This window comes from Heterodontus francisci, chromosome 22, assembly GCF_036365525.1.
Source record: "Heterodontus francisci isolate sHetFra1 chromosome 22, sHetFra1.hap1, whole genome shotgun sequence".
Lineage (NCBI taxonomy): Eukaryota > Metazoa > Chordata > Chondrichthyes > Heterodontiformes > Heterodontidae > Heterodontus > Heterodontus francisci.
Genome location: NC_090392.1, coordinates 35,530,224 through 36,072,988, shown reverse-complemented (window position 1 = coordinate 36,072,988; position 542,765 = coordinate 35,530,224). Strand labels below are relative to the sequence as shown.

The 542,765-nt window shown below is 44.7% G+C and overlaps 3 protein-coding genes and 95 non-coding genes across 109 annotated transcripts; 96 read left to right on the top strand and 2 right to left on the bottom strand.

Moving 5' to 3' along the window:
• The first annotated feature begins 8,938 nt into the window (after positions 1–8,938).
• LOC137381308 (zinc finger protein 436-like) lies at positions 8,939–17,657 on the top strand. Of its 9 annotated transcripts, none has more exons than XM_068053675.1 (3): positions 8,974–8,992; positions 10,619–10,695; positions 13,970–17,657. In XM_068053675.1, the coding sequence occupies exon 3, from the start codon at positions 14,311–14,313 to the stop codon at positions 15,319–15,321; it is 1,011 nt and encodes a 336-aa protein (XP_067909776.1). In that variant the 5' UTR covers positions 8,974–8,992; positions 10,619–10,695; positions 13,970–14,310; the 3' UTR covers positions 15,322–17,657. The 9 variants fall into 9 exon arrangements, with proteins under 9 accessions (XP_067909780.1, XP_067909776.1, XP_067909774.1 ...); XM_068053673.1 differs by lacking the exon at positions 8,974–8,992 and adding an exon at positions 9,021–9,446; XM_068053674.1 differs by lacking the exon at positions 8,974–8,992 and adding an exon at positions 9,467–9,599.
• Positions 17,658–53,685: 36,028 nt separating this feature from the next.
• Positions 53,686–130,209, bottom strand: LOC137381523 (zinc finger protein 271-like). Its single transcript, XM_068054223.1, has 4 exons — positions 129,904–130,209; positions 128,658–128,870; positions 127,819–128,113; positions 53,686–56,300 (listed from the first exon to the last, which is right to left on the bottom strand). The coding sequence occupies exons 1-4, from the start codon at positions 130,207–130,209 to the stop codon at positions 55,183–55,185; spliced, it is 1,932 nt and encodes a 643-aa protein (XP_067910324.1). The 3' UTR covers positions 53,686–55,182.
• On the bottom strand, positions 128,022–148,394 carry LOC137381307 (zinc finger protein 271-like). Of its 4 annotated transcripts, none has more exons than XR_010977142.1 (5): positions 148,317–148,394; positions 147,712–147,797; positions 144,225–146,525; positions 137,854–138,001; positions 128,022–128,432 (listed from the first exon to the last, which is right to left on the bottom strand). XR_010977142.1 is itself a non-coding variant. In XM_068053671.1 (4 exons), exon 3 carries the CDS (start codon positions 146,183–146,185, stop codon positions 144,845–144,847), a length of 1,341 nt encoding a protein of 446 aa, XP_067909772.1. In that variant the 5' UTR covers positions 146,186–146,525; positions 147,712–147,797; positions 148,317–148,394; the 3' UTR covers positions 128,022–128,432; positions 144,815–144,844. The 4 variants fall into 4 exon arrangements, 2 of the variants coding, with proteins under 2 accessions (XP_067909772.1, XP_067909770.1); XR_010977141.1 differs by having other exon boundaries at positions 137,863–138,001; XM_068053671.1 differs by lacking the exon at positions 137,854–138,001 and having other exon boundaries at positions 144,815–146,525.
• Positions 148,395–193,930: 45,536 nt separating this feature from the next.
• trnav-cac (transfer RNA valine (anticodon CAC)) lies at positions 193,931–194,003 on the top strand. Its single transcript has one exon. It is a non-coding gene; the product is annotated as a tRNA-Val (tRNA).
• Positions 194,004–201,380: 7,377 nt separating this feature from the next.
• On the top strand, positions 201,381–201,453 carry trnav-cac (transfer RNA valine (anticodon CAC)). The gene has a single exon. It is a non-coding gene; the product is annotated as a tRNA-Val (tRNA).
• A 3,396-nt stretch (positions 201,454–204,849) lies between these two features.
• On the top strand, positions 204,850–204,922 carry trnav-cac (transfer RNA valine (anticodon CAC)). The gene has a single exon. It is a non-coding gene; the product is annotated as a tRNA-Val (tRNA).
• A 3,407-nt stretch (positions 204,923–208,329) lies between these two features.
• Positions 208,330–208,402, top strand: trnav-cac (transfer RNA valine (anticodon CAC)). Its single transcript has one exon. It is a non-coding gene; the product is annotated as a tRNA-Val (tRNA).
• Positions 208,403–211,805: 3,403 nt separating this feature from the next.
• On the top strand, positions 211,806–211,878 carry trnav-cac (transfer RNA valine (anticodon CAC)). The gene has a single exon. It is a non-coding gene; the product is annotated as a tRNA-Val (tRNA).
• A 3,417-nt stretch (positions 211,879–215,295) lies between these two features.
• Positions 215,296–215,368, top strand: trnav-cac (transfer RNA valine (anticodon CAC)). Its single transcript has one exon. It is a non-coding gene; the product is annotated as a tRNA-Val (tRNA).
• Positions 215,369–218,764: 3,396 nt separating this feature from the next.
• On the top strand, positions 218,765–218,837 carry trnav-cac (transfer RNA valine (anticodon CAC)). Its single transcript has one exon. It is a non-coding gene; the product is annotated as a tRNA-Val (tRNA).
• A 3,398-nt stretch (positions 218,838–222,235) lies between these two features.
• On the top strand, positions 222,236–222,308 carry trnav-uac (transfer RNA valine (anticodon UAC)). The gene has a single exon. It is a non-coding gene; the product is annotated as a tRNA-Val (tRNA).
• Positions 222,309–225,706: 3,398 nt separating this feature from the next.
• On the top strand, positions 225,707–225,779 carry trnav-uac (transfer RNA valine (anticodon UAC)). Its single transcript has one exon. It is a non-coding gene; the product is annotated as a tRNA-Val (tRNA).
• A 3,397-nt stretch (positions 225,780–229,176) lies between these two features.
• Positions 229,177–229,249, top strand: trnav-cac (transfer RNA valine (anticodon CAC)). Its single transcript has one exon. It is a non-coding gene; the product is annotated as a tRNA-Val (tRNA).
• A 3,396-nt stretch (positions 229,250–232,645) lies between these two features.
• trnav-cac (transfer RNA valine (anticodon CAC)) lies at positions 232,646–232,718 on the top strand. The gene has a single exon. It is a non-coding gene; the product is annotated as a tRNA-Val (tRNA).
• Positions 232,719–236,113: 3,395 nt separating this feature from the next.
• Positions 236,114–236,186, top strand: trnav-cac (transfer RNA valine (anticodon CAC)). The gene has a single exon. It is a non-coding gene; the product is annotated as a tRNA-Val (tRNA).
• Positions 236,187–239,583: 3,397 nt separating this feature from the next.
• On the top strand, positions 239,584–239,656 carry trnav-cac (transfer RNA valine (anticodon CAC)). Its single transcript has one exon. It is a non-coding gene; the product is annotated as a tRNA-Val (tRNA).
• A 3,396-nt stretch (positions 239,657–243,052) lies between these two features.
• trnav-cac (transfer RNA valine (anticodon CAC)) lies at positions 243,053–243,125 on the top strand. The gene has a single exon. It is a non-coding gene; the product is annotated as a tRNA-Val (tRNA).
• A 3,398-nt stretch (positions 243,126–246,523) lies between these two features.
• Positions 246,524–246,596, top strand: trnav-cac (transfer RNA valine (anticodon CAC)). Its single transcript has one exon. It is a non-coding gene; the product is annotated as a tRNA-Val (tRNA).
• Positions 246,597–250,004: 3,408 nt separating this feature from the next.
• On the top strand, positions 250,005–250,077 carry trnav-cac (transfer RNA valine (anticodon CAC)). Its single transcript has one exon. It is a non-coding gene; the product is annotated as a tRNA-Val (tRNA).
• A 3,395-nt stretch (positions 250,078–253,472) lies between these two features.
• On the top strand, positions 253,473–253,545 carry trnav-cac (transfer RNA valine (anticodon CAC)). The gene has a single exon. It is a non-coding gene; the product is annotated as a tRNA-Val (tRNA).
• A 3,407-nt stretch (positions 253,546–256,952) lies between these two features.
• trnav-cac (transfer RNA valine (anticodon CAC)) lies at positions 256,953–257,025 on the top strand. Its single transcript has one exon. It is a non-coding gene; the product is annotated as a tRNA-Val (tRNA).
• A 3,395-nt stretch (positions 257,026–260,420) lies between these two features.
• Positions 260,421–260,493, top strand: trnav-cac (transfer RNA valine (anticodon CAC)). Its single transcript has one exon. It is a non-coding gene; the product is annotated as a tRNA-Val (tRNA).
• Positions 260,494–263,901: 3,408 nt separating this feature from the next.
• trnav-cac (transfer RNA valine (anticodon CAC)) lies at positions 263,902–263,974 on the top strand. The gene has a single exon. It is a non-coding gene; the product is annotated as a tRNA-Val (tRNA).
• A 3,408-nt stretch (positions 263,975–267,382) lies between these two features.
• trnav-cac (transfer RNA valine (anticodon CAC)) lies at positions 267,383–267,455 on the top strand. The gene has a single exon. It is a non-coding gene; the product is annotated as a tRNA-Val (tRNA).
• Positions 267,456–270,851: 3,396 nt separating this feature from the next.
• Positions 270,852–270,924, top strand: trnav-cac (transfer RNA valine (anticodon CAC)). Its single transcript has one exon. It is a non-coding gene; the product is annotated as a tRNA-Val (tRNA).
• Positions 270,925–274,331: 3,407 nt separating this feature from the next.
• Positions 274,332–274,404, top strand: trnav-cac (transfer RNA valine (anticodon CAC)). The gene has a single exon. It is a non-coding gene; the product is annotated as a tRNA-Val (tRNA).
• Positions 274,405–277,793: 3,389 nt separating this feature from the next.
• On the top strand, positions 277,794–277,866 carry trnav-cac (transfer RNA valine (anticodon CAC)). The gene has a single exon. It is a non-coding gene; the product is annotated as a tRNA-Val (tRNA).
• Positions 277,867–281,273: 3,407 nt separating this feature from the next.
• trnav-cac (transfer RNA valine (anticodon CAC)) lies at positions 281,274–281,346 on the top strand. Its single transcript has one exon. It is a non-coding gene; the product is annotated as a tRNA-Val (tRNA).
• A 3,388-nt stretch (positions 281,347–284,734) lies between these two features.
• On the top strand, positions 284,735–284,807 carry trnav-cac (transfer RNA valine (anticodon CAC)). The gene has a single exon. It is a non-coding gene; the product is annotated as a tRNA-Val (tRNA).
• Positions 284,808–288,214: 3,407 nt separating this feature from the next.
• On the top strand, positions 288,215–288,287 carry trnav-cac (transfer RNA valine (anticodon CAC)). The gene has a single exon. It is a non-coding gene; the product is annotated as a tRNA-Val (tRNA).
• Positions 288,288–291,685: 3,398 nt separating this feature from the next.
• trnav-cac (transfer RNA valine (anticodon CAC)) lies at positions 291,686–291,758 on the top strand. The gene has a single exon. It is a non-coding gene; the product is annotated as a tRNA-Val (tRNA).
• A 3,405-nt stretch (positions 291,759–295,163) lies between these two features.
• On the top strand, positions 295,164–295,236 carry trnav-cac (transfer RNA valine (anticodon CAC)). Its single transcript has one exon. It is a non-coding gene; the product is annotated as a tRNA-Val (tRNA).
• A 3,407-nt stretch (positions 295,237–298,643) lies between these two features.
• On the top strand, positions 298,644–298,716 carry trnav-cac (transfer RNA valine (anticodon CAC)). Its single transcript has one exon. It is a non-coding gene; the product is annotated as a tRNA-Val (tRNA).
• A 3,405-nt stretch (positions 298,717–302,121) lies between these two features.
• On the top strand, positions 302,122–302,194 carry trnav-cac (transfer RNA valine (anticodon CAC)). The gene has a single exon. It is a non-coding gene; the product is annotated as a tRNA-Val (tRNA).
• Positions 302,195–305,591: 3,397 nt separating this feature from the next.
• On the top strand, positions 305,592–305,664 carry trnav-cac (transfer RNA valine (anticodon CAC)). The gene has a single exon. It is a non-coding gene; the product is annotated as a tRNA-Val (tRNA).
• Positions 305,665–309,069: 3,405 nt separating this feature from the next.
• Positions 309,070–309,142, top strand: trnav-cac (transfer RNA valine (anticodon CAC)). Its single transcript has one exon. It is a non-coding gene; the product is annotated as a tRNA-Val (tRNA).
• A 3,397-nt stretch (positions 309,143–312,539) lies between these two features.
• On the top strand, positions 312,540–312,612 carry trnav-cac (transfer RNA valine (anticodon CAC)). Its single transcript has one exon. It is a non-coding gene; the product is annotated as a tRNA-Val (tRNA).
• A 3,406-nt stretch (positions 312,613–316,018) lies between these two features.
• trnav-cac (transfer RNA valine (anticodon CAC)) lies at positions 316,019–316,091 on the top strand. The gene has a single exon. It is a non-coding gene; the product is annotated as a tRNA-Val (tRNA).
• Positions 316,092–319,488: 3,397 nt separating this feature from the next.
• On the top strand, positions 319,489–319,561 carry trnav-cac (transfer RNA valine (anticodon CAC)). Its single transcript has one exon. It is a non-coding gene; the product is annotated as a tRNA-Val (tRNA).
• Positions 319,562–322,966: 3,405 nt separating this feature from the next.
• On the top strand, positions 322,967–323,039 carry trnav-cac (transfer RNA valine (anticodon CAC)). Its single transcript has one exon. It is a non-coding gene; the product is annotated as a tRNA-Val (tRNA).
• Positions 323,040–326,444: 3,405 nt separating this feature from the next.
• trnav-cac (transfer RNA valine (anticodon CAC)) lies at positions 326,445–326,517 on the top strand. The gene has a single exon. It is a non-coding gene; the product is annotated as a tRNA-Val (tRNA).
• Positions 326,518–329,913: 3,396 nt separating this feature from the next.
• On the top strand, positions 329,914–329,986 carry trnav-cac (transfer RNA valine (anticodon CAC)). The gene has a single exon. It is a non-coding gene; the product is annotated as a tRNA-Val (tRNA).
• A 3,396-nt stretch (positions 329,987–333,382) lies between these two features.
• Positions 333,383–333,455, top strand: trnav-cac (transfer RNA valine (anticodon CAC)). The gene has a single exon. It is a non-coding gene; the product is annotated as a tRNA-Val (tRNA).
• A 3,396-nt stretch (positions 333,456–336,851) lies between these two features.
• Positions 336,852–336,924, top strand: trnam-cau (transfer RNA methionine (anticodon CAU)). The gene has a single exon. It is a non-coding gene; the product is annotated as a tRNA-Met (tRNA).
• A 3,397-nt stretch (positions 336,925–340,321) lies between these two features.
• trnav-cac (transfer RNA valine (anticodon CAC)) lies at positions 340,322–340,394 on the top strand. The gene has a single exon. It is a non-coding gene; the product is annotated as a tRNA-Val (tRNA).
• Positions 340,395–343,791: 3,397 nt separating this feature from the next.
• Positions 343,792–343,864, top strand: trnav-cac (transfer RNA valine (anticodon CAC)). Its single transcript has one exon. It is a non-coding gene; the product is annotated as a tRNA-Val (tRNA).
• A 3,407-nt stretch (positions 343,865–347,271) lies between these two features.
• On the top strand, positions 347,272–347,344 carry trnav-cac (transfer RNA valine (anticodon CAC)). The gene has a single exon. It is a non-coding gene; the product is annotated as a tRNA-Val (tRNA).
• Positions 347,345–350,748: 3,404 nt separating this feature from the next.
• Positions 350,749–350,821, top strand: trnav-cac (transfer RNA valine (anticodon CAC)). The gene has a single exon. It is a non-coding gene; the product is annotated as a tRNA-Val (tRNA).
• Positions 350,822–354,218: 3,397 nt separating this feature from the next.
• On the top strand, positions 354,219–354,291 carry trnav-cac (transfer RNA valine (anticodon CAC)). The gene has a single exon. It is a non-coding gene; the product is annotated as a tRNA-Val (tRNA).
• Positions 354,292–357,691: 3,400 nt separating this feature from the next.
• trnav-cac (transfer RNA valine (anticodon CAC)) lies at positions 357,692–357,764 on the top strand. Its single transcript has one exon. It is a non-coding gene; the product is annotated as a tRNA-Val (tRNA).
• A 3,396-nt stretch (positions 357,765–361,160) lies between these two features.
• On the top strand, positions 361,161–361,233 carry trnav-cac (transfer RNA valine (anticodon CAC)). Its single transcript has one exon. It is a non-coding gene; the product is annotated as a tRNA-Val (tRNA).
• Positions 361,234–364,629: 3,396 nt separating this feature from the next.
• On the top strand, positions 364,630–364,702 carry trnav-cac (transfer RNA valine (anticodon CAC)). The gene has a single exon. It is a non-coding gene; the product is annotated as a tRNA-Val (tRNA).
• A 3,396-nt stretch (positions 364,703–368,098) lies between these two features.
• Positions 368,099–368,171, top strand: trnav-cac (transfer RNA valine (anticodon CAC)). Its single transcript has one exon. It is a non-coding gene; the product is annotated as a tRNA-Val (tRNA).
• A 3,407-nt stretch (positions 368,172–371,578) lies between these two features.
• Positions 371,579–371,651, top strand: trnav-cac (transfer RNA valine (anticodon CAC)). Its single transcript has one exon. It is a non-coding gene; the product is annotated as a tRNA-Val (tRNA).
• A 6,888-nt stretch (positions 371,652–378,539) lies between these two features.
• trnav-cac (transfer RNA valine (anticodon CAC)) lies at positions 378,540–378,612 on the top strand. The gene has a single exon. It is a non-coding gene; the product is annotated as a tRNA-Val (tRNA).
• A 3,409-nt stretch (positions 378,613–382,021) lies between these two features.
• trnav-cac (transfer RNA valine (anticodon CAC)) lies at positions 382,022–382,094 on the top strand. The gene has a single exon. It is a non-coding gene; the product is annotated as a tRNA-Val (tRNA).
• Positions 382,095–385,492: 3,398 nt separating this feature from the next.
• On the top strand, positions 385,493–385,565 carry trnav-cac (transfer RNA valine (anticodon CAC)). Its single transcript has one exon. It is a non-coding gene; the product is annotated as a tRNA-Val (tRNA).
• Positions 385,566–388,969: 3,404 nt separating this feature from the next.
• trnav-cac (transfer RNA valine (anticodon CAC)) lies at positions 388,970–389,044 on the top strand. Its single transcript has one exon. It is a non-coding gene; the product is annotated as a tRNA-Val (tRNA).
• Positions 389,045–392,449: 3,405 nt separating this feature from the next.
• trnav-cac (transfer RNA valine (anticodon CAC)) lies at positions 392,450–392,524 on the top strand. The gene has a single exon. It is a non-coding gene; the product is annotated as a tRNA-Val (tRNA).
• Positions 392,525–395,932: 3,408 nt separating this feature from the next.
• Positions 395,933–396,005, top strand: trnav-cac (transfer RNA valine (anticodon CAC)). The gene has a single exon. It is a non-coding gene; the product is annotated as a tRNA-Val (tRNA).
• A 3,397-nt stretch (positions 396,006–399,402) lies between these two features.
• Positions 399,403–399,475, top strand: trnav-cac (transfer RNA valine (anticodon CAC)). The gene has a single exon. It is a non-coding gene; the product is annotated as a tRNA-Val (tRNA).
• A 3,397-nt stretch (positions 399,476–402,872) lies between these two features.
• On the top strand, positions 402,873–402,945 carry trnav-cac (transfer RNA valine (anticodon CAC)). The gene has a single exon. It is a non-coding gene; the product is annotated as a tRNA-Val (tRNA).
• A 3,397-nt stretch (positions 402,946–406,342) lies between these two features.
• On the top strand, positions 406,343–406,415 carry trnav-uac (transfer RNA valine (anticodon UAC)). Its single transcript has one exon. It is a non-coding gene; the product is annotated as a tRNA-Val (tRNA).
• Positions 406,416–409,812: 3,397 nt separating this feature from the next.
• trnav-cac (transfer RNA valine (anticodon CAC)) lies at positions 409,813–409,885 on the top strand. The gene has a single exon. It is a non-coding gene; the product is annotated as a tRNA-Val (tRNA).
• A 3,398-nt stretch (positions 409,886–413,283) lies between these two features.
• On the top strand, positions 413,284–413,356 carry trnav-cac (transfer RNA valine (anticodon CAC)). The gene has a single exon. It is a non-coding gene; the product is annotated as a tRNA-Val (tRNA).
• A 3,397-nt stretch (positions 413,357–416,753) lies between these two features.
• trnav-cac (transfer RNA valine (anticodon CAC)) lies at positions 416,754–416,826 on the top strand. The gene has a single exon. It is a non-coding gene; the product is annotated as a tRNA-Val (tRNA).
• A 3,405-nt stretch (positions 416,827–420,231) lies between these two features.
• trnav-cac (transfer RNA valine (anticodon CAC)) lies at positions 420,232–420,306 on the top strand. Its single transcript has one exon. It is a non-coding gene; the product is annotated as a tRNA-Val (tRNA).
• A 3,408-nt stretch (positions 420,307–423,714) lies between these two features.
• Positions 423,715–423,787, top strand: trnav-cac (transfer RNA valine (anticodon CAC)). Its single transcript has one exon. It is a non-coding gene; the product is annotated as a tRNA-Val (tRNA).
• Positions 423,788–427,196: 3,409 nt separating this feature from the next.
• On the top strand, positions 427,197–427,269 carry trnav-cac (transfer RNA valine (anticodon CAC)). The gene has a single exon. It is a non-coding gene; the product is annotated as a tRNA-Val (tRNA).
• Positions 427,270–430,666: 3,397 nt separating this feature from the next.
• On the top strand, positions 430,667–430,739 carry trnav-cac (transfer RNA valine (anticodon CAC)). The gene has a single exon. It is a non-coding gene; the product is annotated as a tRNA-Val (tRNA).
• A 3,397-nt stretch (positions 430,740–434,136) lies between these two features.
• trnav-cac (transfer RNA valine (anticodon CAC)) lies at positions 434,137–434,209 on the top strand. The gene has a single exon. It is a non-coding gene; the product is annotated as a tRNA-Val (tRNA).
• Positions 434,210–437,595: 3,386 nt separating this feature from the next.
• On the top strand, positions 437,596–437,668 carry trnav-cac (transfer RNA valine (anticodon CAC)). Its single transcript has one exon. It is a non-coding gene; the product is annotated as a tRNA-Val (tRNA).
• Positions 437,669–441,066: 3,398 nt separating this feature from the next.
• Positions 441,067–441,139, top strand: trnav-cac (transfer RNA valine (anticodon CAC)). The gene has a single exon. It is a non-coding gene; the product is annotated as a tRNA-Val (tRNA).
• A 3,389-nt stretch (positions 441,140–444,528) lies between these two features.
• On the top strand, positions 444,529–444,601 carry trnav-cac (transfer RNA valine (anticodon CAC)). The gene has a single exon. It is a non-coding gene; the product is annotated as a tRNA-Val (tRNA).
• Positions 444,602–447,989: 3,388 nt separating this feature from the next.
• On the top strand, positions 447,990–448,062 carry trnav-cac (transfer RNA valine (anticodon CAC)). Its single transcript has one exon. It is a non-coding gene; the product is annotated as a tRNA-Val (tRNA).
• Positions 448,063–453,695: 5,633 nt separating this feature from the next.
• trnav-cac (transfer RNA valine (anticodon CAC)) lies at positions 453,696–453,768 on the top strand. Its single transcript has one exon. It is a non-coding gene; the product is annotated as a tRNA-Val (tRNA).
• A 3,398-nt stretch (positions 453,769–457,166) lies between these two features.
• On the top strand, positions 457,167–457,239 carry trnav-cac (transfer RNA valine (anticodon CAC)). The gene has a single exon. It is a non-coding gene; the product is annotated as a tRNA-Val (tRNA).
• Positions 457,240–460,637: 3,398 nt separating this feature from the next.
• trnav-cac (transfer RNA valine (anticodon CAC)) lies at positions 460,638–460,710 on the top strand. The gene has a single exon. It is a non-coding gene; the product is annotated as a tRNA-Val (tRNA).
• A 3,406-nt stretch (positions 460,711–464,116) lies between these two features.
• Positions 464,117–464,189, top strand: trnav-cac (transfer RNA valine (anticodon CAC)). Its single transcript has one exon. It is a non-coding gene; the product is annotated as a tRNA-Val (tRNA).
• Positions 464,190–467,596: 3,407 nt separating this feature from the next.
• trnav-cac (transfer RNA valine (anticodon CAC)) lies at positions 467,597–467,669 on the top strand. Its single transcript has one exon. It is a non-coding gene; the product is annotated as a tRNA-Val (tRNA).
• Positions 467,670–471,068: 3,399 nt separating this feature from the next.
• trnav-cac (transfer RNA valine (anticodon CAC)) lies at positions 471,069–471,141 on the top strand. The gene has a single exon. It is a non-coding gene; the product is annotated as a tRNA-Val (tRNA).
• A 6,844-nt stretch (positions 471,142–477,985) lies between these two features.
• trnav-cac (transfer RNA valine (anticodon CAC)) lies at positions 477,986–478,058 on the top strand. Its single transcript has one exon. It is a non-coding gene; the product is annotated as a tRNA-Val (tRNA).
• Positions 478,059–489,376: 11,318 nt separating this feature from the next.
• Positions 489,377–489,449, top strand: trnag-ucc (transfer RNA glycine (anticodon UCC)). The gene has a single exon. It is a non-coding gene; the product is annotated as a tRNA-Gly (tRNA).
• Positions 489,450–492,847: 3,398 nt separating this feature from the next.
• trnag-ucc (transfer RNA glycine (anticodon UCC)) lies at positions 492,848–492,920 on the top strand. Its single transcript has one exon. It is a non-coding gene; the product is annotated as a tRNA-Gly (tRNA).
• Positions 492,921–496,317: 3,397 nt separating this feature from the next.
• On the top strand, positions 496,318–496,390 carry trnav-aac (transfer RNA valine (anticodon AAC)). The gene has a single exon. It is a non-coding gene; the product is annotated as a tRNA-Val (tRNA).
• Positions 496,391–499,796: 3,406 nt separating this feature from the next.
• trnav-cac (transfer RNA valine (anticodon CAC)) lies at positions 499,797–499,869 on the top strand. The gene has a single exon. It is a non-coding gene; the product is annotated as a tRNA-Val (tRNA).
• A 3,407-nt stretch (positions 499,870–503,276) lies between these two features.
• Positions 503,277–503,349, top strand: trnav-cac (transfer RNA valine (anticodon CAC)). Its single transcript has one exon. It is a non-coding gene; the product is annotated as a tRNA-Val (tRNA).
• Positions 503,350–506,757: 3,408 nt separating this feature from the next.
• trnav-cac (transfer RNA valine (anticodon CAC)) lies at positions 506,758–506,830 on the top strand. Its single transcript has one exon. It is a non-coding gene; the product is annotated as a tRNA-Val (tRNA).
• A 3,406-nt stretch (positions 506,831–510,236) lies between these two features.
• On the top strand, positions 510,237–510,309 carry trnav-cac (transfer RNA valine (anticodon CAC)). Its single transcript has one exon. It is a non-coding gene; the product is annotated as a tRNA-Val (tRNA).
• Positions 510,310–513,716: 3,407 nt separating this feature from the next.
• Positions 513,717–513,789, top strand: trnav-cac (transfer RNA valine (anticodon CAC)). The gene has a single exon. It is a non-coding gene; the product is annotated as a tRNA-Val (tRNA).
• A 3,406-nt stretch (positions 513,790–517,195) lies between these two features.
• On the top strand, positions 517,196–517,268 carry trnav-cac (transfer RNA valine (anticodon CAC)). Its single transcript has one exon. It is a non-coding gene; the product is annotated as a tRNA-Val (tRNA).
• A 3,406-nt stretch (positions 517,269–520,674) lies between these two features.
• On the top strand, positions 520,675–520,747 carry trnav-cac (transfer RNA valine (anticodon CAC)). Its single transcript has one exon. It is a non-coding gene; the product is annotated as a tRNA-Val (tRNA).
• Positions 520,748–524,154: 3,407 nt separating this feature from the next.
• trnav-cac (transfer RNA valine (anticodon CAC)) lies at positions 524,155–524,227 on the top strand. Its single transcript has one exon. It is a non-coding gene; the product is annotated as a tRNA-Val (tRNA).
• A 3,389-nt stretch (positions 524,228–527,616) lies between these two features.
• On the top strand, positions 527,617–527,688 carry trnai-uau (transfer RNA isoleucine (anticodon UAU)). The gene has a single exon. It is a non-coding gene; the product is annotated as a tRNA-Ile (tRNA).
• Positions 527,689–531,094: 3,406 nt separating this feature from the next.
• On the top strand, positions 531,095–531,167 carry trnav-cac (transfer RNA valine (anticodon CAC)). Its single transcript has one exon. It is a non-coding gene; the product is annotated as a tRNA-Val (tRNA).
• A 3,406-nt stretch (positions 531,168–534,573) lies between these two features.
• Positions 534,574–534,646, top strand: trnav-cac (transfer RNA valine (anticodon CAC)). The gene has a single exon. It is a non-coding gene; the product is annotated as a tRNA-Val (tRNA).
• Positions 534,647–538,052: 3,406 nt separating this feature from the next.
• trnav-cac (transfer RNA valine (anticodon CAC)) lies at positions 538,053–538,125 on the top strand. The gene has a single exon. It is a non-coding gene; the product is annotated as a tRNA-Val (tRNA).
• A 3,389-nt stretch (positions 538,126–541,514) lies between these two features.
• trnav-cac (transfer RNA valine (anticodon CAC)) lies at positions 541,515–541,587 on the top strand. The gene has a single exon. It is a non-coding gene; the product is annotated as a tRNA-Val (tRNA).
• Positions 541,588–542,765: the final 1,178 nt, after the last annotated feature.

The following is a 542,765-nucleotide window of genomic DNA, read 5'->3' as shown; positions in this document are numbered from 1 at the left end:
ATTGTATCTTGTTCTTCATCAAAACAGCAACAAATGTATGTTTTTGTGAAAAGCTTTAAATGAGAAGGCTAATTTATTGACTTACTTTCTGGTCGCTGTATTGGACACTGATTTAGTGAGATGCCTGGTATTGAGTTTTGCACACGTAGTCAATGTTTGCTTGTACACTTGTGATGGCAATGTGGAGTATTCTGGATAGATGTCATTTTGTCAGGAGTGATCTTGATCACACTCTCAGTTGTCCCTCACCGCCCCCCCCCCCCCACCTCTCTCGTTGTCCCTCACCGCCGCCCCCCCCACCTCTCTCGCCCCCCCCCCACCTCTCTCGCCCCCCCCCCCCACCTCTCTCGCCCCCCCCCCCCCCCCCACCCCTCTCGCCCTGTCTGTTGCAGAGAGCGGGAACACTCAACAAATAGTTAATCAGTTCTTTAAAAGGCCACCAGAATACCCCAAATCTGTCCAAAGTTCAGAAACTGCTGTTCCTGATATCAGGATCTGTCAGCAGTGCAACTGACTTGCAAACTTTTTAAAAAGCCTGTCTGAACAATGCGGAATTTCTCATCTCCAGTCACGGACCGCCGGGGGAGGATGATGAACGGCCTGGTACAGTTTTTTTTTATTTGTTCATGGGATGTGGGCGTCACTGGCTCGGACAGCATTTATTGCCCATCTCTAATTGCCCTTGAGAAGGTGCTGGTGGGTCGCCTTCTTGAACCGCTGCAGGCCATGTGGGGCAGGTACACCAACAGTGCTGTTAGGAAGGGAGTTCCGGAATTTTGATCCACCAACTGAAGGAACGGTGATATAGTTCCAAGACAAGATAGTGTGTGGCTTGTATGGAAATTTGCAGGTGGTTCCCATGCATCTGCTGCCCTTGTCCTTCTAGGTGGTAGAGGTCATGGGTTTGGAAGGTGCTGTCTAAGGAGCCTTGGTGTGTTGCTGCAGTGCATATTGTAGATGGTACACACTGCTGCCACTGTGTCGGTGGTGGAGGGAGTGAATGTTTGTGGATGGGGTGCCAATCAAGCGGGCTGCTTAGTCCTGGATGGTGTCGAGCTTTTTAATGTTGTTGGAGCTGCACCCATACAGGCAAGTGGCAAGTATTCTATCACACTCCTGACTTGTGCCTTGTAGATGGTGGACAGACTTTGGGGAGTTAGCAGCCTCTGACCTGCTTTTGTAGCCACGGTATTTGTCTGGCTATTCCAGTTCTGTTTCTGGTCAATGGTAACCCCCAGGATGTTGATATTGCGGGATTCAGCGATCGTAATGCCATTGAATGACAAGTTGAGATGGTTAGATTCTTTCGTTGGAGATGGTCATTGCCTGGCACTTGTGTGTTGCGAATGTTACTTGCCACTTATCAGCCTAAGCCTCGATTATTGTCCAGATCTTGCTGCATTTCTACACATACTACTTCAGTATCTGAGGAGCCATGAATGGTGCTAAACATTGTGCAATCATCAGCGAACATCCCCACTTCTGACCTTATGATGGAGGGAAGGTCATTGATGAGCAGCTGAAGATGGTTGGGCCTAGGGCACTACCCTGAGGAGCTCCTGCAGTGATTTCCGTGAGCTGAGATGACTGACCTCCAACAACCACAACCATCTTCCTTTGTGCTAGGTATGACTGCAACCAGCGGAGAGCTTTCCCCTGATTCCCACTGACTCCAGTTTTGCTAGGGCTCTGTGATGCCAAACTCTGTCAAATGCTGCCTTGATGTCAAGGGCTGCCACTCTCACCTCACCTTTTGAGTTCAGCTCTCTTGTCCATGTTTGAACCAAGGCTGTAATGAGGTCAGGAGCTGACTGACCCTGATGGAACCCAAACTGAGTGTCACTCGGCAGGTTATTTCTAAGCAAGTGCTGTTGACTACACCTTCCATCACCTTACAGATGATTGGGAGTACACTGATGAGGTGGTAATTGGCCGGGTTGGACATACCTGGGCAATTTTCCACATTGCCAGATAGATGCCAGTGTTGTAGCTGTACTGGAACAGCTTGGCTAGGGGCGCAGCAAGTTCTGGAGCACAGGTCTTCAGTACTATTGCTGGAATGTTGTCTTTGCAGTATTCAGTGCCTTCAGCTGATTCTTGATATCATGTGGAATGAATCGAATTGTCTGAAGACTGGCATCTGTGATGCTGGGGACCTCAGGAAGATTGTTGCAAATGCTTCAGCCTTATCTTTTGCACTGATATGCTGGGCTCCCCAATCATTGAGGAGGGGATATTTGTGGAGCCACTTCCTCCAGTTAATTGTTTAATTGTCCGCCACCATTAACGACAGACTGCAGAGCTTAGATCTGATCAGTTGGTTATGGGATTGCTTAGCTCTGTCTTTTACATGCTGCTTACACTGTTTGGTATGCAAGTAGTCCTGGGTTGTAACTTCACCAGTTTGACACCTCATTTTGAGGTATGCCTGATGCTGTTCCTGGCATGTCCTCCTGCACTCTTCATTCAACTAGATTTGATCCCCCGGTTTGATGGTAATGGTAGAGTGGGGGATATGCCAGGTCATGAGGTTACAGATTGTGGTTGAGTACAATTCTGCTGCTGTTGGCCCTCAGCGTGTCATGAATGCTCAGTTTTGCATTGCTAGATCTGTTCAAAATCTGTCCTTTAGCAGGCTGGATCCTGGTCCACGGGCCCTATGTTGGCATTAAACCAATACCCTGTTTTCCCCCTCAAGTGGATGTAAAAGATCCCGTGGCACTATCTCAAAGATGAGCAGGGGAGTTATCCCCGGTGTCCTGGCCAATATTTATCTCTTCATCAACATCAGTAAAACAGATGATCTGCTCATTGACATTGCTGTTTGTGGGATCTTGCTGTGTGCAAATTGGCTGCCGTGTTTCCTAGATTACAACAGTGACAACACTTCAAAAGTACTTTATTGGCTGTAAAATGATTTAGAACATCCTGAGGTCATGAAAGGCACTATATAAATGCAAGTCCTTCTTTTAATGTCGGAAATACAGCAGGAGAATTGTGCACAGCAAAGTGCTACAACAGAAAGCTGGCTCCGACCACATAATCCTTTTCAGTGATGTTGGTCGAGAGAAATATTGGCAGCACTGGGAAGAACACCCCTGCTCTTCAAAATAACTTTATGGGATCATTTGCATTTGCATCCATCTGAGAGGACAGATGGAGTCTTGATTGAAGGTGTCATCTGAAAGACAGGACCTCTGACAGTACAGCATCCCCTCAGTACTGCATTGGAATATCAGCTTAGATTTTGTGCTCAAATCTCTGCATGTGGATTTGAACACACAACCTACTGACACAGAATGTAAGCACTGAGCCACAAGTAACATCATTACTCTAGATTATTTCAGTTCTCAGACCCTTTTGGATATTCTTGTGGACAAGTCCCAGCTCCCCATGTATTCCAGAGTGCCTCTTCTAGTCTTGGTATCCAGGGAAGGTATCGGTAATACACCTATGTATCTGTCCTGGGAGTGTTTAATGGGACAGTGTAGAGGGAGCTTTACTCTGTTCCTAAACCATGTTGAACCGGCCCTAGGAATGTTTGATGTGACAGTGAGGAGGGAGCAGACTCGATATTCCAGCCAGAGTCAGCACCTTCAGGAGAGGAACATAAATAGGAGCAGCGGTAGGTTACATACCCCTTAGACTCTGCACCGTCACTCAATAAGATCATGGCAGATCTTCTACCTCAACACCACCCCCCTCCCGCACTATCCCCATATTCCTTGACACCCTTAGTATCCAAGAATCTATCAATCTCTGTCTTGACTATACTCAATAACTGAACATTCACAGCCCTTTTGGTGGCGAATTTTAATCCTTTCATTGAAAAGAATTTTGATCATATCAGATCAGAACAACTTCCTCAAGGACATAAAATAAGAGCAAAATACTGTGGATGCTGCAACTCTGAAATGAGAGCAGAAAGTGCTGGAAATACTCAGCAGGTCTGGCAGCATCTGTGTAGAGAGCAACAGAGTTAATGTTTCAGGTCTGTGACCCTTCATCAGAATTGGCAAAAGTTAGAAATTTAGCAATCTTTGGGCTCAATAGATCACCTTAATGTTTCAATAGATCACCTCAAATTCACCAAACTCGAAGGAATACAGGCCTCTTCTATTTAATCTGTCCTTATAGGACATACGAGCATACGAATTAGGAGCAGGAGTAGGCCACTCAACCCTTCGAGCCTGCTCTGTCATTCAGTAAGTTCATGGCTGAACTGATTACTCCACATTTCCACCTACCCCCGATAACCTCGCACCCCCTTGCTTATCAAGAATCTATCTACCTCTGCCTTAAAAATATTCAAAGACTCTGCTTTCACCGCCTTTTGAGAAACAGAATTCCAAAGACTCATGACCCTCTGTCTTAAATGGGCAACTAAAGCCTGGCTCGGGTATAAAATTAAAACCCGACCCAACAGCCAACCCGAACCCAACATGGGCCTAAGTCTTTTAAATATTTTAAATGCCCGACCCAACATGAACCCGGCACATGTAGTCAGGTTTGGCCGGGCAGCCAGGATTTAGTGCAAAGTGCGGGAGTCAAGACTGCACGTTTCCCACCTTGACGTCCTGAATGTTCATTTGAAGAATACTTCCTGGAGCAAGGCAGCGCTGTGCGCGTCCAGCCCGACCCGACCTGAGCCCGAATGCTGGACCCGGAAGAGGGACCCGACCCGAACCCGACACGTCGTCAGGAAACAGTGACCCCTAGTTCTAGATTCTCCCACAAGGGGAAGCTTCCTTTCCACATCCATCCTGTCAAGACCCTTTAGGATCTTCTATGTTTCAATCAAGTCTCCTCTTACTGTTCTAAATTCCAGCATAAATAAGCCGAGCCTGTCCAATCTTTCCTCGTAAGACAGCCTGCCCATTCCCAGGTATTAGTCCAGTTTACCTTCTCTGTACTGCCCCCAATGCATTTATATCCTTCCTCAAAAAAAGAGACCAGTACTGTACACAGTATTCCAGATGTGGTCTCACCAGTGCCCTGTATAGCTGAAGCATAACCTCCCTACTTTTGTATTCAATTTCCCTTGCGGTAAATGATAACATTCTATTAGCTTTCCTAATTGCATGCTGTAACTGCATACTAACCTTTTGCGATTCATGCACTAGGACACCCAGATCCATCGGCATCTCAGAGCTCTGCAATCTATCACCATTTAGATAATATGCTTTTTTTATTCTTCCTGCCAAAGTGGACAATTTCCCACTTTCCCACATTATACTCCATTTTCCAGGTCTTTGCCCACTCACGTAACCTATCTATATCCATTTGTAGCCCCCTTACATCCTCCTCACAAGTTACTTTCCTACCTATCTTTGTGTCATCAGCACATTTAGCAACCATATCTTCGGTCCCTTCATCCAAGTCATTTATATAAATTGTAAAAAGTTGAGGCCCCAGCACTGATCCCTGTGGCACATTACTTGTTACATCTTGCCAACCAGAAAATGACCCATTTATGCTTACTCTCTGTTTCCTGTTAGTTAGTCAATCTTCTATCCATGCCAATATGTTACCCCCTACACCATGTGCTTTTATTTTCTGCAATAACCTTTGATGTGACACCTTATCAAATGCCTTCTGGAAATGTAAATACAAAACATCCACAGGTTCCCCTTTATCCACAGCACATGTGACTGCCTCAAAGAACTCCAATAAATTGGTTCAACATGATTTCTCTTTCACAAAACCAGGTTGACTCTGCCTGATTACCTTGATTTTTTTTCTAAATGCCCTGCTGTAATGTCTTTAATAACGGCTTCTAACATTTTCCCTATGAGAGATGTTAAGCTAACTGGCCTGTAGTTTCCTGCTTTCTGTCTCCCTCCTTTCTTGAATAAAGGAGTTACATTCTCTATTTTCCAATATAACGGAACCTTCCCTGAATCTAGGGAATTTTGGAAAATTAAAACTAATGCATCAACTATCTCACTAGCTACTTCTTTTAACACCCTAGGATGAAGTCCATCAGGACCCAGGGACTTGGAGCTGCGGGCTGACAACAATTTGTTCAGTACCACTTCCCTGGTGATTGTTATTTTCTTGAGTTCCTCCCTGCCTTCCATTTCCTAACATACAGCTAATACTGGAATGTTACTTGTATCCTCAATAGTGAAGACCGATGCAAAATATCTGTTCAGTTCATTTGCCATCTCCTTATTATCCATTATTAATTCCCCAGACACATTTTATAGCAGACCAATGCTCACTTTGTTAACTCATTTTTAAATATCTATAGAAACTCTTACTATCTGTCTTTATATTTCTACTTAGCTTTCTCTCGTGCTCTACTTTTACCCTCCTTATCAATCTTTTAGTCATTCTTTGCTGTTTTTTATATTCTGTCCAATCTTCTGACCTGCCTCCCCTCTTTGCACAATTATAGGCTTTTTCTTTAAGTTTGATACTATCTTTAACTGTTTTAATTAGCCACGGATGGCGGATCCCACCCTTGTATTTTTTCTTTCTCGTTAAAATGTATCTATCCTGTGTATTCTGAAATATCCCGTTAAATGTCTGCCACTGCATCTCTATTGACCTATCCCTTAACCTGATTTCCCAGTTGACTTTAGCTAGCTCTGCTTTCATGCCCTCATAATTGCCTCTACTTAAGTTTAAAATACAAGTCTTGGACCCACTCTTCTCCCTCAAACTGAATTTAAAATTCAATTATATTATGATTGCTGCTACCTAGGGGTGCCTTAACCATGAGATCATTAATTAATCCTATCTTGTGACACAATATCAGGTCCAGTATAGCCTGCTCTCTGGCTCCAGAATGTATTGTTCCAAGAAATTATCCTGAAAACATTCTATGTACTTCTCATCTAGGCTACCTCTGCCCATCTGATTTTTCCAGTCTATATGTAGGTTAAAATCCCCCATAATTATCACTGTACCTTTCTGACAAGCAGCCATTATTTCTTTCTTTATACCCTGCCCTACAGTGTGGGTAATGTTAGGTGCCCTGTACCCCAATCGCACAAGTGACTTCGTATCTTTATGATTTGTCATCTCTACCCAAACTGCTTCTACATCCTGGTCTCCAGAACTTAGGTCATTCCTCTCTATTGCGCTAATACCATCATTAAATAACAGAGCTACTGCTCCACCTTTTCCTAGCTTCCTGTCCTTTCTCAAGGCCATGTACCCGTCAAGCTGCTTCATCAATGACCTTCCTTAAATCATAAGGTCAGAAGTGGGGATGTTCGCTGATGATTGCACAATGTTCAGCACCATGTGCGACTCCTCCGATACTGAAGCAGTCCGTGGAGAAATGCAGCAAGACCTGGACAATATCCAGGCTTGGGCTGAAAAGGGACAAGTAACATTTGTGCCACACAAGTACCAGGCAATGACCCTCTCCAACAAGAGAGAATCTAACCATCTTCCCTTGACATTCAATGGCATTACCATCGCTGAATACCCCACTATCAACATCCTAGGGGCTACCATTGACCAGAAACCGAACTGGAGTAGCCATATAAATACCGTGGCTACAAGAGCAGGTCAGAGGCTAGGAATCCTGTGACGAGTAACTCACCTCCTGACTCCCCAAAGCCTGTCATCCATCTACAAGGCACAAGTCAAGAGTGTGATGGAATACTCTCCACTTGCCTGGATGGGTGCAGCTCCAACAACACTCAAGAAGCTCGACACCATCCAGGACAAAGCAGCCCACTTGATTGGCACCCCATCTACAAACATTCACTCCCTCCACCACCGACGTGTAGTGGCAGCAGTGTGTACCATCTACAAGATGCACTGCAGCAATGCACCAAGGCTTCTTAGACAGAACCTTCCAAACCCGTGACTCTACCAACTAGAAGGACATGAGCAGCAGGTTCCCCTCCAGGTCACACACTATCCTGACTTGCAACTATATCGCCATTCCTTCACTGTCACTGGGTCAAAATCCTGGAACTCCTGTCGTGTGTGTGTACCTACCTCACATGGACTGCAGCAGGTCATGAATGCAGCTCACCACCACCTTCTCAAGGGCATTTAGGGATGGGCAATAAATGCTGCCCTAGCCAGTGACACCCACATCCCATGAAAGAATTTTTAAAAAATATTCAGGTCCCAATCTATGTTGTCCTTCATAAATTCGCTGGAGTTCAGAAGAGCGAGGGGGGATCTCATAGAAACCTATAAAATTCTAACAGGACTTGACAGGGTAGATGCAGGAAGGATGTTCCCAATGGTGGGGGTCTCCAGAACCAGGGGTCATCGTCTAAGGATACAGTGTAAACCTTTCAGGACTGAGATGAGGAGAAATTTCTTCAGCCAGAGTGGTGAACCTGTGGAATTTGCTACCACAGAAAGCAGTTGAGGCCAAAACATTGTATGTTTTCAAGAAGGTGTTGGATATAGCTCTTGGGTATAAAGGGATCAAAAGGTATGGGACGAAAGTGGGAACAGGCTACTGAGTTGAATGTTCAGCCATGATCATAATGAATGGCGGAGCAGGCTCGAAGGGTCGAATGGCTTACTCCTGCTCCTATTTTCTATGTTTCTATGCAGTCATGTCTCTGTAATGGCTATCAGATCGTACTTATTTATTTCCATTTGCACTTTTAGTTCATCTGTTTTGTTTGAGTTGCTACATGCATTCAGATACAGAGCCTTTAGGACAATCGTTGAATCAGTCTAGAGAGTCTTCATTGCAATCCCTCTCAGGCAAATATATCCAAAGTGATACTAATCAAATCCAGATATCCAACTTCGCATTTGGGTTTCTGTATGAATTATTTAATAATTTGCCACAATCCGTTTACAGTATATCACTTTTCGTTACTAATTAGGGATGCCAATGGCGGGTGTATTACCCAGCACCACCCCGCCCCCGCAGCAGTGAATGTGCCCTATTCACGCTACAGGAGTCCAGCGCGCAGGTGCAATGCTGGCCTATATCTGGAGCATGCGCAGTGTCACTGTGATTAGAGATGTGCGAGTGCTGGAGACGCTTTTGCAGCGGGTGAGAGTCGCGGGGAGCAGGGGAGGAATGGAGTTGGTGGATGGGCAGGGAGGCTTCAGAAACACTGGGTGTAGGCCGCAAGTTCCGAATAAAAATCTCCAGGTCCCGCGTTTGCATCGAGCGGGGCGGCAGCTGCGGGGCTTTTCCCGTTAACAGGCCATGTTTGAAATTAATAATAAATTAAAAGGATGGACTCAGTTCCCCGATTGAAGGGAGACCAGGAATATCCGGGAACAAAAACCCAAAACATTGACGGACTGAGGCGGCTCGGGAGGTGGGAGGAGATTGTGGGTGCAGGGGAGCAATTGGAGCTGTGAGTGGCTGGGAAGCTTCATAAACACCTGGGGTCGGCCTGAGGCCCCGTGTTTACCCCGCGGTGACAGGCCCGGTGAAGCGGCAACACTGGCCGCCATCTTGGACACGGCGCTTTGAGGGCATATGCGCGGCCATCTTGGTGAGGGCACAGAGTGGGCGAGGCTTCAGGGTCTGTTCCTAACCGGGTCGTAGTGTTCTGTACGGGAGCTTTCTGGACGACAGGGTTTGAAGCAGGTTCACCAACTCCCAGGCTGCATGTGATGTTCGCAGCTTACAGGAGTCCATGGGCTATGTAAATATTCAGTGTGAGAGATTGTAGACCCTGTGTAGTTACCTGAAGGGGATGCTGCTCAACATTTAGTTACACTTTAGTCCCATGCTCCTAATCTTTGGTTGCTCTGTGGTTGGTTGGTTGGTTGGGGGGGGGGGTGTAATTATGTTAGAGGCTGTGAATCTGCTTTTGGGCCTGGTTAAAACAGCAATGTGCCAGGATGTGCGGGGACCATGTCATTCTGGCTGCAGGCCCCATATCTTTGGGTTTCTCTGTGCAGGAAGCAAAAAGAGCATCAAAAGAGACCGGCAGCTAGCATTAAAGGAAATCCCAAAGATTTCTATAAGCTTATAAATAGTAAAAGGATGGTAAAAGGATGAGTGGGGCCGATTAGGAACCAGAAAGGGGATTTACATGTGGAGGCAGAGGGTGTAGTTGAGGTATTAAATGAATACTTTGCATCTGTCTTTACCAAGGAAGAAGATGCAACCCAGGCAATGTTGAAAGAGGAGGTAAATCAGACACTCGAGGTTTATAATTGATAAAGAGGAAATACTAGATAGGCTGGCTGTATTTAAAGTAGATAAAGCAACAGGACCAGATGAGGTGTATAGGAACATAGGAGCAGGAGTAGGCCATTCAGCCCATCGAGCGTGTTCTGCCATTCGATACAATCATGGCTGATCATCCACTTCAATGCCTTTTTCACCAGAGTATCCCATGCCCCTTTATGTCATTGGTATTTAGAAATCTGTCAATCTCTACTTTAAACATACTCAGTCATAGCCCTCTGGGATAGAGAATTCCAAAGATTCACAACCCTCTGAGTAAAGAAATTTCTCCTCATGTCTGTCCTAAGTGGCCTCCCCATTATTTTGAAATTGTGTTCCCTGGTTCTAGACTCCCCAACCAGTGGAAACCTCTTACCTGCATCTACCCTTTCTGTCCCTTTAAGTATTTTGTATGTTTCAATGAGATCACCTCTCATTCTTCAAAACTCTAGAGAATACAGGCCCAGTTTCCAAAATATCTCTTCATAGGACAGACTCACCATCCCAGGAACAAGTCTGGTGAACTTTCGTTGCACTCCCTCTATGGCAATAATATCCTTCCTAAGGTAAGGGGACAAAAACTGCGCACATTACTCCAGGAGCAGTCTAACCATTTTATATACAATTGAAGTAAGACTTCACTACTCCTGTACTCAAATCCTCTTGCGATAAAGGCTAACATACCATTAGCTTTCTTAATTGCTTACTGCACCTGCATGTTAGCTTTCAGTGACTCATTGGTCCCTTTGTACAGCTACACTTTCTAATCTCTTACCGTTTAACAAATACTCTGCACATCTGTTCTTCCTACCAAAATAGATAACCTCACATTTTTCCACATTATATTCCATCTGCCATGTTCTTGCCTACTCACTAAGTCTGTCCAAATCCTCTTGAAGCCACTTTGCATCTTCCTCACAATGCACATTTCCACCTAGTTTTGTGTCATCTGCAAACTTGGAAATATTACATTTGGTACCCACATGCAAATCATTGATATATATTGTGAACAGCTGGGGCCCAAGTACTGATCCTTGCAGTATCACACTAGTCACAGCCTGCCAACGTGAAAATGACCTATTGATTCTTCCTCTCTGTTTTCTGCCTGTTAACCAATTCTTAATCCATGCCAGTATATTACCTCCTATCCTGTATGCTTTAATTTTGCTAACCAACCTCCTGTGGGGGACTTTATCAAAAGCCTTCTGAAAATCCAAGTATACTATGTCCACTGACTCCCCTTTATCAATTCTGTTAGTAACATCCTCAAAAAACTCCAACATGTTGGTCAAACATGATTTCCCATTCATAAATCCATGTTGATTATGCCCAATCAGATCATTATTACCCAAGAGTCCATTTATCACATCCTTTAGAATAGATTCTAACATTTTCCCTACTACTAATGTAAGGCTAACCGGTCTGTAGTTCCCTGTTTTCTCTCTCCCTCCCTTCTTAAATAGTGGGGTGACATTTGCTACCTTCCAATCTGCAGGAAACGTTCGAGAACCTATAGAATTTTGGAAGATGATCGCCAATGCATCCACTATCTCCAGAGCATCCAAGGATACTGAGGGAAATCAGGGTGTAAATCGCAGAGGCACTGGCCATAATTTTTCGGTCTTAGACTCAGGGGTGGTGCCAGAGGACTGGAGAATTAAAAACGTTACACCCTTTTTAAGCCCAGAGACTACAGGCCAGTCAGTTTAACTTTGGTGGTGGGAAAACCTCTAGTAAAAATAAGTCGGGACAAAATCAATAGTCACATGGACAAAAGTGAGTTAATTAAGGAAAGTCAGCATGGATTTCTTAAGGGTAAATCATGTTTAACTATCTTGCTGGAGTTTTTTGAGGAGGTAACAGAGAGGATTGATGAGGGCAATGCTGTTGATGTTGTGTACATGGACTTTCAAAAGGCGTTTGATGCAGTGCCACACAAAGACTTGTGAGCAAACTTGTAGCTCGTGGAATAAAAGGGACGGTAGCAACATGGATACGAAATTGGCTAAGTGACAGGAAACAAAGAGTAGTGGTTAATGGATGTTTTTCGGGCTGGAGGAAGGTTTGTAGTGGAGTTCCCCAAGGATCAGTGTTGGGACCCTTGCTTTTCCTGGTATGTATTAATTACCTAGACCTTGGTGTACAGGGCACCATTTCAAAGTTTGCAGATGATATGAAGCATTGTAAACTGTAAGGAGGATAGTGTAGAACTTCAAAAGGGCAATGACAAGTTGGTGGAATGGGTAGACAGGTGGCAGATGAAGTTCAATGCAGAGAAATGGGAAATGATTCATTTTAGTAGGAAGAACATGGAGAGACAATATAAAGTAAAGGGTACAATTCTAAAGGGTGTACAGGAGCAGAGGGACCTGGGTGGATATGTGCATAAGTGATTGAAGGTGGCAGGACAGATTGAGAGAGCGATTAATAAAGCATACAGTATCCTGGGCTTTATTAATAGGGGCATAGTGTAGAAGAGCAAGGAAGTTATGTTGAACTTGTATAAGACAATAATTTGGCCTCAGCTGGAGTATTATGTCCAGTTCTGGGCACCGCACCTTAGGAAAGACATGAGGGCATTGGAGAGAGTACAGAAAAGATTCACAGAAAAGAGAATGGTTCCAGGGACGAGGAATTTCAGTTATGAAGATAGATTGGAGAAGTTAGGACTGTTTTCCTTGGAGAAGTGAAGGCTGAGAGGTGATTTGATGGAGGTATTCAAAATCATGAGGGGTCTGAACAGAGTAGAAAGAGAGAAACTGTTCCCACTCGTGAAAGAATCGCGAACGAGAGGGCACGGATTTAACGTATTTGGCAAGAGAAGCAAAAGTGACATGAGGAAAAACTTGTTCACGCAGCGAGTGGTTAAGATCTGGAATGGACTACCTGAGAACATGGTGGAGGCAGGTTCAATTGAAGCATTCAAAAGGGAATTAGACAGTTACATGAAAAGGAAGAATATACAGGGTTATAGGGAGAAGGCAGTAGAATGGAACTGAGAGAATTGCTCTTTCAGAGAGAGCTAGTGCGGACATGATGAGCCAAATGGCCTCCTTCACTAACGATTCTGAGATTCTGGGTGGCCCTGGTGAGGAAGCACACTTGATATCTTCTGCATCTGGTGGGCACCTCAGGATACATAGTGTCTCACAGACGCTGGTAACATTCTGGTTTAGTTGGGAAGGTTCCCTTTGCTTTCGGCACTTTTTACAGCCTTCTGCACTCAACCTTGTGTTCAATACTTTTGGCCATGGACTCCATTTTTATTGTCTTTTTTGCCTTGTGCTGGTCTTCAACTTGTTTTGCATGTTTTTGCTTTTGGACACAGCTGTTAATTATTCTGTCATTATATCACTCCCTCTGGACAAGTGCTTTGACTGTTACGACAACTATTGGCACTCCCTTTTCTTTTTATTCCGTGATATCTTTGTCATTTAATCTCACCTGCCCTATCACAGACGTTCCCTTTAGCTCTTCTTCTACCCCCCGCACCCATCTTTCTCTTGCTCAAAACATATTATATATCTACCCTTTGCCAGTTCTGATGAAAGGTCACTGACCTGAAACATTAACTGTGCTTCTCTCTCCACAGATGCTGCCAGACTTGCTGAGTATTTCCAGCACTTTCTGTTTTTATTTCAGATTTCCAGCATCTGCAGTATTTTGCTTTTATTCCCTTTGCTTTTGTTGGGACTTTGTTGCTTATTTTGGCTTCTTTTAGTTTGAATGGATCACATGTCTGGGGGAAACAAGGGAGGAAAGAATGTTCTACTACTAGAATTGTCTGTTCTGAATTTCTATCCTGGACTCAGTGATGATTTTTGTCAACTCCTTTTACAGGTTATTAAAGGGGAGGATTTGCAGACAGGAAACTCAAACCAAACATCACGTTGAGATCTGCCAGAGTCACTCGATTCATCAGGACCTGAATATCATCAGCCTTTGAATGTGGAAGGAGAAATGTTTGTCTGCTCTGACTGTGGGAAAAGATTTCTAACATCAGTGTGACATCCCAAGTGAGAATGTTCCAGTGCACTGACTGTGAAAGAGGTATAATCAGTTACACAGCCTGAAAAAAACATCACACCATTCACAGTGGGGAGAAATCGTGCACATGTTTTGTTTGTGGGCGAGTCTTCAACTTATCATCCAACCTAGCGGGACACAAGGACACCCGCACCATGGAGAAACCGTGGAAATGCAGAGACTGTGGGAAGGGATTCAATTACCCATCTAACCTGGATGTTCATCAGCACACTCAGACTGTGGAGAGACCATTCACTTGCTCCATGTGTGGGAAGGGATTCACTTATTCATCACACCTGCTCACGCACAAGAACATTCATAGTGATAGGAGACCTTTTATATGTTCTGAATGTGAGAAGACATTTAAAAGCAAACATGAAATAGAGGCACACCAATGCACTCTCACTCAGAAGAGGTCGTTCACCTGCACTGAGTGTGGGAAAGGATTCACCCGTTCATCTGACCTGCTGAAACACCAGCAAGTTCACACTGACGAGAGACCGTTCAGGTGCTCTCACTGTGGGACTGGGTTCAAGCGATCATCTCACCTCACTGTACACCAGCGTACTCACACTGGGGAGAGGCCGTTCACCTGCACTGAGTGTGGAAACAGATTCACCCGTTCATCCCACCTGCTGGCACACCAACAAGTTCACACTGGGGAGAGGCCATTCACCTGCATGGAGTGTGGGAAGAGATTCACCTGTTCATCCCACTTGTTGGCACACCAACAAGTTCACACTGGGGAGAGGCCATTCACCTGCACAGAGTGTGGGAAGCAGTTCACCCGTTCATCCAACCTGCTGGCACACCAGCGAGTTCACACTGATGAGAGACCATTCAGGTGCTCTCACTGCGCGACTGGGTTCAGGCGATTAGACCACCTCACTGAACACCAACGAGTTCACACTGGGAAAAGGCCATTTACCTGCTCCGAGTGCGGGAAGGGATTTGCTCAGTCATCCACCCTGCTGGGACACCAGCGAGTTCACACTGGGGAGAGGCCATTCGTCTGCTCCGACTGTGGGAAGCGATTCACTCAGTCATCCATCCTGCTGAGACACCAGCGAGTTCACACCGGGGAGAGGCCATTCACCTGCTCCGAGTGTGGGAAGGGATTCACTCAGTCATCTGACCTTCTGAAACATCACCGAGTTCACAAGTGACTGCAGGGGTTGGATTCTGCTGTTATTGCTGCTGTTAATCACACCCAGGACTGAAGCATGCTCATTCTGACAGTTGAAGAAAGATCTGCAAGTATACGCCTTTCGCTAGCTCAGGACATCCCAAAGTGCTTTACGGCCAATGAAATATGATTGAAGTGTAGTTACTGTTGTAATGTAGGAAACACGGCAGCCAATTACACACAGCAAACTGTCTCGAGTGGGACCTGAGCCCACAGCTTTCTGACTGAGGCAACAATGGAACCAACAGAGCCACTGTCGTGCTTCGTTTCTGTCGATGTAATTAGTGTAATGAACACTGCACCTTGTAACACGATTATGTCTTATAGATTGGGATTATTTTTTAAAAGTTCAAGATGGAATCTGGGAGGTCAGCTGACCTCACCTCCACTCTGTAAAAGGTTACCAGGGCAACAGAGGGAACAGATCAAAGACTGTTTTCTGAAGAACAGAGACTACAGCACTAACACCTGAAGAACAATGGGTTTCACCCTCCCAGACGTTTAGGTTGTAAAACAAGGAATCAGTCATTGAGAACATGTAAACAAACCGGCAGGTGGTAACACCTGGGGGCAATGGAAAAGCCAAGTAGCTTTGTGACACTAGACATCTGGCCTTTGCATTTGGAGAAGAAAATAAACTATTGAATTCTAGGACCAGATAAATTTAAAAGACTTTCTGGAGAATAACAGGCTGTAAGGAGTGAACCAACATGTTGTGGCCTCAAGCAGGCTGTAAGAAGAGAACCCATCAGGGTGAGGCCTAAAGGGAAGCTTTAAGAGAAGGCACCCAGCAGAGGCAGCTGGAGAGAGAGAGAGTGAACGCCTGCTCGCTGAAGATAGACAGCGAAAGGCTGCGGAAACATGAACCGTTTTTTTTGAGAGTTGCAGTTTGTGGAGGGCCCATTATCCATGGATGTCCAGCTTAGAAGTGCTTGAAGACGTGAGAGAAGGAAAATATTGTTTTTCTGAAAAGTCAGGAAGATTCCAGCCCATCGAACTGGGGGGAATTGGGACTTTTAACTGCAAAGGATTTCATCATCAGAAAGGACTGTGTAACACAGGGTTGTCCAATTTTTTTGCATGGGTGGCCACGTTGTGAATTTGTCTTGCATAGGGGGTTGGTGAGACAATTTCAGAAAGATAACAGCATTAAAATTTATCTTGCTATTCATCAAAACGGCAACAAATGTACATTTTTGTGAAGAAGTTTTAAATGAGAAGACTAATGAATTGACCTGCTTTCACTTTACTGTATTGGACACTGATTTAGTGAGAAACTTGGCATTTTTTTGCTTGCATAAGTAGTCACTGTTTGCCCACGCACTTTTAACGATGCGGAGTATTCTGTCAGGAGTGATCTTGATCACTGTCTGCCTCCTCTCTCTCCCTCTCTCTCTGCCCTCCTTTCTCTCTCCCTCTCTCTCTGCCCCCCTTTCTCTCTATCGCCACCCCCCCCCCGTCCACCTTTCTATCTCTGTCCTTCCCCTTTATCTTTCTCTGTCTGTCCCCCTCTCTCTCTGACAGAACGCTCAGCAGATAGTTGATCAGTTTTTTTCAAATCTCAAGTCAGTTTCGCAGCTGACAGTTGCTAACATCGGGGACAGCCGTTTCCCAACTTTGGACAGATTCAGGGTTTTCCGGCGGCCTTTTAAAATACCCAGAATCTGTCCAAAGTTGGGAATTGGTTGTTACCAATGTCAGTAGCTATCAGTTGTGGAACAGACTTGAGATGTTTTTAAAAGCTGGTCTGACAAAGGGAAATTTCTCATCTCCAGTCACGAATCCCTGAGGAGGATGAGGAATGGCCCGGGTACTGTTTACACCCTCGGGCCGGACGGAAACCTTTGGTGGCTGAAAACTGGTCCATGGCCGTATGTTGGACAACCCTGGTGTAACGTATAAATGTGGTGTGAGATATTCAAGTGTTGAATAAGTAAATACCATTGATTGTAATTTGGGGTATCAGCTTTTTACAAAGTTCTATTTAGTTAATTGGGGATTTCTTTTACTTTGGTTATTTAAAAAAGCCTTAAAATGTGAAATCTTGTCTAATTTGTTAAATTGTTCTGGGGGTTCATATCTCGTATTTTTCACGTTAACGATCTCTCTCAGGCCTTAACAAATGGAAGGTGGGATTAAGCTGGATACTTCTTTTTCAGCTGGCACAGACATAAAGGGCTGAATGGCCTCCTTCTGTGCCGTAAATGTTCCTTGTTTCTATTCTGACAGTTGGGGCTTGTTTCTGCCAATAGTAATAACCACGTAACTTGGCTGGAGTTTAATATTCTGGATAAATGTCAAATAAATCAGCTTTGTTTAAACCACATTGTTGTCACTTTTTGTCTTTCCCATCTGAGTATTTCTCATCACCTGGCTGGAGCTTAGAAAGGACAATCTGAGGGAGGATTGTACGGCAGGAACAGAACTTCAGCCCAGACACAGTCCTTCAGAGTCACACTGAGAGGGACAAATGGCACTTTGGTCTTCACTGAGAGCAAAGTCCCCATGTGGATTAATCCTGAGGCCTGTAAGATGTGTTCCAGTCGCTCACTTTCATGGTTTAGAGCTACTGAGCACGGAACAGAAGGCTCCTTCACATCCCTCATCCGAAGCATTAAGAAAAAACTTTTTCTCTTCCTTTCAGGTATTATGGAATGCAAGCTCCAGCAGCTCATGGGGCCCAACGCCCCTCCAGATCCACTTCCCTCTGACCCCATCCCTTCTACTAATCTTATCCTTTGCTGTGTATTCACAATACCATCTGACCTTCCCCTATCTGACACTGGAACGATCTGTACTCAGTTTTATCTCCTTATGCTTCCACCTCAATGAATTTTGCACTCAGCACAATGTTGAGCTCTTCTTTCGTCACCCTCGCCTCCGGGCACACTTCTTTGGCTAGGAGTCCTGCCCCCAACCAGCGGACCTAATCACTCGCCTCCAATATTCTCCCTCCACCTGGACCCCTCCCTCTGGCCTCTTACCTGCTCATGATCTTTTCATTGAAAACTGTCTGCGTGATGTCGGCCGTCTCAATTTCTCCGCTCTCCTCACTCACTCTAACTTGTCTCCCTCAGAACATGCTGTACTCCATTCTCTCAGGTCTAACCTTAACATTGCGATCAAACCTGCTGACGGGTGGTGCTGTTGTTGTCTGGCGTACCAACCTCTACCTTGCAGAGGCTCAGCGCCAACTCTCAGACACTTCCTACCTCCCCTGGACCATGACCCCACCACTGAACATCAGGCCACTGTCTCCAGGACTGTCACAGACCGCATCTCCACTGGAGAGCTTCCCACTACAGCTACCCACCTCATAGACCCACAACCCCAGACAGTTCTTTTACCTCCCCAAAATCCACAAACAGGTCAGTCCAGGTAGGCCCATTGTTTTAGCCTGTTCCTGCCTAAGGAACTGATTTCTTATCTTGACTTTTTTCTTCCCTGGTCCAGTCTGTTCCCACCTACATCCATGACTCTTCTGATGCCCTACGTCATTTCAACAATTTCCAGTTTCCTGGCTCCAACCACCTCTTTGCCATGTACGTCCAATATCTCTATACTTCCTTCTCCCACCAGGACGGTTTGAGAGCTCTCTGCCTCTTCCTTGAACAGAGACCCAACCAATCCCCATCCACCACCACCCTCCTCTGCCTGGCTGAACTTGTTCTTACATTGAACAACTTCTCTTTCATCTCCACTCACTTCCTCCAAATAAAAGGTGTTGCTATGGGTACCTGCACGGGTCCCAGTTATGCCTGTCTTTTTGTGGGATATGTCAAACTTTTCTTGTTCCATTCCTACTCAGGCCCCCACCCTAACTTTTTTTCCAGCACATTGATGACTGTTATCAGTGCTGCCCTGAACTGGAAAACTTCATCAGCTTTGCTTCCAATTTCCACCCTTCTCTCATGGTCCATCTCTGACACTTCGCTTCCCTTCCTCGACTTCTCTGTCTCCATTTCTGAGGATAGGCTGTCCACTAATATTCATTATAAGCTCACCGACTCCCACAGCTACTTCGACTACACTTCCTCACACCCTGCCCCATGTAAGAACTCCATTCCATTCTCCCAGTTTCTCCATCTCCGATGCATCTCTTTTGAAGATGCAGCCTTCCACAACAATGCTTCTGATATACCTTCCTTTTTCTTCACCGATGTTCCTCTCCCCAACCCACTGTGATTGATTGGGCCTTCAACCATGTCCGAACGATTTCCTGCACTTCTGCTTTCCCCTGTCAGCATTCCAAAGGGATTGTTCCCTCCACGACACCCTGGCCAACTCCTCCATCACCCTCGACACCTCATGCCCTCACCACGCCACCTTCCCATGCAATCGCAGGAGCTGTAATACATACCCTATTACCTTCTCTCTTCTCACCATCCTAGGCCCCAAACACTCCTTCCAGGTGAAGCTGCAATTTACTTGTACTTCTTTCAATTTAGTATACTGTATTCACTGCTCACAATGCGGTCGCCTTTACAGTGGGGAGACCAATGCAAGCATGACCCCAAGCTTCCGGTTGCTTGCCATTTTAATTCACCACCCTGCTCCCATTCCAACATTTCTGTCCTTGGCCTGTTGCAGTGTTCCAAAGAACCTCAATGCAAGTTCGAGGAACAGCACCTCATCTTCCAATTAGGTACTCTACAGGCTTCTGGATTCAACATTGAGTTCAACAATTTCAGAGCACGACTGCCTTTTTTATTTTATTTAATTTTTAACCATTGGCCTGTCTTAAACTTGTTTTTCAGGCTTTTGCTTTCGGACAGAGCTGTTCATTATTCTGCCATTAACATTCTCTCTGGACACATGCTTTGTCTTTTAATACAACTCCCTTTTTACTGTTATTTCATGACATCTCTGTCATTTAATCGCTTCTACGCTCTGCCCTATCACACACCTTCCCTTTTGTTCTTCCCCCTCCCCTTTTACAATTGCTCAAAGCAGCGAGACATTTCTAACCTTTTCCACTTCTGATGAAAGGTCACAGAACTGCAACGTTAACTCTGTTTCTAACTCAACAGATAATGACAGATATGCTGAGTATTTCCAGCACTTCCTGTTTTTATGCCTCCTGAACCACCTTATTTACCTGTCCAGCCACGTTCAGGAATTTGTGGACATTCACTCCAAGGTCCCTCTGTTCCTCTGCACTTCTCAGTATCCTACCGTTTATTGCGTATTCCCTTACCTGTTTTTCCCTCGCCAAATGCATCACCTCACACTTCTCCAGATTGGATTTTCTGCCTGTCTGACCAGTCCATTGATACCTTCCTGCAGTCTACAGCTTTCTTCCTGTCAACCACATGGCCACTTGTTGTTTTATCTGTAAACTTCTTACTCTCGTCCCGACATTTAAGTTTAAAGTATTGATATATACAGTTAAAGCTTTGTTATCTGGCACTTTACCAACCGGAAAGCTCTATTATCCAGAATTTCCAAAAACTTCTAAGGCTTGTCTCCCAATGCTGAGTTTTCCTGAGTGCAGCCAATTATTCTGGGATTACTGTGCTGGGAGGGGGGTCGGTTAGCTCAGTTGGTTAGACGGCTACCTTGGGTTCAATCCTCATACCGGCTGTGACAGTTCATGGAGGCCTGCCTCCTCACCTTTCCCCATGCTTGAGGAGTGGTGATCCCCTCAAGCTGAACATCACCAACTATCTCTCTCTAATGGAGAGAGATGTCTATGGTCCTCTGGGACTATGACTGCAATAACAACAACAGCAACTGTACTGTAGTTAGTGATGCTGTCGATAGTCATCTTATGGCGCTGCTAACAGTCCATTTCATTGTGTCACTGCTTATGCAATATCGCAATCCATCCATTATGACATCCAATAAATCATTGACAGGAAAAGGGAAAAAGTGGAAAAGGGTTGTATTGATGCTACACCAGAAAACAGACATTTGCAGGTATCTTGAAAAAGATGAAAATCATAATGTGTTGAATGAATATAATGTTGGCTCGTCAGCCATATACAAAATCAAAGGTCAAAAGGACCAGTCGTTGAAATTCTTTGCTGGTTCCAAGACTAATAAAGCAGTTGAACAACACCGTACTCTACATAAACCTAAACTAGAGCAGCTAGACAGTGTATTGTATGAATGGTTTTCGTTGAAACGCTCCGAGGGTGCCCCAGTCTCAGGCCCAATTCTCATTCCAAAGGCAAAAGACTTTCATGAACAAATCGAATTGACTGAACCGTGTGCATTTTCCAGTGGATGGCTTTCTTGCTTTAAATGGCAGCGTGGTATAAGAAGGCTCTTATGAGAGGCTGAGTAAACTGGGTCCATGTTCACTGGAGTTTAGAAGAGTGAGAGCTGGTCTAAGTGAAACATACAAAATTCTGAAGTGGTTTGGCAGGGTAGAAACTGAACAGTTGTTCCCCCTGGCTGGGGAATCTATAACATGGGGCACAGTCTCAGGCCAATCATTTAGGATGGAAATGAGGAGAAATTTCTTCAATCAAAGGGCTGTGAATCTTTGCATTGTTGTACCCCATCATTGAATATATTTAAGGCTGAGATGGACAGATTTTTTGGTCTATCAGGGAATCAAGGGATATGGGGAATAGGCGGGAAAGTGGATATGAGGCCGAGGATCAGCCATAATCATATTGAATGGCGGAACAGGGTCGATGGGCCTTGTAGTCTACTTACACTTCTTTTTCTTATATTTTTGACCCCCACTATATACCTTCCTCCAGTCCAAAACACAACCGTTCGACAGCACCACTAAATAGATTGTGGAGGGCACCAGTAAATGAGGAGATTGGGGAGCACCAGTAAATGAGGGAGGGCACCAGGGAATGGGAGGAATTGGGGGAGAGCACCACTTAACAGCTAGATGGGGAGGGCACCAGCAAATGGGACATTGAGAAAGGGAACCAACAATATCAGGGATTGGGGGAGGGCAATAAATGGGGAACTGCAGAAGGGGCATCAGTAAATAGGGCGATTGGGGGAGGACAGCAGGAAATGGGGGGGGGAGGCACGAGGAAATGAGGAGGGTGCCAGTAAATGGGAGATTGGGGGAGTGCAGCAGAAAATGGGCGATTGAGAGAGGGCATCGTCAAAGGGGGTTGGACGAGGGTACCAGTAAATGGGGTGGATTAGGGGAGGGCAACAGTAAAAGGGGAATTGGGGGAGGAACCAGTAAATGGGGGAATGAGTGGAGAGGAACAGTATAAGTGCAGATGACACCAAATTGGGTGGTAGAACCAATAATGTGGAAGAATGCACAGAAATCCAGGGAGACATAAAGAGGCTAGCAAACTGAACAGATAAATGGGAAATAAAATTCAACATAGTGAAATGTGAGCTGGTTCATTTTGGGATGAGGATAAGGAGGCCAATTATTGTTTAGGAACATGGGAGCCATTCAGCCCATCGAGCCGGCCCCGCCATTCAATACGATCATGGCTGATTATCCACTTCAATGCCTTTTTCCCACACTATCCCCATATCCCTTTATGTCATTTGTATTTAGAAATCTGTCAAACTTTGCTTTATACATACTCAATGACAGATTTCACAGCTCTCTGGGGTAGAGAATTCCAAAGATTCACAACCCTCTGAGTAAAGTAATTTCTCCTCATCTCTGTCCTAAGTGTCTTCCCCCATATTTTGAAATTGTGTCCCCTGGTTATAAACTCCCCAACCAGGGGAAACATCTTACCTGCATCTACCCTGTCTATCCCTTTAAGTATTTTGTAGGTTTCAATGAGATCACCTCTCATTCTTCAAAACTCTAGAGAATACAGGCCCAGTTTCAACAATCTCTCTTCATAGGACAGTCCTGCCATCCCGGGAACAAGTCTGGTGAATCTTCAGTTCTGTTGAAGGGTCACTGACCTGACACATTAACTCTGCTTCTCTCTCCATAGATGATGCCAGACCTGCTGAGTATTTCCAGCATTTCTTGTTTTTATTTATGGTGAACCTTCGTTGCACTCCCTCTATGGCAATATATCCTTCCCAAGGTAAGGGGACGAAAACTGCACGCAGTACTCCAGGTGCGGTCGAACCAAGGTTCTATACAACTGAAGCAAGTCTTCACTACTCCTGTACTCAAATCCTCGTGCGATAAAAGCTAACATACCAATAGCATTCCTAATTGCTTGCTGCGCCTGCATGTTAGCTTTCAGTGACTTATTGACAAGAACACCCAGGTCCCTTTGTAGATTTACACTTTCTAATCTCTTACCATTTAAGAAATACTCTGCACATCTGTTCCTCCTACCAAAGTGGATAACCTCACTTTTCCACATTATATTCCACCTGCCATGCTCTTGCTCGTTCACTAAGTCTGTCCAAATCCCTTTGAAGCCGCTTTGCATCTTCCTCACAACACACATTCCCACCTAGTTTTGTGTCATCTGCAAATTTGGAAATATTACATTTAGTTCCCACATCCAAATCGTTGATGTATATTGTGAACAGCTGGAGCCCAAGAACTGATCCCTGCAGTACCCCACGAGTCACAGCCTGCCAACGGGAGAATGACCCGTTTATTCCTACTCTCTGTTTTCTGCCTTTTAATCAATCCTTAATTCATGCCAGTATATTACCTCCTATCCCATGTGCTTTAATTTTGCTAACCAATCTTCTGGGGGGGACTTTATCAAAAGCCTTTTGAAAATCCAAATATACTACATTCACTGACTCCCCTTTATCAATTCTGTTTGCAACATCCTCAAAAATTTCCAACAGGTTTGTCAAACATGATTTCCGATTCATAAATCCACGTTGACTATGCCCAATCAGAACATTATTATCTGAGTGTCCATTTATCACATCCTTTAGAATAGATTCTAACATTTTCCCTACTACTGATGTAAGGTTAACAGGTCTGTAATTCCCTGTTTTCTCTCTCCCTCCCTTCTTAAATAGTGGGGTGACATTTGCGACCTTCCAATCTGCAGGAACCATTTCAGAATCCATAAATTTTGGATGATGATCACCAACGCATCCACTATCTCCATAGCTACCTCTTTCAACACTCTGGGATGTAGAATATCAGGTCCTGGGGACTTCTCAACTTTCAGCCCCATTAATTTCTCCCAATACAACCTTCTTACTAATACTAATTTCCTTCAATTCCTCATTCCATCTAGTCTCTTGGATCTCTAATTCTGGGAGATTTCTTGTATCTTCCTCAGTGAAGACAGACACAAAGTAATCATTTGGCTTCTCTGCCATTCCTCTATTCACCATTATAAATTCTCCTGACCCTGCCTGTAATGGACCCACATTTGTCTTAGCCAAACATTTCCTTTTTATGTACATATAGAAGTTTATACAGTCCGTTTTTATGTTTTTTGTTAGTTTACATTCATAATCTATTCTCCTGTTCATTATCAGTTGCTCCTTTGCTGTATTCTAAAATCTTTCCAATCCTCAGGTTTACCCCTATTTCTAACAACTTTATAGGCCTTTTCTTTTAATCCCTTAACTTCCTATATAGTAAGTAGTGTTTTTTTAGGGAATTCTGTAGTTACGAGGACCAGGGAAGAAGGGCCCCAGAGTAATTGATATTATTTGATATTAAGCATCTTCCAAAAGGTTTAATTTAAAGGGTTAAGTCATGGCAGGAGAACTCAAAGCTGTGGTGTGCTCCTCCTGCTCAACGTGGGAAGCCTGGAACAATTCCAGTGCCTGGGACCAGTGTGTGTGCAGGAAGTGTCTCCAGCTGCAGCTCCTGGAAGCCCAGGTTTCGGAGCTGGAGCGGCAGCTGGGGACACTGTGGAGCATCCATGAGGTGGAGAGTATCGTGGATAGCACGTATAGAGAGGTGGACACACCGCAGGCTCAGACCCCACAGGCAGGAAGGAAATGGGTGACCACCAGGCAGAGCAAGAGGACTAGGCAGGCAGTTCAGGAATCTCCTGTGGCTAATCCCCTGTAAAACAGATATACTGCTTTGGATACTGTTGGGGGGAATGGCCTCTCAGGGGAAAGCAGCAACAGCCCAATTCGTTGCACCACGGTTGGCTCTGCTGCACAGGGGAGGAGTAAAAAGTGTGGCAATGCAATAGTTATAGGGGATTCAATTGTAAGGGGAATAGATAGGTGTTTCTGTGGCCGCAAAAGAGACTCCAGGGTGGTATGTTGCCTCCCTGGTGCTAGGGTCAAGGATGTCTCAGAGCGGTTACAGGACATTCTGAAGGGAGAGGGTGGTACACATTGGTACAAACGACTTAGGTGAAAAAAAAGGGATGAGATCCTAAAAGCAGAATATAGGGAGTTAGGAAGTAAGTTGAAAAATAGGACCTCAAAGTTAGTGATCTCAGGATTACTAACAGTGCCACGTGCTAGTCAGAGTAGAAATAGCAGGATATATCGGATGAATATGTGGCTGAAGATATGGCATGAGGGGGAGGGTTTTAGATTCCTGGGACATTGGGACCGGTTCTGGGGAGGTGGGACCAGTACAAACTGGACAGGCCACACCTGGGCAGGACACTGACATCCTGGGGGAGGGTTTAAAATAAAATGGCAGGGGAATGGAAACCTTTGCAAGGAGTCAGAGGAGGGGGGATCAAGGACAAGAACAAAAGACAGTAAGGGGAATAAGAAAAGTGATAGGCAGAGAAATCAAGGGCCAGAATCAAACAGGGCCACAGTAAAAAATAGTGGGAAGGGGACAAGTAATGTTAAAAAGGCAAGCCTTAAGGCTTTGTGCCTTAACGCACGGAGCCATTTTATTTTAAACCCTCTTCAATAAAGTGGATGAATTAATCGCGCAAATAGATGTAAACGGATATGATATAGTCGGGATTACAGAGACATGGCTGCAAGGTGACCAGGGATGGGAAATGAACATCCAGGGATATTCAATATTTAGGAAGGACTGACAAAAAGCAAAAGGCGATGGAGTTGCATTGCTGGTTAAAGAAGAAATTAGTGAGGAAGGATATTAGCTCTGACGATGTGGAATCTGTATGGGTAGAGCTGCGAAACACTAAGGGGCAACAAACGTTAGTGGGGGTTGTATATAGACCCCCAAACTGTAGTGGTGATGTTGGGCATTAAACAGGAAATTAGAGACACATGCGACAAAGGAACATTTGTAATAATGGGTGACTTTCATCTGCATATAGATTGGGCAAATCAAATTAGTCACAATACCATTGAGGAGGAATTCATGGAGTGTATACGGGATGGTTTTCTGGACCAATACATTGAGAAACCAACTAGAGAACAGGCCATCCTAGACTGGGTATTGTATAATGAGAGAGGAATAATTGACAATCTAGTTGTCAGAGAGTCATACAGCATAGAAACAGGCCCTTCGGCCCACCGCGTCCATGCCGACCATAATGCCGATCTATACTAATCCCACCTGCCTGCATTAAGTCCATATCCCTCTATGCCTTGATATTTCAAGTAACTGTCCAGATGCCTCTTAAATGTCGCTACTGTTCCTGCATCTGGCAGTTCATTCCAGATACCCACTATTCTTTGTGTGAAAAATTTACCCCTTTGATCCCCTTTAAACCTCCTCCCTCTCACCTTAAATCTATGCCCTCTAGTTTTAGTCACCCCTACCATGGGAAACAGGCTCTGGCTATTTACCCTATCTATGCCTCTCATAATTTTATATACCTCTATCATGTCCCCTCTCAGCCTCCTTCGCTCCAGGGAAAACAGACCCAGCCTATCCAATCTCTCTTTATAACTCAAGCCCTCCAAACCAGGCAACATCCTTGTGAATCTTTTCTGCACTCTCTCTAGCTTAATCACATCTTTCCTGTAGTGCGGCAACCAGAACTGCACACAGTACTCCAAATGTAGCCTAACCAACGTTATGTACAACTGTAACATGACATCCCAACTCTTGTACTCAATGCCTCGGCCGATGAAGGCAAGCATGCCATATGCCTTCTTCAACACCCTGTCTACCTGTGTTGCCACTTTCAGGGAACTATGTACTTGCACCCAAGGTCTCTCTGCTCAAGAACACTACCCAGGGCCCTGCCATTCACTGTATCGGCCCTGCCCTGATTTATCTTCCCAAAATGCATCATTTCGCACTTGTCTGAGTTAAATTCCATTTGCCAATATCTTGCCCACTTTCCCAGTTGATCTATATCCTGTTGTAATCTTAGACAACCTTCTTCACTGTCCACTATACCACCAATTATGGTGTCATCTGCAAACTTACTAATCATGCCCCTCACATTCACATCCAAGTCATTAATATATATGACAAACAGGGGGCCCAGCACCGATCCCTGCGGCACAGTGGCGCAATGGTTAGCACCGCAGCCTCACAGCTTCAGTGACCCGGGTTCAATTCTGGGTACTGCCTGTGTGGAGTTTGCAAGTTCTCCCTGTGTCTGCGTGGGTTTCCTCTGGATGCTCCGGTTTCCTCCCACATGCCAAAAAGACTTGCAGGTTGATAGGTAAATTGGCCATTGTAAATTGCCCCTAGTATAGGTAGGTGGTAGGGAAATATAGGGACAGGTGGGGATGTAGTAGGAATATGGAATTAATGTAGGATTAGTATAAATGGGTGGTTGATGGTCGGCACAGACTCGGTGGGCTGAAGGGCCTGTTTCAGTGCTGTATCTCTAACTAACTAACCACTGGTCACCGGCCTCCAATCTGAAAAACAACCCTCCACTACCACCCTCTGCCTCCTATCACCAAGCCAATTTTGTATCCAATCGGCTAGCTCACCCTGGATCCCATGTGTTCAAACCTTCTGGACCAGCCTACCATGCGGGACCTTGTTAAAGTCCATGTAGACAACATCCATCGCCCTGCCCTCGTCAATCCTCTTGGTCACCTCCTCGAAAAACTCAATCAAATTCGAGAGACATGATTTCCCACGCACAAAGCCATGCTGACTATCCCTAATCAGACCATGCCTTTCCAGATGCATATAAATCCTGTCTCTCAGAATCCCTTCCAATAACTTTCTCACCACTGATGTAAGGCTCACCGGCCTGTAGTTCCCTGCTGCCCTTCTTAAATAAAGGCACAACATTAGCTATCCCTTGTGCGAGAACCCTTGGGGATGAGTGACCATAATATGATAGAATTCTTCATCAAGATGGAGAATGACATTGTTGATTCTGAGGCTAGGGTCCTGAATCTTAATAAAGGAAACTATGAAGATATGAGGCGCGAGTTGGCTATGATGGATTGGGAAACGTTACTTAAAGGGATGACGGTGAATAGGCAATGGCAAACATTCAAAGAGCGCACGGATGAACTGCAACAATTGTTTATTCCTGTCTGGCGCAAAAGTAAAATGGGAAAGGTAGCCAAACCATGGCTTACAAGTGAAATTAGAGATAGCATTAGATCCAAGGAAGAGGCATACAAATTCGCCAGAAAAAACAACAGACCTGAGGATTGGGAGCAGTTTAGAATTCAGCAAAGGATGACCAAGGAATTAATTAAGAAGGGGAAATAGAGTACGAGAGCAAGCTTGTGGGGAACATAAAAACTGACTGTAAAAGTTTCTATAGGTATGTGAAGAGAAAAAGATTGGTGAAAACAAATGTAGGTCCCTTAGAGTCAGAAACAGGGGAATTTATTATGGGGAACAAAGAAATGGCTGACCAACTAAATGCATACTTTGGTTCTGTGTTCACAAAGGAGGACACAAATATCATACCAGAAATTTTGGGGAACACAGGGTTTAGTGAGAGGGAGAAACTGAAGGAAATCAGTATTAGTAGAGAAATAATGTTGGGGAAATTGATGGGATTGAAGGTCAATAAATCCCAGGGCCTGATAATCTACACCCCAGAGTACTTAAGGAAATGGCCCTAGAAATAGTGGATGCATTGGTGGTCATCTTCCAAGATTCTATAGACTCTGGAACAGTTCCTACAGATTGGAGGTTAGCTAATGTAACCCCACTCTTTAAAAAGGGAGCTAGAGAGAAAACAGGGAATTATAGACCAGTCAGCCTGACGTCGGTAGTGGGGAAAATTCTAGTGTCCTTTATCAAAGATTTTATAGCAGAGCACTTAGAGATCGGTGGTAGAATCGGGCAGAGTCAGCATGGATTTACGAAGGGAAATCATGCTTTACAAATCTACTAGAATTCTTCGAGGATGTAACTAGTAGAGTTGATGAGGGGGAGCCAGTGGATGTGGTTTATTTGGACTTTCAGAAGGTTTTCGACAAAGTCCCTCATAAGAGATTAGCGTGTAAAATTAAAGTGCATGGGATTGGGGGTAGTGTATTGCGATGGATAGAAAATTGGTTGGCAGACAGGAAACAAAGAATAGGAATAAACGTGTCTTTTTCCGAATGGCAGGCATTGACTAGTGGAGTATCGCAGGGATCGGTGCTAGGACCCCAGCTATTCACAATATATATTAATGATTTCGATCAGGGAACTAAATGTAATTTCTCCAAATTTGCAGACAACACAAAACTGGGTGGGCGGATGAGTTGTGAGGAGGATGCAGAGAGGCTTCTGGGTGATTTGGACAAGTTAAGTGAGTGGGCATTGCAGATGCAGTATAATGTGGATAAATGTGAGGTTATCCACTTTGATAGCAAAAGCAGGAAGGCAAATTATTATCTGAACGGCTATAAACTGAGAGAGGGGAATATGCAACAAGACCTGGGTGTTCTCGTACACCAGTCGCTGAAGGTAAGCATGCAGGTGCAACAGGCAGTAAAAAGGGCAAATGGTATGTTGGCCTTCATAGTGAGAGGATTCAAGTGCAGGAGCAGGGATATCTTGCTGCAATTATACAGGGCCTTGGTGAGGCCACACCTGGAATATTGTGTGCAGATTTGGTCTCCTTATCTGAGGAAGGATGTTCTTGCTATAGAGGGAGTGCAGCGAAGGTTTACCAGACTGACTCCTGGGATGGCAGGACTGACGTATGAGGAGAGATTGAGTCAGTTAGGATTATACTTGCTGGAGTTCAGAAGAGTGAGGGGGGATCTCATACAAACCTATAAAATTCTAACAGGACTTGACAGGGTAGATGCAGGAAGGACGTTCCCGATGGTGGGGGAGTCCCAAACCAGAGATCATAGTCTAAGGAAACGGGGTAAACATTTCAGGACTGAGATGAGGAGAACTTTCTTCACCCAGAGAGTGGTGAGCCTGTGGAATTCGCTACCACAGAAAGCAGTTGAAGCCAAAACACGGTATGTTTTCAAGAAGGAGTTAGATATAGCTATTGGGGCGAAAGGGATCAAAGGATATGGGGGGAAAGCAGGAACAGGTTTCTGAGTTGGATGATCAGCCATGATCAAAATGAATGGCAGAGCAGACTCGAAGGGCTGAATGGCCTACTCATGCTTCTATTTACTACGTTTCTATGTTTCTTTGGTAGCCATGGTTGACTGCCTTTATTTTTGGGTTTTTTGTGCCTTGAAGGAATGTATAGTTGCTGTAAACTATATTATAATTCTTTGAAGACTATCCATTGCCTATGTACTGTCATACCTTTCAATGTATTTTCCCAATCTACTTCAGCCAATTTGCCCCTCATACCTTCACAATTACCTTTGTTCAAATTTAACACCCTGGCTTCAGATTGAACTACCTCACTTTCAAACATAATGTAAAATTCTACCATATTATGGTCACTCATCCCTAAAGGTTCTTTTGCAACAAATGTATTAATTAGCTCTTTCTCATTACATAATACATAATAGATCTAAAATATTCTCTAGTCAGTTCCTTAACATACTGCTGTAGAAAACTATCCCTAACACACTCCAGAAACTCATCCTCCACAGAATTCATGCTCATTAGGTTTACCCAGTCTATACGCAGATTGAAGTCATTCATGATTGCTGCATTCCCCATGCTATATGCTTCTCAAATCTGCTGATTAGTACCATGCCCCACACTACCACTACTGTTTGGTGGCCTATAAACAACTCCTACTAATGTTTGCTGCCCCTTGCTATTTCTGAGCTCGACCCAAACAGATTCCACATTTTGTTCTTCTGATCTGAGATCCTACCTTACTAATGTACTGATCCCATCCTTATTATCAACGCAACACCACCTCCGTTTCCTTTTTGCCTGTCCTTCCTAAATGTCGAATATCCTTGAATATTCACCTTGAATATTTTGGTCACCCTGTAGCTATGTTTCCATAATGGCAATTAGATCATACCCATTTACCTCTTCTTGTGCCTCTAAATCATCTACCTTGTTGCAAATGCTCCCTGCATTCAGGTAGAGTGCCCTTAACCTTGTCTTCTTGACATTATTCTGCATTCTAAGCCTAGTTGATGCTCTTTTTTGTTTCGCCTGCCTTCTAATTTCGCTTGCTACTTTTCTACTTCCTGTTACCAGCTTCATTTCCTTCCAATTTGAACTACCCCTCAGGTTCCCATCCCTCTGACAAGCTCGTTTAAACCCTCCCCAATAGCACTAGCAAATCTCCCTGCGAGGATATTAATTCTGGTCCTGTTAAGGTGCAACGCGTCCATCTTGTACAGGTCCCACCTGCCCTGAGGAACCATTTCCCTCACCAGCATCCAAAATGGAAAACCGATTAGCAAGCAAGATAGACTCAGGGGACTCCTGCACTGCCTGCCTGGTTCTCTTAGACTGCCTGACGGTCACCATTCCCTATCTGTCTGCATGCTCCTAACCTGCGGTGTGACCACCTTCCTAAACATGCTATCCACGTAGTCCTCTGCCTCACAGATGCACAACAGTGACTCCAGCTGCTGCTTGAGTTCCAAAAGCCAGAGCTCAAACCCCTGCAGCCGGTGGTACTTCCTGGAGATGTTTTCATCTGGGTGCATCCATGAATTCCCATACATGCCCTTGGCCGAGCAGACCTGCAATGCCGTAACTTTAAAAATGATTTATTACAATTAGAATAAGTAGAATAACTTACCAGTTACTCACCATCAGCTTCTTCCCCTGTACTGAAGTAAGAGCCAGGTTAGAAAGTACAAAATTAAACTGAGTCGAGGAACAAAGAGATCTGGGAACGGAGCCACATAAACAACTAAAAGGAGCAACACAAATCAATATGAGAGCAGAGAAAGAGCTAATGTTCTCTTCTAAAGCAAAACAATGCAATAGCAGGGATGGAATGTTAAATTTATAGAGACTCACTTAGAAGGACTGTGAGCAGTTCTGGTCTCCATATTAAAAAAGGATATTGAAGCACTGAAGAAAGTGCAGAATAGATTTACAAAGATGTCACCAGAGAGGATGCTACAATCCAGCAAGATTGAGCAGGCTGGGGCTCCTTTCTCTGGAAAAGAGAAGACTAGGAAGAGATCTGATAGAGGGCTTTAAAATTATCAGAGTCAGAACAAGGGGGCAGCAATATAGACAGACATTAACAGGTCAAATAGAGAACGAAGGAGAAATTTCTCTACTCAAAGAGTGGTGAGAATGTGGAATTCGCCATGTGGAGTGGTTGAAGCAGAGAGCAATGATGTGTTTAAGGAAAGGCTCAATACAATTATGAGGGAGAAGGGAATAGATGGATAAGGGGGCAGGGTGGGATGATTGGGAAGAAGCTCATGTAGATCATCTACACCAGCACACACTAGTGGGGCTGAACGGCCTGTTTCGGGGCTGGAATTCTGTGTAGGTACAGCAAGGTTGGATTAATGTTTAGTTCTACAGGCCCAGCGGTGGATTAATTTTCAGGCTTACAGGGCCTGGGGTGGGTTAATTTTCTGTTTTACAGGCCCAAGCGTGGATTAATGCTCAGGTTTACATGGCCCAGGGGTGGATTAATGTTCGGATTTACAGGGCCCGCGGTGGATTAATGAAAGGTCTGGCTCTAACTTTTAGACTATGTCCACTAGCACTAGGTTCCCCGACAGTTAGATATAGGGTAGATAGAAAGAATCTATCAGTTTCAATTAATATCTTGAAAACTTTGATCAAATCACCCTTATTCTTCTAAATTCCAAGGAAAACATAGTGCGATGATGCATTCTGGCTGAAGGGATAAATAGAGGCAATATTTACTTAATGGCACAGTTATAAAGAGTGTGCAGGGAGAGGGGGACCTGGGGGATTCATGTGCATAGATCATTGAAGGTGGCAGGACATATTGAGAGAACAGTTAGTAAAGCATTTTGTATCTTGGGTTTCATAAATAGAGGCATTGTGTACAAAAGCAGGAAGTTATGCTGAATCTTTATAAAGCTCTAGTTAGGCCACAACTAGAGTATTGCGTCTGGTTCTGGTCACCACACTTTAGGAAGGATGTGAAGGTCCCTGAGAGGGTGCAGGTTGGAGAAGCTGGGGTTGTTCTCCTTGTAGTAAAGGAGATTGAGGGGAGATCTGATCGAGGTGTTCAAAATTATGTCAGGTTTCGATAAGATAGACAAAGGAAAGCTGTTCCCATTTGCTGATGGTGCAAAGATGAGGGGACACAGATTAAGGTTTTGGGCAAGAGATACAGGGGGAATTTGAGGAAAAAATGCAGCAAGTGATAATGACCTGGAAATCGCTGCCTATGACAGTGGTGGAAGTGGAGACGATCAATAATTTCAGAAGGAAACTGGATGGGCACTTGAGGGAAATAAACCTGCAGGACTGCGGGAATAGAGCAGGGGAATGGGACTGAGTGGATTGCTCTACAGAGAGCTGGCATGGAATCAAAAAACTGAATGGCCTCCTTCTGTGCTGTAATGGCTCTTGACTCATTTGTGTAATCTCGCCTTGTAATTTAACCCTTGGAGTCCAAGTATCATTCAGGTAAATCTATGCTGCACTCCCTCCAAGACCAATATATCCTTCCTGAGTTGTGGTGCCCAGGACTGAACACAGTACTCCAGGTGTGGTCTAACCAAGGCTTTGTGTATTTTAGTGCTTTTCCAGTCACACTGATACCTGAAGTCTCTTCCCATAGACAGAACACCAGGGTTTCTCCCGCTGATGGGCCCAAGTTAACAGCAGCCAGCTTTCCAGCTCATTCGAAAGAACTAAGGATTAATAAACCGTAACATCAATGGGCAAAACTTGAAGGGAAAATTATCTCAGTTATAAAGGGGTCTGGGGGAGGGGAGGGAGGAACCATTTGGGACACAGCACAGGGCAGGAGGTCCCCCCTCCCCCACTCCCTGCTTCCACAAAGACTCCCCTTGGACTGGGCCACACCTGGGCAGGGCTGGCTCAAGGTGCAGGAAGATGCTAGGCTGAGCTGTGGACTGGGAGGAGTGGGGGGTTTGACTGACAGGCCTGGGGAGGGGGATATCAAGGCAGGTACACACACTGTTCCCCCTTTTCCTCCTGGGATGTTTTACTGGAATCGTGTTGGTGAGTGTTTCTAAACTCTGTCTCCCTATCCCGATAATGTAGGTGGATTGTAGGTTGCTGTGAGTGTTGGATTGTATATTGCCTGTCCTCAGAGCAATGTGCAGCAGGGTGCATGCACGGCCATCCTGGGTCAGGAAGCAGGAGGAGAGAATATTGTGAATTTCTGTCCTGGACTGACAGTGATGGCTTTTGTAAACTCCTTTTACAGGATATTAGAAGGGAAGGATTTACAGATGTGAAGTTGAAACCAAACCGTGCATCCAGATCTGTCAGAGTGACTCGATTCATCAGGACCTGAACATCATCCGGCTTTGAATGTGGAAGGAGAAATATTTGTCAATTCTGTCTGTGGGAAAAGATTTCAAACATCAGTGTGACTGGAAAAGCACCGAGACACACACACCCGAGTGAGAGTGTTCCAGTGCACTGTGGAAAGAGCTTTAACCAGTTACACAGCCTGAAAAAACATCACACCATTCACAACAGGGAGAAACCGTACACGTGATCCGTGTGTGGATGAAGCTTCAACTAATCATCCAACCTGGAGAGACACAAGGGCACCTGCACCACAGAGAAACCATGGAAATGTGGTGACTGTGGAAAGGGATTCAGTTACCCATCCCAGCTGGAAATTCATCGACGCACTCACACTGGAGAGAGGCTATTCACCTTCTCCGTGTGTGGGAAGGGAATTACATGTTCACCCAACCTGTATATATACCAGCAAGTTCACACTGGGAAGAGGATTCATTCTGTCATCCAACCTGCTGAAACACCAACTTGTTCGTACTGTTGAGAGACTGTTTACACGTTCTGACTGTGAGAAGCTGTTCACCTGCTCTGTGTGTGAGAAGTGATTCACTCATTTATCCAGCCTTCTGACACACCAGCGAGTTCACAGCGGGGGAGAGTCCGTTTCCATGTTCTAACTGTGAGAAGAGATTTAAAAGCACAAAGGATCTACTGACCTACCAGTGAACTGACTCTGGGGAGAAGCTGTTTACCTGCTCCGAGAGTGAGAAGAGATTCGCTCACTCATCCACCCTGCAGAGACACCTGCGAGTTCACACTGGGAAGACACCGTTCACCTTCTTCGTATGTTGGAAGTAATTCACTCAATCATCCCACTTCAATGAACACCAACTTGTTCACGTTGATAACAGACCTGCTCACTGTTCTGACTGTGAAAAGAGATTTAAAAGTAAAAAGGATTTACTGACACACCAGCGAGTTCACACTGGGGAGAGGCCATTCACCTGCTCTGTGTGTGGGAAGGGATTCACTCAGTTATCCCACCTGCTAAGACACCACCAACTTCACATATAACTGCAGGGGTTGGATTCTGCTGTTCTTCTTCTTTGGCCTCCTTGTCTCAAGAGACAATGGGTAAGCGCCTGGAGGTGGTCAGTGGTTTGTGGAGCAGCGCCTGGAGTGGCTATAAAGGCCAATTCTAGAGTGACAGACTCTTCTATAGGCGCCGCAGATAAAATTGGTTGTCGGGACTGTTACACAGTTGGCTCTCCCGTTGCGCTTCTGTCTTTTTTGCTGCCAACTGCTAAGTCTCTTCAACTCGCCGCTCTTTAGCCCTGTCTTTATGGCTGCCCGCCAGCTCTGGCGATCACTGGCAACTGACTCCCACGACTTGTGGTCAATGTCACAGGATTTCATGTCACGTTTGCAGACGTCTTTAAAGCGGAGACATGGATGGCCGGTGGGTCTGATACCAGTGACGAGCTCGCTGTACAATGTGTCCTTGGGGATCCTGCCAGCTTTCATGCGCTCACATGGCCAAGCCATCTCAAGTGCTGCTGTCTCAGTAGGGTGTATATGCTGGGGATGTTGGCCGCCTCGAGGACTTCTGTGTTGGAGATACGGTCCTGCCATCTGATGTCAAGGATTCTCCGGAGGCAGCGAAGATGGAATGAATTGAGACGTCGCTCTTGGCTGACATACGTTGTCCAGGCCTCGCTGCCGTAGAGCAAGGTACTGAGGACACAGGCTTGATACACTCGGACTTTTGTGTTCCGTGTCAGTGTGCCATTTTCCCACACTCTCTTGGCCAGTTGGACATAGCAGTGGAAGCCTTCCCCATGCGCTTGTTGATTTCTGCATCGAGAGACAGGTTACTGGTGATAGTTGAGCCTAGGTAGGTGAACTCTTGAACCACTTCCAGTGCGTGATCGCCGATATTGATGGATGGAGCATTTCTGATGTCCTGTCCTTTGATGTTCGTTTTCTTGAGGCTGATGGTTCGGCCAAATTCGTTGCAGGCAGCCACAATCCTGTCAATGAGTCTCTGCAGACACTCATTCTGCTGTTATTGCTGCTGTTAATCACATCCAGAACCGAACCGTGACTTGAAGCCTGTTTCCAGTGGGGTTCTCACAGGGCTCAGTACCAGGTCCTTTGCTTTTTGTGGGACAGTATAAGATTTGTTATCCGGCATGTGCCGGACCTGAGAGGTGCCGGGTAATCAAATTCCAGTTAATCAAGGATCGTGCTACCTAGGCAATACAAGCAAGAGTTTTAATTTTAAGAGAAACGATTACATGCAAAGAACAAGATGTACAATATAGAAATCTTGAGGCAGTAATGGTGCATAGAATTCTTGAGGAACAGTAAACTAAATGTGTAAATTACACTGAAGCACTAGATGTCGAAGGTGATGGGACAGAATCTGTACTGAGCTGGGAGTTTCCTTGAAAAGTCCTGGGAGCTTCCTTGAAAAGATTTCGGATGTCAGTGTTCCAACTTGCTTCATGATTTTTTTGTATGAAAGTAGAGTGCAAAATATGTAGTTGCATAAACTCTTGTGCAGAGTAACAAGTCTGCCTTTCAGCACATTGATTAATGTATAAAATACTGAAGCAGCATTAGCCCAAGTTATTTTCTATTCCTCACTAAAATCATCTGCAGTGTCTGCTTCAGTTTCCTTAGACTTCTCAGGATTCCGGACACTATTATTTCCACATCACTAACAACATGTGTCACTTCAACATCCTTGTCAGCTTCAACCCAATCTTCACATCATTTTCACTGAGCTGTTTGATTGTGTTTGTAGAAGGAACATCACTCAGCATGTCAAGAAATTGTGATTTTATTATTTTTATGATGAACATTAAAGGCTTCAAATTCCTCTTCATCAGTAGACAATTCTGCAAAGATAACACTGGGTCACAGTTTTCTCCAAGACCTCATTAATGTTTTAACCTTTAACAGAATTCCATGCACAAACCATATTGAAAATTGCAACTTTAATGTTATAATTTAATTGAAAGTTTTGGATTCTACCTTCATGATTGATTCACTTTCTTAGGAAATTTCCCCTGAAGGTGCTGCCTCTGTCTGTGTGTACTTGTTCTCTCCCCCTCCTCCGACACGCTGGCCCTCCCAGTCCATTGTAACATCTCCCAGTTCTGGTGATGGGCTCTCGCTGACCACTCTCCCTTTCACCTTCTTCTACAGATGCTCACTGATCGTTGACATTTCATATAATCATACGCTCAGAAGGAGGGTATTTGGTCCATCGTATCTGTGCTGGCTCTCTGAAAGAACTACCCAATTAGTCCCAGTCTTCTACACTTTCCCCATAGCATTGGAAAATTTCCCCTCAGAAGTTTTTATCCAACTCTCTTTTGAAAGTTATTATTGAGTTTGCTTCCTCCACCCTTTCAGGCAGTGCATTCCAGATCAGAACAACTCACTGCCGAAAAACATTTCTCCTCAGCTCCTCCTTCTGGCTTTATTAGCCAATTATTTTAAATCTGTGTCCTCTGGTTACTGACCCTCCTGCCAGTGGAAACAGTGTCTCCCTCTCTAATCAGTGAAAATCCCTCATCATTTTGAACATGTCTATTAAATCTCTCCTTAACCCTCTCTGCTCTCAGAACAATCCCAGCTTCTCCAGGGAACTGAAACCCCTCATCCCTGCTATCATTCTAGTAAATCTCCTCTGCACCCTCTCCAAGGCCTTGATTCTTTTCTAAAGTCTGGTGCCCAGATTTGGACACTAGCTGAGATGTAACTAGTGATTTATAAAGGTTTAGCAGACCTCTTTGCCTCTGCTCCCTGCCCAGTCTCAATTTCTCTTCCTTTCACAGACACTTCCTGCCCAGTATCCATGTCTCCTCCATTTACAGATGCTCCCTGCCCAGTCCCCATTTCTCCTCCATTTACAGACGCTCCCTGCCCAGTCTCCATTTCTCCTCCATTTACAGACGCTCCCTGCCCAGTCTCCATTTCTCCTCCATTTACAGATGCTCCCTGCCCAGTCTCCATTTCTCCTCCATTTACAGACGCTCCCTTCCCAGTCTCCGTTTCTCCTCCATTTACAGACGCTCCCTGAGAGTTTCCAGCTCCTGCTGTTTGCACTGCGCTTTCTGGCTGGGGTGAACCCAGGAGCCGCTCCCACACCTCTGACTTGGCACCTCACAATGCCGGGCTGATTGACAACAGCTCCGAACCAATGGGAAAATCGGAAGGGCATGGAGGATCGAGCATGCAGTTGGCCCTACAACCAATTGAAGTGAATGAGGGGCGGGGCCTGCAGCACTGAGTGGGCGGGGCTGAGCCCAGATCTCCCTCATTGGCTGAAAGTCTATCATTTTGAAAGCTGATTTGTTTCAACCTCCAGCAGCAAACTGGCCGCTTGTGTTGTGGCTTTAAACAGATGAAACCCTGTGGGTGTGGAGCAAACATTTCAACATTTTTTTAAAAAAACGGGTAACTTTTTTTAAATGTATGTGTGTGCATGAAGTTTAGGATAAATAAGAAGTTATAAAGCCTTTAGACATAGGTTTATCTCAATAGTGTTTGAGATTTAGTTTATTCATAAATAGTTAATTTGTTGTTGTTTAAAGGTCCCTGGTTTGGTCTGTTTTATTCTGGGGATTAATAAAGTGCTCAATTTGGCTAATTCCAGTAGGTGGGAAAACTTTAAGAATATGCTATGACCTGTGGAGTAATGGGACTGAAGTGACAGTGCATTGTTCCCACCTTGGTCATAAGATATTAACCAGGGGCTCGAGTGTCTGGGATCAAATCCAAATCCAATTCCAATTACTTCAATTATAAGGGGAGTAATAATTTGAAAGAGAGTAATAAAAGGAATAGGTTTCTTGTATACAAGGGTAAAAGCTGCATTAGCAGTTGCAACAGAGCTTCTGGGAAAGGAGAATGTGTCCCTCAGTGACTTGACAACTTTAACTGAGAATAAACTAAAAGATCTGGCAGCAAAATTGGGATGAGAGGTGAAAACAGGTGCCAAAAAAGCATTGATAATTGACATAATAACTCGACATCTAGAATTGGAAGATGATAGTAAATGAGAGTGATGCACTGGAATTGGCTGGAATTCAGTTAGAAATGAAAAAAAACTTGAGGCTGAAAAAGAATTAAGAAAACTCGAACTTCAGAGAGAAAATGAAAGAGAATAGAGGGAATTTAGGTTAAAAGAGGTGGACCTAAGACAAAGGGGTAGTCTTGAATCCAGGGAAATTTCTGGTCAGGAAGAATTTGAATTCAGCCCAGGACCCAGCGTAAAGCTATTTAAATTTATACAAGCTCTTCCTAAGTTTGAGGAAAGGAACAAAGAACAGTACAGCACAGGAACGGGCCATTCGGCCCTCCAAGCCTGTGCCGATCTTGATGCCTGTCCAAACTAAAACCTTCTGCACTTCTGGGGACCGTATCCCTCTATTCCTATCCTATTCATGTATTTGTCAAGTTGCCTCTTAAACGTCGCTATCGTACCTGCTTCCACCACCTCCACCCGCAGCAAGTTCCAGGCACTCACCACCCTCTGTATAAAGAACTTGCCTCGCACATCCCCTGTAAACGTAGAGGCATTTTTCATATCTTTTGAAAAAATAGCTAAACCAATGAAATAGCCAAAGGAAAGCTAGACACTGCTTATGCAAAACAGGTTGATGGGTAGAGTTCATGAAGTTTATGCCATGCTTCCTGAAGAGGCTTCTGCAGATTAGAAGATGCCAAAAAAGGCTATTTTCGCTGCATATGAGTTAGTCCCTGAAGCTTACCATCAGACGTTTTAGAACTTACCAAGATTGGCCAGGCAGACATATGTAGCGTTTGAGAGGGTGAAGCAAATTAATTTTGATTGTTGGATACAGGCATTAAAGATGGAAACCACATAAGAGAACCTTAGAAAACTGATTCTCTTGGAAGAGTTTAAAAATTCAATTCCTTTAATAGTGAGAACTCATGTAGATAACCTGAAAGTTTTGAAAGCTAGGCAAGCAGTGGAAATTACTGATGATTTTGGGCTTGTGAATAAACCAAAACCTTTTGTTTGTCACCCCCATAAACCGAGAAGGATAGAAAGTGGGAGAGTGAAAGGAAGGCAAGTAGCCAGGGACAAGAAGGAACAGCTGGGAATGCCCCAGGATCACCTCCTCAGGCCAGAAAGGAAGGTGCTGAGGGTAGAAGTGAGGGTCACAAGCCGAAATGTTAACCTTGCCACAAAACGGGTCATCTTCGTTCAGAATGCTGGAAGTTGCGAGGTAAACCCATAGGGCTTGTTGGGGTACACAAAGCGAATGCAGAGAAAGTAGCTCTGACAGTACATCAGACCAGGCTGTAGCTTTAATGGTAAACCCAGATACAAAAACCAAATTGAGTGTAGAGATTATAAATAAGATTCCCGAATGTTATATTGAATTCTTGTCAAAGGGAAAAGTAACTCCATATCCTTTAAGTGAGGCAGGGAAACCTATCATTATACTCAGGGATATAGGAGCAACCCAAACACTCTTGCTGGGGAAAGGTATAACGTTTCCACCAGAGAGAGCCATGAACGCTAAATTTTAGTTAATGGAATTGACTGGGAATATATACCCTTGCCTCCATATAAAGTGCACTTCCAGTGTGACCCAATATCCGGGGTGGTAACTGTAGGAGTTGTCCACAGTTTACCAGTCGAGGGAATTGATCTCCACCTAGGAAATGATTTGGCCGGATCAAAAGTATCCGGACAAATGTGAGGTAATGCATTTTGGAAGGTCTAATGCAGGTGGGAGGTATTCAGTAAATGGCAGAACCCTTAGGCAGTATTGACAGGCAGAGAGATCTGGGCATACAGGTCCACAGGTCACTGAAAGTGGCAACGCAGGTGGATAAGGTAGTCAAGAAGGCATACGGCATGCTTGCCTTCATCAGTCGGGGCATAGAGTATAAAAATTGGCAAGTCATGTTGCAGCTGTACAGAACCTTAGTTAGGCCAGACTTAGAATGTTGCGTGCAATTCTGGTCGCTACACTACCAGAAGGACGTGGAGGCTTTGGAGAGGGTACAGAGGAGGTTTACCAGGATGTTGCCTGGTCTGGAGGGCATTAGCTATGAGGAGAGGTTGGAAAATCTCGGATTGTTTTCACTGGAACGACGGAGGTGGAGGGGCGACATGATAGAGGTTTACAAAGTTATGAGCGGCAGGGACAGAGTGGATAGTCAGAATCTTTTTCCCAGGGTGGAAGTGTCAGTTACTAGGGGACATAGGTTTAAGGTGCGAGGGGCAAAGTTTAGAGGGGATGTGCGAGGCAAGTTTTTTTTACACAGAGGGTGGTGAGTGCCTGGAACTTGCTGCCAGGGGAGGTGGTGGAAGCAGATACAATAGCGACGTTTAAGAGACATCTTGACAAATATATGAATAGGAAGGGAATAGAGGGTATGGGCCCCGGAAGTGCAGAAGGTGTTAGTTTCGGCAGGCATCAAGATTGGCACAGGCTTGGAGGGCCAAATGGCCTGTTCCTGTGCTGTACTGTTCTTTGTTTTCCTATAATTACAGAGAAACCAAGTGAGGTTAAAGAGACAGAACAATTACAGGAACAAGTTCCGGGAATATTTCCTGCACGTGTAGTCACCCATGCAATGAGGTTAAACAGATTCAATTGTTGGAGGTAAAAGTGGCACCACAAACAGATAGCCGAGTATCTGAAACCTTATTTTGGAATTTAGATAATCCAAATGAGATGTTTAGCATATCTTCTATAATTGCAGCACAGCAAGCTGATCCAGTTATACAAAATGGCACAAATGGCTCTGACAGAAGCTGAGGCGAAAGGAGTTCCAGACGTTCCTTATGGGAAACAGGGTTTTGAGGAAGAAATGGAGACTGCCTCATAAACCTGCAGACAAAGACTGAACAGTCGTTGAACAGATAGTGGTACCACCTAAATATCGCCAGGGATTATTAAGGTTAGCACATGGCACTCCTTTTGCAGGACATTGGGGGATTCAGAAGGCTAAATCAGGTATAAATCAACATTATTACTGGCCAGGCTTTACAAAGGATATGAAGCAGTTTTGTAGGGCTCAGGAACACCTTAAAGCACCTCAAGCCAAAATGAAAAAATGGGCAGACAAGAATGCAAAGACCCACAATTTTCAACCAGGGGATGAAGAATTGGTGTTGTTACCGTTACAGGGAGAATCATTAAAAGCACGGTTCAGTGGCCCATATAAAGTGATCAAAAGAGCGGATAAGGTAGATTACTTGATTGACACCCCTGATTGCCGGAAGAAGAATTGGTTATGTCACATCAATACATTAAACCAATATTATCGCAGGGAGGAATATAATCCAGTTCAGGTATGTCAGGTAATGGGAACTATGAGAAGGAAAAGGATGTTGAGGATGAGGCAGAAGGACGCCTAGACAATTCTCAAATTGAGCCTCTATCAGATTAGTGAATACAGAATGGCTAGGAAAATTGGACAATGTTTTTGCACTTGGATGCAAAACAACGTGAAGACCTAGCCAGGCTTTTCACAACATTTAAAAGAGTCTGTAAGGATAAGCCAGGATGTACAACCTTAACCACACATGATATGGATGTAGGGGAATCCGTTTCTATAAAACAGCATCCTTGCTGCTTAAGTCCAGACAAACAGGCCCAGGTAAAAGCTAAAATCCAATATATGCTGGAAAACAAATTAATCGAACATAGTCAAAGCAGCTGGAGTTCACCAACAGTATTAGTGCTTAAACCTAGGGGTCAACCCGATTTTGTATCAATTATAGAAAAGTCAATGTGGTAATGAAGGCAGACTCCTACCCAATTCCTCGCTTAGTATTGACAGAGTGGGCAGTGCTAGGTTTCTTACCAAGAGCGACTTGTTTAATGGATACTGGCAAGTTCCTTTGACTCCTTGAGCCAGAGATATCAGCTTTTGTAACAGCTGACTGTCTTTATTAGTGCTGGGTGATGGCATTTGGGCTAAAAAATGCCCCAGTCACTTTTCAAAGATGAATGAATCAGGTGGTAGCCGGTGTTCCCAACTGTGTAGTGTATCTGGATGATGTACTAATACACAGTTACACTTGGCAAGAACACTTAATCCAGCTAAAAACTCTGTTTAAAAAACTTCAAGCAGTGGACTTAGTACTAAATCTGGCAAAATGTGAATTTGGAAAAGCAAGATTAACTTACCTCGGAGACATAGTGGGGCAAGGACAAGTATTGGCAAAAAACGGCAAAAGTACAAGCCTTAGTGGTGTTCCCTATCCCTAAATATAAACGTGAAATAATGAGGTTTTTAGGGATGTGCGGTTTTTACAGGAAGTTTGTATGGAATTTTAGTGCTGTAGCTGCTCCATTAACCGATTTTCTGCAAAAAAAGAAAAACGAAGTAGTCTGGTTAGATGACTGCTAGGCAGCTTTTGAAAAGCTAAATGCAATCTTAACTAATGAACCAGTGTTGACTGCTCCAGATTTTGCTAAACCCTTCAAAATAGCAATTGATGCTATCGACCTGGGGGTTGGTGCAGTCCTATTGCAGGATGACGAAGCAGGCATTGAAATACCAGTAGGGTACTTTTCAAGAAACTAAATTGCCACCAAACAAAGTATTCCACTATGAAAATGAAACATTAGGACTTTTGCTGGCTCTCAAACATTGCGAAGTATATGTCCACCAAGAATATAAAGAAGCACTAATATACACTAACCATAATCCATTAACGTTTGTGGAAACATTTAAAAACCGAAATGCTAGAATATTTAGATGGAGTTTATTGTTACAGCCTGATCATTTGAAGATTGTACATATTTCAGGGAAAAACAATGTTATCGCCGACACTTTGTTACAAATTTAACCTTGTTAAGTTACATGAATGGCAATGGTACAAAGAAAAGTCCTGTTAATTATCAGTAGAGTGAATAGGGGCATGAATGTGAAAATATATTTCGAGTTTTTTTTCCAGTTTCTGTTTTACATTGTAATGAAACACATTTTAAGAATGGCATTTCATTTTGCCAAGGGGGATGGTGTCATGGAAGTGTAGTTTTCCCCCCCTCTATTTTTAAAAACTAAGTGGGGGGGGGGGGCGGGCAGTGTTTTTTTTTAAGGCAGAGAGAAAATCTTTTAGATTCTCTGGGCACAGTGTGCCAGCAGCAAGCCTGTTTCCAAGGCAACAGCAGGGGAGAGAAGCCACCTGCTGTATTGTATCAATTTAACTTTTGTAAAGACTGGCCAGAACCAGTTTGATCTGGAGACCAGCAAAGCGTGCTCACTAAAGGAAGGATCTCTCTCTTAGCAGAAAAATTTACATTGATCTTCAGTTGTATATTGCCTAAGGAGAGAAAAAACCTTGGAAAAGAACATTTACATTTGCACTGTTGGATGTAGTAAATTCCTTTTTACTTCCAAACTCTAAGAAATCTTTGCCTCAGGAATGTCTTTCCGTTGCCTTTTTCTGTTTCTGGGAGTTCTGGAATTCTCAGTCAAGTTTCTACTGAAAGACTACTAATTTTAAAGTCCAAATAGACGTGTTGCCATACTCCTTGTTGAAAGTACTGCATGACGCCTGCTGCAACTGAAGTGCCTATCCGTTGTAGACTGTTCGTCAAATACGCCTGGAGACTTCGTGAGGCATCTGACTATTCTACGCTGGGACACCTCACCAATCGGGACCGTACATTACCAGGCTGACAACCCAGCCACTTATTTGTTCCTAAGAAACATCATTGTTTTAAAATCGGTTAACTGTTGTTTTTTTTTAAAGTGTGTGTGTGTGTGCATGAAGGTTAGGATAAATAAGAAGTTATAATGTCTTTAGACATAAGTCTATCTCAAAGGTGGTTAAGATTTAGTTTATTATAAAAGTTAATTTGTTGCTATTTAAAGACACCTGTTTTGGTCTGTTTTATTCTGGGGGTTAATAAAGTATTTAATTTGGCTAATTTTAGTAGGTGGGAAAACTTTAATAATATGCTATGATCTGTGGAGTAATGGGACTGAATTGACTGTGCATTGCTCCCACCTTGATCAGAACAACAATTCTTTTGGGCCTCCTTATCTCGAGAGACAATGGATACGCGCCTGGAGGTGGTCAGTGGTTTGTGAAGCAGCGCCTGGAGTGGCTATAAAGGCCAATTCTGGAGTAACAGGCTCTTCCACAGGTGCTGCAGAGAAATTTGTTTGTTGGGGCTGTTGCACAGTTGGCTCTCCCCTTGCGCCTCTGTCTTTTTTCCTGCCAACTACTAAGTCTCTTCGACTCGCCACAATTTAGCCCTGTCTTTATGGCTGCCCGCCAGCTCTGGCGAATGCTGGCAACTGACTCCCACGACTTGTGATCAATGTCACACGATTTCATGTCGCGTTTGCAGACGTCTTTATAACGGAGACATGGACGGCCGGTGGGTCTGATACCAGTGGCGAGCTCGCTGTACAATGTGTCTTTGGGGATCCTGCCATCTTCCATGCGGCTCACATGGCCAAGCCATCTCAAGCGCCGCTGACTCAGTAGTGTGTATAAGCTGGGGATGTTGGCCGCTTCAAGGACTTCTGTGTTGGAGATATAGTCCTGCCACCTGATGCCAAGTATTCTCCGAAGGCAGCGAAGATGGAATGAATTGAGACGTCGCTCTTGGCTGGCATACGTTGTCCAGGCCTCGCTGCCGTAGAGCAAGGTACTGAGGACACAGGCCTGATACACTCGGACTTTTGTGTTCCGTGTCAGTGCGCCATTTTCCCACACTCTCTTGGCCAGTCTGAACATAGCAGTGGAAGCCTTACCCATGCGCTTGTTGATTTCTGCATCTAGAGACAGGTTACTGGTGATAGTTGAGCCTAGGTAGGTGAACTCTTGAACCACTTCCAGAGCGTGGTCGCCAATATTGATGGATGGAGCATTTCTGACATCCTGCCCCATGATGTTCGTTTTCTTGAGGCTGATGGTTAGGCCAAATTCATTGCAGGCAGACGCAAACCTGTCGATGAGACTCTGCAGGCATTCTTCAGTGTGAGATGTTAAAGCAGCATCGTCAGCAAAGAGGAGTTCTCTGATGAGGACTTTCCGTACTTTGGACTTCGCTCTTAGACGGGCAAGGTTGAACAACCTGCCCCCTGATCTTGTGTGGAGGAAAATTCCTTCTTCAGAGGATTTGAACGCATGTGAAAGCAGCAGGGAGAAGAAAATCCCAAAAAGTGTGGGTGCGAGAACACAGCCCTGTTTCACACCACTCAGGATAGGAAAGGGCTCTGATGAGGAGCCACCATGTTGAATGGTGCCTTTCATATTGTCATGGAATGAGGTGATGATACTTAGTAGCTTTGGTGGACATCCGATCTTTTCTAGTAGTCTGAAGAGACCACGTCTGCTGACGAGGTCAAAGGCTTTGGTGAGATCAATGAAAGCAATGTAGAGGGGCATCTGCTGTTCACGGCATTTCTCCTGTATCTGACGAAGGGAGAACAGCATGTCAATAGTCGATCTCTCTGCACGAAAGCCACACTGTGCCTCAGGGTAGACGCGCTCGGCCAGCTTCTGGAGCCTGTTCAGAGCGACTCGAGCAAAGACTTTCCCCACTATGCTGAGCAGGGAGATTCCACGGTAGTTGTTGCAGTCACCGCGGTCACCTTTGTTTTTATAGAGGGTGATGATGTTGGCATTGCGCATGTCCTGGGGTACTGCTCCCTCGTCCCAGCACAGGCATAGCAGTTCATGTAGTGCTGAGAGTATAGCAGGCTTGGCACTCTTGATTATTTCAGGGGTAATGCTGTCCTTCCCAGGGGCTTTTCCGCTGGCTAGGGAATCAATGGCATCACTGAGTTCCGATTTGGTTGGCTGTATGTCCAGCTCATCCATGACTGGTAGAGGCTGGGCTGCATTGAGGGCAGTCTCAGTGACAACATTCTCCCTGGAGTACAGTTCTAGGTAGTGCTCAACCCAGCGGTCCATCTGTTTGCGTTGGTCAGTGATTATGTCCCCCGATTTAGATTTGAGGGGGGTGATCTTCTTGATGGTTGGCCCAAGAGCTCTCTTCATGCCATCATACATTCCTCTGATGTTTCCGGTGTCTGAGGCCAGCTGAATATGACTGCATAGGTGTTGCCAGTAGTCGTTTGCGCAACGCCTAGCTGTTCTTTGTGCAGTACTTCTGGCTGCTTTAAGTGCTGCGGATGTTAAATCGCTGGGGGCTTTCTTGTAGTTCAAAAGTGCAATGCGCTTAGCGGCTTTGACAGGTTCCAGCTCTTCATTATGAGATTGAAACCAGTCTGCATTTCTCTTCGCACTTTTGCCGTAGGTGGTCAAAGCTGACTCATAGATGGCGTCTCTGATGTGGGCCCACTTGGTCTCAGCATCCCCTGTGGGAGTGTTTTGAAGGGCTGTTACAAGTGAATTTAGAAATTTTTGTAACAGCTGTGGGTGAGAAATTCTGCTCGTGTTGATGCGCGGATGGCCCTTCTGCTTGGAATGATGCAACTTCTTTGGTCTGAGTCTAACCTTGCTGCACACCAGGGAGTGGTCGGTGTCGCAGTCCGCACTGTGGAAGCTGCGTGTGATTTGAACACTGTTTAAGGCGGCTCGCCTTGTGACAATGAGGTCTAGCTGGTGCCAACGACGTGATCTTGGGTGCCTCCATGAAACCTGGTGACAGGGTTTAGTGTGAAAGAACGAGTTGGTGATGCAGAGGTTATGATAGGTACACAACTCAAGCAGTCTCTGCCCGTTCTCATTCATCCTTCCAACGCCATAGCGCCCAAGGCAGGAGGGCCATGAGTCATGGTCGGCCCCAACCCTGGCATTAAAGTCCCCCAGCAGGAATAGGTGTTCGGTGTTGGGGATGCTGCTAATGATGTTATGGAGTTGTTCATAGAACTGGTCTTTAGCTTCAGGTGCGGAACAGAGTGTTGGAGCATAGATGCTGAGTAGGTGTACTGGACCAGAGGTGGTGAGCAGTCGGATGGACAGTATGCGTTCCGAGCCATTTGAGGGAGGCTCTATCATGCTGAGCAAGGAGTTTCTGATGGCGAAGCCCACTCCATGCTGTCTTGGTTCTTCAGGATCCCTGCCCTGCCAGAAGAAGGTGTAGTCTTGCTCTGCTAGAGAGCCACTCGCGGGGAGGCGAGTCTCCTGAAGTGCTGCAATGTCCACATTGAGTCTACTGAGCTCGTTGTTAATGATGGCGGTCTTCCGAGAATCGTTGATTTGTGTAAGGTCTTCCGACAGGCCAGGACACATAGTTCTGACGTTCCAGCTTGCAAAGCGAAGGGCTGGTACCTTCTTTCCTTTTTTCATGTTGTTTGGTGCGGTGTATCAGTCCACCTTTCGGGCAATGACCCTGAGCTCCAAGCACCCATTGAAGCAGGCAGACTGTGGCGGGACAGAACCTTATTGACCGGGGGCTGCCCGGTTTGAGGCGGGCGGTAGCTGTCCAGTGAGGTGCAATGACCTCTCCCACCGACAAAGGCAACCCGTGGCGCCCAGTTTCTACGCCAATTTATCTGGACTTATAACCCGTAACTGCTGCCTTCCGTGTTGTTTCAGTCGCTGTGAGGCAACTATGGAGTGACCTCTCCATGGCGCATGCCTGGGCAAATTTATGGAGGTTGAGAGTTGCCCAGTCGTCAAAACCCCCCTCTCGGCCTTTCTGGTGGGGTCCAAAGGAGTGCAGGACACGACGTTTGGCACCAGTATGGCTGCAGGAACTGCCGGAAACATGCCAAAGGTGACACATGACCGCCTACGGGGTTCCGCTCCGGATTTTCTGTTAGGGTTTACTCCCTTAGCCTTGGTCTCTCCCGAGACGCCCACAAGGCAGTGGGGTTGTTGGGGCCCCTACACAGGTGTAGGATGGTGCCGGTGGGAGGAGGGGATGCAAGGGGGAGGGGTAGAGGGAGGAGGGGGGGGTGCAGGGGAAGGGGGTGCGGGGTGAAGATGGTGCGAGGGGGGGGCGGGCTGGGACGGGGTTGTGAGGGGGTGAGCTGAGAGGGTGGAGCAGGGAAGGGGAGGGGGGTGGAAGGGGGGTAAAGTGGGGGGGAGGGGGGGTGGAATCTGGTGCAGGTAATAAGCCATTTCCTCAGTGCCCACCATCGACGTCCGGAAAGCTCATCCACGTCCTTCGGGAGGTGAAGCATCATTTGGCAGACTTAGAGGTGATTACATTTGCTAACAACAATATATATCAATGATTTGGATGTGGGGACCAAATGCAATATTTCCAAGTTCGTGGATGACACAAAGCTAGGTGGGAATGTATACTGTGAGGAAGATGTAAAGTGGTTTCAAGGGGATTTGAACAGATAGGGCAAGAACGTGGCAGATGGAAACATGTGAGGTTATCCACGTTGGTAGGAGGAACAGGTGTGCAGAGTACTTCTTAAATGGTAAGAGATTAGAAAGTGTAGATGTACAAAGGGACCTGGGTCTCCTTGTCAATAGCCATTGGAAGCTAATATGCAGGTGCAGCAAGCAATTAGGAAGGCTAATGGTAAGTTTGCCTTTAGCGCAAAAGGATTTGAGTACAGGAGTAGTGAAGTCTTGCTTCAATTGTATAGAACCTTGGTTAGACCCTCTGGAGTAGTGTGTGCAGTTTTGGCCCCCTTAAGAAGGATATTATTGCCATAGAGAGAGTGCAACAAAGGTTCATAAAATGTGTTCCCTGGATGTCCTATGAAGAGAGATTGGGGAAACTGGGCCTGTATTCTCTAGAGTTTCGAAGAATGAGAGGTGATCTCATTGAAACGTACAAAATACTTAAAGGGATAGACAGGGTGGATGCAAGCAAGATAGTTTCCCTGTTTGGGGAGTCTAGAACCAGGGGACACAATTTCAAAATAAAGGAGAAGCCACTTAGGAAAGAGATGAGGAGAAATTTCTTTACTCAGAGGGTTTTGAATCTTTGGAATTCTCTACCCCAGGGGGCTGTGGAACCTCAGTCACTGAGTATGTTTATAGCAGAGATTGACAGATTTCTAAATACCAATGACATAAGAGGATATGGGGTTACTGTGGGGAAAAAGGCATTGAAGTGGATGATCAGCCATGATCGTATTGAATGGCGGGGCAGGCTTGATGGGCTGAATAGCCTAATCCTGCTCCTTTGTTCCATCTATTTTGCTGCCTGGTCCTTCACACCATACAGCCTGATCTTGGTCACCTTGTAGATTGTACATTCTGTTATGGATAGCAAGCTGGCTACAAAACAGAAAACAGAGAGGAGGGGTTAAGAGTAACGACTCAAGACGGGCAAGAAGGTGCAAAGTGATGTTCCATAGAGATTGGTGCTGGGATGACTGTTATTCACCATTTACATAAATAACTTGTATTTTGGTAAGAAGAATAAGGAGGCCATATATTATTTGGAAAATAAGATTCTAAATGGGGTGGAGGAGGAAAGAGATAGAGGGTACAGATACACAGAGCAATAAAAGTAGCAACACAGGTTAATAAGGCCATAAAAGCAAGTGAAACACTGAGGTTCATTTCTAGAGGGAGAGAATTGAAAAGAAGTGAAGCTATGTTAAACTTGTATTGAACCTTGGTTAGACCACACTTGGAGAACTGTGAACAGTTCTAGTCTCCATATTATCAAAAGGATATGGAGGTACCGGAAAAGGTGCAAAAAGATTTGCAAGGGTGGTCCTAGGATTGAAAGGATATACTTATCAGGAAAGGTTGAACAGGTTGGGGCTCGTTTCTCGAGATAAAGGAGATGATTGATGGGTCACCTGATAGAGGTCTGTAACATTATTAAAAGGTTATACAGGGTAGACATAGAGAAAATGTTTCCACTTGTGGGCAATTCCAAAACAAGTGGTCAAAAATATCAGATAGTCACCAATAAATCCAATAGGGAATTCAGGAGAAACTTCTTTACCCAAAGAGAGGGAAGAACGTGGAATGTGCTACCACAGGGAGTAGTTGAGGAAAATAGCAGAGATACATTTAAGGGGAAACTAGATAAGTACATGAGGGAGAAAGGAATGGAAGGATGTGCTGATTGGGTTAGATAAATTGTGCATCATCTTTTCCAAAGATCTCTTAGCTTCTCTATTGGCTGCTTTTGTCTCGTGGGTGATATTTGTCCCTATTCTCCTGGAAACTGAATCCATCTTGTTCCAAACTGTGTTCAATGTAAGACAGTTCAGCAAGTCAGGAATCATTCACCCCTAGATCTACACTGAGAAGGAAAACTCCAGACATTCCTTGATAATGACTCCTCTGGTTCCTCTCCATATATTTGTCAGAATACTGAAGCCTCGCTTTCTTAAAGCTTACTCCTGGAGGCTCCACCCCTAAGTAACATTCACACCACACAAGTGCCAGGCCATAACCATCTCCAACAAGAGAGAATCTAACCATCTTCCCTTGACATTCAACAGCATTACCATCACTGAATCCTCACGATCAACCTGCTGGGGGTTGCCACTGACCAGAAAATTAACTGGACCAGCCATATAAATACAGTGGCTACAAGAGCAGGACAGAAGCTGGGAATTCTGTGGTAATTAATTCACCTCCTGACTCCCCAAAAGCCTGTCCACCATCGACAAGACACAAGTCAGAAATGTGTTGGAATACTCTTCACTTGCCTGGATGAATGCAGCTCCAACAACATTCAACAAGCTCGACACCATCCAAAACAAAGTGGCCAGCTATTTCGGCACACCATCCACCAACTTAAACATTCACTGCCTCCACCACTGACACACAATGGCAGAAGTGTGTACAAGATGCACTGCAGCAACTCACCAAATATCTTCCAACAGCACCTTCCGAAACTGTGACCTCTACCACCTGGAAGGACAAGAGCAACAGACACGTTGAAACACCATCACATGCAAGTTCCCCTCCAAACCACACACCATCCTGACTTGAAACTATATCACCATTCCTTCACTGTGGCTGGGTCAAAAAGCTGGAACTCCCTTCCTAATCGTACTGTGGGTGTATCTACACCATGTGGACTGCAGCGGTTCAAGAAGGCAGCTCACCACCACCTTCGCAAAGGCAATTAGGGATGGGTAATAACTGCTGGCATTATTAGCAACGCTCCCACCCCATGAAAAAAATTCCCAAGTCTGTAACCTTCAGCAGGGTCGGTGGTGGAGTTTCACAGCGGGAGTGATCCCAGAGTAACTGTTGGGATCGCACACCTGTGGATGTTCCAGGTCAAGTATCCTGCCGTCTAACAGCAACACATCAATAGGGAATTCCTAAAAACATACTGCAGATACTTCTTTATTTGGAGATGAAGTGACTGTTCTATAATTGTACCAGCAGGTACCATGCAGAATTTAACCAATTTATTTTCAAGCGGACTATAAAATGAGTTAATGCTGCCTCAAAATGATTGACTGAGGACTATCATGCAAACTTTTGTAAAATAATTACCATAGTAATTTTGAGACTGGAAACTTAAACCAGCCATTTCGCTTTCAGTCAGGAATAGATCATAGTTTTACATCAATCTCTGATTTGACAGCACGTTTCCAGCAGTCACTGTTGTTCTTCTTGACTGTAAACACAGTTTAGGCCTTCTGTTCCATGTCCAGGAGCTCTGAACTATGCAAGACAACGACTGGGACTTACAGGCCTCAGGATTAACCCTCTCGTGGACTTTGCTGTCAGTGAAGAGAGAGGAGAAAGACCAAAATACCATTTGCCCCTCTCAGTGTGACTCTGAAGGACTGTGTCCAGTCTGAAGTTCTGTTCCTGCCGTATGATCCTCCCCCAGATTGTCCTTTCTGAGCTCCAGCCAAGTGATGCTAAACACTCAGATGGGAAAGACAAAAATCGACAACAATGTGTTTAAAACAAAGCTGATTTATTTGATGTTTAATTAAACTCCAGCTAAGTTACAGGGTTATTAATATCATCAGAAACAAACCCCAATGCTCAGAATATAAACACAGAAAACTTACAGCACAGATGTAGGCCATTCAGCCCATTGAGTGCGCGCCAGCTGGAAAAGTATCCAGCTTAATCCCACTTTCCAGTTATGACCTCAGAGAGATTGTTAACGTGAAAAACATGATATGACCCCCCAGAACAGTTTAATAAATTACACGTGATTTCACATTTTAAGTCTTTTGTTATAAAAAACCAAACTAAAAGAAACCCCCAAATTAACTAAATAGCACTTTGTAAATAGCTAATACCTCAAATTACAATCTAAAGGTATTTTCTTTGCTTATTCAACATTTGAACATCTCACATCACATTTATACATTACACAGTCCTTGAAGAAATCCTTTGCAGTTAAAAGTCCCAAATTCCTCCCAGTTACAATGGGCTGGATCTCCCAGATTTTTCAAAACAACAATATTTTCTTTTGATCCCTTCTCCAAGCACTTTTGATCTGGACATCCATGGATAATGTGATTTCCGGTGATCCTGTGTGCCCTTTACTCCTCCACAAACTTTAACTCTCAAAAGAAAAGGCTCATGTTTCCACAGCCTTCCACTGTATATCTTCAGACAGTACATTTTCACGCTCACTCTCTCTCTCTCTCTCTCTCCAGCGGTGCTGCTGGGTGCCTCTCTTACAGCTTCTCTTGAGGCCTCACCTCGATGGGTTCTTTTCTTACAGCCTGCTTGAGGCCACAATGTGATGCTTCATTCCTTACAGCCTGTTTTTCTCCAGAAAGTCTGTTAAATTTATCTGGTCCTAGAATTCAATAGCTTACTGTTCTTCTCCAAAATGCAAAGACCAGAAGTCTAGTTTCACAAAGCCACTCGGCCTTTCCATTGCCCCCAGGTATTACCACCTGCCAGTTTGTTTGTATGTTCTCAATGGCTGATTCCTTGTTTTACAACCCATTGATTCTATCTTGAACTTAAAAAAAAAAAGTCACAATCTATAAGACATAATCCTGTTACAAGGTCCAGTGTTCCTAACACCAGTTCACATCAACAGAAACGAACCGTGACTGTGGCTCTGCTGGTTCCACTTTCGCCTCTGATTCAGAAGGCTGTGGGTTGAGATCCCACTCCAGAGAGTTTGCTGTGTGTAATCGGCTGCTGTGTTTCTTACAACAGTGACTACACTTCAATCATACTTCATTAGCTGTAAAGCACTTTGCCACGTCCTGAGGTAGTGGACGGTGCTGTAAATGTGCAGATCTTTCTTTAACCCTCAGAATGAACATGGTTCAGTCCTGGATGTAATTAACAACATCAAGAACAGCAGAATCCAACCCATGCAATCACTTGTCAATATGCTGGTGTGCTAGCAGGTTGGATGACTGAGCGAATCCCTTCCCACACTCGGAGCAGGTGAATTGCCTCTCCCCAGTGAGCGTACACTGGTGTACAGTGAGGTCAAATGATCGCCTGAACCCACCCTCTCAATAAGAGCATTTGAAAGATCTCTCGTCAGTGTGAACTCGCTGGTGTTTAAGCAGGTTGGATGAACAGGTGAATCCCTTCCCACACTCACTGCAGGTGAACGGTCTCTCCCCAGTGTGAATTCGCTGGTGTTTCTGCAGATCGGATGACTGAATAAATCCCTTCCCACACTCGGAGCAGGTGAACGGCCTCTCCCCAGTGTGAGTACGCTGGTGTACAGCGAGGTCAAATGATCGCCTGAACCCAGCTCCGCAGTAAGAGCATTTGAAAGGTCTATCGGCAGTGTGAACTCGCTGGTGTTTAAGCAGGTTGGATGAACAGGTGAATCGCTTCCCACACTCAGTGCAGGTGAACGGTCTCTCCCCAGTGTGAATTCGCTGGTGTTTCTGCAGATCGGATGACTGAGTGAATCCCTTCTCACATACTGAGCAGATGAATGGCCTCTCTCCAGTGTGACTACGCTGATGTACGGTGAGGTCAAATGATCGCCTGAACCCAGTCCCGCAGTAAGAGCACTTGAAAGGTCTATCGTCAGTGTGAACTCGCTGGTGTTTAAGCAGGTTGGATGAACAGGTGAATCCCTTCCCACATTCAGTGCAGGTGAACGGTCTCTCCCCAGTGTGAATTCGCTGGTGTTTCTGCAGGTCGGATGACTGAATGAATCCTTTCCCACATATGGAGCAGGTGAACGGCCTCTTCCCAGTGTGAGTGCGATGGTGTCTCACCATCTCACGTCTGCTTTTAAAGGTCTTCTCACATTCAGAACATTTAGAAGGTCTCTTATCAGTGTGAATGTTCTTGTGTTCCTGCAGGTTGGATGAACAAGTGAATCCCTTCCTGCACTCGGAGCAGTTGAACGGCCTCTCCCCAGTGCAAATACTCTGGTGTACAGTGACTTTAGATGATGGCCTGAACCCAGTCTGGCAGTAAGAGCACTTGAAAGGTCTCTCATCAGTGTGAACTCGCTGGTGTGCTACCAGATTGGATGACTGAGTGAATCCTTTCCCACACACGGAGCAGGTGAACGGCCTCTCCCCAGTGTGACTGCGCTGATGAATTTCGAGCTCAGACGGGTAATTGAATCCCTTCCCACAGTCCCCACATTTCCACGGTTTCGCTGTGGCGTGGGTGTCCTTGTGTCTCTCCAGATTGGATGATCTGTTGAAGCCTCGTCCACACACAGAACACGTCTATGGTTTCTCCCCACTGCGAATGGTGTGATGTTTTATCAGTCTGTGTAACTGGGTAAAGCTCTTTCCACAATCAGTGCACTGGAACACTCTCACTCGGGTGTGTGTGTCTCAGTGCTTTTCCAGTCACACTGTTAGAAATCTTTTCCCACAGACAGAACTGACAAAGATTTCTCCTTCCACATTCAAAGGCTGATGATATTCAGGTCCTGATGAATCAAGTGACTCTGTCAGATCTTGATGTGATGTTTGGTTTGAGTTTCCTGTCTGTAAATCCTTCACTTCTAATACCCTGTAAAAGGAGTTTACAAAAGGCACCACTGTCAGTCCAGGATAGAAATTGAGAACAGACAATTCTAGTTTCTACAGAACATTCATTCCTTTCTTGTTCCCACAAACATGTGGTCCAATCAATTAAAAGAAGCCAAAATAAGCAACAGAGTCCCTACAAATGCAAAGAGAATCTTCCAAACCAGGATGCTGTTACCAAGGTCTATGAGACACTCTGTACCATGAGCTGCCCACCAGTCATGTGCTCTCTCTTCAGGGCCGCCTGGGCACGGGAGAGAGGCCGGCAACAAGAGCAACACCTCCACCCCCAACATGGTCCTCGCACACTCTGGACCTAAACACTGCTGTTTTAACAAGGCGAAGGGCCTGTACTGTGCTATGTTCTATGAGCAGGTTCAGGAGCAGATCCACCAACTTACCCATCCCCCCTCCCCATGGAGTGACCAAAGATAAGAAGCTTAGAGCTAAACTGTAACAGAACATTGAGGAGCAGCCCCTTCAGGTAAGTATACAGGAACTGTAAACTCTCACACTGAATATTTGAATGGCCCATGGATTCCTTTAAGCTGAAAACATCACATACAGCTTGGAAGTGGGAGAAGCTGCTTAAAACCCCGTTGTCCAGGATGCTCCATCTCCCGACTGGCAACAGAGTCCATAAAGCCCCGCCCACTCTGTGCCCTCACCAAGATGGCCGCGCATTCACCATGACCCCGCCCTCTCTAAGATGGCGGCCAGGGACCCCGTTCCCCTGAGCTTGTCACCGCGGGCGAAACCCAGGGCCTCAGGCTGACCCCAAGTGTTTATGAAGCTTTCCCACCCACCCGCCGGCTCCTTTTCCTCCCCTCTACCCATAATCTCCTCCCGAGCCGCCTCAGTCCGTCAGTGTTTTCGGTTTCTGTTCCCGGATATTCCTGGTCTCCCTTCAATCGGGGAACTGAGTCCCTCCTTTTAATTTATTATTAGTTTTAAACTGGGCCTGTCGTCGGAAGAAACCCCGCAGCTGCCGCCCGCTCGCTACTGACACGGATGTTGGAGCTTCTTATTCGGGACTTGCGGCCTGCACCCGGTGTTTCTGAGGCTTCCCCGCCGGCTCCATTCATCCCCTCCGCCCCGCGACTCTCACCCGCTGCAAAAGCGTCTCCAGCACTCGCACAGCTCCGATCACAGTGACACTGCGCCTGCGCGCTTTCGAGTGATGCTCTGTGGTTGGATTGTGATGAAATTATTGAACAACTAATATAGAAACCCATATGCATGGAGCCTCTGTGAAAGTTCAGACCTGGATTTGATTAATATCACTTTGGATGTACTTGCCTGAGAGGGAGTGCTCTCTCGACTGATGCTATGATTGTCCTTTCTTTTTCTTTCTTTCTTTTTTTTCTTTTGGGCCTCCTTATCTCGAGAGACAATGGATACGCGCCTGGAGGTGGTCAGTGGTTTGTGAAGCAGCGCCTGGAGTGGCTATAAAGGCCAATTCTGGAGTGACAGGCTCTTCCACAGGTGCTGCAGAGAAATTTGTTTGTTGGGGCTGTTGCACAGTTGGCTCTCCCCTTGCGCCTCTGTCTTTTTTCCTGCCAACTACTAAGTCTCTTCGACTCGCCACAATTTAGCCCTGTCTTTATGGCTGCCCGCCAGCTCTGGCGAATGCTGGCAACTGACTCCCACGACTTGTGATCAATGTCACACGATTTCATGTCGCGTTTGCAGACGTCTTTATAACGGAGACATGGACGGCCGGTGGGTCTGATACCAGTGGCGAGCTCGCTGTACAATGTGTCTTTGGGGATCCTGCCATCTTCCATGCGGCTCACATGGCCAAGCCATCTCAAGCGCCGCTGACTCAGTAGTGTGTATAAGCTGGGGATGTTGGCCGCTTCAAGGACTTCTGTGTTGGAGATATAGTCCTGCCACCTGATGCCAAGTATTCTCCGAAGGCAGCGAAGATGGAATGAATTGAGACGTCGCTCTTGGCTGGCATACGTTGTCCAGGCCTCGCTGCCGTAGAGCAAGGTACTGAGGACACAGGCCTGATACACTCGGACTTTTGTGTTGCGTGTCAGTGCGCCATTTTCCCACACTCTCTTGGCCAGTCTGGACATAGCAGTGGAAGCCTTACCCATGCGCTTGTTGATTTCTGCATCTAGAGACAGGTTACTGGTGATAGTTGAGCCTAGGTAGGTGAACTCTTGAACCACTTCCAGAGCGTGGTCGCCAATATTGATGGATGGAGCATTTCTGACATCCTGCCCCATGATGTTCGTTTTCTTGAGGCTGATGGTTAGGCCAAATTCATTGCAGGCAGACGCAAACCTGTCGATGAGACTCTGCAGGCATTCTTCAGTGTGAGATGTTAAAGCAGCATCGTCAGCAAAGAGGAGTTCTCTGATGAGGACTTTCCGTACTTTGGACTTCGCTCTTAGACGGGCAAGGTTGAACAACCTGCCCCCTGATCTTGTGTGGAGGAAAATTCCTTCTTCAGAGGATTTGAACGCATGTGAAAGCAGCAGGGAGAAGAAAATCCCAAAAAGTGATTGTCCTAAGAGGACAATATTCCTTACAGTTTGATGAATTTGAGGTGATCGATTGAAACATATAAAACCCTCGAGGGACTTAACAGAGTAGATGCCGGAAAGACAAAGCTAAAGGCTCTGTATCTGAATACACATAGCATTCATAACATAGGAGCAGGAGTAGGCCATTCAGCCCATCGAGCCTGCCCCACCCTTCAATACGATCATGGCTGATCATCCACGTCAATGCCTTTTTCCCACACTATCCCCATATCCCCTTATGTCATTGGTATTTATAAATCTGTCAATCTCAGTTTATGACTGAGCATCCACAGCCCTCCGGGGTAGAGAATTTCAAAGATTCACAACCCTCTGAGTAAAGAAATTTCTCCTCATCTCTGTGCTAAGTGGCTACCCCCTTATTTTGAAATTGTGCCCCCTGGTTTGAGCCTCCCCAAGCAGGGGAAAACATCTTAGCTGCATCTACCCTGTCTATCCCTTTAAGTATTTTGTAGATTTCACTGAGATCACCTCTCATTCTTCAAAACTCTCGAGAATACAGGCCCAGTTTCCCCAATCTCTCTTCATAGGACAGCTCCCCCCATCCCGGGAACAAGGCTGGTGAATCTTCATTGCACTCCCTCTTTGGCAATAATATCCTTCTGAAGGTTAGGGGACCAAAACTGCACACAGTACTCCAGGTGCGCTCTAACCAAGGTTCTATACAATTGAAGCAGGACTTCACTACTCCCGTACTTAAATCCTCTTGCGATAAAGGCTAACATACCATCAGCCTTCTTAATTGCTTGCTGCACCTGCATGTTAGCTTTCATTGACTTATTGATGAGGACACCCATGTCCCTTTGTACATCTACACTTTCTGATCTCTTAACCTTTATGAAATACTCTGCACATCTATTCCTCCTAGCAAAGTGGATAACCTCACATTTTTCCACATGAGATTCCATCTGCTACATTCTTGCCCACTAAGTATGTCCAAATCTGCTTGAAGCTGCTTTGCATCTTCCTCACAACACACATTCCCACCTAACTTTGCGTCATCCGCGAACTTGGAAATACTACATTTGGTCCTCACATCCAAATCATTGACATATATTTTGAAAAGCTGGAGCCCAAGCACTGATCACTGTGGTACCCCACTAGTCACAGCCTGCCAGCGTGAGAATGACCCATTGATTCCTACTCTCTGCTTTCTGCCTGTTAACCAATCCTTAATCCATGTCAGTATATTACCTCCTATCCCATGTACTTTAATTTTGCTAAGCAACCTCCTGTGGGCAACTTTATCAAAAACCTTCTGAAAATCCAAGTATACCACATCCACCCACTCCGCTTTATCAATTCTGTGAGTAACATCCTCAAAAAACTCCAACAAGTTCATCAAACATGATTTCCCATTCATAAATCCATTTTGACTCTGCCCAATCAGATCATTAATATCCGTGTATGCATTTATCATATCCTTTAGAATAGATTCTAGCATTTTCCCAACGACTGATGTAAGGCTAACAGGTCTGTAATTTCCTGTTTTCTCTCTCCCTCCCTTCTTAAATAGTGGGGTGACATTTGCTACCTTCCAATCTGCAAGAACCACTCCAGAATCTATAGAATATTGGAAGATGATCACCAGTGCATCCACTATCTCCATAGTTACCTCTTTTAACACTCTGGGATGTAGAATATCAGGTCCTGGGGACTTATCAACCTTCAGCCCCATTAATTTCTCCAATACAACCTTCTTCTGATGCTAATTTCCTTCAATTCCTCATTCTCCATAATCCCTTAGATCTCTCATTCTGGAAGATTTCTTTTATCTTCCTCAGTGAAGACAGACACAAAATAATCATTTCTGTTAAGACCAGGTGAGAAAGGTGTCTAAGGGTCTTTTACTGTCTTCACCTGGTCTGATGGTATCAGGGTTTAATTTTAAACACACTGTGTTTTGAGCTCCCACTTGGTGAATCCTTGTTCATCAATTTCCAATTATAGGGAAAAGAAATGGTTCAAAGAGGAAAAGTGAAATTTATTAAAACTTATTTAAACTCTAGTACAGTTAACGCCTACAGATATATGACGCGCCCATGCTAGCATGCACATGTGATACACACATGCAAATAGGGACAGAAAAGAGCAGAAGAAAAATACAGGAGACGTTTGAGGCAATCTCTGAAGGGGGTTTCTTGTTACTGTTTCTGTGTTTCCAGCTCGCCGTAGAGTCTTTGATTGCAGACAGCTCTTACTTTTCATTGGGGCTCAGTATTCTTCTTAAACCTTGTTCACGTGGGAGACTTTTCTCTCTTTGAGTTCACATGCCTTTAATGGGTCTTCCGTTCTGTGAGAAAGAGATGAGAGCAGACAGGAGAGAGGTCTTTTCTGTCCAGGAGCAAACAGTTTTTTGAGTCTCTTTCTCTGAGCAAGTTCAAATTCAAACAGCCAGTTAGTCATGTGACTAAACTGGCCTGACCAGGTCTTCTGTGTATTGTAGAAGCAGGGGCTGGGTCCTTTCTTCGAACACTGTCTGCCAGCATGCAAATGTCTTGCCAGTCAGGGGCTTGGCAATTCCTTGTGATAGTCCCTCTTTTCTTCCAGCCGCAATTTTAAGTTTTAATGTTCATATGGTGAAATAATGTGTGCCTCAGTCTTGGCAGATGGAGGCCTGCATGACATCTCCACACCTAGGGGAATGAAATGCGATTTGAAAAAATAACGGCACATTTCATTAGAAGGTTTGAAAGAAATACAAGATACAGAAAGAAAAACCGGGCATTTCTCTCATTCATTTCCATTCATTCACCAATCTTAAAGCTTATTAAAATGATTTTTTTCTGGGTGCCAGTGCTGCTTTAATTTCTCCTGTTTTTCTCTCAGGAGAGTTAGTAGTGGGTGGGTCTACCCTGAACTCTGAGTCATGCCAAGACTTTTGACTTTAGGGGATGGGTCCTTTTTCTCTGACTGTAGGGGAGGATTCTTTGTTAATCTCCCCTTTGTTCTTGGATAACACTCATCTCTGCAGGCATTTCTGCAGATTTGGCTACACTCTCCTGGGGCACTTTGACTAAGTAGGGCATCACCCTCACGGTTTTTCTGCCCCCTAGAGGTCTTTCTTTGTCTCTGCAGGTTTATGTAAATGCTGTTAGCAACACTGGTGAGGTGCTTCTAGAGTATATTTATGCAGGAGGATGTGGGGCCTAACATTTCACATTTTTCAGGGTTGGCTGACCAGACAGTAGGGGTTTTCATCTGGGATTCCTCCCGGACATCCTTTAACCTGCCCTCTTGGTCACATTTTTCCCTTCTCTTTCTAAACTTTTGCCTGTCGTGTGCCTGCCTGTCCCCTTTTGTTCTCGGCGGGGGTCCATTACAGTTTACCAGCCCTCTGCTGGAGCGTCCTCCTAACACTGGTACAGGACAGGTTTCACTGTAGGTTGGGGTTTCCCATCAACCTGACACACATGGCAACTCCTGCAGTACTCCACCACATCTTTGTGGAGTTTTGGCCAGTCAAACTGCTGTCTTTTGCAGGCTTTAGTCTTTCGTATACCGGCATGTATAGCCATGCTTGTATTGTGGGCCCTTCTTAATTTCCTCTCCGGTACCTCTGTGGCACCACTAACTGATGAACTACTGTCCACTCCTTCCCCTCAGGTCTGTGAGGAGAACTCCATTTCCTCATCAGTACCTCATTCTTTAAATAGTAGCAATCAGGGACTCCCTCTGCTTCACTTTCAGACTGGGCAGCCTGGGCTAACTCTTGCTTGCTGAGCCACACCTAGGGAAAATACATTTAATTCATTATAATAAAAGCAAAATACTGCGGATGCTGGAAATCTGAAACAAAAACAAGAAATGCTGGAATCACTCAGCAGGTCTGGCAGCATCTGTGGAAAGAGAAGCAGAGTTAACGTTTCGGGTCAGTGACCCTTCTTTGGAACATTTAATTCATTCCCTGGGTGTCCTAAATTTCCAAAGAAATTCTCAGAAAGACAGACCTCATGATTATTTACCGGCAGTGCCAATGCAGTCTCCTCTGAGGGAGCTGGTTTGATCCTGGCCTGATCCACGACACATTCAGGGACACTGCAGGGTATCTTCTCCTGCCACGTCCCTGTCTCTCTGACCTCCTGCGGTCTTTCTTTCACTACTGGAGGGGGCTACCACCTTCACCCCGACCAGATCATTACCTCAGAGCAGGTCAACCCTGTCCACAGGCAAACTAGAGACAATCCCTACGGTCACCGGTCCACCTGGCATCGTCCTAGGCACCAGAAACAACAACGGCAAACCCAGCCATGTCAACCCTGCAAAGTCCTCCTTACTAACATCTGGGGGCTTGTGCCAAAGTTGGGCAAGCTGTCCCACAGACTAGTCAAGCAACAGCCTGACATAGTCATACTCACGGAATCATATCTTACAGACTATGTCCCAGACACTGCAATTACTATCCCTGGGTACGTCCTGTCCCACCGGCAGGACAGACCCAGCAGAGGTGGTGGCACAGTGGTATACAGTGGGGAGGGAATTGCCCTGGGAGTCCTCAACATCGACTCCGGACCCCATGAAGTCTCATGGCATCAGGTCAAACATGGGCAAGGTAACCTCCCACTGATTACCACCTACCGCCCTCCCTCAGCTGATGAGTCAGTACTCCACCATGTTGAACACCACTTGGAGGAAGCACTGAGAGTGGCAAGGGCACAAAATGTACTCTGAGTGGGGGACTTCAATGTCCATCACCAAGAGTGGCTCGGTAGCACCACTACTGACCGAGCTGGCCAAGTCCTAAAGGACATAGCTGCTAGACTGGGTCTGCGGCAGGTGGTGGGGGAACCAAAATGAGGGAAAAACATACTTGACCTCGTCCTCACCAATCTGCCTGCTGCAGATGCTTCTGTCCATGACACTATTGGTAGGAGTGACCACCGCACAGTCCTTGTGGAGACGAAGTCCCGCCTTCACATTGAGGATACCGTCCATCGTGTTGTGTGGCACTATCACTGTGCTAAATGGGATAGATTTCGAACAGATCTAGCAATGCAAAACTGGGCATCCATGAGGCGCTGTGGGCCATCAGCAGCAGCAGAATTGTACTCAACCACAATCTGTAACCTCGTGGTCCAGTAAATCCCCGACTCTACCATTACCATCAAGCCAGGAGACCAACCCTGGTTCAATGAAGAGTGCAGGAGGGCATGCCAGGAGCAGCACCAGGCATACCTCAAAATGAGGTGTCAACCTGGTGAAGCTACAACCCAGGACTATCTGCGTGGCAAACTGCGTAAGCAGAATGCGATAGACAGAGCTAAGCGATCCCATAACCAACGGATCTGATCTAAGCTCTGCAGTCCTGCCACATCCAGCCATGAATGGTGGTGGACAATTAAACAACTAACTGGAGGAGGTGGCTCCACACATATTCCCATCCTCAATGATGGAGGAGCCCAGCACATCAATGCGAAAGATAAGGCTGAAGCATTTGCAACAATCTTCAGCCAGAAGTGCCGAGTTGATGATCCATCTCGGCCTCCTCCTGAAGTCCCCAGCGTCACAGATGCCAGACTTCAGCCAATTCGATTCACTCCGCGTGATATCAAGAAACGACTGAAGGCCCTGGATACTGCAAAAGCTATGGGCCCTGACAATATTCCGGCAATAGTACTGAAGACCTGTGCTCCAGAACTTGCCGCACCCCTAGCCAAGTTGTTCCTGTACAGCTACAACACTGGCATCTACCCTGCAATGTGGAAAATTGCCCGGGTATGTCCTGTACACAAAAAGTAGGACAAGTCCAACCCAGCCAACTACCGCCCCATCAGCCTACTCTCAATCATCAGTAAAGTGATGGAAGGTGTCATCAACAGTGCCATCAAGCGGCACTTGCTTAGCAATAACCTGCTCAGTATGGGTAGCACCAGGGCCACTCAGCTCCTGATCGCATTACAGCCTTGGTTCAAACATGGACAAAAGAGCTGAACTCAAGAGGTGACGTGAGAGTTTCTGCCCTTGACATCAAGGCAGCATTTGACCGAGTATAGCACCAAGGAGCCCTAGCAAAACTGAGGTCAACGGGAATCAGGGGGAAAACCCTTTGCTGGTTGGAGTCATATCTTGCGCAAAGGAAGATGGTTGTGGTTGTTGGAGGTCAATCATCTGAGCTCCAGGACATCACTGCAGGAGTTCCTCAGGGTAGTGTCCGAGGCCCAACCATCTTCAGCTGCTTTATCAATGACCTTCCTTCAATCATAAGGTCAGAAGTGGGGATGTTTGCTGATGATTGCACAATGTTCAGCACCATTCGTGACTCCTCAGATACTGAAGCAGTCCGTGCAGAAATGCAGCAAGACCTGGACAATTTCCAGGCTTGGGCTGATAAGTGGCAAGTAACATTCACGCCACACAAGTGCCAGGCAATGACCATCTCCAACAAGAGAGAATTTAACCATCTTCCCTTGACATTCAACAGCATTACCCTCGCTGAATCCCCCACTATCAACATCCTAGGGGCTACCATTGACCAGAAACTGAACTGGAGTAGCCATATAAATACCATGGCTACAAGAGCAGGTCAGAGGCTAGGAATCCTGAGGCGAGTAACTCACCTCCTGACACCCCAAAACCTGTCCACCATCTACAAGGCACAAGTCAGGAGTGTGATGGAATACTCTCTACTTGCTTGGATGGGTGCAGCTCCAACAACACTCAAGAAGCTCGACACCATCCAGGACAAAGCAGCCCGCTTGATTGACACTCCATCTACAAACATTCACTCCCTCCACCACCGATACACAGTGACAGCAGTGTGTACCATCTACAAGATGCACTGCAGCAATGCACCAAGGCTCCTTAGACAGCAGCTTCCAAACCCGCGACCTCTACCAACTAGAAGGACAAGGGCAGCAAATACCTGGGAACACCACCACCTGCAAGTTCCCCTCCAAGTCAGACACCATCCTGACTTGGAACTATATCGCTGTTCCTTCATTGTCGCTGGGTCAAAATCCTGGAACTCCCTTCCTAACAGCATTGTGGGTATACCTACTCCAAATGGACTGCAGCGGTTCAAGAAGGCGGCTCAGCACCACCTTCTCAAGGGCAATTAGGGATGGGCAATAAATGCTGGCCTGGCCAGCGTCAGCCACATCCCTCCTCTTTGAAGGTCAAGTTTTCTTAATTCTTTTTGCCGCTGAACCTCTAGTTTTTTCATTTCTAACTGAATCCTCACCAATTCCAGTGCATCACTCTACTTTCTTGTCTCTCATATTCCTTTTCTTGTTCCTCATATTGCCCTTCATCTGTATCATCATCATCTTCTACTAATTCCAGATGTTCAGCTATTATGTCAATTATCTCTGCTTTTTTGGCAGCTGCTTTCAATTCCAACCCCAAATTCGCTGCCAATTCTTTAAATTTGTTCTTAGTTAAAGTTATCAAGTAATTCAGGGAAACTTTCTGCTTTCCCAAAAACTCTGCTACAACCACTAATACCATCGCAGTGGTATAGATCGTACCTTATTATACAAGAGACCTGGTTCATTTAATATCTTTGTAATTGGTGTCAGATTTAGATGCCAACAATTGAGTTTCCAATTGCTATAATCCCAGACTCGAGAGAAATTAAATATGATGCGAAACGCAGGACTCCAATTTAAATATGTTATCCCAGAGACGAGTAGTTACTATGATTTCAAACGCGAGCACTCCAAATTATTCTGATTCTGATTCCAAAAATGAGCCACCGAATTAAATATGATTCAACTACGAGCAAGCCCCCAATTAAGATATGATTCAAATCCAGAAACCCAATTAATATATGATTCAAATCTAGAGCGAGCCCCCAGTTAATATGTTATTCAAATCCTGGATGAGAAACCCAATAATTATGTTACGACCGACCGCTCCAGTCAAATCCCCCAATCAAAATATATGGTGGGAGAAACGCACTGTTAATTCAATCCCATCGCTCCACAGATCGCCAAACATATCATTCAAAACTTTCCAAGTTAAAGAAAGACCCAGCCAAATTGTACCATCTATTAACCCCTGAATGAGGCTAACCAAACCAGGTGTCTTTAAATCAACAAATTAACTGTTTAATTAGAAGAACGAAATTATTAAACACTATGAAGATATAAATAACATTTAAAATAGAAAAAATTACAGTCCTTGCAAACATACAGTACAATGTTGTTCGAAGTCCTCACAGCCGTCCGATGGGGAAAAAAGGTTCTTCCACAGTAGAACAATCCGTAGTCTAATTCCAGCAGTAAGTGATGCTTCCTTCTTCAGCGACTGATTTCAACAATTAACAACTTGCAAACATTTTCAATAGAATCAATCTGACTTTAGAGTTTTTTTTGAGGGATAAAAGAGTGTCACAGTCTAACTTCCCTTCCTTCAGTTTAAAGTACCAGAGGTCTCTGTTTTGGCTTGACTTTTTTTAGAATTTTGAGAGATAATAATAATTAAACAGACTAAAATTCTCTTCCTTCAGTTTAAATGTTTGAGAGCTCTTTTTCCAGGTGCTAACACTAGCTGTCTGACTGTGTTCTCTGTTAGAACGGATTGTCTTCAACTAAAAAGCCAGTTCAAAATTGAATTGTAACAAATGTATCGCGCGTTGCTCAATCCAAGAGGCTGTATCCATGGTAATGAGAATGCACCCTTTGAATCGCAGTCTCCGAATGGCTGTATCCAAGGCAATGAAAATTCACCTTCTTATAACTCCTGAGGCTTTTTGTTCTTAAAGCAATACTGATCCTTTGCAAGCCTTAAAGGCAAACCACATATTCCCTGGAGAAAAAAAACTACAGGACCATGACAATACCCTGTAGTGATCCAGCACTGACACCTGACTCTTTATTTTCTCTGCTGGGTTTGGCAGGAAGTGAGGAAAAGACAGCTGGAACTTCTCTAATCTGTGATTTACAAGGACACGTTCCCTGGTTCCCAGCAGTTACTTTTCTTCAGTAATTTTCTCATTATGCCTAAACTATCCTGCCTATTGTTAATTCTGTTATTTCTTATTGTTTCACAATTATAGGTACAAACATCACACATAATTTAATCTATTCTATTACTCACTCTAGTTTCACTTTATATTGTGGTTAATAACAGACAAACCCTGTCCTTTTCTCTTGATCTGATTAGAGTTTCCAATGAGTCAATTCTGTGGAATGGAATGTCTTATCATGGTGACCCGTCTGCAGTGAAGCATCTGTTTGAGTTTCTAACTCAGACTATCCCATAATACACATTATATCAGACATTTGATGTCAATGTACTTTAGCCATGTTATGTAAATATCTCTAAAACCTACAAGGAGAGCAGAGACACAAACCTTTAGAAGTAGGAGGACAAATTGGAGTCATAGAAAGATACAGCACTGAAACAGGCCCTTCAGCCCACCAAGTCTGTGCCGACCGTCAACCACCCATTTATGCTAATCCTACATTAATCCCAGATTCCCTACCACATCCCCACCTCTTAATTCTCCTACTACCTATCTGCACTAGGGGCAATTTTACAATGGCCAATTTACCTATCAACCTGCAAGTCTTTGGCTGTGGGAGGAAACCGGAGCAGCCGACGGAAACCCACAGGTCACAGGGAGAACTTGCAAACTCCGCACAGACAGTACCCAGAACCAAACCTGGGTTGCTGGAGCTCTGAGGCTGCAGTGCTAACCACTGCGCCGCTGTGCTGCAAATTGATAAAGTGGTTAAAAAGCACCTTGGATCCTAGGTTTTATAATTCGGGGAGCAGAGTACAAAAGAACAAAGGTAATGTAAACCTGTATAGATCATTGGTTAGGTTACAACTAGAATATTGGGTCAAGTTTTGTCATTTTACACCAGGAAGGATGTCAAGGCCATGGAGAGGGATCAGAAGAGATTCACTAAGATGATACCAGGGAAGAGAGGCTTTAGTTATCAGAGAGATTAGAGAAACTGGGGCTCTTTTCATTCGAACAAAGGGTCATTGGTGATCTGAGGGAGGAGTTCAAATTTTCATCAGGTAAATGAGGAAAAACTATTTCCATTAGTCAGTGAGTCAGTAATGAGAGCACTTCAAATTCAAATCATCACCAAAAGACTCAGACCCAGGGATGAAATATCAAGCACACTGTCCCTCTGGATCTGTGTCCAGGGAGAAATTGATGGGTTTTTCTTTTCTCTGGGTTAAATCTTGTTCTCATCTATGTAATGGATGTCAGTGCTGAGGAATGGGGCATTCTGAGAATGGAATGTTTTCTTGAAGCATTCTCTCATCAGATACAGACTAGATACAGAGTAAAGCTTCCTCTACACTAGGGATGTCCAACCTTTTCACTTGGGGTGGCGGGGGGGGGGGGGGGGGGGGTGGGGGGGCACATTATAATTTTTGTCTTACATAGGGGGCTGGTGAGACTATTGCATAAAGATAAAGGCATTAAAATGATCTTACTGTTGACCAAATCAACAAATGTGAATTTTTGTGAAGAAGTTTTAAATAAGATTAATTTATTGACTTACTTTCTCATCACTGTTGGGCACTAATTTAGTGAGATACCTGGCATTTTTTGCTTGCACTGTCTCTTTCTCTCTCCCTGTCCCTCACCAACCCCCCCCCCACCCCCGTGTTGCTCCCCCATCTGTGTCACCCCTGCTCTGTGTCCCCCACCCCTGTTTCTCTTGCGCTCTTTCTTCCCCCTTCCTCTACCTGTTCACTCTTCCTCTCTCTGTCCCCCCTCTCTTTCTCTGCCCCCTCCCTCTCTGCTCCCTCTCTTTCACTGCCCCCTCCCTCTCTGCTCCCTCTCTCTCTGTCTCCCTTTCTCTTTCTCTGTCCCCCCTCTCTCCCTGTTTGTTGCGTCTCTCTCTCTGTCCCCTCTCTCCGTCCCCCCTCTCTCTCTGTCCCCCTTTCTCTCCCTCTGTCCCCCTTTTTCTCTCTCTGCTCCCTCCCTCTCTGCTCCCTCTCTCTGTGTCTCCCTTTCTATCTCTCTGTCCCCCTCTCTGTCCTTCTCTCTCTCTGACAGTTGCAGGGAGCGGGAGTGCTCAGTGCAGCAACTTTGGGGTTGGTCAGTTTCACAGCTGACAGGTGCTGACATCGGGAACAGTGGTTTCGGAACTTCAAACAGATTCGGGACTTTCTGGCGGCCTTTTAAAAAAAAGTCGAAACCCGCCAGAAAACCCCGAATCCGTTTGAAGTTCCGAAACCACTGTTCCCGATGTCAGCACCTGTCAGCTGTGAAACTGACAGTGAGATGTTTTTAAAAAGCCAGTCTGGAAGCAGAAGATGATGGGAAATTTCTCATCTCGGAAATACATCCGCGGGCCGGGTGGAAACCTTTGGTGGCCGGATCCTGGCCCGCGGGCTGTATGTTGGACAACCCTTCCTTGCACTGTCCCAACAAACATTTCGAAGGCAGGTCCAGCACGGGTTAGATACAGAGTAAAAGCTCCCTCTGCATCGTCCCATCAATGTAGCTGAGTTTCCAGCTATTCTGTGCCTTCTAAGTGAGTTTGCCATTGGGGATAAACAAAGCAACGCTTTGTGCTGTTGACCCATGTTCTCACAGTGCTGTAATGACTGAAACAGAAGGGAAAAAAACGAGTTAGATACAGAGTAAACCTCCCTCTACACTGTCCCCATTAAACACTCCCAGGGCAGGTACAGCAAGGGGTTAGATATATTAGAGTCATACAGCACAGACATAGGTCCTTCGGCCCATCGTGTCTGTGCAGGCCATCAAGCACCTGCCTATTCTGATCCCATTTTCCAGCACTTGCCCGTGGCCTTGTATGCTATGGCATTTCAAGTGCTCATCTAAATACTTCTTAAATGTTGTGAGGGTTCCAGCTGGATTTCCAGAGTCTGGAACTACCGCCTCCTCCGGGCTGCTCACCAGCCCGGGGACGGAGGAGGAGGGTGGTCCTGGGCCACTGGCGCCCATTGGCTCAGGTTCTTTAGAAGAACCCAGCGAGGACTCCTCCACCATCAATCCTGGAGTTGAGATCATGACTGAGGCGGGACCAGCTGGCAGGGCCAGGATGTCCACCCCACAGTGTGTGCTGGGTGTGTCGGCCACTGGCGATGACAACCCGGAGGAGGATAGGGACTCGGTGTGGAGCACAGAGGACAGCTTTGAATCCATCGCCAGTGAGGCAGTGGAATCCCTTGTGGCTCCTACTGAGTCTACTCTCATCTACACGGCGGAACTCCAGGGCTTCCTTGCGGCCTGCTGGGGTTACCTCAATAAAGTACAGCTAGCTCTCGATTGGTGATTGAATTTGGTGCTGATCATCTGGACCTTCTGTGCCGCCCTCAAGAAGTTGGGGGGCAAGGGAGCGGAGGTGAAACTGGTTGTGAGGTGTCGGTTCAATGCGTTCGTCTCTGGGTTACTGCGGGAGTGGAAGGCCAGGTGCACTTCCGTTCCCTCCTCACAGTGAGTGACGGGATCAAAGTACTCTTGACATGAAGATGACCATAGCCAGCCTCAACATTAATGGCAGCAGGGGGTCTCTCCACAGATTTCACAATCTCTTAGTCGTTAGGGAAGGGAGATACGCGGTGAGCTTTCTGTAGGAAACCCACACCGTTCCGGGAGACGAAGCCACTTGGCCCCTGGAGTGGTAGGGTGGGGTCTACATGAGTCACCTCACCCCTATTTCTAGTGGGGTGGCTATCTTGTTGGTCCTGACTTTTCAGCTGGAGATCTTGGGAGTCAAGTAGCTTATGCTGGGCCGCTTGCTCCACCTCGCCTGGGTGGTGTGCCACTCCACTTTGTGAACGTGTACGTGCCCAGGCCCGGCACTTGGAAGCTTGCTTATTTAAAGAAGTGTTCGCTTTCTTGAGCTCTGTTGATAGTGGGGACTGCATCATCCTCGGGAGGGACTTTAACTGTACCCTCGAGGTGAGGGATCACACTGGTACCCAGCGCGGTGGAAATGTTGAGGGAACTGATCAGCTCCCTTGACTTGGTGGACGTCTGGCGAAATCTCCATCCCGACTCCAGCACCTTCACCTGGAGGTCTCTCCAGAGCACCTGTACATCTCGCAGGACTATGTCTCCTGCGTCTCAGTGGCCTACATGTGGCTGGTGCCATGCTAGGACCATGACCTGGTGTGAGTGGAACTCACTCCACTCTGGATATGGGCGGGGTCCACGTACTGGCAGTTTAACAACCAGCTACTGCAGGACAAGCGATTCCAGGACTCGTTCCATCGATTCTGGGCTGACTGGAAAAGGAAGCGGGAGGTTTCCCCTCCTTGAGGCTATGCTAGGATGTGGGCAAGACTTACATCCATGTCTTCTGTCAGGAGTATGCGAAGGGGTTGACCAAGTGGTGGGGGGTGCTTGACTTGGAGTGCCATCTTGGTCAGGCCGTCAAGGACCCAGCCCTGTGCATGTGTACAAAGAAAAGAAGGGTGCGCTGAGGGACCTACAGATCATAGGGTCCCAAGACGGGTAGGTGAGGTCGCGGATCCAGGTCCTGGAAGATTTGGATCACACCCCACTCTTCTTCTACTTGCTGGAAAAATGGTGGGGGATGTGTCAGCAGCTTGTTGAGCTGCTGGCCAATGATGGATCCTCCATCATGGATCATGAGGGAATAGGTCTCTTGGTCTGCACATATTACGGCACGTTGTTCTGTCTGGATCCATCCAGTGAGGATCCACGAAGAGTTTTGTAGGAGGACCTGCTGTAGGTCAGCATTGAGGGACTGGAGGCTCCGCTTATGTTGGTGGAGCTGACCAGCGCCCTCTACTAGTTCTCGAGGGGCAAATCCCTGGGGTTGGACAGGCTGACTGTGGAGTTCCTCAGGGTGTTCTGCGATGTTCTGGGGGGCGATCACATCTGGGTCCTGGGGGAAAGCCTGGTGGCCGGTGAGATGCCCCTCTCGTGGCGTAGGGCAGTCATTGTCCTGCTGCTGAAGAAGGGCGATCTCCGCTTCCTTAAGAACTGGCGTCCAGTCTACCTCCTCAGCACAGCTTATAAGATCTTTGTCCGGGCTATGTCTACCCGTATGGGCTCCGTGCTGGCCCACATGATCCACCCCGACCAGTCCTACACAGTCCCAGGCCAGTCCATCCAGGACAACATCCACCTGGTCTGGGACCTGATACATCATTCCCAGAGGACTGGTCTGTCGGTTGCCTTTCTCACCTTTGATCAGGAGAAGGCATTCGACAGGGTGGATCACGAATATCTTTTCCGGATTCTGCGCGCGTTCGGACTCAGGCCGCATTTTGTGGCTCAGGTCCAACTTCTATACCCCGCCGCAGAGTGTCTGGTCAAAGTTAATGGGTCCTTGATGGTGCCCCTTCGATTTGGGAGAGGAGTGCATCAGGGATGCCCCATTTCTGGCTAATTAGATGCCATCTGCATGGAGCCATTCCTGTGCCTGCTTCACAGGAGGTTAGTGGGTTTGGCTCTGCGCAGGCCGGGCATTCAGGTCGTCCTCTCGGCTTATACCAACGACCTGCTCCTCACAGTCACAGATCCCGTTGACGTCCGGAGGATGCATGAGTGCCAGCAAATCTTTTCTGCCGTGTCCTCCACAAGGATCAATTGGGAGAAATGTTCCAGACTCCTGGTGGGTCAGTGGTGGGTGGGCTCCCTGCTGGAGGAGATAACACCTTATGCTTGGAGCACCACTCACCTCCTCTATTTGGGAGTCCACCTGAGCCCCGTTGAGGAAGCCTGGCCGGCAAACTGGCAGGAATTGGAGGCAAAAGTCACCACTCAACTAGGGCGCTGGGCAGGACTGCTCTGAGTGCTTTCCTACAAGGGCGAGTGCTGGTCATAAACCAACTGGTGGCCTCGATGCTGTGGTACCTGTCGGTGACTCGGGCCCCACCGCCTGTATTTGCCACCAAGATCCAGAAGAAGCTCGTTGATTGGGTCTCTGTTATGGTCCTGAGTCTCCCGGTTGAGGAGGGTGGTCAGTCACTGGTGTGTGACCGTACCCAGGCTGTGACTCTCAATCTTTGGACCCTGCAGAGATACCTGTACGGTGAGCTTCCTCGCAAATGGTGTGCACTGGCGACGTATTATTTTCCGCCGGGGGACTGCCTTCAAGACAACACGCAGCTCCCGGTGGTAAACGTTAGCCGCGCCTCTCTGAGAGAGTTGCTGACTTTTACCGGGTTCTATTCAGAGTTGGGAGAATGGTCGCCTCCAGTCAGGGTGCTCCCTCACCAGTGGAGGAGAGACCCCTGGCCATCTAGCTCTAGGGATTGTCCAACAGGTGGAGGAGTAGTCAAAGCCCCCAGGACGCCCCTCACTGCAGGTGATGAGGTGGCTCGGGAGTGTGGAGCGCTTCCGGCTGAGCTGACCCCACCTGGCTGGAACTGCTCAGCGGACCCAGGCCCGGCAAACCTCCTCAGGAGCCCGTCCCGAACAACCTGAGCCGCCTCTCGGAAATGCCCTCTGTGCCATTCCGCACCGCACGGAGAGGTTTCCTGTATGGGCTCTTCCTGCACACTCTCCACTTCCTCACCCTTGTCTGCTGCCCGGACATGCCGTGGCGGTCTGTGTTGCCATCTGGCGGCAAGGGGAATTCCCATTGGACGTCTCTCGACGCGGGAATTCTCCCCATTTACATCAGGGACCTGGGGTGGAGACTGCTGCACAAGGCAGTCCTGTTCAATAGACTTTTAAGTAGGTACACGGACTCCCAGGCCACCTGTAATTTCTGCAGCCTGGACGAGTCGATGTTCTATGTTTATATACAGTGTGTGAGGTTGCAGCCCCTCTTTGCGTATTTAAGGGGGCTGCTCCTCAAGTTTAAGCTGCACTCCAGCCCCACGCTCCCGATCTTTGGGCACCCAGTGGAGATCGGGCTGGGCCGGGAGGAGGAACTCCTCATCAGTCTGCTCCTTGGCCTGGCTAAGATGACAATTCACAGGCCAGGCAGTGTGCTGTTGCGGGGTCCATCCACCCAGATTGTCTGCCCGTTTTCCGAGGTTACGTTCGAGCCCGGGTGACCCTGGAGAAGGAGCATGTGGTGTCTGCCAGTTTGCTTGAGGCCTTCCCCGACCGGTGGCACTGCAGGGGCTGGAGTGCATCATAGATGCAAAAAATTGAATTTTAATTTGAGTTGTGCTTTATTTATCTGGAAAAAGAAGGGTTAGATACAGAGTAAAGCTCCCTCTACACTGTCCTGTCAAACACTCCCAGGACAAATAGACGGGTGCGTTACCGATACCTTCCCTGGATACCAAAACTAGGAGAGGCACTCTGGAATGTTTAGGGAGCTGGAACTTGTCCATGAGAATATCCGAAGGTCTGAGAACTGAAATAATCTAGAATAATGATGAGGGTTAGTTATGGCTCAGTGCTTACATTCTCATCTCTGAGTCAATAGGTTTGGATTTAAATCCACATCCAGAAACTTGAGCATAAATCGAGGCTGATATTCCAATGCAGTAATGAGGGGGTGAACGGTTTCTCCCCACTGTGAATGCGCTGGTGTCTCAGCAGATCATTTCTGCTTTTAAAGCTCTTCTCACAGTCAGAACATTTAAAAGGTCGATTATCAGTTGAACAAGTCAGTGTTAAGTGAGGTGGGATGACTGAGTGAATCCCTTCCCACACACATAGCAGGTGAACGGCCTCTCCCCAGTGTGAGTGGGTCGATGAGTTTCCTGCTGGGATGGGTAATTGAATCCCTTCCCACAGTCCCCACATTTCCACAGTTTCTCCATGGTGCGGGTGTCCTTGTATCTCTCCAGATTGGATGATCTGTGGAAGCCTCGTCCACACACAGAACACGTCTATGGTTTCTCCCTGTTGTGAATGGAGTGATGTTTTTCAGTCTGTGTAACTGGTTAAAGCTCTTTCCACAGTCAGTGGACTGGAACACTCTCACTCGGGTGTGTGTGCCTCAGTGCTTTTCCAGTCACACTGATGTTTGAAATCTTTTCCCACAGGCAGAACTGACAAACATTTCTCCTTCCACATTCAAAGCCTGGTGACATTCAGGTCCTGATGAATCGGGTGATTCCTTCAGAACCTGGTGTTTGGTTTGAGTTTCCCGTCTGCAAATTCCTCCCTTCAAATCTCCTGTAAAAGGAGTTTAAAAAAGTCATCACTGTCAGGACAGGATAGAAATTCAGAACCGATTTATAGGCTGCCCAAATTTATAAAGAACCTGTGAGCAGTTCTGGTCTCCATATTAAAAAAGGATATTGAAGCACTGAAGAAAGTGCAGAATAGATTCACAAAGATGTCACCAGAGAGGATGCTACTATCCAGCAAGATTGAGCAGGCTGGGGCTCCTTTCTCTGGAAAAGAGAAGACTAGGAGGAGATCTGATAGAGGTCTAAAATTATCCAAAATTATCAGAGTCAGAACAAGGGGGCAGCAATATAGACAGACATTAACAGGTCAAATAGAGAACGAAGGAGGAATTCCTCTACTTACAGAGTGGTGAGAACGTGGAACTCCCTGCCACATGAAGTGGATCTAGGTGTGGATTAATGCTCAGGGTTACAGAGGCCAGGGATGGATTAATGTTTGTGTTTACAGAGGCCAGGGATGTATTAATGTTTGGGTTTACAGAGGCCAGGGATGTATTAATGTTTGGGTTTACAGAGGCCAGGGATGTATTAATGCTTGGGTTTATAGAGGCCAGGGATGTTTTAATGTTTGGGTTTACAGAGGCCAGGGATGTATTAATGTTTGGGTTTACAGAGGCCAGGGATGTATTAATGTTTGTGTTGAAGGAGGCCAGGGATGTATTAATGTTTGGGTTTACAGAGGCCAGGGATGTATTAATGATTGGGTTTACAGAGGCCAGGGATGTATTAATGCTTGGGTTTACACAGGCCAGGGATGTATTAATGTTTGGGTTTACAGAGGCCAGGGATGTATTAATGCTTGGGTTTACAGAGGCCAGGGAGGCCAAAGAAAACCCTAAGGCTTTCTATAGGTATATCAGGAATAAAAGAATGATAAGAGTTAGAACAGGGCCAATCAAGGATAGTAGTGGGAAGTTGTGTGCGGAATCAGAGGAGATAGGGGAAGCGTTAAATGAATATTTTTCGTCAGTATTTACAGTAGAGAAAGAAAATGTCGCCGAGGAGATTACTGAGATACAGCCTACTAGGCTAGATGGGATTGAGATTCACAAGGAGGAGGTGTTAGCAATTTTGGAAAGAGTGAAAATAGATAAGTGCCCTGGGCCAGATGGGATTTATCCTAGGATTCTCTGGGAAGCCAGGGAGGAGATTGCAGAGCCGTTGTTGTTGATCTTTATGTTGTCATTGTCGACAGGAGTAGTGCCGGAGGACTGGAGGATAGCAAATGTTGTCCCCTTGTTCAAGAAGGGGAGTAGAGACAGCCCTGGTAATTATAGACCTGTGAGCCTTACTTCGGTTGTGGGTAAAATGTTGGAAAAGGTTATAAGAGATAGGATTTATAATCATCTTGAAAAGAATAAGTTCATTTGCGATAGTCAGCACGGTTTTGTGAAAGGTAGGTCGTGCCTCACAAACCTTATTGAGTTTTTTGAGAAGGTGACCAAACAGGTGGATGAGGGTAAAGCCGTGGATGTGGTGTATATGGATTTCAGTAAGGCGTTTGATAAGGTTCCCCACGGTAGGCTATTGCAGAAAATACGGAAGTATGGGGTTGAAGGTGATTTAGAGCTTTGGATCAGAAATTGGCTAGCTGAAAGAAGACAGAGGGTGGTGGTTGATGGCAAATGTTCATCCTGGAGTTTAGTTACTAGTGGTGTACCACAAGGTTCTGTTTTGGGGCCACTGCTGTTTGTCATTTTTATAAATGACCTGGATGAGGGTGTAGAAGGGTGGGTTAGTAAATTTGCGGATGACACGAAGGTCGGTGGAGTTGTGGATAGTGTCGAAGGGTGTTGTAGGGTACAGAGGGACATAGATAGGCTGCAGAGCTGGGCTGAGAGATGGCAAATGGAGTTTAATGCGGAGAAGTGTGAGGTGATTCACTTTGGAAGGAGTAACAGCAATGCAGAGTACTGGGCTAATGGGAAGATTCTTGGTAGTGTAGATGAGCAGAGAGATCTTGGTGTCCAGGTACATAAATCCCTGAAAGTTGCTACCCAGGTTAATAGGGCTGTTAAGAAGGCATATGGTGTGTTAGCTTTTATTAGTAGGGGGATCGAGTTTCGGAGCCACGAGGTCATGATGCAGCTGTACAAAACTCTGGTGAGGCCGCACCTTGAGTATTGCGTGCTGTTCTGGTCACCGCATCATAGGAAGGATGTGGAAGCTTTGGAAAGGGTGCAGAGGAGATTTACTAGGATGTTGCCTGGTATGGAAGGAAGGTCTTACGAGGAAAGGCTGAGGGACTTGGGGTTGTTTTCGTTAGAGAGAAGGAGGAGGAGAGGTGACTTAATAGAGACATACAAGATAATCAGAGGGTTAGATAGGGTGGATAGTGAGAGTCTTTTTCCTCGGATGATGATGGCAAACACGAGGGGACATAGCTTTAAGTTGAGGGGTGAAAGATATAGGACAGATGTCAGAGGTAGTTTCTTTACGCAGAGAGTAGTAGGGGCGTGGAACGCCCTGCCTGCAACAGTAGTAGACTCGCCAACTTTAAGGGCATTTAAGTGGTCATTGGATAGACATATGGATGAAAATGGAATAGTGTAGGTCAGATGGTTTCACAGGTCGGCGCAACATCGAGGGCCGAAGGGCCATAACTGCGCTGTAATGTTCTAATGTTCTAATGTATTAATGCTTGGGTTTATAGAGGCCAGGGATGTATTAATGTTTGGGTTTACAGAGGCCAGGGATGTATTAATGTTTGGGTTTACAGAGGCCAGGGATGTATTAATGCTTGGGTTTACAGAGGCCAGGGATGTGTGAATGCTTCGGTTTACAGAGGCCAGGGATGTATTAATGCTCAGGTTTACAGAGGCCAGGGATGTATCAATGCTCGGGTTTACAGAGGCCAGGGAGGTATTAAGGCTCGGGTTTACAGGGGCCAGGGATGTATTAATGTTTGGGTTTACAGAGGCCAGGGATGTATTAATGCTCGGGTTTACAGAGGCCAGGGATGTATTAATGCTCAGGTTTACAGAGGCGAGGGAAGTATTAATGCTCAGGTTTACAGAAGCCAGGGATGTATTAATGCTTGGGTTTACAAGGCCAGGGATGTATTAATGCTTAGGTTTACAGAGGCCAGGGATGTATTAATGTTTGGGTTTCCAAGGCCAGGGATGTATTCATGCTCAGGTTTACAGAGGCCAGGGAAGTATTAATGCTCAGGTTTACAGAGGCCAGGGATGTATTAATGTTTGGGTTTACAAGGCCAGGGATGTATTAATGCTTAGGTTTACAGAGGCCAGGCATATATTAATGTTTGGGTTTGCAGAGGCCAGGGATGTATGAATGATCAGGTTTACAGAGGCCAGGGTTGTATTAATGTTTGGGTTTACAGAGGCCAGGGATGTATTAATGTTTGGGTTTACAGAGGCCAGGTATGTATTAATGTTTGGGTTTACAGAGGCCAGGGATGTATTAATGTTTGGGTTTACAGAGGCCAGGGATGTATTAATGCTTCGGTGTACAGAGGCCAGGGATGTATTAATGCTCGGGTTTACAGAAACCAGGAATGTATGAATGTTTGGGTTTACAGAGGCCAGGGATGTATAAATGCTTGGGTTTACAGAGGCCAGGGATGTATTAATGTTTGGCTTTACAGAGGCCAGGGATGTATTAATGTTTGGGTTTACAGAGGCCAGGGATGTATTAATGCTCGGGTTTACAGAGGCCAGGGATGTATTAATGCTTGGGTTTACAGAGGCCAGGGATGTATTAATGCTCAGGTTTACAGAGGGCAGGGATGTATTAATGCTCGGGTTTACAGAGGCCAGGGATGTATTTATACTTGGCTTTACAGAGGCCAGGGATGTATTAATGTTTGTGTTTACAGAGGCCAGGGATGTATGAATGCTCGGGTTTACAGAGGCCAGGGATGTATTAATGTTTGGGTTTACAGAGTCAAGGGATGTATTAATGTTTGTGTTTACAGAGGCCAGGGATGTATTTATGCTTGGGTTTACAGAGGCCAGGAATGTATGAATGTTTGGGTTTACAGAGGCCAGGAATGTGTGAATGTTTGGGTTTACAGAGGCCAGGGATGTATAAATGTTTGGCTTTACAGAGGCCAGGGATGTATTAATGCTTGGGTTTACAGAGGCCAAGGATGTTTTAATGCTCGGGTTTACAGAGGCCAGGGATGTATTAATGCTCAGGTTTACAGAGGCCAGGGATGTATTAATGCTCAGGTTTACAGAAGCCAGGGATGTATTAATGTTTGGGTTTACAGAGGCCAGGGATGCATAAAAGTTTGGGTTTACAGAGGCCAGGGATGTATTAATGCTCGGGTTTACAGAGGCCAGGGATGTATTAATGTTTGGGTTTGCAGAGTCAAGGGATGTATTAATGTTTGTGTTTACAGAGGCCAGGGATGTATTTATGCTTGGGTTTACAGAGGCCAGGAATGTATGAATGTTTGGGTTTACAGAGGCCAGGAATGTGTGAATGTTTGGGTTTACAGAGGCCAGGGATGTATAAATGTTTGGCTTTACAGAGGCCAGGGATGTATTAATGCTTGGGTTGACAGAGGCCAAGGATGTTTTGATGCTCGGGTTTACAGAGGCCAGGGATGTATTAATGCTCAGGTTTACAGAGGCCAGGGATGTATTAATGCTCGGGCTTACAGAGGCCAGGGAGGTATTAAAGCTCGGGTTTACAGAGGCCAGGGATGTATTAATGTTTGGGTTTACAGAGGCCAGGGATGTATTAATGCTTGGGTTTACAGAGGCCAGAGATGTATTAATGCTTGGGTTTACAGAGGCCAGGTATGTATTAATGCTCAGGTTTACAGAGGCCAGGGATGTATTAATGCTTGGGTTTACAGAGGCCAGGGATGTATTAATGTTTGGGTTTACAGAAGCCGGTGATGTATTAATGTTTGGGTTGACAGAGGCCAGGGATGTATTAATGTTTGGGTTTACAGAGGCCAGGGATATATTAATGCCCAGGCTTACAGAGGCCAGGGATGTATTAATGCTCAGGTTTACAGAGGCCAGAGATGTATTAATGCTCAGGTTTACAGAGGCCAGGGATGTATTAATGTTTGGGTTTACAGAGGTCAGGGATGTATTAATGCTCGGTTTTACAGAGGCCAGGGATGTATTTATACTTGGCTTTACAGAGGCCAGGGATGTATTAATGTTTGGGTTTACAGAGGCCAGGGATGTATTAATGCTCAGGTTTACAGAAGCCAGGGATGTATTAATGTTTGGGTTTACAGAGGCCAGGGATGTATGAATGCTCGGGTTTACAGAGGCCAGGGATGTATTAATGCTTGGGTTTACAGAGGCCAGGGATGTATTAATGTTTGGGTTTACAGAGTCAAGGGATGTATTAATGTTTGTATTTACCGAGGCCAGGGATGTATTTATGCTTGGGTTTACAGAGGCCAGGAATGTATGAATGTTTGGGTTTACAGAGGCCAGGAATGTGTGAATGTTTGGGTTTACAGAGGCCAGGGATGTATAAATGTTTGGCTTTACAGAGGCCAGGGATGTATTAATGCTTGGGTTTACAGAGGCCAAGGATGTTTTGATGCTCGGGTTTACAGAGGCCAGGGATGTATTAATGCTCAGGTTTACAGAGGCCAGGGAGGTATTAAGGCTCGTGTTTACAGGGGCCAGGGATGTATTAATGTTTGGGTTTACAGAGGCCAGGGATGTATTAATGCTCAGGTTTACAGAGGCGAGGGAAGTATTAATGCTCAGGTTTACAGAAGCCAGGGATGTATTAATGCTTGGGTTTACAAGGCCAGGGATGTATTAATGCTTAGGTTTACAGAGGCCAGGGATGTATTAATGTTTGGGTTTCCAAGGTCAGGGATGTATTCATGCTCAGGTTTACAGAGGCCAGGGAAGTATTAATGCTCAGGTTTACAGAGGCCAGGGATGTATTAATGTTTGGGTTTACAAGGCCCGGGATGTATTAATGCTTAGGTTTACAGAGGCCAGGCATATATTAATGTTTGGGTTTGCAGAGGCCAGGGATGTATGAATGATCAGGTTTACAGAGGCCAGGGTTGTATTAATGTTTGGGTTTACAGAGGCCAGGGATGTATTAATGTTTGGGTTTACAGAGGCCAGGGATGTATTAATGTTTGGGTTTACAGAGGCCAGGGATGTATTAATGTTTGGGTTTACAGAGGCCAGGGATGTATTAATGCTTCGGTGTACAGAGGCCAGGGATGTATTAATGCTCGGGTTTACAGAAACCAGGAATGTATGAATGTTTGGGTTTACAGAGGCCAGGGATGTATAAATGCTTGGGTTTACAGAGGCCAGGGATGTATTAATGTTTGGCTTTACAGAGGCCATGGATGTATTAATGTTTGGGTTTACAGAGGCCAGGGATGTATTAATGCTCGGGTTTACAGAGGCCAGGGATGTATTAATGCTTGGGTTTACAGAGGCCAGGGATGTGTGAATGCTTCGGTTAACAGAGGCCAGGGATGTATTAATGCTCGGGTTTACAGAGGCCAGGGATGTATTAATGCTCGGGCTTACAGAGGCCAGGGAGGTATTAAGGCTCGGGTTTACAGAGGCCAGGGATGTATTAATGTTTGGGTTTACAGAGGCCAGGGATGTATTAATGCTTGGGTTTACAGAGGCCAGAGATGTATTAATGCTTGGGTTTACAGAGGCCAGGGATGTATTAATGCTCAGGTTTACAGAGGCCAGGGATGTATTAATGCTTGGGTTAACAGAGGCCAGGAATGTATTAATGCTTGGGTTTACAGAGGCCAGGGATGTATTAATGTTTGGGTTTACAGAGGCCGGTGATGTATTAATGTTTGGGTTGACAGAGGCCAGGGATGTATTAATGTTTGGGTTTACAGAGGCCAGGGATATATTAATGCCCAGGCTTACAGAGGCCAGGGATGTATTAATGCTCAGGTTTACAGAGGCCAGGGATGTATTAATGCTCAGGTTTACAGAGGCCAGGGATGTATTAATGTTTGGGTTTACAGAGGTCAGGGATGTATTAATGCTCGGTTTTACAGAGGCCAGGGATGTATTTATACTTGGCTTTACAGAGGCCAGGGATGTATTAATGTTTGGGTTTAAAGAGGCCAGGGATGTATTAATGCTCAGGTTTACAGAAGCCAGGGATGTATTAATGTTTGGGTTTACAGAGGCCAGGGATGTATGAATGCTCGGGTTTACAGAGGCCAGGGATGTATTAATGCTTGGGTTTACAGAGGCCAGGGATGTATTAATGTTTGGGTTTACAGAGTCAAGGGATGTATTAATGTTTGTATTTACAGAGGCCAGGGATGTATTTATGCTTGGGTTTACAGAGGCCAGGAATGTATGAATGTTTGGGTTTACAGAGGCCAGGAATGTGTGAATGTTTGGGTTTACAGAGGCCAGGGATGTATAAATGTTTGGCTTTACAGAGGCCAGGGATGTATTAATGCTTGGGTTTACAGAGGCCAAGGATGTTTTGATGCTCGGGTTTACAGAGGCCAGGGATGTATTAATGCTCAGGTTTACAGAGGCCAGGGATGTCTTAATGCTCAGGTTTACAGAAGCCAGGGATGTATTAATGTTTGGGTTTACAGAGGCCAGGGATGCATAAAGGTTTGGGTTTACAGAGGCCAGGGATGTATTAATGCTCGGGTTTACAGAGGCCAGGGATGTATTAATGCTTGGGTTTACAGAGGCCAGGGATGTGTGAATGCTTCGGTTAACAGAGGCCAGGGATGTATTAATGCTCGGGTTTACAGAGGCCAGGGATGTATTAATGCTCGGGCTTACAGAGGCCAGGGAGGTATTAAGGCTCGGGTTTACAGAGGCCAGGGATGTATTAATGTTTGGGTTTACAGAGGCCAAGGATGTATTAATGCTCAGGTTTACAGAGGCCAGGGATGTATTAATGCTTGGGTTTACAGAGGCCAGGGATGTATTAATGTTTGGGTTTACAGAGGCCAGGGATGTATCAATGCTTGGGTTTACAGAGGCCAGAGATGTATTAATGCTTGGGTTTACAGAGGCCAGGAATTTATTCATGTTTGGGTTTACAGAGGCCAGGAATGTATTAATGCTTGGGTTTACAGAGGCCAGGGATGTATTAATGCTCAGGTTTACAGAGGCCAGGGATGTATTAATGCTTGGGTTAACAGAGGCCAGGAATGTATTAATGCTTGGGTTTACAGAGGCCAGGGATGTATTAATGTTTGGGTTTACAGAGGCCAGGGATGTATTAATGTTTGGGTTTACAGAGGCCAGGGATGTATTAATGCTTGGGTTTACAGAGGCCAGGGATGTATTAATGCTTGGGTTAACAGAGGCCAGGAATGTATTAATGCTTGGGTTTACAGAGGCCAGGAATGTATTAATGCTTGGGTTTACAGAGGCCAGGGATGTATTAATGTTTGGGTTTACAGAGGCCAGGGATGCATTAATGTTTGGGTTGACAGAGGCCAGGGATGTATTAATGTTTGGGTTTACAGAGGCCAGGGATATATTAATGCCCAGGCTTACAGAGGCCAGGGATGTATTAATGCTCAGGTTTACAGAGGCCAGGGATGTATTAATGCTCAGGTTTACAGAGGCCAGGGATGTATTAATGTTTGGGTTTACAGAGGTCAGGGATGTATTAATGCTCGGTTTTACAGAGGCCAGGGATGTATTTATACTTGGCTTTACAGAGGCCAGGGATGTATTAATGTTTGGGTTTAAAGAGGCCAGGGATGTATTAATGCTCAGGTTTACAGAAGCCAGGGATGTATTAATGTTTGGGTTTACAGAGGCCAGGGATGTATGAATGCTCGGGTTTACAGAGGCCAGGGATGTATTAATGCTTGGGTTTACAGAGGCCAGGGATGTATTAATGTTTGGGTTTACAGAGTCAAGGGATGTATTAATGTTTGTATTTACAGAGGCCAGGGATGTATTTATGCTTGGGTTTACAGAGGCCAGGAATGTATGAATGTTTGGGTTTACAGAGGCCAGGAATGTGTGAATGTTTGGGTTTACAGAGGCCAGGGATGTATAAATGTTTGGCTTTACAGAGGCCAGGGATGTATTAATGCTTGGGTTTACAGAGGCCAAGGATGTTTTGATGCTCGGGTTTACAGAGGCCAGGGATGTATTAATGCTCAGGTTTACAGAGGCCAGGGATGTATTAATGCTCAGGTTTACAGAAGCCAGGGATGTATTAATGTTTGGGTTTACAGAGGCCATGGATGCATAAAAGTTTGGGTTTACAGAGGCCAGGGATGTATTAATGCTCGGGTTTACAGAGGACAGGGATGTATTAATGCTTGGGTTTACAGAGGCCAGGGATGTGTGAATGCTTCAGTTAACAGAGGCCAGGGATGTATTAATGCTCGGGTTTACAGAGGCCAGGGATGTATTAATGCTCGGGCTTACAGAGGCCAGGGAGGTATTAAGGCTCGGGTTTACAGAGGCCAGGGATGTATTAATGTTTGGGTTTACAGAGGCCAAGGATGTATTAATGCTCAGGTTTACAGAGGCCAGGGATGTATTAATGCTTGGGTTTACAGAGGCCAGGGATGTATTAATGTTTGGGTTTACAGAGGCCAGGGATGTATCAATGCTTGGGTTTACAGAGGCCAGAGATGTATTAATGCTTGGGTTTACAGAGGCCAGGAATTTATTCATGTTTGGGTTTACGGAGGCCAGGAATGTATTAATGCTTGGGTTTACAGAGGCCAGGGATGTATTAATGCTCAGGTTTACAGAGGCCAGGGATGTATTAATGCTTGGGTTAACAGAGGCCAGGAATGTATTAATGCTTGGGTTTACAGAGGCCAGGGATGTATTAATGTTTGGGTTTACAGAGGCCAGGGATGTATTAATGTTTGGGTTTACAGAGGCCAGGGATGTATTAATGCTTGGGTTTACAGAGGCCAGGGATGTATTAATGCTTGGGTTAACAGAGGCCAGGAATGTATTAATGCTTGGGTTTACAGAGGCCAGGAATGTATTAATGCTTGGGTTTACAGAGGCCAGGGATGTATTAATGCTTGGGTTTACAGAGGCCAGGGATGTATTAATGTTTGGGTTTACAGAGGCCGGTGATGTATTAATGTTTGGGTTGACAGAGGCCAGGGATGTATTAATGTTTGGGTTTACAGAGGCCAGGGATATATTAATGCCCAGGTTTACAGAGGCCAGGGATGTATTAATGCTCAGGTTTACAGAGGCCAGGGATGTATTAATGCTTGGGTTTACAGAGGCCAGGGATGTATTAATGTTTGGGTTTACAGAGGTCAGGGATGTATTAATGCTCGGGTTTACAGAGGCCAGGGATGTATTTATACTTGGCTTTACAGAGGCCAGGGATGTATTAATGTTTGGGTTTACAGAGGCCAGGGATGTATGAATGCTCGGGTTTACAGAGGCCAGGGATGTATTAATGCTTGGGTTTACAGAGGCCAGGGATGTATTAATGTTTGGGTTTACAGAGTCAAGGGATGTATTAATGTTTGGGTTTACAGAGGCCAGGGATGTATTAATGCTCAGGTTTACAGAGGGCAGGGATGTATTAATGCTCGGGTTTACAGAGGCCAGGGATGTATTTATACTTGGCTTTACAGAGGCCAGGGATGTATTAATGTTTGTGTTTACAGAGGCCAGGGATGTATGAATGCTCGGGTTTACAGAGGCCAGGGATGTATTAATGTTTGGGTTTACAGAGTCAAGGGATGTATTAATGTTTGTGTTTACAGAGGCCAGGGATGTATTTATGCTTGGGTTTACAGAGGCCAGGAATGTATGAATGTTTGGGTTTACAGAGGCCAGGAATGTGTGAATGTTTGGGTTTACAGAGGCCAGGGATGTATAAATGTTTGGCTTTACAGAGGCCAGGGATGTATTAATGCTTGGGTTTACAGAGGCCAAGGATGTTTTAATGCTCGGGTTTACAGAGGCCAGGGATGTATTAATGCTCAGGTTTACAGAGGCCAGGGATGTATTAATGCTCAGGTTTACAGAAGCCAGGGATGTATTAATGTTTGGGTTTACAGAGGCCAGGGATGCATAAAAGTTTGGGTTTACAGAGGCCAGGGATGTATTAATGCTCGGGTTTACAGAGGCCAGGGATGTATTAATGTTTGGGTTTGCAGAGTCAAGGGATGTATTAATGTTTGTGTTTACAGAGGCCAGGGATGTATTTATGCTTGGGTTTACAGAGGCCAGGAATGTATGAATGTTTGGGTTTACAGAGGCCAGGAATGTGTGAATGTTTGGGTTTACAGAGGCCAGGGATGTATAAATGTTTGGCTTTACAGAGGCCAGGGATGTATTAATGCTTGGGTTGACAGAGGCCAAGGATGTTTTGATGCTCGGGTTTACAGAGGCCAGGGATGTATTAATGCTCAGGTTTACAGAGGCCAGGGATGTATTAATGCTCGGGCTTACAGAGGCCAGGGAGGTATTAAGGCTCGGGTTTACAGAGGCCAGGGATGTATTAATGTTTGGGTTTACAGAGGCCAGGGATGTATTAATGCTTGGGTTTACAGAGGCCAGAGATGTATTAATGCTTGGGTTTACAGAGGCCAGGTATGTATTAATGCTCAGGTTTACAGAGGCCAGGGATGTATTAATGCTTGGGTTTACAGAGGCCAGGAATGTATTAATGTTTGGGTTTACAGAAGCCGGTGATGTATTAATGTTTGGGTTGACAGAGGCCAGGGATGTATTAATGTTTGGGTTTACAGAGGCCAGGGATATATTAATGCCCAGGCTTACAGAGGCCAGGGATGTATTAATGCTCAGGTTTACAGAGGCCAGAGATGTATTAATGCTCAGGTTTACAGAGGCCAGAGATGTATTAATGTTTGGGTTTACAGAGGTCAGGGATGTATTAATGCTCGGTTTTACAGAGGCCAGGGATGTATTTATACTTGGCTTTACAGAGGCCAGGGATGTATTAATGTTTGGGTTTACAGAGGCCAGGGATGTATTAATGCTCAGGTTTACAGAAGCCAGGGATGTATTAATGTTTGGGTTTACATAGGCCAGGGATGTATGAATGCTCGGGTTTACAGAGGCCAGGGATGTATTAATGCTTGGGTTTACAGAGGCCAGGGATGTATTAATGTTTGGGTTTACAGAGTCAAGGGATGTATTAATGTTTGGGTTTACAGAGGCCAGGAATGTGTGAATGTTTGGGTTTACAGAGGCCAGGGATGTATAAATGTTTGGCTTTACAGAGGCCAGTGATGTATTAATGCTAGGGTTTACAGAGGCCAAGGATGTTTTGATGCTCGGGTTTACAGAGGCCAGGGATGTATTAATGCTCAGGTTTACAGAGGCCAGGGATGTATTAATGCTCAGGTTTACAGAAGCCAGGGATGTATTAATGTTTGGGTTTACAGAGGCCAGGGATGCATAAAAGTTTGGGTTTACAGAGGCCAGGGATGTATTAATGCTCGGGTTTACAGAGGCCAGGGATGTATTAATGCTTGGGTTTACAGAGGCCAGGGATGTGTGAATGCTTCGGTTAACAGAGGCCAGGGATGTATTAATGCTCGGGTTTACAGAGGCCAGGGATGTATTAATGCTCGGGCTTACAGAGGCCAGGGAGGTATTAAGGCTCGGGTTTACAGAGGCCAGGGATGTATTAATGTTTGGGTTTGCAGAGGCCAAGGATGTATTAATGCTCAGGTTTACAGAGGCCAGGGATGTATTAATGCTTGGGTTTACAGAGGCCAGGGATGTATTAATGTTTGGGTTTACAGAGGCCAGGGATGTATCAATGCTTGGGTTTACAGAGGCCAGAGATGTATTAATGCTTGGGTTTACAGAGGCCAGGAATTTATTCATGTTTGGGTTTACGGAGGCCAGGAATGTATTAATGCTTGGGTTTACAGAGGCCAGGGATGTATTAATGCTCAGGTTTACAGAGGCCAGGGATGTATTAATGCTTGGGTTAACAGAGGCCAGGAATGTATTAATGCTTGGGTTTACAGAGGCCAGGGATGTATTAATGTTTGGGTTTACAGAGGCCAGGGATGTATTAATGTTTGGGTTTACAGTGGCCAGGGATGTATTAATGCTTGGGTTTACAGAGGCCAGGGATGTATTAATGCTTGGGTTAACAGAGGCCAGGAATGTATTAATGCTTGGGTTTACAGAGGCCAGGAATGTATTAATGCTTGGGTTTACAGAGGCCAGGGATGTATTAATGCTTGGGTTTACAGAGGCCAGGGATGTATTAATGTTTGGGTTTACAGAGGCCGGTGATGTATTAATGTTTGGGTTGACAGAGGCCAGGGATGTATTAATGTTTGGGTTTACAGAGGCCAGGGATATATTAATGCCCAGGTTTACAGAGGCCAGGGATGTATTAATGCTCAGGTTTACAGAGGCCAGGGATGTATTAATGCTTGGGTTTACAGAGGCCAGGGATGTATTAATGTTTGGGTTTACAGAGGTCAGGGATGTATTAATGCTCGGGTTTACAGAGGCCAGGGATGTATTTATACTTGGCTTTACAGAGGCCAGGGATGTATTAATGTTTGGGTTTACAGAGGCCAGGGATGTATGAATGCTCGGGTTTACAGAGGCCAGGGATGTATTAATGCTTGGGTTTACAGAGGCCAGGGATGTATTAATGTTTGGGTTTACAGAGTCAAGGGATGTATTAATGTTTGGGTTTACAGAGGCCAGGGATGTATTAATGCTCAGATTTACAGAGGTCAGGGATGCATTAATGCTCGGGTTTACAGAGGCCAGGGATGTATTTATACTTGGCTTTACAGAGGCCAGGGATGTATTAATGTTTGGGTTTACAGAGGCCAGGGATGTATGAATGCTCGGGTTTACAGAGGCCAGGGATGTATTAATGTTTGGGTTTACAGAGTCAAGGGATGTATTAATGTTTGTGTTTACAAAGGCCAGGGATGTATTTATGCTTGGGTTTACAGAGGCCAGGAATGTATGAATGTTTGGGTTTACAGAGGCCAGGAATGTGTGAATGTTTGGGTTTACAGAGGCCAGGGATGTATAAATGTTTGGCTTTACAGAGGCCAGGGATGTATTAATGCTTGGGTTTACAGAGGCCAAGGATGTTTTAATGCTCGGGTTTACAGAGGCCAGGGATGTATTAATGCTCAGGTTTACAGAGGCCAGGGATGTATTAATGCTCAGGTTTACAGAAGCCAGGGATGTATTAATGTTTGGGTTTACAGAGGCCAGGGATGCATAAAAGTTTGGGTTTACAGAGGCCAGGGATGTATTAATGCTCGGGTTTACAGAGGCCAGGGATGTATTAATGTTTGGGTTTACAGAGTCAAGGGATGTATTAATGTTTGTGTTTACAGAGGCCAGGGATGTATTTATGCTTGGGTTTACAGAGGCCAGGAATGTATGAATGTTTGGGTTTACAGAGGCCAGGAATGTGTGAATGTTTGGGTTTACAGAGGCCAGGGATGTATAAATCTTTGGCTTTACAGAGGCCAGGGATGTATTAATGCTTGGGTTGACAGAGGCCAAGGATGTTTTGATGCTCGGGTTTACAGAGGCCAGGGATGTATTAATGCTCAGGTTTACAGAGGCCAGGGATGTATTAATGCTCAGGTTTACAGAAGCCAGGGATGTATTAATGTTTGGGTTTACAGAGGCCAGGGATGCATAAAAGTTTGGGTTTACAGAGGCCAGGGATGTATTAATGCTCGGGTTTACAGAGGCCAGGGATGTATTAATGCTTGGGTTTACAGAGGCCAGGGATGTGTGAATGCTTCGGTTTACAGAGGCCAGGGATGTATTAATGCTCAGGTTTACAGAGGCCAGGGATGTATCAATGCTCGGGTTTACAGAGGCCAGGGAGGTATTAAGGCTCGGGTTTACAGGGGCCAGGGATGTATTAATGTTTGGGTTTACAGAGGCCAGGGATGTATTAATGCTCAGGTTTACAGAGGCGAGGGAAGTATTAATGCTCAGGTTTACAGAAGCCAGGGATGTATTAATGCTTGGGTTTACAAGGCCAGGGATGTATTAATGCTTAGGTTTACAGAGGCCAGGGATGTATTAATGTTTGGGTTTCCAAGGCCAGGGATGTATTCATGCTCAGGTTTACAGAGGCCAGGGAAGTATTAATGCTCAGGTTTACAGAGGCCAGGGATGTATTAATGTTTGGGTTTACAAGGCCAGGGATGTATTAATGCTTAGGTTTACAGAGGCCAGGCATATATAATTGTTTGGGTTTGCAGAGGCCAGGGATGTATGAATGATCAGGTTTACAGAGGCCAGGGTTGTATTAATGTTTGGGTTTACAGAGGCCAGGGATGTATTAATGTTTGGGTTTACAGAGGCCAGGGATGTATTAATGTTTGGGTTTACAGAGGCCTGGGATGTATTAATGCTTGGGTTTACAGAGGCCAGGGATGTATTAATGTTTGGGTTTACAGAGGCCAGGGATGTATTAATGTTTGGGTTTACAGAGGCCAGGGATGTATTAATGCTTCGGTGTACAGAGGCCAGGGATGTATTAATGCTCGGGTTTACAGAAACCAGGAATGTATGAATGTTTGGGTTTACAGAGGCCAGGGATGTATAAATGCTTGGGTTTACAGAGGCCAGGGATGTATTAATGTTTGGCTTTACAGAGGCCAGGGATGTATTAATGTTTGGGTTTACAGAGGCCAGGGATGTATTAATGCTCGGGTTTACAGAGGCCAGGGATGTATTAATGCTTGGGTTTACAGAGGCCAGGGATGTGTGTATGCTTCGGTTAACAGAGGCCAGGGATGTATTAATGCTCGGGTTTACAGAGGCCAGGGATGTATTAATGCTCGGGCTTACAGAGGCCAGGGAGGTATTAAGGCTTGGGTTTACAGAGGCCAGGGATGTATTAATGTTTGGGTTTACAGAGGCCAGGGATGTATTAATGCTTGGGTTTACAGAGGCCAGAGATGTATTAATGCTCAGGTTTACAGAGGCCAGGGATGTATTAATGCTCAGGTTTACAGAGGCCAGGGATGTATTAATGCTTGGGTTAACAGAGGCCAGGAATGTATTAATGCTTGGGTTTACAGAGGCCAGGGATGTATTAATGTTTGGGTTTACAGAGGCCGGTGATGTATTAATGTTTGGGTTGACAGAGGCCAGGGATGTATTAATGTTTGGGTTTACAGAGGCCAGGGATATATTAATGCCCAGGCTTACAGAGGCCAGGGATGTATTAATGCTCAGGTTTACAGAGGCCAGGGATGTATTAATGCTCAGGTTTACAGAGGCCAGGGATGTATTAATGTTTGGGTTTACAGAGGTCAGGGATGTATTAATGCTCGGTTTTACAGAGGCCAGGGATGTATTTATACTTGGCTTTACAGAGGCCAGGGATGTATTAATGTTTGGGTTTAAAGAGGCCAGGGATGTATTAATGCTCAGGTTTACAGAAGCCAGGGATGTATTAATGTTTGGGTTTACAGAGGCCAGGGATGTATGAATGCTCGGGTTTACAGAGGCCAGGGATGTATTAATGCTTGGGTTTACAGAGGCCAGGGATGTATTAATGTTTGGGTTTACAGAGTCAAGGGATGTATTAATGTTTGTATTTACAGAGGCCAGGGATGTATTTATGCTTGGGTTTACAGAGGCCAGGAATGTATGAATGTTTGGGTTTACAGAGGCCAGGAATGTGTGAATGTTTGGGTTTACAGAGGCCAGGGATGTATAAATGTTTGGCTTTACAGAGGCCAGGGATGTATTAATGCTTGGGTTTACAGAGGCCAAGGATGTTTTGATGCTCGGGTTTACAGAGGCCAGGGATGTATTAATGCTCAGGTTTACAGAGGCCAGGGATGTATTAATGCTCAGGTTTACAGAAGCCAGGGATGTATTAATGTTTGGGTTTACAGAGGCCAGGGATGCATAAAAGTTTGGGTTTACAGAGGCCAGGGATGTATTAATGCTCGGGTTTACAGAGGCCAGGGATGTATTAATGCTTGGGTTTACAGAGGCCAGGGATGTGTGAATGCTTCGGTTAACAGAGGCCAGGGATGTATTAATGCTCGGGTTTACAGAGGCCAGGGATGTATTAATGCTCGGGCTTACAGAGGCCAGGGAGGTATTAAGGCTCGGGTTTACAGAGGCCAGGGATGTATTAATGTTTGGGTTTACAGAGGCCAAGGATGTATTAATGCTCAGGTTTACAGAGGCCAGGGATGTATTAATGCTTGGGTTTACAGAGGCCAGGGATGTATTAATGTTTGGGTTTACAGAGGCCAGGGATGTATCAATGCTTGGGTTTACAGAGGCCAGAGATGTATTAATGCTTGGGTTTACAGAGGCCAGGAATTTATTCATGTTTGGGTTTACGGAGGCCAGGAATGTATTAATGCTTGGGTTTACAGAGGCCAGGGATGTATTAATGCTCAGGTTTACAGAGGCCAGGGATGTATTAATGCTTGGGTTTACAGAGGCCAGGAATGTGTGAATGTTTGGGTTTACAGAGGCCAGGGATGTATAAATGTTTGGCTTTACAGAGGCCAGGGATGTATTAATGCTTGGGTTTACAGAGGCCAAGGATGTTTTAATGCTCGGGTTTACAGAGGCCAGGGATGTATAAATGCTCAGGTTTACAGAGGCCAGGGATGTATTAATGCTCAGGTTTACAGAAGCCAGGGATGTATTAATGTTTGGGTTTACAGAGGCCAGGGATGCATAAAAGTTTGGGTTTCCAGAGGCCAGGGATGTATTAATGCTCGGGTTTACAGAGGCCAGGGATGTATTAATGTTTGGGTTTACAGAGTCAAGGGATGTATTAATGTTTGTGTTTACAGAGGCCAGGGATGTATTTATGCTTGGGTTTACAGAGGCCAGGAATGTATGAATGTTTGGGTTTACAGAGGCCAGGAATGTGTGAATGTTTGGGTTTACAGAGGCCAGGGATGTATAAATGTTTGGCTTTACAGAGGCCAGGGATGTATTAATGCTTGGGTTGACAGAGGCCAAGGATGTTTTGATGCTAGGGTTTACAGAGGCCAGGGATGTATTAATGCTCAGGTTTAGAGGCCAGGGATGTATTAATGCTCAGGTTTACAGAAGCCAGGGATGTATTAATGTTTGGGTTTACAGAGGGCAGGGATGCATAAAAGTTTGGGTTTACAGAGGCCAGGGATGTATTAATGCTTGGGTTTACAGAGGCCAGGGATGTGTGAATGCTTCGGTTTACAGAGGCCAGGGATGTATTAATGCTCAGGTTTACAGAGGCCAGGGATGTATCAATGCTCGGGTTTACAGAGGCCAGGGAGGTATTAAGGCTCGGGTTTACAGGGGCCAGGGATGTATTAATGTTTGGGTTTACAGAGGCCAGGGATGTATTAATGCTCAGGTTTACAGAGGCGAGGGAAGTATTAATGCTCAGGTTTACAGAAGCCAGGGATGTATTAATGCTTGGGTTTACAAGGCCAGGGATGTATTAATGCTTAGGTTTACAGAGGCCAGGGATGTATTAATGTTTGTGTTTCCAAGGCCAGGGATGTATTCATGCTCAGGTTTACAGAGGCCAGGGAAGTATTAATGCTCAGGTTTACAGAGGCCAGGGACGTATTAATGTTTGGGTTTACAAGGCCAGGGATGTATTAATGCTTAGGTTTACAGAGGCCTGGCATATATTAATGTTTGGGTTTGCAGAGGCCAGGGATGTATGAATGATCAGGTTTACAGAGGCCAGGGTTGTATTAATGTTTGGGTTTACAGAGGCCAGGGATGTATTAATGTTTGGGTTTACAGAGGCCAGGGATGTATTAATGTTTGGGTTTACAGAGGCCTGGGATGTATTAATGCTTGGGTTTACAGAGGCCAGGGATGTATTAATGTTTGGGTTTACAGAGGCCAGGGATGTATTAATGTTTGGGTTTACAGAGGCCAGGGATGTATTAATGCTTCGGTGTACAGAGGCCAGGGATGTATTAATGCTCGGGTTTACAGAAACCAGGAATGTATGAATGTTTGGGTTTACAGAGGCCAGGGATGTATAAATGCTTGGGTTTACAGAGGCCAGGGATGTATTAATGTTTGGCTTTACAGAGGCCAGGGATGTATTAATGTTTGGGTTTACAGAGGCCAGGGATGTATTAATGCTCGGGTTTACAGAGGCCAGGGATGTATTAATGCTTGGGTTTACAGAGGCCAGGGATGTGTGAATGCTTCGGTTAACAGAGGCCAGGGATGTATTAATGCTCGGGTTTACAGAGGCCAGGGATGTATTAATGCTCGGGCTTACAGAGGCCAGGGAGGTATTAAGGCTTGGGTTTACAGAGGCCAGGGATGTATTAATGTTTGGGTTTACAGAGGCCAGGGATGTATTAATGCTTGGGTTTACAGAGGCCAGAGATGTATTAATGCTCAGGTTTACAGAGGCCAGGGATGTATTAATGCTCAGGTTTACAGAGGCCAGGGATGTATTAATGCTTGGGTTAACAGAGGCCAGGAATGTATTAATGCTTGGGTTTACAGAGGCCAGGGATGTATTAATGTTTGGGTTTACAGAGGCCGGTGATGTATTAATGTTTGGGTTGACAGAGGCCAGGGATGTATTAATGTTTGGGTTTACAGAGGCCAGGGATATATTAATGCCCAGGCTTACAGAGGCCAGGGATGTATTAATGCTCAGGTTTACAGAGGCCAGGGATGTATTAATGCTCAGGTTTACAGAGGCCAGGGATGTATTAATGTTTGGGTTTACAGAGGTCAGGGATGTATTAATGCTCGGTTTTACAGAGGCCAGGGATGTATTTATACTTGGCTTTACAGAGGCCAGGGATGTATTAATGTTTGGGTTTAAAGAGGCCAGGGATGTATTAATGCTCAGGTTTACAGAAGCCAGGGATGTATTAATGTTTGGGTTTACAGAGGCCAGGGATGTATGAATGCTCGGGTTTACAGAGGCCAGGGATGTATTAATGCTTGGGTTTACAGAGGCCAGGGATGTATTAATGTTTGGGTTTACAGAGTCAAGGGATGTATTAATGTTTGTATTTACAGAGGCCAGGGATGTATTTATGCTTGGGTTTACAGAGCCCAGGAATGTATGAATGTTTGGGTTTACAGAGGCCAGGAATGTGTGAATGTTTGGGTTTACAGAGGCCAGGGATGTATAAATGTTTGGCTTTACAGAGGCCAGGGATGTATTAATGCTTGGGTTTACAGAGGCCAAGGATGTTTTGATGCTCGGGTTTACAGAGGCCAGGGATGTATTAATGCTCAGGTTTACAGAGGCCAGGGATGTATTAATGCTCAGGTTTACAGAAGCCAGGGATGTATTAATGTTTGGGTTTACAGAGGCCAGGGATGCATAAAAGTTTGGGTTTACAGAGGCCAGGGATGTATTAATGCTCGGGTTTACAGAGGCCAGGGATGTATTAATGCTTGGGTTTACAGAGGCCAGGGATGTGTGAATGCTTCGGTTAACAGAGGCCAGGGATGTATTAATGCTCGGGTTTACAGAGGCCAGGGATGTATTAATGCTCGGGCTTACAGAGGCCAGGGAGGTATTAAGGCTCGGGTTTACAGAGGCCAGGGATGTATTAATGTTTGGGTTTACAGAGGCCAAGGATGTATTAATGCTCAGGTTTACAGAGGCCAGGGATGTATTAATGCTTGGGTTTACAGAGGCCAGGGATGTATTAATGTTTGGGTTTACAGAGGCCAGGGATGTATCAATGCTTGGGTTTACAGAGGCCAGAGATGTATTAATGCTTGGGTTTACAGAGGCCAGGAATTTATTCATGTTTGGGTTTACGGAGGCCAGGAATGTATTAATGCTTGGGTTTACAGAGGCCAGGGATGTATTAATGCACAGGTTTACAGAGGCCAGGGATGTATTAATGCTTGGGTTTACAGAGGCCAGGAATGTGTGAATGTTTGGGTTTACAGAGGCCAGGGATGTATAAATGTTTGGCTTTACAGAGGCCAGGGATGTATTAATGCTTGGGTTTACAGAGGCCAAGGATGTTTTAATGCTCGGGTTTACAGAGGCCAGGGATGTATAAATGCTCAGGTTTACAGAGGCCAGGGATGTATTAATGCTCAGGTTTACAGAAGCCAGGGATGTATTAATGTTTGGGTTTACAGAGGCCAGGGATGCATAAAAGTTTGGGTTTCCAGAGGCCAGGGATGTATTAATGCTCGGGTTTACAGAGGCCAGGGATGTATTAATGTTTGGGTTTACAGAGTCAAGGGATGTATTAATGTTTGTGTTTACAGAGGCCAGGGATGTATTTATGCTTGGGTTTACAGAGGCCAGGAATGTATGAATGTTTGGGTTTACAGAGGCCAGGAATGTGTGAATGTTTGGGTTTACAGAGGCCAGGGATGTATAAATGTTTGGCTTTACAGAGGCCAGGGATGTATTAATGCTTGGGTTGACAGAGGCCAAGGATGTTTTGATGCTCGGGTTTACAGAGGCCAGGGATGTATTAATGCTCAGGTTTACAGAGGCCAGGGATGTATTAATGCTCAGGTTTACAGAAGCCAGGGATGTATTAATGTTTGGGTTTACAGAGGCCAGGGATGCATAAAAGTTTGGGTTTACAGAGGCCAGGGATGTATTAATGCTTGGGTTTACAGAGGCCAGGGATGTGTGAATGCTTCGGTTTACAGAGGCCAGGGATGTATTAATGCTCAGGTTTACAGAGGCCAGGGATGTATCAATGCTCGGGTTTACAGAGGCCAGGGAGGTATTAAGGCTCGGGTTTACAGGGGCCAGGGATGTATTAATGTTTGGGTTTACAGAGGCCAGGGATGTATTAATGCTCAGGTTTACAGAGGCGAGGGAAGTATTAATGCTCAGGTTTACAGAAGCCAGGGATGTATTAATGCTTGGGTTTACAAGGCCAGGGATGTATTAATGCTTAGGTTTACAGAGGCCAGGGATGTATTAATGTTTGGGTTTCCAAGGCCAGGGATGTATTCATGCTCAGGTTTACAGAGGCCAGGGAAGTATTAATGCTCAGGTTTACAGAGGCCAGGGATGTATTAATGTTTGGGTTTACAAGGCCAGGGATGTATTAATGCTTAGGTTTACAGAGGCCAGGCATATATTAATGTTTGGGTTTGCAGAGGCCAGGGATGTATGAATGATCAGGTTTACAGAGGCCAGGGTTGTATTAATGTTTGGGTTTACAGAGGCCAGGGATGTATTAATGTTTGGGTTTACAGAGGCCAGGGATGTATTAATGTTTGGGTTTACAGAGGCCTGGGATGTATTAATGCTTGGGTTTACAGAGGCCAGGGATGTATTAATGTTTGGGTTTACAGAGGCCAGGGATGTATTAATGTTTGGGTTTACAGAGGCCAGGGATGTATTAATGCTTCGGTGTACAGAGGCCAGGGATGTATTAATGCTCGGGTTTACAGAAACCAGGAATGTATGAATGTTTGGGTTTACAGAGGCCAGGGATGTATAAATGCTTGGGTTTACAGAGGCCAGGGATGTATAAATGCTTGGGTTTACAGAGGCCAGGGATGTATTAATGTTTGGCTTTACAGAGGCCAGGGATGTATTAATGTTTGGGTTTACAGAGGCCAGGGATGTATTAATGCTCGGGTTTACAGAGGCCAGGGATGTATTAATGCTTGGGTTTACAGAGGCCAGGGATGTGTGAATGCTTCGGTTAACAGAGGCCAGGGATGTATTAATGCTCGGGTTTACAGAGGCCAGGGATGTATTAATGCTCGGGCTTACAGAGGCCAGGGAGGTATTAAGGCTTGGGTTTACAGAGGCCAGGGATGTATTAATGTTTGGGTTTACAGAGGCCAGGGATGTATTAATGCTTGGGTTTACAGAGGCCAGAGATGTATTAATGCTCAGGTTTACAGAGGCCAGGGATGTATTAATGCTCAGGTTTACAGAGGCCAGGGATGTATTAATGCTTGGGTTAACAGAAGCCAGGAATGTATTAATGCTTGGGTTTACAGAGGCCAGGGATGTATTAATGTTTGGGTTTACAGAGGCCGGTGATGTATTAATGTTTGGGTTGACAGAGGCCAGGGATGTATTAATGCTCGGGTTTACAGAAACCAGGAATGTATGAATGTTTGGGTTTACAGAGGCCAGGGATGTATAAATGCTTGGGTTTACAGAGGCCAGGGATGTATAAATGCTTGGGTTTACAGAGGCCAGGGATGTATTAATGCTCGGGTTTACAGAGGCCAGGGATGTATTAATGCTTGGGTTTACAGAGGCCAGGGATGTGTGAATGCTTCGGTTAACAGAGGCCAGGGATGTATTAATGCTCGGGTTTACAGAGGCCAGGGATGTATTAATGCTCGGGCTTACAGAGGCCAGGGAGGTATTAAGGCTTGGGTTTACAGAGGCCAGGGATGTATTAATGTTTGGGTTTACAGAGGCCAGGGATGTATTAATGCTTGGGTTTACAGAGGCCAGAGATGTATTAATGCTCAGGTTTACAGAGGCCAGGGATGTATTAATGCTCAGGTTTACAGAGGCCAGGGATGTATTAATGCTTGGGTTAACAGAAGCCAGGAATGTATTAATGCTTGGGTTTACAGAGGCCAGGGATGTATTAATGTTTGGGTTTACAGAGGCCGGTGATGTATTAATGTTTGGGTTGACAGAGGCCAGGGATGTATTAATGTTTGGGTTTACAGAGGCCAGGGATATATTAATGCCCAGGCTTACAGAGGCCAGGGATGTATTAATGCTCAGGTTTACAGAGGCCAGGGATGTATTAATGCTCAGGTTTACAGAGGCCAGGGATGTATTAATGTTTGGGTTTACAGAGGTCAGGGATGTATTAATGCTCGGTTTTACAGAGACCAGGGATGTATTTATACTTGGCTTTACATAGGCCAGGGATGTATTAATGTTTGGGTTTAAAGAGGCCAGGGATGTATTAATGCTCAGGTTTACAGAAGCCAGGGATGTATTAATGTTTGGGTTTACAGAGGCCAGGGATGTATGAATGCTCGGGTTTACAGAGGCCAGGGATGTATTAATGCTTGGGTTTACAGAGGCCAGGGATGTATTAATGTTTGGGTTGACAGAGTCAAGGGATGTATTAATGTTTGTATTTACAGAGGCCAGGGATGTATTTATGCTTGGGTTTACAGAGGCCAGGAATGTATGAATGTTTGGGTTTACAGAGGCCAGGGATGTATAAATGTTTGGCTTTACAGAGGCCAGGGATGTATTAATGCTTGGGTTTACAGAGGCCAAGGATGTTTTGATGCTCGGGTTTACAGAGGCCAGGGATGTATTAATGCTCAGGTTTACAGAGGCCAGGGATGTATTAATGCTCAGGTTTACAGAAGCCAGGGATGTATTAATGTTTGGGTTTACAGAGGCCAGGGATGCATAAAAGTTTGGGTTTACAGAGGCCAGGGATGTATTAATGCTCGGGTTTACAGAGGCCAGGGATGTATTAATGCTTGGGTTTACAGAGGCCAGGGATGTGTGAATGCTTCGGTTAACAGAGGCCAGGGATGTATTAATGCTCGGGTTTACAGAGGCCAGGGATGTATTAATGCTCGGGCTTACAGAGGCCAGGGAGGTATTAAGGCTCGGGTTTACAGAGGCCAGGGATGTATTAATGTTTGGGTTTACAGAGGCCAAGGATGTATTAATGCTCAGGTTTACAGAGGCCAGGGATGTATTAATGCTTGGGTTTACAGAGGCCAGGGATGTATTAATGTTTGGGTTTACAGAGGCCAGGGATGTATCAATGCTTGGGTTTACAGAGGCCAGAGATGTATTAATGCTTGGGTTTACAGAGGCCAGGAATTTATTCATGTTTGGGTTTACGGAGGCCAGGAATGTATTAATGCTTGGGTTTACAGAGGCCAGGGATGTATTTATGCTCAGGTTTACAGAGGCCAGGGATGTATTAATGCTTGGGTTAACAGAGGCCAGGGATGTATTAATGCTTGGGTTAACAGAGGCCAGGAATGTATTAATGCTTGGGTTTACAGAGGCCAGGGATGTATTAATGTTTGGGTTTACAGAGGCCAGGGATGTATTAATGTTTGGGTTAACAGAGGCCAGGGATGTATTAATGCTTGGGTTTACAGAGGCCAGGGATGTATTAATGCTTGGGTTAACAGAGGCCAGGAATGTATTAATGCTTGGGTTTACAGAGGCCAGGAATGTATTAATGCTTGGGTTTACAGAGGCCAGGGATGTATTAATGCTTGGGTTTACAGAGGCCAGGGATGTATTAATGTTTGGGTTTACAGAGGCCGGTGATGTATTAATGTTTGGGTTGACAGAGGCCAGGGATGTATTAATGTTTGGGTTTACAGAGGTCAGGGATGTATTAATGCTCGGTTTTACAGAGGCCAGGGATGTATTTATACTTGGCTTTACATAGGCCAGGGATGTATTAATGTTTGGGTTTAAAGAGGCCAGGGATGTATTAATGCTCAGGTTTACAGAAGCCAGGGATGTATTAATGTTTGGGTTTACAGAGGCCAGGGATGTATGAATGCTCAGGTTTACAGAGGCCAGGGATGTATTAATGCTTGGGTTTACAGAGGCCAGGGATGTATTAATGTTTGGGTTTACAGAGTCAAGGGATGTATTAATGTTTGTATTTACAGAGGCCAGGGATGTATTTATGCTTGGGTTTACAGAGGCCAGGAATGTATGAATGTTTGGGTTTACAGAGGCCAGGAATGTGTGAATGTTTGGGTTTACAGAGGCCAGGGATGTATTAATGTTTGGGTTTACAGAGGCCAGGGATGTATTAATGCTTGGGTTTACAGAGGCCAGGAATGTATGAATGTTTGGGTTTACAGAGGCCAGGAATGTGTGAATGTTTGGGTTTACAGAGGCCAGGGATGTATAAATGTTTGGCTTTACAGAGGCCAGGGATGTATTAATGCTTGGGTTTACAGAGGCCAAGGATGTTTTGATGCTCGGGTTTACAGAGGCCAGGGATGTATTAATGCTCAGGTTTACAGAGGCCAGGGATGTATTAATGCTCAGGTTTACAGAAGCCAGGGATGTATTAATGTTTGGGTTTACAGAGGCCAGGGATGCATAAAAGTTTGGGTTTACAGAGGCCAGGGATGTATTAATGCTCGGGTTTACAGAGGCCAGGGATGTATTAATGCTTGGGTTTACAGAGGCCAGGGATGTGTGAATGCTTCGGTTAACAGAGGCCAGGGATGTATTAATGCTCGGGTTTACAGAGGCCAGGGATGTATTAATGCTCGGGCTTACAGAGGCCAGGGAGGTATTAAGGCTCGGGTTTACAGAGGCCAGGGATGTATTAATGTTTGGGTTTACAGAGGCCAAGGATGTATTAATGCTCAGGTTTACAGAGGCCAGGGATGTATTAATGTTTGGGTTTACAGAGACCAGGGATGTATTAATGTTTGGGTTTACAGAGGCCAGGGATGTATCAATGCTTGGGTTTACAGAGGCCAGAGATGTATTAATGCTTGGGTTTACAGAGGCCAGGAATTTATTCATGTTTGGGTTTACGGAGGCCAGGAATGTATTAATGCTTGGGTTTACAGAGGCCAGGGATGTATTAATGCTCAGGTTTACAGAGGCCAGGGATGTATTAATGCTTGGGTTAACAGAGGCCAGGAATGTATTAATGCTTGGGTTTACAGAGGCCAGGGATCTATCAATGTTTGGGTTTACAGAGGCCAGGGATGTACTAATGTTTGGGTTTACAGAGGCCAGGGATGTATTAATGCTTGGGTTTACAGAGGCCAGGGATGTATTAATGCTTGGGTTAACAGAGGCCAGGAATGTATTAATGCTTGGGTTTACAGAGGCCAGGAATGTATTAATGCTTGGGTTTACAGAGGCCAGGGATGTATTAATGCTTGGGTTTACAGAGGCCAGGGATGTATTAATGTTTGGGTTTACAGAGGCCGGTGATGTATTAATGTTTGGGTTGACAGAGGCCAGGGATGTATTAATGTTTGGGTTTACAGAGGCCAGGGATATATTAATGCCCAGGTTTACAGAGGCCAGGGATGTATTAATGCTCAGGTTTACAGAGGCCAGGGATGTATTAATGCTTGGGTTTACAGAGGCCAGGGATGTATTAATGTTTGGGTTTACATAGGTCAGGGATGTATTAATGCTCGGGTTTACAGAGGCCAGGGATGTATTTATACTTGGCTTTACAGAGGCCAGGGATGTATTAATGTTTGGGTTTACAGAGGCCAGGGATGTATGAATGCTCGGGTTTACAGAGGCCAGGGATGTATTAATGCTTGGGTTTACAGAGGCCAGGGATGTATTAATGTTTGGGTTTACAGAGTCAAGGGATGTATTAATGTTTGGGTTTACAGAGGCCAGGGATGTATTAATGCTCAGGTTTACAGAGGTCAGGGATGTATTAATGCTCGGGTTTACAGAGGCCAGGGATGTATTTATACTTGGCTTTACAGAGGCCAGGGATGTATTAATGTTTGGGTTTACAGAGGCCAGGGATGTATGAATGCTCGGGTTTACAGAGGCCAGGGATGTATTAATGTTTGGGTTTACAGAGTCAAGGGATGTATTAATGTTTGTGTTTACAAAGGCCAGGGATGTATTTATGCTTGGGTTTACAGAGGCCAGGAATGTATGAATGTTTGGGTTTACAGAGGCCAGGAATGTGTGAATGTTTGGGTTTACAGAGGCCAGGGATGTATAAATGTTTGGCTTTACAGAGGCCAGGGATGTATTAATGCTTGGGTTTACAGAGGCCAAGGATGTTTTAATGCTCGGGTTTACAGAGGCCAGGGATGTATTAATGCTCAGGTTTACAGAGGCCAGGGATGTATTAATGCTCAGGTTTACAGAAGCCAGGGATGTATTAATGTTTGGGTTTACAGAGGCCAGGGATGCATAAAAGTTTGGGTTTACAGAGGCCAGGGATGTATTACTGCTCGGGTTTACAGAGGCCAGGGATGTATTAATGTTTGGGTTTACAGAGTCAAGGGATGTATTAATGTTTGTGTTTACAGAGGCCAGGGATGTATTTATGCTTGGGTTTACAGAGGCCAGGAATGTATGAATGTTTGGGTTTACAGAGGCCAGGAATGTGTGAATGTTTGGGTTTACAGAGGCCAGGGATGTATAAATGTTTGGCTTTACAGAGGCCAGGGATGTATTAATGCTTGGGTTGACAGAGGCCAAGGATGTTTTGATGCTCGGGTTTACAGAGGCCAGGGATGTATTAATGCTCAGGTTTACAGAGGCCAGGGATGTATTAATGCTCAGGTTTACAGAAGCTAGGGATGTATTAATGTTTGGGTTTACAGAGGCCAGGGATGCATAAAAGTTTGGGTTTACAGAGGCCAGGGATGTATTAATGCTCGGGTTTACAGAGGCCAGGGATGTATTAATGCTTGGGTTTACAGAGGCCAGGGATGTGTGAATGCTTCGGTTAACAGAGGCCAGGGATGTATTAATGCTCGGGTTTACAGAGGCCAGGGATGTATTAATGCTCGGGCTTACAGAGGCCAGGGAGGTATTAAGGCTCGGGTTTACAGAGGCCAGGGATGTATTAATGTTTGGGTTTACAGAGGCCAAGGATGTATTAATGCTCAGGTTTACAGAGGCCAGGGATGTATTAATGCTTGGGTTTACAGAGGCCAGGGATGTATTAATGTTTGGGTTTACAGAGGCCAGGGATGTATTAATGTTTGGGTTTACAGAGGCCAGGGATGTATCAATGCTTGGGTTTACAGAGGCCAGAGATGTATTAATGCTTGGGTTTACAGAGGCCAGGAATTTATTCATGTTTGGGTTTACGGAGGCCAGGAATGCATTAATGCTTGGGTTTACAGAGGCCAGGGATGTATTAATGCTCAGGTTTACAGAGGCCAGGGATGTATTAATGCTTGGGTTAACAGAGGCCAGGAATGTATTAATGCTTGGGTTTACAGAGGCCAGGGATGTATTAATGTTTGGGTTTACAGAGGCCAGGGATGTATTAATGCTTGGGTTAACAGAGGCCAGGAATGTATTAATGCTTGGGTTTACAGAGGCCAGGAATGTATTAATGCCTGGGTTTACAGAGGCCAGGGATGTATTAATGTTTGGGTTTACAGAGGCCGGTGATGTATTAATGTTTGGGTTGACAGAGGCCAGGGATGTATTAATGTTTGGGTTTACAGAGGCCAGGGATATATTAATGCCCAGGTTTACAGAGGCCAGGGATGTATTTATGCTCAGGTTTACAGAGGCCAGGGATGTATTAATGCTTGGGTTTACAGAGGCCAGGGATGTATTAATGTTTGGGTTTACAGAGGTCAGGGATGTATTAATGCTCGGGTTTACAGAGGCCAGGGATGTATTTATACTTGGCTTTACAGAGGCCAGGGATGTATTAATGTTTGGGTTTACAGAGGCCAGGGATGTATGAATGCTCGGGTTTACAGAGGCCAGGGATGTATTAATGCTTGGGTTTACAGAGGCCAGGGATGTATTAATGTTTGGGTTTACAGAGTCAAGGGATGTATTAATGTTTGGGTTTACAGAGGCCAGGGATGTATTAATGCTCAGGTTTACAGAGGTCAGGGATGTATTAATGCTCGGGTTTACAGAGGCCAGGGATGTATTTATACTTGGCTTTACAGAGGCCAGGGATGTATTAATGTTTGGGTTTACAGAGGCCAGGGATGTATGAATGCTCGGGTTTACAGAGGCCAGGGATGTATTAATGTTTGGGTTTACAGAGGCCAGGGATGTATTTATGCTTGGGTTTACAGAGGCCAGGAATGTATGAATGTTTGGGTTTACAGAGGCCAGGAATGTGTGAATGTTTGGGTTTACAGAGGCCAGGGATGTATAAATGTTTGGCTTTACAGAGGCCAGGGATGTATTAATGCTTGGGTTTACAGAGGCCAAGGATGTTTTAATGCTCGGGTTTACAGAGGCCAGGGATGTATTAATGCTCAGGTTTACAGAGGCCAGGGATGTATTAATGCTCAGGTTTACAGAAGCCAGGGATGTATTAATGTTTGGGTTTACAGAGGCCAGGGATGCATAAAAGTTTGGGTTTACAGAGGCCAGGGATGTATTAATGCTCGGGTTTACAGAGGCCAGGGATGTATTAATGCTCGGGCTTACAGAGGCCAGGGAGGTATTAAGGCTCGGGTTTACAGAGGCCAGGGATGTATTAATGTTTGGGTTTACAGAGGCCAAGGATGTATTAATGCTTGGGTTTACAGAGGCCAGGGATGTATTAATGTTTGGGTTTACAGAGGCCAGGGATGCATAAAAGTTTGGGTTTACAGAGGCCAGGGATGTATTAATGCTCGGGTTTACAGAGGCCAGGGATGTATTAATGCTTGGGTTTACAGAGGCCAGGGATGTGTGAATGCTTCGGTTAACAGAGGCCAGGGATGTATTAATGCTCGGGTTTACAGAGGCCAGGGATGTATTAATGCTCGGGCTTACAGAGGCCAGGGAGGTATTAAGGCTCGGGTTTACAGAGGCCAGGGATGTATTAATGTTTGGGTTTACAGAGGCCAAGGATGTATTAATGCTCAGGTTTACAGAGGCCAGGGATGTATTAATGCTTGGGTTTACAGAGGCCAGGGATGTATTAATGTTTGGGTTTACAGAGGCCAGGGATGTATTAATGTTTGGGTTTACAGAGGCCAGGGATGTATCAATGCTTGGGTTTACAGAGGCCAGAGATGTATTAATGCTTGGGTTTACAGAGGCCAGGAATTTATTCATGTTTGGGTTTACGGAGGCCAGGAATGCATTAATGCTTGGGTTTACAGAGGCCAGGGATGTATTAATGCTCAGGTTTACAGAGGCCAGGGATGTATTAATGCTTGGGTTAACAGAGGCCAGGAATGTATTAATGCTTGGGTTTACAGAGGCCAGGGATGTATTAATGTTTGGGTTTACAGAGGCCAGGGATGTATTAATGCTTGGGTTAACAGAGGCCAGGAATGTATTAATGCTTGGGTTTACAGAGGCCAGGAATGTATTAATGCCTGGGTTTACAGAGGCCAGGGATGTATTAATGTTTGGGTTTACAGAGGCCGGTGATGTATTAATGTTTGGGTTGACAGAGGCCAGGGATGTATTAATGTTTGGGTTTACAGAGGCCAGGGATATATTAATGCCCAGGTTTACAGAGGCCAGGGATGTATTTATGCTCAGGTTTACAGAGGCCAGGGATGTATTAATGCTTGGGTTTACAGAGGCCAGGGATGTATTAATGTTTGGGTTTACAGAGGTCAGGGATGTATTAATGCTCGGGTTTACAGAGGCCAGGGATGTATTTATACTTGGCTTTACAGAGGCCAGGGATGTATTAATGTTTGGGTTTACAGAGGCCAGGGATGTATGAATGCTCGGGTTTACAGAGGCCAGGGATGTATTAATGCTTGGGTTTACAGAGGCCAGGGATGTATTAATGTTTGGGTTTACAGAGTCAAGGGATGTATTAATGTTTGGGTTTACAGAGGCCAGGGATGTATTAATGCTCAGGTTTACAGAGGTCAGGGATGTATTAATGCTCGGGTTTACAGAGGCCAGGGATGTATTTATACTTGGCTTTACAGAGGCCAGGGATGTATTAATGTTTGGGTTTACAGAGGCCAGGGATGTATGAATGCTCGGGTTTACAGAGGCCAGGGATGTATTAATGTTTGGGTTTACAGAGGCCAGGGATGTATTTATGCTTGGGTTTACAGAGGCCAGGAATGTATGAATGTTTGGGTTTACAGAGGCCAGGAATGTGTGAATGTTTGGGTTTACAGAGGCCAGGGATGTATAAATGTTTGGCTTTACAGAGGCCAGGGATGTATTAATGCTTGGGTTTACAGAGGCCAAGGATGTTTTAATGCTCGGGTTTACAGAGGCCAGGGATGTATTAATGCTCAGGTTTACAGAGGCCAGGGATGTATTAATGCTCAGGTTTACAGAAGCCAGGGATGTATTAATGTTTGGGTTTACAGAGGCCAGGGATGCATAAAAGTTTGGGTTTACAGAGGCCAGGGATGTATTAATGCTCGGGTTTACAGAGGCCAGGGATGTATTAATGCTCGGGCTTACAGAGGCCAGGGAGGTATTAAGGCTCGGGTTTACAGAGGCCAGGGATGTATTAATGTTTGGGTTTACAGAGGCCAAGGATGTATTAATGCTTGGGTTTACAGAGGCCAGGGATGTATTAATGTTTGGGTTGACAGAGGCCGGTGATGTATTAATGTTTGGGTTGACAGAGGCCAGGGATGTATTAATGTTTGGGTTTACAGAGGCCAGGGATGTATTAATGCTTGTGTTTACAGAGGCCAGGGATGTATTAATGTTTGGGCTTACAGAGGCCGGTGATGTATTAATGTTTGGGTTGACAGAGGCCAGGGATGTATTAATGTTTGGGTTTACAGAGGCCAGGGATATATTAATGCCCAGGTTTACAGAGGCCAGGGATGTATTAATGCTTGGGTTTACAGAGGCCAGGGATGTATTAATGTTTGGGTTTACAGAGGTCAGGGATGTATTAATGCTCGGGTTTACAGAGGCCAGGGATGTATTTATACTTGGCTTTACAGACGCCAGGGATGTATTAATGTTTGGGTTTACAGAGGCCAGGGATGTATGAATGCTCGGGTTTACAAAGGCCAGGGATGCATAAAAGTTTGGGTTTACAGAGGCCAGGGATGTATTAATGCTCGGGTTTACAGAGGCCAGGGATGTATTAATGCTTCGGTGTACAGAGGCCAGGGATGTATTAATGTTTGGGTTTACAGAGGCCAGGGATGTATTTATGCTTCGGTGTACAGAGGCCAGGGATGTATTAATGTTTGGGTTTACAGAAACCAGGAATGTATGAATGTTTGGGTTTACAGAGGCCAGGGATGTATTAATGTTTGGCTTTACAGAGGCCAGGGATGTATTAATGTTTGGGTTTACAGAGGCCAGGGACGTATTAATGCTCGGGTTTACAGAGGCCAGGGATGTATTAATGCTTGGGTTTACAGAGGCCAGGGATGTGTGAATGCTTCGGTTAACAGAGGCCAGGGATGTATTAATGCTCGGGTTTACAGAGGCCAGGGATGTATTAATGCTCGGGCTTACAGAGGCCAGGGAGGTATTAAGGCTCGGGTTTACAGAGGCCAGGGATGTATTAATGTTTGGGTTTACAGAGGCCAGGGATGTATTAATGCTTGGGTTTACAGAGGCCAGAGATGTATTAATGCTTGGGTTTACAGAGGCCAGGGATGTATTAATGCTCAGGTTTACAGAGGCCAGGGATGTATTAATGCTTGTGTTAACAGAGGCCAGGAATGTATTAATGCTTGGGTTTACAGAGGCCAGGGATGTATTAATGTTTGGGTTTACAGAGGCCAGGGATGCATTAATGTTTGGGTTGACAGAGGCCAGGGATGTATTAATGTTTGGGTTTACAGAGGCCTGGGATATATTAATGCCCAGGTTTACAGAGGCCAGGGATGTATTAATGCTCAGGTTTACAGAGGCCAGGGATGTATTAATGCTCAGGTTTACAGAGGCCAGGGATGTATTAATGTTTGGGTTTACAGAGGTCAGGGATGTATTAATGCTCGGTTTTACAGAGGCCAGGGATGTATTTATACTTGGCTTTACAGAGGCCAGGGATGTATTAATGTTTGGGTTTACAGAGGCCAGGGATGTATTAATGCTCAGGTTTACAGAAGCCAGGGATGTATGAATGTTTGGGTTTACAGAGGCCAGGAATGTGTGAATGTTTGGGTTTACAGAGGCCAGGGATGTATAAATGTTTGGCTTTACAGAGGCCAGGGATGTATTAATGCTTGGGTTTACAGAGGCCAAGGATGTTTTAATGCTCGGGTTTACAGAGGCCAGGGATGTATTAATGCTCAGGTTTACAGAGGCCAGGGATGTATTAATGCTCAGGTTTACAGAAGCCAGGGATGTATTAATGTTTGGGTTTACAGAGGCCAGGGATGCATAAAAGTTTGGGTTTACAGAGGCCAGGGATGTATTAATGCTCGGGTTTACAGAGGCCAGGGATGTATTAATGCTTGGGTTTACAGAGGCCAGGGATGTGTGAATGCTTCGGTTAACAGAGGCCAGGGATGTATTAATGCTCGGGTTTACAGAGGCCAGGGATGTATTAATGCTCGGGCTTACAGAGGCCAGGGAGGTATTAAGGCTCGGGTTTACAGAGGCCAGGGATGTATTAATGTTTGGGTTTACAGAGGCCAAGGATGTATTAATGCTCAGGTTTACAGAGGCCAGGGATGTATTAATGCTTGGGTTTACAGAGGCCAGGGATGTATTAATGTTTGGGTTTACAGAGGCCAGGGATGTATCAATGCTTGGGTTTACAGAGGCCAGAGATGTATTAATGCTTGGGTTTACAGAGGCCAGGAATTTATTCATGTTTGGGTTTACGGAGGCCAGGAATGTATTAATGCTTGGATTTACAGAGGCCAGGGATGTATTAATGCTCAGGTTTACAGAGGCCAGGGATGTATTAATGCTTGGGTTAACAGAGGCCAGGAATGTATTAATGCTTGGGTTTACAGAGGCCAGGGATGTATTAATGTTTGGGTTTACAGAGGCCAGGGATGTATTAATGCTTGGGTTTACAGAGGCCAGGAATGTATTAATGCTTGGGTTTACAGAGGCCAGGGATGTATTAATGCTTGGGTTTACAGAGGCCAGGGATGTATTAATGCTTGGGTTTACAGAGGCCAGGGATGTATTAATGTTTGGGTTTACAGAGGCCAGGAATGTATTAATGCTTGGGTTTACAGAGGCCAGGGATGTATTAATGCTTGGGTTAACAGAGGCCAGGAATGTATTAATGCTTGGGTTTACAGAGGCCAGGAATGTATTAATGCTTGGGTTTACAGAGGCCAGGGATGTATTAATGCTTGGGTTTACAGAGGCCAGGGATGTATTAATGTTTGGGTTTACAGAGGCCGGTGATGTATTAATGTTTGGGTTGACAGAGGCCAGGGATGTATTAATGTTTGGGTTTACAGAGGCCAGGGATATATTAATGCCCAGGTTTACAGAGGCCAGGGATGTATTAATGCTCAGGTTTACAGAGGCCAGGGATGTATTAATGCTTGGGTTTACAGAGGCCAGGGATGTATTAATGTTTGGGTTTTCAGAGGTCAGGGATGTATTAATGCTCGGGTTTACAGAGGCCAGGGATGTATTTCTCCTTGGCTTTCCAGAGGCCAGGGATGTATTAATGTTTGGGTTTACAGAGGCCAGGGATGTATGAATGCTCGGGTTTACAGAGGCCAGGGATGTATTAATGCTTGGGTTTACAGAGGCCAGGGATGTATTAATGTTTGGGTTTACAGAGTCAAGGGATGTATTAATGTTTGGGTTTACAGAGGCCAGGGATGTATTAATGCTCAGGTTTACAGAGGTCAGGGATGTATTAATGCTCGGGTTTACAGAGGCCAGGGATGTATTTATACTTGGCTTTACAGAGGCCAGGGATGTATTAATGTTTGGGTTTACAGAGGCCAGGGATGTATGAATGCTCGGGTTTACAGAGGCCAGGGATGTATTAATGTTTGGGTTTACAGAGTCAAGGGATGTATTAATGTTTGTGTTTACAGAGGCCAGGGATGTATTTATGCTTGGGTTTACAGAGGCCAGGAATGTATGAATGTTTGGGTTTACAGAGGCCAGGAATGTGTGAATGTTTGGGTTTACAGAGGCCAGGGATGTATAAATGTTTGGCTTTACAGAGGCCAGGGATGTATTAATGCTTGGGTTTACAGAGGCCAAGGATGTTTTAATGCTCGGGTTTACAGAGGCCAGGGATGTATTAATGCTCAGGTTTACAGAGGCCAGGGATGTATTAATGCTCAGGTTTACAGAAGCCAGGGATGTATTAATGTTTGGGTTTACAGAGGCCAGGGATGCATAAAAGTTTGGGTTTACAGAGGCCAGGGATGTATTAATGCTCGGGTTTACAGAGGCCAGGGATGTATTAATGCTTGGGTTTACAGAGGCCAGGGATGTGTGAATGCTTCGGTTAACAGAGGCCAGGGATGTATTAATGCTCGGGTTTACAGAGGCCAGGGATGTATTAATGCTCGGGCTTACAGAGGCCAGGGAGGTATTAAGGCTCGGGTTTACAGAGGCCAGGGATGTATTAATGTTTGGGTTTACAGAGGCCAAGGCTGTATTAATGCTCAGGTTTACAGAGGCCAGGGATGTATTAATGCTTGGGTTTACAGAGGCCAGGGATGTATTAATGTTTGGGTTTACAGAGGCCAGGGATGTATCAATGCTTGGGTTTACAGAGGCCAGAGATGTATTAATGCTTGGGTTTACAGAGGCCAGGAATTTATTCATGTTTGGGTTTACGGAGGCCAGGAATGTATTAATGCTTGGATTTACAGAGGCCAGGGATGTATTAATGCTCAGGTTTACAGAGGCCAGGGATGTATTAATGCTTGGGTTAACAGAGGCCAGGAATGTATTAATGCTTGGGTTTACAGAGGCCAGGGATGTATTAATGTTTGGGTTTACAGAGGCCAGGGATGTATTAATGCTTGGGTTTACAGAGGCCAGGAATGTATTAATGCTTGGGTTTACAGAGGCCAGGGATGTATTAATGCTTGGGTTTACAGAGGCCAGGGATGTATTAATGCTTGGGTTTACAGAGGCCAGGGATGTATTAATGTTTGGGTTTACAGAGGCCAGGAATGTATTAATGCTTGGGTTTACAGAGGCCAGGGATGTATTAATGCTTGGGTTAACAGAGGCCAGGAATGTATTAATGCTTGGGTTTACAGAGGCCAGGAATGTATTAATGCTTGGGTTTACAGAGGCCAGGGATGTATTAATGCTTGGGTTTACAGAGGCCAGGGATGTATTAATGTTTGGGTTTACAGAGGCCGGTGATGTATTAATGTTTGGGTTGACAGAGGCCAGGGATGTATTAATGTTTGGGTTTACAGAGGCCAGGGATATATTAATGCCCAGGTTTACAGAGGCCAGGGATGTATTAATGCTCAGGTTTACAGAGGCCAGGGATGTATTAATGCTTGGGTTTACAGAGGCCAGGGATGTATTAATGTTTGGGTTTTCAGAGGTCAGGGATGTATTAATGCTCGGGTTTACAGAGGCCAGGGATGTATTTCTCCTTGGCTTTCCAGAGGCCAGGGATGTATTAATGTTTGGGTTTACAGAGGCCAGGGATGTATGAATGCTCGGGTTTACAGAGGCCAGGGATGTATTAATGCTTGGGTTTACAGAGGCCAGGGATGTATTAATGTTTGGGTTTACAGAGTCAAGGGATGTATTAATGTTTGGGTTTACAGAGGCCAGGGATGTATTAATGCTCAGGTTTACAGAGGTCAGGGATGTATTAATGCTCGGGTTTACAGAGGCCAGGGATGTATTTATACTTGGCTTTACAGAGGCCAGGGATGTATTAATGTTTGGGTTTACAGAGGCCAGGGATGTATGAATGCTCGGGTTTACAGAGGCCAGGGATGTATTAATGTTTGGGTTTACAGAGTCAAGGGATGTATTAATGTTTGTGTTTACAGAGGCCAGGGATGTATTTATGCTTGGGTTTACAGAGGCCAGGAATGTATGAATGTTTGGGTTTACAGAGGCCAGGAATGTGTGAATGTTTGGGTTTACAGAGGCCAGGGATGTATAAATGTTTGGCTTTACAGAGGCCAGGGATGTATTAATGCTTGGGTTTACAGAGGCCAAGGATGTTTTAATGCTCGGGTTTACAGAGGCCAGGGATGTATTAATGCTCAGGTTTACAGAGGCCAGGGATGTATTAATGCTCAGGTTTACAGAAGCCAGGGATGTATTAATGTTTGGGTTTACAGAGGCCAGGGATGCATAAAAGTTTGGGTTTACAGAGGCCAGGGATGTATTAATGCTCGGGTTTACAGAGGCCAGGGATGTATTAATGCTTGGGTTTACAGAGGCCAGGGATGTGTGAATGCTTCGGTTAACAGAGGCCAGGGATGTATTAATGCTCGGGTTTACAGAGGCCAGGGATGTATTAATGCTCGGGCTTACAGAGGCCAGGGAGGTATTAAGGCTCGGGTTTACAGAGGCCAGGGATGTATTAATGTTTGGGTTTACAGAGGCCAAGGCTGTATTAATGCTCAGGTTTACAGAGGCCAGGGATGTATTAATGCTTGGGTTTACAGAGGCCAGGGATGTATTAATGTTTGGGTTTACAGAGGCCAGGGATGTATCAATGCTTGGGTTTACAGAGGCCAGAGATGTATTAATGCTTGGGTTTACAGAGGCCAGGAATTTATTCATGTTTGGGTTTACGGAGGCCAGGAATGTATTAATGCTTGGGTTTACAGAGGCCAGGGATGTATTAATGCTCAGGTTTACAGAGGCCAGGGATGTATTAATGCTTGGGTTAACAGAGGCCAGGAATGTATTAATGCTTGGGTTTACAGAGGCCAGGGATGTATTAATGCTTGGGTTTACAGAGGCCAGGGATGTATTAATGTTTGGGTTTACAGAGGCCGGTGATGTATTAATGTTTGGGTTGACAGAGGCCAGGGATGTATTAATGTTTGGGTTTACAGAGGCCAGGGATGTATTAATGCTTGGGTTTACAGAGGCCAGGGATGTATTAATGTTTGGGTTTACAGAGGCCGGTGATGTATTAATGTTTGGGTTGACAGAGGCCAGGGATGTATTAATGTTTGGGTTTACAGAGGCCAGGGATATATTAATGCCCAGGTTTACAGAGGCCAGGGATGTATTAATGCTTGGGTTTACAGAGGCCAGGGATGTATTAATGTTTGGGTTTACAGAGGTCAGGGATGTATTAATGCTCGGGTTTACAGAGGCCAGGGATGTATTTATACTTGGCTTTACAGAGGCCAGGGATGTATTAATGTTTGGGTTTACAGAGGCCAGGGATGTATGAATGCTCGGGTTTACAGAGGCCAGGGATGTATTAATGCTTGGGTTTACAGAGGCCAGGGATGTATTAATGTTTGGGTTTACAGAGTCAAGGGATGTATTAATGTTCAGGTTTACAGAGGCCAGGGATGTATTTATGCTCAGGTTTACAGAGGCCAGGAATGTATTAATGTTTGGGTTTACAGAGGCCAGGAATGTATGAATGTTTGGGTTTACAGAGGCCAGGGATGTATAAATGTTTGGCTTTACAGAGGCCAGGGATGTATTAATGCTTGGGTTTACAGAGGCCAAGGATGTTTTAATGCTCGGGTTTACAGAGGCCAGGGATGTATTAATGCTCAGGTTTACAGAGGCCAGGGATGTATTAATGCTCAGGTTTACAGAAGCCAGGGATGTATTAATGTTTGGGTTTACAGAGGCCAGGGATGCATAAAAGTTTGGGTTTACAGAGGCCAGGGATGTATTAATGCTCGGGTTTACAGAGGCCAGGGATGTATTAATGCTTGGGTTTACAGAGGCCAGGGATGCATAAAAGTTTGGGTTTACAGAGGCCAGGGATGTATTAATGCTCGGGTTTACAGAGGCCAGGGATGTGTGAATGCTTCGGTTAACAGAGGCCAGGGATGTATTAATGCTCGGGTTTACAGAGGCCAGGGATGTATTAATGCTCGGGCTTACAGAGGCCAGGGAGGTATTAAGGCTTGGGTTTACAGAGGCCAGGGATGTATTAATGTTTGGGTTTACAGAGGCCAAGGATGTATTAATACTCAGGTTTACAGAGGCCAGGAATTTATTCATGTTTGGGTTTACGGAGGCCAGGAATGTATTAATGCTTGGGTTTACAGAGGCCAGGGATGTATTAATGCTCAGGTTTACAGAGGCCAGGGATGTATTAATGCTTGGGTTAACAGAGGCCAGGAATGTATTAATGCTTGGGTTTACAGAGGCCAGGGATGTATTAATGTTTGGGTTGACAGAGGCCGGTGATGTATTAATGTTTGGGTTGACAGACGCCAGGGATGTATTAATGTTTGGGTTTACAGAGGCCAGGGATGTATTAATGTTTGGGTTTACAGAGGCCGGTGATGTATTAATGTTTGGGTTGACAGAGGCCAGGGATGTATTAATGTTTGGGTTTACAGAGGCCAGGGATATATTAATGCCCAGGTTTACAGAGGCCAGGGATGTATTAATGCTCAGGTTTACAGAGGCCAGGGATGTATTAATGCTTGGGTTTACAGAGGCCAGGGATGTATTAATGTTTGGGTTTACAGAGGTCAGGGATGTATTAATGCTCGGGTTTACAGAGGCCAGGGATGTATTTATACTTGGCTTTACAGAGGCCAGGGATGTATTAATGTTTGGGTTTACAGAGGCCAGGGATGCATAAAAGTTTGGGTTTACAGAGGCCAGGGATGTATGAATGCTCGGGTTTACAGAGTCCAGGGATGTATTAATGCTTGGGTTTACAGAGGCCAGGGATGTATTAATGTTTGGGTTTACAGAGGCAAGGGATGTATTAATGTTTGGGTTTACAGAGGCCAGGGATGTATTTATGCTTGGGTTTACAGAGGCCAGGAATGTATGAATGTTTGGGTTTACAGAGGCCAGGAATGTATGAATGTTTGGGTTTACAGAGGCCAGGGATGTATAAATGCTTGGGTTTACAGAGACCAGGGATGTATTAATGTTTGGCTTTACAGAGGCCAGGGATGTATTAATGCTTGGGTTTACAGAGGCCAAGGATGTATTAATGCTCGGGTTTACAGAGTTCAGGGATGTATTTATGCTTGGCTTTACAGAGGCCAGGGATGTATTAATGTTTGGGTTTACAGAGGCCAGGAATGTATTAATGCTTTGGTTTACAGAGGCCAGGGATGTATTAATGTTTGGGTTTACAGAGGCCATGAATGTATTCATGTTTGGGTTTACAGAGGCCAGGAATGTATTAATGTTTGGGTTTACAGAGGCCAGGGATGTATTAATGCTCAGGTTTACAGAGGTCAGATTCTGCTGGAAGACCGTCTGCCACTCGCTGTATTGAACCGGGGCGTACATGTTGATCAACCGGAGCGGAGCATTATTGTACATTACATCTGCTATGAGGAGGTGACTGCCCACCACCTCCTTAACTCCAGAGATGGTGAAGTTGCCTCCCCGCAGCAGAATACCCAGGCCGGAGGAACAGGAAGCATTTCCCCCTGACCAGATCAATGGCCCATGGGTGCACCATCGAGACCATTGCCTGTCGGTGCTGAGGTGTGGTATTCCACACTCCTGCAGAAACAGCAGTTCGGATTTGACCTTGGCAAGGTAACCCAAGGTCGTAACACATCGCGCAGTCGATTTCACGCTATGCACATTAATGAAGGCAATCTTTAAACCCACTAAAACTGTATGTTGCTTACCACTCCAGGCGGCATTACTGTTCCCAGGCCTTGGGTATGTTCCACCATAGTGTTTGCAAATTGTTGCACAGTGTTGGGCTCAAAAACTGTCCTGTTCACCCACAAGGGGTTTGTTCCACTGGGGTGACATTAGGGGAGTCCTGTAGGCAGTAAGGTTTGGACTGTCCTCTACTGGTGGTGCCTTTCCCCTCTGTTCCTCCTCGAGGACGCTTCCTGGAACTGGGGTACGTTGGATGTCTCATTACTCCCGGTTTCCCGGAGCTGGGATGCGCTGGAAGTCTCAGCACTCCTGGTTTCCCAGAGCTGGGATGCGCTGGAAGTCTCAGCACTCCTGGTTTCCCAGAGCTGGGATGCGCTGGAAGTCTCAGCACTCCTGGTTTCCCAGAGCTGGGATGCGCTGGAAGTCTCGCTGTGCTCAGTGCTTTGTGGTTGGGATGCGCCAGGCCCTTCGCTGCTTCCAGTGTTTCGGAGCTGGGGGGGGGTGCTTTCTCTTCCAGCTTTTTTGTGTTCTGCCGCTTCTTTTGCTGGTGCTGTCTTTCCTGCCTTTCCTCATCCAATGAGGAGTAGCCGCTGTTGTTCATCTCACACATTAGCCTCCTGTTCTCTTTTTTGGGGCTTTTTCGTTGTGGTTTTCCTTTTGCCCACTTGCTACTCACTCGGTTGTCCCTCTGCTGGCTTCTCCTCCATTGATTCTGTGTGCTGAGGAGGAGGCTCTAGGCACAGGGTTGGTGTTTGGCAATTTGCTGCAGCTCCCTTTCCTTTATTCTCCTCGTCTTCATGAGACAGATTTTCCTTGCTGGGGGGCTCGGTGGGGGGAGGGTTGCTGGTCTCCTTCGCAGCACCAGCCACGTTCTCTGTTCCTTCCTCCTGCCTCTCCTTGGTTCTTGCCACCTATGTGTAACTGAGGCAGCGCTTGGGGCAGGTCTTGTCGAGGTGGCCTGCCCCAACACACAGGTTACAGCACTTACTCTGCTTACAGTCCTTTGTCTGATGGCCTTCCTGCTTGCAGTTCTTGGAGATGACTGTGCTGCAGTTGGCTGCCACATGATCAGATTTGCCACAGGTGTGACAAACTCTGGGCTGCCTCGTGTAGATCAAATAGCCCTGACTTCCCCCAATAGCGAATCTGGAGGGAGGGTGGAGGATGGCTCCATTGGCGTCCACCTTCAAGGTTACCCTGACCTGCTGTTTGCTGATCTATATCCCAAATGGTTCCTTGACCTTGGTGCTAGTCCTGGCCAGCTCAACGTACCTGGCGAGGAAAGTGAGCACATCAATGACAGGAACATGGGGGTTGTAGAGGCCGATGATCACCACCGGGTTCGGCTGTGACCGCAGTGTAAAGAGTGGCTCTGCCGTGAGGATTAACCGTGGGGTCTGGTTTCCTCTCTCCTTGAAGACCTTCAGGAACTTCATGCATCCCACCATGTTCTTGAACGTCACATCAAAGTAGCCACTGCTGGGTAAGTCCTGCAGGCAGGAGATGTCCACAGCTTCGCATCCACAGCATTCAAAAAGGACTCACATAATGAAGAAGGTCTGGTCCATGGGGGCACCTCCTTTGCTATCTTTCACCACCACCCTAACGGTGTTACACACCCCTGGCCTGGAGCTCTGGTGTTGGTTGTAGCCATTTTTTGCTTGAAGTCTTCCCAGGATAGGCACCAAGATCCAAACCAGCAGAAAAACAACAACCACAGGAGAATTCCAACTCCGAAGGGGTGAAAAGCCGAAAATGGCTGAAACACTCCCCACCCCAAAAAACAAACCAAAACCCAAAGAAACCCTGGGATAGCCTCCTGCAGGATCAAGGTCTCTCTGCTGCCAGTTTACTTTTTTTCCAAAAATATACTTTATTCATAAAATTTCCAAACTAATTTAAACAAGATATTTCATTCATATCAATACAGAATATGAGGTAGCCTGAGCGGTGCTGGAGGCAGAAACCCGCAACTCATTTAAAAGGTACCTGGACATGCACCTGAAGTGCTGTAACCTGCAAGGCTACAGACCAGGTGCTGGAGGTGGGATTAGGATGGGCGGCTAGATTTTTCAGCCAGTGCAGACACGATGGGCTGAATGGCCTCTTTCTGTGCCATTACTTTTCTATGGTTCTATGGTTAAAGGTGCCTCACTACCCTTGCCATTCCAGGTTATATTTATAATGTACATTTGCATTACATACCAAAAACATTCTCTGGTCCATACAGCCTGAGGGTTTCCCATGGTTTCCAGCCCCTCAGTTCATCATGGCGGGAGGATCTTACACAGTGGCCTTTCCCCATTGAGCCTTTGTGGCAGCTGCCCCAAGCTTTAGTGTGTCCCTCAGAACGTAGTCCTGGAGCTTGGAATGTGCCAACCTGTAACATTCGGCCGTGGACAACGCTGCACTGGAAGACCAGCAAGTGTCGGGCAGACCAAAGAGCGTCCTTCACCGAGTTGATGGTCCTCCGAAAACAGTTGATGTTTATCAAGGTGTGCGTCCCTGGGAACAGCCCATAGAGGACAGACTCCTGTGTTATGGAGCTGCTCAGGATGACAATGAGGCATTCTACCAAATGAGTTTGACAGTCTGCTCGGGGAACCATCTGACAGGATTCACCATCTCCTTTTCCTGCAGGGCCTTGCAGATGTTACGTGCGGACCATTGCCTGATGGACTTGTGGTCAAAGGTGTTTTTCTGCAAAAACCTTTCCACAAAGGCTCTCTGACGTCAGGAATGGTGGTGGGGGGAAATGAAGATAGGAACTAGGCAGGCCCGCCACCGACCCCAACAGGCCCCGTACCGATCTTGGCGGCGAGGCCTGGTGGTGGCCGCCCCGCCACTTGGCAATGGGACCCGCATTAATATATGTAAATGGCTACTTACCATTCATTATATGCAGGCAGCAGCGATTCAGGCAGCAGGTTTCAATCTTCATTCGGATGTGCGGCACTCACGTGCCTTCACGTTCACGTCTGTAAAAAGCCAGTGGCAACGAAGCGTCAGTCCTCGGAGCAGGTGAAGGTGGGTGGGTGGGGGGCTCCGATGACTGGGACATAACTCTGCATGAAATCAGGGAGGGATTCCGTGCCCTTCTACCGTAAAGGGGGTCACTCTGCACGCACGAACATTTGGCGTGGCGAGGGGATGGGGGTGAAGGGGGCTGACGCTGCAATCGGCCAATGTTGTTTGGGGGAGGGGAAAGCAATAGCACTCCATGACCCCTTTGTGTGGGCTAGGGGCCAAAACTGAAATGGGGTTGAATGTCATGTGGCCGATGGTTGGAACATGATCGTGTTCATGCTGCCCCACTTTCATGCAAAGCTAGCATGGGCAATGTCAGACCATACCATATAGATGATGACGGAATGCAGCTGAAGCACCAATGTACATCACTCTCTGCCCTGATAGGTGCCATGGATCCATTGAAGGCACCAAGTTCACCTGCAGCGTTCATATGGGACTGGTCCATCCTGTCTTTCTTGATCCAAGTGCCATGAGGGAGCATAACCGCCGGAGGCTGAACCAACAGGCAGGCACAGCCCACGTGGAATCTCATGGAAGGGAGCAGCAGCTGCCACCAAGACACATTCACCGCCTGAGAAGGCAGCAGCTCTACAGGCCCCGCTTGACATACCTGCAGATGTCAGAGCGCCAGTGTCAGAGGTGACTGCGGCTGTCCAGAGAGTCAGTGACACATCTCTGTGCCCTGCTGAAGCATGAGCTGCAGCCGATGGGGTTTGCTGGGCACCCTATACCTGCGGCCCCCAAAGTCACCACTGCTCGTACCTTCTGCGCCTCCGCATCATTCCAGGGACCCACCGGCGACCTGTGTGGTGTTTCACAGTCACCAGAGCACAGCTGTATCAGGGAGGTCACTGATGCCTTGTGCAGGAGGGCCGCTGGATATGTGTGCTTTAGCCCACACCCTGAGGGTCAACCCAAAGGGCTGTCAGATTTGGGGCCATCGTGGGATTCCCACAGGGGAAAGGGGTCATCGACTGCACGCATGTAGCCACTATGGCTCCAGTCAGACAAACAGCTACATTCCTGAATAAAAGGGCCTCTACTCACTGCCACGGCTCAGATCCAGGGGTGGATTCATGAGGACAAGGGCTACCCCTTGCAGACATGGCTCCAGACGCTGGTGAGAGACCACACCAGCGATACAGAGGAGAGATACAACGCCTGCCAGGGCTCGACACGAGCTACCATCGAGCAGGCCATCAGCATGCTGAAGATGCACTTCCGCTGGCTGGATAGATTGGGTGGGGCCCTACAGTGTGAACCAGAAAGGGTAGTGCACATCATCGCTGTGTGATGTGCTCTGCACAACTTTGTGATACAGAGTGGGGAGGTCTTGCAGAAAAAGTAGAGGCAGGATCAGGAGATATTCTCACATGATGAGGGGAATATGCAGCGAGACCTGGGTGTTCTCGTACACCAGTCGCTGAAGGTAAACATGCAGGTCCAACAGGCGGTAAAAAAAGCAAATTGTATGTTGGCCTTCATAGCGAGAGGATTCGAGTACAGAAGCAGGGATGTCTTGCTGCAATTATACAGGGCCTTGGTGAGGCCACACCTGGAATATTGTGTGCAGTTTTGGTCTCCTTATCTGAGGACGTTCTTGCTATGGAGGGAGTGCAGCGAAGGTTTACCAGACTGATTCCTGGGATGGCGGGACTGACGTATGAGGAGAGATTGAGTCAGTGAGGATTATACTCGCTGGAGTTCAGAAGAGTGAGGGGGGATCTCATACAAACCTATAAAATTCTAACAGGACTTGACAGGGTAGATGCAGGAAGGATGTTCCCGATGGTGGGGGAGTCCAGAACCAGGGGTCATAGTCTAAGGATACGGGGTAAACCTTTCAGGACTGAGATGAGGAAAAATTTCTTCACCCAGAGAGTGGTGAGCCTGTGGATTTTGCTACCACAGGAAGTAGTTGAGGCCAAAACATTGTATATTTTCAAAAAGGAGTTAGATATAGCTCTTGGGTCTGAAGGGATCAAAGGGTATGGGGCGAAAGCCAGAACAGGCTACTGAGTTGGATGATCAGCCATGATCATAATGAATGGCGGAGCAGACTCGAAGGGCCGAATGGCCTACTCCTGCTCCTATTTTCTATGTTTCTATGACACAGAGGAGGTGCAGCAGCACATGCACATGGGAGGAAAGAGATCATCAAGGCATCGCAGACAGGGAGAGCAAAGAGCAAGGGATGTTCGGTAATGCTTTATTGCTGAGCGCTTCCTATCCCTGAGGAGTAGAATATGCTCCCCATCTCACACATCACCGTGTTGCATCTGGTAGGCAGTTTCCTGCATCTGTAACATCTGTGTCTCCACCATTACTGGCAGCAGATAACTGAGATGTTGCCCATCTGCAGTGCCACATCATGAATACAGGCATAGCGATGATGTTTGTCTATATATTGGCAGTGCTCTAGGGTAATGTTGTCATGGGAGGAGACATAGTTGGGTCATGCTGGCATACGTCATTAACACAGTAAAAAGGAGACACCTGTTAGACAAACATATTTAATGAGAAGTAATCAATACATATACATTTCACCCGTGATAACCTGTATGTGTCATGGTGTCTTTTTTAGCCACTTGAGGGTGTTCTTTCCTTGTGCAACCTCTGTGCTAGCAGCTTGACTGGAGGCAGGCTGCTGATCAGGATGTCCTTTGGCTGTGGATGACTATCCAAGATGGCCACCAGTGCCCTACTCCCCCGGGCCTGTCACCTCGGGGTAAACACGGGGCCTGTGGCCTCTTATTCGGGGCCTCAGGCTGACCGCAGGTGTTTAGGAAGCTTCCCAGCCCACCCAAAGCTCCAGTTCCTCCTCTGCGTCCACAATCTCCTCCCGCCTCCTTCGCTGCCTGTTCTGCCTCAGTCCGTCAGTATTTTTGGTTTTGCTGCATGTGCTGACAATGCAACCACTTGGTGACTCAGTACTCGCACATGTGTAAATGCAGCCTCATCGACTGAAACATCACTGTCTGTGACATCACAGGCAGCTGCCAGTAATAATGATGGCGCTGCTCAATTTGACACAAAATGAATTGAACCAAACCCCCTCATCCCTCGATGACTGCTATCCGTGCCTCCACTCCACCCCTAACAGTACCCCGCTCTATCCCGCATTGTCAGGACATACTCATGTTGGCGGAGCTGACCGGGGCCTCCACCAGCTCTCGAGGGGCAAGTCCCCAGGGCTGGAGGATGCTGACTGTGGAGTTCCTCTGGGCGTTCTGGAACATTCTGGGGGGCAATTACGCACAGGTCTTGTAGTGCAGCGCAGTCATCATCCGGCTGCCGAAGAGGGTTGATCTCTGCTTGCCTAAGAACTGGTGCCTGGTCTCCCTCCTCAGCACGGATTATAAGATCTTTGCCCGGGCAATGTCTACCCGCCTGGGCTCCGTGCTGGCCCACATGATACACCCTGACCAGTCCTACATGGGCCCAGGCCATTCCATACAGGACAATATCTACCTGGGCCAGGACCTGATCCACCTTTGGCAAAGGACTGGTCTGTCAATCTCCTTTCTCTCCCTCAATCAGGAGAAGGCGTTCGACAGAGTGAATGACGCATATCTTTTTGGAACTGTGTGCGCATTCAGACTCGAGCCACATTTGGTGACACGAGTCCAAATTTTATGTGCCACCGCAGAGTGTCTGGTCAAAGTTAAGGGAACCCCTCACTTTGGGAAAGGAGTACATCAGAGAATCCCATGTCCGGCCAATTATATAACACTGTGAAACCGTTCCTGTGCCTGCTTCGCAGGAGGTTGGCTGGTTTGGCTCTGCGTGGGCTTACGCCGATAAAATGCTCCCCACGGTCACAGATCCCATTGACTTGTGGAGGAGGCACGAGTGCCAGCAGATCTTTTCTGCCATATCCTCCATGAAGATCAATTGGGAGAAATGCTCCAAACTCCTGGTGGCAGTTGGAATCCCTGCTGGAGGAGTTAACGCATTTTGCGTGGAGCACTACACAGCTTCTCTATCTGGGAGTCCGCCTGAGCCCCGTTGAGGAAACCTGGCCGGCAAACTGGCAGGAGTTGGAGGCGAAAGTCACCACTTGGCTGGGGCACTGGATAGGACTGCTCCGAGCGCTTTCCTACAACGGCCGAGCGCTGGTCATAAACCAACTGGTGGCCTTGATGCTGTGGGTACCGGTTGGTTACTTTGGTCCTGGCCCTACGTTTGCCACCAAGATCCAGAAGCTTGTCGATTTTTTCTGGGGCAAGAGGAAACAGAGTCTCTGCCACGGTCCTCAGTCTCCCGATTGAGGAGGGTGACCAGTCGCTGGTGTGCGTCCGTACCCAGGCTGCGACTCTCCATCGTCAGACCCTGCAGAGATACCTGTACGTCGAGTGTCTTCCCAGATGGTGTTCGCTGGCGACATATTTTTTCCGCTGAGGCACTGCCTTCAGGACGACATGCAGCTGCTGGTGGCAAATGTAGCTGTGCCTCTCTGAGGGAGTTGCCTGTCTTTTACCGGGATCTATTCAGAGTCTGGAACATGGTCGCCTCCAGTCAGGAGGCTCCCCTGCTGGCGGAGCAGAGGGCCTTGGCCAACTCTGGGGACGGACCGGTGGGTGGAGGAGTAGCCGAAGCCCCCGGGATGCCCCTCACTGTGGGTGGCGAGGGGACTCGGGAGAGCGGAGCGCTCCCGGCCAAGCTGACCTCCGTTCGGCTGGAACTGCTCATCGGACCCAGGCCCCGAAACCCTCCTCGGGAGCCAGTCCCGCACAACCCGAACCGCCTCTCAGAAATGCCCTCCGTGCAATACCAATCGGCGCGGAGGGGTTTCCTGTACGGGCTGCTCCTGCACACTGTCCACTTCCTCGCCCTCATCAGCTGGCTGGACACGCCCTGGCGGTCTGCGTTGCCATCTGGCGGCGAGGGGAAACCCCGATGGAGGTGTGTCTACGCAGGCGTCCTCCTCCTTTACATCGGGGACCGAGGGTGGAGGGTGTTGCACAGGGCAGTCCCATGCAATAGACTTTTAAGTAGGCTCACGGACTCCCAGGCCGCCTGTAATTTCTGTGGCCTGGTCGACTCTGTGCTGATCCTCAAGTTTTGGCTGCACTTCAGTCCCACACTCTTGATCTTTGGGCACCCGGTGCGGAGGGGCGTGGGCCGGGAGGAGGATCTCCTCGTTGGTCTGCTCCTGGGCCTGGCAAGAGTGGCAATTCACAGGTCCAGGCAGCAGGTCGGCGAGGGGTCCACCGGCCCAGTTTGCCTGTTCCGCTTCCGAGGTTATGTTCAGGCCCGGGTGTCCCTGGGGAAGGAGCATGCAGTGTCCGCCAGTTTGCTTAAAACCTTCTACCACAGGTGGGCACCACAGGGGCTGGAGTGCATCATAGCTGCTGAAAATTGCATTTTCTTTTGAGTTTTTAAAAAAAATTTACCTGTTTTTAATAAAATTATTTATTTAAAATACATATAAAGGGGGCCTGGGGAATAAAGGCCCCCTTGACAAAAATAAAAGGGGCCTGGTTCATAAAGGCTACCAAAAAAAGGGTTCAATGCACAGACTAGCTCTCTCAATACTATTCCTTTAAACACTCCCACATCCGGTAGAGCACAGATTTGACACAGAGTAAAGCTGTTGCGATGTTGTCCCATTCAAACACAGGACCAGGGTAGATATAGTGTAAAGCTCCCTCTACACTGTTGCATCAAATGCTCATCAGGGAGCTGATGGTATAGTGGTAATGTCACTGAACTAATAATTCAGGGGTACAAGCTAATGCCGTGTGGTCACAGGTTCAAATCCTACTATGGTAGTTGGTGGAATTTAAATTCAATCAATAAAAACATCTGGAATCATAAACTAGTCTCAGTAATGGTGCCAGGAAACTGTCAATTGTAAAAATTCATCCAATGCACTTTTGGGAAGGAAATCTGCCGTCTGGCTACACGTGACTCCAGATATTTAGCAACGTGGTTGACAAGCCACACAGTGTCAAGGGATGAACAAGAAATGCTGGTCTTGCCTGCGACACCTGCATTTCATGAAAGAAAAAAAAAATGGCAGATAAATGGGTATATTACTGATATCAAGATTAGGAGAGGCTCTCTGGAAGTGACGGGGAGCTGGGAGAATATCGGAAGGTTTGAGAACTGAAATAATCCAGAGTAATGATGAGGTGTTAGTTGTGGTTCACTGCTTACATTCGCATCTCTGAATCACAGACTTGAGCACAAAATCTAGGCTGATACTCCAATGCAGTGCGGAGGGGGTGCTGCACTGTCAGAGGTCCTGTCTTTAATATGACACCTCAACCAAGACCCCATCTGTCCTTGCAGATGGACACAAACAATCCCATAAAGAGCAGGGGTGTTCTCCCCGGTGCTGCCAATATTTATCCATCAGCCAACTTCTCTAAAAAAAATTATGTGGTCGCAGCCACTCGTTTGTAGGACTTTGTTGTGCATAATTTTCCTGCTGTATTTCCAACATCAAAAGAAGGACTTGCATTTATATAGCACCTTTCATTGCCTCAGGATGTTCCAAAGCATTTTAGAGCCAGTGATGTACTTTTGAAGTGTACTGTTGTAATGTAGGAAACATAGCAGCCAATTCTCACACAGCAAGATCCCACAAACAGCAATGTCATAATGACCAAATCATCTGTTTTACTGATGCTGATGAAGGGTAAATATTGGCCAGGACACTGGGCTAACACCCCTGCTCTTCTTTGAAATAGTGCCAGAGGATCTTTTACATCCACTCAAGGGGAAAAACAGGGTGTCGGTTTAATGTTTCATCTGAAAGACAGCACTTCTGGCCATGCAGCACTCCCTCAGTACTGCTGCTTGATTTCTGTCAACCTTGCTTTTTGCATTCAGATCCTAGAGAAAACTTAAACCTTCTGACTCAGAGGTGAAATGCTACCCACTGAGTCACAGCTGCCAACAGCACTGAGAACACATCAAAAGAACATTATTAGCTGTAAAACACTGTGGGGCCCCCTGAAGTCATGAAAGGCGCTATACAAATACAAGTTTTCCATTTACCAAGGAGAAGAGACCCAAAAATGGAACAGTCAGCAACAGGATATCAGTCTCCTCTTATCTTAGAGAAATCAAGAACTCGATCACTGTGTGTTTGATACAAAGCTGATTTATTTATCATATATCCAGGATATGAAACTCCAGCCCAGTTACATGGATTAACATCAACTGAAATAAACCCCAACGGTCAGAATAAACAAGGTTCAGTTCTGGATGTGATTAACAGCAGCAATAACAGCAGAATCCAAACCCTGCAGTCACTTGTGAACTTGCTGATGTTTCAGCAGGTTAGTTGAATCAGTGAATCCCTTCCCACACACACAGCAGGTGAATGGCCTCTCCCCAGTGTGAACTCGCTGGTGTCTCAGCAGGTTGGATGAATAAGTAAATCCCTTCCCACACATGGAGCAGATGAACGGCCTCTCCCCAGTGTGAACTCGCTGGTGTGTCAGCAGGTTGGATGACTGAGCGAATTCCTTCCCACACACTGAACAGGTGAACGGTCTGTCCCCAGTGTGACTGCGTCGATGAATTTCCAGCTTGGATGGATAATTGAACCCCTTCCCACAGTCCCCACATTTCCACGGTTTTTCCGTGGTGCGGGTGTCTTTGTGTCTCTCCAGGTTGGATGATCAATTGAAGCCTCATCCACATACAGAACACACGAATGATGCGATGTTTTATCAGGCTGTGTAACTGGTTAAAGCTCTTTCCACAGTCAGTGCACTGGAACACTCTCACTCGGGTGTGTGTGTCTCAGTGCTTTTCCAGTCACACTGATGTTTGAAATCTTTTCCCAGAAACAGAACAAACATTTCTCCTTCCACATTCCAAGGCCGATGATGTTCAAGTCCTGATCAATCGAGTGACTCCGTCAGAACCTGACATGATGTTTGGTTTGAGTTTCCAGTCTGTAAATCCTCCCCTTCTCATACTCTGTAAAAGGATTTTATAAAAGTCATCATGGTCAGTCCAGGATAGAAATTCAGAAGAGACAATTTTGGTTTCTATGGAACATTCTTTCCTCTCTTGTTCCCCCAAACATATGATCCAATCAAACTAAAAGAAGCCAAAATAAGCAACACAGTTGCAACAAACGCAAAGGGAACCTTCCCAACTAAACCAGAATGTCGTTATCAGTGACTATGAGACACTCTGTACCCGGAGGTGCCACTGGATGCAGAAGGCATCAAATGTGCTCCCTCTCCAGGGCCACCCGAGCACTGACAAGACCACGGAATAGAGGCCAACATGGTCCCCACACATCCTGGATCGACACACTGCTGTTTTAACCGGGCCCAAGAGCCGGTCCAGCAGAAGATCCGCCAATTTACCTTCCTCCACACTGAGCAACCAATGATTAAGAGCTTGGGGCTAATGTTTAACCAAACATTGAGCAGCAGTAACTACACAGGACTGTAACCTCTCACACTGAATATATACATGGCCCATGGACTCCTCTAGGGTGCAAACATCACATGCAACCTGGCAGTGGGTGAACATACGAATTAGGAGCAGAAGTAGGCCATTCGGCCCCTCTAGCCTGCTCCGCCATTCAACAGATTGATGGCTAATCTGTGTGTCTCGAATTCCACACTCCCATCAATCCTTGATAACCTTTGATTCCCTTGCCTAACAAGAATCGCTCTACCTTTGCCTTAAAACTATTCAATAACCCTGCCTCCGCCATCTTCTGAGGCCGAGTTTCAAAATTGCACAACCCTCTCCTCATCTCTGTCCTAAAAGGGCGACCCCTAATTTTAAAACAGTGCCTCCTAGTTCTGGAATCACCCACAAAAGTATCAGTTTCTCCCATAGTCACAGAGCAACGAATCAGAAAATGATCCATTTATGCATACTCTCTGTTTTCTGTCAGCCAGCAGAACTCTTCTATCCATACTAATATGTAACCCACTACACCAAGAGCTCCTACTTTGCGCAATAACCTTTTCTGTGGCACCTCGTCAAATGCCTTCTGGAAATCTAAGTACACTATGTCAATGGGGTCCCCTTTATCCACAGCGCATGTCACTCCTTCAAAAAACTCCAATAAATTGGTTAACCATGATCTTTTTCAAAGCCATGCTGACTATTCCCAATTACCTTGAGTTTTTCTAACTGCCCAGCTATAGCATCCTTAATGATTGATTCTAACACCTTCCTCGCGACAGTCGTCAAGCTAACTGGCCTATGGTTACCTGCTTTCTGCCTCCCCCTCCTTCTAGAATACAGGGGTTATATTTGCTACTTTCCAGTCTGATGGTACCTTTCCAGAATCTAGCAAATTTTGAAAAATTAACACCAATGCATCTACTATCTCATTAGCCACCTCTTTTAACACCCCAGGACGAAGCTCATCAGGACCCGGGGACTTGTCAGCCCGCAGCTCCATCAGTTTGGTCAGTACCACTTCCCTGGTGATTGTAATTTTACAAAGTTCCTCTCTTCCTTCCACTTTCTGATTTACAACTATTACTGGGATGTTTTCTGTATCCTCTACAGTGAAAACAGGAGCAAAATATTTCTTCATTTCATCTGCCATTTCCTTATTACCTATTAACTCCCCGTTCTCACTGTCTAGAGGACCAACACTCACTTTCCTTGCTCTTTTCCTTTTCAAATACCTGTAGAAACTCTTGCTATCCTTTTTTACATTTCGAGCTAGCTTCCTGTCATACTCTAATTTCTTTCTCCTGATTAACCTTTTAATCATTCTCTACTGTTCTTCATATTCTGACTAATCATCTGACCTGCCACTCACCTTTGCACAATCATATGCCTTTTCCTGAAGTTTAATGCTTTCCTTAACTTCTGTAGTTAACCACGGATGGCGGATCCTTCCTTTAGAATTTTTCTTTATAGTAGGAACATACTTATCCTGAACATTCTGAAATATCCCCTTGAATGTCTGCCACTGCTTCTCCTTTGATCTATTTCCTAGCCTAGTAACCAAGTTCACTTCAGCTAGCTCAGCTTTCATGCCCACATAGTTGCCCTTATTTAAGTTTAAAATACTAGTCTTAGACTCACTCTTCTCTCTTTCAAACTGGATGTAAAATTCAATCATATTGTATTCGCTGCGACCTAGAGGTACCTTTACTCTGAGCTCAATAATTAATCCTGCCACATTACACAATGCCAAGTCTAATATAACCTGCTCTCTGGTTGGTTCCAGAATGTACTGCTCTAAGAAACTATCTCAAAAGCTTTCTATGAACTCCTCATCCAGGCTCCTATTGCCAATTTGATTTTTCCAGTTTAGACGTAGATTAAAATCACCCACAATTACTGCCGTCCCTTTATCACAAGCACACAATATTTTTTCTTGTATACTTCGTCCTACAGTATGGTTGCTGTTAGGGGGCCTGTTGACTACAAGTGACTTCTTTCTCCTACTATTCCTCATCTCCACCCAAACTGATTCTACATCCTGATCTCCTGAATCAAGATCATCTCTAATTATTGCATCATCCTTGATTAAGAGTGCTACCCCTCCGCCTTTACCTAGCTTCCTATTCTTCTTGAATGTCATATACCCTTCAATATTCAGAACCCAATCCTCGTCCTCCTGCAGCCACATCTCCGTAATGGCTTTCAGATCATATTTATGTACTTCAATGTGTGCTATCAGTTCGTCTACTTTGTTATGAATGCTACTTGCAATCAGATACAGAGCCTTTAGTTTTGTTTTTGCTTTCTTTGTAACTTCTAGTCTCGACTGTTGATGTGTTCTTAGGTTTTTTCTCTCTGTCGCTTCTGGTCATTCTCTGGCTCTGCTCTCCTTGACTCTACTCCTTGATTTGCTACATCTACCCAGGCTTGATTCCTCATCCCCTTTCTTTAGTTTAAAGCCCACTATACTTCCCTAGTTACATGGTTTGCTAGTACACAGCATGGTTCAGCTGCAGACCATCCCAACGGTACAGCCCCCACTTTCCCCAGTACTGGTGCCAGTGTCCCATGGATCAAAACCCACTTCTCCTACACCAGGCTTTGTGCCATGTATTCAATTCACTCATCTTATGTGCCATCTGTCAATTGGCACATGGCTCAGGTAATAATCCAGAGATTATTACTCTTGAGGCTCTTCTCTTCAATTTGGTGTCTAGCTTCCTTTACTGTCTAAGCAGCTTAAAAACCTGTTGTCCAGGATGCCCTGGCTGGTGGGAGGATTCAGGAAAGGGTAAATTCCAAAGCAGCAAGGGAAATGTCAAGGCTGTAGAGCAGAGCAGCGTGTTGTGAAAATATAAGCAGAGTGGGTCAGGAAAGGACAGTGAGAGTAACAAATGTAATAGGGTGACACAAGGAAAAATTAGAAAAAAGTCAAAACTAAAGGCACTATATCTGAATGCACAAAGGATTCACAACAAATTAAATGAATTAACAGCACAGATAGAAATTAATAGGTTTAGGCTAATAGCCTTTACAGGGACATGGTTGCATGGGAACTAAAGATTCCAGGGCACTTAACCTTTAAATGGGATAGAACAAAATGGACCAGGAGGAAGGGTCGCCCTGATAATAAAGGATGGGATAAAGACAGTAGAGAGAAAGCATCTTAGGTCAGAAAGTCAAGTAGTAGAATCAGTTTGAGTGGAGATAACAAATTGCATGGGTCAGAAAACATTGGTGAGGCTTGATTACAGGCCCCCTAACAGTAGCTGCAGTACAAGGCAGAGTATAGATCAGGAAATTAGAGGTGCATGGGGAAGGCGGCAGTGTAGTAGTAATGTCACTGGACTATCAATCCAGAGGTCCAGGCTAATGCTCAAGGGATATGGGTTCAAATCCCACCAAGGCAGCTGGTGGAATTTAAACACAATTTATAAATCTATAATTTAAAAAAAATTGTGACCATGAAACCATTGTCGTAAAAACCCATCTGGTTCACTGATGTCCTTTAGGGAAGGCAACCTGCCGTCCTTACATGTGACTCCAGACCCACTGCAATGTGGTTGACTCTTAAATGCACTGAAATGGCCTAGCAAGCCACTCAGTTGTATCAAACCGCTACTAAGTGTAAGAAAATGAACAAAACCGGATAGACCACCTGGCGTCGACCTAGGCACTGGAAACGACTACGGCAAACCCAACCCTGCCGACCCTGCAAAGTCCTCTTTACTAACCCATCTGGGGCTTGTACCAAAATTGAGAGAGCTGTCCCACAGACTAGTTTAGCAACTGCCTGTAAGGTAGGATTCTGTGAGCATGACTATGTCCCAAACACCACCATCACCATACCGGAAGTGGGGGAGGGGCATAGTGGTATACAGTCGGGAGGGAGCAGCCCTGGGAGTTCTCAACATTGACTCCGGACCCCATGCTGCCACCTCCCCCCTCCAAACCTTCAGCTGATGAATCAGTGCTTCTCCATGTTGGACACCACTTGGAAGAAGCACTGAGGGTGGAAAGGGCACAAAATCTACTCTAGGTTGCGGACTTCAATGTAGCACCACCACTCACTGAGCTAACTGAGTCCGAAAGGACATAGCTGCTCGACTGGGTCTGTGGCAGGTGGTGAAGAAGCCAAATAGAGGAAAAAACCTACTTGACTTCATCTTCACCAATCACTGGTCGAAGTGACCACCGCACAGTCCTTGCGGAGGCAAAGTCCCATCTTCACATTGAGGGTACCCACCATCGTGTTGTGTGGCACTACTGCCTTACTAACTAGCAGCACCAGGCATACCTAAAAACGAGGTGTCAACCTGGTGAAGTGACAACACAGGACGAAATGCATACCAAACAGCAGAAGCGACATGCGATGAACAGGGTTAAGTGATCCCACAACCAACGGATCAGATTTAAGCTCTGCAGTCCTGCCATATCCAGTCTTGAATGGTGGTGGATAATTAAACAACTAACCAGAAGAGAAGGCTCCACAAATATCTTCATCCTCAATGATGGGGGAGCTCAGCACATCAGTGAAAAAAACAAGGCTGAAGCATTTTCACCAATCTTCAGCCAGAAGTGCTGAGTGGATGATCCATCTCAGCTTCCTCCTGAAGGCCCAGCATCATAGATGCCAGTCTTCAACGAATTTGATTCACTCCACGCGATACCAAGAAACGGCTGAAGGCACTGGATACTGCAAAGACTATGGGCTCTGACAACACTCCAGCAACAGTATTGAAGACCTGTGCTCCAGAACTATCCGTGCCCCTAGCCGAGCTGGAGTACAGCTATGACACTGGCATCTACCCAACAATGTAGAAAATTGCCCAAGAATGCCCCAGACCAAAAAGCAGAATTCAACAAAATCCAGCACAGCCATTTGAAGCCCCATCAGTCTACTCTCAATCATCAGCAAAGTGATGGAAGGGGCTGGCGACAGTGCTATCAAGCGGCACTTGCTTAGCAACAAGTTGCTCACTGACACGCAGTTTGAGTTCTGCCAGGGCCATTCAGCTCCTGACCTCATTACAGCCTTCATCCAAAGATGAACAAAAGAGCTGAAATCAAGAGGTGAGGTGAGAGTGACTGCCCTTGACATCAAGGCAGCATGCGACCAAGTGTGGCATTAAGGAGCCCTAGCAAAACTAGAGTCAATGGGAAGCAGGGGGAAAATTCTCCGCTGGTTGGAATCATACCTAGCACAAAGGAAGATGTTTGTGGTTGTTGGAAGTCACTCATCTCAGCTCCAGGAATATCACTGCAGGAGTTCCTCCGGATAGTGTCCTCGGCCCAACCATCTTTAGCTGCTTCAATGACTTTCCATTCATTATAAGGTCAAAAGTGGGATGTTCACTGATGACTGCACAGTCTTCAGCACCATTCGCAACTCCTCAGATACTGATGCAGCCCATGTCCAGCAAGATCTGGACAGCATCCAGGCTTGGGCTGAAAAGTGGCAAGTAACATTCACATCACGCAAGTGCCAGGCAATGACCATCTCAAACAAGAGAGAATCTAACCATCTCCCCTTGACGTTCAAAAACATTACCATTGCTGAATCCCCCACCATCAACATCCTGGGGGTCACCATTGACCAGAAACTGAACTGGACCAGCCACATAAATGCTGTGGCTACAAGAGCAGGTCAGAGGCTGGGAATACTGCGGAGAGTAGCTCACCACCACCACCTTTTCAAGGGCAATTTGGGATGGCCAATAAATGCTGGCCTAGCCAGTGACAACCACATCCTGTGAAAGAATTGAAAACAAAAGGCTAATACAGCAATCATAGGGTACTTTAATCTTTATACAGACTGGACAAACCAAATTCACAGTAATAGTGTGGAGGATGAGCTCATGGTGTATATACAAGATAGTTTTCTAGATCAATTCCAGTGCCCGGGACCAGCATGTGTGCAGGAAGTGTCTCCAGCTGCAGCTCCTGGAAGCCCGGGTTTCGGAGCTGGAGCGGCAGCTGGGGACTCTGTGGAGCATCCACGAGGCGGAGAGTATCGTGGATAGCACGTATAGAGAGGTGGTCACACTGCAGACTCAGACCCCACAGGCAGGAGGGGAACGGGTGACCACCAGGCAGAGCAAGAGGACTAGGCATGCAGTGCAGGAACCTCCTGTGGCTCTTCTCCTGCAAAACAGATATACTGCTTTGGATACTGTTGGGGGGAATGGTCTCTCAGGGGAAAGCAGCAACAGCCCAATTCGTTGCACCACGGTTGGCTCTGCTGCACAGGGGAGTAGTAAAAAGTGTAGGAATGCAATAGTTATAGGGGATTCAATTGTAAGGGGAATAGATAGGCGTTTCTGTGGCCGCAAAAGAGACTCCAGGATGGTATGTTGCCTCCCTGGTGCTAGGGTCAAGGATGTCTCAGAGCGGTTACAGGACATTCTGAAGAGGGAGCGTGAACAGACAGTGATCGTAGTACACATTGGTACAAACAACATAGGTAAAAAAAAAGGATGAGGTCCTAAAAGCAGAATATAGGGAGCTAGGAAGTAAGTTGAAAAGTAGGACCTCAAAAGGTAGTGATCTCAGGATTACTACCAGTGTCACGTGCTAGTCAGATTAGAAATAGCAGGATAGAGGGAGGATAGAGATAGAGGGAGATGGTGCACAGTGGTAATGTCACTGAACTAGTAATCTAAAAGCCCAGGCTAATAACCTGGGGGCACGAGTTCAAATCCCACCATAGCAGCTGGTGGAATTTAAATTTTTTTAAAAATCTGGAATTGGAAGCCAATCTCAGTAATGAAACGATCGATTATCGTAAAACCCCATCTGTTTCACGAATGTCCTTTAGGGAAGGAAATCCGACGTCCTTACCTGCTCTGGCCTACATGTGACTAGACCCACAGCAATGTGGTTGACTCTTAGCTGTCCTCTGAAATTGCCTCTCAAGCCTTTCGGTTGTCAGGGGCAATTTGGCAAGGCCAGCATTTGTGGCCCATCCTGTGATGTCCACAATACATGAAAGAATTAAAAAAAAAAAATCAGTGTCAAGGAGCCAACTAATGAACAGGGTATTTTGGATCTAGTATTGTGCAATGCAAAAGGGTTGATTAATAATCTTGTCGTAAAGAAGCCTCTGAGGAGGAGTGACCATAACATGAAAGACCTTCATACTGAGTTTGAAACTGACTTTGTGAAGTCCAAAACTAGGGTCTAAACAGAGCAAAGTACGTAGGAATGAGGGGCGAGTTCACTAAGGTACATAGGGAAAATACATTAAAAGATATGACAGTAGACAAGCCATAGCTAACATTTAAAGAATAAGTAATTTGCAACAAATATACATTCCTTTAAGGCACAAAAGCCACACAGAAAAACTGGTCAAACTGTGACTAACAAGAGGAATTAAAGATAGTAATAGATCAAAGGAAGAGGCTTATAATGTTGCCAAGAAGAGTAGTAAGCCTGAGGCGTAGGAGGATTTTAGAATTCGGCAATGGAGGACCAAGAAATTGATAAGGCAAGAGAATAGAGAATGAGAGTAGACGAGCAAGAGACATTAGAGAAAGATGACATACAACTCAGAAGTATTGCAGATGACACAAAACTTGGAAGTATTGTGAACTGTGAGGAGGATAGTGATAGACTTCAAGAAGACATAGGCTAGTGGAATGGGTGGACATGTGACAGATTGAATTTCATGCAGAAATGGGTGAAGTGATACATTTTGGTAGAAAGAACGGGGAGAGGCAATATAAACTAAAGGGGACAATTGTAAAGTGGGTAGAGGAGCAGAAGGACCCAGATGGTATATCTGCACAAAATCACTGAAGGTGACTGGGCAAATTGAGAAAGCAGTTAAAAAGGCATATGGGATTCTGGGCTTTATAAATAGAAGCATAGAGTGCAAAAGCAAGAAAGTTTTGGTAAACCTGCATAAAACACTGTTCCAGCCTCAACTGGCGTATTGTGTCCAATTCTGGGCGCCACATATTAGTCAGGATATGAAGGCATTAGAGAGGATGCAGAAAAGATTTACCAGATTGGTTCCACGGATGAGCAGCTTCAGTTATGTGGATTGATCGGAGAATCTGGGGCTGTTCCACTTAAAGCAGAGAAAGGTCAGAGGAGATTTGTTAGAGGTGTTCAAAAGCATGAGGGGTCTGTACAGAGTAGATGGGGAGAAAAGTCGAGAAGCAGAGGACACTAATTTAAGATAAATGATAAAAGAATGAAAGGCGACGTGAGGAAAATCTTTTTTATGCAGTGAGTGGTTCGGATCTGGAATGCACTGCCTGAGTGCATGGTGAAGACCAGCCAACGGACTACCACAGGGTTCAGTGCTAGCCCTAACACTGTTCAACATATATACAAATGACCTGCCAACAACCACATCTCACAAGTTCATCTATGCTGATGACATCCATTGTGCCACGCAAGCTCCATCCTCTGCACCCTGGACCAGATCCTTAATGAAGACGTCACGAGGTTGACGGACGACTGCAGCACATGGCGTCTCACATTGAATCCCTCTAAAATCATATCCAGTGTATTCCAGCTCCACAATGCCAGTGCCAGAAAAGAATTGGGTATCTACATGGATGGTCAGAGACTAAAGCATGATCCCAACCCAACATAGTTGGGAGCGACTCTGGATAGGACTTTGTCCTTCCAGCAGCATCTGAAGAAAACAGCAGCAAAGGTCAAAACCAGAAACAACCCATTAACCAAACTTGCTGGATCTATGTGGGTCTGCTGCCACAACACTCCGGATCTCAGCCCGATCATCGGCTGCAGCAGAGTACTGTGCACCTGTTTGGAATTGGTCATCACACACACATCTTGTTGATACTCAATTGAATGTAACAATGCACATCATAACTGGAACCATCCACTCAACACCCTTCCCCTGGCATCCTGTCCTGGCAAATATCACTCCCCCCACACATCTGTCAACCAACGAAAACCCACAAACTGATTGAGACCATCCATGCTGCACCTCACTTACTACTCTGTAATGACATGTTCCATCGAATGGCAGGCTTTGAACTACCACGACGAGAGTCATCCTTGTTAAACAGGTTTAGGATCAGCCAGGGCCTCTGTTCAGCCAATCTTCATTGCTGGGGCCTCAGTACAAACCCCTTCTGCATTTGTGGGAAAGACACAAACAATGCTGCACATTACTGAGGAATATCCACTCTACAGACCAAGTGGCAGACTAATCGCCTTAAATTCAGCAAATGCAGAAGCTATCGCTTGGCTCCAGGGATTTGCATTTGCTAAATAAATAAAACAAACTGCCTGATAGTGTGGAGGAGTCAGGTTTACTTGTGGCTTTTAAAAGAGAATTGGATAATTACCTGAAGAAAAAAAAATCTGCAGGGCGACGGGGAATAGGCAGTGGAGTAGGACCAGCTGAGTTGCTCTTGCAGAGAGCATCACCGACACAAAGGGCTGAATGGCCTCCTTGTGTGCTGTAACCATATTATTCTATTCTGTTCTATGATTCTATGAAATCAAAGGTGGGCCCATTCCAGGCAGAGACAGGTGAAATTATAATGCGGAGTAAGGAACTGGCAGAGACATTAAACAAATACTTTTTCTTCACAGTAGAAGATGCAAAAAACATTCTGGAAATCATGGGGAAACAAGGATCTAGTGAGAATGATGAACTTAAAGAAATCAGTAAAACAGTACTGGAGAAATTAATGGGACAAAGTGGCAACAAATCCCTTGGACCTGGTGATCTGGATCCCAGGATTTTAAAAGAGGTAGCTGCAGCGATAGTGAATGCATTGGTTTTGATGTTCCAGAATTCCATAGATTCTAGAACAGTTCCCAATGATTGGAAGATGTCATGCCAACTTGCTTTGATGAATGATAAGTTTCATGAATACACTGAATGAAGATCTGAAGTTATACTTTAAAAAAAACATTTAATAAGAACAGCTAAAAGGATGACTTTGTTGGCAGCTTAGGATGGTCACCTGATTTGCAACACTATCCTACATTACAAGGCTTGTGAGGAGGAAGACAAAATGTCTGTTCAGTCCACAGCAAGAACCAAGACCCAGGAAGTTTAAGGGAGATACCTGTTCTTTTTAGCAATAGATAAATACTGCTAACTGCTATGGTTGAATCACTGAGTGACTGTCATGTGACAAGACCCATGCCATCTGTGATTTTAAGCTCGAGTTTCTTTGCAACAGGAGGAAACAGCATCTGGACTCTGACACGTGCAGACCCAAGTGGGGGTCGGTCTCTCTCTCTCCATTCCAGCTTGCAATCTTCAATCCTACCCATTGTCTGACCACCTCTGTATACTCCAGCTACAAATCAGAAACCCCGTTGGAGGAAATCATCCGCATCACTGTCGCCAAGAGACCCACTGAACCAGTCATCTAACAAACTCCAAAGACTGTATACTTTTTTTAAATGGACCTTAACTCAACCAAAATACCCTTCCCCACTCTGTAACCCATGTGTGTGTGCATGTAAACCCATAGTGTGTGTGAATGAAAGTTGGCAAGTAGTTTAAAACTTTAAGTGTTAAGAGACTTCCATTTTTTTGTTAAAACTTGGGAATCTATAGATTTTTAAAACCTAAAAGAGGATTTCATGGTGTCATGAAGACACGACCTGTCAAGAATGAGGCATATTAATGTTGTCATATGAACATTAATTTTAAACTGTTGCTGGAAGGAAGAGATAATTGGTTTAAAGAGATCAGCAGTGACTGCAAAACATTTGCAAATTAAGAGACAGTGCCTGGAGACAATAGAACAGCCCTCTGATCCAATTAACCCAAATGGATTTTGATCACCAGACATTGAATGTCTGAAAGAAAGCCAGCATTCTTGGGTGTCTGCTAAGACGGTGAATCCACAAACGCAGGAGTTTGTGAAAACAGCTAGTCACATAACTAACCTGCTGGCCCAGGTTTTGTTTGAACTGCTCACAGGACAGTTTGGGTCAGATTGCAACTGAACTTGGAAGAAGAGAGCCTCTCTCCTGGCTCGCTTTCTCTATCGCTCGCAAAACTCTGGATCCACTGAAGTCACTTAAACCTCAACAGAGAAAAGACATCTACATTGAAACAAGTTTTAAAGCATGCACTGGGCCCCAACAAAATGGCAAGACTTACCGGCAATCAAAGGCTCTACACTGTACTCAAAGGACTGTAAATAAATCCCAGTTATTGCCTCAAACTTTTCCCCTTTATTCTTTCTATTTTTCTATCTCTATCTGCGTGTGTGTTCATCATGTATGCGTGGTCGCGTCGCGTATTCCGATTGGTTAACTGAATGAGAGTTTAAGGTGAATAAACTTTCACCTTTCCTGTTTAAATCTAAGAAAACCTGCCTGGTTTATTTCTTTGCCTTATAATTGGAGAGCAGTGAACAAGGATTTACTGAGGGGGAGCTAAAAACATGATATTTTAAAATTAAACCCTGTTATAGTCAAACCAGGCAAAGGCTGAGAGGGAACCCCTAGACCCCTTTTTCACCTGGTCATAACAATGGGCATTTAAAGATCTGGAGATAGCTGAACTTTATGAATGCTTTTAAAAAAAAAAGGAAGGTCAACAAGAGGTTCCTGGTTTTGGCGAGTAAAGAAGTACTGGAAACCAGGTGATTTCAACCACAGGGGAGACTTAACAGCTATTCATTGTTTATGACTGTCACAGAATTGCTACTGAACAGTAAGTTTCATTTTGGACTGTTAAAAAAGGCCAGTTGTTTTGGATAAAGGCAGAAGAGGTTTGTTTTTTGACCTGCCAGGATTCAGGCGATTCAGTCAGCCCGTCTTTCTCTTGAAAAGCAAATCCTGTATCAAAGGTGGTTCCTGTTGCCTCCTGTATTTGAAGAAACCTGTTACTGCCATACTGCTGCTGTAAGACCCAAGATGATCGTTGTTGCTGATATCTGATGGAAGACCTGTGAAGTTTCTGCAGTTGAATTTCTTTGAACGCCTATCCAAAACAGACCGTTTACCAACCTCACCTGGAAAGACTCCAAGTGGCATTGAGATATTTGACTTTGGGACACACTGCCATAAACCAGGACATCCAGGTCTTCTCTTCAGTCAAAGTTTTTTTTCCTTCTATTTCTCTAACAGCTGTAAACAAAAATCTAATTGGCTATTTTGGTAAGTGGTAAAATTTATTGATGTGTTGTGACCTGTGGAGAAGTGGGACTGAATTGACAGTGCACTTCTCCCGCCTCGGTCGTAACATAAGTAGTTTGGTTTAAGTACAATAAAGTTAACCTCTTTCTTTGTTAAACTCAAGAAAAACTGTCCAATTACTTGCTATGATGATAATTTCACAAGAGTTTTTTGACTTATTGTTACAGTTCAGTTTCACTTTTGCTTTGTGAAAGACCAGTGCTGGACAGGCAGGAGGCAGAACAAACTGGCTGAGACCTGTGTTTTTGCAGACCAGGGAAAACGACCTCTGCTTGAAAAAGGCAGCTTGCCTCTCTTGTAAAAATAAATTCTACATTTGAGGTGGTGGCTGTGGTCTGCCTGGAGAGAGAAAAAAGACCCTGGACAGAGGAAAAGACCCAGGAAAAGAGGAATTGCTGCTCTAGGTGGAGGAAGGTTTCTTTGCCGAGAGGAAGCCCTGCATTTTTGAAGGTGGCAGATTCCTACTGCCTTAAGTCTCTGAACAATCCCTGCCTCAGGAGTGATTCCTGTTGCATCTTATATTTTGGGAGATCCTGAAAGCTCAAGAAAGCTTTTATTGCAAGACTATTTCAAAACTCAAGCAGACCTGTTGCTACATCCTTTGCTGAAAGACCTGTGTGATGCCTGCTGCAAACGAAGTACCATGAATGCCTACCCATCACAGACTGTTCATCAACCCCGCCTGGATAGACTTAGAGTGGCATCTGACTATTCAACTCTGGGATACTCACCAACCCAGAAATATCCTAACAGAATGTGACAACCTAATTATTTTATTATTCCAAGAAGCAGTTATAAACAAAAACATCCTTTTAACACCAGTTAACCATTTTTTAAAAATATATATGTGTGTGTGCATGAGAGTTAGGAAGAATAGGAAGTTTGAAAAGAATCCTTTCACATGGGTGGCGCAGTGGTTAGCACCGCAGCCTCACAGCTCCAGCGACCCGGGTTCAATTCTGGGTACTGCCTGTGTGGAGTTTGCAAGTTCTCCGTGTCTGCGTGGGTTTTCTCCGGGTGCTCCGGTTTCCTCCCACAGCCAAAAGACTTGCAGGTTGGTAAGTAAATTGGCCATTATAAATTGCCCCTAGTATAGGTAGCTGGTAGGGAAATATAGGGACAGGTGGGGATGTGGTAGGAATATGGGATTAGTATAAATGGGTGGTTGATGGTCGGCACAGACTTCGTGGGCCGAAGGGCCTGTTTCAGTGCTGTATCTCTAAACTAAACTAAAACTAAACGCAGGCTTAAAAAAGCAGCTGAAAAAGGCTATTGCAACCATTACAGCTATTTGGGATGTCGTAGTGCCATTTGTGCCAAAAGACTGCTTCGTGGCCAGGGCCTGAAAATGCACAGGAATGGGAGTAACAGTGCCACAGAGCCATAGAGTTCAGAAACAGGCAGTGACAAGTAAAAGGACTGCAGGCAGCAGATCTACAGCAAATTGAAACCTTCCTGTGCAGTAAAGCAGGAAAGCTTCTTCCTACCTAGGAAATCGCAGAAAATCCCAGGAATGTCAGCAAGATGTCCATTAAATTCCCATGTATGAAATGGAAAGCAATGGATCTTCTTTCCAAATTCAATAATTTCAACCAAAGAGTAGAGCTGTGATTTCTTGATTTGGCTATATCAGAACCAGATAAACAAGCAATCAAAATGAAAATAGCTATCGGAAACAAAGGACGTCGTAGGCGGAATGCCTCAGGCTAATCAGATGATGATCAGGAAGACTCTGAGAAAATATGGACCACACTGGACGACCAACTCTGTGTGAAAGTCAATTTCAGGATAGATCGATTGGAATTTATGTCATATCGGCAGCAACCAAAAGAGTCAATCGACCAATTTGTCAGTCGCTGTAGGGACAAAGGCAGGGACTGTGACTTGACTGAAGCTGAGTTATCTGAAAGAATTGCAGAGCTGGTAATAGCATCAACACCCATTGAAGCTTTTCAAAATGAACTGCTAGAAAAGCCAAAGGTCCTGACATTGAAGCTTTATTAGAAGACAAGCATAAATACGAAGCTATCCTTGCAGGCCGACAGAGTTTGCAAGCACTGGTGCATCTCCAAATATTGTCACAGCAGCAAAGATGGCGAAACCAAACAAGCCGTGTGGAAGATGTGGACGACTTCATCCACCAAGAAGCTGTCCAGCATACCAGCATCACTGTAAGGCATGTGGTATCAAAGGGCATTGGGCACGCCAACGTAAGAAACTCAGTTCAGAAGCTGTGGCAAGAAGCCACAACTAAGGAGAAAACATGCAACACACTGGCAACAACACATCGGAAATAGGAGCAGGAGGAGACCAGCGGCAGCAGGAGTGATGGAACCAATGGGTAGGCAGGGAGGCTTCAGAAACACCCTGTGTAGGCCTCAACACCCCCGATAAGAGGCTCCCGGTCCCGCCTTTGCACCGAGTGAGGCGGCAGCTACGGGGCTTCTCCCAGTGACAGGCCTGGGTTCGTGGCTGCCTGCTTTTCAGCTCTTTTGGAGGAACATCCAAGGCCATAACTTTAAAGGAAATTTAGCTCAGTTATAAAAAGGGGCCTGGGGGAGGGGATGGAGGAACTATTTGGGACACAGCACAGGGCAGGAGATCCCCCCTCCTCCACTCCCTGGTTCTACAAAGACTCCACTTGGACTGGGCCACCCCTGGGCAGGGCTGGCTCAAGGTGCAGGAAGCTGCTAGGCTGAGCTGTGGACTGGGAGGAGTGGGAGGTTTGACTGACAGGCCTGGGGAGGGGGATATCAGGGCAGGCACACACACTGCTCCCCCTTTTCCTGCTGGGATGTTTTATTGGAGTCGTGTGGGTGAATGTTTCTAAACTCTGTCTCCCTATCCTGGTAATGTAGGTGGATTGCAGGTTGCTGTGAGTGTTGGACTATATTGCCTCTCCTCATTCTTCCTCCTTCTCCCGTTCCGAGTTCCAGGATGCAGGCTCCGGTGGCTCAATGCGCCTGAAACATTAACTCTGTTTCTCTCCACAGATGCTGCCTGACCAGCTGAGTATTTCCAGCATTTCCTCCTTCTTTTTCAGATTTCCAGCATCTGCAGCATTTCGCTTCGGTTTTATTGCAGGCATTACCCACAGAACTGAGTTGAGGAACACAGACGGACCAATTAAGAAATGGTTTGTATCGCAGTGGGTGTTGGATGCAGAAGTCAGTCCCTCACCTCTTGTGAGGGTCTTTTTTGTTGTATCAGTTTGAGCTGGAGTGGATATGGAGGAGAAGCTGCTGGGTTTATCCCAAAGTAGTCCCAGGTGCCAGTGATGTAGTTATACTGGAACAGCTTAGCTCGGTGTGCGGCTAGTTCTGGAGCACAGGTCCTCAGTACTACAGCCAGGATGTAGTCAGGTACGTAGCACTTGCTGCATCCAGTGAGTTCAGTCAGCTCTTGATATTATGGAGAGTGTATCTCCTCCCGTCTGGTATAAACCAACCCCACAGTCACTGACACCCCAAATTCCCATGGTCTCACAAACTAACCCACAGACACAAACACCAAATCTCCTCCTGTCTCATTTAAATCAATCACAGATATAGGATTGAAGTAAAAGTTTACGACCTTATTGGAAACTAATTCCTGATACAAGTCCCTGAATTAAGTTAAGAACTGCTGTCTGTGATCTTAAAGGGACACTGCAGTCCCTAAAGTACAATCAGCTCCATTCCAGCATATTAAACTCCAGCCCACTTATAGGGTTTATTAACATCAGCAGAAACAAACCCCGACTGTTAGATTGAACATGTTCAGTTCTGGACCTGATTAACAGCAGCATCCAACTGCTGCAGTCACTCGTGAACGCGCTTGTGTGTCAGCAGGGCTGATGATTTAGTGAATCCTTTCCCACAGTCAGAGCAGGTGAATGGCCTCTCCCTAGTATGAACTCGTTGGTGCATCAGCAGGTTAGACGATTTAGTGAATTCCTTCCCACAGTCAGAGCAAGGGAACAGCCTCTTCCTAGTGTGAACTCTCTGGTGTTTCAGCAGCTCATTTCTGCTTTTAAAGCTCTTCTCACAGTCAGAACAGTTAAAAGGCCTCTCATCAGTGTGAATTCGCTGGTGTGTCAGCAGAGCAGATGACTCAATGAATCCCTTCCCACACACACAGCAGGTGAACGGCCTCTCCCCAGTGTGAACTCTCTGGTGTGTCAGCAGATCATTTCTACTTTTAAAGCTCTTCTCACAGTCAGAACAGTTATAAGGCCTCTGATCAGTGTGAACAAGTTGGTGCCTCCGCAGGCTGGATAACTGAGTAAATCCCTTCCTGCACATGGAGCAGGTGAATGGCCTCTCTCCAGTGTGAACTCGCTGGTGTGTCAGCAGGTTAGATGGATCAGTGAATCCTTTCCCACAGTCAGAGCAGGTGAACGGCCTCTCCCCAGTGTGAACTCGCTGGTGTGTCAACAGGTTGGATGATTTAGTGAATCCCTTCCCACAGTCAGAGCAGGTGAACGGCCTCTCTCCAGTGTGAACCTGCTGGTGTTTCAGCAGCTCATTTCTGCTTTTAAAGCTCTTCTCACAGTTAGAGCAGTTAAAAGGTCTTTCATCAGTGTGAACTCGCTGGTGTGTCAGCAAAGCAGACGACTGAGAGAATCCCTTCCCACACACTGAGCAGGTGAACGGCCTCTCCCCGGTGTGAACTCGCTGGTGTGTTAGCAGAGTAGATGACTGAGTGAATCCTTTCCCACACATGGAGCAGGTGAATGGCCTCTCCCCAGTTTGAACTTGCTGGTGTCTCAGCAGGTTGGATGGAGAAGTGAATCCCTTCCCACAGTCACAGCAGATAAACGGCCTCTCCCCAGTGTGAATGCGTTTGTGTGTCAGGAGGTTTGATGACCGCGAGAATCCTTTCCCACACAAAGAACAGGTGAATGGCCTCTCCCCTGTGTGAGTACGTTGGTGCAGCAGCAACTCGTTTTTATTTTTAAATCTCTCCTCACAACATTTCAAAGGTCTCTTATCAGTGTGAATGCGCTGGTGTGCCAGCAGATTGGCTGACTGAGTGAACCCCTTCCCACACACGGAACAGGTGAATGGCCTGTCCCCAGTGTGACTGCGTCGATGAATTTGCAGCTGGGAGGGGTAATTGAATCCCTTCCCACAGTCCCCACATTTCAATGATTTCTCCATGGTGCGGGTGTCCTTGTGTCTCTCCAAGTTGGTTGATCAGTTGAAGCCACGTCCACACACAGAACACATGTGCAGCTTCTCCCTGTTGTGAATGGTGTGATGTTTTATCAGGCTGCGTAACTGGTTAAAGCTCTTTCCACAGTCAGTGCACTGGAACACTCTCACTCGGGTGTGTGTGTCTCAGTGTTTTTCCAGTCACACTGATGTTTGAAATCTTTTCCCACAGACAGAATTGACAAACATTTGATATTCAAGTCCTGATGAATCTGGTGAATCTGTCAGATCTTGATGTGTTGCTTGGTTTGTGTTTCTCGTATTTAAATCCTCCCCTTCTAATCATCTGTAAAAGGAGTTTACAAAAGCCATCACTGTCAGTCCAGGATAGAAATTCTCAACATTCTCTCCTCCTGCTTCCTGGCCCAGGATGGCTGCACACGTGCCCTGCTGCACATTGCCCCATATAAAAATAGTAGCCGTTAACCCAGGCCTGTCACGGGAGAAGCCCCGCAGCTGTGCCCGCCTTGACTGCAAATGCAGGACCCGTAGCTTCTTATTCTGGGTTTGAGGCCTACACCAGGCATTTGTAAATCGGATAATGTTCCCTGTTTTATATTGAAGCCTGGGGCTGCACTCAGTCTGTTTGAAGCTTGTGTTGAACTAGAGTTTATTAACCCACTCCCTCCAGCCTACTCCTCCTGTTCTATTCCATTTCTTGCACTTTTGATCTCATCCTTTCCCATTCTCCCAGAAGTTCAGTAGGGCTCATCATGTCTTCACCTTCCACTCCACCAGCCCCCACAATCAACACACCACCCTCCATCATTTCCCCACCTCCAGTCTGATGCCAAACACATCAACCTGTGTCCCTTTCAGTAACAAATGTTTAAACTCCCTATCAAAGAGCTTTCAATACTAATGTTCTAGAATTCAAGAAATGCTTACAAATAAAACCTGAAGCAAAGAGCCACTATTGAACATTTACAATTAGAATTTTCTCTAGCAATTGGTTTAATATCGGCAACTCAATCAAAATAACATTCTTGTGGCACAGTTCCCTCAACACCCTGGTGCAAACATCTATCATATCCAACACCCAGTCTCCTTCCCATGCTAGCGCAGGAGATGTAACACTTGCCCTTTTAACTCCTCCCTACTCACCATCCAAAGCTCCAAACACTCTGTGATTTACTTGTACTTCTTTCAGCTCAGTATATTGTATTCACTGCCCACAATGCAGTCTCCTACATATTGGGGAGACCAAACACAGATTAGGTGACTGCTTTGTGCAACACCTGTGTTCAGTTCACAAATGTGACCCTGAGACTCTGGCTGCTTGTCATCTTAATTCACTGTTCCACTTCCACTCTGCCCCCTATACTGTTCCAATGAAGCTCAACAGAAGCTCGAGGAACAGCAGATCATCTTTCAATTTGGCACTTCAATTTTCTGGATTCAACTAAGTGGAACAAATTCAGATAATTTCAGTTACAATTCAGTGGGATGTAAACAGTAACCCCAGCACTTACCAGCAACTTCAGGAGAGATGGTGGGAAGGCGCCTGTGTGCAGTGTCGGAATGAAATCAATACCTGCAAATCCTCCCTTCTAAACTCCTGTAAAAGTTTACAAAAGTCATCACTGTAAGTACACGATAAAAATTCAGACCAGACAATTCTAATTTTTTGGAACATTTTCTCCTCTCTTGTTCCCCCAAGGCTATAAATCCCTATCCCACACACTCTCCCTCCTCCCTGTGCTGAAATCCAAACGCATGGCACCATCTGCTCCATTTCTTTCCTCCATTGTCAGTTTTCTCTCTCCCTCTGCCCTAGCTGGGGTCAGTTCTCCAGTCCCTGTTTGCAGAATAAGATCAACGAGTCAATGATTTTCTCTCCTGGTCACTGGAAGCCCGAAGCCCCGCCCACTCTGACATCAAGCATGCGCTCTGCTCCACGCTCAACCAAAATGGCAGTCTTTTAACCTGGGCCTGTTCCCGGAAAAGACGCGGCGCCACAAACGCGAAAACGGAATCTTCTTATTCGGGGCTTGCGGCATATACGAAGCGTTTCTGAAGCTTCTCCGCCCGCCCACCCACCGGCTCCGTTCCTCCCGTGCGCTCCGCCGACTCTCACCCGCTGCAAAAGCGTCTCCAGCAATCGCACAGCTCTGAGCAAAGTTACACAGCGCACTCGACGGATACAGGCCAGCACTGCGCCTGCGCGCTGACTCTTGCAGCGTGAATGCGGCGGCTCATTAGCATAGAGGGGCGGAGCGACCGCCCGATGATGGAAATGGGGTGTCCGGCGCCACCGCGCAGGCACCGACGCCATTTTTAAAGGGCTTCACGTGCTGATTCAATTTAAAAAAAAAAGTACCTTTTATTTAAATAAAAACAGTTAATTAAATATCAAAGTCCCTCTTCCACCCCCAATAATCAAATAATATATTTATTTCCGTCTCCTCCCCCCTCAAACACCATTTTAGTCAGTCACCACCTTTCACCACCAAACTTTACAATTTCTGCCCTTCAACCCCTTCCCACCATCCCCTCAGCCAATGGAAGATGCAGATCCGAAGTCGTGGAAATTCCTGCTGGAGGCCGGAATATCGGAATGGTATGACCGTCGGGACAAACTGAGGCCTCACTGTTGCCAGTAAAATGCGGCGGGGCCTTCCCGGCGTCTGGGATCGTGACCGGCCTCTTCTGTAAAACTTTTCCGGGCCCCCGGCCCATGACCCCCGACATTGGAGGGCTGGGGAAATTCAGTCCCATTGAAGCATAGAAAAGTTACGGCACAAAAAGAGGCTATTCGGCCCATCATGTCTGCGACGGGGTGAAGAAACTAGCCGCCCATTCTAATCCCACCTTCCAGCACTTGGTCTGTAGCCTTGCAGGTTACAACACCTCAGGTGCCTTTTAAATGAGTTGAGCGTTTCTGTCTCCACCACCGATCCGGGCAGTGAATTCCAGTTACCCACCACCTTCTGGGTGAAAAGTTTTTACTCATCTCCCCTCTAATCCTTCTACCAATCATTCATGGTGATTGGAAAATAATTCTCTGTGATCCTATTGAGATGTAATTAATGAAAAATTCACACACAAATCCAAGTTCAAGGGCCCTCTGCTGTGCTCCATTCCCAGATGTGTTTAATAACAGCCAAATTCAATCTCTGCAGTTTATAGGTGAACTCACTGGTGTCTCAGCAATTGGGGTTAATTTCTTCCCACACACAGGATATTTAAATCATAGAGTTATACAGCACAGAAACAGGCCCTTCGGCCTATTGTGTTTGTGCCAGCCATCACGCACCTATCTATTCTAATCCCATTTTCCAGCACTTGCCCCATAGCCTTGTATGCTATGGCGTTTCAAGTGGTCATCTAAATACTTCTTAAATGTTGTGAAGGTTGCTGCCTCTACCACCCCTTCAGGTGGTGTGTTCCAGATTCCAACCAGCCTCTGGATGAAAACGTTTTTCCTCAAATCCCCTCTAAACCTCCTGCCCCTTCCCTTAAATCTATGCCCCCTGGTTATTGACCCCACCGCTAAGGGAAAAAGTTTCTTCCTATCGATCCGATCAATACCCCTCATAATTTTGTATACCTCAATCAGGTCCCCTTCAGCCTTCTCTGCTCCAAGGAAAACAACCCTAGCCTATCCAGTTTCTCTTCATAGCAACATCCTGGTGAATCTCCTCTGCACCCTCTCCAGTGCAACCACATCCTTCCTATAGTGTGGTGACCAGAACTGTACACAGTACTCCAGTTGTAGCCTAACCAGCGTTTTATACAGCTCCATCATGACCTCTCTGCTCTTATATTCTATGCCTCGGCGAATGTGGGAGTGAGCAGAAAGGCATGGCACTATGCTTAATGGGAAATTTAGCCAAGTTAGGAATAGTAGCTTTGCTGAGCTTTGATAGTATGATTTAAGGTTGCAGAAACCGCAATGAAATAGTTAAAAGTAAAGGCTGAAGGTGTGAAATTGTATAGACTAGCTAACGCCGGTAATTATAAGGACATCTGTTCCTTTATGGCATGATTGTGTAGCTCCCTGTGGTTTGGAGCAATGGACTCTTGTAAAACACATGCTGTCCATCCCTGTGTGATTAATGATAAGAAATGTAGGGCCCCTCTTATCAGTGTATACGACCGCTGCTTTGGGTAACTGCAGACTGCATGACGCACTTAGGAATGCAAACTTGATAAAGATAACAGGATCAACTGTCACAAGGTAGAGACGGAACTCATGATAAATGTGGGGAGTGAGACCAGAATGTTTGCTGCTGACTTCTCTCCTTTTGATAATTTATCTTGCTTGTCTGCTTTCTTTTATCTTGCTGGTGCGAAACAATATTATGTTAGTAACAAGTATGTATTAAGAAAGGAGTGTATTGTTAACCTCAATAACAGATGTACTGCACGTTATCACGTGGTTGAAGCTGAATTGTATCGCACTGATTGGTTAAACAAGGAGGTGCAGCATGAATCTTAATGTATAAACAGTAGTATCTGTATCACAAACTGACACTTACTCTGGTGGACCCGACAGACTCCGGTGGAGTCAGTGCCGCTGTATCAGAGTAAGTCCGCCGGCGACTGCACAAATAAAGCAATTGATTTTACCTACATATCCGACTCGGTATATTTACTGAACCAGACTGAGGGCAAAAAGAACTCAGATTGTCACTAATAAAGGCAAGTATCCCATATTCCTTCCTAACCACCTTATCTACCTGTGCTGCTGCCTTCAGTGATCTATGGACAAGTACACCAAGGTCCCTCTGAGCCTCTGTACTTCCTAGGGTCCTACCATCTAGTGTATATTCCCTTGTCTTGTTATGCCTCCCAAAATGCATCACCTCACACTTCTCAGGATTAAATTTAATTTGCCACGGTTCCACCCATTTTACCAGCCCATCTATATCGTCCTGTAATCTAAGGCTTTCCTCTTCACTATTTATGACACAATTTTTGTGTCATCTGCGAACTAACTGATCATACCTCCTATATTCACATCTAAATCATTCATGTACACTACAAACAGCAAGGGACCCAGCACCGATCCCTGCAGTACACTACTGGTCACAGGCTTCCACTCGCAAAAACAACCCTCAACCATCACTCTCTGCCTCCTGCCACTAAGCCAATTTTGGATCCAATTTGCCAAATTGCCCTGGATCCCATGGGCTCTTACCTTCTTAACCAATCTCCCATGCGCGACCTTATCAAAAGCCTTACTGAAGTCCATGTAGACGACATCAACTGCCTTACCCTCATCTACACGTCTAGTCACCTCCTTGAAAAATTCAATCAAGTTTGTTAGACACGATCTCCCCCTGACAAAGCCATGCTGACTATCCCTGATTAATCCCTGCCTCTCCAAGTGGAGATTAATCCTGTCCCTCAGAATTTTTTCCAATAGTTTCCCTATTACTGATGTTAGACTCACCAGCCTGTAATTACCTGGTTTATCCTTGCTACCCTTCTTGAATAATGGCACCACATTCGCTGTCCTCCAGTCCTCTGGTACCTCTCCTGTGGCAAGAGAGGATTTGAAAATTTGTGTCAGAGCCCCTGCTATCTCCTCCCTTGCCTCACATAACAGCCTGGGATACATCTCATCTGGGTCTGGGGATTTATCCACTTTTAAGCCAGCTAAAACAGCTAATACATCCTCCCTTTCAATGCTAATTTGTTCAAGTATATCACAATCCCCCTCCCTAATCTCTACACCTACATTGTCCTTCTCCATAGTGAACACAGATGAAAAGTAATCATTTAAAACCTCACCTATGTCCTCCGGCTCCACACACAGATTGCCACTTTGGTCCCTAATGGACCCTACTCATTCCCTGGTTATCCTCTTGCCCTTAATATACTTATAAAACGCCTTGGGATTTTCCTTTATCTTGTCCACCAGAGTTTTTTCATGTCCCCGCTTCGCTGTCTTAATTACTTTTTTAAGTCCCCCCCCTACACTTTCTATACTCCTCTAGGGCCTCCGCTGTTTTCAGCTCTCTGAATCTGCCATAAGCCTCCTTTTTTTTCTTTATCCAATCCTCTATATCCCTTGACATCCAGGGTTTCCTTGATTTGTTGGTCCTACCCTTCACCTTTACAAGAATATGTTGGCCCTGAACTCTCACTATTAAACAGTCTCTCTCCACTGGGAAAATGCATTGATCGTGCATCAGCTGCTTTGAATTTTTGAAGATTTTCCCACAGTCCGCGTATTCTAAATAAATCTTCTAATGTGGAAAACACTCCCAGGGCAGGTATAGCATGGGTTAGATGCAGGGTAAAGTTCCCTCTACATTGTTCCCATCAAACACTCCCAACCCATAATGAGCAGAGTACAAGGAGGTTAGTCACTTTGCACCACAGTGATGTCATAAAGCAGCACCATTGAGCCCAACTGGTCCTCCCTTAATTCTTTTAAAGGTGGAGAGCTGGGGCATCCAGTGTCAAAACATAACCCACCTGTTCATACTGAGTATCTCCGGGTGGAGAGCTGGGACATCCTGTCTCAAAACACATCCCACCTGTTCATATTGAGAATCCAGGGTGGAGAGTTGGGGCATCCTGTCTCAAAACACGTCCCACCCTGTTCTTACTGAGAATTGCAGGGCAAGGGCCAAAGCCCAGACTGCAGAACATGACCAACATGGCCAGGGTGGGGGCTGTGGGATAAAGAGGAGGAGAGATGGTGCAGTGTGAGAGATGAGTGACGAGGCTGCATATTTCCAGGGCCAGATCAGACAAAGTGCTTTGATTGTGAGTCCAGCAGTGAACCTGAAACCAAACCAAAGGGAGCAATGAATGACCAAATCCAAGGGAGCACACACTGGAACAATGACAGGAAACCACAATCTACCCCAAATTACTCATTGAGTGAGTATCGACCATTTTTTGGGGGGAGAATTCCATTTATCAAGAAGTGTTTCCTAACATTTCTAAGCTCCCTCTACACTGTCCCAGCAAACACTCCCAGGTAGGTACAGCAGGTTGAGGCAAGGCCAGAGGAGCAGGGGTGGTAGTGAGGGGATGGTACGGAATAAAAATCTTTCGACACTGTACCTCCCCACCCCTAAAGGTGTTGATTCGGGCTGGGTTCAGTTCTACACTCAATGGATCCCCTTCCTCTCCTCCCCTGAAGGTGCTGACTCTGGCAGGGTTCAGTTCTACACTCACTGGTTCCTCTCTCTCTCTCTCTCTCAATAATATTCACTGTTTTATAGTATAAATGGAAGCCCACCTTGCCTATGCTGGCTCTTTGGAAGATCAATCCAAATTAGTTTCACAACCCTGCTGGCAGTGTCAGAATGATGTCTATCTGCTGTAGTAATGCGAATGGTACATGGAAAAGGTATTCTAGTAGGATCGTTCTTGCGCATACTCACCCCAGTGGAATGGTCGATTGACCAGAGTATTCAGCAGATATTAGGGTTTCACTGGTTAGTTAAGCACATAGAGTACTTGATAGAGTTTGCAGTGACTGCAGGGCTGGGATTCTGCTGTTATTGATGTTGTTAATCACATCCAGGACTGAACTATATTCATTCTGACAGTTGGGATTTGTTGAAAGGGGGAAGTGGGAAGAAGGACATGAGGGAAGGTGTGTGATAGGGCAGAAGGCAGGAGAGATTAAATGACAAAGATGATATAGAACAAAGGCAAAGTGGGTGTTACTAGTTGTAGTAAAAGACAAAATATTAGCCCAGAGAGAGTGTTAATGGCAGAATAATTAACAGCTCTGTGCAAAAGAAAAAACATGAAAAAAGTTCCAAGACAGACAGATGGTTAAAAAATAAAATAAAATTAAAAAAAGGCAGTCATGCTCTGAAATTGCTCTGCAGCGCTAGTTCCTTTTTTTATTCGTTCATGGGATGTAGGCATCGCTGGCTCGGCCAGAATTTATTGCCCATCCTTAATTGCCCTTGAGAAGGTGGCAGTGAGCGGACTTCTTGAACTGCTGCAGTCCTTGGGGTACACCAACCATGCTGTTAGAAAGAGAGTTCCAGAATTTTGATCCAGCGACAGTGAAGAAACGGCGATCAGGATGATGTGTGGCTTGGAGGGGAACTTGCAGGTGGTGGTGTTCCCATGCATCTGCTGCCCTTGTTCTTCTAGGTGGTAGAGATCATGGGTTTTGAAGTTGCTTTTGAAGGAATCTTGGTGTGTTGCTGCAGTGCATCTTGTAGATGGTACACACTGCTGCCATTGTGCGTCAGTGGTGAAGGGAGTGAATGTTAAAGGTGATGGATAGGGTGCCAATCAAGCGGGCTGCTTTGTCTTGGATGGTGTCGATCTTCTTGAGTGTTGGAGCTGCACCAATCCAGGCTAGTGGAGAGTATTCCATCACACTCCTGGCTTGTAGATGGTGGACAGACATTGGGGAGACAGGTGGTGAGTTACTCACTGCAGAATTCCCGAATTCTGACCTGCTCTTGTAGCCACAATATTTATGTGGCTGGTCCAGTTCCATTTCTGGTCAATGGTAACCCTCAGGATGTTGATAACGTGTATACCTGTCCCGCAGTGCTAGTTCCTGTGTATACCTGCCCCGCAGTGCTAGTTCCTGTGTATACCTGCCCCGCAGTGCTAGATCCTGTGTATACCTGTCCTGCAGTGCTAGATCCTGTGTATACCTGTCCCGCAGTGCTAGTTCCTGTGTATACCTGCCCCGCAGAGCTAGATCCTGTGTATACCTGCCCCGCAGTGCTAGTTGCTGCGTATACCTGCCCCGCAGTGCTAGATCCTGTGTATACCTGTCCCGCAGTGCTAGTTCCTGTGTATACCTGCCCCGCAGAGCTAGATCCTGTGTATACCTGCCCCGCAGTGCTAGTTGCTGCGTATACCTGCCCCGCAGTGCTAGTTCCTGTGTATACCTGCCCCGCAGAGCTAGATCCTGTGTATACCTGCCCCGCAGTGCTAGTTGCTGTGTATACCTGCCCTGCAGTGCTAGTTGCTGCATATACCTGCCCTGCAGTGCTAGTTGCTGCGTATACCTGCCCCGCAGTGCTAGTTGCTGCGTATACCTGCCCCGCTGTGATAGTTGCTGCGTATACCTGCCCCGCAGTGCTAGTTGCTGCGTATACCTGCCCCGCAGTGCTAGTTCCTGTGTATACCTGCCCCGCAGAGCTAGATCCTGTGTATACCTGCCCCGCAGTGCTAGTTGCTGCGTATACCTGCCCTGCAGTGCTAGTTGCTGCGTATACCTGCCCCGCTGTGCTAGTTCCTGGGTTTTCATGCCCTGCAGTGCTGGTCACCGATTCTATTCCCTTCCCCAGTCAATGTCTCAGGCTGAAAGAGACTGTTTACAACCTCACAGTTCTATTCAAACTTAACTTCTGACCCCACACACTGTTGTTATGATCAGTTGTGAGGGTTCGAAAGGCTCGCCTCTTGTCCCTCTGCATGTTTGTCTGCAACGGGATTTATTCCTTTGAAACAGTGGATGTGCTTACCAATTCAGTGATCATAAAAGAACCAATCAGACATGTTTTCTAGAGTTTAAACAAGAAAAAGGTTAGTTTATTGTACTTAAAACCAAAACCTAATCTAAGTAAAATAATAAACTACGCTCCAATTTTCACACACAAACACATGGGAATCACACACACACACAAATAGGTTGTGGAGCAAAGAAGAATAGTTTAATTGGAGTCCGGAACAATAAAAAAAAATATACAATCTGTGGAGTTTGGTAATTCAGTTGTCTTCTGGATGAACTCATGGTCCTGAAGTTTTTGGCTGGTAGACATGGCCAACTGGTTCAGGGTTCTCTTGGAGACAATGATGCAGATGGTTTTCTTCCTGGGGTCTCTATCTGCAGCAATGGTAGACCTGGATGTTTTGTAGCCAACAGGGGGGTTCGAATCTGCAGGGTGGCCTGGAGAGAAGATAGAGAGAGAGAAGAGAGAAAGAGGAGAGCGTGAGAAGACAGATATATAGTCCCCACTTGGGTCCTGCACTGTTCAAACTCAAGTGCTTGTCTCCTGTAAAGAGAAGAAACTGCAAATTTTCACCCTGATGGAGGGTCTGTCATGTGATGGTCCAGTGTATTCTTTCTTTTGCACTTTAATTAGGTCAAGTCTAAGAATTCCAATCTTTCTTGGGTCCCATTGTTTCAATGTTTACCCTTCGAGGGCTTCATCTCCACCAGTGTTAATGTTCCAAGATATCTTTGAATGTCTTATTAATGAAAGCCAGGCGGTAGCTCATTCAAAATGCTCAAGCCATTGTTCTGGTTGGAGATTTTTCCAGATTTGCATCTCCACCTCAATACATTGCTATGCAAGGTATTTAGATGCAAATTGCAGTGGACATTTTAGCTGCTAGCAGTGCCTTTTATCAGTTTTTTGTCTCCTGCTTTCTTTTTAAAGTTTAATTCAGGTTTCCAACCAATGGATTAAAAAAAAATCATCATTCAGCATAGCACGTGTTCATCCATTATAAAAACGCCTACTCCCACCTCTGAAACTTGGCCGGCCTTTGCCTTTGCTTCAGCCCATCCATATGCTGCTAAAACACTCAGCCATGCTTTGGTCAGTAGACATTGCCTATTTAGACTTTCAAAAATGTTTTGATAATGTACTGCACAAGAGGCTTCTCTGCAAGATGAAAGCCATCAGCGTTAGTGGTAATATATTGAGCTGGATTGAGAACTGGCTGGAAATACATAGGCTGAAAGTAGCTCTTGATGGATTTGGATCTGTTTGGAGACTAGACTTCAGTGGTATCGTGCAGATATCAGTTGATACTTTGTTCTTCGTGATGTTTATCAAAGATCTAAATGTCAGTATTGGGGATACAATTTGCAAATGAAACCGGACGGACCACCCGGCATCGACCTAGGCACCGGAACTGACAACGGTAAACCCAGCCCCGTCGACCCTGCAAAGTCCTCCTTACTAACATCTGGGGGCTTGTGCCAAAGTTGGGAAAGCTGTCCCACAGACGGGTCAAGCACCAGCCTGACATAGTCATACTCACGGAATCATACCTTACAGACAATGTCCTAGACACTGCAATCATGATCCCTGGGTATGTCCTGTCCCACCGGCAGGACAGACCCAGCAGAGGTGGTGGCACAGTGGTATACAGTAGGGAGGGAGTTGCCTTGGGAGTCCTCAACATCGACTCTGGACCCCATGAAGTCTCATGGCATCAGGTCAATCATGGGCATGGTAACCTCCCACTGATTACCACCTACCGCCCTCCCTCAGCTGATGACTCAGTACTCCTCCATGTTGAACACCACTTGGAGGAAGCACTGAGAGTGGCAAGGGCACAAAATGTACTCTAAGTGGGGGACTTCAATGTCCATCACCAAGAGTGACTCGGTAGCACCACTACTGACCGAGCTGGCCGAGTCCTAAAGGACATAGCTGCTAGACTGGGTCTGCGGCAGGTGGTGGGGGAACCAACAAGAGGGAACAACATACTTGACCTCGTCCTCACCAATCTGCCTGCTGCAGATGCTTCTGTCCATGACAGTATTGGTAGGAGTGACCACCGCACAGTCCTTGTGGAGATGAAGTTCCGCCTTCACATTGAGGATACTATCCATCGTGTTGTGTGGCACTATCACCGTGCTAAATGGGATAGATTTTGAACAGATCGAGCAATGCAAATCTGGGCAACCATGAGGCGCTGTGGGCCATCAGCAGCAGCAGAGTTGTACTCAACCACAATCTGTAACCTCATGGTCCGGCATATCCCCCACTCTACCATTACCATCAAGCCAGGAGACCAACCCTGGTTCAATGAAGAGTGCAGGAGGGCATGCCAGGAGCAGCACCAGGCATACCTCAAAATGAGGTGTCAACCTGGTGAAGCTACAACACAAGACTATCTGCGTGCCAAACTGCGTAAGCAGCATGCGATAGACAAAGCTAAGCGATCCCGTAATCAACGGATCAGATTTAAGCTCTGCAGTCCTGCCACATCCAGCCGTGAATGGTGGTGGACAATTAAACAACTAACTGGAGGAGGTGGCTCCACAAATATCCCCATCCTCAATGATGGAGGAGCCCAGCACATCAGTGCAAAAGATAAGGCTGAAGCATTTATAACAATCTTCAGCCAGAAGTGCCGAGTTGATGATCCATCTCGGCCTCTTCCTGAAGTCCCCAGCCTCACAGATGCCAGACTTCAGCCAATTCGATTCACTCCGCGTGATATCAAGAAACGACTGAAGGCACTGGATAAGGCAAAAGCTATGGGCCCTGACAATATTCCGGCAATAGTACTGAAGATCTGTGCTCCAGGACTTGCCGCACCCCTAGCCAAGCTGTTCCAGTGCAGCTACAACACTGGCATCTACCCTGCAATGTGGAAAATTGCCCGGGTATGTCCTGTACACAAAAAGCAGGACAAGTCCAACCCAGCCAATTACCGCCCCATCAGCCTACTCTCAATCATCAATAAAGTGATGGAAGGTGTCATCAACAGTGCCATCAAGCGGCACTTGCTTAGCAATAACCTGCTCTGTGATGCTCAGTTTGGCTTCTGCCAGGGCCACTCAGCTCCTGACCTCATTACAGCCTTGGTTCAAACATGGACAAAAGAGCTTAACTCAAGAGGTGAGGTGAGAGTGGCAGCCCTTGACATCAAGGCAGCATTTGACCAAGTATGGCATCAAGGAGCCTGAGCAAAACTGAGGTCAATCGGAATCAGGGGGAAAACCCTCCGCTGGCTGGAGTCATATCTAGCGCAAAGGAAGATGGTTGTGGTTGTTGGAGGTCAATCATCTGAGCTCCAGGACATCACTGCAGGAGTTCCTCAGGGTAGTGTCCTAGGCCCAACCATCTTCTGCTGCTTCGTCAATGACCTTCCTTCAATCATAAGGTCAGAAGTGGGGATGTTCGCGGATGCTTGCACAATGTTCAGCACCATTCGTGGCTCCTCAGATACTGAAGCAGTCCATGTAGAAATGCAGCAAGACCTGGACAATATCCAGGCTTGGGCTGATAAGCAGCAAGGAACGTTCGCGCCACACAGGTGCCAGGCAATGACCATCTCCAACAAGAGAGAATCTAACCATCTCCCCTTGACATTCAACGGTGTTACCATCGCTGAATCCCCCACTATCAACATCCTAGGGGCTACCATTGACCAGAAATTGAACTGGAGTAACCATATAAATACCGTGGCTGCAAGAGCAGGTCAGAGGCTCGGAATCCTGGGGCAAGTAACTCACCTCCTGACACCCCAAAACCTGTCCACCATCTACAAGGCACAAGTCAGGAGTGTGATGGAATACTCTCCACTTGCCTGGATGGGTGCAGCTCCAACAACACTCAAGAAGCTCGACACCATCCAGGACAAAGCAGCCCGCTTGATTGGCACACCATCTACAAACATTCACTCCCTCCACCACCGACGCACAATGGCAGCAGTGTGTACCATCTATAAGATGCACTGCAGCAATGCACCAAGGCTTCTTAGACAGCACCTTCCAAACCCGTGACCTCTACCAACTGGAAGGACAAGGGCAGCAAATGCATGGGAACACCACCACCTGCAAGTTCCCCTTCAAGACACACACCATCCTGACTTGGAACTATATCGCCGTTCCTTAGCTGTCACTGGGTCAAAATCCTGGAACTCCCTTCCTAACAGCACTGTGGGTATACCTGCCCCAAATGGACTGCAGCAGTTCAAGAAGGCAGCTCACCACCACCTTCTCAAGGGCAATTAGGGATGGGCAATAAATGCTGGCCTAGCCAGTGATGCCATGAATGAAAAAAAAAGATAAAATCTGAGTGAGTGTTAGGATTGTAGACACTGCTCAATTGCTTCAAGCAAATCTTCATATGTTAGGGAATTGGGCTCATGTCTGACAAATGTTTAATTTGGAACAATGCAGTGTTATGCATGTGAGCAGGGTAAATGTTGATACAGCCTTCAGGAAAAAACATTTGTGAAGATGCAGAAAGTAAGAGATCTGGGTATTCTGGTGCATACATCTCTAAAATTTACATGGGCAATGGTGTGAAGTGATAGCTTGAGTGAATAGGGTGTATTCATCGAACAATTGATTAGAAGACAAGACACATTATTGTGACCTTGGCCTGGCCTCATTTGGAATGCTGTGTCCAGTTTTGGTATCCTCACTTGGTGGATGATATTGAGGCTTTGGAAAGGGTGCAAAGGAGGACCACTAAACTAATTCTCCCTGTAAAGCATCTAAAAATGTTGGAATTCTACACTTTGGACTAGGGGTGATCGGATAGAAGTTTATAAGATGAAGGGAATAGATTGTGCTCCAGTTGAAAATTGTTCCAAGGAAATAGATTAGGGAAGACCGGGAGTCATAATATTAAGTTGTGTAAGGCCAGCTCTAGGTTAGGTGTCAGGTGTTGGTTCTTTTTCCAGAGAATAGTGGACCTCTGGAACTGGCTGCCATCTCATCAGTTCTGGTGAAAGGTCACTGAACAGAAACGTTAACTCTACTCCTTTCTCCACAGATACTGCTAGAACTGCTGAGTATGTCCAGCATTTCTTGTTTGTGTTTCTGCCATCTCATGCGTTGGATACCAATGTGCTGAATTCCTTCAAGCAAGAGCTGGACCTGTTTCTGGCTGGGATATACATCTCTGCTTACAAATTGTAGGTACTTTAGGGAATCCAGGCCTGAGTGATCTTCTGGACCAGTTTTGATTGCCTAGATGGGCAGGAGAGAAACTGCAGATTTCCTTCCCTAATGGGCTATGATTTTTAATCTGGTTGTTGGCTTCTCCCAGAAGGTCACATGGTTTTGGGAGTGGTTCCGTGTGTATATAGGAGAGTATATATATTGTGATCGACAAGGGGCTGAATTTTCTTCTGCCCTTGGAGATGCGCATGGAGGTTGTGGGGTGGAGGGGGGGAGGCGATGGGGTGAGAGGGAGGCGAACAAAATGGCAGGGGGCGCCGTTTCCAACATTGTTCGGGCTGGGGAAGGCAAAGGATGTCTTTTTTGCCCCAGGTCAATTAAGGCCCTTTAGTGGCCAGTTAATGGCCCTGTAAGGGCCTCTTCCTGCCTCTACCTCAATTTTATTGAAGGCGGAGGGGCCTCCGCCACAGGGAGATGGTACCAAGTAAAGCCTGGCAGCCTCCTAGTGGGTTCGGGGGTTCCTTCCTTTGGGGGCAATCCAGCACCCCCAGCAGCAATTCCCCCACCCTGGGAATAAACCTCCACCCTCACTCTGTCGCCGGGGCCTGCCTCAATGGCCCCAGCGGCCCTAACCCCATTCACCTCTCCCGGGATCGTCTCCTCTCTTCGGTCCCAGTGGTGCTGCCAGCCTTCCAATTGGCTGGTAGCTCTGGATGTTGAATTTCTAAATTTGGATTGCAATGTGCATTTTCTGGTGGGTTTTTTGTGTTGTTAGAAAGAGGATGATGTGATGGTCAGTGATAGAGGAAAGGTAAGGAATGTGGGACTGTTGGTGAATGGGGAACTGGTATTGCTCATTAATTATTTGATCAGGTAGAGCTTGGGAAGAAGGGGGCTGCCTACCTTGTCTCCTCCCTTCCTCTTCCTGTTCCTCCACTTTCTTCTCACCCTCATGATCTTGCTCCTCATCCTCTCATCTGATAGGTAATGGCAAGGGATGTTATGTCATATTGGCCAGGTTGTGCAGCATGCAGTATACTACCATAAATCTTGAGACCCACTCAGCTGAAATGCTGTGATGCATCAAATACAGTGACACAGAGGACTGGCCCAGAATGAAAGAATCGTGACTGTTGCCAGGTTAACAGGCACGCATGATGCATTGACTGTCGTCACGCATCAGTTGCACATTGAGGGAATGAACTCTCTCTCAGTTCATGAAAATGGCAGAGTTTAGATGAAGCACATGTGCGTGAGGCATCATGCTCATCATTAATGGCAGCCTGCACCATGGATCAGACTCCTTGATGTCACACTTACTCAAATTTTGCCTCGATGTTCATGGCAGTCACTCTCACCTCATCTCTTGAATTCAGCTCTTTTGTCGATGTTTGGACCATGGCTGTAAAGAGGTCTGGAGTCGAGTGACCTAGGCAGCATCTAAACTGATCATTAACAAGCAGATTATTGCTGAGTAGGTGCCGCTTGATAGCACTGTCAACAACAGCTTCCTTCACTTGGCTGATGTTGAGAGTAGACTGATGAGGTGATAATTCACCAGATTGGATTTATCCTGCTTTTAGTGGACATGACATATCCAGACAATTTTTCACATTGTTGGATAGATGCCAGTGTTGTAACTGTACTGAACAGTTTGGCTGGGGCTTCAGCTAGTTCTGGAGCACAAGTCTTCAGTACTACATCAAGGATGTTGTCAGGGCCCATAGCCTTTGCTGTATCCAGTGCCTTCAGCTGTTTCTTGATATTACGTGCAGTGAATCAAATTGGCTGAAGACTGGTATCTGTGTTGCTGGAGATCTCAGGGAGGAGGCCGAGATGGATCATCCACTCAGTACTTCTGGTTGAAGATGGTTGCAAATGCTTCAGCCTGGTCTTTTGCACTGACCTGCTTGGTTCCCCCATCTTTGAGGATGGGGATGTTTGTGTAGTCTCCTCCTCTGGTTAGTTGTTTAATTGTCCACCAGCATTCCCAACTGGATGTGGCAGGACTGCAGAGCATTGATGTTATCCGTTGGTTGTGGGATCCTTAGCTTTGTCTATTGCATGCTGCTTCTGCAGTTTGGCATGCATGTAGTCCTGTGTCATAGCTTCACTGGGTTGTTATCTCATTTTTAGGCATTCCTGGTGCTGCTCCTGGCATGCTCTCCGATGCTCCTCATTGAACCAGGTTGGTCCTCGCTTGACAGTAATGGTAGAGTGAGGAATATGCCAGGCTATGCAGTTATACATCGTGGCTAAATCAATTCTGCTGCTGGGTAAACACTGAAAATTCATCCCCTTCATGTATTTGATTGCTGAGTCTTTCAAAGGGACACTGTTATAGCAGCTTTGGGAGGAGCAAGGTAACTCAGACAGCAACTTCCAGATTTCTATATTTATATTACTTCTTCTCCTCCTTCTTGGATTTCTTCACAGATGAAGGTGTTGGGAAGGTTGTAGTCATCGGTTGCAGGCCCGCTGGTGGCTGGTCAGCCTATCTGTGACCAGCAGATTATCCCACAGTGGTTACAAGTGAAGGTGTAGTCACTGCTGGGGGAAATTGGATCTATCCTTCTCCTCCTTTTCTCTTTCAGTCTCAAAGGTGTCTGTAGCCCTCCTGATGTAGCATCTCCAGGCATCACGATCTATGGCCTGTGCTTCCCACTGGCAATGGGTGATGTGGCACACAGAGAGGGACTTCTTCAGGGAGTCCTTGAAACGTTTGCATGGGGCCCCTCTGTTTTTTTTACTCGTGGTCATCTTTCCATGCAATACGATCTTGGGCAGGCGACTGTCGTCCATCTGGGCAACATGACCCACCCAACGCAGTTGGCTTTGCAGGAGAATGGCCTCGATACTGGTGATGTTGGACTTCAATGTTTGAGATGCGGTCCTGTCAGCGGATCGAGGATGCGGCGAAAGCAGCGCTGATGGAAGCGCTCTAGAAGGCGTACATGACGGTGGTATTGGACCCGTGACTCTACACCATACAGAAGGGTGGTGAGGACTATGGCTTTGTACACTTTGAGTTTGGTCTGTGCTCTGAGGCTGTGGTTGCTCCACAAACATTTGTACAGTCTTCCGAATGTTCTGTTTGCTTTTGAAAGCCTATTGTCCACTTCCTTGTCTATGGTGACATCAAATGAGATGATGCTCCCCAAATAAGTAAATTGCTTGACAGCATTCAGGTTGGTTCCCTCAGTGACAATGCTTGGTGGTCTATATTCTCCTTGGTGCGCAGGCTGATGGAGAACTTCAATTTTCTTTAAACTGATTTTTAGTCCGAAGAGTTGTGTTGTTATACGTTGCAGGTCTGATTGACTGTGGGCCAGGAGAGCACAGTCATCGGCGAAAAGAAGTTCACAGATGAGTTTTTTCTTGTGTCTTTGTGTGAGCCTGAAGACGCCTGCAGTTGAAAAGGCCTCCATCAGTCCGGAAGCATACGTAAACTCCCTCTTTAATGTGTTCTATTGCCTGCTGCAACATCATGCTGAAAAAGACTGGAACATCCTGATCTCACTGCTGATTCCACTGCAGAAGTACTTTGAGAACACATCAAAGCTGCAATACAGGAATAAAAACAAGAAATGCTGGAAATACTCAGCAGGTCTGGCAGCATCTATGGAGAGAGAAGCAGAGTTAATATTTCAGGTCAGTGACTCTTCATCAAAACTGGATACTTCCAACGAAGTCATCGGACCCAGCACCAAGAAAAATAGGGACTGGTTTGATGAAAATGACAAGGAAATTTAAGATCTGCTAAAAATAAAGGGTCAGCTTATCAGACTCACCTAACTCAACAGGCCAGCCAAGAGAAAAAGACAGCCGACTGTCAAGCATGCAGCACCCTTCAATGTAAACTAAGGAAACCTCCAAAATGACTGGCGGATCGCACTTGCAGAAAAAACTCAATTGTACGCTATTACTGGTGCTACATAAGTTTTTTTGAAGCACTAAAATCTGTCTATGGACCAACACATCAAACCCAAAACCCCCTGAGGAGCACCGATGGCAAGACCCTACACACCAACAAGGAGTCAGTCCTGGATCGCTGGTCGGAGCACTTTGAAACTCTCTTCAGCACCAAGTGCACAGTGCATGATACTAACATCAATCACATCCAACAATAGCCCATCAGAGAAGAACTGGATGAGAGCCCAACTCTGGAGGAAACCGTGACCGCCATCAACCAGATGAAGAACAACAAAGCCCCTGGAGCCGATGGAATTCCACCTAAAGCCTTGAAGCATGGTGGCCTGCCCTATACACCAAGCTCCATGAGTCTTTCACAGCCTGCTGGGAACAGGGCAGGATTCCACGGGATCTTCGTGAAGCCATTATCATCACCTTGTACAAAAACAAACAAAGGAGAAAAATCAGACTGTTCCAGCTACCATGGGATCACCCTCCTTTCTATTGCTGGGAAGATCCTGGCTTGTGCCTATCGTTGCAGAAGAAAACCTCCCAGAGAGCCAGTGTGGTTTCAGAGCAAACAGAGGCACCACAGACATGGTATTTGCACTCAGACAATTACAAGAAAAGTGTTGTGAGCAAAACAAAGGCCTTTACGTCACTTTCATAGACCTCACCAAGGCATTCAACACTGTGAGCAGAGATAGGCTTTGGAAAATCCTTGTAAAACATGGATGCCCACCCAGGTTCCTGGCCATAGTGAAGCAGTTTCATGAAAATCCGTACAAACAAATTAAGCAAAACAGCGACCTCTCGAGTCCCTTCCGTATCTCCAGTGGCATGAAACAGGGATCTGTGCTAGTTTATATTACAGTTCCAACCTACACCATACCTCCCTCTCCCTCCCACCCCCTCAAACAGGAACCCCCAACCTCTGTAGCACTGGACCTAGAGAAGAGAACAGTTTGCAAGTGATTAGCATTTTCTTTCCATTTATCCCTTTTATAAGGGGGCTGATATCAAGTAGTGGCTGACATTTTATTTGGCGGTTCAGCACAGGCCTGAGGCCTGGGCCTCCAGGTGGGCCTTACATACATCTCTTAACTTGCCTATGAGGCTGCTTCATCCTGGCATTTAGAGCTACTCAATGTGGCCTAGGAAATTCCACTTGGGAATTCCCTCCCACCCCTCCGCACAGTCCGCTTCCCAACATCAGAGGACATGTTTGGGCCAGACGCAGCTTCTGTCATGCCCCTGCATGAATTGTTAGTCTTGTCCAGTTCCCAGCATATCTGGCTCCCAGCCAATTTCCCACCCCTTACAACAAGAGTATACCATTGAGCGTGTGCAAATTCCAAGTCCTGGTTACTCATCCATTTATTATTATGGGCTGCCCTCATTTTCTCAACAACATTGCTACTCAGGTCAATACTGCTAGGGGGTAGCACTGTAATGTAAAAGAAGGTATTTGTAGAACCTTGGTCAGCAACCCTCCGGAAATGTTGCCAGGAATTAAAGATTAATTTTCTAAACCCTGCTACAACCAGGGAGACAAATCGTAGGGGTAGTAAAATTTTTTAAATCTTCTATAAGCACTTTTATTAGTTTAAAAATGTTGGAGATGGGATCAGCTGGGACTGATGGAGGAGGGAGATCCTGTGGTGAAATCTCCAGGAATACGTACAACCAGAGCTTGCAATCCTCTCTGTCAGAGGCAAATTCCATTGCCCCATTGTTACTTTTCAGTGCAATAATACAATAACAGGAATTTTACCTGGTATGATGATTTCCCTCAGAGATTCAAGGGGAAATACTTTGCCATCAAATCATTCAGCGGCACAGTAGTGCAATGGTTAGCACTGCAGCCTCATAGCTCCAGCGACCCAGGTTTGGTTCTGGGTACCGTCTGTGCGGAGTTTGCATGTTCTCCCTGTGACTGCGTGGGTTTTTGCCGGGTGCTCCGGTTTCCTCCCATCGCCAAAGACTTGCAGGTTGATAGGTAAATTGGCCATTGTAAATTGCCCCTAGTGTAGGTAGGAGAATGGTGGGGATGTGATAGGGAATATGGGATTAATGTAGGATTAGTATAAATGGGTGGTTGTTGGTCAGCACAGACTCAGTGGGCCGAAAGGCCTGTTTCAGTGCTGTATCTCTCTATGACTTTCAGAGGCTCATGTTCAGACAGCCAATGATAAACACTTAAGCTTACGAGAGCAAAAGAAGTAAAGGAAACCAATGGGCGATGGGGAAAAAGACACTGTCTTGTGTGCAAATTAGATAATAATGCTTGAAATATAATTTGAAGGACCATTGTTCAGTGTACTGTTCCATGGTCCAGCAGTGAAGCCAGATGCAGCATGTGTATAAAAATATGTACCTGGGCTGGCAATCCGAGTCTGCACTGCAGCAACTGTCTTACTGCCCAGTCGACCCATCTGGCTGATGCTGCAGATCCATTCACTGATCCACTTCTTGCTGTTCAGCAATGTTTTGTTCAGGAACCCAGAAGCTGCCTGGCAAGTGTGAATTCCCATCCGCTGCACAGATCAAGTAATATCAGGGAACAAGAGCATAGTCTGTGCCTCAGTGGCAGGTATCCTTTATACTAATTAATGCATTGATCAGGCACAAACACCCTGCTGAATTTACAGGGTCACAGTGAGTCTTTATTAGACAACAGACATTTGTCTGTCACCATAGAAAGAGCAGCCAGAAAGAGTTGGAGGCCCTCTGCTAACTGCTGGAGAGAAGAATGGGGCAGGAGGCACTTCCTAAAACTTACCTCTTTGACTAAGCTTTAGTCACCTGTGTCAATGTCTCCTCATTTGGATTTGTGTCAATTCTTTTTGTTCAGTATTGCTCCTGTAATGTGCCTTGGGATGATTCACTATGTTAAAGGCGCTATATAAATGTGAGTTATTTCTGTTGATGGATGGGGAGTCGTTGGTGTAGTGGTAATGTCACTAGACCAGTAATTCAGATGCTGAGGCTAATGATCTGGAAACATGGGTTTGAATCCCACCATGGCAGATGATGACATTTGAATTCAATTCATAAATCTGGAACTAAAAGCTAGTCTGATGGTGACCATGAAACCATTGTTGATTGTTGTAAAAACCCATCTGGTTCACTACTGTCATTACTTGGTCTGGCCTACACGTGACTCCAGACCCATAGCAATGTGGTTGACTCTTAAATGCCTTCAGTGGGTAATTAGGCATGGGCAATAAATGCCAGCCTAGCCAGTGACACCCACGAATGAATAAAATTTTAAAAAATGAATACCTCAGTAAACTGGCAGTAGAGAATTTGATGGAAAAAGTCTCTAAGGACTAGAAATTGAAGTTGGAGAGGGAGTGTTTCTGTGAACTGGGGTGGGCAGGGAGGAGAGAAGGGGAAGAAGGTCTCCATGAAGGGGAGAGTAACAGTTGAGAAAGGTTTCAGGGAACTGAGTTCAAATCCCACCTGGGCATTGACTTCACAGCATATCAGATAATTTATGAGCTAGCATCAGAATAAATCTGTGAAAGTTTGTCTTAAAAACTCAATGGGTTCAACAATGGCCTTCAGGGAAGGGAGCTCACTTCCCAAGGCAAACTGATCTATACGGTACTCCAGTCCCACATTACATAGGTTGATTCTTAATACCCTCTAATACAGCCTAGCAATAAACAACCAAAATTCAAATATAATGGATGGAACTGATGAACCAATCCACAATGACCCTGGCATTATATCAAGACAGGGCAAGTCACACACCATCTTGACTTGAACATACATTGCTGACACTTTCTCTTTTAGAGAGTTTCGCTCTGGAGTCAGGCCAGGACCTGACTGCAGCAACATTACAGAAATTTAGGCTGGGATTTCAGCAGTCCCAAGGTGTTCCTGACAGTGGAATTGGAAGTTGGCATAACTTCCGCATCCACCAGGTTTCCTGTTTCCCACACGATTTAATATGTAAATGTACCATGCGGCGACGGGCACATGGGATTCGGCGGCAGGGACGGCCTTTCGTTGGTGGAACCTGCCGTGACTAGGCCAAACACCATGATTGCCACAGCTATAAAACATTCTGTACTTGCAGCCTCAAGGATCAGGAGCCTTCCTGTCATGCAAGTCTCTGAATAGGAACTTGAAATCAAGCTTGGAATCAATCCAAAATGCTTTTGCCTCCCTCCAATTTAGTAATCCAGCACCAACTTCTCATCATGTGCTTTATTTCTGCAGCATATACACACATATACACATAGAAGAATATGTCAGACAGCAGGCAGCATCACACCCACGGTTCAGTGATGCCTTCCTGCAGGTTCTCTTCCAGGACATCAAGGAAAGGCAGGAGGTCCTCTTCCTTGCAGATGGAGTGTGAAGACACTCCTGCCTGACCAAGGCGGCCTGGTTGGAGATTGCAGAGGAGGTCTCGAACCGTGGGGTCCCTCGTAGAACCTGGGTTCAGTGTTGCAGAAGCATCAATGATTTGCTCAGATTAGCGAGGGTAAGTGGTCTTGGCAAAGCTGTTGCAGTGTTTGTCACCCTGGCTCTATCTCTTTAAGACACAGGCGAAAAAGGCATGCATTGGATAGCGTAAGCAGCCTTGGTACCATACACTAAATGATTACACAAAGTTGACGACTGGCATTGTTGATCTGCTTGGATGTGTCATGCAAAATCCAGTCCAGAATAAGAGATGCACGAGCGAGCCATAACCAGCATGAGCGAGCCAAGACAGTAGGTGGTGTCGTTGACATTAGAGTCTTGACACCGTCTGAAGAGGAGGCTGCACAAATTGCGAGAGGAGGGAGGCAGGGCAATATCAGATGGTGAGCCAGGATTCTCAAGGCATAAGGATGAAGTGTCACCTTCAGTTTTGCAGTCATGCCTACAGATGCAATGAAAGTGTGCAAACTCATGTGCAGCTGATGCTTAATGTGCCTTTGTTTTTGGCTCCACTACAGGTGCCTGCACTCGAGTCTCTGAATGCCACGAGGCTCAAGACTCCTCCTCTGGGGAGGAAGATGAAGCCAATGCACCAGAGGGTGCACTATCAACTGCTTCTCCTTCAGCCTCCGCCAGCGCAGATACATCCACACGGTCTGTGGAAGGGTTTAAGAATAGAATCTGGTTCACAATCTGACAATGTCAGAACACAACACGTCCCAGCAGCCGAGGGAGCATGTGCCAGCCAGGTCTCCTGACAATTGGAGGATTGCTGGGGACCAGGCCCCTGCTCAGCCCCACGCTCATGATGATCCTCTGGTTATTGGTACGTGAAGTCTGCTGGATTTGCAGCAAAACCAGGTGGAAAATATGTCAGAGATGCCCGAGGTCATCCGTGGCTTAGGGCATGCCATGGAGGAGTCTACACAGGCCATGACGTCTGCCATGTCCCAGGCATTTGATCATATGGCTTCCTCCGTCGAGAGTCTCCTGAGCTCTGTGGTGAGTCTGGTTGAGCACTTGAGCTATATGTGATCTAACCTGCACTCCATTGCTGTTGCCGTGGGCTCCAAGCAGCAGAGTCTAAAGGAAGAGGGGGACAAGGAACCTAAACCTCCCTCCAGGTGCTCCTTCCCCTCAGGGAGACAGGCAGGTGCCATCATGCACCCAGATCGAGGACAAGTGTGTGCCAGCTGCCCTGGGACCTTCCTCAGGACATCCTCAGGGTAAGTGGCGTCACCTTTCCCCCCCACCCCCCACCAACATTCCTTACCTCCTGCAGACGAGCACACCATTGGTGCAGACCCCCTGTAGGATGGAGCTATCAAGGCCCCATTCCTCCAGAGGACGCCCGCCACGGTCATTCCACTACAATGGGGCAGTGCACTGAGCAGACTGCCTCCACCTCAGCTGCTAATGTCGGGGGTAGTACTTAGACGTAGTGGCAGAAAGTGTAAAATGAAACAGTTTTGAGCATGAAGGTGGCACAGGTGCTGTAAATAGTGTGCGACTGTTCAAAAGGTTTACATTAACATTTGATGCACTCTCGTAAATCATTTGCTTGGTATCGCATAAAAACAAAAATGTTCATTGGAGACCTATGGCAGGAATGCATTGATGCTAGCAAAGCAGCTCAGAAAATGTTCAGTGTCCATTTCTCATTGCTATTTGAACCTTACATTTTCAATCATAGCTGTTTTTCAGTTGATGATTATTCACTTTTCCACTGCAGTCATGCTTTATATTTATGGTTCTGCAGTCACAATTTAACAGTGCTTGCAGTGGTGTGTATTCGCATCCACTGTAGCCCATAGAAAATGTCATCTGCCAGTCATATCAAACTGCATCAAAGCTTCGTTAAGATTACAACAATGAATAAGATCTCAGGCGTATGTGAATATATGTGGAAATTTTATGTTTCTCCTCCCAACGTTCCTTGATGATGTAGGCCAGTGCCCATCTTCGATAAGGCTGTTCCTGGATGTTATAATTTGGAGCATCCTGACCTTCTTGTTCTGCCTGTCGCTGCTGTTTTTCCCATGGTACTAGACAAATTGGGTGTATTAAACCCCTGTCGCTGCAGTTATTCTGAACAATAAATAAGCAGAGCGTGGCAATTCAGCCCTTTGTTGCCAGTGAGCTAAAACATCAAGGCAATGAGCAGTTCCCTTATATTTGCCTTAAAATTGCATACATACATACCATCATTTGTCTCCTCTCACGCTCCTTGCAATTCTTGAGTGGCCATGTGGTTTGCATTATCCTTGGAGAAAATGCTGCAAGTTAAATTTAAGGCACGCTTCCCTATATTCCAGCCTCTTCCTGCCACCTTCCAGCCTGCACCCATCACCCTTGACCCACCCAATGTAACCTTAACCCTTCTCTCCATTACCATTGAACCTCCCCCCATTACTGTGCAGTGTAATCATCAATTTATTTATGTCATCCCTCTCCATTCTTATGCCTGTTACTATAGACATGCCTACTCGGACCTTTGATCCTCCTCAAAATGACCTGACCATTGTTGCCGAGTCCCGCTCCAATCCCTGTGAAGTTTACTAATACCCACCCATTAGTTTTGACCCACCCCCTCTACAGAATCCATTTTCCCCCATTGACTGCTAGCCAGTACACTGAATTTTCCCCACAGGTCCGCGACATTGACAGCACTCATCCCTCCCTTTAGCCCATTGCCGACTATCTTCAGACTGTAAAGGCGCTAATTAACCCACCACTCTCGCAGCCACCAACATCCAGCTTCAGCATCAACAGCAACCATTACACACCCTGGACACTCCGCTCCACCCTCCCCTGCTCCTCCATGCACCCAATCACAGCACCCTGTCCTCCCTTACTCTCTCTCCTACTCCTCAGTACACAGATGACCCCACCCCATCCTCCCCGAGTACCCTCCCCTGCTCATCCATGCACCCAATTGCACCATCCTGTCGTCCCCTCCTCTCTCCCCTGCTTCTCCATGCACCCGATCACCCCACCCTGTCCTCCCCAAGTACCCTCCCCTGCACCTCCATGTAGCACCCCCCACCGCCCCACAAGTCACCTTCACCACCATCCCCTGACCAGAATCACCCTTGTTGGGGCTGAGCCTGGAGGCAAACATCCATTTCAATGCTAGCATTCGTTTTCCAGGAGTTAAAGAGAGAACACAGATCTGAGATTCAACTGCACAAATCTGACTGCTGCATGCCACGGTGAAACAATTGTGAATCAGGTGGCATTGGAATATCGCTCGCCATTCACTTAATCTGACAGATAGAACTGAATTGTATCTGTGCCTAGGGTAATGGCATGTAAATGAATGCAAAGCTGCAATCTGCCACCACGCGGTGGGGGGGGGGGGGGGGCGGGGAAGCGGGGAACAGAGAAGATTGGACTGTGGGGAGAATGCCGAGCAAGGAGCGGATAAATAGAGCCCGAGGATCACGGCCTAGATACTTACCTTCCGGGAGCAGAGCAGTCCAGGCGTGCTGGAGTTTTGAAAAAAAGAAAAAAAAAAATGCAACAGTGACATCACAGGAAAGCTGCAAGGTGATTGGGTGGTGAGTAACTGCTGTGAGCGAATAACTCTAAATAGCTGGGTAAGTAAACAAAGAGAAAGGTTTACAGTTTTTTTTAATGTAGTAGGTAGTTTTTTTTTTAGAGAATTTAGTGTAAATAATCTAATTTTTGGGTAATTTAAGGGAGTAAATTAAGGGTAGGTCATGGCAGGGCAACGTGGAGTGCTCCTCCTGTGCAATGTGGGAAGACAGGAACATTTCCAGTGTCCAGGGCGAACATGTGTGCAGTAAGTGTCTCCAGCTGCAGCTACTCAAAATCCACGTATTGGATCTGGAGCAGTGGCTGGAGACACTGTGGAGCATCCGCGAGTCTGAGATCATCGTGGATAGCACGTACAGTGAGGTGGTCACAATGCAGGTAAAGACTGCTCAGGCAGAAAGGGAATGGGTGTCCGCCAGGCAGAGTAGAAGAACCAGGCAGGTAGTGCAGGAGTCCCCTGGGTCTATCTCCCTATCTCACAGATTTTCCACTTTGGATACTGTTGGGGGAGATGGCTGTTGCTGCATTCCCCTGAGAAGCTAAGTCTGTGGCACCACGGGTGGCTCAGCTGCACAGGAGGGGAGGAAAATGAGTGGGAGAGCTATAGTCATAGGGGACTCTATCATAAGGGGTACAGATAGGCATTTCTATGGCCGCAAACATGACTCCAAGATGGTATGTTGCCTCCCTGGTGCTGGGGTCAAACATGTCACGGAGCGGCTGCAGGACATTCTGAAGGGGGTTGTGGTACACATTGGTACCAATGACATAGGTAGAAAGAGGGATGAGGACCTGTAACAAGAATTTAGGGAGCTAGGTAGCAGATTAAAAAGCAGGACCTCAAAGGCTGTAATCTCTGAATTACTCCCAGTACCATGTGCTAGGGGGTATAGGAATAGGAGGATGGAGCAGATGAATGCATGACTGAGGAGATGGTGCAGGACGGAGGGCTTTAATTTCCTGGATCACTGGGTCTGTTTCTGGTGAAGGTGGGACCTGTACATGTTGGACGGGTTGCACCTGAACTGGAACGGGACCAACATCCTTGCTGGGAGGTTTGCTGTTGAGAGGGGTTTAAACTAACTTGGCGGGGGGATGGGATACATAGTAGAGGTACAATAAGAGGTGATGCACAATTAAATATTGCGGGGTACTTAAAAAAGTAGGAGAGCCAAGAGGGGGTATGAAAAAACACTGGCGGGCAAGTTAAAGGAAAATACCCAGGGTAGGACCAACAAATCAAGGAAACCCTGGATGTCAAGGGATATAGAGGATTGGATAAAGAAAAAAAAAGGAGGCTTGTGGCAGATTCAGAGTGCTGAAAACAGCGGAGGCCCTAGAGGAGTATAGAAAGTGTAGGGAGGTACTTAAAAACGTAATTAGGACAGCGAAGCGGGGACATGAAAAAACACTGGCGGACAAGATAAAGGAAAATCCCAAGGCGTTTTATAAGTATATTAAGGGCAAGAGGATAACCAGGGAAAGAGTAGGACCCGTTAGGGACCAAAGTGGCAATCTGTGTGTGGAGTTAGAGGACATAAGTGAGGTTTTAAATGATTACTTTTCATCTGTGTTCACTATGGAGAAGGACGATGTAGGTGCAGAGATCAGGGAGGGGATTGTGATATACTTGAACAAATTAGCATTGAAAGGGAGGATGTATTAGCTGTTTTAGTGGGCTTAAAAGTGGATAAATCCCCAGACCCAGATGAGGTGTATCCCAGGCTGTTATGTGAGGCAAGGGAGGAGATAGCAGGGGCTCTGACACAAATTTTCAAATCCTCTCTGGCCACAGGAGAGGTACCAGAGGGCTGGAGGACAGCGAATGTGGTACCATTATTCAAGAAGGGTAGCAGGGATAAACCAGGTAATTACAGGCTGGTGAGTCTGGGAAACTATTGGAAAAAATTCTGAGGGACAGGATTAATCTCCGCTTGGAGAGGCAGGGATTAATCAGGGATAGCATAGCATTGTCAGAGGGAGGTCATGTCCAACAAACTGGATTGAATTTTTTGAAGAGGCGACTAGACGTGTAGATGAGGGTAAGGCGGTTGATGTAGTCTACATGGACTTCAGTAAAGCTTTTGATAAGGTTCGCATGTGAGATTGGTTAAGCAGGTAAGAGCCCATGGGATCCAGGGCAATTTGGCAAATTGGATCCAAAATTGGCTTAGTGGCAGGAGGCAGAGGGTGATGGTCGAGGGTTGTTCTTGCGAGCAGAAACCTGTGACCAGTGGTGTACCACAGGGATCGGTGCTGAGACCCTTGCTGTTTGTAATGTACATTAATGATTTAGACATGAATACAGGAGGTATGATCAGTAAGTTCGCAGATGACACAAAAATTGGTGGTGTCGTAAATAGTGAGGAGGAAAGCCTTAGATTACAGGACGATATAGATGGGCTGATAAGATGGGTGGACAGTTGCAAATTAAATTTAATCCTGAGAAGTGTGAGGAGATGCATTTTGGGAGGACTAACAAGGCAAGGGAATATACAATGGATGGTAGGACCCTAGGAAGTACAGAGGGTCAGAGGGACATTGGTGTACATGTCCATAGATCACTGAAGGCAGCAGCACAGGTAGATAAGGTGGTTAGGAAGGTATATGGAATACTTGCCTTTATTAGTCGAGGCATAGAATATAAGAGCAGGAGGTTGTGTTAGAGCTGTATAAAATGCTAGTAAGGCTACAGCTGGATTACTGTGTACAGTTCTGGTCACTGCACTATAGAACATAGAACATAGAACAGTACAGGACAGTACAGGCCCTTCGGCCCACGATGTTGTGCCGACCCTTTAACCTACTCTAAGATCAAACTACCTACATACCCTTCATTCTACTACCATCCATGTACCTATCCAAGAGTCGCTTAAATGTCCCTAATGTATCTGCTTCTACTACCACCGCTGGCAGCGCATTCCATGCACCCACCACTCTCTGTGTATAGAACCTACCGCTGACATCTCCCCTAAACCTTCCTCCAATCACCTTTAAATTATGCCCCCTGGTGATAGCCCTTTCCGCCCTGGGAAAAAGTCTCTGGCTATCCACTCTATCTATGCCTCTCATCATCTTGTACACCTCTATCAAGTCACCTCTCATCCTTCACTCCAATGAGAAAAGCCCTAGCTCACTCAACCTTTCTTCATAAGACATGCCCTCTAATCCAGGCAGCATCCTGGTAAATCTCCTCTGCACCCTCTCTAAAGCTTCCACATCCTTCCTAGAATGAGGCGACCAGAACTGAACACAATATTCCAAGTGTGGTCTAACCAGGGCTTTATAGAGCTGCAGCATAACCTCGCAGCTCTTAAACTCAATCCCCCTGTTAATGAAAGCCAACACCCCATGCGCCTTCTTAACAACCCGATCAACTTGGGTGGCAACTTTGAGGGATCTATGGACATGGACCCCAAGATCCCTCTGTTCCTCCACACTGCCAAGAATCCTGTCTTTAAGCCTGTATTCTGCATTCAAATTCGACCTTCCAAAATGAATCACTTCACACTTTTCCAGGTTGAACTCCATCTGCCACTTCTCAGCCCAGCTCTGCATCCTGTCAATGTCCCATTGCAACCTACAACAGCCCTCCACACTCTCCACAACTCCAGCAACCTTTGTGTCATCGGCAAACTTACTAACCCAGCCTTCCAATTCCTCACCCAAGTCATTTATAAAAATCACAAAGAGCAGAGGTCGCAGAGCAGATCCCTGCGGAACACCACTGGTCACCGAGCTCCAGGCTGAATACTTTCCATCTACTACCACCCTCTGTCTTCTATGGGCCAGCCAATTCTGTATCCAGACAGCCAAATTTCCCTGTATCCCATGCCTCCTTACTTTCTGAATGAGCCTACCATGGGGAACCTTATCAAACGTCTTGCTAAAATCCATATACACCACATCCACTGCTCTTCCTTCATCAATGTGTTTTGTCACATCCTCAAAGAATTCAATAAGGCTTGTGAGGCATGACCTGCCCCTCACAAAGCCATGCTGACTATCTCTAATCAAACTATGCTTTTCCAAATAATCATAAATCCTGTCTCTCAGAATCCTCTCCAATAATTTGCCCACCACTGACGTAAGACTGACTGGTCTGTAATTCCAAGGGTTATCCCTTTTCCCTTTCTTGAAGAAGGGAATAACATTTGCCACCCTCCAATCATCTGGTACCACTCCAGTGGACAGTGAGGACGCAAAGATCATCGTCAAAGGCGCGGCAATCTCTTCCCTCACTTCCTGTAACAACCTTGGGTATATCCCGTCTGGCCCCGGGGACTTATCTATCCTCATGTCTTTCAAAATTTCCAGCACATCCTCCTTCTTAACATCAACCTGTTCGAGCAGATCAGCCTGTTTCACGCTGTCCTCACAAACGACAAGGTCCCTCTCACTAGTGAATACTGAAGCAAAGTATTCATTAAGGGCCTCCCCTACCTCCTCCGACTCCAGGCACAAGTTCCCTCCACTATCCCTGATCGGCCCTACCCTCACTCTGGCCATCCTCTTGTTCCTCACATAAGTGTAGAACGCCTTGGGATTTTCCTTAATCCTACCCGCCAAGACTTTTTCATGTCCCCTTCTAGCTCTCCTAAGTCCATTCTTCAGTTCCTTCCTGGCTACCTTGTAACCCTCTAGAGCCCTGTCTGATCCTTGCTTCCTCAACCTTAAGTAAGCTTCCTTCTTCCTCTTGACTAGCTGTTCCACATCTAATTGATGATGATTGATTGTATTGCTCGATTGTACTGATTCATAGCAGATTCTAGGTTCGGGCTTATATTAATTATTTTGCACAGAAACCTGAATGTACTTCACCTTGGCCAAACTGATGCAGACTGCAGTGCACTCTAGGTGCATTTGGCCAATTGCAACCTTAGTGGAAATTCCATGCCTGTGTGTCAAAGTCTCTGAAGTGAGCCCTACAAGCTTTTAACACAGATGCTGAGGGGGCTATCTTTAAGCCAAGGTTGACGCCTGAAACAGCCAAAAGCTGCAGGAAACTCTGTATGCCCTGACTAGCCGTAGATTACAAGCTCCTGCATCATGAGCATGAAAATGTCCTAATATTACTGAGCTGTCAGCAGAAATTTTATTGCTGTAATATTAAATATTAACTGTTACAACCAAGGCAGGAGTAATGCACTGTTAGTTAAGTCCCACTATTCCACAGGTCATAGCCATATTAGTAAAATATCCCACTTACCGGAGAATAGCCAAATTAAACACTCTATTTGTCCTCCAGAATAAAGCACACCAAACCAGGTTTCTTTGAGAGAACTCTATGTGTGAAAGGATTCTTTTCAAACTTCTTATTCTTCGTAACCCTCATGCACACTTATACATTTAAAAAAAACGGTTAACCAGGGAAAAAGGATGTTTTGCTTTATAGCTGTTGCTTAGGAATAAAAAGAAAAAAAGAAAATGATTGAGTTTATCACGTTCTGGTAGGATGTTTCCGTTAAGGTGAGGTGAGGTGATGTGTCCCAGAGTCGAATAGTCAGATGCTACTCAAAGTCTCTCCAGGTTGATGAACAGTTTATAATGGGTGGGCTTTCAAGGCAATTTGTCTGCAGCAGGAGCCACTCAGGTCTTTCAGCAAAGGGTCTGCTTGGATTTTGAAGTGGCAGTCTAGCAATAGAAGCTTTCTTGAGATTTCAGGATCTCCCTAAACACGAGAGGCAGCAGGAATCACTCTTGAGGCAGGGATTCTTCAGAGACTGGAGACAATAGGAATCTGCTACCTTTCAAATGCAGGGGCTTCCTCTCTGCAAAGCAGTTTTCCTCCACAGAGAGTAGCAACTCAAACGTAGGATTTCTTTCCAAGAGGAAGTACTAGAGGGTCTGACATGCTTGAAAGTGGATACATCATCAGGGCCAGATGGATTGTATCCCAGGTTGTTAAAGGAAGCCAGGGAGGAAATAGCAGATGCTTTGTGGATCATCTTCAAATGCTCACCAGTTATGGGCGAGGTACCAAAGGATTGGAGGTCTGTGAACATTTTACCATTGTTGAAAAAGGTTGTGAGGGATAGGCCAAATAATTACAGGCCGGTCAGTCTGACCTTGGTGGTGGGTAAATGATAAGAATTAATTTTGAGAGGCAGGATAAACTGCCACTTAGAAAGGCATGGATTAATCAGGGATTTAGAGTCACAGAGTCAAAGAATTTTCAGCACAGAGACAGGCCCTTCAGCCCAATGTGCCTGCGCCGACCATCAAGCACCTGTCCAAACTAATCCCATTTCCCCGCACTTGGCCCCGTAGCCTTGTATGTTATGGCATTTCAAGTGCTCATCTTAATACTTCTTAAATGTTGTGAGTCTTCCTGCCTCTACCACCCCTACAGGCAGTGTGTTACAGAATCCAACCACCCTCTGGGTGAAAAAATTCTTCCTCAACTCCCCTCTAAACCTCCTGCCCCTTACCTTAAATCTATGCCCCCTAGTTATTGACCTCTCTGCTAAGGGAAAAAGTTTCTTCCTATCTATCCTATTAATGCCTCTCATAATTTTGTATATCTCAATCAGTTCCCCCCTTCAGCCTTCTCCACTCCAAGGAAAACAACCCAAGCCTATCCAGTCAATCTTCATAACTGAAATGCTCCAGCCCAGGCAACATCCTGGTGAATCTCCTCTGCACCCTCTCCATTGCAATCACATCCTTCCTATAGTGTGGTGACCAGAACTGTACACAGTACTCCAGCTGTAGCCTAACCAGCATTTTATACAGCTCCAGCATAACCTCCCTGCTCTTATATTCTATGCCTTGACTAATAAAGGCAAGTATCCCGTATGCCTTCCTAACCACCTTATCTACCTGTGTTGTTGCCTTCAGTGATCTATGGACAAGCACCCCAAGGTCCCTCTGACCCTCTGTACTTTGTTAGGGTCCTACCATTCATCGTGTATTCCATTGCCTTGTTAGACCTCCCAAAGTGCATCACCTCACACTTATCCGGATTAAACTCCATTTGCCACAGCTCTGCCCATCTTTCCAACCCATCTATATGTTTTGTTAAGGGAAGGTCATGTCTTACTAACTTGATTGAATTTTTTGAGGTTGTCAGACATTTTTGCGAATGGAAAGTTGTTTCCAGTGATATTCCACAGGGCTCAGTGTTGGGTCGCTTCCAATTTGTGGTATATTTTAATGATTTGGACTTAAATGTGGAACGCATGATTGAGAAATTTGCAGAGGACACAAAAATTGGCCGTGTAGTTGATAGTGGAGGATAGCTGTCGACTCCAAAATGATATCAAATGGTTTGGTTGAGTGGGTGGAAAAGTGGCAAATGGAATTCAATTCAGAGAAGTGTGAGGTAATGCATTTGGGGAGAGAAAAACAGGTAAGGGAACACACAAGAAACAGGAGGATATTGAGAGTGGTAGAAGAAATGAGAGTGCACATCCACAGGCCCCTGAAGGTGGAAGGACAGGTAGATAGAGTGGTTAAGAAGGCATATGGCATGTTTTCATTTATTGGCCAAGGTATGGAATACAAAATCAGGGATGTAATGCTGGAACTGTATAAAACGCTGGTTAGGCCACAGCTGAAGTATTGCGTACAGTTCTGGTCACCACATTACAGGGAGGACATAATTGCTCTGGAGACAGTACAGAGGAGATTTACAAGAATGTTGCCAGGGCTTGAAAGTTGCAGCTAGGAGGAAAGATTGGATAGGCTAGGGTTGTTTTCTTTAGAACAGAGGAGGCTGAGGGCGTGACTTAATTGACGTGTACAAAATTATGAGGGGCCTAGATAGAATAGACAGGAAGGACCTGTTCCCCCTAGTGGAGAAGTCAATTACCATGGGGCACAGATTTAAGGTGATTGGTAGAAGGATTAAAGGGGACATGAGGAAATACTTTTTCACCCAGAGGATGGTGGGTGTCTGGAATTCACTGCCCGGATTGGTGGTGGAGGCTGAAACCCTCAACTCTTTTCAAAGGTACTTGGACATGCACCTGAAGTGCTGTAAACCGCAAGGCAATGGACCAGGTGCTGGAAGGTGGGATTAGAGTGGGCGGCTAGTTTTTTTCAGCCAGCGCAGACACAGGTTCCTTCTGTGCCATAACTTTTCTATGATTCTGTGGTTCGAAGAGATGCAAGTCTTCCTTCAGAGAGAAAGGTCTTTTCTCTGGTCTGCAAGCAAGCCCCCGCCAGATTTCACTGCATGCTGCTTGTCCAGCTCACTGGTCTTTCACAATGTAAAAGTGAAACTAAAACGCGAACAATCATGTGACCTGTCATTTCCCTCTGCTGTGTTGTTTGGAAATAGATGCTTTGCAGTATGTTTCCCTCAGTTCAAACACCACGTTTCAGCATTCAATGTTCACAAAAAAAATCCTTTTACTCATTTTTAAAATACACAGAATTCTATGCTTTCAATAAAAACAAAATTCTTGTTCTTCTTTCTTTCTTCTTTAGCCTCCTTGTGTCGAGAGACAATGGGTAAGTGCCTGGAGGTGGTCAGTGGTTTTTGAAGCAGTGCCAGTAGTGCCTATAAAAGGCCAATTCTGGAGTGACAGGCTCTTCCACAGGTGCTGCAGATAAAATTGGTTGTCGGGGCTGTTACACAGTTGGCTCTCCCCTTGCGCTTCTGTCTTTTTTCCTGCCAACTGCTAAGTCTCTTCGACTCGCCACACTTTAGCCCTGCCTTTATGGCTGCCCGCCAGCTCTGGCGATCACTGGCAACTGACTCCCACGACTTGTGATCAATGTCACAGGACTTCATGTCGAGTTTGCAGATGTCTTTAAAGCAGAGACATGGACGGCCGGTGGGTCTGATACCAGTGACGAGTTCACTGTACAATGTGTCCTTGGGGATCCTGCCATCTTCCATGATGCTCACATGGACAAGCCATCTCAAGCGCCGCTGGTTCAGTAGGGTGCATATGCTGGGGATGTTGGCTGCCTCGAGGACTTCTGCGTTGGAGATACGGTCCTGCCACCTGATGCCAAGGATTCTCCGCAGGCAGCGAAGATGGAATGAATTGAGACATTGCTCTTGGCTGACATATGTTGTCCAGGCCTCGCTGCTGTAGAGCAAGGTACTCAAGACACAGGCTTGATACACTCAGAATTTTGTGTTCCGTGTCAGTGCACCATTTTCCCACACTCAGTTACAGCTTCAGTTACAGAATCAGCTGTGTCCATCTTTAAGGGAGGCAAAGTACTCTTAGCGGCTCTGCGTGACGCTGAATAGTTATGTTAAACTGCCTTAATAAACCCAGGTATGTCTCTGTTACTGACTGAACAAAACGCTAATAAGTCTGTGAGCGACTGTCATAACTTAAATAACTTTTTCCCCTCTGCGTGTCATGAACCTTTACCCCTTGTCATAATTGCAGCTTAGGACACCAAGAATCTGCTGCAGCAGTGGTTAAATTGAAAAGGATTTTTGCCCCTTTCACTCAAGAAGAAATGTTCAGGAGGAGCAAGTTCCCCCAACTTGTTTCCACCGGAGATTCATCATTGCAACTCGAAGAAAGTTTCAGTCACTTGGGTGTTCTGTAAGAGCTGCTCGGAGGTTTAGTGACCCGGATATCATGTGCCTACGTTTTGCTGAGCCTGTGCTTGGTTTATGGGGCAATTTGGCCCGGGTTGTGCTATTTTCCCTCCCTGAGATGGCCAATAACCTGTTGATTGAGTCAGCAGTCGTCACTTGCTGCTAACAGCGTGTAATTGGACAGTGCGGGTCAAAATATTGCAGCGTGCCCCTGGCTCAATCGCTGTGGAGCTGGTTCGAACACAGATGGGGTTCTGCATGCAGTTCTGCTCACCACACTATAGGAAAGATGTTATTGCATTAGAGAGGGTATGGACTCCTCACCTGGAGTTAGTTTTGAGGGGAGACTGCCAGAACTGCTCAGTCGTTCCAGCACTTTGTATTTTTATCCACAGGTGTGTTTCCGGACAATGCAACCGCTAGATGGCGCAGATCTGGCACTTGCGCAAATGCAGCCTTGTCCATTGAAACTTTACTGGATGCGATGCCTCAGGCAGCTGCCAGTAATAAAGATGGCACTGCTCAAATTGTCACAAAAAACAATTCTATTAATTCTATGATTTCTTCCAGCTTCACAATTATAGGTATAAACATCACGCATTATAATCCTACCTATTCAATTCCTCACTTTGATTTAAGTTTATATTGTGATTAATAACAGACAAACCTTGTCCTTTGCCCTGATCTGATTCGAGTTTCCAATCGGCCCATTCTATGAAATGATATTTGAGTTTCTAACTCAGACTAAACTTCTTCATCACATAATGCCCACTCTTCTTCTTCTTTGGCCTCCTTGTCTCGAGAGACAATGGGTAAGCGCCTGGAGGTGGTCAGTGGTTTGTCAAGCAGCGCCTGGAGTGGCTATCAAGGCCAGACTTTTCCACTTGCTCTGCAGATAAAATTGGTTGTCGGGGATGTTACACAGTTGGCTCTCCCCGAGCGCTTCTGTCTTTTTTCCTGCCAACTGCTAAGTCTCTTCGACTCGCCACGCTTTAGCCCCACCTTTATGGTTGCCCGCCAGCTCTGGCGATCGCTGGCAACTGACTCCCATGACTTGTGATCAATGTCACAGGACTTCATGTCGCGTTTGCAGACGTCTTTAATGCCGAGACATGGACGTCCGGTGGGTCTGATACCAGTGACGAGCTCGCTGTACAATGTGTCCTTGGAGATCCTGCCATCTTCCATGCGGCTCACATGGCCAAGCCATCTCAAGCGCTGCTGGTTCAGTAGGGTGTATATGCTGGGGATGTTGGCCACCTCGAGGACTTCTGTGTTGGAGATACGGTCCTGCCACTTGATGCCAAGGATTCTCCGGAGGCAGCGAAGATGGAATGAATTGAGACGTCGCTCTTGGCTGACATATGTTGTCCAGGCCTCACTGCCATAGAGGACACAGGCTTGATACACTCAGACATTTGTGTTCCGTTTCAGTGCACCATTTTCCCACACTCTCTTGGCCAGTCTGGACATAGCAGTGGAAGCCTTTCCCATGCGCTTGTTGATTTCTGCATCGAGAGACAGGTTACTGATGATAGTTGAGCCTAGGTAGGTGAACTCTTGAACCACTTCCAGAGCGTGGTCGCCGATATTGAGGTTTTCTGACCTCCTGTCCCATGATGTTCATTTTCTTGAGGCTGATGGTTCAGCCAAATTCATTGCAGGCAGCCGCAATCCTGTCGATGAGTCTCTGCAGACACTCTTCAGTGTGAGATGTTAATGCAGCATCATCAGCAAAGAGGAGTTCCCTGATGAGGACATTCCGTACTTTGGTCTTCGCTCTTAGACGGGCAAGGTTGAAGAACCAGCCATCTGATCTTGTATGAAGGGAAATTCCTTGTTCTGAAGACTTGAATGCATGTGAGAGCAGCAGGGAGAAGAAGATCCCAAACAGTGTAGGTGCAAGAACACAGCCCTGTTTCACACCACTCAGGATAGGAAAGGGGTCTGATGAGGCTCCGCTCTGCTGAATTGTGCCTTTCATATTGTCATGGAATGAGGTGATGATAATTCGTAGCTTTGGTTGACATCCAATCTTTTCTAGTAGTCTGAAGAGACCACGTCTGCTGACGAGGTCAAAGGCTTTGGTGAGATCAATGAAAGCAATGTAGAGGGGCATCTGTTGTTTGCAGCATTTCTCCTGTAGCTGGCGAAGGGAGAACAGCATGTCAATGGTGGATCTCTCTGCTTGGAAGCCACACTGTGCCTCAGGGTAGACACGCTCAGCCAGCTTCTGGAGCCTATTTAAAGTGACTGGAGCGAAGACTTTCCCCACTATGCTGAGCAGGGAGATTCCACGGTAGTTGTTGCAGTCACCGCGGTCACCCTTATTCTTATAGAGAGTGATAATATTAGCATCGCGCATGTCCTGTGGTACTGCTTCCTTGTCCCAGCACAGGCAAATCAGTTCGTAGAGTGCTGAAAGTATAGCAGGCTTGGCACTCTTGATTATTTCAGGGGTAATGCCGTCCTTCCCAGGGGCTTTTCTGCTGGCTAGAGAATCAGTGGCATCACTGAGTACTGATTTTGTTGGCTGTTTGTCCAGCTCATCCATGACTGGCAGAGACTGGGCTGCATTGAGGGCAGTCTCAGTGACAACATTTTCCCTGGAGTACAGTTCTAGGTAGTGCTCCACCCAGCGGTCCATTTGCTTGCGTTGGTCAGTGATCATGTCCCCTGATTTAGATTTGAGGGGGGTGATCTTCTTGATGGTTGGCCCAAAAGCTCTCTTAATGCCATCATACATTCCTCTGATGTTTCCACTGTCGGAGGCCAGCTGAATATGACTGCATAGGTGTTGCCAGTAGCCATTTACGCAGCGCCTGGCTGTTCTTTGTGCAGCGCTTCTGGCTGCTTTAAGTGCTACGGATATTAACTCGCTGGGGGCTTTCTTGTAGTTCAACAGTGCAATGCGCTTAGCGGCTATGACAGGTTCCAGCTCTTCAAAGTGAGATTGAAACCAGTCTGCATTCTACTTCACACATTTGCCAGAGGTGGCCATTGCTGAGTCATAGATGGCGTCTCTGATGTGGGCCCACTTGGTCTCTGCATCCCCTGTAGGAGTGTTTTGAAGGGCTTTTTCAAGTGAATTTAGAAACTTGTGTAACAGCTGTGGGTGAGAAATTCTGCTAGTGTTGATGCACAGGCAGCCCCTCTGCTTGGAGTGATGCAGCTTCTTTGGTTTGAGTCTAACCTTGCTGCACACCAGGGAGTGGTCGGTGTCACAGTCCGCAGCTGCATGTGATTTGAACGCTGTTTAAAGAGGCTCGCCTTGGGACGATGAGGTCCAGCTGGTGCCAACGACGTGATCTTGGGTGCCTCCAAGAAACCTGGTGACAGGGTTTAGTATGAAAGAACGAGTTGGTGATGCAGAGGTTATGATAGGTACACAACTCCAGCAGTCTCTGTGCAATCTCATTCATCCTTCCAATGCCATAGCGCCCAAGGCAGGGGGGCCATGAGTCATGGTCTGCCCCAACCCTGGCATTAAAGTCCCCCAGCAGGAACAGATGTTCAGTATTGGGGATGCTACTGATGATATTATGGAGTTCCTCGTAGAACTGGTCTTTAGCTTCAGGTGTGGAGCAGAGTGTTGGAGCATAGATGCTGAGTAGGTGTACTGGACCAGAGGTGGTGAGCAGTCGGATGGACAGGATGCGTTCCGAGCCATTTGAAGGTGGCTCTATCATGCTGAGCGCAGAGTTTCTGATGGCGAAGCTCACTCCATGCTGTCTTGGTTCTTCAGGATCCCTCCCCTGCCAGAAGAAGGTGTCGTCTTGCTCTCTTAGAGATCCGATTTTGTAACATAACAAAATTCAGACTTAAAGAATTTAAAAATTGACTGTGCTTTTTTTTGCTACTTTCTATTCCTTCCATGTTCTTTGTTTCTTCACAATGGCACCTTTTATAGATTAATATTACTTTATTTGGTACTTCTTACTTCAAAAAGGTAAGTATGCAGGTGCAACAGGCGGCAAAAAAGGCAAATGGTATGTTGGCCTTCATAGCGAGAGGATTCAAGTACAGGAGCAGGGATGTCTTGCTGCAATTATACTGGGCATTGGTGAGCCCACACCTGGAATATTGTGTGCAGTTTTGGTCTCCTTATCTGAGGAAGGATGTTCTTGCTATAGAGGGAGTGCAGCGAAGGTTTCCCAGACTGATTCCTGGGATGGTGGGACTGACGTATGAGGAGAGATTGAGTCGGTTAGGATTATATTCGCTGGAGTTCAAAAGAGTGAGGGGGGATCTCATAGAAACCTATAAAATGCTAAAAGGACTTGACAAGGTAGATGCAGGAAGGATGTTCCCGATGGTGGGGGAGTCCAGAACCAGGGGTAATAGTCTAAGGATATGGGGTAAACCTTTCAGGACTGAGATGAGGAGAAATTTCTTCACCCAGAGTGGTGAGCCTGTGGAATTCGCTACCACAGAAAGCAGTTGAGGCCAAAACATTGTATGTTATCAAGAAGGAGTTAGATATAGCTCTTGGGTCTAAAGGGATCAAAGGGTATGGGGCGAAAGCCGGAACAGGCTATTGAATTGCATGATCAGCCATGATCATAATGAATGGTGGAGCAGGCTAAATGGGCTGAATGGCCTACTCCTGCTCCTACTTTCTATGTTTCTATGTAAGGTTCAGCCCCCCGATTTACTGGAAACTCACTGAATTCAATTTCCAGCTAAACAAAAACTACATTTTATTGGCATGGGTCCCGGCCAAAGAACTTACAGCAGGTATGTAGAAAAAGAGAAAAGCAGTGACTGGTGGACGAGAACACCCAGGTCTCGCTGCATATTCCCGTCTCTCAGTTTATCGCCGTTCAGATAATAATCTACCTTCCTATTTTTACTACCAAAGTGGATAACCTCACATTTATCCACATTATACTGCATCTGCCATGCAATAGCCCAATCACTCAACTTGTCCAAATCACCCTGAAGCCTCTCTGCATCCTCTTCATAACTCACCCTCCCACCCAGTTTTGTGCCATCTGCAAATTTGGAGATATTACATTTTGTTCCCTCATCCAAATCATTAACGTATATTGTGAATAGCTGGGGTCCTAGCACCGATCCCTGCAGTACCCCACTAGTCACTGCCTGCCATTCGGAAAAAGATCAATTTATCCTTACTCTTTGTTTCCTGTCCGCCAACCAATTTTCTATCCATCGCAATACACTACCCCCAATCCCATGCGCTTTAATTTTACATGCAAATCTCTTATGTGGGGCTTTGTCAAAAGCTTTCAGAAAGTCCAAATAAACCACATCCACTGGCTCCCCCTCATCAACTCCACCAGTCACATCCTCGAAGAATTCTAGTAGATTTGTGAAGCATGATTTTCCCTTTCTCTCTACCTCCCTTTTTAAATAGTGGGGTTACATTAGCTACCCTGCAATCTGTAGGAACTGTTACAGAATCTATAGAATCTTGGAAGATAACTACCAATGCATCCACTATTTCTAGGGCCACTTCCTTAAGTACTTCGGGATGCAGACCATTAGGCCCTGGGGGTTTATCGGCCTTCAATCCCATCAATTTCCCCAACACCATTTCTCTACTAATACTGATTTCTTTCAGTTCCTCTCCCTCACTAAGCCCTGTGTTCCCCAACATTTCTGGTATGATATTTGTGTCCTCCTTAGTGAAGACAGAACCAAAGTATGCATTTAGTTGGTCAGCCATTTCTTTATTCCCCATAATAAATTCCCGTTTCTCACTGTAAAGGACCTACATTTGTCTTCACCAATCTTTTTCTCTTCACATACCTATAGAAAGTTTTGCAGTCAGTTTTTATGTTCCCCGCAAGTTTGCTCTTGTACTCTATTTTCCCCTTCTCAATCAATCCCTTGGTCCTCCATTGCTGAATTCTAAACTGCTCCCAGTCCTCAGGTCTGTTGTTTTTCCTGGCAAATTTATATGCCTCTTCTTTGGATCTAATGCTATCTCTAATTTCCCTTGTAAGCCATGGTTAGGCTACCTTTCCCATTTTACTTTTGCGCCAGACAGGGATAAACAATTGTTGCAGTTCATCCATGTGCTCTTTAAATGTTTGTCATTGCCTATCCACCGTCATCCCTTTAAGTAACATTTCCCAATCCATCATAGACAACTCGCAACTCATACCTTCGTAGTTTCCTTTACTAAGATTCAGGACCCTAGTCTCAGAAACAACTATGTCACTCTCCAACTTGATGACGAATTCTATCAGATTGTGGTTGCTCGTCCCCAAGGGGTCTCGCACCACTAGGTTGTCAATTATTCCTCTTTCTTTACACAATAGCCAGTCTAGGATGGCCTGTTCTCTAGTTGGTTCCTCAACATATTGGTCCAGAAAATCATCCCGTATACACTCCAAGAATTCCTCCTCTATGGTATTGTGACTAATTTGATTTGCCCAATCTATATGCAGATTAAACTCACCCATAACTACAGATGTTCCTTTATCGTATGCATCTCTAATTTCCTGTTTAATGCCATTCCCAACATCACCACTATAGTTTGGTGGTCTATATACAACCTCCACTAACGTTTTTTGCCCCTTCGTGTTTCTCAGCTCTACCCATACAGATTCTACATCGTCAGAGCTAATATCTTTCCTCACTATTGTGTTAATATCCTCTTTAACCAGCAATGCAACTCCACCGCCTTTTGCTTTTTGTCTGTTCTTCCTAAATACTGAATATCCCTGGATGTTCATTTCCCATCCCTGGTCACCTTGCAGCCATGTCTCCGTAATCCTAACTTTTTCATATCCGTTTACATCTATTTGTGCGATTAATTAATCCACTTTATTGTGAATGCTCCGTGCGTTAAGGCACAAAGCCTTAAGCCTTGTCTTTTTAACATTACTTGTCCTCTTCCCACTATTTTTCACTGTTGTCCTGTTTGATTCTGGCCCTTGATTTCTCTGCCTATCACTTTTCTTATTCCCCTTACTGTCTTTTGTTCTTGTCTTTGATCCCCCCTCCTCTGACTCCTTGCAAAGGTACCCATCCCCCTGCCATTTTAGTTTAAATCCTCCCCAACCACTCTCGCAAATACTCCCCCAGGACTTCAGTCCCGGTCCTGCCCAGGTGTAACCTGTCCAGTTTGTACTGGTCACACCTCCCCCAGAACCGGTCCCAATGTCCCAGGAATCTAAAACCCTCCCCCTCACACCATCTCTTCAGCCACGTATTCATCCGCTATATCCTGCTATTTCTACTTTGACTAGCACGTGGCACTGGTAGTAATCCTGAGATCACTACCTTTGAGGTCCTACTTTTCAACTTGCTTCCTAGCTCCCTATATTCTGCTTTTAGGACCAAATCCTTTTTTTTTTTTACCTATGTCGTTTGTACTAATGTGTACCATGACCACTGGCTGTTCACCCTCCCCCTTCAGAATGTCCTGCAACCGGTCTCAGACATCCTTGACCCTAGCATCAGGGAGGCAACATACCATCCTGGAGTCTCTTTTGCGGCCACAGAAGCACCCATCTATTCCCATCACAATTGAATCCCCTATAACTATTGCATTCCTACACTTTTTACTCCTCCCCTGTGCAGCAGAGCCAACCATGGTGCAATGAATTGGGCTGTTGCTGCTTTCCCCTGAGAGGCCATTCCCCCCAACAGTATCCAAAGCAGTATATCTGTTTTGCAGGGGAATAGCCACAGGAGATTCCTGAACTGCCTGCCTAGTCCTCTTGCTCTGCCTTGTGGTCACCCGTTCCCCTCCTGCCTGTGGGGTCTGAGCCTGCGGTGTGACCACCTCTCTATAGGTGCTATCCACGATATTCTCCGCCTCATGGATGCTCCACAGTGTCCCCAGCCGCCCTCCAGCTCAAAAACCCGGCCTTCCAGGAGCTGCAGCTGGACACATTTCCTGCACTAATGCTGGTCCCGGGCACTGGAAATGTTCCCGGCTTCCGACATGGAGTACGAGGAGCACACCACGGCTTTAAGCTCTCCTGCCATGACATAACCCTTTAAACCAAATTAAATTTTCTGGAAGATCTTAATGTCCAATAATATCAGTTACTCTAGGGCCCTTCTTCCCTGGTCCTCATTACTACAGAGCTCCCTGAAAAAAAAAACTACTTTTAAACTTTTCTTACCTGAGATACTTACCCAGCTATTTAGAGTTAATCCCTAACAGCAGTGACTCACCAACCAATCAACTTGCAGCTCTCCTGTGATGTCACTGTTGGCTTTTATTTCCACAACTCCAGCGCACTGGAAGAGCTCCTCTCCTCTCCACTCCTGGAAAGTAAGAGACTGGGCCTTGATCCTCGGGTTTGATTTTTAGGCTCCGCTCTCGGCGTTCTCCCCCCAAGTCCGCTCCACTCCTCTCCTCTCTGCTCCACTCCCGGAAGATAAGAGACTGGGCCTGGATCCTCGGGTTTGATTTATAGGCTCCGCTTTCGGTGTTCTCCCCACAGGTCCTCTCCGCTCCGCTCCCGGAAGGTAAGAGACTGGGCCTCGAACCTCGGGTTTGATTTATAGGCTCCGTTTTCGGTGTTCTCCCCACAGATCCACTCCTCTCCTCTCTGCTCCCGGAAGGTAAGAGACTGGGCCTCGATCCTCGGGTTTGATTTATAGGCTCCGTTTTCGGTGTTCTCCCCACAGATCCACTCCTCTCCTCTCCGCTCTGCTCCCGGAAGGTAAGAGACTGGGCCTCGATCCTCGGGTTTGATTTATAGGCTCTGCTCTCGGCGTTCTCCCCACAGGTCCTCTGCGTTCCGCTCCCGGATGGTAAGAGACTGGGCTTCGATCCTCGGGTACAATTTATAGGCTTCGCTCTCGGCGTTCTCCCCACAGGTCTGCTTTGCTCCCGGAAGGTAAGAGGTAGCCAATAGTCCTCGACATCTGACCTATTAAATCAGGACTGCAGTCAACAGATCTGCGGATTGCATCATTACCTCAACTCTCTCTTCAGCCCTAGTTTGTCTTTTACTGTGTAGCCTCTCAAACCCATTGCTCCAACAAGGGATTTGAATCTGGTATTAGACTACCTGAATTTCTTTTATTCTGCACGTCTGGTGTCAATATAATGTCTTCTTGGGCATGGAGAGCTCAGCAAAATACTGGCAAGAATTGGGCAAATGGATATTAGTTCACTCTTACTGAAGCCAACTGGCAGAGGTGACTTGGCACTGGTGACAGTCAATATCAGCTCTAGCATAAAAAGATGGTGTGAAGCTGCCAGGAAGAAGAAAGCCTTTAAACTTAAAGTCAAGCATCCTGCGAACACAATATACAAAACAACCTTATTTAAGGAAACTAACTTACTTCAGTTCAGTGTCCATCTCTTTCCCCTCACAAGATGCTCTGCCATATTCTTTTATGGGAGGATACCACAGTAATGTCACACCACAATAATTGTTTCGGCCATGCAGCATGCCGCCCTCACATTATGGGCCTATGTTTTGCGCATGCAACGTCCTTACGAAATCAACCTCCAAACAAATAATTCCTTGCTGTTTTGTTACACATTTTGATCAAGTGTCCCAGTTTGAAACTTATCAGTAGGTACGGAAGGTTAAAAAAGAAACAGAATGCAGTGAACCACTGACTGTCTGCAATTGCAGCCCATAGACTTATTCAAAAAGGTATCTTGGTATTTTTTTTGTTTTTTGACTCACTACCTCTTGTCATTGCTGGTACTGACAGTCAGTTAATGGACAGTCAGTTGTCATTGATTACTACCATCCTTACCATTTGACACAGGAAGAACAAAATACTTCAGTCCAACTTTTACCCCCAAGGCTGTGGTAGGGTTGCCAACCATTCAGGGTTGTTCTGAAATCTCCAGGAATTAAACATTAATATTCAGGACACTGCTGTGAGCAACCCTGCAGATAAGTGATAAATCAATAAAAATAATGGTGTTCTAAAAAAAAATGCTCTTTTACTCTTTTTCAAATTCATTCATGGGATGTGAGCATCGCTAGCCAAGTGAGCATTTATTGTCCATGCCTAGTTACCTTTCAGAAGGTGGTGGTGAGCTGCCTTCTTGAACCACTGCAATCCATGTGGTGTATGCACACCCACAGTGCTATTCGGGAGGTATTTCCAGGTAGAAGCAGGGTGGGGGAGGGGGGGGGGTGGGTGGGAGATGGGAGGGGGTGGGGGTTGCGATTGGATGGAAGTGATGATTGAATGGAACCATTGTGGGGATGTTGGGAGAGATGGTGGGGTGGTGGTCAGTGATTGTGGGAACATCAGGAGGAAATTGTGGAGTTGTGGGGTGTCGGACAAATTTCGGGAGTTCAGGTTACAGGGTTTGCTTGTTGGGCCTTGGAGGAAACAGACCTGCTCCTCCTGACAGTCTGTAAAGACACTTACCTTATGAATCTGACCCTCTCACCTCATTTTACCCCCAGCAGTTAACAATAGCAATCTTCTTAAAATAGAAGCATGCAGCCTCCTTAAAAGGTTTCAATGATTGACATGCCTCCTGAAAGTGAATTGGTTGCCTACCCCTTGTCCTTCCTCCATTAAAACCAGAAGTGGGTGGCTTGAATTTTTAACATTTTAACTTCCTATCCGATTCAAACCCATCTGTTTTTGGGGGTTAAAATGACTCTCATTATCTCTATAAGTTCCCCCCCCCCCACCCCCAACTGATGTTAGGCTAACTGGCTTGCAGTTGCTGGGTTTATCACTCTCCCCTTTTTTGTCCAGGGGTGTAACAATTGCAGTCCTCCAGATCTCTGGTATGATTCCCATATCCAAGGAGGATTGGAAGATTGATCCTCTGCAATTTACATTTTTACTTCCCACAGTATCTAAGGATACATCCCATCTGGACAGGGTGACTTTCCTACTTTGAGATCTGCCAATCTCTTAATTACCTCCTCTTTATTTATTTTTGTCTTCTCCATTATCACTACTATCTCATCCTTTACAGCTACATTGACAGCATCCTGTTCTCTAGTGAAAAGAGATGCAAAGTACTCATTTAGCACCTCAGTCTCAACAAAACTATTTCTCTTTGTTGCCTAATCAGTCCAACATATCCTTGAACTACACTTTTACGATTTATATGTTTACAAAAAACATTATATAAATTGGCATGCCCAGACTATGCAGAGGACTCCGGGTGGGGTCCAACCAGGACATTCTATAGCTGCAGTGAAGCTTCGCCCCCATTATATAACTGCCTCTGTTACGCATTCTACTGCGAGGGTAATCACATTGTATGTAGCATCTCAGCAAAATAAGGACTCATTTGATCAAAATAAAGAGTTTAAAAACACAAATATGTATCAGTGCAATCAGTAAATAATGAGAAATGAAATCCAGAAGTTGGCAAGAATCCCAAGTGGATGTCTTGGTGTGGTTGGGGAAGGGAATCTTTGTCAATGATGGCACACTGTGCATTAACACTGCAGCAGCTGCTGCACCTCTTACAAACTTAGTTTCTTAAGTGAGAGTTTAAAAAAAAGGGAATTGGATAATTGCATGAAAGGAGAGGCAAAGAAAAGCAGAGCTAAGGAAGTGGGCCCAAATGGCAAGTCTTTCAAAAAACTGGCAATGGTACGATGGCCTGAATGGACTGCCGATGTGTTGTGCACTGCTGATCGTCCATGGCTGGGTCAATACCTCTGCAGCCTTGCGAAATGTCACAGTGGAATTGCATTTCAATGAAACAAGCAGCACAAATCGATTAAGACTGTACAGTTTAACAATACTTGCAGCTTCCTCAGCGCTGCAACTGTGTTGAGTTTCTGTAGTGTAGTGGTGATCACGTTTGCCTCACACGCAAAAGGTCCTCAGTTCGAAACTGAGCAGAAACATTTTCAAAACTAACCCAAACATCTTAGCAAGAAATATGCAATCATTGACATTCCCCATTAACACAACACAATTTCTCAAAGTTCTCTTTCTCTTGCACATTGTGTGCACAATGCCTTGCACTCGCTCCTCTTTCTAGTCCTGATGCTGCAGAAAGACCCTCAAAACCGAGCAGTGACACTTTATTTGGCTCAGATTAGAATAGAAACCTGCAACACGAGCTTGCGAAGTAACAGCGAATCTTTGTCTCATTTCAGACGAGGCGAAAGCACATCAGCAATTCACTTTCACCAGCTCCACAGTCGTTGAGACAGGGGCACGCTGCAATATTTTGACCCGCACTGTCCAATTACTCGCTGTCAGCAGCAAGAGGCGTCTGCTGCCTGAATCAACAGGTTACTGGCCATCTCGGGGAGGTAAAATAGCACAACCCGGGCCAAATCTCCCCAGAAACCAAGCACCGGCTCAGCAAAACGTAGGCACATGATATCCGGGTCACTGAACCTCCGAGCAGCTCTCACAGAACACCCAAGTGACTGAAACTTTCTTTGAGTTGCAATGATGAATCTCCGGTGGAAACAAGTTGGGGGAAATTGCTCCTCCTGAACATTTCTTCTTGGGTAAAAGGGGCAAAAATCCTTTTCAATTTAACCACTGCTGCAGCAGATTCTTGGTGTCTGAAGCACCTTGATAACCCAGCTCTTAACATGCAGCCGCAATTATGACAAGGGGTAAAGGTTCATGACACGCAGAGGGGGAAAATTTATTTAAGTTATGACAGTCGCTCACAGATTTAATAGCGTTTTGTTCAGTCAGTAACAGAGACATACCTGGATTTATTGATGCAGATTAACATAACTATTCAGCGTCACGCAGAGCCGCTAGGAGTACTTTGCCTCCCTTCAAGACGGACACAGCTGATTCTGTAACTGAAGCTAAGGAAACAGGCAGACCTGCCAAATTATCATTTTATTTTGTTCTTCATTCGGCAAGTAACAGGAACACTAACAAGGTGGCGTTGAAAATGAGATGCACTGCGGCTCCGCTCAATATCAAAGCGCTCCTTCATATTGAACCGAGGAAGAATATACATGAATAAAAGCAAAATACTGTGGATGCTGGAAATCTGAAAAAAAAACAAGAAATTCTGGAAATACTCAGCACGACTGGCAGCATCTGTGGAGACAGAAGCAGAGTTAACATTTCGGCTCAGTGACCCTTCTTCAGAACTGGCAAATATTAGAAACGTCAAAGGTTAGAAGCAAGTAAAGCGGGGGTGGAGCAAGAGATAACAAAGGAGAAGGTGTAGATTGGACAAGGCCACAGAATAGCTGACCAGAAGGTCATGGAGCAAAGGCAAACAATATGTTAATGGTGTGTTGAAAGACAAAGCATTAGTACAGAGAGGACTGTTAATGGACTGAAAATTGAACAGCAGCAAGTACAAACAGGAAAAAAAACAGTGGGTAAGCAAACTGAACAAACTAAGATGAAATAAAATAAACATACAAAAAAATGTAAAAAATGTAAAAATGAAAAATAACAAAAAATGAAAGTAAAATGGGGGCCCCGTCATGCTCTGGAATTATTGAACTCAATATTCAGTCCGGCACGCTCTCGTGTGCAGTGGTTCACACCGCAGCCTCACAGCTCCAGCGACCCGCTTTCAATTCTGGGCACTGCCTGCGTGGTGTTTGCAAGTTCTCCCTGTGTCTGCGTGGGATTCCTCTGGGTGCTCCGGTTTCCTCCCACATGCCAAAGACTGGCTGCTTGATAGGTTAATTGGCCATTATAAATTGCCCCTCGTATAGGGAGGTGGTAGGGAAATATAGGGAAGGTGGGGATGTGGTAGGAATATGGAATTCGTGTCGGATTAGTATAAATGGGTGGTCGATGGTCAGCACAGACTCGGTGGGCCGAAGGGCCTGTTTCACTGCTGCATCACCAAACTAAACTAATCGGTCAACGGGATGCTGTTTTTCGAGCTTGTGTTGATGTTCACTGGAACACTGAGGCAATCCCAGGATAGAGATGTGAGCATGAGAGCAGTGGGCAGTCTTGAAATGGCAAGCAACCGGAAGCTCAGGGTCCTGCTTGCGGACTGAGCCGACGTCTTCCGCAAAGCGGTCACCCAGTCTGCGTTTGGTCTCCCCAATAAACATGAATATACATGAATTGGATTTAGGCGCCAGTATGTTGCAAAACAAGAAGAAAGAAAAGCACAAATGCCATTAACTCTGACTTTGCAAATGATTCACTGAAAAATTCTTTCATTTGCTGGAAAAGATGACTATTGTGCATCTGAAAATGGGCACCATGGAATTGTGTTGCAGACTGACCTGTTTTCTTATATTTGCCTGTCATCTATACAATTCAATTTGTGTTGGATATTGCTGAGAATCTCATTTCAAGATGAGGGCACAGATATTATTAGAATCCTACTGAAAGCCTAAACCTGGAACAAATCCTGTGTTACATGGATTGCAACGTTTCGAGGGCTGTGCAGCTAAGGTGAGGAAGACAGGAATGATGTGTTTGATGATTGCGTGGAATGCATTGCAAACTTGGGTTACGTTGCTTGATTTCATTCTACACCTTGAAATTCAGAAACAAGTGAGGCACCAGGTGGAAACCAACAGCTGTCTCTGTGGAAGAGGGGACATGGCTTCCTAATCTAACCATTTGAACTCTGCAAACATTCTGCTGGATCTGAACTGCCCTGTATACCAAGGCCAATTTGTATACTATATAAATTGGCATGCCCAGACTATGCAGTGGGGTCCAACCAGCACATGATATAGCTGCAGTGAAGCTCGCCCCCATTATATAACTGCCTCTGTTATGCATTCTACTGCGAGGGTAATCACATTGTATAGAACATAGAACATAGAACATACAGCACAGAACAGGCCCTTCGGCCCACAATGTTGTGCCGATCCTTTGTCCTCTGTCAAGGACAATTTAATCTATACCCCATCATTCTCCTTTATCCATATACCTATCCAAAAGCCTTTTGAAAGTCCCTAAAGTTTCTGACTCAACAACTTCCCCGGGCAAGGCATTCCATGCCTCGACCACTCTCTGGGTAAAGAACCTTCCCCTGACATCCCCCTTATATCTCCCACCCTTCACCTTAAATTTATGACCCCTTGTAACGCTTTGCTCCACCCGGGGAAAAAGTTTCTGACTGTCTACCCTATCTATTCCCCTGATCATCTTATAAACCTCTATCATGTCACCCCTCATCCTTCTCCTTTCTAATGAGAAGAGGCCTAGAATGTTCAGCCTTTCCTCGTAAGACTTATTCTCCATTCCAGGCAACATCCTGGTAAATCTCCTCTGCACCCTCTCCAAGGCTTCCACATCCTTCCTAAAATGAGGCGACCAGAACTGCACACAGTACTCCAAATGAGGCCTTACCAAGGTCCTGTACAGCTGCATCATCACCTCACGGCTCTTAAATTCAATCCCTCTGCTAATGAACGCTAACACCCCATATGCCTTCTTCACAGCCCTATCCACTTGAGTTGCAACTTTCAATGATCTATGCACATAGACCCCAAGGTCTCTCTGCTCCTCCACATGCCCAAGAACCCTACCGTTAACCCAGTATTTTGCATTCATGTTTGTCCTTCCAAAATGGACGACCTCACACTTTTCAGGGTTAAACTCCATCTGCCACTTTTCAGCCCAGCACTGCAACCTATCCAAGTCCCTTTGCAGACGACAATAGCCCTCCTCGGTATCCACAACTCCACCAACCTTTGTATCATCTGCAAATTTACTGACCCACCCTTCGACTTCCTCATCCAAGTCGTTAATAAAAATCACAAACAGGAGAGGACCCAGAACTGATCCCTGCGGCACGCCACTGGTAACTGGGCTCCAGGCTGAGTATTTACCATCTAAGACCACTCTCTGCCTTCTATCAGTTAGCCAATTCTTAATCCAATTGGCCACATTCCCCACTATCCCATGCCTCCTGACTTTCTCCATAAGTCTACCATGGGGGACCTTATCAAATGCCTTACTAAAATCCATGTACACCACATCCACTGGTTTACCCTCATCCACTTGCTTGGTCACCTGCTCAAAGAATTCAATCAGGCTTGTGAGGCAAGACCTACCCCTCACAAAACCGTGCTGACTGTCCCGAATCAAGCAGTGTCTTTCCAGATGCTCAGAAATCCTATCCCTCAGCACCTTTTCCATCAACTTGCCTACCACTGAAGTAAGACTAACTGGCCTGTAATTCCCAGGGTTGTTCCTATTCCCTTTCTTGAACAGGGGCACAACATTTGCCACCCTCCAATCACCTGGTACCACCCCCGTCAGCAGAGAAGATGAAAAGATCATTGCCAGCGGCTCTGCAATTTCATCCCTTGCTTCCCATAACATCCTTGGATATACCCCGTCAGGCCCGGGAGACTTGTCTATCTTCAAGTTATTCAAAAACCCCAACACATCTTCCCTCCTAACGAGCACTTCCTCGAGCTTACCAGTCTGCTTCCCACCGTCCTCTTCAGTAATACACCCCTTCTCATTCGTAAATACCGAAGAGAAGTACTCATTCAAAACCTCACTTATCTCTTCCGGCTCAACACACAGTCTCCCGCTATTGTCCTTGACCGGACCTACGGTCCCCCTAGTCATCCTCATATTTCTGACATACGCGTAAAAGGCCTTGGGGTTTTCTTTTATCCTACCCGCCAAGCATTTTTCATGCCCTCTCTTAGCTCTCCTAATCCCTTTCTTCAGATCCTTCCTGGCCATCTTGTATCCCTCCAGAGCTATGCCTGTGCCCTTTTTCCTCAACTTTATATACGCATCCTTCTTCTTCCTAACAAGACTCTCAACCTCTCTTGTCAACCACGGTTCCCTCACATGACCATCCCTTCCCTGTCTGACAGGGACATGCTTATCAATGGCCCCTACTATCTGCTCCTTGAAAAAGTTCCACATTTCGACCGTGCCCTTCCCTGCCAGCATATGCTCCCAACTTATGCTCCTCAGTTCCTGCCTGACAGCATCATATCTACCCTTCCCCCAATTGTAAACCTTGCCCTGTTGCACATACCTATCCCTCTCCATTACCACAGTGAATGCTACAGAATTGTGATCACTATCTCCAAAGTGCTCGCCCACCAACAGCTCTATCACTTGCCCTGGTTCATTACCTAGTACCAAATCCAATATTGCCTCCCCTCTGGTCGGGCAGTCTACATACTGAGTCAGAAAAGCTTCCTGGACATACTGCACAAACACTACCCCATCCAAACTATTCGATCTAAAGAGTTGCCAATCAATATTTGGGAAGTTGAAATCCCCCATAATTACTACCCTGTGACTTCTGCTCCTTTCCAAAATCTGTTTCCCAATCTGCTCTTCCACCTCCCTGCTGCTATTGGGGGGCCTATAGAAAACTCCCATCAAGGTGACTGCTCCTTTCCTGTTCCTGACCTCAACCCACAGTGCCTCAGTCGGCAGATCCTCCTCGAAAATTCTTTCAGCAGTTGTTACACTATTTCTAACTAACAATGCCACCCCCCCACCTCTTTTACCACCATTCCTAATCTTATGAAAACATCTATAACCAGGTACCTCCAAAAACCATTCCTCCCCCTCACCTATCCACGTTTCAGTGATGGCCACAACATCGTAGTCCCAAGTGCCCATCCACGCCTTCAATTCACTCACCTTATTCCTGATGCTTCTTGCGTTGAAGTATACGCACTTTAACCCTTCTCTGTGCCCATCTGTCCTCTGTGACAGTGCTACCTTCCCCAATACCTCACTACACTCTTTGTCTTTCTGAGTGGACCCACTGGTCCCTGGATTACAAGTCCGGTTCCCATCCCCCTCCCAAACTAGTTTAAACCCTCCCGAACAGTACTAGCAAACCTCCCTCCCAGGATATTGGTGCCCCTCTGGTTCAGATGCAGCCCGTCCTGTTTGAACAGGTCCCATCTTCCCCAGAATGCAGTCCAATTATCCAAGAACTGGAAGCCCTCCCTCCTACACCATTCCTGCAGCCACGTGTTCAGCTGTGCTCTCTCCCTATTCCTAGCCTCACTATCACGTGGCGCCGGCAACAAACCAGAGATAACAACTCTGTCCGTCCGAGCTTTCAGCTTCCAGCCTAACTCCCTAAACTCACTTCTAACATCTGTGCCACCCTTCCTTCCTACGTCGTTGGTGCCAATGTGCACCACGACCTCTGGCTGCTCCCCCTCCCCTTTAAGGATCCTGAAGACGCGATCACAAACATCACGGACCCTGGCACCAGGGAGGCAACAAACCATCCGTGCGTCTCGCCTGCGCCCACAGAACCGCCTGTCCGTACTCCTCACCATCGAGTCCCCGATGACTAGTGCTCTCCCATTCTCCCTCCTTCCCTTCTGAGCCACAGTGCAGGACCCCGTGCCAGAGGCCCGGTCACTGCAGCCTGCCCCCGATAGGCCGTCCCCCCCAACAGTATCTAAAACTGTATACTTGTTGTTGAGGGGAACGACCACAGGAGATCCCTGCACTGACCTCTTCCCACCTCTAACTGTTACCCAGCTGCCTTTGATTTGTGGAGTAACGACCTCCGTGTAGCTTCTATCTATCAACCCCTCAGCTTCCCGAATGATCCTCAGTTCATCCAGCTCCAGCTCCAATTCCCTAACACGGTCTGATAGGAGCTGGAGACGGATGCACTTCCAGCAGGTGATGTCGGCAGGGCCACCGGAGGTTTCCCTCACCTCGAACATTCTGCAGGAGGAGCAAGACACTACACTGGCTGCCATTTCTTTTATTCAATTACCCCTTAGTTAAGTACAACTATAGATATTAACAAAAACAGTAAATAGCTTATGTAGCAACTCAGCAAAATAAGGACTCATTTGATCAAAATAAAGAGTTTAAAAACACAAATATGTGTCAGTGCAATCAGTAAATAATGAGAAATGAAATCCAGAAGTTGGCAAGAATCCCAAGTGGATGTCTTGGTGTGGTTGGGGAAGGGAATCTTTGTCAATGATGGCACACTGTGCATTAACACTGCAGCAGCTGCCGCACCTCTTACAAACTTAGTTTCTTAAGGTAGAGTTTTAAAAAAAGGGAATTGGATAATTGCATGAAAGGAGAGGCAAAGAAAAGCAGAGCTAAGGAAGTGGGCCCAAATGGCAAGTCTTTCAAAAAACTGGCAATGGTACGATGGCCTGAATGGACTGGCGATGTGTTGTGCACTGCTGATCGTCCATGGCTGGGTCAATACCTCTGCAGCCTTGCGAAATGTCACAGTGGAATTGCATTTCAATGAAACAAGCAGCACAAATCGATTAAGACTGTACAGTTTAACAATACTTGCAGCTTCCTCAGCGCTGCAACTGTGTTGAGTTTCTGTAGTGTAGTGGTGATCACGTTTGCCTCACACGCAAAAAGTCCCCAGTTCGAAACTGGGCAGAAATATTTTCAAAACCAACCCAAACATCTTCGCAAGAAATATGCAATCATTGACATTCCCCATGAACACAACACAATTTCTCAAAGCTCTCTTTGTCTTGCACATTGTGTGCACAATGCCTTGCACTCGCTCCTCTTTCTAGTCCTGATGCTGCAGAAAGTTCCTCAAAACCGAGCAGTGACACTTTATTTGGCTCAGATTAGAATAGAAACCTGCAACACGAGCTTGCTCAGTCACAGCGAATCTTAGTCTCATTTCAGACGAGGCAAAAGCACATCAGCAATTCACTTTCACCAGCTCCACAGTCGTTGAGACAGGGGCACGCTGCAATATTTTGACCCGCACTGTCCAATTACTCGCTGTCAGCAGCAAGTGGCGTCTGCTGCCTCAATCAACAGGTTACTGGCCATCTCGGGGAGGTAATATAGCACAACCCGGGCCAAATCTCCCCATAAACCAAGCAGCGGCTCAGCAAAACGTAGGCACATGATATCCGGGTCACTGAACCTCCGAGCAGCTCTTCAAGAACACCCAAGTGACTGAAACTTTCTTTGAGTTGCAATGATGAATCTCCGGTGGAAACAAGTTGGGGGAAATTGCTCCTCCTGAACATTTCTTCTTGTGTAAAAGGGGCAAAAATCCTTTTCAATTTAACCACTGCTGCAGCAGATTCTTGGTGTCTTAAGCACCTTGATAACCCAGCTCTTAACATGCAGCCGCAATTATGACAAGGGGTAAAGGTTCATGACACGCAGAGGGGAAAAAGTTATTTAAGTTATGACAGTCGCTCACAGATTTATTAGCGTTTTGTTCAGTCAGTAACAGAGACATACCTGGATTTATTGATGCAGATTAACATAACTATTCAGCGTCACGCAGAGCCGCTAGGAGTACTTTGCCTCCCTTCAAGACGGACACAGCTGATTCTGTAACTGAAGCTAAGGAAACAGGCAGACCTGCCAAATTATCATTTTATTTTGTTCTTCATTCGGCAAGTTACAGGAACACTAACAAGGTGGCGTTGAAAATGAGATGCACTGCGGCTCCGCTCAATATCAAAGCGCTCCTTCATATTGAACCGAGGAAGAATATAATTGAATAAAAGCAAAATACTGTGGATGCTGGAAATCTGAAATAAAAACAAGAAATTCTGGAAATACTCAGCACGACTGGCAGCATCTGTGGAGACAGAAGCAGAGTTAACATTTCGGCTCAGTGACCCTTCTTCAGAACTGGCAAATATTAGAAATGTCAAAGGTTAGAAGCAAGTAAAGCTGGGGTGGAGCAAGAGATAACAAAGGAGAAGGTGTAGATTGGACAAGGCCACAGAATAGCTGACCAGAAGGTCATGGAGCAAAGGCAAACAATATGTTAATGGTGTGTTGAAAGACAAAGCATTAGTACAGAGAGGACTGTTAATGGACTGAAAATTGAACAGCAGCAAGTACAAACAGGAAAAAAAACAGTGGGTAAGCAAACTGAACAAACTAAGATGAAATAAAATAAACATACAAAAAAATGTAAAAAATGTAAAAATGAAAAATAACAAAAAATGAAAGTAAAATGGGGGCCCCGTCATGCTCTGGAATTATTGAACTCAATATTCAGTCCGGCACGCTCTCGTGTGCAGTGGTTCACACCGCAGCCTCACAGCTCCAGCGACCCGCTTTCAATTCTGGGCACTGCCTGCGTGGTTTTTGCAAGTTCTCCCTGTGTCTGCGTGGGATTCCTCTGGGTGCTCCGGTTTCCTCCCACATGCCAAAGACTGGCTGCTTGATAGGTTAATTGGCCATTATAAATTGCCCCTCGTATAGGGAGGTGGTGGGGAAATATAGGGAAGGTGGGGATGTGGTAGGAATATGGAATTCGTGTCGGATTAGTATAAATGGGTGGTCGATGGTCAGCACAGACTCGGTGGGCCGAAGGGCCTGTTTCACTGCTGTATCACCAAACTAAACTAATCGGTCAACGGGATGCTGTTTTTCGAGCTTGTGTTGATGTTCACTGGAACACTGAGGCAATCCCAGGATAGAGATGTGAGCATGAGAGCAGTGGGCAGTCTTGAAATGGCAAGCAACCGGAAGCTCAGGGTCCTGCTTGCGGACTGAGCCGATGTCTTCCGCAAAGCGGTCACCCAGTCTGCGTTTGGTCTCCTCAATAAACATGAGTATACATGAATTGGATTTAGGCGCCAGTATGTTTGAAAACAAGAAGAAAGAAAAGCACAAATGCCATTAACTCTGACTTTGCAAATGATTCACTGAAAAATTCTTTCATTTGCTGGAAAAGATGACTATTGTGCATCTGAAAATGGGCACCATGGAATTGTGTTGCATACTGACCTGTTTTCCTATATTTGCCTGTCATCTATGCAATTCAATTTGTGTTGGATATTGCTGAGAATCTCATTTCAAGATGAGGGCACAGATATTATTATAATACGGCTGAAAGCCTAAACCTGGAACAAATACTGTGTTACATGGATTGCAACGTTTCGAGGGCTGTGCAGCTAAGGTGAGGAAGACAGGAATGATGTGTTTGATGATTGCGTGGAATGCATTGCAAACTTGGGTTACGTTGCTTGATTTCATTCTACACCTTGAAATTCAGAAGCAAGTGAGGCACCAGGTGGAAACCAACAGCTGTCTCTGTGGAAGAGGGGACATGGCTTCCTAATCTAACCATTTGAACTCTGCAAACATTCTGCTGGATCTGAACTGCCCTGTATACCAAGGCCAATTTGTATACTATATAAATTGGCATGCCCAGACTATGCAGTGGGGTCCAACCAGCACATGATATAGCTGCAGTGAAGCTTCGCCCCCATTATATAACTGCCTCTGTTATGCATTCTACTGCGAGGGTAATCACATTGTATGTAGCAACTCAGCAAAATAAGGACTCATTTGATCAAAATAAAGAGTTTAAAAACACAAATATGTGTCAGTGCAATCAGTAAATAATGAGAAATGAAATCCAGAAGTTGGCAAGAATCCCAAGTGGATGTCTTGGTGTGGTTGGGGAAGGGAATCTTTGTCAATGATGGCACACTGTGCATTAACACTGCAGCAGCTGCCGCACCTCTTACAAACTTAGTTTCTTAAGGTAGAGTTTAAAAAAAAGGGAATTGGATAATTGCATGAAAGGAGAGGCAAAGAAAAGCAGAGCTAAGGAAGTGGGCCCAAATGGCAAGTCTTTCAAAAAACTGGCAATGGTACGATGGCCTGAATGGACTGGCGATGTGTTGTGCACTGCTGATCGTCCATGGCTGGGTCAATACCTCTGCAGCCTTGCGAAATGTCACAGTGGAATTGCATTTCAATGAAACAAGCAGCACAAATCGATTAAGACTGTACAGTTTAACAATACTTGCAGCTTCCTCAGCGCTGCAACTGTGTTGAGTTTCTGTAGTGTAGTGGTGATCACGTTTGCCTCACACGCAAAAAGTCCCCAATTCGAAACTGGGCAGAAACATTTTCAAAACCAACCCAAACATCTTCGCAAGAAATATGCAATCATTGACATTTCCCATGAACACAACACAATTTCTCAAAGCTCTCTTTCTCTTGCACATTGTGTGCACAATGCCTTGCACTCGCTCCTCTTTCTAGTCCTGATGCTGCAGAAAGTTCCTCAAAACCGAGCAGTGACACTTTATTTGGCTCAGATTAGAATAGAAACCTGCAACACGAGCTTGCTCAGTCACAGCGAATCTTAGTCTCATTTCAGACGAGGCAAAAGCACATCAGCAATTCACTTTCACCAGCTCCACAGTCGTTGAGACAGGGGCACGCTGCAATATTTTGACCCGCACTGTCCAATTACTCGCTGTCAGCAGCAAGTGGCGTCTGCTGCCTCAATCAACAGGTTACTGGCCATCTCGGGGAGGTAATATAGCACAACCCGGGCCAAATCTCCCCATAAACCAAGCAGCGGCTCAGCAAAACGTAGGCACATGATATCCGGGTCACTGAACCTCCGAGCAGCTCTTCAAGAACACCCAAGTGACTGAAACTTTCTTTGAGTTGCAATGATGAATCTCCGGTGGAAACAAGTTGGGGGAAATTGCTCCTCCTGAACATTTCTTCTTGTGTAAAAGGGGCAAAAATCCTTTTCAATTTAACCACTGCTGCAGCAGATTCTTGGTGTCTTAAGCACCTTGATAACCCAGCTCTTAACATGCAGCCGCAATTATGACAAGGGGTAAAGGTTCATGACACGCAGAGGGGAAAAAGTTATTTAAGTTATGACAGTCGCTCACAGATTTATTAGCGTTTTGTTCAGTCAGTAACAGAGACATACCTGGATTTATTGATGCAGATTAACATAACTATTCAGCGTCACGCAGAGCCGCTAGGAGTACTTTGCCTCCCTTCAAGACGGACACAGCTGATTCTGTAACTGAAGCTAAGGAAACAGGCAGACCTGCCAAATTATCATTTTATTTTGTTCTTCATTCGGCAAGTTACAGGAACACTAACAAGGTGGCGTTGAAAATGAGATGCACTGCGGCTCCGCTCAATATCAAAGCGCTCCTTCATATTGAACCGAGGAAGAATATAATTGAATAAAAGCAAAATACTGTGGATGCTGGAAATCTGAAATAAAAACAAGAAATTCTGGAAATACTCAGCACGACTGGCAGCATCTGTGGAGACAGAAGCAGAGTTAACATTTCGGCTCAGTGACCCTTCTTCAGAACTGGCAAATATTAGAAATGTCAAAGGTTAGAAGCAAGTAAAGCGGGGGTGGAGCAAGAGATAACAAAGGAGAAGGTGTAGATTGGACAAGGCCACAGAATAGCTGACCAGAAGGTCATGGAGCAAAGGCAAACAATATGTTAATGGTGTGTTGAAAGACAAAGCATTAGTACAGAGAGGACTGTTAAAGGACTGAAAATTGAACAGCAGCAAGTACAAACAGGAAAAAAAACAGTGGGTAAGCAAACTGAACAAACTAAGATGAAATAAAATAAACATACAAAAAAATGTAAAAAATGTAAAAATGAAAAATAACAAAAAATGAAAGTAAAATGGGGGCCCCGTCATGCTCTGGAATTATTGAACTCAATATTCAGTCCGGCACGCTCTCGTGTGCAGTGGTTCACACCGCAGCCTCACAGCTCCAGCGACCCGCTTTCAATTCTGGGCACTGCCTGCGTGGTTTTTGCAAGTTCTCCCTGTGTCTGCGTGGGATTCCTCTGGGTGCTCCGGTTTCCTCCCACATGCCAAAGACTGGCTGCTTGATAGGTTAATTGGCCATTATAAATTGCCCCTCGTATAGGGAGGTGGTAGGGAAATATAGGGAAGGTGGGGATGTGGTAGGAATATGGAATTCGTGTCGGATTAGTATAAATGGGTGGTCGATGGTCAGCACAGACTCGGTGGGCCGAAGGGCCTGTTTCACTGCTGTATCACCAAACTAAACTAATCGGTCAACGGGATGCTGTTTTTCGAGCTTGTGTTGATGTTCACTGGAACACTGAGGCAATCCCAGGATAGAGATGTGAGCATGAGAGCAGTGGGCAGTCTTGAAATGGCAAGCAACCGGAAGCTCAGGGTCCTGCTTGCGGACTGAGCCGACGTATTCCGCAAAGCGGTCACCCAGTCTGCGTTTGGTCTCCTCAATAAACATGAATATACATGAATTGGATTTAGGCGCCAGTATGTTTGAAAACAAGAAGAAAGAAAAGCACAAATGCCATTAACTCTGACTTTGCAAATGATTCACTGAAAAATTCTTTCATTTGCTGGAAAAGATGACTATTGTGCATCTGAAAATGGGCACCATGGAATTGTGTTGCATACTGACCTGTTTTCCTATATTTGCCTGTCATCTATGCAATTCAATTTGTGTTGGATATTGCTGAGAATCTCATTTCAAGATGAGGGCACAGATATTATTATAATACGGCTGAAAGCCTAAACCTGGAACAAATACTGTGTTACATGGATTGCAACGTTTCGAGGGCTGTGCAGCTAAGGTGAGGAAGACAGGAATGATGTGTTTGATGATTGCGTGGAATGCATTGCAAACTTGGGTTACGTTGCTTGATTTCATTCTACACCTTGAAATTCAGAAACAAGTGAGGCACCAGGTGGAAACCAACAGCTGTCTCTGTGGAAGAGGGGACATGGCTTCCTAATCTAACCATTTGAACTCTGCAAACATTCTGCTGGATCTGAACTGCCCTGTATACCAAGGCCAATTTGTATACTATATAAATTGGCATGCCCAGACTATGCAGAGGACTCCAGGTGGGGTCCAACCAGGACATTATATAGCTGCAGTGAAGCTTCGCCCCCATTATATAACTGCCTCTGTTACGCATTCTACTGCGAGGGTAATCACATTGTATGTAGCATCTCAGCAAAATAAGGACTCATTTGATCAAAATAAAGAGTTTAAAAACACAAATATGTGTCAGTGCAATCAGTAAATAATGAGAAATGAAATCCAGAACTTGGCAAGAATCCCAAGTGGATGTCTTGGTGTGGTTGGGGAAGGGAATCTTTGTCAATGATGGCACACTGTGCATTAACACTGCAGCAGCTGCTGCACCTCTTACAAACTTAGTTTCTTAAGTGAGAGTTTAAAAAAAAGGGAATTGGATAATTGCATGAAAGGAGAGGCAAAGAAAAGCAGAGCTAAGGAAGTGGGCCCAAATGGCAAGTGTTTCAAAAAACTGGCAATGGTACGATGGCCTGAATGGACTGGCGATGTGTTGTGCACTGCTGATCGTCCATGGCTGGGTCAATACCTCTGCAGCCTTGCGAAATGTCACAGTGGAATTGCATTTCAATGAAACAAGCACCACAAATCGATTAAGACTGTACAGTTTAACAATACTTACAGCTTCCTCAGTACTGCAACTGTGTTGAGTTTCTGTAGTGTAGTGGTGATCACGTTTGCCTCACACGCAAAAGGTCCTCAGTTCAAAACTGAGCAGAAACATTTTCAAAACTAACCCAAACATCTTAGCAAGAAATATGCAATCATTGACATTCCCCATTAACACAACACAATTTCTCAAAGCTCTCTTTCTCTTGCACATTGTGTGCACAATGCCTTGCACTCGCTCCTCTTTCTAGTCCTGATGCTGCAGAAAGACCTTCAAAACCGAGCAGTAACACTTTATTTGGCTCAGATTAGAATAGAAACCTGCAACACGAGCTTGCGAAGTAACAGCGAATCTTTGTCTCATTTCAGACGAGGCGAAAGCACATCAGCAATTCACTTTCACCAGCTCCACAGTCGTTGAGACAGGGGCACGCTGCAATATTTTGACCCGCACTGTCCAATTACTCGCTGTCAGCAGCAAGAGGCGTCTGCTGCCTGAATCAACAGGTTACTGGCCATCTCGGGGAGGTAAAATAGCACAACCCGGGCCAAATCTCCCCAGAAACCAAGCACCGGCTCAGCAAAACGTAGGCACATGATATCCGGGTCACTGAACCTCCGAGCAGCTCTGACAGAACACCCAAGTGACTGAAACTTTCTTTGAGTTGCAATGATGAATCTCCGGTGGAAACAAGTTGGGGGAAATTGCTCCTCCTGAACATTTCTTCTTGGGTAAAAGGGGCAAAAATCCTTTTCAATTTAACCACTGCTGCAGCAGATTCTTGGTGTCTTAAGCACCTTGATAACGCAGCTCTTAACATGCAGCCGCAATTATGACAAGGGGTAAAGGTTCATGACACGCAGAGGGGAAAAAGTTATTTAAGTTATGACAGTCGCTCACAGACTTATTAGCGTTTTGTTCAGTCAGTAACAGAGACATACCTGGATTTATTGATGCAGATTAACATAACTATTCAGCGTCACGCAGAGCCGCCAGGAGTACTTTGCCTCCCTTAAAGACGGACACGGCTGATTCTGTAACTGAAGCTAAGGAAACAGGCAGACCTGCCAAATTATCATTTTATTTTGTTCTTCATTCGGCAAGTAACAGGAACACTAACAAGGTGGCGTTGAAAATGAGATGCACTGCGGCTCCGCTCAATATTAAAGCGCTCCTTCATATTGAACTGAGGAAGAATATAATTGAATAAAAGCAAAATACTGTGGATGCTGGAAATCTGAAATAAAAACAAGAAATTCTGGAAATACTCAGCACGACTGGCAGCATCTGTGGAGACAGAAGCAGAGTTAACATTTCGGCTCAGTGACCCTTCTTCAGAACTGGCAAATATTAGAAATGTCAAAGGTTAGAAGCAAGTAAAGCGGGGGTGGAGCAAGAGATAACAAAGGAGGTGTAGATTGGACAAGGCCACAGAATAGCTGACCCGAAGGTCATGGAGCAAAGGCAAACAATATGTTAATGGTGTGTTGAAAGACAAAGCATTAGTACAGAGAGGACTGTTAATGGACTGAAAATTGAACAGCAGCAAGTACAAACAGGAAAAAAAACAGTGGGTAAGCAAACTGAACAAACTAAGATGAAATAAAATAAACATACAAAAAAATGTAAAAAATGTAAAAATGAAAAATAACAAAAAATGAAAGTAAAATGGGGGCCCCGTCATGCTCTGGAATTATTGAACTCAATATTCAGTCCGGCACGCTCTCGTGTGCAGTGGTTCACACCGCAGCCTCTCAGCTCCAGCGACCCGCCTTCAATTCTGGGCACTGCCTGCGTGGTGTTTGCAAGTTCTCCCTGTGTCTGCGTGGGATTCCTCTGGGTGCTCCGGTTTCCTCCCACATGCCAAAGACTGGCTGCTTGATAGGTTAATTGGCCATTATAAATTGCCCCTCGTATAGGGAGGTGGTAGGGAAATATAGGGAAGGTGGGGATGTGGTAGGAATATGGAATTCGTGTCGGATTAGTATAAATGGGTGGTCGATGGTCAGCACAGACTCGGTGGGCCGAAGGGCCTGTTTCACTGCTGTATCACCAAACTAAACTAATCGGTCAACGGGATGCTGTTTTTCGAGCTTGTGTTGATGTTCACTGGAACACTGAGGCAATCCCAGGATAGAGATGTGAGCATGAGAGCAGTGGGCAGTCTTGAAATGGCAAGCGACCGGAAGCTCAGGGTCCTGCTTGCGGACTGAGCCGACGTATTCCGCAAAGCGGTCACCCAGTCTGCGTTTGGTCTCCCCAATAAACATGAATATACATGAATTGGATTTAGGCGCCAGTATGTTGCAAAACAAGAAGAAAGAAAAGCACAAATGCCATTAACTCTGACTTTGCAAATGATTCACTGAAAAATTCTTTCATTTGCTGGAAAAGATGACTATTGTGCATCTGAAAATGGGCACCATGGAATTGTGTTGCAGACTGACCTGTTTTCTTATATTTGCCTGTCATCTATACAATTCAATTTGTGTTGGATATTGCTGAGAATCTCATTTCAAGATGAGGGCACAGATATTATTAGAATCCTACTGAAAGCCTAAACCTGGAACAAATACTGTGTTACATGGATTGCAACGTTTCGAGGGCTGTGCAGCTAAGGTGAGGAAGACAGGAATGATGTGTTTGATGATTGCGTGGAATGCATTGCAAACTTGGGTTACGTTGCTTGATTTCATTCTACACCTTGAAATTCAGAAACAAGTGAGGCACCAGGTGAAACCAACAGCTGTCTCTGTGGAAGAGGGGACATGGCTTCCTAATCTAACCATTTGAACTCTGCAAACATTCTGCTGGATCTGAACTGCCCTGTATACCAAGGCCAATTTGTATGCTATATAAATTGTCATGCCCAGACTATGCAGAGGACTCCAGGTGGGGTCCAACCAGGACATGATATAGCTGCAGTGAAGCTTCGCCCCCATTATATAACTGCCTCTGTTACGCATTCTACTGCGAGGGTAATCACATTGTATGTAGCAACTCAGCAAAATAAGGACTCATTTGATCAAAATAAAGAGTTTAAAAACACAAATATGTGTCAGTGCAATCAGTAAATAAAGAGAAATGAAATCCAGAACTTGGCAAGAATCCCAAGTGGATGTCTTGGTGTGGTTGGGGAAGGGAATCTTTGTCAATGATGGCACACTGTGCATTAACACTGCAGCAGCTGCTGCACCTCTTACAAACTTAGTTTCTTAAGTGAGAGTTTAAAAAAAAGGGAATTGGATAATTGCATGAAAGGAGAGGCAAAGAAAAGCAGAGCTAAGGAAGTGGGCCCAAATGGCAAGTCTTTCAAAAAACTGGCAATGGTACGATGGCCTGAATGGACTGGCGATGTGTTGTGCACTGCTGATCGTCCATGGCTGGGTCAATACCTCTGCAGCCTTGCGAAATGTCACAGTGGAATTGCATTTCAATGAAACAAGCAGCACAAATCGATTAAGACTGTACAGTTTAACAATACTTGCAGCTTCCTCAGCGCTGCAACTGTGTTGAGTTTCTGTAGTGTAGTGGTGATCACGTTTGCCTCACACGCAAAAGGTCCCCAGTTCGAAACTGGGCAGAAACATTTTCAAAACCAACCCGAACATCTTCGCAAGAAATGTGCAATCATTGACATTCCCCATGAACACAACACAATTTCTCAAAGCTCTCTTTGTCTTGCACATTGTGTGCACAATGCCTTGCACTCGCTCCTCTTTCTAGTCCTGATGCTGCAGAAAGTTCCTCAAAACCGAGCAGTGACACTTTATTTGGCTCAGATTAGAATAGAAACCTGCAACACGAGCTTGCGAAGTATCAGCGAATCTTTGTCTCATTTCAGACGAGGCAAAAGCACATCAGCAATTCACTTTCACCAGCTCCACAGTCGTTGAGACAGGGGCACGCTGCAATATTTTGACCCGCACTGTCCAATTACTCGCTGTCAGCAGCAAGTGGCGTCTGCTGCCTCAATCAACAGGTTATTGGCCATCTCGGGGAGGTAAAATAGCACAACCCGGGCCAAATCTCCCCATCAACCAAGCACCGGCTCAGCAAAACGTAGGCACATGATATCCGGGTCTCTGAACCTCCGAGCAGCTCTGACAGAACAGCCAAGTGACTGAAACTTTCTTTGAGTTGCAATGATGAATCTCCGGTGGAAACAAGTTGGGGGAAATTGCTCCTCCTGAACATTTCTTCTTGGTGAAAAGGGGCAAAAAATCCTTTTCAATTTAACCACTGCTGCAGCAGATTCTTGGTGTCTGAAGCACCTTGATAACCCAGCTCTTAACATGCAGCCGCAATTATGACAAGGGGTAAAGGTTCATGACACGCAGAGGGGGAAAATTTATTTAAGTTATGACAGTCGCTCACAGATTTAATAGCGTTTTGTTCAGTCAGTAACAGAGACATACCTGGATTTATTGATGCAGATTAACATAACTATTCAGCGTCACGCAGAGCCGCTAGGAGTACTTTGCCTCCCTTCAAGACGGACACAGCTGATTCTGTAACTGAAGCTAAGGAAACAGGCAGACCTGCCAAATTATCATTTTATTTTGTTCTTCATTCGGCAAGTGACAGGAACACTAACAAGGTGGCGTTGAAAATGAGATGCACTGCGGCTCCGCTCAATATCAAAGCGCTCCTTCATATTGAACCGAGGAAGAATATACATGAATAAAAGCAAAATACTGTGGATGCTGGAAATCTGAAAAAAAACCAAGAAATTCTGGAAATACTCAGCACGACTGGCAGCATCTGTGGAGACAGAAGCAGAGTTAACATTTCGGCTCAGTGACCCTTCTTCAGAACTGGCAAATATTAGAAACGTCGAAGGTTAGAAGCAAGTAAAGCGGGGGTGGAGCAAGAGATAACAAAGGAGAAGGTGTAGATTGGACAAGGCCACAGAATAGCTGACCAGAAGGTCATGGAGCAAAGGCAAACAATATGTTAATGGTGTGTTGAAAGACAAAGCATTAGTACAGAGAGGACTGTTAATGGACTGAAAATTGAACAGCAGCAAGTACAAACAGGAAAAAAAACAGTGGGTAAGCAAACTGAACAAACTAAGATGAAATAAAATAAACATACAAAAAAATGTAAAAAATGTAAAAATGAAAAATAACAAAAAATGAAAGTAAAATGGGGGCCCCGTCATGCTCTGGAATTATTGAACTCAATATTCAGTCCGGCACGCTCTCGTGTGCAGTGGTTCACACCGCAGCCTCACAGCTCCAGCGACCCGCTTTCAATTCTGGGCACTGCCTGCGTGGTGTTTGCAAGTTCTCCCTGTGTCTGCGTGGGATTCCTCTGGGTGCTCCGGTTTCCTCCCACATGCCAAAGACTGGCTGCTTGATAGGTTAATTGGCCATTATAAATTGCCCCTCGGATAGGGAGGTGGTAGGGAAATATAGGGAAGGTGGGGATGTGGTAGGAATATGGAATTCGTGTCGGATTAGTATAAATGGGGTCGGATTAGTATAAATGGGTGGTCGATGGTCAGCACAGACTCGGTGGGCCGAAGGGCCTGTTTCACTGCTGCATCACCAAACTAAACTAATCGGTCAACGGGATGCTGTTTTTCGAGCTTGTGTTGATGTTCACTGGAACACTGAGGCAATCCCAGGATAGAGATGTGAGCATGAGAGCAGTGGGCAGTCTTGAAATGGCAAGCAACCGGAAGCTCAGGGTCCTGCTTGCGGACTGAGCCGATGTCTTCCGCAAAGCGGTCACCCAGTCTGCGTTTGGTCTCCCCAATAAACATGAATATACATGAATTGGATTTAGGCGCCAGTATGTTGCAAAACAAGAAGAAAGAAAAGCACAAATGCCATTAACTCTGACTTTGCAAATGATTCACTGAAAAATTCTTTCCTTTGCTGGAAAAGATGACTATTGTGCATCTGAAAATGGGCACCATGGGATTGTGTTGCATACTGACCTGTTTTCTTATATTTGCCTGTCATCTGTGCAATTCAATTTGTGTTGGATATTGCTGAGAATCTCATTTCAAGATGAGGGCACAGATATTATTATAATCCTACTGAAAGCCTAAACCTGGAACAAATCCTGTGTTACATGGATTGCAACTTATCGAGGGCTGTGCAGCTAAGGTGAGGAAGACAGGAATGATGTGTTTGATGATTGCGTGGAATGCATTGCAAACTTGGGTTACGTTGCTTGATTTCATTCTACACCTTGAAATTCAGAAACAAGTGAGGCACCAGGTGGAAACCAACAGCTGTCTCTGTGGAAGAGGGGACATGGCTTCCTAATCTAACCATTTGAACTCTGCAAACATTCTGCTGGATCTGAACTGCCCTGTATACCAAGGCCAATTTGTATACTATATAAATTGGCATGCCCAGACTATGCAGTGGGGTCCAACCAGGACATTATATAGCTGCAGTGAAGCTTCGCCCCCATTATATAACTGCCTCTGTTATGCATTCTACTGCGAGGGTAATCACATTGTATGTAGCAACTCAGCAAAATAAGGACTCATTTGATCAAAATAAAGAGTTTAAAAACACAAATATGTGTCAGTGCAATCAGTAAATAATGAGAAATGAAATCCAGAAGTTGGCAAGAATCCCAAGTGGATGTCTTGGTGTGGTTGGGGAAGGGAATCTTTGTCAATGATGGCACACTGTGCATTAACACTGCAGCAGCTGCTGCACCTCTTACAAACTTAGTTTCTTAAGGTAGAGTTTAAAAAAAAGGGAATTGGATAATTGCATGAAAGGAGAGGCAAAGAAAAGCAGAGCTAAGGAAGTGGGCCCAAATGGCAAGTCTTTCAAAAAACTGGCAATGGTACGATGGCCTGAATGGACTGGCGATGTGTTGTGCACTGCTGATCGTCCATGGCTGGGTCAATACCTCTGCAGCCTTGCGAAATGTCACAGTGGAATTGCATTTCAATGAAACAAGCAGCACAAATCGATTAAGACTGTACAGTTTAACAATACTTGCAGCTTCCTCAGCGTTCCAACTGTGTTGAGTTTCTGTAGTGTAGTGGTGATCACGTTTGCCTCACACGCAAAAGGTCCCCAGTTCGAAACTGGGCAGAAACATTTTCAAAACCAACCCGAACATCTTCGCAAGAAATGTGCAATCATTGACATTCCCCATGAACACAACACAATTTCTCAAAGCTCTCTTTCTCTTGCACATTGTGTGCACAATGCCTTGCACTCGCTCCTCTTTCTAGTCCTGATGCTGCAGAAAGTTCCTCAAAACCGAGCAGTGACACTTTATTTGGCTCAGATTAGAATAGAAACCTGCAACACGAGCTTGCTAAGTCACAGCGAATCTTAGTCTCATTTCAGACGAGGCAAAAGCACATCAGCAATTCACTTTCACCAGCTCCACAGTCGTTGAGACAGGGGCACGCTGCAATATTTTGACCCGCACTGTCCAATTACTCGCTGTCAGCAGCAAGTGGCGTCTGCTGCCTCAATCAACAGGTTACTGGCCATCTCGGGGAGGTAAAATAGCACAACCCGGGCCAAATCTCCCCAGAAACCAAGCACCGGCTCAGCAAAACGTAGGCACATGATATCCGGGTCACTGAACCTCCGAGCAGCTCTGACAGAACACCCAAGTGACTGAAACTTTCTTTGCGTTGCAATGATGAATCTCCGGTGGAAACAAGTTGGGGGAAATTGCTCCTCCTGAACATTTCTTCTTGTGTAAAAGGGGCAAAAATCCTTTTCAATTTAACCACTGCTGCAGCAGATTCTTGGTGTCTTAAGCACCTTGATAACCCAGCTCTTAACATGCAGCCGCAATTATGACAAGGGGTAAAGGTTCATGACACGCAGAGGGGAAAAAGTTATTTAAGTTATGACAGTCGCTCACAGATTTATTAGCGTTTTGTTCAGTCAGTAACAGAGACATACCTGGATTTATTGATGCAGATTAACATAACTATTCAGCGTCACGCAGAGCCGCTGGGAGTACTTTGCCTCCCTTAAAGACGGACACAGCTGATTCTGTAACTGAAGCTAAGGAAACAGGCAGACCTGCCAAATTATCATTTTATTTTGTTCTTCATTCGGCAAGTAACAGGAACACTAACAAGGTGGCGTTGAAAATGAGATGCACTGCGGCTCCGCTCAATATCAAAGCGCTCCTTCATATTGAACCGAGGAAGAATATAATTGAATAAAAGCAAAATACTGTGGATGCTGGAAATCTGAAATAAAAACAAGAAATTCTGGAAATACTCAGCACGACTGGCAGCATCTGTGGAGACAGAAGCAGAGTTAACATTTCGGCTCAGTGACCCTTCTTCAGAACTGGCAAATATTAGAAATGTCAAAGGTTAGAAGCAAGTAAAGCGGGGGTGGAGCAAGAGATAACAAAGGAGAAGGTGTAGATTGGACAAGGCCACAGAATAGCTGACCAGAAGGTCATGGAGCAAAGGCAAACAATATGTTAATGGTGTGTTGAAAGACAAAGCATTAGTACAGAGAGGACTGTTAATGGACTGAAAATTGAACAGCAGCAAGTACAAACAGGAAAAAAAACAGTGGGTAAGCAAACTGAACAAACTAAGATGAAATAAAATAAACATACAAAAAAATGTAAAAAATGTAAAAATGAAAAATAACAAAAAATGAAAGTAAAATGGGGGCCCCGTCATGCTCTGGAATTATTGAACTCAATATTCAGTCCGGCACGCTCTCGTGTGCAGTGGTTCACACCGCAGCCTCACAGCTCCAGCGACCCGCTTTCAATTCTGGGCACTGCCTGCGTGGTTTTTGCAAGTTCTCCCTGTGTCTGCGTGGGATTCCTCTGGGTGCTCCGGTTTCCTCCCACATGCCAAAGACTGGCTGCTTGATAGGTTAATTGGCCATTATAAATTGCCCCTCGTATAGGGAGGTGGTGGGGAAATATAGGGAAGGTGGGGATGTGGTAGGAATATGGAATTCGTGTCGGATTAGTATAAATGGGTGGTCGATGGTCAGCACAGACTCGGTGGGCCGAAGGGCCTGTTTCACTGCTGTATCACCAAACTAAACTAATCGGTCAACGGGATGCTGTTTTTCGAGCTTGTGTTGATGTTCACTGGAACACTGAGGCAATCCCAGGATAGAGATGTGAGCATGAGAGCAGTGGGCAGTCTTGAAATGGCAAGCAACCGGAAGCTCAGGGTCCTGCTTGCGGACTGAGCCGACGTATTCCGCAAAGCGGTCACCCAGTCTGCGTTTGGTCTCCTCAATAAACATGAATATACATGAATTGGATTTAGGCGCCAGTATGTTTGAAAACAAGAAGAAAGAAAAGCACAAATGCCATTAACTCTGACTTTGCAAATGATTCACTGAAAAATTCTTTCATTTGCTGGAAAAGATGACTATTGTGCATCTGAAAATGGGCACCATGGAATTGTGTTGCATACTGACCTGTTTTCCTATATTTGCCTGTCATCTATGCAATTCAATTTGTGTTGGATATTGCTGAGAATCTCATTTCAAGATGAGGGCACAGATATTATTATAATACGGCTGAAAGCCTAAACCTGGAACAAATACTGTGTTACATGGATTGCAACGTTTCGAGGGCTGTGCAGCTAAGGTGAGGAAGACAGGAATGATGTGTTTGATGATTGCGTGGAATGCATTGCAAACTTGGGTTACGTTGCTTGATTTCATTCTACACCTTGAAATTCAGAAACAAGTGAGGCACCAGGTGGAAACCAACAGCTGTCTCTGTGGAAGAGGGGACATGGCTTCCTAATCTAACCATTTGAACTCTGCAAACATTCTGCTGGATCTGAACTGCCCTGTATACCAAGGCCAATTTGTATACTATATAAATTGGCATGCCCAGACTATGCAGTGGGGTCCAACCAGGACATTATATAGCTGCAGTGAAGCTTCGCCCCCATTATATAACTGCCTCTGTTACGCATTCTACTGCGAGGGTAATCACATTGTATGTAGCAACTCAGCAAAATAAGGACTCATTTGATCAAAATAAAGAGTTTAAAAACACAAATATGTGTCAGTGCAATCAGTAAATAATGAGAAATGAAATCCAGAAGTTGGCAAGAATCCCAAGTGGATGTCTTGGTGTGGTTGGGGAAGGGAATCTTTGTCAATGATGGCACACTGTGCATTAACACTGCAGCAGCTGCTGCACCTCTTACAAACTTAGTTTCTTAAGGTAGAGTTTAAAAAAAAAGGGAATTGGATAATTGCATGAAAGGAGAGGCAAAGAAAAGCAGAGCTAAGGAAGTGGGCCCAAATGGCAAGTCTTTGAAAAAACTGGCACTGGTACGATGGACTGAATGGATGGCGATGTGTTGTGCACTGCTGATCGTCCATGGCTGGGTCAATACCTCTGCAGCCTTGCGAAATGTCACAGTGGAATTGCATTTCAATGAAACAAGCAGCACAAATCGATTAAGACTGTACAGTTTAACAATACTTGCAGCTTCCTCAGCGCTGCAACTGTGTTGAGTTTCTGTAGTGTAGTGGTGATCACGTTTGCCTCACACGCAAAAGGTCCCCAGTTCGAAACTGGGCAGAAACATTTTCAAAACCAACCCGAACATCTTCGCAAGAAATATGCAATCATTGACATTCCCCATGAACACAACACAATTTCTCAAAGCTCTCTTTCTCTTGCACATTGTGTGCACAATGCCTTGCACTCGCTCCTCTTTCTAGTCCTGATGCTGCAGAAAGTTCCTCAAAACCGAGCAGTGACACTTTATTTGGCTCAGATTAGAATAGAAACCTGCAACACGAGCTTGCTCAGTCACAGCGAATCTTAGTCTCATTTCAGACGAGGCAAAAGCACATCAGCAATTCACTTTCACCAGCTCCACAGTCGTTGAGACAGGGGCACGCTGCAATATTTTGACCCGCACTGTCCAATTACTCGCTGTCAGCAGCAAGTGGCGTCTGCTGCCTCAATCAACAGGTTACTGGCCATCTCGGGGAGGTAATATAGCACAACCCGGGCCAAATCTCCCCATAAACCAAGCAGCGGCTCAGCAAAACGTAGGCACATGATATCCGGGTCACTGAACCTCCGAGCAGCTCTTCAAGAACACCCAAGTGACTGAAACTTTCTTTGAGTTGCAATGATGAATCTCCGGTGGAAACAAGTTGGGGGAAATTGCTCCTCCTGAACATTTCTTCTTGTGTAAAAGGGGCAAAAATCCTTTTCAATTTAACCACTGCTGCAGCAGATTCTTGGTGTCTTAAGCACCTTGATAACCCAGCTCTTAACATGCAGCCGCAATTATGACAAGGGGTAAAGGTTCATGACACGCAGAGGGGAAAAAGTTATTTAAGTTATGACAGTCGCTCACAGATTTATTAGCGTTTTGTTCAGTCAGTAACAGAGACATACCTGGATTTATTGATGCAGATTAACATAACTATTCAGCGTCACGCAGAGCCGCTAGGAGTACTTTGCCTCCCTTAAAGACGGACACAGCTGATTCTGTAACTGAAGCTAAGGAAACAGGCAGACCTGCCAAATTATCATTTTATTTTGTTCTTCATTCGGCAAGTAACAGGAACACTAACAAGGTGGCGTTGAAAATGAGATGCACTGCGGCTCCGCTCAATATCAAAGCGCTCCTTCATATTGAACCGAGGAAGAATATAATTGAATAAAAGCAAAATACTGTGGATGCTGGAAATCTGAAATAAAAACAAGAAATTCTGGAAATACTCAGCACGACTGGCAGCATCTGTGGAGACAGAAGCAGAGTTAACATTTCGGCTCAGTGACCCTTCTTCAGAACTGGCAAATATTAGAAATGTCAAAGGTTAGAAGCAAGTAAAGCGGGGGTGGAGCAAGAGATAACAAAGGAGAAGGTGTAGATTGGACAAGGCCACAGAATAGCTGACCAGAAGGTCATGGAGCAAAGGCAAACAATATGTTAATGGTGTGTTGAAAGACAAAGCATTAGTACAGAGAGGACTGTTAATGGACTGAAAATTGAACAGCAGCAAGTACAAACAGGAAAAAAAAACAGTGGGTAAGCAAACTGAACAAACTAAGATGAAATAAAATAAACATACAAAAAAATGTAAAAAATGTAAAAATGAAAAATAACAAAAAATGAAAGTAAAATGGGGGCCCCGTCATGCTCTGGAATTATTGAACTCAATATTCAGTCCGGCACGCTCTCGTGTGCAGTGGTTCACACCGCAGCCTCACAGCTCCAGCGACCCGCTTTCAATTCTGGGCACTGCCTGCGTGGTGTTTGCAAGTTCTCCCTGTGTCTGCGTGGGATTCCTCTGGGTGCTCCGGTTTCCTCCCACATGCCAAAGACTGGCTGCTTGATAGGTTAATTGGCCATTATAAATTGCCCCTCGTATAGGGAGGTGGTAGGGAAATATAGGGAAGGTGGGGATGTGGTAGGAATATGGAATTCGTGTCGGATTAGTATAAATGGGTGGTCGATGGTCAGCACAGACTCGGTGGGCCGAAGGGCCTGTTTCACTGCTGCATCACCAAACTAAACTAATCGGTCAACGGGATGCTGTTTTTCGAGCTTGTGTTGATGTTCACTGGAACACTGAGGCAATCCCAGGATAGAGATGTGAGCATGAGAGCAGTGGGCAGTCTTGAAATGGCAAGCAACCGGATGCTCAGGGTCCTGCTTGCGGACTGAGCCGATGTCTTCCGCAAAGCGGTCACCCAGTCTGCGTTTGGTCTCCCCAATAAACATGAATATACATGAATTGGATTTAGGCGCCAGTATGTTGCAAAACAAGAAGAAAGAAAAGCACAAATGCCATTAACTCTGACTTTGCAAATGATTCACTGAAAAATTCTTTCCTTTGCTGGAAAAGATGACTATTGTGCATCTGAAAATGGGCACCATGGGATTGTGTTGCATACTGACCTGTTTTCTTATATTTGCCTGTCATCTGTGCAATTCAATTTGTGTTGGATATTGCTGAGAATCTCATTTCAAGATGAGGGCACAGATATTATTATAATCCTACTGAAAGCCTAAACCTGGAACAAATCCTGTGTTACATGGATTGCAACTTATCGAGGGCTGTGCAGCTAAGGTGAGGAAGACAGGAATGATGTGTTTGATGATTGCGTGGAATGCATTGCAAACTTGGGTTACGTTGCTTGATTTCATTCTACACCTTGAAATTCAGAGACAAGTGAGGCACCAGGTGGAAACCAACAGCTGTCTCTGTGGAAGAGGGGACATGGCTTCCTAATCTAACCATTTGAACTCTGCAAACATTCTGCTGGATCTGAACTGCCCTGTATACCAAGGCCAATTTGTATACTATATAAATTGGCATGCCCAGACTATGCAGTGGGGTCCAACCAGGACATTATATAGCTGCAGTGAAGCTTCGCCCCCATTATATAACTGCCTCTGTTACGCATTCTACTGCGAGGGTAATCACATTGTATGTAGCAACTCAGCAAAATAAGGACTAATTTGATCAAAATAAAGAGTTTAAAAACACAAATATGTGTCAGTGCAATCAGTAAATAATGAGAAATGAAATCCAGAAGTTGGCAAGAATCCCAAGTGGATGTCTTGGTGTGGTTGGGGAAGGGAATCTTTGTCAATGATGGCACACTGTGCATTAACACTGCAGCAGCTGCTGCACCTCTTACAAACTTAGTTTCTTAAGGTAGAGTTTAAAAAAAAAGGGAATTGGATAATTGCATGAAAGGAGAGGCAAAGAAAAGCAGAGCTAAGGAAGTGGGCCCAAATGGCAAGTCTTTGAAAAAACTGGCACTGGTACGATGGACTGAATGGACTGGCGATGTGTTGTGCACTGCTGATCGTCCATGGCTGGGTCAATACCTCTGCAGCCTTGCGAAATGTCACAGTGGAATTGCATTTCAATGAAACAAGCAGCACAAATCGATTAAGACTGTACAGTTTAACAATACTTGCAGCTTCCTCAGCGCTGCAACTGTGTTGAGTTTCTGTAGTGTAGTGGTGATCACGTTTGCCTTACACGCAAAAGGTCCCCAGTTCGAAACTGGGCAGAAACATTTTCAAAACCAACCCGAACATCTTCGCAAGAAATATGCAATCATTGACATTCCCCATGAACACAACACAATTTCTCAAAGCTCTCTTTCTCTTGCACATTGTGTGCACAATGCCTTGCACTCGCTCCTCTTTCTAGTCCTGATGCTGCAGAAAGTTCCTCAAAACCGAGCAGTGACACTTTATTTGGCTCAGATTAGAATAGAAACCTGCAACACGAGCTTGCGAAGTATCAGCGAATCTTTGTCTCATTTCAGACGAGGCAAAAGCACATCAGCAATTCACTTTCACCAGCTCCACAGTCGTTGAGACAGGGGCACGCTGCAATATTTTGACCCGCACTGTCCAATTACTCGCTGTCAGCAGCAAGTGGCGTCTGCTGCCTCAATCAACAGGTTATTGGCCATCTCGGGGAGGTAAAATAGCACAACCCGGGCCAAATCTCCCCATCAACCAAGCACCGGCTCAGCAAAACGTAGGCACATGATATCCGGGTCTCTGAACCTCCGAGCAGCTCTGACAGAACAGCCAAGTGACTGAAACTTTCTTTGCGTTGCAATGATGAATCTCCGGTGGAAACAAGTTGGGGGAAATTGCTCCTCCTGAACATTTCTTCTTGGTGAAAAGGGGCAAAAATCCTTTTCAATTTAACCACTGCTGCAGCAGATTCTTGGTGTCTGAAGCACCTTGATAACCCAGCTCTTAACATGCAGCCGCAATTATGACAAGGGGTAAAGGTTCATGACACGCAGAGGGGGAAAATTTATTTAAGTTATGACAGTCGCTCACAGATTTAATAGCGTTTTGTTCAGTCAGTAACAGAGACATACCTGGATTTATTGATGCAGATTAACATAACTATTCAGCGTCACGCAGAGCCGCTAGGAGTACTTTGCCTCCCTTCAAGACGGACACAGCTGATTCTGCAACTGAAGCTAAGGAAACAGGCAGACCTGCCAAATTATCATTTTATTTTGTTCTTCATTCGGCAAGTAACAGGAACACTAACAAGGTGGCGTTGAAAATGAGATGCACTGCGGCTCCGCTCAATATCAAAGCGCTCCTTCATATTGAACCGAGGAAGAATATACATGAATAAAAGCAAAATACAGTGGATGCTGGAAATCTGAAAAAAAAAACAAGAAATTCTGGAAATACTCAGCACGACTGGCAGCATCTGTGGAGACAGAAGCAGAGTTAACATTTCGGCTCAGTGACCCTTCTTCAGAACTGGCAAATATTAGAAACGTCAAAGGTTAGAAGCAAGTAAAGCGGGGGTGGAGCAAGAGATAACAAAGGAGAAGGTGTAGATTGGACAAGGCCACAGAATAGCTGACCAGAAGGTCATGGAGCAAAGGCAAACAATATGTTAATGGTGTGTTGAAAGACAAAGCATTAGTACAGAGAGGACTGTTAATGGACTGAAAATTGAACAGCAGCAAGTACAAACAGGAAAAAAAAACAGTGGGTAAGCAAACTGAACAAACTAAGATGAAATAAAATAAACATACAAAAAAATGTAAAAAATGTAAAAATGAAAAATAACAAAAAATGAAAGTAAAATGGGGGCCCCGTCATGCTCTGGAATTATTGAACTCAATATTCAGTCCGGCACGCTCTCGTGTGCAGTGGTTCACACCGCAGCCTCACAGCTCCAGCGACCCGCTTTCAATTCTGGGCACTGCCTGCGTGGTGTTTGCAAGTTCTCCCTGTGTCTGCGTGGGATTCCTCTGGGTGCTCCGGTTTCCTCCCACATGCCAAAGACTGGCTGCTTGATAGGTTAATTGGCCATTATAAATTGCCCCTCGTATAGGGAGGTGGTAGGGAAATATAGGGAAGGTGGGGATGTGGTAGGAATATGGAATTCGTGTCGGATTAGTATAAATGGGTGGTCGATGGTCAGCACAGACTCGGTGGGCCGAAGGGCCTGTTTCACTGCTGCATCACCAAACTAAACTAATCGGTCAACGGGATGCTGTTTTTCGAGCTTGTGTTGATGTTCACTGGAACACTGAGGCAATCCCAGGATAGAGATGTGAGCATGAGAGCAGTGGGCAGTCTTGAAATGGCAAGCAACCGGATGCTCAGGGTCCTGCTTGCGGACTGAGCCGATGTCTTCCGCAAAGCGGTCACCCAGTCTGCGTTTGGTCTCCCCAATAAACATGAATATACATGAATTGGATTTAGGCGCCAGTATGTTGCAAAACAAGAAGAAAGAAAAGCACAAATGCCATTAACTCTGACTTTGCAAATGATTCACTGAAAAATTCTTTCCTTTGCTGGAAAAGATGACTATTGTGCATCTGAAAATGGGCACCATGGGATTGTGTTGCATACTGACCTGTTTTCTTATATTTGCCTGTCATCTGTGCAATTCAATTTGTGTTGGATATTGCTGAGAATCTCATTTCAAGATGAGGGCACAGATATTATTATAATCCTACTGAAAGCCTAAACCTGGAACAAATCCTGTGTTACATGGATTGCAACTTATCGAGGGCTGTGCAGCTAAGGTGAGGAAGACAGGAATGATGTGTTTGATGATTGCGTGGAATGCATTGCAAACTTGGGTTACGTTGCTTGATTTCATTCTACACCTTGAAATTCAGAGACAAGTGAGGCACCAGGTGGAAACCAACAGCTGTCTCTGTGGAAGAGGGGACATGGCTTCCTAATCTAACCATTTGAACTCTGCAAACATTCTGCTGGATCTGAACTGCCCTGTATACCAAGGCCAATTTGTATACTATATAAATTGGCATGCCCAGACTATGCAGTGGGGTCCAACCAGGACATTATATAGCTGCAGTGAAGCTTCGCCCCCATTATATAACTGCCTCTGTTATGCATTCTACTGCGAGGGTAATCACATTGTATGTAGCAACTCAGCAAAATAAGGACTCATTTGATCAAAATAAAGAGTTTAAAAACACAAATATGTGTCAGTGCAATCAGTAAATAATGAGAAATGAAATCCAGAAGTTGGCAAGAATCCCAAGTGGATGTCTTGGTGTGGTTGGGGAAGGGAATCTTTGTCAATGATGGCACACTGTGCATTAACACTGCAGCAGCTGCCGCACCTCTTACAAACTTAGTTTCTTAAGGTAGAGTTTAAAAAAAAGGGAATTGGATAATTGCATGAAAGGAGAGGCAAAGAAAAGCAGAGCTAAGGAAGTGGGCCCAAATGGCAAGTCTTTCAAAAAACTGGCAATGGTACGATGGCCTGAATGGACTGGCGATGTGTTGTGCACTGCTGATCGTCCATGGCTGGGTCAATACCTCTGCAGCCTTGCGAAATGTCACAGTGGAATTGCATTTCAATGAAACAAGCAGCACAAATCGATTAAGACTGTACAGTTTAACAATACTTGCAGCTTCCTCAGCGCTGCAACTGTGTTGAGTTTCTGTAGTGTAGTGGTGATCACGTTTGCCTTACACGCAAAAGGTCCCCAGTTCGAAACTGGGCAGAAACATTTTCAAAACCAACCCGAACATCTTCGCAAGAAATGTGCAATCATTGACATTCCCCATGAACACAACACAATTTCTCAAAGCTCTCTTTCTCTTGCACATTGTGTGCACAATGCCTTGCACTCGCTCCTCTTTCTAGTCCTGATGCTGCAGAAAGTTCCTCAAAACCGAGCAGTGACACTTTATTTGGCTCAGATTAGAATAGAAACCTGCAACACGAGCTTGCTAAGTCACAGCGAATCTTAGTCTCATTTCAGACGAGGCAAAAGCACATCAGCAATTCACTTTCACCAGCTCCACAGTCGTTGAGACAGGGGCACGCTGCAATATTTTGACCCGCACTGTCCAATTACTCGCTGTCAGCAGCAAGTGGCGTCTGCTGCCTGAATCAACAGGTTACTGGCCATCTCGGGGAGGTAAAATAGCACAACCCGGGCCAAATCTCCCCAGAAACCAAGCACCGGCTCAGCAAAACGTAGGCACATGATATCCGGGTCACTGAACCTCCGAGCAGCTCTGACAGAACACCCAAGTGACTGAAACTTTCTTTGCGTTGCAATGATGAATCTCCGGTGGAAACAAGTTGGGGGAAATTGCTCCTCCTGAACATTTCTTCTTGTGTAAAAGGGGCAAAAATCCTTTTCAATTTAACCACTGCTGCAGCAGATTCTTGGTGTCTGAAGCACCTTGATAACCCAGCTCTTAACATGCAGCCGCAATTATGACAAGGGGTAAAGGTTCATGACACGCAGAGGGGGAAAATTTATTTAAGTTATGACAGTCGCTCACAGATTTAATAGCGTTTTGTTCAGTCAGTTACAGAGACATACCTGGATTTATTGATGCAGATTAACATAACTATTCAGCGTCACGCAGAGCCGCTAGGAGTACTTTGCCTCCCTTCAAGACGGACACAGCTGATTCTGTAACTGAAGCTAAGGAAACAGGCAGACCTGCCAAATTATCATTTTATTTTGTTCTTCATTCGGCAAGTAACAGGAACACTAACAAGGTGGCGTTGAAAATGAGATGCACTGCGGCTCCGCTCAATATCAAAGCGCTCCTTCATATTGAACCGAGGAAGAATATACATGAATAAAAGCAAAATACTGTGGATGCTGGAAATCTGAAAAAAAAACAAGAAATTCTGGAAATACTCAGCACGACTGGCAGCATCTGTGGAGACAGAAGCAGAGTTAACATTTCGGCTCAGTGACCCTTCTTCAGAACTGGCAAATATTAGAAACGTCAAAGGTTAGAAGCAAGTAAAGCGGGGGTGGAGCAAGAGATAACAAAGGAGAAGGTGTAGATTGGACAAGGCCACAGAATAGCTGACCAGAAGGTCATGGAGCAAAGGCAAACAATATGTTAATGGTGTGTTGAAAGACAAAGCATTAGTACAGAGAGGACTGTTAATGGACTGAAAATTGAACAGCAGCAAGTACAAACAGGAAAAAAAAAAAGTGGGTAAGCAAACTGAACAAACTAAGATGAAATAAAATAAACATACAAAAAAATGTAAAAAATGTAAAAATGAAAAATAACAAAAAATGAAAGTAAAATGGGGGCCCCGTCATGCTCTGGAATTATTGAACTCAATATTCAGTCCGGCACGCTCTCGTGTGCAGTGGTTCACACCGCAGCCTCACAGCTCCAGCGACCCGCTTTCAATTCTGGGCACTGCCTGCGTGGTGTTTGCAAGTTCTCCCTGTGTCTGCGTGGGATTCCTCTGGGTGCTCCGGTTTCCTCCCACATGCCAAAGACTGGCTGCTTGATAGGTTAATTGGCCATTATAAATTGCCCCTCGTATAGGGAGGTGGTAGGGAAATATAGGGAAGGTGGGGATGTGGTAGGAATATGGAATTCGTGTCGGATTAGTATAAATGGGTGGTCGATGGTCAGCACAGACTCGGTGGGCCGAAGGGCCTGTTTCACTGCTGCATCACCAAACTAAACTAATCGGTCAACGGGATGCTGTTTTTCGAGCTTGTGTTGATGTTCACTGGAACACTGAGGCAATCCCAGGATAGAGATGTGAGCATGAGAGCAGTGGGCAGTCTTGAAATGGCAAGCAACCGGAAGCTCAGGGTCCTGCTTGCGGACTGAGCCGATGTCTTCCGCAAAGCGGTCACCCAGTCTGCGTTTGGTCTCCCCAATAAACATGAATATACATGAATTGGATTTAGGCGCCAGTATGTTGCAAAACAAGAAGAAAGAAAAGCACAAATGCCATTAACTCTGACTTTGCAAATGATTCACTGAAAAATTCTTTCCTTTGCTGGAAAGGATGACTATTGTGCATCTGAAAATGGGCACCATGGGATTGTGTTGCATACTGACCTGTTTTCTTATATTTGCCTGTCATCTGTGCAATTCAATTTGTGTTGGATATTGCTGAGAATCTCATTTCAAGATGAGGGCACAGATATTATTATAATCCTACTGAAAGCCTAAACCTGGAACAAATCCTGTGTTACATGGATTGCAACTTATCGAGGGCTGTGCAGCTAAGGTGAGGAAGACAGGAATGATGTGTTTGATGATTGCGTGGAATGCATTGCAAACTTGGGTTACGTTGCTTGATTTCATTCTACACCTTGAAATTCAGAAACAAGTGAGGCACCAGGTGGAAACCAACAGCTGTCTCTGTGGAAGAGGGGACATGGCTTCCTAATCTAACCATTTGAACTCTGCAAACATTCTGCTGGATCTGAACTGCCCTGTATACCAAGGCCAATTTGTATACTATATAAATTGGCATGCCCAGACTATGCAGTGGGGTCCAACCAGGACATTATATAGCTGCAGTGAAGCTTCGCCCCCATTATATAACTGCCTCTGTTATGCATTCTACTGCGAGGGTAATCACATTGTATGTAGCAACTCAGCAAAATAAGGACTAATTTGATCAAAATAAAGAGTTTAAAAACACAAATATGTGTCAGTGCAATCAGTAAATAATGAGAAATGAAATCCAGAAGTTGGCAAGAATCCCAAGTGGATGTCTTGGTGTGGTTGGGGAAGGGAATCTTTGTCAATGATGGCACACTGTGCATTAACACTGCAGCAGCTGCTGCACCTCTTACAAACTTAGTTTCTTAAGGTAGAGTTTAAAAAAAAGGGAATTGGATAATTGCATGAAAGGAGAGGCAAAGAAAAGCAGAGCTAAGGAAGTGGGCCCAAATGGCAAGTCTTTCAAAAAACTGGCAATGGTACGATGGCCTGAATGGACTGGCGATGTGTTGTGCACTGCTGATCGTCCATGGCTGGGTCAATACCTCTGCAGCCTTGCGAAATGTCACAGTGGAATTGCATTTCAATGAAACAAGCAGCACAAATCGATTAAGACTGTACAGTTTAACAATACTTGCAGCTTCCTCAGCGCTGCAACTGTGTTGAGTTTCTGTAGTGTAGTGGTGATCACGTTTGCCTCACACGCAAAAGGTCCCCAGTTCGAAACTGGGCAGAAACATTTTCAAAACCAACCCGAACATCTTCGCAAGAAATATGCAATCATTGACATTCCCCATGAACACAACACAATTTCTCAAAGCTCTCTTTCTCTTGCACATTGTGTGCACAATGCCTTGCACTCGCTCCTCTTTCTAGTCCTGATGCTGCAGAAAGTTCCTCAAAACCGAGCAGTGACACTTTATTTGGCTCAGATTAGAATAGAAACCTGCAACACGAGCTTGCTAAGTCACAGCGAATCTTAGTCTCATTTCAGACGAGGCAAAAGCACATCAGCAATTCACTTTCACCAGCTCCACAGTCGTTGAGACAGGGGCACGCTGCAATATTTTGACCCGCACTGTCCAATTACTCGCTGTCAGCAGCAAGTGGCGTCTGCTGCCTCAATCAACAGGTTACTGGCCATCTCGGGGAGGTAAAATAGCACAACCCGGGCCAAATCTCCCCAGAAACCAAGCACCGGCTCAGCAAAACGTAGGCACATGATATCCGGGTCACTGAACCTCCGAGCAGCTCTGACAGAACACCCAAGTGACTGAAACTTTCTTTGAGTTGCAATGATGAATCTCCGGTGGAAACAAGTTGGGGGAAATTGCTCCTCCTGAACATTTCTTCTTGTGTAAAAGGGGCAAAAATCCTTTTCAATTTAACCACTGCTGCAGCAGATTCTTGGTGTCTTAAGCACCTTGATAACCCAGCTCTTAACATGCAGCCGCAATTATGACAAGGGGTAAAGGTTCATGACACGCAGAGGGGGAAAATTTATTTAAGTTATGACAGTCGCTCACAGATTTAATAGCGTTTTGTTCAGTCAGTAACAGAGACATACCTGGATTTATTGATGCAGATTAACATAACTATTCAGCGTCACGCAGAGCCGCGAGGAGTACTTTGCCTCCCTTCAAGACGGACACAGCTGATTCTGTAACTGAAGCTAAGGAAACAGGCAGACCTGCCAAATTATCATTTTATTTTGTTCTTCATTCGGCAAGTAACAGGAACACTAACAAGGTGGCGTTGAAAATGAGATGCACTGCGGCTCCGCTCAATATCAAAGCGCTCCTTCATATTGAACCGAGGAAGAATATACATGAATAAAAGCAAAATACTGTGGATGCTGGAAATCTGAAAAAAAAACAAGAAATTCTGGAAATACTCAGCACGACTGGCAGCATCTGTGGAGACAGAAGCAGAGTTAACATTTCGGCTCAGTGACCCTTCTTCAGAACTGGCAAATATTAGAAACGTCAAAGGTTAGAAGCAAGTAAAGCGGGGGTGGAGCAAGAGATAACAAAGGAGAAGGTGTAGATTGGACAAGGCCACAGAATAGCTGACCAGAAGGTCATGGAGCAAAGGCAAACAATATGTTAATGGTGTGTTGAAAGACAAAGCATTAGTACAGAGAGGACTGTTAATGGACTGAAAATTGAACAGCAGCAAGTACAAACAGGAAAAAAAACAGTGGGTAAGCAAACTGAACAAACTAAGATGAAATAAAATAAACATACAAAAAAATGTAAAAAATGTAAAAATGAAAAATAACAAAAAATGAAAGTAAAATGGGGGCCCCGTCATGCTCTGGAATTATTGAACTCAATATTCAGTCCGGCACGCTCTCGTGTGCAGTGGTTCACACCGCAGCCTCACAGCTCCAGCGACCCGCTTTCAATTCTGGGCACTGCCTGCGTGGTGTTTGCAAGTTCTCCCTGTGTCTGCGTGGGATTCCTCTGGGTGCTCCGGTTTCCTCCCACATGCCAAAGACTGGCTGCTTGATAGGTTAATTGGCCATTATAAATTGCCCCTCGTATAGGGAGGTGGTAGGGAAATATAGGGAAGGTGGGGATGTGGTAGGAATATGGAATTCGTGTCGGATTAGTATAAATGGGTGGTCGATGGTCAGCACAGACTCGGTGGGCCGAAGGGCCTGTTTCACTGCTGCATCACCAAACTAAACTAATCGGTCAACGGGATGCTGTTTTTCGAGCTTGTGTTGATGTTCACTGGAACACTGAGGCAATCCCAGGATAGAGATGTGAGCATGAGAGCAGTGGGCAGTCTTGAAATGGCAAGCAACCGGAAGCTCAGGGTCCTGCTTGCGGACTGAGCCGATGTCTTCCGCAAAGCGGTCACCCAGTCTGCGTTTGGTCTCCCCAATAAACATGAATATACATGAATTGGATTTAGGCGCCAGTATGTTGCAAAACAAGAAGAAAGAAAAGCACAAATGCCATTAACTCTGACTTTGCAAATGATTCACTGAAAAATTCTTTCCTTTGCTGGAAAAGATGACTATTGTGCATCTGAAAATGGGCACCATGGGATTGTGTTGCATACTGACCTGTTTTCTTATATTTGCCTGTCATCTGTGCAATTCAATTTGTGTTGGATATTGCTGAGAATCTCATTTCAAGATGAGGGCACAGATATTATTATAATCCTACTGAAAGCCTAAACCTGGAACAAATCCTGTGTTACATGGATTGCAACTTATCGAGGGCTGTGCAGCTAAGGTGAGGAAGACAGGAATGATGTGTTTGATGATTGCGTGGAATGCATTGCAAACTTGGGTTACGTTGCTTGATTTCATTCTACACCTTGAAATTCAGAAACAAGTGAGGCACCAGGTGGAAACCAACAGCTGTCTCTGTGGAAGAGGGGACATGGCTTCCTAATCTAACCATTTGAACTCTGCAAACATTCTGCTGGATCTGAACTGCCCTGTATACCAAGGCCAATTTGTATACTATATAAATTGGCATGCCCAGACTATGCAGTGGGGTCCAACCAGGACATTATATAGCTGCAGTGAAGCTTCGCCCCCATTATATAACTGCCTCTGTTATGCATTCTACTGCGAGGGTAATCACATTGTATGTAGCAACTCAGCAAAATAAGGACTCATTTGATCAAAATAAAGAGTTTAAAAACACAAATATGTGTCAGTGCAATCAGTAAATAATGAGAAATGAAATCCAGAAGTTGGCAAGAATCCCAAGTGGATGTCTTGGTGTGGTTGGGGAAGGGAATCTTTGTCAATGATGGCACACTGTGCATTAACACTGCAGCAGCTGCTGCACCTCTTACAAACTTAGTTTCTTAAGGTAGAGTTTAAAAAAAAGGGAATTGGATAATTGCATGAAAGGAGAGGCAAAGAAAAGCAGAGCTAAGGAAGTGGGCCCAAATGGCAAGTCTTTCAAAAAACTGGCAATGGCACGATGGCCTGAATGGACTGGCGATGTGTTGTGCACTGCTGATCGTCCATGGCTGGGTCAATACCTCTGCAGCCTTGCGAAATGTCACAGTGGAATTGCATTTCAATGAAACAAGCAGCACAAATCGATTAAGACTGTACAGTTTAACAATACTTGTAGCTTCCTCAGCTCTGCAACTGTGTTGAGTTTCTGTAGTGTAGTGGTGATCACGTTTGCCTCACACGCAAAAGGTCACCAGTTCGAAACTGGGCAGAAACATTTTCAAAACCAACCCGAACATCTTCGCAAGAAATGTGCAATCATTGACATTCCCCATGAACACAACACAATTTCTCAAAGCTCTCTTTCTCTTGCACATTGTGTGCACAATGCCTTGCACTCGCTCCTCTTTCTAGTCCTGATGCTGCAGAAAGTTCCTCAAAACCGAGCAGTGACACTTTATTTGGCTCAGATTAGAATAGAAACCTGCAACACGAGCTTGCTAAGTCACAGCGAATCTTAGTCTCATTTCAGACGAGGCAAAAGCACATCAGCAATTCACTTTCACCAGCTCCACAGTCGTTGAGACAGGGGCACGCTGCAATATTTTGACCCGCACTGTCCAATTACTCGCTGTCAGCAGCAAGTGGCGTCTGCTGCCTGAATCAACAGGTTACTGGCCATCTCGGGGAGGTAAAATAGCACAACCCGGGCCAAATCTCCCCAGAAACCAAGCACCGGCTCAGCAAAACGTAGGCACATGATATCCGGGTCACTGAACCTCCGAGCAGCTCTGACAGAACACCCAAGTGACTGAAACTTTCTTTGCGTTGCAATGATGAATCTCCGGTGGAAACAAGTTGGGGGAAATTGCTCCTCCTGAACATTTCTTCTTGTGTAAAAGGGGCAAAAATCCTTTTCAATTTAACCACTGCTGCAGCAGATTCTTGGTGTCTGAAGCACCTTGATAACCCAGCTCTTAACATGCAGCCGCAATTATGACAAGGGGTAAAGGTTCATGACACGCAGAGGGGGAAAATTTATTTAAGTTATGACAGTCGCTCACAGATTTAATAGCGTTTTGTTCAGTCAGTTACAGAGACATACCTGGATTTATTGATGCAGATTAACATAACTATTCAGCGTCACGCAGAGCCGCTAGGAGTACTTTGCCTCCCTTCAAGACGGACACAGCTGATTCTGTAACTGAAGCTAAGGAAACAGGCAGACCTGCCAAATTATCATTTTATTTTGTTCTTCATTCGGCAAGTAACAGGAACACTAACAAGGTGGCGTTGAAAATGAGATGCACTGCGGCTCCGCTCAATATCAAAGCGCTCCTTCATATTGAACCGAGGAAGAATATACATGAATAAAAGCAAAATACTGTGGATGCTGGAAATCTGAAAAAAAAACAAGAAATTCTGGAAATACTCAGCACGACTGGCAGCATCTGTGGAGACAGAAGCAGAGTTAACATTTCGGCTCAGTGACCCTTCTTCAGAACTGGCAAATATTAGAAACGTCAAAGGTTAGAAGCAAGTAAAGCGGGGGTGGAGCAAGAGATAACAAAGGAGAAGGTGTAGATTGGACAAGGCCACAGAATAGCTGACCAGAAGGTCATGGAGCAAAGGCAAACAATATGTTAATGGTGTGTTGAAAGACAAAGCATTAGTACAGAGAGGACTGTTAATGGACTGAAAATTGAACAGCAGCAAGTACAAACAGGAAAAAAAAAGTGGGTAAGCAAACTGAACAAACTAAGATGAAATAAAATAAACATACAAAAAAATGTAAAAAATGTAAAAATGAAAAATAACAAAAAATGAAAGTAAAATGGGGGCCCCGTCATGCTCTGGAATTATTGAACTCAATATTCAGTCCGGCACGCTCTCGTGTGCAGTGGTTCACACCGCAGCCTCACAGCTCCAGCGACCCGCTTTCAATTCTGGGCACTGCCTGCGTGGTGTTTGCAAGTTCTCCCTGTGTCTGCGTGGGATTCCTCTGGGTGCTCCGGTTTCCTCCCACATGCCAAAGACTGGCTGCTTGATAGGTTAATTGGCCATTATAAATTGCCCCTCGTATAGGGAGGTGGTAGGGAAATATAGGGAAGGTGGGGATGTGGTAGGAATATGGAATTCGTGTCGGATTAGTATAAATGGGTGGTCGATGGTCAGCACAGACTCGGTGGGCCGAAGGGCCTGTTTCACTGCTGCATCACCAAACTAAACTAATCGGTCAACGGGATGCTGTTTTTCGAGCTTGTGTTGATGTTCACTGGAACACTGAGGCAATCCCAGGATAGAGATGTGAGCATGAGAGCAGTGGGCAGTCTTGAAATGGCAAGCAACCGGAAGCTCAGGGTCCTGCTTGCGGACTGAGCCGATGTCTTCCGCAAAGCGGTCACCCAGTCTGCGTTTGGTCTCCCCAATAAACATGAATATACATGAATTGGATTTAGGCGCCAGTATGTTGCAAAACAAGAAGAAAGAAAAGCACAAATGCCATTAACTCTGACTTTGCAAATGATTCACTGAAAAATTCTTTCCTTTGCTGGAAAAGATGACTATTGTGCATCTGAAAATGGGCACCATGGGATTGTGTTGCATACTGACCTGTTTTCTTATATTTGCCTGTCATCTGTGCAATTCAATTTGTGTTGGATATTGCTGAGAATCTCATTTCAAGATGAGGGCACAGATATTATTATAATCCTACTGAAAGCCTAAACCTGGAACAAATCCTGTGTTACATGGATTGCAACTTATCGAGGGCTGTGCAGCTAAGGTGAGGAAGACAGGAATGATGTGTTTGATGATTGCGTGGAATGCATTGCAAACTTGGGTTACGTTGCTTGATTTCATTCTACACCTTGAAATTCAGAAACAAGTGAGGCACCAGGTGGAAACCAACAGCTGTCTCTGTGGAAGAGGGGACATGGCTTCCTAATCTAACCATTTGAACTCTGCAAACATTCTGCTGGATCTGAACTGCCCTGTATACCAAGGCCAATTTGTATACTATATAAATTGGCATGCCCAGACTATGCAGTGGGGTCCAACCAGGACATTATATAGCTGCAGTGAAGCTTCGCCCCCATTATATAACTGCCTCTGTTATGCATTCTACTGCGAGGGTAATCACATTGTATGTAGCAACTCAGCAAAATAAGGACTCATTTGATCAAAATAAAGAGTTTAAAAACACAAATATGTGTCAGTGCAATCAGTAAATAATGAGAAATGAAATCCAGAAGTTGGCAAGAATCCCAAGTGGATGTCTTGGTGTGGTTGGGGAAGGGAATCTTTGTCAATGATGGCACACTGTGCATTAACACTGCAGCAGCTGCTGCACCTCTTACAAACTTAGTTTCTTAAGGTAGAGTTTAAAAAAAAGGGAATTGGATAATTGCATGAAAGGAGAGGCAAAGAAAAGCAGAGCTAAGGAAGTGGGCCCAAATGGCAAGTCTTTCAAAAAACTGGCAATGGCACGATGGCCTGAATGGACTGGCGATGTGTTGTGCACTGCTGATCGTCCATGGCTGGGTCAATACCTCTGCAGCCTTGCGAAATGTCACAGTGGAATTGCATTTCAATGAAACAAGCAGCACAAATCGATTAAGACTGTACAGTTTAACAATACTTGTAGCTTCCTCAGCTCTGCAACTGTGTTGAGTTTCTGTAGTGTAGTGGTGATCACGTTTGCCTCACACGCAAAAGGTCCCCAGTTCGAAACTGGGCAGAAACATTTTCAAAACCAACCCGAACATCTTCGCAAGAAATGTGCAATCATTGACATTCCCCATGAACACAACACAATTTCTCAAAGCTCTCTTTCTCTTGCACATTGTGTGCACAATGCCTTGCACTCGCTCCTCTTTCTAGTCCTGATGCTGCAGAAAGTTCCTCAAAACCGAGCAGTGACACTTTATTTGGCTCAGATTAGAATAGAAACCTGCAACACGAGCTTGCTAAGTCACAGCGAATCTTAGTCTCATTTCAGACGAGGCAAAAGCACATCAGCAATTCACTTTCACCAGCTCCACAGTCGTTGAGACAGGGGCACGCTGCAATATTTTGACCCGCACTGTCCAATTACTCGCTGTCAGCAGCAAGTGGCGTCTGCTGCCTGAATCAACAGGTTACTGGCCATCTCGGGGAGGTAAAATAGCACAACCCGGGCCAAATCTCCCCAGAAACCAAGCACCGGCTCAGCAAAACGTAGGCACATGATATCCGGGTCACTGAACCTCCGAGCAGCTCTGACAGAACACCCAAGTGACTGAAACTTTCTTTGCGTTGCAATGATGAATCTCCGGTGGAAACAAGTTGGGGGAAATTGCTCCTCCTGAACATTTCTTCTTGTGTAAAAGGGGCAAAAATCCTTTTCAATTTAACCACTGCTGCAGCAGATTCTTGGTGTCTGAAGCACCTTGATAACCCAGCTCTTAACATGCAGCCGCAATTATGACAAGGGGTAAAGGTTCATGACACGCAGAGGGGGAAAATTTATTTAAGTTATGACAGTCGCTCACAGATTTAATAGCGTTTTGTTCAGTCAGTTACAGAGACATACCTGGATTTATTGATGCAGATTAACATAACTATTCAGCGTCACGCAGAGCCGCTAGGAGTACTTTGCCTCCCTTCAAGACGGACACAGCTGATTCTGTAACTGAAGCTAAGGAAACAGGCAGACCTGCCAAATTATCATTTTATTTTGTTCTTCATTCGGCAAGTAACAGGAACACTAACAAGGTGGCGTTGAAAATGAGATGCACTGCGGCTCCGCTCAATATCAAAGCGCTCCTTCATATTGAACCGAGGAAGAATATACATGAATAAAAGCAAAATACTGTGGATGCTGGAAATCTGAAAAAAAAACAAGAAATTCTGGAAATACTCAGCACGACTGGCAGCATCTGTGGAGACAGAAGCAGAGTTAACATTTCGGCTCAGTGACCCTTCTTCAGAACTGGCAAATATTAGAAACGTCAAAGGTTAGAAGCAAGTAAAGCGGGGGTGGAGCAAGAGATAACAAAGGAGAAGGTGTAGATTGGACAAGGCCACAGAATAGCTGACCAGAAGGTCATGGAGCAAAGGCAAACAATATGTTAATGGTGTGTTGAAAGACAAAGCATTAGTACAGAGAGGACTGTTAATGGACTGAAAATTGAACAGCAGCAAGTACAAACAGGAAAAAAAAAAAGTGGGTAAGCAAACTGAACAAACTAAGATGAAATAAAATAAACATACAAAAAAATGTAAAAAATGTAAAAATGAAAAATAACAAAAAATGAAAGTAAAATGGGGGCCCCGTCATGCTCTGGAATTATTGAACTCAATATTCAGTCCGGCACGCTCTCGTGTGCAGTGGTTCACACCGCAGCCTCACAGCTCCAGCGACCCGCTTTCAATTCTGGGCACTGCCTGCGTGGTGTTTGCAAGTTCTCCCTGTGTCTGCGTGGGATTCCTCTGGGTGCTCCGGTTTCCTCCCACATGCCAAAGACTGGCTGCTTGATAGGTTAATTGGCCATTATAAATTGCCCCTCGTATAGGGAGGTGGTAGGGAAATATAGGGAAGGTGGGGATGTGGTAGGAATATGGAATTCGTGTCGGATTAGTATAAATGGGTGGTCGATGGTCAGCACAGACTCGGTGGGCCGAAGGGCCTGTTTCACTGCTGCATCACCAAACTAAACTAATCGGTCAACGGGATGCTGTTTTTCGAGCTTGTGTTGATGTTCACTGGAACACTGAGGCAATCCCAGGATAAAGATGTGAGCATGAGAGCAGTGGGCAGTCTTGAAATGGAAAGCAACCGGAAGCTCAGGGTCCTGCTTGCGGACTGAGCCGATGTCTTCCGCAAAGCGGTCACCCAGTCTGCGTTTGGTCTCCCCAATAAACATGAATATACATGAATTGGATTTAGGCGCCAGTATGTTGCAAAACAAGAAGAAAGAAAAGCACAAATGCCATTAACTCTGACTTTGCAAATGATTCACTGAAAAATTCTTTCCTTTGCTGGAAAGGATGACTATTGTGCATCTGAAAATGGGCACCATGGGATTGTGTTGCATACTGACCTGTTTTCTTATATTTGCCTGTCATCTGTGCAATTCAATTTGTGTTGGATATTGCTGAGAATCTCATTTCAAGATGAGGGCACAGATATTATTATAATCCTACTGAAAGCCTAAACCTGGAACAAATCCTGTGTTACATGGATTGCAACTTATCGAGGGCTGTGCAGCTAAGGTGAGGAAGACAGGAATGATGTGTTTGATGATTGCGTGGAATGCATTGCAAACTTGGGTTACGTTGCTTGATTTCATTCTACACCTTGAAATTCAGAAACAAGTGAGGCACCAGGTGGAAACCAACAGCTGTCTCTGTGGAAGAGGGGACATGGCTTCCTAATCTAACCATTTGAACTCTGCAAACATTCTGCTGGATCTGAACTGCCCTGTATACCAAGGCCAATTTGTATACTATATAAATTGGCATGCCCAGACTATGCAGTGGGGTCCAACCAGGACATTATATAGCTGCAGTGAAGCTTCGCCCCCATTATATAACTGCCTCTGTTATGCATTCTACTGCGAGGGTAATCACATTGTATGTAGCAACTCAGCAAAATAAGGACTAATTTGATCAAAATAAAGAGTTTAAAAACACAAATATGTGTCAGTGCAATCAGTAAATAATGAGAAATGAAATCCAGAAGTTGGCAAGAATCCCAAGTGGATGTCTTGGTGTGGTTGGGGAAGGGAATCTTTGTCAATGATGGCACACTGTGCATTAACACTGCAGCAGCTGCTGCACCTCTTACAAACTTAGTTTCTTAAGGTAGAGTTTAAAAAAAAGGGAATTGGATAATTGCATGAAAGGAGAGGCAAAGAAAAGCAGAGCTAAGGAAGTGGGCCCAAATGGCAAGTCTTTCAAAAAACTGGCAATGGTACGATGGCCTGAATGGACTGGCGATGTGTTGTGCACTGCTGATCGTCCATGGCTGGGTCAATACCTCTGCAGCCTTGCGAAATGTCACAGTGGAATTGCATTTCAATGAAACAAGCAGCACAAATCGATTAAGACTGTACAGTTTAACAATACTTGCAGCTTCCTCAGCGCTGCAACTGTGTTGAGTTTCTGTAGTGTAGTGGTGATCACGTTTGCCTCACACGCAAAAGGTCCCCAGTTCGAAACTGGGCAGAAACATTTTCAAAACCAACCCGAACATCTTCGCAAGAAATATGCAATCATTGACATTCCCCATGAACACAACACAATTTCTCAAAGCTCTCTTTCTCTTGCACATTGTGTGCACAATGCCTTGCACTCGCTCCTCTTTCTAGTCCTGATGCTGCAGAAAGTTCCTCAAAACCGAGCAGTGACACTTTATTTGGCTCAGATTAGAATAGAAACCTGCAACACGAGCTTGCTAAGTCACAGCGAATCTTAGTCTCATTTCAGACGAGGCAAAAGCACATCAGCAATTCACTTTCACCAGCTCCACAGTCGTTGAGACAGGGGCACGCTGCAATATTTTGACCCGCACTGTCCAATTACTCGCTGTCAGCAGCAAGTGGCGTCTGCTGCCTCAATCAACAGGTTACTGGCCATCTCGGGGAGGTAAAATAGCACAACCCGGGCCAAATCTCCCCAGAAACCAAGCACCGGCTCAGCAAAACGTAGGCACATGATATCCGGGTCACTGAACCTCCGAGCAGCTCTGACAGAACACCCAAGTGACTGAAACTTTCTTTGAGTTGCAATGATGAATCTCCGGTGGAAACAAGTTGGGGGAAATTGCTCCTCCTGAACATTTCTTCTTGTGTAAAAGGGGCAAAAATCCTTTTCAATTTAACCACTGCTGCAGCAGATTCTTGGTGTCTTAAGCACCTTGATAACCCAGCTCTTAACATGCAGCCGCAATTATGACAAGGGGTAAAGGTTCATGACACGCAGAGGGGGAAAATTTATTTAAGTTATGACAGTCGCTCACAGATTTAATAGCGTTTTGTTCAGTCAGTAACAGAGACATACCTGGATTTATTGATGCAGATTAACATAACTATTCAGCGTCACGCAGAGCCGCGAGGAGTACTTTGCCTCCCTTCAAGACGGACACAGCTGATTCTGTAACTGAAGCTAAGGAAACAGGCAGACCTGCCAAATTATCATTTTATTTTGTTCTTCATTCGGCAAGTAACAGGAACACTAACAAGGTGGCGTTGAAAATGAGATGCACTGCGGCTCCGCTCAATATCAAAGCGCTCCTTCATATTGAACCGAGGAAGAATATACATGAATAAAAGCAAAATACTGTGGATGCTGGAAATCTGAAAAAAAAACAAGAAATTCTGGAAATACTCAGCACGACTGGCAGCATCTGTGGAGACAGAAGCAGAGTTAACATTTCGGCTCAGTGACCCTTCTTCAGAACTGGCAAATATTAGAAACGTCAAAGGTTAGAAGCAAGTAAAGCGGGGGTGGAGCAAGAGATAACAAAGGAGAAGGTGTAGATTGGACAAGGCCACAGAATAGCTGACCAGAAGGTCATGGAGCAAAGGCAAACAATATGTTAATGGTGTGTTGAAAGACAAAGCATTAGTACAGAGAGGACTGTTAATGGACTGAAAATTGAACAGCAGCAAGTACAAACAGGAAAAAAAACAGTGGGTAAGCAAACTGAACAAACTAAGATGAAATAAAATAAACATACAAAAAAATGTAAAAAATGTAAAAATGAAAAATAACAAAAAATGAAAGTAAAATGGGGGCCCCGTCATGCTCTGGAATTATTGAACTCAATATTCAGTCCGGCACGCTCTCGTGTGCAGTGGTTCACACCGCAGCCTCACAGCTCCAGCGACCCGCTTTCAATTCTGGGCACTGCCTGCGTGGTGTTTGCAAGTTCTCCCTGTGTCTGCGTGGGATTCCTCTGGGTGCTCCGGTTTCCTCCCACATGCCAAAGACTGGCTGCTTGATAGGTTAATTGGCCATTATAAATTGCCCCTCGTATAGGGAGGTGGTAGGGAAATATAGGGAAGGTGGGGATGTGGTAGGAATATGGAATTCGTGTCGGATTAGTATAAATGGGTGGTCGATGGTCAGCACAGACTCGGTGGGCCGAAGGGCCTGTTTCACTGCTGCATCACCAAACTAAACTAATCGGTCAACGGGATGCTGTTTTTCGAGCTTGTGTTGATGTTCACTGGAACACTGAGGCAATCCCAGGATAGAGATGTGAGCATGAGAGCAGTGGGCAGTCTTGAAATGGCAAGCAACCGGAAGCTCAGGGTCCTGCTTGCGGACTGAGCCGATGTCTTCCGCAAAGCGGTCACCCAGTCTGCGTTTGGTCTCCCCAATAAACATGAATATACATGAATTGGATTTAGGCGCCAGTATGTTGCAAAACAAGAAGAAAGAAAAGCACAAATGCCATTAACTCTGACTTTGCAAATGATTCACTGAAAAATTCTTTCCTTTGCTGGAAAAGATGACTATTGTGCATCTGAAAATGGGCACCATGGGATTGTGTTGCATACTGACCTGTTTTCTTATATTTGCCTGTCATCTGTGCAATTCAATTTGTGTTGGATATTGCTGAGAATCTCATTTCAAGATGAGGGCACAGATATTATTATAATCCTACTGAAAGCCTAAACCTGGAACAAATCCTGTGTTACATGGATTGCAACTTATCGAGGGCTGTGCAGCTAAGGTGAGGAAGACAGGAATGATGTGTTTGATGATTGCGTGGAATGCATTGCAAACTTGGGTTACGTTGCTTGATTTCATTCTACACCTTGAAATTCAGAAACAAGTGAGGCACCAGGTGGAAACCAACAGCTGTCTCTGTGGAAGAGGGGACATGGCTTCCTAATCTAACCATTTGAACTCTGCAAACATTCTGCTGGATCTGAACTGCCCTGTATACCAAGGCCAATTTGTATACTATATAAATTGGCATGCCCAGACTATGCAGTGGGGTCCAACCAGGACATTATATAGCTGCAGTGAAGCTTCGCCCCCATTATATAACTGCCTCTGTTATGCATTCTACTGCGAGGGTAATCACATTGTATGTAGCAACTCAGCAAAATAAGGACTCATTTGATCAAAATAAAGAGTTTAAAAACACAAATATGTGTCAGTGCAATCAGTAAATAATGAGAAATGAAATCCAGAAGTTGGCAAGAATCCCAAGTGGATGTCTTGGTGTGGTTGGGGAAGGGAATCTTTGTCAATGATGGCACACTGTGCATTAACACTGCAGCAGCTGCTGCACCTCTTACAAACTTAGTTTCTTAAGGTAGAGTTTAAAAAAAAGGGAATTGGATAATTGCATGAAAGGAGAGGCAAAGAAAAGCAGAGCTAAGGAAGTGGGCCCAAATGGCAAGTCTTTCAAAAAACTGGCAATGGCACGATGGCCTGAATGGACTGGCGATGTGTTGTGCACTGCTGATCGTCCATGGCTGGGTCAATACCTCTGCAGCCTTGCGAAATGTCACAGTGGAATTGCATTTCAATGAAACAAGCAGCACAAATCGATTAAGACTGTACAGTTTAACAATACTTGTAGCTTCCTCAGCTCTGCAACTGTGTTGAGTTTCTGTAGTGTAGTGGTGATCACGTTTGCCTCACACGCAAAAGGTCCCCAGTTCGAAACTGGGCAGAAACATTTTCAAAACCAACCCGAACATCTTCGCAAGAAATGTGCAATCATTGACATTCCCCATTAACACAACACAATTTCTCAAAGCTCTCTTTCTCTTGCACATTGTGTGCACAATGCCTTGCACTCGCTCCTCTTTCTAGTCCTGATGCTGCAGAAAGTTCCTCAAAACCGAGCAGTGACACTTTATTTGGCTCAGATTAGAATAGAAACCTGCAACACGAGCTTGCTAAGTCACAGCGAATCTTAGTCTCATTTCAGACGAGGCAAAAGCACATCAGCAATTCACTTTCACCAGCTCCACAGTCGTTGAGACAGGGGCACGCTGCAATATTTTGACCCGCACTGTCCAATTACTCGCTGTCAGCAGCAAGTGGCGTCTGCTGCCTCAATCAACAGGTTACTGGCCATCTCGGGGAGGTAAAATAGCACAACCCGGGCCAAATCTCCCCAGAAACCAAGCACCGGCTCAGCAAAACGTAGGCACATGATATCCGGGTCACTGAACCTCCGAGCAGCTCTGACAGAACACCCAAGTGACTGAAACTTTCTTTGCGTTGCAATGATGAATCTCCGGTGGAAACAAGTTGGGGGAAATTGCTCCTCCTGAACATTTCTTCTTGTGTAAAAGGGGCAAAAATCCTTTTCAATTTAACCACTGCTGCAGCAGATTCTTGGTGTCTTAAGCACCTTGATAACCCAGCTCTTAACATGCAGCCGCAATTATGACAAGGGGTAAAGGTTCATGACACGCAGAGGGGGAAAATTTATTTAAGTTATGACAGTCGCTCACAGATTTAATAGCGTTTTGTTCAGTCAGTAACAGAGACATACCTGGATTTATTGATGCAGATTAACATAACTATTCAGCGTCACGCAGAGCCGCTAGGAGTACTTTGCCTCCCTTCAAGACGGACACAGCTGATTCTGTAACTGAAGCTAAGGAAACAGGCAGACCTGCCAAATTATCATTTTATTTTGTTCTTCATTCGGCAAGTAACAGGAACACTAACAAGGTGGCGTTGAAAATGAGATGCACTGCGGCTCCGCTCAATATCAAAGCGCTCCTTCATATTGAACCGAGGAAGAATATACATGAATAAAAGCAAAATACTGTGGATGCTGGAAATCTGAAAAAAAAAAACAAGAAATTCTGGAAATACTCAGCACGACTGGCAGCATCTGTGGAGACAGAAGCAGAGTTAACATTTCGGCTCAGTGACCCTTCTTCAGAACTGGCAAATATTAGAAACGTCAAAGGTTAGAAGCAAGTAAAGCGGGGGTGGAGCAAGAGATAACAAAGGAGAAGGTGTAGATTGGACAAGGCCACAGAATAGCTGACCAGAAGGTCATGGAGCAAAGGCAAACAATATGTTAATGGTGTGTTGAAAGACAAAGCATTAGTACAGAGAGGACTGTTAATGGACTGAAAATTGAACAGCAGCAAGTACAAACAGGAAAAAAAACAGTGGGTAAGCAAACTGAACAAACTAAGATGAAATAAAATAAACATACAAAAAAATGTAAAAAATGTAAAAATGAAAAATAACAAAAAATGAAAGTAAAATGGGGGCCCCGTCATGCTCTGGAATTATTGAACTCAATATTCAGTCCGGCACGCTCTCGTGTGCAGTGGTTCACACCGCAGCCTCACAGCTCCAGCGACCCGCTTTCAATTCTGGGCACTGCCTGCGTGGTGTTTGCAAGTTCTCCCTGTGTCTGCGTGGGATTCCTCTGGGTGCTCCGGTTTCCTCCCACATGCCAAAGACTGGCTGCTTGATAGGTTAATTGGCCATTATAAATTGCCCCTCGTATAGGGAGGTGGTAGGGAAATATAGGGAAGGTGGGGATGTGGTAGGAATATGGAATTCGTGTCGGATTAGTATAAATGGGTGGTCGATGGTCAGCACAGACTCGGTGGGCCGAAGGGCCTGTTTCACTGCTGCATCACCAAACTAAACTAATCGGTCAACGGGATGCTGTTTTTCGAGCTTGTGTTGATGTTCACTGGAACACTGAGGCAATCCCAGGATAGAGATGTGAGCATGAGAGCAGTGGGCAGTCTTGAAATGGCAAGCAACCGGAAGCTCAGGGTCCTGCTTGCGGACTGAGCCGATGTCTTCCGCAAAGCGGTCACCCAGTCTGCGTTTGGTCTCCCCAATAAACATGAATATACATGAATTGGATTTAGGCGCCAGTATGTTGCAAAACAAGAAGAAAGAAAAGCACAAATGCCATTAACTCTGACTTTGCAAATGATTCACTGAAAAATTCTTTCCTTTGCTGGAAAAGATGACTATTGTGCATCTGAAAATGGGCACCATGGGATTGTGTTGCATACTGACCTGTTTTCTTATATTTGCCTGTCATCTGTGCAATTCAATTTGTGTTGGATATTGCTGAGAATCTCATTTCAAGATGAGGGCACAGATATTATTATAATCCTACTGAAAGCCTAAACCTGGAACAAATCCTGTGTTACATGGATTGCAACTTATCGAGGGCTGTGCAGCTAAGGTGAGGAAGACAGGAATGATGTGTTTGATGATTGCGTGGAATGCATTGCAAACTTGGGTTACGTTGCTTGATTTCATTCTACACCTTGAAATTCAGAAACAAGTGAGGCACCAGGTGGAAACCAACAGCTGTCTCTGTGGAAGAGGGGACATGGCTTCCTAATCTAACCATTTGAACTCTGCAAACATTCTGCTGGATCTGAACTGCCCTGTATACCAAGGCCAATTTGTATACTATATAAATTGGCATGCCCAGACTATGCAGTGGGGTCCAACCAGGACATTATATAGCTGCAGTGAAGCTTCGCCCCCATTATATAACTGCCTCTGTTATGCATTCTACTGCGAGGGTAATCACATTGTATGTAGCAACTCAGCAAAATAAGGACTCATTTGATCAAAATAAAGAGTTTAAAAACACAAATATGTGTCAGTGCAATCAGTAAATAATGAGAAATGAAATCCAGAAGTTGGCAAGAATCCCAAGTGGATGTCTTGGTGTGGTTGGGGAAGGGAATCTTTGTCAATGATGGCACACTGTGCATTAACACTGCAGCAGCTGCTGCACCTCTTACAAACTTAGTTTCTTAAGGTAGAGTTTAAAAAAAAGGGAATTGGATAATTGCATGAAAGGAGAGGCAAAGAAAAGCAGAGCTAAGGAAGTGGGCCCAAATGGCAAGTCTTTGAAAAAACTGGCAATGGCACGATGGCCTGAATGGACTGGCGATGTGTTGTGCACTGCTGATCGTCCATGGCTGGGTCAATACCTCTGCAGCCTTGCGAAATGTCACAGTGGAATTGCATTTCAATGAAACAAGCAGCACAAATCGATTAAGACTGTACAGTTTAACAATACTTGTAGCTTCCTCAGCTCTGCAACTGTGTTGAGTTTCTGTAGTGTAGTGGTGATCACGTTTGCCTCACACGCAAAAGGTCCCCAGTTCGAAACTGGGCAGAAACATTTTCAAAACCAACCCGAACATCTTCGCAAGAAATGTGCAATCATTGACATTCCCCATTAACACAACACAATTTCTCAAAGCTCTCTTTCTCTTGCACATTGTGTGCACAATGCCTTGCACTCGCTCCTCTTTCTAGTCCTGATGCTGCAGAAAGTTCCTCAAAACCGAGCAGTGACACTTTATTTGGCTCAGATTAGAATAGAAACCTGCAACACGAGCTTGCTAAGTCACAGCGAATCTTAGTCTCATTTCAGACGAGGCAAAAGCACATCAGCAATTCACTTTCACCAGCTCCACAGTCGTTGAGACAGGGGCACGCTGCAATATTTTGACCCGCACTGTCCAATTACTCGCTGTCAGCAGCAAGTGGCGTCTGCTGCCTCAATCAACAGGTTACTGGCCATCTCGGGGAGGTAAAATAGCACAACCCGGGCCAAATCTCCCCAGAAACCAAGCACCGGCTCAGCAAAACGTAGGCACATGATATCCGGGTCACTGAACCTCCGAGCAGCTCTGACAGAACACCCAAGTGACTGAAACTTTCTTTGCGTTGCAATGATGAATCTCCGGTGGAAACAAGTTGGGGGAAATTGCTCCTCCTGAACATTTCTTCTTGTGTAAAAGGGGCAAAAATCCTTTTCAATTTAACCACTGCTGCAGCAGATTCTTGGTGTCTTAAGCACCTTGATAACCCAGCTCTTAACATGCAGCCGCAATTATGACAAGGGGTAAAGGTTCATGACACGCAGAGGGGGAAAATTTATTTAAGTTATGACAGTCGCTCACAGATTTAATAGCGTTTTGTTCAGTCAGTAACAGAGACATACCTGGATTTATTGATGCAGATTAACATAACTATTCAGCGTCACGCAGAGCCGCTAGGAGTACTTTGCCTCCCTTCAAGACGGACACAGCTGATTCTGTAACTGAAGCTAAGGAAACAGGCAGACCTGCCAAATTATCATTTTATTTTGTTCTTCATTCGGCAAGTAACAGGAACACTAACAAGGTGGCGTTGAAAATGAGATGCACTGCGGCTCCGCTCAATATCAAAGCGCTCCTTCATATTGAACCGAGGAAGAATATACATGAATAAAAGCAAAATACTGTGGATGCTGGAAATCTGAAAAAAAAAACAAGAAATTCTGGAAATACTCAGCACGACTGGCAGCATCTGTGGAGACAGAAGCAGAGTTAACATTTCGGCTCAGTGACCCTTCTTCAGAACTGGCAAATATTAGAAACGTCAAAGGTTAGAAGCAAGTAAAGCGGGGGTGGAGCAAGAGATAACAAAGGAGAAGGTGTAGATTGGACAAGGCCACAGAATAGCTGACCAGAAGGTCATGGAGCAAAGGCAAACAATATGTTAATGGTGTGTTGAAAGACAAAGCATTAGTACAGAGAGGACTGTTAATGGACTGAAAATTGAACAGCAGCAAGTACAAACAGGAAAAAAAACAGTGGGTAAGCAAACTGAACAAACTAAGATGAAATAAAATAAACATACAAAAAAATGTAAAAAATGTAAAAATGAAAAATAACAAAAAATGAAAGTAAAATGGGGGCCCCGTCATGCTCTGGAATTATTGAACTCAATATTCAGTCCGGCACGCTCTCGTGTGCAGTGGTTCACACCGCAGCCTCACAGCTCCAGCGACCCGCTTTCAATTCTGGGCACTGCCTGCGTGGTGTTTGCAAGTTCTCCCTGTGTCTGCGTGGGATTCCTCTGGGTGCTCCGGTTTCCTCCCACATGCCAAAGACTGGCTGCTTGATAGGTTAATTGGCCATTATAAATTGCCCCTCGTATAGGGAGGTGGTAGGGAAATATAGGGAAGGTGGGGATGTGGTAGGAATATGGAATTCGTGTCGGATTAGTATAAATGGGTGGTCGATGGTCAGCACAGACTCGGTGGGCCGAAGGGCCTGTTTCACTGCTGCATCACCAAACTAAACTAATCGGTCAACGGGATGCTGTTTTTCGAGCTTGTGTTGATGTTCACTGGAACACTGAGGCAATCCCAGGATAGAGATGTGAGCATGAGAGCAGTGGGCAATCTTGAAATGGCAAGCAACCGGAAGCTCAGGGTCCTGCTTGCGGACTGAGCCGATGTCTTCCGCAAAGCGGTCACCCAGTCTGCGTTTGGTCTCCCCAATAAACATGAATATACATGAATTGGATTTAGGCGCCAGTATGTTGCAAAACAAGAAGAAAGAAAAGCACAAATGCCATTAACTCTGACTTTGCAAATGATTCACTGAAAAATTCTTTCCTTTGCTGGAAAAGATGACTATTGTGCATCTGAAAATGGGCACCATGGGATTGTGTTGCATACTGACCTGTTTTCTTATATTTGCCTGTCATCTGTGCAATTCAATTTGTGTTGGATATTGCTGAGAATCTCATTTCAAGATGAGGGCACAGATATTATTATAATCCTACTGAAAGCCTAAACCTGGAACAAATCCTGTGTTACATGGATTGCAACTTATCGAGGGCTGTGCAGCTAAGGTGAGGAAGACAGGAATGATGTGTTTGATGATTGCGTGGAATGCATTGCAAACTTGGGTTACGTTGCTTGATTTCATTCTACACCTTGAAATTCAGAAACAAGTGAGGCACCAGGTGGAAACCAACAGCTGTCTCTGTGGAAGAGGGGACATGGCTTCCTAATCTAACCATTTGAACTCTGCAAACATTCTGCTGGATCTGAACTGCCCTGTATACCAAGGCCAATTTGTATACTATATAAATTGGCATGCCCAGACTATGCAGAGGACTCCAGGTGGGGTCCAACCAGGACATTATATAGCTGCAGTGAAGCTTCGCCCCCATTATATAACTGCCTCTGTTACGCATTCTACTGCGAGGGTAATCACATTGTATGTAGCATCTCAGCAAAATAAGGACTCATTTGATCAAAATAAAGAGTTTAAAAACACAAATATGTGTCAGTGCAATCAGTAAATAATGAGAAATGAAATCCAGAAGTTGGCAAGAATCCCAAGTGGATGTCTTGGTGTGGTTGGGGAAGGGAATCTTTGTCAATGATGGCACACTGTGCATTAACACTGCAGCAGCTGCTGCACCTCTTACAAACTTAGTTTCTTAAGGTAGAGTTTAAAAAAAAGGGAATTGGATAATTGCATGAAAGGAGAGGCAAAGAAAAGCAGAGCTAAGGAAGTGGGCCCAAATGGCAAGTCTTTCAAAAAACTGGCAATGGTACGATGGCCTGAATGGACTGGCGATGTGTTGTGCACTGCTGATCGTCCATGGCTGGGTCAATACCTCTGCAGCCTTGCGAAATGTCACAGTGGAATTGCATTTCAATGAAACAAGCAGCACAAATCGATTAAGACTGTACAGTTTAACAATACTTGCAGCTTCCTCAGCGCTGCAACTGTGTTGAGTTTCTGTAGTGTAGTGGTGATCACGTTTGCCTCACACGCAAAAGGTCCCCAGTTCGAAACTGGGCAGAAACATTTTCAAAACCAACCCGAACATCTTCGCAAGAAATGTGCAATCATTGACATTCCCCATTAACACAACACAATTTCTCAAAGCTCTCTTTCTCTTGCACATTGTGTGCACAATGCCTTGCACTCGCTCCTCTTTCTAGTCCTGATGCTGCAGAAAGTTCCTCAAAACCGAGCAGTGACACTTTATTTGGCTCAGATTAGAATAGAAACCTGCAACACGAGCTTGCTAAGTCACAGCGAATCTTAGTCTCATTTCAGACGAGGCAAAAGCACATCAGCAATTCACTTTCACCAGCTCCACAGTCGTTGAGACAGGGGCACGCTGCAATATTTTGACCCGCACTGTCCAATTACTCGCTGTCAGCAGCAAGTGGCGTCTGCTGCCTCAATCAACAGGTTACTGGCCATCTCGGGGAGGTAAAATAGCACAACCCGGGCCAAATCTCCCCAGAAACCAAGCACCGGCTCAGCAAAACGTAGGCACATGATATCCGGGTCACTGAACCTCCGAGCAGCTCTGACAGAACACCCAAGTGACTGAAACTTTCTTTGCGTTGCAATGATGAATCTCCGGTGGAAACAAGTTGGGGGAAATTGCTCCTCCTGAACATTTCTTCTTGTGTAAAAGGGGCAAAAATCCTTTTCAATTTAACCACTGCTGCAGCAGATTCTTGGTGTCTTAAGCACCTTGATAACCCAGCTCTTAACATGCAGCCGCAATTATGACAAGGGGTAAAGGTTCATGACACGCAGAGGGGGAAAATTTATTTAAGTTATGACAGTCGCTCACAGATTTAATAGCGTTTTGTTCAGTCAGTAACAGAGACATACCTGGATTTATTGATGCAGATTAACATAACTATTCAGCGTCACGCAGAGCCGCTGGAGTACTTTGCCTCCCTTCAAGACGGACACAGCTGATTCTGTAACTGAAGCTAAGGAAACAGGCAGACCTGCCAAATTATCATTTTATTTTGTTCTTCATTCGGCAAGTAACAGGAACACTAACAAGGTGGCGTTGAAAATGAGATGCACTGCGGCTCCGCTCAATATCAAAGCGCTCCTTCATATTGAACCGAGGAAGAATATACATGAATAAAAGCAAAATACTGTGGATGCTGGAAATCTGAAAAAAAAACAAGAAATTCTGGAAATACTCAGCACGACTGGCAGCATCTGTGGAGACAGAAGCAGAGTTAACATTTCGGCTCAGTGACCCTTCTTCAGAACTGGCAAATATTAGAAACGTCAAAGGTTAGAAGCAAGTAAAGCGGGGGTGGAGCAAGAGATAACAAAGGAGAAGGTGTAGATTGGACAAGGCCACAGAATAGCTGACCAGAAGGTTATGGAGCAAAGGCAAACAATATGTTAATGGTGTGTTGAAAGACAAAGCATTAGTACAGAGAGGACTGTTAATGGACTGAAAATTGAACAGCAGCAAGTACAAACAGGAAAAAAAACAGTGGGTAAGCAAACTGAACAAACTAAGATGAAATAAAATAAACATACAAAAAAATGTAAAAAATGTAAAAATGAAAAATAACAAAAAATGAAAGTAAAATGGGGGCCCCGTCATGCTCTGGAATTATTGAACTCAATATTCAGTCCGGCACGCTCTCGTGTGCAGTGGTTCACACCGCAGCCTCACAGCTCCAGCGACCCGCTTTCAATTCTGGGCACTGCCTGCGTGGTTTTTGCAAGTTCTCCCTGTGTCTGCGTGGGATTCCTCTGGGTGCTCCGGTTTCCTCCCACATGCCAAAGACTGGCTGCTTGATAGGTTAATTGGCCATTATAAATTGCCCCTCGTATAGGGAGGTGGTGGGGAAATATAGGGAAGGTGGGGATGTGGTAGGAATATGGAATTCGTGTCGGATTAGTATAAATGGGTGGTCGATGGTCAGCACAGACTCGGTGGGCCGAAGGGCCTGTTTCACTGCTGCATCACCAAACTAAACTAATCGGTCAACGGGATGCTGTTTTTCGAGCTTGTGTTGATGTTCACTGGAACACTGAGGCAATCCCAGGATAGAGATGTGAGCATGAGAGCAGTGGGCAGTCTTGAAATGGCAAGCAACCGGAAGCTCAGGGTCCTGCTTGCGGACTGAGCCGATGTCTTCCGCAAAGCGGTCACCCAGTCTGCGTTTGGTCTCCCCAATAAACATGAATATACATGAATTGGATTTAGGCGCCAGTATGTTGCAAAACAAGAAGAAAGAAAAGCACAAATGCCATTAACTCTGACTTTGCAAATGATTCACTGAAAAATTCTTTCCTTTGCTGGAAAAGATGACTATTGTGCATCTGAAAATGGGCACCATGGGATTGTGTTGCATACTGACCTGTTTTCTTATATTTGCCTGTCATCTGTGCAATTCAATTTGTGTTGGATATTGCTGAGAATCTCATTTCAAGATGAGGGCACAGATATTATTATAATCCTACTGAAAGCCTAAACCTGGAACAAATCCTGTGTTACATGGATTGCAACTTATCGAGGGCTGTGCAGCTAAGGTGAGGAAGACAGGAATGATGTGTTTGATGATTGCGTGGAATGCATTGCAAACTTGGGTTACGTTGCTTGATTTCATTCTACACCTTGAAATTCAGAAACAAGTGAGGCACCAGGTGGAAACCAACAGCTGTCTCTGTGGAAGAGGGGACATGGCTTCCTAATCTAACCATTTGAACTCTGCAAACATTCTGCTGGATCTGAACTGCCCTGTATACCAAGGCCAATTTGTATACTATATAAATTGGCATGCCCAGACTATGCAGTGGGGTCCAACCAGGACATTATATAGCTGCAGTGAAGCTTCGCCCCCATTATATAACTGCCTCTGTTATGCATTCTACTGCGAGGGTAATCACATTGTATGTAGCAACTCAGCAAAATAAGGACTCATTTGATCAAAATAAAGAGTTTAAAAACACAAATATGTGTCAGTGCAATCAGTAAATAATGAGAAATGAAATCCAGAAGTTGGCAAGAATCCCAAGTGGATGTCTTGGTGTGGTTGGGGAAGGGAATCTTTGTCAATGATGGCACACTGTGCATTAACACTGCAGCAGCTGCTGCACCTCTTACAAACTTAGTTTCTTAAGGTAGAGTTTAAAAAAAAGGGAATTGGATAATTGCATGAAAGGAGAGGCAAAGAAAAGCAGAGCTAAGGAAGTGGGCCCAAATGGCAAGTCTTTCAAAAAACTGGCAATGGCACGATGGCCTGAATGGACTGGCGATGTGTTGTGCACTGCTGATCGTCCATGGCTGGGTCAATACCTCTGCAGCCTTGCGAAATGTCACAGTGGAATTGCATTTCAATGAAACAAGCAGCACAAATCGATTAAGACTGTACAGTTTAACAATACTTGTAGCTTCCTCAGCTCTGCAACTGTGTTGAGTTTCTGTAGTGTAGTGGTGATCACGTTTGCCTCACACGCAAAAGGTCCCCAGTTCGAAACTGGGCAGAAACATTTTCAAAACCAACCCGAACATCTTCGCAAGAAATGTGCAATCATTGACATTCCCCATTAACACAACACAATTTCTCAAAGCTCTCTTTCTCTTGCACATTGTGTGCACAATGCCTTGCACTCGCTCCTCTTTCTAGTCCTGATGCTGCAGAAAGTTCCTCAAAACCGAGCAGTGACACTTTATTTGGCTCAGATTAGAATAGAAACCTGCAACACGAGCTTGCTAAGTCACAGCGAATCTTAGTCTCATTTCAGACGAGGCAAAAGCACATCAGCAATTCACTTTCACCAGCTCCACAGTCGTTGAGACAGGGGCACGCTGCAATATTTTGACCCGCACTGTCCAATTACTCGCTGTCAGCAGCAAGTGGCGTCTGCTGCCTCAATCAACAGGTTACTGGCCATCTCGGGGAGGTAAAATAGCACAACCCGGGCCAAATCTCCCCAGAAACCAAGCACCGGCTCAGCAAAACGTAGGCACATGATATCCGGGTCACTGAACCTCCGAGCAGCTCTGACAGAACACCCAAGTGACTGAAACTTTCTTTGCGTTGCAATGATGAATCTCCGGTGGAAACAAGTTGGGGGAAATTGCTCCTCCTGAACATTTCTTCTTGTGTAAAAGGGGCAAAAATCCTTTTCAATTTAACCACTGCTGCAGCAGATTCTTGGTGTCTTAAGCACCTTGATAACCCAGCTCTTAACATGCAGCCGCAATTATGACAAGGGGTAAAGGTTCATGACACGCAGAGGGGGAAAATTTATTTAAGTTATGACAGTCGCTCACAGATTTAATAGCGTTTTGTTCAGTCAGTAACAGAGACATACCTGGATTTATTGATGCAGATTAACATAACTATTCAGCGTCACGCAGAGCCGCTAGGAGTACTTTGCCTCCCTTAAAGACGGACACAGCTGATTCTGTAACTGAAGCTAAGGAAACAGGCAGACCTGCCAAATTATCATTTTATTTTGTTCTTCATTCGGCAAGTAACAGGAACACTAACAAGGTGGCGTTGAAAATGAGATGCACTGCGGCTCCGCTCAATATCAAAGCGCTCCTTCATATTGAACCGAGGAAGAATATAATTGAATAAAAGCAAAATACTGTGGATGCTGGAAATCTGAAATAAAAACAAGAAATTCTGGAAATACTCAGCACGACTGGCAGCATCTGTGGAGACAGAAGCAGAGTTAACATTTCGGCTCAGTGACCCTTCTTCAGAACTGGCAAATATTAGAAATGTCAAAGGTTAGAAGCAAGTAAAGCGGGTGTGGAGCAAGAGATAACAAAGGAGAAGGTGTAGATTGGACAAGGCCACAGAATAGCTGACCAGAAGGTCATGGAGCAAAGGCAAACAATATGTTAATGGTGTGTTGAAAGACAAAGCATTAGTACAGAGAGGACTGTTAATGGACTGAAAATTGAACAGCAGCAAGTACAAACAGGAAAAAAAACAGTGGGTAAGCAAACTGAACAAACTAAGATGAAATAAAATAAACATACAAAAAAATGTAAAAAATGTAAAAATGAAAAATAACAAAAAATGAAAGTAAAATGGGGGCCCCGTCATGCTCTGGAATTATTGAACTCAATATTCAGTCCGGCACGCTCTCGTGTGCAGTGGTTCACACCGCAGCCTCACAGCTCCAGCGACCCGCTTTCAATTCTGGGCACTGCCTGCGTGGTTTTTGCAAGTTCTCCCTGTGTCTGCGTGGGATTCCTCTGGGTGCTCCGGTTTCCTCCCACATGCCAAAGACTGGCTGCTTGATAGGTTAATTGGCCATTATAAATTGCCCCTCGTATAGGGAGGTGGTGGGGAAATATAGGGAAGGTGGGGATGTGGTAGGAATATGGAATTCGTGTCGGATTAGTATAAATGGGTGGTCGATGGTCAGCACAGACTCGGTGGGCCGAAGGGCCTGTTTCACTGCTGTATCACCAAACTAAACTAATCGGTCAACGGGATGCTGTTTTTCGAGCTTGTGTTGATGTTCACTGGAACACTGAGGCAATCCCAGGATAGAGATGTGAGCATGAGAGCAGTGGGCAGTCTTGAAATGGCAAGCAACCGGAAGCTCAGGGTCCTGCTTGCGGACTGAGCCGACGTATTCCGCAAAGCGGTCACCCAGTCTGCGTTTGGTCTCCTCAATAAACATGAATATACATGAATTGGATTTAGGCGCCAGTATGTTTGAAAACAAGAAGAAAGAAAAGCACAAATGCCATTAACTCTGACTTTGCAAATGATTCACTGAAAAATTCTTTCATTTGCTGGAAAAGATGACTATTGTGCATCTGAAAATGGGCACCATGGAATTGTGTTGCATACTGACCTGTTTTCCTATATTTGCCTGTCATCTATGCAATTCAATTTGTGTTGGATATTGCTGAGAATCTCATTTCAAGATGAGGGCACAGATATTATTATAATACGGCTGAAAGCCTAAACCTGGAACAAATACTGTGTTACATGGATTGCAACGTTTCGAGGGCTGTGCAGCTAAGGTGAGGAAGACAGGAATGATGTGTTTGATGATTGCGTGGAATGCATTGCAAACTTGGGTTACGTTGCTTGATTTCATTCTACACCTTGAAATTCAGAAACAAGTGAGGCACCAGGTGGAAACCAACAGCTGTCTCTGTGGAAGAGGGGACATGGCTTCCTAATCTAACCATTTGAACTCTGCAAACATTCTGCTGGATCTGAACTGCCCTGTATACCAAGGCCAATTTGTATACTATATAAATTGGCATGCCCAGACTATGCAGAGGACTCCAGGTGGGGTCCAACCAGGACATTATATAGCTGCAGTGAAGCTTCGCCCCCATTATATAACTGCCTCTGTTACGCATTCTACTGCGAGGGTAATCACATTGTATGTAGCATCTCAGCAAAATAAGGACTCATTTGATCAAAATAAAGAGTTTAAAAACACAAATATGTGTCAGTGCAATCAGTAAATAATGAGAAATGAAATCCAGAAGTTGGCAAGAATCCCAAGTGGATGTCTTGGTGTGGTTGGGGAAGGGAATCTTTGTCAATGATGGCACACTGTGCATTAACACTGCAGCAGCTGCTGCACCTCTTACAAACTTAGTTTCTTAAGGTAGAGTTTAAAAAAAAGGGAATTGGATAATTGCATGAAAGGAGAGGCAAAGAAAAGCAGAGCTAAGGAAGTGGGCCCAAATGGCAAGTCTTTCAAAAAACTGGCAATGGTACGATGGCCTGAATGGACTGGCGATGTGTTGTGCACTGCTGATCGTCCATGGCTGGGTCAATACCTCTGCAGCCTTGCGAAATGTCACAGTGGAATTGCATTTCAATGAAACAAGCAGCACAAATCGATTAAGACTGTACAGTTTAACAATACTTGCAGCTTCCTCAGCGCTGCAACTGTGTTGAGTTTCTGTAGTGTAGTGGTGATCACGTTTGCCTCACACGCAAAAGGTCCCCAGTTCGAAACTGGGCAGAAACATTTTCAAAACCAACCCGAACATCTTCGCAAGAAATGTGCAATCATTGACATTCCCCATGAACACAACACAATTTCTCAAAGCTCTCTTTCTCTTGCACATTGTGTGCACAATGCCTTGCACTCGCTCCTCTTTCTAGTCCTGATGCTGCAGAAAGTTCCTCAAAACCGAGCAGTGACACTTTATTTGGCTCAGATTAGAATAGAAACCTGCAACACGAGCTTGCTAAGTCACAGCGAATCTTAGTCTCATTTCAGACGAGGCAAAAGCACATCAGCAATTCACTTTCACCAGCTCCACAGTCGTTGAGACAGGGGCACGCTGCAATATTTTGACCCGCACTGTCCAATTACTCGCTGTCAGCAGCAAGTGGCGTCTGCTGCCTGAATCAACAGGTTACTGGCCATCTCGGGGAGGTAAAATAGCACAACCCGGGCCAAATCTCCCCAGAAACCAAGCACCGGCTCAGCAAAACGTAGGCACATGATATCCGGGTCACTGAACCTCCGAGCAGCTCTGACAGAACACCCAAGTGACTGAAACTTTCTTTGCGTTGCAATGATGAATCTCCGGTGGAAACAAGTTGGGGGAAATTGCTCCTCCTGAACATTTCTTCTTGTGTAAAAGGGGCAAAAATCCTTTTCAATTTAACCACTGCTGCAGCAGATTCTTGGTGTCTTAAGCACCTTGATAACCCAGCTCTTAACATGCAGCCGCAATTATGACAAGGGGTAAAGGTTCATGACACGCAGAGGGGGAAAATTTATTTAAGTTATGACAGTCGCTCACAGATTTAATAGCGTTTTGTTCAGTCAGTAACAGAGACATACCTGGATTTATTGATGCAGATTAACATAACTATTCAGCGTCACGCAGAGCCGCTGGAGTACTTTGCCTCCCTTCAAGACGGACACAGCTGATTCTGTAACTGAAGCTAAGGAAACAGGCAGACCTGCCAAATTATCATTTTATTTTGTTCTTCATTCGGCAAGTAACAGGAACACTAACAAGGTGGCGTTGAAAATGAGATGCACTGCGGCTCCGCTCAATATCAAAGCGCTCCTTCATATTGAACCGAGGAAGAATATACATGAATAAAAGCAAAATACTGTGGATGCTGGAAATCTGAAAAAAAAACAAGAAATTCTGGAAATACTCAGCACGACTGGCAGCATCTGTGGAGACAGAAGCAGAGTTAACATTTCGGCTCAGTGACCCTTCTTCAGAACTGGCAAATATTAGAAACGTCAAAGGTTAGAAGCAAGTAAAGCGGGGGTGGAGCAAGAGATAACAAAGGAGAAGGTGTAGATTGGACAAGGCCACAGAATAGCTGACCAGAAGGTTATGGAGCAAAGGCAAACAATATGTTAATGGTGTGTTGAAAGACAAAGCATTAGTACAGAGAGGACTGTTAATGGACTGAAAATTGAACAGCAGCAAGTACAAACAGGAAAAAAAACAGTGGGTAAGCAAACTGAACAAACTAAGATGAAATAAAATAAACATACAAAAAAATGTAAAAAATGTAAAAATGAAAAATAACAAAAAATGAAAGTAAAATGGGGGCCCCGTCATGCTCTGGAATTATTGAACTCAATATTCAGTCCGGCACGCTCTCGTGTGCAGTGGTTCACACCGCAGCCTCACAGCTCCAGCGACCCGCTTTCAATTCTGGGCACTGCCTGCGTGGTTTTTGCAAGTTCTCCCTGTGTCTGCGTGGGATTCCTCTGGGTGCTCCGGTTTCCTCCCACATGCCAAAGACTGGCTGCTTGATAGGTTAATTGGCCATTATAAATTGCCCCTCGTATAGGGAGGTGGTGGGGAAATATAGGGAAGGTGGGGATGTGGTAGGAATATGGAATTCGTGTCGGATTAGTATAAATGGGTGGTCGATGGTCAGCACAGACTCGGTGGGCCGAAGGGCCTGTTTCACTGCTGCATCACCAAACTAAACTAATCGGTCAACGGGATGCTGTTTTTCGAGCTTGTGTTGATGTTCACTGGAACACTGAGGCAATCCCAGGATAGAGATGTGAGCATGAGAGCAGTGGGCAGTCTTGAAATGGCAAGCAACCGGAAGCTCAGGGTCCTGCTTGCGGACTGAGCCGATGTCTTCCGCAAAGCGGTCACCCAGTCTGCGTTTGGTCTCCCCAATAAACATGAATATACATGAATTGGATTTAGGCGCCAGTATGTTGCAAAACAAGAAGAAAGAAAAGCACAAATGCCATTAACTCTGACTTTGCAAATGATTCACTGAAAAATTCTTTCCTTTGCTGGAAAAGATGACTATTGTGCATCTGAAAATGGGCACCATGGGATTGTGTTGCATACTGACCTGTTTTCTTATATTTGCCTGTCATCTGTGCAATTCAATTTGTGTTGGATATTGCTGAGAATCTCATTTCAAGATGAGGGCACAGATATTATTATAATCCTACTGAAAGCCTAAACCTGGAACAAATCCTGTGTTACATGGATTGCAACTTATCGAGGGCTGTGCAGCTAAGGTGAGGAAGACAGGAATGATGTGTTTGATGATTGCGTGGAATGCATTGCAAACTTGGGTTACGTTGCTTGATTTCATTCTACACCTTGAAATTCAGAAACAAGTGAGGCACCAGGTGGAAACCAACAGCTGTCTCTGTGGAAGAGGGGACATGGCTTCCTAATCTAACCATTTGAACTCTGCAAACATTCTGCTGGATCTGAACTGCCCTGTATACCAAGGCCAATTTGTATACTATATAAATTGGCATGCCCAGACTATGCAGTGGGGTCCAACCAGGACATTATATAGCTGCAGTGAAGCTTCGCCCCCATTATATAACTGCCTCTGTTATGCATTCTACTGCGAGGGTAATCACATTGTATGTAGCAACTCAGCAAAATAAGGACTCATTTGATCAAAATAAAGAGTTTAAAAACACAAATATGTGTCAGTGCAATCAGTAAATAATGAGAAATGAAATCCAGAAGTTGGCAAGAATCCCAAGTGGATGTCTTGGTGTGGTTGGGGAAGGGAATCTTTGTCAATGATGGCACACTGTGCATTAACACTGCAGCAGCTGCTGCACCTCTTACAAACTTAGTTTCTTAAGGTAGAGTTTAAAAAAAAGGGAATTGGATAATTGCATGAAAGGAGAGGCAAAGAAAAGCAGAGCTAAGGAAGTGGGCCCAAATGGCAAGTCTTTCAAAAAACTGGCAATGGCACGATGGCCTGAATGGACTGGCGATGTGTTGTGCACTGCTGATCGTCCATGGCTGGGTCAATACCTCTGCAGCCTTGCGAAATGTCACAGTGGAATTGCATTTCAATGAAACAAGCAGCACAAATCGATTAAGACTGTACAGTTTAACAATACTTGTAGCTTCCTCAGCTCTGCAACTGTGTTGAGTTTCTGTAGTGTAGTGGTGATCACGTTTGCCTCACACGCAAAAGGTCCCCAGTTCGAAACTGGGCAGAAACATTTTCAAAACCAACCCGAACATCTTCGCAAGAAATGTGCAATCATTGACATTCCCCATTAACACAACACAATTTCTCAAAGCTCTCTTTCTCTTGCACATTGTGTGCACAATGCCTTGCACTCGCTCCTCTTTCTAGTCCTGATGCTGCAGAAAGTTCCTCAAAACCGAGCAGTGACACTTTATTTGGCTCAGATTAGAATAGAAACCTGCAACACGAGCTTGCTAAGTCACAGCGAATCTTAGTCTCATTTCAGACGAGGCAAAAGCACATCAGCAATTCACTTTCACCAGCTCCACAGTCGTTGAGACAGGGGCACGCTGCAATATTTTGACCCGCACTGTCCAATTACTCGCTGTCAGCAGCAAGTGGCGTCTGCTGCCTCAATCAACAGGTTACTGGCCATCTCGGGGAGGTAAAATAGCACAACCCGGGCCAAATCTCCCCAGAAACCAAGCACCGGCTCAGCAAAACGTAGGCACATGATATCCGGGTCACTGAACCTCCGAGCAGCTCTGACAGAACACCCAAGTGACTGAAACTTTCTTTGCGTTGCAATGATGAATCTCCGGTGGAAACAAGTTGGGGGAAATTGCTCCTCCTGAACATTTCTTCTTGTGTAAAAGGGGCAAAAATCCTTTTCAATTTAACCACTGCTGCAGCAGATTCTTGGTGTCTTAAGCACCTTGATAACCCAGCTCTTAACATGCAGCCGCAATTATGACAAGGGGTAAAGGTTCATGACACGCAGAGGGGGAAAATTTATTTAAGTTATGACAGTCGCTCACAGATTTAATAGCGTTTTGTTCAGTCAGTAACAGAGACATACCTGGATTTATTGATGCAGATTAACATAACTATTCAGCGTCACGCAGAGCCGCTAGGAGTACTTTGCCTCCCTTCAAGACGGACACAGCTGATTCTGTAACTGAAGCTAAGGAAACAGGCAGACCTGCCAAATTATCATTTTATTTTGTTCTTCATTCGGCAAGTAACAGGAACACTAACAAGGTGGCGTTGAAAATGAGATGCACTGCGGCTCCGCTCAATATCAAAGCGCTCCTTCATATTGAACCGAGGAAGAATATACATGAATAAAAGCAAAATACTGTGGATGCTGGAAATCTGAAAAAAAAAACAAGAAATTCTGGAAGTACTCAGCACGACTGGCAGCATCTGTGGAGACAGAAGCAGAGTTAACATTTCGGCTCAGTGACCCTTCTTCAGAACTGGCAAATATTAGAAACGTCAAAGGTTAGAAGCAAGTAAAGCGGGGGTGGAGCAAGAGATAACAAAGGAGAAGGTGTAGATTGGACAAGGCCACAGAATAGCTGACCAGAAGGTCATGGAGCAAAGGCAAACAATATGTTAATGGTGTGTTGAAAGACAAAGCATTAGTACAGAGAGGACTGTTAATGGACTGAAAATTGAACAGCAGCAAGTACAAACAGGAAAAAAAACAGTGGGTAAGCAAACTGAACAAACTAAGATGAAATAAAATAAACATACAAAAAAATGTAAAAAATGTAAAAATGAAAAATAACAAAAAATGAAAGTAAAATGGGGGCCCCGTCATGCTCTGGAATTATTGAACTCAATATTCAGTCCGGCACGCTCTCGTGTGCAGTGGTTCACACCGCAGCCTCACAGCTCCAGCGACCCGCTTTCAATTCTGGGCACTGCCTGCGTGGTGTTTGCAAGTTCTCCCTGTGTCTGCGTGGGATTCCTCTGGGTGCTCCGGTTTCCTCCCACATGCCAAAGACTGGCTGCTTGATAGGTTAATTGGCCATTATAAATTGCCCCTCGTATAGGGAGGTGGTAGGGAAATATAGGGAAGGTGGGGATGTGGTAGGAATATGGAATTCGTGTCGGATTAGTATAAATGGGTGGTCGATGGTCAGCACAGACTCGGTGGGCCGAAGGGCCTGTTTCACTGCTGCATCACCAAACTAAACTAATCGGTCAACGGGATGCTGTTTTTCGAGCTTGTGTTGATGTTCACTGGAACACTGAGGCAATCCCAGGATAGAGATGTGAGCATGAGAGCAGTGGGCAGTCTTGAAATGGCAAGCAACCGGAAGCTCAGGGTCCTGCTTGCGGACTGAGCCGACGTATTCCGCAAAGCGGTCACCCAGTCTGCGTTTGGTCTCCTCAATAAACATGAATATACATGAATTGGATTTAGGCGCCAGTATGTTTGAAAACAAGAAGAAAGAAAAGCACAAATGCCATTAACTCTGACTTTGCAAATGATTCACTGAAAAATTCTTTCATTTGCTGGAAAAGATGACTATTGTGCATCTGAAAATGGGCACCATGGAATTGTGTTGCATACTGACCTGTTTTCCTATATTTGCCTGTCATCTATGCAATTCAATTTGTGTTGGATATTGCTGAGAATCTCATTTCAAGATGAGGGCACAGATATTATTATAATACGGCTGAAAGCCTAAACCTGGAACAAATACTGTGTTACATGGATTGCAACGTTTCGAGGGCTGTGCAGCTAAGGTGAGGAAGACAGGAATGAGGCGTTTGATGATTGCGTGGAATGCATTGCAAACTTGGGTTACGTTGCTTGATTTCATTCTACACCTTGAAATTCAGAAACAAGTGAGGCACCAGGTGGAAACCAACAGCTGTCTCTGTGGAAGAGGGGACATGGCTTCCTAATCTAACCATTTGAACTCTGCAAACATTCTGCTGGATCTGAACTGCCCTGTATACCAAGGCCAATTTGTATACTATATAAATTGGCATGCCCAGACTATGCAGAGGACTCCAGGTGGGGTCCAACCAGGACATTATATAGCTGCAGTGAAGCTTCGCCCCCATTATATAACTGCCTCTGTTACGCATTCTACTGCGAGGGTAATCACATTGTATGTAGCATCTCAGCAAAATAAGGACTCATTTGATCAAAATAAAGAGTTTAAAAACACAAATATGTGTCAGTGCAATCAGTAAATAATGAGAAATGAAATCCAGAAGTTGGCAAGAATCCCAAGTGGATGTCTTGGTGTGGTTGGGGAAGGGAATCTTTGTCAATGATGGCACACTGTGCATTAACACTGCAGCAGCTGCTGCACCTCTTACAAACTTAGTTTCTTAAGGTAGAGTTTAAAAAAAAGGGAATTGGATAATTGCATGAAAGGAGAGGCAAAGAAAAGCAGAGCTAAGGAAGTGGGCCCAAATGGCAAGTCTTTCAAAAAACTGGCAATGGTACGATGGCCTGAATGGACTGGCGATGTGTTGTGCACTGCTGATCGTCCATGGCTGGGTCAATACCTCTGCAGCCTTGCGAAATGTCACAGTGGAATTGCATTTCAATGAAACAAGCAGCACAAATCGATTAAGACTGTACAGTTTAACAATACTTGCAGCTTCCTCAGCGCTGCAACTGTGTTGAGTTTCTGTAGTGTAGTGGTGATCACGTTTGCCTCACACGCAAAAGGTCCCCAGTTCGAAACTGGGCAGAAACATTTTCAAAACCAACCCGAACATCTTCGCAAGAAATGTGCAATCATTGACATTCCCCATTAACACAACACAATTTCTCAAAGCTCTCTTTCTCTTGCACATTGTGTGCACAATGCCTTGCACTCGCTCCTCTTTCTAGTCCTGATGCTGCAGAAAGTTCCTCAAAACCGAGCAGTGACGCTTTATTTGGCTCAGATTAGAATAGAAACCTGCAACACGAGCTTGCTAAGTCACAGCGAATCTTAGTCTCATTTCAGACGAGGCAAAAGCACATCAGCAATTCACTTTCACCAGCTCCACAGTCGTTGAGACAGGGGCACGCTGCAATATTTTGACCCGCACTGTCCAATTACTCGCTGTCAGCAGCAAGTGGCGTCTGCTGCCTGAATCAACAGGTTACTGGCCATCTCGGGGAGGTAAAATAGCACAACCCGGGCCAAATCTCCCCAGAAACCAAGCACCGGCTCAGCAAAACGTAGGCACATGATATCCGGGTCACTGAACCTCCGAGCAGCTCTGACAGAACACCCAAGTGACTGAAACTTTCTTTGCGTTGCAATGATGAATCTCCGGTGGAAACAAGTTGGGGGAAATTGCTCCTCCTGAACATTTCTTCTTGTGTAAAAGGGGCAAAAATCCTTTTCAATTTAACCACTGCTGCAGCAGATTCTTGGTGTCTTAAGCACCTTGATAACCCAGCTCTTAACATGCAGCCGCAATTATGACAAGGGGTAAAGGTTCATGACACGCAGAGGGGGAAAATTTATTTAAGTTATGACAGTCGCTCACAGATTTAATAGCGTTTTGTTCAGTCAGTAACAGAGACATACCTGGATTTATTGATGCAGATTAACATAACTATTCAGCGTCACGCAGAGCCGCTAGGAGTACTTTGCCTCCCTTCAAGACGGACACAGCTGATTCTGTAACTGAAGCTAAGGAAACAGGCAGACCTGCCAAATTATCATTTTATTTTGTTCTTCATTCGGCAAGTAACAGGAACACTAACAAGGTGGCGTTGAAAATGAGATGCACTGCGGCTCCGCTCAATATCAAAGCGCTCCTTCATATTGAACCGAGGAAGAATATACATGAATAAAAGCAAAATACTGTGGATGCTGGAAATCTGAAAAAAAAAACAAGAAATTCTGGAAATACTCAGCACGACTGGCAGCATCTGTGGAGACAGAAGCAGAGTTAACATTTCGGCTCAGTGACCCTTCTTCAGAACTGGCAAATATTAGAAACGTCAAAGGTTAGAAGCAAGTAAAGCGGGGGTGGAGCAAGAGATAACAAAGGAGAAGGTGTAGATTGGACAAGGCCACAGAATAGCTGACCAGAAGGTCATGGAGCAAAGGCAAACAATATGTTAATGGTGTGTTGAAAGACAAAGCATTAGTACAGAGAGGACTGTTAATGGACTGAAAATTGAACAGCAGCAAGTACAAACAGGAAAAAAAACAGTGGGTAAGCAAACTGAACAAACTAAGATGAAATAAAATAAACATACAAAAAAATGTAAAAAATGTAAAAATGAAAAATAACAAAAAATGAAAGTAAAATGGGGGCCCCGTCATGCTCTGGAATTATTGAACTCAATATTCAGTCCGGCACGCTCTCGTGTGCAGTGGTTCACACCGCAGCCTCACAGCTCCAGCGACCCGCTTTCAATTCTGGGCACTGCCTGCGTGGTGTTTGCAAGTTCTCCCTGTGTCTGCGTGGGATTCCTCTGGGTGCTCCGGTTTCCTCCCACATGCCAAAGACTGGCTGCTTGATAGGTTAATTGGCCATTATAAATTGCCCCTCGTATAGGGAGGTGGTAGGGAAATATAGGGAAGGTGGGGATGTGGTAGGAATATGGAATTCGTGTCGGATTAGTATAAATGGGTGGTCGATGGTCAGCACAGACTCGGTGGGCCGAAGGGCCTGTTTCACTGCTGCATCACCAAACTAAACTAATCGGTCAACGGGATGCTGTTTTTCGAGCTTGTGTTGATGTTCACTGGAACACTGAGGCAATCCCAGGATAGAGATGTGAGCATGAGAGCAGTGGGCAGTCTTGAAATGGCAAGCAACCGGAAGCTCAGGGTCCTGCTTGCGGACTGAGCCGACGTATTCCGCAAAGCGGTCACCCAGTCTGCGTTTGGTCTCCTCAATAAACATGAATATACATGAATTGGATTTAGGCGCCAGTATGTTTGAAAACAAGAAGAAAGAAAAGCACAAATGCCATTAACTCTGACTTTGCAAATGATTCACTGAAAAATTCTTTCATTTGCTGGAAAAGATGACTATTGTGCATCTGAAAATGGGCACCATGGAATTGTGTTGCATACTGACCTGTTTTCCTATATTTGCCTGTCATCTATGCAATTCAATTTGTGTTGGATATTGCTGAGAATCTCATTTCAAGATGAGGGCACAGATATTATTATAATACGGCTGAAAGCCTAAACCTGGAACAAATACTGTGTTGCATGGATTGCAACGTTTCGAGGGCTGTGCAGCTAAGGTGAGGAAGACAGGAATGATGTGTTTGATGATTGCGTGGAATGCATTGCAAACTTGGGTTACGTTGCTTGATTTCATTCTACACCTTGAAATTCAGAAACAAGTGAGGCACCAGGTGGAAACCAACAGCTGTCTCTGTGGAAGAGGGGACATGGCTTCCTAATCTAACCATTTGAACTCTGCAAACATTCTGCTGGATCTGAACTGCCCTGTATACCAAGGCCAATTTGTATACTATATAAATTGGCATGCCCAGACTATGCAGAGGACTCCAGGTGGGGTCCAACCAGGACATTATATAGCTGCAGTGAAGCTTCGCCCCCATTATATAACTGCCTCTGTTACGCATTCTACTGCGAGGGTAATCACATTGTATGTAGCAACTCAGCAAAATAAGGACTCATTTGATCAAAATAAAGAGTTTAAAAACACAAATATGTGTCAGTGCAATCAGTAAATAATGAGAAATGAAATCCAGAACTTGGCAAGAATCCCAAGTGGATGTCTTGGTGTGGTTGGGGAAGGGAATCTTTGTCAATGATGGCACACTGTGCATTAACACTGCAGCAGCTGCTGCACCTCTTACAAACTTAGTTTCTTAAGTGAGAGTTTAAAAAAAAGGGAATTGGATAATTGCATGAAAGGAGAGGCAAAGAAAAGCAGAGCTAAGGAAGTGGGCCCAAATGGCAAGTCTTTCAAAAAACTGGCAATGGTACGATGGCCTGAATGGACTGGCGATGTGTTGTGCACTGCTGATCGTCCATGGCTGGGTCAATACCTCTGCAGCCTTGCGAAATGTCACAGTGGAATTGCATTTCAATGAAACAAGCAGCACAAATCGATTAAGACTGTACAGTTTAACAATACTTGCAGCTTCCTCAGCGCTGCAACGGTGTTGAGTTTCTGTAGTGTAGTGGTGATCACGTTTGCCTCACATGCAAAAGGTCCCCAGTTCGAAACTGGGCAGAAACATTTTCAAAACCAACCCGAACATCTTCGCAAGAAATGTGCAATCATTGACATTCCCCATTAACACAACACAATTTCTCAAAGCTCTCTTTCTCTTGCACATTGTGTGCACAATGCCTTGCACTCGCTCCTCTTTCTAGTCCTGATGCTGCAGAAAGTTCCTCAAAACCGAGCAGTGACACTTTATTTGGCTCAGATTAGAATAGAAACCTGCAACACGAGCTTGCTAAGTCACAGCGAATCTTAGTCTCATTTCAGACGAGGCAAAAGCACATCAGCAATTCACTTTCACCAGCTCCACAGTCGTTGAGACAGGGGCACGCTGCAATATTTTGACCCGCACTGTCCAATTACTCGCTGTCAGCAGCAAGTGGCGTCTGCTGCCTCAATCAACAGGTTACTGGCCATCTCGGGGAGGTAATATAGCACAACCCGGGCCAAATCTCCCCATAAACCAAGCAGCGGCTCAGCAAAACGTAGGCACATGATATCCGGGTCACTGAACCTCCGAGCAGCTCTGACAGAACAGCCAAGTGACTGAAACTTTCTTTGAGTTGCAATGATGAATCTCCGGTGGAAACAAGTTGGGGGAAATTGCTCCTCCTGAACATTTCTTCTTGTGTAAAAGGGGCAAAAATCCTTTTCAATTTAACCACTGCTGCAGCAGATTCTTGGTGTCTTAAGCACCTTGATAACCCAGCTCTTAACATGCAGCCGCAATTATGACAAGGGGTAAAGGTTCATGACACGCAGAGGGGAAAAAGTTATTTAAGTTATGACAGTCGCTCACAGATTTATTAGCGTTTTGTTCAGTCAGTAACAGAGACATACCTGGATTTATTGATGCAGATTAACATAACTATTCAGCGTCACGCAGAGCCGCTGGGAGTACTTTGCCTCCCTTAAAGACGGACACAGCTGATTCTGTAACTGAAGCTAAGGAAACAGGCAGACCTGCCAAATTATCATTTTATTTTGTTCTTCATTCGGCAAGTAACAGGAACACTAACAAGGTGGCGTTGAAAATGAGATGCACTGCGGCTCCGCTCAATATCAAAGCGCTCCTTCATATTGAACCGAGGAAGAATATAATTGAATAAAAGCAAAATACTGTGGATGCTGGAAATCTGAAATAAAAACAAGAAATTCTGGAAATACTCAGCACGACTGGCAGCATCTGTGGAGACAGAAGCAGAGTTAACATTTCGGCTCAGTGACCCTTCTTCAGAACTGGCAAATATTAGAAATGTCAAAGGTTAGAAGCAAGTAAAGCGGGGGTGGAGCAAGAGATAACAAAGGAGAAGGTGTAGATTGGACAAGGCCACAGAATAGCTGACCAGAAGGTCATGGAGCAAAGGCAAACAATATGTTAATGGTGTGTTGAAAGACAAAGCATTAGTACAGAGAGGACTGTTAATGGACTGAAAATTGAACAGCAGCAAGTACAAACAGGAAAAAAAACAGTGGGTAAGCAAACTGAACAAACTAAGATGAAATAAAATAAACATACAAAAAAATGTAAAAAATGTAAAAATGAAAAATAACAAAAAATGAAAGTAAAATGGGGGCCCCGTCATGCTCTGGAATTATTGAACTCAATATTCAGTCCGGCACGCTCTCGTGTGCAGTGGTTCACACCGCAGCCTCACAGCTCCAGCGACCCGCTTTCAATTCTGGGCACTGCCTGCGTGGTTTTTGCAAGTTCTCCCTGTGTCTGCGTGGGATTCCTCTGGGTGCTCCGGTTTCCTCCCACATGCCAAAGACTGGCTGCTTGATAGGTTAATTGGCCATTATAAATTGCCCCTCGTATAGGGAGGTGGTGGGGAAATATAGGGAAGGTGGGGATGTGGTAGGAATATGGAATTCGTGTCGGATTAGTATAAATGGGTGGTCGATGGTCAGCACAGACTCGGTGGGCCGAAGGGCCTGTTTCACTGCTGCATCACCAAACTAAACTAATCGGTCAACGGGATGCTGTTTTTCGAGCTTGTGTTGATGTTCACTGGAACACTGAGGCAATCCCAGGATAGAGATGTGAGCATGAGAGCAGTGGGCAGTCTTGAAATGGCAAGCAACCGGAAGCTCAGGGTCCTGCTTGCGGACTGAGCCGATGTCTTCCGCAAAGCGGTCACCCAGTCTGCGTTTGGTCTCCCCAATAAACATGAATATACATGAATTGGATTTAGGCGCCAGTATGTTGCAAAACAAGAAGAAAGAAAAGCACAAATGCCATTAACTCTGACTTTGCAAATGATTCACTGAAAAATTCTTTCCTTTGCTGGAAAAGATGACTATTGTGCATCTGAAAATGGGCACCATGGGATTGTGTTGCATACTGACCTGTTTTCTTATATTTGCCTGTCATCTGTGCAATTCAATTTGTGTTGGATATTGCTGAGAATCTCATTTCAAGATGAGGGCACAGATATTATTATAATCCTACTGAAAGCCTAAACCTGGAACAAATCCTGTGTTACATGGATTGCAACTTATCGAGGGCTGTGCAGCTAAGGTGAGGAAGACAGGAATGATGTGTTTGATGATTGCGTGGAATGCATTGCAAACTTGGGTTACGTTGCTTGATTTCATTCTACACCTTGAAATTCAGAAACAAGTGAGGCACCAGGTGGAAACCAACAGCTGTCTCTGTGGAAGAGGGGACATGGCTTCCTAATCTAACCATTTGAACTCTGCAAACATTCTGCTGGATCTGAACTGCCCTGTATACCAAGGCCAATTTGTATACTATATAAATTGGCATGCCCAGACTATGCAGTGGGGTCCAACCAGGACATTATATAGCTGCAGTGAAGCTTCGCCCCCATTATATAACTGCCTCTGTTATGCATTCTACTGCGAGGGTAATCACATTGTATGTAGCAACTCAGCAAAATAAGGACTCATTTGATCAAAATAAAGAGTTTAAAAACACAAATATGTGTCAGTGCAATCAGTAAATAATGAGAAATGAAATCCAGAACTTGGCAAGAATCCCAAGTGGATGTCTTGGTGTGGTTGGGGAAGGGAATCTTTGTCAATGATGGCACACTGTGCATTAACACTGCAGCAGCTGCTGCACCTCTTACAAACTTAGTTTCTTAAGTGAGAGTTTAAAAAAAAGGGAATTGGATAATTGCATGAAAGGAGAGGCAAAGAAAAGCAGAGCTAAGGAAGTGGGCCCAAATGGCAAGTCTTTCAAAAAACTGGCAATGGTACGATGGCCTGAATGGACTGGCAATGTGTTGTGCACTGCTGATCGTCCATGGCTGGGTCAATACCTCTGCAGCCTTGCGAAATGTCACAGTGGAATTGCATTTCAATGAAACAAGCAGCACAAATCGATTAAGACTGTACAGTTTAACAATACTTGCAGCTTCCTCAGCGCTGCAACTGTGTTGAGTTTCTGTAGTGTAGTGGTGATCACGTTTGCCTCACACGCAAAAGGTCCCCAGTTCGAAACTGGGCCGAAACATTTTCAAAACCAACCCGAACATCTTCGCAAGAAATGTGCAATCATTGACATTCCCCATTAACACAACACAATTTCTCAAAGCTCTCTTTCTCTTGCACATTGTGTGCACAATGCCTTGCACTCGCTCCTCTTTCTAGTCCTGATGCTGCAGAAAGTTCCTCAAAACCGAGCAGTGACACTTTATTTGGCTCAGATTAGAATAGAAACCTGCAACACGAGCTTGCTAAGTCACAGCGAATCTTAGTCTCATTTCAGACGAGGCAAAAGCACATCAGCAATTCACTTTCACCAGCTCCACAGTCGTTGAGACAGGGGCACGCTGCAATATTTTGACCCGCACTGTCCAATTACTCGCTGTCAGCAGCAAGTGGCGTCTGCTGCCTCAATCAACAGGTTACTGGCCATCTCGGGGAGGTAATATAGCACAACCCGGGCCAAATCTCCCCATAAACCAAGCAGCGGCTCAGCAAAACGTAGGCACATGATATCCGGGTCACTGAACCTCCGAGCAGCTCTTACAGAACACCCAAGTGACTGAAACTTTCTTTGAGTTGCAATGATGAATCTCCGGTGGAAACAAGTTGGGGGAAATTGCTCCTCCTGAACATTTCTTCTTGTGTAAAAGGGGCAAAAATCCTTTTCAATTTAACCACTGCTGCAGCAGATTCTTGGTGTCTTAAGCACCTTGATAACCCAGCTCTTAACATGCAGCCGCAATTATGACAAGGGGTAAAGGTTCATGACACGCAGAGGGGAAAAAGTTATTTAAGTTATGACAGTCGCTCACAGATTTATTAGCGTTTTGTTCAGTCAGTAACAGAGACATACCTGGATTTATTGATGCAGATTAACATAACTATTCAGCGTCACGCAGAGCCGCTGGGAGTACTTTGCCTCCCTTAAAGACGGACACAGCTGATTCTGTAACTGAAGCTAAGGAAACAGGCAGACCTGCCAAATTATCATTTTATTTTGTTCTTCATTCGGCAAGTAACAGGAACACTAACAAGGTGGCGTTGAAAATGAGATGCACTGCGGCTCCGCTCAATATCAAAGCGCTCCTTCATATTGAACCGAGGAAGAATATAATTGAATAAAAGCAAAATACTGTGGATGCTGGAAATCTGAAATAAAAACAAGAAATTCTGGAAATACTCAGCACGACTGGCAGCATCTGTGGAGACAGAAGCAGAGTTAACATTTCGGCTCAGTGACCCTTCTTCAGAACTGGCAAATATTAGAAATGTCAAAGGTTAGAAGCAAGTAAAGCGGGGGTGGAGCAAGAGATAACAAAGGAGAAGGTGTAGATTGGACAAGGCCACAGAATAGCTGACCAGAAGGTCATGGAGCAAAGGCAAACAATATGTTAATGGTGTGTTGAAAGACAAAGCATTAGTACAGAGAGGACTGTTAATGGACTGAAAATTGAACAGCAGCAAGTACAAACAGGAAAAAAAACAGTGGGTAAGCAAACTGAACAAACTAAGATGAAATAAAATAAACATACAAAAAAATGTAAAAAATGTAAAAATGAAAAATAACAAAAAATGAAAGTAAAATGGGGGCCCCGTCATGCTCTGGAATTATTGAACTCAATATTCAGTCCGGCACGCTCTCGTGTGCAGTGGTTCACACCGCAGCCTCACAGCTCCAGCGACCCGCTTTCAATTCTGGGCACTGCCTGCGTGGTTTTTGCAAGTTCTCCCTGTGTCTGCGTGGGATTCCTCTGGGTGCTCCGGTTTCCTCCCACATGCCAAAGACTGGCTGCTTGATAGGTTAATTGGCCATTATAAATTGCCCCTCGTATAGGGAGGTGGTGGGGAAATATAGGGAAGGTGGGGATGTGGTAGGAATATGGAATTCGTGTCGGATTAGTATAAATGGGTGGTCGATGGTCAGCACAGACTCGGTGGGCCGAAGGGCCTGTTTCACTGCTGTATCACCAAACTAAACTAATCGGTCAACGGGATGCTGTTTTTCGAGCTTGTGTTGATGTTCACTGGAACACTGAGGCAATCCCAGGATAGAGATGTGAGCATGAGAGCAGTGGGCAGTCTTGAAATGGCAAGCAACCGGAAGCTCAGGGTCCTGCTTGCGGACTGAGCCGACGTATTCCGCAAAGCGGTCACCCAGTCTGCGTTTGGTCTCCTCAATAAACATGAATATACATGAATTGGATTTAGGCGCCAGTATGTTTGAAAACAAGAAGAAAGAAAAGCACAAATGCCATTAACTCTGACTTTGCAAATGATTCACTGAAAAATTCTTTCATTTGCTGGAAAAGATGACTATTGTGCATCTGAAAATGGGCACCATGGAATTGTGTTGCATACTGACCTGTTTTCCTATATTTGCCTGTCATCTATGCAATTCAATTTGTGTTGGATATTGCTGAGAATCTCATTTCAAGATGAGGGCACAGATATTATTATAATACGGCTGAAAGCCTAAACCTGGAACAAATACTGTGTTACATGGATTGCAACGTTTCGAGGGCTGTGCAGCTAAGGTGAGGAAGACAGGAATGATGTGTTTGATGATTGCGTGGAATGCATTGCAAACTTGGGTTACGTTGCTTGATTTCATTCTACACCTTGAAATTCAGAAACAAGTGAGGCACCAGGTGGAAACCAACAGCTGTCTCTGTGGAAGAGGGGACATGGCTTCCTAATCTAACCATTTGAACTCTGCAAACATTCTGCTGGATCTGAACTGCCCTGTATACCAAGGCCAATTTGTATACTATATAAATTGGCATGCCCAGACTATGCAGAGGACTCCAGGTGGGGTCCAACCAGGACATTATATAGCTGCAGTGAAGCTTCGCCCCCATTATATAACTGCCTCTGTTACGCATTCTACTGCGAGGGTAATGACATTGTATGTAGCATCTCAGCAAAATAAGGACTCATTTGATCAAAATAAAGAGTTTAAAAACACAAATATGTGTCAGTGCAATCAGTAAATAATGAGAAATGAAATCCAGAAGTTGGCAAGAATCCCAAGTGGATGTCTTGGTGTGGTTGGGGAAGGGAATCTTTGTCAATGATGGCACACTGTGCATTAACACTGCAGCAGCTGCTGCACCTCTTACAAACTTAGTTTCTTAAGGTAGAGTTTAAAAAAAAGGGAATTGGATAATTGCATGAAAGGAGAGGCAAAGAAAAGCAGAGCTAAGGAAGTGGGCCCAAATGGCAAGTCTTTCAAAAAACTGGCAATGGTACGATGGCCTGAATGGACTGGCGATGTGTTGTGCACTGCTGATCGTCCATGGCTGGGTCAATACCTCTGCAGCCTTGCGAAATGTCACAGTGGAATTGCATTTCAATGAAACAAGCAGCACAAATCGATTAAGACTGTACAGTTTAACAATACTTGCAGCTTCCTCAGCGCTGCAACTGTGTTGAGTTTCTGTAGTGTAGTGGTGATCACGTTTGCCTCACACGCAAAAGGTCCCCAGTTCGAAACTGAGCAGAAACATTTTCAAAACCAACCCGAACATCTTCGCAAGAAATGTGCAATCATTGACATTCCCCATTAACGCAACACAATTTCTCAAAGCTCTCTTTCTCTTGCACATTGTGTGCACAATGCCTTGCACTCGCTCCTCTTTCTAGTCCTGATGCTGCAGAAAGTTCCTCAAAACCGAGCAGTGACACTTTATTTGGCTCAGATTAGAATAGAAACCTGCAACACGAGCTTCACAGCGAATCTTAGTCTCATTTCAGACGAGGCAAAAGCACATCAGCAATTCACTTTCACCAGCTCCACAGTCGTTGAGACAGGGGCACGCTGCAATATTTTGACCCGCACTGTCCAATTACTCGTTGTCAGCAGCAAGTGGCGTCTGCTGCCTGAATCAACAGGTTACTGGCCATCTCGGGGAGGTAAAATAGCACAACCCGGGCCAAATCTCCCCAGAAACCAAGCACCGGCTCAGCAAAACGTAGGCACATGATATCCGGGTCACTGAACCTCCGAGCAGCTCTGACAGAACACCCAAGTGACTGAAACTTTCTTTGCGTTGCAATGATGAATCTCCGGTGGAAACAAGTTGGGGGAAATTGCTCCTCCTGAACATTTCTTCTTGTGTAAAAGGGGCAAAAATCCTTTTCAATTTAACCACTGCTGCAGCAGATTCTTGGTGTCTTAAGCACCTTGATAACCCAGCTCTTAACATGCAGCCGCAATTATGACAAGGGGTAAAGGTTCATGACACGCAGAGGGGGAAAATTTATTTAAGTTATGACAGTCGCTCACAGATTTAATAGCGTTTTGTTCAGTCAGTAACAGAGACATACCTGGATTTATTGATGCAGATTAACATAACTATTCAGCGTCACGCAGAGCCGCTAGGAGTACTTTGCCTCCCTTCAAGACGGACACAGCTGATTCTGTAACTGAAGCTAAGGAAACAGGCAGACCTGCCAAATTATCATTTTATTTTGTTCTTCATTCGGCAAGTAACAGGAACACTAACAAGGTGGCGTTGAAAATGAGATGCACTGCGGCTCCGCTCAATATCAAAGCGCTCCTTCATATTGAACCGAGGAAGAATATACATGAATAAAAGCAAAATACTGTGGATGCTGGAAATCTGAAAAAAAAACAAGAAATTCTGGAAATACTCAGCACGACTGGCAGCATCTGTGGAGACAGAAGCAGAGTTAACATTTCGGCTCAGTGACCCTTCTTCAGAACTGGCAAATATTAGAAACGTCAAAGGTTAGAAGCAAGTAAAGCGGGGGTGGAGCAAGAGATAACAAAGGAGAAGGTGTAGATTGGACAAGGCCACAGAATAGCTGACCAGAAGGTTATGGAGCAAAGGCAAACAATATGTTAATGGTGTGTTGAAAGACAAAGCATTAGTACAGAGAGGACTGTTAATGGACTGAAAATTGAACAGCAGCAAGTACAAACAGGAAAAAAAACAGTGGGTAAGCAAACTGAACAAACTAAGATGAAATAAAATAAACATACAAAAAAATGTAAAAAATGTAAAAATGAAAAATAACAAAAAATGAAAGTAAAATGGGGGCCCCGTCATGCTCTGGAATTATTGAACTCAATATTCAGTCCGGCACGCTCTCGTGTGCAGTGGTTCACACCGCAGCCTCACAGCTCCAGCGACCCGCTTTCAATTCTGGGCACTGCCTGCGTGGTGTTTGCAAGTTCTCCCTGTGTCTGCGTGGGATTCCTCTGGGTGCTCCGGTTTCCTCCCACATGCCAAAGACTGGCTGCTTGATAGGTTAATTGGCCATTATAAATTGCCCCTCGTATAGGGAGGTGGTAGGGAAATATAGGGAAGGTGGGGATGTGGTAGGAATATGGAATTCGTGTCGGATTAGTATAAATGGGTGGTCGATGGTCAGCACAGACTCGGTGGGCCGAAGGGCCTGTTTCACTGCTGCATCACCAAACTAAACTAATCGGTCAACGGGATGCTGTTTTTCGAGCTTGTGTTGATGTTCACTGGAACACTGAGGCAATCCCAGGATAGAGATGTGAGCATGAGAGCAGTGGGCAGTCTTGAAATGGCAAGCAACCGGAAGCTCAGGGTCCTGCTTGCGGACTGAGCCGATGTCTTCCGCAAAGCGGTCACCCAGTCTGCGTTTGGTCTCCCCAATAAACATGAATATACATGAATTGGATTTAGGCGCCAGTATGTTGCAAAACAAGAAGAAAGAAAAGCACAAATGCCATTAACTCTGACTTTGCAAATGATTCACTGAAAAATTCTTTCCTTTGCTGGAAAAGATGACTATTGTGCATCTGAAAATGGGCACCATGGGATTGTGTTGCATACTGACCTGTTTTCTTATATTTGCCTGTCATCTGTGCAATTCAATTTGTGTTGGATATTGCTGAGAATCTCATTTCAAGATGAGGGCACAGATATTATTATAATCCTACTGAAAGCCTAAACCTGGAACAAATCCTGTGTTACATGGATTGCAACTTATCGAGGGCTGTGCAGCTAAGGTGAGGAAGACAGGAATGATGTGTTTGATGATTGCGTGGAATGCATTGCAAACTTGGGTTACGTTGCTTGATTTCATTCTACACCTTGAAATTCAGAAACAAGTGAGGCACCAGGTGGAAACCAACAGCTGTCTCTGTGGAAGAGGGGACATGGCTTCCTAATCTAACCATTTGAACTCTGCAAACATTCTGCTGGATCTGAACTGCCCTGTATACCAAGGCCAATTTGTATACTATATAAATTGGCATGCCCAGACTATGCAGTGGGGTCCAACCAGGACATTATATAGCTGCAGTGAAGCTTCGCCCCCATTATATAACTGCCTCTGTTACGCATTCTACTGCGAGGGTAATCACATTGTATGTAGCAACTCAGCAAAATAAGGACTCATTTGATCAAAATAAAGAGTTTAAAAACACAAATATGTGTCAGTGCAATCAGTAAATAATGAGAAATGAAATCCAGAAGTTGGCAAGAATCCCAAGTGGATGTCTTGGTGTGGTTGGGGAAGGGAATCTTTGTCAATGATGGCACACTGTGCATTAACACTGCAGCAGCTGCTGCACCTCTTACAAACTTAGTTTCTTAAGGTAGAGTTTAGAAAAAAGGGAATTGGATAATTGCATGAAAGGAGAGGCAAAGAAAAGCAGAGCTAAGGAAGTGGGCCCAAATGGCAAGTCTTTCAAAAAACTGGCAATGGTACGATGGCCTGAATGGACTGGCGATGTGTTGTGCACTGCTGATCGTCCATGGCTGGGTCAATACCTCTGCAGCCTTGCGAAATGTCACAGTGGAATTGCATTTCAATGAAACAAGCAGCACAAATCGATTAAGACTGTACAGTTTAACAATACTTGCAGCTTCCTCAGCGCTGCAACTGTGTTGAGTTTCTGTAGTGTAGTGGTGATCACGTTTGCCTCACACGCAAAAAGTCCCCAGTTCGAAACTGGGCAGAAACATTTTCAAAACCAACCCGAACATCTTCGCAAGAAATGTGCAATCATTGACATTCCCCATTAACACAACACAATTTCTCAAAGCTCTCTTTCTCTTGCACATTGTGTGCACAATGCCTTGCACTCGCTCCTCTTTCTAGTCCTGATGCTGCAGAAAGTTCCTCAAAACCGAGCAGTGACACTTTATTTGGCTCAGATTAGAATAGAAACCTGCAACACGAGCTTGCTAAGTCACAGCGAATCTTAGTCTCATTTCAGACGAGGCAAAAGCACATCAGCAATTCACTTTCACCAGCTCCACAGTCGTTGAGACAGGGGCACGCTGCAATATTTTGACCCGCACTGTCCAATTACTCGCTGTCAGCAGCAAGTGGCGTCAGCTGCCTCAATCAACAGGTTACTGGCCATCTCGGGGAGGTAATATAGCACAACCCGGGCCAAATCTCCCCAGAAACCAAGCACCGGCTCAGCAAAACGTAGGCACATGATATCCGGGTCACTGAACCTCCGAGCAGCTCTTCAAGAACACCCAAGTGACTGAAACTTTCTTTGAGTTGCAATGATGAATCTCCGGTGGAAACAAGTTGGGGGAAATTGCTCCTCCTGAACATTTCTTCTTGTGTAAAAGGGGCAAAAATCCTTTTCAATTTAACCACTGCTGCAGCAGATTCTTGGTGTCTTAAGCACCTTGATAACCCAGCTCTTAACATGCAGCCGCAATTATGACAAGGGGTAAAGGTTCATGACACGCAGAGGGGAAAAAGTTATTTAAGTTATGACAGTCGCTCACAGATTTATTAGCGTTTTGTTCAGTCAGTAACAGAGACATACCTGGATTTATTGATGCAGATTAACATAACTATTCAGCGTCACGCAGAGCCGCTAGGAGTACTTTGCCTCCCTTAAAGACGGACACAGCTGATTCTGTAACTGAAGCTAAGGAAACAGGCAGACCTGCCAAATTATCATTTTATTTTGTTCTTCATTCGGCAAGTAACAGGAACACTAACAAGGTGGCGTTGAAAATGAGATGCACTGCGGCTCCGCTCAATATCAAAGCGCTCCTTCATATTGAACCGAGGAAGAATATAATTGAATAAAAGCAAAATACTGTGGATGCTGGAAATCTGAAATAAAAACAAGAAATTCTGGAAATACTCAGCACGACTGGCAGCATCTGTGGAGACAGAAGCAGAGTTAACATTTCGGCTCAGCGACCCTTCTTCAGAACGGGCAAATATTAGAAATGTCAAAGGTTAGAAGCAAGTAAAGCGGGGGTGGAGCAAGAGATAACAAAGGAGAAGGTGTAGATTGGACAAGGCCACAGAATAGCTGACCAGAAGGTCATGGAGCAAAGGCAAACAATATGTTAATGGTGTGTTGAAAGACAAAGCATTAGTACAGAGAGGACTGTTAATGGACTGAAAATTGAACAGCAGCAAGTACAAACAGGAAAAAAAACAGTGGGTAAGCAAACTGAACAAACTAAGATGAAATAAAATAAACATACAAAAAAATGTAAAAAATGTAAAAATGAAAAATAACAAAAAATGAAAGTAAAATGGGGGCCCCGTCATGCTCTGGAATTATTGAACTCAATATTCAGTCCGGCACGCTCTCGTGTGCAGTGGTTCACACCGCAGCCTCACAGCTCCAGCGACCCGCTTTCAATTCTGGGCACTGCCTGCGTGGTTTTTGCAAGTTCTCCCTGTGTCTGCGTGGGATTCCTCTGGGTGCTCCGGTTTCCTCCCACATGCCAAAGACTGGCTGCTTGATAGGTTAATTGGCCATTATAAATTGCCCCTCGTATAGGGAGGTGGTGGGGAAATATAGGGAAGGTGGGGATGTGGTAGGAATATGGAATTCGTGTCGGATTAGTATAAATGGGTGGTCGATGGTCAGCACAGACTCGGTGGGCCGAAGGGCCTGTTTCACTGCTGTATCACCAAACTAAACTAATCGGTCAACGGGATGCTGTTTTTCGAGCTTGTGTTGATGTTCACTGGAACACTGAGGCAATCCCAGGATAGAGATGTGAGCATGAGAGCAGTGGGCAGTCTTGAAATGGCAAGCAACCGGAAGCTCAGGGTCCTGCTTGCGGACTGAGCCGACGTATTCCGCAAAGCGGTCACCCAGTCTGCGTTTGGTCTCCTCAATAAACATGAATATACATGAATTGGATTTAGGCGCCAGTATGTTTGAAAACAAGAAGAAAGAAAAGCACAAATGCCATTAACTCTGACTTTGCAAATGATTCACTGAAAAATTCTTTCATTTGCTGGAAAAGATGACTATTGTGCATCTGAAAATGGGCACCATGGAATTGTGTTGCATACTGACCTGTTTTCCTATATTTGCCTGTCATCTATGCAATTCAATTTGTGTTGGATATTGCTGAGAATCTCATTTCAAGATGAGGGCACAGATATTATTATAATACGGCTGAAAGCCTAAACCTGGAACAAATACTGTGTTACATGGATTGCAACGTTTCGAGGGCTGTGCAGCTAAGGTGAGGAAGACAGGAATGATGTGTTTGATGATTGCGTGGAATGCATTGCAAACTTGGGTTACGTTGCTTGATTTCATTCTACACCTTGAAATTCAGAAACAAGTGAGGCACCAGGTGGAAACCAACAGCTGTCTCTGTGGAAGAGGGGACATGGCTTCCTAATCTAACCATTTGAACTCTGCAAACATTCTGCTGGATCTGAACTGCCCTGTATACCAAGGCCAATTTGTATACTATATAAATTGGCATGCCCAGACTATGCAGAGGACTCCAGGTGGGGTCCAACCAGGACATTATATAGCTGCAGTGAAGCTTCGCCCCCATTATATAACTGCCTCTGTTACGCATTCTACTGCGAGGGTAATGACATTGTATGTAGCATCTCAGCAAAATAAGGACTCATTTGATCAAAATAAAGAGTTTAAAAACACAAATATGTGTCAGTGCAATCAGTAAATAATGAGAAATGAAATCCAGAACTTGGCAAGAATCCCAAGTGGATGTCTTGGTGTGGTTGGGGAAGGGAATCTTTGTCAATGATGGCACACTGTGCATTAACACTGCAGCAGCTGCTGCACCTCTTACAAACTTAGTTTCTTAAGGTAGAGTTTAAAAAAAAGGGAATTGGATAATTGCATGAAAGGAGAGGCAAAGAAAAGCAGAGCTAAGGAAGTGGGCCCAAGTGGCAAGTCTTTGAAAAAACTGGCAATGGTACGATGGCCTGAATGGACTGGCGATGTGTTGTGCACTGCTGATCGTCCATGGCTGGGTCAATACCTCTGCAGCCTTGCGAAATGTCACAGTGGAATTGCATTTCAATGAAACAAGCAGCACAAATCGATTAAGACTGTACAGTTTAACAATACTTGCAGCTTCCTCAGCGCTGCAACTGTGTTGAGTTTCTGTAGTGTAGTGGTGATCACGTTTGCCTCACACGCAAAAGGTCCCCAGTTCGAAACTGGGCAGAAACATTTTCAAAACCAACCCGAACATCTTCGCAAGAAATGTGCAATCATTGACATTCCCCATTAACACAACACAATTTCTCAAAGCTCTCTTTCTCTTGCACATTGTGTGCACAATGCCTTGCACTCGCTCCTCTTTCTAGTCCTGATGCTGCAGAAAGTTCCTCAAAACCGAGCAGTGACACTTTATTTGGCTCAGATTAGAATAGAAACCTGCAACACGAGCTTCACAGCGAATCTTAGTCTCATTTCAGACGAGGCAAAAGCACATCAGCAATTCACTTTCACCAGCTCCACAGTCGTTGAGACAGGGGCACGCTGCAATATTTTGACCCGCACTGTCCAATTACTCGCTGTCAGCAGCAAGTGGCGTCTGCTGCCTCAATCAACAGGTTACTGGCCATCTCGGGGAGGTAAAATAGCACAACCCGGGCCAAATCTCCCCAGAAACCAAGCACCGGCTCAGCAAAACGTAGGCACATGATATCCGGGTCACTGAACCTCCGAGCAGCTCTGACAGAACACCCAAGTGACTGAAACTTTCTTTGCGTTGCAATGATGAATCTCCGGTGGAAACAAGTTGGGGGAAATTGCTCCTCCTGAACATTTCTTCTTGTGTAAAAGGGGCAAAAATCCTTTTCAATTTAACCACTGCTGCAGCAGATTCTTGGTGTCTTAAGCACCTTGATAACCCAGCTCTTAACATGCAGCCGCAATTATGACAAGGGGTAAAGGTTCATGACACGCAGAGGGGGAAAATTTATTTAAGTTATGACAGTCGCTCACAGATTTAATAGCGTTTTGTTCAGTCAGTAACAGAGACATACCTGGATTTATTGATGCAGATTAACATAACTATTCAGCGTCACGCAGAGCCGCTGGAGTACTTTGCCTCCCTTCAAGACGGACACAGCTGATTCTGTAACTGAAGCTAAGGAAACAGGCAGACCTGCCAAATTATCATTTTATTTTGTTCTGCATTCGGCAAGTAACAGGAACACTAACAAGGTGGCGTTGAAAATGAGATGCACTGCGGCTCCGCTCAATATCAAAGCGCTCCTTCATATTGAACCGAGGAAGAATATACATGAATAAAAGCAAAATACTGTGGATGCTGGAAATCTGAAAAAAAAACAAGAAATTCTGGAAATACTCAGCACGACTGGCAGCATCTGTGGAGACAGAAGCAGAGTTAACATTTCGGCTCAGTGACCCTTCTTCAGAACTGGCAAATATTAGAAACGTCAAAGGTTAGAAGCAAGTAAAGCGGGGGTGGAGCAAGAGATAACAAAGGAGAAGGTGTAGATTGGACAAGGCCACAGAATAGCTGACCAGAAGGTTATGGAGCAAAGGCAAACAATATGTTAATGGTGTGTTGAAAGACAAAGCATTAGTACAGAGAGGACTGTTAATGGACTGAAAATTGAACAGCAGCAAGTACAAACAGGAAAAAAAACAGTGGGTAAGCAAACTGAACAAACTAAGATGAAATAAAATAAACATACAAAAAAATGTAAAAAATGTAAAAATGAAAAATAACAAAAAATGAAAGTAAAATGGGGGCCCCGTCATGCTCTGGAATTATTGAACTCAATATTCAGTCCGGCACGCTCTCGTGTGCAGTGGTTCACACCGCAGCCTCACAGCTCCAGCGACCCGCTTTCAATTCTGGGCACTGCCTGCGTGGTGTTTGCAAGTTCTCCCTGTGTCTGCGTGGGATTCCTCTGGGTGCTCCGGTTTCCTCCCACATGCCAAAGACTGGCTGCTTGATAGGTTAATTGGCCATTATAAATTGCCCCTCGTATAGGGAGGTGGTAGGGAAATATAGGGAAGGTGGGGATGTGGTAGGAATATGGAATTCGTGTCGGATTAGTATAAATGGGTGGTCGATGGTCAGCACAGACTCGGTGGGCCGAAGGGCCTGTTTCACTGCTGCATCACCAAACTAAACTAATCGGTCAACGGGATGCTGTTTTTCGAGCTTGTGTTGATGTTCACTGGAACACTGAGGCAATCCCAGGATAGAGATGTGAGCATGAGAGCAGTGGGCAGTCTTGAAATGGCAAGCAACCGGAAGCTCAGGGTCCTGCTTGCGGACTGAGCCGATGTCTTCCGCAAAGCGGTCACCCAGTCTGCGTTTGGTCTCCCCAATAAACATGAATATACATGAATTGGATTTAGGCGCCAGTATGTTGCAAAACAAGAAGAAAGAAAAGCACAAATGCCATTAACTCTGACTTTGCAAATGATTCACTGAAAAATTCTTTCCTTTGCTGGAAAAGATGACTATTGTGCATCTGAAAATGGGCACCATGGGATTGTGTTGCATACTGACCTGTTTTCTTATATTTGCCTGTCATCTGTGCAATTCAATTTGTGTTGGATATTGCTGAGAATCTCATTTCAAGATGAGGGCACAGATATTATTATAATCCTACTGAAAGCCTAAACCTGGAACAAATCCTGTGTTACATGGATTGCAACTTATCGAGGGCTGTGCAGCTAAGGTGAGGAAGACAGGAATGATGTGTTTGATGATTGCGTGGAATGCATTGCAAACTTGGGTTACGTTGCTTGATTTCATTCTACACCTTGAAATTCAGAAACAAGTGAGGCACCAGGTGGAAACCAACAGCTGTCTCTGTGGAAGAGGGGACATGGCTTCCTAATCTAACCATTTGAACTCTGCAAACATTCTGCTGGATCTGAACTGCCCTGTATACCAAGGCCAATTTGTATACTATATAAATTGGCATGCCCAGACTATGCAGTGGGGTCCAACCAGGACATTATATAGCTGCAGTGAAGCTTCGCCCCCATTATATAACTGCCTCTGTTATGCATTCTACTGCGAGGGTAATCACATTGTATGTAGCAACTCAGCAAAATAAGGACTCATTTGATCAAAATAAAGAGTTTAAAAACACAAATATGTGTCAGTGCAATCAGTAAATAATGAGAAATGAAATCCAGAAGTTGGCAAGAATCCCAAGTGGATGTCTTGGTGTGGTTGGGGAAGGGAATCTTTGTCAATGATGGCACACTGTGCATTAACACTGCAGCAGCTGCTGCACCTCTTACAAACTTAGTTTCTTAAGGTAGAGTTTAAAAAAAAGGGAATTGGATAATTGCATGAAAGGAGAGGCAAAGAAAAGCAGAGCTAAGGAAGTGGGCCCAAATGGCAAGTCTTTCAAAAAACTGGCAATGGTACGATGGCCTGAATGGACTGGCGATGTGTTGTGCACTGCTGATCGTCCATGGCTGGGTCAATACCTCTGCAGCCTTGCGAAATGTCACAGTGGAATTGCATTTCAATGAAACAAGCAGCACAAATCGATTAAGACTGTACAGTTTAACAATACTTGCAGCTTCCTCAGCGCTGCAACTGTGTTGAGTTTCTGTAGTGTAGTGGTGATCACGTTTACCTCACACGCAAAAGGTCCCCAGTTCGAAACTGGGCAGAAACATTTTCAAAACCAACCCGAACATCTTCGCAAGAAATGTGCAATCATTGACATTCCCCATTAACACAACACAATTTCTCAAAGCTCTCTTTCTCTTGCACATTGTGTGCACAATGCCTTGCACTCGCTCCTCTTTCTAGTCCTGATGCTGCAGAAAGTTCCTCAAAACCGAGCAGTGACACTTTATTTGGCTCAGATTAGAATAGAAACCTGCAACACGAGCTTGCTAAGTCACAGCGAATCTTAGTCTCATTTCAGACGAGGCAAAAGCACATCAGCAATTCACTTTCACCAGCTCCACAGTCGTTGAGACAGGGGCACGCTGCAATATTTTGACCCGCACTGTCCAATTACTCGCTGTCAGCAGCAAGTGGCGTCAGCTGCCTCAATCAACAGGTTACTGGCCATCTCGGGGAGGTAATATAGCACAACCCGGGCCAAATCTCCCCAGAAACCAAGCACCGGCTCAGCAAAACGTAGGCACATGATATCCGGGTCACTGAACCTCCGAGCAGCTCTTCAAGAACACCCAAGTGACTGAAACTTTCTTTGAGTTGCAATGATGAATCTCCGGTGGAAACAAGTTGGGGGAAATTGCTCCTCCTGAACATTTCTTCTTGTGTAAAAGCGGCAAAAATCCTTTTCAATTTAACCACTGCTGCAGCAGATTCTTGGTGTCTTAAGCACCTTGATAACCCAGTTCTTAACATGCAGCCGCAATTATGACAAGGGGTAAAGGTTCATGACACGCAGAGGGGAAAAAGTTATTTAAGTTATGACAGTCGCTCACAGATTTATTAGCGTTTTGTTCAGTCAGTAACAGAGACATACCTGGATTTATTGATGCAGATTAACATAACTATTCAGCGTCACGCAGAGCCGCTGGGAGTACTTTGCCTCCCTTAAAGACGGACACAGCTGATTCTGTAACTGAAGCTAAGGAAACAGGCAGACCTGCCAAATTATCATTTTATTTTGTTCTTCATTCGGCAAGTAACAGGAACACTAACAATGTGGCGTTGAAAATGAGATGCACTGCGGCTCCGCTCAATATCAAAGCGCTCCTTCATATTGAACCGAGGAAGAATATAATTGAATAAAAGCAAAATACTGTGGATGCTGGAAATCTGAAATAAAAACAAGAAATTCTGGAAATACTCAGCACGACTGGCAGCATCTGTGGAGACAGAAGCAGAGTTAACATTTCGGCTCAGTGACCCTTCTTCAGAACTGGCAAATATTAGAAATGTCAAAGGTTAGAAGCAAGTAAAGCGGGGGTGGAGCAAGAGATAACAAAGGAGAAGGTGTAGATTGGACAAGGCCACAGAATAGCTGACCAGAAGGTCATGGAGCAAAGGCAAACAATATGTTAATGGTGTGTTGAAAGACAAAGCATTAGTACAGAGAGGACTGTTAATGGACTGAAAATTGAACAGCAGCAAGTACAAACAGGAAAAAAAACAGTGGGTAAGCAAACTGAACAAACTAAGATGAAATAAAATAAACATACAAAAAAATGTAAAAAATGTAAAAATGAAAAATAACAAAAAATGAAAGTAAAATGGGGGCCCCGTCATGCTCTGGAATTATTGAACTCAATATTCAGTCCGGCACGCTCTCGTGTGCAGTGGTTCACACCGCAGCCTCACAGCTCCAGCGACCCGCTTTCAATTCTGGGCACTGCCTGCGTGGTGTTTGCAAGTTCTCCCTGTGTCTGCGTGGGATTCCTCTGGGTGCTCCGGTTTCCTCCCACATGCCAAAGACTGGCTGCTTGATAGGTTAATTGGCCATTATAAATTGCCCCTCGTATAGGGAGGTGGTGGGGAAATATAGGGAAGGTGGGGATGTGGTAGGAATATGGAATTCGTGTCGGATTAGTATAAATGGGTGGTCGATGGTCAGCACAGACTCGGTGGGCCGAAGGGCCTGTTTCACTGCTGTATCACCAAACTAAACTAATCGGTCAACGGGATGCTGTTTTTCGAGCTTGTGTTGATGTTCACTGGAACACTGAGGCAATCCCAGGATAGAGATGTGAGCATGAGAGCAGTGGGCAGTCTTGAAATGGCAAGCAACCGGAAGCTCAGGGTCCTGCTTGCGGACTGAGCCGACGTATTCCGCAAAGCGGTCACCCAGTCTGCGTTTGGTCTCCTCAATAAACATGAATATACATGAATTGGATTTAGGCGCCAGTATGTTTGAAAACAAGAAGAAAGAAAAGCACAAATGCCATTAACTCTGACTTTGCAAATGATTCACTGAAAGATTCTTTCATTTGCTGGAAAAGATGACTATTGTGCATCTGAAAATGGGCACCATGGAATTGTGTTGCATACTGACCTGTTTTCCTATATTTGCCTGTCATCTATGCAATTCAATTTGTGTTGGATATTGCTGAGAATCTCATTTCAAGATGAGGGCACAGATATTATTATAATACGGCTGAAAGCCTAAACCTGGAACAAATACTGTGTTACATGGATTGCAACGTTTCGAGGGCTGTGCAGCTAAGGTGAGGAAGACAGGAATGATGTGTTTGATGATTGCGTGGAATGCATTGCAAACTTGGGTTACGTTGCTTGATTTCATTCTACACCTTGAAATTCAGAAACAAGTGAGGCACCAGGTGGAAACCAACAGCTGTCTCTGTGGAAGAGGGGACATGGCTTCCTAATCTAACCATTTGAACTCTGCAAACATTCTGCTGGATCTGAACTGCCCTGTATACCAAGGCCAATTTGTATACTATATAAATTGGCATGCCCAGACTATGCAGAGGACTCCAGGTGGGGTCCAACCAGGACATTATATAGCTGCAGTGAAGCTTCGCCCCCATTATATAACTGCCTCTGTTACGCATTCTACTGCGAGGGTAATCACATTGTATGTAGCATCTCAGCAAAATAAGGACTCATTTGATCAAAATGAAGAGTTTAAAAACACAAATATGTGTCAGTGCAATCAGTAAATAATGAGAAATGAAATCCAGAACTTGGCAAGAATCCCAAGTGGATGTCTTGGTGTGGTTGGGGAAGGGAATCTTTGTCAATGATGGCACACTGTGCATTAACACTGCAGCAGCTGCTGCACCTCTTACAAACTTAGTTTCTTAAGTGAGAGTTTAAAAAAAAGGGAATTGGATAATTGCATGAAAGGAGAGGCAAAGAAAAGCAGAGCTAAGGAAGTGGGCCCAACTGGCAAGTCTTTGAAAAAACTGGCAATGGTACGATGGCCTGAATGGACTGGCGATGTGTTGTGCACTGCTGATCGTCCATGGCTGGGTCAATACCTCTGCAGCCTTGCGAAATGTCACAGTGGAATTGCATTTCAATGAAACAAGCAGCACAAATCGATTAAGACTGTACAGTTTAACAATACTTGCAGCTTCCTCAGCGCTGCAACTGTGTTGAGTTTCTGTAGTGTAGTGGTGATCACGTTTGCCTCACACGCAAAAAGTCCCCAGTTCGAAACTGGGCAGAAACATTTTCAAAACCAACCCGAACATCTTCGCAAGAAATGTGCAATCATTGACATTCCCCATGAACACAACACAATTTCTCAAAGCTCTCTTTCTCTTGCACATTGTGTGCACAATGCCTTGCACTCGCTCCTCTTTCTAGTCCTGATGCTGCAGAAAGTTCCTCAAAACCGAGCAGTGACACTTTATTTGGCTCAGATTAGAATAGAAACCTGCAACACGAGCTTGCGAAGTATCAGCGAATCTTTGTCTCATTTCAGACGAGGCAAAAGCACATCAGCAATTCACTTTCACCAGCTCCACAGTCGTTGAGACAGGGGCACGCTGCAATATTTTGACCCGCACTGTCCAATTACTCGCTGTCAGCAGCAAGTGGCGTCTGCTGCCTGAATCAACAGGTTACTGGCCATCTCGGGGAGGTAAAATAGCACAACCCGGGCCAAATCTCCCCAGAAACCAAGCACCGGCTCAGCAAAACGTAGGCACATGATATCCGGGTCACTGAACCTCCGAGCAGCTCTGACAGAACAGCCAAGTGACTGAAACTTTCTTTGAGTTGCAATGATGAATCTCCGGTGGAAACAAGTTGGGGGAAATTGCTCCTCCTGAACATTTCTTCTTGGTGAAAAGGGGCAAAAAATCCTTTTCAATTTAACCACTGCTGCAGCAGATTCTTGGTGTCTGAAGCACCTTGATAACCCAGCTCTTAACATGCAGCCGCAATTATGACAAGGGGTAAAGGTTCATGACACGCAGAGGGGGAAAATTTATTTAAGTTATGACAGTCGCTCACAGATTTAATAGCGTTTTGTTCAGTCAGTAACAGAGACATACCTGGATTTATTGATGCAGATTAACATAACTATTCAGCGTCACGCAGAGCCGCTAGGAGTACTTTGCCTCCCTTCAAGACGGACACAGCTGATTCTGTAACTGAAGCTAAGGAAACAGGCAGACCTGCCAAATTATCATTTTATTTTGTTCTTCATTCGGCAAGTAACAGGAACACTAACAAGGTGGCGTTGAAAATGAGATGCACTGCGGCTCCGCTCAATATCAAAGCGCTCCTTCATATTGAACCGAGGAAGAATATACATGAATAAAAGCAAAATACTGTGGATGCTGGAAATCTGAAAAAAAAACAAGAAATTCTGGAAATACTCAGCACGACTGGCAGCATCTGTGGAGACAGAAGCAGAGCTAACATTTCGGCTCAGTGACCCTTCTTCAGAACTGGCAAATATTAGAAACGTCAAAGGTTAGAAGCAAGTAAAGCGGGGGTGGAGCAAGAGATAACAAAGGAGAAGGTGTAGATTGGACAAGGCCACAGAATAGCTGACCAGAAGGTCATGGAGCAAAGGCAAACAATATGTTAATGGTGTGTTGAAAGACAAAGCATTAGTACAGAGAGGACTGTTAATGGACTGAAAATTGAACAGCAGCAAGTACAAACAGGAAAAAAAACAGTGGGTAAGCAAACTGAACAAACTAAGATGAAATAAAATAAACATACAAAAAAATGTAAAAAATGTAAAAATGAAAAATAACAAAAAATGAAAGTAAAATGTGGGCCCCGTCATGCTCTGGAATTATTGAACTCAATATTCAGTCCGGCACGCTCTCGTGTGCAGTGGTTCACACCGCAGCCTCACAGCTCCAGCGACCCGCTTTCAATTCTGGGCACTGCCTGCGTGGTGTTTGCAAGTTCTCCCTGTGTCTGCGTGGGATTCCTCTGGGTGCTCCGGTTTCCTCCCACATGCCAAAGACTGGCTGCTTGATAGGTTAATTGGCCATTATAAATTGCCCCTCGTATAGGGAGGTGGTAGGGAAATATAGGGAAGGTGGGGATGTGGTAGGAATATGGAATTCGTGTCGGATTAGTATAAATGGGTGGTCGATGGTCAGCACAGACTCGGTGGGCCGAAGGGCCTGTTTCACTGCTGCATCACCAAACTAAACTAATCGGTCAACGGGATGCTGTTTTTCGAGCTTGTGTTGATGTTCACTGGAACACTGAGGCAATCCCAGGATAGAGATGTGAGCATGAGAGCAGTGGGCAGTCTTGAAATGGCAAGCAACCGGAAGCTCAGGGTCCTGCTTGCGGACTGAGCCGATGTCTTCCGCAAAGCGGTCACCCAGTCTGCGTTTGGTCTCCCCAATAAACATGAATATACATGAATTGGATTTAGGCGCCAGTATGTTGCAAAACAAGAAGAAAGAAAAGCACAAATGCCATTAACTCTGACTTTGCAAATGATTCACTGAAAAATTCTTTCCTTTGCTGGAAAAGATGACTATTGTGCATCTGAAAATGGGCACCATGGGATTGTGTTGCATTCTGACCTGTTTTCTTATATTTGCCTGTCATCTGTGCAATTCAATTTGTGTTGGATATTGCTGAGAATCTCATTTCAAGATGAGGGCACAGATATTATTATAATACGGCTGAAAGCCTAAACCTGGAACAAATCCTGTGTTACATGGATTGCAACTTATCGAGGGCTGTGCAGCTAAGGTGAGGAAGACAGGAATGATGTGTTTGATGATTGCGTGGAATGCATTGCAAACTTGGGTTACGTTGCTTGATTTCATTCTACACCTTGAAATTCAGAAACAAGTGAGGCACCAGGTGGAAACCAACAGCTGTCTCTGTGGAAGAGGGGACATGGCTTCCTAATCTAACCATTTGAACTCTGCAAACATTCTGCTGGATCTGAACTGCCCTGTATACCAAGGACAATTTGTATACTATATAAATTGGCATGCCCAGACTATGCAGTGGGGTCCAACCAGGACATTATATAGCTGCAGTGAAGCTTCGCCCCCATTATATAACTGCCTCTGTTAGGCATTCTACTGCGAGGGTAATCAAATTGTATGTAGCAACTCAGCAAAATAAGGACTCATTTGATCAAAATAAAGAGTTTAAAAACACAAATATGTGTCAGTGCAATCAGTAAATAATGAGAAATGAAATCCAGAAGTTGGCAAGAATCCCAAGTGGATGTCTTGGTGTGGTTGGGGAAGGGAATCTTTGTCAATGATGGCACACTGTGCATTAACACTGCAGCAGCTGCTGCACCTCTTACAAACTTAGTTTCTTAAGGTAGAGTTTAAAAAAAAGGGAATTGGATAATTGCATGAAAGGAGAGGCAAAGAAAAGCAGAGCTAAGGAAGTGGGCCCAATTTGGCAAGTCTTTCAAAAAACTGGCAATGGTACGATGGCCTGAATGGACTGGCGATGTGTTGTGCACTGCTGATCGTCCATGGCTGGGTCAATACCTCTGCAGCCTTGCGAAATGTCACAGTGGAATTGCATTTCAATGAAACAAGCAGCACAAATCGATTAAGACTGTACAGTTTAACAATACTTGCAGCTTCCTCAGCGCTGCAACTGTGTTGAGTTTCTGTAGTGTAGTGGTGATCACGTTTGCCTCACACGCAAAAGGTCCCCAGTTCGAAACTGGGCAGAAACATTTTCAAAACCAACCCGAACATCTTCGCAAGAAATATGCAATCATTGACATTCCCCATTAACACAACACAATTTCTCAAAGCTCTCTTTCTCTTGCACATTGTGTGCACAATGCCTTGCACTCGCTCCTCTTTCTAGTCCTGATGCTGCAGAAAGTTCCTCAAAACCGAGCAGTGACACTTTATTTGGCTCAGATTAGAATAGAAACCTGCAACACGAGCTTGCGAAGTATCAGCGAATCTTTGTCTCATTTCAGACGAGGCAAAAGCACATCAGCAATTCACTTTCACCAGCTCCACAGTCGTTGAGACAGGGGCACGCTGCAATATTTTGACCCGCACTGTCCAATTACTCGCTGTCAGCAGCAAGTGGCGTCTGCTGCCTCAATCAACAGGTTATTGGCCATCTCGGGGAGGTAAAATAGCACAACCCGGGCCAAATCTCCCCAGAAACCAAGCACCGGCTCAGCAAAACGTAGGCACATGATTTCCGGGTCTCTGAACCTCCGAGCAGCTCTGACAGAACAGCCAAGTGACTGAAACTTTCTTTGCGTTGCAATGATGAATCTCCGGTGGAAACAAGTTGGGGGAAATTGCTCCTCCTGAACATTTCTTCTTGGTGAAAAGGGGCAAAAATCCTTTTCAATTTAACCACTGCTGCAGCAGATTCTTGGTGTCTGAAGCACCTTGATAACCCAGCTCTTAACATGCAGCCGCAATTATGACAAGGGGTAAAGGTTCATGACACGCAGAGGGGGAAAATTTATTTAAGTTATGACAGTCGCTCACAGATTTAATAGCGTTTTGTTCAGTCAGTAACAGAGACATACCTGGATTTATTGATGCAGATTAACATAACTATTCAGCGTCACGCAGAGCCGCTAGGAGTACTTTGCCTCCCTTCAAGACGGACACAGCTGATTCTGGAACTGAAGCTAAGGAAACAGGCAGACCTGCCAAATTATCATTTTATTTTGTTCTTCATTCGGCAAGTAACAGGAACACTAACAATGTGGCGTTGAAAATGAGATGCACTGCGGCTCCGCTCAATATCAAAGCGCTCCTTCATATTGAACCGAGGAAGAATATAATTGAATAAAAGCAAAATACTGTGGATGCTGGAAATCTGAAATAAAAACAAGAAATTCTGGAAATACTCAGCACGACTGGCAGCATCTGTGGAGACAGAAGCAGAGTTAACATTTCGGCTCAGTGACCCTTCTTCAGAACTGGCAAATATTAGAAATGTCAAAGGTTAGAAGCAAGTAAAGCGGGGGTGGAGCAAGAGATAACAAAGGAGAAGGTGTAGATTGGACAAGGCCACAGAATAGCTGACCAGAAGGTCATGGAGCAAAGGCAAACAATATGTTAATGGTGTGTTGAAAGACAAAGCATTAGTACAGAGAGGACTGTTAATGGACTGAAAATTGAACAGCAGCAAGTACAAACAGGAAAAAAAACAGTGGGTAAGCAAACTGAACAAACTAAGATGAAATAAAATAAACATACAAAAAAATGTAAAAAATGTAAAAATGAAAAATAACAAAAAATGAAAGTAAAATGTGGGCCCCGTCATGCTCTGGAATTATTGAACTCAATATTCAGTCCGGCACGCTCTCGTGTGCAGTGGTTCACACCGCAGCCTCACAGCTCCAGCGACCCGCTTTCAATTCTGGGCACTGCCTGCGTGGTTTTTGCAAGTTCTCCCTGTGTCTGCGTGGGATTCCTCTGGGTGCTCCGGTTTCCTCCCACATGCCAAAGACTGGCTGCTTGATAGGTTAATTGGCCATTATAAATTGCCCCTTGTATAGGGAGGTGGTGGGGAAATATAGGGAAGGTGGGGATGTGGTAGGAATATGGAATTCGTGTCGGATTAGTATAAATGGGTGGTCGATGGTCAGCACAGACTCGGTGGGCCGAAGGGCCTGTTTCATTGCTGTATCACCAAACTAAACTAATCGGTCAACGGGATGCTGTTTTTCGAGCTTGTGTTGATGTTCACTGGAACACTGAGGCAATCCCAGGATAGAGATGTGAGCATGAGAGCAGTGGGCAGTCTTGAAATGGCAAGCAACCGGAAGCTCAGGGTCCTGCTTGCGGACTGAGCCGACGTATTCCGCAAAGCGGTCACCCAGTCTGCGTTTGGTCTCCCCAATAAACATGAATATACATGAATTGGATTTAGGCGCCAGTATGTTTGAAAACAAGAAGAAAGAAAAGCACAAATGCCATTAACTCTGACTTTGCAAATGATTCACTGAAAAATTCTTTCATTTGCTGGAAAAGATGACTATTGTGCATCTGAAAATGGGCACCATGGAATTGTGTTGCATACTGACCTGTTTTCCTATATTTGCCTGTCATCTATGCAATTCAATTTGTGTTGGATATTGCTGAGAATCTCATTTCAAGATGAGGGCACAGATATTATTATAATACGGCTGAAAGCCTAAACCTGGAACAAATACTGTGTTACATGGATTGCAACGTTTCGAGGGCTGTGCAGCTAAGGTGAGGAAGACAGGAATGATGTGTTTGATGATTGCGTGGAATGCATTGCAAACTTGGGTTACGTTGCTTGATTTCATTCTACACCTTGAAATTCAGAAACAAGTGAGGCACCAGGTGGAAACCAACAGCTGTCTCTGTGGAAGAGGGGACATGGCTTCCTAATCTAACCATTTGAACTCTGCAAACATTCTGCTGGATCTGAACTGCCCTGTATACCAAGGCCAATTTGTATGCTATATAAATTGTCATGCCCAGACTATGCAGAGGACTCCAGGTGGGGTCCAACCAGGACATGATATAGCTGCAGTGAAGCTTCGCCCCCATTATATAACTGCCTCTGTTACGCATTCTACTGCGAGGGTAATCACATTGTATGTAGCAACTCAGCAAAATAAGGACTCATTTGATCAAAATAAAGAGTTTAAAACACAAATATGTGTCAGTGCAATCAGTAAATAATGAGAAATGAAATCCAGAAGTTGGCAAGAATCCCAAGTGGATGTCTTGGTGTGGTTGGGGAAGGAATCTTTGTCAATGATGGCACACTGTGCATTAACACTGCAGCAGCTGCTGCACCTCTTACAAACTTAGTTTCTTAAGGTAGAGTTTAAAAAAAAGGGAATTGGATAATTGCATGAAAGGAGAGGCAAAGAAAAGCAGAGCTAAGGAAGTGGGCCCAACTGGCAAGTCTTTCAAAAAACTGGCAATGGTACGATGGACTGAATGGACTGGCGATGTGTTGTGCACTGCTGATCGTCCATGGCTGGGTCAATACCTCTGCAGCCTTGCGAAATGTCACAGTGGAATTGCATTTCAATGAAACAAGCAGCACAAATCGATTAAGACTGTACAGTTTAACAATACTTGCAGCTTCCTCAGCGCTGCAACTGTGTTGAGTTTCTGTAGTGTAGTGGTGATCACGTTTGCCTCACACGCAAAAGGTCCCCAGTTCGAAACTGGGCAGAATCATTTTCAAAACCAACCCGAACATCTTCGCAAGAAATATGCAATCATTGACATTCCCCATGAACACAACACAATTTCTCAAAGCTCTCTTTCTCTTGCACATTGTGTGCACAATGCCTTGCACTCGCTCCTCTTTCTAGTCCTGATGCTGCAGAAAGTTCCTCAAAACCGAGCAGTGACACTTTATTTGGCTCAGATTAGAATAGAAACCTGCAACACGAGCTTGCGAAGTATCAGCGAATCTTTGTCTCATTTCAGACGAGGCAAAAGCACATCAGCAATTCACTTTCACCAGCTCCACAGTCGTTGAGACAGGGGCACGCTGCAATATTTTGACCCGCACTGTCCAATTACTCGCTGTCAGCAGCAAGTGGCGTCTGCTGCCTCAATCAACAGGTTATTGGCCATCTCGGGGAGGTAAAATAGCACAACCCGGGCCAAATCTCCCCAGAAACCAAGCACCGGCTCAGCAAAACGTAGGCACATGATATCCGGGTCTCTGAACCTCCGAGCAGCTCTGACAGAACAGCCAAGTGACTGAAACTTTCTTTGAGTTGCAATGATGAATCTCCGGTGGAAACAAGTTGGGGGAAATTGCTCCTCCTGAACATTTCTTCTTGGTGAAAAGGGGCAAAAAATCCTTTTCAATTTAACCACTGCTGCAGCAGATTCTTGGTGTCTGAAGCACCTTGATAACCCAGCTCTTAACATGCAGCCGCAATTATGACAAGGGGTAAAGGTTCATGACACGCAGAGGGGGAAAATTTATTTAAGTTATGACAGTCGCTCACAGATTTAATAGCGTTTTGTTCAGTCAGTAACAGAGACATACCTGGATTTATTGATGCAGATTAACATAACTATTCAGCGTCACGCAGAGCCGCTAGGAGTACTTTGCCTCCCTTCAAGACGGACACAGCTGATTCTGTAACTGAAGCTAAGGAAACAGGCAGACCTGCCAAATTATCATTTTATTTTGTTCTTCATTCGGCAAGTAACAGGAACACTAACAAGGTGGCGTTGAAAATGAGATGCACTGCGGCTCCGCTCAATATCAAAGCGCTCCTTCATATTGAACCGAGGAAGAATATACATGAATAAAAGCAAAATACTGTGGATGCTGGAAATCTGAAAAAAAAACAAGAAATTCTGGAAATACTCAGCACGACTGGCAGCATCTGTGGAGACAGAAGCAGAGTTAACATTTCGGCTCAGTGACCCTTCTTCAGAACTGGCAAATATTAGAAACGTCAAAGGTTAGAAGCAAGTAAAGCGGGGGTGGAGCAAGAGATAACAAAGGAGAAGGTGTAGATTGGACAAGGCCACAGAATAGCTGACCAGAAGGTCATGGAGCAAAGGCAAACAATATGTTAATGGTGTGTTGAAAGACAAAGCATTAGTACAGAGAGGACTGTTAATGGACTGAAAATTGAACAGCAGCAAGTACAAACAGGAAAAAAAACAGTGGGTAAGCAAACTGAACAAACTAAGATGAAATAAAATAAACATACAAAAAAATGTAAAAAATGTAAAAATGAAAAATAACAAAAAATGAAAGTAAAATGGGGGCCCCGTCATGCTCTGGAATTATTGAACTCAATATTCAGTCCGGCACGCTCTCGTGTGCAGTGGTTCACACCGCAGCCTCACAGCTCCAGCGACCCGCTTTCAATTCTGGGCACTGCCTGCGTGGTGTTTGCAAGTTCTCCCTGTGTCTGCGTCGGATTCCTCTGGGTGCTCCGGTTTCCTCCCACATGCCAAAGACTGGCTGCTTGATAGGTTAATTGGCCATTATAAATTGCCCCTCGTATAGGGAGGTGGTAGGGAAATATAGGGAAGGTGGGGATGTGGTAGGAATATGGAATTCGTGTCGGATTAGTATAAATGGGTGGTCGATGGTCAGCACAGACTCGGTGGGCCGAAGGGCCTGTTTCACTGCTGCATCACCAAACTAAACTAATCGGTCAACGGGATGCTGTTTTTCGAGCTTGTGTTGATGTTCACTGGAACACTGAGGCAATCCCAGGATAGAGATGTGAGCATGAGAGCAGTGGGCAGTCTTGAAATGGCAAGCAACCGGAAGCTCAGGGTCCTGCTTGCGGACTGAGCCGACGTCTTCCGCAAAGCGGTCACCCAGTCTGCGTTTGGTCTCCCCAATAAACATGAATATACATGAATTGGATTTAGGCGCCAGTATGTTGCAAAACAAGAAGAAAGAAAAGCACAAATGCCATTAACTCTGACTTTGCAAATGATTCACTGAAAAATTCTTTCATTTGCTGGAAAAGATGACTATTGTGCATCTGAAAATGGGCACCATGGAATTGTGTTGCAGACTGACCTGTTTTCTTATATTTGCCTGTCATCTATACAATTCAATTTGTGTTGGATATTGCTGAGAATCTCATTTCAAGATGAGGGCACAGATATTATTAGAATCCTACTGAAAGCCTAAACCTGGAACAAATACTGTGTTACATGGATTGCAACGTTTCGAGGGCTGTGCAGCTAAGGTGAGGAAGACAGGAATGATGTGTTTGATGATTGCGTGGAATGCATTGCAAACTTGGGTTACGTTGCTTGATTTCATTCTACACCTTGAAATTCAGAAACAAGTGAGGCACCAGGTGGAAACCAACAGCTGTCTCTGTGGAAGAGGGGACATGGCTTCCTAATCTAACCATTTGAACTCTGCAAACATTCTGCTGGATCTGAACTGCCCTGTATACCAAGGCCAATTTGTATGCTATATAAATTGTCATGCCCAGACTATGCAGAGGACTCCAGGTGGGGTCCAACCAGGACATGATATAGCTGCAGTGAAGCTTCGCCCCCATTATATAACTGCCTCTGTTACGCATTCTACTGCGAGGGTAATCACATTGTATGTAGCAACTCAGCAAAATAAGGACTCATTTGATCAAAATAAAGAGTTTAAAACACAAATATGTGTCAGTGCAATCAGTAAATAATGAGAAATGAAATCCAGAAGTTGGCAAGAATCCCAAGTGGATGTCTTGGTGTGGTTGGGGAAGGAATCTTTGTCAATGATGGCACACTGTGCATTAACACTGCAGCAGCTGCTGCACCTCTTACAAACTTAGTTTCTTAAGGTAGAGTTTAAAAAAAAAGGGAATTGGATAATTGCATGAAAGGAGAGGCAAAGAAAAGCAGAGCTAAGGAAGTGGGCCCAAATGGCAAGTCTTTCAAAAAACTGGCAATGGTACGATGGCCTGAATGGACTGGCGATGTGTTGTGCACTGCTGATCGTCCATGGCTGGGTCAATACCTCTGCAGCCTTGCGAAATGTCACAGTGGAATTGCATTTCAATGAAACAAGCACCACAAATCGATTAAGACTGTACAGTTTAACAATACTTGCAGCTTCCTCAGTGCTGCAACTGTGTTGAGTTTCTGTAGTGTAGTGGTGATCACGTTTGCCTCACACGCTAAAGGTCCTTAGTTCGAAACTGAGCAGAAACATTTTCAAAACTAACCCAAACATCTTAGCAAGAAATATGCAATCATTGACATTCCCCATTAACACAACACAATTTCTCAAAGTTCTCTTTCTCTTGCACACTGTGTGCACAATGCCTTGCACTCGCTCCTCTTTCTAGTCCTGATGCTGCAGAAAGACCTTCAAAACCGAGCAGTGACACTTTATTTGGCTCAGATTAGAATAGAAACCTGCAACACGAGCTTGCGAAGTAACAGCGAATCTTTGTCTCATTTCAGACGAGGCGAAAGCACATCAGCAATTCACTTTCACCAGCTCCACAGTCGTTGAGACAGGGGCACGCTGCAATATTTTGACCCGCACTGTCCAATTACTCGCTGTCAGCAGCAAGAGGCGTCTGCTGCCTGAATCAACAGGTTACTGGCCATCTCGGGGAGGTAAAATAGCACAACCCGGGCCAAATCTCCCCAGAAACCAAGCACCGGCTCAGCAAAACGTAGGCACATGATATCCGGGTCACTGAACCTCCGAGCAGCTCTCACAGAACACCCAAGTGACTGAAACTTTCTTTGAGTTGCAATGATGAATCTCCGGTGGAAACAAGTTGGGGGAAATTGCTCCTCCTGAACATTTCTTCTTGGGTAAAAGGGGCAAAAATCCTTTTCAATTTAACCACTGCTGCAGCAGATTCTTGGTGTCTTAAGCACCTTGATAACGCAGCTCTTAACATGCAGCCGCAATTATGACAAGGGGTAAAGGTTCATGACACGCAGAGGGGAAAAAGTTATTTAAGTTATGACAGTCGCTCACAGACTTATTAGCGTTTTGTTCAGTCAGTAACAGAGACATACCTGGATTTATTGATGCAGATTAACATAACTATTCAGCGTCACGCAGAGCCGCCAGGAGTACTTTGCCTCCCTTAAAGACGGACACGGCTGATTCTGTAACTGAAGCTAAGGAAACAGGCAGACCTGCCAAATTATCATTTTATTTTGTTCTTCATTCGGCAAGTAACAGGAACACTAACAAGGTGGCGTTGAAAATGAGATGCACTGCGGCTCCGCTCAATATTAAAGCGCTCCTTCATATTGAACTGAGGAAGAATATACATGAATAAAAGCAAAATACTGTGGATGCTGGAAATCTGAAATAAAAACAAGAAATTCTGGAAATACTCAGCACGACTGGCAGCATCTGTGGAGACAGAAGCAGAGTTAACATTTCGGCTCAGTGACCCTTCTTCAGAACTGGCAAATATTAGAAATGTCAAAGGTTAGAAGAAAGTAAAGCGGGGGTGGAGCAAGAGATAACAAAGGAGGTGTAGATTGGACAAGGCCACAGAATAGCTGACCCGAAGGTCATGGAGCAAAGGCAAACAATATGTTAATGGTGTGTTGAAAGACAAAGCATTAGTACAGAGAGGACTGTTAATGGACTGAAAATTGAACAGCAGCAAGTACAAACAGGAAAAAAAACAGTGGGTAAGCAAACTGAACAAACTAAGATGAAATAAAATAAACATACAAAAAAATGTAAAAAATGTAAAAATGAAAAATAACAAAAAATGAAAGTAAAATGGGGGCCCCGTCATGCTCTGGAATTATTGAACTCAATATTCAGTCCGGCACGCTCTCGTGTGCAGTGGTTCACACCGCAGCCTCTCAGCTCCAGCGACCCGCCTTCAATTCTGGGCACTGCCTGCGTGGTGTTTGCAAGTTCTCCCTGTGTCTGCGTGGGATTCCTCTGGGTGCTCCGGTTTCCTCCCACATGCCAAAGACTGGCTGCTTGATAGGTTAATTGGCCATTATAAATTGCCCCTCGTATAGGGAGGTGGTAGGGAAATATAGGGAAGGTGGGGATGTGGTAGGAATATGGAATTCGTGTCGGATTAGTATAAATGGGTGGTCGATGGTCAGCACAGACTCGGTGGGCCGAAGGGCCTGTTTCACTGCTGTATCACCAAACTAAACTAATCGGTCAACGGGATGCTGTTTTTCGAGCTTGTGTTGATGTTCATTGGAACACTGAGGCAATCCCAGGATAGAGATGTGAGCATGAGAGCAGTGGGCAGTCTTGAAATGGCAAGCGACCGGAAGCTCAGGGTCCTGCTTGCGGACTGAGCCGACGTATTCCGCAAAGCGGTCACCCAGTCTGCGTTTGGTCTCCCCAATAAACATGAATATACATGAATTGGATTTAGGCGCCAGTATGTTGCAAAACAAGAAGAAAGAAAAGCACAAATGCCATTAACTCTGACTTTGCAAATGATTCACTGAAAAATTCTTTCATTTGCTGGAAAAGATGACTATTGTGCATCTGAAAATGGGCACCATGGAATTGTGTTGCAGACTGACCTGTTTTCTTATATTTGCCTGTCATCTATACAATTCAATTTGTGTTGGATATTGCTGAGAATCTCATTTCAAGATGAGGGCACAGATATTATTAGAATCCTACTGAAAGCCTAAACCTGGAACAAATACTGTGTTACATGGATTGCAACGTTTCGAGGGCTGTGCAGCTAAGGTGAGGAAGACAGGAATGATGTGTTTGATGATTGCGTGGAATGCATTGCAAACTTGGGTTACGTTGCTTGATTTCATTCTACACCTTGAAATTCAGAAACAAGTGAGGCACCAGGTGGAAACCAACAGCTGTCTCTGTGGAAGAGGGGACATGGCTTCCTAATCTAACCATTTGAACTCTGCAAACATTCTGCTGGATCTGAACTGCCCTGTATACCAAGGCCAATTTGTATGCTATATAAATTGTCATGCCCAGACTATGCAGAGGACTCCAGGTGGGGTCCAACCAGGACATGATATAGCTGCAGTGAAGCTTCGCCCCCATTATATAACTGCCTCTGTTACGCATTCTACTGCGAGGGTAATCACATTGTATGTAGCAACTCAGCAAAATAAGGACTCATTTGATCAAAATAAAGAGTTTAAAAACACAAATATGTGTCAGTGCAATCAGTAAATAATGAGAAATGAAATCCAGAAGTTGGCAAGAATCCCAAGTGGATGTCTTGGTGTGGTTGGGGAAGGGAATCTTTGTCAATGATGGCACACTGTGCATTAACACTGCAGCAGCTGCTGCACCTCTTACAAACTTAGTTTCTTAAGGTAGAGTTTAAAAAAAAAGGGAATTGGATAATTGCATGAAAGGAGAGGCAAAGAAAAGCAGAGCTAAGGAAGTGGGCCCAACTGGCAAGTCTTTGAAAAAACTGGCAATGATACGATGGCCTGAATGGACTGGCGATGTGTTGTGCACTGCTGATCGTCCATGGCTGGGTCAATACCTCTGCAGCCTTGCGAAATGTCACAGTGGAATTGCATTTCAATGAAACAAGCAGCACAAATCGATTAAGACTGTACAGTTTAACAATACTTGCAGCTTCCTCAGCGCTGCAACTGTGTTGAGTTTCTGTAGTGTAGTGGTGATCACGTTTGCCTCACACGCAAAAGGTCCCCAGTTCGAAACTGGGCAGAAACATTTTCAAAACCAACCCGAACATCTTCGCAAGAAATGTGCAATCATTGACATTCCCCATGAACACAACACAATTTCTCAAAGCTCTCTTTCTCTTGCACATTGTGTGCACAATGCCTTGCACTCGCTCCTCTTTCTAGTCCTGATGCTGCAGAAAGTTCCTCAAAACCGAGCAGTGACACTTTATTTGGCTCAGATTAGAATAGAAACCTGCAACACGAGCTTGCGAAGTATCAGCGAATCTTTGTCTCATTTCAGACGAGGCAAAAGCACATCAGCAATTCACTTTCACCAGCTCCACAGTCGTTGAGACAGGGGCACGCTGCAATATTTTGACCCGCACTGTCCAATTACTCGCTGTCAGCAGCAAGTGGCGTCTGCTGCCTCAATCAACAGGTTATTGGCCATCTCGGGGAGGTAAAATAGCACAACCCGGGCCAAATCTCCCCATCAACCAAGCACCGGCTCAGCAAAACGTAGGCACATGATATCCGGGTCTCTGAACCTCCGAGCAGCTCTGACAGAACAGCCAAGTGACTGAAACTTTCTTTGAGTTGCAATGATGAATCTCCGGTGGAAACAAGTTGGGGGAAATTGCTCCTCCTGAACATTTCTTCTTGGTGAAAAGGGGCAAAAAATCCTTTTCAATTTAACCACTGCTGCAGCAGATTCTTGGTGTCTGAAGCACCTTGATAACCCAGCTCTTAACATGCAGCCGCAATTATGACAAGGGGTAAAGGTTCATGACACGCAGAGGGGGAAAATTTATTTAAGTTATGACAGTCGCTCACAGATTTAATAGCGTTTTGTTCAGTCAGTAACAGAGACATACCTGGATTTATTGATGCAGATTAACATAACTATTCAGCGTCACGCAGAGCCGCTAGGAGTACTTTGCCTCCCTTCAAGACGGACACAGCTGATTCTGTAACTGAAGCTAAGGAAACAGGCAGACCTGCCAAATTATCATTTTATTTTGTTCTTCATTCGGCAAGTAACAGGAACACTAACAAGGTGGCGTTGAAAATGAGATGCACTGCGGCTCCGCTCAATATCAAAGCGCTCCTTCATATTGAACCGAGGAAGAATATACATGAATAAAAGCAAAATACTGTGGATGCTGGAAATCTGAAAAAAAAACAAGAAATTCTGGAAATACTCAGCACGACTGGCAGCATCTGTGGAGACAGAAGCAGAGTTAACATTTCGGCTCAGTGACCCTTCTTCAGAACTGGCAAATATTAGAAACGTCAAAGGTTAGAAGCAAGTAAAGCGGGGGTGGAGCAAGAGATAACAAAGGAGAAGGTGTAGATTGGACAAGGCCACAGAATAGCTGACCAGAAGGTCATGGAGCAAAGGCAAACAATATGTTAATGGTGTGTTGAAAGACAAAGCATTAGTACAGAGAGGACTGTTAATGGACTGAAAATTGAACAGCAGCAAGTACAAACAGGAAAAAAAACAGTGGGTAAGCAAACTGAACAAACTAAGATGAAATAAAATAAACATACAAAAAAATGTAAAAAATGTAAAAATGAAAAATAACAAAAAATGAAAGTAAAATGGGGGCCCCGTCATGCTCTGGAATTATTGAACTCAATATTCAGTCCGGCACGCTCTCGTGTGCAGTGGTTCACACCGCAGCCTCACAGCTCCAGCGACCCGCTTTCAATTCTGGGCACTGCCTGCGTGGTGTTTGCAAGTTCTCCCTGTGTCTGCGTGGGATTCCTCTGGGTGCTCCGGTTTCCTCCCACATGCCAAAGACTGGCTGCTTGATAGGTTAATTGGCCATTATAAATTGCCCCTCGTATAGGGAGGTGGTAGGGAAATATAGGGAAGGTGGGGATGTGGTAGGAATATGGAATTCGTGTCGGATTAGTATAAATGGGTGGTCGATGGTCAGCACAGACTCGGTGGGCCGAAGGGCCTGTTTCACTGCTGCATCACCAAACTAAACTAATCGGTCAACGGGATGCTGTTTTTCGAGCTTGTGTTGATGTTCACTGGAACACTGAGGCAATCCCAGGATAGAGATGTGAGCATGAGAGCAGTGGGCAGTCTTGAAATGGCAAGCAACCGGAAGCTCAGGGTCCTGCTTGCGGACTGAGCCGATGTCTTCCGCAAAGCGGTCACCCAGTCTGCGTTTGGTCTCCCCAATAAACATGAATATACATGAATTGGATTTAGGCGCCAGTATGTTGCAAAACAAGAAGAAAGAAAAGCACAAATGCCATTAACTCTGACTTTGCAAATGATTCACTGAAAAATTCTTTCCTTTGCTGGAAAAGATGACTATTGTGCATCTGAAAATGGGCACCATGGGATTGTGTTGCATACTGACCTGTTTTCTTATATTTGCCTGTCATCTGTGCAATTCAATTTGTGTTGGATATTGCTGAGAATCTCATTTCAAGATGAGGGCACAGATATTATTATAATCCTACTGAAAGCCTAAACCTGGAACAAATCCTGTGTTACATGGATTGCAACTTATCGAGGGCTGTGCAGCTAAGGTGAGGAAGACAGGAATGATGTGTTTGATGATTGCGTGGAATGCATTGCAAACTTGGGTTACGTTGCTTGATTTCATTCTACACCTTGAAATTCAGAAACAAGTGAGGCACCAGGTGGAAACCAACAGCTGTCTCTGTGGAAGAGGGGACATGGCTTCCTAATCTAACCATTTGAACTCTGCAAACATTCTGCTGGATCTGAACTGCCCTGTATACCAAGGCCAATTTGTATACTATATAAATTGGCATGCCCAGACTATGCAGTGGGGTCCAACCAGGACATTATATAGCTGCAGTGAAGCTTCGCCCCCATTATATAACTGCCTCTGTTACGCATTCTACTGCGAGGGTAATCACATTGTATGTAGCATCTCAGCAAAATAAGGACTCATTTGATCAAAATAAAGAGTTTAAAAACACAAATATGTGTCAGTGCAATCAGTAAATAATGAGAAATGAAATCCAGAAGTTGGCAAGAATCCCAAGTGGATGTCTTGGTGTGGTTGGGGAAGGGAATCTTTGTCAATGATGGCACACTGTGCATTAACACTGCAGCAGCTGCTGCACCTCTTACAAACTTAGTTTCTTAAGTGAGAGTTTAAAAAAAAGGGAATTGGATAATTGCATGAAAGGAGAGGCAAAGAAAAGCAGAGCTAAGGAAGTGGGCCCAAATGGCAAGTCTTTCAAAAAACTGGCAATGGTACGATGGCCTGAATGGACTGGCGATGTGTTGTGCACTGCTGATCGTCCATGGCTGGGTCAATACCTCTGCAGCCTTGCGAAATGTCACAGTGGAATTGCATTTCAATGAAACAAGCACCACAAATCGATTAAGACTGTACAGTTTAACAATACTTGCAGCTTCCTCAGTGCTGCAACTGTGTTGAGTTTCTGTAGTGTAGTGGTGATCACGTTTGCCTCACACGCACAAGGTCCTCAGTTCTAAACTGAGCAGAAACATTTTCAAAACTAACCCAAACATCTTAGCAAGAAATATGCAATCATTGACATTCCCCATTAACACAACACAATTTCTCAAAGCTCTCTTTCTCTTGCACATTGTGTGCACAATGCCTTGCACTCGCTCCTCTTTCTAGTCCTGATGCTGCAGAAAGACCTTCAAAACCGAGCAGTGACACTTTATTTGGCTCAGATTAGAATAGAAACCTGCAACACGAGCTTGCGAAGTAACAGCGAATCTTTGTCTCATTTCAGACGAGGCGAAAGCACATCAGCAATTCACTTTCACCAGCTCCACAGTCGTTGAGACAGGGGCACGCTGCAATATTTTGACCCGCACTGTCCAATTACTCGCTGTCAGCAGCAAGAGGCGTCTGCTGCCTGAATCAACAGGTTACTGGCCATCTCGGGGAGGTAAAATAGCACAACCCGGGCCAAATCTCCCCAGAAACCAAGCACCGGCTCAGCAAAACGTAGGCACATGATATCCGGGTCACTGAACCTCCGAGCAGCTCTCACAGAACACCCAAGTGACTGAAACTTTCTTTGAGTTGCAATGATGAATCTCCGGTGGAAACAAGTTGGGGGAAATTGCTCCTCCTGAACATTTCTTCTTGGGTAAAAGGGGCAAAAATCCTTTTCAATTTAACCACTGCTGCAGCAGATTCTTGGTGTCTTAAGCACCTTGATAACGCAGCTCTTAACATGCAGCCGCAATTATGACAAGGGGTAAAGGTTCATGACACGCAGAGGGGAAAAAGTTATTTAAGTTATGACAGTCGCTCACAGACTTATTAGCGTTTTGTTCAGTCAGTAACAGAGACATACCTGGATTTATTGATGCAGATTAACATAACTATTCAGCGTCACGCAGAGCCGCCAGGAGTACTTTGCCTCCCTTAAAGACGGACACGGCTGATTCTGTAACTGAAGCTAAGGAAACAGGCAGACCTGCCAAATTATCATTTTATTTTGTTCTTCATTCGGCAAGTAACAGGAACACTAACAAGGTGGCGTTGAAAATGAGATGCACTGCGGCTCCGCTCAATATTAAAGCGCTCCTTCATATTGAACTGAGGAAGAATATACATGAATAAAAGCAAAATACTGTGGATGCTGGAAATCTGAAATAAAAACAAGAAATTCTGGAAATACTCAGCACGACTGGCAGCATCTGTGGAGACAGAAGCAGAGTTAACATTTCGGCTCAGTGACCCTTCTTCAGAACTGGCAAATATTAGAAATGTCAAAGGTTAGAAGAAAGTAAAGCGGGGGTGGAGCAAGAGATAACAAAGGAGGTGTAGATTGGACAAGGCCACAGAATAGCTGACCCGAAGGTCATGGAGCAAAGGCAAACAATATGTTAATGGTGTGTTGAAAGACAAAGCATTAGTACAGAGAGGACTGTTAATGGACTGAAAATTGAACAGCAGCAAGTACAAACAGGAAAAAAAACAGTGGGTAAGCAAACTGAACAAACTAAGATGAAATAAAATAAACATACAAAAAAATGTAAAAAATGTAAAAATGAAAAATAACAAAAAATGAAAGTAAAATGGGGGCCCCGTCATGCTCTGGAATTATTGAACTCAATATTCAGTCCGGCACGCTCTCGTGTGCAGTGGTTCACACCGCAGCCTCTCAGCTCCAGCGACCCGCCTTCAATTCTGGGCACTGCCTGCGTGGTGTTTGCAAGTTCTCCCTGTGTCTGCGTGGGATTCCTCTGGGTGCTCCGGTTTCCTCCCACATGCCAAAGACTGGCTGCTTGATAGGTTAATTGGCCATTATAAATTGCCCCTCGTATAGGGAGGTGGTAGGGAAATATAGGGAAGGTGGGGATGTGGTAGGAATATGGAATTCGTGTCGGATTAGTATAAATGGGTGGTCGATGGTCAGCACAGACTCGGTGGGCCGAAGGGCCTGTTTCACTGCTGTATCACCAAACTAAACTAATCGGTCAACGGGATGCTGTTTTTCGAGCTTGTGTTGATGTTCATTGGAACACTGAGGCAATCCCAGGATAGAGATGTGAGCATGAGAGCAGTGGGCAGTCTTGAAATGGCAAGCGACCGGAAGCTCAGGGTCCTGCTTGCGGACTGAGCCGACGTATTCCGCAAAGCGGTCACCCAGTCTGCGTTTGGTCTCCCCAATAAACATGAATATACATGAATTGGATTTAGGCGCCAGTATGTTGCAAAACAAGAAGAAAGAAAAGCACAAATGCCATTAACTCTGACTTTGCAAATGATTCACTGAAAAATTCTTTCATTTGCTGGAAAAGATGACTATTGTGCATCTGAAAATGGGCACCATGGAATTGTGTTGCAGACTGACCTGTTTTCTTATATTTGCCTGTCATCTATACAATTCAATTTGTGTTGGATATTGCTGAGAATCTCATTTCAAGATGAGGGCACAGATATTATTAGAATCCTACTGAAAGCCTAAACCTGGAACAAATACTGTGTTACATGGATTGCAACGTTTCGAGGGCTGTGCAGCTAAGGTGAGGAAGACAGGAATGATGTGTTTGATGATTGCGTGGAATGCATTGCAAACTTGGGTTACGTTGCTTGATTTCATTCTACACCTTGAAATTCAGAAACAAGTGAGGCACCAGGTGGAAACCAACAGCTGTCTCTGTGGAAGAGGGGACATGGCTTCCTAATCTAACCATTTGAACTCTGCAAACATTCTGCTGGATCTGAACTGCCCTGTATACCAAGGCCAATTTGTATGCTATATAAATTGTCATGCCCAGACTATGCAGAGGACTCCAGGTGGGGTCCAACCAGGACATGATATAGCTGCAGTGAAGCTTCGCCCCCATTATATAACTGCCTCTGTTACGCATTCTACTGCGAGGGTAATCACATTGTATGTAGCAACTCAGCAAAATAAGGACTCATTTGATCAAAATAAAGAGTTTAAAAACACAAATATGTGTCAGTGCAATCAGTAAATAATGAGAAATGAAATCCAGAAGTTGGCAAGAATCCCAAGTGGATGTCTTGGTGTGGTTGGGGAAGGGAATCTTTGTCAATGATGGCACACTGTGCATTAACACTGCAGCAGCTGCTGCACCTCTTACAAACTTAGTTTCTTAAGGTAGAGTTTAAAAAAAAAGGGAATTGGATAATTGCATGAAAGGAGAGGCAAAGAAAAGCAGAGCTAAGGAAGTGGGCCCAACTGGCAAGTCTTTGAAAAAACTGGCAATGATACGATGGCCTGAATGGACTGGCGATGTGTTGTGCACTGCTGATCGTCCATGGCTGGGTCAATACCTCTGCAGCCTTGCGAAATGTCACAGTGGAATTGCATTTCAATGAAACAAGCAGCACAAATCGATTAAGACTGTACAGTTTAACAATACTTGCAGCTTCCTCAGCGCTGCAACTGTGTTGAGTTTCTGTAGTGTAGTGGTGATCACGTTTGCCTCACACGCAAAAGGTCCCCAGTTCGAAACTGGGCAGAAACATTTTCAAAACCAACCCGAACATCTTCGCAAGAAATGTGCAATCATTGACATTCCCCATGAACACAACACAATTTCTCAAAGCTCTCTTTCTCTTGCACATTGTGTGCACAATGCCTTGCACTCGCTCCTCTTTCTAGTCCTGATGCTGCAGAAAGTTCCTCAAAACCGAGCAGTGACACTTTATTTGGCTCAGATTAGAATAGAAACCTGCAACACGAGCTTGCGAAGTATCAGCGAATCTTTGTCTCATTTCAGACGAGGCAAAAGCACATCAGCAATTCACTTTCACCAGCTCCACAGTCGTTGAGACAGGGGCACGCTGCAATATTTTGACCCGCACTGTCCAATTACTCGCTGTCAGCAGCAAGTGGCGTCTGCTGCCTCAATCAACAGGTTATTGGCCATCTCGGGGAGGTAAAATAGCACAACCCGGGCCAAATCTCCCCATCAACCAAGCACCGGCTCAGCAAAACGTAGGCACATGATATCCGGGTCTCTGAACCTCCGAGCAGCTCTGACAGAACAGCCAAGTGACTGAAACTTTCTTTGAGTTGCAATGATGAATCTCCGGTGGAAACAAGTTGGGGGAAATTGCTCCTCCTGAACATTTCTTCTTGGTGAAAAGGGGCAAAAAATCCTTTTCAATTTAACCACTGCTGCAGCAGATTCTTGGTGTCTGAAGCACCTTGATAACCCAGCTCTTAACATGCAGCCGCAATTATGACAAGGGGTAAAGGTTCATGACACGCAGAGGGGGAAAATTTATTTAAGTTATGACAGTCGCTCACAGATTTAATAGCGTTTTGTTCAGTCAGTAACAGAGACATACCTGGATTTATTGATGCAGATTAACATAACTATTCAGCGTCACGCAGAGCCGCTAGGAGTACTTTGCCTCCCTTCAAGACGGACACAGCTGATTCTGTAACTGAAGCTAAGGAAACAGGCAGACCTGCCAAATTATCATTTTATTTTGTTCTTCATTCGGCAAGTAACAGGAACACTAACAAGGTGGCGTTGAAAATGAGATGCACTGCGGCTCCGCTCAATATCAAAGTGCTCCTTCATATTGAACCGAGGAAGAATATACATGAATAAAAGCAAAATACTGTGGATGCTGGAAATCTGAAAAAAAAACAAGAAATTCTGGAAATACTCAGCACGACTGGCAGCATCTGTGGAGACAGAAGCAGAGTTAACATTTCGGCTCAGTGACCCTTCTTCAGAACTGGCAAATATTAGAAACGTCAAAGGTTAGAAGCAAGTAAAGCGGGGGTGGAGCAAGAGATAACAAAGGAGAAGGTGTAGATTGGACAAGGCCACAGAATAGCTGACCAGAAGGTCATGGAGCAAAGGCAAACAATATGTTAATGGTGTGTTGAAAGACAAAGCATTAGTACAGAGAGGACTGTTAATGGACTGAAAATTGAACAGCAGCAAGTACAAACAGGAAAAAAAACAGTGGGTAAGCAAACTGAACAAACTAAGATGAAATAAAATAAACATACAAAAAAATGTAAAAAATGTAAAAATGAAAAATAACAAAAAATGAAAGTAAAATGGGGGCCCCGTCATGCTCTGGAATTATTGAACTCAATATTCAGTCCGGCACGCTCTCGTGTGCAGTGGTTCACACCGCAGCCTCACAGCTCCAGCGACCCGCTTTCAATTCTGGGCACTGCCTGCGTGGTGTTTGCAAGTTCTCCCTGTGTCTGCGTGGGATTCCTCTGGGTGCTCCGGTTTCCTCCCACATGCCAAAGACTGGCTGCTTGATAGGTTAATTGGCCATTATAAATTGCCCCTCGTATAGGGAGGTGGTAGGGAAATATAGGGAAGGTGGGGATGTGGTAGGAATATGGAATTCGTGTCGGATTAGTATAAATGGGTGGTCGATGGTCAGCACAGACTCGGTGGGCCGAAGGGCCTGTTTCACTGCTGCATCACCAAACTAAACTAATCGGTCAACGGGATGCTGTTTTTCGAGCTTGTGTTGATGTTCACTGGAACACTGAGGCAATCCCAGGATAGAGATGTGAGCATGAGAGCAGTGGGCAGTCTTGAAATGGCAAGCAACCGGAAGCTCAGGGTCCTGCTTGCGGACTGAGCCGATGTCTTCCGCAAAGCGGTCACCCAGTCTGCGTTTGGTCTCCCCAATAAACATGAATATACATGAATTGGATTTAGGCGCCAGTATGTTGCAAAACAAGAAGAAAGAAAAGCACAAATGCCATTAACTCTGACTTTGCAAATGATTCACTGAAAAATTCTTTCCTTTGCTGGAAAAGATGACTATTGTGCATCTGAAAATGGGCACCATGGGATTGTGTTGCATACTGACCTGTTTTCTTATATTTGCCTGTCATCTGTGCAATTCAATTTGTGTTGGATATTGCTGAGAATCTCATTTCAAGATGAGGGCACAGATATTATTATAATCCTACTGAAAGCCTAAACCTGGAACAAATCCTGTGTTACATGGATTGCAACTTATCGAGGGCTGTGCAGCTAAGGTGAGGAAGACAGGAATGATGTGTTTGATGATTGCGTGGAATGCATTGCAAACTTGGGTTACGTTGCTTGATTTCATTCTACACCTTGAAATTCAGAAACAAGTGAGGCACCAGGTGGAAACCAACAGCTGTCTCTGTGGAAGAGGGGACATGGCTTCCTAATCTAACCATTTGAACTCTGCAAACATTCTGCTGGATCTGAACTGCCCTGTATACCAAGGCCAATTTGTATACTATATAAATTGGCATGCCCAGACTATGCAGTGGGGTCCAACCAGGACATTATATAGCTGCAGTGAAGCTTCGCCCCCATTATATAACTGCCTCTGTTACGCATTCTACTGCGAGGGTAATCACATTGTATGTAGCATCTCAGCAAAATAAGGACTCATTTGATCAAAATAAAGAGTTTAAAAACACAAATATGTGTCAGTGCAATCAGTAAATAATGAGAAATGAAATCCAGAAGTTGGCAAGAATCCCAAGTGGATGTCTTGGTGTGGTTGGGGAAGGGAATCTTTGTCAATGATGGCACACTGTGCATTAACACTGCAGCAGCTGCTGCACCTCTTACAAACTTAGTTTCTTAAGTGAGAGTTTAAAAAAAAGGGAATTGGATAATTGCATGAAAGGAGAGGCAAAGAAAAGCAGAGCTAAGGAAGTGGGCCCAAATGGCAAGTCTTTCAAAAAACTGGCAATGGTACGATGGCCTGAATGGACTGGCGATGTGTTGTGCACTGCTGATCGTCCATGGCTGGGTCAATACCTCTGCAGCCTTGCGAAATGTCACAGTGGAATTGCATTTCAATGAAACAAGCACCACAAATCGATTAAGACTGTACAGTTTAACAATACTTGCAGCTTCCTCAGTGCTGCAACTGTGTTGAGTTTCTGTAGTGTAGTGGTGATCACGTTTGCCTCACACGCACAAGGTCCTCAGTTCTAAACTGAGCAGAAACATTTTCAAAACTAACCCAAACATCTTAGCAAGAAATATGCAATCATTGACATTCCCCATTAACACAACACAATTTCTCAAAGCTCTCTTTCTCTTGCACATTGTGTGCACAATGCCTTGCACTCGCTCCTCTTTCTAGTCCTGATGCTGCAGAAAGACCTTCAAAACCGAGCAGTGACACTTTATTTGGCTCAGATTAGAATAGAAACCTGCAACACGAGCTTGCGAAGTAACAGCGAATCTTTGTCTCATTTCAGACGAGGCGAAAGCACATCAGCAATTCACTTTCACCAGCTCCACAGTCGTTGAGACAGGGGCACGCTGCAATATTTTGACCCGCACTGTCCAATTACTCGCTGTCAGCAGCAAGAGGCGTCTGCTGCCTGAATCAACAGGTTACTGGCCATCTCGGGGAGGTAAAATAGCACAACCCGGGCCAAATCTCCCCAGAAACCAAGCACCGGCTCAGCAAAACGTAGGCACATGATATCCGGGTCACTGAACCTCCGAGCAGCTCTCACAGAACACCCAAGTGACTGAAACTTTCTTTGAGTTGCAATGATGAATCTCCGGTGGAAACAAGTTGGGGGAAATTGCTCCTCCTGAACATTTCTTCTTGGGTAAAAGGGGCAAAAATCCTTTTCAATTTAACCACTGCTGCAGCAGATTCTTGGTGTCTTAAGCACCTTGATAACGCAGCTCTTAACATGCAGCCGCAATTATGACAAGGGGTAAAGGTTCATGACACGCAGAGGGGAAAAAGTTATTTAAGTTATGACAGTCGCTCACAGACTTATTAGCGTTTTGTTCAGTCAGTAACAGAGACATACCTGGATTTATTGATGCAGATTAACATAACTATTCAGCGTCACGCAGAGCCGCCAGGAGTACTTTGCCTCCCTTAAAGACGGACACGGCTGATTCTGTAACTGAAGCTAAGGAAACAGGCAGACCTGCCAAATTATCATTTTATTTTGTTCTTCATTCGGCAAGTAACAGGAACACTAACAAGGTGGCGTTGAAAATGAGATGCACTGCGGCTCCGCTCAATATTAAAGCGCTCCTTCATATTGAACTGAGGAAGAATATACATGAATAAAAGCAAAATACTGTGGATGCTGGAAATCTGAAATAAAAACAAGAAATTCTGGAAATACTCAGCACGACTGGCAGCATCTGTGGAGACAGAAGCAGAGTTAACATTTCGGCTCAGTGACCCTTCTTCAGAACTGGCAAATATTAGAAATGTCAAAGGTTAGAAGAAAGTAAAGCGGGGGTGGAGCAAGAGATAACAAAGGAGGTGTAGATTGGACAAGGCCACAGAATAGCTGACCCGAAGGTCATGGAGCAAAGGCAAACAATATGTTAATGGTGTGTTGAAAGACAAAGCATTAGTACAGAGAGGACTGTTAATGGACTGAAAATTGAACAGCAGCAAGTACAAACAGGAAAAAAAACAGTGGGTAAGCAAACTGAACAAACTAAGATGAAATAAAATAAACATACAAAAAAATGTAAAAAATGTAAAAATGAAAAATAACAAAAAATGAAAGTAAAATGGGGGCCCCGTCATGCTCTGGAATTATTGAACTCAATATTCAGTCCGGCACGCTCTCGTGTGCAGTGGTTCACACCGCAGCCTCTCAGCTCCAGCGACCCGCCTTCAATTCTGGGCACTGCCTGCGTGGTGTTTGCAAGTTCTCCCTGTGTCTGCGTGGGATTCCTCTGGGTGCTCCGGTTTCCTCCCACATGCCAAAGACTGGCTGCTTGATAGGTTAATTGGCCATTATAAATTGCCCCTCGTATAGGGAGGTGGTAGGGAAATATAGGGAAGGTGGGGATGTGGTAGGAATATGGAATTCGTGTCGGATTAGTATAAATGGGTGGTCGATGGTCAGCACAGACTCGGTGGGCCGAAGGGCCTGTTTCACTGCTGTATCACCAAACTAAACTAATCGGTCAACGGGATGCTGTTTTTCGAGCTTGTGTTGATGTTCATTGGAACACTGAGGCAATCCCAGGATAGAGATGTGAGCATGAGAGCAGTGGGCAGTCTTGAAATGGCAAGCGACCGGAAGCTCAGGGTCCTGCTTGCGGACTGAGCCGACGTCTTCCGCAAAGCGGTCACCCAGTCTGCGTTTGGTCTCCCCAATAAACATGAATATACATGAATTGGATTTAGGCGCCAGTATGTTGCAAAACAAGAAGAAAGAAAAGCACAAATGCCATTAACTCTGACTTTGCAAATGATTCACTGAAAAATTCTTTCATTTGCTGGAAAAGATGACTATTGTGCATCTGAAAATGGGCACCATGGAATTGTGTTGCAGACTGACCTGTTTTCTTATATTTGCCTGTCATCTATACAATTCAATTTGTGTTGGATATTGCTGAGAATCTCATTTCAAGATGAGGGCACAGATATTATTAGAATCCTACTGAAAGCCTAAACCTGGAACAAATACTGTGTTACATGGATTGCAACGTTTCGAGGGCTGTGCAGCTAAGGTGAGGAAGACAGGAATGATGTGTTTGATGATTGCGTGGAATGCATTGCAAACTTGGGTTACGTTGCTTGATTTCATTCTACACCTTGAAATTCAGAAACAAGTGAGGCACCAGGTGGAAACCAACAGCTGTCTCTGTGGAAGAGGGGACATGGCTTCCTAATCTAACCATTTGAACTCTGCAAACATTCTGCTGGATCTGAACTGCCCTGTATACCAAGGCCAATTTGTATGCTATATAAATTGTCATGCCCAGACTATGCAGAGGACTCCAGGTGGGGTCCAACCAGGACATGATATAGCTGCAGTGAAGCTTCGCCCCCATTATATAACTGCCTCTGTTACGCATTCTACTGCGAGGGTAATCACATTGTATGTAGCAACTCAGCAAAGTAAGGACTCATTTGATCAAAATAAAGAGTTTAAAAACACAAATATGTGTCAGTGCAATCAGTAAATAATGAGAAATGAAATCCAGAAGTTGGCAAGAATCCCAAGTGGATGTCTTGGTGTGGTTGGGGAAGGGAATCTTTGTCAATGATGGCACACTGTGCATTAACACTGCAGCAGCTGCTGCACCTCTTACAAACTTAGTTTCTTAAGGTAGAGTTTAAAAAAAAAGGGAATTGGATAATTGCATGAAAGGAGAGGCAAAGAAAAGCAGAGCTAAGGAAGTGGGCCCAACTGGCAAGTCTTTGAAAAAAACTGGCAATGATACGATGGCCTGAATGGACTGGCGATGTGTTGTGCACTGCTGATCGTCCATGGCTGGGTCAATACCTCTGCAGCCTTGCGAAATGTCACAGTGGAATTGCATTTCAATGAAACAAGCAGCACAAATCGATTAAGACTGTACAGTTTAACAATACTTGCAGCTTCCTCAGCGCTGCAACTGTGTTGAGTTTCTGTAGTGTAGTGGTGATCACGTTTGCCTCACACGCAAAAGGTCCCCAGTTCGAAACTGGCCAGAAACATTTTCAAAACCAACCCGAACATCTTCGCAAGAAATGTGCAATCATTGACATTCCCCATGAACACAACACAATTTCTCAAAGCTCTCTTTCTCTTGCACATTGTGTGCACAATGCCTTGCACTCGCTCCTCTTTCTAGTCCTGATGCTGCAGAAAGTTCCTCAAAACCGAGCAGTGACACTTTATTTGGCTCAGATTAGAATAGAAACCTGCAACACGAGCTTGCGAAGTATCAGCGAATCTTTGTCTCATTTCAGACGAGGCAAAAGCACATCAGCAATTCACTTTCACCAGCTCCACAGTCGTTGAGACAGGGGCACGCTGCAATATTTTGACCCGCACTGTCCAATTACTCGCTGTCAGCAGCAAGTGGCGTCTGCTGCCTCAATCAACAGGTTATTGGCCATCTCGGGGAGGTAAAATAGCACAACCCGGGCCAAATCTCCCCATCAACCAAGCACCGGCTCAGCAAAACGTAGGCACATGATATCCGGGTCTCTGAACCTCCGAGCAGCTCTGACAGAACAGCCAAGTGACTGAAACTTTCTTTGAGTTGCAATGATGAATCTCCGGTGGAAACAAGTTGGGGGAAATTGCTCCTCCTGAACATTTCTTCTTGGTGAAAAGGGGCAAAAAATCCTTTTCAATTTAACCACTGCTGCAGCAGATTCTTGGTGTCTGAAGCACCTTGATAACCCAGCTCTTAACATGCAGCCGCAATTATGACAAGGGGTAAAGGTTCATGACACGCAGAGGGGGAAAATTTATTTAAGTTATGACAGTCGCTCACAGATTTAATAGCGTTTTGTTCAGTCAGTAACAGAGACATACCTGGATTTATTGATGCAGATTAACATAACTATTCAGCGTCACGCAGAGCCGCTAGGAGTACTTTGCCTCCCTTCAAGACGGACACAGCTGATTCTGTAACTGAAGCTAAGGAAACAGGCAGACCTGCCAAATTATCATTTTATTTTGTTCTTCATTCGGCAAGTAACAGGAACACTAACAAGGTGGCGTTGAAAATGAGATGCACTGCGGCTCCGCTCAATATCAAAGCGCTCCTTCATATTGAACCGAGGAAGAATATACATGAATAAAAGCAAAATACTGTGGATGCTGGAAATCTGAAAAAAAAACAAGAAATTCTGGAAATACTCAGCACGACTGGCAGCATCTGTGGAGACAGAAGCAGAGTTAACATTTCGGCTCAGTGACCCTTCTTCAGAACTGGCAAATATTAGAAACGTCAAAGGTTAGAAGCAAGTAAAGCGGGGGTGGAGCAAGAGATAACAAAGGAGAAGGTGTAGATTGGACAAGGCCACAGAATAGCTGACCAGAAGGTCATGGAGCAAAGGCAAACAATATGTTAATGGTGTGTTGAAAGACAAAGCATTAGTACAGAGAGGACTGTTAATGGACTGAAAATTGAACAGCAGCAAGTACAAACAGGAAAAAAAACAGTGGGTAAGCAAACTGAACAAACTAAGATGAAATAAAATAAACATACAAAAAAATGTAAAAAATGTAAAAATGAAAAATAACAAAAAATGAAAGTAAAATGGGGGCCCCGTCATGCTCTGGAATTATTGAACTCAATATTCAGTCCGGCACGCTCTCGTGTGCAATGGTTCACACCGCAGCCTCACAGCTCCAGCGACCCGCTTTCAATTCTGGGCACTGCCTGCGTGGTGTTTGCAAGTTCTCCCTGTGTCTGCGTGGGATTCCTCTGGGTGCTCCGGTTTCCTCCCACATGCCAAAGACTGGCTGCTTGATAGGTTAATTGGCCATTATAAATTGCCCCTCGTATAGGGAGGTGGTAGGGAAATATAGGGAAGGTGGGGATGTGGTAGGAATATGGAATTCGTGTCGGATTAGTATAAATGGGTGGTCGATGGTCAGCACAGACTCGGTGGGCCGAAGGGCCTGTTTCACTGCTGCATCACCAAACTAAACTAATCGGTCAACGGGATGCTGTTTTTCGAGCTTGTGTTGATGTTCACTGGAACACTGAGGCAATCCCAGGATAGAGATGTGAGCATGAGAGCAGTGGGCAGTCTTGAAATGGCAAGCAACCGGAAGCTCAGGGTCCTGCTTGCGGACTGAGCCGATGTCTTCCGCAAAGCGGTCACCCAGTCTGCGTTTGGTCTCCCCAATAAACATGAATATACATGAATTGGATTTAGGCGCCAGTATGTTGCAAAACAAGAAGAAAGAAAAGCACAAATGCCATTAACTCTGACTTTGCAAATGATTCACTGAAAAATTCTTTCCTTTGCTGGAAAAGATGACTATTGTGCATCTGAAAATGGGCACCATGGGATTGTGTTGCATACTGACCTGTTTTCTTATATTTGCCTGTCATCTGTGCAATTCAATTTGTGTTGGATATTGCTGAGAATCTCATTTCAAGATGAGGGCACAGATATTATTATAATCCTACTGAAAGCCTAAACCTGGAACAAATCCTGTGTTACATGGATTGCAACTTATCGAGGGCTGTGCAGCTAAGGTGAGGAAGACAGGAATGATGTGTTTGATGATTGCGTGGAATGCATTGCAAACTTGGGTTACGTTGCTTGATTTCATTCTACACCTTGAAATTCAGAAACAAGTGAGGCACCAGGTGGAAACCAACAGCTGTCTCTGTGGAAGAGGGGACATGGCTTCCTAATCTAACCATTTGAACTCTGCAAACATTCTGCTGGATCTGAACTGCCCTGTATACCAAGGCCAATTTGTATACTATATAAATTGGCATGCCCAGACTATGCAGTGGGGTCCAACCAGGACATTATATAGCTGCAGTGAAGCTTCGCCCCCATTATATAACTGCCTCTGTTACGCATTCTACTGCGAGGGTAATCACATTGTATGTAGCATCTCAGCAAAATAAGGACTCATTTGATCAAAATAAAGAGTTTAAAAACACAAATATGTGTCAGTGCAATCAGTAAATAATGAGAAATGAAATCCAGAAGTTGGCAAGAATCCCAAGTGGATGTCTTGGTGTGGTTGGGGAAGGGAATCTTTGTCAATGATGGCACACTGTGCATTAACACTGCAGCAGCTGCTGCACCTCTTACAAACTTAGTTTCTTAAGTGAGAGTTTAAAAAAAAGGGAATTGGATAATTGCATGAAAGGAGAGGCAAAGAAAAGCAGAGCTAAGGAAGTGGGCCCAAATGGCAAGTCTTTCAAAAAACTGGCAATGGTACGATGGCCTGAATGGACTGGCGATGTGTTGTGCACTGCTGATCGTCCATGGCTGGGTCAATACCTCTGCAGCCTTGCGAAATGTCACAGTGGAATTGCATTTCAATGAAACAAGCACCACAAATCGATTAAGACTGTACAGTTTAACAATACTTGCAGCTTCCTCAGTGCTGCAACTGTGTTGAGTTTCTGTAGTGTAGTGGTAATCACATTTGCCTCACACGCCAAAGGTCCTCAGTTCGAAACTGAGCAGAAACATTTTCAAAACTAACCCAAACATCTTAGCAAGAAATATGCAATCATTGACATTCCCCATTAACACAACACAATTTCTCAAAGCTCTCTTTCTCTTGCACATTGTGTGCACAATGCCTTGCACTCGCTCCTCTTTCTAGTCCTGATGCTGCAGAAAGACCTTCAAAACCGAGCAGTGACACTTTATTTGGCTCAGATTAGAATAGAAACCTGCAACACGAGCTTGCGAAGTAACAGCGAATCTTTGTCTCATTTCAGACGAGGCGAAAGCACATCAGCAATTCACTTTCACCAGCTCCACAGTCGTTGAGACAGGGGCACGCTGCAATATTTTGACCCGCACTGTCCAATTACTCGCTGTCAGCAGCAAGAGGCGTCTGCTGCCTGAATCAACAGGTTACTGGCCATCTCGGGGAGGTAAAATAGCACAACCCGGGCCAAATCTCCCCAGAAACCAAGCACCGGCTCAGCAAAACGTAGGCACATGATATCCGGGTCACTGAACCTCCGAGCAGCTCTCACAGAACACCCAAGTGACTGAAACTTTCTTTGAGTTGCAATGATGAATCTCCGGTGGAAACAAGTTGGGGGAAATTGCTCCTCCTGAACATTTCTTCTTGGGTAAAAGGGGCAAAAATCCTTTTCAATTTAACCACTGCTGCAGCAGATTCTTGGTGTCTTAAGCACCTTGATAACGCAGCTCTTAACATGCAGCCGCAATTATGACAAGGGGTAAAGGTTCATGACACGCAGAGGGGAAAAAGTTATTTAAGTTATGACAGTCGCTCACAGACTTATTAGCGTTTTGTTCAGTCAGTAACAGAGACATACCTGGATTTATTGATGCAGATTAACATAACTATTCAGCGTCACGCAGAGCCGCCAGGAGTACTTTGCCTCCCTTAAAGACGGACACGGCTGATTCTGTAACTGAAGCTAAGGAAACAGGCAGACCTGCCAAATTATCATTTTATTTTGTTCTTCATTCGGCAAGTAACAGGAACACTAACAAGGTGGCGTTGAAAATGAGATGCACTGCGGCTCCGCTCAATATTAAAGCGCTCCTTCATATTGAACTGAGGAAGAATATACATGAATAAAAGCAAAATACTGTGGATGCTGGAAATCTGAAATAAAAACAAGAAATTCTGGAAATACTCAGCACGACTGGCAGCATCTGTGGAGACAGAAGCAGAGTTAACATTTCGGCTCAGTGACCCTTCTTCAGAACTGGCAAATATTAGAAATGTCAAAGGTTAGAAGAAAGTAAAGCGGGGGTGGAGCAAGAGATAACAAAGGAGGTGTAGATTGGACAAGGCCACAGAATAGCTGACCCGAAGGTCATGGAGCAAAGGCAAACAATATGTTAATGGTGTGTTGAAAGACAAAGCATTAGTACAGAGAGGACTGTTAATGGACTGAAAATTGAACAGCAGCAAGTACAAACAGGAAAAAAAACAGTGGGTAAGCAAACTGAACAAACTAAGATGAAATAAAATAAACATACAAAAAAATGTAAAAAATGTAAAAATGAAAAATAACAAAAAATGAAAGTAAAATGGGGGCCCCGTCATGCTCTGGAATTATTGAACTCAATATTCAGTCCGGCACGCTCTCGTGTGCAGTGGTTCACACCGCAGCCTCTCAGCTCCAGCGACCCGCCTTCAATTCTGGGCACTGCCTGCGTGGTGTTTGCAAGTTCTCCCTGTGTCTGCGTGGGATTCCTCTGGGTGCTCCGGTTTCCTCCCACATGCCAAAGACTGGCTGCTTGATAGGTTAATTGGCCATTATAAATTGCCCCTCGTATAGGGAGGTGGTAGGGAAATATAGGGAAGGTGGGGATGTGGTAGGAATATGGAATTCGTGTCGGATTAGTATAAATGGGTGGTCGATGGTCAGCACAGACTCGGTGGGCCGAAGGGCCTGTTTCACTGCTGTATCACCAAACTAAACTAATCGGTCAACGGGATGCTGTTTTTCGAGCTTGTGTTGATGTTCATTGGAACACTGAGGCAATCCCAGGATAGAGATGTGAGCATGAGAGCAGTGGGCAGTCTTGAAATGGCAAGCGACCGGAAGCTCAGGGTCCTGCTTGCGGACTGAGCCGACGTATTCCGCAAAGCGGTCACCCAGTCTGCGTTTGGTCTCCCCAATAAACATGAATATACATGAATTGGATTTAGGCGCCAGTATGTTGCAAAACAAGAAGAAAGAAAAGCACAAATGCCATTAACTCTGACTTTGCAAATGATTCACTGAAAAATTCTTTCATTTGCTGGAAAAGATGACTATTGTGCATCTGAAAATGGGCACCATGGAATTGTGTTGCAGACTGACCTGTTTTCTTATATTTGCCTGTCATCTATACAATTCAATTTGTGTTGGATATTGCTGAGAATCTCATTTCAAGATGAGGGCACAGATATTATTAGAATCCTACTGAAAGCCTAAACCTGGAACAAATACTGTGTTACATGGATTGCAACGTTTCGAGGGCTGTGCAGCTAAGGTGAGGAAGACAGGAATGATGTGTTTGATGATTGCGTGGAATGCATTGCAAACTTGGGTTACGTTGCTTGATTTCATTCTACACCTTGAAATTCAGAAACAAGTGAGGCACCAGGTGGAAACCAACAGCTGTCTCTGTGGAAGAGGGGACATGGCTTCCTAATCTAACCATTTGAACTCTGCAAACATTCTGCTGGATCTGAACTGCCCTGTATACCAAGGCCAATTTGTATGCTATATAAATTGTCATGCCCAGACTATGCAGAGGACTCCAGGTGGGGTCCAACCAGGACATGATATAGCTGCAGTGAAGCTTCGCCCCCATTATATAACTGCCTCTGTTACGCATTCTACTGCGAGGGTAATCACATTGTATGTAGCAACTCAGCAAAATAAGGACTCATTTGATCAAAATAAAGAGTTTAAAAACACAAATATGTGTCAGTGCAATCAGTAAATAATGAGAAATGAAATCCAGAAGTTGGCAAGAATCCCAAGTGGATGTCTTGGTGTGGTTGGGGAAGGGAATCTTTGTCAATGATGGCACACTGTGCATTAACACTGCAGCAGCTGCTGCACCTCTTACAAACTTAGTTTCTTAAGGTAGAGTTTAAAAAAAAAGGGAATTGGATAATTGCATGAAAGGAGAGGCAAAGAAAAGCAGAGCTAAGGAAGTGGGCCCAAATGGCAAGTCTTTCAAAAAACTGGCAATGGTACGATGGCCTGAATGGACTGGCGATGTGTTGTGCACTGCTGATCGTCCATGGCTGGGTCAATACCTCTGCAGCCTTGCGAAATGTCACAGTGGAATTGCATTTCAATGAAACAAGCACCACAAATCGATTAAGACTGTACAGTTTAACAATACTTGCAGCTTCCTCAGTGCTGCAATTGTGTTGAGTTTCTGTAGTGTAGTGGTGATCACGTTTGCCTCACACGCCAAAGGTCCTCAGTTCGAAACTGAGCAGAAACATTTTCAAAACTAACCCAAACATCTTAGCAAGAAATATGCAATTATTGACATTCCCCATTAACACAACACAATTTCTCAAAGTTCTCTTTCTCTTGCACATTGTGTGCACAATGCCTTGCACTCGCTCCTCTTTCTAGTCCTGATGCTGCAGAAAGACCTTCAAAACCGAGCAGTGACACTTTATTTGGCTCAGATTAGAATAGAAACCTGCAACACGAGCTTGCGAAGTAACAGCGAATCTTTGTCTCATTTCAGACGAGGCGAAAGCACATCAGCAATTCACTTTCACCAGCTCCACAGTCGTTGAGACAGGGGCACGCTGCAATATTTTGACCCGCACTGTCCAATTACTCGCTGTCAGCAGCAAGAGGCGTCTGCTGCCTGAATCAACAGGTTACTGGCCATCTCGGGGAGGTAAAATAGCACAACCCGGGCCAAATCTCCCCAGAAACCAAGCACCGGCTCAGCAAAACGTAGGCACATGATATCCGGGTCACTGAACCTCCGAGCAGCTCTCACAGAACACCCAAGTGACTGAAACTTTCTTTGAGTTGCAATGATGAATCTCCGGTGGAAACAAGTTGGGGGAAATTGCTCCTCCTGAACATTTCTTCTTGGGTAAAAGGGGCAAAAATCCTTTTCAATTTAACCACTGCTGCAGCAGATTCTTGGTGTCTTAAGCACCTTGATAACGCAGCTCTTAACATGCAGCCGCAATTATGACAAGGGGTAAAGGTTCATGACACGCAGAGGGGAAAAAGTTATTTAAGTTATGACAGTCGCTCACAGACTTATTAGCGTTTTGTTCAGTCAGTAACAGAGACATACCTGGATTTATTGATGCAGATTAACATAACTATTCAGCGTCACGCAGAGCCGCCAGGAGTACTTTGCCTCCCTTAAAGACGGACACGGCTGATTCTGTAACTGAAGCTAAGGAAACAGGCAGACCTGCCAAATTATCATTTTATTTTGTTCTTCATTCGGCAAGTAACAGGAACACTAACAAGGTGGCGTTGAAAATGAGATGCACTGCGGCTCCGCTCAATATTAAAGCGCTCCTTCATATTGAACTGAGGAAGAATATACATGAATAAAAGCAAAATACTGTGGATGCTGGAAATCTGAAATAAAAACAAGAAATTCTGGAAATACTCAGCACGACTGGCAGCATCTGTGGAGACAGAAGCAGAGTTAACATTTCGGCTCAGTGACCCTTCTTCAGAACTGGCAAATATTAGAAATGTCAAAGGTTAGAAGAAAGTAAAGCGGGGGTGGAGCAAGAGATAACAAAGGAGGTGTAGATTGGACAAGGCCACAGAATAGCTGACCCGAAGGTCATGGAGCAAAGGCAAACAATATGTTAATGGTGTGTTGAAAGACAAAGCATTAGTACAGAGAGGACTGTTAATGGACTGAAAATTGAACAGCAGCAAGTACAAACAGGAAAAAAAACAGTGGGTAAGCAAACTGAACAAACTAAGATGAAATAAAATAAACATACAAAAAAATGTAAAAAATGTAAAAATGAAAAATAACAAAAAATGAAAGTAAAATGGGGGCCCCGTCATGCTCTGGAATTATTGAACTCAATATTCAGTCCGGCACGCTCTCGTGTGCAGTGGTTCACACCGCAGCCTCTCAGCTCCAGCGACCCGCCTTCAATTCTGGGCACTGCCTGCGTGGTGTTTGCAAGTTCTCCCTGTGTCTGCGTGGGATTCCTCTGGGTGCTCCGGTTTCCTCCCACATGCCAAAGACTGGCTGCTTGATAGGTTAATTGGCCATTATAAATTGCCCCTCGTATAGGGAGGTGGTAGGGAAATATAGGGAAGGTGGGGATGTGGTAGGAATATGGAATTCGTGTCGGATTAGTATAAATGGGTGGTCGATGGTCAGCACAGACTCGGTGGGCCGAAGGGCCTGTTTCACTGCTGTATCACCAAACTAAACTAATCGGTCAACGGGATGCTGTTTTTCGAGCTTGTGTTGATGTTCATTGGAACACTGAGGCAATCCCAGGATAGAGATGTGAGCATGAGAGCAGTGGGCAGTCTTGAAATGGCAAGCGACCGGAAGCTCAGGGTCCTGCTTGCGGACTGAGCCGACGTATTCCGCAAAGCGGTCACCCAGTCTGCGTTTGGTCTCCCCAATAAACATGAATATACATGAATTGGATTTAGGCGCCAGTATGTTGCAAAACAAGAAGAAAGAAAAGCACAAATGCCATTAACTCTGACTTTGCAAATGATTCACTGAAAAATTCTTTCATTTGCTGGAAAAGATGACTATTGTGCATCTGAAAATGGGCACCATGGAATTGTGTTGCAGACTGACCTGTTTTCTTATATTTGCCTGTCATCTATACAATTCAATTTGTGTTGGATATTGCTGAGAATCTCATTTCAAGATGAGGGCACAGATATTATTAGAATCCTACTGAAAGCCTAAACCTGGAACAAATACTGTGTTACATGGATTGCAACGTTTCGAGGGCTGTGCAGCTAAGGTGAGGAAGACAGGAATGATGTGTTTGATGATTGCGTGGAATGCATTGCAAACTTGGGTTACGTTGCTTGATTTCATTCTACACCTTGAAATTCAGAAACAAGTGAGGCACCAGGTGGAAACCAACAGCTGTCTCTGTGGAAGAGGGGACATGGCTTCCTAATCTAACCATTTGAACTCTGCAAACATTCTGCTGGATCTGAACTGCCCTGTATACCAAGGCCAATTTGTATGCTATATAAATTGTCATGCCCAGACTATGCAGAGGACTCCAGGTGGGGTCCAACCAGGACATGATATAGCTGCAGTGAAGCTTCGCCCCCATTATATAACTGCCTCTGTTACGCATTCTACTGCGAGGGTAATCACATTGTATGTAGCAACTCAGCAAAATAAGGACTCATTTGATCAAAATAAAGAGTTTAAAAACACAAATATGTGTCAGTGCAATCAGTAAATAATGAGAAATGAAATCCAGAAGTTGGCAAGAATCCCAAGTGGATGTCTTGGTGTGGTTGGGGAAGGGAATCTTTGTCAATGATGGCACACTGTGCATTAACACTGCAGCAGCTGCTGCACCTCTTACAAACTTAGTTTCTTAAGGTAGAGTTTAAAAAAAAAGGGAATTGGATAATTGCATGAAAGGAGAGGCAAAGAAAAGCAGAGCTAAGGAAGTGGGCCCAACTGGCAAGTCTTTGAAAAAACTGGCAATGATACGATGGCCTGAATGGACTGGCGATGTGTTGTGCACTGCTGATCGTCCATGGCTGGGTCAATACCTCTGCAGCCTTGCGAAATGTCACAGTGGAATTGCATTTCAATGAAACAAGCAGCACAAATCGATTAAGACTGTACAGTTTAACAATACTTGCAGCTTCCTCAGCGCTGCAACTGTGTTGAGTTTCTGTAGTGTAGTGGTGATCACGTTTGCCTCACACGCAAAAGGTCCCCAGTTCGAAACTGGCCAGAAACATTTTCAAAACCAACCCGAACATCTTCGCAAGAAATGTGCAATCATTGACATTCCCCATGAACACAACACAATTTCTCAAAGCTCTCTTTCTCTTGCACATTGTGTGCACAATGCCTTGCACTCGCTCCTCTTTCTAGTCCTGATGCTGCAGAAAGTTCCTCAAAACCGAGCAGTGACACTTTATTTGGCTCAGATTAGAATAGAAACCTGCAACACGAGCTTGCGAAGTATCAGCGAATCTTTGTCTCATTTCAGACGAGGCAAAAGCACATCAGCAATTCACTTTCACCAGCTCCACAGTCGTTGAGACAGGGGCACGCTGCAATATTTTGACCCGCACTGTCCAATTACTCGCTGTCAGCAGCAAGTGGCGTCTGCTGCCTCAATCAACAGGTTATTGGCCATCTCGGGGAGGTAAAATAGCACAACCCGGGCCAAATCTCCCCATCAACCAAGCACCGGCTCAGCAAAACGTAGGCACATGATATCCGGGTCTCTGAACCTCCGAGCAGCTCTGACAGAACAGCCAAGTGACTGAAACTTTCTTTGCGTTGCAATGATGAATCTCCGGTGGAAACAAGTTGGGGGAAATTGCTCCTCCTGAACATTTCTTCTTGGTGAAAAGGGGCAAAAATCCTTTTCAATTTAACCACTGCTGCAGCAGATTCTTGGTGTCTGAAGCACCTTGATAACCCAGCTCTTAACATGCAGCCGCAATTATGACAAGGGGTAAAGGTTCATGACACGCAGAGGGGGAAAATTTATTTAAGTTATGACAGTCGCTCACAGATTTAATAGCGTTTTGTTCAGTCAGTAACAGAGACATACCTGGATTTATTGATGCAGATTAACATAACTATTCAGCGTCACGCAGAGCCGCTAGGAGTACTTTGCCTCCCTTCAAGACGGACACAGCTGATTCTGTAACTGAAGCTAAGGAAACAGGCAGACCTGCCAAATTATCATTTTATTTTGTTCTTCATTCGGCAAGTAACAGGAACACTAACAAGGTGGCGTTGAAAATGAGATGCACTGCGGCTCCGCTCAATATCAAAGCGCTCCTTCATATTGAACCGAGGAAGAATATACATGAATAAAAGCAAAATACTGTGGATGCTGGAAATCTGAAAAAAAAACAAGAAATTCTGGAAATACTCAGCACGACTGGCAGCATCTGTGGAGACAGAAGCAGAGTTAACATTTCGGCTCAGTGACCCTTCTTCAGAACTGGCAAATATTAGAAACGTCAAAGGTTAGAAGCAAGTAAAGCGGGGGTGGAGCAAGAGATAACAAAGGAGAAGGTGTAGATTGGACAAGGCCACAGAATAGCTGACCAGAAGGTCATGGAGCAAAGGCAAACAATATGTTAATGGTGTGTTGAAAGACAAAGCATTAGTACAGAGAGGACTGTTAATGGACTGAAAATTGAACAGCAGCAAGTACAAACAGGAAAAAAAACAGTGGGTAAGCAAACTGAACAAACTAAGATGAAATAAAATAAACATACAAAAAAATGTAAAAAATGTAAAAATGAAAAATAACAAAAAATGAAAGTAAAATGGGGGCCCCATCATGCTCTGGAATTATTGAACTCAATATTCAGTCCGGCACGCTCTCGTGTGCAGTGGTTCACACCGCAGCCTCACAGCTCCAGCGACCCGCTTTCAATTCTGGGCACTGCCTGCGTGGTGTTTGCAAGTTCTCCCTGTGTCTGCGTGGGATTCCTCTGGGTGCTCCGGTTTCCTCCCACATGCCAAAGACTGGCTGCTTGATAGGTTAATTGGCCATTATAAATTGCCCCTCGTATAGGGAGGTGGTAGGGAAATATAGGGAAGGTGGGGATGTGGTAGGAATATGGAATTCGTGTCGGATTAGTATAAATGGGTGGTCGATGGTCAGCACAGACTCGGTGGGCCGAAGGGCCTGTTTCACTGCTGCATCACCAAACTAAACTAATCGGTCAACGGGATGCTGTTTTTCGAGCTTGTGTTGATGTTCACTGGAACACTGAGGCAATCCCAGGATAGAGATGTGAGCATGAGAGCAGTGGGCAGTCTTGAAATGGCAAGCAACCGGATGCTCAGGGTCCTGCTTGCGGACTGAGCCGATGTCTTCCGCAAAGCGGTCACCCAGTCTGCGTTTGGTCTCCCCAATAAACATGAATATACATGAATTGGATTTAGGCGCCAGTATGTTGCAAAACAAGAAGAAAGAAAAGCACAAATGCCATTAACTCTGACTTTGCAAATGATTCACTGAAAAATTCTTTCCTTTGCTGGAAAAGATGACTATTGTGCATCTGAAAATGGGCACCATGGGATTGTGTTGCATACTGACCTGTTTTCTTATATTTGCCTGTCATCTGTGCAATTCAATTTGTGTTGGATATTGCTGAGAATCTCATTTCAAGATGAGGGCACAGATATTATTATAATCCTACTGAAAGCCTAAACCTGGAACAAATCCTGTGTTACATGGATTGCAACTTATCGAGGGCTGTGCAGCTAAGGTGAGGAAGACAGGAATGATGTGTTTGATGATTGCGTGGAATGCATTGCAAACTTGGGTTACGTTGCTTGATTTCATTCTACACCTTGAAATTCAGAAACAAGTGAGGCACCAGGTGGAAACCAACAGCTGTCTCTGTGGAAGAGGGGACATGGCTTCCTAATCTAACCATTTGAACTCTGCAAACATTCTGCTGGATCTGAACTGCCCTGTATACCAAGGCCAATTTGTATACTATATAAATTGGCATGCCCAGACTATGCAGTGGGGTCCAACCAGGACATTATATAGCTGCAGTGAAGCTTCGCCCCCATTATATAACTGCCTCTGTTATGCATTCTACTGCGAGGGTAATCACATTGTATGTAGCAACTCAGCAAAATAAGGACTCATTTGATCAAAATAAAGAGTTTAAAAACACAAATATGTGTCAGTGCAATCAGTAAATAATGAGAAATGAAATCCAGAAGTTGGCAAGAATCCCAAGTGGATGTCTTGGTGTGGTTGGGGAAGGGAATCTTTGTCAATGATGGCACACTGTGCATTAACACTGCAGCAGCTGCTGCACCTCTTACAAACTTAGTTTCTTAAGGTAGAGTTTAAAAAAAAGGGAATTGGATAATTGCATGAAAGGAGAGGCAAAGAAAAGCAGAGCTAAGGAAGTGGGCCCAAATGGCAAGTCTTTCAAAAAACTGGCAATGGTACGATGGCCTGAATGGACTGGCGATGTGTTGTGCACTGCTGATCGTCCATGGCTGGGTCAATACCTCTGCAGCCTTGCGAAATGTCACAGTGGAATTGCATTTCAATGAAACAAGCAGCACAAATCGATTAAGACTGTACAGTTTAACAATACTTGTAGCTTCCTCAGCTCTGCAACTGTGTTGAGTTTCTGTAGTGTAGTGGTGATCACGTTTGCCTCACACGCAAAAGGTCCCCAGTTCGAAACTGGGCAGAAACATTTTCAAAACCAACCCGAACATCTTCGCAAGAAATGTGCAATCATTGACATTCCCCATGAACACAACACAATTTCTCAAAGCTCTCTTTCTCTTGCACATTGTGTGCACAATGCCTTGCACTCGCTCCTCTTTCTAGTCCTGATGCTGCAGAAAGTTCCTCAAAACCGAGCAGTGACACTTTATTTGGCTCAGATTAGAATAGAAACCTGCAACACGAGCTTGCTAAGTCACAGCGAATCTTAGTCTCATTTCAGACGAGGCAAAAGCACATCAGCAATTCACTTTCACCAGCTCCACAGTCGTTGAGACAGGGGCACGCTGCAATATTTTGACCCGCACTGTCCAATTACTCGCTGTCAGCAGCAAGTGGCGTCTGCTGCCTGAATCAACAGGTTACTGGCCATCTCGGGGAGGTAAAATAGCACAACCCGGGCCAAATCTCCCCAGAAACCAAGCACCGGCTCAGCAAAACGTAGGCACATGATATCCGGGTCACTGAACCTCCGAGCAGCTCTGACAGAACACCCAAGTGACTGAAACTTTCTTTGCGTTGCAATGATGAATCTCCGGTGGAAACAAGTTGGGGGAAATTGCTCCTCCTGAACATTTCTTCTTGTGTAAAAGGGGCAAAAATCCTTTTCAATTTAACCACTGCTGCAGCAGATTCTTGGTGTCTTAAGCACCTTGATAACCCAGCTCTTAACATGCAGCCGCAATTATGACAAGGGGTAAAGGTTCATGACACGCAGAGGGGGAAAATTTATTTAAGTTATGACAGTCGCTCACAGATTTAATAGCGTTTTGTTCAGTCAGTAACAGAGACATACCTGGATTTATTGATGCAGATTAACATAACTATTCAGCGTCACGCAGAGCCGCTAGGAGTACTTTGCCTCCCTTCAAGACGGACACAGCTGATTCTGTAACCGAAGCTAAGGAAACAGGCAGACCTGCCAAATTATCATTTTATTTTGTTCTTCATTCGGCAAGTAACAGGAACACTAACAAGGTGGCGTTGAAAATGAGATGCACTGCGGCTCCGCTCAATATCAAAGCGCTCCTTCATATTGAACCGAGGAAGAATATACATGAATAAAAGCAAAATACTGTGGATGCTGGAAATCTGAAAAAAAAACAAGAAATTCTGGAAATACTCAGCACGACTGGCAGCATCTGTGGAGACAGAAGCAGAGTTAACATTTCGGCTCAGTGACCCTTCTTCAGAACTGGCAAATATTAGAAACGTCAAAGGTTAGAAGCAAGTAAAGCGGGGGTGGAGCAAGAGATAACAAAGGAGAAGGTGTAGATTGGACAAGGCCACAGAATAGCTGACCAGAAGGTCATGGAGCAAAGGCAAACAATATGTTAATGGTGTGTTGAAAGACAAAGCATTAGTACAGAGAGGACTGTTAATGGACTGAAAATTGAACAGCAGCAAGTACAAACAGGAAAAAAAACAGTGGGTAAGCAAACTGAACAAACTAAGATGAAATAAAATAAACATACAAAAAAATGTAAAAAATGTAAAAATGAAAAATAACAAAAAATGAAAGTAAAATGGGGGCCCCGTCATGCTCTGGAATTATTGAACTCAATATTCAGTCCGGCACGCTCTCGTGTGCAGTGGTTCACACCGCAGCCTCACAGCTCCAGCGACCCGCTTTCAATTCTGGGCACTGCCTGCGTGGTGTTTGCAAGTTCTCCCTGTGTCTGCGTGGGATTCCTCTGGGTGCTCCGGTTTCCTCCCACATGCCAAAGACTGGCTGCTTGATAGGTTAATTGGCCATTATAAATTGCCCCTCGTATAGGGAGGTGGTAGGGAAATATAGGGAAGGTGGGGATATGGTAGGAATATGGAATTCGTGTCGGATTAGTATAAATGGGTGGTCGATGGTCAGCACAGACTCGGTGGGCCGAAGGGCCTGTTTCACTGCTGCATCACCAAACTAAACTAATCGGTCAACGGGATGCTGTTTTTCGAGCTTGTGTTGATGTTCACTGGAACACTGAGGCAATCCCAGGATAGAGATGTGAGCATGAGAGCAGTGGGCAGTCTTGAAATGGCAAGCAACCGGAAGCTCAGGGTCCTGCTTGCGGACTGAGCCGATGTCTTCCGCAAAGCGGTCACCCAGTCTGCGTTTGGTCTCCCCAATAAACATGAATATACATGAATTGGATTTAGGCGCCAGTATGTTGCAAAACAAGAAGAAAGAAAAGCACAAATGCCATTAACTCTGACTTTGCAAATGATTCACTGAAAAATTCTTTCCTTTGCTGGAAAAGATGACTATTGTGCATCTGAAAATGGGCACCATGGGATTGTGTTGCATACTGACCTGTTTTCTTATATTTGCCTGTCATCTGTGCAATTCAATTTGTGTTGGATATTGCTGAGAATCTCATTTCAAGATGAAGGCACAGATATTATTATAATCCTACTGAAAGCCTAAACCTGGAACAAATCCTGTGTTACATGGATTGCAACTTATCGAGGGCTGTGCAGCTAAGGTGAGGAAGACAGGAATGATGTGTTTGATGATTGCGTGGAATGCATTGCAAACTTGGGTTACGTTGCTTGATTTCATTCTACACCTTGAAATTCAGAAACAAGTGAGGCACCAGGTGGAAACCAACAGCTGTCTCTGTGGAAGAGGGGACATGGCTTCCTAATCTAACCATTTGAACTCTGCAAACATTCTGCTGGATCTGAACTGCCCTGTATACCAAGGCCAATTTGTATACTATATAAATTGGCATGCCCAGACTATGCAGTGGGGTCCAACCAGGACATTATATAGCTGCAGTGAAGCTTCGCCCCCATTATATAACTGCCTCTGTTATGCATTCTACTGCGAGGGTAATCACATTGTATGTAGCAACTCAGCAAAATAAGGACTCATTTGATCAAAATAAAGAGTTTAAAAACACAAATATGTGTCAGTGCAATCAGTAAATAATGAGAAATGAAATCCAGAAGTTGGCAAGAATCCCAAGTGGATGTCTTGGTGTGGTTGGGGAAGGGAATCTTTGTCAATGATGGCACACTGTGCATTAACACTGCAGCAGCTGCTGCACCTCTTACAAACTTAGTTTCTTAAGGTAGAGTTTAAAAAAAAGGGAATTGGATAATTGCATGAAAGGAGAGGCAAAGAAAAGCAGAGCTAAGGAAGTGGGCCCAAATGGCAAGTCTTTCAAAAAACTGGCAATGGTACGATGGCCTGAATGGACTGGCGATGTGTTGTGCACTGCTGATCGTCCATGGCTGGGTCAATACCTCTGCAGCCTTGCGAAATGTCACAGTGGAATTGCATTTCAATGAAACAAGCAGCACAAATCGATTAAGACTGTACAGTTTAACAATACTTGCAGCTTCCTCAGCTCTGCAACTGTGTTGAGTTTCTGTAGTGTAGTGGTGATCACGTTTGCCTCACACGCAAAAGGTCCCCAGTTCGAAACTGGGCAGAATCATTTTCAAAACCAACCCGAACATCTTCGCAAGAAATGTGCAATCATTGACATTCCCCATGAACACAACACAATTTCTCAAAGCTCTCTTTCTCTTGCACATTGTGTGCACAATGCCTTGCACTCGCTCCTCTTTCTAGTCCTGATGCTGCAGAAAGTTCCTCAAAACCGAGCAGTGACACTTTATTTGGCTCAGATTAGAATAGAAACCTGCAACACGAGCTTGCTAAGTCACAGCGAATCTTAGTCTCATTTCAGACGAGGCAAAAGCACATCAGCAATTCACTTTCACCAGCTCCACAGTCGTTGAGACAGGGGCACGCTGCAATATTTTGACCCGCACTGTCCAATTACTCGCTGTCAGCAGCAAGTGGCGTCTGCTGCCTCAATCAACAGGTTACTGGCCATCTCGGGGAGGTAAAATAGCACAACCCGGGCCAAATCTCCCCAGAAACCAAGCACCGGCTCAGCAAAACGTAGGCACATGATATCCGGGTCACTGAACCTCCGAGCAGCTCTGACAGAACACCCAAGTGACTGAAACTTTCTTTGCGTTGCAATGATGAATCTCCGGTGGAAACAAGTTGGGGGAAATTGCTCCTCCTGAACATTTCTTCTTGTGTAAAAGGGGCAAAAATCCTTTTCAATTTAACCACTGCTGCAGCAGATTCTTGGTGTCTGAAGCACCTTGATAACCCAGCTCTTAACATGCAGCCGCAATTATGACAAGGGGTAAAGGTTCATGACACGCAGAGGGGGAAAATTTATTTAAGTTATGACAGTCGCTCACAGATTTAATAGCGTTTTGTTCAGTCAGTAACAGAGACATACCTGGATTTATTGATGCAGATTAACATAACTATTCAGCGTCACGCAGAGCCGCTAGGAGTACTTTGCCTCCCTTAAAGACGGACACAGCTGATTCTGTAACTGAAGCTAAGGAAACAGGCAGACCTGCCAAATTATCATTTTATTTTGTTCTTCATTCGGCAAGTAACAGGAACACTAACAAGGTGGCGTTGAAAATGAGATGCACTGCGGCTCCGCTCAATATCAAAGCGCTCCTTCATATTGAACCGAGGAAGAATATAATTGAATAAAAGCAAAATACTGTGGATGCTGGAAATCTGAAAAAAAAACAAGAAATTCTGGAAATACTCAGCACGACTGGCAGCATCTGTGGAGACAGAAGCAGAGTTAACATTTCGGCTCAGTGACCCTTCTTCAGAACTGGCAAATATTAGAAATGTCAAAGGTTAGAAGCAAGTAAAGCGGGGGTGGAGCAAGAGATAACAAAGGAGAAGGTGTAGATTGGACAAGGCCACAGAATAGCTGACCAGAAGGTCATGGAGCAAAGGCAAACAATATGTTAATGGTGTGTTGAAAGACAAAGCATTAGTACAGAGAGGACTGTTAATGGACTGAAAATTGAACAGCAGCAAGTACAAACAGGAAAAAAAACAGTGGGTAAGCAAACTGAACAAACTAAGATGAAATAAAATAAACATACAAAAAAATGTAAAAAATGTAAAAATGAAAAATAACAAAAAATGAAAGTAAAATGGGGGCCCCGTCATGCTCTGGAATTATTGAACTCAATATTCAGTCCGGCACGCTCTCGTGTGCAGTGGTTCACACCGCAGCCTCACAGCTCCAGCGACCCGCTTTCAATTCTGGGCACTGCCTGCGTGGTTTTTGCAAGTTCTCCCTGTGTCTGCGTGGGATTCCTCTGGGTGCTCCGGTTTCCTCCCACATGCCAAAGACTGGCTGCTTGATAGGTTAATTGGCCATTATAAATTGCCCCTCGTATAGGGAGGTGGTGGGGAAATATAGGGAAGGTGGGGATGTGGTAGGAATATGGAATTCGTGTCGGATTAGTATAAATGGGTGGTCGATGGTCAGCACAGACTCGGTGGGCCGAAGGGCCTGTTTCACTGCTGTATCACCAAACTAAACTAATCGGTCAACGGGATGCTGTTTTTCGAGCTTGTGTTGATGTTCACTGGAACACTGAGGCAATCCCAGGATAGAGATGTGAGCATGAGAGCAGTGGGCAGTCTTGAAATGGCAAGCAACCGGAAGCTCAGGGTCCTGCTTGCGGACTGAGCCGACGTATTCCGCAAAGCGGTCACCCAGTCTGCGTTTGGTCTCCTCAATAAACATGAATATACATGAATTGGATTTAGGCGCCAGTATGTTTGAAAACAAGAAGAAAGAAAAGCACAAATGCCATTAACTCTGACTTTGCAAATGATTCACTGAAAAATTCTTTCATTTGCTGGAAAAGATGACTATTGTGCATCTGAAAATGGGCACCATGGAATTGTGTTGCATACTGACCTGTTTTCCTATATTTGCCTGTCATCTATGCAATTCAATTTGTGTTGGATATTGCTGAGAATCTCATTTCAAGATGAGGGCACAGATATTATTATAATACGGCTGAAAGCCTAAACCTGGAACAAATACTGTGTTACATGGATTGCAACTTATCGAGGGCTGTGCAGCTAAGGTGAGGAAGACAGGAATGATGTGTTTGATGATTGCGTGGAATGCATTGCAAACTTGGGTTACGTTGCTTGATTTCATTCTACACCTTGAAATTCAGAAACAAGTGAGGCACCAGGTGGAAACCAACAGCTGTCTCTGTGGAAGAGGGGACATGGCTTCCTAATCTAACCATTTGAACTCTGCAAACATTCTGCTGGATCTGAACTGCCCTGTATACCAAGGCCAATTTGTATACTATATAAATTGGCATGCCCAGACTATGCAGTGGGGTCCAACCAGGACATTATATAGCTGCAGTGAAGCTTCGCCCCCATTATATAACTGCCTCTGTTATGCATTCTACTGCGAGGGTAATCACATTGTATGTAGCAACTCAGCAAAATAAGGACTCATTTGATCAAAATAAAGAGTTTAAAAACACAAATATGTGTCAGTGCAATCAGTAAATAATGAGAAATGAAATCCAGAAGTTGGCAAGAATCCCAAGTGGATGTCTTGGTGTGGTTGGGGAAGGGAATCTTTGTCAATGATGGCACACTGTGCATTAACACTGCAGCAGCTGCTGCACCTCTTACAAACTTAGTTTCTTAAGGTAGAGTTTAAAAAAAAGGGAATTGGATAATTGCATGAAAGGAGAGGCAAAGAAAAGCAGAGCTAAGGAAGTGGGCCCAAATGGCAAGTCTTTCAAAAAACTGGCAATGGTACGATGGCCTGAATGGACTGGCGATGTGTTGTGCACTGCTGATCGTCCATGGCTGGGTCAATACCTCTGCAGCCTTGCGAAATGTCACAGTGGAATTGCATTTCAATGAAACAAGCAGCACAAATCGATTAAGACTGTACAGTTTAACAATACTTGCAGCTTCCTCAGCGCTGCAACTGTGTTGAGTTTCTGTAGTGTAGTGGTGATCACGTTTGCCTCATACGCAAAAGGTCCCCAGTTCGAAACTGGGCAGAAACATTTTCAAAACCAACCCTAACATCTTCGCAAGAAATGTGCAATCATTGACATTCCCCATTAACACAACACAATTTCTCAAAGCTCTCTTTCTCTTGCACATTGTGTGCACAATGCCTTGCACTCGCTCCTCTTTCTAGTCCTGATGCTGCAGAAAGTTCCTCAAAACCGAGCAGTGACACTTTATTTGGCTCAGATTAGAATAGAAACCTGCAACACGAGCTTGCTAAATCACAGCGAATCTTAGTCTCATTTCAGACGAGGCAAAAGCACATCAGCAATTCACTTTCACCAGCTCCACAGTCGTTGAGACAGGGGCACGCTGCAATATTTTGACCCGCACTGTCCAATTACTCGCTGTCAGCAGCAAGTGGCGTCTGCTGCCTCAATCAACAGGTTACTGGCCATCTCGGGGAGGTAAAATAGCACAACCCGGGCCAAATCTCCCCAGAAACCAAGCACCGGCTCAGCAAAACGTAGGCACATGATATCCGGGTCACTGAACCTCCGAGCAGCTCTGACAGAACACCCAAGTGACTGAAACTTTCTTTGCGTTGCAATGATGAATCTCCGGTGGAAACAAGTTGGGGGAAATTGCTCCTCCTGAACATTTCTTCTTGTGTAAAAGGGGCAAAAATCCTTTTCAATTTAACCACTGCTGCAGCAGATTCTTGGTGTCTGAAGCACCTTGATAACCCAGCTCTTAACATGCAGCCGCAATTATGACAAGGGGTAAAGGTTCATGACACGCAGAGGGGGAAAATTTATTTAAGTTATGACAGTCGCTCACAGATTTAATAGCGTTTTGTTCAGTCAGTAACAGAGACATACCTGGATTTATTGATGCAGATTAACATAACTATTCAGCGTCACGCAGAGCCGCTAGGAGTACTTTGCCTCCCTTAAAGACGGACACAGCTGATTCTGTAACTGAAGCTAAGGAAACAGGCAGACCTGCCAAATTATCATTTTATTTTGTTCTTCATTCGGCAAGTAACAGGAACACTAACAAGGTGGCGTTGAAAATGAGATGCACTGCGGCTCCGCTCAATATCAAAGCGCTCCTTCATATTGAACCGAGGAAGAATATAATTGAATAAAAGCAAAATACTGTGGATGCTGGAAATCTGAAATAAAAACAAGAAATTCTGGAAATACTCAGCACGACTGGCAGCATCTGTGGAGACAGAAGCAGAGTTAACATTTCGGCTCAGTGACCCTTCTTCAGAACTGGCAAATATTAGAAATGTCAAAGGTTAGAAGCAAGTAAAGCGGGGGTGGAGCAAGAGATAACAAAGGAGAAGGTGTAGATTGGACAAGGCCACAGAATAGCTGACCAGAAGGTCATGGAGCAAAGGCAAACAATATGTTAATGGTGTGTTGAAAGACAAAGCATTAGTACAGAGAGGACTGTTAATGGACTGAAAATTGAACAGCAGCAAGTACAAACAGGAAAAAAAACAGTGGGTAAGCAAACTGAACAAACTAAGATGAAATAAAATAAACATACAAAAAAATGTAAAAAATGTAAAAATGAAAAATAACAAAAAATGAAAGTAAAATGGGGGCCCCGTCATGCTCTGGAATTATTGAACTCAATATTCAGTCCGGCACGCTCTCGTGTGCAGTGGTTCACACCGCAGCCTCACAGCTCCAGCGACCCGCTTTCAATTCTGGGCACTGCCTGCGTGGTGTTTGCAAGTTCTCCCTGTGTCTGCGTGGGATTCCTCTGGGTGCTCCGGTTTCCTCCCACATGCCAAAGACTGGCTGCTTGATAGGTTAATTGGCCATTATAAATTGCCCCTCGTATAGGGAGGTGGTGGGGAAATATAGGGAAGGTGGGGATGTGGTAGGAATATGGAATTCGTGTCGGATTAGTATAAATGGGTGGTCGATGGTCAGCACAGACTCGGTGGGCCGAAGGGCCTGTTTCACTGCTGTATCACCAAACTAAACTAATCGGTCAACGGGATGCTGTTTTTCGAGCTTGTGTTGATGTTCACTGGAACACTGAGGCAATCCCAGGATAGAGATGTGAGCATGAGAGCAGTGGGCAGTCTTGAAATGGCAAGCAACCGGAAGCTCAGGGTCCTGCTTGCGGACTGAGCCGACGTATTCCGCAAAGCGGTCACCCAGTCTGCGTTTGGTCTCCTCAATAAACATGAATATACATGAATTGGATTTAGGCGCCAGTATGTTTGAAAACAAGAAGAAAGAAAAGCACAAATGCCATTAACTCTGACTTTGCAAATGATTCACTGAAAAATTCTTTCATTTGCTGGAAAAGATGACTATTGTGCATCTGAAAATGGGCACCATGGAATTGTGTTGCATACTGACCTGTTTTCCTATATTTGCCTGTCATCTATGCAATTCAATTTGTGTTGGATATTGCTGAGAATCTCATTTCAAGATGAGGGCACAGATATTATTATAATACGGCTGAAAGCCTAAACCTGGAACAAATACTGTGTTACATGGATTGCAACGTTTCGAGGGCTGTGCAGCTAAGGTGAGGAAGACAGGAATGATGTGTTTGATGATTGCGTGGAATGCATTGCAAACTTGGGTTACGTTGCTTGATTTCATTCTACACCTTGAAATTCAGAAACAAGTGAGGCACCAGGTGGAAACCAACAGCTGTCTCTGTGGAAGAGGGGACATGGCTTCCTAATCTAACCATTTGAACTCTGCAAACATTCTGCTGGATCTGAACTGCCCTGTATACCAAGGCCAATTTGTATACTATATAAATTGGCATGCCCAGACTATGCAGTGGGGTCCAACCAGGACATTATATAGCTGCAGTGAAGCTTCGCCCCCATTATATAACTGCCTCTGTTACGCATTCTACTGCGAGGGTAATCACATTGTATGTAGCAACTCAGCAAAATAAGGACTCATTTGATCAAAATAAAGAGTTTAAAAACACAAATATGTGTCAGTGCAATCAGTAAATAATGAGAAATGAAATCCAGAAGTTGGCAAGAATCCCAAGTGGATGTCTTGGTGTGGTTGGGGAAGGGAATCTTTGTCAATGATGGCACACTGTGCATTAACACTGCAGCAGCTGCTGCACCTCTTACAAACTTAGTTTCTTAAGGTAGAGTTTAAAAAAAAAGGGAATTGGATAATTGCATGAAAGGAGAGGCAAAGAAAAGCAGAGCTAAGGAAGTGGGCCCAACTGGCAAGTCTTTGAAAAAACTGGCAATGATACGATGGCCTGAATGGACTGGCGATGTGTTGTGCACTGCTGATCGTCCATGGCTGGGTCAATACCTCTGCAGCCTTGCGAAATGTCACAGTGGAATTGCATTTCAATGAAACAAGCAGCACAAATCGATTAAGACTGTACAGTTTAACAATACTTGCAGCTTCCTCAGCGCTGCAACTGTGTTGAGTTTCTGTAGTGTAGTGGTGATCACGTTTGCCTCACACGCAAAAGGTCCCCAGTTCGAAACTGGGCAGAAACATTTTCAAAACCAACCCGAACATCTTCGCAAGAAATGTGCAATCATTGACATTCCCCATGAACACAACACAATTTCTCAAAGCTCTCTTTCTCTTGCACATTGTGTGCACAATGCCTTGCACTCGCTCCTCTTTCTAGTCCTGATGCTGCAGAAAGTTCCTCAAAACCGAGCAGTGACACTTTATTTGGCTCAGATTAGAATAGAAACCTGCAACACGAGCTTGCGAAGTATCAGCGAATCTTTGTCTCATTTCAGACGAGGCAAAAGCACATCAGCAATTCACTTTCACCAGCTCCACAGTCGTTGAGACAGGGGCACGCTGCAATATTTTGACCCGCACTGTCCAATTACTCGCTGTCAGCAGCAAGTGGCGTCTGCTGCCTCAATCAACAGGTTATTGGCCATCTCGGGGAGGTAAAATAGCACAACCCGGGCCAAATCTCCCCATCAACCAAGCACCGGCTCAGCAAAACGTAGGCACATGATATCCGGGTCTCTGAACCTCCGAGCAGCTCTGACAGAACAGCCAAGTGACTGAAACTTTCTTTGAGTTGCAATGATGAATCTCCGGTGGAAACAAGTTGGGGGAAATTGCTCCTCCTGAACATTTCTTCTTGGTGAAAAGGGGCAAAAAATCCTTTTCAATTTAACCACTGCTGCAGCAGATTCTTGGTGTCTGAAGCACCTTGATAACCCAGCTCTTAACATGCAGCCGCAATTATGACAAGGGGTAAAGGTTCATGACACGCAGAGGGGGAAAATTTATTTAAGTTATGACAGTCGCTCACAGATTTAATAGCGTTTTGTTCAGTCAGTAACAGAGACATACCTGGATTTATTGATGCAGATTAACATAACTATTCAGCGTCACGCAGAGCCGCTAGGAGTACTTTGCCTCCCTTCAAGACGGACACAGCTGATTCTGTAACTGAAGCTAAGGAAACAGGCAGACCTGCCAAATTATCATTTTATTTTGTTCTTCATTCGGCAAGTGACAGGAACACTAACAAGGTGGCGTTGAAAATGAGATGCACTGCGGCTCCGCTCAATATCAAAGCGCTCCTTCATATTGAACCGAGGAAGAATATACATGAATAAAAGCAAAATACTGTGGATGCTGGAAATCTGAAAAAAAAACAAGAAATTCTGGAAATACTCAGCACGACTGGCAGCATCTGTGGAGACAGAAGCAGAGTTAACATTTCGGCTCAGTGACCCTTCTTCAGAACTGGCAAATATTAGAAACGTCAAAGGTTAGAAGCAAGTAAAGCGGGGGTGGAGCAAGAGATAACAAAGGAGAAGGTGTAGATTGGACAAGGCCACAGAATAGCTGACCAGAAGGTCATGGAGCAAAGGCAAACAATATGTTAATGGTGTGTTGAAAGACAAAGCATTAGTACAGAGAGGACTGTTAATGGACTGAAAATTGAACAGCAGCAAGTACAAACAGGAAAAAAAACAGTGGGTAAGCAAACTGAACAAACTAAGATGAAATAAAATAAACATACAAAAAAATGTAAAAAATGTAAAAATGAAAAATAACAAAAAATGAAAGTAAAATGGGGGCCCCGTCATGCTCTGGAATTATTGAACTCAATATTCAGTCCGGCACGCTCTCGTGTGCAGTGGTTCACACCGCAGCCTCACAGCTCCAGCGACCCGCTTTCAATTCTGGGCACTGCCTGCGTGGTGTTTGCAAGTTCTCCCTGTGTCTGCGTGGGATTCCTCTGGGTGCTCCGGTTTCCTCCCACATGCCAAAGACTGGCTGCTTGATAGGTTAATTGGCCATTATAAATTGCCCCTCGTATAGGGAGGTGGTAGGGAAATATAGGGAAGGTGGGGATGTGGTAGGAATATGGAATTCGTGTCGGATTAGTATAAATGGGTGGTCGATGGTCAGCACAGACTCGGTGGGCCGAAGGGCCTGTTTCACTGCTGCATCACCAAACTAAACTAATCGGTCAACGGGATGCTGTTTTTCGAGCTTGTGTTGATGTTCACTGGAACACTGAGGCAATCCCAGGATAGAGATGTGAGCATGAGAGCAGTGGGCAGTCTTGAAATGGCAAGCAACCGGAAGCTCAGGGTCCTGCTTGCGGACTGAGCCGATGTCTTCCGCAAAGCGGTCACCCAGTCTGCGTTTGGTCTCCCCAATAAACATGAATATACATGAATTGGATTTAGGCGCCAGTATGTTGCAAAACAAGAAGAAAGAAAAACACAAATGCCATTAACTCTGACTTTGCAAATGATTCACTGAAAAATTCTTTCCTTTGCTGGAAAGGATGACTATTGTGCATCTGAAAATGGGCACCATGGGATTGTGTTGCATACTGACCTGTTTTCTTATATTTGCCTGTCATCTGTGCAATTCAATTTGTGTTGGATATTGCTGAGAATCTCATTTCAAGATGAAGGCACAGATATTATTATAATCCTACTGAAAGCCTAAACCTGGAACAAATCCTGTGTTACATGGATTGCAACTTATCGAGGGCTGTGCAGCTAAGGTGAGGAAGACAGGAATGATGTGTTTGATGATTGCGTGGAATGCATTGCAAACTTGGGTTACGTTGCTTGATTTCATTCTACACCTTGAAATTCAGAAACAAGTGAGGCACCAGGTGGAAACCAACAGCTGTCTCTGTGGAAGAGGGGACATGGCTTCCTAATCTAACCATTTGAACTCTGCAAACATTCTGCTGGATCTGAACTGCCCTGTATACCAAGGCCAATTTGTATACTATATAAATTGGCATGCCCAGACTATGCAGTGGGGTCCAACCAGGACATTATATAGCTGCAGTGAAGCTTCGCCCCCATTATATAACTGCCTCTGTTATGCATTCTACTGCGAGGGTAATCACATTGTATGTAGCAACTCAGCAAAATAAGGACTCATTTGATCAAAATAAAGAGTTTAAAAACACAAATATGTGTCAGTGCAATCAGTAAATAATGAGAAATGAAATCCAGAAGTTGGCAAGAATCCCAAGTGGATGTCTTGGTGTGGTTGGGGAAGGGAATCTTTGTCAATGATGGCACACTGTGCATTAACACTGCAGCAGCTGCTGCACCTCTTACAAACTTAGTTTCTTAAGGTAGAGTTTAAAAAAAAGGGAATTGGATAATTGCATGAAAGGAGAGGCAAAGAAAAGCAGAGCTAAGGAAGTGGGCCCAAATGGCAAGTCTTTCAAAAAACTGGCAATGGTACGATGGCCTGAATGGACTGGCGATGTGTTGTGCACTGCTGATCGTCCATGGCTGGGTCAATACCTCTGCAGCCTTGCGAAATGTCACAGTGGAATTGCATTTCAATGAAACAAGCAGCACAAATCGATTAAGACTGTACAGTTTAACAATACTTGCAGCTTCCTCAGCGCTGCAACTGTGTTGAGTTTCTGTAGTGTAGTGGTGATCACGTTTGCCTCACACGCAAAAGGTCCCCAGTTTGAAACTGGGCAGAAACATTTTCAAAACCAACCCGAACATCTTCGCAAGAAATGTGCAATCATTGACATTCCCCATTAACACAACACAATTTCTCAAAGCTCTCTTTCTCTTGCACATTGTGTGCACAATGCCTTGCACTCGCTCCTCTTTCTAGTCCTGATGCTGCAGAAAGTTCCTCAAAACCGAGCAGTGACACTTTATTTGGCTCAGATTAGAATAGAAACCTGCAACACGAGCTTGCTAAGTCACAGCGAATCTTAGTCTCATTTCAGACGAGGCAAAAGCACATCAGCAATTCACTTTCACCAGCTCCACAGTCGTTGAGACAGGGGCACGCTGCAATATTTTGACCCGCACTGTCCAATTACTCGCTGTCAGCAGCAAGTGGCGTCTGCTGCCTCAATCAACAGGTTACTGGCCATCTCGGGGAGGTAAAATAGCACAACCCGGGCCAAATCTCCCCAGAAACCAAGCACCGGCTCAGCAAAACGTAGGCACATGATATCCGGGTCACTGAACCTCCGAGCAGCTCTGACAGAACACCCAAGTGACTGAAACTTTCTTTGCGTTGCAATGATGAATCTCCGGTGGAAACAAGTTGGGGGAAATTGCTCCTCCTGAACATTTCTTCTTGTGTAAAAGGGGCAAAAATCCTTTTCAATTTAACCACTGCTGCAGCAGATTCTTGGTGTCTGAAGCACCTTGATAACCCAGCTCTTAACATGCAGCCGCAATTATGACAAGGGGTAAAGGTTCATGACACGCAGAGGGGGAAAATTTATTTAAGTTATGACAGTCGCTCACAGATTTAATAGCGTTTTGTTCAGTCAGTAACAGAGACATACCTGGATTTATTGATGCAGATTAACATAACTATTCAGCGTCACGCAGAGCCGCTAGGAGTACTTTGCCTCCCTTAAAGACGGACACAGCTGATTCTGTAACTGAAGCTAAGGAAACAGGCAGACCTGCCAAATTATCATTTTATTTTGTTCTTCATTCGGCAAGTAACAGGAACACTAACAAGGTGGCGTTGAAAATGAGATGCACTGCGGCTCCGCTCAATATCAAAGCGCTCCTTCATATTGAACCGAGGAAGAATATAATTGAATAAAAGCAAAATACTGTGGATGCTGGAAATCTGAAATAAAAACAAGAAATTCTGGAAATACTCAGCACGACTGGCAGCATCTGTGGAGACAGAAGCAGAGTTAACATTTCGGCTCAGTGACCCTTCTTCAGAACTGGCAAATATTAGAAATGTCAAAGGTTAGGAGCAAGTAAAGCGGGGGTGGAGCAAGAGATAACAAAGGAGAAGGTGTAGATTGGACAAGGCCACAGAATAGCTGACCAGAAGGTCATGGAGCAAAGGCAAACAATATGTTAATGGTGTGTTGAAAGACAAAGCATTAGTACAGAGAGGACTGTTAATGGACTGAAAATTGAACAGCAGCAAGTACAAACAGGAAAAAAAACAGTGGGTAAGCAAACTGAACAAACTAAGATGAAATAAAATAAACATACAAAAAAATGTAAAAAATGTAAAAATGAAAAATAACAAAAAATGAAAGTAAAATGGGGGCCCCGTCATGCTCTGGAATTATTGAACTCAATATTCAGTCCGGCACGCTCTCGTGTGCAGTGGTTCACACCGCAGCCTCACAGCTCCAGCGACCCGCTTTCAATTCTGGGCACTGCCTGCGTGGTTTTTGCAAGTTCTCCCTGTGTCTGCGTGGGATTCCTCTGGGTGCTCCGGTTTCCTCCCACATGCCAAAGACTGGCTGCTTGATAGGTTAATTGGCCATTATAAATTGCCCCTCGTATAGGGAGGTGGTGGGGAAATATAGGGAAGGTGGGGATGTGGTAGGAACATGGAATTCGTGTCGGATTAGTATAAATGGGTGGTCGATGGTCAGCACAGACTCGGTGGGCCGAAGGGCCTGTTTCACTGCTGTATCACCAAACTAAACTAATCGGTCAACGGGATGCTGTTTTTCGAGCTTGTGTTGATGTTCACTGGAACACTGAGGCAATCCCAGGATAGAGATGTGAGCATGAGAGCAGTGGGCAGTCTTGAAATGGCAAGCAACCGGAAGCTCAGGGTCCTGCTTGCGGACTGAGCCGACGTATTCCGCAAAGCGGTCACCCAGTCTGCGTTTGGTCTCCTCAATAAACATGAATATACATGAATTGGATTTAGGCGCCAGTATGTTTGAAAACAAGAAGAAAGAAAAGCACAAATGCCATTAACTCTGACTTTGCAAATGATTCACTGAAAAATTCTTTCATTTGCTGGAAAAGATGACTATTGTGCATCTGAAAATGGGCACCATGGAATTGTGTTGCAGACTGACCTGTTTTCCTATATTTGCCTGTCATCTATGCAATTCAATTTGTGTTGGATATTGCTGAGAATCTCATTTCAAGATGAGGGCACAGATATTATTATAATACGGCTGAAAGCCTAAACCTGGAACAAATACTGTGTTACATGGATTGCAACGTTTCGAGGGCTGTGCAGCTAAGGTGAGGAAGACAGGAATGATGTGTTTGATGATTGCGTGGAATGCATTGCAAACTTGGGTTACGTTGCTTGATTTCATTCTACACCTTGAAATTCAGAAACAAGTGAGGCACCAGGTGGAAACCAACAGCTGTCTCTGTGGAAGAGGGGACATGGCTTCCTAATCTAACCATTTGAACTCTGCAAACATTCTGCTGGATCTGAACTGCCCTGTATACCAAGGCCAATTTGTATACTATATAAATTGGCATGCCCAGACTATGCAGAGGACTCCAGGTGGGGTCCAACCAGGACATTATATAGCTGCAGTGAAGCTTCGCCCCCATTATATAACTGCCTCTGTTACGCATTCTACTGCGAGGGTAATCACATTGTATGTAGCATCTCAGCAAAATAAGGACTCATTTGATCAAAATAAAGAGTTTAAAAACACAAATATGTGTCAGTGCAATCAGTAAATAATGAGAAATGAAATCCAGAACTTGGCAAGAATCCCAAGTGGATGTCTTGGTGTGGTTGGGGAAGGGAATCTTTGTCAATGATGGCACACTGTGCATTAACACTGCAGCAGCTGCTGCACCTCTTACAAACTTAGTTTCTTAAGTGAGAGTTTAAAAAAAAGGGAATTGGATAATTGCATGAAAGGAGAGGCAAAGAAAAGCAGAGCTAAGGAAGTGGGCCCAAATGGCAAGTCTTTCAAAAAACTGGCAATGGTACGATGGCCTGAATGGACTGGCGATGTGTTGTGCACTGCTGATCGTCCATGGCTGGGTCAATACCTCTGCAGCCTTGCGAAATGTCACAGTGGAATTGCATTTCAATGAAACAAGCACCACAAATCGATTAAGACTGTACAGTTTAACAATACTTGCAGCTTCCTCAGTGCTGCAACTGTGTTGAGTTTCTGTAGTGTAGTGGTGATCACGTTTGCCTCACACGCAAAAGGTTCTCAGTTCGAAACTGAGCAGAAACATTTTCAAAACTAACCCAAACATCTTAGCAAGAAATATGCAATCATTGACATTCCCCATTAACACAACACAATTTCTCAAAGCTCTCTTTCTCTTGCACATTGTGTGCACAATGCCTTGCACTCGCTCCTCTTTCTAGTCCTGATGCTGCAGAAAGTTCCTCAAAACCGAGCAGTGACACTTTATTTGGCTCAGATTAGAATAGAAACCTGCAACACGAGCTTGCGAAGTAACAGCGAATCTTTGTCTCATTTCAGACGAGGCGAAAGCACATCAGCAATTCACTTTCACCAGCTCCACAGTCGTTGAGACAGGGGCACGCTGCAATATTTTGACCCGCACTGTCCAATTACTCGCTGTCAGCAGCAAGAGGCGTCTGCTGCCTGAATCAACAGGTTACTGGCCATCTCGGGGAGGTAAAATAGCACAACCCGGGCCAAATCTCCCCAGAAACCAAGCACCGGCTCAGCAAAACGTAGGCACATGATATCCGGGTCACTGAACCTCCGAGCAGCTCTCACAGAACACCCAAGTGACTGAAACTTTCTTTGAGTTGCAATGATGAATCTCCGGTGGAAACAAGTTGGGGGAAATTGCTCCTCCTGAACATTTCTTCTTGGGTAAAAGGGGCAAAAATCCTTTTCAATTTAACCACTGCTGCAGCAGATTCTTGGTGTCTTAAGCACCTTGATAACGCAGCTCTTAACATGCAGCCGCAATTATGACAAGGGGTAAAGGTTCATGACACGCAGAGGGGAAAAAGTTATTTAAGTTATGACAGTCGCTCACAGACTTATTAGCGTTTTGTTCAGTCAGTAACAGAGACATACCTGGATTTATTGATGCAGATTAACATAACTATTCAGCGTCACGCAGAGCCGCCAGGAGTACTTTGCCTCCCTTAAAGACGGACACGGCTGATTCTGTAACTGAAGCTAAGGAAACAGGCAGACCTGCCAAATTATCATTTTATTTTGTTCTTCATTCGGCAAGTAACAGGAACACTAACAAGGTGGCGTTGAAAATGAGATGCACTGCGGCTCCGCTCAATATTAAAGCGCTCCTTCATATTGAACTGAGGAAGAATATACATGAATAAAAGCAAAATACTGTGGATGCTGGAAATCTGAAATAAAAACAAGAAATTCTGGAAATACTCAGCACGACTGGCAGCATCTGTGGAGACAGAAGCAGAGTTAACATTTCGGCTCAGTGACCCTTCTTCAGAACTGGCAAATATTAGAAATGTCAAAGGTTAGAAGAAAGTAAAGCGGGGGTGGAGCAAGAGATAACAAAGGAGGTGTAGATTGGACAAGGCCACAGAATAGCTGACCCGAAGGTCATGGAGCAAAGGCAAACAATATGTTAATGGTGTGTTGAAAGACAAAGCATTAGTACAGAGAGGACTGTTAATGGACTGAAAATTGAACAGCAGCAAGTACAAACAGGAAAAAAAACAGTGGGTAAGCAAACTGAACAAACTAAGATGAAATAAAATAAACATACAAAAAAATGTAAAAAATGTAAAAATGAAAAATAACAAAAAATGAAAGTAAAATGGGGGCCCCGTCATGCTCTGGAATTATTGAACTCAATATTCAGTCCGGCACGCTCTCGTGTGCAGTGGTTCACACCGCAGCCTCTCAGCTCCAGCGACCCGCCTTCAATTCTGGGCACTGCCTGCGTGGTGTTTGCAAGTTCTCCCTGTGTCTGCGTGGGATTCCTCTGGGTGCTCCGGTTTCCTCCCACATGCCAAAGACTGGCTGCTTGATAGGTTAATTGGCCATTATAAATTGCCCCTCGTATAGGGAGGTGGTAGGGAAATATAGGGAAGGTGGGGATGTGGTAGGAATATGGAATTCGTGTCGGATTAGTATAAATGGGTGGTCGATGGTCAGCACAGACTCGGTGGGCCGAAGGGCCTGTTTCACTGCTGTATCACCAAACTAAACTAATCGGTCAACGGGATGCTGTTTTTCGAGCTTGTGTTGATGTTCATTGGAACACTGAGGCAATCCCAGGATAGAGATGTGAGCATGAGAGCAGTGGGCAGTCTTGAAATGGCAAGCGACCGGAAGCTCAGGGTCCTGCTTGCGGACTGAGCCGACGTATTCCGCAAGCGGTCACCCAGTCTGCGTTTGGTCTCCCCAATAAACATGAATATACATGAATTGGATTTAGGCGCCAGTATGTTGCAAAACAAGAAGAAAGAAAAGCACAAATGCCATTAACTCTGACTTTGCAAATGATTCACTGAAAAATTCTTTCATTTGCTGGAAAAGATGACTATTGTGCATCTGAAAATGGGCACCATGGAATTGTGTTGCAGACTGACCTGTTTTCTTATATTTGCCTGTCATCTATACAATTCAATTTGTGTTGGATATTGCTGAGAATCTCATTTCAAGATGAGGGCACAGATATTATTAGAATCCTACTGAAAGCCTAAACCTGGAACAAATACTGTGTTACATGGATTGCAACGTTTCGAGGGCTGTGCAGCTAAGGTGAGGAAGACAGGAATGATGTGTTTGATGATTGCGTGGAATGCATTGCAAACTTGGGTTACGTTGCTTGATTTCATTCTACACCTTGAAATTCAGAAACAAGTGAGGCACCAGGTGGAAACCAACAGCTGTCTCTGTGGAAGAGGGGACATGGCTTCCTAATCTAACCATTTGAACTCTGCAAACATTCTGCTGGATCTGAACTGCCCTGTATACCAAGGCCAATTTGTATGCTATATAAATTGTCATGCCCAGACTATGCAGAGGACTCCAGGTGGGGTCCAACCAGGACATGATATAGCTGCAGTGAAGCTTCGCCCCCATTATATAACTGCCTCTGTTACGCATTCTACTGCGAGGGTAATCACATTGTATGTAGCAACTCAGCAAAATAAGGACTCATTTGATCAAAATAAAGAGTTTAAAAACACAAATATGTGTCAGTGCAATCAGTAAATAATGAGAAATGAAATCCAGAAGTTGGCAAGAATCCCAAGTGGATGTCTTGGTGTGGTTGGGGAAGGGAATCTTTGTCAATGATGGCACACTGTGCATTAACACTGCAGCAGCTGCTGCACCTCTTACAAACTTAGTTTCTTAAGGTAGAGTTTAAAAAAAAAGGGAATTGGATAATTGCATGAAAGGAGAGGCAAAGAAAAGCAGAGCTAAGGAAGTGGGCCCAACTGGCAAGTCTTTGAAAAAACTGGCAATGATACGATGGCCTGAATGGACTGGCGATGTGTTGTGCACTGCTGATCGTCCATGGCTGGGTCAATACCTCTGCAGCCTTGCGAAATGTCACAGTGGAATTGCATTTCAATGAAACAAGCAGCACAAATCGATTAAGACTGTACAGTTTAACAATACTTGCAGCTTCCTCAGCGCTGCAACTGTGTTGAGTTTCTGTAGTGTAGTGGTGATCACGTTTGCCTCACACGCAAAAGGTCCCCAGTTCGAAACTGTGCAGAAACATTTTCAAAACCAACCCGAACATCTTCGCAAGAAATGTGCAATCATTGACATTCCCCATGAACACAACACAATTTCTCAAAGCTCTCTTTCTCTTGCACATTGTGTGCACAATGCCTTGCACTCGCTCCTCTTTCTAGTCCTGATGCTGCAGAAAGTTCCTCAAAACCGAGCAGTGACACTTTATTTGGCTCAGATTAGAATAGAAACCTGCAACACGAGCTTGCGAAGTATCAGCGAATCTTTGTCTCATTTCAGACGAGGCAAAAGCACATCAGCAATTCACTTTCACCAGCTCCACAGTCGTTGAGACAGGGGCACGCTGCAATATTTTGACCCGCACTGTCCAATTACTCGCTGTCAGCAGCAAGTGGCGTCTGCTGCCTCAATCAACAGGTTATTGGCCATCTCGGGGAGGTAAAATAGCACAACCCGGGCCAAATCTCCCCATCAACCAAGCACCGGCTCAGCAAAACGTAGGCACATGATATCCGGGTCTCTGAACCTCCGAGCAGCTCTGACAGAACAGCCAAGTGACTGAAACTTTCTTTGAGTTGCAATGATGAATCTCCGGTGGAAACAAGTTGGGGGAAATTGCTCCTCCTGAACATTTCTTCTTGGTGAAAAGGGGCAAAAAATCCTTTTCAATTTAACCACTGCTGCAGCAGATTCTTGGTGTCTGAAGCACCTTGATAACCCAGCTCTTAACATGCAGCCGCAATTATGACAAGGGGTAAAGGTTCATGACACGCAGAGGGGGAAAATTTATTTAAGTTATGACAGTCGCTCACAGATTTAATAGCGTTTTGTTCAGTCAGTAACAGAGACATACCTGGATTTATTGATGCAGATTAACATAACTATTCAGCGTCACGCAGAGCCGCTAGGAGTACTTTGCCTCCCTTCAAGACGGACACAGCTGATTCTGTAACTGAAGCTAAGGAAACAGGCAGACCTGCCAAATTATCATTTTATTTTGTTCTTCATTCGGCAAGTGACAGGAACACTAACAAGGTGGCGTTGAAAATGAGATGCACTGCGGCTCCGCTCAATATCAAAGCGCTCCTTCATATTGAACCGAGGAAGAATATACATGAATAAAAGCAAAATACTGTGGATGCTGGAAATCTGAAAAAAAAACAAGAAATTCTGGAAATACTCAGCACGACTGGCAGCATCTGTGGAGACAGAAGCAGAGTTAACATTTCGGCTCAGTGACCCTTCTTCAGAACTGGCAAATATTAGAAACGTCAAAGGTTAGAAGCAAGTAAAGCGGGGGTGGAGCAAGAGATAACAAAGGAGAAGGTGTAGATTGGACAAGGCCACAGAATAGCTGACCAGAAGGTCATGGAGCAAAGGCAAACAATATGTTAATGGTGTGTTGAAAGACAAAGCATTAGTACAGAGAGGACTGTTAATGGACTGAAAATTGAACAGCAGCAAGTACAAACAGGAAAAAAAACAGTGGGTAAGCAAACTGAACAAACTAAGATGAAATAAAATAAACATACAAAAAAATGTAAAAAATGTAAAAATGAAAAATAACAAAAAATGAAAGTAAAATGGGGGCCCCGTCATGCTCTGGAATTATTGAACTCAATATTCAGTCCGGCACGCTCTCGTGTGCAGTGGTTCACACCGCAGCCTCACAGCTCCAGCGACCCGCTTTCAATTCTGGGCACTGCCTGCGTGGTGTTTGCAAGTTCTCCCTGTGTCTGCGTGGGATTCCTCTGGGTGCTCCGGTTTCCTCCCACATGCCAAAGACTGGCTGCTTGATAGGTTAATTGGCCATTATAAATTGCCCCTCGTATAGGGAGGTGGTAGGGAAATATAGGGAAGGTGGGGATGTGGTAGGAATATGGAATTCGTGTCGGATTAGTATAAATGGGTGGTCGATGGTCAGCACAGACTCGGTGGGCCGAAGGGCCTGTTTCACTGCTGCATCACCAAACTAAACTAATCGGTCAACGGGATGCTGTTTTTCGAGCTTGTGTTGATGTTCACTGGAACACTGAGGCAATCCCAGGATAGAGATGTGAGCATGAGAGCAGTGGGCAGTCTTGAAATGGCAAGCAACCGGAAGCTCAGGGTCCTGCTTGCGGACTGAGCCGATGTCTTCCGCAAAGCGGTCACCCAGTCTGCGTTTGGTCTCCCCAATAAACATGAATATACATGAATTGGATTTAGGCGCCAGTATGTTGCAAAACAAGAAGAAAGAAAAGCACAAATGCCATTAACTCTGACTTTGCAAATGATTCACTGAAAAATTCTTTCCTTTGCTGGAAAAGATGACTATTGTGCATCTGAAAATGGGCACCATGGGATTGTGTTGCATACTGACCTGTTTTCTTATATTTGCCTGTCATCTGTGCAATTCAATTTGTGTTGGATATTGCTGAGAATCTCATTTCAAGATGAGGGCACAGATATTATTATAATCCTACTGAAAGCCTAAACCTGGAACAAATCCTGTGTTACATGGATTGCAACTTATCGAGGGCTGTGCAGCTAAGGTGAGGAAGACAGGAATGATGTGTTTGATGATTGCGTGGAATGCATTGCAAACTTGGGTTACGTTGCTTGATTTCATTCTACACCTTGAAATTCAGAGACAAGTGAGGCACCAGGTGGAAACCAACAGCTGTCTCTGTGGAAGAGGGGACATGGCTTCCTAATCTAACCATTTGAACTCTGCAAACATTCTGCTGGATCTGAACTGCCCTGTATACCAAGGCCAATTTGTATACTATATAAATTGGCATGCCCAGACTATGCAGTGGGGTCCAACCAGGACATTATATAGCTGCAGTGAAGCTTCGCCCCCATTATATAACTGCCTCTGTTATGCATTCTACTGCGAGGGTAATCACATTGTATGTAGCAACTCAGCAAAATAAGGACTCATTTGATCAAAATAAAGAGTTTAAAAACACAAATATGTGTCAGTGCAATCAGTAAATAATGAGAAATGAAATCCAGAAGTTGGCAAGAATCCCAAGTGGATGTCTTGGTGTGGTTGGGGAAGGGAATCTTTGTCAATGATGGCACACTGTGCATTAACACTGCAGCAGCTGCTGCACCTCTTACAAACTTAGTTTCTTAAGGTAGAGTTTAAAAAAAAGGGAATTGGATAATTGCATGAAAGGAGAGGCAAAGAAAAGCAGAGCTAAGGAAGTGGGCCCAAATGGCAAGTCTTTCAAAAAACTGGCAATGGTACGATGGCCTGAATGGACTGGCGATGCGTTGTGCACTGCTGATCGTCCATGGCTGGGTCAATACCTCTGCAGCCTTGCGAAATGTCACAGTGGAATTGCATTTCAATGAAACAAGCAGCACAAATCGATTAAGACTGTACAGTTTAACAATACTTGCAGCTTCCTCAGCGCTGCAACTGTGTTGAGTTTCTGTAGTGTAGTGGTGATCACGTTTGCCTCACACGCAAAAGGTCCCCAGTTCGAAACTGCGCAGAAACATTTTCAAAACCAACCCTAACATCTTCGCAAGAAATGTGCAATCATTGACATTCCCCATTAACACAACACAATTTCTCAAAGCTCTCTTTCTCTTGCACATTGTGTGCACAATGCCTTGCACTCGCTCCTCTTTCTAGTCCTGATGCTGCAGAAAGTTCCTCAAAACCGAGCAGTGACACTTCATTTGGCTCAGATGAGAATAGAAACCTGCAACACGAGCATGCTTAGTAACAGCGAATCTTAGTCTCATTTCAGACGAGGCAAAAGCACATCAGCAATTCACTTTCACCAGCTCCACAGTCGTTGAGACAGGGGCACGCTGCAATATTTTGACCCGCACTGTCCAATTACTCGCTGTCAGCAGCAAGTGGCGTCTGCTGCCTGAATCAACAGGTTACTGGCCATCTCGGGGAGGTAAAATAGCACAACCCGGGCCAAATCTCCCCAGAAACCAAGCACCGGCTCAGCAAAACGTAGGCACATGATATCCGGGTCACTGAACCTCCGAGCAGCTCTGACAGAACACCCAAGTGACTGAAACTTTCTTTGCGTTGCAATGATGAATCTCCGGTGGAAACAAGTTGGGGGAAATTGCTCCTCCTGAACATTTCTTCTTGTGTAAAAGGGGCAAAAATCCTTTTCAATTTAACCACTGCTGCAGCAGATTCTTGGTGTCTTAAGCACCTTGATAACCCAGCTCTTAACATGCAGCCGCAATTATGACAAGGGGTAAAGATTCATGACACGCAGAGGGGAAAAAGTTATTTAAGTTATGACAGTCGCTCACAGATTTATTAGCGTTTTGTTCAGTCAGTAACAGAGACATACCTGGATTTATTGATGCAGATTAACATAACTATTCAGCGTCACGCAGAGCCGCTGGGAGTACTTTGCCTCCCTTAAAGACGGACACAGCTGATTCTGTAACTGAAGCTAAGGAAACAGGCAGACCTGCCAAATTATCATTTTATTTTGTTCTTCATTCGGCAAGTAACAGGAACACTAACAAGGTGGCGTTGAAAATGAGATGCACTGCGGCTCCGCTCAATATCAAAGCAATATTGAACCGAGGAAGAATATAATTGAATAAAAGCAAAATACTGTGGATGCTGGAAATCTGAAATAAAAACAAGAAATTCTGGAAATACTCAGCACGACTGGCAGCATCTGTGGAGACAGAAGCAGAGTTAACATTTCGGCTCAGTGACCCTTCTTCAGAACTGGCAAATATTAGAAATGTCAAAGGTTAGAAGCAAGTAAAGCGGGGGTGGAGCAAGAGATAACAAAGGAGAAGGTGTAGATTGGACAAGGCCACAGAATAGCTGACCAGAAGGTCATGGAGCAAAGGCAAACAATATGTTAATGGTGTGTTGAAAGACAAAGCATTAGTACAGAGAGGACTGTTAATGGACTGAAAATTGAACAGCAGCAAGTACAAACAGGAAAAAAAACAGTGGGTAAGCAAACTGAACAAACTAAGATGAAATAAAATAAACATACAAAAAAATGTAAAAAATGTAAAAATGAAAAATAACAAAAAATGAAAGTAAAATGGGGGCCCCGTCATGCTCTGGAATTATTGAACTCAATATTCAGTCCGGCACGCTCTCGTGTGCAGTGGTTCACACCGCAGCCTCACAGCTCCAGCGACCCGCTTTCAATTCTGGGCACTGCCTGCGTGGTTTTTGCAAGTTCTCCCTGTGTCTGCGTGGGATTCCTCTGGGTGCTCCGGTTTCCTCCCACATGCCAAAGACTGGCTGCTTGATAGGTTAATTGGCCATTATAAATTGCCCCTCGTATAGGGAGGTGGTGGGGAAATATAGGGAAGGTGGGGATGTGGTAGGAATATGGAATTCGTGTCGGATTAGTATAAATGGGTGGTCGATGGTCAGCACAGACTCGGTGGGCCGAAGGGCCTGTTTCACTGCTGTATCACCAAACTAAACTAATCGGTCAACGGGATGCTGTTTTTCGAGCTTGTGTTGATGTTCACTGGAACACTGAGGCAATCCCAGGATAGAGATGTGAGCATGAGAGCAGTGGGCAGTCTTGAAATGGCAAGCAACCGGAAGCTCAGGGTCCTGCTTGCGGACTGAGCCGACGTATTCCGCAAAGCGGTCACCCAGTCTGCGTTTGGTCTCCTCAATAAACATGAATATACATGAATTGGATTTAGGCGCCAGTATGTTTGAAAACAAGAAGAAAGAAAAGCACAAATGCCATTAACTCTGACTTTGCAAATGATTCACTGAAAAATTCTTTCATTTGCTGGAAAAGATGACTATTGTGCATCTGAAAATGGGCACCATGGAATTGTGTTGCATACTGACCTGTTTTCCTATATTTGCCTGTCATCTGTGCAATTCAATTTGTGTTGGATATTGCTGAGAATCTCATTTCAAGATGAGGGCACAGATATTATTATAATACGGCTGAAAGCCTAAACCTGGAACAAATACTGTGTTACATGGATTGCAACGTTTCGAGGGCTGTGCAGCTAAGGTGAGGAAGACAGGAATGATGTGTTTGATGATTGCGTGGAATGCATTGCAAACTTGGGTTACGTTGCTTGATTTCATTCTACACCTTGAAATTCAGAAACAAGTGAGGCACCAGGTGGAAACCAACAGCTGTCTCTGTGGAAGAGGGGACATGGCTTCCTAATCTAACCATTTGAACTCTGCAAACATTCTGCTGGATCTGAACTGCCCTGTATACCAAGGCCAATTTGTATACTATATAAATTGGCATGCCCAGACTATGCAGAGGACTCCAGGTGGGGTCCAACCAGGACATTATATAGCTGCAGTGAAGCTTCGCCCCCATTATATAACTGCCTCTGTTACGCATTCTACTGCGAGGGTAATCACATTGTATGTAGCATCTCAGCAAAATAAGGACTCATTTGATCAAAATAAAGAGTTTAAAAACACAAATATGTGTCAGTGCAATCAGTAAATAATGAGAAATGAAATCCAGAACTTGGCAAGAATCCCAAGTGGATGTCTTGGTGTGGTTGGGGAAGGGAATCTTTGTCAATGATGGCACACTGTGCATTAACACTGCAGCAGCTGCTGCACCTCTTACAAACATAGTTTCTTAAGGTAGAGTTTAAAAAAAAGGGAATTGGATAATTGCATGAAAGGAGAGGCAAAGAAAAGCAGAGCTAAGGAAGTGGGCCCAAATGGCAAGTCTTTCAAAAAACTGGCAATGGTACGATGGCCTGAATGGACTGGCGATGTGTTGTGCACTGCTGATCGTCCATGGCTGGGTCAATACCTCTGCAGCCTTGCGAAATGTCACAGTGGAATTGCATTTCAATGAAACAAGCAGCACAAATCGATTAAGACTGTACAGTTTAACAATACTTGCAGCTTCCTCAGTTCTGCAACTGTGTTGAGTTTCTGTAGTGTAGTGGTGATCACGTTTGCCTCACACGCAAAAGGTCCCCAGTTCGAAACTGGGCAGAAACATTTTCAAAACCAACCCGAACATCTTCGCAAGAAATGTGCAATCATTGACATTCCCCATTAACACAACACAATTTCTCAAAGCTCTCTTTCTCTTGCACATTGTGTGCACAATGCCTTGCACTCGCTCCTCTTTCTAGTCCTGATGCTGCAGAAAGTTCCTCAAAACCGAGCAGTGACACTTTATTTGGCTCAGATTAGAATAGAAACCTGCAACACGAGCTTGCTAAGTCACAGCGAATCTTAGTCTCATTTCAGACGAGGCAAAAGCACATCAGCAATTCACTTTCACCAGCTCCACAGTCGTTGAGACAGGGGCACGCTGCAATATTTTGACCCGCACTGTCCAATTACTCGCTGTCAGCAGCAAGTGGCGTCTGCTGCCTGAATCAACAGGTTACTGGCCATCTCGGGGAGGTAAAATAGCACAACCCGGGCCAAATCTCCCCAGAAACCAAGCACCGGCTCAGCAAAACGTAGGCACATGATATCCGGGTCACTGAACCTCCGAGCAGCTCTGACAGAACACCCAAGTGACTGAAACTTTCTTTGCGTTGCAATGATGAATCTCCGGTGGAAACAAGTTGGGGGAAATTGCTCCTCCTGAACATTTCTTCTTGTGTAAAAGGGGCAAAAATCCTTTTCAATTTAACCACTGCTGCAGCAGATTCTTGGTGTCTTAAGCACCTTGATAACCCAGCTCTTAACATGCAGCCGCAATTATGACAAGGGGTAAAGGTTCATGACACGCAGAGGGGGAAAATTTATTTAAGTTATGACAGTCGCTCACAGATTTAATAGCGTTTTGTTCAGTCAGTAACAGAGACATACCTGGATTTATTGATGCAGATTAACATAACTATTCAGCGTCACGCAGAGCCGCTAGGAGTACTTTGCCTCCCTTCAAGACGGACACAGCTGATTCTGTAACTGAAGCTAAGGAAACAGGCAGACCTGCCAAATTATCATTTTATTTTGTTCTTCATTCGGCAAGTGACAGGAACACTAACAAGGTGGCGTTGAAAATGAGATGCACTGCGGCTCCGCTCAATATCAAAGCGCTCCTTCATATTGAACCGAGGAAGAATATACATGAATAAAAGCAAAATACTGTGGATGCTGGAAATCTGAAAAAAAAACAAGAAATTCTGGAAATACTCAGCACGACTGGCAGCATCTGTGGAGACAGAAGCAGAGTTAACATTTCGGCTCAGTGACCCTTCTTCAGAACTGGCAAATATTAGAAACGTCAAAGGTTAGAAGCAAGTAAAGCGGGGGTGGAGCAAGAGATAACAAAGGAGAAGGTGTAGATTGGACAAGGCCACAGAATAGCTGACCAGAAGGTCATGGAGCAAAGGCAAACAATATGTTAATGGTGTGTTGAAAGACAAAGCATTAGTACAGAGAGGACTGTTAATGGACTGAAAATTGAACAGCAGCAAGTACAAACAGGAAAAAAAACAGTGGGTAAGCAAACTGAACAAACTAAGATGAAATAAAATAAACATACAAAAAAATGTAAAAAATGTAAAAATGAAAAATAACAAAAAATGAAAGTAAAATGGGGGCCCCGTCATGCTCTGGAATTATTGAACTCAATATTCAGTCCGGCACGCTCTCGTGTGCAGTGGTTCACACCGCAGCCTCACAGCTCCAGCGACCCGCTTTCAATTCTGGGCACTGCCTGCGTGGTGTTTGCAAGTTCTCCCTGTGTCTGCGTGGGATTCCTCTGGGTGCTCCGGTTTCCTCCCACATGCCAAAGACTGGCTGCTTGATAGGTTAATTGGCCATTATAAATTGCCCCTCGTATAGGGAGGTGGTAGGGAAATATAGGGAAGGTGGGGATATGGTAGGAATATGGAATTCGTGTCGGATTAGTATAAATGGGTGGTCGATGGTCAGCACAGACTCGGTGGGCCGAAGGGCCTGTTTCACTGCTGCATCACCAAACTAAACTAATCGGTCAACGGGATGCTGTTTTTCGAGCTTGTGTTGATGTTCACTGGAACACTGAGGCAATCCCAGGATAGAGATGTGAGCATGAGAGCAGTGGGCAGTCTTGAAATGGCAAGCAACCGGAAGCTCAGGGTCCTGCTTGCGGACTGAGCCGATGTCTTCCGCAAAGCGGTCACCCAGTCTGCGTTTGGTCTCCCCAATAAACATGAATATACATGAATTGGATTTAGGCGCCAGTATGTTGCAAAACAAGAAGAAAGAAAAGCACAAATGCCATTAACTCTGACTTTGCAAATGATTCACTGAAAAATTCTTTCCTTTGCTGGAAAAGATGACTATTGTGCATCTGAAAATGGGCACCATGGGATTGTGTTGCATACTGACCTGTTTTCTTATATTTGCCTGTCATCTGTGCAATTCAATTTGTGTTGGATATTGCTGAGAATCTCATTTCAAGATGAGGGCACAGATATTATTATAATCCTACTGAAAGCCTAAACCTGGAACAAATCCTGTGTTACATGGATTGCAACTTATCGAGGGCTGTGCAGCTAAGGTGAGGAAGACAGGAATGATGTGTTTGATGATTGCGTGGAATGCATTGCAAACTTGGGTTACGTTGCTTGATTTCATTCTACACCTTGAAATTCAGAAACAAGTGAGGCACCAGGTGGAAACCAACAGCTGTCTCTGTGGAAGAGGGGACATGGCTTCCTAATCTAACCATTTGAACTCTGCAAACATTCTGCTGGATCTGAACTGCCCTGTATACCAAGGCCAATTTGTATACTATATAAATTGGCATGCCCAGACTATGCAGTGGGGTCCAACCAGGACATTATATAGCTGCAGTGAAGCTTCGCCCCCATTATATAACTGCCTCTGTTATGCATTCTACTGCGAGGGTAATCACATTGTATGTAGCAACTCAGCAAAATAAGGACTCATTTGATCAAAATAAAGAGTTTAAAAACACAAATATGTGTCAGTGCAATCAGTAAATAATGAGAAATGAAATCCAGAAGTTGGCAAGAATCCCAAGTGGATGTCTTGGTGTGGTTGGGGAAGGGAATCTTTGTCAATGATGGCACACTGTGCATTAACACTGCAGCAGCTGCTGCACCTCTTACAAACTTAGTTTCTTAAGGTAGAGTTTAAAAAAAAGGGAATTGGATAATTGCATGAAAGGAGAGGCAAAGAAAAGCAGAGCTAAGGAAGTGGGCCCAAATGGCAAGTCTTTCAAAAAACTGGCAATGGTACGATGGCCTGAATGGACTGGCGATGTGTTGTGCACTGCTGATCGTCCATGGCTGGGTCAATACCTCTGCAGCCTTGCGAAATGTCACAGTGGAATTGCATTTCAATGAAACAAGCAGCACAAATCGATTAAGACTGTACAGTTTAACAATACTTGCAGCTTCCTCAGCGCTGCAACTGTGTTGAGTTTCTGTAGTGTAGTGGTGATCACGTTTGCCTCACACGCCAAAGGTCCCCAGTTCGAAACTGAGCAGAAACATTTTCAAAACTAACCCAAACATCTTAGCAAGAAATATGCAATTATTGACATTCCCCATTAACACAACACAATTTCTCAAAGCTCTCTTTCTCTTGCACATTGTGTGCACAATGCCTTGCACTCGCTCCTCTTTCTAGTCCTGATGCTGCAGAAAGTTCCTCAAAACCGAGCAGTGACACTTTATTTGGCTCAGATTAGAATAGAAACCTGCAACACGAGCTTGCTAAATCACAGCGAATCTTAGTCTCATTTCAGACGAGGCAAAAGCACATCAGCAATTCACTTTCACCAGCTCCACAGTCGTTGAGACAGGGGCACGCTGCAATATTTTGACCCGCACTGTCCAATTACTCGCTGTCAGCAGCAAGTGGCGTCTGCTGCCTCAATCAACAGGTTACTGGCCATCTCGGGGAGGTAAAATAGCACAACCCGGGCCAAATCTCCCCAGAAACCAAGCACCGGCTCAGCAAAACGTAGGCACATGATATCCGGGTCACTGAACCTCCGAGCAGCTCTGACAGAACACCCAAGTGACTGAAACTTTCTTTGCGTTGCAATGATGAATCTCCGGTGGAAACAAGTTGGGGGAAATTGCTCCTCCTGAACATTTCTTCTTGTGTAAAAGGGGCAAAAATCCTTTTCAATTTAACCACTGCTGCAGCAGATTCTTGGTGTCTTAAGCACCTTGATAACCCAGCTCTTAACATGCAGCCGCAATTATGACAAGGGGTAAAGGTTCATGACACGCAGAGGGGGAAAATTTATTTAAGTTATGACAGTCGCTCACAGATTTAATAGCGTTTTGTTCAGTCAGTAACAGAGACATACCTGGATTTATTGATGCAGATTAACATAACTATTCAGCGTCACGCAGAGCCGCTAGGAGTACTTTGCCTCCCTTCAAGACGGACACAGCTGATTCTGTAACTGAAGCTAAGGAAACAGGCAGACCTGCCAAATTATCATTTTATTTTGTTCTTCATTCGGCAAGTAACAGGAACACTAACAAGGTGGCGTTGAAAATGAGATGCACTGCGGCTCCGCTCAATATCAAAGCGCTCCTTCATATTGAACCGAGGAAGAATATACATGAATAAAAGCAAAATACTGTGGATGCTGGAAATCTGAAAAAAAAACAAGAAATTCTGGAAATACTCAGCACGACTGGCAGCATCTGTGGAGACAGAAGCAGAGTTAACATTTCGGCTCAGTGACCCTTCTTCAGAACTGGCAAATATTAGAAACGTCAAAGGTTAGAAGCAAGTAAAGCGGGGGTGGAGCAAGAGATAACAAAGGAGAAGGTGTAGATTGGACAAGGCCACAGAATAGCTGACCAGAAGGTCATGGAGCAAAGGCAAACAATATGTTAATGGTGTGTTGAAAGACAAAGCATTAGTACAGAGAGGACTGTTAATGGACTGAAAATTGAACAGCAGCAAGTACAAACAGGAAAAAAAACAGTGGGTAAGCAAACTGAACAAACTAAGATGAAATAAAATAAACATACAAAAAAATGTAAAAAATGTAAAAATGAAAAATAACAAAAAATGAAAGTAAAATGGGGGCCCCGTCATGCTCTGGAATTATTGAACTCAATATTCAGTCCGGCACGCTCTCGTGTGCAGTGGTTCACACCGCAGCCTCACAGCTCCAGCGACCCGCTTTCAATTCTGGGCACTGCCTGCGTGGTGTTTGCAAGTTCTCCCTGTGTCTGCGTGGGATTCCTCTGGGTGCTCCGGTTTCCTCCCACATGCCAAAGACTGGCTGCTTGATAGGTTAATTGGCCATTATAAATTGCCCCTCGTATAGGGAGGTGGTAGGGAAATATAGGGAAGGTGGGGATGTGGTAGGAATATGGAATTCGTGTCGGATTAGTATAAATGGGTGGTCGATGGTCAGCACAGACTCGGTGGGCCGAAGGGCCTGTTTCACTGCTGCATCACCAAACTAAACTAATCGGTCAACGGGATGCTGTTTTTCGAGCTTGTGTTGATGTTCACTGGAACACTGAGGCAATCCCAGGATAGAGATGTGAGCATGAGAGCAGTGGGCAGTCTTGAAATGGCAAGCAACCGGAAGCTCAGGGTCCTGCTTGCGGACTGAGCCGATGTCTTCCGCAAAGCGGTCACCCAGTCTGCGTTTGGTCTCCCCAATAAACATGAATATACATGAATTGGATTTAGGCGCCAGTATGTTGCAAAACAAGAAGAAAGAAAAACACAAATGCCATTAACTCTGACTTTGCAAATGATTCACTGAAAAATTCTTTCCTTTGCTGGAAAGGATGACTATTGTGCATCTGAAAATGGGCACCATGGGATTGTGTTGCATACTGACCTGTTTTCTTATATTTGCCTGTCATCTGTGCAATTCAATTTGTGTTGGATATTGCTGAGAATCTCATTTCAAGATGAAGGCACAGATATTATTATAATCCTACTGAAAGCCTAAACCTGGAACAAATCCTGTGTTACATGGATTGCAACTTATCGAGGGCTGTGCAGCTAAGGTGAGGAAGACAGGAATGATGTGTTTGATGATTGCGTGGAATGCATTGCAAACTTGGGTTACGTTGCTTGATTTCATTCTACACCTTGAAATTCAGAAACAAGTGAGGCACCAGGTGGAAACCAACAGCTGTCTCTGTGGAAGAGGGGACATGGCTTCCTAATCTAACCATTTGAACTCTGCAAACATTCTGCTGGATCTGAACTGCCCTGTATACCAAGGCCAATTTGTATACTATATAAATTGGCATGCCCAGACTATGCAGTGGGGTCCAACCAGGACATTATATAGCTGCAGTGAAGCTTCGCCCCCATTATATAACTGCCTCTGTTATGCATTCTACTGCGAGGGTAATCACATTGTATGTAGCAACTCAGCAAAATAAGGACTCATTTGATCAAAATAAAGAGTTTAAAAACACAAATATGTGTCAGTGCAATCAGTAAATAATGAGAAATGAAATCCAGAAGTTGGCAAGAATCCCAAGTGGATGTCTTGGTGTGGTTGGGGAAGGGAATCTTTGTCAATGATGGCACACTGTGCATTAACACTGCAGCAGCTGCTGCACCTCTTACAAACTTAGTTTCTTAAGGTAGAGTTTAAAAAAAAGGGAATTGGATAATTGCATGAAAGGAGAGGCAAAGAAAAGCAGAGCTAAGGAAGTGGGCCCAAATGGCAAGTCTTTCAAAAAACTGGCAATGGTACGATGGCCTGAATGGACTGGCGATGTGTTGTGCACTGCTGATCGTCCATGGCTGGGTCAATACCTCTGCAGCCTTGCGAAATGTCACAGTGGAATTGCATTTCAATGAAACAAGCAGCACAAATCGATTAAGACTGTACAGTTTAACAATACTTGCAGCTTCCTCAGCGCTGCAACTGTGTTGAGTTTCTGTAGTGTAGTGGTGATCACGTTTGCCTCACACGCAAAAGGTCCCCAGTTCGAAACTGGGCAGAAACATTTTCAAAACCAACCCGAACATCTTCGCAAGAAATGTGCAATCATTGACATTCCCCATTAACACAACACAATTTCTCAAAGCTCTCTTTCTCTTGCACATTGTGTGCACAATGCCTTGCACTCGCTCCTCTTTCTAGTCCTGATGCTGCAGAAAGTTCCTCAAAACCGAGCAGTGACACTTTATTTGGCTCAGATTAGAATAGAAACCTGCAACACGAGCTTGCTAAGTCACAGCGAATCTTAGTCTCATTTCAGACGAGGCAAAAGCACATCAGCAATTCACTTTCACCAGCTCCACAGTCGTTGAGACAGGGGCACGCTGCAATATTTTGACCCGCACTGTCCAATTACTCGCTGTCAGCAGCAAGTGGCGTCTGCTGCCTGAATCAACAGGTTACTGGCCATCTCGGGGAGGTAAAATAGCACAACCCGGGCCAAATCTCCCCAGAAACCAAGCACCGGCTCAGCAAAACGTAGGCACATGATATCCGGGTCACTGAACCTCCGAGCAGCTCTGACAGAACACCCAAGTGACTGAAACTTTCTTTGCGTTGCAATGATGAATCTCCGGTGGAAACAAGTTGGGGGAAATTGCTCCTCCTGAACATTTCTTCTTGTGTAAAAGGGGCAAAAATCCTTTTCAATTTAACCACTGCTGCAGCAGATTCTTGGTGTCTTAAGCACCTTGATAACCCAGCTCTTAACATGCAGCCGCAATTATGACAAGGGGTAAAGGTTCATGACACGCAGAGGGGAAAAAGTTATTTAAGTTATGACAGTCGCTCACAGATTTATTAGCGTTTTGTTCAGTCAGTAACAGAGACATACCTGGATTTATTGATGCAGATTAACATAACTATTCAGCGTCACGCAGAGCCGCCAGGAGTACTTTGCCTCCCTTAAAGACGGACACAGCTGATTCTGTAACTGAAGCTAAGGAAACAGGCAGACCTGCCAAATTATCATTTTATTTTGTTCTTCATTCGGCAAGTAACAGGAACACTAACAAGGTGGCGTTGAAAATGAGATGCACTGCGGCTCCGCTCAATATCAAAGCGCTCCTTCATATTGAACCGAGGAAGAATATAATTGAATAAAAGCAAAATACTGTGGATGCTGGAAATCTGAAATAAAAACAAGAAATTCTGGAAATACTCAGCACGACTGGCAGCATCTGTGGAGACAGAAGCAGAGTTAACATTTCGGCTCAGTGACCCTTCTTCAGAACTGGCAAATATTAGAAACGTCAAAGGTTAGAAGCAAGTAAAGCGGGGGTGGAGCAAGAGATAACAAAGGAGAAGGTGTAGATTGGACAAGGCCACAGAATAGCTGACCAGAAGGTCATGGAGCAAAGGCAAACAATATGTTAATGGTGTGTTGAAAGACAAAGCATTAGTACAGAGAGGACTGTTAATGGACTGAAAATTGAACAGCAGCAAGTACAAACAGGAAAAAAAACAGTGGGTAAGCAAACTGAACAAACTAAGATGAAATAAAATAAACATACAAAAAAATGTAAAAAATGTAAAAATGAAAAATAACAAAAAATGAAAGTAAAATGGGGGCCCCGTCATGCTCTGGAATTATTGAACTCAGTATTCAGTCCGGCACGCTCTCGTGTGCAGTGGTTCACACCGCAGCCTCACAGCTCCAGCGACCCGCTTTCAATTCTGGGCACTGCCTGCGTGGTGTTTGCAAGTTCTCCCTGTGTCTGCGTGGGATTCCTCTGGGTGCTCCGGTTTCCTCCCACATGCCAAAGACTGGCTGCTTGATAGGTTAATTGGCCATTATAAATTGCCCCTCGTATAGGGAGGTGGTAGGGAAATATAGGGAAGGTGGGGATGTGGTAGGAATATGGAATTCGTGTCGGATTAGTATAAATGGGTGGTCGATGGTCAGCACAGACTCGGTGGGCCGAAGGGCCTGTTTCACTGCTGCATCACCAAACTAAACTAATCGGTCAACGGGATGCTGTTTTTCGAGCTTGTGTTGATGTTCACTGGAACACTGAGGCAATCCCAGGATAGAGATGTGAGCATGAGAGCAGTGGGCAGTCTTGAAATGGCAAGCAACCGGAAGCTCAGGGTCCTGCTTGCGGACTGAGCCGATGTCTTCCGCAAAGCGGTCACCCAGTCTGCGTTTGGTCTCCCCAATAAACATGAATATACATGAATTGGATTTAGGCGCCAGTATGTTGCAAAACAAGAAGAAAGAAAAGCACAAATGCCATTAACTCTGACTTTGCAAATGATTCACTGAAAAATTCTTTCCTTTGCTGGAAAAGATGACTATTGTGCATCTGAAAATGGGCACCATGGGATTGTGTTGCATACTGACCTGTTTTCTTATATTTGCCTGTCATCTGTGCAATTCAATTTGTGTTGGATATTGCTGAGAATCTCATTTCAAGATGAGGGCACAGATATTATTATAATCCTACTGAAAGCCTAAACCTGGAACAAATCCTGTGTTACATGGATTGCAACTTATCGAGGGCTGTGCAGCTAAGGTGAGGAAGACAGGAATGATGTGTTTGATGATTGCGTGGAATGCATTGCAAACTTGGGTTACGTTGCTTGATTTCATTCTACACCTTGAAATTCAGAAACAAGTGAGGCACCAGGTGGAAACCAACAGCTGTCTCTGTGGAAGAGGGGACATGGCTTCCTAATCTAACCATTTGAACTCTGCAAACATTCTGCTGGATCTGAACTGCCCTGTATACCAAGGCCAATTTGTATACTATATAAATTGGCATGCCCAGACTATGCAGTGGGGTCCAACCAGGACATTATATAGCTGCAGTGAAGCTTCGCCCCCATTATATAACTGCCTCTGTTATGCATTCTACTGCGAGGGTAATCACATTGTATGTAGCAACTCAGCAAAATAAGGACTCATTTGATCAAAATAAAGAGTTTAAAAACACAAATATGTGTCAGTGCAATCAGTAAATAATGAGAAATGAAATCCAGAAGTTGGCAAGAATCCCAAGTGGATGTCTTGGTGTGGTTGGGGAAGGGAATCTTTGTCAATGATGGCACACTGTGCATTAACACTGCAGCAGCTGCTGCACCTCTTACAAACTTAGTTTCTTAAGGTAGAGTTTAAAAAAAAGGGAATTGGATAATTGCATGAAAGGAGAGGCAAAGAAAAGCAGAGCTAAGGAAGTGGGCCCAAATGGCAAGTCTTTCAAAAAACTGGCAATGGTACGATGGCCTGAATGGACTGGCGATGTGTTGTGCACTGCTGATCGTCCATGGCTGGGTCAATACCTCTGCAGCCTTGCGAAATGTCACAGTGGAATTGCATTTCAATGAAACAAGCAGCACAAATCGATTAAGACTGTACAGTTTAACAATACTTGCAGCTTCCTCAGCGCTGCAACTGTGTTGAGTTTCTGTAGTGTAGTGGTGATCACGTTTGCCTCACACGCAAAAGGTCCCCAGTTCAAAACTGGGCAGAAACATTTTCAAAACCAACCCGAACATCTTCGCAAGAAATGTGCAATCATTGACATTCCCCATGAACACAACACAATTTCTCAAAGCTCTCTTTCTCTTGCACATTGTGTGCACAATGCCTTGCACTCGCTCCTCTTTCTAGTCCTGATGCTGCAGAAAGTTCCTCAAAACCGAGCAGTGACACTTTATTTGGCTCAGATTAGAATAGAAACCTGCAACACGAGCTTGCTAAGTCACAGCGAATCTTAGTCTCATTTCAGACGAGGCAAAAGCACATCAGCAATTCACTTTCACCAGCTCCACAGTCGTTGAGACAGGGGCACGCTGCAATATTTTGACCCGCACTGTCCAATTACTCGCTGTCAGCAGCAAGTGGCGTCTGCTGCCTCAATCAACAGGTTACTGGCCATCTCGGGGAGGTAATATAGCACAACCCGGGCCAAATCTCCCCATAAACCAAGCAGCGGCTCAGCAAAACGTAGGCACATGATATCCGGGTCACTGAACCTCCGAGCAGCTCTTCAAGAACACCCAAGTGACTGAAACTTTCTTTGAGTTGCAATGATGAATCTCCGGTGGAAACAAGTTGGGGGAAATTGCTCCTCCTGAACATTTCTTCTTGTGTAAAAGGGGCAAAAATCCTTTTCAATTTAACCACTGCTGCAGCAGATTCTTGGTGTCTTAAGCACCTTGATAACCCAGCTCTTAACATGCAGCCGCAATTATGACAAGGGGTAAAGGTTCATGACACGCAGAGGGGAAAAAGTTATTTAAGTTATGACAGTCGCTCACAGATTTATTAGCGTTTTGTTCAGTCAGTAACAGAGACATACCTGGATTTATTGATGCAGATTAACATAACTATTCAGCGTCACGCAGAGCCGCTGGGAGTACTTTGCCTCCCTTAAAGACGGACACAGCTGATTCTGTAACTGAAGCTAAGGAAACAGGCAGACCTGCCAAATTATCATTTTATTTTGTTCTTCATTCGGCAAGTAACAGGAACACTAACAAGGTGGCGTTGAAAATGAGATGCACTGCGGCTCCGCTCAATATCAAAGCGCTCCTTCATATTGAACCGAGGAAGAATATAATTGAATAAAAGCAAAATACTGTGGATGCTGGAAATCTGAAATAAAAACAAGAAATTCTGGAAATACTCAGCACGACTGGCAGCATCTGTGGAGACAGAAGCAGAGTTAACATTTCGGCTCAGTGACCCTTCTTCAGAACTGGCAAATATTAGAAATGTCAAAGGTTAGAAGCAAGTAAAGCGGGGGTGGAGCAAGAGATAACAAAGGAGAAGGTGTAGATTGGACAAGGCCACAGAATAGCTGACCAGAAGGTCATGGAGCAAAGGCAAACAATATGTTAATGGTGTGTTGAAAGACAAAGCATTAGTACAGAGAGGACTGTTAATGGACTGAAAATTGAACAGCAGCAAGTACAAACAGGAAAAAAAACAGTGGGTAAGCAAACTGAACAAACTAAGATGAAATAAAATAAACATACAAAAAAATGTAAAAAATGTAAAAATGAAAAATAACAAAAAATGAAAGTAAAATGGGGGCCCCGTCATGCTCTGGAATTATTGAACTCAATATTCAGTCCGGCACGCTCTCGTGTGCAGTGGTTCACACCGCAGCCTCACAGCTCCAGCGACCCGCTTTCAATTCTGGGCACTGCCTGCGTGGTTTTTGCAAGTTCTCCCTGTGTCTGCGTGGGATTCCTCTGGGTGCTCCGGTTTCCTCCCACATGCCAAAGACTGGCTGCTTGATAGGTTAATTGGCCATTATAAATTGCCCCTCGTATAGGGAGGTGGTGGGGAAATATAGGGAAGGTGGGGATGTGGTAGGAATATGGAATTCGTGTCGGATTAGTATAAATGGGTGGTCGATGGTCAGCACAGACTCGGTGGGCCGAAGGGCCTGTTTCACTGCTGTATCACCAAACTAAACTAATCGGTCAACGGGATGCTGTTTTTCGAGCTTGTGTTGATGTTCACTGGAACACTGAGGCAATCCTAGGATAGAGATGTGAGCACGAGAGCAGTGGGCAGTCTTGAAATGGCAAGCAACCGGAAGCTCAGGGTCCTGCTTGCGGACTGAGCCGACGTATTCCGCAAAGCGGTCACCCAGTCTGCGTTTGGTCTCCTCAATAAACATGAATATACATGAATTGGATTTAGGCGCCAGTATGTTTGAAAACAAGAAGAAAGAAAAGCACAAATGCCATTAACTCTGACTTTGCAAATGATTCACTGAAAAATTCTTTCATTTGCTGGAAAAGATGACTATTGAGCATCTGAAAATGGGCACCATGGAATTGTGTTGCATACTGACCTGTTTTCCTATATTTGCCTGTCATCTATGCAATTCAATTTGTGTTGGATATTGCTGAGAATCTCATTTCAAGATGAGGGCACAGATATTATTATAATACGGCTGAAAGCCTAAACCTGGAACAAATACTGTGTTACATGGATTGCAACGTTTCGAGGGCTGTGCAGCTAAGGTGAGGAAGACAGGAATGATGTGTTTGATGATTGCGTGGAATGCATTGCAAACTTGGGTTACGTTGCTTGATTTCATTCTACACCTTGAAATTCAGAAACAAGTGAGGCACCAGGTGGAAACCAACAGCTGTCTCTGTGGAAGAGGGGACATGGCTTCCTAATCTAACCATTTGAACTCTGCAAACATTCTGCTGGATCTGAACTGCCCTGTATACCAAGGCCAATTTGTATGCTATATAAATTGTCATGCCCAGACTATGCAGAGGACTCCAGGTGGGGTCCAACCAGGACATGATATAGCTGCAGTGAAGCTTCGCCCCCATTATATAACTGCCTCTGTTATGCATTCTACTGCGAGGGTAATCACATTGTATGTAGCAACTCAGCAAAATAAGGACTCATTTGATCAAAATAAAGAGTTTAAAAACACAAATATGTGTCAGTGCAATCAGTAAATAATGAGAAATGAAATCCAGAAGTTGGCAAGAATCCCAAGTGGATGTCTTGGTGTGGTTGGGGAAGGGAATCTTTGTCAATGATGGCACACTGTGCATTAACACTGCAGCAGCTGCTGCACCTCTTACAAACTTAGTTTCTTAAGGTAGAGTTTAAAAAAAAGGGAATTGGATAATTGCATGAAAGGAGAGGCAAAGAAAAGCAGAGCTAAGGAAGTGGGCCCAAATGGCAAGTCTTTCAAAAAACTGGCAATGGTACGATGGCCTGAATGGACTGGCGATGTGTTGTGCACTGCTGATCGTCCATGGCTGGGTCAATACCTCTGCAGCCTTGCGAAATGTCACAGTGGAATTGCATTTCAATGAAACAAGCAGCACAAATCGATTAAGACTGTACAGTTTAACAATACTTGCAGCTTCCTCAGCGCTGCAACTGTGTTGAGTTTCTGTAGTGTAGTGGTGATCACGTTTGCCTCACACGCAAAAGGTCCCCAGTTCAAAACTGGGCAGAAACATTTTCAAAACCAACCCGAACATCTTCGCAAGAAATGTGCAATCATTGACATTCCCCATGAACACAACACAATTTCTCAAAGCTCTCTTTCTCTTGCACATTGTGTGCACAATGCCTTGCACTCGCTCCTCTTTCTAGTCCTGATGCTGCAGAAAGTTCCTCAAAACCGAGCAGTGACACTTTATTTGGCTCAGATTAGAATAGAAACCTGCAACACGAGCTTGCTAAGTCACAGCGAATCTTAGTCTCATTTCAGACGAGGCAAAAGCACATCAGCAATTCACTTTCACCAGCTCCACAGTCGTTGAGACAGGGGCACGCTGCAATATTTTGACCCGCACTGTCCAATTACTCGCTGTCAGCAGCAAGTGGCGTCTGCTGCCTCAATCAACAGGTTACTGGCCATCTCGGGGAGGTAATATAGCACAACCCGGGCCAAATCTCCCCATAAACCAAGCAGCGGCTCAGCAAAACGTAGGCACATGATATCCGGGTCACTGAACCTCCGAGCAGCTCTTCAAGAACACCCAAGTGACTGAAACTTTCTTTGAGTTGCAATGATGAATCTCCGGTGGAAACAAGTTGGGGGAAATTGCTCCTCCTGAACATTTCTTCTTGTGTAAAAGGGGCAAAAATCCTTTTCAATTTCACCACTGCTGCAGCAGATTCTTGGTGTCTTAAGCACCTTGATAACCCAGCTCTTAACATGCAGCCGCAATTATGACAAGGGGTAAAGGTTCATGACACGCAGAGGGGAAAAAGTTATTTAAGTTATGACAGTCGCTCACAGATTTATTAGCGTTTTGTTCAGTCAGTAACAGAGACATACCTGGATTTATTGATGCAGATTAACATAACTATTCAGCGTCACGCAGAGCCGCTGGGAGTACTTTGCCTCCCTTAAAGACGGACACAGCTGATTCTGTAACTGAAGCTAAGGAAACAGGCAGACCTGCCAAATTATCATTTTATTTTGTTCTTCATTCGGCAAGTAACAGGAACACTAACAAGGTGGCGTTGAAAATGAGATGCACTGCGGCTCCGCTCAATATCAAAGCGCTCCTTCATATTGAACCGAGGAAGAATATAATTGAATAAAAGCAAAATACTGTGGATGCTGGAAATCTGAAATAAAAACAAGAAATTCTGGAAATACTCAGCACGACTGGCAGCATCTGTGGAGACAGAAGCAGAGTTAACATTTCGGCTCAGTGACCCTTCTTCAGAACTGGCAAATATTAGAAATGTCAAAGGTTAGAAGCAAGTAAAGCGGGGGTGGAGCAAGAGATAACAAAGGAGAAGGTGTAGATTGGACAAGGCCACAGAATAGCTGACCAGAAGGTCATGGAGCAAGGGCAAACAATATGTTAATGGTGTGTTGAAAGACAAAGCATTAGTACAGAGAGGACTGTTAATGGACTGAAAATTGAACAGCAGCAAGTACAAACAGGAAAAAAAACAGTGGGTAAGCAAACTGAACAAACTAAGATGAAATAAAATAAACATACAAAAAAATGTAAAAAATGTAAAAATGAAAAATAACAAAAAATGAAAGTAAAATGGGGGCCCCGTCATGCTCTGGAATTATTGAACTCAATATTCAGTCCGGCACGCTCTCGTGTGCAGTGGTTCACACCGCAGCCTCACAGCTCCAGCGACCCGCTTTCAATTCTGGGCACTGCCTGCGTGGTTTTTGCAAGTTCTCCCTGTGTCTGCGTGGGATTCCTCTGGGTGCTCCGGTTTCCTCCCACATGCCAAAGACTGGCTGCTTGATAGGTTAATTGGCCATTATAAATTGCCCCTCGTATAGGGAGATGGTGGGGAAATATAGGGAAGGTGGGGATGTGGTAGGAATATGGAATTCGTGTCGGATTAGTATAAATGGGTGGTCGATGGTCAGCACAGACTCGGTGGGCCGAAGGGCCTGTTTCACTGCTGTATCACCAAACTAAACTAATCGGTCAACGGGATGCTGTTTTTCGAGCTTGTGTTGATGTTCACTGGAACACTGAGGCAATCCCAGGATAGAGATGTGAGCACGAGAGCAGTGGGCAGTCTTGAAATGGCAAGCAACCGGAAGCTCAGGGTCCTGCTTGCGGACTGAGCCGACGTATTCCGCAAAGCGGTCACCCAGTCTGCGTTTGGTCTCCTCAATAAACATGAATATACATGAATTGGATTTAGGCGCCAGTATGTTTGAAAACAAGAAGAAAGAAAAGCACAAATGCCATTAACTCTGACTTTGCAAATGATTCACTGAAAAATTCTTTCATTTGCTGGAAAAGATGACTATTGTGCATCTGAAAATGGGCACCATGGAATTGTGTTGCATACTGACCTGTTTTCCTATATTTGCCTGTCATCTATGCAATTCAATTTGTGTTGGATATTGCTGAGAATCTCATTTCAAGATGAGGGCACAGATATTATTATAATACGGCTGAAAGCCTAAACCTGGAACAAATACTGTGTTACATGGATTGCAACGTTTCGAGGGCTGTGCAGCTAAGGTGAGGAAGACAGGAATGATGTGTTTGATGATTGCGTGGAATGCATTGCAAACTTGGGTTACGTTGCTTGATTTCATTCTACACCTTGAAATTCAGAAACAAGTGAGGCACCAGGTGGAAACCAACAGCTGTCTCTGTGGAAGAGGGGACATGGCTTCCTAATCTAACCATTTGAACTCTGCAAACATTCTGCTGGATCTGAACTGCCCTGTATACCAAGGCCAATTTATATACTATATAAATTGGCATGCCCAGACTATGCAGAGGACTCCAGGTGGGGTCCAACCAGGACATTATATAGCTGCAGTGAAGCTTCGCCCCCATTATATAACTGCCTCTGTTACGCATTCTACTGCGAGGGTAATCACATTGTATGTAGCATCTCAGCAAAATAAGGACTCATTTGATCAAAATAAAGAGTTTAAAAACACAAATATGTGTCAGTGCAATCAGTAAATAATGAGAAATGAAATCCAGAACTTGGCAAGAATCCCAAGTGGATGTCTTGGTGTGGTTGGGGAAGGGAATCTTTGTCAATGATGGCACACTGTGCATTAACACTGCAGCAGCTGCTGCACCTCTTACAAACTTAGTTTCTTAAGTGAGAGTTTAAAAAAAAGGGAATTGGATAATTGCATGAAAGGAGAGGCAAAGAAAAGCAGAGCTAAGGAAGTGGGCCCAAATGGCAAGTCTTTCAAAAAACTGGCAATGGTACGATGGCCTGAATGGACTGGCGATGTGTTGTGCACTGCTGATCGTCCATGGCTGGGTCAATACCTCTGCAGCCTTGCGAAATGTCACAGTGGAATTGCATTTCAATGAAACAAGCACCACAAATCGATTAAGACTGTACAGTTTAACAATACTTGCAGCTTCCTCAGTGCTGCAACTGTGTTGAGTTTCTGTAGTGTAGTGGTGATCACGTTTGCCTCACACGCAAAAGTTCCTCAGTTTGAAACTGAGCAGATTCATTTTCAAAACTAACCCAAACATCTTAGCAAGAAATATGCAATCATTGACATTCCCCATTAACACAACACAATTTCTCAAAGCCCTCTTTCTCTTGCACATTGTGTGCACAATGCCTTGCACTCGCTCCTCTTTCTAGTCCTGATGCTGCAGAAAGACCTTCAAAACCGAGCAGTGACACTTTATTTGGCTCAGATTAGAATAGAAACCTGCAACACGAGCTTGCGAAGTAACAGCGAATCTTTGTCTCATTTCAGACGAGGCGAAAGCACATCAGCAATTCACTTTCACCAGCTCCACAGTCGTTGAGACAGGGGCACGCTGCAATATTTTGACCCGCACTGTCCAATTACTCGCTGTCAGCAGCAAGAGGCGTCTGCTGCCTGAATCAACAGGTTACTGGCCATCTCGGGGAGGTAAAATAGCACAACCCGGGCCAAATCTCCCCATCAACCAAGCACCGGCTCAGCAAAACGTAGGCACATGATATCCGGGTCACTGAACCTCCGAGCAGCTCTCACAGAACACCCAAGTGACTGAAACTTTCTTTGAGTTGCAATGATGAATCTCCGGTGGAAACAAGTTGGGGGAAATTGCTCCTCCTGAACATTTCTTCTTGGGTAAAAGGGGCAAAAATCCTTTTCAATTTAACCACTGCTGCAGCAGATTCTTGGTGTCTTAAGCACCTTGATAACGCAGCTCTTAACATGCAGCCGCAATTATGACAAGGGGTAAAGGTTCATGACACGCAGAGGGGAAAAAGTTATTTAAGTTATGACAGTCGCTCACAGACTTATTAGCGTTTTGTTCAGTCAGTAACAGAGACATACCTGGATTTATTGATGCAGATTAACATAACTATTCAGCGTCACGCAGAGCCGCTAGGAGTACTTTGCCTCCCTTAAAGACGGACACGGCTGATTCTGTAACTGAAGCTAAGGAAACAGGCAGACCTGCCAAATTATCATTTTATTTTGTTCTTCATTCGGCAAGTAACAGGAACACTAACAAGGTGGCGTTGAAAATGAGATGCACTGCGGCTCCGCTCAATATTAAAGCGCTCCTTCATATTGAACTGAGGAAGAATATACATGAATAAAAGCAAAATACTGTGGATGCTGGAAATCTGAAATAAAAACAAGAAATTCTGGAAATACTCAGCACGACTGGCAGCATCTGTGGAGACAGAAGCAGAGTTAACATTTCGGCTCAGTGACCCTTCTTCAGAACTGGCAAATATTAGAAATGTCAAAGGTTAGAAGAAAGTAAAGCGGGGGTGGAGCAAGAGATAACAAAGGAGAAGGTGTAGATTGGACAAGGCCACAGAATAGCTGACCCGAAGGTCATGGAGCAAAGGCAAACAATATGTTAATGGTGTGTTGAAAGACAAAGCATTAGTACAGAGAGGACTGTTAATGGACTGAAAATTGAACAGCAGCAAGTACAAACAGGAAAAAAAACAGTGGGTAAGCAAACTGAACAAACTAAGATGAAATAAAATAAACATACAAAAAAATGTAAAAAATGTAAAAATGAAAAATAACAAAAAATGAAAGTAAAATGGGGGCCCCGTCATGCTCTGGAATTATTGAACTCAATATTCAGTCCGGCACGCTCTCGTGTGCAGTGGTTCACACCGCAGCCTCTCAGCTCCAGCGACCCGCCTTCAATTCTGGGCACTGCCTGCGTGGTGTTTGCAAGTTCTCCCTGTGTCTGCGTGGGATTCCTCTGGGTGCTCCGGTTTCCTCCCACATGCCAAAGACTGGCTGCTTGATAGGTTAATTGGCCATTATAAATTGCCCCTCGTATAGGGAGGTGGTAGGGAAATATAGGGAAGGTGGGGATGTGGTAGGAATATGGAATTCGTGTCGGATTAGTATAAATGGGTGGTCGATGGTCAGCACAGACTCGGTGGGCCGAAGGGCCTGTTTCACTGCTGTATCACCAAACTAAACTAATCGGTCAACGGGATGCTGTTTTTCGAGCTTGTGTTGATGTTCATTGGAACACTGAGGCAATCCCAGGATAGAGATGTGAGCATGAGAGCAGTGGGCAGTCTTGAAATGGCAAGCGACCGGAAGCTCAGGGTCCTGCTTGCGGACTGAGCCGACGTATTCCGCAAAGCGGTCACCCAGTCTGCGTTTGGTCTCCCCAATAAACATGAATATACATGAATTGGATTTAGGCGCCAGTATGTTGCAAAACAAGAAGAAAGAAAAGCACAAATGCCATTAACTCTGACTTTGCAAATGATTCACTGAAAAATTCTTTCATTTGCTGGAAAAGATGACTATTGTGCATCTGAAAATGGGCACCATGGAATTGTGTTGCAGACTGACCTGTTTTCTTATATTTGCCTGTCATCTATACAATTCAATTTGTGTTGGATATTGCTGAGAATCTCATTTCAAGATGAGGGCACAGATATTATTAGAATCCTACTGAAAGCCTAAACCTGGAACAAATACTGTGTTACATGGATTGCAACGTTTCGAGGGCTGTGCAGCTAAGGTGAGGAAGACAGGAATGATGTGTTTGATGATTGCGTGGAATGCATTGCAAACTTGGGTTACGTTGCTTGATTTCATTCTACACCTTGAAATTCAGAAACAAGTGAGGCACCAGGTGGAAACCAACAGCTGTCTCTGTGGAAGAGGGGACATGGCTTCCTAATCTAACCATTTGAACTCTGCAAACATTCTGCTGGATCTGAACTGCCCTGTATACCAAGGCCAATTTGTATGCTATATAAATTGTCATGCCCAGACTATGCAGAGGACTCCAGGTGGGGTCCAACCAGGACATGATATAGCTGCAGTGAAGCTTCGCCCCCATTATATAACTGCCTCTGTTACGCATTCTACTGCGAGGGTAATCACATTGTATGTAGCAACTCAGCAAAATAAGGACTCATTTGATCAAAATAAAGAGTTTAAAAACACAAATATGTGTCAGTGCAATCAGTAAATAATGAGAAATGAAATCCAGAAGTTGGCAAGAATCCCAAGTGGATGTCTTGGTGTGGTTGGGGAAGGGAATCTTTGTCAATGATGGCACACTGTGCATTAACACTACAGCAGCTGCTGCACTTCTTACAAACTTAGTTTCTTAAGGTAGAGTTTAAAAAAAAAGGGAATTGGATAATTGCATGAAAGGAGAGGCAAAGAAAAGCAGAGCTAAGGAAGTGGGCCCAACTGGCAAGTCTTTGAAAAAACTGGCAATGGTACGATGGCCTGAATGGACTGGCGATGTGTTGTGCACTGCTGATCGTCCATGGCTGGGTCAATACCTCTGCAGCCTTGCGAAATGTCACAGTGGAATTGCATTTCAATGAAACAAGCAGCACAAATCGATTAAGACTGTACAGTTTAACAATACTTGCAGCTTCCTCAGCGCTGCAACTGTGTTGAGTTTCTGTAGTGTAGTGGTGATCACGTTTGCCTCACACGCAAAAGGTCCCCAGTTCGAAACTGGGCAGAAACAATTTCAAAACCAACCCGAACATCTTCGCAAGAAATGTGCAATCATTGACATTCCCCATGAACACAACACAATTTCTCAAAGCTCTCTTTCTCTTGCACATTGTGTGCACAATGCCTTGCACTCGCTCCTCTTTCTAGTCCTGATGCTGCAGAAAGTTCCTCAAAACCGAGCAGTGACACTTTATTTGGCTCAGATTAGAATAGAAACCTGCAACACGAGCTTGCGAAGTATCAGCGAATCTTTGTCTCATTTCAGACGAGGCAAAAGCACATCAGCAATTCACTTTCACCAGCTCCACAGTCGTTGAGACAGGGGCACGCTGCAATATTTTGACCCGCACTGTCCAATTACTCGCTGTCAGCAGCAAGTGGCGTCTGCTGCCTGAATCAACAGGTTACTGGCCATCTCGGGGAGGTAAAATAGCACAACCCGGGCCAAATCTCCCCAGAAACCAAGCACCGGCTCAGCAAAACGTAGGCACATGATATCCGGGTCACTGAACCTCCGAGCAGCTCTGACAGAACAGCCAAGTGACTGAAACTTTCTTTGAGTTGCAATGATGAATCTCCGGTGGAAACAAGTTGGGGGAAATTGCTCCTCCTGAACATTTCTTCTTGGTGAAAAGGGGCAAAAAATCCTTTTCAATTTAACCACTGCTGCAGCAGATTCTTGGTGTCTGAAGCACCTTGATAACCCAGCTCTTAACATGCAGCCGCAATTATGACAAGGGGTAAAGGTTCATGACACGCAGAGGGGGAAAATTTATTTAAGTTATGACAGTCGCTCACAGATTTAATAGCGTTTTGTTCAGTCAGTAACAGAGACATACCTGGATTTATTGATGCAGATTAACATAACTATTCAGCGTCACGCAGAGCCGCTAGGAGTACTTTGCCTCCCTTCAAGACGGACACAGCTGATTCTGTAACTGAAGCTAAGGAAACAGGCAGACCTGCCAAATTATCATTTTATTTTGTTCTTCATTCGGCAAGTAACAGGAACACTAACAAGGTGGCGTTGAAAATGAGATGCACTGCGGCTCCGCTCAATATCAAAGCGCTCCTTCATATTGAACCGAGGAAGAATATACATGAATAAAAGCAAAATACTGTGGATGCTGGAAATCTGAAAAAAAAACAAGAAATTCTGGAAATACTCAGCACGACTGGCAGCATCTGTGGAGACAGAAGCAGAGTTAACATTTCGGCTCAGTGACCCTTCTTCAGAACTGGCAAATATTAGAAACGTCAAAGGTTAGAAGCAAGTAAAGCGGGGGTGGAGCAAGAGATAACAAAGGAGAAGGTGTAGATTGGACAAGGCCACAGAATAGCTGACCAGAAGGTCATGGAGCAAAGGCAAACAATATGTTAATGGTGTGTTGAAAGACAAAGCATTAGTACAGAGAGGACTGTTAATGGACTGAAAATTGAACAGCAGCAAGTACAAACAGGAAAAAAAACAGTGGGTAAGCAAACTGAACAAACTAAGATGAAATAAAATAAACATACAAAAAAATGTAAAAAATGTAAAAATGAAAAATAACAAAAAATGAAAGTAAAATGGGGGCCCCGTCATGCTCTGGAATTATTGAACTCAATATTCAGTCCGGCACGCTCTCGTGTGCAGTGGTTCACACCGCAGCCTCACAGCTCCAGCGACCCGCTTTCAATTCTGGGCACTGCCTGCGTGGTGTTTGCAAGTTCTCCCTGTGTCTGCGTGGGATTCCTCTGGGTGCTCCGGTTTCCTCCCACATGCCAAAGACTGGCTGCTTGATAGGTTAATTGGCCATTATAAATTGCCCCTCGTATAGGGAGGTGGTAGGGAAATATAGGGAAGGTGGGGATGTGGTAGGAATATGGAATTCGTGTCGGATTAGTATAAATGGGTGGTCGATGGTCAGCACAGACTCGGTGGGCCGAAGGGCCTGTTTCACTGCTGCATCACCAAACTAAACTAATCGGTCAACGGGATGCTGTTTTTCGAGCTTGTGTTGATGTTCATTGGAACACTGAGGCAATCCCAGGATAGAGATGTGAGCATGAGAGCAGTGGGCAGTCTTGAAATGGCAAGCGACCGGAAGCTCAGGGTCCTGCTTGCGGACTGAGCCGACGTATTCCGCAAAGCGGTCACCCAGTCTGCGTTTGGTCTCCCCAATAAACATGAATATACATGAATTGGATTTAGGCGCCAGTATGTTGCAAAACAAGAAGAAAGAAAAGCACAAATGCCATTAACTCTGACTTTGCAAATGATTCACTGAAAAATTCTTTCATTTGCTGGAAAAGATGACTATTGTGCATCTGAAAATGGGCACCATGGAATTGTGTTGCAGACTGACCTGTTTTCTTATATTTGCCTGTCATCTATACAATTCAATTTGTGTTGGATATTGCTGAGAATCTCATTTCAAGATGAGGGCACAGATATTATTAGAATCCTACTGAAAGCCTAAACCTGGAACAAATACTGTGTTACATGGATTGCAACGTTTCGAGGGCTGTGCAGCTAAGGTGAGGAAGACAGGAATGATGTGTTTGATGATTGCGTGGAATGCATTGCAAACTTGGGTTACGTTGCTTGATTTCATTCTACACCTTGAAATTCAGAAACAAGTGAGGCACCAGGTGGAAACCAACAGCTGTCTCTGTGGAAGAGGGGACATGGCTTCCTAATCTAACCATTTGAACTCTGCAAACATTCTGCTGGATCTGAACTGCCCTGTATACCAAGGCCAATTTGTATGCTATATAAATTGTCATGCCCAGACTATGCAGAGGACTCCAGGTGGGGTCCAACCAGGACATGATATAGCTGCAGTGAAGCTTCGCCCCCATTATATAACTGCCTCTGTTACGCATTCTACTGCGAGGGTAATCACATTGTATGTAGCAACTCAGCAAAATAAGGACTCATTTGATCAAAATAAAGAGTTTAAAAACACAAATATGTGTCAGTGCAATCAGTAAATAATGAGAAATGAAATCCAGAAGTTGGCAAGAATCCCAAGTGGATGTCTTGGTGTGGTTGGGGAAGGGAATCTTTGTCAATGATGGCACACTGTGCATTAACACTACAGCAGCTGCTGCACCTCTTACAAACTTAGTTTCTTAAGGTAGAGTTTAAAAAAAAAGGGAATTGGATAATTGCATGAAAGGAGAGGCAAAGAAAAGCAGAGCTAAGGAAGTGGGCCCAACTGGCAAGTCTTTGAAAAAACTGGCAATGGTACGATGGCCTGAATGGACTGGCGATGTGTTGTGCACTGCTGATCGTCCATGGCTGGGTCAATACCTCTGCAGCCTTGCGAAATGTCACAGTGGAATTGCATTTCAATGAAACAAGCAGCACAAATCGATTAAGACTGTACAGTTTAACAATACTTGCAGCTTCCTCAGCGCTGCAACTGTGTTGAGTTTCTGTAGTGTAGTGGTGATCACGTTTGCCTCACACGCAAAAGGTCCCCAGTTCGAAACTGGGCAGAAACATTTTCAAAACCAACCCGAACATCTTCGCAAGAAATGTGCAATCATTGACATTCCCCATGAACACAACACAATTTCTCAAAGCTCTCTTTCTCTTGCACATTGTGTGCACAATGCCTTGCACTCGCTCCTCTTTCTAGTCCTGATGCTGCAGAAAGTTCCTCAAAACCGAGCAGTGACACTTTATTTGGCTCAGATTAGAATAGAAACCTGCAACACGAGCTTGCGAAGTATCAGCGAATCTTTGTCTCATTTCAGACGAGGCAAAAGCACATCAGCAATTCACTTTCACCAGCTCCACAGTCGTTGAGACAGGGGCACGCTGCAATATTTTGACCCGCACTGTCCAATTACTCGCTGTCAGCAGCAAGTGGCGTCTGCTGCCTGAATCAACAGGTTACTGGCCATCTCGGGGAGGTAAAATAGCACAACCCGGGCCAAATCTCCCCAGAAACCAAGCACCGGCTCAGCAAAACGTAGGCACATGATATCCGGGTCACTGAACCTCCGAGCAGCTCTGACAGAACAGCCAAGTGACTGAAACTTTCTTTGAGTTGCAATGATGAATCTCCGGTGGAAACAAGTTGGGGGAAATTGCTCCTCCTGAACATTTCTTCTTGGTGAAAAGGGGCAAAAAATCCTTTTCAATTTAACCACTGCTGCAGCAGATTCTTGGTGTCTGAAGCACCTTGATAACCCAGCTCTTAACATGCAGCCGCAATTATGACAAGGGGTAAAGGTTCATGACACGCAGAGGGGGAAAATTTATTTAAGTTATGACAGTCGCTCACAGATTTAATAGCGTTTTGTTCAGTCAGTAACAGAGACATACCTGGATTTATTGATGCAGATTAACATAACTATTCAGCGTCACGCAGAGCCGCTAGGAGTACTTTGCCTCCCTTCAAGACGGACACAGCTGATTCTGTAACTGAAGCTAAGGAAACAGGCAGACCTGCCAAATTATCATTTTATTTTGTTCTTCATTCGGCAAGTAACAGGAACACTAACAAGGTGGCGTTGAAAATGAGATGCACTGCGGCTCCGCTCAATATCAAAGCGCTCCTTCATATTGAACCGAGGAAGAATATACATGAATAAAAGCAAAATACTGTGGATGCTGGAAATCTGAAAAAAAAACAAGAAATTCTGGAAATACTCAGCACGACTGGCAGCATCTGTGGAGACAGAAGCAGAGTTAACATTTCGGCTCAGTGACCCTTCTTCAGAACTGGCAAATATTAGAAACGTCAAAGGTTAGAAGCAAGTAAAGCGGGGGTGGAGCAAGAGATAACAAAGGAGAAGGTGTAGATTGGACAAGGCCACAGAATAGCTGACCAGAAGGTCATGGAGCAAAGGCAAACAATATGTTAATGGTGTGTTGAAAGACAAAGCATTAGTACAGAGAGGACTGTTAATGGACTGAAAATTGAACAGCAGCAAGTACAAACAGGAAAAAAAACAGTGGGTAAGCAAACTGAACAAACTAAGATGAAATAAAATAAACATACAAAAAAATGTAAAAAATGTAAAAATGAAAAATAACAAAAAATGAAAGTAAAATGGGGGCCCCGTCATGCTCTGGAATTATTGAACTCAATATTCAGTCCGGCACGCTCTCGTGTGCAGTGGTTCACACCGCAGCCTCACAGCTCCAGCGACCCGCTTTCAATTCTGGGCACTGCCTGCGTGGTGTTTGCAAGTTCTCCCTGTGTCTGCGTGGGATTCCTCTGGGTGCTCCGGTTTCCTCCCACATGCCAAAGACTGGCTGCTTGATAGGTTAATTGGCCATTATAAATTGCCCCTCGTATAGGGAGGTGGTAGGGAAATATAGGGAAGGTGGGGATGTGGTAGGAATATGGAATTCGTGTCGGATTAGTATAAATGGGTGGTCGATGGTCAGCACAGACTCGGTGGGCCGAAGGGCCTGTTTCACTGCTGCATCACCATACTAAACTAATCGGTCAACGGGATGCTGTTTTTCGAGCTTGTGTTGATGTTCACTGGAACACTGAGGCAATCCCAGGATAGAGATGTGAGCATGAGAGCAGTGGGCAGTCTTGAAATGGCAAGCAACCGGAAGCTCAGGGTCCTGCTTGCGGACTGAGCCGATGTCTTCCGCAAAGCGGTCACCCAGTCTGCGTTTGGTCTCCCCAATAAACATGAATATACATGAATTGGATTTAGGCGCCAGTATGTTGCAAAACAAGAAGAAAGAAAAGCACAAATGCCATTAACTCTGACTTTGCAAATGATTCACTGAAAAATTCTTTCCTTTGCTGGAAAAGATGACTATTGTGCATCTGAAAATGGGCACCATGGGATTGTGTTGCATTCTGACCTGTTTTCTTATATTTGCCTGTCATCTGTGCAATTCAATTTGTGTTGGATATTGCTGAGAATCTCATTTCAAGATGAGGGCACAGATATTATTATAATACGGCTGAAAGCCTAAACCTGGAACAAATCCTGTGTTACATGGATTGCAACTTATCGAGGGCTGTGCAGCTAAGGTGAGGAAGACAGGAATGATGTGTTTGATGATTGCGTGGAATGCATTGCAAACTTGGGTTACGTTGCTTGATTTCATTCTACACCTTGAAATTCAGAAACAAGTGAGGCACCAGGTGGAAACCAACAGCTGTCTCTGTGGAAGAGGGGACATGGCTTCCTAATCTAACCATTTGAACTCTGCAAACATTCTGCTGGATCTGAACTGCCCTGTATACCAAGGCCAATTTCTATACTATATAAATTGGCATGCCCAGACTATGCAGTGGGGTCCAACCAGGACATTATATAGCTGCAGTGAAGCTTCGCCCCCATTATATAACTGCCTCTGTTAGGCATTCTACTGCGAGGGTAATCACATTGTATGTAGCAACTCAGCAAAATAAGGACTCATTTGATCAAAATAAAGAGTTTAAAAACACAAATATGTGTCAGTGCAATCAGTAAATAATGAGAAATGAAATCCAGAAGTTGGCAAGAATCCCAAGTGGATGTCTTGGTGTGGTTGGGGAAGGGAATCTTTGTCAATGATGGCACACTGTGCATTAACACTGCAGCAGCTGCTGCACCTCTTACAAACTTAGTTTCTTAAGGTAGAGTTTAAAAAAAAGGGAATTGGATAATTGCATGAAAGGAGAGGCAAAGAAAAGCAGAGCTAAGGAAGTGGGCCCAATTTGGCAAGTCTTTCAAAAAACTGGCAATGGTACGATGGCCTGAATGGACTGGCGATGTGTTGTGCACTGCTGATCGTCCATGGCTGGGTCAATACCTCTGCAGCCTTGCGAAATGTCACAGTGGAATTGCATTTCAATGAAACAAGCAGCACAAATCGATTAAGACTGTACAGTTTAACAATACTTGCAGCTTCCTCAGCGCTGTAACTGTGTTGAGTTTCTGTAGTGTAGTGGTGATCACGTTTGCCTCACACGCAAAAGGTCCCCAGTTCGAAACTGGGCAGAAACATTTTCAAAACCAACCCGAACATCTTCGCAAGAAATATGCAATCATTGACATTCCCCATTAACACAACACAATTTCTCAAAGCTCTCTTTCTCTTGCACATTGTGTGCACAATGCCTTGCACTCGCTCCTCTTTCTAGTCCTGATGCTGCAGAAAGTTCCTCAAAACCGAGCAGTGACACTTTATTTGGCTCAGATTAGAATAGAAACCTGCAACACGAGCTTGCTAAGTCACAGCGAATCTTAGTCTCATTTCAGACGAGGCAAAAGCACATCAGCAATTCACTTTCACCAGCTCCACAGTCGTTGAGACAGGGGCACGCTGCAATATTTTGACCCGCACTGTCCAATTACTCGCTGTCAGCAGCAAGTGGCGTCTGCTGCCTCAATCAACAGGTTACTGGCAATCTCGGGGAGGTAAAATAGCACAACCCGGGCCAAATCTCCCCAGAAACCAAGCACCGGCTCAGCAAAACGTAGGCACATGATATCCGGGTCACTGAACCTCCGAGCAGCTCTGACAGAACACCCAAGTGACTGAAACTTTCTTTGCGTTGCAATGATGAATCTCCGGTGGAATAAAGTTGGGGGAAATTGCTCCTCCTGAACATTTCTTCTTGTGTAAAAGGGGCAAAAATCCTTTTCAATTTAACCACTGCTGCAGCAGATTCTTGGTGTCTTAAGCACCTTGATAACCCAGCTCTTAACATGCAGCCGCAATTATGACAAGGGGTAAAGGTTCATGACACGCAGAGGGGAAAAAGTTATTTAAGTTATGACAGTCGCTCACAGATTTATTAGCGTTTTGTTCAGTCAGTAACAGAGACATACCTGGATTTATTGATGCAGATTAACATAACTATTCAGCGTCACGCAGAGCCGCTAGGAGTACTTTGCCTCCCTTCAAGACGGACACAGCTGATTCTGTAACTGAAGCTAAGGAAACAGGCAGACCTGCCAAATTATCATTTTATTTTGTTCTTCATTCGGCAAGTAACAGGAACACTAACAAGGTGGCGTTGAAAATGAGATGCACTGCGGCTCCGCTCAATATCAAAGCGCTCCTTCATATTGAACCGAGGAAGAATATAATTGAATAAAAGCAAAATACTGTGGATGCTGGAAATCTGAAATAAAAACAAGAAATTCTGGAAATACTCAGCACGACTGGCAGCATCTGTGGAGACAGAAGCAGAGTTAACATTTCGGCTCAGTGACCCTTCTTCAGAACTGGCAAATATTAGAAATGTCAAAGGTTAGAAGCAAGTAAAGCGGGGGTGGAGCAAGAGATAACAAAGGAGAAGGTGTAGATTGGACAAGGCCACAGAATAGCTGACCAGAAGGTCATGGAGCAAAGGCAAACAATATGTTAATGGTGTGTTGAAAGACAAAGCATTAGTACAGAGAGGACTGTTAATGGACTGAAAATTGAACAGCAGCAAGTACAAACAGGAAAAAAACAGTGGGTAAGCAAACTGAACAAACTAAGATGAAATAAAATAAACATACAAAAAAATGTAAAAAATGTAAAAATGAAAAATAACAAAAAATGAAAGTAAAATGGGGGCCCCGTCATGCTCTGGAATTATTGAACTCAATATTCAGTCCGGCACGCTCTCGTGTGCAGTGGTTCACACCGCAGCCTCACAGCTCCAGCGACCCGCTTTCAATTCTGGGCACTGCCTGCGTGGTTTTTGCAAGTTCTCCCTGTGTCTGCGTGGGATTCCTCTGGGTGCTCCGGTTTCCTCCCACATGCCAAAGACTGGCTGCTTGATAGGTTAATTGGCCATTATAAATTGCCCCTCGTATAGGGAGGTGGTGGGGAAATATAGGGAAGGTGGGGATGTGGGAGGAATATGGAATTCGTGTCGGATTAGTATAAATGGGTGGTCGATGGTCAGCACAGACTCGGTGGGCCGAAGGGCCTGTTTCATTGCTGTATCACCAAACTAAACTAATCGGTCAACGGGATGCTGTTTTTCGAGCTTGTGTTGATGTTCACTGGAACACTGAGGCAATCCCAGGATAGAGATGTGAGCATGAGAGCAGTGGGCAGTCTTGAAATGGGAAGCAACCGGAAGCTCAGGGTCCTGCTTGCGGACTGAGCCGACGTATTCCGCAAAGCGGTCACCCAGTCTGCGTTTGGTCTCCTCAATAAACATGAATATACATGAATTGGATTTAGGCGCCAGTATGTTTGAAAACAAGAAGAAAGAAAAGCACAAATGCCATTAACTCTGACTTTGCAAATGATTCACTGAAAAATTCTTTCATTTGCTGGAAAAGATGACTATTGTGCATCTGAAAATGGGCACCATGGAATTGTGTTGCATACTGACCTGTTTTCCTATATTTGCCTGTCATCTATGCAATTCAATTTGTGTTGGATATTGCTGAGAATCTCATTTCAAGATGAGGGCACAGATATTATTATAATACGGCTGAAAGCCTAAACCTGGAACAAATACTGTGTTACATGGATTGAAACGTTTCGAGGGCTGTGCAGCTAAGGTGAGGAAGACAGGAATGATGTGTTTGATGATTGCGTGGAATGCATTGCAAACTTGGGTTACGTTGCTTGATTTCATTCTACACCTTGAAATTCAGAAACAAGTGAGGCACCAGGTGGAAACCAACAGCTGTCTCTGTGGAAGAGGGGACATGGCTTCCTAATCTAACCATTTGAACTCTGCAAACATTCTGCTGGATCTGAACTGCCCTGTATACCAAGGCCAATTTGTATACTATATAAATTGGCATGCCCAGACTATGCAGAGGACTCCAGGTGGGGTCCAACCAGGACATTATATAGCTGCAGTGAAGCTTCGCCCCCATTATATAACTGCCTCTGTTACGCATTCTACTGCGAGGGTAATCACATTGTATGTAGCATCTCAACAAAATAAGGACTCATTTGATCAAAATAAAGAGTTTAAAAACACAAATATGTGTCAGTGCAATCAGTAAATAATGAGAAATGAAATCCAGAACTTGGCAAGAATCCCAAGTGGATGTCTTGGTGTGGTTGGGGAAGGGAATCTTTGTCAATGATGGCACACTGTGCATTAACACTGCAGCAGCTGCTGCACCTCTTACAAACTTAGTTTCTTAAGTGAGAGTTTAAAAAAAAGGGAATTGGATAATTGCATGAAAGGAGAGGCAAAGAAAAGCAGAGCTAAGGAAGTGGGCCCAAATGGCAAGTCTTTCAAAAAACTGGCAATGGTACGATGGCCTGAATGGACTGGCGATGTGTTGTGCACTGCTGATCGTCCATGGCTGGGTCAATACCTCTGCAGCCTTGCGAAATGTCACAGTGGAATTGCATTTCAATGAAACAAGCACCACAAATCGATTAAGACTGTACAGTTTAACAATACTTGCAGCTTCCTCAGTGCTGCAACTGTGTTGAGTTTCTGTAGTGTAGTGGTGATCACGTTTGCCTCACACGCAAAAGTTCCTCAGTTCGAAACTGAGCAGATTCATTTTCAAAACTAACCCAAACATCTTAGCAAGAAATATGCAATCATTGACATTCCCCATTAACACAACACAATTTCTCAAAGCCCTCTTTCTCTTGCACATTGTGTGCACAATGCCTTGCACTCGCTCCTCTTTCTAGTCCTGATGCTGCAGAAAGACCTTCAAAACCGAGCAGTGACACTTTATTTGGCTCAGATTAGAATAGAAACCTGCAACACGAGCTTGCGAAGTAACAGCGAATCTTTGTCTCATTTCAGACGAGGCGAAAGCACATCAGCAATTCACTTTCACCAGCTCCACAGTCGTTGAGACAGGGGCACGCTGCAATATTTTGACCCGCACTGTCCAATTACTCGCTGTCAGCAGCAAGAGGCGTCTGCTGCCTGAATCAACAGGTTACTGGCCATCTCGGGGAGGTAAAATAGCACAACCCGGGCCAAATCTCCCCAGAAACCAAGCACCGGCTCAGCAAAACGTAGGCACATGATATCCGGGTCACTGAACCTCCGAGCAGCTCTGACAGAACACCCAAGTGACTGAAACTTTCTTTGAGTTGCAATGATGAATCTCCGGTGGAAACAAGTTGGGGGAAATTGCTCCTCCTGAACATTTCTTCTTGGGTAAAAGGGGCAAAAATCCTTTTCAATTTAACCACTGCTGCAGCAGATTCTTGGTGTCTTAAGCACCTTGATAACGCAGCTCTTAACATGCAGCCGCAATTATGACAAGGGGTAAAGGTTCATGACACGCAGAGGGGAAAAAGTTATTTAAGTTATGACAGTCGCTCACAGACTTATTAGCGTTTTGTTCAGTCAGTAACAGAGACATACCTGGATTTATTGATGCAGATTAACATAACTATTCAGCGTCACGCAGAGCCGCTAGGAGTACTTTGCCTCCCTTAAAGACGGACACGGCTGATTCTGTAACTGAAGCTAAGGAAACAGGCAGACCTGCCAAATTATCATTTTATTTTGTTCTTCATTCGGCAAGTAACAGGAACACTAACAAGGTGGCGTTGAAAATGAGATGCACTGCGGCTCCGCTCAATATTAAAGCGCTCCTTCATATTGAACTGAGGAAGAATATACATGAATAAAAGCAAAATACTGTGGATGCTGGAAATCTGAAATAAAAACAAGAAATTCTGGAAATACTCAGCACGACTGGCAGCATCTGTGGAGACAGAAGCAGAGTTAACATTTCGGCTCAGTGACCCTTCTTCAGAACTGGCAAATATTAGAAATGTCAAAGGTTAGAAGAAAGTAAAGCGGGGGTGGAGCAAGAGATAACAAAGGAGAAGGTGTAGATTGGACAAGGCCACAGAATAGCTGACCCGAAGGTCATGGAGCAAAGGCAAACAATATGTTAATGGTGTGTTGAAAGACAAAGCATTAGTACAGAGAGGACTGTTAATGGACTGAAAATTGAACAGCAGCAAGTACAAACAGGAAAAAAAACAGTGGGTAAGCAAACTGAACAAACTAAGATGAAATAAAATAAACATACAAAAAAATGTAAAAAATGTAAAAATGAAAAATAACAAAAAATGAAAGTAAAATGGGGGCCCCGTCATGCTCTGGAATTATTGAACTCAATATTCAGTCCGGCACGCTCTCGTGTGCAGTGGTTCACACCGCAGCCTCACAGCTCCAGCGACCCGCTTTCAATTCTGGGCACTGCCTGCGTGGTGTTTGCAAGTTCTCCCTGTGTCTGCGTGGGATTCCTCTGGGTGCTCCGGTTTCCTCCCACATGCCAAAGACTGGCTGCTTGATAGGTTAATTGGCCATTATAAATTGCCCCTCGTATAGGGAGGTGGTGGGGAAATATAGGGAAGGTGGGGATGTGGGAGGAATATGGAATTCGTGTCGGATTAGTATAAATGGGTGGTCGATGGTCAGCACAGACTCGGTGGGCCGAAGGGCCTGTTTCATTGCTGTATCACCAAACTAAACTAATCGGTCAACGGGATGCTGTTTTTCGAGCTTGTGTTGATGTTCACTGGAACACTGAGGCAATCCCAGGATAGAGATGTGAGCATGAGAGCAGTGGGCAGTCTTGAAATGGGAAGCAACCGGAAGCTCAGGGTCCTGCTTGCGGACTGAGCCGACGTATTCCGCAAAGCGGTCACCCAGTCTGCGTTTGGTCTCCTCAATAAACATGAATATACATGAATTGGATTTAGGCGCCAGTATGTTTGAAAACAAGAAGAAAGAAAAGCACAAATGCCATTAACTCTGACTTTGCAAATGATTCACTGAAAAATTCTTTCATTTGCTGGAAAAGATGACTATTGTGCATCTGAAAATGGGCACCATGGAATTGTGTTGCATACTGACCTGTTTTCCTATATTTGCCTGTCATCTATGCAATTCAATTTGTGTTGGATATTGCTGAGAATCTCATTTCAAGATGAGGGCACAGATATTATTATAATACGGCTGAAAGCCTAAACCTGGAACAAATACTGTGTTACATGGATTGAAACGTTTCGAGGGCTGTGCAGCTAAGGTGAGGAAGACAGGAATGATGTGTTTGATGATTGCGTGGAATGCATTGCAAACTTGGGTTACGTTGCTTGATTTCATTCTACACCTTGAAATTCAGAAACAAGTGAGGCACCAGGTGGAAACCAACAGCTGTCTCTGTGGAAGAGGGGACATGGCTTCCTAATCTAACCATTTGAACTCTGCAAACATTCTGCTGGATCTGAACTGCCCTGTATACCAAGGCCAATTTGTATACTATATAAATTGGCATGCCCAGACTATGCAGAGGACTCCAGGTGGGGTCCAACCAGGACATTATATAGCTGCAGTGAAGCTTCGCCCCCATTATATAACTGCCTCTGTTACGCATTCTACTGCGAGGGTAATCACATTGTATGTAGCATCTCAGCAAAATAAGGACTCATTTGATCAAAATAAAGAGTTTAAAAACACAAATATGTGTCAGTGCAATCAGTAAATAATGAGAAATGAAATCCAGAACTTGGCAAGAATCCCAAGTGGATGTCTTGGTGTGGTTGGGGAAGGGAATCTTTGTCAATGATGGCACACTGTGCATTAACACTGCAGCAGCTGCTGCACCTCTTACAAACTTAGTTTCTTAAGTGAGAGTTTAAAAAAAAGGGAATTGGATAATTGCATGAAAGGAGAGGCAAAGAAAAGCAGAGTTAAGGAAGTGGGCCCAAATGGCAAGTCTTTCAAAAAACTGGCAATGGTACGATGGCCTGAATGGACTGGCGATGTGTTGTGCACTGCTGATCGTCCATGGCTGGGTCAATACCTCTGCAGCCTTGCGAAATGTCACAGTGGAATTGCATTTCAATGAAACAAGCACCACAAATCGATTAAGACTGTACAGTTTAACAATACTTGCAGCTTCCTCAGTGCTGCAACTGTGTTGAGTTTCTGTAGTGTAGTGGTGATCACGTTTGCCTCACACGCAAAAGTTCCTCAGTTCGAAACTGAGCAGATTCATTTTCAAAACTAACCCAAACATCTTAGCAAGAAATATGCAATCATTGACATTCCCCATTAACACAACACAATTTCTCAAAGCCCTCTTTCTCTTGCACATTGTGTGCACAATGCCTTGCACTCGCTCCTCTTTCTAGTCCTGATGCTGCAGAAAGACCTTCAAAACCGAGCAGTGACACTTTATTTGGCTCAGATTAGAATAGAAACCTGCAACACGAGCTTGCGAAGTAACAGCGAATCTTTGTCTCATTTCAGACGAGGCGAAAGCACATCAGCAATTCACTTTCACCAGCTCCACAGTCGTTGAGACAGGGGCACGCTGCAATATTTTGACCCGCACTGTCCAATTACTCGCTGTCAGCAGCAAGAGGCGTCTGCTGCCTGAATCAACAGGTTACTGGCCATCTCGGGGAGGTAAAATAGCACAACCCGGGCCAAATCTCCCCAGAAACCAAGCACCGGCTCAGCAAAACGTAGGCACATGATATCCGGGTCACTGAACCTCCGAGCAGCTCTGACAGAACACCCAAGTGACTGAAACTTTCTTTGAGTTGCAATGATGAATCTCCGGTGGAAACAAGTTGGGGGAAATTGCTCCTCCTGAACATTTCTTCTTGGGTAAAAGGGGCAAAAATCCTTTTCAATTTAACCACTGCTGCAGCAGATTCTTGGTGTCTTAAGCACCTTGATAACGCAGCTCTTAACATGCAGCCGCAATTATGACAAGGGGTAAAGGTTCATGACACGCAGAGGGGAAAAAGTTATTTAAGTTATGACAGTCGCTCACAGACTTATTAGCGTTTTGTTCAGTCAGTAACAGAGACATACCTGGATTTATTGATGCAGATTAACATAACTATTCAGCGTCACGCAGAGCCGCTAGGAGTACTTTGCCTCCCTTAAAGACGGACACGGCTGATTCTGTAACTGAAGCTAAGGAAACAGGCAGACCTGCCAAATTATCATTTTATTTTGTTCTTCATTCGGCAAGTAACAGGAACACTAACAAGGTGGCGTTGAAAATGAGATGCACTGCGGCTCCGCTCAATATTAAAGCGCTCCTTCATATTGAACTGAGGAAGAATATACATGAATAAAAGCAAAATACTGTGGATGCTGGAAATCTGAAATAAAAACAAGAAATTCTGGAAATACTCAGCACGACTGGCAGCATCTGTGGAGACAGAAGCAGAGTTAACATTTCGGCTCAGTGACCCTTCTTCAGAACTGGCAAATATTAGAAATGTCAAAGGTTAGAAGAAAGTAAAGCGGGGGTGGAGCAAGAGATAACAAAGGAGAAGGTGTAGATTGGACAAGGCCACAGAATAGCTGACCCGAAGGTCATGGAGCAAAGGCAAACAATATGTTAATGGTGTGTTGAAAGACAAAGCATTAGTACAGAGAGGACTGTTAATGGACTGAAAATTGAACAGCAGCAAGTACAAACAGGAAAAAAAACAGTGGGTAAGCAAACTGAACAAACTAAGATGAAATAAAATAAACATACAAAAAAATGTAAAAAATGTAAAAATGAAAAATAACAAAAAATGAAAGTAAAATGGGGGCCCCGTCATGCTCTGGAATTATTGAACTCAATATTCAGTCCGGCACGCTCTCGTGTGCAGTGGTTCACACCGCAGCCTCTCAGCTCCAGCGACCCGCCTTCAATTCTGGGCACTGCCTGCGTGGTGTTTGCAAGTTCTCCCTGTGTCTGCGTGGGATTCCTCTGGGTGCTCCGGTTTCCTCCCACATGCCAAAGACTGGCTGCTTGATAGGTTAATTGGCCATTATAAATTGCCCCTCGTATAGGGAGGTGGTAGGGAAATATAGGGAAGGTGGGGATGTGGTAGGAATATGGAATTCGTGTCGGATTAGTATAAATGGGTGGTCGATGGTCAGCACAGACTCGGTGGGCCGAAGGGCCTGTTTCACTGCTGTATCACCAAACTAAACTAATCGGTCAACGGGATGCTGTTTTTCGAGCTTGTGTTGATGTTCATTGGAACACTGAGGCAATCCCAGGATAGAGATGTGAGCATGAGAGCAGTGGGCAGTCTTGAAATGGCAAGCGACCGGAAGCTCAGGGTCCTGCTTGCGGACTGAGCCGACGTATTCCGCAAAGCGGTCACCCAGTCTGCGTTTGGTCTCCCCAATAAACATGAATATACATGAATTGGATTTAGGCGCCAGTATGTTGCAAAACAAGAAGAAAGAAAAGCACAAATGCCATTAACTCTGACTTTGCAAATGATTCACTGAAAAATTCTTTCATTTGCTGGAAAAGATGACTATTGTGCATCTGAAAATGGGCACCATGGAATTGTGTTGCAGACTGACCTGTTTTCTTATATTTGCCTGTCATCTATACAATTCAATTTGTGTTGGATATTGCTGAGAATCTCATTTCAAGATGAGGGCACAGATATTATTAGAATCCTACTGAAAGCCTAAACCTGGAACAAATACTGTGTTACATGGATTGCAACGTTTCGAGGGCTGTGCAGCTAAGGTGAGGAAGACAGGAATGATGTGTTTGATGATTGCGTGGAATGCATTGCAAACTTGGGTTACGTTGCTTGATTTCATTCTACACCTTGAAATTCAGAAACAAGTGAGGCACCAGGTGGAAACCAACAGCTGTCTCTGTGGAAGAGGGGACATGGCTTCCTAATCTAACCATTTGAACTCTGCAAACATTCTGCTGGATCTGAACTGCCCTGTATACCAAGGCCAATTTGTATGCTATATAAATTGTCATGCCCAGACTATGCAGAGGACTCCAGGTGGGGTCCAACCAGGACATGATATAGCTGCAGTGAAGCTTCGCCCCCATTATATAACTGCCTCTGTTACGCATTCTACTGCGAGGGTAATCACATTGTATGTAGCAACTCAGCAAAATAAGGACTCATTTGATCAAAATAAAGAGTTTAAAAACACAAATATGTGTCAGTGCAATCAGTAAATAATGAGAAATGAAATCCAGAAGTTGGCAAGAATCCCAAGTGGATGTCTTGGTGTGGTTGGGGAAGGGAATCTTTGTCAATGATGGCACACTGTGCATTAACACTACAGCAGCTGCTGCACCTCTTACAAACTTAGTTTCTTAAGGTAGAGTTTAAAAAAAAAGGGAATTGGATAATTGCATGAAAGGAGAGGCAAAGAAAAGCAGAGCTAAGGAAGTGGGCCCAACTGGCAAGTCTTTGAAAAAACTGGCAATGGTACGATGGCCTGAATGGACTGGCGATGTGTTGTGCACTGCTGATCGTCCATGGCTGGGTCAATACCTCTGCAGCCTTGCGAAATGTCACAGTGGAATTGCATTTCAATGAAACAAGCAGCACAAATCGATTAAGACTGTACAGTTTAACAATACTTGCAGCTTCCTCAGCGCTGCATCTGTGTTGAGTTTCTGTAGTGTAGTGGTGATCACGTTTGCCTCACACGCAAAAGGTCCCCAGTTCGAAACTGGGCAGAAACATTTTCAAAACCAACCCGAACATCTTCGCAAGAAATATGCAATCATTGACATTCCCCATGAACACAACACAATTTCTCAAAGCTCTCTTTCTCTTGCACATTGTGTGCACAATGCCTTGCACTCGCTCCTCTTTCTAGTCCTGATGCTGCAGAAAGTTCCTCAAAACCGAGCAGTGACACTTTATTTGGCACAGATTAGAATAGAAACCTGCAACACGAGCTTGCGAAGTATCAGCGAATCTTTGTCTCATTTCAGACGAGGCAAAAGCACATCAGCAATTCACTTTCACCAGCTCCACAGTCGTTGAGACAGGGGCACGCTGCAATATTTTGACCCGCACTGTCCAATTACTCGCTGTCAGCAGCAAGAGGCGTCTGCTGCCTGAATCAACAGGTTACTGGCCATCTCGGGGAGGTAAAATAGCACAACCCGGGCCAAATCTCCCCAGAAACCAAGCACCGGCTCAGCAAAACGTAGGCACATGATATCCGGGTCACTGAACCTCCGAGCAGCTCTGACAGAACAGCCAAGTGACTGAAACTTTCTTTGAGTTGCAATGATGAATCTCCGGTGGAAACAAGTTGGGGGAAATTGCTCCTCCTGAACATTTCTTCTTGGGTAAAAGGGGCAAAAATCCTTTTCAATTTAACCACTGCTGCAGCAGATTCTTGGTGTCTTAAGCACCTTGATAACGCAGCTCTTAACATGCAGCCGCAATTATGACAAGGGGTAAAGGTTCATGACACGCAGAGGGGAAAAAGTTATTTAAGTTATGACAGTCGCTCACAGACTTATTAGCGTTTTGTTCAGTCAGTAACAGAGACATACCTGGATTTATTGATGCAGATTAACATAACTATTCAGCGTCACGCAGAGCCGCTAGGAGTACTTTGCCTCCCTTCAAGACGGACACAGCTGATTCTGTAACTGAAGCTAAGGAAACAGGCAGACCTGCCAAATTATCATTTTATTTTGTTCTTCATTCGGCAAGTAACAGGAACACTAACAAGGTGGCGTTGAAAATGAGATGCACTGCGGCTCCGCTCAATATCAAAGCGCTCCTTCATATTGAACCGAGGAAGAATATACATGAATAAAAGCAAAATACTGTGGATGCTGGAAATCTGAAAAAAAAACAAGAAATTCTGGAAATACTCAGCACGACTGGCAGCATCTGTGGAGACAGAAGCAGAGTTAACATTTCGGCTCAGTGACCCTTCTTCAGAACAGGCAAATATTAGAAACGTCAAAGGTTAGAAGCAAGTAAAGCGGGGGTGGAGCAAGAGATAACAAAGGAGAAGGTGTAGATTGGACAAGGCCACAGAATAGCTGACCAGAAGGTCATGGAGCAAAGGCAAACAATATGTTAATGGTGTGTTGAAAGACAAAGCATTAGTACAGAGAGGACTGTTAATGGACTGATAATTGAACAGCAGCAAGTACAAACAGGAAAAAAAACAGTGGGTAAGCAAACTGAACAAACTAAGATGAAATAAAATAAACATACAAAAAAATGTAAAAAATGTAAAAATGAAAAATAACAAAAAATGAAAGTAAAATGGGGGCCCCGTCATGCTCTGGAATTATTGAACTCAATATTCAGTCCGGCACGCTCTCGTGTGCAGTGGTTCACACCGCAGCCTCACAGCTCCAGCGACCCGCTTTCAATTCTGGGCACTGCCTGCGTGGTGTTTGCAAGTTCTCCCTGTGTCTGCGTGGGATTCCTCTGGGTGCTCCGGTTTCCTCCCACATGCCAAAGACTGGCTGCTTGATAGGTTAATTGGCCATTATAAATTGCCCCTCGTATAGGGAGGTGGTAGGGAAATATAGGGAAGGTGGGGATGTGGTAGGAATATGGAATTCGTGTCGGATTAGTATAAATGGGTGGTCGATGGTCAGCACAGACTCGGTGGGCCGAAGGGCCTGTTTCACTGCTGCATCACCAAACTAAACTAATCGGTCAACGGGATGCTGTTTTTCGAGCTTGTGTTGATGTTCACTGGAACACTGAGGCAATCCCAGGATAGAGATGTGAGCATGAGAGCAGTGGGCAGTCTTGAAATGGCAAGCAACCGGAAGCTCAGGGTCCTGCTTGCGGACTGAGCCGATGTCTTCCGCAAAGCGGTCACCCAGTCTGCGTTTGGTCTCCCCAATAAACATGAATATACATGAATTGGATTTAGGCGCCAGTATGTTGCAAAACAAGAAGAAAGAAAAGCACAAATGCCATTAACTCTGACTTTGCAAATGATTCACTGAAAAATTCTTTCCTTTGCTGGAAAAGATGACTATTGTGCATCTGAAAATGGGCACCATGGGATTGTGTTGCATTCTGACCTGTTTTCTTATATTTGCCTGTCATCTGTGCAATTCAATTTGTGTTGGATATTGCTGAGAATCTCATTTCAAGATGAGGGCACAGATATTATTATAATACGGCTGAAAGCCTAAACCTGGAACAAATCCTGTGTTACATGGATTGCAACTTATCGAGGGCTGTGCAGCTAAGGTGAGGAAGACAGGAATGATGTGTTTGATGATTGCGTGGAATGCATTGCAAACTTGGGTTACGTTGCTTGATTTCATTCTACACCTTGAAATTCAGAAACAAGTGAGGCACCAGGTGGAAACCAACAGCTGTCTCTGTGGAAGAGGGGACATGGCTTCCTAATCTAACCATTTGAACTCTGCAAACATTCTGCTGGATCTGAACTGCCCTGTATACCAAGGCCAATTTGTATACTATATAAATTGGCATGCCCAGACTATGCAGTGGGGTCCAACCAGGACATTATATAGCTGCAGTGAAGCTTCGCCCCCATTATATAACTGCCTCTGTTAGGCATTCTACTGCGAGGGTAATCACATTGTATGTAGCAACTCAGCAAAATAAGGACTCATTTGATCAAAATAAAGAGTTTAAAAACACAAATATGTGTCAGTGCAATCAGTAAATAATGAGAAATGAAATCCAGAAGTTGGCAAGAATCCCAAGTGGATGTCTTGGTGTGGTTGTGGAAGGGAATCTTTGTCAATGATGGCACACTGTGCATTAACACTGCAGCAGCTGCTGCACCTCTTACAAACTTAGTTTCTTAAGGTAGAGTTTAAAAAAAAGGGAATTGGATAATTGCATGAAAGGAGAGGCAAAGAAAAGCAGAGCTAAGGAAGTGGGCCCAATTTGGCAAGTCTTTCAAAAAACTGGCAATGGTACGATGGCCTGAATGGACTGGCGATGTGTTGTGCACTGCTGATCGTCCATGGCTGGGTCAATACCTCTGCAGCCTTGCGAAATGTCACAGTGGAATTGCATTTCAATGAAACAAGCAGCACAAATCGATTAAGACTGTACAGTTTAACAATACTTGCAGCTTCCTCAGCGCTGCAACTGTGTTGAGTTTCTGTAGTGTAGTGGTGATCACGTTTGCCTCACACGCAAAAGGTCCCCAGTTCGAAACTGGGCAGAAACATTTTCAAAACCAACCCGAACATCTTCGCAAGAAATATGCAATCATTGACATTCCCCATTAACACAACACAATTTCTCAAAGCTCTCTTTCTCTTGCACATTGTGTGCACAATGCCTTGCACTCGCTCCTCTTTCTAGTCCTGATGCTGCAGAAAGTTCCTCAAAACCGAGCAGTGACACTTTATTTGGCTCAGATTAGAATAGAAACCTGCAACACGAGCTTGCTAAGTCACAGCGAATCTTAGTCTCATTTCAGACGAGGCAAAAGCACATCAGCAATTCACTTTCACCAGCTCCACAGTCGTTGAGACAGGGGCACGCTGCAATATTTTGACCCGCACTGTCCAATTACTCGCTGTCAGCAGCAAGTGGCGTCTGCTGCCTCAATCAACAGGTTACTGGCCATCTCGGGGAGGTAAAATAGCACAACCCGGGCCAAATCTCCCCAGAAACCAAGCACCGGCTCAGCAAAACGTAGGCACATGATATCCGGGTCACTGAACCTCCGAGCAGCTCTGACAGAACACCCAAGTGACTGAAACTTTCTTTGCGTTGCAATGATGAATCTCCGGTGGAAACAAGTTGGGGGAAATTGCTCCTCCTGAACATTTCTTCTTGTGTAAAAGGGGCAAAAATCCTTTTCAATTTAACCACTGCTGCAGCAGATTCTTGGTGTCTTAAGCACCTTGATAACCCAGCTCTTAACATGCAGCCGCAATTATGACAAGGGGTAAAGGTTCATGACACGCAGAGGGGAAAAAGTTATTTAAGTTATGACAGTCGCTCACAGATTTATTAGCGTTTTGTTCAGTCAGTAACAGAGACATACCTGGATTTATTGATGCAGATTAACATAACTATTCAGCGTCACGCAGAGCCGCTGGGAGTACTTTGCCTCCCTTAAAGACGGACACAGCTGATTCTGTAACTGAAGCTAAGGAAACAGGCAGACCTGCCAAATTATCATTTTATTTTGTTCTTCATTCGGCAAGTAACAGGAACACTAACAATGTGGCGTTGAAAATGAGATGCACTGCGGCTCCGCTCAATATCAAAGCGCTCCTTCATATTGAACCGAGGAAGAATATAATTGAATAAAAGCAAAATACTGTGGATGCTGGAAATCTGAAATAAAAACAAGAAATTCTGGAAATACTCAGCACGACTGGCAGCATCTGTGGAGACAGAAGCAGAGTTAACATTTCGGCTCAGTGACCCTTCTTCAGAACTGGCAAATATTAGAAATGTCAAAGGTTAGAAGCAAGTAAAGCGGGGGTGGAGCAAGAGATAACAAAGGAGAAGGTGTAGATTGGACAAGGCCACAGAATAGCTGACCAGAAGGTCATGGAGCAAAGGCAAACAATATGTTAATGGTGTGTTGAAAGACAAAGCATTAGTACAGAGAGGACTGTTAATGGACTGAAAATTGAACAGCAGCAAGTACAAACAGGAAAAAAAACAGTGGGTAAGCAAACTGAACAAACTAAGATGAAATAAAATAAACATACAAAAAAATGTAAAAAATGTAAAAATGAAAAATAACAAAAAATGAAAGTAAAATGTGGGCCCCGTCATGCTCTGGAATTATTGAACTCAATATTCAGTCCGGCACGCTCTCGTGTGCAGTGGTTCACACCGCAGCCTCACAGCTCCAGCGACCCGCTTTCAATTCTGGGCACTGCCTGCGTGGTTTTTGCAAGTTCTCCCTGTGTCTGCGTGGGATTCCTCTGGGTGCTCCGGTTTCCTCCCACATGCCAAAGACTGGCTGCTTGATAGGTTAATTGGCCATTATAAATTGCCCCTCGTATAGGGAGGTGGTGGGGAAATATAGGGAAGGTGGGGATGTGGTAGGAATATGGAATTCGTGTCGGATTAGTATAAATGGGTGGTCGATGGTCAGCACAGACTCGGTGGGCCGAAGGGCCTGTTTCATTGCTGTATCACCAAACTAAACTAATCGGTCAACGGGATGCTGTTTTTCGAGCTTGTGTTGATGTTCACTGGAACACTGAGGCAATCCCAGGATAGAGATGTGAGCATGAGAGCAGTGGGCAGTCTTGAAATGGCAAGCAACCGGAAGCTCAGGGTCCTGCTTGCGGACTGAGCCGACGTATTCCGCAAAGCGGTCACCCAGTCTGCGTTTGGTCTCCTCAATAAACATGAATATACATGAATTGGATTTAGGCGCCAGTATGTTTGAAAACAAGAAGAAAGAAAAGCACAAATGCCATTAACTCTGACTTTGCAAATGATTCACTGAAAAATTCTTTCATTTGCTGGAAAAGATGACTATTGTGCATCTGAAAATGGGCACCATGGAATTGTGTTGCATACTAACCTGTTTTCCTATATTTGCCTGTCATCTATGCAATTCAATTTGTGTTGGATATTGCTGAGAATCTCATTTCAAGATGAGGGCACAGATATTATTATAATACGGCTGAAAGCCTAAACCTGGAACAAATACTGTGTTACATGGATTGCAACGTTTCGAGGGCTGTGCAGCTAAGGTGAGGAAGACAGGAATGATGTGTTTGATGATTGCGTGGAATTACATGCAAACTTGGGTTACGTTGCTTGATTTCATTCTACACCTTGAAATTCAGAAACAAGTGAGGCACCAGGTGGAAACCAACAGCTGTCTCTGTGGAAGAGGGGACATGGCTTCCTAATCTAACCATTTGAACTCTGCAAACATTCTGCTGGATCTGAACTGCCCTGTATACCAAGGCCAATTTGTATACTATATAAATTGGCATGCCCAGACTATGCAGTGGGGTCCAACCAGGACATTATATAGCTGCAGTGAAGCTTCGCCCCCATTATATAACTGCCTCTGTTACGCATTCTACTGCGAGGGTAATCACATTGTATGTAGCAACTCAGCAAAATAAGGACTCATTTGATCAAAATAAAGAGTTTAAAAACACAAATATGTGTCAGTGCAATCAGTAAATAATGAGAAATGAAATCCAGAAGTTGGCAAGAATCCCAAGTGGATGTCTTGGTGTGGTTGTGGAAGGGAATCTTTGTCAATGATGGCACACTGTGCATTAACACTGCAGCAGCTGCTGCACCTCTTACAAACTTAGTTTCTTAAGGTAGAGTTTAAAAAAAAGGGAATTGGATAATTGCATGAAAGGAGAGGCAAAGAAAAGCAGAGCTAAGGAAGTGGGCCCAATTTGGCAAGTCTTTCAAAAAACTGGCAATGGTACGATGGCCTGAATGGACTGGCGATGTGTTGTGCACTGCTGATCGTCCATGGCTGGGTCAATACCTCTGCAGCCTTGCGAAATGTCACAGTGGAATTGCATTTCAATGAAACAAGCAGCACAAATCGATTAAGACTGTACAGTTTAACAATACTTGCAGCTTCCTCAGCGCTGCAACTGTGTTGAGTTTCTGTAGTGTAGTGGTGATCACGTTTGCCTCACACGCAAAAGGTCCCCAGTTCGAAACTGGGCTGAAACATTTTCAAAACCAACCCGAACATCTTCGCAAGAAATATGCAATCATTGACATTCCCCATGAACACAACACAATTTCTCAAAGCTCTCTTTCTCTTGCACATTGTGTGCACAATGCCTTGCACTCGCTCCTCTTTCTAGTCCTGATGCTGCAGAAAGTTCCTCAAAACCGAGCAGTGACACTTTATTTGGCTCAGATTAGAATAGAAACCTGCAACACGAGCTTGCTAAGTCACAGCGAATCTTAGTCTCATTTCAGACGAGGCAAAAGCACATCAGCAATTCACTTTCACCAGCTCCACAGTCGTTGAGACAGGGGCACGCTGCAATATTTTGACCCGCACTGTCCAATTACTCGCTGTCAGCAGCAAGTGGCGTCTGCTGCCTCAATCAACAGGTTACTGGCCATCTCGGGGAGGTAAAATAGCACAACCCGGGCCAAATCTCCCCATAAACCAAGCACCGGCTCAGCAAAACGTAGGCACATGATATCCGGGTCACTGAACCTCCGAGCAGCTCTGACAGAACACCCAAGTGACTGAAACTTTCTTTGCGTTGCAATGATGAATCTCCGGTGGAAACAAGTTGGGGGAAATTGCTCCTCCTGAACATTTCTTCTTGTGTAAAAGGGGCAAAAATCCTTTTCAATTTAACCACTGCTGCAGCAGATTCTTGGTGTCTTAAGCACCTTGATAACCCAGCTCTTAACATGCAGCCGCAATTATGACAAGGGGTAAAGGTTCATGACACGCAGAGGGGAAAAAGTTATTTAAGTTATGACAGTCGCTCACAGATTTATTAGCGTTTTGTTCAGTCAGTAACAGAGACATACCTGGATTTATTGATGCAGATTAACATAACTATTCAGCGTCACGCAGAGCCGCTGGGAGTACTTTGCCTCCCTTAAAGACGGACACAGCTGATTCTGTAACTGAAGCTAAGGAAACAGGCAGACCTGCCAAATTATCATTTTATTTTGTTCTTCATTCGGCAAGTAACAGGAACACTAACAATGTGGCGTTGAAAATGAGATGCACTGCGGCTCCGCTCAATATCAAAGCGCTCCTTCATATTGAACCGAGGAAGAATATAATTGAATAAAAGCAAAATACTGTGGATGCTGGAAATCTGAAATAAAAACAAGAAATTCTGGAAATACTCAGCACGACTGGCAGCATCTGTGGAGACAGAAGCAGAGTTAACATTTCGGCTCAGTGACCCTTCTTCAGAACTGGCAAATATTAGAAATGTCAAAGGTTAGAAGCAAGTAAAGCGGGGGTGGAGCAAGAGATAACAAAGGAGAAGGTGTAGATTGGACAAGGCCACAGAATAGCTGACCAGAAGGTCATGGAGCAAAGGCAAACAATATGTTAATGGTGTGTTGAAAGACAAAGCATTAGTACAGAGAGGACTGTTAATGGACTGAAAATTGAACAGCAGCAAGTACAAACAGGAAAAAAAACAGTGGGTAAGCAAACTGAACAAACTAAGATGAAATAAAATAAACATACAAAAAAATGTAAAAAATGTAAAAATGAAAAATAACAAAAAATGAAAGTAAAATGTGGGCCCCGTCATGCTCTGGAATTATTGAACTCAATATTCAGTCCGGCACGCTCTCGTGTGCAGTGGTTCACACCGCAGCCTCACAGCTCCAGCGACCCGCTTTCAATTCTGGGCACTGCCTGCGTGGTTTTTGCAAGTTCTCCCTGTGTCTGCGTGGGATTCCTCTGGGTGCTCCGGTTTCCTCCCACATGCCAAAGACTGGCTGCTTGATAGGTTAATTGGCCATTATAAATTGCCCCTCGTATAGGGAGGTGGTGGGGAAATATAGGGAAGGTGGGGATGTGGTAGGAATATGGAATTCGTGTCGGATTAGTATAAATGGGTGGTCGATGGTCAGCACAGACTCGGTGGGCCGAAGGGCCTGTTTCATTGCTGTATCACCAAACTAAACTAATCGGTCAACGGGATGCTGTTTTTCGAGCTTGTGTTGATGTTCACTGGAACACTGAGGCAATCCCAGGATAGAGATGTGAGCATGAGAGCAGTGGGCAGTCTTGAAATGGCAAGCAACCGGAAGCTCAGGGTCCTGCTTGCGGACTGAGCCGACGTATTCCGCAAAGCGGTCACCCAGTCTGCGTTTGGTCTCCTCAATAAACATGAATATACATGAATTGGATTTAGGCGCCAGTATGTTTGAAAACAAGAAGAAAGAAAAGCACAAATGCCATTAACTCTGACTTTGCAAATGATTCACTGAAAAATTCTTTCATTTGCTGGAAAAGATGACTATTGTGCATCTGAAAATGGGCACCATGGAATTGTGTTGCATACTAACCTGTTTTCCTATATTTGCCTGTCATCTATGCAATTCAATTTGTGTTGGATATTGCTGAGAATCTCATTTCAAGATGAGGGCACAGATATTATTATAATACGGCTGAAAGCCTAAACCTGGAACAAATACTGTGTTACATGGATTGCAACGTTTCGAGGGCTGTGCAGCTAAGGTGAGGAAGACAGGAATGATGTGTTTGATGATTGCGTGGAATTACATGCAAACTTGGGTTACGTTGCTTGATTTCATTCTACACCTTGAAATTCAGAAACAAGTGAGGCACCAGGTGGAAACCAACAGCTGTCTCTGTGGAAGAGGGGACATGGCTTCCTAATCTAACCATTTGAACTCTGCAAACATTCTGCTGGATCTGAACTGCCCTGTATACCAAGGCCAATTTGTATACTATATAAATTGGCATGCCCAGACTATGCAGTGGGGTCCAACCAGGACATTATATAGCTGCAGTGAAGCTTCGCCCCCATTATATAACTGCCTCTGTTACGCATTCTACTGCGAGGGTAATCACATTGTATGTAGCAACTCAGCAAAATAAGGACTCATTTGATCAAAATAAAGAGTTTAAAAACACAAATATGTGTCAGTGCAATCAGTAAATAATGAGAAATGAAATCCAGAAGTTGGCAAGAATCCCAAGTGGATGTCTTGGTGTGGTTGGGGAAGGGAATCTTTGTCAATGATGGCACACTGTGCATTAACACTGCAGCAGCTGCTGCACCTCTTACAAACTTAGTTTCTTAAGGTAGAGTTTAAAAAAAAAGGGAATTGGATAATTGCATGAAAGGAGAGGCAAAGAAAAGCAGAGCTAAGGAAGTGGGCCCAAATGGCAAGTCTTTGAAAAAACTGGCAATGGTACGATGGACTGAATGGACTGGCGATGTGTTGTGCACTGCTGATCGTCCATGGCTGGGTCAATACCTCTGCAGCCTTGCGAAATGTCACAGTGGAATTGCATTTCAATGAAACAAGCAGCACAAATCAATTAAGACTGTACAGTTTAACAATACTTGCAGCTTCCTCAGCGCTGCAACTGTATTGAGTTTCTGTAGTGTAGTGGTGATCACGTTTGCCTTACACGCAAAAGGTCCCCAGTTCGAAACTGGGCAGAAACATTTTCAAAACCAACCCGAACATCTTCGCAAGAAATATGCAATCATTGACATTCCCCATGAACACAACACAATTTCTCAAAGCTCTCTTTCTCTTGCACATTGTGTGCACAATGCCTTGCACTCGCTCCTCTCTCTAGTCCTGATGCTGCAGAAAGTTCCTCAAAACCGAGCAGTGACACTTTATTTGGCTCAGATTAGAATAGAAACCTGCAACACGAGCTTGCGAAGTATCAGCGAATCTTTGTCTCATTTCAGACGAGGCAAAAGCACATCAGCAATTCACTTTCACCAGCTCCACAGTCGTTGAGACAGGGGCACGCTGCAATATTTTGACCCGCACTGTCCAATTACTCGCTGTCAGCAGCAAGTGGCGTCTGCTGCCTCAATCAACAGGTTATTGGCCATCTCGGGGAGGTAAAATAGCACAACCCGGGCCAAATCTCCCCAGAAACCAAGCACCGGCTCAGCAAAACGTAGGCACATGATATCCGGGTCTCTGAACCTCCGAGCAGCTCTGACAGAACAGCCAAGTGACTGAAACTTTCTTTGCGATGCAATGATGAATCTCCGGTGGAAACAAGTTGGGGGAAATTGCTCCTCCTGAACATTTCTTCTTGGTGAAAAGGGGCAAAAATCCTTTTCAATTTAACCACTGCTGCAGCAGATTCTTGGTGTCTGAAGCACCTTGATAACCCAGCTCTTAACATGCAGCCGCAATTATGACAAGGGGTAAAGGTTCATGACACGCAGAGGGGGAAAATTTATTTAAGTTATGACAGTCGCTCACAGATTTAATAGCGTTTTGTTCAGTCAGTAACAGAGACATACCTGGATTTATTGATGCAGATTAACATAACTATTCAGCGTCACGCAGAGCCGCTAGGAGTACTTTGCCTCCCTTCAAGACGGACACAGCTGATTCTGTAACTGAAGCTAAGGAAACAGGCAGACCTGCCAAATTATCATTTTATTTTGTTCTTCATTCGGCAAGTAACAGGAACACTAACAATGTGGCGTTGAAAATGAGATGCACTGCGGCTCCGCTCAATATCAAAGCGCTCCTTCATATTGAACCGAGGAAGAATATAATTGAATAAAAGCAAAATACTGTGGATGCTGGAAATCTGAAATAAAAACAAGAAATTCTGGAAATACTCAGCACGACTGGCAGCATCTGTGGAGACAGAAGCAGAGTTAACATTTCGGCTCAGTGACCCTTCTTCAGAACTGGCAAATATTAGAAATGTCAAAGGTTAGAAGCAAGTAAAGCGGGGGTGGAGCAAGAGATAACAAAGGAGAAGGTGTAGATTGGACAAGGCCACAGAATAGCTGACCAGAAGGTCATGGAGCAAAGGCAAACAAAATGTTAATGGTGTGTTGAAAGACAAAGCATTAGTACAGAGAGGACTGTTAATGGACTGAAAATTGAACAGCAGCAAGTACAAACAGGAAAAAAAACAGTGGGTAAGCAAACTGAACAAACTAAGATGAAATAAAATAAACATACAAAAAAATGTAAAAAATGTAAAAATGAAAAATAACAAAAAATGAAAGTAAAATGTGGGCCCCGTCATGCTCTGGAATTATTGAACTCAATATTCAGTCCGGCACGCTCTCGTGTGCAGTGGTTCACACCGCAGCCTCACAGCTCCAGCGACCCGCTTTCAATTCTGGGCACTGCCTGCGTGGTTTTTGCAAGTTCTCCCTGTGTCTGCGTGGGATTCCTCTGGGTGCTCCGGTTTCCTCCCACATGCCAAAGACTGGCTGCTTGATAGGTTAATTGGCCATTATAAATTGCCCCTCGTATAGGGAGGTGGTGGGGAAATATAGGGAAGGTGGGGATGTGGTAGGAATATGGAATTCGTGTCGGATTAGTATAAATGGGTGGTCGATGGTCAGCACAGACTCGGTGGGCCGAAGGGCCTGTTTCATTGCTGTATCACCAAACTAAACTAATCGGTCAACGGGATGCTGTTTTTCGAGCTTGTGTTGATGTTCACTGGAACACTGAGGCAATCCCAGGATAGAGATGTGAGCATGAGAGCAGTGGGCAGTCTTGAAATGGCAAGCAACCGGAAGCTCAGGGTCCTGCTTGCGGACTGAGCCGACGTATTCCGCAAAGCGGTCACCCAGTCTGCGTTGGGTCTCCTCAATAAACATGAATATACATGAATTGGATTTAGGCGCCAGTATGTTTGAAAACAAGAAGAAAGAAAAGCACAAATGCCATTAACTCTGACTTTGCAAATGATTCACTGAAAAATTCTTTCATTTGCTGGAAAAGATGACTATTGTGCATCTGAAAATGGGCACCATGGAATTGTGTTGCATACTGACCTGTTTTCCTATATTTGCCTGTCATCTATGCAATTCAATTTGTGTTGGATATTGCTGAGAATCTCATTTCAAGATGAGGGCACAGATATTATTATAATACGGCTGAAAGCCTAAACCTGGAACAAATACTGTGTTACATGGATTGCAACGTTTCGAGGGCTGTGCAGCTAAGGTGAGGAAGACAGGAATGATGTGTTTGATGATTGCGTGGAATTACATGCAAACTTGGGTTACGTTGCTTGATTTCATTCTACACCTTGAAATTCAGAAACAAGTGAGGCACCAGGTGGAAACCAACAGCTGTCTCTGTGGAAGAGGGGACATGGCTTCCTAATCTAACCATTTGAACTCTGCAAACATTCTGCTGGATCTGAACTGCCCTGTATACCAAGGCCAATTTGTATACTATATAAATTGGCATGCCCAGACTATGCAGTGGGGTCCAACCAGGACATTATATAGCTGCAGTGAAGCTTCGCCCCCATTATATAACTGCCTCTGTTACGCATTCTACTGCGAGGGTAATCACATTGTATGTAGCAACTCAGCAAAATAAGGACTCATTTGATCAAAATAAAGAGTTTAAAAACACAAATATGTGTCAGTGCAATCAGTAAATAATGAGAAATGAAATCCAGAAGTTGGCAAGAATCCCAAGTGGATGTCTTGGTGTGGTTGGGGAAGGGAATCTTTGTCAATGATGGCACACTGTGCATTAACACTGCAGCAGCTGCTGCACCTCTTACAAACTTAGTTTCTTAAGGTAGAGTTTTAAAAAAAAGGGAATTGGATAATTGCATGAAAGGAGAGGCAAAGAAAAGCAGAGCTAAGGAAGTGGGCCCAAATGGCAAGTCTTTGAAAAAACTGGCAATGGTACGATGGACTGAATGGACTGGCGATGTGTTGTGCACTGCTGATCGTCCATGGCTGGGTCAATACCTCTGCAGCCTTGCGAAATGTCACAGTGGAATTGCATTTCAATGAAACAAGCAGCACAAATCAATTAAGACTGTACAGTTTAACAATACTTGCAGCTTCCTCAGCGCTGCAACTGTATTGAGTTTCTGTAGTGTAGTGGTGATCACGTTTGCCTCACACGCAAAAAGTCACCAGTTCGAAACTGGGCAGAAACATTTTCAAAACCAACCCGAACATCTTCGCAAGAAATATGCAATCATTGACATTCCCCATGAACACAACACAATTTCTCAAAGCTCTCTTTCTCTTGCACATTGTGTGCACAATGCCTTGCACTCGCTCCTCTTTCTAGTCCTGATGCTGCAGAAAGTTCCTCAAAACCGAGCAGTGACACTTTATTTGGCTCAGATTAGAATAGAAACCTGCAACACGAGCTTGCGAAGTATAAGCGAATCTTTGTCTCATTTCAGACGAGGCAAAAGCACATCAGCAATTCACTTTCACCAGCTCCACAGTCGTTGAGACAGGGGCACGCTGCAATATTTTGACCCGCACTGTCCAATTACTCGCTGTCAGCAGCAAGTGGCGTCTGCTGCCTCAATCAACAGGTTACTGGCCATCTCGGGGAGGTAATATAGCACAACCCGGGCCAAATCTCCCCATAAACCAAGCAGCGGCTCAGCAAAACGTAGGCACATGATATCCGGGTCACTGAACCTCCGAGCAGCTCTTCAAGAACACCCAAGTGACTGAAACTTTCTTTGCGTTGCAATGATGAATCTCCGGTGGAAACAAGTTGGGGGAAATTGCTCCTCCTGAACATTTCTTCTTGGTGAAAAGGGGCAAAAATCCTTTTCAATTTAACCACTGCTGCAGCAGATTCTTGGTGTCTTAAGCACCTTGATAACCCAGCTCTTAACATGCAGCCGCAATTATGACAAGGGGTAAAGGTTCATGACACGCAGAGGGGAAAAAGTTATTTAAGTTATGACAGTCGCTCACAGATTTATTAGCGTTTTGTTCAGTCAGTAACAGAGACATACCTGGGTTTATTGATGCAGATTAACATAACTATTCAGCGTCACGCAGAGCCGCCAGGAGTACTTTGCCTCCCTTAAAGACGGACACGGCTGATTCTGGAACTGAAGCTAAGGAAACAGGCAGACCTGCCAAATGATCATTTTATTTTGTTCTTCATTCGGCAAGTAACAGGAACACTAACAAGGTGGCGTTGAAAATGAGATGCACTGCGGCTCCGCTCAATATCAAAGCGCTTCTTCATATTGAACTGATCAAGAATATACATGAATAAAAGCAAAATACTGTGGATGCTGGAAATCTGAAATAAAAACAAGAAATTCTGGAAATACTCAGCACGACTGGCAGCATCTGTGGAGACAGAAGCAGAGTTAACATTTCGGCTCAGTGACCCTTCTTCAGAACTGGCAAATATTAGAAATGTCAAAGGTTAGAAGCAAGTAAAGCGGGGGTGGAGCAAGAGATAACAAAGGAGAAGGTGTAGATTGGACAAGGCCACAGAATAGCTGACCAGAAGGTCATGGAGCAAAGGCAAACAATATGTTAATGGTGTGTTGAAAGACAAAGCATTAGTACAGAGAGGACTGTTAATGGACTGAAAATGGAACAGCAGCAAGTACAAACAGGAAAAAAAAACAGTGGGTAAGCAAACTGAACAAACTAAGATGAAATAAAATAAACATACAAAAAAATGTAAAAAATGTAAAAATGAAAAATAACAAAAAATGAAAGTAAAATGGGGGCCCCGTCATGCTCTGGAATTATTGAACTCAATATTCAGTCCGGCACGCTCTCGTGTGCAGTGGTTCACACCGCAGCCTCACAGCTCCAGCGACCCGCTTTCAATTCTGGGCACTGCCTGCGTGGTGTTTGCAAGTTCTCCCTGTGTCTGCGTGGGATTCCTCTGGGTGCTCCGGTTTCCTCCCACATGCCAAAGACTGGCTGCTTGATAGGTTAATTGGCCATTATAAATTGCCCCTCGTATAGGGAGGTGGTAGGGAAATATAGGGAAGGTGGGGATGTGGTAGGAATATGGAATTCGTGTCGGATTAGTATAAATGGGTGGTCGATGGTCAGCACAGACTCGGTGGGCCGAAGGGCCTGTTTCACTGCTGTATCACCAAACTAAACTAATCGGTCAACGGGATGCTGTTTTTCGAGCTTGTGTTGATGTTCACTGGAACACTGAGGCAATCCCAGGATAGAGATGTGAGCATGAGAGCAGTGGGCAGTCTTGAAATGGCAAGCAACCGGAAGCTCAGGGTCCTGCTTGCGGACTGAGCCGATGTCTTCCGCAAAGCGGTCACCCAGTCTGCGTTTGGTCTCCCCAATAAACATGAATATACATGAATTGGATTTAGGCGCCAGTATGTTGCAAAACAAGAAGAAAGAAAAGCACAAATGCCATTAACTCTGACTTTGCAAATGATTCACTGAAAAATTCTTTCCTTTGCTGGAAAAGATGACTATTGTGCATCTGAAAATGGGCACCATGGGATTGTGTTGCATACTGACCTGTTTTCTTATATTTGCCTGTCATCTGTGCAATTCAATTTGTGTTGGATATTGCTGAGAATCTCATTTCAAGATGAGGGCACAGATATTATTAGAATCCTACTGAAAGCCTAAACCTGGAACAAATCCTGTGTTACATGGATTGCAACTTATCGAGGGCTGTGCAGCTAAGGTGAGGAAGACAGGAATGATGTGTTTGATGATTGCGTGGAATGCATTGCAAACTTGGGTTACGTTGCTTGATTTCATTCTACACCTTGAAATTCAGAAACAAGTGAGGCACCAGGTGGAAACCAACAGCTGTCTCTGTGGAAGAGGGGACATGGCTTCCTAATCTAACCATTTGAACTCTGCAAACATTCTGCTGGATCTGAACTGCCCTGTATACCAAGGCCAATTTGTATACTATATAAATTGGCATGCCCAGACTATGCAGTGGGGTCCAACCAGGACATTATATAGCTGCAGTGAAGCTTCGCCCCCATTATATAACTGCCTCTGTTATGCATTCTACTGCGAGGGTAATCACATTGTATGTAGCAACTCAGCAAAATAAGGACTCATTTGATCAAAATAAAGAGTTTAAAAACACAAATATGTGTCAGTGCAATCAGTAAATAATGAGAAATGAAATCCAGAAGTTGGCAAGAATCCCAAGTGGATGTCTTGGTGTGGTTGGGGAAGGGAATCTTTGTCAATGATGGCACACTGTGCATTAACACTGCAGCAGCTGCTGCACCTCTTACAAACTTAGTTTCTTAAGGTAGAGTTTAAAAAAAAGGGAATTGGATAATTGCATGAAAGGAGAGGCAAAGAAAAGCAGAGCTAAGGAAGTGGGCCCAATTTGGCAAGTCTTTCAAAAAACTGGCAATGGTACGATGGCCTGAATGGACTGGCGATGTGTTGTGCACTGCTGATCGTCCATGGCTGGGTCAATACCTCTGCAGCCTTGCGAAATGTCACAGTGGAATTGCATTTCAATGAAACAAGCAGCACAAATCGATTAAGACTGTACAGTTTAACAATACTTGCAGCTTCCTCAGCGCTGCAACTGTGTTGAGTTTCTGTAGTGTAGTGGTGATCACGTTTGCCTCACACGCAAAAGGTCCCCAGTTCGAAACTGGGCAGAAGCATTTTCAAAACCAACCCGAACATCTTCGCAAGAAATATGCAATCATTGACATTCCCCATTAACACAACACAATTTCTCAAAGCTCTCTTTCTCTTGCACATTGTGTGCACAATGCCTTGCACTCGCTCCTCTTTCTAGTCCTGATGCCGCAGAAAGTTCCTCAAAACCGAGCAGTGACACTTTATTTGGCTCAGATTAGAATAGAAACCTGCAACACGAGCTTGCTAAGTCACAGCGAATCTTAGTCTCATTTCAGACGAGGCAAAAGCACATCAGCAATTCACTTTCACCAGCTCCACAGTCGTTGAGACAGGGGCACGCTGCAATATTTTGACCCGCACTGTCCAATTACTCGCTGTCAGCAGCAAGTGGCGTCTGCTGCCTCAATCAACAGGTTACTGGCAATCTCGGGGAGGTAAAATAGCACAACCCGGGCCAAATCTCCCCAGAAACCAAGCACCGGCTCAGCAAAACGTAGGCACATGATATCCGGGTCACTGAACCTCCGAGCAGCTCTGACAGAACACCCAAGTGACTGAAACTTTCTTTGCGTTGCAATGATGAATCTCCGGTGGAAACAAGTTGGGGGAAATTGCTCCTCCTGAACATTTCTTCTTGTGTAAAAGGGGCAAAAATCCTTTTCAATTTAACCACTGCTGCAGCAGATTCTTGGTGTCTTAAGCACCTTGATAACCCAGCTCTTAACATGCAGCCGCAATTATGACAAGGGGTAAAGGTTCATGACACGCAGAGGGGAAAAAGTTATTTAAGTTATGACAGTCGCTCACAGATTTATTAGCGTTTTGTTCAGTCAGTAACAGAGACATACCTGGATTTATTGATGCAGATTAACATAACTATTCAGCGTCACGCAGAGCCGCTGGGAGTACTTTGCCTCCCTTAAAGACGGACACAGCTGATTCTGTAACTGAAGCTAAGGAAACAGGCAGACCTGCCAAATTATCATTTTATTTTGTTCTTCATTCGGCAAGTAACAGGAACACTAACAATGTGGCGTTGAAAATGAGATGCACTGCGGCTCCGCTCAATATCAAAGCGCTCCTTCATATTGAACCGAGGAAGAATATAATTGAATAAAAGCAAAATACTGTGGATGCTGGAAATCTGAAATAAAAACAAGAAATTCTGGAAATACTCAGCACGACTGGCAGCATCTGTGGAGACAGAAGCAGAGTTAACATTTCGGCTCAGTGACCCTTCTTCAGAACTGGCAAATATTAGAAATGTCAAAGGTTAGAAGCAAGTAAAGCGGGGGTGGAGCAAGAGATAACAAAGGAGAAGGTGTAGATTGGACAAGGCCACAGAATAGCTGACCAGAAGGTCATGGAGCAAAGGCAAACAATATGTTAATGGTGTGTTGAAAGACAAAGCATTAGTACAGAGAGGACTGTTAATGGACTGAAAATTGAACAGCAGCAAGTACAAACAGGAAAAAAAACAGTGGGTAAGCAAACTGAACAAACTAAGATGAAATAAAATAAACATACAAAAAAATGTAAAAAATGTAAAAATGAAAAATAACAAAAAATGAAAGTAAAATGGGGGCCCCGTCATGCTCTGGAATTATTGAACTCAATATTCAGTCCGGCACGCTCTCGTGTGCAGTGGTTCACACCGCAGCCTCACAGCTCCAGCGACCCGCTTTCAATTCTGGGCACTGCCTGCGTGGTTTTTGCAAGTTCTCCCTGTGTCTGCGCGGGATTCCTCTGGGTGCTCCGGTTTCCTCCCACATGCCAAAGACTGGCTGCTTGATAGGTTAATTGGCCATTATAAATTGCCCCTCGTATAGGGAGGTGGTGGGGAAATATAGGGAAGGTGGGGATGTGGGAGGAATATGGAATTCGTGTCGGATTAGTATAAATGGGTGGTCGATGGTCAGCACAGACTCGGTGGGCCGAAGGGCCTGTTTCATTGCTGTATCACCAAACTAAACTAATCGGTCAACGGGATGCTGTTTTTCGAGCTTGTGTTGATGTTCACTGGAACACTGAGGCAATCCCAGGATAGAGATGTGAGCATGAGAGCAGTGGGCAGTCTTGAAATGGCAAGCAACCGGAAGCTCAGGGTCCTGCTTGCGGACTGAGCCGACGTATTCCGCAAAGCGGTCACCCAGTCTGCGTTTGGTCTCCTCAATAAACATGAATATACATGAATTGGATTTAGGCGCCAGTATGTTTGAAAACAAGAAGAAAGAAAAGCACAAATGCCATTAACTCTGACTTTGCAAATGATTCACTGAAAAATTCTTTCATTTGCTGGAAAAGATGACTATTGTGCATCTGAAAATGGGCACCATGGAATTGTGTTGCATACTGACCTGTTTTCTTATATTTGCCTGTCATCTGTGCAATTCAATTTGTGTTGGATATTGCTGAGAATCTCATTTCAAGATGAGGGCACAGATATTATTAGAATCCTACTGAAAGCCTAAACCTGGAACAAATCCTGTGTTACATGGATTGCAACTTATCGAGGGCTGTGCAGCTAAGGTGAGGAAGACAGGAATGATGTGTTTGATGATTGCGTGGAATGCATTGCAAACTTGGGTTACGTTGCTTGATTTCATTCTACACCTTGAAATTCAGAAACAAGTGAGGCACCAGGTGGAAACCAACAGCTGTCTCTGTGGAAGAGGGGACATGGCTTCCTAATCTAACCATTTGAACTCTGCAAACATTCTGCTGGATCTGAACTGCCCTGTATACCAAGGCCAATTTGTATACTATATAAATTGGCATGCCCAGACTATGCAGTGGGGTCCAACCAGGACATTATATAGCTGCAGTGAAGCTTCGCCCCCATTATATAACTGCCTCTGTTATGCATTCTACTGCGAGGGTAATCACATTGTATGTAGCAACTCAGCAAAATAAGGACTCATTTGATCAAAATAAAGAGTTTAAAAACACAAATATGTGTCAGTGCAATCAGTAAATAATGAGAAATGAAATCCAGAAGTTGGCAAGAATCCCAAGTGGATGTCTTGGTGTGGTTGGGGAAGGGAATCTTTGTCAATGATGGCACACTGTGCATTAACACTGCAGCAGCTGCTGCACCTCTTACAAACTTAGTTTCTTAAGGTAGAGTTTAAAAAAAAGGGAATTGGATAATTGCATGAAAGGAGAGGCAAAGAAAAGCAGAGCTAAGGAAGTGGGCCCAATTTGGCAAGTCTTTCAAAAAACTGGCAATGGTACGATGGCCTGAATGGACTGGCGATGTGTTGTGCACTGCTGATCGTCCATGGCTGGGTCAATACCTCTGCAGCCTTGCGAAATGTCACAGTGGAATTGCATTTCAATGAAACAAGCAGCACAAATCGATTAAGACTGTACAGTTTAACAATACTTGCAGCTTCCTCAGCGCTGCAACTGTGTTGAGTTTCTGTAGTGTAGTGGTGATCACGTTTGCCTCACACGCAAAAGGTCCCCAGTTCGAAACTGGGCAGAAGCATTTTCAAAACCAACCCGAAAATCTTCGCAAGAAGTATGCAATCATTGACATTCCCCATTAACACAACACAATTTCTCAAAGCTCTCTTTCTCTTGCACATTGTGTGCACAATGCCTTGCACTCGCTCCTCTTTCTAGTCCTGATGCTGCAGAAAGTTCCTCAAAACCGAGCAGTGACACTTTATTTGGCTCAGATTAGAATAGAAACCTGCAACACGAGCTTGCTAAGTCACAGCGAATCTTAGTCTCATTTCAGACGAGGCAAAAGCACATCAGCAATTCACTTTCACCAGCTCCACAGTCGTTGAGACAGGGGCACGCTGCAATATTTTGACCCGCACTGTCCAATTACTCGCTGTCAGCAGCAAGTGGCGTCTGCTGCCTCAATCAACAGGTTACTGGCAATCTCGGGGAGGTAAAATAGCACAACCCGGGCCAAATCTCCCCAGAAACCAAGCACCGGCTCAGCAAAACGTAGGCACATGATATCCGGGTCACTGAACCTCCGAGCAGCTCTGACAGAACACCCAAGTGACTGAAACTTTCTTTGCGTTGCAATGATGAATCTCCGGTGGAAACAAGTTGGGGGAAATTGCTCCTCCTGAACATTTCTTCTTGTGTAAAAGGGGCAAAAATCCTTTTCAATTTAACCACTGCTGCAGCAGATTCTTGGTGTCTTAAGCACCTTGATAACCCAGCTCTTAACATGCAGCCGCAATTATGACAAGGGGTAAAGGTTCATGACACGCAGAGGGGAAAAAGTTATTTAAGTTATGACAGTCGCTCACAGATTTATTAGCGTTTTGTTCAGTCAGTAACAGAGACATACCTGGATTTATTGATGCAGATTAACATAACTATTCAGCGTCACGCAGAGCCGCTGGGAGTACTTTGCCTCCCTTAAAGACGGACACAGCTGATTCTGTAACTGAAGCTAAGGAAACAGGCAGACCTGCCAAATTATCATTTTATTTTGTTCTTCATTCGGCAAGTAACAGGAACACTAACAATGTGGCGTTGAAAATGAGATGCACTGCGGCTCCGCTCAATATCAAAGCGCTCCTTCATATTGAACCGAGGAAGAATATAATTGAATAAAAGCAAAATACTGTGGATGCTGGAAATCTGAAAAAAAAACAAGAAATTCTGGAAATACTCAGCACGACTGGCAGCATCTGTGGAGACAGAAGCAGAGTTAACATTTCGGCTCAGTGACCCTTCTTCAGAACTGGCAAATATTAGAAATGTCAAAGGTTAGAAGCAAGTAAAGCGGGGGTGGAGCAAGAGATAACAAAGGAGAAGGTGTAGATTGGACAAGGCCACAGAATAGCTGACCAGAAGGTCATGGAGCAAAGGCAAACAATATGTTAATGGTGTGTTGAAAGACAAAGCATTAGTACAGAGAGGACTGTTAATGGACTGAAAATTGAACAGCAGCAAGTACAAACAGGAAAAAAAACAGTGGGTAAGCAAACTGAACAAACTAAGATGAAATAAAATAAACATACAAAAAAATGTAAAAAATGTAAAAATGAAAAATAACAAAAAATGAAAGTAAAATGGGGGCCCCGTCATGCTCTGGAATTATTGAACTCAATATTCAGTCCGGCACGCTCTCGTGTGCAGTGGTTCACACCGCAGCCTCACAGCTCCAGCGACCCGCTTTCAATTCTGGGCACTGCCTGCGTGGTTTTTGCAAGTTCTCCCTGTGTCTGCGCGGGATTCCTCTGGGTGCTCCGGTTTCCTCCCACATGCCAAAGACTGGCTGCTTGATAGGTTAATTGGCCATTATAAATTGCCCCTCGTATAGGGAGGTGGTGGGGAAATATAGGGAAGGTGGGGATGTGGTAGGAATATGGAATTCGTGTCGGATTAGTATAAATGGGTGGTCGATGGTCAGCACAGACTCGGTGGGCCGAAGGGCCTGTTTCATTGCTGTATCACCAAACTAAACTAATCGGTCAACGGGATGCTGTTTTTCGAGCTTGTGTTGATGTTCACTGGAACACTGAGGCAATCCCAGGATAGAGATGTGAGCATGAGAGCAGTGGGCAGTCTTGAAATGGCAAGCAACCGGAAGCTCAGGGTCCTGCTTGCGGACTGAGCCGACGTATTCCGCAAAGCGGTCACCCAGTCTGCGTTTGGTCTCCTCAATAAACATGAATATACATGAATTGGATTTAGGCGCCAGTATGTTTGAAAACAAGAAGAAAGAAAAGCACAAATGCCATTAACTCTGACTTTGCAAATGATTCACTGAAAAATTCTTTCATTTGCTGGAAAAGATGACTATTGTGCATCTGAAAATGGGCACCATGGAATTGTGTTGCATACTGACCTGTTTTCCTATATTTGCCTGTCATCTATGCAATTCAATTTGTGTTGGATATTGCTGAGAATCTCATTTCAAGATGAGGGCACAGATATTATTATAATACGGCTGAAAGCCTAAACCTGGAACAAATACTGTGTTACATGGATTGAAACGTTTCGAGGGCTGTGCAGCTAAGGTGAGGAAGACAGGAATGATGTGTTTGATGATTGCGTGGAATGCATTGCAAACTTGGGTTACGTTGCTTGATTTCATTCTACACCTTGAAATTCAGAAACAAGTGAGGCACCAGGTGGAAACCAACAGCTGTCTCTGTGGAAGAGGGGACATGGCTTCCTAATATAACCATTTGAACTCTGCAAACATTCTGCTGGATCTGAACTGCCCTGTATACCAAGGCCAATTTGTATACTATATAAATTGGCATGCCCAGACTATGCAGAGGACTCCAGGTGGGGTCCAACCAGGACATTATATAGCTGCAGTGAAGCTTCGCCCCCATTATATAACTGCCTCTGTTACGCATTCTACTGCGAGGGTAATCACATTGTATGTAGCATCTCAGCAAAATAAGGACTCATTTGATCAAAATAAAGAGTTTAAAAACACAAATATGTGTCAGTGCAATCAGTAAATAATGAGAAATGAAATCCAGAACTTGGCAAGAATCCCAAGTGGATGTCTTGGTGTGGTTGGGGAAGGGAATCTTTGTCAATGATGGCACACTGTGCATTAACACTGCAGCAGCTGCTGCACCTCTTACAAACTTAGTTTCTTAAGTGAGAGTTTAAAAAAAAGGGAATTGGATAATTGCATGAAAGGAGAGGCAAAGAAAAGCAGAGCTAAGGAAGTGGGCCCAAATGGCAAGTCTTTCAAAAAACTGGCAATGGTACGATGGCCTGAATGGACTGGCGATGTGTTGTGCACTGCTGATCGTCCATGGCTGGGTCAATACCTCTGCAGCCTTGCGAAATGTCACAGTGGAATTGCATTTCAATGAAACAAGCACCACAAATCGATTAAGACTGTACAGTTTAACAATACTTGCAGCTTCCTCAGTGTTGCAACTGTGTTGAGTTTCTGTAGTGTAGTGGTGATCACGTTTGCCTCACACGCAAAAGTTTCTCAGTTCGAAACTGAGCAGATTCATTTTCAAAACTAACCCAAACATCTTAGCAAGAAATATGCAATCATTGACATTCCCCATTAACACAACACAATTTCTCAAAGCCCTCTTTCTCTTGCACATTGTGTGCACAATGCCTTGCACTCGCTCCTCTTTCTAGTCCTGATGCTGCAGAAAGACCTTCAAAACCGAGCAGTGACACTTTATTTGGCTCAGATTAGAATAGAAACCTGCAACACGAGCTTGCGAAGTAACAGCGAATCTTTGTCTCATTTCAGACGAGGCGAAAGCACATCAGCAATTCACTTTCACCAGCTCCACAGTCGTTGAGACAGGGGCACGCTGCAATATTTTGACCCGCACTGTCCAATTACTCGCTGTCAGCAGCAAGAGGCGTCTGCTGCCTGAATCAACAGGTTACTGGCCATCTCGGGGAGGTAAAATAGCACAATCCGGGCCAAATCTCCCCAGAAACCAAGCACCGGCTCAGCAAAACGTAGGCACATGATATCCGGGTCACTGAACCTCCGAGCAGCTCTCACAGAACACCCAAGTGACTGAAACTTTCTTTGAGTTGCAATGATGAATCTCCGGTGGAAACAAGTTGGGGGAAATTGCTCCTCCTGAACATTTCTTCTTGGGTAAAAGGGGCAAAAATCCTTTTCAATTTAACCACTGCTGCAGCAGATTCTTGGTGTCTTAAGCACCTTGATAACGCAGCTCTTAACATGCAGCCGCAATTATGACAAGGGGTAAAGGTTCATGACACGCAGAGGGGAAAAAGTTATTTAAGTTATGACAGTCGCTCACAGACTTATTAGCGTTTTGTTCAGTCAGTAACAGAGACATACCTGGATTTATTGATGCAGATTAACATAACTATTCAGCGTCACGCAGAGCCGCTAGGAGTACTTTGCCTCCCTTAAAGACGGACACGGCTGATTCTGTAACTGAAGCTAAGGAAACAGGCAGACCTGCCAAATTATCATTTTATTTTGTTCTTCATTCGGCAAGTAACAGGAACACTAACAAGGTGGCGTTGAAAATGAGATGCACTGCGGCTCCGCTCAATATTAAAGCGCTCCTTCATATTGAACTGAGGAAGAATATACATGAATAAAAGCAAAATACTGTGGATGCTGGAAATCTGAAATAAAAACAAGAAATTCTGGAAATACTCAGCACGACTGGCAGCATCTGTGGAGACAGAAGCAGAGTTAACATTTCGGCTCAGTGACCCTTCTTCAGAACTGGCAAATATTAGAAATGTCAAAGGTTAGAAGCAAGTAAAGCGGGGGTGGAGCAAGAGATAACAAAGGAGAAGGTGTAGATTGGACAAGGCCACAGAATAGCTGACCAGAAGGTCATGGAGCAAAGGCAAACAATATGTTAATGGTGTGTTGAAAGACAAAGCATTAGTACAGAGAGGACTGTTAATGGACTGAAAATTGAACAGCAGCAAGTACAAACAGGAAAAAAACCAGTGGGTAAGCAAACTGAACAAACTAAGATGAAATAAAATAAACATACAAAAAAATGTAAAAAATGTAAAAATGAAAAATAACAAAAAATGAAAGTAAAATGGGGGCCCCGTCATGCTCTGGAATTATTGAACTCAATATTCAGTCCGGCACGCTCTCGTGTGCAGTGGTTCACACCGCAGCCTCTCAGCTCCAGCGACCCGCCTTCAATTCTGGGCACTGCCTGCGTGGTGTTTGCAAGTTCTCCCTGTGTCTGCGTGGGATTCCTCTGGGTGCTCCGGTTTCCTCCCACATGCCAAAGACTGGCTGCTTGATAGGTTAATTGGCCATTATAAATTGCCCCTCGTATAGGGAGGTGGTAGGGAAATATAGGGAAGGTGGGGATGTGGTAGGAATATGGAATTCGTGTCGGATTAGTATAAATGGGTGGTCGATGGTCAGCACAGACTCGGTGGGCCGAAGGGCCTGTTTCACTGCTGTATCACCAAACTAAACTAATCGGTCAACGGGATGCTGTTTTTCGAGCTTGTGTTGATGTTCATTGGAACACTGAGGCAATCCCAGGATAGAGATGTGAGCATGAGAGCAGTGGGCAGTCTTGAAATGGCAAGCGACCGGAAGCTCAGGGTCCTGCTTGCGGACTGAGCCGACGTATTCCGCAAAGCGGTCACCCAGTCTGCGTTTGGTCTCCCCAATAAACATGAATATACATGAATTGGATTTAGGCGCCAGTATGTTGCAAAACAAGAAGAAAGAAAAGCACAAATGCCATTAACTCTGACTTTGCAAATGATTCACTGAAAAATTCTTTCATTTGCTGGAAAAGATGACTATTGTGCATCTGAAAATGGGCACCATGGAATTGTGTTGCAGACTGACCTGTTTTCTTATATTTGCCTGTCATCTATACAATTCAATTTGTGTTGGATATTGCTGAGAATCTCATTTCAAGATGAGGGCACAGATATTATTAGAATCCTACTGAAAGCCTAAACCTGGAACAAATACTGTGTTACATGGATTGCAACGTTTCGAGGGCTGTGCAGCTAAGGTGAGGAAGACAGGAATGATGTGTTTGATGATTGCGTGGAATGCATTGCAAACTTGGGTTACGTTGCTTGATTTCATTCTACACCTTGAAATTCAGAAACAAGTGAGGCACCAGGTGGAAACCAACAGCTGTCTCTGTGGAAGAGGGGACATGGCTTCCTAATCTAACCATTTGAACTCTGCAAACATTCTGCTGGATCTGAACTGCCCTGTATACCAAGGCCAATTTGTATGCTATATAAATTGTCATGCCCAGACTATGCAGAGGACTCCAGGTGGGGTCCAACCAGGACATGATATAGCTGCAGTGAAGCTTCGCCCCCATTATATAACTGCCTCTGTTACGCATTCTACTGCGAGGGTAATCACATTGTATGTAGCAACTCAGCAAAATAAGGACTCATTTGATCAAAATAAAGAGTTTAAAAACACAAATATGTGTCAGTGCAATCAGTAAATAATGAGAAATGAAATCCAGAAGTTGGCAAGAATCCCAAGTGGATGTCTTGGTGTGGTTGGGGAAGGGAATCTTTGTCAATGATGGCACACTGTGCATTAACACTGCAGCAGCTGCTGCACCTCTTACAAACTTAGTTTCTTAAGGTAGAGTTTAAAAAAAAAGGGAATTGGATAATTGCATGAAAGGAGAGGCAAAGAAAAGCAGAGCTAAGGAAGTGGGCCCAACTGGCAAGTCTTTGAAAAAACTGGCAATGGTACGATGGCCTGAATGGACTGGCGATGTGTTGTGCACTGCTGATCGTCCATGGCTGGGTCAATACCTCTGCAGCCTTGCGAAATGTCACAGTGGAATTGCATTTCAATGAAACAAGCAGCACAAATCGATTAAGACTGTACAGTTTAACAATACTTGCAGCTTCCTCAGCGCTGCAACTGTGTTGAGTTTCTGTAGTGTAGTGGTGATCACGTTTGCCTCACACGCAAAAGGTCCCCAGTTCGAAACTGGGCAGAAACATTTTCAAAACTAACCCGAACATCTTCGCAAGAAATGTGCAATCATTGACATTCCCCATGAACACAACACAATTTCTCAAAGCTCTCTTTCTCTTGCACATTGTGTGCACAATGCCTTGCACTCGCTCCTCTTTCTAGTCCTGATGCTGCAGAAAGTTCCTCAAAACCGAGCAGTGACACTTTATTTGGCTCAGATTAGAATAGAAACCTGCAACACGAGCTTGCGAAGTATCATCGAATCTTTGTCTCATTTCAGACGAGGCAAAAGCACATCAGCAATTCACTTTCACCAGCTCCACAGTCGTTGAGACAGGGGCACGCTGCAATATTTTGACCCGCACTGTCCAATTACTCGCTGTCAGCAGCAAGTGGCGTCTGCTGCCTCAATCAACAGGTTATTGGCCATCTCGGGGAGGTAAAATAGCACAACCCGGGCCAAATCTCCCCATCAACCAAGCACTGGCTCAGCAAAACGTAGGCACATGATATCCGGGTCTCTGAACCTCCGAGCAGCTCTGACAGAACAGCCAAGTGACTGAAACTTTCTTTGAGTTGCAATGATGAATCTCCGGTGGAAACAAGTTGGGGGAAATTGCTCCTCCTGAACATTTCTTCTTGGTGAAAAGGGGCAAAAAATCCTTTTCAATTTAACCACTGCTGCAGCAGATTCTTGGTGTCTGAAGCACCTTGATAACCCAGCTCTTAACATGCAGCCGCAATTATGACAAGGGGTAAAGGTTCATGACACGCAGAGGGGGAAAATTTATTTAAGTTATGACAGTCGCTCACAGATTTAATAGCGTTTTGTTCAGTCAGTAACAGAGACATACCTGGATTTATTGATGCAGATTAACATAACTATTCAGCGTCACGCAGAGCCGCTAGGAGTACTTTGCCTCCCTTCAAGACGGACACAGCTGATTCTGTAACTGAAGCTAAGGAAACAGGCAGACCTGCCAAATTATCATTTTATTTTGTTCTTCATTCGGCAAGTAACAGGAACACTAACAAGGTGGCGTTGAAAATGAGATGCACTGCGGCTCCGCTCAATATCAAAGCGCTCCTTCATATTGAACCGAGGAAGAATATACATGAATAAAAGCAAAATACTGTGGATGCTGGAAATCTGAAAAAAAAACAAGAAATTCTGGAAATACTCAGCACGACTGGCAGCATCTGTGGAGACAGAAGCAGAGTTAACATTTCGGCTCAGTGACCCTTCTTCAGAACTGGCAAATATTAGAAACGTCAAAGGTTAGAAGCAAGTAAAGCGGGGGTGGAGCAAGAGATAACAAAGGAGAAGGTGTAGATTGGACAAGGCCACAGAATAGCTGACCAGAAGGTCATGGAGCAAAGGCAAACAATATGTTAATGGTGTGTTGAAAGACAAAGCATTAGTACAGAGAGGACTGTTAATGGACTGAAAATTGAACAGCAGCAAGTACAAACAGGAAAAAAACCAGTGGGTAAGCAAACTGAACAAACTAAGATGAAATAAAATAAACATACAAAAAAATGTAAAAAATGTAAAAATGAAAAATAACAAAAAATGAAAGTAAAATGGGGGCCCCGTCATGCTCTGGAATTATTGAACTCAATATTCAGTCCGGCACGCTCTCGTGTGCAGTGGTTCACACCGCAGCCTCTCAGCTCCAGCGACCCGCCTTCAATTCTGGGCACTGCCTGCGTGGTGTTTGCAAGTTCTCCCTGTGTCTGCGTGGGATTCCTCTGGGTGCTCCGGTTTCCTCCCACATGCCAAAGACTGGCTGCTTGATAGGTTAATTGGCCATTATAAATTGCCCCTCGTATAGGGAGGTGGTAGGGAAATATAGGGAAGGTGGGGATGTGGTAGGAATATGGAATTCGTGTCGGATTAGTATAAATGGGTGGTCGATGGTCAGCACAGACTCGGTGGGCCGAAGGGCCTGTTTCACTGCTGTATCACCAAACTAAACTAATCGGTCAACGGGATGCTGTTTTTCGAGCTTGTGTTGATGTTCATTGGAACACTGAGGCAATCCCAGGATAGAGATGTGAGCATGAGAGCAGTGGGCAGTCTTGAAATGGCAAGCGACCGGAAGCTCAGGGTCCTGCTTGCGGACTGAGCCGACGTATTCCGCAAAGCGGTCACCCAGTCTGCGTTTGGTCTCCCCAATAAACATGAATATACATGAATTGGATTTAGGCGCCAGTATGTTGCAAAACAAGAAGAAAGAAAAGCACAAATGCCATTAACTCTGACTTTGCAAATGATTCACTGAAAAATTCTTTCATTTGCTGGAAAAGATGACTATTGTGCATCTGAAAATGGGCACCATGGAATTGTGTTGCAGACTGACCTGTTTTCTTATATTTGCCTGTCATCTATACAATTCAATTTGTGTTGGATATTGCTGAGAATCTCATTTCAAGATGAGGGCACAGATATTATTAGAATCCTACTGAAAGCCTAAACCTGGAACAAATACTGTGTTACATGGATTGCAACGTTTCGAGGGCTGTGCAGCTAAGGTGAGGAAGACAGGAATGATGTGTTTGATGATTGCGTGGAATGCATTGCAAACTTGGGTTACGTTGCTTGATTTCATTCTACACCTTGAAATTCAGAAACAAGTGAGGCACCAGGTGGAAACCAACAGCTGTCTCTGTGGAAGAGGGGACATGGCTTCCTAATCTAACCATTTGAACTCTGCAAACATTCTGCTGGATCTGAACTGCCCTGTATACCAAGGCCAATTTGTATGCTATATAAATTGTCATGCCCAGACTATGCAGAGGACTCCAGGTGGGGTCCAACCAGGACATGATATAGCTGCAGTGAAGCTTCGCCCCCATTATATAACTGCCTCTGTTACGCATTCTACTGCGAGGGTAATCACATTGTATGTAGCAACTCAGCAAAATAAGGACTCATTTGATCAAAATAAAGAGTTTAAAAACACAAATATGTGTCAGTGCAATCAGTAAATAATGAGAAATGAAATCCAGAAGTTGGCAAGAATCCCAAGTGGATGTCTTGGTGTGGTTGGGGAAGGGAATCTTTGTCAATGATGGCACACTGTGCATTAACACTGCAGCAGCTGCTGCACCTCTTACAAACTTAGTTTCTTAAGGTAGAGTTTAAAAAAAAAGGGAATTGGATAATTGCATGAAAGGAGAGGCAAAGAAAAGCAGAGCTAAGGAAGTGGGCCCAACTGGCAAGTCTTTGAAAAAACTGGCAATGGTACGATGGCCTGAATGGACTGGCGATGTGTTGTGCACTGCTGATCGTCCATGGCTGGGTCAATACCTCTGCAGCCTTGCGAAATGTCACAGTGGAATTGCATTTCAATGAAACAAGCAGCACAAATCGATTAAGACTGTACAGTTTAACAATACTTGCAGCTTCCTCAGCGCTGCAACTGTGTTGAGTTTCTGTAGTGTAGTGGTGATCACGTTTGTCTCACACGCAAAAGGTCCCCAGTTCGAAACTGGGCAGTAACATTTTCAAAACTAACCCGAACATCTTCGCAAGAAATGTGCAATCATTGACATTCCCCATGAACACAACACAATTTCTCAAAGCTCTCTTTCTCTTGCACATTGTGTGCACAATGCCTTGCACTCGCTCCTCTTTCTAGTCCTGATGCTGCAGAAAGTTCCTCAAAACCGAGCAGTGACACTTTATTTGGCTCAGATTAGAATAGAAACCTGCAACACGAGCTTGCGAAGTATCATCGAATCTTTGTCTCATTTCAGACGAGGCAAAAGCACATCAGCAATTCACTTTCACCAGCTCCACAGTCGTTGAGACAGGGGCACGCTGCAATATTTTGACCCGCACTGTCCAATTACTCGCTGTCAGCAGCAAGTGGCGTCTGCTGCCTCAATCAACAGGTTATTGGCCATCTCGGGGAGGTAAAATAGCACAACCCGGGCCAAATCTCCCCATCAACCAAGCACTGGCTCAGCAAAACGTAGGCACATGATATCCGGGTCTCTGAACCTCCGAGCAGCTCTGACAGAACAGCCAAGTGACTGAAACTTTCTTTGAGTTGCAATGATGAATCTCCGGTGGAAACAAGTTGGGGGAAATTGCTCCTCCTGAACATTTCTTCTTGGTGAAAAGGGGCAAAAAATCCTTTTCAATTTAACCACTGCTGCAGCAGATTCTTGGTGTCTGAAGCACCTTGATAACCCAGCTCTTAACATGCAGCCGCAATTATGACAAGGGGTAAAGGTTCATGACACGCAGAGGGGGAAAATTTATTTAAGTTATGACAGTCGCTCACAGATTTAATAGCGTTTTGTTCAGTCAGTAACAGAGACATACCTGGATTTATTGATGCAGATTAACATAACTATTCAGCGTCACGCAGAGCCGCTAGGAGTACTTTGCCTCCCTTCAAGACGGACACAGCTGATTCTGTAACTGAAGCTAAGGAAACAGGCAGACCTGCCAAATTATCATTTTATTTTGTTCTTCATTCGGCAAGTAACAGGAACACTAACAAGGTGGCGTTGAAAATGAGATGCACTGCGGCTCCGCTCAATATCAAAGCGCTCCTTCATATTGAACCGAGGAAGAATATACATGAATAAAAGCAAAATACTGTGGATGCTGGAAATCTGAAAAAAAAACAAGAAATTCTGGAAATACTCAGCACGACTGGCAGCATCTGTGGAGACAGAAGCAGAGTTAACATTTCGGCTCAGTGACCCTTCTTCAGAACTGGCAAATATTAGAAACGTCAAAGGTTAGAAGCAAGTAAAGCGGGGGTGGAGCAAGAGATAACAAAGGAGAAGGTGTAGATTGGACAAGGCCACAGAATAGCTGACCAGAAGGTCATGGAGCAAAGGCAAACAATATGTTAATGGTGTGTTGAAAGACAAAGCATTAGTACAGAGAGGACTGTTAATGGACTGAAAATTGAACAGCAGCAAGTACAAACAGGAAAAAAAACAGTGGGTAAGCAAACTGAACAAACTAAGATGAAATAAAATAAACATACAAAAAAATGTAAAAAATGTAAAAATGAAAAATAACAAAAAATGAAAGTAAAATGGGGGCCCCGTCATGCTCTGGAATTATTGAACTCAATATTCAGTCCGGCACGCTCTCGTGTGCAGTGGTTCACACCGCAGCCTCACAGCTCCAGCGACCCGCTTTCAATTCTGGGCACTGCCTGCGTGGTGTTTGCAAGTTCTCCCTGTGTCTGCGTGGGATTCCTCTGGGTGCTCCGGTTTCCTCCCACATGCCAAAGACTGGCTGCTTGATAGGTTAATTGGCCATTATAAATTGCCCCTCGTATAGGGAGGTGGTAGGGAAATATAGGGAAGGTGGGGATGTGGTAGGAATATGGAATTCGTGTCGGATTAGTATAAATGGGTGGTCGATGGTCAGCACAGACTCGGTGGGCCGAAGGGCCTGTTTCACTGCTGCATCACCAAACTAAACTAATCGGTCAACGGGATGCTGTTTTTCGAGCTTGTGTTGATGTTCACTGGAACACTGAGGCAATCCCAGGATAGAGATGTGAGCATGAGAGCAGTGGGCAGTCTTGAAATGGCAAGCAACCGGAAGCTCAGGGTCCTGCTTGCGGACTGAGCCGATGTCTTCCGCAAAGCGGTCACCCAGTCTGCGTTTGGTCTCCCCAATAAACATGAATATACATGAATTGGATTTAGGCGCCAGTATGTTGCAAAACAAGAAGAAAGAAAAGCACAAATGCCATTAACTCTGACTTTGCAAATGATTCACTGAAAAATTCTTTCCTTTGCTGGAAAAGATGACTATTGTGCATCTGAAAATGGGCACCATGGGATTGTGTTGCATTCTGACCTGTTTTCTTATATTTGCCTGTCATCTGTGCAATTCAATTTGTGTTGGAATTGCTGAGAATCTCATTTCAAGATGAGGGCACAGATATTATTATAATACGGCTGAAAGCCTAAACCTGGAACAAATCCTGTGTTACATGGATTGCAACTTATCGAGGGCTGTGCAGCTAAGGTGAGGAAGACAGGAATGATGTGTTTGATGATTGCGTGGAATGCATTGCAAACTTGGGTTACGTTGCTTGATTTCATTCTACACCTTGAAATTCAGAAACAAGTGAGGCACCAGGTGGAAACCAACAGCTGTCTCTGTGGAAGAGGGGACATGGCTTCCTAATCTAACCATTTGAACTCTGCAAACATTCTGCTGGATCTGAACTGCCCTGTATACCAAGGCCAATTTGTATACTATATAAATTGGCATGCCCAGACTATGCAGTGGGGTCCAACCAGGACATTATATAGCTGCAGTGAAGCTTCGCCCCCATTATATAACTGCCTCTGTTATGCATTCTACTGCGAGGGTAATCACATTGTATGTAGCAACTCAGCAAAATAAGGACTCATTTGATCAAAATAAAGAGTTTAAAAACACAAATATGTGTCAGTGCAATCAGTAAATAATGAGAAATGAAATCCAGAAGTTGGCAAGAATCCCAAGTGGATGTCTTGGTGTGGTTGGGGAAGGGAATCTTTGTCAATGATGGCACACTGTGCATTAACACTGCAGCAGCTGCTGCACCTCTTACAAACTTAGTTTCTTAAGGTAGAGTTTAAAAAAAAGGGAATTGGATAATTGCATGAAAGGAGAGGCAAAGAAAAGCAGAGCTAAGGAAGTGGGCCCAATTTGGCAAGTCTTTCAAAAAACTGGCAATGGTACGATGGCCTGAATGGACTGGCGATGTGTTGTGCACTGCTGATCGTCCATGGCTGGGTCAACACCTCTGCAGCCTTGCGAAATGTCACAGTGGAATTGCATTTCAATGAAACAAGCAGCACAAATCGATTAAGACTGTACAGTTTAACAATACTTGCAGCTTCCTCAGCGCTGCAACTGTGTTGAGTTTCTGTAGTGTAGTGGTGATCACGTTTGTCTCACACGCAAAAGGTCCCCAGTTCGAAACTGGGCAGAAACATTTTCAAAACCAACCCGAACATCTTCGCAAGAAATATGCAATCATTGACATTCCCCATTAACACAACACAATTTCTCAAAGCTCTCTTTCTCTTGCACATTGTGTGCACAATGCCTTGCACTCGCTCCTCTTTCTAGTCCTGATGCTGCAGAAAGTTCCTCAAAACCGAGCAGTGACACTTTATTTGGCTCAGATTAGAATAGAAACCTGCAACACGAGCTTGCTAAGTCACAGCGAATCTTAGTCTCATTTCAGACGAGGCAAAAGCACATCAGCAATTCACTTTCACCAGCTCCACAGTCGTTGAGACAGGGGCACGCTGCAATATTTTGACCCGCACTGTCCAATTACTCGCTGTCAGCAGCAAGTGGCGTCTGCTGCCTCAATCAACAGGTTACTGGCCATCTCGGGGAGGTAAAATAGCACAACCCGGGCCAAATCTCCCCAGAAACCAAGCACCGGCTCAGCAAAACGTAGGCACATGATATCCGGGTCACTGAACCTCCGAGCAGCTCTGACAGAACACCCAAGTGACTGAAACTTTCTTTGCGTTGCAATGATGAATCTCCGGTGGAAACAAGTTGGGGGAAATTGCTCCTCCTGAACATTTCTTCTTGTGTAAAAGGGGCAAAAATCCTTTTCAATTTAACCACTGCTGCAGCAGATTCTTGGTGTCTTAAGCACCTTGATAACCCAGCTCTTAACATGCAGCCGCAATTATGACAAGGGGTAAAGGTTCATGACACGCAGAGGGGAAAAAGTTATTTAAGTTATGACAGTCGCTCACAGATTTATTAGCGTTTTGTTCAGTCAGTAACAGAGACATACCTGGATTTATTGATGCAGATTAACATAACTATTCAGCGTCACGCAGAGCCGCTGGGAGTACTTTGCCTCCCTTAAAGACGGACACAGCTGATTCTGTAACTGAAGCTAAGGAAACAGGCAGACCTGCCAAATTATCATTTTATTTTGTTCTTCATTCGGCAAGTAACAGGAACACTAACAAGGTGGCGTTGAAAATGAGATGCACTGCGGCTCCGCTCAATATCAAAGCGCTCCTTCATATTGAACCGAGGAAGAATATACATGAATAAAAGCAAAATACTGTGGATGCTGGAAATCTGAAAAAAAAACAAGAAATTCTGGAAATACTCAGCACGACTGGCAGCATCTGTGGAGACAGAAGCAGAGTTAACATTTCGGCTCAGTGACCCTTCTTCAGAACTGGCAAATATTAGAAACGTCAAAGGTTAGAAGCAAGTAAAGCGGGGGTGGAGCAAGAGATAACAAAGGAGAAGGTGTAGATTGGACAAGGCCACAGAATAGCTGACCAGAAGGTCATGGAGCAAAGGCAAACAATATGTTAATAGTGTGTTGAAAGACAAAGCATTAGTACAGAGAGGACTGTTAATGGACTGAAAATTGAACAGCAGCAAGTACAAACAGGAAAAAAAACAGTGGGTAAGCAAACTGAACAAACTAAGATGAAATAAAATAAACATACAAAAAAATGTAAAAAATGTAAAAATGAAAAATAACAAAAAATGAAAGTAAAATGGGGGCCCCGTCATGCTCTGGAATTATTGAACTCAATATTCAGTCCGGCATGCTCTCGTGTGCAGTGGTTCACACCGCAGCCTCACAGCTCCAGCGACCCGCTTTCAATTCTGGGCACTGCCTGCGTGGTGTTTGCAAGTTCTCCCTGTGTCTGCGTGGGATTCCTCTGGGTGCTCCGGTTTCCTCCCACATGCCAAAGACTGGCTGCTTGATAGGTTAATTGGCCATTATAAATTGCCCCTCGTATAGGGAGGTGGTAGGGAAATATAGGGAAGGTGGGGATGTGGTAGGAATATGGAATTCGTGTCGGATTAGTATAAATGGGTGGTCGATGGTCAGCACAGACTCGGTGGGCCGAAGGGCCTGTTTCACTGCTGCATCACCAAACTAAACTAATCGGTCAACGGGATGCTGTTTTTCGAGCTTGTGTTGATGTTCACTGGAACACTGAGGCAATCCCAGGATAGAGATGTGAGCATGAGAGCAGTGGGCAGTCTTGAAATGGCAAGCAACCGGAAGCTCAGGGTCCTGCTTGCGGACTGAGCCGATGTCTTCCGCAAAGCGGTCACCCAGTCTGCGTTTGGTCTCCCCAATAAACATGAATATACATGAATTGGATTTAGGCGCCAGTATGTTGCAAAACAAGAAGAAAGAAAAGCACAAATGCCATTAACTCTGACTTTGCAAATGATTCACTGAAAAATTCTTTCCTTTGCTGGAAAAGATGACTATTGTGCATCTGAAAATGGGCACCATGGGATTGTGTTGCATTCTGACCTGTTTTCTTATATTTGCCTGTCATCTGTGCAATTCAATTTGTGTTGGATATTGCTGAGAATCTCATTTCAAGATGAGGGCACAGATATTATTATAATACGGCTGAAAGCCTAAACCTGGAACAAATCCTGTGTTACATGGATTGCAACTTATCGAGGGCTGTGCAGCTAAGGTGAGGAAGACAGGAATGATGTGTTTGATGATTGCGTGGAATGCATTGCAAACTTGGGTTACGTTGCTTGATTTCATTCTACACCTTGAAATTCAGAAACAAGTGAGGCACCAGGTGGAAACCAACAGCTGTCTCTGTGGAAGAGGGGACATGGCTTCCTAATCTAACCATTTGAACTCTGCAAACATTCTGCTGGATCTGAACTGCCCTGTATACCAAGGCCAATTTGTATACTATATAAATTGGCATGCCCAGACTATGCAGTGGGGTCCAACCAGGACATTATATAGCTGCAGTGAAGCTTCGCCCCCATTATATAACTGCCTCTGTTATGCATTCTACTGCGAGGGTAATCACATTGTATGTAGCAACTCAGCAAAATAAGGACTCATTTGATCAAAATAAAGAGTTTAAAAACACAAATATGTGTCAGTGCAATCAGTAAATAATGAGAAATGAAATCCAGAAGTTGGCAAGAATCCCAAGTGGATGTCTTGGTGTGGTTGGGGAAGGGAATCTTTGTCAATGATGGCACACTGTGCATTAACACTGCAGCAGCTGCTGCACCTCTTACAAACTTAGTTTCTTAAGGTAGAGTTTAAAAAAAAGGGAATTGGATAATTGCATGAAAGGAGAGGCAAAGAAAAGCAGAGCTAAGGAAGTGGGCCCAATTTGGCAAGTCTTTCAAAAAACTGGCAATGGTACGATGGCCTGAATGGACTGGCGATGTGTTGTGCACTGCTGATCGTCCATGGCTGGGTCAACACCTCTGCAGCCTTGCGAAATGTCACAGTGGAATTGCATTTCAATGAAACAAGCAGCACAAATCGATTAAGACTGTACAGTTTAACAATACTTGCAGCTTCCTCAGCGCTGCAACTGTGTTGAGTTTCTGTAGTGTAGTGGTGATCACGTTTGTCTCACACGCAAAAGGTCCCCAGTTCGAAACTGGGCAGAAACATTTTCAAAACCAACCCGAACATCTTCGCAAGAAATATGCAATCATTGACATTCCCCATTAACACAACACAATTTCTCAAAGCTCTCTTTCTCTTGCACATTGTGTGCACAATGCCTTGCACTCGCTCCTCTTTCTAGTCCTGATGCTGCAGAAAGTTCCTCAAAACCGAGCAGTGACACTTTATTTGGCTCAGATTAGAATAGAAACCTGCAACACGAGCTTGCTAAGTCACAGCGAATCTTAGTCTCATTTCAGACGAGGCAAAAGCACATCAGCAATTCACTTTCACCAGCTCCACAGTCGTTGAGACAGGGGCACGCTGCAATATTTTGACCCGCACTGTCCAATTACTCGCTGTCAGCAGCAAGTGGCGTCTGCTGCCTCAATCAACAGGTTACTGGCCATCTCGGGGAGGTAAAATAGCACAACCCGGGCCAAATCTCCCCAGAAACCAAGCACCGGCTCAGCAAAACGTAGGCACATGATATCCGGGTCACTGAACCTCCGAGCAGCTCTGACAGAACACCCAAGTGACTGAAACTTTCTTTGCGTTGCAATGATGAATCTCCGGTGGAAACAAGTTGGGGGAAATTGCTCCTCCTGAACATTTCTTCTTGTGTAAAAGGGGCAAAAATCCTTTTCAATTTAACCACTGCTGCAGCAGATTCTTGGTGTCTTAAGCACCTTGATAACCCAGCTCTTAACATGCAGCCGCAATTATGACAAGGGGTAAAGGTTCATGACACGCAGAGGGGAAAAAGTTATTTAAGTTATGACAGTCGCTCACAGATTTATTAGCGTTTTGTTCAGTCAGTAACAGAGACATACCTGGATTTATTGATGCAGATTAACATAACTATTCAGCGTCACGCAGAGCCGCTGGGAGTACTTTGCCTCCCTTAAAGACGGACACAGCTGATTCTGTAACTGAAGCTAAGGAAACAGGCAGACCTGCCAAATTATCATTTTATTTTGTTCTTCATTCGGCAAGTAACAGGAACACTAACAATGTGGCGTTGAAAATGAGATGCACTGCGGCTCCGCTCAATATCAAAGCGCTCCTTCATATTGAACCGAGGAAGAATATAATTGAATAAAAGCAAAATACTGTGGATGCTGGAAATCTGAAATAAAAACAAGAAATTCTGGAAATACTCAGCACGACTGGCAGCATCTGTGGAGACAGAAGCAGAGTTAACATTTCGGCTCAGTGACCCTTCTTCAGAACTGGCAAATATTAGAAATGTCAAAGGTTAGAAGCAAGTAAAGCGGGGGTGGAGCAAGAGATAACAAAGGAGAAGGTGTAGATTGGACAAGGCCACAGAATAGCTGACCAGAAGGTCATGGAGCAAAGGCAAACAATATGTTGAAAGACAAAGCATTAGTACAGAGAGGACTGTTAATGGACTGAAAATTGAACAGCAGCAAGTACAAACAGGAAAAAAAACAGTGGGTAAGCAAACTGAACAAACTAAGATGAAATAAAATAAACATACAAAAAAATGTAAAAAATGTAAAAATGAAAAATAACAAAAAATGAAAGTAAAATGTGGGCCCCGTCATGCTCTGGAATTATTGAACTCAATATTCAGTCCGGCACGCTCTCGTGTGCAGTGGTTCACACCGCAGCCTCACAGCTCCAGCGACCCGCTTTCAATTCTGGGCACTGCCTGCGTGGTTTTTGCAAGTTCTCCCTGTGTCTGCGTGGGATTCCTCTGGGTGCTCCGGTTTCCTCCCACATGCCAAAGACTGGCTGCTTGATAGGTTAATTGGCCATTATAAATTGCCCCTCGTATAGGGAGGTGGTGGGGAAATATAGGGAAGGTGGGGATGTGGTAGGAATATGGAATTCGTGTCGGATTAGTATAAATGGGTGGTCGATGGTCAGCACAGACTCGGTGGGCCGAAGGGCCTGTTTCATTGCTGTATCACCAAACTAAACTAATCGGTCAACGGGATGCTGTTTTTCGAGCTTGTGTTGATGTTCACTGGAACACTGAGGCAATCCCAGGATAGAGATGTGAGCATGAGAGCAGTGGGCAGTCTTGAAATGGCAAGCAACCGGAAGCTCAGGGTCCTGCTTGCGGACTGAGCCGACGTATTCCGCAAAGCGGTCACCCAGTCTGCGTTTGGTCTCCTCAATAAACATGAATATACATGAATTGGATTTAGGCGCCAGTATGTTTGAAAACAAGAAGAAAGAAAAGCACAAATGCCATTAACTCTGACTTTGCAAATGATTCACTGAAAAATTCTTTCATTTGCTGGAAAAGATGACTATTGTGCATCTGAAAATGGGCACCATGGAATTGTGTTGCATACTGACCTGTTTTCCTATATTTGCCTGTCATCTATGCAATTCAATTTGTGTTGGATATTGCTGAGAATCTCATTTCAAGATGAGGGCACAGATATTATTATAATACGGCTGAAAGCCTAAACCTGGAACAAATACTGTGTTACATGGATTGCAACGTTTCGAGGGCTGTGCAGCTAAGGTGAGGAAGACAGGAATGATGTGTTTGATGATTGCGTGGAATTACATGCAAACTTGGGTTACGTTGCTTGATTTCATTCTACACCTTGAAATTCAGAAACAAGTGAGGCACCAGGTGGAAACCAACAGCTGTCTCTGTGGAAGAGGGGACATGGCTTCCTAATCTAACCATTTGAACTCTGCAAACATTCTGCTGGATCTGAACTGCCCTGTATACCAAGGCCAATTTGTATACTATATAAATTGGCATGCCCAGACTATGCAGTGGGGTCCAGCCAGGACATTATATAGCTGCAGTGAAGCTTCGCCCCCATTATATAACTGCCTCTGTTACGCATTCTACTGCGAGGGTAATCACATTGTATGTAGCAACTCAGCAAAATAAGGACTCATTTGATCAAAATAAAGAGTTTAAAAACACAAATATGTGTCAGTGCAATCAGTAAATAATGAGAAATGAAATCCAGAAGTTGGCAAGAAACCCAAGTGGATGTCTTGGTGTGGTTGGGGAAGGGAATCTTTGTCAATGATGGCACACTGTGCATTAACACTGCAGCAGCTGCTGCACCTCTTACAAACTTAGTTTCTTAAGGTAGAGTTTAAAAAAAAAGGGAATTGGATAATTGCATGAAAGGAGAGGCAAAGAAAAGCAGAGCTAAGGAAGTGGGCCCAAATGGCAAGTCTTTGAAAAAACTGGCAATGGTACGATGGACTGAATGGACTGGCGATGTGTTGTGCACTGCTGATCGTCCATGGCTGGGTCAATACCTCTGCAGCCTTGCGAAATGTCACAGTGGAATTGCATTTCAATGAAACAAGCAGCACAAATCAATTAAGACTGTACAGTTTAACAATACTTGCAGCTTCCTCAGCGCTGCAACTGTGTTGAGTTTCTGTAGTGTAGTGGTGATCACGTTTGCCTCACACGCAAAAGGTCCCCAGTTCGAAACTGGGCAGAAACATTTTCAAAACCAACCCGAACATCTTCGCAAGAAATATGCAATCATTGACATTCCCCATGAACACAACACAATTTCTCAAAGCTCTCTTTCTCTTGCACATTGTGTGCACAATGCCTTGCACTCGCTCCTCTTTCTAGTCCTGATGCTGCAGAAAGTTCCTCAAAACCGAGCAGTGACACTTTATTTGGCTCAGATTAGAATAGAAACCTGCAACACGAGCTTGCGAAGTATCAGCGAATCTTTGTCTCATTTCAGACGAGGCAAAAGCACATCAGCAATTCACTTTCACCAGCTCCACAGTCGTTGAGACAGGGGCACGCTGCAATATTTTGACCCGCACTGTCCAATTACTCGCTGTCAGCAGCAAGTGGCGTCTGCTGCCTCAATCAACAGGTTATTGGCCATCTCGGGGAGGTAAAATAGCACAACCCGGGCCAAATCTCCCCATCAACCAAGCACCGGCTCAGCAAAACGTAGGCACATGATATCCGGGTCTCTGAACCTCCGAGCAGCTCTGACAGAACAGCCAAGTGACTGAAACTTTCTTTGCGTTGCAATGATGAATCTCCGGTGGAAACAAGTTGGGGGAAATTGCTCCTCCTGAACATTTCTTCTTGGTGAAAAGGGGCAAAAATCCTTTTCAATTTAACCACTGCTGCAGCAGATTCTTGGTGTCTGAAGCACCTTGATAACCCAGCTCTTAACATGCAGCCGCAATTATGACAAGGGGTAAAGGTTCATGACACGCAGAGGGGGAAAATTTATTTAAGTTATGACAGTCGCTCACAGATTTAATAGCGTTTTGTTCAGTCAGTAACAGAGACATACCTGGATTTATTGATGCAGATTAACATAACTATTCAGCGTCACGCAGAGCCGCTAGGAGTACTTTGCCTCCCTTCAAGACGGACACAGCTGATTCTGTAACTGAAGCTAAGGAAACAGGCAGACCTGCCAAATTATCATTTTATTTTGTTCTTCATTCGGCAAGTAACAGGAACACTAACAATGTGGCGTTGAAAATGAGATGCACTGCGGCTCCGCTCAATATCAAAGCGCTCCTTCATATTGAACCGAGGAAGAATATAATTGAATAAAAGCAAAATACTGTGGATGCTGGAAATCTGAAATAAAAACAAGAAATTCTGGAAATACTCAGCACGACTGGCAGCATCTGTGGAGACAGAAGCAGAGTTAACATTTCGGCTCAGTGACCCTTCTTCAGAAATGGCAAATATTAGAAATGTCAAAGGTTAGAAGCAAGTAAAGCGGGGGTGGAGCAAGAGATAACAAAGGAGAAGGTGTAGATTGGACAAGGCCACAGAATAGCTGACCAGAAGGTCATGGAGCAAAGGCAAACAATATGTTAATGGTGTGTTGAAAGACAAAGCATTAGTACAGAGAGGACTGTTAATGGACTGAAAATTGAACAGCAGCAAGTACAAACAGGAAAAAAAAACAGTGGGTAAGCAAACTGAACAAACTAAGATGAAATAAAATAAACATACAAAAAAATGTAAAAAATGTAAAAATGAAAAATAACAAAAAATGAAAGTAAAATGTGGGCCCCGTCATGCTCTGGAATTATTGAACTCAATATTCAGTCCGGCACGCTCTCGTGTGCAGTGGTTCACACCGCAGCCTCACAGCTCCAGCGACCCGCTTTCAATTCTGGGCACTGCCTGCGTGGTTTTTGCAAGTTCTCCCTGTGTCTGCGTGGGATTCCTCTGGGTGCTCCGGTTTCCTCCCACATGCCAAAGACTGGCTGCTTGATAGGTTAATTGGCCATTATAAATTGCCCCTCGTATAGGGAGGTGGTGGGGAAATATAGGGAAGGTGGGGATGTGGTAGGAATATGGAATTCGTGTCGGATTAGTATAAATGGGTGGTCGATGGTCAGCACAGACTCGGTGGGCCGAAGGGCCTGTTTCATTGCTGTATCACCAAACTAAACTAATCGGTCAACGGGATGCTGTTTTTCGAGCTTGTGTTGATGTTCACTGGAACACTGAGGCAATCCCAGGATAGAGATGTGAGCATGAGAGCAGTGGGCAGTCTTGAAATGGCAAGCAACCGGAAGCTCAGGGTCCTGCTTGCGGACTGAGCCGACGTATTCCGCAAAGCGGTCACCCAGTCTGCGTTTGGTCTCCTCAATAAACATGAATATACATGAATTGGATTTAGGCGCCAGTATGTTTGAAAACAAGAAGAAAGAAAAGCACAAATGCCATTAACTCTGACTTTGCAAATGATTCACTGAAAAATTCTTTCATTTGCTGGAAAAGATGACTATTGTGCATCTGAAAATGGGCACCATGGAATTGTGTTGCATACTGACCTGTTTTCCTATATTTGCCTGTCATCTATGCAATTCAATTTGTGTTGGATATTGCTGAGAATCTCATTTCAAGATGAGGGCACAGATATTATTATAATACGGCTGAAAGCCTAAACCTGGAACAAATACTGTGTTACATGGATTGCAACGTTTCGAGGGCTGTGCAGCTAAGGTGAGGAAGACAGGAATGATGTGTTTGATGATTGCGTGGAATTACATGCAAACTTGGGTTACGTTGCTTGATTTCATTCTACACCTTGAAATTCAGAAACAAGTGAGGCACCAGGTGGAAACCAACAGCTGTCTCTGTGGAAGAGGGGACATGGCTTCCTAATCTAACCATTTGAACTCTGCAAACATTCTGCTGGATCTGAACTGCCCTGTATACCAAGGCCAATTTGTATACTATATAAATTGGCATGCCCAGACTATGCAGTGGGGTCCAACCAGGACATTATATAGCTGCAGTGAAGCTTCGCCCCCATTATATAACTGCCTCTGTTACGCATTCTACTGCGAGGGTAATCACATTGTATGTAGCAACTCAGCAAAATAAGGACTCATTTGATCAAAATAAAGAGTTTAAAAACACAAATATGTGTCAGTGCAATCAGTAAATAATGAGAAATGAAATCCAGAAGTTGGCAAGAATCCCAAGTGGATGTCTTGGTGTGGTTGGGGAAGGGAATCTTTGTCAATGATGGCACACTGTGCATTAACACTGCAGCAGCTGCTGCACCTCTTACAAACTTAGTTTCTTAAGGTAGAGTTTTAAAAAAAAGGGAATTGGATAATTGCATGAAAGGAGAGGCAAAGAAAAGCAGAGCTAAGGAAGTGGGCCCAAATGGCAAGTCTTTGAAAAAACTGGCAATGGTACGATGGCCTGAATGGACTGGCGATGTGTTGTGCACTGCTGATCGTCCATGGCTGGGTCAATACCTCTGCAGCCTTGCGAAATGTCACAGTGGAATTGCATTTCAATGAAACAAGCAGCACAAATCAATTAAGACTGTACAGTTTAACAATACTTGCAGCTTCCTCAGCGCTGCAACTGTATTGAGTTTCTGTAGTGTAGTGGTGATCACGTTTGCCTCACACGCAAAAGGTCCCCAGTTCGAAACTGGGCAGAAACATTTTCAAAACCAACCCGAACATCTTCGCAAGAAATATGCAATCATTGACATTCCCCATGAACACAACACAATTTCTCAAAGCTCTCTTTCTCTTGCACATTGTGTGCACAATGCCTTGCACTCGCTCCTCTTTCTAGTCCTGATGCTGCAGAAAGTTCCTCAAAACCGAGCAGTGACACTTTATTTGGCTCAGATTAGAATAGAAACCTGCAACACGAGCTTGCGAAGTATCAGCGAATCTTTGTCTCATTTCAGACGAGGCAAAAGCACATCAGCAATTCACTTTCACCAGCTCCACAGTCGTTGAGACAGGGGCACGCTGCAATATTTTGACCCGCACTGTCCAATTACTCGCTGTCAGCAGCAAGTGGCGTCTGCTGCCTCAATCAACAGGTTATTGGCCATCTCGGGGAGGTAAAATAGCACAACCCGGGCCAAATCTCCCCATCAACCAAGCACCGGCTCAGCAAAACGTAGGCACATGATATCCGGGTCTCTGAACCTCCGAGCAGCTCTGACAGAACAGCCAAGTGACTGAAACTTTCTTTGCGTTGCAATGATGAATCTCCGGTGGAAACAAGTTGGGGGAAATTGCTCCTCCTGAACATTTCTTCTTGGTGAAAAGGGGCAAAAATCCTTTTCAATTTAACCACTGCTGCAGCAGATTCTTGGTGTCTGAAGCACCTTGATAACCCAGCTCTTAACATGCAGCCGCAATTATGACAAGGGGTAAAGGTTCATGACACGCAGAGGGGGAAAATTTATTTAAGTTATGACAGTCGCTCACAGATTTAATAGCGTTTTGTTCAGTCAGTAACAGAGACATACCTGGATTTATTGATGCAGATTAACATAACGATTCAGCGTCACGCAGAGCCGCTAGGAGCACTTTGCCTCCCTTCAAGACGGACACAGCTGATTCTGTAACTGAAGCTAAGGAAACAGGCAGACCTGCCAAATTATCATTTTATTTTGTTCTTCATTCGGCAAGTAACAGGAACACTAACAAGGTGGCGTTGAAAATGAGATGCACTGCGGCTCCGCTCAATATCAAAGCGCTCCTTCATATTGAACCGAGGAAGAATATACATGAATAAAAGCAAAATACTGTGGATGCTGGAAATCTGAAAAAAAAACAAGAAATTCTGGAAATACTCAGCACGACTGGCAGCATCTGTGGAAACAGAAGCAGAGTTAACATTTCGGCTCAGTGACCCTTCTTCAGAACTGGCAAATATTAGAAACGTCAAAGGTTAGAAGCAAGTAAAGCGGGGGTGGAGCAAGAGATAACAAAGGAGAAGGTGTAGATTGGACAAGGCCACAGAATAGCTGACCAGAAGGTCATGGAGCAAAGGCAAACAATATGTTAATGGTGTGTTGAAAGACAAAGCATTAGTACAGAGAGGACTGTTAATGGACTGAAAATTGAACAGCAGCAAGTACAAACAGGAAAAAAAACAGTGGGTAAGCAAACTGAACAAACTAAGATGAAATAAAATAAACATACAAAAAAATGTAAAAAATGTAAAAATGAAAAATAACAAAAAATGAATGAAAAATGGGGGCCCCGTCATGCTCTGGAATTATTGAACTCAATATTCAGTCCGGCACGCTCTCGTGTGCAGTGGTTCACACCGCAGCCTCACAGCTCCAGCGACCCGCTTTCAATTCTGGGCACTGCCTGCGTGGTGTTTGCAAGTTCTCCCTGTGTCTGCGTGGGATTCCTCTGGGTGCTCCGGTTTCCTCCCACATGCCAAAGACTGGCTGCTTGATAGGTTAATTGGCCATTATAAATTGCCCCTCGTATAGGGAGGTGGTAGGGAAATATAGGGAAGGTGGGGATGTGGTAGGAATATGGAATTCGTGTCGGATTAGTATAAATGGGTGGTCGATGGTCAGCACAGACTCGGTGGGCCGAAGGGCCTGTTTCACTGCTGCATCACCAAACTAAACTAATCGGTCAACGGGATGCTGTTTTTCGAGCTTGTGTTGATGTTCACTGGAACACTGAGGCAATCCCAGGATAGAGATGAGAGCAGTGGGCAGTCTTGAAATGGCAAGCAACCGGAAGCTCAGGGTCCTGCTTGCGGACTGAGCCGACGTATTCCGCAAAGCGGTCACCCAGTCTGCGTTTGGTCTCCTCAATAAACATGAATATACATGAATTGGATTTAGGCGCCAGTATGTTTGAAAACAAGAAGAAAGAAAAGCACAAATGCCATTAACTCTGACTTTGCAAATGATTCACTGAAAAATTCTTTCATTTGCTGGAAAAGATGACTATTGTGCATCTGAAAATGGGCACCATGGAATTGTGTTGCATACTGACCTGTTTTCCTATATTTGCCTGTCATCTATGCAATTCAATTTGTGTTGGATATTGCTGAGAATCTCATTTCAAGATGAGGGCACAGATATTATTATAATACGGCTGAAAGCCTAAACCTGGAACAAATACTGTGTTACATGGATTGCAACGTTTCGAGGGCTGTGCAGCTAAGGTGAGGAAGACAGGAATGATGTGTTTGATGATTGCGTGGAATTACATGCAAACTTGGGTTACGTTGCTTGATTTCATTCTACACCTTGAAATTCAGAAACAAGTGAGGCACCAGGTGGAAACCAACAGCTGTCTCTGTGGAAGAGGGGACATGGCTTCCTAATCTAACCATTTGAACTCTGCAAACATTCTGCTGGATCTGAACTGCCCTGTATACCAAGGCCAATTTGTATACTATATAAATTGGCATGCCCAGACTATGCAGTGGGGTCCAACCAGGACATTATATAGCTGCAGTGAAGCTTCGCCCCCATTATATAACTGCCTCTGTTACGCATTCTACTGCGAGGGTAATCACATTGTATGTAGCAACTCAGCAAAATAAGGACTCATTTGATCAAAATAAAGAGTTTAAAAACACAAATATGTGTCAGTGCAATCAGTAAATAATGAGAAATGAAATCCAGAAGTTGGCAAGAATCCCAAGTGGATGTCTTGGTGTGGTTGGGGAAGGGAATCTTTGTCAATGATGGCACACTGTGCATTAACACTGCAGCAGCTGCTGCACCTCTTACAAACTTAGTTTCTTAAGGTAGAGTTTTAAAAAAAAGGGAATTGGATAATTGCATGAAAGGAGAGGCAAAGAAAAGCAGAGCTAAGGAAGTGGGCCCAAATGGCAAGTCTTTGAAAAAACTGGCAATGGTACGATGGCCTGAATGGACTGGCGATGTGTTGTGCACTGCTGATCGTCCATGGCTGGGTCAATACCTCTGCAGCCTTGCGAAATGTCACAGTGGAATTGCATTTCAATGAAACAAGCAGCACAAATCAATTAAGACTGTACAGTTTAACAATACTTGCAGCTTCCTCAGCGCTGCAACTGTATTGAGTTTCTGTAGTGTAGTGGTGATCACGTTTGCCTCACACGCAAAAGGTCCCCAGTTCGAAACTGGGCAGAAACATTTTCAAAACCAACCCGAACATCTTCGCAAGAAATATGCAATCATTGACATTCCCCATGAACACAACACAATTTCTCAAAGCTCTCTTTCTCTTGCACATTGTGTGCACAATGCCTTGCACTCGCTCCTCTTTCTAGTCCTGATGCTGCAGAAAGTTCCTCAAAACCGAGCAGTGACACTTTATTTGGCTCAGATTAGAATAGAAACCTGCAACACGAGCTTGCGAAGTATCAGCGAATCTTTGTCTCATTTCAGACGAGGCAAAAGCACATCAGCAATTCACTTTCACCAGCTCCACAGTCGTTGAGACAGGGGCACGCTGCAATATTTTGACCCGCACTGTCCAATTACTCGCTGTCAGCAGCAAGTGGCGTCTGCTGCCTCAATCAACAGGTTATTGGCCATCTCGGGGAGGTAAAATAGCACAACCCGGGCCAAATCTCCCCATCAACCAAGCACCGGCTCAGCAAAACGTAGGCACATGATATCCGGGTCTCTGAACCTCCGAGCAGCTCTGACAGAACAGCCAAGTGACTGAAACTTTCTTTGCGTTGCAATGATGAATCTCCGGTGGAAACAAGTTGGGGGAAATTGCTCCTCCTGAACATTTCTTCTTGGTGAAAAGGGGCAAAAATCCTTTTCAATTTAACCACTGCTGCAGCAGATTCTTGGTGTCTGAAGCACCTTGATAACCCAGCTCTTAACATGCAGCCGCAATTATGACAAGGGGTAAAGGTTCATGACACGCAGAGGGGGAAAATTTATTTAAGTTATGACAGTCGCTCACAGATTTAATAGCGTTTTGTTCAGTCAGTAACAGAGACATACCTGGATTTATTGATGCAGATTAACATAACTATTCAGCGTCACGCAGAGCCGCTAGGAGTACTTTGCCTCCCTTCAAGACGGACACAGCTGATTCTGTAACTGAAGCTAAGGAAACAGGCAGACCTGCCAAATTATCATTTTATTTTGTTCTTCATTCGGCAAGTAACAGGAACACTAACAAGGTGGCGTTGAAAATGAGATGCACTGCGGCTCCGCTCAATATCAAAGCGCTCCTTCATATTGAACCGAGGAAGAATATACATGAATAAAAGCAAAATACTGTGGATGCTGGAAATCTGAAAAAAAAACAAGAAATTCTGGAAATACTCAGCACGACTGGCAGCATCTGTGGAAACAGAAGCAGAGTTAACATTTCGGCTCAGTGACCCTTCTTCAGAACTGGCAAATATTAGAAACGTCAAAGGTTAGAAGCAAGTAAAGCGGGGGTGGAGCAAGAGATAACAAAGGAGAAGGTGTAGATTGGACAAGGCCACAGAATAGCTGACCAGAAGGTCATGGAGCAAAGGCAAACAATATGTTAATGGTGTGTTGAAAGACAAAGCATTAGTACAGAGAGGACTGTTAATGGACTGAAAATTGAACAGCAGCAAGTACAAACAGGAAAAAAAACAGTGGGTAAGCAAACTGAACAAACTAAGATGAAATAAAATAAACATACAAAAAAATGTAAAAAATGTAAAAATGAAAAATAACAAAAAATGAATGAAAAATGGGGGCCCCGTCATGCTCTGGAATTATTGAACTCAATATTCAGTCCGGCACGCTCTCGTGTGCTGTGGTTCACACCGCAGCCTCACAGCTCCAGCGACCCGCTTTCAATTCTGGGCACTGCCTGCGTGGTGTTTGCAAGTTCTCCCTGTGTCTGCGTGGGATTCCTCTGGGTGCTCCGGTTTCCTCCCACATGCCAAAGACTGGCTGCTTGATAGGTTAATTGGCCATTATAAATTGCCCCTCGTATAGGGAGGTGGTAGGGAAATATAGGGAAGGTGGGGATGTGGTAGGAATATGGAATTCGTGTCGGATTAGTATAAATGGGTGGTCGATGGTCAGCACAGACTCGGTGGGCCGAAGGGCCTGTTTCACTGCTGCATCACCAAACTAAACTAATCGGTCAACGGGATGCTGTTTTTCGAGCTTGTGTTGATGTTCACTGGAACACTGAGGCAATCCCAGGATAGAGATGAGAGCAGTGGGCAGTCTTGAAATGGCAAGCAACCGGAAGCTCAGGGTCCTGCTTGCGGACTGAGCCGATGTCTTCCGCAAAGCGGTCACCCAGTCTGCGTTTGGTCTCCCCAATAAACATGAATATACATGAATTGGATTTAGGCGCCAGTATGTTGCAAAACAAGAAGAAAGAAAAGCACAAATGCCATTAACTCTGACTTTGCAAATGATTCACTGAAAAATTCTTTCCTTTGCTGGAAAAGATGACTATTGTGCATCTGAAAATGGGCACCATGGGATTGTGTTGCATACTGACCTGTTTTCTTATATTTGCCTGTCATCTGTGCAATTCAATTTGTGTTGGATATTGCTGAGAATCTCATTTCAAGATGAGGGCACAGATATTATTATAATCCTACTGAAAGCCTAAACCTGGAACAAATCCTGTGTTACATGGATTGCAACTTATCGAGGGCTGTGCAGCTAAGGTGAGGAAGACAGGAATGATGTGTTTGATGATTGCGTGGAATGCATTGCAAACTTGGGTTACGTTGCTTGATTTCATTCTACACCTTGAAATTCAGAAACAAGTGAGGCACCAGGTGGAAACCAACAGCTGTCTCTGTGGAAGAGGGGACATGGCTTCCTAATCTAACCATTTGAACTCTGCAAACATTCTGCTGGATCTGAACTGCCCTGTATACCAAGGCCAATTTGTATACTATATAAATTGGCATGCCCAGACTATGCAGTGGGGTCCAACCAGGACATTATATAGCTGCAGTGAAGCTTCGCCCCCATTATATAACTGCCTCTGTTATGCATTCTACTGCGAGGGTAATCACATTGTATGTAGCAACTCAGCAAAATAAGGACTCATTTGATCAAAATAAAGAGTTTAAAAACACAAATATGTGTCAGTGCAATCAGTAAATAATGAGAAATGAAATCCAGAAGTTGGCAAGAATCCCAAGTGGATGTCTTGGTGTGGTTGGGGAAGGGAATCTTTGTCAATGATGGCACACTGTGCATTAACACTGCAGCAGCTGCTGCACCTCTTACAAACTTAGTTTCTTAAGGTAGAGTTTAAAAAAAAGGGAATTGGATAATTGCATGAAAGGAGAGGCAAAGAAAAGCAGAGCTAAGGAAGTGGGCCCAAATGGCAAGTCTTTCAAAAAACTGGCAATGGTACGATGGCCTGAATGGACTGGCGATGTGTTGTGCACTGCTGATCGTCCATGGCTGGGTCAATACCTCTGCAGCCTTGCGAAATGTCACAGTGGAATTGCATTTCAATGAAACAAACAGCACAAATCGATTAAGACTGTATAGTTTAACAATACTTGCAGCTTCCTCAACGCTGCAACTGTGTTGAGTTTCTGTAGTGTAGTGGTGATCACGTTTGCCTCACACGCAAAAGGTCCCCAGTTCGAAACTGGGCAGAAACATTTTCAAAACCAACCCGAACATCTTCGCAAGAAATGTGCAATCATTGACATTCCCCATTAACACAACACAATTTCTCAAAGCTCTCTTTCTCTTGCACATTGTGTGCACAATGCCTTGCACTCGCTCCTCTTTCTAGTCCTGATGCTGCAGAAAGTTCCTCAAAACCGAGCAGTGACACTTTATTTGGCTCAGATTAGAATAGAAACCTGCAACACAAGCTTGCTAAGTCACAGCGAATCTTAGTCTCATTTCAGACGAGGCAAAAGCACATCAGCAATTCACTTTCACCAGCTCCACAGTCGTTGAGACAGGGGCACGCTGCAATATTTTGACCCGCACTGTCCAATTACTCGCTGTCAGCAGCAAGTGGCGTCTGCTGCCTCAATCAACAGGGTACTGGCCATCTCGGGGAGGTAAAATAGCACAACCCGGGCCAAATCTCCCCATCAACCAAGCACCGGCTCAGCAAAACGTACGCAAATGATATCCGGGTCACTGAACCTCCGAGCAGCTCTGACAGAACACCCAAGTGACTGAAACTTTCTTTGAGTTGCAATGATGAATCTCCGGTGGAAACAAGTTGGGGGAAATTGCTCCTCCTGAACATTTCTTCTTGGGTAAAAGGGGCAAAAATCCTTTTCAATTTAACCACTGCTGCAGCAGATTCTTGGTGTCTTAAGCACCTTGATAACCCAGCTCTTAACATGCAGCCGCAATTATGACAAGGGGTAAAGGTTCATGACACGCAGAGGGGAAAAAGTTATTTAAGTTATGACAGTCGCTCACAGATTTATTAGCGTTTTGTTCAGTCAGTAACAGAGACATATCTGGATTTATTGATGCAGATTAACATAAATATTCAGCGTCACGCAGAGCCGCTAGGAGTACTTTGCCTCCCTTAAAGACGGACACAGCTGATTCTGTAACTGAAGCTAAGGAAACAGGCAGACCTGCCAAATTATCATTTTATTTTGTTCTTCATTCGGCAAGTAACAGGAACACTAACAAGGTGGCGTTGAAAATGAGATGCACTGCGGCTCCGCTCAATATCAAAGCGCTCCTTCATATTGAACTGAGGAAGAATATACATGAATAAAAGCAAAATACTGTGGATGCTGGAAATCTGAAATAAAAACAAGAAATTCTGGAAATACTCAGCACGACTGGCAGCATCTGTGGAGACAGAAGCAGAGTTAACATTTCGGCTCAGTGACCCTTCTTCAGAACTGGCAAATATTAGAAATGTCAAAGGTTAGAAGCAAGTAAAGCGGGGGTGGAGCAAGAGATAACAAAGGAGAAGGTGTAGATTGGACAAGGCCACAGAATAGCTGACCAGAAGGTCATGGAGCAAAGGCAAACAATATGTTAATGGTGTGTTGAAAGACAAAGCATTAGTACAGAGAGGACTGTTAATGGACTGAAAATTGAACAGCAGCAAGTACAAACAGGAAAAAAAACAGTGGGTAAGCAAACTGAACAAACTAAGATGAAGAACTAAGAGAAGGATAGGTATGTGCAACAGGGCAAGGTTTACAATTGGGGGAAGGGTAGATATGATGCTGTCAGGCAGGAACTGAGGAGCATAAATTGGGAGCATATGCTGGCAGGGAAGGGCACGGTCGAAATGTGGAACTTTTTCAAGGAGCAGATAGTAGGGGCCATTGATAAGCATGTCCCTGTCAGACAGGGAAGGGATGGTCATGTGAGGGAACCGTGGTTGACAAGAGAGGTTGAGAGTCTTGTTAGGAAGAAGAAGGAGGCGTATATAAAGTTGAGGAAAAAGGGCACAGGCATAGCTCTGGAGGGATACAAGATGGCCAGGAAGGATCTGAAGAAAGGGATTAGGAGAGCTAAGAGAGGGCATGAAAAATGCTTGGCGGGTAGGATAAAAGAAAACCCCAAGGCCTTTTACGCGTATGTCAGAAATATGAGGATGACTAGGGGGACCATAGGTCCGGTCAAGGACAATAGCGGGAGACTGTGTGTTGAGCCGGAAGAGATAAGTGAGGTTTTGAATGAGTACTTCTCTTCGGTATTTACGAATGAGAAGGGGTGTATTACTGAAGAGGACGGTGTGAAACAGACTGGTAAGCTCGAGGAAGTGCTCGTTAGGAGGGAAGATGTGTTGGGGTTTTTGAATAACTTGAAGATAGACAAGTCTCCCGGGCCTGACGGGGTATATCCAAGGATGTTATGGGAAGCAAGGGATGAAATTGCAGAGCCGCTGGCAATGATCTTTTCATCTTCTCTGCTGACGGGGGTGGTACCAGGTGATTGGAGGGTGGCAAATGTTGTGCCCCTGTTCAAGAAAGGGAATAGGAACAACCCTGGGAATTACAGGCCAGTTAGTCTTACTTCGGTGGTAGGCAAGTTGATGGAAAAGGTGCTGAGGGATAGGATTTATGAGCATCTGGAAAGACACTGCTTGATTCGGGACAGTCAGCACGGTTTTGTGAGGGGTAGGTCTTGCCTCACAAGCCTGATTGAATTCTTTGAGCAGGTGACCAAGCAAGTGGATGAGGGTAAACCAGTGGATGTGGTGTACATGGATTTTAGTAAGGCATTTGATAAGGTCCCCCATGGTAGACTTATGGAGAAAGTCAGGAGGCATGGGATAGTGGGGAATGTGGCCAGTTGGATTAAGAATTGGCTAACTGATAGAAGGCAGAGAGTGGTCTTAGATGGTAAATACTCAGCCTGGAGCCCAGTTACCAGTGGCGTGCCACAGGGATCAGTTCTGGGTCCTCTCCTGTTTGTGATTTTTGTTAACGACTTGGATGAGGAAGTCGAAGGGTGGGTCAGTAAATTTGCAGATGATACAAAGGTTGGTGGAGTTGTGGATACCGAGGAGGGCTATTGTCGTCTGCAAAGGGACTTGGATAGGTTGCAGTGCTGGGCTGAAAAGTGGCAGATGGAGTTTAACCCTGAAAAGTGTGAGGTCGTCCATTTTGGAAGGACAAACATGAATGCAAAATACTGGGTTAACGGTAGGGTTCTTGGGCATGTGGAGGAGCAGAGAGACCTTGGGGTCTATGTGCATAGATCATTGAAAGTTGCAACTCAAGTGGATAGGGCTGTGAAGAAGGCATATGGGGTGTTAGCGTTCATTAGCAGAGGGATTGAATTTAAGAGCCGTGAGGTGATGATGCAGCTGTACAGGACCTTGGTAAGGCCTCATTTGGAGTACTGTGTGCAGTTCTGGTCGCCTCATTTTAGGAAGGATGTGGAAGCCTTGGAGAGGGTGCAGAGGAGATTTACCAGGATGTTGCCTGGAATGGAGAATAAGTCTTACGAGGAAAGGCTGAACATTCTAGGCCTCTTCTCATTAGAAAGGAGAAGGATGAGGGGTGACATGATAGAGGTTTATAAGATGATCAGGGGAATAGATAGGGTAGACAGTCAGAAACTTTTTCCCCGGGTGGAGCAAAGCGTTACAAGGGGTCATAAATTTAAGGTGAAGGGTGGGAGATATAAGGGGGATGTCAGGGGAAGGTTCTTTACCCAGAGAGTGGTCGAGGCATGGAATGCCTTGCCCGGGGAACTTGTTGAGTCAGAAACTTTAGGGACTTTCAAAAGGCTTTTGGATCGGTATATGGATAAAGGAGAATGATGGGGTATAGATTAAATTGTCCTTGACAGAGGACAAAGGATCGGCACAACATTGTGGGCCGAAGGGCCTGTTCTGTGCTGTATGTTCTATGTTCTATGTTCTATGTAAATAAAATAAACATACAAAAAAATGTAAAAAATGTAAAAATGAAAAATAACAAAAAATGAAAGAAAAATGGGGGCCCCGTCATGCTCTGGAATTATTGAACTCAATATTCAGTCCGGCACGCTCTCGTGTGCAATGGTTCACACCGCAGCCTCACAGCTCCAGCGACCCGCTTTCAATTCTGGGCACTGCCTGCGTGGTGTTTGCAAGTTCTCCCTGTGTCTGCGTGGGATTCCTCTGGGTGCTCCGGTTTCCTCCCACATGCCAAAGACTGGCTGCTTGATAGGTTAATTGGCCATTATAAATTGCCCCTCGTATAGGGAGGTGGTGGGGAAATATAGGGAAGGTGGGGATGTGGTAGGAATATGGAATTCGTGTCGGATTAGTATAAATGGGTGGTCGATGGTCAGCACAGACTCGGTGGGCCGAAGGGCCTGTTTCACTGCTGTATCACCAAACTAAACTAATCGGTCAACGGGATGCTGTTTTTCGAGCTTGTGTTGATGTTCACTGGAACACTGAGGCAATCCCAGGATAGAGATGTGAGCATGAGAGCAGTGGGCAGTCTTGAAATGGCAAGCAACCGGAAGCTCAGGGTCCTGCTTGCGGACTGAGCCAACGTATTCCGCAAAGCGGTCACCCAGTCTGCGTTTGGTCTCCCCAACAAACATGAATATACATGAATTGGATTTAGGCGCCAGTATGTTGCAAAACAAGAAGAAAGAAAAGCACAAATGCCATTAACTCTGACTTTGCAAATGATTCACTGAAAAATTCTTTCATTTGCTGGAAAAGATGACTATTGTGCATCTGAAAATGGGCACCATGGAATTGTGTTGCATACTGACCTGTTTTCCTATATTTGCCTGTCATCTATGCAATTCAATTTGTGTTGGATATTGCTGAGAATCTCATTTCAAGATGAGGGCACAGATATTATTATAATACGGCTGAAAGCCTAAACCTGGAACAAATACTGTGTTACATGGATTGCAACGTTTCGAGGGCTGTGCAGCTAAGGTGAGGAAGACAGGAATGATGTGTTTGATGATTGCGTGGAATGCATTGCAAACTTGGGTTACGTTGCTTGATTTCATTCTACACCTTGAAATTCAGAAAGAAGTGAGGCACCAGGTGGAAACCAACAGCTGCCTCTGTGGAAGAATGGACATGGCTTCCTAATCTAACCATTTGAACTCTGCAAACATTCTGCTGGATCTGAACTGCCCTGTATACCAAGGCCAATTTGTATACTATATAAATTGGCATGCCCAGACTATGCAGAGGACTCCAGGTGGGGTCCAACCAGGACATTATATAGCTGCAGTGAAGCTTCGCCCCCATTATATAACTGCCTCTGTTACGCATTCTACTGCGAGGGTAATCACATTGTATGTAGCATCTCAGCAAAATAAGGACTCATTTGATCAAAATAAAGAGTTTAAAAACACAAATATGTGTCAGTGCAATCAGTAAATAATGAGAAAGGAAATCCAGAACTTGGCAAGAATCCCAAGTGGATGTCTTGGTGTGGTTGGGGAAGGGAATCTTTGTCAATGATGGCACACTGTGCATTAACACTGCAGCAGCTGCTGCACCTCTTACAAACTTAGTTTCTTAAGGGAGAGTTTTAAAAAAAGGGAATCGGATAATTGCATGAAAGGAGAGGCAAACAAAAGCAGAGCTAAGGAAGTGGGCCCAAATGGCAAGTCTTTCATAAAACTGCCATGGTACGATGGCCTGAATGGACTGGCGATGTGTTGTGCACTGCTGATCGTCCATGGCTGGGTCAATACCTCTGCAGCCTTGCGAAATGTCACAGTGGAATTGCATTTCAATGAAACAAGCACCACAAATCGATTAAGACTGTATAGTTTAACAATACTTGCAGCTTCCTCAGCGCTGCAAAAGTGTTGAGTTTCTGTAGTGTAGTGGTGATCACGTTTGCCTCACACGCAAAAGGTCCACAGTTCGAAACTGGGCAGAAACATTTTCAAAACGAACCCAAACAAGAAAAATGCAATCATTGACATTCCCCATGAACACAACACAATTTCTCAAAGCCCTCTTTCTCTTGCACATTGTGTGCACAATGCCTTGCACTCGCACCTTTTCCTAGTCCTGATGCTGCAGAAAGTTCCTCAAAACCGAGCAGTGACACTTTATTTGGCTCAGATTAGAATAGAAACCTGCAACACGAGCTTGCAAAGTAACAGTGAATCTTAGTCTCATTTCAGACGAGGCAAAAGCACATCAGCAATTCACTTTCACCAGCTCCACAGTCGTTGAGACAGGGGCACGCTGCAATATTTTGACCCGCACTGTCCAATTACTCGCTGTCAGCAGCAAGAGGCGTCTGCTGCCTCAATCAACAGGTTACTGGCCATCTCGGGGAGGTACAATAGCACAACCCGGGCCAAATCTCCCCAGAAACCAAGCACCGGCTCAGCAAAACGTAGGCACATGATATCCGGGTCACTGAACCTCCGAGCAGCTCTGACAGAATAGCCAAGTGACTGAAACTTTCTTTGAGTTGCAATGATGAATCTCCGGTGGAATCAAGTTGGGGGAAATTGCTCCTCCTGAACATTTCTTCTTGGGTAAAAGGGGCAAAAATCCTTTTCAATTTAACCACTGCTGCAGCAGATTCTTGGTGTCTTAAGCACCTTGATAACCCAGCTCTTAACATGCAGCCGCAATTATGACAAGGGGTAAAGGTTCATGACACGCAGAGGGGAAAAAGTTATTTAAGTTATGACAGTCGCTCACAGATTTATTAGCGTTTTGTTCAGTCAGTAACAGAGACATACCTGGGTTTATTGATGCAGATTAACATAACTATTCAGCGTCACGCAGAGCCGCCAGGAGTACTTTGCCTCCCTTAAAGACGGACACGGCTGATTCTGGAACTGAAGCTAAGGAAACAGGCAGACCTGCCAAATGATCATTTTATTTTGTTCTTCATTCGGCAAGTAACAGGAACACTAACAAGGTGGCGTTGAAAATGAGATGCACTGCGGCTCCGCTCAATATCAAAGCGCTTCTTCATATTGAACTGAGGAAGAATATACATGAATAAAAGCAAAATACTGTGGATGCTGGAAATCTGAAATAAAAACAAGAAATTCTGGAAATACTCAGCACGACTGGCAGCATCTGTGGAGACAGAAGCAGAGTTAACATTTCGGCTCAGTGACCCTTCTTCAGAACTGGCAAATATTAGAAATGTCCAAGGTTAGAAGCAAGTAAAGCGGGGGTGGAGCAAGAGATAACAAAGGAGAAGGTGTAGATTGGACAAGGCCACAGAATAGCTGACCAGAAGGTCATGGAGCAAAGGCAAACAATATGTTAATGGTGTGTTGAAAGACAAAGCATTAGTACAGAGAGGACTGTTAATGGACTGAAAATGGAACAGCAGCAAGTACAAACAGGAAAAAAAACAGTGGGTAAGCAAACTGAACAAACTAAGATGAAATAAAATAAACATACAAAAAAATGTAAAAAATGTAAAAATGAAAAATAACAAAAAATGAAAGTAAAATGGGGGCCCCGTCATGCTCTGGAATTATTGAACTCAATATTCAGTCCGGCACGCTCTCGTGTGCAGTGGTTCACACCGCAGCCTCACAGCTCCAGCGACCCGCTTTCAATTCTGGGCACTGCCTGCGTGGTGTTTGCAAGTTCTCCCTGTGTCTGCGTGGGATTCCTCTGGGTGCTCCGGTTTCCTCCCACATGCCAAAGACTGGCTGCTTGATAGGTTAATTGGCCATTATAAATTGCCCCTCGTATAGGGAGGTGGTAGGGAAATATAGGGAAGGTGGGGATGTGGTAGGAATATGGAATTCGTGTCGGATTAGTATAAATGGGTGGTCGATGGTCAGCACAGACTCGGTGGGCCGAAGGGCCTGTTTCACTGCTGTATCACCAAACTAAACTAATCGGTCAACGGGATGCTGTTTTTCGAGCTTGTGTTGATGTTCACTGGAACACTGAGGCAATCCCAAAATAGAGATGTGAGCATGAGAGCAGTGGGCAGTCTTGAAATGGCAAGCAACCGGAAGCTCAGGGTCCTGCTTGCGGACTGAGCCGACGTATTCCGCAAAGCGGTCACCCAGTCTGCGTTTGGTCTCCCCAATAAACATGAATATACATGAATTGGATTTAGGCGCCAGTATGTTGCAAAACAAGAAGAAAGAAAAGCACAAATGCCATTAACTCTGACTTTGCAAATGATTCACTGAAAAATTCTTTCATTTGCTGGAAAAGATGACTATTGTGCATCTGAAAATGGGCACCATGGAATTGTGTTGCATACTGACCTGTTTTCCTATATTTGCCTGTCATCTATGCAATTCAATTTGTGTTGGATATTGCTGAGAATCTCATTTCAAGATGAGGGCACAGATATTATTATAATACGGCTGAAAGCCTAAACCTGGAACAAATACTGTGTTACATGGATTGCAACGTTTCGAGGGCTGTGCAGCTAAGGTGAGGAAGACAGGAATGATGTGTTTGATGATTGCGTGGAATGCATTGCAAACTTGGGTTACGTTGCTTGATTTCATTCTACACCTTGAAATTCAGAAAGAAGTGAGGCACCAGGTGGAAACCAACAGCTGCCTCTGTGGAAGAGGGGACATGGCTTCCTAATCTAACCATTTGAACTCTGCAAACATTCTGCTGGATCTGAACTGCCCTGTATACCAAGGCCAATTTGTATACTATATAAATTGGCATGCCCAGACTATGCAGAGGACTCCAGGTGGGGTCCAACCAGGACATTATATAGCTGCAGTGAAGCTTCGCCCCCATTATATAACTGCCTCTGTTACGCATTCTACTGCGAGGGTAATCACATTGTATGTAGCATCTCAGCAAAATAAGGACTCATTTGATCAAAATAAAGAGTTTAAAAACACAAATATGTGTCAGTGCAATCAGTAAATAATGAGAAATGAAATCCAGAACTTGGCAAGAATCCCAAGTGGATGTCTTGGTGTGGTTGGGGAAGGGAATCTTTGTCAATGATGGCACACTGTGCATTAACACTGCAGCAGCTGCTGCACCTCTTACAAACTTAGTTTCTTAAGGGAGAGTTTTAAAAAAAGGGAATCGGATAATTGCATGAAAGGAGAGGCAAACAAAAGCAGAGCTAAGGAAGTGGGCCCAAATGGCAAGTCTTTCATAAAACTGCCATGGTACGATGGCCTGAATGGACTGGCGATGTGTTGTGCACTGCTGATCGTCCATGGCTGGGTCAATACCTCTGCAGCCTTGCGAAATGTCACAGTGGAATTGCATTTCAATGAAACAAGCACCACAAATCGATTAAGACTGTATAGTTTAACAATACTTGCAGCTTCCTCAGCGCTGCTAAAGTGTTGAGTTTCTGTAGTGTAGTGGTGATCACGTTTGCCTCACACGCAAAAGGTCCACAGTTCGAAACTGGACAGAAACATTTTCAAAACGAACCCAAACAAGAAAAATGCAATCATTGACATTCCCCATGAACACAACACAATTTCTCAAAGCCCTCTTTCTCTTGCACATTGTGTGCACAATGCCTTGCACTCGCACCTTTTCCTAGTCCTGATGCTGCAGAAAGTTCCTCAAAACCGAGCAGTGACACTTTATTTGGCTCAGATTAGAATAGAAACCTGCAACACGAGCTTGCAAAGTAACAGTGAATCTTAGTCTCATTTCAGACGAGGCAAAAGCACATCAGCAATTCACTTTCACCAGCTCCACAGTCGTTGAGACAGGGGCACGCTGCAATATTTTGACCCGCACTGTCCAATTACTCGCTGTCAGCAGCAAGAGGCGTCTGCTGCCTCAATCAACAGGTTACTGGCCATCTCGGGGAGGTAAAATAGCACAACCCGGGCCAAATCTCCCCAGAAACCAAGCACCGGCTCAGCAAAACGTAGGCACATGATATCCGGGTCACTGAACCTCCGAGCAGCTCTGACAGAATAGCCAAGTGACTGAAACTTTCTTTGAGTTGCAATGATGAATCTCCGGTGGAATCAAGTTGGGGGAAATTGCTCCTCCTGAACATTTCTTCTTGGGTAAAAGGGGCAAAAATCCTTTTCAATTTAACCACTGCTGCAGCAGATTCTTGGTGTCTTAAGCACCTTGATAACCCAGCTCTTAACATGCAGCCGCAATTATGACAAGGGGTAAAGGTTCATGACACGCAGAGGGGAAAAAGTTATTTAAGTTATGACAGTCGCTCACAGATTTATTAGCGTTTTGTTCAGTCAGTAACAGAGACATACCTGGGTTTATTGATGCAGATTAACATAACTATTCAGCGTCACGCAGAGCCGCCAGGAGTACTTTGCCTCCCTTAAAGACGGACACGGCTGATTCTGGAACTGAAGCTAAGGAAACAGGCAGACCTGCCAAATGATCATTTTATTTTGTTCTTCATTCGGCAAGTAACAGGAACACTAACAAGGTGGCGTTGAAAATGAGATGCACTGCGGCTCCGCTCAATATCAAAGCGCTTCTTCATATTGAACTGAGGAAGAATATACATGAATAAAAGCAAAATACTGTGGATGCTGGAAATCTGAAATAAAAACAAGAAATTCTGGAAATACTCAGCACGACTGGCAGCATCTGTGGAGACAGAAGCAGAGTTAACATTTCGGCTCAGTGACCCTTCTTCAGAACTGGCAAATATTAGAAATGTCAAAGGTTAGAAGCAAGTAAAGCGGGGGTGGAGCAAGAGATAACAAAGGAGAAGGTGTAGATTGGACAAGGCCACAGAATAGCTGACCAGAAGGTCATGGAGCAAAGGCAAACAATATGTTAATGGTGTGTTGAAAGACAAAGCATTAGTACAGAGAGGACTGTTAATGGACTGAAAATGGAACAGCAGCAAGTACAAACAGGAAAATAAACAGTGGGTAAGCAAACTGAACAAACTAAGATGAAATAAAATAAACATACAAAAAAATGTAAAAAATGTAAAAATGAAAAATAACAAAAAATGAAAGTAAAATGGGGGCCCCGTCATGCTCTGGAATTATTGAACTCAATATTCAGTCCGGCACGCTCTCGTGTGCAGTGGTTCACACCGCAGCCTCACAGCTCCAGCGACCCGCTTTCAATTCTGGGCACTGCCTGCGTGGTGTTTGCAAGTTCTCCCTGTGTCTGCGTGGGATTCCTCTGGGTGCTCCGGTTTCCTCCCACATGCCAAAGACTGGCTGCTTGATAGGTTAATTGGCCATTATAAATTGCCCCTCGTATAGGGAGGTGGTAGGGAAATATAGGGAAGGTGGGGATGTGGTAGGAATATGGAATTCGTGTCGGATTAGTATAAATGGGTGGTCGATGGTCAGCACAGACTCGGTGGGCCGAAGGGCCTGTTTCACTGCTGTATCACCAAACTAAACTAATCGGTCAACGGGATGCTGTTTTTCGAGCTTGTGTTGATGTTCACTGGAACACTGAGGCAATCCCAAAATAGAGATGTGAGCATGAGAGCAGTGGGCAGTCTTGAAATGGCAAGCAACCGGAAGCTCAGGGTCCTGCTTGCGGACTGAGCCGACGTATTCCGCAAAGCGGTCACCCAGTCTGCGTTTGGTCTCCCCAATAAACATGAATATACATGAATTGGATTTAGGCGCCAGTATGTTGCAAAACAAGAAGAAAGAAAAGCACAAATGCCATTAACTCTGACTTTGCAAATGATTCACTGAAAAATTCTTTCATTTGCTGGAAAAGATGACTATTGTGCATCTGAAAATGGGCACCATGGAATTGTGTTGCATACTGACCTGTTTTCCTATATTTGCCTGTCATCTATGCAATTCAATTTGTGTTGGATATTGCTGAGAATCTCATTTCAAGATGAGGGCACAGATATTATTATAATACGGCTGAAAGCCTAAACCTGGAACAAATACTGTGTTACATGGATTGCAACGTTTCGAGGGCTGTGCAGCTAAGGTGAGGAAGACAGGAATGATGTGTTTGATGATTGCGTGGAATGCATTGCAAACTTGGGTTACGTTGCTTGATTTCATTCTACACCTTGAAATTCAGAAACAAGTGAGGCACCAGGTGGAAACCAACAGCTGTCTCTGTGGAAGAGGGGACATGGCTTCCTTATCTAACCATTTGAACTCTGCAAACATTCTGCTGGATCTGAACTGCCCTGTATACCAAGGCCAATTTGTATACTATATAAATTGGCATGCCCAGACTATGCAGAGGACTCCAGATGGGGTCCAACCAGGACATTACATAGCTGCAGTGAAGCTTCGCCCCCATTATATAACTGCCTCTGTTACGCATTCTACTGCGAGGGTAATCACATTGTATGTAGCATCTCAGCAAAATAAGGACTCATTTGATCAAAATAAAGAGTTTAAAAACACAAATATGTGTCAGTGCAATCAGTAAATAATGAGAAATGAAATCCAGAAGTTGGCAAGAATCCCAAGTGGATGTCTTGGTGTGGTTGGGGAAGGGAATCTTTGTCAATGATGGCACACTGTGCATTAACACTGCAGCAGCTGCTGCACCTCTTACAAACTTAGTTTCTTAAGGGAGAGTTTTAAAAAAAGGGAATTGGATAATTGCATGAAAGGAGAGGCAAAGAAAAGCAGAGCTAAGGAAGTGGGCCCAAATGGCAAGTATTTCATAAAACTGCCATGGTACGATGGCCTGAATGGACTGGCGATGTGTTGTGCACTGCTGATCGTCCATGGTTGGGTCAATACCTCTGCAGCCTTGCGAAATGTCACAGTGGAATTGCATTTCAATGAAACAAGCACCACAAATCGATTAAGACTGTATAGTTTAACAATACTTGCAGCTTCCTCAGGGTTCTAAGAGTGTTGAGTTTCTGTAGTGTAGTGGTGATCACGTTTGCCTCACAGGCAAAAGGTCCCCCGTTCGAAACTGGGCAGAAACATTTTCAAAACGAACCCAAACTTCTTCGCAAGAAAAATGCAATCATTGACATTCCCCATGAACACAACACAATTTCTCAAAGCCCTCTTTCTCATGTGCATTGTGTGCACAATGCCTTGCACTCGCTCCTTTTCCTAGTCCTGATGCTGCAGAAAGTTCCTCAAAACCGAGCAGTGACACTTTATTTGGCTCAGATTAGAATAGAAACCTGCAACACGAGCTTGCAAAGTAACAGTGAATCTTAGTCTCATTTCAGACGAGGCAAAAGCACATCAGCAATTCACTTTCACCAGCTCCACAGTCGTTGAGACAGGGGCACGCTGCAATATTTTGACCCGCACTGTCCAATTACTCGCTGTCAGCAGCAAGAGGCGTCTGCTGCCTCAATCAACAGGTTACTGGCCATCTCGGGGAGGTAAAATAGCACAACCCGGGCCAAATCTCCCCAGAAACCAAGCACCGGCTCAGCAAAACGTAGGCACATGATATCCGGGTCACTGAACCTCCGAGCAGCTCTGACAGAATAGCCAAGTGACTGAAACTTTCTTTGAGTTGCAATGATGAATCTCCGGTGGAATCAAGTTGGGGGAAATTGCTCCTCCTGAACATTTCTTCTTGGGTAAAAGGGGCAAAAATCCTTTTCAATTTAACCACTGCTGCAGCAGATTCTTGGTGTCTTAAGCACCTTGATAACCCAGCTCTTAACATGCAGCCGCAATTATGACAAGGGGTAAAGGTTCATGACACGCAGAGGGGAACAAGTTATTTAAGTTATGACAGTCGCTCACAGATTTATTAGCGTTTTGTTCAGTCAGTAACAGAGACATACCTGGGTTTATTGATGCAGATTAACATAACTATTCAGCGTCACGCAGAGCCGCCAGGAGTACTTTGCCTCCCTTAAAGACGGACACGGCTGATTCTGGAACTGAAGCTAAGGAAACAGGCAGACCTGCCAAATGATCATTTTATTTTGTTCTTCATTCGGCAAGTAACAGGAACACTAACAAGGTGGCGTTGAAAATGAGATGCACTGCGGCTCCGCTCAATATCAAATCGCTTCTTCATATTGAACTGAGGAAGAATATACATGAATAAAAGCAAAATACTGTGGATGCTGGAAATCTGAAATAAAAACAAGAAATTCTGGAAATACTCAGCACGACTGGCAGCATCTGTGGAGACAGAAGCAGAGTTAACATTTCGGCTCAGTGACCCTTCTTCAGAACTGGCAAATATTAGAAATGTCAAAGGTTAGAAGCAAGTAAAGCGGGGGTGGAGCAAGAGATAACAAAGGAGAAGGTGTAGATTGGACAAGGCCACAGAATAGCTGACCAGAAGGTCATGGAGCAAAGGCAAACAATATGTTAATGGTGTGTTGAAAGACAAAGCATTAGTACAGAGAGGACTGTTAATGGACTGAAAATGGAACAGCAGCAAGTACAAACAGGAAAAAAAACAGTGGGTAAGCAAACTGAACAAACTAAGATGAAATAAAATAAACATACAAAAAAATGTAAAAAATGTAAAAATGAAAAATAACAAAAAATGAAAGTAACATGGGGGCCCCGTCATGCTCTGGAATTATTGAACTCAATATTCAGTCCGGCACGCTCTCGTGTGCAGTGGTTCACACCGCAGCCTCACAGCTCCAGCGACCCGCTTTCAATTCTGGGCACTGCCTGCGTGGTGTTTGCAAGTTCTCCCTGTGTCTGCGTGGGATTCCTCTGGGTGCTCCGGTTTCCTCCCACATGCCAAAGACTGGCTGCTTGATAGGTTAATTGGCCATTATAAATTGCCCCTCGTATAGGGAGGTGGTAGGGAAATATAGGGAAGGTGGGGATGTGGTAGGAATATGGAATTCGTGTCGGATTAGTATAAATGGGTGGTCGATGGTCAGCACAGACTCGGTGGGCCGAAGGGCCTGTTTCACTGCTGTATCACCAAACTAAACTAATCGGTCAACGGGATGCTGTTTTTCGAGCTTGTGTTGATGTTCACTGGAACACTGAGGCAATCCCAAAATAGAGATGTGAGCATGAGAGCAGTGGGCAGTCTTGAAATGGCAAGCAACCGGAAGCTCAGGGTCCTGCTTGCGGACTGAGCCGACGTATTCCGCAAAGCGGTCACCCAGTCTGCGTTTGGTCTCCCCAATAAACATGAATATACATGAATTGGATTTAGGCGCCAGTATGTTGCAAAACAAGAAGAAAGAAAAGCACAAATGCCATTAACTCTGACTTTGCAAATGATTCACTGAAAAATTCTTTCATTTGCTGGAAAAGATGACTATTGTGCATCTGAAAATGGGCACCATGGAATTGTGTTGCATACTGACCTGTTTTCCTATATTTGCCTGTCATCTATGCAATTCAATTTGTGTTGGATATTGCTGAGAATCTCATTTCAAGATGAGGGCACAGATATTATTATAATACGGCTGAAAGCCTAAACCTGGAACAAATACTGTGTTACATGGATTGCAACGTTTCGAGGGCTGTGCAGCTAAGGTGAGGAAGACAGGAATGATGTGTTTGATGATTGCGTGGAATGCATTGCAAACTTGGGTTACGTTGCTTGATTTCATTCTACACCTTGAAATTCAGAAACAAGTGAGGCACCAGGTGGAAACCAACAGCTGTCTCTGTGGAAGAGGGGACATGGCTTCCTAATCTAACCATTTGAACTCTGCAAACATTCTGCTGGATCTGAACTGCCCTGTATACCAAGGCCAATTTGTATACTATATAAATTGGCATGCCCAGACTATGCAGAGGACTCCAGATGGGGTCCAACCAGGACATTACATAGCTGCAGTGAAGCTTCGCCCCCATTATATAACTGCCTCTGTTACGCATTCTACTGCGAGGGTAATCACATTGTATGTAGCATCTCAGCAAAATAAGGACTCATTTGATCAAAATAAAGAGTTTAAAAACACAAATATGTGTCAGTGCAATCAGTAAATAATGAGAAATGAAATCCAGAAGTTGGCAAGAATCCCAAGTGGATGTCTTGGTGTGGTTGGGGAAGGGAATCTTTGTCAATGATGGCACACTGTGCATTAACACTGCAGCAGCTGCTGCACCTCTTACAAACTTAGTTTCTTAAGGGAGAGTTTTAAAAAAAGGGAATTGGATAATTGCATGAAAGGAGAGGCAAACAAAAGCAGAGCTAAGGAAGTGGGCCCAAATGGCAAGTCTTTCATAAAACTGCCATGGTACGATGGCCTGAATGGACTGGCGATGTGTTGTGCACTGCTGATCGTCCATGGCTGGGTCAATACCTCTGCAGCCTTGCGAAATGTCACAGTGGAATTGCATTTCAATGAAACAAGCACCACAAATCGATTAAGACTGTATAGTTTAACAATACTTGCAGCTTCCTCAGGGCTGTTGGAGTTTTGAGTTTCTGTAGTGTAGTGGTGATCACGTTTGCCTCACAGGCAAAAGGTCCCCAGTTCGAAACAGGGCAGAAACATTTTCAAAACCAACCCAAACTTCTTCGCAAGAAAAATGCAATCATTGACATTCCCCATGAACACAACACAATTTCTCAAAGCCCTCTTTCTCTTGCACATTGTGTGCACAATGCCTTGCACTCGCTCCTTTTCCTAGTCCTGATGCTGCAGAAAGTTCCTCAAAACCGAGCAGTGACACTTTATTTGGCTCAGATTAGAATAGAAACCTGCAACACGAGCTTGCTAAGTAACAGCGAATCTTAGTCTCATTTCAGACGAGGCAAAAGCACATCAGCAATTCACTTTCACCAGCTCCACAGTCGTTGAGACAGGGGCACGCTGCAATATTTTGACCCGCACTGTCCAATTACTCGCTGTCAGCAGCAAGAGGCGTCTGCTGCCTCAATCAACAGGTTACTGGCCATCTCGGGGAGGTAAAATAGCACAACCCGGGCCAAATCTCCCCATCAACCAAGAACCGGCTCAGCAAAACGTAGGCACATGATATCCGGGTCACTGAACCTCCGAGCAGCTCTGACAGAACAGCCAAGTGACTGAAACTTTCTTTGAGTTGCAATGATGAATCTCCTGTGGAAACAAGTTGGGGGAAATTGCTCCTCCTGAACATTTCTTCTTGGGTAAAAGGGGCAAAAATCCTTTTCAATTTAACCACTGCTGCAGCAGATTCTTGGTGTCTTAAGCACCTTGATAACCCAGCTCTTAACATGCAGCCGCAATTATGACAAGGGGTAAAGGTTCATGACACGCAGAGGGGAAAAAGTTATTTAAGTTATGACAGTCGCTCACAGATTTATTAGCGTTTTGTTCAGTCAGTAACAGAGACATACCTGGGTTTATTGATGCAGATTAATTATAACTATTCAGCGTCACGCAGAGCCGCCAGGAGTACTTTGCCTCCCTTAAAGACGGACACAGCTGATTCTGTAACTGAAGCTAAGGAAACAGGCAGACCTGCCAAATTATCATTTTATTTTGTTCTTCATTCGGCAAGTAACAGGAACACTAACAAGGTGGCGTTGAAAATGAGATGCACTGCGGCTCCGCTCAATATCAAAGCGCTTCTTCATATTGTACCGAGGAAGAATATACATGAATAAAAGCAAAATACTGTGGATGCTGGAAATCTGAAATAAAAACAAGAAATTCTGGAAATACTCAGCACGACTGGCAGCATCTGTGGAGACAGAAGCAGAGTTAACATTTCGGCTCAGTGACCCTTCTTCAGAACTGGCAAATATTAGAAATGTCAAAGGTTAGAAGCAAGTAAAGCGGGGGTGGAGCAAGAGATAACAAAGGAGAAGGTGTAGATTGGACAAGGCCACAGAATAGCTGACCAGAAGTTCATGGAGCAAAGGCAAACAATATGTTAATGGTGTGTTGAAAGACAAAGCATTAGTACAGAGAGGACTGTTAATGGACTGAAAATTGAAGAGCAGCAAGTACAAACAGGAAAAAAAACAGTGGGTAAGCAAACTGAACAAACTAAGATGAAATAAAATAAACATACCAAAAAATGTAAAAAATGTAAAAATGAAAAATAACAAAAAATGAAAGTAAAATGGGGGCCCCGTCATGCTCTGTAATTAATGAACTCAATATTCAGTCCGGCACGCTCTCGTGTGCAGTGGTTCACACCGCAGCCTCACAGCTCCAGTGACCCGCTTTCAATTCTGGGCACTGCCTGCGTGGTGTTTGGAAGTTCTCCCTGTGTCTGCGTGGGATTCCTCTGGGTGCTCCGGTTTCCTCCCACATGCCAAAGACTGGCTGCTTGATAGGTTAATTGGCCATTATAAATTGCCCCTCGTATAGGGAGGTGGTAGGGAAATATAGGGAAGGTGGGGATGTGGTAGGAATATGGAATTCGTGTCGGATTAGTATAAATGGGTGGTCGATGGTCAGCACAGACTCGGTGGGCCGAAGGGCCTGTTTCACTGCTGCATCACCAAACTAAACTAATCGGTCAACGGGATGCTGTTTTTCGAGCTTGTGTTGATGTTCACTGGAACACTGAGGCAATCCCAGGATAGAGATGTGAGCATGAGAGCAGTGGGCAGTCTTGAAATGGCAAGCAACCGGAAGCTCAGGGTCCTGCTTGCGGACTGAGCCGACGTATTCCGCAAAGCCATCACCCAGTCTGCGTTTGGTCTCCCCAATAAACATGAATATACATGAATTGGATTTAGGCGCCAGTATGTTGCAAAACAAGAAGAAAGAAAAGCACAAATGCCATTAACTCTTACTTTGCAAATGATTCACTGAAAAATTCTTTCATTTGCTGGAAAAGATGACTATTGTGCATCTGAAAATGGGCACCATGGAATTGTGTTGCATACTGACCTGTTTTCCTATATTTGCCTGTCATCTATGCAATTCAATTTGTGTTGGATATTGCTGAGAATCTCATTTCAAGATGAGGGCACAGATATTATTATAATACGGCTGAAAGCCTAAACCTGGAACAAATACTGTGTTACATGGATTGCAACGTTTCGAGGGCTGTGCAGCTAAGGTGAGGAAGACAGGAATGATGTGTTTGATGATTGCGTGGAATGCATTGCAAACTTGGGTTACGTTGCTTGATTTCATTCTACACCTTGAAATTCAGAAACAAGTGAGGCACCAGGTGGAAACCAACAGCTGTCTCTGTGGAAGAGGGGACATGGCTTCCTAATCTAACCATTTGAACTCTGCAAACATTCTGCTGGATCTGAACTGCCCTGTATACCAAGGCCAATTTGTATACTATATAAATTGGCATGCCCAGACTATGCAGAGGACTCCAGGTGGGGTCCAACCAGGACATTATATCGCTGCAGTGAAGCTTCGCCCCCATTATATAACTGCCTCTGTTACGCATTCTACTGCGAGGGTAATCACATTGTATGTAGCATCTCAGCAAAATAAGGACTCATTTGATCAAAATAAAGAGTTTAAAAACACAAATATGTGTCAGTGCAATCAGTAAATAATGAGAAATGAAATCCAGAACTTGGCAAGAATCCCAAGTGGATGTCTTGGTGTGGTTGGGGAAGGGAATCTTTGTCAATGATGGCACACTGTGCATTAACACTGCAGCAGCTGCTGCACCTCTTACAAACTTAGTTTCTTAAGGGAGAGTTTTTAAAAAAGGGAATTGGATAATTGCATGAAAGGAGAGGCAAAGAAAAGCAGAGCTAAGGAAGTGGGCCCAAATGGCAAGTCTTTCATAAAACTGCCATGGTACGATGGCCTGAATGGACTGGCGATGTGTTGTGCACTGCTGATCGTCCATGGCTGGGTCAATACCTCTGCAGCCTTGCGAAATGTCACAGTGGAATTGCATTTCAATGAAACAAGCACCACAAATCGATTAAGACTGTATAGTTTAACAATACTTGCAGCTTCCTCAGCGCTGTAAGAGTGTTGAGTTTCTGTAGTGTAGTGGTGATCATGTTTGCCTCACACGCAAAAGGTCCCCAGTTCGAAACTGGGCAGAAACATTTCCAAAACGAACCCAAACAAGAAAAATGCAATCATTGACTTTCCCCATGAACACAACACAATTTCTCAAAGCCCTCTTCCTCTTGCACGTTGTGTGCACAATGCCTTGCACTCGCTCCTTTTCCTAGTCCTGATGCTGCAGAAAGTTCCTCAAAACCGAGCAGTGACACTTTATTTGGCTCAGATTAGAATAGAAACCTGCAACACGAGCTTGCTAAGTAACAGCGAATCTTAGTCTCATTTCAGACGAGGCAAAAGCACATCAGCAATTCACTTTCACCAGCTCCACAGTCGTTGAGACAGGGGCACGCTGCAATATTTTGACCCGCACTGTCCAATTACTCGCTGTCAGCAGCAAGAGGCGTCTGCTGCCTCAATCAACAGGTTACTGGCCATCTCGGGGAGGTAAAATAGCACAACCCGGGCCAAATCTCCCCAGAAACCAAGCACCGGCTCAGCAAAACGTTGGCACATGATATCCGGGTCACTGTACCTCCGAGCAGCTCTGACAGAACACCCAAGTGACTGAAACTTTCTTTGAGTTGCAATGATGAATCTCCGGTGGAAACAAGTTGGGGGAAATTGCTCCTCCTGAACATTTCTTCTTGGGTAAAAGGGGCAAAAATCCTTTTCAATTTAACCACTGCTGCAGCAGATTCTTGGTGTCTTAAGCACCTTGATAACCCAGCTCTTAACATGCAGCCGCAATTATGACAAGGGGTAAAGGTTCATGACACGCAGAGGGGAAAAAGTTATTTAAGTTATGACAGTCGCTCACAGATTTATTAGCGTTTTGTTCAGTCAATAACAGAGACATACCTGGATTTATTGATGCAGATTAACATAACTATTCAGCGTCACGCAGAGCCGCTCGGAGTACTTTGCCTCCCTTAAAGACGGACACAGCTGATTCTGTAACTGAAGCGAAGGAAACAGGCAGACCTGCCAAATTATCATTTTATTTTGTTCTTCATTCGGCAAGTAACAGGAACACTAACAAGGTGACGTTGAAAATGAGATGCACTGCGGCTCCGCTCAATATCAAATCGCCCCTTCATTTTGAACCGAGGAAGAATATACATGAATAAAAGCAAAATACTGTGGATGCTGGAAATCTGAAATAAAAACAAGAAATTCTGGAAATACTCAGCACGACTGGCAGCATCTGTGGAGACAGAAGCAGAGTTAACATTTCGGCTCAGTGACCCTTCTTCAGAACTGGCAAATATTAGAAATGTCAAAGGTTAGAAGCAAGTAAAGCGGGGGTGGAGCAAGAGATAACAAAGGAGAAGGTGTAGATCGGACAAGGCCACAGAATAGCTGACCAGAAGGTCATGGAGCAAAGGCAAACAATATGTTAATGGTGTGTTGAAAGACAAAGCATTAGTACAGAGAGGACTGTTAATGGACTGAAAATTGAACAGCAGCAAGTAAAAACAGGAAAAAAAACAGTGGGTAAGCAAACTGAACAAACTAAGATGAAATAAAATAAACATACAAAAAAATGTAAAAAATGTAAAAATGAAAAATAACAACAAATGAAAGTAAAATGGGGGCCCCGTCATGCTCTGGAATTATTGAACTCAATATTCAGTCCGGCACGCTCTCGTGTGCAGTGGTTCACACCGCAGCCTCACAGCTCCAGCGACCCGCTTTCAATTCTGGGCACTGCCTGCGTGGTGTTTGCAAGTTCTCCCTGTGTCTGCGTGGGATTCCTCTGGGTGCTCCGGTTTCCTCCCACATGCCAAAGACTGGCTGCTTGATAGGTTAATTGGCCATTATAAATTGCCCCTCGTATAGGGAGGTGGTAGGGAAATATAGGGAAGGTGGGGATGTGGTAGGAATATGGAATTCGTGTCGGATTAGTATAAATGGGTGGTCGATGGTCAGCACAGACTCGGTGGGCCGAAGGGCCTGTTTCACTGCTGTATCACCAAACTAAACTAATCGGTCAACGGGATGCTGTTTTTCGAGCTTGTGTTGATGTTCACTGGAACACTGAGGCAATCCCAGGATAGAGATGTGAGCATGAGAGCAGTGGGCAGTCTTGAAATGGCAAGCAACCGGAAGCTCAGGGTCCTGCTTGCGGACTGAGCCGACGTATTCCGCAAAGCGGTCACCCAGTCTGCGTTTGGTCTCCCCAATAAACATGAATATACATGAATTGGATTTAGGCGCCAGTATGTTGCAAAACAAGAAGAAAGAAAAGCACAAATGCCATTAACTCTGACTTTGCAAATGATTCACTGAAAAATTCTTTCATTTGCTGGAAAAGATGACTATTGTGCATCTGAAAATGGGCACCATGGAATTGTGTTGCATACTGACCTGTTTTCCTATATTTGCCTGTCATCTATGCAATTCAATTTGTATTGGATATTGCTGAGAATCTCATTTCAAGATGAGGGCACAGATATTATGATAATCCTACTGAAAGCCGAAACCTGGAACAAATACTGTGTTACATGGATTGCAACGTTTCGAGGGCTGTGCAGCTAAGGTGAGGAAGACAGGAATGATGTGTTTGATGATTGCGTGGAATGCATTGCAAACATGGGTTACGTTGCTTGATTTCATTCTACACCTTGAAATTCAGAAACAAGTGAGGCACCAGGTGGAAACCAACAGCTGTCTCTGTGGAAGAGGGGACATGGCTTCCTAATCTAACCATTTGAACTCTGCAAACATTCTGCTGGATCTGAACTGCCCTGTATACCAAGGCCAATTTGTATACTATATAAATTGGCATGCCCAGACTATGCAGAGGACTCCAGGTGGGGTCCAACCAGGACATTATATCGCTGCAGTGAAGCTTCGCCCCCATTATATAACTGCCTCTGTTACGCATTCTACTGCGAGGGTAATCACATTGTTTGTAGCATCTCAGCAAAATAAGGACTCATTTGATCAAAATAAAGAGTTTAAAAACACAAATATGTGTCAGTGCAATCAGTAAATAATGAGAAATGAAATCCAAAAGTTGGCAAGAATCCCAAGTGGATGTCTTGGTGTGGTTGGGGAAGGGAATCTTTGTCAATGATGGCACACTGTGCATTAACACTGCAGCAGCTGCAGCACCTCTTACAAACTTAGTTTCTTAAGGGAGAGTTTTTAAAAAAAGGGAATTGGATAATTGCATGAAAGGAGAGGCAAACAAAAGCAGAGCTAAGGAAGTGGGCCCAAATGGCAAGTCTTTCATAAAACTGCCATGGTACGATGGCCTGAATGGACTGGCGATGTGTTGTGCACTGCTGATCGTCCATGGCTGGGTCAATACCTCTGCAGCCTTGCGAAATGTCACAGTGGAATTGCATTTCAATGAAACAAGCACCACAAATCGATTAAGACTGTATAGTTTAACAATACTTGCAGCTTCCTCAGCGCTGTGAGAGTGTTGAGTTTCTGTAGTGTAGTGGTGATCACGTTTGCCTCACACGCAAAAGGTCCCCAGTTCTGAACTGGGTAGGAACATTTTCAAAACCAACCCAAACTTCTTCGCAAGAAATATGCAATCATTGACATTCCCCATGAACACAACACAATTTCTCAAAGCCCTCTTTCTCTTGCACATTGTGTGCACAATGCCTTGCACTCGCTCCTTTTTCGAGTCCTGATGCTGCAGAAAGTTCCTCAAAACCGAGCAGTGACACTTTATTTGGCTCAGATTAGAATAGAAACCAGCAACACGAGCTTGCTAAGTAACAGCGAATCTTAGTCTCATTTCAGACGAGGCAAAAGCACATCAGCAATTCACTTTCACCAGCTCCACAGTCGTTGAGACAGGGGCACGCTGCAATATTTTGACCCGCACTGTCCAATTACTCGCTGTCAGCAGCAAGAGGCGTCTGCTGCCTCAATCAACAGGTTACTGGCCATCTCGGGGAGGTAAAATAGTACAACCCGGGCCAAATCTCCCCATCAACCAAGCACCGGCTCAGCAAAACGTAGGCACATGATATCCGGGTCACTGAACCTCCGAGCAGCTCTGACAGAACAGCCAAGTGACTGAAAGTTTCTTTGAGTTGCAATGATGAATCTCCGGTGGAAACAAGTTGGGGGAAATTGCTCCTCCTGAACATTTCTTCTTGGGTAAAAGGGGCAAAAATCCTTTTCAATTTAACCACTGCTGCAGCAGATTCTTGGTGTCTGAAGCACCTTGATAACCCAGCTCTTAACATGCTGCCGCAATTATGACAAGGGGTAAAGGTTCATGACACGCAGAGGGGAAAAAGTTATTTAAGTTATGACAGTCGCTCACAGATTTATTAGCGTTTTGTTCAGTCAGTAACAGAGACATACCTGGATTTATTGATGCAGATTAACATAACTATTCAGCGTCACGCAGAGCCGCTCGGAGTACTTTGCCTCCCTTAAAGACGGACACAGCTGATTCTGTAACTGAAGCTAAGGAAACAGGCAGACCTGCCAAATTATCATTTTATTTTGTTCTTCATTCGGCAAGTAACAGGAACACTAACAAGGTGGCGTTGAAAATGAGATGCACTGCGGCTCCGCTCAGTATCAAAGCGCTTCTTCATATTGAACCGAGGAAGAATATACATGAATAAAAGCAAAATACTGTGGATGCTGGAAATCTGAAATAAAAACAAGAAATTCTGGAAATACTCAGCACGACTGGCAGCATCTGTGGAGACAGAAGCAGAGTTAACATTTCGGCTCAGTGACCCTTCTTCAGAACTGGCAAATATTAGAAATGTCAAAGGTTGGAAGCAAGTAATGCGGGGGTGGAGCAAGAGATAACAAAGGAGAAGGTGTAGATTGGACAAGGCCACAGAATAGCTGACCAGAAGGTCATGGAGCAAAGGCAAACAATATGTTAATGGTGTGTTGAAAGACAAAGCATTAGTACAGAGAGGACTGTTAATGGACTGAAAATTGAAGAGCAGCAAGTACAAACAGGAAAAAAAACAGTGGGTGAGCAAACTGAACAAACTAAGATGAAATAAAATAAACATACAAAAAAATGTAAAAAATGTAAAAATGAAAAATAACAAAAAATGAAAGTAAAATGGGGGCCCCGTCATGCTCTGGAATTATTGAACTCAATATTCAGTCCGGCACGCTCTCGTGTGCAGTGGTTCACACCGCAGCCTCACAGCTCCAGCGACCCGCTTTCAATTCTGGGCACTGCCTGCGTGGTGTTTGCAAGTTCTCCCTGTGTCTGCGTGGGATTCCTCTGGGTGCTCCGGTTTCCTCCCACATGCCAAAGACTGGCTGCTTGATAGGTTAATTGGCCATTATAAATTGCCCCTCGTAATGGGAGGTGGCAGGGAAATATCGGGAAGGTGGGGATGTGGTAGGAATATGAAATTCGTGTCAGATTAGTATAAATGGGTGGTCGATGGTCAGCTCAGACTCGGTGGGCCGAAGGGCCTGTTTCACTGCTGTATCACCAAACTAAACTAATCGGTCAACGGGATGCTGTTTTTCGAGCTTGTGTTGATGTTCACTGGAACACTGAGGCAATCCCAGGATAGAGATGTGAGCATGAGAGCAGTGGGCAGTCTTGAAATGGCAAGCAACCGGAAGCTCAGGGACCTGCTTGCGGACTGAGCAGACGTATTCCGCAAAGCGGTCACCCAGTCTGCGTTTGGTCTCCCCAATAAACATGAATATACATGAATTGGATTTAGGCACCAGTATGTTGCAAAACAAGAAGAAAGAAAAGTACAAATGCCATTAACTCTGACTTTGCAAATGATTCACTGAAAAATTCTTTCATTTGCTGGAAAAGATGACTATTGTGCATCTGAAAATGGGCACCATGGAATTGTGTTGCATACTGACCTGTTTTCCTATATTTGCCTGTCATCTATGCAATTCAATTTGTGTTGGATATTGCTGAGAATCTCATTTCAAGATGAGGGCACAGATATTATTATAATCCTACTGAAAGCCTAAACCTGGAACAAATACTGTGTTACATGGATTGCAACGTTTCGAGGGCTGTGCAGCTAAGGCGAGGAAGACAGGAATGATGTGTTTGATGATTGCGTGGAATGCATTGCAAACTTGGGTTACGTTGCTTGATTTCATTCTACACCATGAAATTCAGAAACAAGTGAGGCACCAGGTGGAAACCAACAGCTGTCTCTGTGGAAGAGGGGACATGGCTTCCTAATCTAACCATTTGAACTCTGCAAACATTCTGCTGGATCTGAACTGCCCTGTATACCAAGGCCAATTTGTATACTATATAAATTGGCATGCCCAGACTATGCAGAGGACTCCAGGTGGGGTCCAACCAGGACATTATATAGCTGCAGTGAAGCTTCGCCCCCATTATATAACTGCCTCTGTTACGCATTCTACTGCGAGGGTAATCACATTGTATGTAGCATCTCAGCAAAATAAGGACTCATTTGATCAAAATAAAGAGTTGAAAAACACAAATATGTGTCAGTGCAATCAGTAAATAATGAGAAATGAAATCCAGAAGTTGGCAAGAATCCCAAGTGGATGTCTTGGTGTGGATGGGGAAGGGAATCTTTGTCAGTGATGGCACACTGTGCATTAACACTGCAGCAGCTGCTGCACCTCTTACAAACTTAGTTTCTTAAGGGAGAGTTTTAAAAAAAGGGAATTGGATAATTCCATGAAAGGAGAGGCAAAGAAAAGCAGAGCTAAGGAAGTGGGCCCAAATGGCAAGTCTTTCATAAAACTGCCATGGTACGATGGCCTGAATGGACTGGCGATGTGTTGTGCACTGCTGATCGTCCATGGCTGGGTCAATACCTCTGCAGCCTTGCGAAATGTCACAGTGGAATTGCATTTGAATGAAACAAGCACAACAAATCGATTAAGACTGTATAGTTTAACAATACTTGCAGCTTCCTCAGCGCTGAAAGTGTGTTGAGTTTCTGTAGTGTCGTGGTGATCACGTTTGTTTCACACGCAAAAATGCCCCAGTTCGAAACTGGGCAGAAACATTTTCAAAACGAACCCAAACTTCTTCGCAAGAAATATGCAATAATTGACATTCCCCATGAACACAACACAATTTCTCAAAGCCCTCTTTCTCTTGCACAATGCCTTGCACTCGCTCCTCTTTCTAGTCCTGATGCTGCAGAAAGTTCCTCAAAACCGAGCAGTGACACTTTATTTGGCTCAGATTAGAATAGAAACCTGCAACACGAGCTTGCTAAGTAACAGCGAATCTTAGTCTCATTTCAGACGAGGCAAAAGCACATCAGCAATTCACTTTCACCAGCTCCACAGTCGTTGAGACAGGGGCACGCTGCAATATTTTGACCCGCACTGTCCAATTACTCGCTGTCAGCAGCAAGAGGCGTCTGCTGCCTCAATCAACAGTTTACTGGCCATCTCGGGGAGGTAAAATAGCACAACCCGGGCCAAATCTCCCCATCAACCAAGCACCGGCTCAGCAAAACGTAGGCACATGATATCCGGGTCACTGAACCTCCGAGCAGCTCTGACAGAACACCCAAGTGACTGAAACTTTCTTTGAGTTGCAATGATGAATCTCCGGTGGAAACAAGTTGGGGGAAATTGCTCCTCCTGAACATTTCTTCTTGGGTAAAAGGGGCAAAAATCCTTTTCAATTTAACCTTCGCTGCAGCAGATTCTTGGTGTCTTAAGCACCTTGATAACCCAGCTCTTAACATGCAGCTGCAATTATGACAAGGGGTAAAGGTTCATGACACGCAGAGGGGAAACAGTTATTTAAGTTATGACAGTCGCTCACAGATTTATTAGCGTTTTGTTCAGTCAGTAACAGAGACATACCTGGATTTATTGATGCAGATTAACATAACTATTCAGCGTCACGCAGAGCCGCTAGGAGTACTTTGCCTCCCTTAAAGACGGACACAGCTGATTCTGTAACTGAAGCTGAGGAAACAGGCAGACCTGCCAAATTATCATTTTATTTTGTTCTTCATTCGGCAAGTAACAGGAACACTAACAAGGTGGCGTTGAAAATGAGATGCACTGCGGCTCCGCTCAATATCAAAGCGCTCCTTCATATTGAACTGAGGAAGAATATACATGAATAAAAGCAAAATACTGTGGATGCTGGAAATCTGGAAAAAAAAACAAGAAATTCTGGTAATACTCAGCACGACTGGCAACATCTGTGGAGACAGAAGCAGAGTTAACATTTCGGCTCAGTGACCCTTCTTCAGAACTGGCAAATATTAGAAATGTCAAAGGTTAGAAGCAAGTAAAGCGGGGGTCGAGCAAGAGATAACAAAGGAGAAGGTGTAGATTGGACAAGGCCACAGAATAGCTGACCAGACGGTCATGGAGCAAAGGCAAACAATATGTTAATGGTGTGTTGAAAGACAAAGCATTAGTACAGAGAGGACTGTTAATGGACTGAAAATTGAAGAGCAGCAAGTACAAACAGGAAAAAAACAGTGGGTAAGCAAACTGAACAAACTAAGATGAAATAAAATAAACATACAAAAAAATGTAAAAAATGTAAAAATGAAAAATAACAAAAAATGAAAGTAAAATGGGGGCCCCGTCATGCTCTGGAATTATTGAACTCAATATTCAGTCCGGCACGCTCTCGTGTGCAGTGGTTCACACCGCAGCCTCACAGCTTCAGCGACCCGCTTTCAATTCTGGGCACTGCCTGCGTGGTGTTTGCAAGTTCTCCCTGTGTCTGCGTGGGATTCCTCTGGGTGCTCCGGTTTCCTCCCACATGCCGAAGACTGGCTGCTTGATAGGTTAATTGGCCATTATAAATTGCCCCTCGTATAGGGAGGTGGTAGGAATATGGAATTCGTGTCGGATTAGTATAAATGGGTGGTCGACGGTCTGCACAGACTCGGTGGGCCGAAGGGCCTGTTTCACTGCTGTATCACCAAACTAAACTAATCGGTCAACGGGATGCTGTTTTTCGAGCTTGTGTTGATGTTCACTGGAACACTGAGGCAATCCCAGGATAGAGATGTGAGCATGAGAGCAGTGGGCAGTCTTGAAATGGCAAGCAACCGGAAGCTCAGGGTCCTGCTTGCGGACTGAGCCGACGTATTCCGCAAAGCGGTCACCCAGTCTGCGTTAGGTCTCCCCAATAAACATGAATATACATGAATTGGATTTAGGCGCCAGTATGTTGCAAAACAAGAAGAAAGAAAAGCACAAATGCCATTAACTCTGACTTTGCCAATGATTCACTGAAAAATTCTTTCATTTGCTGGAAAAGATGACTATTGTGCATCTGAAAATGGGCACCATGGAATTGTGTTGCATACTGACCTGTTTTCCTATATTTGCCTGTCATCTATGCAATTCAATTTGTGTTGGATATTGCTGAGAATCTCATTTCAAGATGAGGGCACAGATATTATTATAATCCTACTGAAAGCCTAAACCTGGAACAAATACTGTGTTACATGGATTGCAACGTTTCGAGAGCTGTGCAGCTAAGGTGAGGAAGACAGGAATGATGTGTTTGATGATTGCGTGGAATGCATTGCAAACTTGGGTTACGTTGCTTGATTTCATTCTACACCTTGAAATTCAGAAACAAGTGAGGCACCAGGTGGAAACCAACAGCTGTCTCTGTGGAAGAGGGGACATGGCTTCCTAATCTAACCATTTGAACTCTGCAAACATTCTGCTGGATCTGAACTGCCCTGTATACCAAGGCCAATTTGTATACTATATAAATTGGCATGCCCAGACTATGCAGAGGACTCCAGGTGGGGTCCAACCAGGACATTATATAGCTGCAGTGAAGCTTCGCCCCCATTATTTCACTGCCTCTGTTACGCATTCTACTGCGAGGGTAATCACATTGTATGTAGCATCTCAGCAAAATAAGGACTCATTTGATCAAAATAAAGAGTTTAAAAACACAAATATGTGTCAGTGCAATCAGTAAATAATGAGAAATGAAATCCAGAACTTGGCAAGAATCCCAAGTGGATGTCTTGGTGTGGTTGGGGAAGGGAATCTTTGTCAATGATGGCACACTGTGCATTAACACTGCAGCAGCTGCTGCACCTCTTACAAACTTAGTTTCTTAAGGGAGAGTTTTAAAAAAAGGGAATTGGATAATTGCATGAAAGGAGAGGCAAAGAAAAGCAGAGCTAAGGAAGAGGGCCCAAATGGCAAGTCTTTCATAAAACTGCCATGGTACGATGGCCTGAATGGACTGGCGATGTGTTGTGCACTGCTGATCGTCCATGGCTGGGTCAATACCTCTGCAGCCTTGCGAAATGTCACAGTGGAATTGCATTTCAATGAAACAAGCACCACAAATCGATTAAGACTGCATAGTTTAACAATACTTGCAGCTACCACAGCGCTGTAAGTGTGTTGAGTTTCTGTAGTGTAGTGGTGATCACGTTTGCCTCACACGCAAAAAGGCCCCAGTTCGAAACTGGGCAGAAACATTTTCAAAACCAACCCAAACTTCTTCGCAAGAAATATGCAATAATTGACATTCCCCATGAACACAACACAATTTCTCAAAGCCCTCTTTCTCTTGCACATTGTGTGCACAATGCCTTGCACTCGCTCCTTTTTCTAGTCCTGATGCTGCAGAAAGTTCCTCAAAACCGAGCAGTGACACTTTATTTGGCTCAGATTAGAATAGAAACCTGCAACACGAGCTTGCTAAGTAACAGTGAATCTTAGTCTCATTTCAGACGAGGCAAAAGCACATCAGCAATTCACTTTCACCAGCTCCACAGTCGTTGAGACAGGGGCAAGCTGCAATATTTTGACCCGCACTGTCCAATTACTCGCTGTCAGCAGCAAGAGGCGTCTGCTGCCTCAATCAACAGTTTACTGGCCATCTCGGGGAGGTAAAATAGCACAACCCGGGCCAAATCTCCCCATCAACCAAGCACCGGCTCAGCAAAACGTAGGCACATGATATCCGGGTCACTGAACCTCCGAGCAGCTCTGACAGAACACCCAAGTGACTGAAACTTTCTTTGAGTTGCAATGATGAATCTCCGGTGGAAACAAGTTGGGGGAAATTGCTCCTCCTGAACATTTCTTCTTGGGTAAAAGGGGCAAAAATCCTTTTCAATTTAACCACTGCTGCAGCAGATTCTTGGTGTCTTCAGCACCTTGATAACCCAGCTCTTAACATGCAGCCGCAATTATGACAAGGGGTAAAGGTTCATGACACGCAGAGGGGAAAAAGTTATTTAAGTTATGACAGTCGCTCACAGATTTATTAGCGTTTTGTTCAGTCAGTAACAGAGACATACCTGGATTTATTGATGCAGATTAACATAACTATTCAGCGTCACGCAGAGCCGCTAGGAGTACTTTGCCTCCCTTAAAGACGGACACAGCTGATTCTGTAACTGAAGCTAAGGAAATAGGCAGACCTGCCAAATTATCATTTTATTTTGTTCTTCATTCGGCAAGTAACAGGAACACTAACAAGGTGGCGTTGAAAATGAGATGCACTGCGGCTCCGCTCAATATCAAAGCGCTCCTTCATATTGAACTGAGGAAGAATATACATGAATAAAAGCAAAATACTGTGGATGCTGGAAATCTGAAACAAAACAAGAAATTCTGGTAATACTCAGCACGACTGGCAACATCTGTGGAGACAGAAGCAGAGTTAACATTTCGGCTCAGTGACCCTTCTTCAGAACTGGCAAATATTAGAAATGTCAAAGGTTAGAAGCAAGTAAAGCGGGGGTGGAGCAAGAGATAACAAAGGAGAAGGTGTAGATTGGACAAGGCCACAGAATAGCTGACCAGACGGTCATGGAGCAAAGGCAAACAATATGTTAATGGTGTGTTGAAAGACAAAGCATTAGTACAGAGAGGACTGTTAATGGACTGAAAATTGAACAGCAGCAAGTACAAACAGGAATAAAAACAGTGGGTAAGCAAACTGAACAAACTAAGATGAAATAAAATAAACATACAGAAAAATGTAAAAAATGTAAAAATGAAAAATAACAAAAAATGAAAGTAAAATGGGGGCCCCGTCATGCTCTGGAATTATTGAACTCAATATTCAGTCCGGCACGCTCTCGTGTGCAGTGGTTCACACCGCAGCCTCACAGCTTCAGCGACCCTCTTTCAATTCTGGGCACTGCCTGCGTGGTGTTTGCAAGTTCTCCCTGTGTCTGCGTGGGATTCCTCTGGGTGCTCCGGTTTCCTCCCACATGCCGAAGACTGGCTGCTTGATAGGTTAATTGGCCATTATAAATTGCCCCTCGTCTTGGGAGGTGGTAGGGAAATATAGGGAAGGTGGGGATGTGGTAGGAATATGGAATTCGTGTCGGATTAGTATAAATGGGTGGTCGATGGTCAGCACAGACTCGGTGGGCCGAAGGGCCTGTTTCACTGCTGTTTTTCTTTTTTCTTTTGGGCCTCCTTATCTCGAGAGACAATGGATACGCGCCTGGAGGTGGTCAGTGATTTTGGAGTGACCTCTCCATGGCGCATGCCTGGGCAAATTTATGGAGGTTGAGAGTTGCCCAGTCGTCAAAATTCCCCTCTCGGCCTTTCTGGTGGGGTCCAAAGGAGTGCAGGACACGACGTTTGGCACCAGTATGGCTGCAGGAACTGCCGGAAACATGCCAAAGGTGACACATGACCGCCTACGGGGTTCCGCTCCGGATTTTCTGTTAGGGTTTACTCCCTTAGCCTTGGTCTCTCCCGAGACGCCCACAAGGCAGTGGGGTTGTTGGGGCCCCTACACAGGTGTAGGATGGTGCCGGTGGGAGGAGGGGATGCAAGGGGGAGGGGTAGAGGGAGGGGGTGGGGGGGGTGCAGGGGAAGGGGGTGCGGGGTGAAGATGGTGCGAGGGGGGGGCGGGCTGGGACGGGGTTGTGAGGGGGTGAGCTGAGAGGGTGGAGCAGGGAAGGGGACGGGGGTGGGGGGGGGGTGGAAGGGGGGTAAAGGGGGGGGGGGGAGGGGGGTGGAATCTGGTGCAGGTAATAAGCCATTTCCTCAGTGCCCACCCTCGACGTCCGGAAAGCTCATCCACGTCCTTCGGGAGGTGAAGCATCATTTGGCAGACTTAGAGGTGATTACATTTGCTAAGGGTTTTTTTTTGCAGTGGTTTAAATAAAGGCATGCAGCATTGCCGACAGTGCGCTGCAGATGCTCTCCGAGCCATCTCCCGCGGGCGCTTTGAAGTTGCGGCCGGGGGGGCCGCTCGTGGATGTTTTGGGTGTTCGGGGCACCTTTTCACAGGACTTCTCTCGGGTCCCGCAGCTCCTTCTTCACCTCAATGGACTTACCGCATGCCGTGGCTGCAGACACTCTGGACTGTGAAGACAGCAGGATCGGAGATTAAAGTATCGGCTGTATCACCAAACTAAACTAATCGGTCAACGGGATGCTGTTTTTCGAGCTTGTGTTGATGTTCACTGGAACACTGAGGCAATCCCAGGATAGAGATGTGAGCATGAGAGCAGTGGGCAGTCTTGAAATGGCAAGCAACCGGAAGCTCAGGGTCCTGCTTGCGGACTGAGCCGACGTATTCCGCAAAGCGGTCACCCAGTCTGCGTTAGGTCTCCCCAATAAACATGAATATACATGAATTGGATTTAGGCGCCAGTATGTTGCAAAACAAGAAGAAAGAAAAGCACAAATGCCATTAACTCTGACTTTGCCAATGATTCACTGAAAAATTCTTTCATTTGCTGGAAAAGATGACTATTGTGCATCTGAAAATGGGCACCATGGAATTGTGTTGCATACTGACCTGTTTTCCTATATTTGCCTGTCATCTATGCAATTCAATTTGTGTTGGATATTGCTGAGAATCTCATTTCAAGATGAGGGCACAGATATTATTATAATCCTACTGAAAGCCTAAACCTGGAACAAATACTGTGTTACATGGATTGCAACGTTTCGAGGGCTGTGCAGCTAAGGTGAGGAAGACAGGAATGATGTGTTTGATGATTGCGTGGAATGCATTGCAAACTTGGGTTACGTTGCTTGATTTCATTCTACACCTTGAAATTCAGAAAGAAGTGAGGCACCAGGTGGAAACCAACAGCTGTCTCTGTGGAAGCGGGGCCATGGCCTCCGAATCTAACCATTTGAACTCTGCAAACATTCTGCTGGATCTGAACTGCCCTGTATACCAAGGCCAATTTGTATACTATATAAATTGGCATGCCCAGACTATGCAGAGGACTCCAGGTGGGGTCCAACCAGGACATTATATAGCTGCAGTGAAGCTTCTCCCCCATTAAATAACTGCCTCTGTTACGCATTCTACTGCGAGGGTAATCACATTGCATGTAGCATCTCAGCAAAATAAGGACTCATTTGATCAAAATAAAGAGTTTAAAAACACAAATATGTGTCAGTGCAATCAGTAAATTATGAGAAATGAAATCCAGAACTTGGCAAGAATCCCAAGTGGATGTCTTGGTGTGGTTGGGGAAGGGAATCTTTGTCAATGATGGCACACTGTGCATTAACACTGCAGCAGCTGCTGCACCTCTTACAAATTTAGTTTCTTAAGGGAGAGTTTTAAAAAAAGGGAATTGGATAATTGCATGAAAGGAGAGGCAAAGAAAAGCAGAGCTAAGGAAGTGGGCCCAAATGGCAAGTCTTTCATAAAACTGCCATGGTACGATGGCCTGAATGGACTGGCGATGTGTTGTGCACTGCTGATCGTCCATGGCTGGGTCAATACCTCTGCAGCCTTGCGAAATGTCACAGTGGAATTGCATTTCAATGAAACAAGCACCACAAATCGATTAAGACTGTATAGTTTAACAATACTTGCAGCTTCCTCAGCGCTGCAACTGTGTTGAGTTTCTGTAGTGTAGTGGTGATCACGTTTGCCTCACAGGCAAAAGGTCCCCAGGTCGAAACTAGGCAGAAACATTTTCAAAACGAACTCAAACTTCTTCGCAAGAAAAATGCAATCATTGACATTCCCCATGAACACAACACAATTTCTCAAAGCCCTCTTTGTCTTGCACATTGTGTGCACAATGCCTTGCACTCGCTCCTTTTCCTAGTCCTGATGCTGCAGAAAGTTCCTCAAAACCGAGCAGTGACACTTTATTTGGCTCAGATTAGAATAGAAACCTGCAACACGAGCTTGCTAAGTAACAGCGAATCTTAGTCTCATTTCAGACGAGGCAAAAGCACATCAGCAATTCACTTTCACCAGCTCCACAGTCGTTGAGACAGGGGCACGCTGCAATATTTTGACCCGCACTGTCCAATTACTCGCTGTCAGCAGCAAGAGGCGTCTGCTGCCTCAATCAACAGGTTACTGGCCATCTCGGGGAGGTAAAATAGCACAACCCGGGCCAAATCTCCCCATCAACCAAGCACCGGCTCAGCAAAACGTAGGCACATGATATCCGGGTCACTGAACCTCCGAGCAGCTCTGACAGAACAGCCAAGTGACTGAAAGTTTCTTTGAGTTGCAATGATGAATCTCCGGTGGAAACAAGTTGGGGGAAATTGCTCCTCCTGAACATTTCTTCTTGGGTAAAAGGGGCAAAAATCCTTTTCAATTTAACCACTGCTGCAGCAGATTCTTGGTGTCTGAAGCACCTTGATAACCCAGCTCTTAACATGCAGCCGCAATTATGACAAGGGGTAAAGGTTCATGACACGCAGAGGGGAAAAAGTTATTTAAGTTATGACAGTCGCTCACAGATTTATTAGCGTTTTGTTCAGTCAGTAACAGAGACATACCTGGATTTATTGATGCAGATTAACATAACTATTCAGCGTCACGCAGAGCCGCCAGGAGTACTTTGCCTCCCTTAAAGACGGACACAGCTGATTCTGTAACTGAAGCTAAGGAAACAGGCAGACCTGCCAAATTATCATTTTATTTTGTTCTTCATTCGGCAAGTAACAGGAACACTAACAAGGTGGCGTTGAAAATGAGATGCACTGCGGCTCCGCTCAATATCAAAGCGCTCCTTCATATTGAACTGAGGAAGAATATACATGAATAAAAGCAAAATACTGTGGATGCTGGAAATCTGAAATAAAAACAAGAAATTCTGGAAATACTCAGCAGGTCTGGCAGCATCTGTGGAGACAGAAGCAGAGTGAACATTTCGGCTCAGTGACCCTTCTTCAGAACTGGCAAATATTAGAAATGTCAAAGGTTAGAAGCAAGTAAAGCGGGGGTGGAGCAAGAGATAACAAAGGAGAAGGTGTAGATTGGACAAGGCCACAGAATAGCTGACCAGAAGGTCATGGAGCAAAGGCAAACAATATGTTAATGGTGTGTTGAAAGACAAAGCATTAGTACAGAGAGGACTGTTAATGGACTGAAAATTGAACAGCAGCAAGTACTAACAGGAAAGAAATCAATGGTTAAGCAAACTGAACAAACTAAGATGAAATAAAATAAACATACAAAAAAATGTAAAAAATGTAAAAATGAAAAAGAACAAAAAATGAAAGTAAAATGGGGGCCCCGTCATGCTCTGGAATTATTGAACTCAATATTCAGTCCGGCACGCTCTCGTTTGCACTGGTTCACACCGCAGCCTCACAGCTCCAGCGACCCGCTTTCAATTCTGGGCACTGCCTGCGTGGTTTTTGCAAGTTGTCCCTGTGTCTGCGTGGGATTCCTCTGGGTGCTCCGGTTTCCTCCCACATGCCAAAGACTGGCTGCTTGATAGGTTAATTGGCCATTATAAATTGCCCCTCGTATAGGGAGGTGGCAGGGAAATATCGGGAAGGTGGGGATGTGGTAGGAATATGAAATTCATGTCGGATTAGTATAAATGGGTGGTCGATGGTCAGCACAGACTCGGTGGGCCGAAGGGCCTGTTTCACTGCTGTATCACCAAACTAAACTAATCGGTCAACGGGATGCTGTTTTTCGAGCTTGTGTTGATGTTCACTGGAACACTGAGGCAATCCCAGGATAGAGATGTGAGCATGAGAGCAGTGGGCAGTTTTGAAATGGCAAGCAACCGGAAGCTCAGGGTCCTGCTTGCGGACTGAGCCGACGTATTCCGCAAAGCGGTCACCCAGTCTGCGTTTGGTCTCCCCAATAAACATGAATATACATGAATTGGATTTAGGCGCCAGTATGTTGCAAAACAAGAAGAAAGAAAAGCACAAATGCCATTAACTCTGACTTTGCAAATGATAAACTGAAAAATTATTTCATTTGCTGGAAAAGATGACTATTGTGCATCTGAAAATGGGCACCATGGGATTGTGTTGCATACTGACCTGTTTTCCTATATTTGCCTGTCATCTATGCAATTCAATTTGTGTTGGATATTGCTGAGAATCTCATTTCAAGGTGAGGGCACAGATATTATTATAAACGTACTGAAAGCCTAAACCTGGAACAAATACTGGGTTACATGGATTGCAACGTTTCGAGGGCTGTGCAGCTCAGGTGAGGAAGACGGGAATGATGTGTTTGATGATTGCGTGGAATGCATTGCAAACTTGGGTTACGTTACTTGATTTCATTCTACACCTTGAAATTCAGAAGCAAGTGAGGCACCAGGTGGAAACCAACAGCTGTCTCTGTGGAAGAGGGGACATGGTCTCCTAATCTAACCATTTGAACTCTGCAAACATTCTGCTGGATCTGAACTGCCCTGTATACCAAGGCCAATTTGTATACTATATAAATTGGCATGCCCAGACTATGCAGAGGACTCCAGGTGGGGTCCAACCAGGACATTATATAGCTGCAGTGAAGCTTTGCCCCCAATATATAACTGCCTCTGTTACGCATTCTACTGCGAGGGTAATCACATTGCATGTAGCATCTCAGCAAAATAAGGACTCATTTGATCAAAATAAAGAGTTTAAAAACACAAATATGTGTCAGTGCAATCAGTAAATAATGAGAAATGAAATCCAGAAGTTGGCAAGAATCCCAAGTGGATGTCTTGGTGTGGTTGGGGAAGGGAATCTTTGTCAATGATGGCACACTGTGCATTAACACTGCAGAAGCTGCTGCACCTCTTACAAACTTAGTTTCTGAAGGGAGAGTTTTAAAAAAGGGAATTGGACAATTGCATGAAAGGAGAGGCAAAGAAAAGCAGAGCTAAGGAAGTGGGCCCGAATGGCAAGACTTACAAAAAACTGGCAATGGTACGATGGCCTGAATGGACTGGCGATGTGTTGTGCACTGCTGATCGTCCATGGCTGGGTCAATACCTCTGCAGCCTTGCGAAATGTCACAGTGGAATTGCATTTGAATGAAACAAGCACCACAAATCGATTAAGACTGTATAGTTTAACAATACTTGCAGCTTCCTCAGCGCTGCAACTGTGTTGAGTTTCTGTAGTGTAGTGGTGATCACGTTTGCCTCACATGCAAAAATTCCCGCCTTTGAAACTGGGCAGAAATATTTTCAAAACCAACCCAAACCTCATACCAAGAAATATGCAATCATTGACATTCCCCATTAACTCAAAACAATTTCTCAAAGCCCTCTTTCTCTTGCACATTGTGTGCACAATGCCTTGTACTCGCTCCTCTTTCTAGTCCTGATGCTGCAGAAAGTTCCTCAAAACCGAGCAGTGACACTTTATTTGGCTCAGATTAGAATAGAAACCTGCAACACGAGCTTGCTAAGTATCAGCGAATCTTAGTCTCATTTCAGACGAGGCAAAAGCACATCAGCAATTCACTTTCACCAGCTCCACAGTCGTTGAGACAGGGGCACGCTGCAATATTTTGACCCGCACTGTCCAATTTCTCGCTGTCAGCAGCAAGTGGCATCTGCGGCCTCAATCAACAGGTTACTGGCCATCTCGGGGAGGTAAAATAGCACAACCCGGGCCAAATCTCCCCATAAACCAAGCACCGGCTCAGCAAAATGTAGGCACATGATATCCGGGTCACTGAACCTCCGAGCAGCTCTTACAGAACACCCAAGTGACTGAAACCTTCTTTGAGTTGCAATGATGAATCTCCGGTGGAAACAAGTTGGGGGAAATTGCTCGTCCTGAATATTTCTTCTTGGGTAAAAGGGGCAAATATCCTTTTCAATTTAACCACTGCTGCAGCAGATTCTTGGTGTCTTAAGCACTTTGATAACCCAGCTCTTAACATGCAGCCGCAATTATGACAAGGGGTAAAGGTTCATGACACGCAGAGGGGAAAAAGTTATTTAAGTTATGACAGTCGCTCACAGACTTATTAGCGTTTTGTTCAGTCAGTAACAGAGACATACCTGGATTTATAGATGCCGATGAACATAACTATTCAGCGTCACACAGAGCCGCTCGGAGTACTTTGCCTCCCTTAAAGACGGACACAGCTGATTCTGTAACTGAAGCTAAGGAAACAGGCAGACCTGCCAAATTATCATTTTATTTTGTTCTTCATTCGGCAAGTAACAGGAACACTAACAAGGTGGCGTTGAAAATGAGATGCACTGCGGCTCCGCTCAATATCAAAGCGCTCCTTCATATTGAACTGAGGAAGAATATACATGAATAAAAGCCAAATACTGTGGATGCTGGAAATCTGAAATAAAAACAAGAAATTCTGGAAATACTCAGCAGGTCTGGCAGCATCTGTGGAGACAGAAGCAGAGTTAACATTTCGGCTCAGTGACCCTTCTTCAGAACTGGCAAATATTAGAAATGTCAAAGGTTAGAAGCAAGTAAAGCGGGGGTGGAGCAAGAGATAACAAAGGAGAAGGTGTAGATTGGGCAAGGCCACAGAATAGCTGACCAGAAGGTCATGGAGCAAAGGCAAACAATATGTTAATGGTGTGTTGAAAGACAAAGAATTCGTACAGATAGGACTGTTAATAGACGGAAAATTGAACAGCAGCAAGTACAAACAGGAAAAACAACAGTGGGTAAGCAAACTGAACAAACTAAGATGAAATAAAATAAACATACAAAAAAATGTAAAAAACAAAAATAACAAAAAATGAAAGTAAAATGGGGGCCCGTCATGCTCTGGAATTATTGAACTCAATGTTCAGTCCGACACGCTGTCGTGTGCAGTGGTTCACACCGCAGCCTCACAGCTCCAGCGACCCGCTTTCAATTCTGGGCACTGCCTGCGTGGTGTTTGCAAGTTCTCCCTGTGTCTGCGTGGGATTCCTCTGGGTGCTCCGGTTTCCTCCCACATGCCAAAGACTGGCTGGTTGATAGGTTAATTGGCCATTATAAATTGCCCCTCGTATAGAAGGGCGGTAGGGAAATATAGGGAAGGTGGGGATGTGGTAGGAATATGGAATTCGTGTCGGATTAGTATAAATGGGTGTTCGATGGTCAGCACAGACTCGGTGGGTCGAAGGGCCTGTTTCAGTGCTGTATCACCAAACTAAACTAATCGCTCAACGAGATGCTGTTTTTCGAGCTTGTGTTGATGTTCACTGGAACACTGAGGCAATCCCAGGATAGAGATGTGAGCATGAGAGCAGTGGGCAGTCTTGAAATGGCAAGCAACCGGAAGCTCAGGGTCCTGCTTGCGGACTGAGCCGACGTATTCCGCAAAGCGGTCACCCAGTCTGCGTTTGGTCTCCCCAATAAACATGAATATACATGAATTGGATTTAGGCGCCAGTATGTTGCAAAACAAGAAGAAAGAAAAGCACAAATGCCATTAACTCTGACTTTGCAAATGATTCACTGAAAAATTCTTTCATTTGCTGGAAAATATGACTATTGTGCATCTGAAATTGGGCACCATGGAATTGTGTTGCATACTGACCTGTTTTCCTATATTTGCCTGTCATCTATGCAATTCAATTTGTGTTGGATATTGCTGAGAATCTCATTTCAAGATGAGGGCACAGATATTATTATAATCCTACTGAAAGCCTAAACCTGGAACAAATCCTGTGTTACATGGATTGCAACGTTTGGAGGGCTGTGCAGCTAAGGTGAGGAAGACGAGAATGATGTGTTTGATGATTGCGTGGAATGCATTGCAAACTTGGGTTACGTTGCTTGATTTCATTCTGCACCTTGAAATTCAGAAGCAAGTGAAGCACCAGGTGGAAACCAACAGCTGTCTCTGTGGAAGAGGGGACATGGTCTCCTAATCTAACCATTTGAACTCTGCAAACATTCTGCTGGATCTGAACTGCCCTGTATACCAAGGCCAATTTGTATACTATATAAATTGGCATGCCCAGACTATGCAGAGGACTCCAGGTGGGGTCCAACCAGGACTTTATATAGCTGCAGTGAAGCTTCGCCCACATTATATAACTGCCTCTGTTATGCATTCTACTGCGAGGGTAATCACATTGTCTGTAGCAACTCAGCAAAATAAGGACTCATTTGATCAAAATAAAGAGTTTAAAAACATAAATATGTGTCAGTGCAATCAGTAAATAATGAGAAATGAAATCCAGAAGTTGGCAAGAATCCCAAGTGGATGTCTTGGTGTGGTTGGGGAAGGGAATCTTTGTCAATGATGGCACACTGTGCATTAACACTGCAGCAGCTGCTGCACCTCTTCCAAACTTAGTTTCTTAAGGGAGAGTCTAAAAAAAAAGGGAATTTGATAATTGCATGAAAGGAGAGGCAAAGAAAAGCAGAGCTAAGGAAGTGGGCCCAAATGGCAAGTCTTTGAAAAAACTGGCAATGGTACGATGGCCTGAATGGACTGGCGATGTGTTGTGCACTGCTGATCGTCCATGGCTGGGTCAATACCTCTGCAGCCTTGCGAAATGTCACAGTGGAATTGCATTTGAATGAAACAAGCACCACATCTCGATTAAGACTGTATAGTTTGACAATACTTGCAGCTTCCTCAGCACTGCACCTGTGTTGAGTTTCTGTAGTGTAGTGGTGATCACATTTGCTTTCCCCGCAAAAGGTCCCCAGTTCGAAACTGGGTAGAAACATTTTCAAAACGAACCCAAACTTCTTAGCTAGAAATATGCAATCATTGACATTCCCCATGAACACAACACAATTTCGCAAAGCCCTCTTTCTCTTGCACATTGTGTGCACAATGCCTTGCACTCGCTCCTCTTTCTAGTCCTGATGCTGCAGAAAGTTCCTCAAAACCGAGCAGTGACACTTTATTTGGCTCTGATTAGAATAGAAACCTGCAACACGAGCTTGCAAAGTAACAGCGAATCTTAGTCTCATTTCAGACGAGGCAAAAGCACATCAGCAATTCACTTTCACCAGCTCCACAGTCGTTGAGACAGGGGCACGCTGCATTATTTTAACCCGCACTGTCCAATTACTCGCTGTCAGCAGCAAGTGGCGTCTGCTGCCTCAATCAACAGGTTACTGGCCATCTCGGGGAGGTAAAATAGCACAACCCGTGCCAAATCCCCCCAAAAACCAAGCACCGGCTCAGCAAAACATAGGCACATGATATCCGGGTCACTGAACCTCCGAGCAGCTCTGACAGAACAGCCAAGTGACTGAAACTTTCTTTGAGTTGCAATGATGAATCTCCGGTGGAAACAAGTTAGGGGAAATTGCTCCTCCTGAATATTTCTTCTTGGGTAAAAGGGGCAAAAATCCTTTTCAATTTAACCACTGCTGCAGCAGATTCTTGGTGTCTTAAGCACCTTGATAACCCAGCTCTGAACATGCAGCCGCAATTATGACAAGGGGTAAAGGTTCATGACACGCAGAGGGGGAAAAGTTATTTAAGTTATGACAGTCGCTCACAGACTTATTAGCGTTTTGTTCAGTCAGTAACAGAGACATAACTGGATTTATTGATGCAGATTAACATAACTATTCAGCGACACACAGAGCCGCTCGGAGTACTTTGCCTCCCTTCAAGACGGACACAGCTGATTCTGTAACTGAAGCTAAGGAAACAGGCAGACCTGCCAAATTATCATTTTATTTTGTTCTTCATTCGGCAAGTAACAGGAACACTAACAAGGTGGCGTTGAAAATGAGATGCACTGCGGCTCCGCTCAATATCAAAGCGCTCCTTCATATTGAACTGAGGAAGAATATACATGAATAAAAGCCAAATACTGTGGATGCTGGAAATCTGAAATAAAAACAAGAAATTCTGGAAATACTCAGCAGGTCTGGCAGCATCTGTGGAGACAGAAGCAGAGTTAACATTTCGGTTCAGTGACCCTTCTTCAGAACTGGCAAATATTAGAAATGTCAAAGGTTAGAAGCAAGTAAAGCGGGGGTGGAGCAAGAGATAACAAAGGAGAAGGTGTAGATTGGGCAAGGCCACAGAATAGCTGACCAGAAGGTCATGGAGCAAAGGCAAACAATATGTTAATGGTGTGTTGAAAGACAAAGAATTCGTACAGATAGGACTGTTAATAGACGGAAAATTGAACAGCAGCAAGTACAAACAGGAAAAACAACAGTGGGTAAGCAAACTGAACAAACTAAGATGAAATAAAATAAACATACAAAAAAATGTAAAAAACAAAAATAACAAAAAATGAAAGTAAAATGGGGGCCCGTCATGCTCTGGAATTATTGAACTCAATATTCAGTCCGGCACGCTCTCGTGTGCACTGGTTCACACCGCAGCCTCACAGCTCCAGCGACCCGCTTTCAATTCTGGGCACTGCCTGCGTGGTGTTTGCAAGTTCTCCCTGTGTCTGCGTGGGATTCCTCTGGGTGCTCCGGTTTCCTCCCACATGCCAAAGACTGGCTGGTTGATAGGTTAATTGGCCATTATAAATTGCCCCTCGTATAGAAGGGCGGTAGGGAAATATAGGGAAGGTGGGGATGTGGTAGGAATATGGAATTCGTGTCGGATTAGTATAAATGGGTGTTCGATGGTCAGCACAGACTCGGTGGGTCGAAGGGCCTGTTTCAGTGCTGTATCACCAAACTAAACTAATCGCTCAACGAGATGCTGTTTTTCGAGCTTGTGTTGATGTTCACTGGAACACTGAGGCAATCCCAGGATAGAGATGTGAGCATGAGAGCAGTGGGCAGTCTTGAAATGGCAAGCAACCGGAAGCTCAGGGTCCTGCTTGCGGACTGAGCCGACGTATTCCGCAAAGCGGTCACCCAGTCTGCGTTTGGTCTCCCCAATAAACATGAATATACATGAATTGGATTTAGGCGCCAGTATGTTGCAAAACAAGAAGAAAGAAAAGCACAAATGCCATTAACTCTGACTTTGCAAATGATTCACTGAAAAATTCTTTCATTTGCTGGAAAATATGACTATTGTGCATCTGAAATTGGGCACCATGGAATTGTGTTGCATACTGACCTGTTTTCCTATATTTGCCTGTCATCTATGCAATTCAATTTGTGTTGGATATTGCTGAGAATCTCATTTCAAGATGAGGGCACAGATATTATTATAATCCTACTGAAAGCCTAAACCTGGAACAAATCCTGTGTTACATGGATTGCAACGTTTGGAGGGCTGTGCAGCTAAGGTGAGGAAGACGAGAATGATGTGTTTGATGATTGCGTGGAATGCATTGCAAACTTGGGTTACGTTGCTTGATTTCATTCTGCACCTTGAAATTCAGAAGCAAGTGAAGCACCAGGTGGAAACCAACAGCTGTCTCTGTGGAAGAGGGGACATGGTCTCCTAATCTAACCATTTGAACTCTGCAAACATTCTGCTGGATCTGAACTGCCCTGTATACCAAGGCCAATTTGTATACTATATAAATTGGCATGCCCAGACTATGCAGAGGACTCCAGGTGGGGTCCAACCAGGACATTATATAGCTGCAGTGAAGCTTCGCCCACATTATATAACTGCCTCTGTTATGCATTCTACTGCGAGGGTAATCACATTGTCTGTAGCAACTCAGCAAAATAAGGACTCATTTGATCAAAATAAAGAGTTTAAAAACATAAATATGTGTCAGTGCAATCAGTAAATAATGAGAAATGAAATCCAGAAGTTGGCAAGAATCCCAAGTGGATGTCTTGGTGTGGTTGGGGAAGGGAATCTTTGTCAATGATGGCACACTGTGCATTAACACTGCAGCAGCTGCTGCACCTCTTCCAAACTTAGTTTCTTAAGGGAGAGTCTAAAAAAAAAGGGAATTTGATAATTGCATGAAAGGAGAGGCAAAGAAAAGCAGAGCTAAGGAAGTGGGCCCAAATGGCAAGTCTTTGAAAAAACTGGCAATGGTACGATGGCCTGAATGGACTGGCGATGTGTTGTGCACTGCTGATCGTCCATGGCTGGGTCAATACCTCTGCAGCCTTGCGAAATGTCACAGTGGAATTGCATTTGAATGAAACAAGCACCACATCTCGATTAAGACTGTATAGTTTGACAATACTTGCAGCTTCCTCAGCACTGCACCTGTGTTGAGTTTCTGTAGTGTAGTGGTGATCACATTTGCTTTCCACGCAAAAGGTCCCCAGTTCGAAACTGGGTAGAAACATTTTCAAAACGAACCCAAACTTCTTAGCTAGAAATATGCAATCATTGACATTCCCCATGAACACAACACAATTTCGCAAAGCCCTCTTTCTCTTGCACATTGTGTGCACAATGCCTTGCACTCGCTCCTCTTTCTAGTCCTGATGCTGCAGAAAGTTCCTCAAAACCGAGCAGTGACACTTTATTTGGCTCTGATTAGAATAGAAACCTGCAACACGAGCTTGCAAAGTAACAGCGAATCTTAGTCTCATTTCAGACGAGGCAAAAGCACATCAGCAATTCACTTTCACCAGCTCCACAGTCGTTGAGACAGGGGCACGCTGCATTATTTTAACCCGCACTGTCCAATTACTCGCTGTCAGCAGCAAGTGGCGTCTGCTGCCTCAATCAACAGGTTACTGGCCATCTCGGGGAGGTAAAATAGCACAACCCGTGCCAAATCCCCCCAAAAACCAAGCACCGGCTCAGCAAAACATAGGCACATGATATCCGGGTCACTGAACCTCCGAGCAGCTCTGACAGAACAGCCAAGTGACTGAAACTTTCTTTGAGTTGCAATGATGAATCTCCGGTGGAAACAAGTTAGGGGAAATTGCTCCTCCTGAATATTTCTTCTTGGGTAAAAGGGGCAAAAATCCTTTTCAATTTAACCACTGCTGCAGCAGATTCTTGGTGTCTTAAGCACCTTGATAACCCAGCTCTGAACATGCAGCCGCAATTATGACAAGGGGTAAAGGTTCATGACACGCAGAGGGGGAAAAGTTATTTAAGTTATGACAGTCGCTCACAGACTTATTAGCGTTTTGTTCAGTCAGTAACAGAGACATAACTGGATTTATTGATGCAGATTAACATAACTATTCAGCGACACACAGAGCCGCTCGGAGTACTTTGCCTCCCTTCAAGACGGACACAGCTGATTCTGTAACTGAAGCTAAGGAAACAGGCAGACCTGCCAAATTATCATTTTATTTTGTTCTTCATTCGGCAAGTAACAGGAACACTAACAAGGTGGCGTTGAAAATGAGATGCACTGCGGCTCCGCTCAATATCAAAGCGCTCCTTCATATTGAACTGAGGAAGAATATACATGAATAAAAGCCAAATACTGTGGATGCTGGAAATCTGAAATAAAAACAAGAAATTCTGGAAATACTCAGCAGGTCTAGCAGCATCTGTGGAGACAGAAGCAGAGTTAACATTTCGGTTCAGTGACCCTTCTTCAGAACTGGCAAATATTAGAAATGTCAAAGGTTAGAAGCAAGTAAAGCGGGGGTGGAGCAAGAGATAACAAAGGAGAAGGTGTAGATTGGGCAAGGCCACAGAATAGCTGACCAGAAGGTCATGGAGCAAAGGCAAACAATATGTTAATGGTGTGTTGAAAGACAAAGAATTCGTACAGATAGGACTGTTAATAGACGGAAAATTGAACAGCAGCAAGTACAAACAGGAAAAACAACAGTGGGTAAGCAAACTGAACAAACTAAGATGAAATAAAATAAACATACAAAAAAATGTAAAAAACAAAAATAACAAAAAATGAAAGTAAAATGGGGGCCCGTCATGCTCTGGAATTATTGAACTCAATATTCAGTCCGGCACGCTCTCGTGTGCACTGGTTCACACCGCAGCCTCACAGCTCCAGCGACCCGCTTTCAATTCTGGGCACTGCCTGCGTGGTGTTTGCAAGTTCTCCCTGTGTCTGCGTGGGATTCCTCTGGGTGCTCCGGTTTCCTCCCACATGCCAAAGACTGGCTGGTTGATAGGTTAATTGGCCATTATAAATTGCCCCTCGTATAGAAGGGCGGTAGGGAAATATAGGGAAGGTGGGGATGTGGTAGGAATATGGAATTCGTGTCGGATTAGTATAAATGGGTGTTCGATGGTCAGCACAGACTCGGTGGGTCGAAGGGCCTGTTTCAGTGCTGTATCACCAAACTAAACTAATCGCTCAACGAGATGCTGTTTTTCGAGCTTGTGTTGATGTTCACTGGAACACTGAGGCAATCCCAGGATAGAGATGTGAGCATGAGAGCAGTGGGCAGTCTTGAAATGGCAAGCAACCGGAAGCTCAGGGTCCTGCTTGCGGACTGAGCCGACGTATTCCGCAAAGCGGTCACCCAGTCTGCGTTTGGTCTCCCCAATAAACATGAATATACATGAATTGGATTTAGGCGCCAGTATGTTGCAAAACAAGAAGAAAGAAAAGCACAAATGCCATTAACTCTGACTTTGCAAATGATTCACTGAAAAATTCTTTCATTTGCTGGAAAAGATGACTATTGTGCATCTGAAAATGGGCACCATGGAATTGTGTTGCATACTGACCTGTTTTCCTATATTTGCCTGTCATCTATGCAATTCAATTTGTGTTGGATATTGCTGAGAATATCATTTCAAGATGAGGGCACAGATATTATTATAATCCTACTGAAAGCCTAAACCTGGAACAAATACTGTGTTACATGGATTGCAACGTTTCGAGGGCTGTGCAGCTAAGGTGAGGAAGACAGGAATGATGTGTTTGATGATTGCGTGGAATGCATTGCAAACTTGGGTTACGTTGCTTGATTTCATTCTACACCTTGAAATTCAGAAACAAGTGAGGCACCAGGTGGAAACCAACAGCTGTCTCTGTGGAAGAGGGGACATGGCTTCCTAATCTAACCATTTGAACTCTGCAAACATTCTGCTGGATCTGAACTGCCCTGTATACCAAGGCCAATTTGTATACTATATAAATTGGCATGCCCAGACTATGCAGAGGACTCCAGGTGGGGTCCAACCAGGACATTATATAGCTGCATTGAAGCTTCGCCCCCATTATATAACTGCCTCTGTTACGCATTCTACTGCGAGGGTAATCACATTGTATGTAGCATCTCAGCAAAATAAGGACTCATTTGATCAAAATAAAGAGTTTAAAAACACAAATATGTGTCAGTGCAATCAGTAAATAATGAGAAATGAAATCCAGAAGTTGGCAAGAATCCCAAGTGGATGTCTTGGTGTGGTTGGGGAAGGGAATCTTTGTCAATGATGGCACACTGTGCATTAACACTGCAGCAGCTGCTGCACCTCTTACAAACTTAGTTTCTTAAGGGAGAGTTTTAAAAAAAGGGAATTGGATAATTGCATGAAAGGAGAGGCAAACAAAAGCAGAGCTGAGGAAGTGGGCCCAAATGGCAAGTCTTAGAAAAAACTGGCAATGGTCCGATGGCCTGAATGGACTGGCGATGTGTTGTGCACTGCTGATCGTCCATGGCTGGGTCAATACCTCTGCAGCCTTGCGAAATGTCACAGTGGAATTGCATTTCAATGAAACAAGCACCACAAATCGATTAAGACTGTATTGTTTAACAATACTTGCAGCTTCCTGAACGCTGCAATTGTGTTGAGTTTCTGTAGTGTAGTGGTGATTACGTTTGCCTAACACGCAAAAGGTCCCCAGTTCGAAACTGGGCAGAAACATTTTCAAAACGAACCCAAACTTCTTCGCAAGAAATATGCAATCATTGACATTCCCCATGAACACAACACAATTTCTCAAAGCCCTCTTTCTCTTGCACATTGTGTGCACAATGCCTTGCACTCGCTCCTCTTTCTAGTCCTGATGCTGCAGAAAGTTCCGCAAAACCGAGCAGTGACACTTTATTTGGCTCAGATGAGAATAGAAACCTGCAACACGAGCTTGCTAAGTAACAGCGAATCTTAGTCTCATTTCAGACGAGGCAAAAGCACATCAGCAATTCACTTTAACCAGCTCCACAGTCGTTGAGACAGGGGCACGCTGCAATATTTTGACCCGCACTGTCCAATTACTCGCTGTCAGCAGCAAATGGAGTCTGCTGCTTCAATCAACAGGTTACTGGCCATCTCGGGGAGGTAAAATAGCACAACCCGGGCCAAATCTCCCCATCAACCAAGCACCGGCTCAGCAAAACGTAGGCACATGATATCCGGGTCACTGAACCTCCGAGCAGCTCTGACAGAACACCCAAGTGACTGAAAATTTCTTTGAGTTGCAATGATGAATCTCCGGTGGAAACAAGTTGGGGGAAATTGCTCCTCCTGAACATTTCTTCTTGGGTAAAAGGGGCAAAAATCCTTTTCAATTTAACCACTGCTGCAGCAGATTCTTGGTGTCTTAAGCACCTTGATAACCCAGCTCTTAACATGCAGCCGCAATTATGACAAGGGGTGAAGGTTCATGACACGCAGAGGGGAAAAAGTTATTTAAGTTATGACAGTCGCTCACAGATTTATTAGCGTTTTGTTCAGTCAGTAACAGAGACATACCTGGATTTATTGATGCAGATTAACATAACTATTCAGCGTCACGCAGAGCCGCTAGGAGTACTTTGCCTCCCTTAAAGACGGACACGGCTGATTCTGTAACTGAAGCTAAGGAAACAGGCAGACCTGCCAAATTATTATTTTATTTTGTTCTTCATTCGGCAAGTAACAGGAACACTAACAAGGTGGCGTTGAAAATGAGATGCACTGCGGCTCCGCTCAATATCAAAGCGCTCCTTCATATTGAACCGAGGAAGAATATACATGAATAAAAGCAAAATACTGTGGATGCTGGAAATCTGAAATAAAAACAAGAAATTCTGGAAATACTCAGCACGACTGGCAGCATCTGTGGAGACAGAAGCAGAGTTAACATTTCGGCTCAGTGACCCTTCTTCAGAACTGGCAAATATTAGAAATGTCAAAGGTTAGAAGCAAGTAAAGCGGGGGTGGAGCAAGAGATAACAAAGGAGAAGGTGTAGATTGGACAAGGCCACAGAATAGCTGACCAGAAGGTCATGGAGCAAAGGCAAACAATATGTTAATGGTGTGTTGAAAGACAAAGCATTAGTACAGAGAGGACTGTTAATGGACTGAAAATTGAACAGCAGCAAGTACAAACAGGAAAAAAAACAGTGGGTAAGCAAACTGAACAAACTAAGATGAAATAAAATAAACATACAAAAAAATGTAAAAAATGTAAAAATGAAAAATAACAAAAAATGAAAGTAAAATGGGGGCCCCGTCATGCTCTGGAATTATTGAACTCAATATTCAGTCCGGCACGCTCTCGTGTGCAGTGGTTCACACCGCAGCCTCACAGCTCCAGCGACCCGCTTTCAATTCTGGGCACTGCCTGCGTGGTGTTTGCAAGTTCTCCTTGTGTCTGCGTGGGATTCCTCTGGGTGCTCCAGTTTCCTCCCACATGCCAAAGACTGGCTGCTTGATAGGTTAATTGGCCATTATAAATTGCCACTCGTATAGGGAGGTGGCAGGGAAATATAGGGAAGGTGGGGATGTGGTAGGAATATGGAATTCGTGTCGGATTAGTATAAATGGGTGGTCGATGGTCAGCACAGACTCGGTGGGCCGAAGGGCCTGTTTCACTGCTGTATCACCAAACTAAACTAATCGGTCAACGGGATGCTGTTTTTCGAGCTTGTGTTGATGTTCACTGGAACACTGAGGCAATCCCAGGATAGAGATGTGAGCATGAGAGCAGTGGGCAGTCTTGAAATGGCAAGCAACCGGAAGCTCAGGGTCCTGCTTGCGGACTGAGCCGACGTATTCCGCAAAGCAGTCACCCAGTCTGCGTTTGGTCTCCCCAATAAACATTAATATACATGAATTGGATTTAGGCGCCAGTATGTTGCAAAACAAGAAGAAAGAAAAGCACAAATGCCATTAACTCTGACTTTGCAAATGATTCACTGAAAAATTCTTTCATTTGCTGGAAAAGATGACGATTGTGCATCTGAAAATGGGCACCATGGAATTGTGTTGCATACTGACCTGTTTGCCTATATTTGCCTGTCATCTATGCAATTCAATTTGTGTTGGATATTGCTGAGAATCTCATTTCAAGATGAGGGCACAGATATTATTATAATCCTACTGAAAGCCTAAACCTGGAACAAATACTGTGTTACATGGATTGCAACGTTTCGAGGGCTGTGCAGCTAAGGTGAGGAAGACAGGAATGATGTGTTTGATGATTGCGTGGAATGCATTGCAAACTTGGGTTACGTTGCTTGATTTCATTCTACACCTTGAAATTCAGAAAGAAGTGAGGCACCAGGTGGAAACCAACAGCTCTCTCTGTGGAAGAGGGGACATGGCTTCCTAATCTAACCATTTGAACTCTGCAAACATTCTGCTGGATCTGAACTGCCCTGTATACCAAGGCCAATTTGTATACTATATAGATTGGCATGCCCAGACTATGCAGAGGACTCCAGGTGGGGTCCAACCAGGACATTATATAGCTGCAGTGAAGCTTCGCCCCCATTATATAACTGCCTCTGTTACGCATTCTACTGCGAGGGTAATCACATTGTATGTAGCAACTCAGCAAAATAAGGACTCATTTGATCAAAATAAAGAGTTTAAAAACACAAATATGTGTCAGTGCAATCAGTAAATAATGAGAAATGAAATCCAGAAGTTGGCAAGAATCCCAAGTGGATGTCTTGGTGTGGTTGGGGAAGGGAATCTTTGTCAATGATGGCACACTGTGCATTAACACTGCAGCAGCTGCTGCACCTCTTACAAACTTAGTTTCTTAAGGGAGAGTTTTAAAAAAAGGGAATTGGATAATTGCATGAAAGGAGAGGCAAAGAAAAGCAGAGCTAAGGAAGTGGGCCCAAGTGGCAAGTCTTTGAAAAAACTGGCAATGGTACGATGGCCTGAATGGACTGGCGATGTGTTGTGCACTGCTGATCGTCCATGGCTGGGTCAATGCCTCTGTAGCCTTACGAAATGTCACAGTGGAATTGCATTTCAATGAAACAAGCACCACAAATCGATTAAGACTGTATAGTTTAACAATACTTGCAGCTTCCTCAGCGCTGTAACGTGTTGAGTTTCTGTAGTGTAGTGGTGATCACGTTTGCCTCACACGCAAAAGGTCCCCAGTTCGAAACTGGGCAGAAGCATTTTCAAAACGAACCCCAACTTCTTCGCAAGAAATATGCAATCATTGACATTCCCCATGAACACAACACAATTTCTCAAAGCCCTCTTTCTCTTGCACATTGTGTGCACAATGCCTTGTACTCGCTCCTCTTTCTAGTCCTGATGCTGCAGAAAGTTCCGCAAAAGCGAGCAGTGACACTTTATTTGGCTCAGATGAGAATAGAAACCTGCAACACGAGCTTGCTCAGTAACAGCGAATCTTAGTCTCATTTCAGACGAGGCAAAAGCACATCAGCAATTCACTTTCACCAGCTCCACAGTCATTGAGACAGGGGCACGCTGCAATATTTTGACCCGCACTGTCCAATTACTCGCTGTCAGCAGCAAGAGGCGTCTGCTGCCTCAATCAACAGGTTACTGGCCATCTCGGGGAGGTAAAATAGCACAACCCGGGCCAAATCTCCCCAGAAACCAAGCACCGGCTCAGCAAAACGTAGGCACATGATATCCGGGTCAATGAACCTCCGAGCAGCTCTGACAGAACAGCCAAGTGACTGAAACTTTCTTTGAGTTGCAATGATGAATCTCCGGTGGAAACAAGTTGGGGGAAATTGCTCCTCCTGAACATTTCTTCTTGGGTAAAAGGGGCAAAAATCCTTTTCAATTTAACCACTGCTGCAGCAGATTCTTGGTGTCTTAAGCACCTTGATAACCCAGCTCTTAACATGCAGCCGCAATTATGACAAGGGGTAAAGGTTCATGACACGCAGAGGGGAAAAAGTTATTTAAGTTATGACAGTCGCTCACAGATTTATTAGCGTTTTGTTCAGTCAGTAACAGAGACATACCTGGATTTATTGATGCAGATTAACATAACTATTCAGCGTCACGCAGAGCCGCTAGGAGTACTTTGCCTCCCTGAAAGACGGACACAGCTGAGTCTGTAACTGAAGCTAAGGAAACAGGCAGACCTGCCAAATTATCATTTTATTTTGTTCTTCATTCGGCAAGTAACAGGAACACTAACAAGGTGGCGTTGAAAATGAGATGCACTGCGGCTCCGCTCAATATCAAAGCGCTCCTTCATATTGAACCGAGGAAGAATATACATGAATAAAAGCAAAATACTGTGGATGCTGGAAATCTGAAATAAAAACAAGAAATTCTGGAAATATTCAGCACGACTGGCAGCATCTGTGGAGACAGAAGCAGAGTTAACATTTCGGCTCAGTGACCCTTCTTCAGAACTGGCAAATATTAGAAATGTCAAAGGTTAGAAGCAAGTAAAGCGGGGGTGGAGCAAGAGATAACAAAGGAGAAGGTGTAGATTGGACAAGGCCACAGAATAGCTGACCAGAAGGTCATGGAGCAAAGGCAAACAATATGTTAATGGTGTGTTGAAAGACAAAGCATTAGTACAGAGAGGACTGTTAATGGACTGAAAATTGAACAGCAGCAAGTACAAACAGGAAAAAAAAAACAGTGGGTAAGCAAACTGAACAAACTAAGATGAAATAAAATAAACATACAAAAAAATGTAAAAAATGTAAAAATGAAAAATAACAAAAAATGAAAGTAAAATGGGGGCCCCGTCATGCTCTGGAATTATTGAACTCAATATTCAGTCCGGCACGCTCTCGTGTGCAGTGGTTCACACCGCAGCCTCACAGCTCCAGCGACCCGCTTTCAATTCTGGGCACTGCCTGCGTGGTGTTTGCAAGTTCTCCCTGTGTCTGCGTGGGATTCCTCTGGGTGCTCCGGTTTCCTCCCACATGCCAAAGACTGGCTGCTTGACAGGTTAATTGGCCATTATAAATTGCCCCTCGTATAGGGAGGTGGTAGGGAAATATAGGGAAGGTGGGGATGTGGTAGGAATATGGAATTCGTGTCGGATTAGTATAAATGGGTGGTCGATGGTCAGCACAGACTCGGTGGGCCGAAGGGCCTGTTTCACTGCTGTATCACCAAACTAAACTAATCGGTCAACGGGATGCTGTTTTTCGAGCTTGTATTGATGTTCACTGGAACACTGAGGCAATCCCAGGATAGAGATGTGAGCATGAGAGCAGTGGGCAGTCTTGAAATGGCAAGCAACCGGAAGCTCAGGGTCCTGCTTGCGGACTGAGCCGACGTATTCCGCAAAGCGGTCACCCAGTCTGCGTTTGGTCTCCCCAATAAACATGAATATACATGAATTGGATTTAGGCGCCAGGATGTTGCAAAACAAGAAGAAAGAAAAGCACAAATGCCATTAACTCTGACTTTGCAAATGATTCACTGAAAAATTCTTTCATTTGCTGGAAAAGATGACTATTGTGCATCTGAAAATGGGCACCATGGAATTGTGTTGCATACTGACCTGTTTTCCTATATTTGCCTGTCATCTATGCAATTCAATTTGTGTTGGATATTGCTGAGAATCTCATTTCAAGATGAGGGCACAGATATTATTATAATCCTACTGAAAGCCTAAACCTGGAACAAATACTGTGTTACATGGATTGCAACGTTTCGAGGGCTGTGCAGCTAAGGTGAGGAAGACAGGAATGATGTGTTTGATGATTGCGTGGAATGCATTGCAAACTTGGGTTACGTTGCTTGATTTCATTCTACACCTTGAAATTCAGAAACAAGTGAGGCACCAGGTGGAAACCAACAGCTGTCTCTGTGGAAGAGGGGACATGGCTTCCTAATCTAACCATTTGAACTCTGCAAACATTCTGCTGGATCTGAACTGCCCTGTATACCAAGGCCAATTTGTATACTATATAAATTGGCATGCCCAGACTATGCAGAGGACTCCAGGTGGGGTCCAACCAGGACATTATATAGCTGCAGTGAAGCTTCGCCCCCATTATATAACTGCCTCTGTTACGCATTCTACTGCGAGGGTAATCACATTGTATGTAGCAACTCAGCAAAATAAGGACTCATTTGATCAAAATAAAGAGTTAAAAACACAAATATGTGTCAGTGCAATCAGTAAATAATGAGAAATGAAATCCAGAAGTTGGCAAGAATCCCAAGTGGATGTCTTGGTGTGGTTGGGGAAGGGAATCTTTGTCAATGATGGCACACTGTGCATTAACACTGCAGCAGCTGCTGCACCTGTTACAAACTTAGTTTCTTAAGGGAGAGTTTTAAAAAAAGGGAATTGGATAATTGCATGAAAGGAGAGGCAAACAAAAGCAGAGCGAAGGAAGTGGGCCCAAATGGCAAGTCTTTCATAAAACTGCCATGGTACGATGGCCTGAATGGACTGGCGATGTGTTGTGCACTGCTGATCGGCCATGGCTGGGTCAATACCTCTGCAGCCTTGCGAAATGTCACAGTGGAATTGCCTTTCAATGAAACAAGCACCACAAATCGATTAAGACTGTATAGTTTAACAATACTTGCAGCTTCCTCAGCGCTGTGAGTGTGTTGAGTTTCTGTAGTGTAGTGGTGATCACGTTTGCTTCACACGCAAACGGTCTCGAGTTCGAAACTGGGCAGAAACATTTTCAAAACCAACCCAAACTTATTCGCAAGAAATATGCAATCATTGACATTCCCCATGAACACAACACAATTTCTCAAAGCCCTCTTTCTCTTGCACATTGTGTGCACAATGCCTTGCACTCGCTCCTTTTTCTAGTCCTGATGCTGCAGAAAGTTCCTCAAAACCGAGCAGTGACACTTTATTTGGCTCAGATTAGAATAGAAACCTGCAACACGAGCTTGCGAAGTAACAGCGAATCTTAGTCTCATTTCAGACGAGGTAAAAGCACATCAGCAATTCACTTTCACCAGCTCCACAGTCGTTGAGACAGGGGCACGCTGCAATATTTTGACCCGCACTGTCCAATTACTCGCTGTCAGCAGCAAGAGGCGTCTGCTGCCTCAATCAACAGGTTACTGGCCATCTCGGGGAGGTAAAATAGCACAACCCGGGCCAAATCTCCCAAGAAACCAAGCACCGGCTCAGCAAAACGGAGGCACATGATATCCGGGTCACTGAACCTCCGAGCAGCTCTGACAGAACAGCCAAGTGACTGAAACTTTCTTTGAGTTGCAATGATGAATCTCCGGTGGAAACAAGTTGGGGGAAATTGCTCCTCCTGAACATTTCTTCTTGGGTAAAAGGGGCAAAAATCCTTTTCAATTTAACCACTGCTGCAGCAGATTCTTGGTGTCTTAAGCACCTTGATAACCCAGCTCTTAACATGCAGCCGCAATTATGACAAGGGGTAAAGGTTCATGACACGCAGAGGGGAAAAAGTTATTTAAGTTATGACAGTCGCTCACAGATTTATTAGCGTTTTGTTCAGTCAGTAACAGAGACATACCTGGATTTATTGATGCAGATTAACATAACTATTCAGCGTCACGCAGAGCCGCCAGGAGTACTTTGCCTCCCTTAAAGACGGACACAGCTGAGTCTGTAACTGAAGCTAAGGAAACAGGCAGACCTGCCAAATTATCATTTTATTTTGTTCTTCATTCGGCAAGTAACAGGAACACTAACAAGGTGGCGTTGAAAATGAGATGCACTGCGGCTCCGCTCAATATCAAAGCGCTCCTTCATATTGAACCGAGGAAGAATATACATGAATAAAAGCAAAATACTGTGGATGCTGGAAATCTGAAATAAAAACAAGAAATTCTGGAAATATTCAGCACGACTGGCAGCATCTGTGGAGACAGAAGCAGAGTTAACATTTCGGCTCAGTGACCCTTCTTCAGAACTGGCAAATATTAGAAATGTCAAAGGTTAGAAGCAAGTAAAGCGGGGGTGGAGCAAGAGATAACAAAGGAGAAGGTGTCGATTGGACAAGGCCACAGAATAGCTGACCAGAAGGTCATGGAGCAAAGGCAAACAATATGTTAATGGTGTGTTGAAAGACAAAGCATTAGTACAGAGAGGACTGTTAATGGACTGAAAATTGAACAGCAGCAAGTACAAACAGGAAAAAAAAACAGTGGGTAAGCAAACTGAACAAACTAAGATGAAATAAAATAAACATACAAAAAAATGTAAAAAATGTAAAAATGAAAAATAACAAAAAATGAAAGTAAAATGGGGGCCCCGTCATGCTCTGGAATTATTGAACTCAATATTCAGTCGGGCACGCTCTCGTGTGCAGTGGTTCACACCGCAGCCTCACAGCTCCAGCGACCCGCTTTCAATTCTGGGCACTGCCTGCGTGGTGTTTGCAAGTTCTCCCTGTGTCTGCGTGGGATTCCTCTGGGTGCTCCGGTTTCCTCCCACATGCCAAAGACTGGCTGCTTGATAGGTTAATTGGCCATTATATATTGCCCCTCGTATAGGGAGGTGGCAGGGAAATATAGGGAAGGTGGGGATGTGGTAGGAATATGGAATTCGTGTCGGATTAGTATAAATGGGTGGTCGATGGTCAGCACAGACTCGGTGGGCCGATGGGCCTGTTTCACTGCTGTATCACCAAACTAAACTAATCGGTCAACGGGATGCTGTTTTTCGAGCTTGTGTTGATGTTCACTGGAACACTGAGGCAATCCCAGGATAGAGATGTGAGCATGAGAGCAGTGGGCAGTCTTGAAATGGCAAGCAACCGGAAGCTCAGGGTCCTGCTTGCGGACTGAGCCGACGTATTCCGCAAAGCGGTCACCCAGTCTGCGTTTGGTCTCCCCAATAAACATGAATATACATGAATTGGATTTAGGCGCCAGGATGTTGCAAAACAAGAAGAAAGAAAAGCACAAATGCCATTAACTCTGACTTTGCAAATGATTCACTGAAAAATTCTTTCATTTGCTGGAAAAGATGACTATTGTGCATCTGAAAATGGGCACCATGGAATTGTGTTGCATACTGACCTGTTTGCCTATATTTGCCTGTCATCTATGCAATTCAATTTGTGTTGGATATTGCTGAGAATCTCATTTCAAGATGAGGGCACAGATATTATTATAATCCTACTGAAAGCCTAAACCTGGAACAAATACTGTGTTACATGGATTGCAACGTCTCGAGGGCTGTGCAGCTAAGGTGAGGAAGACAGGAATGATGTGTTTGATGATTGCGTGGAATGCATTGCAAACTTGGGTTACGTTGCTTGATTTCATTCTACACCTTGAAATTCAGAAACAAGTGAGGCACCAGGTGGAAACCAACAGCTGTCTCTGTGGAAGAGGGGACATGGCTTCCTAATCTAACCATTTGAACTCTGCAAACATTCTGCTGGATCTGAACTGCCCTGTATACCAAGGCCAATTTGTATACTATATAAATTGGCATGCCCAGACTATGCAGAGGACTCCAGGTGGGGTCCAACCAGGACATTATATAGCTGCAGTGAAGCTTCGCCCCCATTAGAAAACTGCCTCTGTTACGCATTCTGCTGCGAGGGTAATCACATTGTTTGTAGCAGCTCAGCAAAATAAGGACTCATTTGATCAAAATAAAGAGTTTAAAAACACAAATATGTGTCAGTGCAATCAGTAAATAATGAGAAATGAAATCCAGAACTTGGCAAGAATCCCAAGTGGATGTCTTGGTGTGGTTGGGGAAGGGAATCTTTGTCAATGATGGCACACTGTGCATTAACACTGCAGCAGCTGCTGCACCTCTTACAAACTTAGTTTCTTAAGGGAGAGTTTTAAAAAAAGGGAATTGGATAATTGCATGAAAGGAGAGGCAAAGAAAAGCAGAGCTAAGGAAGTGGGCCCAAGTGGCAAGTCTTTGAAAAAACTGGCAATGGTATGATGGCCTGAAAGGACTGGCGATGTGTTGTGCACTGCTGATCGTCCATGGCTGGGTCAATACCTCTGCAGCCTTGCGAAATGTCACAGTGGAATTGCATTTCAATGAAACAAGCACCACAAATCGATTAAGACTGTATAGTTTAACAATACTTGCAGCTTCCTCAGCGCTGTAAGTGTGTTGAGTTTCTGTAGTGTAGTGGTGATCACGTTTGCCTCACACGCAAAAGGTCCCCAGTTCGAAACTGGGCAGTAAAATTTTCAAAACGAACCCAAACTTCTTCGCAAGAAATATGCAATCATTGACATTCCCCATGAACACAACACAACTTCTCAAAGCCCTCTTTCTCTTGCACATTGTGTGCACAATGCCTTGCACTCGCTCCTCTTTCTAGTCCTGATGCTGCAGAAAGTTCCGCAAAACCGAGCAGTGACACTTTATTTGGCTCAGATGAGAATAGAAACCTGCAACACGAGCTTGCTAAGAAACAGCGAATCTTAGTCTCATTTCAGACGAGGCAAAAGCACATCAGCAATTCACTTTCACCAGCTCCACAGTCGTTGAGACAGGGGCACGCTGCAATATTTTGACCCGCACTGTCCAATTACTCGCTGTCAGCAGCAAGTGGCGTCTGCTGCCTCAATCAACAGGTTACTGGCCATCTCGGGGAGGTAAAATAGCACAACCCGGGCCAAATCTCCCCATCAACCAAGCACCGGCTCAGCAAAACGTAGGCACATGATATCCGGGTCACTGAACCTCCGAGCAGCTCTGACAGAACAGCCAAGTGACTGAAACTTTCTTTGAGTTGCAATGATGAATCTCCGGTGGAAACAAGTTGGGGGAAATTGCTCCTCCTGAACATTTCTTCTTGGGTAAAAGGGGCAAAAATCCTTTTCAATTTAACCACTGCTGCAGCAGATTCTTGGTGTCTTAAGCACCTTGATAACCCAGCTCTTAACATGCAGCCGCAATTATGACAAGGGGTAAAGGTTCATGACACGCAGAGGGGAAAAAGTTATTTAAGTTATGACAGTCGCTCACAGATTTATTAGCGTTTTGTTCAGTCAGTAACAGAGACATACCTGGATTTATTGATGCAGATTAACATAACTATTCAGCGTCACGCAGAGCCGCTAGGAGTACTTTGCCTCCCTTAAAGACGGACACAGCTGATTCTGTAACTGAAGCGAAGGAAACAGGCAGACCTGCCAAATTATCATTTTATTTTGTTCTTCATTCGGCAAGTAACAGGAACACTAACAAGGTGGCGTTGAAAATGAGATGCACTGCGGCTCCGCTCAATATCAAAGCGCTCCTTCATATTGAACCGAGGAAGAATATACATGAATAAAAGCAAAATACTGTGGATGCTGGAAATCTGAAATAAAAACAAGAAATTCTGGAAATACTCAGCACGACTGGCAGCATCTGTGGAGACAGAAGCAGAGTTAACATTTCGGCTCAGTGACCCTTCTTCAGAACTGGCAAATATTAGAAATGTCAAAGGTTAGAAGCAAGTAAAGCGGGGGTGGAGCAAGAGATAACAAAGGAGAAGGTGTAGATTGGACAAGGCCACAGAATAGCTGACCAGAAGGTCATGGAGCAAAGGCAAACAATATGTTAATGGTGTGTTGAAAGACAAAGCATTAGTACAGAGAGGACTGTTAATGGACTGAAAATTGAACAGCAGCAAGTACAAACAGGAAAAAAAACAGTGGGTAAGCAAACTGAACAAACTAAGATGAAATAAAATAAACATACAAAAAAATGTAAAAAATGTAAAAATGAAAAATAACAAAAAATGAAAGTAAAATGGGGGCCCCGTCATGCTCTGGAATTATTGAACTCAATATTCAGTCGGGCACGCTCTCGTGTGCAGTGGTTCACACCGCAGCCTCACAGCTCCAGCGACCCGCTTTCAATTCTGGGCACTGCCTGCGTGGTGTTTGCAAGTTCTCCCTGTGTCTGCGTGGGATTCCTCTGGGTGCTCCGGTTTCCTCCCACATGCCAAAGACTGGCTGCTTGATAGGTTAATTGGCCATTATAAATTGCCCCTCGTACAGGGAGGTGGTGGGGAAATATAGGGAAGGTGGGGATGTGGTAGGAATATGGAATTCGTGTCGGATTAGTATAAATGGGTGGTCGATGGTCAGCACAGACTCGGTGGGCCGAAGGGCCTGTTTCACTGCTGTATCACCAAACTAAACTAATCGGTCAACGGGATGCTGTTTTTCGAGCTTGTGTTGATGTTCACTGGAACACTGAGGCAATCCCAGGATAGAGATGTGAGCATGAGAGCAGTGGGCAGTCTTGAAATGGCAAGCAACCGGAAGCTCAGGGTCCTGCTTGCGGACTGAGCCGACGTATTCCGCAAAGCAGTCACCCAGTCTGCGTTTGGTCTCCCCAATAAACATGAATATACATGAATTGGATTTAGGCGCCAGTATGTTGCAAAACAAGAAGAAAGAAAAGCACAAATGCCATTAACTCTGACTTTGCAAATGATTCACTGAAAAATTCTTTCATTTGCTGGAAAAGATGACTATTGTGCATCTGAAAATGGGCACCATGGAATTGTGTTGCATACTGACCTGTTTTCCTATATTTGCCTGTCATCTATGCAATTCAATTTGTGTTGGATATTGCTGAGAATCTCATTTCAAGATGAGGGCACAGATATTATTATAATACGGCTGAAAGCCTAAACCTGGAACAAATACTGTGTTACATGGATTGCAACGTTTCGAGGGCTGTGCAGCTAAGGTGAGGAAGACAGGAATGATGTGTTTGATGATTGCGTGGAATGCATTGCAAACTTGGGTTACGTTGCTTGATTTCATTCTACACCTTGAAATTCAGAAACAAGTGAGGCACCAGGTGGAAACCAACAGCTGTCTCTGTGGAAGAGGGGACATGGCTTCCTAATCTAACCATTTGAACTCTGCAAACATTCTGCTGGATCTGAACTGCCCTGTATACCAAGGCCAATTTGTATACTATATAAATTGGCATGCCCAGACTATGCAGAGGACTCCAGGTGGGGTCCAACCAGGACATTATATAGCTGCAGTGAAGCTTCGCCCCCATTATATAACTGCCTCTGTTACGCATTCTACTGCGAGGGTAATCACATTGTATGTAGCATCTCAGCAAAATAAGGACTCATTTGATCAAAATAAAGAGTTTAAAAACACAAATATGTGTCAGTGCAATCAGTAAATAATGAGAAATGAAATCCAGAAGTTGGCAAGAATCCCAAGTGGATGTCTTGGTGTGGTTGGGGAAGGGAATCTTTGTCAATGATGGCACACTGTGCATTAACACTGCAGCAGCTGCTGCGCCTCTTGCAAACTTAGTTTCTTAAGGGAGAGTTTTAAAAAAAGGGAATTGGATAATTGCATGAAAGGAGAGGCAAACAAAAGCAGAGCTAAGGAAGTGGGCCCAAATGGCAATCTTTGAAGAAACTGGCAATGGTACGATGGCCTGAATGGACTGGCGATGTGTTGTGCACTGCTGATCGTCCATGGCTGGGTCAATACCTCTGCAGCCTTGCGAAATGTCACAGTGGAATTGCATTTCAATGAAACAAGCACCACAAATCGATTAAGACTGTATTGTTTAACAATACTTGCAGCTTCCTCAACGCTGCAAGTGTGTTGAGTTTCTGTAGTGTAGTGGTGATCACGTTTGCCTCACACGCAAAAGGTCCCCAGTTCGAAACTGGGCAGGAACATTTTCAAAACCAACCCAGACTGCTTCACAAGAAATATGCAATCATTGACATTCCCCATGAACACAACACAATTTCTCAAAGCCCTCTTTCTCTTGCACATTGTGTGCACAATGCCTTGCACTCGCTCCTTTTTCTAGTCCTGATGCTGCAGAAAGTTCCTCAAAACCGAGCAGTGACACTTTATTTGGCTCAGATTAGAATAGAAACCTGCAACACGAGCTTGCTAAGTAACAGCGAATCTTAGTCTCATTTCAGACGAGGCAAAAGCACATCAGCAATTCACTTTCACCAGCTCCACAGTCGTTGAGACAGGGGCACGCTGCAATATTTTGACCCGCACTGTCCAATTACTCGCTGTCAGCAGCAAGTGGCGTCTGCTGCCTCAATCAACAGGTTACTGGCCATCTCGGGGAGGTAAAATAGCACAACCAGGGCCAAATCTCCCCATCAACCAAGCACCAGCTCAGCAAAACGTAGGCACATGATATCCGGGTCACTGAACCTCCGAGCAGCTCTGACAGAACAGCCAAGTGACTGAAACTTTCTTTGAGTTGCAATGATGAATCTCCGGTGGAAACAAGTTGGCGGAAATTGCTCCTCCTGAACATTACTTCTTGGGTAAAAGGGGCAAAAATCCTTTTCAATTTCACCACTGCTGCAGCAGATTCTTGGTGTCTTAAGCACCTTGATAACCCAGCTCTTAACATGCAGCCGCAATTATGACAAGGGGTAAAGGTTCATGACACGCAGAGGGGAAAAAGTTATTTAAGTTATGACAGTCGCTCACAGATTTATTAGCGTTTTGTTCAGTCAGTAACAGAGACATACCTGGATTTATTGATGCAGATTAACATAACTATTCAGCGTCACGCAGAGCCGCTAGGAGTACTTTGCCTCCCTTAAAGACGGACACAGCTGATTCTGTAACTGAAGCGAAGGAAACAGGCAGACCTGCCAAATTATCATTTTATTTTGTTCTTCATTCGGCAAGTAACAGGAACACTAACAAGGTGGCGTTGAAAATGAGATGCACTGCGGCTCCGCTCAATATCAAAGCGCTCCTTCATATTGAACCGAGGAAGAATATACATGAATAAAAGCAAAATACTGTGGATGCTGGAAATCTGAAATAAAAACAAGAAATTCTGGAAATACTCAGCACGACTGGCAGCATCTGTGGAGACAGAAGCAGAGTTAACATTTCGGCTCAGTGACCCTTCTTCTGAACTGGCAAATATTAGAAATGTCAAAGGTTAGAAGCAAGTAAAGCGGGGGTGGAGCAAGAGATAACAAAGGAGAAGGTGTAGATTGGACAAGGCCACAGAATAGCTGACCAGAAGGTCATGGAGCAAAGGCAAACAATATGTTAATGGTGTGTTGAAAGACAAAGCATTAGTACAGAGAGGACTGTTAATGGACTGAAAATTGAACAGCAGCAAGTACAGACAGGAAAAAAAACAGTGGGTAAGCAAACTGAACAAACTAAGATGAAATAAAATAAACATACAAAAAAATGTAAAAAATGTAAAAATGAAAAATAACAAAAAATGAAAGTAAAATGGGGGCCCCGTCATGCTCTGGAATTATTGAACTCAATATTCAGTCGGGCACGCTCTCGTGTGCAGTGGTTCACACCGCAGCCTCACAGCTCCAGCGACCCGCTTTCAATTCTGGGCACTGCCTGCGTGGTGTTTGCAAGTTCTCCCTGTGTCTGCGTGGGATTCCTCTGGGTGCTCCGGTTTCCTCCCACATGCCAAAGACTGGCTGCTTGATAGGTTAATTGGCCATTATAAATTGCCCCTCGTATAGAGAGGTGGTGGGGAAATATAGGGAAGGTGGTGATGTGGTAGGAATATGGAATTCGTGTCGGATTAGTATAAATGGGTGGTCGATGGTCAGAACAGACTCGGTGGGCCGAAGGGCCTGTTTCACTGCTGTATCACCAAACTAAACTAATCGGTCAACGGGATGCTGTTTTTCGAGCTTGTGTTGATGTTCACTGGAACACTGAGGCAATCCCAGGATAGAGATGTGAGCATGAGAGCAGTGGGCAGTCTTGAAATGGCAAGCAACCGGAAGCTCAGGGTCCTGCTTGCGGACTGAGCCGACGTATTCCGCAAAGCGGTCACCCAGTCTGCGTTTGGTCTCCCCAATAAACATGAATATACATGAATTGGATTTAGGCGCCAGTATGTTGCAAAACAAGAAGAAAGAAAAGCACAAATGCCATTAACTCTGACTTTGCAAATGATTCACTGAAAAATTCTTTCATTTGCTGGAAAAGATGACTATTGTGCATCTGAAAATGGGCACCATGGAATTGTGTTGCATACTGACCTGTTTTCCTATATTTGCCTGTCATCTATGCAATTCAATTTGTGTTGGATATTGCTGAGAATCTCATTTCAAGATGAGGGCACAGATATTATTATAATACGGCTGAAAGCCTAAACCTGGAACAAATACTGTGTTACATGGATTGCAACGTTTCGAGGGCTGTGCAGCTAAGGTGAGGAAGACAGGAATGATGTGTTTGATGATTGCATGGAATGCATTGCAAACTTGGGTTACGTTGCTTGATTTCATTCTACACCTTGAAATTCAGAAACAAGTGAGGCACCAGGTGGAAACCAACAGCTGTCTCTGTGGAAGAGGGGACATGGCTTCCTTATCTAACCATTTGAACTCTGCAAACATTCTGCTGGATCTGAACTGCCCTGTATACCAATGCCAATTTGTATACTATATAAATTGGCATGCCCAGACTATGCAGAGGACTCCAAGTGGGGTCCAACCAGGACATTATATAGCTGCAGTGAAGCTTCGCCCCCATTATATAACTGCCTCTGTTACGCATTCTACTGCGAGGGTAATCACATTGTATGTAGCATCTCAGCAAAATAAGGACTCATTTGATCAAAATAAAGAGTTTAAAAACACAAATATGTGTCAGTGCAATCAGTAAATAATGAGAAATGAAATCCAGAACTTGGCAAGAATCCCAAGTGGATGTCTTGGTGTGGTTGGGGAAGGGAATCTTTGTCAATGATGGCACACTGTGCATTAACACTGCAGCAGCTGCTGCACCTCTTACAAACTTAGTTTCTTAAGGGAGAGTTTTAAAAAAAGGGAATTGGATAATTGCATGAAAGGAGAGGCAAAGAAAAGCAGAGCTAAGGAAGTGGGCCCAAGTGGCAAGTCTTTGAAAAAACTGGCAATGGTATGATGGCCTGAAAGGACTGGCGATGTGTTGTGCACTGCTGATCGTCCATGGCTGGGTCAATACCTCTGCAGCCTTGCGAAATGTCACAGTGGAATTGCATTTCAATGAAACAAGCACCACAAATCGATTAAGACTGTATAGTTTAACAATACTTGCAGCTTCCTCAGCGCTGTAAGTGTGTTGAGTTTCTGTAGTGTAGTGGTGATCACGTTTGCCTCACACGCAAAAGGTCCCCAGTTCGAAACTGGGCAGTAAAATTTTCAAAACGAACCCAAACTTCTTCGCAAGAAATATGCAATCATTGACATTCCCCATGAACACAACACAACTTCTCAAAGCCCTCTTTCTCTTGCACATTGTGTGCACAATGCCTTGCACTCGCTCCTCTTTCTAGTCCTGATGCTGCAGAAAGTTCCGCAAAACCGAGCAGTGACACTTTATTTGGCTCAGATGAGAATAGAAACCTGCAACACGAGCTTGCTAAGAAACAGCGAATCTTAGTCTCATTTCAGACGAGGCAAAAGCACATCAGCAATTCACTTTCACCAGCTCCACAGTCGTTGAGACAGGGGCACGCTGCAATATTTTGACCCGCACTGTCCAATTACTCGCTGTCAGCAGCAAGTGGCGTCTGCTGCCTCAATCAACAGGTTACTGGCCATCTCGGGGAGGTAAAATAGCACAACCCGGGCCAAATCTCCCCATCAACCAAGCACCGGCTCAGCAAAACGTAGGCACATGATATCCGGGTCACTGAACCTCCGAGCAGCTCTGACAGAACAGCCAAGTGACTGAAACTTTCTTTGAGTTGCAATGATGAATCTCCGGTGGAAACAAGTTGGGGGAAATTGCTCCTCCTGAACATTTCTTCTTGGGTAAAAGGGGCAAAAATCCTTTTCAATTTAACCACTGCTGCAGCAGATTCTTGGTGTCTTAAGCACCTTGATAACCCAGCTCTTAACATGCAGCCGCAATTATGACAAGGGGTAAAGGTTCATGACACGCAGAGGGGAAAAAGTTATTTAAGTTATGACAGTCGCTCACAGATTTATTAGCGTTTTGTTCAGTCAGTAACAGAGACATACCTGGATTTATTGATGCAGATTAACATAACTATTCAGCGTCACGCAGAGCCGCTAGGAGTACTTTGCCTCCCTTAAAGACGGACACAGCTGATTCTGTAACTGAAGCGAAGGAAACAGGCAGACCTGCCAAATTATCATTTTATTTTGTTCTTCATTCGGCAAGTAACAGGAACACTAACAAGGTGGCGTTGAAAATGAGATGCACTGCGGCTCCGCTCAATATCAAAGCGCTCCTTCATATTGAACCGAGGAAGAATATACATGAATAAAAGCAAAATACTGTGGATGCTGGAAATCTGAAATAAAAACAAGAAATTCTGGAAATACTCAGCACGACTGGCAGCATCTGTGGAGACAGAAGCAGAGTTAACATTTCGGCTCAGTGACCCTTCTTCAGAACTGGCAAATATTAGAAATGTCAAAGGTTAGAAGCAAGTAAAGCGGGGGTGGAGCAAGAGATAACAAAGGAGAAGGTGTAGATTGGACAAGGCCACAGAATAGCTGACCAGAAGGTCATGGAGCAAAGGCAAACAATATGTTAATGGTGTGTTGAAAGACAAAGCATTAGTACAGAGAGGACTGTTAATGGACTGAAAATTGAACAGCAGCAAGTACAAACAGGAAAAAAAACAGTGGGTAAGCAAACTGAACAAACTAAGATGAAATAAAATAAACATACAAAAAAATGTAAAAAATGTAAAAATGAAAAATAACAAAAAATGAAAGTAAAATGGGGGCCCCGTCATGCTCTGGAATTATTGAACTCAATATTCAGTCGGGCACGCTCTCGTGTGCAGTGGTTCACACCGCAGCCTCACAGCTCCAGCGACCCGCTTTCAATTCTGGGCACTGCCTGCGTGGTGTTTGCAAGTTCTCCCTGTGTCTGCGTGGGATTCCTCTGGGTGCTCCGGTTTCCTCCCACATGCCAAAGACTGGCTGCTTGATAGGTTAATTGGCCATTATAAATTGCCCCTCGTACAGGGAGGTGGTGGGGAAATATAGGGAAGGTGGGGATGTGGTAGGAATATGGAATTCGTGTCGGATTAGTATAAATGGGTGGTCGATGGTCAGCACAGACTCGGTGGGCCGAAGGGCCTGTTTCACTGCTGTATCACCAAACTAAACTAATCGGTCAACGGGATGCTGTTTTTCGAGCTTGTGTTGATGTTCACTGGAACACTGAGGCAATCCCAGGATAGAGATGTGAGCATGAGAGCAGTGGGCAGTCTTGAAATGGCAAGCAACCGGAAGCTCAGGGTCCTGCTTGCGGACTGAGCCGACGTATTCCGCAAAGCAGTCACCCAGTCTGCGTTTGGTCTCCCCAATAAACATGAATATACATGAATTGGATTTAGGCGCCAGTATGTTGCAAAACAAGAAGAAAGAAAAGCACAAATGCCATTAACTCTGACTTTGCAAATGATTCACTGAAAAATTCTTTCATTTGCTGGAAAAGATGACTATTGTGCATCTGAAAATGGGCACCATGGAATTGTGTTGCATACTGACCTGTTTTCCTATATTTGCCTGTCATCTATGCAATTCAATTTGTGTTGGATATTGCTGAGAATCTCATTTCAAGATGAGGGCACAGATATTATTATAATACGGCTGAAAGCCTAAACCTGGAACAAATACTGTGTTACATGGATTGCAACGTTTCGAGGGCTGTGCAGCTAAGGTGAGGAAGACAGGAATGATGTGTTTGATGATTGCGTGGAATGCATTGCAAACTTGGGTTACGTTGCTTGATTTCATTCTACACCTTGAAATTCAGAAACAAGTGAGGCACCAGGTGGAAACCAACAGCTGTCTCTGTGGAAGAGGGGACATGGCTTCCTAATCTAACCATTTGAACTCTGCAAACATTCTGCTGGATCTGAACTGCCCTGTATACCAAGGCCAATTTGTATACTATATAAATTGGCATGCCCAGACTATGCAGAGGACTCCAGGTGGGGTCCAACCAGGACATTATATAGCTGCAGTGAAGCTTCGCCCCCATTATATAACTGCCTCTGTTACGCATTCTACTGCGAGGGTAATCACATTGTATGTAGCATCTCAGCAAAATAAGGACTCATTTGATCAAAATAAAGAGTTTAAAAACACAAATATGTGTCAGTGCAATCAGTAAATAATGAGAAATGAAATCCAGAAGTTGGCAAGAATCCCAAGTGGATGTCTTGGTGTGGTTGGGGAAGGGAATCTTTGTCAATGATGGCACACTGTGCATTAACACTGCAGCAGCTGCTGCGCCTCTTGCAAACTTAGTTTCTTAAGGGAGAGTTTTAAAAAAAGGGAATTGGATAATTGCATGAAAGGAGAGGCAAACAAAAGCAGAGCTAAGGAAGTGGGCCCAAATGGCAATCTTTGAAGAAACTGGCAATGGTACGATGGCCTGAATGGACTGGCGATGTGTTGTGCACTGCTGATCGTCCATGGCTGGGTCAATACCTCTGCAGCCTTGCGAAATGTCACAGTGGAATTGCATTTCAATGAAACAAGCACCACAAATCGATTAAGACTGTATTGTTTAACAATACTTGCAGCTTCCTCAACGCTGCAAGTGTGTTGAGTTTCTGTAGTGTAGTGGTGATCACGTTTGCCTCACACGCAAAAGGTCCCCAGTTCGAAACTGGGCAGGAACATTTTCAAAACCAACCCAGACTGCTTCACAAGAAATATGCAATCATTGACATTCCCCATGAACACAACACAATTTCTCAAAGCCCTCTTTCTCTTGCACATTGTGTGCACAATGCCTTGCACTCGCTCCTTTTTCTAGTCCTGATGCTGCAGAAAGTTCCTCAAAACCGAGCAGTGACACTTTATTTGGCTCAGATTAGAATAGAAACCTGCAACACGAGCTTGCTAAGTAACAGCGAATCTTAGTCTCATTTCAGACGAGGCAAAAGCACATCAGCAATTCACTTTCACCAGCTCCACAGTCGTTGAGACAGGGGCACGCTGCAATATTTTGACCCGCACTGTCCAATTACTCGCTGTCAGCAGCAAGTGGCGTCTGCTGCCTCAATCAACAGGTTACTGGCCATCTCGGGGAGGTAAAATAGCACAACCAGGGCCAAATCTCCCCATCAACCAAGCACCAGCTCAGCAAAACGTAGGCACATGATATCCGGGTCACTGAACCTCCGAGCAGCTCTGACAGAACAGCCAAGTGACTGAAACTTTCTTTGAGTTGCAATGATGAATCTCCGGTGGAAACAAGTTGGCGGAAATTGCTCCTCCTGAACATTACTTCTTGGGTAAAAGGGGCAAAAATCCTTTTCAATTTCACCACTGCTGCAGCAGATTCTTGGTGTCTTAAGCACCTTGATAACCCAGCTCTTAACATGCAGCCGCAATTATGACAAGGGGTAAAGGTTCATGACACGCAGAGGGGAAAAAGTTATTTAAGTTATGACAGTCGCTCACAGATTTATTAGCGTTTTGTTCAGTCAGTAACAGAGACATACCTGGATTTATTGATGCAGATTAACATAACTATTCAGCGTCACGCAGAGCCGCTAGGAGTACTTTGCCTCCCTTAAAGACGGACACAGCTGATTCTGTAACTGAAGCGAAGGAAACAGGCAGACCTGCCAAATTATCATTTTATTTTGTTCTTCATTCGGCAAGTAACAGGAACACTAACAAGGTGGCGTTGAAAATGAGATGCACTGCGGCTCCGCTCAATATCAAAGCGCTCCTTCATATTGAACCGAGGAAGAATATACATGAATAAAAGCAAAATACTGTGGATGCTGGAAATCTGAAATAAAAACAAGAAATTCTGGAAATACTCAGCACGACTGGCAGCATCTGTGGAGACAGAAGCAGAGTTAACATTTCGGCTCAGTGACCCTTCTTCTGAACTGGCAAATATTAGAAATGTCAAAGGTTAGAAGCAAGTAAAGCGGGGGTGGAGCAAGAGATAACAAAGGAGAAGGTGTAGATTGGACAAGGCCACAGAATAGCTGACCAGAAGGTCATGGAGCAAAGGCAAACAATATGTTAATGGTGTGTTGAAAGACAAAGCATTAGTACAGAGAGGACTGTTAATGGACTGAAAATTGAACAGCAGCAAGTACAGACAGGAAAAAAAACAGTGGGTAAGCAAACTGAACAAACTAAGATGAAATAAAATAAACATACAAAAAAATGTAAAAAATGTAAAAATGAAAAATAACAAAAAATGAAAGTAAAATGGGGGCCCCGTCATGCTCTGGAATTATTGAACTCAATATTCAGTCGGGCACGCTCTCGTGTGCAGTGGTTCACACCGCAGCCTCACAGCTCCAGCGACCCGCTTTCAATTCTGGGCACTGCCTGCGTGGTGTTTGCAAGTTCTCCCTGTGTCTGCGTGGGATTCCTCTGGGTGCTCCGGTTTCCTCCCACATGCCAAAGACTGGCTGCTTGATAGGTTAATTGGCCATTATAAATTGCCCCTCGTATAGAGAGGTGGTGGGGAAATATAGGGAAGGTGGTGATGTGGTAGGAATATGGAATTCGTGTCGGATTAGTATAAATGGGTGGTCGATGGTCAGAACAGACTCGGTGGGCCGAAGGGCCTGTTTCACTGCTGTATCACCAAACTAAACTAATCGGTCAACGGGATGCTGTTTTTCGAGCTTGTGTTGATGTTCACTGGAACACTGAGGCAATCCCAGGATAGAGATGTGAGCATGAGAGCAGTGGGCAGTCTTGAAATGGCAAGCAACCGGAAGCTCAGGGTCCTGCTTGCGGACTGAGCCGACGTATTCCGCAAAGCGGTCACCCAGTCTGCGTTTGGTCTCCCCAATAAACATGAATATACATGAATTGGATTTAGGCGCCAGTATGTTGCAAAACAAGAAGAAAGAAAAGCACAAATGCCATTAACTCTGACTTTGCAAATGATTCACTGAAAAATTCTTTCATTTGCTGGAAAAGATGACTATTGTGCATCTGAAAATGGGCACCATGGAATTGTGTTGCATACTGACCTGTTTTCCTATATTTGCCTGTCATCTATGCAATTCAATTTGTGTTGGATATTGCTGAGAATCTCATTTCAAGATGAGGGCACAGATATTATTATAATACGGCTGAAAGCCTAAACCTGGAACAAATACTGTGTTACATGGATTGCAACGTTTCGAGGGCTGTGCAGCTAAGGTGAGGAAGACAGGAATGATGTGTTTGATGATTGCATGGAATGCATTGCAAACTTGGGTTACGTTGCTTGATTTCATTCTACACCTTGAAATTCAGAAACAAGTGAGGCACCAGGTGGAAACCAACAGCTGTCTCTGTGGAAGAGGGGACATGGCTTCCTTATCTAACCATTTGAACTCTGCAAACATTCTGCTGGATCTGAACTGCCCTGTATACCAAGGCCAATTTGTATACTATATAAATTGGCATGCCCAGACTATGCAGAGGACTCCAGGTGGGGTCCAACCAGGACATTATATAGCTGCAGTGAAGCTTCGCCCCCATTATATAACTGCCTCTGTTACGCATTCTACTGCGAGGGTAATCACATTGTATGTAGCATCTCAGCAAAATAAGGACTCATTTGATCAAAATAAAGAGTTTAAAAACACAAATATGTGTCAGTGCAATCAGTATATAATGAGAAATGAAATCCAGAACTTGGCAAGAATCCCAAGTGGATGTCTTGGTGTGGTTGGGGAAGGGAATCTTTGTCAATGATGGCACACTGTGCATTAACACTGCAGCAGCTGCTGCACCTCTTACAAACTTAGTTTCTTAAGGGAGAGTTTTAAAAAAAGGGAATTGGATAATTGCATGAAAGGAGAGGCAAACAAAAGCAGAGCTAAGGAAGTGGGCCCAAATGGCAAGTCTTTCATAAAACTGCCATGGTACGATGGCCTGAATGGACTGGCGATGTGTTGTGCACTGCTGATCGTCCATGGCTGGGTCAATACCTCTGCAGCCTTGCGAAATGTCACAGTGGAATTGCATTTCAATGAAACAAGCACCACAAATCGATTAAGACTGTATAGTTTAACAATACTTGCAGCTTCCTCAGCGCTGTAAGTGTGTTGAGTTTCTGTAGTGTAGTGGTGATCACGTTTGTCTCACACGCAAAAAGTCCCCAGTTCGAAACTGGGCAGAAACATTTTCAAAACGAACCCAAACTTCTTCGCAAGAAAAATGCAATCATTGACATTCCCCATGAACACAACACAATTTCTCAAAGCCCTCTTTGTCTTGCACATTGTGTGCACAATGCCTTGCACTCGCTCCTTTTCCTAGTCCTGATGCTGCAAAAAGTTCCTCAAAACCGAGCAGTGACACTTTCTTTGGCTCAGATTAGAATAGAAACCTGCAACACGAGCTTGCGAAGTAACAGCGAATCTTAGTCTCATTTCAGACGAGGCAAAAGCACATCAGCAATTCACTTTCACCAGCTCCACAGTCGTTGAGACAGGGGCACGCTGCAATATTTTGACCCGCACTGTCCAATTACTCGCTGTCTGCAGCAAGAGGCGTCTGCTGCCTCAATCAACAGGTTACTGGCCATCTCGGGGAGGTAAAATAGCACAACCCGGGCCAAATCTCCCCAGAAACCAAGCACCGGCTCAGCAAAACGTAGGCACATGATATCCGGGTCACTGAACCTCCGAGCAGCTCTGACAGAACAGCCAAGTGACTGAAACTTTCTTTGACTTGCAATGATGAATCTCCGGTGGAAACAAGTTGGGGGAAATTGCTCCTCCTGAACATTTCTTCTTGGGTAAAAGGGGCAAAAATCCTTTTCAATTTCACCACTGCTGCAGCAGATTCTTGGTGTCTTAAGCACCTTGATAACCCAGCTGTTAACATGCAGCCTCAATTATGACAAGGGGTAAAGGTTCATGACACGCAGAGGGGAAAAAGTTATTTAAGTTATGACAGTCGCTCACAGATTTATTAGCGTATTGTTCAGTCAGTAACAGAGACATACCTGGATTTATTGATGCAGATTAACATAACTATTCAGCGTCAAGCAGAGCCACCAGGAGTACTTTGCCTCCCTCAAAGACGGACACAGCTGATTCTGTAACTGAAGCTAAGGAAACAGGCAGACCTGCCAAATTATCATTTTATTTTGTTCTTCATTCGGCAAGTAACAGGAACACTAACAAGGTGGTGTTGAAAATGAGATGCACTGCGGCTCCGCTCAATATCAAAGCGCTTCTTCATATTGAACCGAGGAAGAATATACATGAATAAAAGCAAAATACTGTGGATGCTGTAAATCTGAAATAAAAACAAGAAATTCTGGAAATACTCAGCACGACTGGCAGCATCTGTGGAGACAGAAGCAGAGTTAACATTTCGGCTCAGTGACCCTTCTTCAGAACTGGCAAATATTAGAAATGTCAAAGGTTAGAAGCAAGTAAAGCGGGGGTGGAGCAAGAGATAACAAAGGAGAAGGTGTAGATTGGACAAGGCCACAGAATAGCTGACCAGAAGGTCATGGAGCAAAGGCAAACAATATGTTAATGGTGTGTTGAAAGACAAAGCATTAGTACAGAGAGGACTGTTAATGGACTGAAAATCGAACAGCAGCAAGTACAAACAGGAAAAAAAAACAGTGGGTAAGCAAACTGAACAAACTAAGATGAAATAAAATAAACATACAAAAAAATGTAAAAAATGTAAAAATGAAAAATAACAAAAAATGAAAGTAAAATGGGGGCCCCGTCATGCTCTGGAATTATTGAACTCAATATTCAGTCGGGCACGCTCTCGTGTGCAGTGGTTCACACCGCAGCCTCACAGCTCCAGCGACACGCTTTCAATTCTGGGCACTGCCTGCGTGGTGTTTGCAAGTTCTCCCTGTGTCTGCGTGGGATTCCTCTGGGTGCTCCGGTTTCCTCCCACATGCCAAAGACTGGCTGCTTGATAGGTTAATTGGCCATTATAAATTGCCCCTCGTATAGGGAGGTGGTAGGGAAATATAGGGAAGGTGGGGATGTGGTAGGAATATGGAATTCGTGTCGGATTAGTATAAATGGGTGGTCGATGGTCAGCACAGACTCGGTGGGCCGAAGGGCCTGTTTCACTGCTGTATCACCAAACTAAACTAATCGGTCAACGGGATGCTGTTTTTCGAGCTTGTGTTGATGTTCACTGGAACACTGAGGCAATCCCAGGATCGAGATGTGAGCATGAGAGCAGTGGGCAGTCTTGAAATGGCAAGCAACCGGAAGCTCAGGGTCCTGCTTGCGGACTGAGCCGACGTATTCCGCAAAGCGGTCACCCAGTCTGCGTTTGGTCTCCCCAACAAACATGAATATACATGAATTGGATTTAGGCGCCAGTATGTTGCAAAACAAGAAGAAAGAAAAGCACAAATGCCATTAACTCTGACTTTGCAAATGATTCACTGAAAAATTCTTTCATTTGCTGGAAAAGATGACTATTGTGCATCTGAAAATGGGCACCATGGAATTGTGTTGCATACTGACCTGTTTTCCTATATTTGCCTGTCATCTATGCAATTCAATTTGTGTTGGATATTGCTGAGAATCTCATTTCAAGATGAGGGCACAGATATTATTATAATACGGCTGAAAGCCTAAACCTGGAACAAATACTGTGTTACATGGATTGCAACGTTTCGAGGGCTGTGCAGCTAAGGTGAGGAAGACAGGAATGATGTGTTTGATGATTGCGTGGAATGCATTGCAAACTTGGGTTACGTTGCTTGATTTCATTCTACACCTTGAAATTCAGAAACAAGTGAGGCACCAGGTGGAAACCAACAGCTGCCTCTGTGGAAGAGGGGACATGGCTTCCTAATCTAACCATTTGAACTCTGCAAACATTCTGCTGGATCTGAACTGCCCTGTATACCAAGGCCAATTTGTATACTATATAAATTGGCATGCCCAGACTATGCAGAGGACTCCAGGTGGGGTCCAACCAGGACATTATATAGCTGCAGTGAAGCTTCGCCCCCATTATATAACTGCCTCTGTTACGCATTCTACTGCGAGGGTAATCACATTGTATGTAGCATCTCAGCAAAATAAGGACTCATTTGATCAAAATAAAGAGTTTAAAAACACAAATATGTGTCAGTGCAATCAGTAAATAATGAGAAATGAAATCCAGAAGTTGGCAAGAATCCCAAGTGGATGTCTTGGTGTGGTTGGGGAAGGGAATCTTTGTCAATGATGGCACACTGTGCATTAACACTGCAGCAGCTGCTGCACCTCTTACAAACTTAGTTTCTTAAGGGAGAGTTTTAAAAAAAGGGAATCGGATAATTGCATGAAAGGAGAGGCAAACAAAAGCAGAGCTAAGGAAGTGGGCCCAAATGGCAAGTCTTTCATAAAACTGCCATGGTACGATGGCCTGAATGGACTGGCGATGTGTTGTGCACTGCTGATCGTCCATGGCTGGGTCAATACCTCTGCAGCCTTGCGAAATGTCACAGTGGAATTGCATTTCAATGAAACAAGCACCACAAATCGATTAAGACTGTATAGTTTAACATTACTTGCAGCTTCCTCAGCGCTGAAAAAGTGTTGAGTTTCTGTAGTGTAGTGGTGATCACGTTTGCCTCACACACAAAAGGTCCACAGTTCGAAACTGGGCAGAAACATTTTCAAAACGAACCCAAACAAGAAAAATGCAATCATTGACATTCCCCATGAACACAACACAATTTCTCAAAGCCCTCTTTCTCTTGCACATTGTGTGCACAATGCCTTGCACTCGCTCCTTTTCCTAGTCCTGATGCTGCAGAAAGTTCCTCAAAACCGAGCAGTGACACTTTATTTGGCTCAGATTAGAATAGAAACCTGCAACACGAGCTTGCGAAGTAACAGCGAATCTTAGTCTCATTTCAGACGAGGCAAAAGCACATCAGCAATTCACTTTCACCAGCTCCACAGTCGTTGAGACAGGGGCACGCTGCAATATTTTGACCCGCACTGTCCAATTACTCGCTGTCAGCAGCAAGAGGCGTCTGCTGCCTCAATCAGCAGGTTACTGGCCATCTCGGGGAGGTAAAATAGCACAACCCGGGCCAAATCTCCCCAGAAACCAAGCACCGGCTCAGCAAAACGTAGGCACATGATATCCGGGTCACTGAACCTCCGAGCAGCTCTGACAGAACAGCCAAGTGACTGAAACTTTCTTTGAGTTGCAATGATGAATCTCCGGTGGAAACAAGTTGGGGGAAATTGCTCCTCCTGAACATTTCTTCTTGGGTAAAAGGGGCAAAAATCCTTTTCAATTTAACCACTGCTGCAGCAGATTCTTGGTGTCTTAAGCACCTTGATAACCCAGCTCTTAACATGCAGCCGCAATTATGACAAGGGGTAAAGGTTCATGACACGCAGAGGGGAAAAAGTTATTTAAGTTATGACAGTCGCTCACAGACTTATTAGCGTTTTGTTGAGTCAGTAACAGAGACATACCTGGGTTTATTGATGCAGATTAACTTAACTATTCAGCGTCACGCAGAGCCGCCAGGAGTACTTTGCCTCCCTAAAGACGGACACAGCTGATTCTGTAACTGAAGCTAAGGAAACAGGCAGACCTGCCAAATTATCATTTTATTTTGTTCTTCATTCGGCAAGTAACAGGAACACTAACAAGGTGGCGTTGAAAATGAGATGCACTGCGGCTCCGCTCAATATCAAAGAGCTCCTTCATATTGAACTGAGGAAGAATATACATGAATAAAAGCAAAATACTGTGGATGCTGGAAATCTGAAATAAAAACAAGAAATTCTGGAAATACTCAGCAGGTCTGGCAGCATCTGTGGAGACAGAAGCAGAGTGAACATTTCGGCTCAGTGACCCTTCTTCAGAACTGGCAAATATTAGAAATGTCAAAGGTTAGAAGCAAGTAAAGCGGGGGTGGAGCAAGAGATAACAAAGGAGAAGGTGTAGATTGGGCAAGGCCACAGAATAGCTGACCAGAAGGTCATGGAGCAAAGGCAAACAATATGTTAATGGTGTGTTGAAAGACAAAGCATTAGTACAGATAGGGCTGTTAATGGACTGAAAATTGAACAGCAGCAAGTACAAACAGGAGAAAAAACAGCGGGTAAGCAAACTGAACAAACAAAGATGAAATAAAATAAACATACAAAAAATGTAAAAAAGAAAAATAACAAAAAATGAAAGTAAAATGGGGGCCCCGTCATGCTCTGGAATTATTGAACTCAATATTCAGTCCGGCACGCTCTCGTGTGCAGTGGTTCACACCGCAGCCTCACAGCTCCAGCGACCCGCTTTCAATTCTGGGCACTGCCTGCGTGGTGTTTGCAAGTTCTCCCTGTGTCTGCGTGGGATTCCTCTGGGTGCTCCGGTTTCCTCCCACATGCCAAAGACTGGCCGGTTGATAGGTTAATTGGCCATTATAAATTGCCTCTCGTATAGGGAGGTGGTAGGGAAATATCGGGAAGGTGGGGATGTGGTAGGAATATGGAATTCGTGTCGGATTAGTATAAATGGGTGGTCAATGGTCAGCACAGACTCGGTGGGCCGAAGGGCCTGTTTCACTGCTGTATCACCAAACTAAACTAATCGCTCAACGAGATGCTGTTTTTCGAGCGTGTGTTCATGTTCACTGGAACACTGAGGCAATCCCAGGATAGAGATGTGAGCATGACAGCAGTGGGCAGTCTTGAAATGGCAAGCAACCGGAAGCTCAGAGTCCTGCTTGCGGACTGAGCCGACGTATTCCGCAAAGCGGTCACCCAGTCTGCGTTTGGTCTCCCCAATAAACATGAATATACATGAATTGGATTTAGGCGCCAGTATGTTGCAAAACAAGAAGAAAGAAAAGCACAAATGCCATTAACTCTGACTTTGCAAATGATTCACTGAAAAATTCTTTCATTTGCTGGAAAAGATGACTATTGTGCATCTGAAAATGGGCACCATGGAATTGTGTTGCATACTGACCTGTTTTCCTATATTTGCCTGTCATCTATGCAATTCAATTTGTGTTGGATATTGCTGAGAATCTCATTTCAAGATGAGGGCACAGATATTATTATAATCCTACTGAAAGCCTAAACCTGGAACAAATACTGTGTTACATGGATTGCAACGTTTCGAGGGCTGTGCAGCTAAGGTGAGGAAGACGAGAATGATGTGTTTGATGATTGCGTGGAATGCATTGCAAACTTGGGTTACGTTGCTTGATTTCATTCTGCACCTTGAAATTCAGAAGCAAGTGAAGCACCAGGTGGAAACCAACAGCTGTCTCTGTGGAAGAGGGGACATGGTCTCCTAATCTAACCATTTGAACTCTGCAAACATTCTGCTGGATCTGAACTGCCCTGTATCCCAAGGCCAATTTGTATACTATATAAATTGGCATGCCCAGACTATGCAGAGGACTCCAGGTGGGGTCCAACCAGGACACTATATAGCTGCAGTGAAGCTTCGCCCCCATTATATAACTGCCTCTGTTATGCATTCTACTGCGAGGGTAATCACATTGTCTGTAGCAACTCAGCAAAATAAGGACTCATTTGATCAAAATAAAGAGTTTAAAAACACAAATATGTGTCAGTGCAATCAGTAAATAATGAGAAATGAAATCCAGAAGTTGGCAAGAATCCCAAGTGGATGTCTTGGTGTGGTTGGGGAAGGGAATCTTTGTCAATGATGGCACACTGTGCATTAACACTGCAGCAGCTGCTGCACCTCTTACAAACTTAGTTTCTTAAGGGAGAGTTTAAAAAAAAGGGAATTGGATAATTGCATGAAAGGAGAGGCAAACAAAAGCAGAGCTAAGGAAGTGGGCCCAAATGGCAAGTCTCTGAAAAAACTGGCAATGGTACGATGGCCTGAATGGACTGGCGATGTGTTGTGCACTGCTGATCGTCCATGGCTGGGTCAATACCTCTGCAGCCTTGCGAAATGTCACAGTGGAATTGCATTTGAATGAAACAAGCACCACATCTCGATTAAGACTGTATAGTTTGACAATACTTGCAGCTTCCTTAGCACTGCACCTGTGTTGCCGTTCTGTAGTGTAGTGGTGATCACATTTGCTTTATACGCAAAAGGTCGCCAGTTCGAAACTGGGCAGAAACATTTTCAAAACCAACCCAAACTTCTTCGCAAGAAATATGCAATCATTGACATTCCCCATGAACTCAATACAATTTCTCAAAGCCCTCTTTCTCTTGCACATTGTGTGCACAATGCCTTGCACTCGCTCCTCTTTCTAGTCCTGATGCTGCAGAAAGTTCCTCAAAACCGAGCAGTGACACTTCATTTGGCTCAGATTAGAATAGAAACCTGCAACACGAGCTTGCTAAGAAACAGCGAATCTTAGTCTCATTTCAGACGAGGCAAAAGCACATCAGCAATTCACTTTCACCAGCTCCACAGTCGTTGAGACAGGGGCACGCTGCAATATTTTGACCCGCACTGTCCAATTACTCGCTGTCAGCAGCAAGTGGCGTCTGCTGCATCAATCAACAGGTTACTGGCCATCTCGGGGAGGTAAAATAGCACAACCCGGGCCAAATCTCCCCATCAACCAAGCACCGGCTCAGCAAAACGTAGGCACATGATATCCGGGTCACTGAACCTCCGAGCAGCTCTGACAGAACACCCAAGTGACTGAAACTTTCTTTGAGTTGCAATGATGAACCTCCGGTGGAAACAAGTTGGGGGAAATTGCTCCTCCTGAACATTTCTTCTTGGGTAAAAGGGGCAAAAATCCTTTTCAATTTAACCACTGCTGCAGCAGATTCTTGGTGTCTAAAGCACCTTGATAACCCAGCTCTTAACATGCAGCCGCAATTATGACAAGGGGTAAAGGTTCATGACACGCAGAGGGGAAAAAGTTATTTAAGTTATGACAGTCGCTCACAGATTTATTAAAGTTTTGTTCAGTCAGTAACAGAGACATACCTGGATTTATTGATGCAGATTAACATAACTATTCAGCGTCACGCAGAGCCGCTGGGAGTACTTTGCCTCCCTTAAAGACGGACAGAGCTGATTCTGTAACTGAAGCTAAGGAAACAGGCAGACCTGCCAAATTATCATTTTATTTTGTTCTTCATTCGGCAAGTAACAGGAACACTAACAAGGTGGCGTTGAAAATGAGATGCACTGCGGCTCCGCTCAATATCAAAGCGCTCCTTCATATTGAACCGAGGAAGAATATACATGAATAAAAGCAAAATACTGTGGATGCTGGAAATCTGAAATAAAAACAAGAAATTCTGGAAATACTCAGCACGACTGGCAGCATCTGTGGAGACAGAAGCAGAGTTAACATTTCGGCTCAGTGACCCTTCTTCAGAACTGGCAAATATTAGAAATGTCAAAGGTTAGAAGCAAGTAAAGCGGGGGTGGAGCAAGAGATAACAAAGGAGAAGGTGTAGATTGGACAAGGCCACAGAATAGCTGACCAGAAGGTCATGGAGCAAAGGCAAACAATATGTTAATGGTGTGTTGAAAGACAAAGCATTAGTACAGAGAGGACTGTTAATGGACTGAAAATTGGACAGCAGCAAGTACAAACAGGAAAAAAAACAGTGGGTAAGCAAACTGAACAAACTAAGATGAAATAAAATAAACATACAAAAAAATGTAAAAAATGTAAAAATGAAAAATAACAAAAAATGAAAGTAAAATGGGGGCCCCGTCATGCTCTGGAATTATTGAACTCAATATTCAGTCCGGCACGCTCTCGTGTGCAGTGGTTCACACCGCAGCCTCACAGCTCCAGCGACCCGCTTTCAATTCTGGGCACTGCCTGCGTGGTGTTTGCAAGTTCTCCCTGTGTCTGCGTGGGATTCCTCTGGGTGCTCCGGTTTCCTCCCACATGCCAAAGACTGGCTGCTTGATAGGTTAATTGGCCATTATAAATTGCCCCTCGTATAGGGAGGTGGTAGGGAAATATAGGGAAGGTGGGGATGTGGTAGGAATATGGAATTCGTGTCGGATTAGTATAAATGGGTGGTCGATGGTCAGCACAGACTCGGTGGGCCGAAGGGCCTGTTTCACTGCTGTATCACCAAACTAAACTAATCGGTCAACGGGATGCTGTTTTTCGAGCTTGTGTTGATGTTCACTGGAACACTGAGGCAATCCCAGGATAGAGATGTGAGCATGAGAGCAGTGGGCAGTCTTGAAATGGCAAGCAACCGGAAGCTCAGGGTCCTGCTTGCGGACTGAGCCGACGTATTCCGCAAAGCGGTCACCCAGTCTGCGTTTGGTCTCCCCAATAAACATGAATATACATGAATTGGATTTAGGCGCCAGTATGTTGCAAAACAATAAGAAAGAAAAGCACAAATGCCATTAACTCTGACTTTGCAAATGATTCACTGAAAAATTCTTTCATTTGCTGGAAAAGATGACTATTGTGCATCTGAAAATGGGCACCATGGAATTGTGTTGCATACTGACCTGTTTTCCTATATTTGCCTGTCATCTATGCAATTCAATTTGTGTTGGATATTGCTGAGAATCTCATTTCAAGATGAGGGCACAGATATTATTATAATCCTACTGAAAGCCTAAACCTGGAACAAATCCTGTGTTACATGGATTGCAACGTTTCGAGGGCTGTGCAGCTAAGGTGAGGAAGACAGGAATGATGTGTTTGATGATTGCGTGGAATGCATTGCAAACTTGGGTTACGTTGCTTGATTTCATTCTACACCTTGAAATTCAGAAACAAGTGAGGCACCAGGTGGAAACCAACAGCTGTCTCTGTGGAAGAGGGGACATGGCTTCCTAATCTAACCATTTGAACTCTGCAAACATTCTGCTGGATCTGAACTGCCCTGTATACCAAGGCCAATTTGTATACTATATAGATTGGCATGCCCAGACTATGCAGAGGACTCCAGGTGGGGTCCAACCAGGACATTATATAGCTGCAGTGAAGCTTCGCCCCCATTATATAACTGCCTCTGTTACGCATTCTACTGCGAGGGTAATCACATTGTATGTAGCATCTCAGCAAAATAAGGACTCATTTGATCAAAATAAAGAGTTTAAAAACACAAATATGTGTCAGTGCAATCAGTAAATAATGAGAAATGAAATCCAGAAGTTGGCAAGAATCCCAAGTGGATGTCTTGGTGTGGTTGGAGAAGGGAATCTTTGTCAATGATGGCACACTGTGCATTAACACTGCAGCAGCTGCTGCGCCTCTTGCAAACTTAGTTTCTTAAGGGAGAGTTTTAAAAAAAGGGAATTGGATAATTGCATGAAAGGAGAGGCAAACAAAAGCAGAGCTAAGGAAGTGGGCCCAAATGGCAATCTTTGAAGAAACTGGCAATGGTACGATGGCCTGAATGGACTGGCGATGTGTTGTGCACTGCTGATCGTCCATGGCTGGGTCAATACCTCTGCAGCCTTGCGAAATGTCACAGTGGAATTGCATTTCAATGAAACAAGCACCACAAATCGATTAAGACTGTATTGTTTAACAATACTTGCAGCTTCCTCAACGCTGCAAGTGTGTTGAGTTTCTGTAGTGTAGTGGTGATCACGTTTGCCTCACACGCAAAAGGTCCCCAGTTCGAAACTGGGCAGGAACATTTTCAAAACCAACCCAGACTGCTTCACAAGAAATATGCAATCATTGACATTCCCCATGAACACAACACAATTTCTCAAAGCCCTCTTTCTCTTGCACATTGTGTGCACAATGCCTTGCACTCGCTCCTTTTTCTAGTCCTGATGCTGCAGAAAGTTCCTCAAAACCGAGAGGTGACACTTTATTTGGCTCAGATTAGAATAGAAACCTGCAACACGAGCTTGCTAAGTAACAGCGAATCTTAGTCTCATTTCAGACGAGGCAAAAGCACATCAGCAATTCACTTTCACCAGCTCCACAGTCGTTGAGACAGGGGCACGCTGCAATATTTTGACCCGCACTGTCCAATTACTCGCTGTCAGCAGCAAGTGGCGTCTGCTACCTCAATCAACAGGTTACTGGCCATCTCGGGGAGGTAAAATAGCACAACCAGGGCCAAATCTCCCCATCAACCAAGCACCAGCTCAGCAAAACGTAGGCACATGATATCCGGGTCACTGAACCTCCGAGCAGCTCTGACAGAACAGCCAAGTGACTGAAACTTTCTTTGAGTTGCAATGATGAATCTCCGGTGGAAACAAGTTGGCGGAAATTGCTCCTCCTGAACATTACTTCTTGGGTAAAAGGGGCAAAAATCCTTTTCAATTTAACCACTGCTGCAGCAGATTCTTGGTGTCTTAAGCACCTTGATAACCCAGCTCTTAACATGCAGCCGCAATTATGACAAGGGGTAAAGGTTCATGACACGCAGAGGGGAAAAAGTTATTTAAGTTATGACAGTCGCTCACAGATTTATTAGCGTTTTGTTCAGTCAGTAACAGAGACATACCTGGATTTATTGATGCAGATTAACATAACTATTCAGCGTCACGCAGAGCCGCTAGGAGTACTTTGCCTCCCTTAAAGACGGACACAGCTGATTCTGTAACTGAAGCGAAGGAAACAGGCAGACCTGCCAAATTATCATTTTATTTTGTTCTTCATTCGGCAAGTAACAGGAACACTAACAAGGTGGCGTTGAAAATGAGATGCACTGCGGCTCCGCTCAATATCAAAGCGCTCCTTCATATTGAACCGAGGAAGAATATACATGAATAAAAGCAAAATACTGTGGATGCTGGAAATCTGAAATAAAAACAAGAAATTCTGGAAATACTCAGCACGACTGGCAGCATCTGTGGAGACAGAAGCAGAGTTAACATTTCGGCTCAGTGACCCTTCTTCTGAACTGGCAAATATTAGAAATGTCAAAGGTTAGAAGCAAGTAAAGCGGGGGTGGAGCAAGAGATAACAAAGGAGAAGGTGTAGATTGGACAAGGCCACAGAATAGCTGACCAGAAGGTCATGGAGCAAAGGCAAACAATATGTTAATGGTGTGTTGAAAGACAAAGCATTAGTACAGAGAGGACTGTTAATGGACTGAAAATTGAACAGCAGCAAGTACAGACAGGAAAAAAAACAGTGGGTAAGCAAACTGAACAAACTAAGATGAAATAAAATAAACATAGAAAAAAATGTAAAAAATGTAAAAATGAAAAATAACAAAAAATGAAAGTAAAATGGGGGCCCCGTCATGCTCTGGAATTATTGAACTCAATATTCAGTCGGGCACGCTCTCGTGTGCAGTGGTTCACACCGCAGCCTCACAGCTCCAGCGACCCGCTTTCAATTCTGGGCACTGCCTGCGTGGTGTTTGCAAGTTCTCCCTGTGTCTGCGTGGGATTCCTCTGGGTGCTCCGGTTTCCTCCCACATGCCAAAGACTGGCTGCTTGATAGGTTAATTGGCCATTATAAATTGCCCCTCGTATAGAGAGGTGGTGGGGAAATATAGGGAAGGTGGTGATGTGGTAGGAATATGGAATTCGTGTCGGATTAGTATAAATGGGTGGTCGATGGTCAGAACAGACTCGGTGGGCCGAAGGGCCTGTTTCACTGCTGTATCACCAAACTAAACTAATCGGTCAACGGGATGCTGTTTTTCGAGCTTGTGTTGATGTTCACTGGAACACTGAGGCAATCCCAGGATAGAGATGTGAGCATGAGAGCAGTGGGCAGTCTTGAAATGGCAAGCAACCGGAAGCTCAGGGTCCTGCTTGCGGACTGAGCCGACGTATTCCGCAAAGCGGTCACCCAGTCTGCGTTTGGTCTCCCCAATAAACATGAATATACATGAATTGGATTTAGGCGCCAGTATGTTGCAAAACAAGAAGAAAGAAAAGCACAAATGCCATTAACTCTGACTTTGCAAATGATTCACTGAAAAATTCTTTCATTTGCTGGAAAAGATGACTATTGTGCATCTGAAAATGGGCACCATGGAATTGTGTTGCATACTGACCTGTTTTCCTATATTTGCCTGTCATCTATGCAATTCAATTTGTGTTGGATATTGCTGAGAATCTCATTTCAAGATGAGGGCACAGATATTATTATAATACGGCTGAAAGCCTAAACCTGGAACAAATACTGTGTTACATGGATTGCAACGTTTCGAGGGCTGTGCAGCTAAGGTGAGGAAGACAGGAATGATGTGTTTGATGATTGCATGGAATGCATTGCAAACTTGGGTTACGTTGCTTGATTTCATTCTACACCTTGAAATTCAGAAACAAGTGAGGCACCAGGTGGAAACCAACAGCTGTCTCTGTGGAAGAGGGGACATGGCTTCCTTATCTAACCATTTGAACTCTGCAAACATTCTGCTGGATCTGAACTGCCCTGTATACCAAGGCCAATTTGTATACTATATAAATTGGCATGCCCAGACTATGCAGAGGACTCCAGGTGGGGTCCAACCAGGACATTATATAGCTGCAGTGAAGCTTCGCCCCCATTATATAACTGCCTCTGTTACGCATTCTACTGCGAGGGTAATCACATTGTATGTAGCATCTCAGCAAAATAAGGACTCATTTGATCAAAATAAAGAGTTTAAAAACACAAATATGTGTCAGTGCAATCAGTATATAATGAGAAATGAAATCCAGAACTTGGCAAGAATCCCAAGTGGATGTCTTGGTGTGGTTGGGGAAGGGAATCTTTGTCAATGATGGCACACTGTGCATTAACACTGCAGCAGCTGCTGCACCTCTTACAAACTTAGTTTCTTAAGGGAGAGTTTTAAAAAAAGGGAATTGGATAATTGCATGAAAGGAGAGGCAAACAAAAGCAGAGCTAAGGAAGTGGGCCCAAATGGCAAGTCTTTCATAAAACTGCCATGGTACGATGGCCTGAATGGACTGGCGATGTGTTGTGCACTGCTGATCGTCCATGGCTGGGTCAATACCTCTGCAGCCTTGCGAAATGTCACAGTGGAATTGCATTTCAATGAAACAAGCACCACAAATCGATTAAGACTGTATAGTTTAACAATACTTGCAGCTTCCTCAGTGCTGTAAGTGTGTTGAGTTTCTGTAGTGTAGTGGTGATCACGTTTGTCTCACACGCAAAAAGTCCCTAGTTCGAAACTGGGCAGAAACATTTTCAAAACGAACCCAAACTTCTTCGCAAGAAAAATGCAATCATTGACATTCCCCATGAACACAACACAATTTCTCAAAGCCCTCTTTCTGTTGCACATTGTGTGCACAATGCCTTGCACTCGCTCCTTTTCCTAGTCCTGATGCTGCAGAAAGTTCCTCAAAACCGAGCAGTGACACTTTCTTTGGCTCAGATTAGAATAGAAACCTGCAACACGAGCTTGCGAAGTAACAGCGAATCTTAGTCTCATTTCAGACGAGGCAAAAGCACATCAGCAATTCACTTTCACCAGCTCCACAGTCGTTGAGACAGGGGCACGCTGCAATATTTTGACCCGCACTGTCCAATTACTCGCTGTCTGCAGCAAGAGGCGTCTGCTGCCTCAATCAACAGGTTACTGGCCATCTCGGGGAGGTAAAATAGCACAACCCGGGCCAAATCTCCCCAGAAACCAAGCACCGGCTCAGCAAAACGTAGGCACATGATATCCGGGTCACTGAACCTCCGAGCAGCTCTGACAGAACAGCCAAGTGACTGAAACTTTCTTTGACTTGCAATGATGAATCTCCGGTGGAAACAAGTTGGGGGAAATTGCTCCTCCTGAACATTTCTTCTTGGGTAAAAGGGGCAAAAATCCTTTTCAATTTCACCACTGCTGCAGCAGATTCTTGGTGTCTTAAGCACCTTGATAACCCAGCTGTTAACATGCAGCCTCAATTATGACAAGGGGTAAAGGTTCATGACACGCAGAGGGGAAAAAGTTATTTAAGTTATGACAGTCGCTCACAGATTTATTAGCGTTTTGTTCAGTCAGTAACAGAGACATACCTGGATTTATTGATGCAGATTAACATAACTATTCAGCGTCACGCAGAGCCACCAGGAGTACTTTGCCTCCCTCAAAGACGGACACAGCTGATTCTGTAACTGAAGCTAAGGAAACAGGCAGACCTGCCAATTTATCATTTTATTTTGTTCTTCATTCGGCAAGTAACAGGAACACTAACAAGGTGGTGTTGAAAATGAGATGCACTGCGGCTCCGCTCAATATCAAAGCGCTTCTTCATATTGAACCGAGGAAGAATATACATGAATAAAAGCAAAATACTGTGGATGCTGGAAATCTGAAATAAAAACAAGAAATTCTGGAAATACTCAGCACGACTGGCAGCATCTGTGGAGACAGAAGCAGAGTTAACATTTCGGCTCAGTGACCCTTCTTCAGAACTGGCAAATATTAGAAATGTCAAAGGTTAGAAGCAAGTAAAGCGGGGGTGGAGCAAGAGATAACAAAGGAGAAGGTGTAGATTGGACAAGGCCACAGAATAGCTGACCAGAAGGTCATGGAGCAAAGGCAAACAATATGTTAATGGTGTGTTGAAAGACAAAGCATTAGTACAGAGAGGACTGTTAATGGACTGAAAATCGAACAGCAGCAAGTACAAACAGGAAAAAAAACAGTGGGTAAGCAAACTGAACAAACTAAGATGAAATAAAATAAACATACAAAAAAATGTAAAAAATGTAAAAATGAAAAATAACAAAAAATGAAAGTAAAATGGGGGCCCCGTCATGCTCTGGAATTATTGAACTCAATATTCAGTCCGGCACGCTCTCGTGTGCAGTGGTTCACACCGCAGCCTCACAGCTCCAGCGACCCGCTTTCAATTCTGGGCACTGCCTGCGTGGTGTTTGCAAGTTCTCCCTGTGTCTGCGTGGGATTCCTCTGGGTGCTCCGGTTTCCTCCCACATGCCAAAGACTGGCTGCTTGATAGGTTAATTGGCCATTATAAATTGCCCCTCGTATAGGGAGGTGGTAGGGAAATATAGGGAAGGTGGGGATGTGGTAGGAATATGGAATTCGTGTCGGATTAGTATAAATGGGTGGTCGATGGTCAGCACAGACTCGGTGGGCCGAAGGGCCTGTTTCACTGCTGTATCACCAAACTAAACTAATCGGTCAACGGGATGCTGTTTTTCGAGCTTGTGTTGATGTTCACTGGAACACTGAGGCAATCCCAGGATAGAGATGTGAGCATGAGAGCAGTGGGCAGTCTTGAAATGGCAAGCAACCGGAAGCTCAGGGTCCTGCTTGCGGACTGAGCCGACGTATTCCGCAAAGCGGTCACCCAGTCTGCGTTTGGTCTCCCCAACAAACATGAATATACATGAATTGGATTTAGGCGCCAGTATGTTGCAAAACAAGAAGAAAGAAAAGCACAAATGCCATTAACTCTGACTTTGCAAATGATTCACTGAAAAATTCTTTCATTTGCTGGAAAAGATGACTATTGTGCATCTGAAAATGGGCACCATGGAATTGTGTTGCATACTGACCTGTTTTCCTATATTTGCCTGTCATCTATCCAATTCAATTTGTGTTGGATATTGCTGAGAATCTCATTTCAAGATGAGGGCACAGATATTATTATAATACGGCTGAAAGCCTAAACCTGGAACAAATACTGTGTTACATGGATTGCAACGTTTCGAGGGCTGTGCAGCTAAGGTGAGGAAGACAGGAATGATGTGTTTGATGATTGCGTGGAATGCATTGCAAACTTGGGTTACGTTGCTTGATTTCATTCTACACCTTGAAATTCAGAAACAAGTGAGGCACCAGGTGGAAACCAACAGCTGCCTCTGTGGAAGAGGGGACATGGCTTCCTAATCTAACCATTTGAACTCTGCAAACATTCTGCTGGATCTGAACTGCCCTGTATACCAAGGCCAATTTGTATACTATATAAATTGGCATGCCCAGACTATGCAGAGGACTCCAGGTGGGGTCCAACCAGGACATTACATAGCTGCAGTGAAGCTTCGCCCCCATTATATAACTGCCTCTGTTACGCATTCTACTGCGAGGGTAATCACATTGTATGTAGCATCTCAGCAAAATAAGGACTCATTTGATCAAAATAAAGAGTTTAAAAACACAAATATGTGTCAGTGCAATCAGTAAATAATGAGAAATGAAATCCAGAAGTTGGCAAGAATCCCAAGTGGATGTCTTGGTGTGGTTGGGGAAGGGAATCTTTGTCAATGATGGCACACTGTGCATTAACACTGCAGCAGCTGCTGCACCTCTTACAAACTTAGTTTCTTAAGGGAGAGTTTTAAAAAAAGGGAATCGGATAATTGCATGAAAGGAGAGGCAAACAAAAGCAGAGCTAAGGAAGTGGGCCCAAATGGCAAGTCTTTCATAAAACTGCCATGGTACGATGGCCTGAATGGACTGGCGATGTGTTGTGCACTGCTGATCGTCCATGGCTGGGTCAATACCTCTGCAGCCTTGCGAAATGTCACAGTGGAATTGCATTTCAATGAAACAAGCACCACAAATCGATTAAGACTGTACAGTTTAACAATACTTGCAGCTTCCTCAGTGCTGCAACTGTGTTGAGTTTCTGTAGTGTAGTGGTGATCACGTTTGCCTCACACGCAAAAGGTCCACAGTTCGAAACTGGGCAGAAACATTTTCAAAACGAACCCAAACAAGAAAAATGCAATCATTGACATTCCCCATGAACACAACACAATTTCTCAAAGCCCTCTTTCTCTTGCACATTGTGTGCACAATGCCTTGCACTCGCTCCTTTTCCTAGTCCTGATGCTGCAGAAAGTTCCTCAAAACCGAGCAGTGACACTTTATTTGGCTCAGATTAGAATAGAAACCTGCAACACGAGCTTGCTCAGTCACAGCGAATCTTAGTCTCATTTCAGACGAGGCAAAAGCACATCAGCAATTCACTTTCACCAGCTCCACAGTCGTTGAGACAGGGGCACGCTGCAATATTTTGACCCGCACTGTCCAATTACTCGCTGTCAGCAGCAAGAGGCGTCTGCTGCCTCAATCAGCAGGTTACTGGCCATCTCGGGGAGGTAAAATAGCACAACCCGGGCCAAATCTCCCCAGAAACCAAGCACCGGCTCAGCAAAACGTAGGCACATGATATCCGGGTCACTGAACCTCCGAGCAGCTCTGACAGAACAGCCAAGTGACTGAAACTTTCTTTGAGTTGCAATGATGAATCTCCGGTGGAAACAAGTTGGGGGAAATTGCTCCTCCTGAACATTTCTTCTTGGGTAAAAGGGGCAAAAATCCTTTTCAATTTAACCACTGCTGCAGCAGATTCTTGGTGTCTTAAGCACCTTGATAACCCAGCTCTTAACATGCAGCCGCAATTATGACAAGGGGTAAAGGTTCATGACACGCAGAGGGGAAAAAGTTATTTAAGTTATGACAGTCGCTCACAGACTTATTAGCGTTTTGTTGAGTCAGTAACAGAGACATACCTGGGTTTATTGATGCAGATTAACTTAACTATTCAGCGTCACGCAGAGCCGCCAGGAGTACTTTGCCTCCCTAAAGACGGACACAGCTGATTCTGTAACTGAAGCTAAGGAAACAGGCAGACCTGCCAAATTATCATTTTATTTTGTTCTTCATTCGGCAAGTAACAGGAACACTAACAAGGTGGCGTTGAAAATGAGATGCACTGCGGCTCCGCTCAATATCAAAGAGCTCCTTCATATTGAACTGAGGAAGAATATACATGAATAAAAGCAAAATACTGTGGATGCTGGAAATCTGAAATAAAAACAAGAAATTCTGGAAATACTCAGCAGGTCTGGCACCATCTGTGGAGACAGAAGCAGAGTGAACATTTCGGCTCAGTGACCCTTCTTCAGAACTGGCAAATATTAGAAATGTCAAAGGTTAGAAGCAAGTAAAGCGGGGGTGGAGCAAGAGATAACAAAGGAGAAGGTGTAGATTGGGCAAGGCCACAGAATAGCTGACCAGAAGGTCATGGAGCAAAGGCAAACAATATGTTAATGGTGTGTTGAAAGACAAAGCATTAGTACAGATAGGGCTGTTAATGGACTGAAAATTGAACAGCAGCAAGTACAAACAGGAGAAAAAACAGCGGGTAAGCAAACTGAACAAACAAAGATGAAATAAAATAAACATACAAAAAATGTAAAAAAGAAAAATAACAAAAAATGAAAGTAAAATGGGGGCCCCGTCATGCTCTGGAATTATTGAACTCAATATTCAGTCCGGCACGCTCTCGTGTGCAGTGGTTCACACCGCAGCCTCACAGCTCCAGCGACCCGCTTTCAATTCTGGGCACTGCCTGCGTGGTGTTTGCAAGTTCTCCCTGTGTCTGCGTGGGATTCCTCTGGGTGCTCCGGTTTCCTCCCACATGCCAAAGACTGGCCGGTTGATAGGTTAATTGGCCATTATAAATTGCCTCTCGTATAGGGAGGTGGTAGGGAAATATCGGGAAGGTGGGGATGTGGTAGGAATATGGAATTCGTGTCGGATTAGTATAAATGGGTGGTCGATGGTCAGCACAGACTCGGTGGGCCGAAGGGCCTGTTTCACTGCTGTATCACCAAACTAATCTAATCGGTCAACGGGATGCTGTTTTTCGAGCTTGTGTTGATGTTCACTGGAACACTGAGGCAATCCCAGGAAAGAGATGTGAGCATGAGAGCAGTGGGCAGTCTTGAAATGGCAAGCAACCGGAAGCTCAGGGTCCTGCTTGCGGACTGAGCCGACGTATTCCGCAAAGCGGTCACCCAGTCTGCGTTTGGTCTCCCCAATAAACATGAATATACATGAATTGGATTTAGGCGCCAGTATGTTGCAAAACAAGAAGAAAGAAAAGCACAAATGCCATTAACTCTGACTTTGCAAATGATTCACTGAAAAATTCTTTCCTTTGCTGGAAAAGATGACTATTGTGCATCTGAAAATGGGCACCATGGAATTGTGTTGCATACTAACCTGTTTTCTTATATTTGCCTGTCATCTGTGCAATTCAATTTGTGTTGGATATTGCTGAGAATCTCATTTCAAGATGAGGGCACAGATATTATTATAATCCTACTGAAAGCCTAAACCTGGAACAAATCCTGTGTTACATGGATTGCAACTTATCGAGGGCTGTGCAGCTAAGGTGAGGAAGACAGGAATGATGTGTTTGATGATTGCGTGGAATGCATTGCAAACTTGGGTTACGTTGCTTGATTTCATTCTACACCTTGAAATTCAGAAACAAGTGAGGCACCAGGTGGAAACCAACAGCTGTCTCTGTGGAAGAGGGGACATAGCTTCCTAATATAACCATTTGAACTCTGCAAACATTCTGCTGGATCTGAACTGCCCTGTATACCAAGGCCAATTTGTATACTATATAAATTGGCATGCCCAGACTATGCAGAGGACTCCAGGTGGGGTCCAACCAGGACATGATATAGCTGCAGTGAAGCTTCGCCCCCATTATATAACTGCCTCTGTTATGCATTCTACTGCGAGGGTAATCACATTGTATGTAGCAACTCAGCAAAATAAGGACTCATTTGATCAAAATAAAGAGTTTAAAAACACAAATATGTGTCAGTGCAATCAGTAAATAATGAGAAATGAAATCCAGAAGTTGGCAAGAATCCCAAGTGGATGTCTTGGTGTGGTTGGGGAAGGGAATCTTTGTCAATGATGGCACACTGTGCATTAACACTGCAGCAGCTGCTGCACGTCTTACAAACTTAGTTTCTTAAGGTAGAGTTTAAAAAAAAAGGGAATTGGATAATTGCATGAAAGGAGAGGCAAAGAAAAGCAGAGCGAAGGAAGTGGGCCCAAATGGCAAGTCTTTCAAAAAACTGGCAATGGTACGATGGCCTGAATGGACTGGCGATGTGTTGTGCACTGCTGATCGTCCATGGCTGGGTCAATACCTCTGCAGCCTTGCGAAATGTCACAGTGGAATTGCATTTCAATGAAACAAGCAGCACAAATCGATTAAGACTGTACAGTTTAACAATACTTGCAGCTTCCTCAGCGCTGCAACTGTGTTGAGTTTCTGTAGTGTAGTGGTGATCACGTTTGCCTCACACGCAAAAGGTCCCCAGTTCGAAACTGGGCAGAAACATTTTCAAACCCAACCCGAACATCTTCGCAAGAAATATGCAATCATTGACATTCCCCATTAACACAACACAATTTCTCAAAGCTATCTTTCTCTTGCACATTGTGTGCAAAATGCCTTGCACTCGCTCCTCTTTCTAGTCCTGATGCTGCAGAAAGTTCCTCAAAACCGAGCAGTGACACTTTATTTGGCTCAGATTAGAATAGAAACCTGCAACACGAGCTTGCTAAGTAACAGCGAATCTTAGTCTCATTTCAGACGAGGCAAAAGCACATCAGCAATTCACTTTCACCAGCTCCACAGTCGTTGAGACAGGGGCACGCTGCAATATTTTGACCCGCACTGTCCAATTACTCGCTGTCAGCAGCAAGTGGCGTCTGCTGCCTCAATCAACAGGTTACTGGCCATCTCGGGGAGGTAAAATAGCACAACCCGGGCCAAATCTCCCCATCAACTATGCAACGGCTCAGCAAAACGGAGGCACGTGATATCCGGGTCACTGAACCTCCGAGCAGCTCTTGCAGAACACCCAAGTGACTGAAACTTTCTTTGAGTTGCAATGATGAATCTCCGGTGGAAACAAGTTGGGGGAAATTGCTCCTCCTGAACATTTCTTCTTGGCTAAAAGGGGCAAAAATCCTTTTCAATTTAACCACTGCTGCAGCAGATTATTGGTGTCTTAAGCACCTTGATAACCCAGCTCTTAACATGCAGCCGCAATTATGACAAGGGGTAAAGGTTCATGACACGCAGAGGGGAAAAAGTTATTTAAGTTATGACAGTCGCTCACAGATTTATTAGCGTTCTGTTCAGTCAGTAACAGAGACATACCTGGATTTATTGATGCAGATTAACATAACTATTCAGCGTCACGCAGAGCCGCTAGGAGTACTTTGCCTCCCTTAAAGACGGACACAGCTGATTCTGTAACTGAAGCTCAGGAAACAGGCAGACCTGCCAAATTATCATTTTATTTTGTTCTTCATTCGGCAAGTAACAGGAACACTAACAAGGTGGCGTTGAAAATGAGATGCACTGCGGCTCCGCTCAATATCAAAGCGCTCCTTCATATTGAACCGAGGAACAATATACATGAATAAAAGCAAAATACTGTGGATGCTGGAAATCTGAAATAAAAACAAGAAATTCTGGAAATACTCAGCACGACTGGCAGCATCTGT

Excerpts from the sequence above, each read along its gene's own strand:
- LOC137381307 (XM_068053671.1), bottom strand. The coding sequence starts at position 146,185 with ATGGAGAAATCATTGAAATGTGGGGACTGTGGGAAGGGATTCAATTAC.
- LOC137381523 (XM_068054223.1), bottom strand. The coding sequence starts at position 130,209 with ATGATTAAAAGGTTAATCAGGAGAAAGAAATTAGAGTATGACAGGAAG. Across the intron at positions 128,114-128,657 it reads GCATCCAGTGGCACCTCCGG|AGACACAAAGACACCCGCAC; the intron begins GTACAGAGTGTC and ends TCCAACCTGGAG. Across the intron at positions 56,301-127,818 it reads GGAGAGGCCATTCACCTGCT|CGAAACCGTGGAAATGTGGG; the intron begins GTGTGTGTGGGA and ends CCCACGCCACAG.
- LOC137381308 (XM_068053679.1), top strand. The coding sequence starts at position 14,311 with ATGGAGAAACCGTGGAAATGCAGAGACTGTGGGAAGGGATTCAATTAC.